The following is a 576,716-nucleotide window of genomic DNA, read 5'->3' on the forward strand; positions in this document are numbered from 1 at the left end:
AAGTCCCGGTACTTTGTGATTTTTTCTTGCTGCTTATCTTCAATTCGTGCATCACCAGGTATTGCAATGTCAATGAACCATACTTTTTTCTTTTCAACTATTGTTATGTCAGGTGTGTTGTGGACCAAGTGCCTGTCAGTCTGAATCCTAAAGTCCCACAAGATCTTGAGTTTCTCATTCTCTAAAACTTTCTCAACCTGATGTTCCCAGTGGTTTTTGCTGTACTCAAATCCAAACTTCTGGCACAATTTCCAGTGAATGATTTTAGCAACACGGTCATGGCGTTGTAGGTAGTCAGTTTGTGAAATTTTGCTGCACCCACTGATCAGGTGGTCGACTGTCTCATCTTTCTCATTGCAGAGGCGGCATTTGCTGTTGGTGGTAACATGTTGAATTTTTGCCTTCATACAGTTTGTGGCTAGGGCTTGTTCTTGAGCTGCCAAAATAAAGCTTTCTGTTTCTTTTTTCAGTACTCCTGATCTTAACCAGTTCCAAGTTAGTTTCTGGTCAGCTTTGCCTTCAATACTTTTCAAGTATTGGCCATGCAGAGCTTTGTGTTTCCAATTTTCAGCTCGCTGCTCAATTACTTCTTTCTTATATTCTGCTTTTGTTTTAGTTGTCTTTAAAAGGCCTTCTTTATTTACTTCCTTAATCATTGGTTCTTCACTTTTCTGGATGTAATCATTCAAGCTGCATTTTTCTTCTTCCATAGTCTGCTTTATTTGTAGGAGTCCTCGACCACCCTCTGCTCTTGGTAAATATAATCGGTCAACATCACTTTTAGGGTGCAAGGCATGATTCATTGTCATAAGCTTCCTTGTTTTTCTGTCCAAATTGTCTAACTCCATCTGGGTCCAGTCAATTATTCCTGCAGAGTATCTAATCACAGGTATAGCCCAGGTATTTATGGCTTTTATGATGTTTCCTCCACTCAATTTGGACATTAATATCTTACGAATTCGCCGAATGTACTTGGCTGAAGTTAATTCCTTGACTTTATTATGCATTAAGTCAGAGGCTTCTAAAATCCCCAAGTACTTGTAGCCTTCTTCTGATTTTACTGCCTTTATCATTTCTTCATTTTCTAGTTCTATTCCATCCTTTTTTATGATCTTGCCTGCTTTGGTTGCTATTGTTGCACATTTGTCAATTCCAAACTGCATACCAATGTCTTGGCTGAATTCTTTTGTGTTTTCAATTAATAAATTCAGTTCAGCTTTTGTTTTACCAAACAGCTTCAAATCATCCATGTACATCAAGTGCGAGATTTTCAGTCCTTTCTTTGCAAGTTTGTATCCACAGTTCATCTTCTTCAAAATGATTGTCAGTGGTAGCATTGAGAGTATAAAAAGTAGGGGTGAAAGGGAATCGCCCTGGAAAATGCCTCGTTTAATTTCAACTTCACCCAGTTCTTCTTCATTAGCTATAAGTTTTGTTTTCCAGAGGTTCATTGAAGATTCCATGAATTTTTGTATGTTGCTGCTGATGCCTAATATTTCCAGGCATTTCTTGATCCAGCTATGGGGAACTGAATCAAATGCTTTCTTATAGTCTATCCAAGCCATGAACAGGTTGGTTCGTCTTTTCTTTGAGTTCTTTAGGATTAGCTTGTCGATCAGCAATTGATCTTTTGTTCCTCTTGAGTTTTTGCAGCATCCTTTCTGTTCTACAGGAAGCAAGTTATTTCTTTCCAGGTATCCATAGATTTGGTTTGCAATGATACCAGTAAGAAGCTTGTATGTTGTTGGCAAGCAGGTGATTGGCCTATAGTTTCCAGGGTCCTTTCCTTTTTCTTTATCTTTTTGGATCAAAAATGTCCTTCCAGTTGTCATCCATCCATCATTTTCAGGTGTTTTTAGGATCTGGTTCATCTGGTTATTATTATTATTATTATTATTATTATTATTATTATTATTATTATTATTATTATTATCACATTTGAGGTTCCACTTGCTGGCTGGGGAATTCTGGAAGCTGAAGTCCACATATCTTTTTTTTTTTTATTAAAAAGTTTTAAAAAAATTTTACAATTGTTTTCCCATCACCCCTCCCCCTTCCCTCCCCAACCCTCCCCCCCTCGACTTCCCAGAGCAAAATATAGGGTATAGCATTTAACAATCATATGCTAACATATGCTAACTATCTATAGACTCCTATCTCCCTCTTGTACTTTTAACTCCCCTTTTACATGACTAAATTTAAATACTTTCTAAAGACTCTTTATTCATTCATAAAATATTTGAAACTTTTTAATCCCATATTTGTTTTGAATATAGTCAATCCATCTTCTCCATTCCAAAATATATCTTTCATTTGAACGGTCCTTCAAATATGCTGAGATTTTGGCCATCTCTGCTAAGTTCATTACTTTTAGTGTCCATTCTTCAATAGTAGGCAAATCTTCCTTCTTCCAATACTGCGCCACCAAAAGTCTAGCTGGGGTTTTTTTGTTTTTTTTTTTAATTTGATTTATATGCCGCCCTTCTCCGGAGACTCAGGGCAGCTTACAATGCATTAAGCAATAGCCTTCATACTTTTGTATATTTATACAAAGTCAGCTTATTGCCCCCACAAACTGGGTCCTCATTTAACCTACCTTAGAAAGGATGGAAGGCTGAGTCAACCTTGAGCCTGGTAAAATTCAAACCTGCAGTAATTGCAGGCAGCTGTGTTACTAACAGGGTGCTTTAAACCACTGTACTACCAAGGCTCGGTTATTAAATTTAAAATCAAATTAGTCTCTATAACCGTACAATCTGTAATTATACCCAGCAAAAACAGCTGTGGAGTAAACTTCATCTTTTTTTAAAGAATGTTTTACATAATCCACCATATTTTTATCCAGAATGCTTTGATTTTTTTACATATGATAATACGTGGCTTTATCACACTCACATCTCCAACTTAGATTGTAAACTTGGATACATACAAGCTAACTTTTTAGGATCTAAGTGCCATCTATAAAACATTTTATAAAAATTTTCTCTCATATTTTGAACTTGCGTAAATTTTACATTTCTAACCCATATTTTTTCCAACATTTCCATCATTATTGGTTCCTCAATATTTTGTGTCTATTTTATCATACAATCTTAAATCCACACATCTTCAAGTTGCCAAAGTTGAGAAACATTGTCCTAAAGCATGTAAAGGAAAGTTTGCTATTCCGTCCCCCCCCCCATATTTATAGATCACTGACCTTCTTGAGACCATTTTTTTAAGTATCAGGAACCCATAGGAGAGCTAGGTTTTTGCATGCATGAATGTGGCTGTGAACATAGCAAGGAGGGGAATGATGTCCTCTAAAATTTCTAATTCTGAATCCCTGTAATTCCTTTACTCATAAAGTCTTCAGAGTAGGAAAACAAAAGGGCTCAAACTGGACAGGTTCTTCTAAATTATTTACCATCTCCTGTAAAATTAAGTAATTGTTCTTGTAAAGAAAACGTTTGAGGGAGAGTTATCTGTTCTCCAAAAAGCCTTATGTGTGATATTTTTTAAAAAAGTATCTTCCTCGCCTTTGCGGTCTTTTCCTCACCTTCTCAGATTTCCTATTTTAATATTTCATTTAGGATGTGTTTAATTAGCATTTATGATTAACACTCTGAAACCAAAAACCTTGTGCTGTTGCTCCTTTGATAATACAGTTTTAATGCTAAACCAGAATAGTTCCCTTCTTTGTTGTCTCAATTTCTACAGGCCAGCTGAAGTACATACATGTTCCTAAAAGTCTACATCAAACAGTCACAGGGGAGGAAGGAGTATTAGGTACGTTCCCCACCTTGAATTATTTATAAAAATAATAAAAACCGGATAATAAATAAACTCAACTCAACTCAAAATGGCTTCATACGCTAGCACATTGTACCACACCATATTGTACATGGTTGTATATACGTGCACATGCTAATGTATATGTATGTGGATAAACACAAACAAATTTTTAGTAACCATAACCTTTGGTGCTAGCTTCATTCACGTATGACATTGAATGTCCTTCAGGAAAAGCAGGAATGCAAACACAACCTCTGTTCTTAATCATCCCACACGTAGATGAATACCATGTAGCACCCGTCCATGTCTATTATAAATGAATATAGCATCTCAGAAGAAACAATCTTGCTCATGTTTCTCTACATTCAATATCATAAGTGAACAAGATCTATATAATGGAAAACAGGTTTGGGCAAAATAGAAAATAAGACAAAGAGAAACATGAAGTGATAATTAGTTGTTCTAAATTTTAATTTAAAAAACTCCAGCATATTAAAACAATCCCTTCATCTTATATTACATAAAGCAACGTTTTTATTATCTATTTTTTCATAGTCTTTGGTCCTGCTAGAAACTTACCATCGGATATAGTAAAAACATCAGGAAGGAAGGAAGGAAGGAAGGAAGGAAGGAAGGAAGGAAGGAAGGAAGGAAGGAAGGAAGGAAGGAAGGAAGGAAGGAAGCCTGCCTCTAGTTCTAAAATACTTATAGAAAAATAGTAGATCTTAGAGTGATTCAATCCATTATTTTCTCTAAGATAATATTCCTCGAGGAATGACAGCTGGGCTGAGACACTTGAAAGTAGCTCTGATAATATGATGAATACAGGATGCAGTGCCAATGCTATTTCTCAGATTCACTAGGCAATATGAAATCAATTTGGTCCATTCAACAATTAAAGTGCTCTGCAAAGAGAACAGAGCACTCCGCATCAGCTGCTCTGTGATTCTGAAAGTTGGAACTTCAAGCCAATGCTAATATAGTTCAAAATAACTTCTTAAGAAAGCTATTAGCTCATTTAATTCTATACTCAGTGCAGTGAAGGTAACAGAATCCAGGCGATCTGTTGACACGTGTATCACACTGGGAAAACATCAAATCTCAGCTCTCTTGGAATGAGAACAGATGTTACATATTGGACAATGGGGATGCAGCTGAACAGACAAATTTGTTGAGGCACATTATTTTGATATTTCTCTTATCTGCTCAGCCATGGCTATTGGAACATCATTTACATTTTTAGCCTCATTATGAAAAACTATTGTGAGATTACAGATTAAATGAATGTCAGGCAGCCAATCCAGTAGATATAAAAAGTCAGTAAATGTTATAACCTTGGGCCTTTTCCATGGATTACACAAAAGAGCTGTTCCACTACTCATTTGTAGAAGAATACCCAATTCCAGCCTGGCTCCAAAAAGAAAAGGCACAATGAATTTATTATATAGAAAAAATACATGTGCTGAGCATCCATCTGTTCAGTGAATCCGTCCCATGATAATTTAGCCAATTAACCAACACTTTTAATAACTTTAAGATGTTTATCTCATTTACATTGTCTCACTGGCAATGTTGTTCCTAAAATTTGAAAACAGGAGACAAAGCATATTTTTAAAAATTGGGTAGAAAAACCGATGGTCCAAACAGTTGGAATTTCCAATGAACCCATTTGGACACCTATCTTGTTGATGGAATTATTATTATTATTATTATTATTATTATTATTATTATTATTATTATTATTATTATTATTATTATTATTCCAATAAATGGCTTCTCCATTTCCCCTACTCTCTAATCAGATAGCATCACTGTCTCTAGTAAAAAATCCATTCTTTAATATCACATTCATCTCTTCTCTATTTACACAGAGATGGCAGCTTTTTTCTTAATATGAGCCCTTGTCAAGAAAAGCCCAAAGCTAATCTTGCCATTCCATTTACACGTGCCTGCAAAGCCTCCGCTCCACTTTTTTCATAAAGGTTTATATAAACAAATCTTCTCTGATTAATCCCACACTTCCCTCCACATGCATTTTTGTGCGAAGCAGCCCTTCTTTTCACTCACTGTTAAAGTGGGATTTAAGAATGGGAAAAGCCTCTGGAACATAGGAGACTCCATTTGAACCCAGACATGCACACAAAAAATACCTATAGCAGCAAGAGAGAGAAACCACTTTGCTTTATTAAAGGGAGGATTCGTATCTGTTGCTTGCAAGCCGAGGTGAGCTTCACATAATTTAACCACCGGTTCTCCCAGCACCGAAAATGTGACTGTGCACCTTCCGCGCATGCACACAGCTTTCCGCACATGTGCTTTGCTTGCGCATGTGGCTTGCACACATCTGCACGGCTTAGAACACATGGATAAATAGGATGGCATAGCCCGGTGGGGGGGCACCAGCAGGTCGCTCCTACCGGTTCGCCTGAACCAGTCCGAACTGGCTGAATCCCACCACTGCTTGCAAACATTACAAGCAAATCAAACTAGCTCAGATAAACTCTCTTTATGGTGTCAAAGGAAGTGAGACACAGTCTTCAGGTTCTGCTTCAAGAAAGGATGTCTTGGTATGGAAACAGTTGATTGGATCCCAGGATTGAATGGCTCTTGATTTAAATTTCATTGCCGCTCTCCTCCAAATGAGCAACTTTAAAACTCTAAAGGTAAGGTTTCATTTTTAACACTGAACAAACTAATGGAGACAGTTCAATGTAACACCATGAAAAGTGTACTCTGAATTGCATTAGCACCACACTATGCTAAAATATACAAACAGACTGGATTAGACTTCACTATTTTAGTATCCTTTGAAAAGTACTCTAGTCATTACTACAGATCATAAATAATTGATAGTAAATTCCTATAAATAAAATTTAGAGCAGGTTCTGGATGGAACTCCACCGCTACAGTATGTCCCCTTTCCACCAAGAGAGAGATTCCTGTTCACGTAACAGTCATTGTAAGTCACCCAGAACTCTTATTCCTCTCTCTACCTTCTTCAAGCCTGCTCCCAATTACACCCATGCCATTTTCTTTCCAATCTGAGCAAGCATTGAAATGTATTGGCTTGATCAATGACGATGGACAATGCGAAGATCATGTAATTAACCATTTATTAACAACAGCTGGGCTAACTGCCACAGCTATAACTGAAACTGCTTGGAACTCTGCCTGACAGCTCTTATCTAGCCAGCTGTCAGGCAGCTTAACCAATCAACGAACAGAACATTACTTTAACCAATCAATGAACAGAATGTTACTTCCTACTTCAGCAGACTTAATACATTGCACCCCTTTCCACCTGGATGGTGCAGTGTAGTCCTGGAGGTATGCCGGTCGGTGCCAGCTTCTGATCGAACGTCTTAACCCTGCCTCACTCACAGATTCTTGCGAGGAATTACTTTCCCCAGCAGTTCTAATAACTACAGGTACGTTGCTGCTTTCGACCTGTGTTTCAATTTCTCCCTCGGGGTTTGTCTTGTCCGAAGTAATCTGTCGGCTCAAAATCTGCTGCTCAGTGTCTGGTAGCTTCTCAGCTTCTGGTGTGCCCCTTAACCCCTGTCTGAAACTTTCTCCTGCCTGGTTCTCTCTTTCTGTTATATCGTGTTCAGTACCCCATCTGACCCGTAGCTGGTCTTGGTGACGTCTCCAAACCTTGCCTTGTCCCATATCAACCTTATATGAGCATGGACCTGTAATATCCACCACCTTACCTGGTAACCATAACGGCTGACCCCCATAATTCCTGGTGTACACTTTATCACCCACACCAAAAGGTTTAGATGTCCTACTTGAATCCAAAGGCTTGGCAGGGGCGTAACGGGGGTGTAACCTATCCAAAATTGTACGCAGCCAGCGACCCATCAGTAATTCTGCTGGACTCCGATTGGTAACCTGACAAGGGGTGGTGTGTTGCACTAACATATACTCCGCTATACAGTCATGCCATTTCTCTGGTCCCATGCAGCTCCCTTACAAAGAAAAAAGAGCTGACATTTACATGGTTGTTGAGCGCTCAAAGCTCTTCACACACATCCTCTCAGGCAACTTGACAACAACCCTGTAAAGCAGATCAACATGATGATTCTCATAAAGCAAATCATGAAAGAACATTGTTTCTCTGTGACCACCTACTGAGTTGTTGACAGAAATAGCATCTCTTCCATATATTCAAGATGAAAGTAAAAAGCAGCAACATTTATTCATTCAATTGAGCATCTAGATTAAAAGCAGACTGAAACAAACAAAAGAACGATTCTTTAATATCACATTCACAAAGGGCTAGTAAAACCCTTGTTAACAAAAAGTCCAAATATATAGTTTGGGAGAGAATTCAATTAACATCAGGTCCCTTTCGAAAAAAAAAGTCTTCTTGCAAAGCTAAACATATTTAATATGATAAGCTATGCCCCTGGGGAGTTGCTTCAGTTTTATGTATGTTGTTGTCCTCTTCCTGATCAATAATCTCTTTCTCCACAAGCAATAACTGTTGTATTTGAGAATATAGGAAGCAGCCCTGACAAATAGATTATCTGTATTTTCTTAGATAACAGCAAGTCTAAAAAGACAAATCTCCGCCCCCTCAATAGAAACATAAGTCTTTTGAAATGAATATCCAAGAACATGAATAGAAAGACATACATCCAGGTTAACTTTCCAACACAGAATGTCAACTTCTTACTTCTAATCATTTCTAAAATTCCACATTATCCCTGGGATTCATTATTTGAAAAAGAAGAACAAGGCTGAAAGTCATCAACATAGCGATGATATTCCCCACAAACAAATCCTGGGCTTCACCAAAATACATTTTGCTGCTTCATTTCACATTTTTGTCAATGTTATTTGGAGCATTTGCTTGTCCCATTCCATTTGTCAGTGCTGTTTCAATATGAAATAAGGGGTACAGATGTCAGAACCAAGAAGAAGTAGACAAGAATAGCCTTGGCAGCTCTTGCATGAATCTAGAAGGCATATAAGTATAAATTATCCAGGGGTTATTTTTTTAAGTAACATAGCCAGAATTCAATGATTGTGTTACTAAATTCAAAGGTGAGCCTTTGTCACAGCACTCAAAATATGGAACGGAAATTTACAACAACAAAAAAAAAGCCCTATTATTTCGGAAACGGAGTTTGAACTACTACTTAGATAACTATAAGTCCAGGTTTCTGCTCAAGGTGGGCATTTTAATTGAATAGTGTTTGTGAGTTCAAGGAGAAGCCAAACTTTGCAGGAATCTTGGAATCTTTATATGGGAGACTATGGGAAAGAAAGCGACAAAGTATAGATGAGATGAGAAGAGGCAACACAATGCAGATGTAAAAGGCATGAGAAGAAAGCATTCAGAAAACTCTGCCTTAATGAACTCACTACTGCATCTGGCTGGGATTTTATTTTGTTACAATTGTCAAAATTATGCTTTTAATGCAGATTAGCCTTAAAGATACTTTCCCGAAATCTGTTCAATTTTTGCTTCTTTGAAAGGTTCAGCTTCCTAGAGTAAGGTTAGGTTAGGAAACCAATATGGGGGGGGGGGTTTCGATCCCGTAGGGAGATAGATATGGATTCCCTGTTTATCTCAGTTTAAGACGTGTAAATTGAACAACCATTTAAGATAGGGAAAGTCACTTGGCTACAATTCTATTTCCCTGAGCTGATTAAAAGTTACATAGATTGATGAATGCCAATACCGACTTCAGTTTGCGCTTTCTACCTGAATTCCTAAAAATTGGGGTCTGGCTGTTACAGGTTCCCATATTGAAGAAAAGCATGAAGAATAATGAGCATCTAATGCTCGCCAGTCTATTAATACATTATTAGCAAAATCAATACTGGATATTTTTGCTGAAAAGTGCCTCAATTTTATCATATATGAGGCCATCCAATCTTAATGAAGAAAAGTCTGCAATGGGCTACTACATATCACCTTCTGCTCTCAATGGACTCTTTAACCTAGGTTAATCACGATCTTAGACATGTTAATCCACTGGTGGTACTGCTGATCATGAATTATGAGAAGTCTAATACCATTGAGGAACTCAGAAATAATCTTGAAAAAGGCAAAATAAGAGACAACTCAGTTTTAGGAAAGGAGAAGGCATGTCCCCCAAAAGCCCTCTCAAAATAACCCTGCTTTGAAGCTTTATTGTATAAGAGCAGGCAGAGGAAAAGATTCGGTTATTAAACCAAACAACAATAAAGTAGTCTTCCTGGAAGCATTATGCTGTTTTCTGACAGTCTACCCCAAAAGGCTGACATGTACACAGTCTGATAAAGATCTTGGATATGGAATTCAATATTGAACATAGCAGAATATCCAAATATGCTGCATTAAAGAGTTGGAGCTGAGTAAGCTCCAACCAGCTGCATACAGTACTTTGATCAATTTATTATATCTAAATGTCACAACTATCACTTCAATATTTTAGCTTCAGCCATTCTCAGTGACAGATTTAAGAAGATTTGCTGTGCTAAAAAGTTATGTCCTTACGGGAATAGAACAGCAAAATCAGTATCATTTATATTGTAATCTTTTCAACAGAGATGGGAGCAACACATTAATAATGGCAACTATTTCTTTTTCTTGATAATCAGATGGATCTTATGCAAACACTCTTCTGTCTGACCAAGATTCTATCTTAGCATTTTGTCAAATTCTTTGGAGTAACAAGCCAAATTCATCTGTAATTAATATACTGTCATGTTTCTCTCTCTCAATGAGGCTACCTAACAGACTGTTTGGGACATCTAGATCAGGGGTGTCAAACTTGATTTTATTGAGGGCCGTGTCAAGGTTGTGTTTGACCTCAGGGAGCCAGGGTGGATGTGGCCAGGGTGGGCATGGCCAGCTCAATGTCACTCGTGTCAGGGCCGCCTGTAGGGGCCCAAGCACTCTGCTAGTGAAAACAGGCTCCCAAGCTCCATTTTCAGCTGCGATGACTTCCTGCAACCCTCTGCCAGAAAAAATGAAGCTTGGGAGGGTGAGCTCCATTTTTGGCTGCAATGACCTCCTACAACCCTCTGCCAGTAAAAATGGAGCTTGGGAGGGCTGCCATGGGCCAGTTCTTTGCTGTTTACAGGGTGGCCCCACGGGCCAGATCTAAACACCCTTGAATTTGATAACCCTGATCTAGATCATGTCCTTTGAAAAATCTACCTAATTGTTATGAAGCTGAGTGAAAAAGACACTTAGCTTTATAACAAACATGCATAGTCTCCAAATTGTATGAATTATAGCACAATATAGCCACCTGAACCAAAAAACTGGCTTTTCATTGAGGAACTTTGTCTGAACTGCAGGCAAGTAATTACAGGCAAGTCACAGCTGTGCCCAATCACAGAAGTGAAAATGTGACTATGATGGAGTGCAATCACACCCTTATCACCCACATGCATTCTTTTCAGGAGCATTGGTTCTCCGCTACTCAGAAGTAGGATTATCTGCTCAAGAGTTGAGCAATTTATTCTTGGAAAGCCTTTGGGGGAAAAGTGTGGGGATGTGTAAAGAAGATAACAAGATGTTCTGCAGTAGAAGGACAAAGGACAACAACAATCAGTGTCACCAATGACAATGTCATCTAAACAAAATAAAGTATACTTTTTGATAGAATCTTTCTCTCCAAGTCCAATAGTTGAGTGGGCAGAAGCTTTATACCCAAGCAGATAAATGTTAATATAGTTTTGCATGATACACATTTCAGCAAAATACATTTGTTTCTTTTGGTTATATATTTATTGGATTTACTACTTCCTATAATCCCAAGTCTCTCGGTGTTTTATAGTTAATGAAACATTTTAAAAATGAAAAAATGTGTTGTTATAAAATCAGTCATCCATCCTAGACATCAATAGTTTCTGGAAGATAAAGCTAATTTTAGAGGTCAATTTCAGTCCAAGCAGAAGGCTATTCCATAGTATAGGTGCTGCCGTAGGAAAATAGCACCTATGAGCTTCTAGTGTGCACCCCATAAAAATAGGGAGCAACCTTCAATTTCTCCTAGGACAAACAATCAGGCAGGGCAGTTGTACTTGGCAAAGGCTGTCTTGAAGTTGGGGGCCAAACCACAGAGGCATCTAGTACTCGAAAGCTAATTGGGAGCCAGTGGAGGTATAATATATTCATGACAGCAAGTGTCACTCATGAGGGGTCTTTGGTGTCCTCTGAGCTTGGGTTTTTGTTTTTTTCAAGATGGGCTTCAAGAGTACCCATAAATAGAGCTCCCTGCAATAGTCCAGCTGCATGGTATTTACTGCAAATGCAGAAAAGGGTTAAAATAGAGATGCCCTACTTTTCTGGCCAAGGGCCACACTTTATCATTAAATTATCTGTCAGGTCTGCATTCTAAGCATCCCAGATGAGATCAGGACAAACCAATTTTAATTTCATTTCCTGCATCTTTGCATACAGCTTTATATACATTTAATATTACTATTCCTTGGAGATATACTTAACCAGCAAGCAGACTTATTACTGGAAAGACTAAGCAAGAAGGTAGGCAGGAACTGTTAGGAAAAAAAGGGCTGAAACATTTTTAAGTCCACAACGAGATAACATTTACTCAGATAGATTCCTCCCTAAGTCATTGAGGAGGAGGAGGAGGAGGAGGAGGAGGAGGAGGAGGAGGAGGAGGAGGAGGAGGAGGAGGAGGAGGAGGAGGAGGAGGACAATCAGACTTGTAAAATTCTGCTTCAAATAATCTCAATAAAAGCAGTTTTAATTTTCATGTGGAGTGGATTTCCTGGTCTGGCCTATCTAATGGGGCTGACAATTGCAACACCCTTTAACATGCTCTCCTGTAAATGATATAATGGCTTATACATACACTGATGGATCTTGTTAGACTCCATCAAATGTGTATTTAAATTGGTCCCTAGTGCTAAGCTATTTCATGTTTTGTTTCATGAAAGGGAATAAAACATAATACTTATAGGAAGAGGCAAATTGTTGAACTATAAATTCAACTATTGCAAGGGGATGTTTGGAGAAAACAGCTGATTTTTCTTTTATACTTTTACCACACTGCTTGCCTCTCCAACTCCTCACGTTGTATTTTAAAAATCTTCTTCACTGTCATAGAGTTCATAGCGAATCAGCAATGACCCTGTTCTGACACACATCTCTATTATTACTATATCTAATCTGGTTTGTTGTGGTCCAGTGAATACAAAAAAATGAACTGTGTTCCAAGAGCAATGTAGTTCAAGTATTCATAGCCTTGGATTCAGGGGGTTAGTGCATGTCAATATTTGTCAGACAAACATTGCAAGAAGCAAACTAGCCTTTGTAAAGCTAATTTCTTCCCTTACTTTAAACTTGTGTACACATCTGGCAGACTAACCTAGCGCTCTCTCCAAACAAACATAATTACACTATGGAGAAGGTGGCTGCACTCTTACAGGATAACAGGCATTAAAGGTATGTTAAAGGACAGGATAGAGACATACAAAAGAACGCCTCCTGTGGAAAATTTGGATAGGGAGATATTTTTAACATCTTATATATTATTAAACATCACACTTAAATGTGATGTTACAGCTAGTTGCCCAAGGAAGCACCTACATTGATTTCTCTGCTGAAGATATCAATGTGAAACTAAGAGGATGGGATCTTGCAAAATCAGCTTAAATGCTTTCAAAGGACATTTAATAGAAGCTCCATGTGTCCCTTTCACAAAAGTCCAGCTGTTGGGCTTAAGTCATACAATCAGTGTCTGCAGTGAAGAGCTCATGTTTGTTGATGAACCACGTTAGTTGCAGCAGTTAAAAAATAAAAGACAGTGAAATAATCCTGAAGAGTTCCCCAGTCCATGGAATTTATAAAATAACAAGTGAGGGTCAATGTTAACATACCGTATATAAATTTAAGTACATCTGATTAAAAAAAAAAATCCTAACTTCAGTTATGGGTTAATGGGATCCAACTTCATGAGGTTTTCATGGGGTTTTAAAATGGTTCAGCCAAATTTATTTAATTTGTTTTATCTCTATTTTAAATTTTGTATCTGTATGTTTTATTTTATGGCTGTTCACCACCCTGAGTCCTTCGGGAGTAGGGCGGTATACAAATTTAAATAATAATAATAATAATAATAATAATAATAATAATAATAATAATAATAATAATAATAATAATAATAATGTTGATCAGTAAAGAGATCTTGGAGTTGTAGCATATAACTCAATGACTGTTTAAATCAAAAATATAACTCCTGAAAAAAAAGTCTAAAAATAAATTACCAATATTATAAAATGAGTATACAGAATTATATTAAAGTACATTACTGTTGAGCCACATTCTCTCCAAAAGTATTTTATAGAAACAGAACTGGTGTCAAAAAAAGTTGATGAAAGAGCAGCATAATAGCAATTTATTTTTTAAAAATGCAAAGGGTAAAACAGTAAATAGAGAAATTTAGCTCCTTCTCTTCACTTTGCATAAAACCTTTCTGATTTTCTTGTAATACTAAGACTTACGTCCTGCAATGAAGCTGAATGGGAAGATTTTTTAAAAAAAAAAAAGAATTGAATTTACTACCATTGGATTTATTAAATATTGCAAAGATGTAGAGCTTCAGAAACAAATTCATAAAGGACATAATTACCAAGGACTACTGGTCATGATGACTTTCTTTCATGAGGCCTCTGTATACTGCCAGCTTCTTAAAAATACATATGCATATATTTTTTATGGAAAATATAGATACCAGTAGATGATAGATGATAAATAGACAGACAGACAGACACTAATAAAAGGTCATGTAAATAAGAAAAAAGAAAGAAAGAAAGAAAATGCTAAAGGTGCAATAAAGGAAAAATGTAAAAGACAAAAGAAAAGAGAAATATGATACAAAGAAATGGCTTTTAATCTTCTTTACAGCAATTATAACTCTGAATTTTCTTCTTACTCTGTCCATAGATTCTTTTTATAATCTATCCAGTCTAAAATCAAAATCAGAAATCAGAAGTGGATTATTTTCTTTTACCCAAAAAATTCTCCAATCAGCAATAAACATAATTTTTTTTTGACCAAAGAAGTTAATTTAGTAAATTCTATCGTTTTCACCAACCGTTCCTCCATTGTGAATAATGCAGTGGTGGGTTGCTACCAGTTCGCCCCAAATCGGGCGAATCAGTAGTGGCAGCAGCGGGAGGCTCCACCCACCTGCCCGGACATCTCTGCACATGCACTACTGGAAACCCACTACTGGAATAATGCCAAATCTTTCCATCTTTGTGCATACAATAATCTTGCTGCAGTTATCAAATATAAAACAAAGTTCCACGACTAATATCTTCTGAATCAGTGTATTTATTTGAATCAAAAAGTTTCTATCTTTTTTACACATTTGGTATCAACATTTTAAACACGATAAAATGTCTCTTCTTGTTCACATTCCCAACATAACTTTGAAGCCCCATTATACATTCTAGACAATTTCTCTGTGTCTGTATATCAAACAAGCGGGGGCTACTAGGTTTATGATTTATATGTTCCCTTCCCTTAGGCATCCAGTGATCCACTATGAAAACTGAACTCAATGAGGCTTTGCCCTGATGTGACACAACTGCTACATACAGATAGGAGAACACATCCACTTGTAGCAAAGGAACAGAGTTGGATACAAGTTTTTCCAAACAATTTAAATCCATTGTGATCTTTTGTGGTTAAAAACAACGGACCTCAAACTGATATAGATTGGAATAGACCGGCTCTGATACTGCAAAACAAACTCTACCAAAACCAGCTCAGAATATTTTTTTTTCTAATTGGCATAAGTCCCTATCTCAAAGAGCTTCCTTAAATCCTAAAATTATCAAAGGCTTTCAACACAATAAAAGGGGAATAAGGAGAGAGGAGGAACTCAATAACATTCATTATGGTCTGCCAGCGGCCTGCAGAGCTGGAAGCAGAGTTGAACAGTGAGGAGGCTGGGGAGGAACATGGGCCAGTCCTGGAGTCTGGGGAAGGCTCGGACGAGGGCTCTGCGTTGGAGGCAGAGATGGAGCCAGGGCCATCTGGGACTTATGTGCTGACTCCGGAGCCTCCAGAGTTGGACATCAGCGAGGCAGAGGAACAGAGGGAGCCTGTTCCCAGTGCACGCATGTGCAGAGCTGCCAGAAGGCAAGAACAGTTAAAATAAAAGGGACGACTCGGTAGTACAGTTTGGAGATGATTGGCTCCTCCCATAAGACATAAAGAAGGAGTGCCTTTGCAGGAAGCAACTTGGTTCATTCTGGTTGGTTTAAACTCTGCAGCTCCGTTTTGACTCTGTGCTCTGTGTGGCCTTGCAAAGCTAATTGCCAATTAGGTCTTGGCAGCATGTCAAGGGAGATAAAGGTGGGTGCTTATCAGCCTTATCCCGAAAGACTGCGGCAGACTTCTGTCGAACTCTTTATAAACTATTTGTGACTCATTATGGGCTGGGAATTAACTTAATTCACAGCTGTTGAAATAAAAAGAGGTTTTTTTGGGACTAATTATGTGTTTTTTACTGTCTCAGGAAGCTTAGGTCAGAACACATTTCTCCGTTTTATCCTAAAAATAAAACACAGATTTCCATCATCTTTGGGAAAACAGGAGACTACAGACTACCGATCTGAAATGAAATAGTGTTTACTTTCTCAGTTGCTCCCTCCCTCACCGTTGCTCGTGGAACCAGCCTCCTGGATCAGCTATTGGATGATATGCCTGAACAGGCTGAGACAGTCTGAAAACTGAAGGTTTCCCCAGGGTGCTGCCCCTGATGGAATTAGCAGCAGAAGCTAAAACCTGCATACTGATAACTTTTTCTTCCCCTGGAAGGTTTAAAATGTTTGCAAGGAGGGGAGTAAATATAACATTTTGATTTGAATAGAATAATGATTAGGGTAACAGGTTATGCTCTGTCAAAAAGCTTGAGCCTCCTACAATGTAAATAAATGGGAAATTAGTCTTTTGAACCTTCATGCTACAAGATTTATGTACCATGGAACTGGGGGAAAAGAACAATAATAAGACTTATAATAAATATTTGAGTGTAGGCCAGTAACTCCCTCTATATATAGAAAAATAACTCACAGTAAGAAATTGAACAATCATTCTCAAAGACTTCTATTTCAATTAGAAGTTTTGGAACTAACAGATCGCGTCACTCTGAATTAAAGTCCCTTGTTATAGAATATATAGAACTTACTTCTGATTAAATACTATTAACTTCATTCTACAGGGGGACAAATCACTGAGAAAAAGGAAATCTGTAGGGTGGAAAATTAAGGTTGAAGATGTAAAGCAAATAAAAAATTGAGGCAAGAACCTCTGAAGAAACTTTCCATGTCAAAGGAAGTACTGTAGGCTTTAAATTTAGAGGAGTCTTGGGGCAGATTACTTTGAAAGAGCTCCATATATTTTATTTGTTCCCTTTCCACATGGGCTAAATTTATCTCACTCCTCAGACAGAGGAGGCCCATGGTAGCAGGTCTTGCTCCTCTTTTCTATTTACTTGAAGGGAACAGTGGGATTAACACCCAGCAACGAGGCCACAGGGTTTCAAGAGTCAAAAACAATTCCCTTGCTTCCTTGTAGAACATCAACAGTTGCTGATTATATTGACCTCCAATACCATTCTTCATCAATGGCTATATGTTATGAGCCTGTGGAAAGATAAGACAACACTATTGCAGAAGCTGGTGAAGAGACAGCATAAATGAAATAAAAGAAATGTATAAAATGGATGATTATGTACCATCAAATATGTGTCAACTCTTAGACATCTTCATATACTGTGTCCAAACTATTCTAGTTTAAGCCTGGTTACTAGCATCTCAACTGAGAACTCTGGGTTTTTTTCTTTTTTGTATTAAGATCTATTTGTGATCTATTTGTTGGTTTTCCTAGTTATCCGTGATGTCCTCAAGAGCCTTCTCCAGAACCAAAGTTCACAGATGTCAATCCCTGTCTGGCTCTTTCAAAGTCCAAATTTTACATCTATAGAACATCACAAGAAAAAAAATTATTTGAACAATTCTAATGTTTGTAGGTGCAAATACATCTTAGCAGGAGCATATCATTTCCAAGATCTTCATTGCTGTCTACCAGGTTCAAATATTTTTTGGGATGCTGTATCTTTTAGCCTTGATAGTTAATCCTAAAATGTAGAAACTGTCAACTACTTCAATGATTTCATTATCAGTTCTGAGACTGGTTGCTATATATTGTGAGAATGGATCTGTGTGTGCATGTGCCCTGAGTGTCCATTCCAATTGGCCTAAAATGTAAATGTACATGTAAAATGCCAATTCATAATAGATTAACAATTTAATATTTCTCTGTTGAGCTTTCTCATGATCATGCTTCTCATATTCTATGTTCCCACTGTAATTTGTCTCTGCACCTTCATGTTTTCTTTTTCTGCATGGTAATATCAGCATGCAGATGTCCAAAAGGCTTTAATTTAACCAAATCATAGACTCCATCAGTTCTCTGAAAGATCCTCAGCTCTTCTTCAGGATCATGTTGAGGACCATCTGACCTGAGCAGCTTATCATTTGTCACTGTATCAACATTTGTTCTATCTTGCCTCCCCATCTGGTTTTCTTTGTAAAATACTGGAATGGTTTACCATTGCCTGCTGTGTGAAATGATTCATTTGTTGTCATCACTAAAGTGATTGTCTGCCTCCAGCACCTTATATATATCAATACTCTTCAATACAGAGTATTCCCTTGCTTTAGCCGAGTAGCTGCAATGACCTTCATGTCTTAGGTGATCCTCCTCATTTCCAACTAATTGCTCCGTTGCTTGCTTCTCCAAATTCACCTAATCTGCCATTATAAAATGAGCAGGCTTCCTGGAACACAGAATACCCTACCTCTTTCTTTAATGCGTTAAAAAAAAAAAGTTGTATTTAAGTTACACTCTCTGACTCAATGGATTAAATAGACTTTGTTAGGATTACAGCTGCCAATCAAGTTCAAGTGCATTTTTAATAGTTTAATTTGTGGCACAGGGTTTCAAATAAAATCATCAAGTGCAGTCGATTAAACTCATTAAGCCCTTATGGACTTGCCTGTGTGCGGGGCTGTTATCAGATTCTGAGACATGAGAATTAATTAGGCTTCTGTTATCCTTTGTATGGATTAGTATGCTAGGCCCAGAGGCCTGGCGTTTTTCTCTGAATATACTAGGCCTATAATCTCTTTACCAGCACTATGGGGAAAGACTAGGGCCTAAAGAGATTTCTTCAAGGCCCCTCAAAGATCAAACTATAGTGAATACCATGCATGCTGATTTTATTTTTATTGAAATAAAGGACTGTGCCACTCTCGTCTACATGTCACTGTACCTAGAAAGGTACTTTAAATTTGGCCAGCAAATAATACGTGATACAATACAACACAACACACAATATGAAGTTTATCAGCAATCGTAACAGAATAATGGCAATCACTCACACATCTAGGAAATGTTCAGAAGAAAGACCGTATTTGGTGGTGCTAACAGTTTAGTGAAAAATATAAATAATCTGTATTTACATTTACGAGTTACATGCAGGAACACCAACATTTTCTTGCAACCATGTGCTGCCCCTATTATTTAATCATTTATAATTTTGGAACTGTATGGATGGATTGGTTGTGCAGAAATCATACCAATAATATCTAGATGGTTGGGAGAAAAAACCTTGCAGCATATCAGGCTGAATGTTATTATACTTCTGTGAAACTCTTTACAATTCTTAAAAGTCTACATAGGATTGCATCCTTCATAGAATATAATCATTCTTACCAATTTTTTTTGTGTGTGTGATTTTATAATTCAAAAGCTACAATAGTTTTATTTGACAAATGCTTATATGGTGAACTTTAAACCATATCCAAACTTAAAGTTCTGAAGAAACTGATTAAGCATGTGCTAATCCAACTTCCAGTACTTCTGGGTAAAATATCCTTCTTCAAACTTTTTCAATCTAATTTTTAAAATAACTGTAATGCAGATAGGATTAATACATTATCTTTTTAAAATAATAATTGTATTAAGATTTTTATCTTTATAATGTAATTCTTAATATAATTATTATAAAAAAAAGATAATGTATCAAGCCGATCTGCATTACAGTTATTTTAAAATATACAATGTACAAAAGATAAAAAAAATTCAAAGAGATAAAAGAAAAAATTAAAAAGTGCAAAAAAGAAGAAAGAAGAAACTTCCCCTTTCATCTCCAGTGAGCAGAGTTAACATTAACAGTTTATCAACATCTCTTAAAATACAACTAACCATCATTTCATCCCATATCCCACCCCATTCTCTATAAACAAGTCTTTAAAACCTCATCACTTCATCCTAATCAGCTAAATCCATTAAGGGTTTAGGAAGCAATGGCATAACTATTGCAAATTCTATCTAAACAACCCACTTTGAATTTTTCCTTTTCCTTTTTATAAATTTTCTGTTTAAATATATCCCCACCATTTCATTTCTTTAACTAAACAAAACATTTAAAACAGGTCCTAGTCCACATAAACCCATGAAGTATTACAAAAAATAACAATCCATCTACTTAACCTTGATCAAATAAAACAACTCTGTATTATTTCCCCTTTTTCAGAACAATCTTTTAGTTTTTAGTTTTTATTATATTTGTATCCCGCCCTTCTCCCGAAGGACTCAGGGCGGTGAACAGCCATGATAAAACAACATACAAGACAAAATTTAAATTTTGGCCAAATCTTTGGCCAAACTTAAAACTTCCAATTAAAACCATATTAAACCACTTTAAAACCCAATTTAAAATCATTTCTTCAAATAATATCCAAACATGTTTTCCTTTTTATGGTCTCTTTGTCTCCCATCAGAAAATCGTTGGCAATTTTAGCAAGCCTCTTTTGTAGATCCAGTACAATTATCCACATCACTATTTGTATTCTCATTGTCTCTTCCCTCAAAATCATTGACAACTTTATCAAAATTCTTTTGTAAATCCAATATAAAAATATTATCCATATTACTCTTGTATCCATATTTATATTTGTATTTATTAAACCAAAGCCAGTTTCACTTGTACATCTAATAGTTTGTCTTTACGTGTATCTACTTTTTCCATAAAAGGGACACAGTGGCTCAGTGGCTAAGATGCTGACCTTGTCGATCGAATGGTTGGCAGTTCAGCGGTTCAAATCCCTAGTGCCGCATAATGGGGTGAGCTCCTGTTACTTGTCCCAGCTTCTGCCAACCTAGCAGTTCGAAAGCACGTAAAAAATGCAAGTAGAAAAATAGGAACTACCTTTGGTGGGAAGGTAACAGCATTCCATGTGCCTTTGGCATTTAGTCATGCTGGCCACATGACCAAGGAGATGACTTCAGACAGTGCTGGCTCTTTGGCTTTGAAACAGAGATGAGCCCCGCCCCCTAGAGTTGGCAGAGTTGGCGGGAACGACTAGCACATATGTGCGAGGAGAACCTTTACCTTTACCTTACTTTTTCCATCTTTTTCCATCTGCTTATTCCTTTTTAAACCCACATTTAGATTGATTTCAACTTCATTCAATAAATCTTCCACAACTTCAGTTACAGAATCCAGTTTATTTATTATAGCAAATAATTTTAGAAACATTTTCTGTGTCCCAAAATCATAGATCACTCTTAGCTACTCCATTAATACAATCATTTCCTTAAAAAGCCCTCTAGTGACCAGCCTTCAAAGTCATCAGTTATTCAGATATAAATAAACACAGAAAGTTTCCCATGGAAAGGATCCTTTTAATTAACTTCAAAATCTTAATTCAAGTCCAAATAAACCCTAATCTGTTTAAAACTTTCTAAAGTCAATAGTCTAATTACCCTTTTGCCATCTCTTCTAAAAAAGAAAAAAAGAAAAAATTATAAAACCTTCCCTTGTAATCATCTTTTTAAAGAATTGAAGAAAAAAACCTTCATCCAGTTGAATACAATAAAATTTAAAATTCTGAAGGATGTCAATCTTTAAAAAGCATATATTTTTAAGTAAAAGTCAAAGTGATTAAGAAGTGAGATTTATTCAAATATTGAATCCATGAAAGCTACATTAATGGATATAAGTTCAATCAAATCACACAAATCCCAGCTGATTGCAAGCAGTGACAAAAAGCTTGGTTTCTGCCATTTGTTCACATAAAACAGCTGGTCCAGAGTACATATGGGTGATCTCAAAGATCTCTTCTTCCTTCAGACAGATTTTGGCAGTCCAAGTCCAGCTGCTCCTTTCATAATGTCTCCTATTGCTCTGCAGAACATTTTCTAACCTGTTACTAGAATTTTCAAACGAGAAGTCACAAGTGTATGATATTATGACTCATATTAATCAGTAGTAGTTTTCACATACCTTCACTACCAGTTTGGAACTGTGAGCACGCATGCATGCTCGCTTCGCTCGCGCACAGCATTTCAGCACATACACAGAGCATCCGTGATGACATCCAAGTGGGTGGACGGAGCCTCCCACCGCCACCACCAGTTCACCAGGGAAAACCAGGGAAAACCAGTAGAAACCCACCACTGATATTAATCTCCAGAAATAAAGTCAACAATTACAGCACAATTACATTTTATCTACTAGCACTGATAATGATAACAGCCTCATGGAAATTCATGAGAAACTATCCAAAACTTCCTATCAAGTAATATTATAAAGGATATAGAAATTGTGGTTTCCATCTTAAATCGGTGATGAAAGCAAATCAAAATATTATTGGAAAAATCTGAAATCTTGGAACAAGCCAACACATGTAGGATATACAAAGTTAACAAATTTGGGACAGATAATGAAAGCAAGTATAAAATGCATCATACTGTGAAGAAATAATCAAACATTTATATGCATCCATGGTCTGAGTAGCAGTGACAAACCAGAAAAAGGATCTTGACAGATAGCTCATTGAAACATTAGTCCAGGTGCCAAGGTTCAACCTTCTGACACCTTTTCCTATTTTAATTTGTATTCCTAATCTGTTTTTTACATTACTGTTTTTGATCGGTTGGACTGTTTTTCCTTTTGTGTAAAGATGGATGCAAAAAAATGAGTTAAGCAGATTAAACAGATTAACAGAGTAGGAAGGGACCTTATAGGTCATCTAGTTCAGTTCTGTTTTCTTCCTGTTGCTTGTCACCTTCTTGCCATTTTCTCCCATTAATGGACCAATTGCTTCCTTGATTATTTTTTTTGTTTTGTTTTTACATGTTGAAAGCAGCTTTTTGTTGTTGTTATTTTTTACTTTCGTTGCAAGCCTTAGTTCATTTTGACCCCTAGGTTTCCTCGCTTCATTTTTGCAGGCTTGGGCTATTTGCAGATAACCTGCCTTAGTTATGTGCCCCTCTTTCCACTTTTTATACTTGCCCTTTTTTGGGTTTCAATTTATCAGAGAGTTCTTTATGCAGCCATGCTGGTTTCTTTTGAGAGCTGTTATTTTTCTTCTTCATTGGCATTTTGTAAGACTGGGGTTTTATAATCTCACTTTTCAAAGTTTCCTAAACTTCTTGGGTTGCTTTTTCCCTTGAGGATTTTCACCCATGGAATCCTTCCTAATGTGTCTCTAAGTTTATTGAAATTAGTTTTCTTAAAGTCCAAGACTCTAGTTTGACTTTGTTCTATTGCTAATTGAAAAGTTTATCACAGTTCATTTGAAAGTTTATCCAGTATTCTGCTGCTGTGAAAATAAGATTACGCAATTTTGTATGTACACTGAAAGCTTATCCACCCAAGACAAATTGCCTGTACGTCCAATCACACTTGGCCAATAAAGAATTCTATTCTATTCTATTCTATTCTATTCTATTCTATTCTATTCTATTCTATTCTATTCTATTCTATTCTATTCTCTGTCCTAGTTCTAGTTCTAGTCCTAGTCCCAGTCCTTATTCTATCCTATCCTATCCGATCTGATCCGATCCGATCCGATCCGATCCGATCCTATTCTATATATTTTAGTATTACCATACTTAGCATTTGAGGTTCAAGAAAATGTCATACAGATAGAACATGTGAGGAAAAGATAAAACAAAATTATCAAGGATCTAGAAAACATCCTTGAATAACATCCATGAATGCATCATCATAATTCTGGTCTAGGAAACGAGGATATATGGAGGTATAGAGACTTGTGCCCATTGTCTGGAAAGCAAGTAGTGAGATAAAAAGAAGGACTAGCAGTGGCATGATAGCAGTGTTCCAATATCTAAGGGGCTACCACAAAGAAGATGGGGTCAATCTATTCTCCAAAGCACCTGAGGGCAGAACAAGAAGTAAAGAAAAAGGAGGAAGCTAATCAAGTAGAGACTGAACCTAAAACTCAGGAGAAATTTCCTGACAGAACAATTAATCAGTGGAATGGCTTGCCTTCAAAAGTTGTGGGTGCTCCAACACTGGAGGTTTTAAAGAAGAGATTAGATTAACTATTTGTCTGAAATGGTGTAGGGTTTTCTGTTTGAGCAGGGGGTTGGGTTAGAAGACCTCCAAGGTCCCTTCCAACTCTGTTAGTCTGCAATCTTTTCTTTCTCAAATAATAGGGATGAAAAGGATGTACTGAGGAACATTTGATGAAGATTCAGACAGGAAAAAGCATTTCCTTACATAAATATGAAATTTGCTCTTGCAAGAAATAGTGAAGCCTATAGAAACGGGTTTTTAAACTCATGGAAGATAAAATGATCAAGAACTAGCAGTCATTATATTAATGTCAGTTACTAGTACTGCTATTATGCTGGTGTCTTCCTTCTGGTCTTCCAACAGGTTAGCATATGGAGGAGCAAAACCGCTGTATTAGTGGCCTTTTGGTCTGAATCAGACAGGTTCTTACATTATTATGCTGTTGAGGTAACTGGTAACAGAAATCTGACCTCAGGCAACAAACACGAACAGAATGCTTAGATTTTAAGTGTCAGTTCAATATTTTTGCACAACCAGGGGAGAGAACATAAGAGAAAAACTATGTTAGTGATTTGCTGAGAGTTAGGGTGGAATTCAATGCTTTAGGCAGAGCCCTCAGCTGTGATTTCTTTGGTCTTTAAAGGAAGGCAGCAATTATTTACATTCCCCAATAAGACCAATCACACCCAGGGCCTCAACAAGTGCCTTGTTAAATGAGGCTTTGTCAAAGAGTCTTTTATAAGAGACATAAATCTTTTCAAGATAGGCCAGCTACCAGCATGGTCACTTGGTAAATGTATAAATAAGAGCATATTCTAAAAAAATACCGATGAACTTAAAGGGGATGAAGAAAAATAAAATTCCTACTTTTCCTGGTCAGAGACCTGAGCTTACTTATATAGCCCTGGCAAATTATATTTGCCACAAGTTCACCATTGTGATCTTCCCACTGTCTCACTTGAGCTTACCAATTCTTGAACTGGTTTATTATTTATATTTACCCATATGAGCCAATGACTCCTTTAGTTGACTTCAGCAATCAAATTAAGTTACAGCATTTATAAATAAATAACGTTATTGTCATTGTACGTGTATACACAGTATACCCATACAACGAAATTCGCTTAACACCCAAAGACCAGGTCCAACACACATAACAATCCCCAAACACACTCCCACCCACCGCAATTCTCCACCCCTAAACTGTCCAAACATCCACACAACAGACCAAGTAATACTGTCCAACAGCTCACTGATGATGGCCCTTCATTGTTGAGTGCAATTATAGCCCTGGGATAAAAACTATTCAGAAAACGTGTGGTCCGAGTTTTAATTGTTCTGTATCTTCTGCCAGAAGGCAACAGTCCAAAAAGATTGTACGCAGGATGGGAAGAGTCTCTGAGAATGTTATGCAACTTTCTCAAACAGCGAGATTCGAAGATGTCGTCCAGGGCTGGTAGCTGGAGTCTGATGATATTCTGGGCAGTTTTAATGATTCTCTGTAGAGCTTTTTTGTCCACTACAGAGCTGCTCCCATACCATGCAAGAATGCTGTATGTCAGGACACTCTCAATGGTGCTGCGATAGTAGGACAGAACAGAAGTAGATGCTAAAATAGATTTATCTTCCTGAGCATTCTCAGGAAGTACAGCCTCTTCTGTGCCTTCTTCACAAGCATGTTAGCATTCATAGTCCATGAGAGGTCCTCCGAGATATAAATGCCCTCTTCCTGTTATAAATTTCCTCTTCCTATTGTTCTCCCATTTTCATTTCCTGATCGACAAAGTCATTGAGTGATTCTCCAGGTCAAGGTTAGTACAGTGAGAAAAATAGAGTTTGTTTGAGTCCCTGCAAATCTACCAGTCACACATACTTATAATCTATCTCATATTGTATACATGTATTGCTGGAGCCACTGACTCAACAACAGACATTCAAGACCTTACCAACACCACTATATAAGTGATAAAATATCTGTGGAGATTCTCAGTCATCCAGGTCATGGTTGTTCCAAAGGTGCTTTTTCATAAGGCAACTGGGACTTTGTTTTTTTCTTGAAGACATTTCGCTTCTCATTCAAGAAGCAGTTCTGCTTCTTGATATAGGAAATTTTGATAGGCCACTTTATTTTATTCCTAACCTCTGTAAAAACCTACCTTAACTCTTTGCAAGGATTTAAAGATTGTTATCATAAAAGAAGGAATGATTTTGCCCACTGATATTACTTTAAATGATACAGACTGGTAACTTATGTGAAAAGTGATAGGATGAGAAGAAAGCCCTTTTCAAGTGCTGCTATCAAATAAACAGATATCATGAAGAAGCATGAAACTCTTTCAAAAGTGCTCCGGTAGAGAGGAATGAGCATGTTGCCAGATACATTAGTTTGACTCGGATAATTTAACCACACTCAGTTCAGAAAAGAGACTAAAAATTTATCATAGCTCCACATTGGAAAAAAAAAAAACCATAGAAGACATAGCTGTTGGAAATGACTGCATATAAACTAAAAACTGTAGGTGTGTTCAGATTTAAATAAACCTCATCAACTATTATTTGGAAAAAGACCAGTTTAATTTAAGGGTCTAGATTTATTTCAGTTTTTAAAAATCAGTATTTGTAAATGTACAAAATGAACAATGAACTAGACTCATAGTGATTGATATCCTTCTACTGCTAAAAGGATTTAAATTCCATCTATTCCATAGTTTACTGATTACTCTTTTTATCAAATTTCCACCCCCAGAATCCCCTTGCTTCCCAGAATCAAGTTCAGCTCAATAACTGAACCATATAGTATTAAAACTTTATTTTTTAAAAAGGTCTTCTAACAAAATTGGTGATAAAGAAGCAAGCCTGTAAAGGAAATCAGGTGGGGGGGGGGAGAGAAAATAATAGAGAAACGGTTTTGAAAGGAAAACAGATTAAAATAACTGTTTTCCTTCAAAAAAGACAATGGGAATACTTAGAGTAAAAAATATAGCAGTTGTATGGAATAGAAAAACTTTAAGAATCATATTTGGAAACAGGTTCTGAAAGGTTCTGGAGAACCGGTAGCAGAAATTTTGAGTAGTTCGGAGAACCAGCAAATACCACCTCTGGCTGGCCTCAGAGTGGGGTAGGAATGAAGATTTTGCAATATCCTTCTCCCAGGAGTAAGGAGGGAATGGGGATTTTGCAGTATCCTTCCCCTGGAGTGCGGTGGGAATGGAGATTTTGCAGTATCCTTCCCCTGCCATGCCCAAGCCATGCCCACCAAGCCATGCTATGCCACGCCACGCCACGCCATGCCCACCAAGCCACGCCCACAGAACCGGTAGTAAAAAAATTTCTTACTATCCTCTACATATCCAGCCCATTCCATAGGTTATAATTCAGTGTCCTATACAAAGATATAAAATTGATTAAGTAACCAAGAAAAAACACTGTGTGTGTGTGTGTGTGTGTGTGTGTGTGTGTGTGTGTGTACCCAGGTAACCTGTCCCTGATTGGATTAAACTGCTCCCTCAAAAGCATTATCAACATTTTTACCTAGGTATTTCTTATGCAAAGGAAGAAATGGAGAATTCTCTCCCAGATGAAACTTTCTCAAGACATGTCTGGTCTATGAACCAATCTAGATACTTTTTGGAATTTTAATTCTACCTGTTACATATGTAAGTGGGGGAAAAATATTTACTGCACCCCTGGGTTCCCCCTGCTTGGCACCATTTCCTGCAAATTGTTTAATTCATCATAATTAAAGACAGGCAAAGAGAGACACTGCTCCTTTCCAACCTCTTTTCACCAAGTCTCTCTCATACTTCCCCCCTGACTCCCCTGCCTATGAAATTGATGAATGCCTCTTTAAGGTCTTGTGCCTGCCACCTCGACAGAACACCCTTGTAAATCAGATAAATATCTCAAGGATCCTTATCCTGGGAAAATGGAGATAATTGCAGTAAATTGAAGTGCCTCTTCTTCTTTTTTCAGCTGGAGTCTCTTGTAGTAACAGGTGCAAACTGACTGCTAATTCCTGTACCTGTTTTTTTTTTTTTTTTTTTTGGCTCCTAACTCTCTGTCACAGAAGGAAAAAAAGCCACTAGTAGGCCTAAGTCATCTGTTGATCTGATATTTAACCAAGATAAATTATCAATCAGGAACCTTTTTATAGCTCTATTTGAGTGTTGTTGCAAAAGGTCACCTTACCAGGACCACAGTTAACTCTGACATTCTCAAGCTTACAAATATTCCTGCTGGGTAGCAGAGTGGCAGGATTCATCAGGATTTATTCCAAGCAAAGGCAATTCCCTGGAGTTCTCACAGCAGAAATCAATTTGGACAGATGCACTTTCTAAGGTGGCCACCAGCTGCAAAGGAAAGCATGGTCTGGAATATTAAAAGTTAAGTGTTGTGAAAGGCAGCTCTCCTTGTTGGAAACAAAGCTGCCCAGGTTTGCTTTGAATAGTGAGATGGGTCATGTACAAACAAACAAACACAAACAAACTAACTAACTAAATCTACTCACTTCAGCTTCAGTGAACCAGTCAGCAGCTGAAGGTTCCTCTCTTTGTTATCTGGCCCACTCAGACTTACTTTCTCATGAAGCATTAGCCATGGAGCAGTGGTGAAATTCAATTTTTTTTACTACCGGTTCTGTGGGCATGGCTTTGTGGGCGTGGTGTGGCTTTGCGGGCGTGGCTTGGTGAAGGATACTGCAAAATTCCCATTCCCTCCCCACTCCTTGGGGAAGGATATTGCAAAATCTCCATTCCCATCCCACTCTGGGGCCAGCCAGAGGTATTTTCCGGTTCTCTAAACTATTCAAAATTTCCGCTGCTAGTTCTCCAGAACCTGTCAGAACCCGCTGGATTTTACCCCTGCCATGGAGCCAATCCAAGATTTAAAGAAGATTCATACATTCAACCATTTCAATTCCAGATAAACTCACAGCTAAAAACCTCAAGGGTCACTTGTTCATTTTGTTTGTCTTTATGAAATTTGCCTCAAGGAAGAAGAAAAAAAGCCCAACTTTTGTCTGCTATTTAATTCAGATATAACAATCTGGTGCCAGATTTGCTCACAGATATCCTTAGAGCATATCAAGATGTTATTATATTTTAATAATTTATTTTAATTAAAATTAAATGAGAAGCTAGCATGTTACAAACACCTTTGTCTTATGCTTTCATACCCTTGTAGGCTTTATAGAGGCTTTCTTAGAAAGTAAAAATGATGAGTGGCTGCAATACAATATTTGATACAGAAACACACCTACCTGTTCAAAAACAAAAATAGGAAAATTCATTTGTGACTCACATCCTTACATTGGCATCTATGTTGGAAACAGACAACCCTCCTATGGGAAGCATTGCATAAAAGGACTCAAAACTAAACTCTCAATCTTTCAGAGTTGCTCACTACTCCAGAATGGCTGTTTAACTTCCTCTCTATTCCCATAACAACTGATCATTCTAATGTTTTTTCATATGTAGCAGAGGCAACTACACATAAACCAACCATACTCATACCCTGAGATATTTATATAATACATATACTCCTCAGATTATAACTACCTGTTAGCAACCATTCAGAATTATGACCAGTGGTGGGATTCAGCCAGTTCGCACCACTTCGGGAGAACCGGTTGTTAACTTTCTGAGCAGTTTGGCAAACTGGTTGTTGGAAGAAATCATTAGGGCAGAGAACCGGTTGTTAAATTACTTGAATCCCACCACTGATTATGACAGCACTGAATTTACAACTGGCTCTTGTTGTTTGGGCCATCATAGCATCCCCATAGTCACAAGATTGTGATTCAAGCTATTACAAATGGTTCACAATTATGATGGCTGCAGCATCCCACAGTCATGTGATTGCCATTTATGAACTTTCCTGCTGGTTTCCCACAGGCAAAGTCAATGGGGAAGCCAGCAGGAAATCACAAGCCACTCCCTCAAGTCACTCTCACTCTAGCTATTTTTTACCTATATGTACTCCATAGTGCCCCGCCTGCTCACAGCTCTTACCTGCAGTCTCACCTGCCAGCCTGGTTGCTTAACTCCTGCCTCTTCCCATGAGGTCCTTGCTTAATAGCCCTCACCATCTTCAGGTTACAATGGCAACCAAGGCTTCCAGGATTGCCACAGCTAAGCAATGTAGTCACACGAGGTTGTGCTTTACAACTACATCACTTAGCAATGGAAATTCCAGCCCCAGGATGCCAACTGTCAAAGAATTTTAAAATTGACTGAATTAGCAGAGATGGCAAAATTAACTGCTTTGATTAGAGACTATGGATTAGACAAGTTTATAAGAGACTGGAAGTCATTTGTGGATTTTCTACATGTTAGATACAATTACAGATGGTTAACAGAGGGATTTGAAGATTAGTTTTAACTTTGGGGTAACCTATTGACTATTACCATGCAGTCCATCATGCAGTTACCATCAACATGCAGATGTTGAGTTGATTCAATTACTAGATAAATAGATTTCCACATCAAAGATACTTGGTTATGTAATACAGCATTTTTGTTAGATACAGATGGGAACATTTTTAACTTTGTAGACCCATAATGTAAGGGGAGGGGAATATATTAGACTTTTGAAATATCTTTCAACATTCAGCTGGGGTGGATTTTTTTTATGTTTAATATTAGATGTATTTGATATTGGAGGGGAGTTTACACATGTTTTCTTTTTATGGCTAGTGTTGGATGTTTGTTAGTTTTTTCTTATTTTTTCTTTGTTTTGTAGTTTATCTTTGGCGATAAAAGAATAAACATGTTTAAAAAGGAAATTCCAGCCCCAACTGCTGTTGTACCTGAGGACTGATTATATCAAATTGCTTTTGTGAGATACAGTATATCTCAGATATTCTAGACTATGAATAGAAAGTTCTTTTACTCAGTACCTGCTTTTCATTCTTGCCCAGGAAATGGATAATATCTCAACTGCCTCCTGACAAACTCTCTTGATTCATCTAGAGCAAACAAAATCTCAACCTGGCTATAAAAATGGAAAAAGAAATTAAGCTGGGCCAGTGTCCAGGAGAAGTTATTGGTTCTCTTTCCAAATATGATCTCGTCAATCAGGAATAGGAATGGAAAGAGAGCTCATCATTTCACACAAAGGACGTAAGATGACCTTGCAATGTCCAATATTTCACTTTCTTCTTGCTTCAGGAAGTGAAGGGAAAGGGAAAAAAAACTAAAAGAAAAAAATAAAGCCATCCTCAAAGCAATTTGGGGAGCCTGCCAAACACAAAAACAAATAGGAAATATGACACAAACAAAAAAATGAATGATGGTGCCATCTGGAGAGGATTATTGTTTTGTCTTTCAAGTTTTCCAGGAAACACCTGGGGTCCCACAAGGAACCAGACAGACAGAATTTTATAAGTGTGAACTTTATTCAAGGGTAACAAACATTGGTAACATAAACACAACAGAGACAGCTATCCAGATAAACCAACTTAGATTACTTGCTACTTTTGATGTCTAAATACTCAGCTGCCTACAGGCCTGAAAACAAATTATTTTTCCCAGAAAATAAGAACTTCTTTCCCACTTCTACATAACGCACACATATAGAGTAAAGAAAGTAAAGAAAACAAGAACTGCAAAAAGTATTGATTTTTATAAGCCAGAAGGCATTGCAGTGTGCGCCTATATATCTTACTGCCTATAGGTTCATATGGTGAAACATTAAGTATTTGACTGCATCATAAACTGATGTGATTTTAGATTCTCATAATGGATATTAGAAGGCAAGGATTCAAATTCTTCTACTATGCCTGTCATATCTACACAAAAGATGCAAGCAAAATGGTTACGATAGCTACAGCTTTCAAATATATTTCAAGATGGTCCGTGCATTTACATTATCACTGGTTTTGCAAGCATGTTTAGTACTGGTTTGCTTCAGAAATTCCACTGTGATTGTTAACATAAAACGTCACTGATCAAGAAAGATATCTCATTGTTACCACATTCATCGAGGTGAATGGTTGAAAATAACTGTTTAGCAGATCAGAAACTGGACATTTTACCGACCAGAGTGAACACTAAAGATTAACCTATACACAATCTATGGTTCCTAAAATAAGCTCAGATAAGATCAGATGGTAGGGTAGGGTAGGATAAGGGGTAGGGTGGGATGAGATGAGATAAACTTTATTATCATTTTTTACTGTGAGCACACTGGCACACATGAAAAATGAAATTCTGTTGCCTGGTCTCAAAAGAAAGTATACTGCTCAAAAAAATAAAGGGAACACAAGCAGAAGACATTCGAGATCTGAATAAATGAAATAGCCTTATTAAATACTTTGTTCTTTACATACAGTAGTTTATACACTGCTCAAACAAATAAAGGGAACACAAAACTACTGTATGTAATGAACAAAGTATTTAATAAGGCTATTTCATTCATTCAGATCTCGGATGTCTTCTGCTTGTGTTCCCTTTATTTTTTTGAGCAGTGTATATATCTTCCCATACACATACATAACACATATATACATGCTATATACATGCTTTTGAGAGCAGATTTCTGACATCATCAAGGGTGACACATTGCAGATCTTCCATTTCATGCTGCAACTTATCTTCACTGAACCTTTTAAATGACACCAGGTGACATGCAATGGTTCTTGACAGAGCAATAGCTTGACACTGTTTTGACTCTCTCTTTTACCCTCTAAGAATCTTCCACATGGCTCTTCAGAATTCAGTGTTGCTTTCTAATGCAGATCCTTGGCTGCACAGCTAAACAGTATGGCAGGCAAGAAGCACTGTCAATCAAGTCCAATCACAACACATCACGTTTTAGAAGAATTAGGATGAATGTGCAAGGAGGAGAGAAAAAGAACCATCTGAGAGGAAAAGCATCTGAACATAGAAATTAGAAAAGACAGACAAAACAGGAATATGTCAAATAGTCAATGTGGCAATCACCTTTTGCTTTTCAAAAGAATTTCCTAAAAGCTTTGTCATAACAGGCAGCAGAAGTACATTATTGGGAAAGTCACACATAAAAAGAACCCAGCAGCTTAGAGTTTAGTTTTATGTAGAATGCTACCCATGAAAAGAGTGACTTCTGATCTGAATCTCTATGCCATCTCTCTATTCTATGACTCAGTGGTTTTGAAGGTCATATGCTAGGTAAGAGCCCCTGCTTTCAAATCCCTGATTGAAGAGGCTTGGTTAGTTACTGGGTTTGTTGTTGATTTTATTTATTGGATTGTTTGGATTTTATGTATTGGATTATAACCCATAGCAAGAGAAAGAGAGAGAGAGAGATTTCGTTGCTTTACAATCCATCCATCAAAAAACATGCAATAGTCATCTACAGTATAAAAATGAACAAGTAGACAAGTAAGTTCATTTTTATACTGTAGATGGTCATTGCATGTGTTTTCATGAATCGATTTCTCTCTCTTTCTCTGGGTTATAAACCAATAAATAAATAAATAAATTAGATAGATATAGTAGATAGATGGATGGATGGATGGATGGATGGATGGATGGATGGATGGACGGATGGATGGATGGATGGACGGACAGACAGACAGGCAGACAGAGTCAGTCAGTCAGTCAGTCAGTCAATCAGTCAGTCAGTCAGTCAGTCAGTCAGTCAGTCAGTCAATAAGAAGACCTTGGTTCTGATTCAGCAGTAATCTTCTCTCCTAGTCATGCCAGTATAGATCCCTTAGCATCCATTCACAAATTCAGGGAAGCAGCTTTAAGGAAGGCAAGTAGAATACATATGAGAAGATTTCTCAGCTTTATATGCCTCAATTTGAGTCTCTCTATCTTATCAATTCCCCACATTCGTGTCAGCTGCCTATCTTTGCTTTCTTTGAAGCTCACTAGCAACTGCCATAGCATTGGGGACGGAAACAGTGCTGGATGTGTGAAAGTATGTTGTGGGAAATTAGGGACACTAACAGGAACCAGAGGTGTCAAACTGAGCCATCTTCCTGCCTTCAAGGATGCCGCCAGCCCTGGAAAAGGAATTTATAGTAGCGCCTGAGGCACCAGGTTCCCAAAATATCAGAACAGAACCTGATTGGACTACTCTCCCAGTGAGAAGGGTTTTGGACACTGGGGATTGCTTTCAATATATGATTTTCACATGGTTTTTCTTCAGAGTTTGCCTCGCTTGCGCTGCACTCAGCACCTCTAGTAAAGTACCTTTTCTCTAACATCTATGGAGTCAAGGGTGGTTCTTTACTAGGGAGCAGGCAGTGGCAATTCATGTCATATAAGTAAGAGATGTGCCCTCCTTTACATCATCAGGACTCCACTTATCCCAAAAATACACATGAAATAAAGATAGCATAAATATTATTTTAAAAATTTCCCTTTTTATGACTCTGTTATCCCTTAATTCAGGGTAGAGTCAAGGCGACTGGATGGAGCTGAGCATTTATTGGCTGGTTGCCCTATTGCCATGCATAAGTATTACTATCTAGGGAAAATCAGAAATCATTTATTGTATGAATATTCCTAAACGTATGCACTCTACAATTCATATGGCAAACTGAAGACTGCCTGAATCCTTCTGAGGGGGGCCTCAAAAATCATGTCAACAAATTTTGGTGATTTAGCTCTGAGAAAAGTGGTATTCTTACAAATTGTTTTTCATCAGAAAAAGTTATTGCATAAACTTTCATTGCTGACCTTCCCATCAAATCACCCATCCTCCCCCATTAAAACAGCAATCACAGTCTTGCCCTGTGTACTTCAGTCTGCAGAAAATCACAAATAAAATTGTTCTAGAAAAGTCATTCTAAAAACCTAAGACTTTGACAGCCACAGCTTCCCCACCCCCGCCCCGGAAACAAAAATCTTCTATTGTCACATGTGATTAAAAAAGTTTCCTAATATAGTTCCATCTCTAGCATTAAGAACGTCTGAAGATCCTGCTTAGAAATGCTAGTAGTATCCTTAAGAAAGAATAGTAAGCAGAAGTAGGATATGTTACATAAATACAGCTCACGGAAAATTAATGCCATTTATCAAAAATGGTTTTATCAGGAGGCCCAAATCTCATTACAATGAGATTCATTTTTATTTTTATCATAGCCGCTGCACTTTCCCTTTTTCGCGTGAGAATTATGACTGTGGGATATCAGGAAGCATCTCATTACCTTTGAGGGTGTGACTTGTAAAATAATTGAGGCGATAAGGATCAACCTAGTAACATTCTGAAGTTGTATGGATTCAGGAACAATCCATTGCCATGTGAAAAGCCCAGAAGGAGAAGTCTGTCTGTTTTAAAGAGTTTTAGAGTATACCAGGAGCAACCAGACCCATCTTCCTTGGCGTCTGCTGCTGATCACACTTTAGCAAACAAATCGATCCTGCCGACCATCTATGGTACCATATGAAGCAAGGAGTTCCTGGCTCAAGTTGCTGTGAACTACAACCTTGTAAAGATTTAAAGTTTCTGCACACTGACGCAGAAAAGGCATACTGGCATAGTGGGGGTTGACTTCTGAGTAAACACAGTTAGGCTATGGCTGTAAATAACTTCTCTCTAAACTCCTCTCTAAACAACCCAGTTTGTAATTCTGTCCTCCTGCACAGGCAATGCAGAAACCATATCTTACTAGCCTTTTTTTGGTCTCAGATGTGCTAATGTAATGTCACTGCGCTTTGATTTAGCACCGTTCAGATATCCATGGCCAAGTATTGTTGCAATTTTTTTATTCCAACACTAAGCTAGAAATCTGTTTTTATACAAGGGGATACTTAGCCCAAGAACAATAATGGAGGTGTGGGTTTTAGGAGGGTGTTTAATAGCCCAAAACAAGGAAATTAGTATACCGCAACTTGTGTCACTTGTGAATTGACAGACTTTACTACTGTAATGCAGATATTTTCCCTTACATATATTTCAAGTTTTGTAAGCTTGAATTTATTCATGCCAGCTAATGCCTCATTCTGATCTGGATTTGGCACTTTGTTTTCGATTTTTGTCTTGTCAAATCATTTTTGTTTTAGTGGGTGAAATCCGAGGCACTTTGGAAGTTGAGCTATTGTATATATTTCATAGGAGTCCGGCAAGGCTGTATACTGTCACCCTGCCTATGAGCACATCATGAGAAAGGCAGGGCTAGATGAATCAAAAGTTGGAGTTAAGATTGCCAGGAGAAAAATCAACAACCTCAGATATGCAGATGATACCATCTGCATATGGCAGAAAGTGAAGAGGAACTAACGAGCCTCTTGATGCCCGTGAAGAAGGAGAATGCAAAAGTTGGCTTGAAACTCAATATTAAGAAAACTAAGATCATGGCATCCAGCCCTCTCAATTCATGACAAATAGATGGGGAAGAAATGGAGGTAGATTTTATTTTCCTGGGCTTCAAAATCACTGCAGATAGGGGACTGCAGCCAAGAAATTAAAAGACACTTTAGGGGAGGAAAGCCTTGGCAAATCTAGACCGAATTCTAAAAAGCAGAGACATCACTCTGCCAACAAAAGTGCGTATAGTCAAGGCTATGGTTTTCCCAGTTGTAATGTATGGCTGTGAAAGTTGGACCATAAGAAAGGCTGAGTGCCAAAGAATTGAGGCCTTTGAACTATGGTGCTGGAGAAGATTCCTGCGAGTCCCTTGGACTGCAAGGCGGTCAAACCGGTCAGTCCTAGAGGAGATCAACCCTGACTGCTCTTTAGAAGGCCAGATCCTGAAGATGAAGCTCAAATACTTCGGCCACCTAATGAGAAGGAAGGACTCACTGGAGAAGAGCCTAATGCTGGGAAAGATTGAGGGCAAAAGAAGAATGGGATGACAGAGAATGACGTGGCTAGATGGAGTCACTGAAGCAGTCGGCGTGAGCTTAAATGGACTCCAGAGGACAGGAAGGCCTGGAGGAACGTTGTCCATCGGTTGGACACAACTTCGCAACTAACAACAACAAATATATTTCATATCCTTGTATTAAACTCTTTGTAGATCTTGTTCTGATCGATGTCAAAACAAGCAAAACTTTGTTAAAGCAAACAAATGTCAGTTTGTATGTTTCGTTTATTTTTAATTGGAAGAGAGAAAGTATTGTTTAATAGTGGCAAGGAAGAAACAATGCAAAGAATGGAAAGTACCATGGAGATCATCCAGTGTAGCTCCTGCCCAGTGCAGAGATTCCTTACATCTCACTTCACATGGTATGAGGATTGAGGAGCACTGATGATGTTACCTAGTTTGGGTAATGAAACATCTTCAAGAAAACAACCAAGCCCAGAGAACACCAAGGACTCCTCATTTCAACCCTGAGCTACAAGTATTTCTCCTTTATTGGAATGAGAGTTCTTCACTTTCCAAGGACTAGACTCACACTTCAGCATCAGCAAAGCAAATATGTACATAAATTTTATTTATTTATTTATTTATTTATTTATTTATTTATTTATTTATTTATTTATTTATTTATTTATTAGTTTGATTTATATGCCGCCCTTCTCCGGAGACTCAGGGCGGCTTACAATGCGTTAAGCAATAGCCTTCATAATTTTGTATATACCTGCTTAGTAGGGCTTTCGCCCCCCTCCCCCCCAAGCGGTGTTCTTTTTTATACAAAGTCAGCTTATTCCCCCCACAATCCGGGTCCTCATTTTACCTACCTCGGAAGGATGGAAGGCTGAGTCAACCTTGAGCCTGGTGAGATTTGAACTTGAAGTAATTGCAGGCAGCTGGCATAGTGCTACTTAACAGCACTTTAGTCCGCTGCGCCACCAAGGCTCAAGGCTCTAAATGTTTTATTGCAGCACACAGCTTCCCCAATACCAGACTATTACTTTAAGTTAACTCAACCATTCTTTTGCTGTTAGTACTCAGTCCTTCATATTCAGTCTTTTAATGCTCACTTCAAAAAGGGAGTATAAGAGAGACTAGGTGAAAAGAGGTTGGAAAGGAGCAGTGTCTCTCTTTGCCTGTCTTTAATTATGATGAATTAAACAATTTGCAGGAAATGGTGCCAAGCAGGGGGGAACCGAGGGGGTGCAGTAAATATTTTTTCCACGCTTAACAGGTAGAATTAATATTCCAAAAAGTATCTAGAACGGTTCACAGACATGTCTTGAAAGAGTTTCTTCTGTGAAAGCTCCAAGCTCAAGACAAGACTCCCACTCTGCTGCTCAACAGAGATTCTGCTACTGGCTGTGGAATGAACTAGTAGGTGGCCTGTCGATCAGAAAAGTCAGCAGTTTGGTGGTTCGAATCCCTAGTACAGGTCTCCTGCGTGAGCAGGGGGTTGGACTAGATGACCTCCAAGGCCCCTTCCAACTCTGTTACCGTTACTATTACTATAGTCCTCTTGCCTGCTTGTATTAGCAACCAATCTCCAGATATCACCTCAGTTGTCCTGACTGTACTCTATTTGCTCCTTTCCTCCTACACCCCCTCCCAATTCTGTGTTAGCACTTGTCTTTGTAAGCTAAGGGCTTGGGTGTGGTGAGGCTACCTCTAGACATCCTTGAAAATTCCAGGTATGGCTCCATTATCTCTGTAGCAGCAGTAGATTAGATGCTTGTGGGTAAAGTGAATGTATGAAGGCATGAGAGAAGTGTGCAGGGAGGGGGTTTGGAGCATTTCTGCCTGGCTGCAGCTGCTTTTCCAACGTCACTCCCTCACACCCAGAAAAAAAATATATGCATGTCTTAACCTCTGAAGAAATAGGGAACTGACATTCCGAGTATAATATCAACCTTGGTTTACAGATCCTAGTAAAGTGCCATTAGTCGCCTGTTTCTCTTAAGGCCCTCTTGGCAATCAGCAGATGATATGATCTGCATTTCATTTTTATTTCCTACCTTTCGGTTCTTGGGCAGCAATTTTGTAGCTTGTCTGACCCTTCACCTCTGTTCCAATAAGTTTCTCCTTTTCTTCTCTCTCCTGCACCAACATGCCCCTCTTCTTTTACTTCTTGAGATGAGAACATGACCAGAGAGATAAGAAGAGGTCAAGAAACACAGTACCTGGCTGTCAACCAAATCTGTAAGCCTTAATGAAATGGGGTGGAGGGGGGGATGGGGAGAGAGGAAAATAATGGACTGTAAAAAAAAAGGGACAAGAAGGATAGAAAAGGAAGCAGAGTTGCAAAAAAGATACATCTCAGTTCGCAAAACAAGCCAATAGGCCAGTGGTAAAATCCAATTTTTTTACTACCGGTTCTGTGGGTGTGGCTTGGTGGGCGTGGCAGGGGAAGGATACTGCAAAATCTCCATTCCCACCCCACTCCAGGGAAAGGATACTGCAAAATCTCCATTCCCACCTCACTCCAGGGGAAGGATACTGCAAAATCTCCATTCCCACCCCACTCCAAGAGAAGGATACTGCAAAATCCCCATTCCCTCCCCACTCCTGGGGGAAGGATATTGCAAAATCTCCATTCCCACCCCACTCTGGGGCCAGCCAGACATGGTAATTACCAGTTCTCCAAACTACTCAAAGTTTCTGCTGTCGGTTCTTCAAACTACTCAAAAATTCCGCTACTGGTTCTCCAGAACCTGTCAGAACCTGCTGGATTTCACCCCTGCAATAGGCACAAAACAAGCTCCATTTCCAGAATTTGTTCAGCACTACTCTCTTGCACGCTCACATTGAGAAGCTGGTCCTTTAACTACAGTTGTATTATCAGAAAGAATTCCCACCAAAGTGGTACCTATTAATCTACTCACATTTGCATGTTTTCAAACTGCTAGGTGGGCAAGAGATGGGGCAAGAATGGGAGTTCACCCTGTTGCACAGAGCTTGGGTCTTGAACCCAGATTGTCAGCTTTTTTGTTGATAAGCTCAGCGTCTTTAATCATTCTTATTCCTCATTATTTCTATGTAGCACCATTTGGTATTTTAAGTAGAACTGTAAAGGGTTCCAAGGTTTATATCAGAGAAAAAATAGTATCATGTGAGTTCACTTCATGAGTGGATCCTGGATTCTGCTTTTCTCTCTTAGTCATATGAATAATAGTTGATGGGGGCAGATCAGTGCAGCAGGCCAATGCACACAATTCCTGGTACATTGTTGATTACAATGCAAACATCCCTTCACGTGGCTGATGCTCTGTAAGGCTCTACTACATTGCTCTAGAGCAGTGCTTTTGAACCTGTTGTGACCCAGGCCCAAGTAGGTAGTATTAGACGCAAACAGTTCCAAAACAAACAGACTTTATTAGAACAGCTGAGAATTAACTCATTCTCAGCGTGGTCCAAACTAAATCAAAACAAATTCTTCATAACACAAATTCTTCAGTCTAATCACCAGCCTTGGTATAATTAGGCAAACTGCCAAAGGTTTCTCTTGGCAAAAGTTCAGAAGCAGAAGACGCCGACCAGAGATAAGTGCAGCAAGACAAGAACAAATCTATCAACATTGTTTTCCGACAAAGAGCCCAAGAGCTGTTGCTGGTCTTTTAAGCCTTATGGGACGGGCCAATCATTTCTTGGCCCTGCTCTCGAGTTATCCTCTTTGCTGTAGCTGCTCTTGTCTTCTGGCAGCTCTTCTCATACGTGCACTAGGAAAAGACTCCTCCTGTTCCTCTGCCTCTCTACTGTCAGCCTCTGGAGGCTCTGGAGTCCGCACCTCACTCCCCAATGGCCTAGCCCCATCTCTGCCTCCGACACAGAAGACCCTCATCTGGGCCTTCCCCAGCTTCCAGGACTGGCCCATGTTCTTCCTCAGCCTCATCGCTGTCCAACTCCGCTGCCAGCTCCGCAGGCTGCTGGTGGACCACAACAGAACCTTGGCAACTTTAAGATGTGTGGATTTCAAGTCCCAGAATTGAACATGCTGCTTAGAGTATTCTGGGAGTTGAATTCTAAATATCTTAAAGTTGCCAAAGTTGAGAAATACCCTGGGGGCTAGAACATATGATACACAAGATTTTATAGTAGCAATAAAGGATGATATTTGTAGCTCAGGGTTGAAATAAGCAGTCTGCAAGAAAACAACCAAGCTCAGAGAGTACCAAGGACCTATCACTTTATAGTAGCCTTCCATATTGTTTTAATTGTCAGATTTGATAATCCTGCCTTCTGCTCAGTCCAACTATCATAGATGTCAAATCTATCCTCTAATTTTCCCACCCAATATGTAGGGTGGACTAACAGAGTGACTAGCCCTAATTCACTAGTAGAATTTTGTATTTGAATTTATATTAATTGCCGCCCTTTCGCAAATGGAGGATATTCTGTTAGAGAAAGGGGCATTAAGTTTTGTTTAATATCCCTGCCTCGTGTTCTTTAAACTAGAGAAGTTGATCAATGAGAGACAAGCGTTTTTGGTGGTGGCTCCATAGGTTATAGAGTCCCCTTGGGACCCTTCAAAACGAGTGACTATATTGCATTATGCCTTTTATATTTGATTTTAGAAAGATTTGGAAATTAAAATAATGTTGTTCTTTTATTTGCTGTCCTTTTTTTTAAAAAAAATCCATTGTTGTATTACTCTGAACCACTTAGGAAAGTTTTGATTTGATCCAACAGACTGGATGATGCCTTACCACAGATCAGGTTACCAGCTCTGTTCTACCACAACTGGAAGTGACTTTTCAAGATTTAGGCAGAAGTCTTTCCTGCCATTTTCTACCAGATACCTTTTACTAAAGATGCCAGAAATCGAGCCAGAGACTTGTATCCAAAGCATACGTCCTACAACCCCTCAGTTAATTAAAAAAAAGTGCATAAATATTGTACAGTAAATTTAATACAATAAATATTGTATCAGGTAGCCGGCTGATCTTCAAAAGCTAAGCAGAATCAGATCTGTTAATATTTGGAAGGATGACCATCAGATGTTGGGCTGTAAATGAGAGTAGGAATTTGAAAAGGCAAAAAAAAAAAAAAAAAAAAAACAACCACTTACATGCTACAATAAACTTCACAGATTTCTCCATGAAGTCACCAGGAATTGAGCTCAGCTCAATGGAAACTTGGCTTATATAAATATTGTCAGTAAAGAGCTAATAAAGAGATAGTCAGAATTAGAGATATAAGAAGGGAGAGCAGGTATAGAAAAAGGCCCCTTCTTCTATATATATGACTTGGAGAACACCAGTGCAATTGCACATGCTCAAGAACCCATGCCTCGCTCAGCGGGTTAATGTGACAATCCATTTCTGACAGCGTGTCAATACAAAGCACTTTAAGAGTGCATGAAAAATCGACACAAAGTAACAGGCAATTTCTCTGCTCTGCTGGTTTAGATGGAAGTGGGGTCCAACGAGGCTGGAATTTCTCAGCAAACTCAGTTCACCCGTCAGTGCCTAGTGCTTGCCATCTGAGACAACTGTCATGAACAAGGGCTCTCATGCTAGGTAATGACGATCCCAGAAGGGACAAAAAAAAGAGAGGGTCAAATCAAATTTTAAAGGAAAAAAGACAAAAGCCATTAAACCGAGTGGAATAAATGCAGCATTTAAAAAAAAAAAAAAGATAGAGAACACACTCCTACTACATTAACTGGCTGCATGGTGATGTTCTGCAGAGAAAATCACAGAATCACAGAGTTGGAAGAGGCCATTTCAACTACCAAATCAAACTTCCTGCTCAGTGCAAGAACCCAAATGAAAGAATAGCCACATTCAGCAAAGAAGAGGGTACCATTTCTCTGGCTAATGGGTTCTATCTTCTTTCAGCTATTTGAAGAATCTTATCTACCCTCCTTAGTCATTTTTTCCCAAGATCAATCCTACCCAACTCCTTGAACAATAAGAAAATAACTCCTCCTCAGAGATGCTCATACCTTACATTTCTGCATCGGTGTAGCCCTCAAGGCAAACTTGTGCTGGAAAAAGGCAGGGCCAAAATTGTAAATCATACCAAAGTATTGCAGGCAATTTTACTGGCAGTTTAATAAACTGAAATAGTAACAGTGTCTCTTATTATCAGTAAACAAAAAATATTCTATTCACTCTTAAGACTAACAAATAACAAAGGAACCTGGAGGAAAAACAAAGGAAGAAACAAACTCCCTAACATTAATTTGTTTATAGAAAGGATGAATTCCTAGATTTCAAAAGGTCTAATAGAACAGGTTTTTGTTTGTACTTTATTAATTGCCCAAGAATTCTGTTGACATGAATCTGGCAGATTTCCCTGTACTTGGTGCCATCAGAGAAAAAGTACAATTTCAGCGAAAGAATAGCACAGATGGTGGCAGCATCCCAAACAGCATTTTGCCAGATGATCTTATTCGATGAACAGAGGTACATATGGAAGGAAGTGGTTTCTAAGATATTCTGGTCACTCTTTGTTAAGCTACAAGGCCTGGTACTATAATTTCAATCTTTATCATAGACATACATACAAATTTTCTTCATTACACTTGGGGGACAAAATACGTTGTTTGGAGAAACCATATGAACATCTATAGGAAATGAAGAGTAAAGTCAAAATCTTTTTTTTTTTTTTTAGAATTTGATCTCCCACCAGATGAAGCAACTGCAGAACATCGAACTAGAAGAGACTCCGTCCATGAAACAAGGAAATTTCATTAATATGGCATATAAATTAATTATTTTCTGGATTAACTTTGATTTTCTTGTTCTTGCAAGCGGAGATAGAACAAATGGATTGTTTAGTATAGAGGAGAAAGCAATAACAATTTAGTCTGTTCTCTATTAAGTTTTATCAGAAGCTTAAGACTGAGTACGATAAAAATAGCCAAAGCTCTTTCAGAATGAAGGAGAGATGCAGTCAATCCATGATAGAGAAGATTACCAAGTTTTGTTTGCTCATTTCCCAGTTGTTTTGTCCACATATTAAAATCAGACTGATTTGGAAAAAGGTACCTTCTTATTTTTATCTTCACACAAACCATATTGGACAAAGATGTGACTTAGCAAAAGAGACAGCCATAATGACCTATAATCAAACTACCTATATAGAACCACCATATTTAAAAGCCACCTATTCATGAACACCCTGTATTACAGATAAAAGGAGGGGACAGACTTCTATGGGCTCTGCTTACAGTCGTCCAAGAGCGCTTAGGCAACTGTCATGTGCAATTTCAACATACTTGGTTTAAGATTATTTCTCAGTGACTGCTGCTGCAACTGATTCAATAATTCATTAATTCTGTGGTATTTCAACTGCTTAATTTTTAGCGATATTACGTTGTTTCTTATAAATTGATGTGGTTTGAATATGCTGGTGGCAGAATGATCAATTGCTGAGAATTGAGTTCTAGACGGAATGAACAACTGGCCGGATCCAGCTGGACTCTCTTGAACTCAGTGGGACCCAACTTCAATCAGTACATAACAGTACATAACAGAGGAAAACATTTTAGTCAAGGAGGAAAAAGAAATCTCTTTCAAGTTTTCTTCCTTATTATGTCAAGAACATTGGCAGTTTTTGTTCATTTTAGGATTTATTTACTACTTTGAGGTGAGTTTCCTGTTGGTTCAAGAAAAAAAAATGTTTGTGAAGCAAAGAAATTTAACAATGAAGATCCTGGTTCCAGAGCTGCCAGTTTTCACATCTCCAGCCGTGAACTAAGGAGACAGCTGCCCGCCTGTGTCAACATAGACCTTCCTCTAAAAAAGTATAGCAAAGCAGGCCTGACAATAAGGAACAAGTTTATTCCATCAGCCAGGATTAAGAGTCTCCTCATGAAGACCATTTTGTGGCAAAACTCCTTATCACTTATTTTATTTCCAATACATCTGTATTGTATTGTACAATATGTACATATACATCTCTGAGCAGCTGCCCCAAAGCAAGGCAATTGGTCACAGAGGGAGACCATTACAGAGACCAAAGGGAGAAACAACAAAAACATTGCTACAGAAAACCTCTGCAGCAATGCAGTTGTTCAGGTCTTGGAAGACAAGATTCAAACAATTAGTTCAAACTCTACCTAATTTATGGAATAGGCCGATATATGCCTCTATACAAATATTTTGGAACTATGGAAGAGGTAGAGGCTGGGGACTGAGGGAGAAGCAATTTGGAAGAAAAAGAAAGGACTGGGGTCCCCTTTTCGTTACTGGATCTCCTCTCCTGCACTGGCTCCTTTCTTTATTTTCCATGAAAATAGCAATAGCACTTAGACTTATATACCGCTTCACAGGTCTTTACAGCCCTCTCTAACAGAGGGCTGTAAAGTCAATATGCTTACAGAGTCAGCATATTGCCCCTAACAATCCGGGTCCTCATTTTACCGACCTCGGAAGGATGGAAGGCTGCATCAATCTTGAGCCTGGTGAGATTCGATCTGCCAAATTGCTGGCAGCTGGTGATCAGCAGAAGTAGCCTGCAGTACTGCACTCTAACCACTGCGCCACCGCGGCTCTTATCTGTTAATATACCGATCTTCATCTATATAATAAGAACAGGCATTTTGTTTCAAGCATTAATACTGCCCTTATCTCAGATGTGCTAATATTGCATGTTTTCAAAGAGCACTTAGAACTCCAGTCCAGCTTATCCTACTTCATGAGATGATAACAATTTCATAGCCTCTCTGGAAAGCAAAGCCAATGTTGCTGAAGCTTGTTCAAACAGACCCTCTTCCAAGTCAGCTAGAAGCCATGCTTTCCAACTGTTTTCTGCCACATTAAATCCTTATAGGGAATTAATAATCCAATATGCACATATTCAGGTCCTTGGGAATCTTCTTCTAAGCTACCAGCAGCTTAGTTCTGCAAATGTCTCACAATTATTAACCAAAAGTTTTGGTCTCAAGTTTCCAATTTGTAAAGGTAAGAGACAGGAGACAACCTAATTAGAAATCCAGTCACCCATACCCAACATCGGTTTGCCACTAATGCCAACAAGAAAAACTGTATTCTACCAGGACTGTTCAATAATTCATTTTCCTTCCCTCCATCCCAGATACAGATATAGATATAGATGATAAAGTGCGTGGGAGAGATTTTAAACCTAAGTAAGAAAAAAAATGCAAGCTTCCTCTTTCATCTTTAGTTGTTTATGAAAGAACAAGAAGATGGAACACTACATGCTATATCAGAGGCTGTTCCGAAAAAAATAAATCACCAAGGCATCTCAAGGGAAACCAAGGACCAGTAAATGCTGACAAAGTGCATCAAAAATGACATTTGTACAACAAGTATAGCAGCACTTACATTTTCCTCACACCTTCAAACTAAATTCTGGATGTGTTGTGGAAGAGGAACACATACAAAACAGGAGCTTATATTTGTAGGGGAAATGGAGGTAAAGGCGAGAGGGAGAGAGGAGAGAGAATGGTATCTAGTTCTATGGGTAGATCATTTTATTGATTACAAAAAAAAAAAAAAGAGGAAAGACTGTCTGGATACTGCAAGATGGTTAAAAAGCTTTGACATTATATAGTTTCTGAACATGAAGGCTTCCAAAGCCAATTTATTCACTTCTTCATTATTGTCACCAAGTGTGAACCTCAAGGGTTAAATTTATTGATATTAGACATAAGAAGGCAAAGTATTTTCCTGCATTCCCTGCCTAGGGTTACCACATATAGCTGTGCCATGCTTTGGATTTCAAGGAGAAATGCTGATTTAGCGCATGAAGAATTGCTTACAAAGCACCTGTCACTAATTCCTGAAAGCAGCTGCATTTTTTCCTGAGATGCAGGTGCAGCTGGGAAATGATGCAGCTACCTTAATGAGTTAAAGTCAGCTGGTTCATGACTTTCCCATGTACAGGTAGTCCTCGACTTACAGCAGTTCATTCAGTGACCGAAGTTACAAGGGCACTGAAAAAAATGACTTATGACTATTTTTCACCTTTACGAACATTAGAGCATCCCCATGGTCATGTGATCAAAATTCTGACCCTTGGAAATTGACTCATATTTATGATGGTTGCATAACTGGTTGCATGACGATCCTGGGGATATGTGATCATATTTTTGCGACCTTCTGACAAGCAAAGTTAATGGGGAAGCCAGATTAATTTAATTATGTTACTAATTTAACAATTGCAGTGATTCACTTAACAACTTTAGCAAGAAAAGTCATAAAATGGGGCAAAACTCACTTAACAAATGTCTCACTTAGCAACATAAATGTTGGGCTCAGTTGTGGCTGTAAGTCGAGAACTATTGATGCAACAAAACAACATAGCCCTATTATCAGGAATATTCTTTGGAAAGGCCAATGTCACAATTCATACTTATCATGCTGTAATCAGAACTAACATATTTTGTTTGTTTGTTTATTAAACTTATATGCCACCCATCTTGCTTAGAGGCAACTCTAGGTGGCTTACAATCAACAAAACCACCACTATGAAACATTAAAACAATAAAACTTAATATACCATACTTTGTGTATTCAAGCTTCCCAGAAAGTACCACACTTTCTTAGAAGCGAACACTCACAAAAACCTTTGGCAGGTTTTTAGGGACATTCGCACTGGTAGCCAGACAGATTTAGTTTACATCATATTCCAGTTTTGCCAGTGATAATATTTCCAGTCTACTTCCACATTTCATCCGCTGGAATAATATCTTTAAGGTATTTTTCATGTGGTCCTCCCAATTATTTGCCACTAGTGCTTAGAAAGGATTGTAAAGCACTGTAAAGTGGTATATAAGTCTAAGTGCTATTGCTATTGCTATTCTAAAAAGTGTTCCTAAGGCAAAAGAAGAAAAACACGAAAATATGTGTTACTTAAAAAAAAAATAGATAAGCTTGGGCCTTTACCAAATACTTACCTGACTATATTCAAGCCACTAACTTTTATGCTCCAGCCCTCGAAATGTCTAGGAAAGAGAATCATTCCAATTACTGCAGGATTGGAACCATGGTGTAGAACTAGATGGACCTGCTCCAAAACTCTAGAATTCACGCCTCTCATCAGCATCCCAACATCGCAAATCTTGTGCTGCTTCTTGATGAAACACATATGGCTTTTTGATTCACACTAGAGCTGGTTGGGAAAGTAGGGAGAAAAAAATCCCCTTGAGGAATCTAACTTTGAAAAATTTAAGAAAACATCAACATTTTGACAAAGTATCAAAATATTTCAATTAGCACCAAAAATATTCAACTTTCTATCTTAAAAAAAAAGTATATTTTGACAAATTTGTTCAAAGCATGAGTAAAGGCAAACATCCTGTGCCTTTTGGTTGCTGTATCAGTTTGGAATTGTTACATATTAGAATATCAGCCATTAAACCCCAGTTTTAAGAGCCTTGGTGGCGCAGCTGACTAAGTGCTGTTAAAGTAGCACCAGCTGCCTGCAATTACTGCAAGTTCAAATCTCACCAGGCTCAAGGTTGACTCAGCCTTCCATCCTTTCGAGGTAGGTAAAATGAGGACCCGGATTGTGGGGGCAATAAGCTGACTTTGTATATAAAAAAAAGAACACCGGTTAGGGGGTGCCGAAAGCCCTACTAAGCAGGTATATACAAAAGTATGAAGGTTATTGCTTAACACATTGTAAGCCGTCTTGAGTCTCCGGAGAAGGGCGGCATATAAATCAAACCAATAAATAAATAAATAAATAAATAAATAAATAAATAAATAAATAAATAAATAAGTTTAACAAACATATGAATCATCTTATGTTTCTAATATTGAAGCTGTTACATATCACAGAAGAGAGGGTGATGTATGTATTAATCGGCTAGTGTACATCAGTGGATTTAAGTAATATGTATATGGATACAACCCCTTCATGGATTACTGCCTTGTCATGGCGAAGGGGCTTGCATAGCTCAATGAAGCTATGAACTATGCCATGCAGGGCCACCCAAGACGGACAGGTCATAGCAGAGAGTTCTGACAAAATGTGATCCACTGGAGAAGGAAATGGCAACCCACTCCAGTATCTTTGCCATGAAAACCCCATGGACAGTACCAAAAGAAAAAAAAGATATGACACCGGAAGATGTAAACTGCTTAGAGAGGGCTATAAGGACCTGTGAAGCGGTATAAAAGTCTAAGTGCTATTGCTGAGGAAAGAAGGGAAGTGAAAGGCAAGAGAGAAAGAGAAAGATACACCCAATTGAATGCAGAATTCCAGAGATTAGCTAGAAGAGATAAGAATGCCTTCTTAAATGAACAGCGCAAAGAAATAGAAGAAAACAATAGAATAGGAAGAACCAGAGATCTCTTCAAGAAAATTGGAGCTATGAAGGGAACATTTCATGCAAAGATGGGCATGATAAAGGACCAAAATGGCAAGGACCTAACAGAGGCAGAAGAGATTTAGAAGAGGTGACCAAATTACACAGAAGACGTATACAAGAATGAATTTAACGTCCCTGATAACCAAGATGAGGTGGTCACTGACCTCGAGCCAGACATCCTAGAATGTGAAATCAAATGGACCTTAGGAAATCTGAGCAACAACAAAGCTAGTGGAGGTGACAGTATTCCAGTTGAGCCATTCAAAATCTTAAAAGACAATGCAGTAAAAGTGCTACACTCAGTTTGCCAGCAAATATGGAAAACTCAACAGTGGCCACAAGATTGGAAAAGGTCAGTTTACATTCCAGTTCCAAAGAAAGGCAATGCCAAAGAATGTTCAAACTATCACATCATTGCACTCATATCACATGCTAGTAAAATTATGCTCAAAATCCTACAAGCTAGGTTCCAGCAGTATGTGGATCGAAAACTACCAGAAGTACAGGCAGGATTTCGAAGAGGCAAATTGCCAAAGTACACTGGATCATGGAGAAAGCTAGAGAGTTCCAGAAAAACATCTACTTCTGCTTCATTGACTATGCTAAAGCCTTTGATTGTGTGGATCACAACAAATTGTGGCAAGTTCTTAAAGAGATGGGAGTACCAGACCTTCTTATTTGTCTCTTGAGAAACCTATATGCGGGTCAAGAAGCAATAGTGAGAACTGAACATGGAACCTGGTTGGTTCAAAATTGGGAAAGGAGTCTGGCAAGGCTGTATACTGTCATCCTGCCTATTTAACTTATATGCAGAGCACATCATGAGAAAGATGGGGCTAGATGAATCAAAAGTTGGAATTAACCTCAGATATGCAGATGATACCATTCTAATGGCAGAAAACGAAGAGGAACTAAAGAGCCTCTTGATGCGAGTGAAGAAGGAGAGTGCAAAAGTTGACTTGAAACTCAACATTAAGAAAACTAAGATCATGGCATCCGGCCCTCTCAATTCCTGGCAAATAGATCGGGAAGAAATGGAGGTAGTGGCAGATTTTATTTTCCTGGGCTCCAAGATCACCACAGATGGGAACTGCAGCCAAGAAATTAAAAGACGCTTGCTCCTGGGGAGGAAAGCTATGACAAATCTAGACAGCATTCTAAAAAGCAGAGACATCACCCTGCCAACAAAAGTGTGTATAGTCAAGGCAATGGTTTTCCCAGTTGAAATGTATGGCTGTGAAAATTGGACCATAAGAAAGGCTGAGCGCCAAAGAATTGAGGCCTTTGAACTATGGTGCTAGAGAAGACTCCTGTGAGTCCCTTGGACTGCAAGGCAAACAAACCGGTCAGTCCTAGAGGAGATTCTAAAGATGAAACTCAAATACTTTGGCCACCTAATGAGAAGGAAGGACTCACTGGAGAAGAGCCTAATTCTGGGAAAGATTGAAGGCAAAAGAAGAAGGGGACGACAGAGAATGAGGTGGATGGAGTCACTGAAGCAGTAGGTGTGAACTTAAATGGACTCCAGAGGATGATAGAGGACAGGAAGTCCTGGAGGAACGTTGTCCATGGGGTCGCAATGGATCAGACATGACTTTGCAACTAACAACAACAAATATGGATACAAATCCTCACACAGCCATGTGTAATTCAATTCTCAGCTCCCTAACTCTACCTCATAAAACAACATTTACTATCTAAAAACAGGACATCCATTTTAATACCTCTATTGTTACAAGATTCTATGCATAAAACAAGATTTAAAACAAAATGTTGCATCATAACCTGCTTAAAAAGGAAGATTCTGCTTCAGAATTTCAGTGCTCTTTTCCCAAATGGAACACTTTGTATTTTCTTAAATGCAAAGCATTTTGCTTGCCGTTTATTTTTACATACCTGTTTTATCTTTTCCAACTATCCCCCAAACATCTTTTCCTCTCATATTTTTCTACTGAATAAGTTTCCAAAGCATGAAAACCTCACTCTTGTCAGTGGCTCAGCTCTGCTTTACCAAAGAATCAATTTCAAAAGCATGAAGCTTTGTTTTTGCCTCAGTAGAAGAACAGCCCCTCCCTTTGACCTATTTCCAAACCACTTCAGATTTTGCAGCTAGGTTGACACAAGATGCTGAGCTAATCACAAACAATGGGTTGATACCAGTTAACTATGAGCAACATGTTTTACACAGGCAGAGGAAATGGGAAAAGTACAAAGGTAATTTCATTTAGAGAGATATTGGCTAAAGGATCAATCAGAGGGATGGGTCAAGGTGGCATTGCACCCTAAATTTTGTAAAAGAAGAGAAGCCTACAGAAGGATAAGGAAAAAGAATTCTGTGCTTCTCTCCCCCAGTTGTTGGTTCCTGTTTTTCCCAGCACCCCCGATCCACCTGATCCTGTCTCTGAGAGATGAGTAAAATACAAAGATGCTGCACAATGGATGGTGAGAATTTAACATCATCTAACAACTAGCATTCAGCCAAAAGATTTTCCACTCCAACCCTCTCTGTCTCAAAGGTGCTTTTTCAAGAGGCAACTGGATTTTCTTGTTTTTCTTTGAAGACATCGTTCTTCTTATTCAATAAGCTTCTTCAGCTCTGACCAGCTTCTTGGATGAGAAATGAAATGTCTTCAAAGAAAAACAAGAAAGTCCAGTTGCCTCTTGAAAAAGCACCGTTGGAACAACCATAATCTGGGTGACTGAGAATCTCCATAGACATCCCTCTCCGTCTCCTCCTTCCCCACTTTTTCTTGGGTTAGAATGTTCAACTTTGTGATTACTGACCAAATGTTGAATGCTTCATTCCAGGGGTGAAATCCAGCAGGTTCTGACAAGTTCTGGAGAACCGGTAGCAGAAATTTTGAGCAGTTCAGAGAACTGGCAGTGGAAATTTTGAGTAGTTCGGATAACTGGAAAATACCACCTCTGGCTGGCCCCAGAGTGGGGTGGAAATGAGGATTTTGCAGTATCTTTCCCCTGCTATGTCCGCCAAGCCATGCCCACCAAGCCACACCACGCCCACCAAGCCACGCCCACAGAACTGGTAGTAAAAAAAAATTGGATTTCACCACTGCTTCATTCAATAACAATTTACCAAGCTCAGGAGATGTCCTGTTTGATCTTTCATAATCTTCCATTACTTTAAGTAGCCACAAAAGCAAATGTGGTCTTATTTTTGAACCTTGGGTCCCAGCTTACTTAAAGGGTGTGATCTAGAAGTCTATGTGCCTGGCCATGGTAAATAAAATCATTTAACACAGGCGCTTGCTAATAACCCACGGAGAGGGTTCGCAACTTAGGCGTCCTCTTGGACTCACGGCTGTCTTTAGAAGAACACTTGACGGCTGTGGCCGGGAGGTCTTTTTATCAGGTTCGCCTGATTCGCCAGTTGCGTCCCTTTCTGGATGGGGACTCGTTAAAAACGGTCACTCATGCCCTCGTCACTTCACGCCTGGACTACTGTAATGCTCTCTACATGGGGCTCCCCTTGAGGAGTACCCGGAGGCTCCAGCTGGTCCAGAATGCGGCCGCGCGGGTAGTTATGGGAGCAGCATGGCGCTCCCATGTGGCTCCCCTCCTGCGCGAGCTGCACTGGCTCCCTGTGGTCTTCCGGGTGCGCTTCAAGGTCTTAGTTACCACCTTTAGAGCGCTCCATGGCTTAGGACCGGGGTACTTACGAGACCGCCTTCTGCCACCAATAGCCTCTCACCGCCCAGTACGCTCCCATAGAGAGGGGCTTCTCAGGGTGCCGTCAGCCAAACAATGTCGACTGGCGGCCCCCAGGGGGAGAGCCTTTTCTGTGAGGGCACCCACCATCTGGAACGAGCTCCCCCCAGAGATACAGAAGATTCCGGATCTGCGCACTTTCCGCCGTGCCCTCAAAACATTCCTGTTTCAGCAGGCCGGCCTGGCCTAACTTTCCCTTTATATTGCTTTTTGATTTTATTTTAAACTGGGATGTCTTGAATTATCTAGGACCAGAATGTTTAGTATATTTTAATTGGTTTTTTATTATTAACGTTTGTATTACATGTATTTTTATTGTTCGCTGTTCACCGCCCTGAGTCCCTTAGGAATAGGGCGGTATATAAATTTAATAAATAAATAAATAAATAAATAAATAAATAAATAAATAAATAAATAAATAAATAAATAAATAGAAGAAATTCTTCATTCATGCAGAAGCTTAGAAGCTTAGATATAAAAAAAACATGGGGATTCCAGGAACTTAGACTTATATACCACTTCACAGTGCTTTACAGCCCTTTCTAAGCGGTTTAGAGTCAGCATATTACCCCCAACAATTTGGGTCCTCATTTTACCCATCTCGGCCTCTTATAAATAGGGATGAAATTCTTCTACAAATCAGAATGAATGCAAAACAAACTTCCGTTTTGTGTGATACTTTTTCAGCTAAAAAGATGTATTCATTTCGTGCTTTCCGCCGTGCCCTCAAAACCCTGATGTTCCAACAAGCGGGGCTAAACATATGAACATGTGAATGTTTTTAAAATGTTATCTAATTTTAGGTTCTATTTAATTGGGCCAAACTATGTTATAATAATAATTTTAATTAGCAATTTTATGATGTTTGTGTATCTATATTTTTCTTGACTGTACATCGCCTTGAGTCCTATGGGAGAAAGGCGGTATAGAAATATAATAAATAAATAAATAAACTTAGAAACAAAAAACATAAGGGGTTTTTTTCATACTCAGTGAGTTCTTCCTCACAACCATACTATACTATACTATATGAAGTCAGTGAAGCATGCCAGAATAAATTATGCTTCCCAACCTATTCTGACTTAGTAATGAGCCTGCCATTTTTATAGTTTTAATAACAAAAAAGATTCCTCCAGCTTTGTTTCCCCTCCACCGAAGCATCATCTGTCCATGTCCATCTACCAAAAACCATCACCAATCACTTTACTTAACAGATAGTGAGGCAGGGATGAGTTTGCAGTCAGATAATTTAGCCCCATGACAGTGGTGGGTTTCAAAAATTTTTACTACCGGTTCTGTGGGTGTGGCTTGGTGAGTGTGGCATGGCTTGGTGGGTGTGGCTTGGTGGGCGTGGCAGGGGAAGGAACAGTGGTGGGTTTCAAGTAATTTAACAACCGGTTCTCTGCCCTAATGATTTCTTTCAACAACCAGTTTTCTGAACTGCTCAGAAAGTTAACAACCGGTTCTCCTGAAGTGGTGCAAACTGGCTGAATCCCACCACTGGGAAGGATACTGTAAAATCTCCATTCCCTCCCAATCAGCTGGGACATGGGAGGCAGAGAATAAATGGGGGCAGGGCCAGTCAGAATTTTTACTACCGGTTCTCTGAACTACTCAAAATTTCTGCTACCGGTTCTCCAGAACTAGTCAGAACCTGATGAAACCCACCTCTGCCCCATGTCAGGTTGACTGAGTGTCAGGTCACAGGCATGGCATGGCAGGGGGACAGGAAATGAAGTGGAATTCTCTCAGTACACTGGCCTTGTTCCACACTTGTCCATGTCTGCAACTTGAGAGAGTTTAAACTTGGATACTAGTTTAGTGGTCTTCTAGAGGAATATTTAGACTTATGCTCAAAAACAGGCATAGAGGAAACATTGTACAGACTGTCAAGGTTATTCCTTCCCACTTCATCCTCTGCACCCTATCAGTATTTATATCTAATGTGTAATTACTTGCTTCCAATTAAATGCCCCTGCTCTTATTTTTACAGTAATCTAAAGTGATCAATATCGCAACATTCACATTCATATTGCCAAGGAAGTGTCATAGATCACATCCATAGCAAAGGCTGTGTTGAGAGAAGAGAAAAGTTATTTTAAATGCAGAACATATAGATAGGACAGCTTCTCCCAAGGGTTGACAATTAGATGAAGGCAATGGCATGAGAACATGCCATTTCAAAAGAGTTTACAGGGTCCATTTGTGCTGTGGTTGGAAAATAAGCATGGTCTTATGGCCCTGGCTTCAGAAAGTCACATAAATTCATAATCAACATTTGACCTAGGTATGACACAGAATAAGCCTACACAATTTTAAATGCTTCATTTTAGAACCACTTATCAAACTAAGGAGAAGAAACAGTATTTAATCCTTGACTACCCACTTCAAGTTAGATTGGAATTACATTGTCTAATTCCTCAGATATGACATGACAGAATTGCTATCTTCAACAATTCAGGAAACAGACTTTTTATAGAAAAACATGGATATGCTACTCTTTAAAATATAAAATATAAAATATTAGTTGTAGTGCTAATAGTTCTGAAAATCTTGGGGAGGGAGGGAGAATGCTACTTATCCTCTGAATGCTTTTCTATCTTTTCATCTCTTTCTATGACGGTTTATACCAACATGGCTGGCTGGGGAATTCTAGGAGTTGAAGTCCACAAGTTTTAAAGTTGCCAAGGTTGGACATCCCTGATTTATATTGATCAGATAGCTCCAGGGGGGAGAGAACTACAATTATTTTGGCAAGATTAAACACCTCTGTTACTTGTATGAAAGGAAGCAGTTGGGATATGATTAGAAACCAATATATCCCAGTACTGATTTTCTGAGTCATAAAATAATTATGTTATGACTGTTGTGAATAGTTATGTTTATTTTGCCTATTGATCTTTAATTGACTTATCATCTCTACCTTTTGCATTTCATTATCATTCAATACTTCCAAATACATTTTGTCTTTCTCTTGTCAACTGATGCTCCTGAATGGATGAGTCCGTAGTGTGTAATTTTTTAGTCTTAAAATGGCACAAGACTCTTTTGCAGCTTATTATTATCCTACTGTTGGTTGTGCATAGCTGAAATTACATAATATCCCCCCACCCCCCAAAAAAGGAACTAGAGCAGGTGGTATGGTCACCTCCTCCGTTCCTTGGAGTTAGCACAGCAATCCTGTCTAAGTACCTGACTACAAAGACGATGCAAAAACCAGCCTTTAATGTTAATGCAAAAAATAATAATGTTTTAGAACATTGAAAATGGCAAAACGAAATGATCATCAAATGGAATTTTTAAAATAGCATTTTTTTAAAAAAAATCGCTTTTATTTTTAAATTGCTTTTCTTCCTCCCTGTGTCTAACAGAGGCTTTGATATGTAGCTCAAAAGTCCTTCAGTTGGGCTGATTTATTGAAGGATAAAGAAAATAAGCTTACTTGAACTTTCCTATGTATAAAAATAAAAAGTGATAACCTACTGCCTATGGGTTACAATTTCTCTTCTTTTGACAAGCAGGCAACCCTGCCTTCACAGGTAACACCTTCTGCTTTCTCATCTAAGAAATGGAAAAACAATTATTCAATTAGCCTTTATTCCTTAGAATGGGATGAAATCTATATAAGATCTGTGCATTGGGATTCTGGGCTTCATTCTTTGCTAGCTCAATAAAACAGCCTCTCTCCAATTGCTTTGGCTTATTTCTTTAGATTACAACCCAATCTACACTGAAATGTATTTGAATATAAGTAGCTCGGGTTAGTAGCTGGGCTGTTGGTCTGAGCTCCGAGCTTGGCAATTTGGTTGCAAATGTTTCATCACCATTCGAGGAGACATCATCAGTGTGTTTTTAATTGTACTCGTCTGTCAGAGCACTGGTCTTTTTATGTGATACAAATTAGTGTGGATGTTGTTTGTTTGGCTAATTCTGAGTTGCAGTCTGACTTCGGACTGTATGAATGGCTGGCTGTTGTTACTGAGGCATGTTCCAACACTAATGTACAACACAGAGATGGTACTTAAAACCAAATACCATGCCTCAGTAACAACAGCCAGCCAATCAAACAGTCCCAATTCAGACCATGTCTCAGAAGTAGCTGAACAAACAACATCCACACTAATTTGCATCACATAAAAAGGTATGTAAAGACCAGTGCTCTGACAGAGGAGCACAATTCAAAGCACACTGACAATATCTCCTCGAATGGTGATGAAACATTTGCAACCAAATTGCCAAGCTTGGAGCTCAGCCCATCAGCCCAACAATCTACATTCCTTTACTATCCTTTAATATCTACAGACCAGAGGTGGGTTTCAGCAGGTTCTGATCAGTTCTGGAGAACCGGTAGCAGAAATTTTGAGTAGTTCGGAGAACCGGTAGTAAAAATTCTTACTGGCCCCACCCCCATCTATTCTTTGCCTCCCAAGTCCCAGCTGATTGGGAGGAAATGGGGATTTTGCAGTAACCTTCCCTTGGAGTGTGGTGGGAATGGAGATTTTACAGTATCCTTCCCCTGCCACACCCACCAAGCCACACCCACAGAACTGGTAGTAAAAAAATTTGAAACCCACCAATACTACAGACCCCTCACAACTTGGACATAAACTGTTTGAACTCCTACCCTCAAAACGACGCTATAGAGCACTGCACACCAGAACAACTAGACACAAGAACAGTTTTTTCCCGAATGCCATCACCCTGCTAAACAAATAATTCCCTCAACATTGTCAAACTATTTACTAAGTCTGCACTACTATTAATCTTCTCATCATTCCCACCACCCATATCCTTCCACTTATGACTGTATTACTCTAATTTTGTTACTTGTATACTTACGATTTATATTGATATTGTTTACTGATTGCTTATTTGTACCCTATGAGTATCATTAAGTTGTACCTTATGATTCTTGATGAACATATCTTTTCTTTTATGTACACTGAGAGCATATGCACCAAGATAAATTCCTTGTGTGTCCAATCACACTTGGCCAATAAAAAATTCTATTCTATTCTATTCTGTTCTATTCTATTCTGTTCTGTTCTATTCTATTCTATTCTATTCTATTCTATTCTATTCTATTCTATTCTATTCTATTCTATTCTATTCTATTCTATTCTATTAAGTTTCCCCTCTCCAGTCATGTCTGACTCTAGGGGACAGTGCTCATCTCTATTTATTAGCCGAGGGAGTCCAAAGTTGTCTGAAGACAGTTCCATGATCATATGGCCAGCATAACTATACGCCAAAGCATATGGAATGCTGTCACCTTCCCACTGAAGTGGTACCTATTTATCTACTCACATGTGCATGTTTTCAAACTGCTAAATGGGAGCTCACCCCATTGTGTGGTGACTGTCAGCTTTTCAGTTGATAAACTCAGTGTCTTTAACCACTGATCCATCACATTCCTCTTACATTCCTTTACAATTGTTTTATTTTAAATTGTGTATACTACATGGCGCCCAGAGTTTTAATGTTGCAGCCTAAAAATTTAACTTACACACTAAAAAATAAAGGATCGAAATTGTAGTAAAAAATACTGAGGGAAAGGATTTCCCCCATCAGCACTGGACAATTCATGATTTATGAAGAAGGCAATAATAGCAAAATAGAAGAACAATGGCCACTTAACATTGTTTAACATCAACTAGTCACTTACCATCTGCTATTTTATGTTGGTTATATTTTACATGTACATGTTAATGTACAGAACAAGGAAAAGAAGACTATGATGATGGGGAAGAGTTTCTTTTAAATATAGACAACATTGCCAGTCTCCATTGTTATGCCACGGGAAGGGTTATTTGGAGTAATTTTCAGTTCTGTTCAAAATGGCCTGACCTTGGCAAAACTGGCTACAAATGATCCTGCTCCTTATTTTAGAAATTCTTTCTACTATGGAACCAATCCTATGCATTTTCATTAAATAAGCAGAGAATTCCATCAGTAAAAGAATGCTGAAAACTAAACTAATGTAAGGTCTGAGTTAAAGAGGGGATAAAAATGTATAGTGCTACATCACTACCATATTCAACTGCAAGGCATCCAATACAATCACACCACAGGGAACCACACTCAATCTAATTTTAAATAACTTGGAGAAATTTATTGGCCCAGACAGAAACAAACAAAAACAAACTTCACTAGAACTGACTTAAAGTTCCCCAGGATTCACTCGTTCGCTTTTAAAATATCCATGCAGCTAATGATCATCACAACCAAAACATAAAACTTACCATTGCAATAAATAAAAGATTGGAGTCAGTAACATCAAAAGCCCTGGCATCTTTCAGTGAACTAAAGTGGATCATAATGAGACACTTCCCATCAGAGAAGCATCAGATCTTTTTACTGTAGTCAAAAAAAAAAAAAATCAGAGTAGAGATAAAACAGCCATCACTATTAACAAAAAGGTATCAAACTCAGTGTTTGGCTAGAATTCAAAAATGATAGAATGAACTCAATTTGAATTAACAACCAGTCAACATTACAGTGATTTATTTCAACCACAAATGCAGAGTAGTTGAAGCTCAATAGTTCTATGATGATTTGCAACACCTTGTAAACATAACAATTCCAAAGGTCATCAGGCTAATTATAAGAGGTTGGACTGCTGCAGTTGGGAGTAAAATAGTACCTGGAATATTTGATAAAAAGCGAAAAACAAAGGAGGAGAGAGGCTAATAGATTTTGCCAGGAAAATTCAACATTTATTTTAAAATTATAGCAAATTAAAACATGGCTATGTTTTCATCTGGCTATCACCAGATGAAAATGACCAGATTTTTTTTTAAGCCTACATACTCTGCAAACAAAAATGAAAAGGAAAAAAATAGACCTAGTGCTGATTGCCATTCGCATCACAAACATCTTCTTGCAAAATTACACATTAAACTAACAAAATCGCAGGAACAACAAAATACAACCTCAGCAACCTTCTACATTAGGTGGGGAAAATAAATAATAGATTTAATGGATTAGAGCTGATAAATAGGCAGCCTGAAGAACTCTGGCTTGAAATTTGTGACATCATTAAAACCGAAGCAAAGAAAATATTCTGAGATGCAAGAAACTAAAGAAAGCCAACGGCTGGCTGGTGGCACCCTGAGAATGGCTTACAAAGGTAGAAAAGAAAAGTTAACAGAGACAGAAGGACAGTTGGCCAATTAAATGCAGAGTTCCAGAAAAGAGTAAGAGGAGAACCAGAGCTCAATAAGCAAAGCAAAGAAATGGAAGATCACAACTGAACAGAACGAAGTTTATTAAACAAAAGTACAGAAATCATTTCTGTTTGAAACTTTTATGCAATCTACTGGAGAAAGAAGATGTAGGAAGAGCTGGTGTAAATACTATCTACAGTAGAACTGGGGAAACAAGATCTCAAACTGATGATATGTACAAAAGTTTGATCAATGAATTAGAGCCAGACATCCTGGAAAGTGAATTAAATGGACCCTAGGAAATCTTGCTAACGAAGCTGCAGGAATTGATCAAATAACAGCAAAAGGAGCTTAAAATCATACAAGATGACACAGTAGAAGTACCACATGTGGTTTGTATGCAGACATGAAAAACCTGACAGTAGTCAAGGGATTAGAAAAGATAATTGTTTATGGCTAATACTGAAAAACAACTAAGGAATACTCAAACTGCTGAATAATTATTTCATTGCTAATACGACAATGGTAAAGATTTTGCAATCCAAACTTTAATAGTACCTGAAACAAAAAACGCCAGATGTAGGTGCTGGATTCAGCAGATATAGGAGAACCAAAATTATATTACTAATAGCTAGTGTATAATGAAAAAGGCAAAGGACTAGCTTGGTTTTTTTTCCCCCTTTATTCTAAATGCTTCTGATTATATAGTGCATAAAATATTTGACTAGCCCTGTAAAAATGAGTGTACTGGGCATCACATCTACTTAATGAAGATTAATGAATGTGCACCACAATCAAGAAAAAACAATCCAAAGAAAATATGGATCATCTAAATGGTCTCCAGAAAGGGAAAAGACTGTACAAAAGTTATGTATTGCTACTTTATTTATGTAGAGATATGCAGAGATAATCTTGAAAGAACTATGCGACATGAGGTATCTGAATCCTGTGAGAAAGTATGAGAAAGAAACTCAAAAGAACCCTGTCTTGAGGGGGGGTTTTTTGGCATAAGAGGGTCAGAAAGAAGCTGGGTCAGGATTTAAAGATTCTGTTATGACACCTTTCAACACTAAAGTAATATTCCTGGGGCTTTGTGCTGCTTTCTGATCTGACCTACCTTAAAGGGGTGTACCTTAACTTTCCACACAAGTTTTATACAAAAGATGCACAAAAAAGAAACAGAAATTTGTTTTTAAAAACCCATATGGGGGCAGTGGTGAAGAGACTGGACAAGCACCAGGAACTCTAAGATCTAGTCATCTCTCAGCCAGAGAAGCTCACTAGAAGATTTTGGGCTAGCTTCTCTGCAGCCTAAGCTATCTCACAAGGAACAATAGGACAATATGTATGCTGCTAGAATGAAAGGTGGAATCTAAATCTAATTAAACAAATGAGTTTAAAATTTATTTTAAAATGCTGGAAAAAATATCAATAACCTTGGATACGCTGAAGGTATTACTCTGATGTCTGAGGAAGACTTAAGGAATGGTGAAGGTGAAAGAAGAAAGTATCCAATTTTGATCTGCTGCTGACTATTAGAAAAAAGCTAAGATTACATAAACAGGCAGTGCCAATGATGTGGAAATAGGAGGAAAAGAAGTTGAAGTTAGACTAGGATCTAAAATTCACCCAGATGGCGGCTGCGGTCATGAGATAATGAGACATTTTCTACTTGGGAGAACAACTATGACAGATCTAGACAAAATATTAAAGTGCAGAGACCTCACATGAACAACAAAGGTACATGTTAGAAGAGTTACAGCATATGGCTGTAAAAGCTGAACCGTCAGAAGGACTGAACAAAAAGATTCCTCTGAACTCTGGTACCAGAGAAAAGTATTGAGAATATCTTTGTCCACAACAGAACAAATAATTCCCTCCTACATGAACTAAAAGCAGACTGCTGGCTAAAAACTTAGCTAACGAAGCTAATGCTGAAATCTTTGGGATACATACAGTAATGCAAAGGCCAGAGTTATTGGAGAGCTCCTAGTGTTTGGGGGGGGGAACTAAAACTATCAAGAGAGAGACCACCAGAAAAGAAGCTATACTACCATTTGTTAAAGATGTAATTATTGACAAACAGTCCTAACAAAATTCCATCCATCAGATCACCAAAAAATCTGAAAGAACTGACTCACGGCAATTTTAATGAACTCAACAGAGTTCCTACATTTTTTTTTCTACTTCAATGAAGAGCCCTTAATAGTCTTCTTCACAATCCTACTACAAAATTATTATTGCCTTTATTATACAAGTACCTCAGACCTTCACCATATTCATCAAAGGAATAATTACAAAATTACCTCCGTAAGACATGAGCCCCAGTCTCAATTGAGCCCCAATAATAGGCTCAGTGAAATCTATGGACAAAGCTATGGTAATAGCAGTCCATTCATATTTTGAGTTGTGCTTCCCACCTCTGTCCTATTTCTTTATGAGGAAAAGAATGTGAAGGGCTTCTTTTCATTGTGAGATAATGATGGCATGGCTCTCAAGGTCCCAGAAGACAACACTTGCCATTTAAGCTTTATCTTGTAAACAGGCTGTCCTGAAGGGAAAGAAGAACGGAATAATTTTACTTGCTGGGACAGATGCTTATATCCACTTCAGTGATCCCAATATTGCTACCAACTGTGTTGACGTTGAAGCTTTAGATTCCAGGCTGGCAAGTAGCTTAGAAGAATTAAGAGTAATTTTTATTGCAATGCAAGGCTGAGAAATAAGCAAGCCATTCAGTTTTTTAAAAAACTTCAAAAACAGAAACCGGGTTGAGAAGAAATCTGGAAGCACTAAATATAGTCACTAAGTCTGCAACCCTATACATTTGCTTACGAGTTAATTTTATTGAATTCAATTAGGCTTACTTCTGATCAAAATGTTGCACAACCCCCCCCCCCCAAAAGGCTGCTGTAATTTGCAAGCCTGGAGCTAAATTACAACTTCTGGCATTTCTTACTTTTGGCCAGGTCAACCCCATTTTAAAAAGATGGCTTGAGAGAGACCATAAAGGTAGTAAACATTGCTTTGACATTAATTGAAACCTACTATATTATGTGACATCATAATGCATGTAGAAAAGGAAAGATTACATCACAATAACACATTACTTTTATAATTCTGTACCCCCTCCTGTGATACCACTAACTTCAAGGATCAAAAACTCAGAAGTAAATTCTAAAAGAAACTCAAAGATTAATAAGGAAAACTACCATTAAAAAAAGTAAGCTAGATGTTCAGGATGAATCCAATTTCCACTAAAATATCCAATCAATCAATCAGAATAGAGTTGGAAGGGACCTTAGAGATCTTCTAGTCCAACCCCCTGCTCAAGCAGGAGACCCTATACCATTTCAGACAAGTGACTGTCCAGTCTCGTCTTAAAAACCTCCAGTAATGAAGCACCCACAACTTCCGGAGGCAAGCTGTTCCACTGGTTAATTGTTCTTACTGTTAGGAAATTTCTCCTCAATTCCAGGTTGCTTGTCTGCTTGATTAGTTTCCTTGATTAGACTCAATCATCGAGTTGTTGGGATGATATGTGGATGGCATTTCCAGCTCTAGGTGTTGAGAAGGTATATAATAGCAATAGCATAGCAATAGCAATAACATTTAGATTTATATCTAAAATACTTCACAGTGCTTTTCAGCCCTCTCTAAGTGGTTTACAGAGTCAGCATATTGTCCCCAACAATCTGGGTCCTCATTTTACTGACCTTGGAAGGATGGAAGGCTGAGTCAACCTTGAGCCTGGTGAGACTCGAACTGCCAGCTGCTGGCAGCTGGCAGTCAGCAGAAGTAGCCTGTAGTACTGCATTCTAAACACTGCACCATCACAGCTCATAATCCTCTGACACCACGTGCATGTAGTCTGCCTTGCTGGTTATTCCATGACTTTGCTAGCAGCTCTGGTCCAATCTCTATCTTCTCCCTTTTCCCAGCCAGATTGTGGGTCTGACAGAACTCTATTGGCATGGAGTCTTCTTGTCTCATAGAAGCCCAAGCAGAAGTCTTGCCCCAACACAGATTCTCCAGAAATCCCAAACCTCCCACAGCTTTTTTGACTGCCATACAGAGAAACAAAGAATGGAGTGGGCATAAGATGATATGGACAGACAAAGAGGAAGAGAGCAAACATCAAGTAGGAATATGGGAGCTCTTATGCCAGGATTCTCTGTTTTGGTGTTCCCTTTCCATGTTTGTGTTTCAATTCCATGTGATGGAACCTGGCCCACACCAGCCAGATGATGTAGTCTGCTTAGTGCCAGTGGCCTCTTGTCTTTCAAGGGGACTTGGCCAGGGAGTTTACTCAGTGCAATACAGGTGAGTTTTTTCTTCTAGTCTTAGAGAAAGATTTTGTATATAGCAAGAAATCTTCAGCATGGATTTTTTAAAATGCTAATAGCTGCATAAAGTTAGATACCCAGAGAAATGAAATTCACCCAGAACAAATTGCATAAATTGTTGTTTGGCACATTCCTGCTTTGCATTAGATTTTGGGAGGAGAAGGGAGAAATGTAAAATTTGCAGGTCTGTACCTGCTTGCCGATATTCCTATCTCACTTAGCTGTAGTGGTAATGCTGATCAAACATGCCTTCCTCTTGCTTGCAGATGTTGAGACAGCACATCTACCACATCCTATCATATCCTGTCCTGGATGAGGGTAAGCCCCACAACCTGCTTGATGTCTGCCTCGGTGGTTGAGTTGAGTGAGAGCAACATAGATGAAAGGGAACGAGACAGGATTGAGATTTGATTGATTTGATGAAGTACTTTAAGCTCCTTTTTCTTTCCCTTTCCCAAGTCCTTTCCATTTCCATCTGCCCCATGCCAGTATCTGTCTCAGTACCCCAGTAGCCTCTATCTTTTCCAGAGAATGCTGCAATTGATGGGGCAGAATCCTGCCTCATAGAAAGCTGTTCCTATGGAGTAACTGTGAGGAGAGGCCATGTTATCTGATAACGGAACTGTTATCATGAACAGTTTTCTCTCCCGTGTAATCATTTGGGAGAAAAAGAAAGCCAGGAATATGGGCAAGATGGTCTTACTATCCACAGCAAGGTTGAGAATGAGAATGTAATGAGAAATAAGAAGCAATCTCAGTTGCTTTTTCCTGGAGAGGAAAAGGAAGGGAAGGGAAGGAGAAGAGGAACTATGGAGTAGAGGAAGATTTCTCTAAGTAGGAATGTGTAAAGGTAAAGGACAGGAAGGAAAAGTAAAATCCCCTAATTTTACTCAGCTAGTCATAACTGACCATAGAGCAGTGCTCATTTCTGTTTCTTTAACCATTGATCCAGCACTGTCTGAAGACGTTTCATGGTCATGTGGCCAGCATGGTTTCATGAAGCACTGTAACCTTCCCACCAAAATGGTACCTATTAAGCTACTTGCATTTGCATGCTTTTGAACTGCTAGGTTGGCAGGAACTGAGTGAGAACCCCATCATGCAGGGCTTGGGTCTTGAATCTGCTAACTTTCCAACCAACAAAACCAGCATCATAACCACTTTCGTAAATGTCCAATGATATTCAAACTAATTGTTCTGGTAACAGTTTCAAAGTTTGGTGGCCATTTGCATTCTTTGGTGGATGTTTGCATTCTATTCTCATGCTTGTGTCCTTGGATCTGCCAGGCTTTGCTCCAGGCTGGCACCTCTGATTCCTGTCATCCTGTCATCCCCCCCCCGTCATCCCCCCCTCCCTCGTTACTCCTCCCTCCCCTCTTTTATGGGAGGATGCTGTCAAACCGAAGCCGGGCTGAAGCGATGTGATGGCAAATCTGACATTATGATTTGACCACTTACTAGTCTTACATTCAAAAAATAAAAACGGGGGAGTTAATTTTTTAACATCCATATGTCAACCATGCAGTGAGCTGGGGAAAGGGATGATCTTATAACCACAGAATCAGCACCTGATTGCTTCTATCTTATTTCTCTGGTTTTTTTGGTTATGGAGGAGCACAAGTGCAACCTCTCTTAGTTACAGTTTCAGCCACAGTTACACAACATAGGAAGAATGAGTACTAATTCCCTCATAGATATAATGGCATCTCCCGAAAGGTTTTTGTGTGTTGTATGGCTGATGCACAGCCTATTATATATGGCTGATTTTCCTGCAGGGTCACAAACATTGTGCTGTTATTGTTGACAGGTAAGGCTTAGGTGTCAAAAGTCTCTAAGACTGCCTAACTTTTCACAGGCAGTTCCATTTTATCTATTTCCTAGGGGGATAGAAGCAGTTTCTGACATACTGGTAACAAATTATTAAATAAAACCTATGCCCCTGCCTAATGATTCTACTGCTATGAAAAGTGGGGGATTGATTTAACTATTAAGTGGAGGATAACCATCGTGCTGAATGGGGAACAATAAATAGACTTACTTATCCCCACAGGCAACAGTTTTCACGTTACAAGATAAAAGAGCCCTCCAGCTGGAACATACCATTTAATAAAAATTGAGCAATTATAAACCTTATTTTTAAAAGAAGGAATTGCACTTTGGGATAGTCTTTATCATACCTGATGGGGACAGCCCAATAAAAGTCTGGGAGTCAAGAAAAGTTACATGTAAAACTGAGGGTGGCTATAGTATGGAAAAGGTTTGCAACTGGCATACAGCTGGTAGTTATTAAATAAGGTGGTAATATTGTGTCTACAAGGGCACCGTCACTCAAGGAATACCAGGAGGTTTTTGTTTTGGGTTTTTTTGCTTCTATTATCTAGTATTCATGCAACTCACAGAAAGGATATTTCTGAAAAATCCCTGAATTAGGTTCTGTTTGAGATTCAAATAAGCCCTAAACCTCTTCCATCACTTGGAGCCTCTAGTCCTAATAAAAAATTAAAAATGAGGAAAGCCAAAGGTAATACGCCATTCCCCCCCCCCAAAAGAAATTCACACAGAAGTTGACTCTTTTTAACTTAAATCAATAGCAAAGATGTAATTCGAGGCTTTCTTTGAGTGTAAGGCTGAGGTCATGTTGACTCTCCTGAGATTGCCCAGACAAACACTGGTAAATTGAGAAAACAAATTAGCATATACCTGCTTCTCCTGGATATTTGTACAGATATGATTGTGGTGGAGGTTCAATGACCATAGTTGAAATTGAAAAAGCTATTTCTTTGAATGGTGGAATAAAGACTAGATATCAAGTCTTAAACCGACAGTATATTTTAATAGTGTTTTCCCCTCCTGACCGCTATCAAAAATATATCTTCAACAGCATCCTTTATCGGCAGTTACTGCTTGGTTAGTGAATGTGAACCCTGGAAAAAAGGCAAAATGTTCTAGAAGGCAAGAAAATAGCATCCATGGTGGGTTACTCTGAATATTTTAAATGCTGTCATTCTGGGTCTTTTGCTGAAGCTAGTGCTTGGAGTTTTTGGTTGTTTTTATGTAGTTGGCGGTGGGCCCACCCCCCATGACTAAATTGGTATGCAGTAAAAAAAGAACAGAAGAACCTCCAAGGGACTTGCCATCTTCTCTTTCAGCTTTTCTTTCGCTTTCATTCCTCTCTCCCTTCTATGTCTGTTTGACTCTCTGACCTCAATCTGTCTGCTTAGATTAGATTCCCAAGATGCTTCTCCTGTGCCTCGCCATACATGAAATTCAGTCACAATCGTGAAACCGTAATTTTTTCTGTTGATGTATCAGATGTGGTTAACGGTCACTCCGTGTATGAACTGGGTCCACATTGTAGAGAGGACAAAAATGACAAGAAAAGATGAATTGAAGCTTAATGACTGGAAAGGGACACTGTTATTTACTGTCCTGTGGGGATTAGGAATTAATTGTTGCAAAGGCCAGCATTCAGGTAAAAGGCTAAATCCAAAACAGTGGGTTGAGATTAGAAATCTGACTTCCATATTTTCAATGCATTCTGAACTGAAGCATACCAATGAAGCTGTGGGAGTTTGCACCAGGACTCTCAAGATTCAGGTTCAAACCCAAACTTGGCCTTGACCCTCCTGTGGTGACACGGTGGTGCAAACACTTTCTCCTAATCTAAGGACCATGTGAAAAGATAAGGCAGGAATATCTGGTTATAATTTATAACATTCACTGGTAAAAGTGCATCTGGAAAAACAGAATCACGTTATGAGGCCTGGGTGAATATATGCAGCAATGCTATATTATAGCCACAGTGGTTAATTAGATCTTCATTAGAAACATAACACCTTTGAATTGAACTTGGCTTTTGATGACTACATAGATTCAAACATGCAGTTTTCTGTGTAGAAAGAAACTGCAGAAATGGCTTGTTATCACCTTTCTTCCATAAAATTGTTCAACTTCCCAATATAGCCTACAGTTCTCTATTCCCTGGTGTTCTCCCATTGGTATATTTATCAAGCCAACTTCTCTTTAGACCATCAAGGCTGCCTGTGAATGATGAAAGTACGTACAGCACAATCTCTCAGAAGGGTGTTAGGCTAAGGAAATACTCTCTGGAAAGGTATGGCTTGCTGGAGGAGGATGGGAGATTAGTCCCTTAGAAGGCACCAGGTTTAGAAAGATATGTCCTGTCAGAGATAATGGGAATCATACTACAATGCAGGTGGGTTTCAGCAGGTTCTGACCAGTTCTGGAGAACCGTTAGCAGAAATTTTGAGTAGTTTGGAGAACCGGTAAATACCACCTCTGACTGGCCCTGCCCCCATCTATTCTCTGACTCCCGAGTCCCAGCTGATCAGGAGGAAATAGGGATTTTGCAGTAACCTTCCCCTGGAGTGGGGTGGGAATGAAGATTTTATAGTATCCTTCCCCTGCCACGCCCACCAAGCCACACCCACAGAACCGGTAATAAAAAAAATTGAAACCCACCACTGCTACAATGCCTTAGAAATGTGCTAACCTGAGGAAACCTGCACTGGGCAACATCAGCCCTCTTTTCTCTATATAGTCACAAGCCTCTAGCTTATCAGTGAAAAATCACTCTTCAGTTAAAACTAATAATACAAGAAAAACAGTTAGCAATCAACCAGAACTATAGGGAAAAAAAGTCACTGGGTAAGATGCAAATGTAAAATGAGACCATTGCCTTCCATGAGAGAGTTAGTAGCACAAATGATAGCTTTGAGAGGAAAAAAAATCAACAAACACCAGTTAAATGCATGACTTGGTTATTATTGCTTTTGCTTTTGTTGCTAATGGCACATTGCAAATGACTTGCAATGGGACTAAAAAGATTGGACAAGAAGCCAGTATTTCATGTACATGCAGCCCCTTACAACTTTACAATGTTTTTTTTTAATTAAAGATTATAATCTGAATAGTAAAAACTAATTCAAATTAAAATAAAGAAAAAAAGACTAGACAGTGCAAGAGAAACGAAAGGAAAGGAAAGGAAAGGAAAGGAAAGGAAAGGAAAGGAAAGGAAAGGAAAGGAAAGGAAAGGAAAGGAAAGGAAGGAAGGAAGGAAGGAAGGAAGGAAGGAAGGAAGGAAGGAAGAAAAAAGAAAACAAGAAAGAAAGAAAGAAAGAAAGAAAGAAAGAAAGAAAGAAAGAAAGAAAGAAAGAAAGAAAGAAAGAAAGAAAGAAATTTGAAATTTAATTTATAGATTTACTTTCAGTGTTAACTCTGTGTCTTGTCAAATAAAAACACAATCTTTATTTGTATGTCTTCTGCCATTTCTTTCAAAACATATTTCAGAGATAGTCTATCCACAGAAGCATTGCTATTGATATTGTTACTATTAAGTTCTGATTCCATTTTTCAAAAGTATCCTTCAACATTTTTTTTTAATTTGATTTATATGCCGCCCTTCTCCGGAGACTCAGGGCGGCTTATAATGCGTTAAGCAATAGCCTTCATACTTTTGTATATTTATACAAAGTCATCTTATTGCCCCCACAATCCGGGTCCTCATTTTACCTACCTTAGAAAGGATGAAAGGCTGAGTCAACCTTGAGCCTGGTGAGATTTGAACTTGCAATAATTGTAGGCATCTGATGTTAATAACAGTGCTTTAGTCTGCTGCGCTACCAGGGCTCATTACATTTCCAATGTTATTAATATTTTGTGTCATTCCATAGTTGATAATTTATTTATTTATTTATTTATTTATTTATTTATTTATTTATTGCGATTTATATGCCGCCTTTCTCCCTAGGGACTCAAGGCGGCTTACAAAATGACAACTTCAATACAAATCACAATACAATACCAAATTAAAATCAGTAACCCAATTAAAAACGATTTAAAATTATACCAGTGTACCCCCAAACGGATCAGTTTAATTGGCGGAAGAGCCACGTCTTCAGCTCGCGGGGGCTGTCCTGAGCTCAGTGGGCAATCCATTCCAGAGGGTCGGGGCTCCCACAGAGAACGCCCTCCCCCTGGGGGTCGTCAGCCGACATTGTTTGGCCGACGGCACCCTGAGGAGGCCGACTCTGTGAGAGCGCACAGGACGATGGGAGAACGGCTGGAGATGGTCCTGCAAGTACCCCGGGCCTAAGCCATGAAGGGCTTTATAGGTGAGCACCAGCACCTTGAAACATATCCGGAGTGCCACCGGTAGCCAGTGCAGCTCATGCAGGAGAGGTGTTACACAGGAGTATCTAGACGCCCCCGTAACTACCCGCGCGGCTGCATTTTGGACTAGCTGAAGCCTCCGGACACATCCCAAGGGCAGCCCCATGTAGAGGGTGTTACAGTAGTCCAACCTAACAAGGGCGTGAGTGACTGTGGCGAGGGCATCCCGGTCTAGGAACGGGCGCAACTGGCGCACAAGACGGACCTGTGCGAAGGCCCCCCTGGTTACGGCCGTCAGATGGTCATCTAAAGACAGCCGAGAATCCAGGAGGACACCCAAGTTGCGGACCCTGTCAGAGGGAGGAAGGGTTTCACCTCTGATCATTAAGGATGGAACCTCCAGATCCCGGGATGCTGGCATCCACAGCCACTCAGTCTTGGAAGGGTTGAGTCTAAGCCTGTTCTTCCCCATCCAAACCCGCACCTCTTCCAGGCAGTGGGACATCACGGAAAGGGCATCCCTAGGGTGGTCAGGGGTGGAGATGTAAAGCTGGGTATCATCAGCATATTGATGATACCTCACCCCAAAACCATGGATGATCTCACCCAGCGGTTTCATATAGATATTAAAGAGCAGAGGAGAAAGAACCGAGCCCTGAGGCACCCCACAAGTGAGAGGCCTCTGGGAGGATCCCTGACCCCCCGCCCAAACAGACTGCAGACGGCCCGAGAGATAGGAGGAGAACCACTGTAAAACAGTGCCTCCTAACCCTATCCCCCTGAGCCGCTGCAGCAGGATACCATGGTCGATGGTATCGAATGCCGCTGAGAGGTCAAGAAGGACCAGGATGGAGGAGCAACCCCCATCCCTGGCCCGCCAGAGATCATTTATTAGGGCAACCAATGCCGTTTCCGTGCTGTGGCCACGCCTGAAACCAGATTGGTAAGGATCCAGGTAGTCAGTTTCCTCCAGGAATTGAGGGAATTGCTGTGCCACCACGGACTCAACAACCTTCGCTAAAAAGCGAAGGTTGGAGACTGGACGGTAGTTGTTAAGTACGTCAGGATCCAGGTTAGGCTTCTTAAGGAGGGGTCGAACCACCGCCTCTTTAAGCGCAGCGGGAAAGACCCCTTCCTTTAGTGAAGCGTTGACAATAGCCTGGATCCAATAATCAGGTTTATATATTCTTATCCTTTAATTAAAATTTTTAATTTCCTCTAATATCCATTTTTTGAAATTATTCCTCTTTTATATTCAAAACAAGTCTCAACTTTCCCATAAGAAGGATTCTTATAATTAATTCCAAAATCTTATTTCAAAGTCTTTAAGTTTACTATTTGTTTCATTTTTTAAAATTCTTAAACTTGTAGTTACATTTTACTTTCATTAAGGATGACTGGTTGTTTCAGGCTTGTCAGTACAGTTGAATTGTCAATACAGTTAATAAACAATTTCCAAACGTGGTTAGAAAAAAAAGTATGCAAACATACCTTTCAAAGACATTGATTGTGGTTTGAGCAAGATGGATATATCCCAGTGCTTAAAATTTGCCTTTATCCTCAGGGCACCATTTCTCCTCCCAAATATGTTTTGTTTAATGATGCAGATTGGCAGTTTCATTGTCAGGTAAAGCTGAAAACCTATTTTTATTTACTTAGAAATCTTACTTACTTGGAAGTATTTTCAGAAGACATTGTTTCTTGGTAAAGACTCTTGTTAAAAAATTACATTTTCTTTTGGTATACTCTTGGTATTCTTCTATATTCTAATTAAGACATTCACAGAGTCATCTGAGTCAGTGGTGGAATTCCAATTTTTTCACTACCGGTTCTGTGGGCGTGGCTTGGTGGGCATGGCTTGATGGGTGTGGCAGGGGAAGGATACTGCAAAATCTCCTTTCCCACTCCATTTCAGGGGAAGGATACTACAAAATCTCCATTCCCTCCCCACTCCTGGGGGAAGGATATTGCAAAATCTCCATTCCCACCCCACTCTGGGGCCAGCAAGAGGTGGTATTTGCCGGTTCTCCAAACTACTCAAAATTTATGCTACCGATTGTCCAGAACCTGTCAGAACCTGCTGAACAGCACCCCTGATCTGAGTCCTTCTCTGTGGTTTCTGAAGATATGCCTGCATTTTCATTAGCCCTTTGCTCTACAGCCTTATTTCTTCTGACCAGATGCATTCTATATACAGAAAGAAGAGTTCATTTGTGCTTCTGCTGCTTTCCTCCATCAATGGAAAATCTGAGTGGGCTATCAGAATTAGTCCTTTGATTTTAAAAAAATTGAATCTGTCAATTGGTTGGACATTCAGCTTTGGAGAAATCCCAATTAAATATCTTAAACCTGGAAAAGAATGTACATTACCTGAGGAGCAGAATCATCTTAAGAGAGCCCACCCTTTATAATATTATGTACCCAGATTTTGCAGTACTAATTAAAAAATTGAAATCATTACAAAAAAAAGAAAAAAGAAGTCTAGAAGATTAGCTTGAGAGACCAAGGTGAGCCTCTGTGTGCTATGATCCATGACCCTGTTACAAAACCTGCAGAGGAAGCTGGAACCCTGAAGAATAAGAGCATAAACCTTTTCAGCATGAAAGAAATACAGTTTCCTTCTCGTAGGGCCATCAGATCTGAGCTGCAAAATGCCAAATGACCACTTACCTGGATTTTTTTTTAAAGCCCAGCTCTTGCAGTTCCACCATCAGAGAATTGTATAGAAAAATGAATTCGGGTTAGTGATTTTTATCAACATTCACTGAAACAAGTTTGATCTGTATTGCAAACAAGGTTTAATAGTATATTAATTACGCGAAAGTGAGCATCCTTTATTTGATTAACCTTTTAGGATTAATTAACTGACTCCAGTAAATTAAGATGCAGATTCTGATATATCAATTATTTGTAATACAAATACTTTTTAAATAAATGGATAACAAGCACCATCTTTGACATTTTCCAAGAGGTCCTGATAGAAAAGTCTGGATGTGTCTGCTTGATTAATCCCCAGTAGGGAGAAGTGACAAGGAGCCTCTTCTCTGTGGATAAAACCATTTCTCTCTCATCACATTAAATACGTTTAAACAAATTAATGAAATACAATTTTGCAAAACTCGCCATCACCTCTTAGAAACTTCTTTAATTATGAATTCTGCATGGCAACCGTTACCAAGAGAATGGTCTCTGAAACTGATGTTCAAAGAATGTTACATCAAATCTTCAAACAGCTGAGAAAGGTTCAAGCTACAAAGTTGAAACATCTGTTACCTTCGATGCATTTTTCAGTGGGGAGATCAGAGAAGAAAGGGAAAAAGCAGACAAAACAACCTTGGTTCAGCTTTATTATTTTAATCAAACAGCAGCCCACATTGGATGTTTTATGCCAAGAGAAAGCAGGCTGTGCTTACAGGGGCAGTGTGCAGATTTATAGACTGGAACCAGACTTCTGAGCAGCCAGAAATATTTTCCTCTTCTTTGTTTTCCAGGTTATCTGAGCCAGGATTTACTAACTTGACTGAAGCCATCCTGTTTCAACAAGGTGACTCAACTGGCATGCAAACGTTGAAATGTTGTTTGACCACAAGGCATAATCTGTTCAGTGATCATTGCTCATAAGACACTTTTGATGGAGATGAGGAGGCAGTATTACAGTTAACATTAAAAGAAAAACATTCTGCAAAATAGTCCTTTACCAAAATAATAGAATAACAGAGTTGGAAAGGACCTTGGAGGTCTTCTAGTCCAACCCCCTGCACAAGCAGGAGGCCCTATACCATTCCAGACAAATGGCTGACTAGTCTCTTCTTAAAAGCTTCCAGTGATGGGGCGCCCACAATTTCTGCAGGCAAGCCGTTCCACTGGGTAATTGTTCTCACTATTAGGAAATTTCTCCTTAGTTCTAGGTTGCTTCTCTCCTTCTTTAATTTCCATCCATTGTTTCTTGCCTTGCCTTCTGGTGCTTTGGAAAACAGGTTGACACCCCCCCACACCCCTCTTCTTTGTGGCAGCCCCTCAAATATTGGAAAATTACTACCACGTCGCCCCTACTCCTTCTTTTCACTACACAAGAAGGAGGGCATCAATTCTGTAAATGGTGCTGGCTCCTATCACTGATATGAACAAGTGAAGTCCAGCATGAGTTTATATTGGAGAGGCCTTGGAATAATAGATCTCTTCCCTTAGTAAGAAACAAGCGATGTGTTACATTTCTCCTGAGATACGGTTGTTTCTAAGCAGAGGCAAGCAATTGCACGCTTGACTATTTCCCTGCATTTCTATCTATGGGAAACTTGCATGTCAGAGAGAAGAACTGTTGTTCTTAGACAGAGGAGCATTTGAATATTTTATCTGTTTGTGCATTCCTTCTAGCTGCATCCCTACTATTCACAGAAATCTATCATGGGAGATAACCATCAGGTTCAAAGAAACCACTCTAAAACATCACTAATGTGGGCAGAGGGGAGAGCAAAAGTGTATCTCACTTATCCTTTACCATGGCCACGATCATTCGTAGATGTTCAGGAAAAGAGGTGAGTACCCAATCTTCATTCCAAGGTGCAATTTCTCATCTGGCCTTCTGGAATGGCAGACTCATAGGAGGTCTACATTATGTTTTCTATGTAGTTTGTTTGAGAACCAGCCTTGAAGTTTCTTAGATTACTGGTGTTATAACCATATGAAATAGTAGAGGCTTGAGGAAACCAATAGTAATTCAGTCTAAAGATGCAGCTCTGCAGAACCTCTTGATGACTGGATGAGATGACAAAGCCAAAGAGGTGGGATCTCATTATATTTTTGGGTGGGGCTAGATTCTGAGGAGTGGATTTTAATTAATTAGGTCAAGCCTATTTAACATTTACATTAGACTTTCCATGTGTTCACCACCTCAGAATGACAGGAAGCGATCACCAAATTCAGGAATTCTTCCCACTGATATAGCTAGTCCTCAACTTACAACCATTTGTTTAGTGACCATTCAAAGTTACAGTAGCACTGAAAAAGTGACTTATCAACATTTTTCACACTTACAACTGTTGCAGAATCCCCATGGTCATGTGATCAAAATGTGGACACTTGGCAACTGGTTCATATTTATGACGATTGCAGTGTCCCAGGGTCATGTGATCACCTTTTGCGACTTGTCAAAGTCAAGTCAACAGGGAAGCCAAATTCACTTAACAACTGTGTTACTAACAACTGCAGTGATTCATTTAACAACTGTGGCAAGAAAGGTCATTAAAAGGGGGCAAAATTCACTTAGTAACTCTTGCTTAGCAACAGAAATGTTAGACTCCATTGTGGTCATAGGTTGAGGATTTACCTGTACCATGTAGCATAACTGAACTCATCTGAAAAGTGGGGTTAGAGGATTCATGTGGTTGGTCCAAGAGCATGTTATCTATTCTACAACAAAATTGGCTCAGAAAATATTTGAAATGGAGAATCCCATCCCTTTCATTTTTCTACAAAGGAATCTGATCTTTTGCTATCAGCACACAGGTTGGACATGATGAAATTAAATTTCTCCCATTTCTCCCAAAGATGCTTTTTCAAGAGGCAACTGGACTTTCTGTTTTTTCTTTGAAGACCTTTAGCTTCTCATCCAAAAGAAGCTTCTTGAGCTCTGATTGGATGGTGGGGAATGGAAGGATTTATACACTTTACAGACAGCTGGTCATTTGCATTCTTTTAGGGAGTTGTTAAGGCTACCTGGAGGTTTATGTGTGTCATTAGGGTCACTAATTGGTGCAAATGGGTGTGGAGCCTTCTTGGAACTGTTGAAAGGATTGTGTTGCAGATTGGAGATAGATGGTGCATATCCCTTTCCCTCTGTTGAGAGAGGGCTATTCAATTTTGATGACCTCTTCTCTTCTTTTAATACTGCTGGTTTGAAGGTGGCCTTAATGATTCACTAAAAGAATGCAAGTGAACAGCTGTCTGCAAGGAGTATAACTCCTTTCATTCCCCATCATCCAATTAGAAGCTTCTTGGATTGAGAAGCGCAATGAGTTCAAAGAAAAACCAGAAAGTCCAATTGCCTCTTGAAAAAGCACTTTAGGGACCACCATGACCTGGATGACTGAGAATCTCCATAGGCATCTCTCCCATTTCTTTTCTCTAATGTCTCTTCTCCAGTGGCCTCACCTCTAAACATGGGAATAGTTAAAACTTTCTGATATGTTAGGTTCTTTTGTTGTACTTATAAAACCTGAATTACGAAACACAAGATAGGGGAAAAAAATGAAGGACAGAAAGACAGGGTAAAGGCTTCTAGGCAAATGAAATAAAATGTTACTGTTTGACAGCAAAGTTGAAAAGGCAACTAGCATCACTATTATTTTATTGTATTCTCTCAGTACATTCAACAGGAAAAGCAAGAGCCAGTTCCTTTCCCGGAGGAAGGTGTATTCTAAAAGTGAATAATAGAGAGAGACAAGAAGGGTGAAAGGAGGGAGAGTGATAGTCAAATGTTTGGAGTTAACTTTGAGTCAATTACATTTTATGTAGCTGGGGTGTAACAGAGGGAAGGCAGGACAGGCAAAAGTTTTGAGGTAGGCTTGCCAGAGTTGATTTTAACAAGAGGCTTCAAAGAAGAGGAGGGGCTACCCAAAGTGTGCCCTTCTCAACTCCCCAGTGCCGTTTCGCTAACAAGGGAAGGATAAACTCGCATTTGAATCTGACAGAGATTTTGTGCTTCAAACAGCTGCATTACAAACAGAATAGCAACATCTGTAGCTTTTGCTGGAGAAATGGGATTATGGCAAAAGCTGTGCATCTCATACAACTTTCCTAGATACAGGAGCCTTACCAGAAACTGTAAATAACATAAATAACAAAAGGCACCTTTTGTTTCACATATTCTTTTCATACCGTGATTTTCCTCAACTGCAATGCTGTGACCTCCTGGGACATTATTCCAGGATGATATGAAACACAGTTTCCCTCACTTCATCTAGCTTAACTTCTCCCTCAGCCACCTCTGAATGGAGTGCTTTAACTTCAGAGATCGTTTTCCACGATGGAGCCCAGATGGCTTTTTAGCAGGTATCAATTCTTTCCTGAATTTGGAAGTACAACACAACTTCTGCATCACAGAAATACATTGTGGGAAGCTAGGAGGCTCCTCCCACCCCACCTGTTTACTCACCTTTTTCCAAATCTCATCCACACCAACTGGTTCCAAAATCATCACAAACTCCACTGCTGAAAATATCAGGCACTGATTTGTACCATTCTATTAATTGTCTCGTGAACTCACTGATTTACTGATTCCATCTTATCAAGTGCACAAAAGTATGTGCGTGCTCCCATTTTTAATCACAAAAGTCTGGCATGGGGGAATGATCCAGCCATCTTTTGAAGCCCTCTAGATATTCTGAGATACAACAGTAAGAATAAAATTATCTGATTGTACATTTATGCAAAGGGGAGTTGAACTATAGAATTGGCTGCCTTCTGATGTATTGATGACTACCATTTCAGAAGGTATTAAAAGGAGACTAAGGTTCATGGAGGACAACACTCTTGGTGGCATTGGCATTCGCAAGATGACTCATCCCAATGGGATATATTGCATCTACTACATCAAAATAACAAGATATGAGCCTTAGAAAAAGAAGCTCTATCTGCCAACAATTATTTTAGAATAACAATACCCTCTCTCCTGCTACAACAGATTCTCTTGTTCATTCTTGTTTTGTCAAAGAACTTTCAAATATTGTATGTTTTAGGATCCAAAGATTCATTTTGCTTTGCAGACCTCGCAGGATAAATTCACTCTGAAGCAAACGATGTGCTAATTGAAACACGTTGCTTAGTGAAGAGGCAATTTCTTGTACTGGTTTCCATCTGCCTTCATTTGTGAATGCTGACATGCTAACACATGAACTAAGGTTAAAAAAACCCAGTCGGATTTAAGGTAGGTGGTGTTTGTGAGTGGCAAGGATAAAATCAGCTGTGGCAGAGATAGGAATGTATCAGTAAAAGGTAAAGGTAAAGGTTCCCCTTGCACATATGTGCTAATTGTTCCCAACTCTAGGGGGCGGTGCTCATCTCCATTTCAAAGCTGAAGAGCCAGCGCTGTCCAAAGAAGTCTCAGTGGTCATGTGGCCAGCATGACTAAATGCCAAAGGTGCACGGAACACTGTTACCTTTCCACCAAAGGTGGTCCCTATTTTTCTACTTGCATTTTTTACGTGCTTTCGAACTGCTAGATTGACAGAAGCTGGGACAAGTAATGGGAGCTCACTCCATTACACGGCACTAGGGATTCGAAGCGCTGAACTGCCAACCTTTCAATTCACAAGCTCAGCGTCTTCAATTCACTGAGCGTCCCTATGTATCAGTAAGGAAGGGACAATTCATTCCTCTGCTGCTCCTCAATTCTCTTCATGCATGATACTTAACAATTTATCTCTACCTAATTTAAGTCAGCATAAGCAAACTGTAATAAATGGATTCCAAATACAAGAAAATTAGTACCATCTAGGGCTTGAGTGAAGAGTGATACATTCAGTCACCATTTATTCAAGCAAAGGAGAACCCAGCTGCCTGGACACAACATTATTTCACAGCAAGACTGCTCCAACTTTGGATAATACTGCTAGCAGGCCAGCAATTGAGGGACAAAATATGTACAGGTAGTCTTTGACTTATGACCACAGTTGGGCCCAACATTTCTGTTGCTAAGCGAGACTGTTGTTCAGTGAGTTTTGCCCCATTTTATGACCTTTCTTGCCACAGTTGTTAAGTGAATCATTGTAGTTGTTAAGTTAGTAGCACAATTGTAAGGCGAATCTGGCTTTCCTGTTGATTTTGCTTCTCAGGAGGTTGCAAAAGGTGATCACATGACCCTGGGAGACTGCAACAATCATAAATACATATCAGTTGCTAAGCATCTGAATTTTGCTCATGTGATCATGGGGATGCTGCAAGTGTGGAAACCAGTCATAAATCACTTTTTTCAGTGCCGTTGTAACTTCAGCATCATTGTAACTTCGCTGTAACTTCAGCACCATCACTAAATGAAAGTTGTAAGTCAACTTACACCCCAATGGGGTCACACTATGCTAGAGGCAGTTGGTGGAACGAAAGACAAGATCCCACTCCTCTACCATTTGTGCTCTCAGTTTTATTGCTAATCTTAATGCTTTTATATTTATTATTTTATGGCAGTGTAAACTGCCCAGAATTGCTTTGGATAGTGAGATGGGCAGCATATTAAAAAATTAAAAATAAATAAACAAATACATACATACATACATATATACATATATACATACATACATACATACATACATACATACATACATACATACATAAAATGAATGGATTTCTATCTTCAGAACTGAAGCCTTCTATCTAACTTTAAAAGCCAACGAATCTCAAAATACATTGAATTCCCTGCATCAGATAGCTCCTTCACAAGTACCCTCCTTATCATAAATTTTCAAGGGTCTATTTTTTAAAAAGTTATATATTCCTTATTTTCTGGAACCAATATTTTAAAATGCAGGCGATATGTTCTATTATTACCGGTGGTTGCCCTGGAGCAAGAATCCTAAGAGTTTGTTTTAAAATGATATTTACTGTATTTTTATTTTCTATATTCTGTGCTGTTGGTAAGACATTTAAGGGAATTGTTATCCTGAAAGACAGAATATAACTCATTGTAATTAATAAAACTTCAAGCTCAATAATACTTTGCCATTTAAATCAAACCATTTTCTGCTTATTACAGAATAAACAAATTACTCAGTACTGAAAATAAAATAAAAATATGAATGTAAAAATATGTAACAATATAAACCCTCCCAGTAAATATCAATTTTTCATTCCAGAACCAGCAAGGAATGAAAAGCAAGTTATTGTTCTCCATAATAATCTTTTTGCTTTTAACATTTTCAATTATGGATCCAGTATCCCAACCTTCCTATGCTGTTAAGATCTAAAACCTTTAGCTTTCTATGTGTTAAGGGAGCATGTATTTTCTCAGTAATATTTTTTCTCTAATATGTTGTTTTGATGAGGATGCTAAGTAATGAAACATTGAACCATACATAAAAGATCTGGGCTCAAAGGCTGTGATTTTTTTATCTTTTAAAAAATCAATCTAGACCAGGTTTGGAAAAGATCTAAGATCATAATAGGTGATAGCACCAGTCTCCCCTTAACTCCCTAAAGAGTTAAGTGGGACCATATCAGTACTTTGATAAAAGACCATCAAGAAATCCCAGAACTGTAGACTAGACTAAGAAATCTCCCCAAAAAAAGTCCTGGAAGAAGATAGCGACAAACTATTTCTATATTACTGTCAAGAAAATTAATGGATGTATCTTGTAATTCCCAGAGTCAAAGTCTATTTGAATAACAACATATGCTTGCCAATTTAGTTGATCTTGAAAGAAAAAACTTGGATTATATCGGGGTGAAATCTACTTACCTTCCTTACCAGTTCGGAAGTGCACATGCTGCGTGCATCACATGCACGCACATACCCTCTGCGCATGCACAAAATCTTCTGCGCATGCTCAGAGGATAAAAAAATGCATTACTTCCTGGTAAAGACACCCATGTAGGTGGGCGGAGCCTCGCGCTGCCATCGCTACCAGTTCTCCGAACCACCTGCCAAAATCACTACCAGATGACCCGATCTGATCCGAACCGGGAGCATTTCACCCCTGGATTAGATTGGTTTGCTGAAATCATAATTGGCTTAGTTTACAAATCATGTTAAGCTATATAAAATATAACTTTCAAACATAGTGGTTGGATTTGCATATTGCACAATATTAAACTCAAATCATATGGCGTCTAATGCAGTAACAAACTACAAGGCCACCCTGTTTAATAAGGTTTATTCCTTATCAACCTAGTCTTTACTGAACTCAAAAAGCTAGCCAGGGTTAGACTTGGATAGTATTAGGATGGGAGAAAATCTTATGATGGTAGACTGAATAGTCATAAAACATCCTGGAAGACAACAGTGGCAGAAAACCTCAGTACCACCTCCAAGACAGCAACGTAGGCATATTTGTATAATCATTTGTAGTCAACCTAAAAAGGGTTTAAATGGGGGGGGGGAAATCGCCCATTACATATTCAAACCCACAAAGGTATTTCTCTGTTTTGTTTTGTTTTAAAAATAACTCAGAAAATGATGTTCCACAATATAAGAATGAAAATTCCCACTGAATCACATAAATAACCGATTTACTCCAGAATTTCTATTTTCAACTGTAAGCATCCAGATGCCTCCATAAACCTATAAAGGAAGACTTTCTATCCTAGACTGAACGTCGTGTATTATCTGTGATCAGGAAGGTTCCAGAATCATCATGACTAACATTTACATGATGAATTTGTTTCATCTTCTTCTCAAGCTGTCCAAGTTGGCAGCCATCATGATATTTACTGGCAGTTATTTTCAGAGTATAACTATGCACTGTACTTCCATTTTTCAGTCCTGAATTTTCAGTCAATTGGTTTAAGTTGATGTTCCCAAGTTCTCTTCCTGCTAGAAAAGGGAAAAAAACCTTCTTCTCCACACATATAAACATGTCATGCCTAATCTCTCCCTCCCTCCCTGCCCCTCTCTCTCACACACACACAAACACACACACAGAGAGACACAAACACACACAGAGAGAGAGAGAGAGAGAGAGAGAGAGAGAGAGAGAGAGAGAGAGAGTGAGAGAGAGAGAGAGACACACGTGCCTCCCCCTTTATCTTTGCTATGCTCTGTAAGGTTCAAAGGCAGTCAAAATCTAACCTAATTTCCTTTTCTCCAGCAGAAAATATTTTTGGCCATAGACACTTGCTCTTTGAATCTGTGTCTAAAAACATGTGGTAGATTTAGCAGAACATAAATTATATCATTTCATTTAAGGCAGATATTTTGAGAAACAGAAGGTATTTGGTGATATGTCACATAAGAAATGAGCAAAAACATCTTTTTTCCTCTTGGATTTCTTGGCAGAGCAGCAGGATCTGATGTCTGTTCCATTCTTTGATTTGATCTAATCTGATAAAATGGAAGAACTATTCTCCTATTTATGTCTGATGTTACCTACAGTACTTAGATACGATCTCATCTTTAACCCTGTCAAGGATTGCCTTCAGACTAATTAATCCAGAATAAAAGAATTTTATTTCAGACCTAAAACACTGATGAGAAATTTCCCCAGAATCCTTCTCATAAAGTAAGTTTACAAGTGTTAAAATACCTATCATAAATTACATTATTAAATTAATGAGACTCTACAATTATATGCTAAATGTATCATTAAGGACTTACATGCATTGAACAAAAGAACAGATTTAATAAGGCAAAAATAATTGATCTGAAATAGATAAAATAGATCTAAATATGAAAATATTTAAATGTTTTAAAAACTAAAAGAATAGAAAAGGACTTGGTGCCAAAACCAGTGTGGTTGTCAGGCTGGCAGGAGAGAAGGAGGGAATATCACTATGATAGACTTAACTTTTGTTCCCACCTTACAAACCTTAAACTGAGGGGCCTTTTGGTTGGTTCATAGCAGGTGTGGTGTTCACTTACCTTCGTTACTGTTTGGCAAATGTGAGTGTGTGCATGCGCAGAGCATCAAAAACAGGACATGGTGATGTCTGGGCAGGTGGGCGGAGCCTCCTGCCGCCGCCGCTACCAGTTTGCCCGAACTGGATAGAACCGGCTGAATATCACCACTGGTTCATAGCATAAAAATATTTTATGACATCCTTAAATGTGCCAGAGATTGCTTTTTCCCATATAACACAGCATATGGAGTATCCTTAATTGAGGAACTCCACAGCCTATTGATTAAATAATTAGCAGTCAACATGGCTTCATCCCAGTATGACCTGCTCAGACCAGAATCCTCCAGCAGTGAGTCTTTCATTGTTTGTAAGACTCCATTCCTATACACTGACAGGACATTATTTCTCAAATAGAATTGGTTTGTGATAAACTGGGTTTGACATCTATCCCACAGATGTTATCAGTTGATATATACTTTCTTTTGAAAGCAAGCAACAGAATTTCATTTTTAATGTGTGCCAATGTGTTCATAATAAAAAAAAAATAACAATAAAGGTTATCTTATCTATCTTATCTTGTGTCTACATATAGAATTTTAAGTTGGGCTCTCACAAAATGGTTGTTGGAGGGTCTTGTATATTTACAAAATGACTGCCATGGAAGTCATAACCATGAGCCTATCACAATGTTACCTGCCCTTTCTTTAAGCTATGCCTTTTAGCAGGATGCTTCCTTTTATCTGGCTTACTTTGTGGTTTTTTAGGGCAGGGCGCACTCTTAAAATATTAGGTTTTACTGTTTAAGAAAGTTTATAAAATTCATTTGAAGCTAGGGGCATTTTTGGAAATAAAGATTATTGTGGCAAGAGCCAGTTGCTTGCCCCATAAATCACCTATACACACATACACACACACACACATACAGAGCAAATACTACAGGAGCAATCTTGCAATTAAACTAAAATAGTGAGAGCCATAATCCTGATGTTCAAGGTTTGTTGTCTTGGACATTTGATCTATATTTGATTTATTTTTTTTATCTAGAAGGCATTCTCCTAGATCCATATCCTCCTAGATACTTAGTATTAAAGGGGAAAAAAACACTCTTCCCTTCAGAAATGCATTGAAATGCATTGTTATTAATAAAATTTATTAATGTTATTATGCCATGGATATTTAGGGATATCATAATGAGGAAAGCAGGAGAAATATGTCTCATCAACACAGAGCAGGTGGGTAACAGAAATATACTAATAGAAGAGAATATGTGTAGCTTAGGTTTGAACTGTAGAGCCCTTAGTGGTCTCTGAGCTTGTTTTTTTTTCCTGCAGACATTTCATTATCTGATTAGGTACCATCTTCAGTGCTAGAAAGGAATGGGGTTTATATACAGGAGTAGTTCATCAACTACTGGCACAGTGGTTAGAGTGCAGTACTGCAGGCTACTTCTGCTGATCACCGGCTGCCAGCAGTTTGGCAGATCGACTCTCACCAGGCTCAAGGTTGACTCAGCCGTCCATCCTTCCGAGGTCAGTAAAATGAGGACCCAGATTGTTGAGGGCAATAGGCTGACTCTGTAAACCACTTAGAGAGTGCTGTAAAGCACTGTAAAGTGGTGTATATAAGTCTAAGTGCTATTGGTATCAAGCTCTTATCAAGCTACTGCATATAAATAGAGAGCAAACCTCACTCCATTTTACTACTGAAGATGTTACTTATTCGGGTAATAAAACATCTGCGGTGAAACAAGCAAGCTCCGAGAACACCAAAAAAATATGTCAGGGACAGAGAAGTTTCTCTTTTGGTCTTCTAAATTAAACACGAAATGGAAGCCTTATAGTCAAAATGGAACAGGGATGAGGGGAATTTTTTTTTTTAGTTTTTTTTTTTTAGTTTTTGCTTCTGTTTCTGCATTATTCTCCAGCAGATGAAAGCGGATAGATATTATGAATTTGTTGTCCCCTGAAGGGATCCTGCAACATCAAGTGATAATGTCCTGATTGGAATGAGCCTGCGTAGTTCTATGCTTCGGGGCATAACTTTCATATTTCTTGATGTCACCTGAAAGTCAGTGCTCTAAGGAGCTGGTTCTAAACATGGAAAAGAAAAACCAGCAAACAAGTTGTATGCTGAAAACAAGCAACCTGAATGTATCCCTTAACAGATTCATGCTTCTCTGAACATCTGTGTTATATAAAGAATAGTCAGCCCATGAATAAAGATTTGCAGGCAAATTTGCAGGTACAAAAGGGGGTGGAGCATGCTTTAGCTGGTTTGGACAACTTCCAACTTCCATGTTTCATCCTTTGCCCTCCACCTCTTCCCCATGACTGCATTTACCACATAAAATTCATACCATGATTATCATGGTCTCATGATAAACTCATTGTTATGTAAATAGGTTTGTTTGGCGGGAAGTTTGAATTAACTGACCCTCAGCTGATTGGCTGACCACCACAGCTGCAAGGTATATAAAGGGAGCTGGCTCCCCTGGTCAGTTGCTGGAGTCTCACCATATAATAAAGAGCTGTTGTCACTAACTACTCTGGCTTGCTGCGTCCTCATTCACCCCACTTAACATTGGCGACGAGGATGGGATTTTGAGGCCAGAAGCAGAGGAGAGCTGAAGCCACACTCGAGAGAAAGAGCTGAAGCCACGTTCAGAGAAGGGACCAGAGACCGCAACCGAATCCAGCCAGGCGAGCGAGCGGAGCACAGGAGAATCCCCGAAACGATGTCTGCCTACATCCCGCCAGCGCCTTTCGACCCCAAGGAAGAGAAGTGGGGATCCTACATGTCTCGGTTCGAGTGCTTCATGGTGGCAAACGACATGCAAGGGCTACCGGACGTTCGGAAGAAAGCCCTGTTCCTGAGCCACTGTGGGCCAAGGGTCTTCGACACAGCCGAAGCATTGTCGGAGCCGAATTCGGTCCACAACATCTCCTGGTCGACGCTACAGACCCTGCTGAAAGACCACTATGCACCAACGCCATCGAAGTACGTCCAACGCTATGAATTCCGGCAACGGCTACAGCAGGAGGGCGAATCGATCAGCGAGTACGTCGCTGCCCTGCGTAAGGCCGCAACCCAATGTGAGTACCGAGACCTCGATGAGATGCTCCTAGAGCAACTAATTTGCGGAGTGAGAGATGGCCGGCTCCAGAGAAGGCTGCTTGCGAGGTCAAACCTGACCCTACTCATCGCGCTAGACGAAGCCAGAGCGCAAGAGTCGTCAGTAAAGGCCGCCGAGAGATTAAAGAGCTCCCACCTAACCAAGACAACGCAGAAAACGGCGCCAGTGCATCGGGAGGCCGTGAGCACCGCGAGCGAGGGGGAGTCTGAGGAGGAGGTCTACCGCACCGAGCAGTCCCGCACAGCCCGGAGGGAGCCCAGAGACGGATGCGCCAGCTGCGGAGGGTCCCACTCACGACAAAACTGTAAGTTCAGGGACGCCGTTTGCCGTGCCTGCGAAAAGAGGGGCCACATCGCGAGGGTCTGCAGATCGAAGGCACACCAGAGCTACAGACCACGTGGCCAATCTGCCCAATCCGAGACGGCGCCACACCGAAGGCCCAACAGGGATGGCGGAAACCGGAAGGGCGCGAAATTCGAAGACGCTGGAGCCTACACCATACGCATCGCACAGACCTGCACCTCGCCCGGAGAAAAGACCTACACCACGGTCGAGATCGAGGGACGGGAGTGCCAGATGGAGATAGACACGGGATCACCAATATCCATCATGTCTTGGGAGAACCTGAAGAAAGTCATCCCCAGCGTACACAAGCGACAGCTCCAGCCGCAGCAACGCAGACTGAAGGACTACCAAGGGAACCGCATACCCGTCGAAGGCAGAGGCGAGTTCCAAGTCCAGTACGGGGAGTTTACCGAGAAACTGCCCCTCACCATCGTCAGCGACAACCTCCCCAGCCTCCTGGGCATGGACTGGTTCAGGGCCCTAGGCATGGGATTCACCGGAGTAAGGAACGTTCGAAGCTCCCTGAAGGAAGACCTGATGCAGGAATTCCAGGACGTGTTCGACGAAAGGCTTGGCAAGTATGTGGGGACCCCGATTTCGTTTAATCTAGACCCCAATATTGCACCCATCCGTTTAAAGCCGAGGCGGGTACCATTTGCCCTGAAGCCCAAAATAGACATTGAACTGGACAAATTAATCAAACAAGGGGTGCTCGTTCCAGTCGACCACGCCAAATGGGAGACCCCAATTGTTACACCGGTCAAGCCGGACGGGTCAGTGCGCATATGCGCCGATTATAAATGCACAATTAATAAGGCCCTGCAGCAGAGCGCCTATCCAGTGCCCGTCGTTCACCACCTATTGCATTCCCTGGGCCCCGGCAAGATTTTCGCGAAACTCGATCTTGCGCAGGCGTACCAGCAGCTGCCAGTAGATGGCGCTACCGCGGAAGCACAGACTATCGTAACCCACAGAGGGGCCTTCAAGTGCACCCGCCTGCAATTCGGAGTAAGCGTGGCCCCCGGACTGTTCCAAAGTACCATGGAGCGGCTACTACAGGGGATCCCCGGGGTGGTGCCCTATTTCGATGACGTGCTCATTACCGCCGACAATGAGCACCAGCTAAGAGAAAGGCTGAGGGAGGTGTTAAGGAAATTCAGGGACGCAGGACTCAGAGTAAAACGCAATAAATGCATGATTGCAGTCCCCTCAGTCGAATTCCTTGGGTACAGGGTTGATGGCACCGGCATCCACCCCACAGAAAGCAAGATCAGGGCAATCCAAGAAGCACCCACCCCCAAAGACAAGGCAGAGCTACAAGCCTTCCTGGGACTATTAAACTTTTACGCCATCTTCCTAAAAGACAAGGCAACAGTGGCAGAACCCCTACATAGACTGTTAACCAAAAAAGCCACCTGGAATTGGGGGAAGGCTGAAGACAGGGCATTCGCCGGCATTAAAAAGCTGCTGTCAGCCGAGAGTTTTTTAATTCAGTACAACGCAACGCTTCCCCTTGTTCTAGCATGTGACGCGTCCCCGTTCGGGGTGGGAGCCGTCCTGAGCCACAGACTCCCGAATGGCCTAGAGGCGCCCATCGCATACTACTCCCGAACCCTATCAAGGGCCGAGCGAAATTACAGCCAGCTCGACAAAGAGGCCCTAGCCGCCGTTTCGGGAGTAAAGAAATTCCACGAGTACTTGTTCGGGAGAGACTTTGAATTGATCACAGATCATCGACCGCTCCTGGGTCTCCTCGCGGGAGATCGACCAACCCCGGCAGCACTTTCGCCCAGGATGACACGCTGGGCCATTTTCCTCGCAGCATACTCTTATCGCCTGGTACACCGACCAGGGGCGGACATGGGCAACGCGGACGCACTCAGCCGATGCCCACTACCCGACAGTTTAGAAGACCCCACACCCGGCATCCCCATCCTGCTGATAGACGTTTTGGACTCTGGGCCCATCACATCAGCCGAGGTTGCGAGAGCCTCAACCAAAGACCACGTGATCCGGACAGTCGCAAGTTGGGTTATGAGGGGGTGGCCGGAAAGGATTGGGAGCGGGGAATTTAAACCATTCGCGGGAAAACGGGACGAGTTGACAATGCAAGGGGGTTGTTTACTATGGGGCGATCGGGTTGTTATTCCTTCACGCTTAAAGGAAAAGGTTCTAACGTTGTTGCATGAGGGGCACCCCGGGATTGTAAGAATGAAGGGGCTAGCCAGGAGCTACGTCTGGTGGCCCAGCATGGATGCAGACATTACCGAGTGGGTGGGGAAATGCCAGCCCTGCCAAGAGTCCAGATCAGACCCGCCAACGGCACCCGTGAGAGAGTGGGAAAGACCCCAGGGACCCTGGTCCAGAATACATATCGATTTTGCAGGCCCCTTCCATGGACAGACCTTCATGGTCATCGTAGACGCGTTCTCCAAATGGTTGGAGATCAAGCTAATGAAGGCCACTACCACCGACGCAACCATTAGAGAGCTAAGACAATTATTCGCCACACATGGGTTACCGGACATCCTAGTGTCAGATAACGGGCCACAGTTCACCGCAACACAGTTCGAGGGCTACTTAGCGGGACTTGGGATCAGACACGTCCTTTCTGCCCCGTTTCATCCGGCTAGTAACGGACAGGCTGAGAGATTTGTTAGATCAGCAAAGGAGGCCCTTTCACGCTTAAGCCCCGGGGACTGGCAGGAAAGGGTAGACAAGTTCCTACTAGCCCAGCACTCCACACCCTGCACAGCCACAGGCCGAAGTCCGGCCGAACTATTAATGGGGCGGAAACTCCGGGGAATACTAGATAGACTCAACCCCAACTACTCCCCAGAGGTATTCAAGGGGGGGGAGAGGAAACTTAGAGAGTTCACCATAGGAACACCGGTACACGCCAGAAACTATGGACAGGGCCCACTCTGGGAGGCAGGAACAATCACAGAAATCACAGGCCCCAAGTCATACCGGGTAGACATGGGGGACGGGAGAGTTTGGCGCAGACACATTGACCAATTAAGAAAACGGGTAACCACAAACACAGACGAGACATTAGACGACCCCATCTCCGACCACGACTACCAACCAGAGGCACAAACCACTAGCCCGAATAGAGCGGAGGACTTAGCTGAGGATTCTGGTATCCAGCGCCGCCCCATCGAGGTAGTCCCAGCAGCCGAAGAAGTCGCCGCCCACGAGGAGGTTCCGGAGGCCTCATTGGCGGAGCAGGGAGAAACAGAAAGTCCCTCCGACCTGCTCGTCGCCGCCCCTCCGACTGAACTGCGCAGGTCAACTAGGGCTCGTACACGCCCTAGTCACCTGAGAGACTTTGTATGCAAATAACACCCCAAGTGACTTCTGGGAGGGGAGGAGTGTTATGTAAATAGGTTTGTTTGGCGGGAAGTTTGAATTAACTGACCCTCAGCTGATTGGCTGACCACCACAGCTGCAAGGTATATAAAGGGAGCTGGCTCCCCTGGTCAGTTGCTGGAGTCTCACCATATAATAAAGAGCTGTTGTCACTAACTACTCTGGCTTGCTGCGTCCTCATTCACCCCACTTAACACTCATAATTGACTGAACTCACACATTATGCTAAATATTATATCACGGTCTGCAAATAAGTATGCGTTCATTCTTAGATTGCACTAAATCCAATCAAACAAACCACATTGTGGTTTAATGCAAACATGAGCAAAGGCAGTATCATCACCTGGTTGAATCTGGCTGATCTCAGAAGAGCTAAAGAGGGTAGGATTGATTATATGTGGCAGGGAGGCCCCTAGGCAATTCCAGGGCTGCTGTCTAGATGGGGAATTTGAAGAATTATCCTGGAAGAAGGAATAGCAAACCATTTTGTATTGTTGCTAAGAAATTACACAAATGTGTCCATCTAGTTTTCTGGGCCAGTGGTGTGCAAATACGTATCTTTTGTTTAAGTCACACAGATCCATTCTGACAGCTTATTTCCCAGCATGATGCTGGGACTGCTGCTGGTCCAAGTGCTCTTAGAAATATCTCACTCTAGATCTATTTATGCAGGAGAATGAGATGGCCAATTTCTCACTTTCAGTTGGAAATCAAGCCGTTTGTTCCAGTTTCAGGATATTAGCCCTTAATTCCACTGTCTATATCTAGTCTGAGTCTAAGGATCTTGCCTGCTACTATTCAAAAGCCTGTTAGTGTTCATAGCTCCACCAGCTGACAAGACTGGCTGAAGCCCCAGTTCCTGGTGAGATTAGTCTGGCCTGAAGTGCCCTGAAGAGAGGGGTCTGCTATAGGAAAGACAAAGCTTCTAAATTCATTGCTACCAATCCTCCTGATTGTCCAGTTTACTATGCCTCGGGCCACAATTATAGCATGTGCAGTTGTTCTTGGAAGGTTCATTTGTCATCACTTCATCACATAAAGTGTGTTTGTGGATTACACAATCATTCTCAGGCCCTAATAATCTTTTTCTGCTTAGCTGTGCACTAGAACTTGGAGACAAAGACATTTACTGCTGATTTTGGAGCCTGTGGCTCCTTGCCAAGAACCTTTGCAATCCCCCCAGAGATGTGACGTACAATTATTATTATATTCTGTCCCAGAGTGCGTGAAATATTAGGAGGGTTTCTCTTCCACTTCCTATTAACCATCCTGCAACTTTCAACATTAATCCCAGAGAATACAATGCCACAATTATGAAGCAAGAAAAATATCTCTAAGAAGCTGCAGGATAATAAAAGTATGGTCAGCAAGCACTGTCAGGAAAAGATTTATAGGAGATGCAAGATGCTAGGGAAACTCAGAAGCTCTTTTTAAAGGAGGAATTTTCCTTTAGAATAATCATTAAAGGAAATATGTGGCCTCGTATATCATGTTTGCGGACAAGTGTTTCCTAAACAATAGCTATTATAACTTACTTCACAATTACAACACTTATACCAATGTATTTAGAAATCTAATTAGGAACCCGGAAGTAAATACAGTACTTTTTTCTTCAGGCCATCAACCAGCATAGCCTTCAGCTACACGAATGGAATCACAGAGGACAGGAAGATATTTTTTAAATCCATTTCCTTTTTTCCTCTGGGACTTCCTTTAATCTTTTAAAAGCACAAACACAACTCATAAAAAGGTTGCAGCCCAATGTGCTGAAAAAGAAATCATTTATGAAAATGTATATTCATACATTTATTATCCTGGGTAATTATTTGTATTACATTAGTCACTATTCTTGAGTAATGATTATAAATCACACACACATTCTGTAGCCTTCTGTTGCAAATTTTAGACACTTCCAAAAGAGTTGGAGCGCAATCCAGACAATTATTAAATGCTGCACATTTCTTACTATGTTTCCAAATGGCCACTGTCATAAGTTTCGCTTTTTCCCCCCAAGCTGTTTTCTTCTGTATACCTGTTTGCAAATATTTTGAATCATATGATTCAATTGCAGCTAGCATTTTTTTCTCCTGTTTCAAAAGGGCAACAGATCATCCTGGCAGGTTAATGCCACTCACAACCGCAATGGACTTAATGAGAATATGAAGTCTAACAAATTAATATAAATAGATTGTGGCTTCCAGCACATTTTTGTGCTCGCAGGTTTCAGTGCACAAGGGGTAAAATATCAAGATGTAACCTCAATGACTTTGTCCTTGGACAGTTGATTATGGAGCTAAGAGGGATCAAGTTGTGGATTCAAGTTACTGTAATCTATAAAAAATCCTCAGGGAGGGGAGAAGCTTTGGATGTGTATTTCATTGCTGTCCTTAAAAACAGTGATCCCCTAAATCAGTGTTTTGCAACTATGGGAACTATAAGATATGTGGACTTCAACCCACACATTGGGTTCAACCCACACAATCCTTCAAGAGAATTCCCCAGCTAGCATGGAATGCTGAGAGTTGAAGTTCAACACATCTTGAAGTTGTCAAGGTTGAGAAACGCTGCCCTTACATTGTATTTGTGCAAATGAGCTTACCCTGGCCAAGAAACAGAATCATTCATTTCTATTATTCTCCAGAACAAACTTTATCCATTAGTTATTTTTTTACATAAGAGCAGAGAGAAGATAAATTAAGATCTATTGGTAGATCACTGGCTGATTTGCAATGGACCGTGATTTCTGGCTCACGACAACAAACATAATCTCTCTCTTGCCAATTTCAATGAGTGGGTTGAAATAAATAAATAAGCTTTGGAAGCAAAGATGGAATCCTTGCAGGAAAAAGTTTGGGTGTTCCATTCTGTAACTTAAAGTGTATTCCTGGACTGTGAAGCACCCAGGGTTATAGGTGCTCCATCACTTTAGGTTTTTCAGAATAGACTTGGTAACCATTTGATTGGGATGGTATAAGGCTCCTGTCTTGGGCTAGGATTTGGACTAGAAGACCTTTTTTTTTTTTTTTTAATTTGATTTATATGCCGCCCTTCTCCGGAGACTCAGGGTGGCTTACAGTGCGTTAAGCAATAGCCTTCATACTTTTGTATATTTTATACAAAGTCAGCTTATTGCCCCCACAAACTGGGTCCTCAATTTATCTACCTTAGAAAGGATGGAAGGCTGAGTCAACCTTGAGCCTGGCAAGATTCGAACTTACTTTAATTGCAGATAGCTGGTGTTAAATTACAGTGCCTTGTCTGCAGAGCTATCCAGGCTCCTCAGTTGGAAAGGACCTTCAAAGTCCTTTCCAACTTTATGTTCTATATCTTCTTGAAAATGTAATGTACGAATAGTCCACAACTTATGACCACAACTGGGACCAGAATTTCCATTGCTATGTAAGGTAGTTCTTAAGTGAGTTGCACATGATTTTGCAACCATTTTTGCAACTGTGAAGTGAATCACTGCAGTTGTTAAGTGAATTGTGTGGTCCTTAACCGAAACCAGCTTCCTCCATTGACTTTGCTTGTCAAAAGCTGTCTGGGAAGTTGCATATAGCAATTAGATGACTCCAGGATGTTGTGACTGTTGTACATACATGCCAGTTGCCAGCGCCCAAATTTTGATAGACTACAGGGATGCTGCAATGGTTGCAAGTGTGAGGTTTGGTTGTAAGTCACTTTTTTCAGTACTGTTGTAACTTGGGTCACTAAGCAAATGACTGTAAATCAAGGTCTACCTGTACATGAGCAGTACCTGATTTTTAAATTTGACTTAATGAGATTGCATGCATGCTTAACTTCATTCATGTTTCTATATATGCATATGCTAAAGGGCTATGGTGGCCCAGTGGTTAGAATTCAGTATTGCAGGCTAATTCTGCTGACTGCCAATTGCCAGCAGTTAGGCAGTTCGAATCTCACCAGGCTCAAGGTTGACTCAGTCTTCCAACCTTCCAAGGTGGGTAAAATGAGGACCCAGATTGTTGGGGGCAATAGGTTGACTCTGTAAACCGCTTAGAGAGGCTGTAAAGCTTTGTGAAGTGGTATATAAGTCTAAGTGCTATTGCTATCTATATGGAGACTAACTTGCAAACCAGCTGGATAGGGCCAGGCGGAAACTTTTTAAAACCATTATCCATTTAAATCTACTCAACTATTTTGGAAGCATGTTGCAAATGCTTCTATTTTCTACTGTGAATTGCAAGGTGTCCTCTTTCAATAAACAATGAACAAAGGGGAAATAAGAGACCATAATAGACTGTTTATACCCAGGAAAGATGCTGCTTTAAGTGAAACTTCTCTCTGCACTAAAAGCTTTATTCGCTTAAACAATGGCTGCTCTCCTCTCTCTTCCAAGTGCTTCATAAGCCTTTCAGCTTCTCCTGTTGTGGCAAAGCAGGCGATCACTTGACCTGCACAGCACTTTTCTATGAGAGCCGCTCACTGTTACTCCACAGCAAATGCAGTTACTCTGCACTTGATATGGCCTTTTCTATAGGCCTAAATTGCTTAGCCGCTGTGCAGATTGCAAGACGGGTTGGTGCACCGCAGAGGGAGGGTGGGAAGGCACTAATGAGTCACTTTGCTCCATTAATTGATCAAGGTGGTGCTTTCTAACAGGTGTTTTATTTTTTTCTTTTGTTTCTCTGAAAAAAAATGGGGCAGGGATAGATTGCAAAGATAAAAATGAAGCACAGGATTGCCTGCAATTATGGGGTTTGTCTCCCATGCCTAGTTCTAGTGGCCTGGAAAAGCAAATCAATGCATACTCCCAACCATTTGGCTCCAACAGCATGACAATATAGGAGCAATTGCACTCATAAGGGTTCTGTTTAATGTCACCTTCCCCTTTGAAAAGCACCATTGTAAAAGATTAGATCACAAAAGCAGAGTTGACATCGGGGCTGCCCAAGGCATAGTTTTCACACTGCACATCTCCCTGCAGTGTTATGCAGATAGGCCTGTGGGGACTGGATCTAGGTAAACTCATGTCCAATAGAAGCCCAACAACTGGTTGATATTAGCAGGTATCTCTTTGAAATGCACCTGCATAAAAAAAAACTTGTAGCTATCCAAAGCTGAGTTCCAAAGCAGAGATTTGGCACTCATCCAGAAGAGTGTTAAACCCATGTATGAAAGCAGCCTAAACAACAATTGACAGTGGAGAGTTGTGCTGAGAAACAGCAGAGACAGACCTCTGTTCAGTTGTGCTCTACCACTTTATTGCGCAGCTCCTTCCCTGCTGTCATTGCTTATCAGCTGCTGTTCAATCTGATCAAGGACTGTGTGGTATGTCTGTGGAGATTCTCAGTCATCCAGGTCATGGTTGTCCCAAAGGTGCTTTTTCACGAGGCAATGGACATCTCTGAAGATGTTTCGCTTCTGTGAACTTAGCTTCTTCAGCTCTTGGCTGAGAAGCAAAACATCTTCAAAGAAGAACCGGAAAGTCCAGTTGCCTCTTGAAAAAGCACCTTTGAATCTCTGTGGTATAATACTACATTGTAGTATAAGGGCATCCCAGTTTGAAAGTAGCAGACTCAACTTCTGTTGAAAGTAGTTATGGAAGATAGTCCCGTGTTAGCAGAAGATGCTTTCTTCAGCCTAAATTGGCTAATAGGGTGCTAAACTGATTCCAGCCTGGGAATCACTTGACTCTGTCGCCAAGTTAATAGTTGATGAAACACATTCCATTGAATTCACTGCCTTGAATTGCTTGCTTAAAGAGGAAAATGCTATTTTGACACTGGAACAGTTAAGGACGACTTTAGACTGCCTTTGCAATCAGTTGAAGATGAAGTTCATTCGTTAATTTGTTAATTTGTTAATTTGTTAATTTGTTAATTTGTTAATTTGTTAATTCGTTCATTCGTTCATTCGTTCATTCGTTCATTCGTTCATTCGTTCATTCGTTCATCTGTTCATCCGTTCATTCGTTCATCCGTTCATTCGTTCATTCTATGTAGCTTCCTATCTCAAATTCATGACTCTAGGTGGCTTGTGACAATTTAAAACAATTCTCCTCCTCAGAATACAATATAAAAATCTAACATAATCAGCCACTGATGCATAAAAAACAAACAATAGCACTTAACATAACCACTGCACAGGCTCTGTAAAACAGTAAGATCCCCAAGCCCAGTGGTAAAACTAAGTCTTTAAGGCCTTATTTTAAGTGGGGAGATGATATTCCAAAGCACAGGCACCATGGCAGAGAAAGCTCTCTTCCTGGGCCCAACCAAATGGCTTTCTCCTAATAGAGGGATGGAACCTAATCAAGGAGAGAACCAATCTAGAACAAAGGAGAAATTTCCTGTTAGAACAATTAATCAGTGGAACAACTTGGCTCCAGAAGTTGTGGGTGCTCCAACACTGGAAGTTTTTAAGAAGAGATCAGACAATCATTTGTCTGAAATAGTGTAGAGTTTTCTGCTTCAGTGGGCAGTTGAATTAGAAGGTGTCTTCCAACTCTGTTATTTTGTTATGCCTCTCCCACAGGACCTCATGGGATGGATAGATGTAATTTGGAAGAGCTGGTTCCATGCCATGAGTTGAAGGAGGACATGGCAGAAGAAAAAAGTTGACAGGGCATGTGATTAGCTGCAAATGGGGAAATATTTATTTATTTATACGAATTTAGAAACTGCCCATCTCCCAAACCCCATCTCTGGTCTTATAGCAAGAAATCCCAAGCTTCCAGTCTTAGAACAAGAAATCAAAGGTTGCATTCCCTCAGAGGAATCTGAGGATGGGAGAGGAGATAGGAGGTGGGGCTAAAGCGGGGAATGTACAACCATTCTCTGATACTCTTGTTTCACCTCTCTATAATAGTATCCCCTCTTTCTCATCCCTCCCTCCCACCCACCTGCTTCTCTCTCCTGAGCAGTCAATTGCAAGGGTCAGATAGCTTACCTGAGGGCTGAACAAGAGCTTTTGCAACTGGGATGAATAAGGCCTTAGGGCAAGGATCAGCAATTCATGTTACATGTATTACATGAGACTCCCAGGATCCATTAACTTCACCCCACCCCCGTTTGGACTAAAATCATGCTAATGAAATCCAGCAGCACAGTTTCAGCAGCATTGCATACAGATTTTGCTCTGTATTATCTTTTGAGCCCTACCTGATCCCTCCCAAAATAAGGGTGGAAATGAGAGAAAACCTTATACTTCCCTATGCCAAACTCCCACTCACCCACCCATTGTGCCACCATATTAGAGAAAAAGAAGCAAATGGCCTCAGGCCAACAGAAGTAGAAAATGACCCATCCCTACCTTAAAGGCTACTGTAATACATTTATTGTAGCAGCAAAAGATTTCATAGACTGAAATCCATTTAATCATGTACCAGGAGTATGAAATGGACTGTAGTCCATGAAAGTTTATGCTAATAGAAACGTGTTAGTCACTAAGATGTAACAACTTACTTGCAGCAAAAGCAGGAGAAAGTTAGCTTAACATATTAACATCCTAAAAGAATTTCTAGAGGAGGTTTAGAGCCTGAAGTCTTCTGATTAGTAAATTGTAACAAAAAAGATGTATTATGATTGACAGCATATATAGTGTATAGTATAATAGCAAATATGGAAGGGCAGTTGCTCATAATTAGAAATTTCTATTTAATGTCTTTGAGAATAATGTCAGCAGGTATCCTATTATTTTTTGCCCAAAATGATTCTTAATAGCTCTCTGCCTCACTAGGTAGTCCAGATCATGAAACTGACTCCACAGGAAGGCCACATTTACTTTTATTGAGATTGGCTATAATAACAGAATCTTGACAATGTGAGTGCATGGATCTGATTGGTTTTCAAGGGGAAAAAAAACAAAAAAAGACCAGTGGTTTTTTTTAAAAGCACCTTTGGACCAACCATGACCTGGATGATTGAGAATCTCCATAGATTGTGCACTCTTCCTCCTCTTAATAGTTTAATGAATAAGGGGAGCCAAGGTGCTGATCCATTTTTGGGAGAAGAAACAGGGCACATAAAGAGCAACACTATTTCAACTGTTGAAGTCATCTCTGTATTCTGCAGGTCAGTGAGAGCTTTGACAATATTGCATACAGGAAGTCATCCAGATCCATCAGGCGCCTGAGTTAGAACATTGTAACTGGTCCTTCCTTCACCCTGCAGGCATTTTTAGCGGCTGCCACCCAAAACTCAGCAGAGAGTAATCTCTCCATTTCAACAGAGTTACAGAGAGCTTCTCCATCCTCAGATTGCTAGATTTAGCCAAACAGTACAATTAATTCTGCATGTACTGTTCTGCATTCATGGGGCCAGATACCATTTGGGACCTGTTTATGGTCATCATGGTGGAGATTAAACTCTGAAGCACTTCTAATTCGGCAACCTCCTCATAAACGCTGAATTTCTCCAGGACAATTAGTGTAATGTAGTCCAATCCCACATCAGAGATCACCATGACTACCTCAGGAATAATAGAAACTGTTGTATGGTGGGTAGATCATACAACAGTCATCCTACACTGTCCTGGCTGCTCAAATGTAGCAAAAATCACTTCAAATGTTATTTATTTGTATTGTTTATTTACTCAACTTATACAGTTGCCCTTTGAAAATGACTTAGGGCAGGTACAATTAAAACAACAAAGCACTAATAAATAACAAACATAAACACAACAAATCAGATTCCACCAGAGGCTAAAATAACTATCAGAACAATCAAGAGGATCAAAGCAGCAGTGAAATCCACTTACCTTCCCTACCGGTTCGGGAACAGGAGTGCGCAGGAGCGCTCACACGCTACATGGGAGCATGACTCTTCTGCATGCACAGAGGGTCAGAAACATCCCGATGGGTGAGCGGAGCCTCCCACCGCCAGTGCTACCTGTTCACGCAAGCTGGATAGATCTGGCTGGATTTCACCACTGGATCAGAGACATCTGGATCTCAGGGGGAATACTATTTCATAGGGCAGGTACAGCAACAGAAGGTATGTGATGTGAAGGAGAAAGGAGCCTAAACCAGCTAGAAAGAGTATTTTTTTCTAGCCCTGCTCACTAGGAGTAGTACTCATAAGGAATATTCGTTGGAGCAGCAGTAGTAGTAGTACTCATAAGAAGTAGTAGTTGGAGGAGGAGGAGAAATGGGAAGACTGGAGTAGTGGTAAGGAGTGAGTAATAGCTTGTGAATGTTTGTTGGGTGTGTTGTCTAGAGACTTGTGTTGGCTGCTTTGTGTTTTGAGCCCATTGAATTGGGTGTGCTTAAAAGAACCTGTGACTGTGTGTTAATTATTACTTATGCCACTACATTTTGGACTAGCTATAGATTCTGGGTAAAACAACTAGTTCCCCAAGAAGAATGCATTACACTAGAGAAAGGGGTCAATTTATTTTCCAAAGCACCAGAAGGCAGGACAAGAAGCAATGGATGGAAACTAATCAAGGAAAGAAGCAACCTGGAATTGAGAAACTTTCTAATAGTGAGGACAATTAACCAGCGGAACAGGTTGCCTTCGGTCATTGTCTGTGTTTCATCACTGGAGGTTTTTAAGAAGAGACTGGACAGTCACTTGTCTGAAATGTATAGGGGGTTGGACTAGAAGACCTCTAAGGTCGCTTCCAGCTCTATTCTGATTCTCATTCAGATAATAGGTAATCAAGGCCAGACTGGTGGATTGTTCAATAGAGTTTCTAGTAGTAAGGTTTTCTAGTAGTAAGGTAAAGGTAAAGATTTCCCCTGCCCAATCATGTCTTACTCTAAGGGCTGGTGCTCATGTCCATTTCTTAGCTGAGGGAGCCAGCGTTGTCCAAAGACATTTCCGTGGTCATGTGGCCAGCACAATTATACATCAAAGGGGCATGGAACTCTGTTACCTTCCCCACCAAAGTGGTACCTATTTACTCACATTTGCATGCTTTTGAACTGCTAGGTGGGGCAAGTAACAGGAGCTTATCCCATTGTGTGGCACTTGGGTCCACTAGAAGGGTATGCTGAGCCACCATGCCCCTTTCTTGTAGTAAGATGAATTTTTAATATACAGTCATGCCATCTCCCTGCCTCTGACCCTAGCTTGCTGCTTCATGGAGTAACTTGGCAGGTAAAGGTGGAAAAGTTCTCCTTTTTTCTCAGCCAGGCCACCATAAAAGATGCCAGGTTAGCACTTTCATCTAGGATTCTGTCTTGGTTAGCAGATGAGAAACAAGGGCTGTAGCAGAGGTGGTATTCAGTAGGTTCTGACTAGTTCCGGAGAACCAGTAGGGGAAATTTTGAGTAGTTTGGAGAAGCGGTAAATACCACCTCTGACTGGCCCTGCTCCCATCTATTCTCTGCCCCCCGAGTCCCAGCTATCGGGGGGAAATGGGGATTTTGCAGTAACCTTCCCTGGAGTGGGGACAGATTGAAGATTTTACAGTATCCTTCCCCTGCCACATCACCAAGCCATGCCCACCAAGCCATGCCACGCCCACAGAACCAGTAGTAAAAAAAAATTTGAATCCCACCACTGGACTGTAGTTGAAACACTCAAATTTGTTGTCACCTTCTCTTAGTTAGATTGCAACTGTAAGGACAAGCGGCTTTCTCTCCTTGCAGAAACCAAGTGACAGCTGCATAACAATTGGTTATTTCCTTAAAAATATACTCCCAAGTCATGCTTCATTCCCCACATTCCACCATCTCCTTGACATATCTTATGAGAACCAGAAACAATAAAAACTGAAGATTAAAACAACTCCTCCCCCTATAGAGACAAGCAGGGTGGTCCCCTTTCTGGTAGATTAAAAAGCAATTATATGTTTTCTAAGATATATGGAACTGTTTACATCTAAACTAGCTATGAACGTTGCTAATGCATAAACTGGCGTTCAAAATTGCAGTGGATATAGTCCTCTCCTTCTAAGTATCTCTTCCTCCCATGTCATAAAACCATATTCCAAACCTTGTATTAGATTATAACTCCCTTCTGGTAAGGGCTGCATAGTTATATCTGCTGGTGGGGGAGGCATGATTTAGTTAAAATCTCAAGGGGAAGCAGGATGGGGCTTGTGGATTTCATTAAGGTTTCCCTATCTCATCCCACTTTATTCAAGCACCAGATAACAAAACAAATGCAAAGAGTAGTTCTGGTCAGTAACAAGTAATATACATCAGATGATGGTTTGGATTGGCTATTAGGGAATCAACTTATTTCCAACCAAGATAACTGTGTTGATCTGGAGCCACCTCAAATATATCTCAAGGCATAATTCTTCAGCTAAGCGATAAACTATGATTAATGAATCAAAATACTGTGTCACATAATGTGCTATGTAGTCATAAAGATATTGTGTTAAGATGTAACATGATGCATTAGTTGATCCTGCAAAGTGAATCAGAATGTGGTTTGCTTGGCTTGGCTGAATGACAGCCTCATAAAGAGAGGAGGCCAAAGGAAAAACTCAGCAGTGAAAAAGGGAACAGAAAACAGGACCTTGCCTAGTGCCAGTAACTCCTGCTAGCTGAATGGTTTCCATAAGAAATAATAGAAGTTTCTCTCTCCAACTCTGACCTATTTTATCAGATACCTGGTTTCAGTTGCCTACCTCCCTTCACTGCTAATGCATGCTTTGCTCCTAGCTCCTCCTAGCTCCTCACTTGCCTATTTTAAGTAACAGAGCAAAAAGAAGAAGCAACAAAGTGCATTCCATGATATCGTTCACATGCTGTGTGAAGCAGGTCACTATTGCTTGTTCAAAAAACACAATAATAGCGATAGCAATAGCACTTAGACTTATATACTGCTTCACAGTGCTTTTACAGCCCTCTCTAAAGGGTTTACAGAGTCAGCATATTGCCTCCAACAATCCGGGTCCTCATTTTATCCACCTCGGAAGGATGGAAGGCTGAGTCAACCTTGAGCCTGGTGAGATTCGATCTGCCAAACTGCTGGCAGCCGGTGATCAGCAGAAGTAGCCTGCAGTACTGCACTCTAACTACTGTGCCACCGTGGCTCATAATATATTAGTAGTATGTGTGGAGGCAGCCTATTTTTACTTTCTTTTAAAGAGGAGGTGCCATGGGCACAAAGAGAGGGGTAAATGAATGACCAGCAATAGAGTGATCCAGTGAGAATCGTCTCCTCCACCAAATCAGCCACTACACTTGTTCTCAGTTGATGTGCGACTGAAAAGATGGAGCATTTGGAATCCAAGATGTCCAAAATTTAGCTCTGAACCCACAGATATGTCATCAGTTAAAGCTTCAGTTTTGAAATTCTTTTGAGGATTTGTTGCACATATCTTTTAATTCCACTCCAATTGTTCACCCCAATTAAATAAATTTTGAATCAATAAAACATTAAAAGGATACTGTAGCCCACAAGTTCTAACAAAAAGATGCACCAGGCATATTAACTCAGGCACATTAGAGATATACATAATATTATATATTCTTGGGCTTCTGCATTTAATGCGTATCTCATACATTACTATTTATGTTCAGTGTAAAATATGCACCATAAAATGATTGTTACCATACAAGATGGGTATAATGAAGATTAGATAAATATCGGTTGTAATTGTGTTAGCCTATCTATTGCATTGTGTTTATTCTAAAAAGCACCCATAAACCAAAAATAAAATTGTATCTTAAAATGTATTTCTAAAATAAAGGGATTAGCAAAAACAAACCTTTTCTTTTCTCAATTGCCAGATTTTTAGGAACATTTGGCACAACCTTTACTTATTAGCATTTCCCTGTTTATTTGGAGACTATAATAAAACTGAATTAGCATTCCCCTTCCCCTTGTTTTCAATTGATTCTGCAAGCAGAAGTTAACCTAGGTTAGTTTTTAAACTGTTCTTTGTCTCTTTTCTATTGTAGGTTTATTACTCATGTGAACTGAGATTGTATAATATCACTTTAATAGAAAGAGTGAAATATTACAATACTGAAAAATTATAAAGGGACTGGTATAGATGGTGTAACTGGAAAAACAGTAAATATTGCCCTTATTTATTCATGAAATAATTGTGTGCATTTAATGCATGTGTGGAGACTACGCACGTGCCCATACATATGATTGGAAGAATGCCAGTATTATTCCTCTATATGCATAGGGGAAAGCAGCAAGAGTGACTGCAAAACAATGACAGAAAGATTAATTTATTAGGAGTGACTGGTAAGTTACTTGGCAGAATTCTGCTAGAAAATGACAATGAGCAAAATTTGACAATTGCAGTATGGCTCTGTGCCTCACAGTGTAGAATGGATTTTTGCATTTCAGTAGTTTTTTGACAAATGTATGAATGTGAGAAAGTTTATTGTTTATTATCTTATAGAAATTATGAAGAAGTGAACAAGCTCAAATTACGGAATTTTTGCATAAAGATGGAATTGAAGGGTGATTGCTGAACACTGTAAGAGCACTGTGCAATGGAAGATAAGCATGTGTGAGAATAAATGGAATGATTAACTATTCGTTTGACTCTGAGCAAAGAATAAGACAAAGATTTGTAATGTGCTTTTGGTTGTTTAATATATGTGTGGATAAAAATATAAGGAATTGCTATGGAAAGGTTATGAGTGTATTGGTTGGGGAATTTGAATATACTGTATGAGTTTTTCATAGATTATGTGAAATAATGAATATGACTTTAAAAATTAATGTATCAAAAATTCAGGTAGTAGTGTTTAAGGAGGAGAAAAGTGGATTTTTTCAGGTCATGTAAACAGTGAAAAAAATAGACGAATGTTATGCCTCCATCTTTGGATGGAGAATGCAAATACTGGTAGAAGGATGATCAGTAGATGTGGTTTGTTGTGAGTAACAAATATTTGTTGAGGTAAGAAAACTGGTTGTGGCTAAAACAGGGGTCTGCAACCTTAAACACTCAAAGAGCCATTTGGACCCGTTTCCCACAGAAAAGAAAACACCGGGAGCCACAAAACCCTTCCCGTGCATGACTATTTCTTGAGCAGCCACAAAACTAGCATATATAGTTGAATTAAATATTCTGTTTTCTTCTGAAACTTTTCTTGGGTTTATCCATAGTTGGCCTACTGGAGATTGAAAAGTTCAATAAATCACTTGCCGGCGGGTGTCCCACATTGGCGGTTGTGACGCATATTTTGAGTGACAGGGAGCCGCAGCAGAGGAGTGAAAGAGCCACATGCAGCTCCAGAGCCGCAGATTGCTGACCCCTGGCCTAAGAGAATGCTTCTGCCCACTTGTAATGTGGAAAGTAGTACTGGGTAGGATAGGAGAAACATAAAACTAAGTTGAATGCATTCAGAATGGGGTACATCAATATTCAGTAAAACAAGAGATAGGGTCAGGGATGAACAAGTACTGAACGGATGCAAATACAGAAGTGAGGTGACCAGTATGAGAGAAATGAATTTCGTTAGTCTGGCCATACTAAGAGAACGAGTGATAATCAAATTGCAGAACAAATATATTAAGGAAAAATTGATAGTTGAAATGAAGCAGGAGATTAACAAAGATGTAGTTGAATGTAACTGATTATATCCTGAAAAGAGAAAGATGAGAAGTTTAAAGAGCAAAAGACAATGTGAGAAATAATGTATAGATGTGGTTCAAGTTATGGTTTCAAAGGTAGAAAGGGATGGGGGAGAATGTTGAATGCTGTGGTGTAAATTAGTTTTAACTATATTTCATATCTCTTTTTAAAATCTCAGACCTTTAATCTCTTGGTATGGTCTTTCTCACTCCTTTTCTGAGTTTTGCAAAATGTTGCTTACTTCCAAATGGGAATTGTGACATGGAGTATGTACACATTGTATGCCCTGGAACAATCTGTTCATTATATTCATACAGTAGCTCACACTAAATAAATAAAGTGAGCTCATTACAGTATAGTTTAATGCCACAATGTCCCCATACCCCATTAGAAATGTTATAGACACAGCACTTCCTACATAATGAGCATAATTATCTTTGAAACATACATTGCTGAAGTCTTTTTAACTATGTTCATAGTTTATGTTTGTTTATAAACATAGAGATTGTAAATTGAAGAAGTAGTGTGCTATTTGCCATGTCCTGACATTTTATACTCTCACACTTAACTGCTAGTGGATGGAAAGCACTCTGATATGCCTCCCAGGCTAATGGGACAAATCTTTAGCCACTTACCTCTTAGTCAAGGAAGACTGGTTAACCCTGCCTTCTCCTGCCTCTTCTTTTATTGAGGTAGTCTTGGTGGACAAAGAGACTGAAATAAGGTAGTGGCTGGAAGAGAAAGAAAGAAAGGGGAGTGAGTTGAGCTGATAGGGAGAGAACTGAGTGGACTGAAAAAGTATTGAATAGAAAGGGTTGTGGATAATATATCTGTGGCAAATTGATCTGGGGTGCTCAATCTTTTAACTCAGGAGAACAAATTTGACAGAGTAGATTGATTTGACAGGCATTTATTGAAATATTTATTGAGAATGAGTGTATCTCCAAAAAAGGGGGGGGTTATTTTCTGAAACAGAAAATGGTGGGTTTGATGAAGAGGTGCTAGGAGTTTTCTTCTACCACACAGTTGGATTGCTGACAAAATATTTGTCCCTCAGCCTCCTCATTTGAAATAGGTATTTGGCTGTGTTCTGTAGGATAAAGTTGGACCCCCATCTCATCTACCACTTATATTTTTCTGGGCCATAAAACTGCATACAATCCATTCAATTTAAGGGATAATTAGGGTGGCTTATATCAATATTCCTCTCCAACACCAACACCTATTCTGTTGTGCTTCCTCATGATGGTGGAAACTTAATCCAGGGAGGAATAGCTAAATATTCCTAACAGGATCACCCAAGGAGTGAAGATCATGCTAGCACCTATATTGAGCATAGCAACGTAGGAAGATGCCAGAGGCAGATGAACAGTTTAGTGACAATGCCAAAGGCATCAAGTCATGCAGTGCAGGAGAAGGCAATGAGAAACCATTCCTATATTTTTACCAAGAAAACAATATGTATAGAAAATACAAAATGATTGACTGTATAGTACCAGATGATGGGCCCATCAAGTTAGATGAGACACAACTGCGCCACCAAGGCTCACCAAGGAGCCTTGGTGGCGCAGCGGACTAAAGTGCTGTTAAGTAGCACTTAGCTGCCAGCTGCCTGCAATTACTGCAAGTTCAAATCTCACCAGGCTCAAGGTTGACTCAGCCTTCCATCCTTCCAAGGTAGGTAAAATGAAGACCCGGTTTGTGGGGGCAATAAGCTGACTTTGTATAAAAAGAACACCGCTTGGGGGGGCCCGAAAGCCCTACTAAGCAGGTATATACAAAAAGTATGAAGGCTATTGTTTAATGCATTGTAAGCCACCTTGAGTCTCCGGAGAAGGGCGGCATATAAATCGAACCAATAAACTGAGGAAAAGCCAGGAATCTTTCAAACTACTAATGGTGTTTATGAGGTGGCTAAATTAAAGCCTTTAAGAGGTCTACTAATGTTGCCAAGAAACATGAACACTGGAAAGCTCAACACACTGAAAGGTGAAATGGAACAACTACAAACTGGCAGGAGTAATTTGAGATGGGATCAGACATTTTTGGTCTGAAGATCATACTGTTTATTACTCAGGATATGAAAAACAAAGAAGGAACAGTATTGCTTTCATAGTTAGGAAGGATACTTGCCTACAATGCATATTTAACTATTAACTTTCCCAAAAGCCCTTCCGACCTAGCTCTTCTCTCTGAGATAGGGTGAGATCAGGCCAGGATGAGAACATGAGGGGGTGGATCAGGAATGTGTGAGTAGTTTGAGTAGTTCGGAGAACCGGCAAATACCACCTCTGGCTGGTCCCAGAGTGGGTGGGAATGGAGATTTTGCAATATCCTTCTCCCAGGAGCAGGCTGGGAATGGAGATTTTGCAGTATCCTTCCCCTGCCACGTCCACCAAGCCACACCCACAGAACTGGTAGTAAAAAAAATTGGATTTCACCACTGGTTGTAAGCCACCTAGAATTTGTTTTTAAGATGGGCAGCCATACAAATATTTTATCCAAATGAATAATTAAAATCTCAGAACTGGAAATTGTCAAGAAGAGAAGCCAAGAAAGATAGAAATCTCAGAAAGGAATTTAACAGAGTTTCAGACTGCTATTGGACAAGACAGGAAGCAGTATTACAACATCTGTACAGAAAGTGAATATGGAAAAACAAAGAAAGGCTTTCAAAATATATATATATATTTGTATTAGAAGGAAGTTCCAACCTCACCTCAGTATACTAAAAGACACCATAAGGAGATCAAAGGAGTTGTTTGGAACATACTGAAACACAGTACAGTAGAGACATGCAAAATACGTTAGAATACAGTCCCCGTTTAAAAGAATGCACTAGAAGAAAATCAGTTAAATCAGTCATTACCAACTTGGAAGGCAATACTCACTAAGCAACAGCTGGAGAATCAATAAATGTTTAACCAAGCTGAGACAGCATATCTGGAGAACAATACAGGGATCAACCTACATTCTAATGCCCCAAAAAGGAAAAACTAAGAGTGTACAAAATATCCTTAATTTTACATGCTATCAAAGTAATGCTTAAGATCACCCAATGAAGATTTAGAGCCCTACATGGAAAAAGAGGTGCCAGATGTTCCAGATGGCTTTAGATAAGGCCAAGGAGCATTATGGTGATGCAATCTGGATACTTGATAAAGCCAAAGAATACCAAAAAGTCATTATGTGCTTCATTGTTTATAGAAAGGTCTTTGATTACATCAGTTATAACAAGTTGTGCCCAGAAAAATGGAAATCACAGAACAAGTCAGGAAGCCATGATGAAACAGACTGACTCTAAATTGGCAAAGAAGTGGGATTAGGCTGTATATTCTTCCCTTGCTTATTCAATCTATATGCTTAAAGGTGTCTGGACTGGAAGAAAATGAGCACGGCTTTAGAACTGCGGGAAAAAAAATAATAACCTGCACTGTGCTGATGACGTTACCCTGATAGCTGAAAATTCAAGTATCTGCAAGCTCTAGTAATAAAAAATCTAGGAGCAAAGTGGGGAAAAAATGGGACTAAAGTTAAAATATAAAGATCAAACTAATGACAACAGTTAGAACAACCCATCTTAGAATTGACAATAAAGATATCAAAGTGGTGAACTGCTTCTAGCTTTTAGGATCAACCATAGACAGTAAAGGTACAAGCAGTAAATATATATATATATATATCCTGTAGACTAGGACTTGATAGGGCAGCCATAAAAACATACTTAAATGCTGCGATGTCTCTATCCACAAACATCAAAAAAGTGCAGGCTATTCTCTGTGACACTCCATGGAGGTGAAAGTTGGACTTGAAAAAGCAGGAAGATTATTGATGTTTTTGAATTTTGGTATTGGAGAAGACATCTGAGCATACTGTGGACTGCCAAGAAAACAGATGGACCATCAAAGAAATCAATCCAGAGTTATCCTTCCAGGCACAAATGACAGCTTCAAATTATTCTACTTCAGACATATTATCCAAAGACCTAAATCTCTGGAGAAAGCTCTAATGCTGGAAAAGGTGGAAGAAAAGAGAAGATGATGACCAGCAACAAGATAGACTGATTCAGTTAACATGTAGATCTATGCACCATTGGAATATCTAAAAGACCAGGTTAGGCACAGATCATTATAGAAAAAAAATTATGAGGTTGCTAGGAGCTTACAACAAATTAACAACACATAATCAATCAGTCAGTAAGTCAATCAATCAATCAATCAATCAATCTCAGAACTACAATCAATCCTGATTTCTACCTGCCTGTAGAAATCTCAAAATGTTTGTCTTCTCAGAATACTGAACTTCTTACCACATCAATTCTAAAACTGTCTCAGTGCTACTCGGAAATTTCTGAAGAGTTCTGGAAAAATATATTAGTCCATTTATCCCTCAAGTGAAGCTCATGTAAGTCATCCAACAAGATAAATATAGAAACAAGAAGCCCTCTTCACTGTCACTCATGCTTTAATCATCTCCTGTTCGATTATAGCAACTTACTCTACATAAATCTGCCCTTGAAGGCCACCAGGAGACTTTAACTGATGAACAATTCAGCTGTTCAAGTAATGATGGGAGTTCAAAGGTCTTTTGTGTAACACCCCCAATTTAGAAAAACCATTGCTTAATGTGATGCATGACTCCTATGATGAGAACTACTTCACAATATGACGCAGGCCGAAACTAGTAAGGCATTGAAGAATTTCAAAAACCCTCTGTTTGCTTTCTTTGGGGCCTGCAGCCACCATTGTCAATGTGTTTTGATTGAAGACCGCTTAGTCACATTGTTCTATATCCCTTTCTAGTGGTAATAGTTGTTTCTTATTTTTAAAGAATCTCTGAAAACAGTATGTTTGAAATATAATCAATGTCTGCTACTAATGGCTGAGGATGACTCCAGGGAATAGCATTTTACACTCCTCCCTTTATGTTTCTCAGTAATTGGGGAGCAGGCAGAATAGAGATGCCCTATTGACCAGAAGCCAGAGGAGCAGATAAATGATCAAAGGAATGAAACAGCTGGCAGCCTGCCGATACAGGAAACAGGGAGGATGAAGCACAAACAAAATCAACATCTTTTATATGGGCCAATTAATTTGGAATAATTGACATACTTCTGGTTTGTGTGTGACAGCGCTCTGCTTGGTTTTTACTGAATAAGACTGGGCTCCCCGATGTTCAGGCGGTAGGCTAATGGGGAGCCTGGAGCTGGTGAGACAACTACCTTCTTGTATTTGTTGCCCATCTGATGAAATAGATCGCCCCAAAGGATCACGTTAGTGCATATTCTTTGGCTGCACTCGGGCAGAGGAATTAGATGTTTGGGGTGTGTGAAGGTGATTATGGGGGGCTGCTAAACTGAAAAGGAAATAGAGGCGCTTCTGTATATTTCTGATCATTTGCTGACTTGTGATTATAATCATTTATTTTTTATCTACCAGAATACTGCAAGCCAGTTGAAGCTCTAGGTGTGTGAATTAGGATATTCCATTGAAATTTGTAAGATCCTGGAACAAATCTAAGGCCTCCTTTCTGAATGTTTGTATCATCTAGAAAACTATACAAGTGTAGCTAAACAACCAGGAAATATGGCTCATTTCCTGATGGGTGAGGGTCTGCCATGTAAATGCCTTTATGGGAGCCTGGTTGTAACTGAAAATATCTTTTCTGAGTTGAACTGCTTACCCTGTGAGAGAAGAAGGTTTGCTGAAGTTTGCTGAACCGAGAGAAACTTGCAGTGACTTCATGCTTGAGTCTTCTCAACGATGGTGCTCCATCTCTGCAGGTTATCTCCAGAAATTGGGAGCACCCTGGCCCTTCCCTATTATGTTGTCAAAGAGCTGTGAGAACATGGCTTTTCAGAAAGGCATTTGGGAACAGATGAACCTAACTACAAATAGTATTGAAGTTGTGGGTTTATTTTAATCTTTGGATTTGTAAACTGTTAAAGGTCTTTGGAAACAGAGCAGTATAAAATATGAAGTAAATATAGAAGTGTGTCTTACTCCTAGATAAAGCAATGCTAGCCATCAATGCTCCTAATTTTGGCATATTGGTAGAGCTTGTACACATTTTGGGGAGGGGCTTCTTTGCTGGATCTGATTACTTGTGCTTCAGGGATGTGTTGCAGTCTCCTAGAATCTTAACAGTTCTGCTAATGTAAAATTATTGACACTTGGCTTATAAATAAGTATCTATTTATGTTAGTATTATGGCATTTATTTGCCAATTCAGTTTTGATAGACTCTAGGTGGTGCACAAATATTTTCAAAATGCTCTTGAGCAAACTGGTAAAATTGCTACAAGTACTTGTTTTTAGTTGCAATGACAGGGGGAAAAAAAGACAAAATTTGCTTCCTGATATCAGATGCAAATAATATAAATTCCCAAGAGTCCCTTGGGAGTTGGGCGGCATAGAAATGCGACAAAATAAATAAATTAAATAAATAAATCATGTGAATTGTGTCATAAATGACCCACATTTCTTTTCTTTGATTAGATACACAAAGCTCCTACCTTGGAGGTACCTATGGCAAGTTGTTCATTTGTACATTGCTAACTGCTTAAAAAAAAACAGAAAGCAAAAAATAAGGATGAATGGATCATCTTCTCGGTGAAAAGCAAAAAGAATGGAGTCTTTCAAAGGAAAATTATCTTGCCTTGGGGTAAGCAGTGAGGTGGTAATGTTTGCAGATGGTACCACTATTCACAGTGGTAAAAACCAAAAGTGCTCTTGAAGACGATTTGCAAGAATCTCTTTAAACTGGGTGAGTAGTCAACCAGATGGCAAATACAATTCAACTTAAGTAAGAGTAAAGCAATGCACATTATGGAGAAAAAAACTAACTTCATATGTAGATTGAGCTACCGTTAACCATGAAAGAAGATCTTGGGATCATGGGTAAAAGGTAAAAGTTCCCTTCGCACATATGTGCTAGTCGTTCCCGACTCTAGGGGGCGGTGTTCATCCCCATTTCAAAGCCAAAGCCAGTGCTGTCCGAAGATGTCTTCATGGTCATGTGCCGGCATGACTAAATGCCAAAGGTGCATGGAACACTGTTACCTTCCCACCAAAGGTGGTCCCTATTTTTCTATTTGCATTTTTTACGTGCTTTTGAACTGCTAGGTTAGCAGAAGCTGAACAAGTAATGGGAGCTCACCCTGTTACGCGGCACTAGGGATTTGAACCACTGAACTGCTGACCTTTCGATCGACAAGCTCAGACTCTTAGCCAGTGAGCCACCGCATCCCATCCCATTCCATTACATTACGTCACATTAGGGAGAAAAAAACTAACTTCATATGTAGATTGAGCTACCTTTAACCATGAAAGAAGATCTTGGGATCATAGTGGATGGATAGATTAATGAGGATTTCAACACAGCATGCAGTGTCCGTGAAAAAGATAACTTCCATGCCAGGGATCATTAAAAAGCAACTGTAATATAAATGCCAACATTAGTATTCCTATATATACAATTTTGTGTTTTGTCTGCCTTTGGATCACTGTGTATTGTTCTTGTTGTCACATTTGAATACCTACATAAGAGATCAGTTTAGCAGAGGATAATCAAAATGGTTGGGGGTGTTCAAGCATCTTCTTTCCTATGAGAAAAGGTTAAACTGCGGCTCTTCAGCATGAAAAAGAAGAGACTGAAGGGGGAAATGAAAAGTTACATCAAATCATGACTTTTCTACCGTTTTCAAAATAACAGGATCAGGGACCAGGGAATGGAGTTGATTGGGATAGGTTCTAAAACTTTAACTTTATTGTCATTGCACCTCGTACAACGAAATTAAATGCCATCTTCAGTGTACATCATACATAAGAAAAACTATAAAAATAAAACAAAAGCACACATCCTTCACATTCTATACAATTGAATTAAAAACCCCTGATATTGCATTAATATTGCACTATACAGTAGAATTCAATATAGTTACTGCTCTGAGATAGAAGCTATTTTTCAGCCAAAAGGAAGCATTTCTTCATTCTTTTTTTGTCTCTTCTTTTATCACATACATTTCTTATATATACTTACATTGTACTTATATTACACTTACATTAAATAACCATTTCCTGCTATGTTAAATTAAATAAATTTCTCCTAACGTACCCAGTTCTCACTTCCATGTTATACAGTGAACAAAGAAGGATGTTCTCACATGTAGCCTTCCTTCCTTCCTTCCTTCCTTCCTTCCTTCCTTCCTTCCTTCCTCCCTCCCTCCCTCCCTCCCTCCCTCCCTCCCTTCCTTCCTTCCTTCCTTCCTTCCCACATCTTAGAATTTATCCATTTTTCCATATCCAGTACATATTAATTCCTCTACTCATGCTAATTTTTCAACCTATCTAAATAACCTGTAATTTAAAGATCTTTTAAGTCAAGCATTGCTCCAACATGCCTCTGAATGTATGGCTATGAACCCGTCAATGACCTCAAAAGAGTGAGAATTTTTATTTTCTCCTAGTCAGTGTACAGAGATGAATGAATTGTAACTAAGTAGTTGCAAATGAGATAAGTAAGATGTATCTTTGGAGACAAATTTGGAATGTAAGAACTCATCATCCCCAGCCCTGTGGACAAACATCTAATGAGGGGATGGTATGTATTGGAGAGTTTAGAACTGTGAATTGTGATCTTCCATTCCGCCTGGATAAATCTTTGGCCCTGAGAGATTAAATGAATTAAATTAAATGTATGTTAATTTAACATGGCTTCTTCTTTCCAATAAATGGATCCATACTAGAACTCTCTTTAAAATGGGACAGAGAGAAAGGTCCTTCCTTTTTCATACAATCTGTGTTTTCCACATCAAATCTGGCAGGAGAAAGTTTTCCTTTCTTAATGTGAAGAAATGGAAAAAGAAATTATCCAAACTGTAAGGCCAAAGGAGAAAATAGTAGGACGAGTCACTCAGATTTCAGAATGAAATATTTGAGAAAAAAGCAAGAGCTGAAATAAAAGGCAAAAAGAATAGCTGCCTAGAGCTAAAGACAAGACAACCCCATTGATTGGCCTCTTTGATCCTCACGCTTGATAATGAGGCGGCTAGCCTGCCAATTATTCTCCCAATTTTGCCAATCTCTCAAACTAATGGGGTGATTTGCATGGCTATGGGCTTTTGAATGCAGGGGAGCCATCTGAAGACCTTTCTCATGAAATAAGCATGTTGATATTTCAACATCTGTCCTCCCACCTTCCACACCTGTCATGACAAAGCAAAAGAAATTATTTACATCTTGTTCTCAGCAGAGGAAGGAGGGGACTTCTGTTGGTGAGGGACGGAGCAGACAGGGGGGATCTGGAGGGTTCAAATTACAAAGATGAAAGACAGATTAACTGCTTATCCCCTAGCATGTGCCTCAGGGACTGACTTCAAGAGGTTGGCCTGGTTGGGTGCCTTGCCTACTCATCTTCTGGCAGTGTGTAAGAGACAGCACAACTTGGTCACTTGCATGACAAGCTAACATGCTGAGACACAGCCAGCTGTAACTAATCAGGAATTCTGCTCACTTGTTTATGCTGTCATTCATTTGTGTGGACACTGAGCTGCATCCAGACCCAGTGCTAGTGGCAACAGTTTGGTGTTGTGGCTAAGGTGCTGGTTTAGAAACTGGGGGACTGTGAGTTCTAGTCCTGCCTTAGGAATGAAAGCTGGCTGGGTGACTTCGATCCAGTTGCTCTTTCTCAGCCCAATGCACTTCATGGGGTTATTGTTGAGGGGAGAAAAGAAGAGGAGGAAGGAGTAGTAAGTACCATATTTTTTGGAGTATAAGATGCACCGGAGTATAAGACGCACCTTAGTTTTTGGGGAGGAAAATAGGGGGAAAAAATTCTGCCTACCAGGTATTCATCTGGCTAATGTCCTTAGCCTGGTCAGCTTCAGCACATTAGTTCGCTCACTGGTTTTGAGATTGGGGCTAAGAAACAGCTTCTAAAGCACAGCTGATCGTCGGAGGGAGCTCCAGTGACTAAAGCAGGAGAAGCATAGAAGGGGTAAGAGAAGGCAGCAGCTGTTCCAGGTAGCCATTTTGGGCACCGTGCGTCATGTTTTCAGCCTCCAAACGTGTTGCGTTTTCAGGCAGCGATCGGTGGCAATGTGCTTTGGCAATACCCGCAGCTTTGAAGGGCTCTCAAATGGAGCGTTTGGAGGCTGAAAACACAATGCGCAGATCCCAAAAATGCAAGCGATTGTCTGTGGCAATCTCTGCAGCCAGGAAGAGGATGCGCAGAGGCCAATTGGTGGGGGCCGGCGGGTGGGTGGGGTTATATTCGGAGTATTAGACGCACCCAAATTTTCAGCCTCTTTTAGGAGGGAAAAAAGTATATCTTATACTCTGAAAAATACGGGTATGTCCATTGCCTTGAATTACTTATAAAGTAACAAAGGCAGGATAAAAATCTAATAAATGAAATAGATAAAGATTTTGTAGGCCAGACTCCACAGCCTGCCCTTTCAATCCTCAGTTTTAATGACAAGTGCAGCTGTAGCATCAGAAAATTCATCTGGGGTGGGGGCACACTATTGGCCTCAGATTGTAAATAATTAGGCTAATTATACCACTTACCTTTGAAATAGCCTCCTGGTGTCTTGGTCACCAGGTAGCATGGTCTAAGGACCCTGGCAGAAATCATGGGGATTTTTCCAGGGAGCCTCAGTTGTCCATATAATTCAGTTTTGTTCATGGCAACCAGCAACAGGAGATGTCCAGGGAAAGTTGTTTTCCCTGTTGGTGGACATTCTTTGAAAGTAGAGCAGACACAACCTTCTGATTGACCAATAGGTGCTCTGTCACTAACCTCTTCTCTCATTGCATTTTGTGAGTGTATAAAAGCAAGTATTTTTTTTTTTCTAGAATGCTTTCGACTTCTTCTCTTACAGTTTGCAAAGTTGGCGGTTTTAAGAGTCAGATGCCAAGTAGATTCATAGTGAATCTATGATAGTGTTCCTGGGAGGGCAGACAAGTTTATTTAATAAATTCATATGCCCTCTTCCCCCTTCCCCATCTAGCTCTGAAAAGTGACTCTCCTGTGCATTTCTACACATGTAAAAGTAGTTTGGGATATGGACATACATGAACTAAAGCTTTTCTTAAGATTGCATCACTGTAATTAAAAAGTAGCATTTTCTACATTCTGCTTTAACAGAATGCTGTTAGATGCATAGGCTCACTTATGTGAAGGGCAGACAAGCTCTACATTAGAGCACAGTTTGGAGGGATCCTCCCAAGTGCACTATCCAGGATTGCAGTGACTTCCATGAGGAAGCAGCCTCCAAAGTGTCACCTAGAAAAGTTAGGCAGGAGGTCTCCAGGTTTCTGTAGTGTGCTGGGCATGGGGCCATCCGCTGCTGTTTCCCCCCCCTTCCTCCTCCTCCTCCTCCTCCTCCTCATTGCAGCTAGACACTTGTTAGAAAGAGTGCCAGCAGAGCCAGTAGAGCCAATCGCTGAAAGGGGTGGTGGGCTGCCCTTCACCGGATGCATTCAAGCAGAGATTGAATGGCCATCTGTTGGGGATGCTTTCACTTGAATTCCTGCTCTGGGCAGAGGACTGGGCTCAGTGGACTAAATAGCCCCTTCCAATTCAGTGATTCTCTGAATCTAAGGGGAGGTGATAACAGATGCTTTTCCTCCTCAGTTCTGCTTTGTTTAGAAAAGGGGAGGGAGCCAGATCACCCAGAAACAATAAGGTGCCTTCTGGTGGAGTGGGCGGAACAGAATTAGACTAAGGGATAGTTCACTACCATTCATTCCCCCCCCCCATTATATCAAAATGAGCCAATCCAGTGAGCTATAAGGTTCCAGCTAAAGGAAACAGGGTGTTGCCAGGTGCTGAAAATCACTTTCATGGCACATGCATAAACATTGCACAGGACAATGCAATGCAGATCATAATGCAAGTGTTCCACCTCCAGTCGAAGTCAATGAAAAGTAGTTCAGAGCAAAACAATAGTAAAACAGCAAATATAAATATCTGATACTAAAAACAGTAGAGCTGGCGGCCAAAAAGAAATCACATTTAATTTATTTACGGCAACAATACATTTCTTCATATGTATTTACAATCCGTTGATCTACAATTTTAATATAATCTATTATAAACCTAATTTTTAAAAAAGGAGACGGTATTGAGGATAATTTAGTCAACTCACCTTATCCTCACCTCTTTATCCTCCTTCTGTTCATTTCTTCCCTCTCAAACTTTTCTTCTGTACTGTCTTTTTGCAGCTGAGGTTTTTCACAGATGCAGGATTACTAACAGATATGAACATGTGATAAATATACAGGAATAGTTACAAAAGTCAAAATAATTGTTTAGATGCACAAGTTGTGTTCGACCATAATGCAGCTTGCAACTTCCTTGTTTAATATGGTATGTGATTCCAAACAAGGAAGTCTCTGTAACACTTGCTGGGAGAGGGGTCAGTAAGAAGGTCGAGAATCTTTTTATGGTGCAATGATATGATGATTAGCCTAGAGCTAGAAATATGCATAAAGACAAAGGTTCTCCCACACATGCGTGCTAGTCATTTTCAGCTCTAGGGACGGTGCTCATCTCCGTTTCCAAGCTGAAGAGCCAGCATTGTCCAAAGATGTCTCCGTGGTCATGTGGCCAGCATGACTAAACGCCGAAGGCGCACAAAGCACTGTTACCTTCCCACCAAAGTGGTCCCTATTTTTCTACTTGTATTTTTTACGTGCTTTTGAACTGCTAGGTTGGCAGAAACTGGAACAAGTAATGGGAGCTCACTCCATTATGCAGCACTAGGGATTTGAACCGCTGAACTGCCGACCTTCTGATCGACAAGCTCAGCATCTTAGCCACTGAGCCACTGCGTCCCTTGAAATACGAATAGAGAGATATAATGGTGACTTCTACTGTGGCTCATCCTCCTATAATAAGTAACAGCTTAGGCCAAAGATACATTTATTGCCTGATTTGTCTAGACAGATCTGAATTATTTAGATTGATGCACATTTAGCATCAGATTTGAGATCTGTTCTGCAACATGTTGCAAATGGATGGCCATTTGACAGCCTGCTTTTGCAAGAGACTTGCAGACAAGCTTTCCAATAGCCCCTTGTTTCCTGCATGTTATGTCCTGTTATTCTGCTTCTAAGGGAGGAAGGTTTTCTCTTTCTGCAGAAACCTTCTCCTAGGATTAGGTGAATCAGCTTGCTTTCAGCAAATTGTTGTGTTACTCATACATTCCCAATTAAGTGGCCATTTGAATTTTTACAGGAACTTGTTGTACAGTTTTATTTTACCAGCAGAGAAACCCTTGTATAACCTCAGGGCTGCAGTTCCCTAGCACCATTCATGTCATGTCTGAACTCATTAGAAAATGTAAAATAAAAAAATAACAGTTGAAAGGGACCTTGGAAGTCTTCTACTCCAACCCCCTGCTCAAGCAGGAGATCCTATAACATTTCAAGGCAAATGGTTGTCCAATCTCTTCTTGAGAAGCCTCCAGTAATGGAGCATCAACAACTTCTGAAGGCAAACTGTTCCACTTATTGTTCTAACTATCAGGAAATTTCTCCTTATTTCTAGGTTAGATCTCTTCGTAATTAGTTTACATCCATTGCTTCTTGTCCTGCCTTCAGATGCTTTGGAGAATAGGTTGCTCCCTCTTCTTAGATATTATACACTTAGATTCTTATAGATTAAACCAGGATTAAAATGAGTTTTTGAAAATCCCACTGCTGATCATTGGGATCAGTTTGTCACTCCCATGCAACATTCCCATAATCCGTGCAAGAAACTATGGTGCCTAAAGTGAAACATGCATCTTTGATGAGTGTTTCATGGACAGAAATAGTGGAAGGGCATGAAAAACCTGGGGGGCATCAGCAGAAGTAGCTGTTGGCAGGAAGGGGACTCAGATAAGATCAAGAGTAGGATGCTGGTGGGTTATCCCAATTGGGATATCATCAGTGGTGGGATTCAAATAATTTAACAACCGGTTCTCTTCCCTAATGATTTCTTTCAACAACCAGCTTGTCAAACTGCTCAGAAAGTTAACAACTGGTTCTCCCGAAGTGGTGCAAACTGGCTGAATTCCACCACTGGATATTATCATCAGCATTAGTGGTACCCAGTGGGCTACACTGCATTGTGCCATTGCAAAAAAACCAACCCCCCCCCAAAAAAAAAACCAATTGGGGGAAATGGTAAAGTACATATTCCACAGAGCCTTGGTAGTACAGGGGTTTAAGGCACCCTGTTATTAAGCTTATTAAGACCAGCTGCCTGCAATTACTGCAGGGTTCGAATCTCACCAAGGCTCAAGGTTGACTCAGCCTTCCATCCTTTCTAAGGTAGGTGAAATGAGGACCCAGTTTGTGGGGGCAATAAGCTGACTTTGTATAAAATATACAAAAGGATGAAGGCTATTGCTGAGCACATTGTAAGCCGCCCTGAGTCTTCGGAGAAGGGCAGCATATAAATCAAATTAAAAAAAAAAAAACAGAGCAAGCAGCTTATTCCTTCTAATTCAGACCAGTGGAACCCACAGACTCATATATGATTATCAACTCTTCTAGGAAAGGAAGCAAAACAGGGGGTCCCAGGTCCAGCATGGATGATCAGTTTTTCCTCAAATGATACACAATTTGCTTGCTTCAGAGTGACTGAAAATACTGGAACAAGTAGAAAAGATCACATTGAGGCTCAAATAAAGGAATGGTTGGCCAGCACGAAACGTTGCAGCCAAGACTGATCAGGATGCAGGAACCTGCAAATTAGCACACACACGGCCGTCCCTTGCTTCGCGTCACTTTCTATATTTCTGAGTTTCTCCCAAACCAAAACCCCAACACTCACAAAGCCAGACAAGACACGTTCTATAGCAAAAATGTTTAATCTCTTCTTAATGTGCGTGTTTATTTACAAGTACTAAATCTGAAGAACATTAAAATAGGAAATAGCAGGATATTTACACAACCAAAGGGTGCCGACCTGCCATACTGGCACAGTTGCTTCAAGTCTGAAACAATCACATAAAGTTATGATTTTTTTTAAAATTTACTATTAAAATTCTGTGTGTGTTTTTTTTTTATGGTTTCCTCTCTGCCTCCCCTCCCATACCACCCCCTTCCCTGTTTCTTAAAGGACAGTTAACTGCAGCCTTGACATTCCTTAGAAATAAGTGTGAGTGGCAGCGCCCTACAGTGCTGGAATATATACTCAGCCCAAAGAAGTACCAAAAGTGCTGAAAAGAGGAACATTTCAAGGGAAAAAGGGATTAGCTCACTCTCTTTGTCCAGTGTACCCACTCCCCTATTCCACATTTGGGAACTATCCCTAAACCTTCCAGTTCCAAAGAGCTGGAAGTACTTACTCCCTGTATAATTTTTCTTGGAGCACATGTGCAAAAAGAACCTGGGATAAATTGTAAACCTTGCTGCACAGAGCTAGTGTTTGTCCTTCAGGCCATCTGTCTGGAAGATGAAAGTAGAACTATGCCTTCTACTCTAGGTAAATGGTCCAGAGTGTGTAGCTCACATGGATGGGATTTTGTGCATGTTATTAGACTTCTGTAATTTTGCACATTTGGGGTGGTGGTGGTAATTGAAGACAACTGATTTGTCATTCTCACTTGATGAGGGATTTCTTATATTAGAACACTATGAATTTGAAGAAAAGCCAATGATTTTAAGGGAACAAAAAAGCTGTCTCAAATTTGCTCTCAAATCTCAGAACTCAACTCTCAGAACTGTGCAGTTTGAGATCAGATCATTTATTAATCACAGTGCCTTCATCATTTTTCTACCGAGTTGCTCCTTCAACTCATTCCCATTGTGTCCTAAAACTGCATTTATATTTAAGAATGCAAGGGATGGGAGACTAAAGGGAGGAAATGAAATATGTGTACGCTTATGAACAATGAATGTAAAACCTGAACTAGTCCCTGAAGAACCAAAAGTATTTCAAATGCATCTTTTCCTTACAAGGGTATTCAAATAATGGAAAATTTATCAAGTCATGGATGCTGGAGTAGACACTAGATTTATTGGTGGGGAATCGCAAATAATGTTGGTGGGAATCAATTGGCATAATGCTTACGTGCAATTTTAAGTAGTGACATGATAAATGCTCTTTTTTGTTTCTGATATTTGATACTTTTAGAAATCCTTGAGTTAACTTTACTTAGAAAAATGTGTTGGATAATCTCTATTTATTCAGTATCAAGGTTGCCATTTTAACATTCCACTGTTTTGCTTTTGAAGGATTTTTGTAAAGACGTGTTAATCCAAGATTTTCCTGCTTATGTATACAACTTTCTTATGTGCTCATTTGAGCATCAATCAAAAGTCATATCAAAATATCTTGCCTATTGTAATGGCATGAATAACTACAGTTAAAATAACTGCTTAACTACAGAAACTTCTGGGGATTCAATATTGCAGTCAAAGCGTCTGACATTATCTTGGCAGAGTATTTGTATAACTGGGTGCATCAAGGGTCAACATAATCTGATGAAAAATCTAATAAAATATTTATACTTGTGGAAAGTAAATTCATTCTGCCGCTCCTCACTGTTAATCCCTGCTCTTAATAGGAAAAAAACTACAAACAGTTATATGAGAAGAGCAGACCCTCAAGAGAAATAAGTGGAAATAAGAAAGGACAGCTTAGACAACATCAACAGAAGTGAAAAGCTAAGAGAATCATTGCTAAGGAATACAAGAATGGTTTTAGAGAGTAAAATGAAAAGTCCATGTAATCCATGAGGAGCTAGCCAGACATTTCTAAGAACTAGAGAAGTAGGCTATGGATCCTCAATCCATTTAGGGATTTTGGTATCAGAAGTATGCCGACTTTCAATATACAGTAGTTAAATAAAACAGGGTAGATGAACAACGAAGAAAAAATGATCAAATGCCCACAAAGATGCCTAGCTTTTTAAATGACTCTTTCACTAGGAAAACCACTTCGTAAGATAACTTCATAAAGTATGAATTTGCTACATAGGCTAACTTTGGAGGATATGGCCAACAATGGGACTCATTTACCCACCAGAAAAAAATAATGAGTGATGCTATCAAAAGGCTATACCAAGAAAAAGAAAATTGGTCTCATGTTTCAAAGTATTTATTTTCCATGGACACTAAAAAGGGACAAAAGTATGTTGGCCTACTAGTAAGTTCTGCTCAAATGGGCGTTATGACTCCACAGTTTAAAAACTTCCAGCCATATAGTAATATCAACCATCCCCATGTATTCAGTGAACTCTTAGGATTAATACTGAACCATTGTCAGATGAGATAATTATTTAAATAATTTTGCATGCAAAAATGCCAACTGCTACTATGGAGAGACTGGGAGAGAAAATGAACATAAGATGCATGCAGGTTTGCTCTCATATTGAAGAATTTTAACGGAGTTGAGGCACTGAATTAAAAAGGGCAACCAAATAAGCCCAAATTACATCTCCAAGACCTCCCCCATTGGCGTAGTACAAAGAAGTGAACAACTCCATTGGCAGGCAAGGATGATCAACTCTGTAAGTTGCATGGTGACCTCAAGTGAACAGCCAGTCCCCAGAAGTGTAGCATAACTGTTTGCAGTGTGGAACTGTTCATATGTAGGGCTTTCTACAAGTGCAATAGTGCAGGGTTTGAAACTACAATCAAATAAGATTAAAGGGATGCTCCATTTATTCATTCGAGCGATCCCTTATGAATCTGACTGTAAGCCCTTTGGAAATACAGGAGGAATGTGTGGTCACACAAATAATTGTTTATTTTCTGTGAAACCACAAGCACCATGGTGAGAAAGATGAGCATCTGGGTTCAGTTGCCTACTTGTCATATATTTTTCTCCTGTTATATGGGACAGCTACTGAGCTTCTCTTTTGCCTCAGGCACCGTCTGGAAAGTGGCTGGCTCTGTTTAAATAGCAGACTAACTGATAGACAGAGCCAGATAATTATACCTCTCCCATCCACCCTTCAAAATAGAGATGCATCCCTCAATACAAAGCAGTCATGGGGACGAAAAACTTTTTTCATGCCCCATCTGAATATTGCTATAATGGATCTATCTCACTTTCTATCTCTTGAGTGAAGCCTTTGCATGTGAAAAAGCATTCGCCAGGCTTTCATTGTGCCTGCAAATATGCAGTACATTCAGGATCTGTTTGTTCCACCAATAAGATTAGTCTACCACACTTGGCCATACACTGATTAATTTATTGCTTTTCAGCTATTTTAACTGAAGTTGTTTGTCCACCTGGCAAAGAACCTAGAAGATACAGAAAAATGTCGACTTTTCCACACACTTCATCATCATTACTTTTTTCATTTTATTCTATTTGTTTATATTTGGCAAGGACTCTTTTCCCCAGGGATCAAATCATTGCCACAGAACAATGATAATGGTTTAGTTGAATCAAGGCCAATAATGGGGAAAACAAGCTGTTTCATAAGCAAAACTTTTCAAAAAGAATAAATCCCCAAATCTCTTTACTTAATTTTGCATTCTGCAGGACCTTCATGTAATTCCCAATATTGATTTACTTCACGATCAACCTAATATGAATAACGAAACTCCAGCATGGCTTTATCAAAAATAAATGACACCAAACTGATCTTGGTGATCAGTTTAGTCATAATGGAGATGGTGTGTACATGGTCTCCCTTGACTTCAGGAATCATGAGATTTTAGTGGATTAGGCTATTCTATCAGCTGGAGAGGACCTTAACTGAATGACTGTACCCAACAAATCTAATTAGCTAATTGTTTAGATGGAAATAAGTATTGAGTGGTGTAACAAATGCTGCATTTCAGAATCTGTGCTATTCAACCTATTTGTACATGACTTGGACGAAGGGTAGAAAAATTTTATCAAGTTTTAGATGACATAAAGATGAAAGGTAACAAATACTTCACCTTCAGGAGGATTTTCACAAACTGAAATGAGTAGAAACTAGGACTGTGAATGTCAATATGGACAAATGCAGTGTTTGGGTAGGACAAATCAAAGATATGAATATAAGAACTGGGGAGCAGACCATACTGGGCCACAATATGTGCAAAATGGATCTGGAGGGATCTTGCTAACATGGCCAAAAATGTGATACAGCAGCAAAAAAAAAAAAAAAAAAAAAAAAGCAAATGCAATCTTATGATTGTAGTATCAAAAGTAACATGACAACATCAATAGAATTGCTCCCATATATTCAGTATTGGTCACACTGCATTTATAATATTGTGTCCCGTTCTGAGCACTCCTTATTAAGGAGGATATTGACAATCTAAAGCACATCCAGAGAAGAGAAACTAAGGTCTGGAAGGAAAGACATACAAGGAACAGTTGAAAGTGCTGGACATGTTTAGCCTGGAGAAGAGGAGAGACAGATGACTGCCATACTGAACAGCTGTCGCACAGAAGACAGGGCAGAATTGTTGTTCCAGGATGCAAAATGAAAAATGAGGGATTTATATGATAGGTAGATTTAAATTGAATAAATATCCTAATCTTAAAAGCTGTTCAATAACAGAACAGACTGCCTCTTTTTCCTAGTGTTAAAACAGAAGTTGGGTGGCCATAAAGTAGCAGACTGCAGACTGGGCAGTTGGATGAAATGATCTCCAAGTTCCTTTTCAAGCTTAAGCACTAGGATTCTAAGCAGCTCCTGAAAAAAAATGTAACTTTTTAAAGAAGAAATTCTTTGTATTAATCAAAACAGACGAAGATTCTGATCACGTGGAACCACAAAGCCGAATTTGCTTCTTTGTGATCCATGATACAATTTGTAAAGTGGAAAGATAAGCCACGTTGAGGAACATAAATCATATAGTGTTTATAGTCCCAAGTAGACTTCAAAGTCTGGAGATGTGAACCTCTAAACCATTATGGTATCCTTCCTGTGCAGCAACATTTAGCTGTCCTTTAAGACTTATTTGAGTACCATTTTCCAGAAATAAACGATTTACATTAATTCTTTTTCATTTCTTGTACAAGAAGTGACAAATTAAGTCCAAAATTTCAAAAAAAAAAAATAAAAGTCTAACCAAACCTCTAATATTCAACACTTGCATTTTTTTTTCTTTTCAAAAAAGATTAACTCAGACTAAATTCTATCACAGTCATGCAACAGCCCACAGGTCTTATGGATCCAGAATTATCTCAGGACTCCACATTTTTTAAAAAGTTTGTTTTATTTTATTGTCTTCTCTTCCTCCTCCTCTTTAATTAAAGAAATAATTAAAAATAAAAATTACAAAGTAATTTGAGATGTATATTCAAAGGATTGTTCTACTGGTGAGGAATGTTAATATGTTTTTTCCCCATTTGGTATTTTCCACTGTTTAGTGTAAAAAGCCACATTTGATATTGTTTCAACTCCTCCAATTAATTGTACAGTTGCCCCACCAAGGCTTAAAAATTAGATTGTAACATTTTGTGTGTACACACACACACACACACACACACACACACCACATCACATCTCTTTCTTCCACTTATTTAGGTAGGATCAGGCTCTTTCAACACTAGGTCGATTACCTTAATTTATTGGTACTTGATAGGCAGATAGGTGAAGACTGAAAATTGGGTGGATTTGGTCACCTGAGTTAAATTAGGGCAGTGACTTCAACACATTGGTACATTTAAAATAATAGTAAAAAGCTTTACATACAGAATAGAACTGAATGTCTTCATGCAAAGAGTGGAATATTTGATGGAATGATGAAGAAATAAATGACAGAAGGGAAGGAAAAATGAAACAGAATTCAGGAAGAATCCCAATGAAAGCACCGTCATCCCTTTGATTGTTAAACGAATGGTCATACATCATTTTGACTACCTGTATAAAGGCTTTGCTTTTAACTGAGGATACCTTCTAAATGAACTGTGCAAAGACAAGACAAAGGAACACACATTCCATTCTAAAACATTACAAGACACCTTGGAAATCTCCATGGTAGCAATAAAGAAGGCCTTGCCTTTAAATCATATGGGAGATGTCTGATTCAGTCTAGAGAACAAGCAAGTAACCAAGACTTTGCTCAGTTTTTAACAGACTTTCCATTGTTTTCCAGTGTTAGCATCTGTTTCCCCTGGTGATTGTTTGATAACCAACAACCCCAGAATCAGGTAATGCTCAGAATCAGTGTAGAAAGAAATTACACTTTTGGGGTTGGAAGAAATAGGAGAAAATAGAAAGTAGGTGTCCAATTAGGAGAGCTGTGGAGGGGGCAGTGACCTTTCTGCTAATTTAGGCACTAACATTAAATGCGAGCAGACAATCCTATGCTGTTCCTATGGAGATTATTATTTATCCCCTGCCTAAAGAAACAGGGTGGCAAGATAACCAAAGCAAGTTATAAATAAACTGGGAGTGAGAATATTGTGTTGGTCATAGATCATTTAAAGTTTCTAACAAGGAAGCAACTACCCAAACACTTTCCGGAGAGATAGCAATAGCACTTAGACTTATATACCGCTTCACAGTGCTTTTACAGCTCTCTCTAAGCGGTTTACAGAGTCAGCCTATTGCCCCCAATAATCTGGGTCCTCATCATAACTGGTTGCTGATATCAGCTTACAAAAAAGATCCCGAATGGTTGTGCTTCCATGCAATTAAAGAGCCACATTTTCTCTTTCCTTCTCATGGGTCGGCCTATCAATCCAGCTGCTGTCATGTCTGTTTCTCACAGAATATTTTGTTGCGCACAAAGAGCACTTGGTTGCAGGCTCAGCTTTGGTGACCTAGCCATAATTTCTTGCTTTAAAGCATGATTGTCCAACCTTTTGGCTTGTCTGGCCCACACTGAGTAAAGTGGGATTGTCTTGGGGTGCATGTTAAATATGTAATAGTGTATATGTTACTGGCAATGTGTGAAAAACTGGCATTGTATGGAATGCCTAGAAAATGTATAGAATGTGTGACGTTTCTCTTTTATGTATGTTTATTTTGTTTTATCATAAAAGGTAAAATACAAAACAAGAAAACAAACAAAACGTGAGCAAAAGAATGGGTGACGTTTCTAAGCAGAGTATGAAATGTCTGTGTTATTTTAATACGCTATACACTTTCTCTAGACATTGTATGTAATACCTAGACATTATGCCCAATGACAAGAACTATTTAGGAAAAGCATGAAAAGAGAGACATGAAAAGGATTAGGGTTAGTTTAGGATTAAGTTCAGGCTAACCCTAACTCTAACCCTTTATTGAAAAGACATATATGAAAATAAAAGAAGAAATGCAAAATAAAAGTTTTTTCTTACTGGGGAAAAAAAAAAAACCGAAGGCAAAAAGACCAATATTGACCTACATGTTGCAACAAGGAAGGCTAGAATGGGATTTTAGCAGGAGTATTTTGTACTTTGCTGGTTTGCCTTTTTGCATTGCATAGAATGCCTAGGAAATGTGTGAAATGTTAAGTGTTTCATACTTTGATTTTTGACCTTCTATAGATTTCCTAGGCATTCTATAAAATGCCTAATTTCACACATTGACAACAACATATATAAGCCACATAATAATGTGAAAGGTTTACCATCTTGTGGGGCCACATTACTACTGTAGCTGTCCAGGGCTGCATGCAGACCAAGGGCTATAGGTTGGACAAGCCTGTTTTAAACTTTAAGCCTGGTTTTGTTTTTGGAATTAGCCTGCTGAAGATATGCGGATGCTGTAATCAGTATTTGGGAGAGTTGAATGTCCATGAGCATGCGCAACCCCCCCCCCCACTCATACACACATACATACGTACGTACATACATACATACATACATACATACATACATAAAACAACGCTGGAACCGACATGCCATATTTATCAGGGCTAAACTGCAACTGCATGTAGGAACACTTTTTTTTTACTTTTTGGAATAAAGACTGCCCTTCTGATAATCTGACCAGGCTTTATGTTGCCATTGGGAGAGCCAGTGGAATGAGGTGGAGCAATGCAATTTCAAAAGGCTAAAAAAAAAAAAAAAAAGCTTTTCTCTAAACTGCCTGCATGATCCTGCTTAACCTGAACATTCTCCTTTGCAATACTGAGCTATTAGACTAGATAGCTCCTTTCTCTCTGGCTATATGACACTTGTATATGGAGAGCTTCTTTGAAAGTATCTTTGACCTCTAAATGGAAAGCTTACACATGGAGAAGTTTGTGTGTGTGTTTGTGTGTACAATGAAAACTGAGTAGGGGCAATTTTGAGAAAGTTTTATAAACTCTGCTTATAAAAGCTGATTCTGACTTCTATAAACCTCCAATGCAAGGTGTATTGGGAAGTTGCATTGCTTCTAATAGATGAGAAAAGTCTTTCTTTAGGTGAGATTGTTTTTATATGTGCCTATTCCTCTTTTTTATTTTTAGTTTTGCCTTTCTAAGTCTCCAGCACACTCTTAAGCAGCATTCAAAATGAGAGCATTTATTTGGCCTGTGCTCAATAACGTTTTAAAATGGCACAGGACGAACTGTAGAAAGAATAAAGGAGGCCTGGGACTGCTTCTCTAGGTTCTACTCACCCTCGTTTCTCTCCCACACCAATAATTTGTTGGGGGAAAAACAAATCTTGGGAAGATTTCTTGCAGATTTGCAACTTCCCTCCTCCTTCCATATCCTTTCAGTCCCTGAAAGGACAGCATTAGCTTGTGAAAATTGTGCAAATTTAGCAGTTAACACTAGAGGCAGTAGGCCAGGGAGAAAGAAAGGAGGAGTAGATTGAAGAGTTGAGTTGTCCAGTCAAGGTGGGAGTCGAAGCAAATACAGAACGGAAAAAAAATGATAAGACTGCCCACCCGCCTGCTATAAGAAAAACATAATGTAAAAACATTGCCCTAGAAGTTAGTGCATGCCCCAACCTTCCTTTGCCAGATTTGGGGCAAGCCTTGGTGGGGAAGGGACAGTAGCAGTTCAGCTGGAATTTCTTCCCCCTGGCTCTTCTCACACATCTTGGGTCTCTCAGGTTCTTTGCCACGTCAGTCGCTCCTTTCAAAAAGGTCCTTAAATTGTTTCAATTTGCTTTGATAATAATGATTTAAAGGATTGTTTGATTTTCTTCTGTTCAATCGGTGCAAAAGGTTCAAAGACGCAGCAGACTCTGTGCACTGTTTCGTGCTGAGCCCCAATATATCTTGTGTGTTTTCTTGTTGCTGCAACTTGCTTGCCGCTTTCTCTTTTAGCCTCTGCTGCTAGGAAGTCTGCAACAACAACTCGGCCTTTTCAGCTACTTAGAGCCATTGTGTCAATTGCCTGCTCCAACTTACTTCGCAGCCGTTGTCTTCGGGCCTGTTCATCCTTCTCTAAAGCAGCTAAAATCTGATAAAGGAAAGAGCAGAAAGGAAAAGATTACTACTATTAATAAAAAAAAAAATCCTCTACAATCTGAAATAATTTCCACAAGGAGGTCTCTAACAGGAAAGCCAGAAGGACTCTTCCTTGAACCATCAAAAGACCAAACAGGACAACAGTAAGGAGAAAATGGAACACAGTTACCAGTGGAAAAAATATGAAGCGTCTTGTTTCCCAAACATCAAAGATAGTAAAGAGACTGGAGAAAAATACTGGATTATAAGCTCGAATTTGAAGTTAATAACAATAACTGAGTTGGAAGGGACCATAAATGTCTTCTAACCCAATCCTCCTCAAGCAGGAGACCCTATACCATTTCAAACAAATGATTGCCCACTCTCTTCTTAAAAACTTCCAGTGTTGGAGCACCCACAATTTCTGGAGGCAAGTCATCAATTTGGGTTTCAAAATGTACAGGTGAAAAACAATGTAAGCCATTTATTATGAGAGGCAGGAATGTGTAAGCCTTCTCTTTCTGTTTATTGGAATGACTATCCTTCTTCATCCCAATCAGTTAAAAAAAAATGTTTCTGAGCATGCACCCTGCAAAAGCCATTGTTATTAAACCAAAGCAGCAAACAGGATGGGTTGAATCTACCTGAATGTTTTGCCACACTGAGGTAGAATAGACAAGCATTACGTTGACCTGAATTGTAACTTACCCACACAGGCCCAGAAATATAATATGTTTTCTTAATGTCTAAATTTGTCCTGATGCTGAAAATATATGAGAGTATGGTTCTTCATGGACATAAAGCCTCATAATTATACAGAACAAACAATGGGATAAATTCCAGGAAAATTCATTTTGGTCTCTGAAACTGATAAACAGTTTCTTTAGCAGTTATATATTTTGAACAGAATACTCAAAGGCCTATCATGGAATCCTTTTAAGTCAATCTTTTACAGACCCACTTTGTTTTTAAATTCATTACTATCCACAATGAGACATTTCTCAGGAAGTCAATATTTTTAAATTGTTCTGTTTAGGTCATCATGAGTTCATTCAATCCAAAGGAGATTTTGAGCCTGAGTCTCCTTTTTAAGGAGTGAAACTATATATAAGCAGTGAGTGCCTACCTTTGGTTGCTGAGAAAGGCAAGAAAAATTGCTGAAGAATCTAAATTTATTGGCCCAATGTAGATTTCATATTCAATTGCAGTCAGATTTGCCTCAATTGATGAAAGAACCTATTGCTATTCACACTATATTTTAAAATACTAGAAAATGGCAATTCTGGAATTTTTCCACCAAAATTTCATTCCACTAAATAGGCTTATACTTCAGTGCCATTGAGAAAACAAGTCAAGTAATGGAATTTAGCATGCTTAAGGCCTTTTATTGAAGGCACTAGAAAAAAGGACATAATTATGGAATACAGTCGAATTCATATAATAAACATCTTTCCTACTGAAAGAGCTATAAATGAATCCTACATTTTAGTTCTGTTCTCAGAATCAGATGAAAACCTTTAGATCATCATTTGTACGTATTCTTAGAAAGCCATTCTTTAATCAACCACATTAATGAACTGAAGGGTGGGATGTTGTGAGTAGGCCTTTTGACAGTTGAGTGAGAAGGGAAGATTTGGCAGGAAAGGATTGAGAAAGTGGAGGAATAAAAAAGAAATGCCCCCAAACCCCACCTCCCTTTCAATTGCACTGCCAGATTTTTTTTTTTAAAGAAAAGGATGATTAAAATGCAATCTCATCAGAAATCCCATTATAGTGGTTACATTTGTTGTGAGTGCAAGCTGTATTTTTTTTCCAATTAAATGTCGAGGCATCCATCAAAAAGAACTCAATTAACCATTTCATTGGCTGCATAATTGGAAACAAACTCTTGTATAATTAATAGGCTGACTATTCGAAAGCAGGAAAGGCCCATCACAAACCCTAGAAGTAATATGGAAATAAGCTCCCTGTGATTAAAAGCAGCTGTGACACCTTTAGGCTTCCCATATTGAACATGCAGAAATGATGGGGAGCACACACAGCACCACTGCCCAGGGCTTTGGGGAAGGTTGCAATGTCACAAAATAAAGCAACCCACAAAGGCAGTGGTGGGATTCAAGTAATTTAACAACCGGTTCTCTGCCCTAATGATTTCTTCCAACAACCAGTTTGCCAAACTGCTCACAAAGTTAACAACCAGTTCTCCCAAAGTGGTGCGAACTGGCTGAATCCCACCACTGCACAAAGGTAATGTGCCACAGAGCTGGTACATTCTGGTGGAGTCCTCAAATCAAGAAACGCATTAGCCACTCCAACGTCATGCCTGTGGGAAGATATTCTAAGGCTGTTATCCTATGGGAAAAGATTTGTGTCTAGTTGCAAAAGTTTTCTAAATATGAAAGGCACAAAATCCTTCCTGGCACAAAAATGGTCCAGCTGCAAATCCATATAGTTAACAATCCAGGCCAGAGTTTGACTCCCCCAATACCTCATCCTTCACCTAAAGCATTGTTCTTCCAAGCACCTCTAGGTGGTGCTAAAATACTGAATGTCAACCAAAGCAACCAATTAGGTTGCGGATGTCAAATCTTAGGATCTTAAAGGTGTTGGAGGCCTGAATAGAATGAGAGAGTCCTCCAAATCTCCTTTGCTCCTGATTCAACTGGAGACAATCACTAAAGTTTGTGAGTTTGGAAAGATTTTGTAACCAGCTTTGTGCCTGGTTGTTCTTCTGTGGCACTTCTGGGCACAACAGGGTAAAACAGGAAACAGCAGGGGGGACAGGGAGAAAAAAGAGAGATACTTGTCTGTCACCTGCTCTAAAGACCGCCATGATTAGGAAGATGCAAAAACCCAAATGAAAATTAATTATGATTTTCATTCAGTGCCAATGACAGCACATTATAGTACTGAGCAACAGGAAAAATTATTCCCTCCCATTTTGCATCAAAGAGGGTGCAATCGGGCTGCATGTAATTGTGTTTAATGAATGAAAACAAACAAAGGGAACAGCTGCTATTTATTAATCCCATTACAAATCATAAAAGAAGCTCCTGAGAGCTGCAAACACACAGGCAGTGCACTTTTAGAGCAGACTATAGAGGCACATTCAACAGATGCCAGACAGTGGTTAACCAAAAAGACAAGGATTGGCAACTTCTTTTGCCTGCAGATCATTAAGGCTGCACTTTCTAACCACGTAGCACTTGCCCTGCTTGCTATTGATTTCTGCTCTTAAGGCCTCGCTGATTTGTAAGACTAATGAAAGGGAATGTTGGAAGCTAGGAGACTAGCCCCAGGGCAGCAGCTGCTGCTGCAAAAGGGCTAGAGGAACCGCTCTTTGGGGGTGCCGCCGCCTCCTCTAGCTCCAGTTTTTGTGATTGCTGTTGGTCTCATCCAGATGGCAGGCCGGGTGCTGAAAAGCTGTGATGGCGCTAGCTGTTAAGATTCCTGTTGATGACCTCTGTGACCTTTTGTATATAGTGCTTCACCCTTAAAGACAGGTTGGGTTTACACTTGGGTCTATTCATACAAGGGGCTTTCTTTGGCACTGCTGGTGCACACTTATGTTTCTCAGACCTGGCTGGAACCCACTAAACCTTGCCCAACTTAATCAAGATACAATTAAAAGGAAAGGTTACATGGAGTTTTATTTGCAAGAGGGAGTTATACTTATCTCTCTGGATTCTATTCAGAAGAATGATACTGCATTCTTCCTTTTATTTATTTATTTATTAAATGTATACGCCATCTGTCTCACTATCCAAAGCCACTAGGGCGGGGTGAAATCCAGCAGGTTCTGACAGGTTCTAGAGAACCGGTAGTGGAAATTTTGAGTAGAACCGGCAAATACCACCTCTGGCTGGCCACAAAGTGGGGAGGGAATGGGGATTTTGCAGTATCCTTCCCCTGCCACACCCACCAAGGTACACCACACCCACCAAGCCACGCCCACAGAACCGATAGTAAAAAAAATTGGATTTCACCACTGCACTAGGAGCAGTTTACAATACAATAAAAGCCTATTAAATTACAAGAGCTAAATAAATAAATTCCTTTCAAGAAAGCAAGTTAAAAAAAGCAGGAGGGATCCTTCAGGAAGCAGCTCATCCCATCACAACTGTGTGACAGAGTTCTAAAATCTTTGTGGTTTCTTTACTGTTGAATGAAACCCCAAAGTTGCCCCTACTAAGAGTTTTTGATTAATCTACTACTTGGTTAATATCTAAATCCTACAAGGGCCTTCAAGAATAAAAAAAAAATTGGCCAACTCATAGGGGATCTTCAGGATCACACTATCTTTTGGGTAGGCTCTTGAGGAATGAAAGTATCATTTGAGAGCGAGCCTTAATTCAAGGAATCTCTCGTTAACATTCCTTGTTATTAATAGGAGTTGTGATAAATGGAGTTTCGTATCTATGTGAGAGATGCTTTTCTCTTTTATGCATTGCAACTGGCACATTGGAATGGGTTATTATTAAATTGATTTAAATATTAAAAATTCTGTATTATTATTATTCTATTATCCTTCTACTTTCAGCTCAGGAAGAAAAGCTGTAGATCTGGATAAAAAAAAAGTCTCATTAATTTGGAATTTCAAACAATTCTGTCTTTATCACTCTAAAAATAATTCTACATCTTTTATCTCTAAGATTTTGTTCATAGCGAATCTAAAAGACTCTAGTAACTGAATCTAGTCTAGTTAGGTAGTGACTATTAATCATTAATATGCAATGCCAACAAAAGACTGGCATGTGAATTTATTTTTATGGGATAAAAACAATAGAAAATTGGAATGTTCCCAGCAGCATTATATTATACCACAGAGGGAACTCTGCTGACTTGAAATAGAACTGCATATTCTAAGAAACTCTGTTCTTCAAAATGCAAGTTGCCACTGAGAGATACAAGAATCCATCTGAAGAGCACATCTACAAAGAAACAATAATATTCAGTTTTGCTGACATGCGGCATTAATGTTACTCTTCACCATCCATCCGAATCTGGTGTCATTCAGAAAAAATACTTTCAGAATTTCCAATATACGAAACACTTTATACATGAATAGAATATTAAACACAGGGTAACATTATTCAAAACATAGGTAGGCAATGTATTTTATAGTGGTCTTACTTGGAATATTAACAAGCATGTCACAGGCACTCTTACAAAATGGATGTACAAATGTGCTTTCCTATTCACAAATAATGGGCACATCAATCACATAATAACCATTCTCCAGACTGTGAATAGGTGAGATTGCTCCCTGCCAACCCGTCTAATCCCCCGGGGTGCTCCCTATTACCCCAGTTTTCCTTCCCTTCCTTTTCGTTTCTGGCAGGTGGCCACAGTTCCAGCACAGACTGCGACCACCCACCATTTTTTGTTTAATAGTCCTAAACTTTAGTGAAACTTAATAGATTTTTGGAAATAAAAATGAGACAGAATTTGGGGGCATGTTAGCTCTGTAGTAAAAACAAAATATCTGTGAGTACAAAGGGAGGTAAATATATATACATCTAGTTTGAAGTAACTTATCGAATCAATGACTAAAGATCAACCAAGGATCCTAAAAATGTAAACCTAAGCTATTTGTTGTTGTTGTTGTTGTTGCTTTCAAGTCGGTTGTGACTCCTGGAGACTGCCTGGACTAATTCCTGAAATTTTCTTGTCAACTTTTTTGGAAGTGGTTGGCTACTGCCTTCTTCCTAGGGCTGAGAAAAAGACTAGCCCAAGGTCACCAGAAAAACAGAACAGAATAACAGAGTTGGAAGGAGGTCTTGTAATCTAACCCCCTGCTCAAGGAGGAGTCCCTATATCATTTCAGACAAATGGCTGTCCAGTCTCTTTTTAAAAGCCTCCAGTGATGGGGCACCAACAACTTCTGAAGGCAAGCCATTCCATTGGCATGTGGCAATTTGCCATGGGGCGGGAGATCTCAGCTGGCTACAGAGCTTACTTGAGTGCAGAAACCTCTAAGAAGCCTTGATCTCTATTCACACTTATGTGAATAGGCCACTTTCTTTACTAACTGTTGAAGGAACCAATTTTGGAGCCTTGCCCAGATAACAATGCAAAGATGTTTGACAAGGTCTTGTACAAATGCTTTCATTATCTTATATAAGCAACCAATTCCCTTCCCCCACCTCTCAACATCTTTCTGTTGGGCAATAAAATCCATATAACTCCATTTTATATATATTTTTTTATTAGCATCATATATTTTATTGCTTTAATAAAGGATTGTAGAGAATGTGTTCAAAACTACTTTCTGCTGTTCATACCAATTACAGTAGATGGGTTTTTAACCACTCTTAAAACTTTATAGGCTTATGAAGTGACTCTCTTGTGATAGTAAATGCCACCCCCACCTCAAAATTATAAATAAGGTCATTTGTACATGGGCTCACCAGAACAGTTGACCCAGAACACATTCATTTAGAGAGTTAAGTGCTTCAAGATTAGGTTGATATTTTTCTTTTGTCTCTTATTTGATTACTTCATGAGATGTGTTCCCTTCGCTGATTTAATTCTTCCATTCTTATTGGCCCATTACTTATCTGCTGAGGCACTGTTGTGATTTTCCCCCCTATTTTGGAAAACTGTTGTTTTGTTATAAAAGGGAGTGGTCTGTGTTTGTTACTTTGATACTTCGATACTTCGTATCAAAACAAGAGAAGAAAGGATGAATGAAAATAGACAGATAAAAGTACCTCAAGGTATTTCTTTTTTAAACTTTAGAAAAGAAACAGGTGCCCTCTCTTTGTAAAGCAAATGCAGAACTTAAAAAAAGAGCTTCAGTAGAAGGTCTTTGTAGATGGCAACATTTGGCTGGCTTAGGCTTGTAGGGCCTGCTTAGTTCTTAGACAGAGATATTCACAGAATCCCAGGATTGTTGGTTATGTGAAATAAAAAGAATGGAGCATAAGTCACTAGGATTCAGGAGGGTAATTTCATCATCATTGTCGTCATAATCATCATCAATACTGATGGAGAGAAATTAGAGGAACTACTTGACAAATGTTCTTATCTCATCCATCTGTGTCAGAGTTGATAGTTAGGATAAGGGGAAAGAGGGAGATTGAGAAGAATTGGTATCTTTGGGAGAGCTTAGTACCACGTTTCAATAATTTGCTGCAACTGGTTCCTCTACCATTCTAGTATCTCAACAAATGGATAATTGAACCACATCTTTTTAATGATGACTAGCTGTTCAGGAAGACAAACACCCTTTTTAGTTTAAAATGGAACAAAGCCTAGATAGGTTTGTCCCACATAATAGAAATGATATGTACAACCGTGATATTTTGTAAGTAACTGCCTAGATCAATCTTTAAAAACTGATTTTGGAACATAATTATAATGCACATATTTGGGTTCTTTTGTTTATTGCTTTTATGATCATTTTAAAAATATATTTAAAAATGGAGCTACTTTTATATTGTATGGAAATGTTGCAGTAAGTGTACTTACTGCATAGCAGGTGCTCATTAGCTGGCTATGCAACTATTAAGACATGATATGATGAGTTTACAGAGGAATAAAAGCAGCTCCACTCTGGATTTCTTTTCGTGGGTCAAAAGAAAGAGGAAAAAAACAGAGATAAATAGTTATATTAGGATATATCTAAGAGTTCTGATATACCTTACCTCATCCTTGTACTTAGTAATGTATGAGTAGATCTCATGCAGGGCACTCATGCTGTTGAATTGGCTCAAGTGTAGCCGTGACTGCTCTGCCAAATAGGCACTCATGTCCTGATCGCTGATTGCTGGCATTTTAGCTATATCTGCATAATATCTATAAGTGAGAAGGAGGAAAAATAAATCACTCTGTTGAAAATAAAGATGTTCAATAGCAGGTAGGAGACAAACTGAGGATAAATCTGGAAAATACCATAAACTTAATTAACAAGCCTCCCGATTAAATGTAATAAATCTATTCATTACAATGAAGCAATTGTAATGTACATAGCACATTTAGCCATTTCATAGTGTTCTGCCTGCCAAATGACTCTTCATTTTGTGTTCAAGTAACCAGACTAGCCCTCTTACAGTAAGTCCTCACAGGCAGAGTACACAGGGTCTCCCTTTACATTTTAAGACTGAGGGGACAAGGCAAACGTGCCTTGTGTGAGTTGAAATAATAGGACTTGAGAAACAGCTTTAAAGGAGTGATCATTAGAGCGACTTCCGGTTTGCGAGCTTCGGCGACGGCGGTGATTTTCTAAGACCGCCAGCCCCGCCGCCTGTAGAGCCGCCCCGCGAACGAGGAGCGGCTCGAAAACTCCGAAATCTTGAAGATTGCAGGAGCAGAGACAGCAGGGCACAGGTTGAGCCCCTGTAACCCCCCCAGGGAATTGTTTCTGGGGGTGAAAACAGGAGCGGCTCCCTTCCAACCTGCGGAGACTCCGGGCGGCGTGGGACGATTCTGCCTTCAGCAGAACAAGCCGACAGCAGCAAACTCTTAAAGTGAGAGGAACTAATTCTAACAAATAGCGGAAATACCAACTTGAATCCAGAAACCTGAAAATTGCAAGTATTAGTGCTTTATTGACTTTTTAAATCAAGAGAAAGTGAGCGAGTGAAAGTGATTTGGAAAAAATATGGCGTCCAGCGCTTGAGTTAACGAGCTAGTGAAAGTGAATTTGTGAAGCCTCTCTGCTTCGCTACAAAGTTGAAAAGTTGCTACAAAGTTGTCTTACCTAAAGGAAAACATTTCTTTTTGCTAAAATTTGACTTTGCTTTACTTCAGTTTTATTTGACTAAATTTGGGGGACTTTTTTAGAAGCTTTTGTGGAAGAGGGAAAGGAAAAAGAACTTCCCTCTCTAGAAAAATTAGCCTACGTGGCACAATGGCTTCAAAGAAGCAGGAAGGGAAGGCATCAGGGGGGGGATCCCCCACACACAAACATCAAACGCAACTTCCCCCTGCTCAACAACTACAAACTCAGAAAAAAGAACTTGATGTGGGAGATTTAAAAGACTTTATTGCTAAAACTTTGGATGAAAAATTTCAAGAATCTCAACAGGAAATAGATCATAAACTTCAAAAATCACATGAGGAATTTCTGCAGGAAATTAATGAAGTTAAAGATATGGTGAAGCAGAATCAAAATATGGTGACCAAAAAAATATCAGAAGTGGCGTCTGGCCTGGCAAATTTTATTGGGAAAGTTGATTTTAAAGTTGAAGAACTCAAATTAGAAGTTAATGTTAGGATGAAAGATAATGACTATAAAATTGAAGAAGCTGATAATAAAATGCAGAGAATTGAAGATGAGATTGTCATGATACAATTCCGGGCGATGGAATTTGCCATACGGCTTCGGGGAATTCGAGAGGAGGAGAGACAGGATTTGAGACAAGTTTGCTCTGAAGCCCTGGCTAAGATCTTACAAGTTAACCCTGATTTGGTATTTCACAAAATAGATAAAATTTACAGAGTCAACTCTTGGGTGGCCAGACAAAGACAATTGCCTAGAGATGTGGTCATATACTTTACTGAGAGAGAAATTAGAAATGAAATCCTCCAAAAATCTTTTCACACCTCTGTAGAAGTGGGGGGCTCACGACTTGTAATTTTTAAAGAATTACCTCCTAAAATGCTGAAAGCTAGAAAAGAGTTTGGTTTTCTTGTTAAGGAACTGAAAGACTTACAGATACCCTTCCGGTGGGATGCACCAGCTGGGATAATTTTTAGATATAAGGGAGAAGGATATCGATTGAATACCGTGGAGAAGGCACAACATTTTTATAGTACTATTCTTAAGGAAAGAACACCATCTCCACGTACATCTACAGTTTTGGAGATTAAGGAGAGTGAAGAGAGGCAGTCGGAAGAACAGCCCAAGCAAGAATTAGAAAATGTGCAAGGTGCAGAAGGAGGTTTTCTGAGTGAGCCCTTGCTGGATTCTTCTCCAATTTTGGATTTGACTCAGCTGACTGAAGTTAAAGATCAACGTATAACTAGAGCTCAATCCAAGCTACTTAAACAAAAGCAACAACAACAACAGGAAAGACAAGACAAGATGGCAGCTAAGAGTATCCCACAAGAGAGTGGAGCTATGGGAAGAGCAAGATCGAAGCTTTTGGATGAACTTCAAATATTTTGCTCTGCGCTCCAGAAACAGGCCGATGACCCTTAAGTGTCTATCTTGGAATGTTAATGGGTTGAATTCAGCACAGAAAAGGAAGAAAATATTTACATATTTGAAACAATTTAATAATGATATAATTTGCTTACAAGAAACACATATTACAACTCAAGATCAGAAATATTTGATAAATTCAAAATTAGGAGTGCATTATATATCTTCAACTTCGCAGAAAAAGAATGGTGTGGTTATTTATGTAAATAAAAAATTAACAGCAAAAATTATAGAAGTAGATCAAGATGGTAGGTTTGTAGCAATTGAATTGCTTACAGCAAATGGTCAAATTCTTTTGATTGGAATTTATGCTCCTAACCAACAACAGGATTGTTTTTACAAGATGTTACATACTAAAATATTGCAATGGGACTATAGATCTATTTTATTTATGGGAGACTGGAATGGAGTAATTGATTCTAAATTAGATAAAAAGAGCTTGGCAAAGTCTAGAATTAGACTACCGCAGACTTTTTTTGATATGAAAGAAGATATGGAACTAAAAGATGTTTGGAGAATACATAATCCGAATGAATTGGATTACACTTTTTTTTCCGATAGACATAGATCCTTTTCTAGGATTGATTTTATTCTGTTGTCAAATGATTTACTTATTAAGACAAAAAGAACAAAGATTTTTCCAAGAACTTTGACTGACCATAGCCCTGTATGGATAGAAATTGAGATGGATAAGGTTGAGAGACGTTCTTGGAGATTAAATGAGAACTTGTTTAGATATGAAAAAAATACAATAGAACTTAAAAAGCATTTGAAAGAATTTTTTGAAATAAATTTGAATAAAGGTACCCCAATTGAAATTGTTTGGGACGCTAGTAAAGCTTATATGAGAGGGGTACTTATCTACATGAATTCTAAACACAGACTGTTCCGACAAAAGAAAAGATCTGAGTTGGAAATGGAAATAAAGAATAAGGAACAGTTACTTATTAAAAACCCAACAGATGAAAGAATAAGAAGTGCTATAAAACTTTTGAAAGACCAATTTCAAATGCTTATGGCGGAACAAGTTGCAACAAGTTTACAATACGCAAAGCATAATACATTTTGCAATGCTAATAAACCGGGCAGATGGTTGGCTTACACACTGAGGAAAAAACAAAGTATACGGACTATTGATAGTATTGACATTGGAGGGAAAGAAATTTTTCAACAAAAATTAATTAAAGAAGCTTTTGTGGATTATTATACTAAATTATATGCCAAAGAAGAGGTGCAGAATGGACTTATAGAAAAATATTTAAAGGATAAGAGAATTACAAAAATTACTGATCAACAAAAGGAAAGAATGAATTACCCTATAACAGTGGAGGAGATAATAGCAGCAATTAAGCAGCTAAAAACAGCTAAAGCGCCTGGCACGGATGGTTTGACAGCAGTGTATTACAAAACTTTACAAGCTGAAATGGTGGAACAACTTAGAGATTTATTTTGTAATATTCAACAAGGGGGTAAAATACCCCCATCTTGGACAACTGCTTATATATCTTTGATACCAAAGGAACAAGTTGGTCCTAAAAAACCAGAGAACTACAGACCAATATCTCTTTTGAATACAGACTATAAAATTTATGCGAAGGTATTAGCCAACAGGTTGATGCCAGTAATTCAAAAAGTGATTCATGAGGACCAAGCGGGATTTATTGAGGGCAGATATATGAAGGATAATGTAAGGCAAGTAATAGACTTATTGGAATATCTTGATAAGAATAAACAGATTTCTGCAGTGCTGGTTTTCTTGGATGCGGAGAAAGCCTTTGATAGAGTGGATTGGAACTTTCTACTAAAGACTTTAAAAAAGATGGGCTTTGGGGACCAATTTATACAGGCGATTTCAGCAATTTATCAAGAGCAAAAAGCACAGATTATTATTAATGGAAGTTTGACGACAGAGTTTAAAATTGAAAAAGGAACAAGACAGGGATGTCCGTTGTCCCCACTTTTATTTATATTAACATTGGAAGTCTTGCTAAATATAATACGGGACTCAAAAATCTTGAAAGGTATAGTGATAAGGCAAGAGGATTATAGAATAAAGGCATTTGCAGATGATCTGGTTGTTACCCTATCACAACCAATGGAATCAATAATCCTGATGAACGACATTATACAAGACTATGGTAGAGTTTCAGGTTTTAAACTGAACTCAAAAAAGACTAAAATGATAGTTAAGAATATGACACAAGATCGTAAACATGAGCTTGAAAGGAGGGCAGGTTTTGAAATTGTACCTAAGGTAAAATATCTTGGAATTCAGGTTGCAGAATCAAATATGAAATTGTTTCAAAATAATTATGAGGTGTTGTGGCGAGAGGTTCAGAAAGACATGGAGACCTGGAAAAAGCTGCAACTGTCTTTACTTGGAAGAATAGCAGCAGTTAAGATGAATATTTTGCCAAGATTTCTGTTTTTGTTTCAAATGATTCCGGTGCTTAAAAGTGATAAACAACTGAAAGTCTGGCAGTCTGGTGTGAATAAGTTTGTCTGGAACGAGAAAAAGCCGAGAGTGAAATTGAAAATTATGCAAGATGTTCCAGAAAGAGGAGGCCTTAAACTCCCAAACCTACAGTTATATTATGATGCAGCAGCTTTAACTTTAACAAGTGACTGGTTTGGAAATAAAAAGGCTGGAATATTGAATGCAGAAAGTTTTGATCTTGAATTTGGATGGCATGCTTATTTATTTTATGATGATAAAGTTGATAAAGTATTTAAAAGTCATATACTCAGAGATTCTTTGATGAGAGTTTGGAAGAAGCACCGACTCAAATGGGATTATAAAATACCGCTATGGCTGGATCTTGGTCATACCTTGTGGAATACAAATATAATGTCACTCGGGGGGTTTTTATACAAAGAGGTTCTTTTTACAGATGCGGGCAGATGGCAGCTGAAGACATTGCAGACACTGTTGGACGAAGGGATTAATTTAACCTGGTTACAATATAATCAATTACAAATGAGATGGAAAGAGGACCAAAAAACTGGTATTATGTTGCATGAGGAAGAATTGGTTAGACATATAAGAGAGAAAGGTCCAATGCATATTAAAAGGCTGTATAATGTTTTGTTAGAAAGAGATTCAGAAACGGAATTAGTTAAAGATTGTATGATTAAGTGGGCACAGAATTTTGAAGAACCAGTGATGCTGGAAACTTGGGAAAAAATTTGGGTTCAGAATGTTAAATTTACACAGTCGCAAAACCTGAGAGAAAATTTTTATAAAATGTTTTATAGATGGCATTTAGATCCTAAAAAGTTGTCATGTATGTACCCTAATGTTCAGCCAAAATGTTGGAGATGTGATTGTGTAGATGCTACATATTATCATGTTTGGTGGACCTGTAGGAAAGTTAAGGCTTTTTGGATAAAAATTTGGTGGGTCATGCAGAATGTTTTGAAGAAAAAAATTCAATTTTCTCCACAATTGTTTTTATTGGGTATAGTTAAGGGTTTTACACGGGGTGAAATAAAACTAATATTGTATATGATAACAGCAGCTAGATTGTTGATAGGTAAATATTGGAAGAATGAAGCTTTGCCTACTATCGAGGAATGGACTTTGAAGATGGCCAGCTTTGCAGAGATGGCGAAGATTTCAGCGTATCTAAAAGATTGTTCACAAGAGACTTACGAATGGGAATGGAAAAGGTGGATAGAATATGTTCAGAACAAATACCAAACCAGAAAGTATCAAATAGCTTTTATTTGAAAATAATGTATTAGAAATATTTTTATGTAAAGAGACAAAGAGGAAAAATTATATAGGGGGAGGGATGGGTTCAGGTTTATATATTAGTGTTATTAGTTATGAGTATGTAATAGGGAAGTCTGGGGGGGGAGGGTTAGGGAGGGTTAGGGTGGATGGGAAGTTTGGGGAGGGAGGTGGGGGGGTGAAAAAAGGGGTGAAAATGTAATTGTAAAACTTTTGCAATAAAAAAAAAAAAAAAAAAAAGGAGTGATCATTAGAGGTAAACATTTTATTGAGATCTTCTTCCCCCTCTCCTCTCCCCAAACAAAAGAAGCTTGAGTATAAGAGATTGGGTGAAAGATCCAATCTTTCCGCAGAAACAGAAATGCTAGGGTCACCTTAAATAGGGATTTGGAGTGCTTGGACCTGGGGTGTAAGATGTCTTATCTACATTCTTTGCTGGAGATAGACCTGAATTATTCCAAAATCATGGTGAGTCAGGTCAAGCAGAATCACAGATCAGTAGTTGGACACTCCTATGAGGAGACTTAATGGAGCTCAGCAGAGAGCAGAAAGTGACATATTTGGAGATAGTGTTTTATAATCCTGTATTTATTAGAAAGTTTGTTACTGAATTATAATAATGACTGCTGCTTTGGAAGAAATTGGCTTCACTTAGGAGAGCAAGATAGAAGCCCATTTCTTCCATAATGTCAGTAATCATTATCTAGCATTTGTAGAATAATTTATAATTATATATACAGCTCCCAGAATATAAATATGCAACATAAAAGATTCATGTTTTAAAAGTCTAGCCATGTGGGAAACATCCTAAGGGCAATGTTATCTCTAAAATACCACCATAATGTATAATATTGGCTAATATTAAAAATAGCCAGCTAAGCAAGCAGCAAATAGTATTGAATATCAAGGCTATGAGCGTGCTTCAGATCCATCTCTGCTAATCATTAAAGCAGCCCCACTTTTTTTGCACAAGCCAAAAAAAAAGTAATGTTGCTGTTTTAAGAAGTTAATCCATTAAAGTTGTATTAACTTTAAAGGATCAATTCTTTAAAGCAGTTGCACTTTTTTCAAGCTCTCAAAGAAGAGAGCTACTGTTTAATAACTAGTACAAAAGTGCTTGCACAAGATTTGAAGTTTTCTTCCTCATTTTCAAAGTGTGCAGAATCTCATTAAATAATTTTTTTAAAAAAAATCTTAAAATGTTATAACTTGCTGTATGCAAAAAAACCTGCATCATAAAATATTGTTTGCATTAAGGCTAGCAGTTTAAAAGATAATGAAAAGGACACAAGTGCAGGTTTTGTCCCAGATGTCCTTACCTTGGGATGCTGGCATGAAAAAGGAAGATGCCCCCCTCCCTCTCACAATATTAGTTAAGTTTCTGAGTATAGGAGGATCAGGGAGATGACTTTAAAGAACAAATCTATAGGCCATTAAGAAAACATCAGGTACAATACATAATAAACATGGGTTAAATTCAGAGAGAATGGATGGATATTACAAAGAGACTCAGACTATCCCATCTCTGGTTCCCTAGGGTCTAGGAAGGAAAGAAGGAAGGAAGGAAGGAAGGAAGGAAGGAAGGAAGGAAGGAAGGAAGGAAGGAAGGAAGGGAGGGAGGGAGGGAGGGAGGGAGGGAAAACTTAGTTAAGATTCTGTTACTAAAGCTTATCACAACGAAATATAATTCTAGCCATCCATGAGTCAGTTTTCTGGTCTGTCCATCTTGTAGGGCTGGCACTGGGCTTGTGTAGTCCATGTATCTCATAAAAATAATACTCATAAAACTAATGCAATGTCCTTCTCTAACCATCAGAATAACAAATTGTTAAAACAGTTTGAATTAAAGCTCAGGCACAAATGTAATCTCCAAGTCTAAATATTTGGAAGTATGTTTTGTATAATGTACCAATGCTAACTAATCTCTCTCTCTGTGTGAATGTGTGTGTGCGTGTGTACACAAATAGACACAATCAATTTGTTTAATAAAATAGCTCTACTTATAAATAGAGAGTCTTATTCATCCTGTGTTTCATTATCTATTTTTTCATCTTTATTAGCAGCAGTAAAAAAAACTTCTGGTTTTACTTAAGACATCAGCAGAGTAATGATGTCACTAGCAAATACAATTTTCACAAAACAGCACCAGCTACACTGAGTCTTTTCAATGTGCAAGTCTCTACCCCAATAGTACACAATAATTAACAAACCAAACATACTTGAAGTTGATCAGAATCTCCCCGGTAAAACCCCTGAAAACTAAAAACTCTTATCTGTATTACTCAACACAATGTGATTGTATTATTTTCAGGCTGGATCTAATCCAGGCTTTCAATTCCATTGGCAAGAGCTTTTGCTTTGCTAATTCTCCTGCAAATGGATTGCTTTACCAGTAGAAATATCCCCAAACACAGCGAAGGTGGAAGGAGAAAGGGGAGGAAGTTATTTTTACTTTCCTGGAGTGCCTCCCAAATTCCCCAACCCACCTCCACCAATCCTTAAATGCAATTTTTAGGACACTTGGATCTGATAATGGCTGCAACCGAAACATCATTCCCTGTCTTGTTCAACCACTGAAAAGCTCAGCTGATAGAAGAAACACTTCACTGAGGTTCTTCCCCCCCCACACACACAAAAAAAATTAGATGTTTATGCTGGATCCAGCCTAATACAAATAGCTGCCTTCATGAAATCTATATGCTCTATTACTTATTCATTAGAAAGGTCTGAAAGGAATTGGCAATTCTTAGAAAAACAATTACTTGCAATTGTTTCTAAGAATCAATTTCTCTCCTCTAACCAAGGGTGGCTCTTTTATAGCATGGAACCATCCCAAACTTTCTAGAACTGCCACACCTTTGTTCCTTTTGCAAACCTACTTTGTCTACAGCTGCAGTTACTCACCTTTCTACCCAGCTCTTATAGTTAGGGATGTCCTTGGCATACAGTAGTTTATTGGAGGGAGAGTCTTTCCCTAGCTTGTGCTCAGAAGTTGAGCAGGAGTCCATGAATGTCTGAGCCACCACTGATAGGCAGGCATCAGTAATACTGTTCTTATGAATGTCAAACACAAATTGCGGGTTCTTAATGACATTCACCCAAAAACGCAGAGGTAGACTGAAAAAGAGAAGAAAAGAAAAAATTATTCTTGGTAGCTTCAAGTAAGGTTGCTTGGTTAAAGTCTATCAAAGTAAGGGGGCAGAGGTTTTCCACAAAATCTAAACAGGTGATAATAACTCTGATGCATGGTTTGCCAGGTGCACAGCTATCTCACTGAAGGGTGGGTGTATATAATAGTGCAGCTGTATATGAACATATTTATAGATGTTTTATATGTGGATATAAATATATAAATGATTTTAAAGTCATTTGGCATTTGAAAAGTAGCAGTGAATATGAGAAATATATCTATCATGACACTTGTTTTAAATATCCAAAATTGTGCCTGGTAAATTCTATTATTTTTGACACAGAACAGAGCATTTGTTAAAGTCATTCATATGTTGACCTTGGGATTTTATCAGTACCTGTCAACATTTCTATCATTTCCCTCTGCTCTTCTTAAAACCTTTGGAATTACTGTTAAATGTCAGGGTTCACCAAGTTTTCTGCCCTTTATTAAATCCCTATATTCTTTATTAGTCTCTGGAGACTAAATTCTATTAAGAAATGAGAACTATAATTAAAGGAAAAGTAAATACCTTCTTGATTCTCCTCAGCTCAGCATTAATTTATCTCTTAACTGAGGCAACCAGCGCAATGCAATTGGCTATGCTGTTTCTTCAAATTACCCATGTTTATTTTCACAAAACAATGTTATTGAGGCAGAAGGGCTGTCATAATATGTTTCCCTGTTATATTAGCTAGGTTGAAAAAAAAACCCCACAAACTCAAACTAATTTACCTGAAGAAAGTTGGGATGACCAAGCTGCAATGCACAACACAAAGAGCCTCAGGAATACTATCTAATTTTTCACCTCTCACTGGAAAAAATTATGTACATCAGAGAAATCCATGGAGACTTTTCCCATAACTTCTAGGGTGGGGATTTTTTGTGCAAAATAATTCCATCATCTGATCTCACCTACCTTAACATAAGATCTGAATTATCTCAATGAAAACTAGGTCCTGCTTTTCGTAACTGTTATTTGTCTCAACTGTTAAACTCCCACAAATCATATAATCCAGGTGTTGGTCATACCTACATCTTTTAATTTTAGGGAACCATCTCTTGAAATTTACTCTATCCACTGAATTAGCAGTACAAAACAAGCAAGGGCATTAGTATGCTGGAGCCTGCCTGCCTCCCTGGGCTCTGTGGAGTTGCATCATTGGGATTCTTTCCCTACCCCGTTTTTCCTCCCAGAGCAGCTATTTCCTTTAATATAGAAAGCCGAGTGATAAATCAGTTCCAAATGTTTCCATGCTCTCATAACTCCATTTAAAAATGTGTCTTTTCCTGCCTTGCTAATTACTGACAGTTACTGAACTACAAAAGCAATTTGGTTGCTATTTAACAAATACCAGAGATCAGAGTGTATATTCCTATCCCCAGTAACAGTGATCAAATCAGGAAGGCAGCAGAAGAAGAGAAAAGTGTCTGCCGCTTCTTACTATTCACTGAGCACGTTAATCCCCAATAGCATGAAATAAATACTGAGACGGAGTTTAAGGCTATGCAAATCAGCATGCGGAGAATAACTTCCCTATCACATTCGAAGGTAAATGTGGAATACAGTTCACCAGCAAATTGATAACTGGCTATATAAACAAAAATGCTGCCTACAAGATTTTTAACTGCTCTCCTGTAGCTGCCGCTTTTATTGTTTATTAAGACTCTGAATCGCTTCTGATTCAAAGATTAAGAGGTGCTTTGAAGCGTGCAAAGGTCTGAATGCAGCACCTGTTTGCAGCTCATTTCAGGAGCTGCCCTGTTTTCTGGTACGGTGTGTCTGTCCCTCCGAGGCAGCCATGCCATATCCCCAAAGGTTAGATTTTCTCCAGCACTCTGAACACCTTTTTGCCTTGAATCAGTACTGTGCAACCCTATTATTTTACTGATCTCTTAATGATTATGTTCCCATTATTGAATCATTTGGAAAATGGGAATCATCCCATTATTGAATCATTTGGAAAACGCTGGTTTTGAGCGGGACTTTGAAGTATTTGGTGAAGCAAGATGATGTCCCATAATATAAACTTACAGAATTTTTATTCTGACAGAACTGTATTTTTTTTTATTTATTTGATTTCTATAGCCTCCCATCTCAACAAGTGAATTAGATATACGCTATATTGTAGCCTAATATAAATGCCTTTTTAAGTGAGTGTATATGTGAAGCTTCCTCTATACCAGGGAATACAATAACACAAATGCTTTGAGGCTGCACTTTCTTATGCAACTGAGGTAATTTTCTTAAACCTTCTGATCTATTTTCTGAAAAAGCAGAAACTACAGTAGGCTGTTTGCACTCTTTGAAAGAAACATCTTCCTGTTAGCTACCCCCAACTTTTCACATACCAGCTGCAGCTTAGATAAGAAACCGGCTTGCAGAAACAAACCCTTGATCTACCTAGCTGAATATTTATCTACACAATGACCCATCAGGTATCCACTCTGCCTCAGCTTGACCTTCAGAAGTTGGGAAGAGATCTTGGGACTTTCTGCAGTGCAAGTCATGTGCTTTACTGCCGAGCTACAGCATCTTCTTACCAGTTACTCTTCCAAGTGTGCCTGACATCATAGTCATTGATCTGGTGCTTATCAGCTTGTTCATCCAGGAAGTCAAACATGTACTTGATGGCCAGAGGCAAGGCACTCCCTCGGTGGGCTGTGCTGAAGATAGTCTCAAAAAGGTCATCCACAAACTTCTGCAAAGTTCCCTGGAACAAAAAAAAAAAAAAAGAGGATATTTGTTCAGCATTACATAATATATCATTCATGTACATAAACAGAAAAGCAACAATAGAATGAAGGCATTCTTTTTTTCTTCTCAGAAGGGCTAAAATATTTCACTAGTATTAAAACATGCTTTAAAATAAGAAACTGAAGTGTCACCAATGGATGAAATAAAACCGGCTTTTCATGGGCTATTGTAAAGGAATTTAGAACTAAACTTGGGGAAGCTATAAAAGAACTATAAAGAGAGGAAGGAAGGAAGGAAGGAAGGAAGGAAGGAAGGAAGGCATTAAAAATAGGGGGAGCTTCAATGGCACTGTTTTGGCTATCCTGCTGTTTTTACCCTGTGGACACCCATGTCATATCCATTCATTTAAACTGGCTCCTGTGCCTTTATCCATTCTCTACAAATTTTCAATTTAACGATTTATATGTGATAGTGATATATGATTTTACATAGAGCAATCTAAATTATTTCAGAGATCTGGTTCAGTATTCACCCAGTACCTGGATGAATCGTCGTATCTGGATCCGTTCCAGTCGGGCTTCAGGCCTGGGTACAGCACGGAAACGGCATTGGTCGCGTTGGTTGATGATCTCCGGAGGGCTCGGGACAGGGGTTGCTCCTCTGTCCTGGTCCTATTAGACTTCTCAGCGGCTTTTGATACCATCGACCATGGTATCATGCTGCACCGGCTAGAGGAGTTGGGGTGGGGGGCACCGTCTTACGGTGGTTCTCCTCCTTTCTCTCTGACCGGTCGCAGTCTGTGTTGACAGGGGGGCAGAGGTCGACCCTGAGGCCCCTTGTATGTGGGGTGCCACAAGGGTCGGTCCTCTCGCCCCTTCTATTCAACATTTATGTGAAGCCACTGGGTGAGATCATCCGTGGTTTCAGGTTGAAGTATCATCAGTACGCTGATGATACTCAGCTGTACATCTCCACCCCGGACCACCCCAATGATGCCCTTGAAGTGATGTCCCGGTGCCTGGAGGCCGTGCGGATCTGGATGGGGAGAAACAGACTCAGGCTCAACCCATCCAAGACCGAGTGGCTGTGGTTTCCGACATCCCGATATAGTCAGTTGGTGCCATCACTGACTATTGGGGGCGAGTCATTGGCCCCCATGGAGAGGGTTCGCAACTTGGGTGTTCTCCTGGACTCACGGCTGTCTTTAGAAGAGCACATGACGGCCGTGGCCAGGGGGACTTTTTATCAGGTCCGCCTGATTCGCCAGTTGCGCCCCTTTCTGGATCGGGACTCGTTAAACACGGTCACTCATGCCCTTGTTACTTCCCGCTTGGACTACTGCAATGCTCTCTACATGGGGCTCCCCTTGAGGAGCACCCGGAGGCTCCAGCTGGTCCAGAATGCAGCCGCGCGGGTGGTTATGGGAGCGACGTGGCGCTCCCATGTGACCTCCCTCCTGCGCGAGCTGCACTGGCTCCCCGTGGTCTTCCGGGTGCGCTTCAAGGTTTTGGTTACCACCTTTAGAGTGCTCCATGGCATCGGACCGGGGTATTTACGAGACCGCCTTCTGCTACCAACAGCCTCTCACCGACCAGTACGCTCCCATAGAGAGGGGCTCCTGAGGGTGCCGTCGGCCAAACAGTGTTGACTGGCGGCCCCCAGGGGGAGAGCCTTCTCTGTGGGGGCACCTACCATCTGGAACGAGCTCCCCCCAGAGATACGGAAGATCCCGGACCTGCGCACGTTTCGCCGTGCTCTCAAAACTTTTCTATTTCAGCAAGCTGGCCTGGCCTAACTCCCCTCTTTTAAATTTTTTAAATTTTTTAATTTGTGACTTTATAAATTGGGTGTTTTAATCTGTGTTTCGGCCAAAATATTTAATAATTTTAAGGGATTTTTAATATTTGTATTATCTGTATTTTATCTTGGCTGTTCACTGCCCTGAGTCCTTCGGGAGTAGGGCGGTATAGAAATTTGATTAAATAAATAAATAAATAAATAAATAAATAAATAAATAAATAAATAAATAAATAAATAAATAAATAAAGTATTCAATTAAGTATAGGATCACTGCTTTTTTTTTTTCTTTTCATAATAGTTTCAAGACAGTGATTTTTTATGATGAAAGTTAAGCCCATAATCCTCTCAGTTATCATCTCATGTAGGATCCAGATACTGGAGTTTGAAAAACATATAACACATTTAGTTAGAATAATGGTTAAAAAACTGCAGAAAAATTGTATAGGAGAGAGAAACTGTCACTGCAGACTTCTTTTAGAGCCCCTGCAAAACTGTAAAGGCCATTTTGCTAAGAAATCTTGAATTTTGAAAGTGTTTTCAAAAACTGTGCCTTTCAACAGCCAGCAAATATCTAAAATGTAGATATATTCCTCTCCTTCAGGTTGAGATAATCCAGGTATCTCCCTATGAAAGCGAGGGGGAAAAAATCCATGATGGAATTCTGAAAATATTTGAGAGAGTGAGGTGCTCCACTTTCTCTCTCATCTGTGCTTTCTGATGGAATGTTCAAATTATGTGTAACCTGTATATCAGAAACGAAACTAACCAAGTGTGACAAAATTTCTAGATGCCTTGAGTGATGTAAAGGAGGAAAGAAAGGGAGAGAGAGAAAAAGAGAGAGAGGAAGGAAGGGAAAGAAAGAAAGAAAGAAAGAAAGAAAGAAAGAAAGAAAGAAAGAAAGAAAGAAAGAAAGAAAGAAAGAAAGAAAGAAAAGCTTTCTACTGCTTAGATTTTTTTGCTGCTCATAGAAGAGGTGAACAGTACCCTGGAATTTTCAGGTTATATATATATTCTAAAACTGTACACGTTAAACAATAGCAATACAGCAACCAGCATTCCTCTTGCAGATTATCATGATTTATGATTTGGTTAGGATAGATTCAGCTGAGCTGAATTTAGCTCTGCAGTTCTCGGATTTTTCAGTATCTGAAAACAGAGTATTATTTTGATTTGTTCCAATACAAATCATCTACTGGCCGTTTGATTTACTTCAGGAATTAGTGCAGCAATTATATTGTGAGTAGTTCTGTGTTTCTGTCATAAGCCACTGGATTTTTAATACTCCTTCGCTTGGGTTTTTGCTGATATGGAATACTGGTAAAATGAGGGTGTCCATCAAGTGCATGAACAATGAAGCTGGATAAATCAATGATTATAGCACCTAGAGGCTCGAATCCCATCTTCCTTTTGATAATAGCTAGGGTGCAATACTCATCTTTGCAGGTTTAGTGGGAGGGCAGATAAAAAAAGGCTAGAAATGGGAGGTGATGAGATCAAAGGAATCAGACTACTCATCAGAGGCAGTAAAATCACCAATCACTACTGAGAGAGAGACTGGCCCACGATCAGCGAGCTCACTTTCACCGATAATGTGGGACCAGAACTCACAGTTTCCTGCTTCCTAGCTTGGTACCTTATCCACTAGAATAGGACAGAATAACAAAGTTCGAAGAGACCTTGGAAGTCTTCTAGTCTAACCCCTGCTTAGGCAGGAAGCCCTAGACTAAATCAACTAATATTCATCTCCTGATTATGGATCAGGTTTGGAGGGAGAGACTGTCTCTAAGCCAACAGTGGGAACTTGGAATCATAGAATTGGAAGGGACTAAGAGGACATCAAGTTCAATTCTCCGCACATGCAGGATTCACTACACCCCATACCCTAATAGATGACTACTCAGATGGCAATTAAAATCTGGTGCAATGCATATAATTCATGTAAGTATATAAAACAATTTAGGAAAAAAGGTGAACAGGATAGAGTTCATGATGAAATATTAAGATCTGTGGTGGCGCAGTGGTTAGAATGCAGTACTGCAGGCTACTTCTGCTGACTGCTGGCAGCCTGCAATTTGGCAGATCGAATCTCACTAGGCTCAAGGTTGACTCAGCCTTCCATCTGTCCGAGGTGGGTAAAATGGGGACCCAGATTGTTGGGGGCAATATGCTGATTCTGTAAACCGCTTAGGGAGGGCTGTAAAGCACTGTGAAGTGGTATACTGCTATTGCTCTTGCTATTATCAAATTTATAACACTGCTCCACTCTTACAGTGGACTTAGGAGCCATTCTGATTTACCTTAGTAGCCAACAGACGAGTCAAATATATTTCTGAGACCATCTTGCTGCCACGATCACCTTCTCGTTGATCCATGTGATCATGATTCTTCACCAGATGCCATAGCTTGGTGCCACTCTCCAGGTCAGGTGTGATCATGGGGGTCCGGGAACGGAGACTGTCAGGGCTGCTAGCTGTCCGGAGCATACTCTCTGTGAGGAAACCACATATAATGGCAACTGCCTCTCCCTCCTCCACTGACTCTTGGCCTCTGCTGTCCTCTCTCCACCTCACTTAATTTACAGCATGGTCTGTCATACCATCAAGAAATATGATATATTTTGGGCTACCCTGTCAATTAAACTTCATTAACTAATTGGCCCTAGAAAAAGAGAGATTATTGACTTTTTTTTTCATTGAAAGGATCTAATGAATAATGAAGGAAGCTCATTATATTTAAAACCTACTGGCAAGTACCCTTCAATTCTAAATAAGTGGCATTTTTTTTCACATATAAAGGCAAATAAGCATGTCCCAGGATAATGGTATAGGATCCAGTCGGGTTGGTCATTGGGACCAGAGGTTTAGTGTGGCTTCAGACTTGTGTGGGAGCCCATCCTCAGGAAACTTCTTTCTATCTGAATCTTCCTGGAGGATGGGCTTCAGCACACGTTCAAAAGCTGTGCAGACTTCTGGTCCTGGTGACCGACCCAGATTGGATTCTGCAATAATTTTTTTCCTCAGTAAAGTAATATTTTAAATATTTATAATAGATCCCTTGCTTCTCTTAATCCTGTACCAATAGGACACATGAAAGCACAGTGGCTTTAAGAAAACACAGTGAAGAAATACGGATTTTGTATAACTAAACTAGGAAAAGCAACCAGAGGCAAAAGCCTTAACTGGGCGAAGCTAGCTGAATTACTATAAAATAGGCCTAGGTCATACAAAACCAAGAAAGTCATTAGAAGAGGCTTGACTGAAGCATGGTATCCTTTTTAGTCTGCTTTTTCTTAACTTAGGAAGACTTTCTTTCTTAATTCCCAGATTGCTACTGAATTCTACACAGTAAAATGGCAAGGATGTTTTCTCATTTACTCACCATATCTGCTGAGTGATTTTGTGAAAGTAGAGGAATTGGAAATGTTGTAGGCAGAGTTCTGCTTGGGCACCAGTGCCACAGATGAACCATCTGTTACCTGTAGAGAATATTACCAAAATTAAGACTGAAGATCCATAATCTCTATCTCTCTCACTCCAATCAACCAACACTGAGCTCCCTACTAAAGGAAGCTGAAATAGCAAGTTTAACTCCCTATTCAGTGGATTCTCAGAGCCTCGTAGAAAATTTGAGAAGATGGACAGTTCATTCTCTCATAATGTAAACACAAACAGAATAAAGCTTTCTTTTTCTTCTTAATAAAAAGCCATTTTCCATTCCTTGGGATTCCCAGATCTGACCTGAGTTTTATCTCCTTCAAAATCTGCCTGGCACAAAAATAGAAAGCTTTTCAGCTTTGTCTAGAATTTGTTCTTCTTTCATTCTTGCTTTGTTAGAGCATATTTATTCAATTGTTTGTAGTGGACAGATCAAAGACAAAGCACACAGGACAGCATATGGATTCTTCCAGGCCTTGTCAGGAAGAATACAGAGAAAGAGAACAATCTTGCACATAATTTTAATGCTTCTTTTAGAAGCTTTCTTTTCATTCTCTACAAATGCGTTTACAAGATGTATAATTTAGTATTCTCGCTTGCTTTTCTTCTTACAAACATTACCAGGCTAGTTAACATCATCTGTGTACTGATGTTGTCTAGCCTAATAATGAAATGTCTGCAAGAAGAAAAGCAAACTCAGAGGCTCCAAAAACCTAACAATACAATCCTGAGCCATGTATGTTCTCCATTATTTAATACTCATCGCATGTACACACCAGAATCTAGCCTAGACTTCCATCCTATTCTCTCCCACCAATACTAATTCAATAGTAAAATAAATAACAACAGTTGTTTGTAGTATCCATCTCTCATATATGATATAAATGTATGTATCTTATTCAGATAGATAGCATATTCAGATGCCAGGTCTCTTCCACCACTGCTGGCAAAAACTCAAGGACAACCACACCTGGTAATGAGCTAGAGTGTTGAGTCTTTTCCAGTCATTGTCGATCTTTGTGGTGACATCTTCATCTTGAAGAATTATCCGAGCCATCCTGCCCTGCCGCCACTCTGCACCGATGGAAGAGAAGGGCATGGGGTCACTGGGGATCGTGCTCACTTTGGACAGATCACAGAATGAAAGGCATGGAGAGCATGTGAATGAGGCATGGCAGAAGCCATTTTAAAAAGCCACACCCCACTCTAAACCCCATTACGGTCTTGCTGAAGTTAGCAACAATAATGCCAGGAAAATCTGTTTGGGATCTAATGTAATAGGGCTATTTTCTTCTTGGTGACTTGGATTTCCCACACTTAGAGGAAAAAAAATGGCAAATCAATTCTGAAGTGATTGCCAAGGAAGCTGTGGTTGACGGAAGTGAAAGACAAACTCAAAAACAACCCCCTGCCCACAAAACTTCAAATTATTCAACTTCACAACCCAATCGGAGGAATTTTCAAGAATATCTCCAGCTTAATCAACAACCTTCTGCTTTAAAATCCTGTGAGTCTTACATATTCAGTGATCGCAAGCATTGTCATCTCAACTACTGGGATTATGTCAGTTTCCCTTCGCCCTGAAAATATTTAGTTCCCTACTTTATTCATATGAGATTACTGTTCTCATCATCTCTCAGGTATTACATCTTATTACTTCTTGCAATTATGAACTTGTTTAAAATGCTAACCTAGAATCAGCAATACATCATAATAACATTTTTCTTTGAGAATGAAAAATGACCTTCCTTGCATACCAAATAGCATCTGTCTCAAGCTACACATTCCTTTTATCTAGTTTTGACTCATGTAGGTTTCAAATATGAGGGCTTAATTTTTGGAGCAAAAAGTTGTTCAGGTGTGGTATTCACCTCTTGCCCATTTTTATGTCTTTAGTTTCTTCCCAAAGAATATTATGGGCTCATTTCTGAGGGAAAGACTTAGGGGCGATAAATTTCAAAAAGGAGAATCTCTACCCAAACTGTGAGTCTTTCTTGCTATTGGATCCAGTTTTAAATGACAAATCTGTTTTTTCACTTGTGGATTAAAGCAAAATTTATCATTGCAGTCAAGGCACCAAAACAGGTTTACCAAATTTAGCTAATCTTCCTGCAAATTCTGCTATACAATGGGTCTAGTTTCCATATATTAGCCATTTTAAACTATTATTGTTCTATTCCAATTATTTCTGCTAAGGATGATGAAGGGATATCATCATCACCATCCTCATCCTCGTTTGTATTCTATCTGATAACTGAATCACAAAAAAGAAAATCTATTTCTTATAGGTGAATTATCATTAACATATTTTATGATATTGTCACTATTATGCATATTTTGATCCTTAATTCTTAGAGAACTTAATTCTATTCACAGTTTGCTAAGAAAATACTAGGAATGTGCCAAATGGGAAGAGATCTTTCCAGAGAATTCCAGAATGTTCCATTTTCTTCTGAATAATGGTGAACCTTTTCCAGACAGTGCCCTTCTTGGAGACAATTCAGTAGTTTGGGAAGTAAATCTTTCTCTGCTACAGCATCTGCCTTCTGGAACAGCATCCTTTTCACAATTTGCTTGATCCCCATACCCAATCCTACTTGCCTTCAAGAAAGTCCTCAAAAACATAACTCGTTCTTTAGAGCTTGGCATAGGGGCCCTCCAGACGGTGTGGGGGGGGTTGTTTTTTTCATTGCTCACTCTGACCAATTTTTATATAACAATTGCTTTTTCAATTTTCAACTGTGTAAATTATCCAGAGTCATTTTTGGGTGGATGGAAAAATAAATAAACAAATTATCTTCTAGAAAACCATACCAATTTGTAGCTCTTGCTCTACTCTTCCTCATATAAAGCAGAGCCATTTATCAAAATACTATCAATTGAGCTGCCAATAAATAAATAAATAATCAATCCTATCTCTTTTCAGCCTCTGCCTATTCTCCTGAGTCATTAGTTTGAAATTGCCATCAAGTTTGATAGTTTTAAAATATGGCCTTAGAACATGCAGGGAGGTACTGTATCTATCAACAAGTATAGAAGGTCACGTGTGAAGAGAACTGTGGGGAAAAGAAAGTAAAATGGCTACATTTATACATACAGGTGGCAAAGATAAAGAGTAGCTTCTGAAGCAGCCACATGAGCCTGGAAAAACATGCAGTTCCTTTAATGAAATAAAAAAAAAATGATGCATCTTTTCTATTGGAGTTTTATAACCCTTATGTCATGATTATAATATGAATCCACTGTTTATCCTAACCACACAAGAAGCCATTGCTCACCCAAGTCCATGTCTCCTGCTTTGGGTCTTTGGGAATATGGTACTCCTTTGTACACAGCATCCAACAGCTTTTCCTTCACTTGTGTGATGGTATCACAATTTAGGACCTTGACTGGAATTTCAGGAGCATTTTCATTTTCAGGATTCACACAGTTTAGTGTCTGTATAAAAGGGAAGAATAAAAAAAACTTAACTATCCATTAGCGGTGGCATACAAGGAAAACCAACCAGGGTTTGGAAAAAGTACCAATATAAGCTAAACTATAAGATACCCATATGGGCAAATCCCAGACATGCAATGGAAAATATAAGTATAGAGCAAAAAACAGAGGTGATTACTTATAAAGAGCTTCTTTTTTTGGAAAGGGGTAAGTTGCAACTGAAATCTTTAGATGAATTAAAAGAAGAAGGGATAATTTATACTTGGTATGGTCAGCTTCAAGCTAGATGGAGGGAAGATCAAAAATTTGGTGTTATGCAAAATGAGGAAAATCTGGTGAAACAGATTACAGATCAAAGCCAGATGCATATTAAAAGATTGTATAATGCATTATTGGAAATAGATTCAGAAACGGAATTGGTTAAGGATTGTATGATAAAATGGGCACAAAACTTTCAGGAACCAGTGATGATGGAAACGTGGGAAAAGATTTGGGTCAGAAATGTTAAATTTACACAAGCACAAAATTTGAGAGAGAATTTTTATAAAATGTTTTATAGATGGCACTTAGATCCTAAAAAATTATCATGTATGTACTCTAATTTGCAAGCTAAATGTTGGAGATGTGAATGTAATGATGCAACCTATTATCATATATGGTGGACCTGTAAGAAAATCAAGGCATTTTGGATAAAAATTTGGTGGGTGATGCAGAATATTCTGAAAAGAAGGTTGAAATTTACTCCTCAATTGTTCCTATTGGGTATAATTATGGACTGTACAGTATCAGAGACTAAATTGATTTTGAATCTAATATCAGCAGCTAGGCTGTTGGTAACGCAATATGCGCTACCAACTATTTGCCTACTATTGAAGAGTGGATATTGAAAGTAACGAACCTAGCAGAAATGGCGAAAATCTCAACGTACTTGAAGGACTATACACAAGAAAGATATGTAGTGGAATGGAGAAGATGGATTGACTATATTCAAAATAAGTATCAGACAAGAAAATATCAAATAGCTTATGAATGAATGTTAAGTATTAGAAGTATTATGTTATCTATAGTGGAGTTAAGGTTTCGGGGGGGGTTAGTAGTCTGAGGATAAGTAGGTTAATCTAGCTTATGATTGTTAAATGAAACACCTTGTATTTTGCTCTGGGAAGTCTGGGGGGATGGGATGAGGGGAGGGAAAGGGTGGGGGGAATATAGGGGGGAAGAAAATTTTTGTTTTTTGTAAAACTTTTCAATAAAAAAAAAAAGGAAAACCAGCTGAAGATGTTTTACAGGTGGCATATGTCGCCTACAAGGTTGGCTAAAATCCATCCAAAAAATAGCCCACTATGTTGGAAATGTAAAAACTCACAAGGTACCTTTTACCATCTATGGTGGACGTGCCAGGCGGCAAAGAAATTTTGGTCCAATATCAAGAAATGGCTGGAACAAATTACTAATCTACAAATAGACAAGAAGCCAGAAACTTTTGTGTTGGGAATCTTTACAAAAATATACCCTAAAGAAATAAAATACTTGTTGATACATATTCTAACTGCAGCGCAGATAACCTATGCCAAAAACTGGAAACAGGAAAAGATCTCAACAAAAGAAGAAGTAATGGACAAAATTACCCAGTGCGCTGAAATGGATAGGCTAACAAAAGAGTCAAAGGAAAAAGAAGAGACAGAGTACTATAAAATATGGGATAAATGGTACCAATGGTACAACGTCACTATTGAAGAAACACAATTAGAAGAAAGATAGAATAGAAATGTAAATATGTATACAAATAATTCCCTACGGGCGGATAAATTTATAGAGGGAAACTTAAAAAGAAAGATATAATCTCAATATATATTATATAGATTACTAAGGGGGGAATTCTTAAGGGATGAAAGTAAGGGGGGGAAAGGAAAAAGAAAATTATTAGAGCAAGATTAAGGGGAATAATTATAACCGTACTAATTGGAAAACTAATAGGAAACAAATGCTTCAAAAGTTTAATTTATTTACATGTTGTTTGTTGTGTAAATGTTTTTATATTTGTTTTATATGTGTTTTAATAAAGTTTATAATTTTTAAAAAAAAACTTAACTACCTTCTTTCTTTTTTAATGATTGCTTTAGTTTTAAACATATTTTTTTTGGTAATATGAAAACTTGGTTTTGTAGGGCATCATGGAAATTTCAAAAATAAAATAAATATAAATACATTTGTGTCCTGGAATGCTCTGCATAACACTATAGCTTTCCTCAGATGAAATGGATGACAGGAAGGGCTGTCATTAACCTGTCTTGAAACGCATCACTCCACTCTAATTAGGAAGGAAATCTGAGGGAGAAGCTTGTTGGAGAATGTTCTCATTTGAAAATAGTAGGGAAAATCATAGCCGACATAGATCACTTGGTTGCAACAGAAGGTTCAAAGTCCAACTTTAAGCATCTCTGAATAGGAGAATCTCCAGTCTAAAAACCTAAAGTAATGAATCAACTATACTAGAATGTACATGACCTGACTTAGTAAAAGGCAGATGTCTATACTTCTATAGCTTGTTATGAATGATGCATATGCTATCTAAACCTAGCATCTCTATTTGTCATGGTTCATATTCCTGGATAAAAAAATAATTACTATGGTTCTTATATGTGGCACAAAGGAAGAGGGTTTTTTCCCCCTTTGTTTTAGGAAGAGAATTAATATTAATATTAGAAAACAACTTTTATTTATAGCCCACTAGGGCTTTAAAGAATGTGGTGTGTCTGTATTTTAATGCCTATCTTTTTTTTCTTCCAAGGATTCAGACTAAAACTTTAGTACTGGGAATTAACCCAATGTTTCTTAAAGTTCTGCAAGCATCTCTGAGGGATCTGAGAAATCAAAAGTATTTGCCAGTCTTTGCTGGAAAATTATTTATTTAGCGTATGGCGTCTACAGAGATCATGCAAATACAAATTTAGTTTAAATAAAGTATATATCAATATAAATATGGATATGGATGGATGCATAGATCCATTCATCCATATCCATATTTAGGTAGGTAGGTAGGTAGATATCTAGATAGCTAGATAAAAAATATTCATGTGAATTTTACTTCGCTAGTCATTGCAGATTATGGGGGTGGTGCTCATCTCCATTTTAAGGCCATTGAGCCAGAGCTGTCTGAAGACGTTTCTGCATTCATGTGGCCAGCATGATATTACAGAGTGCTGTTACCTTTCCCACCATAGTGGTACCTATTTATCTGCTCGCATTTTCATGTTCGCATTTGCAAGAGCTGGAGTGAGGACAGGAACTCACCCTGTTGTGTGGCACTTGGGTCTCGAACCTGGGCTGCTGGCTTTCCAGCCGACAAGCCTCATGTCTTAACTGCTGAGCCACCATCACACACACACACACACACACACACACACACACACACACACACCTATAGAACTGTAATGGTATGGATGTTATAATTCAATATCTAAAGAAAAAAATGTAACATTAAAATACCATCAAACCCCACAAAGTTAGCAGCAGCAAACATGCCAGTTTTAATTTTAAATACGGTATGTATCAATAAATATAATCCATTGAAAAGAAAAGCTCTTTTGGGGTCCTCCATAATTTTTAAAAGTGGAAAGAGAAAAAAGTTTAAGAAGCACAGGACCATTCTATCAAATGTTTAGAGAATACCAATAAAAATTAGAGAATATTCACACCTCTCATTCTCTTATTATTGGTCTTGATGAAGGAACAACTACCTTGTTAAATAGTGATTCCCCCCCCCCAGCAGAGTATTATCAGAAGGCTAACTCAGAGGACTAAGACTCCATCCTAGTTAAATTCCCACTGTTACTAACCAACATTTTGTAGTCAATTTGTTGCCGGATGAGCTTGTCTTCACTCAGGGAATAGCGGGCTTCTCCAGTGATGGCATCTATAGGCCCCTTCTCCATCTGCTGTTTGATGGCACAATACAACATGAACAGAGGTTCACCTGCACACTCCTGAAGAAAGGATAAAGAGAAAGAAGGGCGTTCAATATAAGCTTATGCTTCATTTCCAAAATAATTTGCATAGGTATGCACGAGAAATACCATAGTTGCTATTCTTGTCTTTTAGAAGAATCTGCATCAAAGGCTGATTTTATTAGCCATTATTTCATGCTTCAATTAAATGATTATTTTACAGGATGCTTGCTGTAGGACAAAACGTATGTACACAGAAATGACCGGGATTGAGCAAGGTCAGGATTTTGTTAATTATTAATTCAATACAGTATTGTCTCCAAAAGTAGCTCTACTTGCTTTGGTAAGGTTTCTCTTGTTAATCGCTCATCCAAAATAGCAGTTTGCTTATTCAGTCTAAACTTTTAAAAAGGAAAAAAAAATCCTTACAGTATTTGCAATAAGCAATTCCTGACTTCTCCCCCCACCCCCCATCCCCGTGTGTGTGTGTGTGTGAGAGAGAGAGAGAGAGAGGGAGGGAGGGAGGGAGGGAGGGAGGGAGGGAGAGAGAGATCTCTCCAAGAAATACTTTACAAAAAGGCAGTGAAAAATGTGTATGTAAACAACAGTTTCAAGAATTTCACTGAAGGTCAATGAGCTCCATGGATTGTAACTTAATAATGGCAAACCAAGCTAAGGATTCAATATTTTAAGTTCAAATGAAGACCCTTTCAGAAAATTTGATTTAACAAGAGATTTAAGTGAAGAGCAATACACAATGATTTGAAGGCTGTATTTTCTGTGGCATCTTTATAACTAAAATCCTCAGAGAATCTAGGAAGCATCATTTCTGGCACAGACTCTATTATTTCTAGAGCCTTAAAGACGGCAGCCCAAACCTGGCCTGGTTTTGAAAGCACATTAAGAGCCTCGCTTCTGAGTTTCTTGAAGAGGCTATAGGCTTTTTAAAAAAAAAAAATATGAAAGAGATAAGATTGATTGAACAACCCCTGAATTTTTTGTATTAGTGTAGGTAGAATATGTGTTCTATTGCTTAGAACACATATTCTAAGCAATACAGATTACACAAGGCGTGTATAGGAAATAAGAACTTTGCTAGGACAACGGCAACAGCCCAATCAATCCTCAGCCAATCAGCACTTCAGTCAGAACTTGCTCCTTAAGAAAAAAACAGATGCCATCAGATCATTCTCTATTTTTTCACACTACGGTTACAATCTCTAGACAAAATAATTAAGGTATGCAGATTTACTTACGGGACCGCCTTCTGCCACCGATAGCCTCCCACCGGCCAGTACGCTCCCACAGAGAGGGACTTCTCAGGGTGCCGTCAGCCAGACAATGTCGGCTGGCAACTCCCAGGGGGAGGGCCTTCTCTGTGGCAGCACCTGCCCTCTGGAACGACCTGTCCCCGGAGATACGTAGGATCCCAGATCTCCGTGCTTTTCGCCATGCCCTTAAAACTTTTTTATTTCATCAAGCTGGGCTGGCGTAATCCCCCCTTAGATATTTTTGGATATTTTTAACTGTAAATTGATTTTAGTTGGGGTGTTTTAAATTTATTGGGCCAAAATTTGTTTAATTCTTTTTTAAATTTTTAAATTTTGTATGTGATGTTTTTATTCTTGGCTGCTCACCGCCCTGAGTCTAGCAGGAGAAGGGCGGTATAAAAATTTAATAAAATAAATAAATAAATAAAATAAATACTTCTAGTTTGTTTCTTAAATATTTTATTGCTAGAAGCTCAGAGACAAACTTGCAGCTCCAATATCTCCTCCAAATTTCTCAACTCAACTGTGAATTTCCCCACTCCAATATTCTACATTAATCTGTATTTCAATTAAGTCCTGTAAATTTCTTTTATTCCTTAAAAAATGTTATTAGTCGTGCTGCTAGATTCCATATTTGATAGTAATGAGGTCAACTAGACAATCGTCTGATGGTTTGAAATAAATGCTTCCTGTTGTTTCCTCTATAGTTCCTAGTTCATTTCTCTAGGTGTTCTCTGCTGTTCTTATTATATAAAAAAGCAAATACATAATCAACGAGTCAGCTTCCCTGCACTGATAAAAGCAACACAATTTACTCTACTCTGAAAGAGGCAACCTTATCTATGTCCTGCTTTTTTAGAAGTGTAAGAAAAATAAAGTACTCAGATTTCAGTTAAGGGAAATGTGCTAGGTCACAGTGCTTAGATGAAAGAAAGAAAAAATTAGAAACTTTGAAGGGTGCGATATTATGCAATAAGAGATATTTGACAAGGGGCTGGATTGTTTATGAGAGAAAGGAGTAGCAATGAAGAGTTTAAAATTATTAGGCTAAAAGAGAAATTATTCAAAGGAGGAAGGGTACTATTCCAAGAACTGCCATCTGGGAAGAAAGATAAGGTCTCCAACATTTATAGATTATTATAGATCTGATCTGTAACGCTGCTATGTAGTTAATTCCCAAAATATTGCAGTACTTTGAACAACTTCAAATTATGAGATGTTAGGAACCCAGAGGCAATATTCTACATTACCTCTATGGAGTCTCCTCTTATTCCGGTGGCCACCAGCACAACAAATTCTACTTTGGTGCAAAGTGAGCCCGCTCTCTCTGTCACCATATGCTGTTAGCATCTCGTTAGCATCTGCAGTAATTAAAGAGACAGCTGCTAACGAGCAGGAACAGGCATACATCATCCCTAGACCTTCCGACAACACGCCTGTCTTTGAAATTATGTTTCATTTGCAAACTTGGCTTCATTAAGTCTGCTTGGGGGGAAAGAAATGTGGGTGCTGCGCTGTTTATTAATAACTGTCTTGTCTCCTCGTAATGCACAAGCCAAATGATGACCATCCGTTAACAGGCACACATGGCAATTATGATCCATCCTAGAAAATGCTCCCGTTTTAGTCCTTCTCTCTCCTTTCAGGTGAAGCCAAAAATATAAAGTTTCTTCCCAGGCAGTTTTTGATTGCTCATAAAAGGTCACTGCAAACCGCTCAGCCAGAAAAATGCAAGTCTAGGCCGAGGATAAATTGAAGATGGCTCCTTGGTCACATCTCGTTTGTCTATTGTGTTTGTCTGGCATATCGTTTTCTACCACTTGCAGTCAGCTGACAAGCCACGCATTGCTTTGGGGCTGTTTGTGCCTGCCTTTTCATCAGGGCTGTTTAAAATGCTCATAAGAGCAGTGGATTGCTTGTTCAAAAGCACCTCTGGGGACTAACCCATTTGCCATTCTTATTCTAGAGAGGTTTGAGAGATAGTATGCATCGTGCAATGAACAATAAAAAGAAAAGTTCTGCAGTTCTTAAAGCTCTGGATTAACCTGTTAATTACTTTATATTTGTTAACTGATGATCTTGGGCTTTCTGACTCTGAACTTGTATATCTATCTTCATCAAGCAACAGTGGAAGAATTTTTTTTTTTGAAAAAAATTAGTAGATTCAATATTTATTTGAAGTGGGAAGTAGCAGAATTTGACACAGGCTTACTAAAAAGCAGAGTAGAGTTTCAAACTAATAGGGATTAAGCCATATAAAATGAGGCCATTGCATCTATCTAGAAAACCAATGTGATTGGCTTTCAGCAATTCAGTCTTATGCCGAATAATGTATTAGCCAGCTCTTTGTTATTCATGGATTGTTACCTCCCAATGACTCCAGATAACCCATTTTGGCATTTGGCTATTTTGATTAGTTTTCCAACATCAAAAAACAGAATTGCTTTGTCTGTTCTAATGAAAGATACACAGACTAAACAGGATAGTTACCAGAATGTGTTGCATACCTACTAACCCTGTCCATATCAGACTTCCCTGGAGGCCTTTAAGTTCTGCTCATGAATGGCAAAACTGGTCCTGGCTTTCTGTTCCAAAGATTAATGTCTTAAGTTCAACTATGCAGAACTGTCAGTAGCTTCAGAGGCTGCTATAGCTTCCAGTGTACCAATTAGGTCATTTTAGATACTGGTTTTTATAATTATTTTGGGCATAGCTAAACCACAGGCAGCCTTGGAAAAGCCCTGTTTAAAAAAACTAAGTATATTTCACAAACAAACTAAAATAATAAATAAATAAATCCATTCCTAGCACAATATGCTGCCTTGATAGGAACATAAACTAAACCAAAGGGAACCCACTAAAGCACAATTCACTGAGTTTCCCTCCATTTAAATTCTAAATTCTGCTTCAGGCTGCTTAGAGCTCTACATCCCTCTTTCTTCTTCATAAACACATCCACCACCATCATTTTGTTAAAAAGGGGGACATATACCCTGACATCTTTTTATAACAACCTCAAACCTTTCTCCCTTTTCTAAGCAGCAGGGATTAAGTCCTGATCAGAAACATTAGAAATAACACTTCATAACTGAAGAGGGAACTGCGTTCATGTATATAGCACTTTCCTCTAGGGTCATAAAAAAAATTGCTGCTCAATCTTTTAAGGACACAGATCTAAAAATTCCATTATGTCAAATGATTAGGAATGCTCCTGCAGCCAATATAGGATGCATTTTATAAAATGAGCTTGTGGTTTCAAGCTCAGTTCATCTAGAAAAGGAACCAATGACAAAAATAAAACAATGAAAAATCCTACAGACAACTTGCTATTGTGTTTATAATGATGTCTACATGATGCTGATGATTCCTACCCCAAAATACAGTTAAGTGTATTTTGTTATGGAATAGCCATCTGCTGACCTAGTGTCCCTGAGTAACATAATCAATAGCTACATTCGCTAGGATCTCAATGAGTTGCAAGCCAATATACGTGGAGAAAGGAAGAATGAGGTGAAACTATAGGAATCAGAGAGACGTATGAGCTTGGCATGTGAATGCCTGTGCCTATGCAGAGGCCTGAGGCAGTATAGCTAATGCTCACACAGTGTCTTATTGATGAGATTTAGCTCATCAGGCACCTAATATTGTGCATTTTTCAATGCTCCTCTTTATCTGTTTCGCTTTCCTGTTTCCCTAGGATGGCTCATTAGGATGCTGATAAATGGCACTTGAGGCCTCAACAAAACCACCAGTCCCAAAGCTTGCTGATTTCTTGAAGCTGGTTATTCCCACCTTTTCTGCAGCAGAGACAGCTAAATGGGAAATGGGGGAGTGAAGAAAAAATATGTTGTTCTCATCTCTCAGTGGGATTGAATCAATGTATTATTTTGGCAAGCTAGCTTTTCTCTGTTTCACAGGCCTGGACGTGTTATTATATAGTGGTCACAAGGGAATATATAATCCCATGTGACCCACACAGTTATACCTTTGGGAATACTTTCCCCCAATTTGATGACAGAACAGCCAGCAAGACTATAAATACAAATTTGCCCTGTGGCATCCTGTATGAAAAGTCAGAGAGCTTCTTAGAAAGCCTTCCTTGGCACTGCTGTTCTGATCGTCAGTCATTGTTGGATCAAAGATATGGACCCCCCCTGAAGATCAGAGCCCTGTCAGCATCCCCGAGTGACATGTTTTCACGAAAATTTGCTGTCTACGTGAAAATATAGATATTTTTACTTGCTTGATTTGCCTGCACAAGTTTGGGCTAAGAGATTATAAAACAAAACCCGCTGACATTCTGCTTGCTTGCAAAGCCTTTTCTAAACATCTTAACCATGCCTTCTTATTTGACAAATATTTGCAATATTCACCCACTAAAACCTCTCAAGAGGGGGAAAAAAAAGAGAGAGAGAGAAAGAAAAGAAGATGGGTCTTTTCTTTCTTAATACATCAGAAACCTGACTGGCAAGACATGTTTGCCTAACATTTTAGATGAAGCAAGACTTGGGAGATCACTCTTATTTTTTCCTCTTTTTTTATACCACAAGACCGGTAACACACTTTTATTATGTCCCTATAAGCGCCCCCACTGTTATTGCATGAATCTTTTCTCCAGACATTCGTTTATGAGAGCTGTTGTTTGCAAACATTACTCTTTTCTACTGAAAATCCTCAGGTATATAGGGTGTAAAGATGACAACGAGTGATGGATTAGGAAAGCTGGTCCATTTTTGACCAATCTGATTTTTGCTTCTTTCTTTTAACTGTCTGGTTTACTATAGCTCTCAGGAAAATAAAACCAAGTAGCAGCAACATGACTGATAGCCCCATGGTGGCGAGCTGGGTTTTGGAACTTGACAACTGCAAGCAAGGGAAATCTGTGAGAAATTCACAACTTGGAAATACATTTTACCTATTTCTGGAGTTTGGATCAGGATATATTTGAAAGAAGTGGGAATGTACCATTATTCTTTAAAAAAAAAAGAAATACCAGACCAGCTCTTGGAACATTCCATAAGCAGTTTGAGGCATATTTACTATATTTCATTCTCCTTTGTTTGAATCCTATGTTGAAGCACAGTATGTAATAAATTGTAAGTCATGACCGTATTTATGGTTTCTACATTTAATATACAAAGTATGGTAACAGTACACTTGTGACAAATCTACCAGCTAAACAATTTCTCCCTGACAGGAGAAGTAAAACTTATCATCAGCTTCAGATAGTACATATAACTGAGAATTTGCTGTTAGTTGTACTACCAGTGTAATATAAACAGGTTTCTGTTTTTTTGCTAAATTTCCATCCATCCTTTGTGCAGATACTTATGTTCCATGACTTCACCACCATGGATCAAACAAGTCAGTCCCTTACTTGGTTCCTGCCAATTATTATACTGTATAAAAACACAGCCAGAATAAAATAAATTGTGTAGTTATATTTGGATAATTTAAAACAACAATATCAGAAAAGATGTTTAAAGAGAGGCAAAAGTTTGTTGTTCTTATTCCTTTCCAAATCGTTATACATTCTACAGCAATGTAGAAATTTTCAAGGATACAGGATGTCCCTAGAAGCAAGGAGTAGAATGCCTGTGACCAATGGTATTAAGTTCCTCTCAGTTGTGATTGCTTGCCATCTGCATAGCTTTCTACTTGTTCTGGAAAGCAGCCAAGCTTCCTTTATTTTAACAAGGGATGGTATTCTTCAAAAAGCAGCTCTACTCTGTGGCATAGCAACTCACTGAGTAAAACTCTGGCAAAACCCTATTATTTAGGCATCACTTTTGATTTATAGATCTGTAGCTGCCATTAACCTAGGAATCCTTCTGTGCCTCAAAATTCCTTTAACACACCATGTGCTCCAAAAGTTTTAAGTTCATTTGCAGTACAGCAGTTCAAAGCTTTACTTCAGGCAATATTAAAAACATTCTCTGTGCTGAAAGAATCAGAATTTTATTCATGCCTACTGATTTTGCTAGGGAAAACTGAACCAATGAAAAATAATGACATGCTAAGTGATTATCAAAAGAAAAAACACCCATCAGCAGGACCACAATACTACCATAAGAATCCTGTAAATTATTATTATAACTCTGGTTCCAGAGTTTCTTGAGAGGTTGGTGTGGTGGAATGTAGTCTGGATTCCCAGTAGGAAGGAGGCGACATTCCAGAGGAACAAGAGATAGCAAAGTGTAAATAGTATGGTTGGAAGAAAGCGAGTCAAGACAGTTTCTACATAGAAGTTCTCAGAATGTATCTTTAATGATGCAAGTAATTGTTTCAGTTTGACAAATTTTCTGTCTAAAGGCAACAAACATTAATGGAAACTCCTTAGAAATAACTATGTTTCCTTTTTGGTTTGGGGGGGCTGACAGGGGGTCCCTTTTTTCTTGAATTCATGATGTATTTTACCTAAATAAGTTCTCAGTAGCTCTCTTCTCCATGTGTATTTAATCCAACATATCCATCAGTGCCGCAGATGGATTCAAAACAACTTTGCACAAACCAATTCATAATGAAGATTAAAAATGGTGGAAAATGGAGATTTTTTTAAATCAAAGCAGAACCTTCGGATTGCACCAAGAGAAAAGATTTTAAAATAATATATTGAACATTTTAAACATTTATAGCATTAGGTTTTGTAACAAAAGGTTTTAGCAAGGGATGGAAAACAGCTCAATGTTGTTATTCTTTTTTGTAGAAAATGAAATCTGAGTTGTACTTAGTACCAGCCCTCAGAAATCTGAGGGCTGAGTTCTTGATTCACAGCATAGTATTTTAGCCAAATATACTGTCAACTTTCAACAGATAAAATATTTTGACAAATGGGTATCTCATCCTTCTCCCAGACACTCTTAGTGTGGTTCACACAATGTAACTTTCTTACCTTTAGGAACTTATACAGAAGGAATGTGAACCAGTTGGTCAGCATTTTTTCAGCCACTGACTCAGTCCTGTAAGAAAAATAGAAAGTAAATATGATGACAAGAAATTTCAGAAGTCTGTGATCCCTTGAAGTCTTAAAACATTTAGTTATTTGTCTTAAAGATTTAAACAGTCAAATTTTGAAAGGCAATAAGTTTAAAACAAAAAGGAATACTGAGGTTATTATGTAACATTAATGGATAATCTTAATAATAGCCAATTCCAGTTTGGCTCCATTCAGTCCATTCCAGTGAAACAGGGTCCTCTCTCTATAAGCTACATACTATTCGGAATAAAAAGTTTCGGTCTACCATCATCAAATCATTCAGAGTAATATAGGGTACTTGAGAGGATCCACAGAATGTTGTAATTCAGAACCCAATTTAGGCATCTTATCATCAATTCATAGAAATAGAAAGCAGAGATGAAGGAAGTCACATTTACAAGTTTTCTATAAATTCTACACACTTATACCCACTGCATTGTAGAATGCAGACAAATCCTGAACAAATTTAAAACTTGAATAGCAGTGAAATATTTATGTTGGAAAGAACTCTGTAAAAACCACAAATAAGGCTATTAATGTTAAATGCTATTAACAAGACAGCAACCACTTACATTAAATATCATGCGATGGATTACCCAATGGTCACTAAGAGGAAACCTCCACCCAGAATACAACACTAATCACTGAGGGCAAAGTATGAGTATGAAACAGTAATGAAGGATGGGTAGATTCCTCCAGTTCTCAAAATCCATCTTTGTTTCTTAGAAACAATCAAAGGACTTAAATCAATTTGCAAATCCCAGATAGGGACACTCTCTCTCTTCTGGTTCTTGCCTTTTACCACTGGGAAAAAATATATTAAAGTGAGACATCCAAAAGGACATGTGGGTTAAAAAGCTCATATAGCATCAAGTGAGTTAAGAAGCTTAAGTGTTTACAACAGAGATATGAATATGTCTGTTGTAAACATTAAGATTAACATATTTATCAAACATTTAAACTATGCACATTTATTCAGCATGAAAAAATGCAGGTGGTTCTGATTGAAATTGTTTCTTTATACTTTTTTTTGACTGCTCCATCTATTAATCATCAGATCAGCTATTTCATATTCAAATGATCACAAAAGCACAAGCAACACTAATGACCTCAAGAAGGTAACAGCTTTTTCATTGCTATAAGGAAATGGGGAAAGAGTGTTATTGAAAAATAACAAAATCACCACAATCTAAATTCCAATTCTCTAAGTCTAGAAGCTACATGGATTCTGAGTAGTCTACATAAAACAAAGGAGCATCAGGCAGAAAGGAGCAGTTAAGTAGTGCAGATTGTTCTGAACAGAACAGGACCATGGAAAATGTTATTTCCTGACCACCTTCTGCCTTGACCAAATGAAGACAATGTCTTCACATTTTGGCTTTCTGCCTATTATATCCCTCGTTTGCTTTCCTCACAAAAATAGGCCTGGTAAGTTGTGACAAGGGTAGGAGTGGAAATTGTTGGATTCAAATTTAAACACAAATGACCTAATTTCTACTTCCCAACTAGTAGATATTCTAAATAAATCCCTCTCCTTCCCTTCTGGTATGCAGCCTGGTTATAAGATAAAGAATGACAGCTTGCATTCAGCATGATAGAAACGCTAGTGTGGAAAAAATGTGTGTCCCTTAAAAAGAGAGGGGAGGAGAGGGAGAAGTCTGAAATAGCTCAGATAGTTTTATAAATCCAATTGTTGGAATAAACTTGGCTCTGAATAAAAATAACAATATTCAGGTTTTTGCCACTGTTCTGAGATGGCTTTCTGTAGTCAAGGCTTAATTATTAGATTGCCATATGTCCATAGGACTACATTTTATAATACAGATTTCACAGAACATGAATGTTAAGGCTTGATGTAAAGGCAAAATCTAGCTTGAGAATAGCTCAGAGGAAGAAAGTTCTAGATCTAGAATAAAACTTTCATTTCCTATGCAGGAAGTGATACAGGAAAAGACTATAAGATCAGGACTGGGGAAATAAACTTTATGAATGATACTGTACACATCGAGACCACATTATTTATCTATCTATCAATGTTGCCTAGTTGCCAATCTCACCAAAAGCGACTCTGGGCAGCACACAACAATAATATTTTAACATTTGCTGTCTCTTCTTCAAAACTAACTTTTTCTTTCTCTGTTGTCTTGTGATCTTGAATCTATTTTTCAGTTCTAGAATATATTGATATTGACACACATATACATACATGCATGCATACATACATACATACATACATACATACATACATACATACATACCAGAAGTAAAATGTTCAGAACCCAGCCTCTTTAGGGATAAGCTGATAATGAAGTTGACAGTATTCACAATGTGGGCTTACTTTATACATTATCTTTAGGAGGCATATACTGTTTACAGATTTAAGAAAGGATAATATATGTGATTATATCTAGAAGCCAGAATTCACTGAGGTTTCCCCATTGAATAAAAGTGTAGCAAAGAATCATTTGTCCCAATGTAATAATATAAGAAACAGTACCAAGTTCCAAAAGAAATCCTTCTAATGTGTAATCATATATCCGTCCCCAACTTCCGTTTTCCTTCTTTTAAAAACATGCAAAAAATGGGCATTGTTTTAGTAATGTCACACTGCTACATCCAGCTAACGGAAAGATTATATGTGACAGTTCAGATTGCCACAATTAAATTACTATTTGAAGTAGCTGACATATGACTTCAAACACTCAGACACATGAATTAACTGAATGCATGAGAAGATCCGTTTGGCAATTCCACTATTTGATATGTCCACTACATGTTTATGAACATGAATCTACCTTACTGTATGTACATGGCAATGTTCTTTATAAACCTGTTTTTGTACAACAAATAAAACTACTATTTCATCTGTGAACTGATCTAAACCCTAAGTGGATAAGGAAATTAACCTTTGCAAAAGTGGATTGTTAAAAGCTCAAAAAAGAAAAAAAAGAAAAAAGAACTTAGCAAATCTATATTATAGTACACATGTAATAATTTTTTATCCTGCAGTTAGTTTTTTTTTCCCAGGATGCATTGGGCTATAATTCAGTAAACCTATCTGGCTAAGGTTTAAAAACCTGATGGAGCAGAACAGACACATGAAGGAAATGGAATACGCTCTTGACATGTACTCATTTCCCGCCTGTGCTGAGATAATACTCAGGAAAATCTGCTTATTTTATTCTGAAACAATCACTTCTTAGAGGTTGAAGAAGCAGTCTTGAAGAAACAATTGGGAAAGAATAACATGGCAAAGAGAGGCCTGATGCACTGCATGCAGAAAGAGGATGTGTAAAATAATAATGGCTTGCTCCCTACCAACCATCAGAAACAAATACCACTGAAAGACAGAAACTTTGCAATAGATGTTATTTGTGACGAACTAATCAACCCCGGATTTAGAGACTTTTATAAAAATACAGTATCTACCATGTTTCCTCGGAAATAAGCCCTCCCCGGATAATAAGCCCTCCCCCAAAAGCCCTCCCCAAAAATATTTAAACGCATGTGCAGCCAGTCCCCACCATTTCCTCTGGTTAGGATCAGGGAGACAGAGCTGGAAATCAGGTAAAATGGCAAGAGGAGCCCCGTCTTGCTCCACGTGCCCCAAAATAATAAGACCTCCCCGAAAATAAGGCCAAGTGCTTATCTCGGAGTTCAAAAAAATATAAGACAGGGTCTTATTTTCGGGAAAACACGGTATGTGGCACAGTAGTGGTAACCCGCAAGAAAGGAAAATGGAAGAAAGGAAGGAAATAAGTTGAAAGAAGGAAGAAAAAGAGAGCAAATTGCAAAATCCTCTATTCCTTTTGTTTGCCTTCTGTTGAGTAAAAAAAACAAAACAAACTCAAATGCTAACAAATAAAACACAGCAGTAAGCCACTATTGCAAATCAAGCATACATTTGTCCTTTCAATGCTGTACAATAATTTACATGGTCATTTCCAAAGTTTTTTAAAACTTATTTTCCCTTTGATTTTTTTACATCACATTTTCATGGTTATACCCATCCCCCCCACAGAAACTTATTATTCATTTAATAAAGCATATAATTATTCTGCAGAGAATGTTAACACAGAGTAGATATTGTTGAAAATGGTGCATAATGAAGACTTCTACATTAAAATCTCATTTAAAAGAGATGCTGACACACTCAACTGTCTGTTCTCACATTTAACAGAAATCTGATATCTCTGTCTACTGAAACAAACATTTCCTCCAATCTGTTTGTCACCTTGTTTTGATATTTGACTTGCAAAGATATGAAAATATTCTAGCTTCTAAGTTTTTACCACACTCATAAATGTTCAAATTCATAATTGAAATACTAAAGGCCAAAAAAGTCTCCCCTACTTGCTCAGTTTGATGAATATTCCATCTAATAGCAATCACTCTGTTTTAGAGAAATACTCAGATATGAAAATAACTATTTATGGGTGACAATCTATTATTTTAGTGCTAAATCTATGGTCAGAATTGTTGAAAAACACAAAATACCCTGACATCAATGAGAATCCACACAAATCCTTTTACTAAGAGGATCCTATATAAATGCTCACCTCCTCAAGAGCAATTTGGGATGGTTCTTGCTCTCCAAATTCTTTTCAATCAGATCTGAGAGAAGCTGTTTCAGCACTCCAGTGGCATATTCCATCTCACCCTGTAGGGCTGTCATAATTAAAGAGGCCACATTACCCCGGTCACGCATGGAGAAGCTGCGTTGGGCCTCCAAGGTTCGAATAAAAGTTAACAGGAAGTGCTTTTTGTTCAAGAGCTGCCCAAAGAGTGTCAAAGACTTCTCTACATTGGCCTGGACCTGAGGAAGAGAAAACACAGCAAGTTACATCAGAGTATTTTAATGATACAGCAAAATTAGGAAAATCAGGTACAGAATCAAGTGTGACATTGGACATGTAACAGACCAAATCATGGGGTATAGCCAACAAATAAATGCAATGACCAATAGTCACTTTTTAATGTTTATTTCTAATTACATGTGAAGACATCTTCTCTTTGTAGGAATCTGAGTCCAAATCTCAGAATTTAGTGTACAAAACAAGAATATGGCCCTTTAAATCCTTTTAGCTATGTCCTCCCATCCAGTGAATCTACTTTTTTCAAATACTTAACTATTTAAAAAGCTCACACTGTGGATATCTAATATTTTGTCTGTTAAATTGTCAATTCATTAAAAGCAGCCTATTCTAGAAATTCCACTTATTGAACAGATATTCTCAAAGACTGCATACATGAAATACATGTAATTTACAATTTTACTTGTAAGGTTTATTTCAAATTTCCCCCAAATTTTGAGATCATGAATCAACTGATCTTGTTTTCAAATAATACTGGAATTGATCTTTCTCTTTCTCTTGACTATTTATTGTTCAATCCATTGAGCCTGTGCCTTTGTTCATGGACAAAACACAAACGTTCAGGAAAGTGTCAGTAAAAAATAATAATAATTTGAGTGCCAGGAAACATCAGAATTGCTTTCTGTCCTGTTTTTCAATGTAGTCGTGCACTTCTGTGCATACAAGATGTGAATAATAAAAACAGTCAAGCCAGGACAGGGTACTAAAATGCATGGATAACAGTTTGGGGACGCATTTACTAATGGTTAAATCCAGAAGTTTTCTCTTCTCTTTCCATCTTGCTCTCCTATTGCTCCAAATCTGACTCAAATTCCGGCCCATGCATTCATTAAATGTAATATTGAAAGAGAACAATTGGCTCACAGTTCTCTTGTCTAGTATCACATCAAATTTACTGAAACAAAGAAAGCTACTGTCATACCACTTTGGGCCTATGGGACCGAAGTACCAACATTCAATAGTAGGGAGAAGACTGATCCAGATAAGCAGTTTATGAAGGCTGTCATTAGTTGCCACTTAATGACAGCAATTGAGCCAGCAATTCCATCACTGAGCAGTCATTAAGTGAAACATCATGTGACCATACCTGCTGTCTTATGACACAGCTTCCACTGCAATCATTAAGAGAATAATCTGCAGTCATTAAGTGTGACATTCCGTGATTGGGACTTGTGTTTTACAGTCTGCTTCCCTCTGACTTTGTTGGAAGCTGGCTATGAAGGCAATGGCATGACTGTGAGACACTGCGACTGTCATATATGTGTGCTGGTTGCCAGACACCCAACTTGCAATTATATAACTATATGAGGATGTTTTAATTATTGTAAGTTCAAAGGCTGATTGTAAACCTACTTCTTCAGCACTGTCATGAGTTGAATGGCTGCTAAACAGGACAATTGTTAACTGAGGACTATGTGTATTTGGTTTTCTGCAGACATCAACTCAAGGAACATCCGCAGACTAATTTATTATTTAAATACTGTATTTTCATAGGCATTGCAGATTCCTTACAGTGCAATCTATCTTGATAGGACCACAGAAAATATAGAAGCTATTAATGATATCTGATCAACATCAGCATATTTGTCACAGTAAATTTAAAGCCAGGAACATACAGAAAAAAAGAAACTACATTATAACAGAGGATAACGCTTTTTTTAACATTTACAATACAGTTGCATTGTACAATTTTCAAGAAAAGACATGATTTTTTAAAAAATCCCTCACCTTGTATACTTACATGCCATTAGATTTTAAAATTTTATCCAATAAGCATCCTATCTCCATCGCTAAACAGGAATTGCCAAAACGCTTCTGATTTGACCTGGGACTAATTGCCAGATTCCTCCTGGCTAAATCTGAGCATAGCAAACAGGCCTACAGGAAAACTTGATCTTTTGCACTTTCTACATATGGCTATAAATGTTACCGTCTGTCCCTGAGATTTAGCAATGGAATTGGGTCATATGGTATATCTAATCATGAAGCAGAAAATAAATTACTAAATTTGAGCAGGACATCTGATCTATAGGGAATCGAGCAGAGAAATATTTTTATTTAGCTACAGTTGTAGTCTACTTGGTGCCTCAGTTCCATACTTATACTCAGGAAACATCTGAACATAGGCAGGCAAAAAACTGTATTATTTGGGCTACTGACACACTGTTCAGTTTCCATATTTTTCCAAACAGGTAAACAAAACTAAAGTGAACACCTCCAAAGCAAACACCCACCTTCCTCTTGTGAAATAAGTGTTTCAGGGCAAAGATTTTTCATTTCATTATTCCGAAAAGTGTTTTATACTGATGGCAAAATATGAATAATAAATGAAAATTAAATAGATTTATGTCCCATGTTTCATTAATACAGCTCTTGTGGATATTAAAAGCACAGGGCAAGTACTGTTTATCCTCTGAATAGTACTGTATATAGAATATGGATTACAATTTGTACTCATATTTCTTAAAAATAAGTGTGCACAAATGAAAATATTATCTTCAATCAAGATTATTCACCAGCTGTTACCAACGGTTATTACTGTCAACGGATTGCTTGCAATTGAGGATAGAGATTTGCTTAATGGCCACGCAAATCACATGAAAACACAAGACCCAATTGGCAATGGTTTGATAGTTTGAGGACAATTGAATTTTTTTTAAAAAAAAAAAATAGTATTTCAGATTGGACAAAGCAGTTGTACTTCTAGGAAATTTTCAGTGAGCCCTTCCTCTGTATTTACCTTAAGAAGTGAGATTCACAACCCAAATAAAGGATACTTGCAAGACAATCTTCTGATTGTCCAACTTTCTCCTCGGAATCTAAACTCTCCTAAGGGATGAGTATTAGATTCAGACCAAGCCTGACTCCTGTCCCAAATGAGACACTTCAGAGGTTCACCACTCTACAGGTCTCTGAGTTCAAAGCTGAGCCAAAAAAGCTGCTCTAAAAAAGTGATTGGAGAGGAGGCATGAAGTGTAAAGTAATATTGTTTGGGAGTTGGTCATTGTTATTAACTTCTGAAATCCATTCCATTTATCCAGAAAAAAATTGATTGTTTTCTGTAATATCTGCTAATGCCATATCTTAGAATATTCCCTAAGTCTCATTCTCTTGCATCTGAATTATAAAGTATCTTGATTTTTATACGTGCCCTGTGTTACTAATTAGGTAAATTATTTCCCTTTGGCCCTTCTCCTTCCTTTTGTCCTAGCTAGCATTCCATAGTTTTAATGTACCAGCTCTACTTGGTCAGAAACTGTTAAATTGCTGGTAGCGTTAGGGGAAAAAGCTCCGATTTATGTCACAAAACGACAGTAGTTATTTTTGTCCTCTGTGACATGTTCATAATAATTTGAATTTACATTTATCAGTTATAGCAGGAACCCACTGCACTGAGAAGCACTTCTGCAAATTCATTTTAATATCATTAACACAAAGTAAAAAGTGGGAGATTATCTCTATCCGTACAAAAGCAGCTGTTTTCAACAACATAGTTGTTACAGAAAGGACGCCATTACACAGGGTAGTAACCTCCCATATGTTGTCAGTGTTTGTGTGTGTGTTTGCGTGTAAATAGGCATGTGTTTACTTTAAGTCTCTCAAACAACCAATTCTCTCTCCACAATGTGTGCACCGTGTTCTTGAGGCACTTCAAGGCAGGGCCGTTTTTATTCCCCAATCTTTCTAAACCACAGTTGGGAAATGTGAGATTTAAGATCATTAACTGGAAAAAAACAATTCTGGATTTTTTTAGTGATAGAGTTTGTTTGAAATGCAAGGCAAAAGGCATCGTGTCTGAAGTGTTGCAAGCCAAACTGACTGACCTAGTTGCTTCTATGAGGAATTTGAATTGGCCCTAATTCCTTGTTTTCATTAGGGGGAAGGAAGGAAGGAAGGAAGGAAGGAAGGAAGGAAGGAAGGAAGGAAGGAAGGAAGGAAGGAAGGAAGGAAGGAAGGAAATTCTTTTCCTTAACAACGGCTTACTTCTCCATTCCATTCAAATTATCTCAAAATATGCTTCTTTCGGAGGTTCTATGTATAACGACTGAATAAATAAACATGAGGAAGAGGGCTGTATTTTAACCCGAGTTGGTCTTAATCGTGATATGAAAATGCAAACCAGTGTTCTATTTATGGCAGATATCATAAGTGGCTTTATGCAAAACCACTGTCTCAAATTTTCACTGATCAAAATAAATAATGGCCTTTGCCTGCTTCATGAAGTTAAAGGAGGATCACACAGCATCTTCTTCCTTGAGCAGTGTGCTCAGCTTCCAAGAACCCACAATAGCTGATAAGCTCTAAAGCTTGCCTTGTCCTAAACAAGTTGTCTTATTACAACTGCTCATAACAAGCATAGCAGAGTGGTGATGCTGTATTAGTAGAAGCAATAGCACAAAACATCTGATATACATGATCTCAGCAAGCTCGGCTAGTTATGAAAAGCTCTGAAAGCAATGAAACAACACACATTCTCTCTTTTTCCTTCCCCTACCCATACTGTCACTCTTTTTTAATGGGTACGTGTTCATTAACAGAAGTAAATGAGCAATAAAGCATGATGGCTTTAAGTTTTCATAAAAGTAATAAAACAGCAACTTAAATCCACAAGAGGAGTTGTACTTACAGTGCAACAAATTAGTTGGGGGGGGGTCATGCACAACAAGTTAGCAAGGGAAAAGAGAGACAGATCACATATTCCTTCCTTGCCATTTGCAGTAACAAACATTATTATTTTCTAGTTAAGACATATGAACACAAACTTGTCATATTGATTTTAAGAATTGCTGATGTTACATTTGACATAGTAAGATAAAAGGCAATCCGACTTGTCTTCTTCCATGGGGGAAAAATCCAAAATTGACAATTGAATATCTTTATTAGGGCTGAAGAAAACAATACAAACAACTTTCAGAATCTCCATACTTTGTTGGAAATATAAAAACGGGAAAAGATGTTTTCAGAATTATATGTATCACATTTCACATTTTGTGAGATGGGTGCGCCTACAAATATGATGAATAAATAAATAAAGTGACAGGGAACTTATTAGATCTGCTAATTGGGTCAGAATGTTATTCATGCTGCCATAAGGGCTGTCCCCCAGCTCTGTGAATATATTTGTGTTTGTATGAATCATGCTGTGTTTTTTTTCTTTCTTGCAATTTAATTTTTTTTCAACCATTTTGCATTCTACAATACATAGTATAACTGGGAAAGGCTTGTATCCTTATTCATTTACTCATTATTATTTTTATTTCGGAATTCTGCCAGATCAAATCTATAAACATTTTTTTTTGTTTTTCTTGTATAAGACACCGTTTTATACTTTACTATATAGCAATAGTATATAGTATAGCAATCTAAATTATCCTTATTTACCTTGAGAATAACTTGAAAATGAAACTTGGATGGAGGAAGCATGCTGAGTTGACTGTAATAATGAATTGTGAATAAAGAAAGTTCTGTTAACATGAATATTACAATACAGCACTTCCTATTTGGTACTGTTGGCATGTTATAATTCCATTTTTCCATTTGCAGGTTATCTTTGTACTGAAAAGTTAAAATCCCTCTCTTGTGCTTGATGTGTGCCCTTTATCTCTCTCTTTTCCCTCACAATAATTAAGGAAGTAATGACAGACAAAGTGTGATCACAACAACTTCACTGCCAAGAGTTGAAACACAGATGGGCCAAAAAAACGTTGACACTCCCCTCTATGTTTCACTTAGGATAAAAGCTAAACTCCTGATTGAGGTATGAGTGAATCTGGAATTCCTCAATAACTGTGACAAAAAAACGGGCATTTCCAGAACAAGATTTTTTCTGGAATACCTCCAAGATAGAATGTCTTCAGACCTTGCCATTGTTTTATTGCAATAGTCAGCCTCTATCAAATGTACATAGTAAAATCTCACAGATCATGAAATTAATCTCCTTGGCTATTTTTGCTTCCTTAAAGACATAATGGCTCACAAAAGATTTTATAGCTGTGATATGCTTCAAGCCAATGGCATAATTCTTCAACTTCCATACCCGAGCTCAGGATTTTTCTGCCAAAAAAATTACATTCTTTGCTCAAAATAAATTCGGCCAATTCACTAAAACCCATAAGCAAATTTATGTACCCCTCAATACATGCGTTAGTTGTGCTTTATTCTCAAAACAATGCTTGAATTCTTGGTTTGGTTAACAAATAATGATGCAGTCAGTATGAACAGAGAAATAAAAAGGCATTATTGAAAGCAATGGGAACAAGGGTCATAAACTCTTTAAAAATAAGATTATTTGCAAGGATTAAAAAAAAAAAAAGCTCCACAACCAGAAGACAGCTCTCTTTCTTTTTTAAACAAAAGCTGCAGGCATTACATAAACTATGTATTTGTTCTTACATTCCACCTGAAATTCTGTGCACAAAAAGTAGGTTTTGTCTTAATACTGTCTTCCCTGATGTGGTGGCCTTTTAATTTTCTAATTTTCACCTGTGTGAAACATCTCGAACAAGATACAGAAATCCACTGAAATTATTTGGAAAAAATCTAAAGGAGTAACAAATAGAGTATCATTGTGGGAATTTAAGCAAAGTTGACCACAGGGAGAAGATATGAACAATGCTTTCCTAAACCAGTTTACCAATTCTTCAAGAAGGCAGCTTAGAGTAGCAATGGGAGACTTCAATTAGCTTGCTATTTGCTAGAAAACTAACTCAACTACAAGTGGAAGTATCCAGAGATTTCTCCTTTCTCTTACTGACAGCTCATTTTTCAGAGAGTGTAATAAGAAACAAGGGGTCAACTATCCTAGACCTAATCTTGACCAATAGGAAGGAATGATGGATAGAGCAAAAGTACTCTCCAAGAGGAGAGCAATCATATCCAGATGGAGTACAAGGTTAACTAGGGGATCTAGAGAAGGCAGTCATGTGTCATGAACATCAGGAAGACAGATTTTAAAGAACTCAAAAAAAGTTGGTCGCCATATCATAGCTTGAAATCCAAAAAAAGTCACAGAGGTACTTGTCTATGGAGATTCTTGGTCATCCAGGTCATGTTGCCTCAAAGGTGCTTTTTCAAAAGGGGACTTTCTTTGTTTTTTTCTTGAAGACATTTTGCTTCTCATCCAAGAAGTTTCTTCAGTCCTGACTGAATGGTGGAGAAATGGAAGGATTTATACCAGAGCCTTGCTGGTACAGTGGTCTAAGCACCCTGTTATTAACACAGCTGCCTGCAATTTACTGCTGGTTCGAATCTCTCCAAGGCTCAAGGTTGACTCAGCCTTCCATCCTTTCTAAGGTAGGTGAAATGAGGACCCAGTTTGTGGGGGCAATAAGCTGACTTTGTATAAATATACAAAAGTATATTAACGCATTGTAAGCCGCCCTGAGTCTCCGGAGAAGGGCAGCATATAAATCAAATTAAAAAAATATATATTATATTCCTTCCATTCTCTACCATTCAGTCAGAACTGAAGAAGCTTCTTGGATAGGAAGCAAAACGTCTTCAAGAAAAGACAAAGAAAGTTGTTTGTTTTTTTCTTGAAGACATTTTGCTTCTCATCCAAGAAGTTTCTTCAGTCCTGACTGAATGGTGGAGAAATGGAAGGATTTATATTTCTTCCATTATTATATTCCTTTCATTCTCTACCATTCAGTCAGAACTGAAGAAACTTCTTGGATAGGAAGCAAAACATCTTCAAGAAAAGACAAAGAAAGTCCAGTTGCCTATTTAAAAAGCACCTTTGGGTCAAAGAGGTACAGATAATCCAGAAAAAGCACAATACTAAACACGGCAGGGACAAATAAGCTTTTTGAAAAGGACAAAAGCTTTAAGAACTGAATAGGGATGAACGAGTCCTTTAGGCTGCAAGGCGATCAAACCAGTCAGTCCTAGAGAAGATCAACCCTGACTGCTCTTTAGAAGGCCAGATCTTGAAGATGAAACTGAAATACTTTGGCCACTTAATGGGAAGGAAGGACTCACTGGAGAAGAGCCTAATGCTTGGAACAGTTGAGGGCAAAAGAAGAAGGGGACGGCAGAAAATGAGGTGGCTGGATGGAGTCACTGGAGCAGTCAGCATGAGTTTAAATGGTCTCTGGGGGATAGTAGAGGACAGGAAGGCCTGGAGGAAAGTTGTCCATGAGGTTGCGATGGGTCGGACACGACTTCGCAACTAACAACATCGAGGGATGAACAAAAACCTGTTCAACAAGATGAAAAACATAAAGGAAATATTTAAGAAAAGGAAATGGGACTGTTAACTAAAGACAATGAAAAACTGATAGCTCAAACTTGAACAATGGAATTATCAATTTTCTATTCCATTCAAGCTAAGACTCAGAAGGAGATAGGGCTTAGGTGGAATGCAAAGCATGATGGGAAGGTAAGTTTAGAATATGTTCCTAACAGAAGATAAGACGGCTAGTGGTCTCTTACATGGGGAAGATATTGGAGTAATAAAGGAAAATAGGAAGAATACAGAACCGTATAACACTTTCTTTGCATCTGTCTTCCATTAGAAGAGGGCAAGAGCTGTTCCTGATATAACTGAAGAAAGGGCAGGAAGAACATAACTGAAGAGTGCAAAGTATATTAAGAACTCATCTTGAAGAAATTCAAGACTGCAGAGTCATTTGAGTTTCTAGGTGACAAATGAACTGGCAGGAATGATAAAACCCGTTACTGTAATCTTTACAAATTCCTACAAAATCGGTAAGGTGCCAGAAAGTTGGAGAAAGACCAACTTGGTATCAGAGAAGGGCGGAGGAGTAAGCCATTAGAACAGACTGTCAAGCACTGTGTCTGTGGAATTTTTAGAAAATAATGCTACCATTATTAGGAGCCAGCATGGGATTGTCAACAAGTCATTTCAGATTAAATTTATCTTTTTTTAATGGCAGAGTGATTACTCTGGTAAACTAATAGAGCACACTGTGAACAAGGCTTCTCATTATATTCCTCTGGACAAGACAGATAAATGTATACTTAACAGTACTACACATTGGTGGATTTTCAATTGGTTGAAAAATCACAGACTAAAAAAAAAAATCACCCTTAAATAGATTTGTATTGTTCTAGAGGGAAATACCAAGTGGGAATTTCCCAGGGCTCTCTGCTTGGCCCCATACTGTGCAACAATTTACAAATGCCCTAAAGAATAGAGCAGAATGGATGCTTATTCAATTTACTGTACAGATGACATCAAGCTAGAGACAAATATCTCAGAACAAAATCACAATTAAAATTATAGTGACAATCGAGACAAATTCAGCAAGAAGATGCTCAAGTGTGGCCAGTATAAAGTCTTGCATCAGGCAGGAAAATGAAATATATAGCTATGGACTTGAAGAAATCTGCCTTGATGTCACCACATGTGAAAATGATCTAGGAGTAGTAGTGTGATATAGCAGCTATGAAGGACTATACAAACTTGGGCTGTGTTAACTGAGCCATTGCATCCAGAATCAGGATATAACAATTCTTCAGTACTCTGATGCTAAGACAAGGGATGTAGAGAAGCTGAAGTGAATTCAGAGGAGACCTAATAGGATGATATGGGACCCGGACACCCTTAGAAGGGCTAGACATGCTTATCTTGGAAAAGAGGAGAGACTGATTACCATCTATAAATGTCTAAAAGTCTATACTATTCCATGTTGAACTGAAAGCAGCACAAAAAAATGTTGAACTGAAATGGAAACAAATGAGGTTAAGGCTGAATATTAGAAGAAATTCCCTCACAATAAAAAGCTGTTTAGCAGTCAAACAATCTACCTAAAACATTCAAGGACACCCAGTAGTTGGGAGGGCTGGGTGATTTCCTGTCAGAAAAATTGTTTAGTGAATTCCTAAATTGAACAGGAATTGGACTACATGACCTATAAGATACCTTCCAACTTCCATCTCCATTTGGGTAGATGATATTTTTGTGTGTTCCCACAGTCCCAGGTATGTTGGATACATACAGATACAGACTCATGACAAAGATATTTTTTCTTAAAAATAAAAATTGGTTTTCAAACTAGAGGAACAATGTGTAAAAGCAAGATGGAAAGTCTGTATGTAATATAGTAAAAATTGATCACACAAACATTGATTGTACTTGACTATAATAGGCAGCCTTTGTCTGTAATTAATAACTCCATTATTTCCTAGAGCCGATTACGCCTACATATACTGTATTCCAAAACCCAAATCAAATATGAAGAGGTCAACAGCGAGGGGATGATAACGGCATCCTTCATTCTTTCTATCAAGAGCAACCTTGTTAAACAGGAAAATGAGATGCTAATTTTGGCAGAACTTCTTCTACTAAATTAAGGGAATACTGCATGGCGTGGAAAAAAGAGAGTAATGGATTAGGTGAAATGGGAAACTAGGAGTTTGAGGATGTCAGGGAGATGTGCTAGAAATGAGGGACTAGTCATGTCTCGAACAAATCCAACTGAATCAACCTATTACTGCAGAACATGATAGTAGCAATGATACAAGGATAAAAATGATACAGGTACTCCTTGACCTATCACTACAATTGGGTACAAAATTTCTATAGCTAAGCAAGGTGGTTGTGAAATGAGTCACACCCAATTTTATGGCTTTTTCTGCCATGGTTGTTAAGTTAAATTACTGTAATTACTGTAGTGAATCATGTCATTAAGCAAATCTAGCTTCCTCCATTGACTTTGCTTGTCAGAAGCTGGCTGGGAATGTTGCAAACAGTGATCACATGACCCCAGGATGTGGCAACTGTCATAAATACATGCCAGTTGCCAAGGTTTGAATTTTAATCAGGTGACTGTGGGAATGCTGTGATAGTTGTAGGTGCAAGGACCAGTCACAAGTCACTTTTTAGTGCCACTGTAACTTCAAACGGTCACTAAGTGAACGTATGTACAGCAGTGGTGGGATTCAAATAATTTAACAACAGGTTCTCTGCCCTAATGACTGGCTGGGTGGGCGTGGCCAAGGGTGTGACAGCAGCACTGGGCCTCCTGCGTCCCCCTGGGAGCAAAAATGGGCCACGGCGGGGGGAGACGTGCCGCCAACCCCCCACCCAGTTTTGGGCCTAGGAGGCCTCCCTGCACTTACCTGGGAGCCAAAATGGGATGTGTGGAGACTCCTGGAAGGGGCGAGGCAGAGCCAGCCAGCAATTTAACTACTGGTTCTCCCGAACTGGCTGAATCCCACCACTGATGTACAGTAAGCCAAGGACTACCTGTGTTAATGTCAGTTATGACCCAAAGCTTTTTCTGAGTAGTACGTGGAAATGTATCCCATAGGCGCATCTTGAGACTTTTCTTATGAGAGTCTCTCTGATCCTGTATCTGGCTTCCCACAATGGAGAGACAGATGCATCTGAGAAGTACATCAGCAGAACATACATAAAAGCAATTGTTCTTATTTGCTTGTTCATGATCTGAGCTACTGGTATTCACCACACCAAGCGTGCTCAATATTATATTGAGTTATAAATGACCAATCGTGATTAATAACCTTTTCTTTTATAGATTTTGCATAATTCCTTGCAAGGATGACAAGGCTCATCTCATTTCATGGGAACAAACTCCTTAATTTAGAAAAGTATTGAGTGAACAATTTCCTTCTGTTTGTTCTGGATTTCCCACCACTCTTCATCATAGAAAAATCTTCAGTTCAACTATCATAAAATAACAAACTATAAGTAATTTGCATTGACAAGGAAGGGTACTATATACAGTGCTATAATATATATTTTCAGTTTAAATAGAAACTTAAGAAACCAGAGCCAAGAAATACAAGCAATATATCATAATTTCTGTAATAACCATTCTGGATCAAACAAATACTAAGAACTATAAATAATACAAAGATAATCATGGTGAGATTTCCCTTACCCCAAAGCTCAGCATTTTATATCCTCCTTTGAAATTATGGGCATTTCCCAATTGATATCTGTCCCCATGTATATAGCACAGTGTATACTAGCACACTGTATGTTTGGTAGCTGGCAATCGGACTGCATTTTTGTGGAGTTAGCAACCTTAATGCAAAAGCACTTTATGACTCCATTATCAAGGACACATCACTATCTTAACCTAGAAAGGTGGCTGATATAAACTTTTATATGGATCAAGGATTAAATAAATAATTCAGAGTAGACAATAGACAGATCTGGATTGTCATATGAATATGCTTAGAACTTTTCTAAATTGTTTGTTAAAACTCTGGCCCTAGGAATTGACATTTTTACTCCTTGGTGTTTCATTCCCTTTTGCAAAGTTTAATTACTTTTGTGGTGGTGTACTAAAAAGCTTGAAGTAAAGAAATGGTGTACAGTACAAGTACAGGAAATCTTATTCATCAAGCTGAGCAGAGGGTGGTCCAACTGGAGGCCTAACCTATAACAATTGAAGCAGCATGGGGTACCGGAATTTACTTCTCGTTTTCATTGCTTTTCCATACTGTGAGACATCCTCTTTAGCAGGATTTAGGAGGAGGAGGAGGAGGAGCCAGAATACTCAGTAACTCCCAGTAAATAATTTGCATCATTCTTTCCAGAGAAAATTAATTAGGTATATCTCAACTGGGACTTCAGGGATAGAGCAAGTCAAAAGGAGGTAATTTTGGCAGCTGCGTATCCTATTATCTTGGATTCTTTCCAACTTGTAGATCTGAAGGATATAGGGAGAGTGTGTGGAGAATTATGGCTACCATGTGCTTATTCAGCTCGCCCCTGCTAGTTGATTAAAATAAAATTAAAATAGCTAACAGGAGGTAGCATTGCAGCTCCAGGTGTGTCTGGATAATTATCTCTGCCCAATACTGGGCAGAATACAGTACTGAGACGAGACAGCTTTGGTACTCTTGGTGAACTTCTTCATCAAAAGCCAGATATGGAGCTGGCCTAGCCCTCTTGGATTTTTGATACCACCAGTCATTGTATCCTGCTGACCATCTGCTAGGATTGACTTTGGAAGCACATTTGGCAATATTCTAATCCTATTTTCTGTATTGTGTCCTGACTGTCTATAGAGAAATTTGTGTCTCAGCCTTTGAACTGGCTAGTCTTGGAGAAAAAAATGGACAATATCATTCAGTATAGTCTCAGTTTAATTAGTTGCTCAAAAATTAACTAAAGGCAATTCTAGTGTTTTTGATGTAGAAAAACAGAGAAATTGAAATTGTATGTAATTTTTCCTTTTTTAAATTTCTTTTGAATTATATAACTTTTTTTTTACTAATTGCAAATAAAATTAATGCATTTTGCCTTCAACTGCCTTTTGTACAGTTTTTAAGCAAAAAAATAATGGTGATGTACGAAAACTTAAAACTCTAATAGACTTAACTATTTAAAGCAGTCTCTTTCCTGTTAAGATCTTCAAAAAAAGGTCTTCTAAGGATTCCCCAATTGTCAGAAGAAACCAAGGCAGTGCTGCTACGCTACAGAAACTTGCATATGTCCTCTAATCACCTGGTGTTTAATCACTGATTTCAGTATTCATAGTTGTAATTGTTACTGTAATCATTAATCCAAAACAGTCCACTGCAAATGAAGACTTCTTTTTTGAAGGTTAACAAATATAATCTATCATGATGATCCAGGATCAGTTGGTGGGTGGAAGATTTTCGACTTCTTGGTCTAGGGCTGAAAGAGGAAGAATGGCCCCAAAGGAACAAATAAACCAAATATACAAAGTCACTGGCTTCCATGCCTTAGGGAAGACTAGAACTTGGTTTCATGTTTTTAATCCAGCACCTTAACCACAATGCCACATTGGCTCTCATACGGTATTCGCAGTATTTACCTTTTAATATTTTGCACTAAATTTTCAAAATTTTGTGAGCCCTGTTGAGTAAATTGAATTAAAGGATAAAGTTTTTTAATGTATGATTTTTACTTTTTAGAGACTCTCTACTGAATGAGAAATCATTTAGAGAGAATTATGGTATAATATGTGTTAGATATTGGCTACAGAGAAAAGGAGCGGGGAAAAACTCGAACCTGATTGGTCAGAACGCCTGGCAGCTCTCTATATAAGGAGAGCTGTCAGGCAGCCTGCTGCTGGATTCTGTATATAGTTATAATAAAGAACTGTTGTACTAGCTTGGCTCCTGTCTCTTCAATCACCGAATACAACAATATATGCACACTTCATTAATGAAAAGAGGATTGGTTAGTGAAATTCAGACGCAAAGAGCAGCTCAGCAATCCATGCCTTCCAAACTAAAAACAAAAACAAAAAAAATCTGATAAAAGTAGCAAAAATCCACCAGCACTTCAAAGCTAGAAATATAACTAGAAAGAACTACATATTGTAATCTCACAAAGGAGATTGATGGACATGGCAGTAATGTCTACGTCATAGAAACTCCGGTGTACAAACTCCTCTCTGGATAACACCAAAATAGGACAACACCTACTTGAGTGGTTTTTAAAATTAACTGTTTTTCATTGTGCCGATTTACAATTAGATTCTGCTGTCAGCAAAAGGCTTCTGTTGTTTTCTGCCTTTAACTAATTTTCGTTCTCTTACTCTTTACTTAAAATCTTACTACTTGAACTGACCTTAGCAACAACTTTATGAGTCACTTAATGCTTTCCTATGGCTCCCTCTTTGCTTACCCTATTTGACCTGCCTATTAACATTTTTAAAAGATGCTCCTCAATTCTCCAAGTTGCTATCAAGCAATGTTGTCTGTAGAACTAATACTTCTTATTCTCATTTCAATTAAAGCAATAATGGCTGAATTAGTCTCTATGCTCTGCAGTTTAGAAGGAATATAAGAATAAAGCAACAGCAGGAGTGATTTAGTGAGAGCTCAGTCATGACTGTTGGAAGGAAGAGTGTTCAAATCCTATGCAAGACATAGTTTTGCTAGCTAGCATGGCTCAGGTCAATTTCTCCAATGTTCAACTCTCATCCAGTAAAACTAAATGGCTTACTTGACACGATTTTTGTAAAAACAAAGTACTTATGTGCCATCTTTTATAGAAAGAGGAGGAATCCCCTCCCCCCGCACAAAATCAATCAATTTTTATCTTCAAACCATCTATAAATGCAGAAGCCAAAATCTGGTATCATATGGATGTTTGATCACAAAACTCATAAATCATGTCCCTGGCTAGGGCTCAAGAACTTGCAGTCTGAAACCCCTGGAAGACTTTCAGTTGATTGATTCAATATTAGCATATTCTCTGTTGGGATTTTAGAATACCTACCTCCTCCAAATACAAAAATGCCTATGATTGGATCCAGCGTTTCAGAAACACTGTCAGATTAGACTCTTCAAAATATGGATATAATATGATACATCATGAACAACTTTCCTTGGTGACAACATTATAGTTATCCCACCAACTTCCATACTACCTGGCCTCAAAAACAAGCAATCCCTTAAACTTGTTCAAGAATCAACACCTTGAATGTACCTTCTTTAGCAAATCTTTATGGATAATGGGAAATTAAGAATCATGGAATATTGATGATTTTGAGATCATTTAGATTAGTCTAAACCAATATCCTAAAGCAGAGAAACATCAATAGACACAAATAACACACACACAAAATAAGATTATAGAGATCTCTCTCTTCTATAGAGAGAACTGATTCCTTTTCCTTTTTCCTCAAGTCCCAGCCCTACAAAGCACAATAAATTAATGCAATATTAAAGATTATCCAAGCAGACACACATACACCCATTACCACACCTCCATTTCTTTCAGGACAGGATGGTCTTCTATTCCTGGAAAGAGGACTCTCATGGCATAGGTGCAATAATCCAAAAAGGGGATGCCAGCCCCATCCAAGTCATTGGTCAGTTCATGGATATCAGTCTGCAGCTCAGCAAAAGCTGGGGAGGAAACAGCAGATTTAAAAGGGTGCCCAGATAAACCTCCCTTTCAAGAATTCAATGGACTAATACTACAAATTGTAGTGTGCAGCTAAAATGTTGTTTAAAGTGGAAATATAATTAATTCATTAAAATTGTATCATAGCTTACTTAAGTATGAAAAGAAAACCTAGAAGGATTTATGTTCCCAAAACTCTACTGGTAGGGATTTCTTCAATGAAAATAGTTTAGTCTTCTGACACTGAAGAATCAAGTGGATTAAAACTTCAGTGCGAACTTTGACTTGAACTTATATACAAAAAAGGTACAAAAAATGAAAAGAAAAAAAAAAAAACAAGGCAGAGTTTTTCTTTAAGGAAGACTAGACTATACAATAGAAAAGTGAGCCTCTCCCCTTCTTTCCCATCTTTCAAATGGAAGGACCATTTGTGGAACCCTTGGTGGTCTCTGACCCTAGTTGTTTGCTTGCAGCCACAGTGGCACAGTGGTTAGAGTGCAGTACTGCAGGCTACTTCTGCTGATCACCAGCTGCCAGCAGTTTGGCAGTTCAGATCTCACCAGGCTCAAGGTTGACTCAGCCTTCCATCCTTCCGAGGTGGGTAAAATGAGGACCCAGATTGTTGGGGGCAATAGGCTGACTCTGTAAACCGCTTAGAGAAGGCTGTAAAAGCATTGTGAAGCGGTATATAAGTCTAAGTGCTATTGCAGATGTTTCATTTCCCAACTACTGGTAGGTAATATCATCAATGGGGTTTGCTTCGTGTTTATATACAGTAGGTCACCCTGTATGTAAATAAGGCACAAACCTGATCCTCATTTAGTTGGGGTAACGATATGTCTGCAAGCAAACAACTAAATTCAGAGAGCACCAAGGACTCCACAAGTACAATGCTGAGCCATAGATATTCTCTTCTACAGTTTTTGGCGGGGTTGGAACAGTTCACAAGAAAAAAATAAAGCACACCCTACAGCTTTAAATTCACCTACAACAAACCAGGTTGTTTGTTTTTGAGTTCTAAAGCTGGGGAGGGGGAAACTTTAGCTGAAAGAGGAGAGGAATGCTGGGGAAAAAAATCAAATTAATGGCACTTTAAAAGGAAGCTAGAAATGGCAGAGGACTGTAGGCTGATCAGTTCGATGAGAAAAAACAAACCGTCAGTTTGAAAGGCACACTATCTTATCTGTAACTAGTGGGACTAGAAAAGAGAAAAGGCAGGGAAGATACTGCAGCTTTTAATTAAAAGTAGATCCTTTTATCTGCCAGCTATGGAAGACAAGGCAAAATTCCCTCCTTCCACTCCCTCCCTCCCTTCTTCTCCAATCACTCTGTCACTATTTCTATCTACAGGGCTTTTTTTTTTTCATACTTCCTTTTTTTTTTTATTATCTCCTTTTAGGAGTCTGCTTCTAAAGCAGCTTCTGGGCCAACTTGGAGTTGGCAGGGTCACAGCCCCAGGCGCTGGCTTGTGGTGATAATGGGCAATTAGGTTTTATCAGCAGGATCAGAAACAGTATTCTGTCCAATTTCTCAGCATCTGTCTGTCACATAATGAGAGACCCACAGTCTTTCACAAGCAGACTTCTCTCTTCCTTTAAAACTTTTCCTCTTGAAATCTTGCTAAATTCCTTCAAACTGTACTAAACAAAACCTTCAGTAAAATTGCCTCATCTGACCTCAAAGCAGTGCCTAAGCTTACAGAAGTTTTGAGAGTTGCAAAAGCTGTTAACGCCAGGTGCGGCATAAACCTGGTTCCTATGTTTTTTTTAAAACCAGTATTTACCTACCTGGCATGTGATGGTTGCCCTACCAATCACATACTCCTCAATCAGAATGGCCAATGGTACAAGGGAATTCTGGCAATTACAATTACAATATACCTGGAGGAAACCATGCTAAAGGTTTTTGCCTTAAATCATAGTGAATTGCTTCCTATTTGTGTTCATATAACACAGTAATGAAACTGGAAGCAGTACAAATATGATCATTACTCATTATTTGGGAACAACATTGTAGGCTGTTAATATTGGTGGAAAAGATGCCTTCTTATCCCCCATCTCAGAAAAACAGGACAATATATAATGTTCACCTACATCTTTCTCTTTTACTTTACTGTTTTAGCTGTTGAGCAACTCCAACACTCTTTCGGAAGGCCCTAAAGACGTGGTTCTGCCAGCAGGTCTGGGGAACCCAGAGTAGGATTGAGCCCATTAAATGGCAGATATGAAGGTGTGTTGTCACTGGGGTGGTGGGGTATTATTGTATTATTATTATTATTTCATCTATATTGTTTTTTTATGTCCTGTAAGCTTCCTTGAATCACCATGTGCGAGTAGGTGGCAATATAAAATTTCTAAGTAAAATAAAAAATAAAATAAATATCTCCAAGCTCTAATTTTTTAGAGCTTGTGTGAATATGCATTTTATTTCTTGTGATCTAAGTAATGCTGACATATCCCAAAAGTGCTTTTTTTCAAGAGGCAATTGGACTTTCTGGTTTTTCTTTGAAGGTGCTTCACTTCTCATCCAAGAAGCTTTTTCAGCTCTGAAGAAGGTTCTTGGATGAGAAGCAAAATGCCTTCAAAGATCACCCAGAAAGTCCAGTTGCCTCTTGAAAAAAGCACCTTTAGGACAACCATGACCTGGATGACTGAGAATCTCCATAATGTATCCCACATAATGCTGAGATACTGAAAGACAGGTGTGCTTAAACTGTGAGTTATGAGCCCCCTGTCCAGGGTGCAATGACCAACTTAAGTGGCGATTCCAAAATGTTTTACATTCTGGTTGGGCAAAGTAGGAACACAACAGATCTCACTCTAGGTTTTGCTTCCACTTTGTACAAGCCCGTTGCAGGCTTGCCAGAGCAGAAAGAAGCAACTTTTAACAGTGTTTCTACTTTGCAAATGGAAGGATTGTTGAATGTCAGTCTCAGCTTTGCTCGCTGCTTTGCCTGCACAAGTCTGCAGTGGGCAGTTATGGTTTGATAATAATCAAGTGAGCCCCAGACTGACAAGGATCACCCAGAAGACTGTTTAAGAACAGCCACGTGTAGGCTCCTTAATTATCAGTGAAGAGACTCATTCACTGGCTCAAAAAAAGGAACTAAAAGAAGAAAATGAGGAATCTGTCTCAATGTATCTTGGGGATATATTAAGAAATATTTCAATTGCGGGGATTAATGTAGCCTCCTCTCTTTTTTAACACATTTCTGCTGAGGAGATTTTGTGAGATTCAAGATTGGAAAAAGAATTTATTTTAGCTTTAGGAAGAGGCAAAGAGCATGATAAGTAATCACAGTGTTTGAAAAATTATGTGATATAATGAAAGATTTAATTTCAAATGTAAGTGGTGTAGTTGCTTCTTACATAACCTTAGCCCCAGTGGAATTATAAGTTCTATTAATAGAGAGGGAGATATTGCACAAATGTATTTATTGTTTTAGGGAGATATGGTGCTTGAAATATTGAGAATCCATGCTGCAGAGTCACAAAACTCCAGACATCCAAATTTTTGTGCTCCAGGTATTATAATTATAAAACTGCCTCACCCAAAGCTAAGTCTGAATATAGGTGTTCTTACACCCACTCTGACATTTACTGGAACCCGCATTTGTAAAAATGAATGAAAGAGGTTTTTCAGCAAAAAACAGCGGAATGACCAAGAATGTATAAGCAGCAATTTTCTGTAACATTATAGGGGGGAAAGTGAATGCTACTGTGGTTTTTGTTTAATAATATAACTTTACCTGCAATTAGGGCGTTTATGAACCATGACATTATGATTTCATACCCTCAGCAACATTACATTTCTACTCTGATCTTCTTCTTTGAAAATTCTATGGTTCTGTGGTTTCCAGATAGCTCACGGAAGAAAATTGACTTAAGTTTTAGTTATAGAAAATTATTTTACATTATATGGATGGATCATAAAAAAATAATAAATGAAAATAAATTTTAAATGAAACTTATGCATTGCTTCATGGTCAGCTGAAATCATATGATGTGGACGGGGGGGTGCAAATCTCTTATCTGATTGGTTGTTTCACATGGTTATAGCCTGCAAACCTAATAGTCCGTCTTTTGGGGAAAAATAAGGTTTAGTGTTATCTAAACAACTAAATCATAGAAACTAAATTGAGCAGAATGCTTCAGAGGCCCATAAAGCAAACCTAAATCTACCCATGATGTTGGAAGATTCATTCATTCAGTACCTAATGCAATATGTTTGGTGCTTTAAAAAAACAAAGAAAATGGAAAGGAATTCAGTGCTGCAGAGGGGAATGCTGAAGCCAACTTCTGCCTGCAGTTTTTTTCTTACAGTAGTGGATTGACAACAATATAAATGACAGAATAGCAGAAAGATGGCAGGCATCCTCACCTTCCTTGCATTCCAAGGCCACCCGTGATTCCAAGTTGTCCATTTGCAGCTGGAGACGTTTAAGGGTACGGTCAGCATCTCGAGACTTCCGTTTGTATGCAATAAGGACAATTATGATGATGAGCAAGAGAAGTCCGCCTCCTCCACCAATGCCAATAATGGCTGGCAAAGTCAACAGGTTGTCAGAATAGATCAGCAGCGTCCCTGGAGAGAACTCAAACCCCCCAGCCTTAATCTGGAAGACACAAAGAGAGAAAAACATCCAATACTATTGATTGCGGCTGTCTTACTCCAAAGAAAGATGTTTATTCTCTCTTTTACTTAGTAGACCAGGAAAATGAGCATATTTTGAAACTGGGCAATTGAAGAGATTGTTTAGTTTCAAAATGTTAAAGGAACTATTTGTCAGGGTTCCAAATAACACCCCCAACAAAATCAAACTCCGAGGCTTGAGTTTCCTCAAAGCTAATTTTTATTAGAAATGTCATATTAGCACATCTGGGAAAACCTGAATCTGAGAGCTTCCGGGTTTTCCTCACCCAAAATAAAGTTCAAGTCCTTGCCCTTCACCCACATGTCTATCACACAAACCAATCAGGTACCCTCCAGAACAGAAGATACCTCCTCATTCTTCTCAGCAAAGCTGCAGGGCACAATGGCCTTGACTTTCTGGAAAGAATGTTATTTTGACTACATATCATCTTCACTCCATACAATCCCCCCTCCCATTTTCCCACAGTAGAATTTGTGGCAGGCCTGAAGGCTCAAAGATAAAAGATGGCTTCCAGGTCTGACACTATCGACATAAGGACATTATCAACATATACTTTTCCAACTGGTGATCAGAACTCTCTTGTCATTGCAGGATAAGCAAAAGGCACCTTTTTAAAAAAATTCTACTTATTTTAACACTAAGAAGAAAAATATACTCGCAACACTGATTTTTATTCTAGCAATAGCCCAGAGATGCTTTGTACTCAACATACCATTACTAAAGTCGGTTCTATCCTCACTATTCCCATTTCTAAACAACTTCTAGTTAGCACTGACTGTCACCTTTAGAAGGAAGCAAATATAACAGCAAGAAAGAACAGTGGTGAGATACTGTAGGATGTCTCACACGACCAGAAAGGAGATTAGATGGGATATAGACATATGCAGGCACACTACTGATGCCTGAAAGAAGTAAACATCAAGTTTGATATCTCATTCAAATAACATTATACTAATACATGGGATGCAAAGTATACTTCTCTGATGGATGAGGTGCCTGGAGGAAGAAATATTTTGGGTCCTTTTCAAAAAAAATCAAGGCTATAATGAACTCCAGAGTAAGGCCGACTTGTTGTACTAAAAACTAATTTTATATAATTCATACAGATGTTGTTGAGCATAAAGAGAGAACAGGTAAAAAATTCAGAGATTAATGAGATTTTTCTTTTTCCCTCTTAAACCAATAATATTAAAAAATAAAGTATATGATCCATTTAACTTTTGCATAAACACAGATAAAAGTCAATTTTGTCAAGCAGCCACATTATTATGATTGTTTTAAACATATCCATAGCCGTGTTTGCTTTTGTAAGCAGCTTTTCTAATACATGCATTTTGTGCAATTTCATATAATATGTAGATTTTTGAGTGATAATTTTGAAACAAGTGTGCAAAATCCACCAAACAATTAGATACCTTCAAAATGATAAATGGAAGCATCGGATAAGTGCCTTCAATGTTTAATCTCACAAAATAAAATTGTATCTTTATAAACTTTAAGAATTTAAAATACACATCAAAAAGCAAGACAAGATTTGGCACATAGAAAGTTTTAAACTGATGAAGGGTTCAGAAAATGTTGGATCATTTGATTCTGAATATTAAAACTTTGAAATTAATTTTAAACAATAAATGCATTTTCCTAGGAAATAAAAGTATTTTTGAAGTTGGAGACATAATAAGAGAACCAACTTACAATGGGGTAGAGATATATTTTTGAGGAATTGCACCAGAAGCATGATTTTAACATTGCAGGAAGAAGCGACAATGATCTATGTAGCCAATGACACTATAGGTAGTCCTTGAATTACAACCTGTTGCTTTGGGACTATTCAAAGGTATGATGGATTATAATTGAAAATCAAAATCCAAGGATTGCTCCACCAATGTGGCCATCTGATCACACTTTGGGTGCTCAGTAACCAGGCCGCATTTACTGACATTTGCAACAGTCTATGGTCATCTGTCTGCTTTTTACAATAGTTTTGTGTTTTATGACAGTTTTGCTGAAAACTGCTTTTGCTTCTGGTTTTCGGCAAAACTGTGTCCATAGAGAACCTGTGGTTCACTTAATGACTATGGATTTGCTTAAGGATTGCAGTGTTCACTTAATGACTGTGGATATGTTTAATGACTGCAGTTATTCACTTAATGACAGTTACAAAAAAGTCCTCAAACTGGGTTGGTCACATGACTGATCCACTTTATGATCATGATGAGCAAGCTTCATTATGGCCATAACTCGAGGAGTACCAATACTCTAATAGCTGAAAATCCAAAGGATCTGCAAACTCTAATAATGGAAATCAAGGAGCAGAGTGAAAAAGTGGGATTAAGATTAAATATAAAGAAGTCAAACCAAACTAATGACAACAAGTGTAGCAACCAGCATTACAATTAATAAGACCCTAGAGTTGTGGAAAGCTTCTGCCTTTAGAATCAACTATCAATAGCAAGGCACTAGCAATCAATATATATGCTGCAAACAAGAACTTGGTATAGAAGCAATGAAAGCCTTGGAAAAAATACTGGATGCTATGACATGTCACAGAGCCGAAGTGGTGCAGTGGTTAGAGTGCAATACTGCAGCTACTTCAGCTGACTGCTAGTTCAGCAGATCAGCGCATCAAATCTCACCAGCACAAGGTTGACTCAGCCTTCCATCCTTCTGAGGTGGCTAAAATGAGGACCCAGATTGTTGGGGGCAATATGCTACTTAGTATACTGTCTTTGGTGTAAGCCACCCAGAGTCCTCGGAGAGTGGGCGGCATAGAAATATGAATAATAAAATAAATAAATAAAATAAAATAAATATACCTAAAAACTCCAGAATTATGTGATAATGTTTTTCCCAATGATGATCTATAGAACTGAAAGTTGAATTGTGCAGTAAAAGGACAGAAAGCATATTGAGTCTTTTGAATTTGGTTTTGGAGAAGACTCCTGAAAATACCATGAATGTCCAAGAAAAGAAGCAAATGGTCATAGAACAAATCACTACAGAGTCCACATTAGAGGAATAAAGGATCAGGCTGAAATTACCATATTTTGAACATATTGTGACAAAGACTCAGCTTTCTTGAGACATCCATAATGCTGGGAAAGGTGGAAAGAAAGAGAAGGGGATGACAGTAGCAAGGTGGACAGGCTCATAGTGACAGGTATACCATGGGGAGATACCATCAGGCTGGGGACAATCATCTTGAAGAAGGTCTATCTGTATGGCTGCCAAAATTCAATACCAAACTGACAGCCTGACAACCAATATAAAAAGTTATCTCACAAAACTAATTTAAGCAATATGCTCAATACAATAGATAAACAACATAGTTCTTTAAATAGCAGAATTTATATTTGGAAAGGGAAGGAGGAAAGAGTGACAAAATTCAAAGGACAATGACTACATTCTGTGATCTTCGCAATTTCACAATTCTTTTAGCAAGAAAAATAAAATAAAGCATTTGGTGTCCAGGTAACACAAAAACACAAACAGAGGCATGCCTGACTTGCCTTACCGTCACTTTATGCTGTCCTGTGAGGTTTGGGGACTCGCAGAGCAGTTGAGTTTCAGAAACAGTAAGAGCACATGGAGTGTCTCCAATGAGTACAGTGTAGTTTAACCGGGAATTACCAGGTGCTGGTGGGAGAAGGTTACGGCCCTTTAAGAAGAATAAAAGTAGGTTTGTTGTTGTTGTTCAGTCACTAAGTCACGTCCAACTCTTCACGACCCCATGGACAATAGCACACCAGGCCCCAAAAGTAGGACAAAACAGATGGCCCCAGCCTATTCCCTCCCTTCTCCCATTCTCAGGAAGGTACCTCAAAGTAAAAGAAAGACCAGAGGCAAGGAGAGGTTGTAAACTGGTATCCAGGCCCTCCCTGCAAGAATGGCAGCATCCCCATAGGGATTTATGGGGATCTGACAATGTACTTGCAATGGTTCCCCTCTCCTGTCTTCGACACTGTAATGTGAAGATTCAATCAAGATTTTTTCTCTTCTTAGCAATTAAACTTAAATCCTACACTTGTACGTTGAGAGTAACAGGATCTATTAGCTTAATGGACAAAGCTTTCCCTGAATGGGTCTGGGAATTCTGAACAACACTGTATCAACATAATGTGTAACTAATACTTATCTAATAATACCAGGAGCGATGTTCAAGAAGAACATTTATCTCTAAAACCTGCAGAAACGAGGTTGAATAAATTATTACCTTGAGGATAAGAGGAGAACTTGGCTTGAGCTCCAACATACCAGATGGCAAGGATTCAAACACAGGATCTGGATAATAGATAAAGTTAGTTCTGTTGATGATCAACAAGGCTTGAACATTGTCCATAATAAAGCCAATCTCATCTGGTCGATCACCAAGTTCTGAAGGGCTCTTGACTGGGTTATCAATGGAAGGAGCATAACACACCATGATGGTATCATTGTAGACTGTACAATTCTGAAAGGCAAATGTTAGCAGGCTTAACCATTTTTCTTTTTCATTAATTTTATCTTATTGTCAAGAAAAAACAATTTCCTCAAGCCATGTGCCACACCCTTAAATTTTTCACACAACTACATAAGCAATTCTCCCCTACTGCTAGCACTCTGTCCTCTCTGAGTTGTTGTTCAGTGCTTCTACTAGCTGTGAAATAGGAAAATATGGAAGACAGCAACTTCCTTCCCTTTTTCTAGCAAAGACACTATATGATGGGGGACAGTAAAGCAATCGTTTGGAGTGGTTGGGAAGATGAGTATCATGTCAGAAACCAGGCAGGGGGAAATTTTCAGAACTAGGAGGTTGAATGAAGTAGGAGCTCCTGCCAACGTGGACTTTCTTGTATTGTAACTCCAAAATGATAACTTTTCTTTTGGACCAGAAACTATGCCAATAATTAATTGATTCAGCTTCTCAAACAGCATGCAGGCCCCATGGCATTGTCGGGAATCACAGATTTAAGCCTGGCACAACCCACATGTATTGTCCTTGTCAAATGTAATTAATTCCTAGGAAGAAATGTGTACTTTTCTCCCTCAATAAATAAACCTAAATCAGGAGTGTGTAATCTTTTTGCTGTTAAATTGTTAATTTTAAATTAAGTATCAATTGAAATCGATGTAAATTATTTAATTCATTAAACATTATTGAAATTAACAGGGAAGGGATGGAGAATTTTGGGAATTGGTCCACAAATTTTAAAGTTGCTGAGATTGAGAATCGCTGACCTAAATAATATTGAATTTCATGGTGCTATTATCTAAGGCAAGAGATTCTGGTGACATATCCTATGACATCTATGACATCAGTTTAAGTATATCAAATCTCTTTTGAAACTATCCAACATTTAAAAATCTGATATGAGCCTTTGCTGACTTAACTGAGTTGAAGTATAACAAGGTACTGCCTTTATTCTTTACGTTTCAAAAAAGGAGAAAATGCTTCTGGTAAGATTCCTATTTTTTCAGATTTTCATCTTATTATGAATCAAATATTCTGGTTAGACTACTTATTTTACATTCTTTTTCTTCATACCCCTTTAGACTTTCTTCCTATTTGTCCATTCTAAAGACACATGATTTAAACAATTAAATTTTCAACTTGTTCAGTGGATTTGAAGGAAAAAATTAAATTGAATAATAATTTAATTAGATGCAATGGCACACTTCTCCAACAAATGCACAAAACAAAAAAGCACTAGCATAAATTAACTCAGATTATTTCAACAGAAAGTAAAACTTTAATTTCAGGAAAACCCAGATGTACTTTGTCATGTGAGACAACAAATGCAAAAATTTGCTTAGATATCAATCTCCAAGTAAAGATTGATAAATGAACTAAATTACCATTGCCCAAACTGGAAGACTTGCCATGATTGTTGTTGTTATCATTATTTGCCTTCAAGTCACTTTTTAGCGATTGTCTGGACAAGTCTCTTTCAGGTTTTTTTGCAAGGTTTTTTGAAGTGGTTTGCCATTGCCTCTTTCCTGGAGCTAGAGGGAGGGACCGGCCCAAGGTCACCCAGCTGGCTTCATGCTTAAGGAAAGACTAGAGTTCATGGTCACTGGTTTCTAGTCTGATGAAACTTACTCACTAAACCAAATTGGTTCTTTGCTCTCTGCTGTGGTCATTAAACTTCACTCAAAAATAACACTGTTTCAAGTGCTGCTGTCAATGAAGGACATAGTTTTGAAAAACACAAGATACAATATTTTTCTTTTCCCTACACTAGTTATGTAGATTTTACCTAACTCTTTCTGCATCACACAACACATCCAAGACATCCTAAGTAGACTGTTCTAATTTCTCAAGCTGTGAATGTGAGGAGCACAAGAAATTCTTTCTCCCTGCACCATTTAAATGTTGACTGTGGTATAAGATATCCAAAGTTTCCATAGTTTTTTTCAAAAAATTCTGAATTATGCTATACCCGAGACAACAATGCAACAAAACAACCGAGCTTGTCAACCAATGTAATTATGGTTTTCATGAAATTCTGAAGTCTTAGAAATAGAAAGTCTACTCATCAAAAAAAACTGAAGGCAGACTTTCGATCATGGCTGCTCAGGCATCCTGGATCCAAGCTTTCCACATTCCAGATCAGAATGTGCATCCCTAAAACAACTGGAGATTACTACACTGGGTTAAAACTGGATGAAGGTTTACTTACATTCTCTTTCTCAGCAGTGCCATATTTGGCTCGGATTCTGGGTGCTTTGATAGTAGCCAGGTTGGTGCCCGTCACAGTCAACAATGTCCCACCACTAGGAAACAAACAGAAGAGGTCAACTGAAGCTCCTAATGAAGAGAGTGCAGTCAATGAAACAAAGCATTCCTTTTATTCCAATATTTTGCAGCTCCCTGCTCTTTTAACTTCATGCTGGAAAAAACAATGTCTTTGTGAATTACTTCAGGCAGTGATGGGTAAAAACAAACAATTCCTACTCTGAGTTCCATTAATCTCCACAATGTACCCAGGATGCCCAATATCAAGCTTTGACTCTTAACAAGAAGAATAGTTCTACCTTTTGCCCACTACCATTCTGAAGTGCTGCCACATCTAAGGAACTTGGCTGAGGCACATGACTGTTGATTCTTGTCTCCTCGGGATGCTGCTTTCTCCAACTTTTAAAATTTTATTGGAACAATGGGGTTGCTCAGCTTGCTTTGTCTATGTGATTGCCAATGCTTCTCTTTCTATCCTCCTGTCCCTCCTTGCTCCATTCAATTTACTTTTGTGGGGAAAAAATGGTTTGTTGCTTCCCATTTAATATTAGCTTCATCTTAAATCAACTTAGTCCTGCACACAGTTATAATTTTTATTAGGCTGTGCATCTAAGACAAATGCAATCAACTTCAGCATTTAGTAAAATGTCTACTAAAGAGTGCTTTAAAATAGCACTCTGTTCCCATTCTGTGCCGTGTCAGACAATTAGAGATTTGGGTGGGTTTTTTTTCCTTATATAGCTAAATCTTTTGTAACTAGCAGTACAATTCTACAAATGAGTAGGATAAGGCTTACTCCCAAGTAAGCCAATATCAAGTTTTAATAACATTAACTGATGCCACATTCCAGGCAGAAAATGGATTATTCCTTCCAGTGTTTATTTTGGAATTCTGTATAGAATCCAAAAGCTAGATATAGAAGGATATATTTCTCAGGCATTGTTTGAATTCTTTTGATATGGGTCCATTAATTACCAGTATAAACACAACAAATAATGTTTTTCAAATCTTACAATTTTTTTTTTTAATTTGATTTATATGCCGCCCTTCTCCGGAGACTCAGGGCGGCTTACAGTGCGTTAAGCAATAGCCTTCATACTTTTGTATATTTATACAAAGTCAGCTTATTGCCCCCACAAACTGGGTCCTCATTTAACCTACCTTAGAAAGGATGGAAGGCTGAGTCAACCTTGAGCCTTGGAGAGATTCGAACCAGCAGTAAATTGCAGGCAGCTGTGTTAATAACAGGGTGCTTTTAAACCACTGTAGTACCAAGGCTCTTATTTCATTTTCATATTGATATTTTGCCAAAAGCAAAGGTCTATTGTCCCAAATACAAAATATATCTTTTATTGTGGAAAAGAGATGTACCATATCAGTAATTCATAAATAACTCCCTGAATTGTCCCCAAATAACTTATTAAATAAATACAAAACAGATAGAAAACCCAACATTTGTAAGAATTTCTTTTGACTCTTGGTATTGGTATTAACTTGGTATTCTACCAAGGAGTAGATGTGCAGAATGAAGGGTGCCAACAAATACTCAGCATTTTATGTCCAAATGACATATTATGGCTATTGTGCCTTTACGTTACAGCATTGATTGAAATAGTTTAGGAAAAGGGGTTATAATATTTTTCAGTAGTTTTTCTGTGTAACACATAAACTCAGGGATGGGCTTCAAAAATTTTAGCAAGGGGTTCTCTGCCCATTTGCTGGGTGGACCTGGGAATGGTGGGCATGGCTTAGTCGGCCTCCTGCACCACGGTGGGGAGGGGGCGTTTTTGCCCCTCCCTGGGCTTCAGTGGTTTTCCTCGAGCCTCCAGGAGGGCGAAAATGGCCTCCCTAGGCTGCGAAGGCCCTCTGGAGCCAGAAATGTGCCCGTTTCCAGCCTTCCCGAACTTCCAGTAGGCCCGTTTTTCGCCCTCCCTGAGCCACTGCGCATGCCCTGCACTTACCTGCATCCAAAATAGGCCGCATGGGGACTCCTGGGAGGGGTGCGGTAGGTGGGGCCAGCCAGGAATGGGATTTGGGGGTTCTCCGAACTGCACAGAATCTTAGCTAGAGATTCTTCCAAACCCCTGTGAACCCCCAGCAGTCCACCCCTGCATAAACTGCATAAAAACTACATCAACAGAAAATGGATAATTTTATTTATTCAATCTTACCTTCTGATACTCCATTCAGGTTCTATCTTTTGGATTGTGGGATCCTCAGTATAATAATATGTAACATCAGCACTACTAAGCACAGCTCGGTTTATATGAATGAGGATGGCTGAACTACCTGGAATCTGACCAGATGGGGTCCTACATTGGATTTCACCAGCATTTCTCCTGTGGGACATAGGGAAAAGAGGGGGGAAAATGAAAACAATGTCATATGCTATGTTTAAGACAGCAGGCATCTTTTATATTGCTATACCATGATACCAAACAAACTGAATATTCCCTTTGTACCAAGCAGGCAATTTGTTCACTTAAGGCAGTCCACCGTCTACTTTTCATCTTTACTGTCAGTTAACGAAGCCAAGCCTGCTCACTATCATGGCCCTCACCTCCCAATATGCACTGTCAGTCAGCTTTTTGCAAAAATGAATCAATAGCTAAAACTGGTTCACTGAAGTATATAAGAATACAAATAGCAACTTGACTAAATCAACAATAGTGAACAGGTCTTTAATGCCATTAATAATTGTGAGTTTACATACGGGTCCTAAGTGGAACTATGATCTTGCACAAGCAACTCAAAAGAAAATGCAGATAGAAAATACATCATTGAGTATCTAAAAATGGGATTGCAGTAGCCTGAAGATCTCCTTCCTTCCTTCCTTCCTTCCTTTTGTTTATCACTTAGATTTACATAGCTGACTACTTAACATGCAATTCAAAGAATAATATCAATTAAAACAAACAGACATAACAAACATTTTAAAGACAGCATATTAGTCCCTTAACACTTTCAAGAGTCATATATTCATTCAGTTTGTATTGGTCTATCTCAAATACACAACTGAGTGTTTTCTTACTTTCCTCCAGCAATTTTGTGCTAAGAATTCTTATTATAGGATGTTCATAACCTAATTAAAGAGATAAATATTTAATATTGATTCTTTTTAAAAAATAGTTTAAAATGGTATTTGAAAATGAAGAGTATGGGAAGACTTATATAAACAATATAAATAAATATAATCACCTTATTTCTTGGAAAATGTGAGCTTCCATGTTTTTAAAGAGGAAAATACACTGTATGTCTTTATGTAAGGTGTAAGGTAAAAGGCTTTCTGCTATCTTATTTCAAAATATACTGGGGAGCAAGATACTTTAGCTGTTGCTTGCAAATCCTGGTGGACAGTGTCTAAAAAGCCTCAGTTCAATTTGAGTGTTTGCTGAGGAATAATCTAAATCTGATACCCTTGTCAAATCAATACCTATTTGTTATGTTTTGTCTGCTAACAAAGTTATCTAAGTACTAGTGTAAATCTCTAAAGGGACTAGCACCAAAAGGCCAACTGATATTCTAAAAGTACATTTTCTCAACTATAATTCAACAGTAACTGACCAGGCTGAAATTGAAAAAGGGCATAAACCTGTTTCCAGTAACAAAGAACACACTGGGGACACAATTTAGGACATGAAACAAAACACAAAGGAATTGGGCTAGTAATGAATGATAGTCATCTTTTAATACCTTTAACCCAGATTGCTACCATATCAATATTGGGTCCCTGTTTTGTCCTTAAAAGCCTAAATGACTGTGAAGGGATGTTGGTTCCCCTTGAATAGAATCTAAGAATCACTAAATTATTAGCAATAACCTTTAACCCAGATGCCTTATTAGCAAAATACCTAAGGGAAAAACATGAAAGAGAATGGTGAATATTACTTTCCAATACTGTATATAAAATTTTTAACCTGCTCCAACTTATCACCATCTAAATGTCATGACTGTGGTTTATAACTCTTCTCAAAAACCAATACTTTGGATTTAATGTAATTAATTTTCAGTGAATTAATATCACAGTACTTTGAGAATTTAATTAATAGGTGTTTAAGGATGAGGTCATTCTGACCCATGACCAGAAGAGCAATAACAGAATAACAAGAAAAGTCCTCTTCCTCCAACACGTCTTTCGATCGAATAGCAGTAAGAATTGGATTGATTCTGACCCATAATCTTTTTGGCATCGGAAAGTGTCAACAGGAAGAGATATGCATAGAGAGAACAGATTCTTCTGACCTCAAACTTATTCTTTCTGAAATCATCCATGTGAAACCATGTTAGCTATAGATGGTGATCTGTTTATTTATAATTTAGATTTCTAAGGCCACCTAATTCAACAGCAACCCTGGACAGTTCTAAGATTGGGGATTCTTCCTCTAATAGCAGAAATGGCAAGCAAGAAAAATTGGTTGGCCCAGAAGTTTACTTGGCAAGGAAACAGCAGCATTGATTCCACAGCTTGTCGACATGGGACCTAAGCAAAAGAAATGATCTGGAGACTCATCTTTGATAAGAGTTCTCAATGGGTGCAGACCAGTGGTGGGATTCAGCCAGTTCTGTCCAGATCATGTGAACCAGTAGTGGCAACTGTGGGAGGCTCCACCCATCCGCCCAGGCGTAATGCGCGCAGCTCACATTTGCGAACTGGTAGGGAAGGTAAGTGAATCCCACCTCTGGTGTGGACATTTATTACTTCTCCCTCTTCAAAAAAGGATGCACAAGAAAGGTAATTTAACATCGCATCTGATACACCTATGGAAAGATATTTTAAAGTTATAAGAAAATTGGGAAATCCAATGAATGTTAAACTGGAAGAAGTCCTTGCAGAGCAGAGCATGCTAAAATAAAGTGAAGAAAGTACAAAAGTAAATAAATTCAGGGGAAATAGAAAAATTGCAATAACGCTAAAACTGCAGTGATCCAAAGCAACTGGAAAGATGTGGAACACTCCTCAAGAGTCTCTTTTTCCCCACTTAAGAAGCATAGATAGAAATGCCCAGTTGGTGTCTTGTGTTGTTATAGAATCTCACTTATACGAAGGACAGAGATTGCAACAAAAAAGCTGAACTACTGGTAAATTATAATATGAATTTAGTAGTATCACATGAATTATCAGTTTTACTACTTCAATTTCCTTACGGTAATATATTTGAATTTACATGTGGAAAAAATGTGGAATGAATGTTAGGATTTCCTTGCGAAAATTCCAGGCCTGGTTGTCTTTTAAGCAGTTTACAATAGGTTTTCTACAAATAAAATATTAATCTCTGCATCTGGTCCTTCCCCACCCACTCACTCTAATCTCCTTGGGAAGTTCTGCTAAAATTATCAGTTAATGTAAAAAGAAAATAAAACACACACAGTCCTTGAAGCTAGCATAACTCTGGAGCGTTCTCCATCATGCAGCGACTGCAAACAGCAGCGATTAAGGCTGATAACCAGTAATTACTGCACAAAAATATTTAAAGAGCCGCTCCATTATCATCCCTAATCTAAAAATTATCCACTTCATGGCTCAGGGATTTGTGTTTTTTATAAAGAAAAGGAATTCATTCTTTGGTCTTTCTTCTTCTTCTTTTTTTAATGAACCATGAAAAGAAATTCCACAAACTACACAGAAATGTTTGCTTGGCTCCTTAGGAATATTATCTTATTTCACATTGTAGTCACATGTTTATTCCCAGTACATATATGTAATTGATTAGTTCAGTGCATTCCAGCCTTTCTTCTCTCTACATACAGGTAGTCCTTAACTTATGACCACAACTGAGACCAAAATTTATGTTAAGTGAGAATTCGTTAAGTGAGTTTCGCCTCAGTTTATGACATTTCTTGCCACAGTTTCTTAACACATTTCTTAACAATTGTTAAGTGAATCACTGCAGTTGGTAATTTAGTAACCTGGTTGTTAAGTGAATCTGGCTTCTTCATTGACTTTGCTGATCAGAAGATTGCAAAAAGTGATCATACGACACCCCCCCCCGGAGACACTCTAACGGTCATAAGTATGAACCAACTGTCGAGCATATGAATTTGGGTCACATGATCATGGGGATGCTGCAAAGATTGTAACTGTGAAAATGAACATACATGATCACTTTTTCCAGTGCCGTTGTAACTTTGAACGGTCATTAAATGAACTGATGTAAGTCAAGGACTACCTTTAGTGCCTGACAATCATTTATACCCCAAACCAAGAAAGCTCACCCTGCAAAAGCACATAGTTGTCCTCCAATGGTCACCGTGATGTTACTTCCTGCATTGAGATGTCTTCCTCTGATGCTAATCCAGGTGCCCCCAGAAAGAGGCCCACGAGCTGGGATGACTTGTGAGAAGGTAGGAGCCTGTCAAAGGGAAACACAGTCAGTTCACAGCATTCAGAGGATAGCCTTAATGTACAAGCGTAAGAAAAGGACTTATGGAAAGACGTCTAAGCAAAAAATTTAAAAATAAAAATGGAAAATTCTTCACATATCAGGCACTATGGCTATCATATTGCTATGATACACAGTTAAACTCAGAACATAAAATCAATTATGAGGATATCGGTGATAATTCAGTGCTAGTTCACATACAATTGTTTTTCTATAATCTTCTTATTGTTTGCACTTGTACACTACCACAATCAACTAGTTCCTTTGACTTTTATAACAACATAATAATTCTATTTTAAAAAAAATAAAGCAGGAGACTAAAGGAATAATAAGGCTACAGTTAAAAGCAATGAATTAAACTGGCTAAAGCTCAGCATTTTAAACACCCAAGTAATTAAAATATTGGGTAAAAATATTATAATTTTATACACTTGCACATGCACATATATTACAGTGCCTTACAGATAGGCAAAGAGATGCTTTTCAAATTTTTTAGCTATAACCGTCATCATTCAGAGGGAAACGATTCTGAGAGGTCACCCTTATTTGTACTCCTCTACTAGCCAGAGGAATACCTGTTTAACAATAAACACTGTACAGGACAATCTTAGTAACTGACAAAATTCTAACCAGCCAAAGTCTCATTAGTTGCTTCACAGTTTTAAGTAATTTTAGAAACATTGCTATCAGCAGATGTCAAGCTCTAAATCAGTGAAAAGAACCAGCCCACCATTGAGATACTGCTGTTTAAATCTCGTTCTAGTCCAATCTAAATTAGTTAATGACTGCTCCAGTCATATTTATGAGGTGGGAAACTTTCTTAGTTAAAATCACACAAGAATCCCAGTTTGAGCAAAAAATGTCTTGAATCTTCTAAGGCTGAACAGATTGACTGGTAATTTATTTCTTGGCATCCCTTTTGTGCATATTTTTACAAAGATTAGGATATAATTTCCAAATTAAATTAATATGCTGTCTACCAACAAATAATAAACATAAAAATAGTTAGGATAAGGGCTTGTGATAGAAAAACAACTAAATAAGGTAAATCCATATGGCAAAAATGGGATTCGGGAGGAGAGGAGATGGCAAAAGCAAATGTCTACTATTTTAACCTTACCACAAACGTGAAGCTTTTTGGAGCTATAGCCTTGTAGCTGGGAGAACAATCTCTGACACACACTTCTACAGGAGCATCTTGAATTTTGCTGGGGCTGGCTTCTCCAATCTCACAGACGATCCTACAGAAGGCACGCCAATTGAATGTGTTATAAACACATGAAATGTCAGTGCTCTTGTTACATATATGAAGTGTAGCTACCCTGCAGATCATTGGTCATATCCCTATGCCAAATATTTCTGATGTTCTTGATTCTTTCTTTCAATCTTGTCATTATATTTTGATGGGCTGTTGTTATTTTAATTATAACAATTTCAGCAAATTATGTCTTAGCATACATCAAATTGGTGTTTGAACAATAGGCATATTAAAATTGCAGAATACATAAAATATTACAAGGGGAGTTTAATTTAACTCAGTAGGAAATCAATTAAAATTTAACACAACTAAAAAGGAAAAAAAAACCATTTATTTTCATTCCACCCCCATCCTATCACAGTATGTGTTAATGTAATGTAATGCACAGCCATAAGTTAAGCAGTGGAAAATATTCCTATACATTTCTGGCTTTGTATTTTGATTTACTATCTACAAGTAAATAAGAAAGACACTCACTAAATGATCCTACATTGATTTTTCTTATTACAACCTATTGATGTTTAAACTTGCTCTGTATTTTTCTATATAATTTTAAACTAGATACATTTGAAGAGCATAATACACAGAATGTATGTGGCTAGGCAGAATTGACCAGCTTTAGTGTGGCTCTGTAAACATGTATTTAACTCAAAGTGGGATTTTAAATAAACACAAACTATGTAGTGGAAAAACATTTTTCCCTCTCCCAAGTACATTTTGTTTTCAAAATCAAAACTCTGTTAGCAACTTGCAGAATCATTATATTTTACCATCCAATATTTTCCAGAAATGATTTGTGAAACCAGAAGAATCTTTCTGACAGAACGTCACAGAAGATTTGGCATTCCCCTTATTATTTTGCCACTGTTTTGTGGAACCAAACCCAGAGGAGGATCTGGGCATTATTATTTTTAAGCTATCCTGCCATTCATTTTTCTTCCTCTAAATTGCTCAGAGAAATACTTATACACTTGCCATCTCATTTAATAAACACAGAAATCCTACGAGGAAGATTGGGGTGAAAGGTAATTCCTTCTAGCATGAACTGGTGACCTTCATGGATAAGCAGGAATTCGAATCTTTATCCAGGTTCAGCTGTCCTTATCAACTTCGCCACATTGGCTCTTTCCAAAATAAGAAACAGTCATTTTAAAATGAGTTAAATCAAGAAGTGCTGATGGTGACTAATGCTCTAAAAGAAAAATCACAGCCATCTTTCCTTATTGACTCTTCTGCTTTTTACAGTTATATAGGATCTCATAAAGAAATCCATTTTTTGATATCCTACATAGTCATCTGTAATTTAAAGGATACTCACTGCTCAGCACTGATATATTCACTTTCAATGGGGATGCACATCACTTTGCCAACCCGTACACCCATTCGTACATCTTCAAACTTCAGGCCCAAGTTCTCACCAATGATGGTTAACCGAGTCCCACCTTGTCGGGGACCTGTTTCAGGAAACAACTAAGAAGAAACAAAGCAGACTGTTATGAAATCCATCAGACCCACTGCAATGAACAAAAACATCTGTCATAGCACTGTTATACCATCTGCATCTGCATACTAGTAAGTATGATACTATAAATTTCTAAAGTTTGAGGCAGGTTGCCATTTACAGTGAACTTATCAGTAGAAAAACTAAAATTGAAGTGATAATCATTTAACATTCAGGCAGCCCTTCTATAATTCAAGTTATAGTTGAATTATACAAGTTTCTATCATCCAAAGCAGCAATATTAATTCTTTCTTCCTCCTGAATTCTACTATTACATCATCCATTTTCTTACTATATTAACTTACCACAATATATCCCACTGAACCAATCAGAATATGAAAATGGAAACCATAAACTCATATTCCACTAGGAGATGGTTTGCTTCAGGAGTGAAATGCTCTGAAGTGCTACCGGTTCGCTTTGCTACCAGTTTGTTTTACGCGCACATATGCAGTGCGCACCAAATGCGTACATGCAGTGTGTGCCAAATGCATGCTTCATGCTCATGCGCACTGCAGACACTACCACGCAGTGCTGAAAAAGGAGGATTAAGAAGCCTTTTCTAAGGTGAGTAGAACAGCGAATGGGAGGAACAGTTGTGCCGTGCGATTTATATTCACTAGAAAGTAGGATTTCCTGTTTTCTAGCTAATATAAATCGCGCGGCATAGCTGATCGTCGGAAATACCAGTTTGCCCGAACCAGTAGCATTTTTTTTACTATTGGTTCACCTGAACCGGTCTGAACTGGTAACATTTCACCCCTGGTTTGCTTATACTATTATCATTGGACTTCACGATGGCACAGGAAACCCTTCTTAGCATTCTTCTTGTTCAACCCTAGACGTTCTCAGAAAGCCTACTATTTCTTTCACATGCTATGAATTATTAAAAGAAAAGTCATCATTTCCGAGCCTTCCTTACAAAGAAGACACCAATTAACTCATGTAAAATGGGTCTTCTCTTTTTCTAGTAATTCTGGAATATCCCAGCATACAATAATTTCTGCCAGCACCAGCTGGGGAAGGAAGAAAGCCCCAGCAGAGCATGATATGGCTCATTTGTTAGGATGATTCCCAATAAAACGGACAGGTGTGGTTTGACATATGCCAGCGTGATGACAGATGAGCGGTGTGTTACAAGCTCACCATTGCCACTAACAAGGTAATTATGGGCAATTTTACACCACATTTTGCTGGGCCCCCAGTGCTTGGCATACACCTGCAAGTGATAAAAAGGATTAATGGGCACCCAGCTGGGAAAGCTCTTCTGGGTCACCACAACCCCAAACCAAGGGAAGGGACTCCAGGGCTGAAACAGCATAAAAGGACCTAGCAAAATCAAGAACCAACTGATTACCTGATCAGTCAAGCTGGCCCCCAGTCCCTGTACTGATCCTAGATAAAGGCTATGTATCCTTTCCTAAGCTAGATACTGAGGAGGCTTAGGAGTAGGAAAGAGCTTTGGAATGCATGCAATTCTTAATTTGCCCTGCTGAAAACTCTTAAATGCTCAGGAAATGTTTTATGTTTAAAAATAGACAGAAGACATAAAAGTAAAGTAAAGTCAAGACAAAGCCTCCCAGTACTGCCTACGGAACAGCTTTATACTGACTCTACCAAATGCATAGGGATTGGCAAGTCTCTAAGAGAAGGAATTTCTATCTTTATGAGTCAGCCTGAAAGTTACTTCACTACATGCTCAGATCATTGTTTAAATTAAAAAGAGCATTTATTCAATTTCCCAAAGCCTGGTAAGCCCAAATTGTTTGGTTCTAGGCTTACATCTAGCACTGTAGCTACGGTAGAAAGAGATTTAAAGAGTCATTGAAATAAGTAGGACAACCTGCAAGCTTCAGCTGGCCAAGAATGTAACAAGATGTGCAATGATGCCCATCCCACTTCATGGAATGCCAGGGTGTGATTCAAAGTGGTGGTTATGATCTATAAATACACATACCTCTCCCCCCACACACACATAGTTTTATTCGGGGTGAAATCCCGCATGTTCTGGAGAACCGGTAGTGGAAATTTTGAGTAATTTGGACAACTGGCAAATATCACCTCTGGCTGGCCCCAAAATGGGGCAGGAATGGAGATTCTGCAATATCCTTCCCCCAGGAGTGGGGAGGGAATGGGGATTTTGCAGTATCCTTCCCCTGATGTGGGGTGGGAATGGAGATTTTGCAGTATCCTTCCCCTGCGACGCCCACCAAACCATGCCCACAGAACCGGTTGTAAAAAAATTTGAATTCCATCGCTGGTTTTATTGTTTTTAACCTTGTAAGCTGCCCAGAGTCACCCTGTGGCGAGATGGGTGGCAAACAAAATCAATCAATCAATACAACGCTTTCTATTGATACTGCGAGACACCAGAGTTTTTGCAGTCAGATGAGTTTAAACTGAAATGAGGGAAGAGAAGGGAAGAGATTTTGTTTGTACACTTCCAGGGGAGGATGCAAATATAGATAACACCATCATTCTAGATCCGGGGTGTCAAACTCGCATCGTCACGGCGTCATCACGTGACGTATCGCGACTTTTTTCCCCCTTCACTAAACCGGGCATGGTCATGGCCAGTGCATGACGCATCCGGCCCATGGGCCGCAAGTTTGACACCTCCGTTCTAGATTATTGACTGCCAGATATTAAATGCATTAACTCAATAAGGGGAGGGGGAAGAGAAAGAAAGGAGCCAGGAAGATCCAAGGGGGGAAGGGGTTAGAATGTCCTGCTAGTGTCCTGAGCTCTAAAAGCAGCATATCCAACTGCACCTCCACCCTGCAACTCTGAGTTTCTCTATTACTCGTTAGCCTTAACCAACTGATGACTTTATTTCAAGCATGCCATTTTGAGAATTAAGAAAATGAGAGTGCAGGGAAGTTGGCTGGCAGCCTGACACACGAACCATGTGAAGCAGTTCTTATGAAGAACTGGACAACCATTTGTCTGAAATGATATCGGTTTGGACCAGATGATCTACAAGATCCCTTCCAATTCTGTTACTCTGTTATTCTGTTGGGGGGAGGGGGAGATGAGACACCAGCCTTGCTCTACCTCTCTGTACGACTCTCCTCCAAACTTTGACTTGGCTGAAACCCAGAATCAACAAAATCTGCCAGGTTTTAAATTTCTCAAACCAGTCCTCACCTGGAAAAGTTTAGTACAACTTCCGAAATGCAATGTATGAAGTCATTTTCCATTTCATCCATATCTACAATAACTCTCTCTATTGAGAAAAGGTTCTGCTGGATAATGACCAAATGACAAGGTGCAGATCTGTTGCTGCTTGCCCAGAGCCAACATGGATTATGAATCCAAGACTACAAAGCCCATCTTTGTTCTCTGATTTGCAGGTTACTCCATTGGTTAACTATGACAAGGGCCTGAAGGAGTCTTGCCACACTATAGAATTTATACAAGACAAGACAATTTGAAAACTGTAATCTATCATTCACCTACATTTAATGTAATCATGCACTGCTCTCCTGAATCAGAACGCAATGAAGCAGCTGTTACAACAGGCAACTTAAGTTATTGTTCCCTAAACTGGGCTCCTCTGGGTACCTGGTGAGTTGTGCTGTGGTTTGGTATTGTTAAATTAGTGCGAAAGGCTTCCATAGCATGTTAGATTTCCCCTCTATTGCAGCAAAACTGACAAGGGCCACATGTTTGGGGAGAAGCAACATTGGGAAAAAATTGACACTGCTTGACACACTGTGTGTGTGGGGTCATCGTTAAACAAGACACTTGGGAGCCAGAGCTGGCAGGAAAATCCAGCTATTTTGTTCTCTCCTTATACACAAACTCCCACCCCAGCTCTGTCTGACAAACAGCAGCCCTCTTCATCTAATTGGTTTCGGAGCACAACCCTTCATATCTGCCAAGTAAATGTAAGAAATACCAGTCTCCAAAATGTGAAAATAATGAATCGTCTACTAAGTGTCTTGATTATTTGACCATTTAATTTCAGAATAGCTGATCTGTCCATGCAGTTGAGAATGTTAACTACAGAGCATAAGACGGAAGGCAGAGAAGTAAGCCAAAGTTTGAAACAACCAGGGTGAATCATGATTTAAATCACTAGTAAAAAGGTTTGATTTAATTCAACTCAATTTAAATCATAATTTTTAAAGAGCAACTGTCATCTTTGTCCCACAGCGACTCACTGACAGTCCCAATATTGCAGAATATATAGCTTTATGCTATATAACTAAGCTCCATTTCATGCTGAATAAACTAAATTATTAATGTATCTTAAATAGAAAACTATCTTTAGATAGGTTTTTACTCCAAAAGCATTTTATTAAAATAAATTTAATAAAAATTAAAAAAAATCGGATTTAAATAAAAAGAATCTTATTTTTTTTAAAGAAATCATCGATTTTTATCCATCCTGGAAACAACAAAACCCAGCTTGAATATTGCAATCTGGCAATCAGTGTATGTTCGTTGGGATCCAAAAAAGGGACTTTCATAGAGAAGTCTGGAAACAAAATGTAGCATTTTCATGTGATAGATTCACTCTTCATATCCTAAACACAATTTAAAGCAAAGGGAACTTTGGGGTCAGATTTTGGACAGTAATATCATGCCAAAGTGATAAAAGACAAAATAATGGCCTGACATGGAGTGTGTTTTAATATTAACTCAAAATCTCTCAATTTCCTGTGAGTAAAATGGGAATATTAAGATCACACTCAATCACTTGGCTTGATTTTATTACAATAATAAGAGATAGCAATTGTGAAGTCTTTCTTAGCACAATTATGATGCTAAAGGGAAGGGGTAACCACAACAATCTTGTCAAATCAGTCAAGAGCAACTTAATTTAATTAGTAGATCACATAAATGCTTTTTTTATTCTGACAGCCAGAACAATATTTTCTCACCGATTCTCCCAAATCAGCTCTCTTAGAGCTCTTTTACAATGCTTCTACTAGACTAGAGAAGTTATAGCTGAAGCAGATAATCATCTTTTTTTCCTATCAAAGATCTTCTACAAATCTCCTTCATTGTTTTCTATGGCAATGTTTCAAGGAAGAGGAAGGCATTATCTGAGCAGTGCATCGAAAGATAGAGCTGAATTTATTTTTCAGCATTAAAATACTTCTCTTCTGAAAGCTAAAATCTCAGACACCAGCTTTCTATTTTAAATGGATGTACTTTAACCCTATTTCCCTTCAATCTAGCAGAAATCACAGGCTGGCATCGTAACGGTAAGCTTTAACATTTAATTTTGCTTGGATTTTGGCTAATTACTGTAACTGCACAATCTCTGAATCCACAATTTATGGCTTAATAAACAAACTGGGGGTTTTTTTGTGAGTGTTTTTTTTTTAAAAGTATCTCAGCTTGCTGTGTAAACTCATCCACTGTTTCTCTCCCAAGAGAAACAAACTAAGTAACTTTACTACTTGTATTTTCCAGGATTAAACAAGCAAACAAACAAACAAACTGCACAGCATATTTTATACCCCTCATTCCATGCACTCTGGACAATCCTAGCAAATATACTATCACTGCATTTTCCTGAAGCCTGCACAGCAATACCTGTGAAAAAGCAATAACAATGTAACACCCACCCACCCCAAAAGTACACAGTAATAAACCATTTGATCTGCTTACACAGGTTTTACAACTGCAGGAACAAGTTCTTAATTTAGTTTTCATAATTTAGTAATGTAGAATTGTATTAGAACAAAATGCTGACAATTACTTAAAAACTGCAGATAAGCCATCCATATGTTGCCATACCCACTTGGTAGCTCTGAGACTTTATTGTGGTCTTACATTATTAAATTCTCTCCTTTTCCTATGACAACTGATACTTCACAACATAGTGCAGTCTGTTCATAAAAGCCCATAACTCATTACTAGCACCATGTGTAGATATCATGAACCCAAATTTAGGATTCTAACATTCATATTTAAAAGGATGAAGCTTTTAAGAACCAAAATATTATTGCTTGGGGACATGATGCCTATTTTCTGCAGGTTTAAGTTTGGGAGTTCAATTTAAAGCCATTAAAGGTATGACTTATCCTTAAGATTTCTGCTGTTGCAATTTTGTTGAGATGTGTTTATAATATAAGTTGTACAATGCTGGTGCGTTATTCAGGATCACAAGATGTTTTCTTAACAAAAATCAAGGGAACAAATAAAAACTCCCTTCCTTTCCAATCAAAATTTGGAAACCAAGATTTGGAACCAGAACATCAGGGACATATGAGAGAAGATTTAGTTTGGCGTAAAATTAAAATATTTGCAAAATATTGCTATTTTTAAAATGCTATAGGTGTTGGGAAAACTTTTGGTTGCCACAGCAAATGGTGGATGGAATAGCTGTGACCTTCAGGGAAGCAAATTAAGGCTGATCACCAAAAGAAAAATTGTAACTGGAAAAAGAGTTGTGAAAAATGGAATAAGATCCCAAACACATGTGTTTCCTTTAGCCAAGGAAAATTCTCCAAAAGGACTAGACCAGGACAGAAATTTAAAATAATTGAATTAGAGCTACCAATTAAAATTATTTGCCCTTTAAATAGGATAATGCTCTTACAAATTAAATAATCTACCATCTAGATTATTTTAAACTTTTTGCTCTCATCATCTCCTCCCACTTTTAAAAATTATGGAGGATCCCAAAAATGTTTTTGTTTGTATGGGTTATATATATTGATATTTAGATATTAAAAATTAAAATTGATGCATTCATAAAATTATATATTGAGTTATATATATATTGAATCATGTAAAAGTAACAATATTGAACCCATTATTACATAAATATTCGTGTAACATATAAAAAGTAATAATGAGAATATTTTAAATTATTGCAAACATCTTTAATATCCGGCAAATAATTTTGATTTTGCAGAATCCTGGGAAAGACTTGTGGAGGCTCCAGGAGTCCTCAGACCACATTTTAAGAAACACTGATCTGGACCAATTTTCCCTCATTCTTGTACATAGAAATATATCCTTCCAGGAGAAACAGTCAAAAGAGGGGGGGAACCCACACAGGTGAGAATGGGTTGTGACAAAAAGATCCCTTCCACTAGAGCAGTAAAAGGAATAGGAGACCAAAACTGAATGATGAAATGAGAGGAAGAGATTACTGAGAGGGGAGGGAATGGGAGTGGGAGTGAAAGAGAGAGGGGAGGGGATCTCAACAATTACAAAACGTGTTACAATCAGAAAGGAAACTGTATTTCCGGCCTGGCCTAATTTTCCCCCTCTTTTATAAAAGATTTTTAAAATTTTAAATATCTTTTAGTATTTTATATATTCAATTTTAGATTGGTTTTAAAAGTTTGGGGTTTTAAATTTGTCGGGGCCAAAATTATTTAATTTGATTTTATTCTATTTCTTAAATTTTGTATTGTATGTGTTTTTATTGTTTGGCTGTGCACCGCCCTGAGTCTTTCGGGAGTAGGGCGGTATAGAAATCTAATAAAATGAAAAAAAATGAAATGAAACTGTATCAAAAAGGTTACAGCTCATTTTCAGACTAATATTCAATGGCATCTAGTTTTGCAGGAGAGATATCTGCAGTTTCCTAAACCTCTTGCTCTTTCCTTTGTTTTCAACACCTCCTTTCTATTCTTAGATGCAAAGATAACTGGATAGATATACAAACTTCAGGACTAAACACAGGAGAAACTATGTAGAAACCCCATAAAAGCATAGAATGTTGATCTACCATAATGACTGAATTCTATCACTAAATTTTAGCAGACAGACTTAGATTCAGAGTGTGGGTTTAATATATACAAGAGGTGCTCTAGAAACAAATGGCTTGTAATGCAGTGAATATGTGCCAAATTCACTTCCAGCCCCTGCCTATTAGAGGGAATTGCCCTCAGAGTAATTCATTATATCTGACCAATTGCCCTCAGAGCAATTCTAAAGATTTGAACAATGAACTCTTGCAAGACTCTTCAATATTGATTGATATTAAACATCTCAATTCTACAGTGAGAGCAGAACAAAAGTCACAGGGAGAAGCTAAATAGAAAAGGAGAAAAATTAGACCTAGAAATGGCATGTAGGATATGTATCTAACTCTAACCACTGAATCACATCCTCTATATATCATTTCATCAGCAGCATGTCAATGATAGCAGTAGCATAATCAAATAAGCATTAGTATTCCATGAAAACTTATGAAGGAGAGAGGGGATTTTACCAAATTTATTAAAAAGAGCCTCTAAAAAGTAAAATGGCACAATAAAAGTATTTGTAACAGCTGAAGAACTGGTAGTCTAAACTGACAGCGGTATTGTGTGCCACAGGAATGTTATACACACCAGCTTTCCCCAGCATGGTATCTGCCAGATGTGTTACACGTCAAATCCTATAATTCTTAGCCTCCTCTGACGCTGTTTCATGATTTGCCAGGAAAATTCCCCTGATACCACAGCTAGGTAAACTAAGAGATTATAAACATGAAATCAGTAGTGTACAAAGCTGATTAATACCAACAGCTGTAGGGTATGCCTATCAGTCCATAAAATATTACAGGACCAAGTATTTCCAGGCATCCTGTGACACAGCCAATTTCTTGTATACTATTTAAGAAAGAGAATGGAGAAAGGCCCTCTTCTTTGGCAGTGCAACCCCCATCCCAAACATACCTTAAGGATTTTGGGATCTGCACAACGGCTATTGCCATTACTTGCATGCATCCAGCTGCTTTCCGATACTGGGCAGTGTTGACGGAGGGAACATCGTTTTTCTGACACACACCAGCCACACTCAAAGCGTGGATCTGCTTTCAGGCACAGCCCACAGCTTTCCCGCAGAGCTGAGCACTTGTACAAGTGAGCTGCGAAGGAAAGAATACACTCAAAGATAAATTGGTGCAAGGTAGAATTTGCTAAACAGACTATCCTCTGATGAGTAATTTTAGATGTTAGGATGTTTTTTTAAAAAAATTTCTAGTCCAACCCTCTGCCTAATGCAGGAGTTCTCAAACCATCTTGGACAAATGGTTGTCCAATATTTTCTTGAAAACCTCCAACGATGGAGTACCCACAACTCTGGGAGGCAACCCTTCCACTACTTAATGGTTCGCACTGTAGGGGAAATTTCTCCTTAGATTGCATCTCTCTCTGGAGAACTTCCAGCCATTGATTCTTGTCCTGCCCTCAGGTGTTAGGGTGAATAAATTAACATCCTCTTCTCTGGGGCAGCCTTTCAAGTATTGGAAGACTGCTATCATACTCTTCTTCGTTAAAAGAAACATACCTAGTGCTTTTAACCATTCATTATAGGATTTAGCCTCCAAAACACTTGTTGCTCTTCTTTGCACTCTTGCTAGGTCCTTGGCATCTTTTTTTATATTGTTGTGACCAAAACTGGACACAGTATTCCAAATGTGACCTCATCAGTGTGATATAGAGTGATACTATTGCTTCCCTTGGTCTTGATACTATCCCCACAACCCAGGACCGTATTGACTTTTTTGGCAGCTGCAGCACACTACTGAACCATACTTACATACACCAGGACACCTAGACGCATCTCATAGGCACTACTGTTGAGTCAGATAATATCTATCTTGTACTGGTACAAAATAGATTCCTGCTTAAATGCAGGACTTTATTCTTCTCACCATTGAACTGCATCTTGTTGAATGGAGCCCAACGCTCAAGTCTGTTAAGACCCTTCTGAACTTGAAACTATCTTCCAAAGTGTTAGCAATTCCCCCAGTTTTGTGTCATCTGCACTTGGTGTCTAAAAGGCTCACCATCACTGACCTAGATTGTATTAGGAAAATAACTTGATCATGGTTTTCTGCTATACAGGATGTGCATCTAGTTAACTGAATAACTTGCAGCATTTCCAGAGACACATTAGACACACAGAGAGAATAAGTTATAAAATCAGGTCTTTCTAGACTGCCTCCTTTAACTTTGCTATGCGTAAGGAACAGTGTGTGCTCATATGGGCAAAATGTTTTGAATTTTTACTTGTGGCAGTTTGTTAATTCCAATATGGTCCCCAGCTGGCTGGTTCAAAGATTAAGTGTGGAGACAGTTTACTATGGAGAAATTTTGTTATAACTGAAGGTGTTTCTACATTCCCTATTTCAGCTTACCTTGGATGTTTTGGGGATTGTCAATTATGAAGTTTCCATTCCACACAACAGAAAGGTTCACTGGAAGGTCACTGATGTCATTCCCTTCATAGAAATACTGCCAAAGAAGACACAACAGGGCACAGAGTCTATTAGTCAACCTTACACAAAAATAGCAGATACAAACCAAGAGGCAAATGAAAGGCCAGTGGAGGACATCACATTATTCTCACTAATTTCAAGTGCACCTACCTGGATCTTCCTCTGCCAATTATGACCATGTCAAAAGCAAGACAGATTGGTCAGACACGAAATCTTCCCAATAACCAGGGAACAACAACAACAACAACAACAACACAATTTTGTTTATTTTTTTCCCCAGCTGCTTCTTTGCAGTTCTGCTAGACAGAATGCACTTTGGGGGAAAGTCCGAACTGGGTACCAATCCAATGCATCTAAATTATTTCCCACTTTAATTTTTCCTTTGCCTACTTAGGCAATGTTAAAACAGTGTGGTTCTAGATTTGTAATATTCCTTACCAGTAGAGAATGATTGGTAGGAATTGAGAAAATCTACTGGATGTCAAATCACAAGCATAATTTATTTGAGCTGTTGAGGCTAATGGTCCTTGACACAAAATCGCATCACCTAATAAACTGGGTTTGTTGTTAAAATACAATCCAAGAATACACAAAACCTAAAACAAAGTGATTTTCAGACCTATTCAAGTAATATACAAGCCATAAATGGATGCTGTCACTGTATAAATTAATAAAAAGTACAAATTGAAGTTATTTTATTCTTATCACCATTCAGCGTCCAGGAATGCTGTGCACCTGTTCCTCAAAATAAGACAACAGAGCAAGGAGCCTTTGTCTGAATAAATATTTAAACTGAGAAAGAATAGAATCTAAAGCCTCCCAGCAACTGGAGACATTACTTTTGTCTCTCTTGAGCTGGCAAATACTGTTCGGCTTCTTCTACAGTAGGAAAGAAAATGAAAATGCAACGGACTTAAGGAAGACTATCTCTCTAAGAAGGATGATTACAGAGGCACACAAATTGGGAATTGTATTTCCATCCTACATCACCATGAGCCTTCACCCCATCTATCTCCGTGAAAAATAAACCTAACCCAATCTCTTGCTTCAGACAAACTTCTTGCAGCCTCATCAATATTCCCTTCACAGTGCCTGCGTGCATGTGGAGGCTTAATCGATAGGAAGACAGGAAGGCAGTCGGAACCTTCCCTGACAGCTAATGACCTCCTTTGGCGAGAGATTCTCTGCTTTTCTCCGGAGAAAATGACAGGCGTGTCAGGAGAGATTAAATGAAAGATTCATAGCTTGCTGGAGTTTGTTAGGGAACTATGGATACCACAGGTGCAGCTTTCCCCCTGCTCTGGAAATACCTCCTCCCTGCTCAGCCATGGCACTATATTAGCCACCAAGGTGTAAGAAGAAGCCAAAAAGATGAAGAAGGCAACAAGTATCTTCCCCAACCCAAGTCTTGCTTTCCTCTACCTCCTCTTCAACTTCCATGGAAATCCAATTTGTCTTAATTTGTATTTTTTTTTAAAAAAAGCTATAAAGCATACAGAATACAGGTGAACTGTTATGCATATACCATGTTTCCCCCCAAAATAAGACATCCCCTAATAATAAGCCCAATCGGGCATTTGAGCGCATGGCAATAAGGCCAGGCGCTTATTTCAGGGTTCAAAAAAATATAAGACAGGGTCTTATTTTCGGGGAAACATGGTAGAATGAGAAACAAAACACACAACAGAAATACTCACTTCCTGAGAGCTGTGTCAAATGATGTGACCAATCTTTTTTTTTTTTGCACAGAGCGTCAGAAACAATACAGAATCATAATATGAGGTCCATACTATAGAAATATAGGTCTCAAGCCTTAATTAATAAGGGTTAGTCACATAGCACCCACAGGCGTAGAGTTACACACTAAAAATGATGTTCATGTTTTCCCATATTAAATAACAATGGCCAAGTTCTCTATGAGGGTAGCTCTTGGTTTATGATGATAATTGGGACCAGGATTGCTATTGCTAAGGATTACAGTTTTCATGTGACTCCATTGCTTAGTGATAGCAATTCTGACAGTTCCGATTGTTGTTGTTAAGCAAGAACTCCAGGAGATTCTTAAGCAACTACCTCATGATTGCAATTTGCAACTCCTGGCAACTTTCCCATTATCTTTGTGAGAAGTTAGCAAACTGTGATCATGTGACTATGGCTCACTACAATATCATACTCATGAAGCAGGCATCAAGCACCTGGATTATAATCACATAATTACATGGATGGACTCATTGCAAGGTCCTCTTGTTTAACTCCATTGCAAGTCTTGTTGTTAGGAAATGATTTTACCTAACTTGTTGGGTTGGCAATATATAAACTATCAATATAGCTTTAAGACTACTGTATTGCTGCATTGCATCATACTGTGTCCTGATTGGTTAGCTCTGTAGCCAATGTCCTTAAGAGGGAGCTAGAAACATGGTTTGTTTCTCTTTGATGCTCTTTGATGCTCTTTGCTGTTTGCTGTGTACTATTTACTGCTGTTTTGCTGTGTTTGCTACTGTTTGCAATTATTAATGTGTATGACTACGATGACTGGTAAGAAGACTTTGTTATTGGATTATCCCTGGACTAATGTTTAACCATCTACTGCTTTATCTGTGTATGACCTGGACTGTTTATTGGACTGTGCCTTATTACTATTTCCTGAAAGTAAACACAACTCAGTGTATCTGTGTGTTGGCTGTGTTATTTTGTAACTACTCTCAATCGCTTTGATGTGCACATCCTTGCTACTCAAGAGTTGCTCTGCAAATTCCTTAACACTTGTCATTAAATAATTGGTTATAACCCAAGAACTATATGGAAACATTTTGGCCTTCTTCTAAAGGCTAATAGGCTGAAATTTAAGATCTTGGCATTTGTAAGATATTGTTGGGGAGTGAGGAGGAGTCAAAAGGGAATTAGTCTGGAATCCCTATGTGGGCATAAGAGAAGGAAGTCTGACTAACTTTGAATGCCACTGAACCTTATCTAGTCTGATCCAGGTGCAAACTGCCAATTTGAGAAGATTTCTGTGTAATAGGCTGGCTGGAGCACTAAAAGAGCTAATTGAAGTCTTCACACGTGGATCTGATTGTTCATGCCTGACAGATATTTGCCCACTATATGAGCTTCTGCAATGGTACCTGAGCTTGAAAAAACCCTGATCTATAATATTAATGATATAAAATATTCTTTAATTAAATTCAGCTGTTTAAAACCTGCTTTACCTATTTAACATTCTTCACATATATATGCCCGGAGTCATTGAATAATATATCTGAAGAGCATCAATTTGAGGAAGGCTTGCCTAAAGTGCAGAATATGGTATTAATTGGTTTTAAAATTAAAAAATGTAAAATATTAAATTCAACCATTAAGGCGTTTCAACCAAGTGTCCTATCTGGGAGTTGATGTATTTATCTGAACTATTATTATATTTTCATGGAGAATATCTATTTGGTCGCCAAGAATCAACAACTTGATGGCACATTCAATCAACCATTCATTAATTTTATCTTCCATAAATGCTTTTCCTAGAATAATCCTTCACCAGAATGGCACTGTCCAAGTTAGCTGCTGAAGGTAACTCAATCAACATCAAGCTGGAAAGGCTGGTGTGCAATACCAACTATCTGCCCCAAAGAATAGAATAGGTAAAGGTAAAAGTTCCCCTCGCACATATGTGCTAGTCATTCCTGACTCTAGGGGGCGGTGCTCATCTCCGTTTCAAAGCCGAAGAGCCAGCGCTGTCCGAAGACGTCCCCATGGTCATGTGACTGGCATGACTAAATGGCAAAGGAACACAGAACACTGTTACCTTCCCACCAAAGGTGGTCCCTATTTTTATACTTGCATTTTTTTACATGCTTTCAAACTGCTAGGTTGGCAGAAGCTGGGACAAGTAACGGGAGCTAACCCCATTATGCGGCACTAGGGATTCGAACCGCTGAACTGCTGACCTTTTGATTGACAAACTCGGTGTCTTAGCCACTGAACCACTGCATCCCTTAAAGAATAGAATATAGAACTCTAAATACAGATTGTATACTCACAAGTTCAGATAATTGAAGTGCAGCTAATATAAGCTCACATCAATAATATCTTTATGCAATATAATATATAAACTATTTAAAGGTCAGTAGAGACTTAAAAATAATTGATGTTTGCATAATGTGGTACATGCAATTGTGTAAGTGTGTGTGACTGTATTTGTGTATGTTCATGTCCCATTCTTTTCTGGTTGTGTTAGACTAATTGGAAACAGGTCAAAGAAGCTGTATATAGGAATAACTTTAAAAAGGTCACGTATATTTACATAAAGGAAAAGTACCCATCATTTGGAAAGAGAAAAGTGTTTTGGGAGGGTGGCAGGGAAGGATTTAGCTGTGACGAGCAGTGTGGCAGAATAAGTGAAATTGGCATTTTCAATTTGTACTCTGACATGTCTCATTTGGGGCCCTGGCATCTCAGAAAGGCATACAGCCTGCAGCTGTCCGAAACACTTATTTGCATTTCTCTGCCCTGGATCTTTTTGGAAATGAATTCCTTTTGAATAGGGTACAAAGTGGGAACTGGCAGATTATTAACTCTTTAGAAACCCACTCTGACAAAAACAGTTTACACAGAAGAGACAGATATGTGCATTTTTGTCTCACGTAACATGACCCTTTCTATCTGACAAACATTTTCTTGGTGGTAATTATTAAGACTTCTGGTGATCTTCTGCAACATATGACATAAGTCAAGGACTTGAACAAGATGAGGGTTTATGTTCATGAATAATCAACTTTATTACAATACCTCTTATGACATTAAGACTGTAGTACATCTCTTTGACTCCCCTTTAAGGTAGGATATTTTCCTTCCTTCCTTCCTCCCTCCCTCCCTCCCTCCTGAAGGCAATTTCGGCAGCCCACAGTACATAGTTTGGAAAGATACATTCCTGAACTCAACAATTGGTCTGCTTGGTTAAAGGACTACCTTAAAGGACTACTTCAGAGTCAGTTGAAAGGAGTCAGTTCTACAGACCATCATCTGTAGCCAGCAATGGTACAGTGCAGATTTAGAATGTATTATCTCATACATTGGAGAACTTGCTTGAAGCTAATGAATTCAACAGCTTCAATGCAGTGAAGAACAAAGGCTACATTAGACAGCTAAAAACATGCCATGCATGTTCTTACATAATTAAGAAGGCACTGAATGTAATTTCTCTTTTAATACTACATTGGACCAAAAGAATGGATGGGCACATCTGGAAAAAAAACTCCCAAGAACTAGGAATCTGTTTGCTTCTACAGTTGCCAGTGTTTCTAAAATTCATCTAGACGAAAAACAATCCAGAATGCTGGTCTTGCCAATAATTGCTTAAGTATTCCTGGATTTCCAAACTCTAAACATAAAGGAAGGGAATAGAAATGCATCCCAAGAGCTAGAGAGGAAGTTTAAAAGGTAGGACTTTTGAAGAAAACAGGAAGGAAAGCAGCCAATAAATTTGAACCATGGCCAGCAGTCTGACACCACACAACAAAGCTGAGCATTTGGGTTGTCTACTTTATTTTATGCCAATTTTGTGTTTCACTATTATCCTTAACTGTATCTAGTTGTACTCTGACAACTTCTAACTATTTAGACTAAAATACATGCATTTGGAAGGTAGTCTTCTGGCATCAATTGGGCTTATTTCCAAACAAACATGTGGGAAAAGATAATGAAGGTCAGTTTATTAAATAATCATGTTTGTTACATTGCTTGTGGCTTCATGCCAATGTTGTTAACATCTCTCTATTCACATTTTTACAATTATACACTTCTGCAAATGTATTAGGCTGGCTTAATGGATGTAGCACACAGCAACCTGAATTTGCTTGTTAGGCTCTCACAAAATTACACCATCAGCAAACATTACATTATACATACGCACAGAGTATCTCGGAATGGTAGAACGTGTTAGTTCCTTGGCTTTGGAGGACATCTCTGAAATTGTAATACAAATGTTTCCACACCAGCACCATTGAGATGGGGGATGGCAACATGCCTCTGTCCCAAAAACCTGGCAGAAATGTTTTAACACATTTTGGACTAGCAATTTTCCAGATTGGCCCATTGCATTTTATGCGTAAATTCTACTGTATGTGCTCTCTCACTTTTGCTTACTCTGGATGCAGAAAGCACAGGTGCCAGGCAGACTCCCAAGGAAGCAAGGACTATCCAGATCATCAACCAGTAAAACACAGAGAAGAATGGATGCAAAGTTCTTTCCGAGAGAAGGAACACACAGAAAGCAGCTACCATCAGCAGCATAGCAGGGAAAGAATTATTATTTTTTTCCTCTTGGAAATCTATGCTGCTGAAGGCTCTATGACAAATCCCACCCTGATTTGAAACCTTGATTCTTGCTGGGATTCTTAGTAATGAAAGCGTAGCTTTAGCAATGCTACCTTTTGGAGGACTCTCAAAGCAAAACCTGTATGCCCATGTAATTATTGTTAGCATCACTGAGATTTTATTCATTGTTATGGCAAAAACAATTTCAAAGATGTCTTGGGGTAGAGGGGAGCAGAAACTATTACTTGCCTCCCAAGTCTTGCTTTGAGTTTTAAAAAAAAACACATAAAACGTTTTAAAAATAACTCTGTTGATACATATGATATTACCCTTTCACTATATAACACGTGTATGCATGGAGGGAGAAATAGAAGAGCAAAGGATGGGTTACAGAAATCTTATTAGCCTTGCCTATTACACTGACTTATTTAAAGTCAATGCCAATTCCTCAAAAGACACAAAGATGAAACACCACTTGGGTACTAGTAAAAATCAATTCCATTGTAACATTTGTCTTTACCGTTGCTACACCTATATAAATATTGATTTATATATATCTGTCTATCTATCTATCTTGTCTGTCTATCTTATCTATCTTTTTTTGTCTGTCTATCTACCGTGTTTCCCTGAAAATAAGACCCTGTCTTATATTTTTTGAACCCTGAAATAAGCTCTTGGCCTTATTGCCATGCGCTCAAAAGCCCGATTGGGCTTATTATCAGGAGATGTCTTATTTTGGGGGAAATAGGGTATATACCTGGCCACATGGCTCCCACCCTTTTGGCTTTGTATATGGCACAGAAGACCTTGGGCTAAGATAGATGGACTCTTGTCAGATATGTTTATGTGTATTATCTATGTTTTTGAATAGAGCAACTAGATCCTATCTTGTTTTATTTGGGATTGTATTTTTATTATATTGTAAGCCATTCAAAGTCAGATGGCACCTGAATTGAATTAAATAAACTACCTGGGTAGGTAGGATCTTGCCGCGTTACTGGATGAAGTTTGCTTTTTGTGCTTTTGTGTGGTTCTTCCTTCATTCCCTGCTGTAATGTATTCTTGGTGTTTTTAAAGTATCAATCAGGAATAACTCTATAATTGAAATTATTATACATTTAATGTATATCTTGTCTAATGAATTTTTTTAGAGAGAGAGAATATAATTAATAGATATATTTTATTTTAAAGTAACATTAAAACAAGCATTACATTAATTTCACAATTCAAAAAAGATGTGTTTTTACAGATTTTCTTAGCACCAAGAAAGCTGGGCCAAAAACAAACCTCCAAAGAAGTAATGTAGCAACATTCCCTCTCCATTGAAATAGAAAGCTTTGATACCTAGAAGATTTCCAAAAGGGCCATTCCTGCAAAACCTAACAGTTAGAGTAGCTCCTAATAGATGAGCCAAATATTCAGATCCTATTTATGACTTCAATGTTCAATACCAACACTCAACACTGTATACCATATCTGTAGATCTTTCACACAAGCTTCATAGGAGCACGTTCCTTTGTGCTGCATTTGATACTAACTGAAAGGTCTGGAAATTTTTCAAGGGTAGTACTACCTACAGTGTGTTGCAATAGTCAAGACCGAAGATAAGAAAAGCAGCAGCTAACTGTTGCCAAACCCAATTGGCTAAGGAACGGAGGCAGCTGAGACTTGGCATGCCTGACAAATCCAGTGACGGAAGAGATTTAAGGAACACTTTCCAACTGTGAATCAGCTCTTTCAGCCATAAGAGGCTAACCTAAGCATCCCAAACCAATAACCTATTTATTCACTGCACTTTTATCATCTGTAAATTTGTTCTTTATCTTGCCCATTTTTTTTAAACTTAGGGCACATTTTGAGCAATAGAAGCATTATTGGTGACTTTCCACTCCAAAACCCAAGATGACCTCCCATAGGGGTCTCATGTAGAACATAATGGGGATAAAACACTGTAGGTCAACACCTAAGATTTTAAACAATATTCTGTTCAACGCTAACTTTCTGAACATTCTCTCAGAGGAAGAGCCAGATGTGCTATAGAAGGATTTCCCCAAGGTCCAATTCAATCTTGCTGGAGCATATGCCATTTAATACAGGAAAGTAATGTTAGTCTGTCCTTTGTGGTTGCTGGAGAGCAGTAAAGGAGTTCTTCAAACAGATTATTAGATGGGCCTCTGTTGACATTTAGTTTCATCTGTCACAAGTCTGTCCAAATCCCTGAGACCTACAACCTGAAAAGAACCTCAAAAATTGGACAAGAGGTTTCTAAATTTTCAGCCATGCAGCCTGTCCCAACATTGGGGAAAAAAGAGCAAATTAGAACAGATAAAGCAAATTGCTCAAATTGAGCTACCAACAGTACCTCCCTCCAACATTCTGGTAAACAAAATATCACAAAGCACATGAAACTGATATTGACCTATGTAAAAGAACAGCAGAGCAGAAGATCTGAAGTGGATTTTCAGATGGGCTTCGTATTGTACATCAATCTGATTTATCAAAAAAGTCTTTCTACTATCTGTTGTCCCATCTGCTTCGCTACTTTTAAATCCCTAATAAAGCAGTGGGCTGATTTGGCTCTATCAGAGAGAAATAGGTTCTTAGGAGAGCCAATGTCAACCACCTCAATTACTTCCATTTTTCAGAGGTCAGACATGGCACTTAACAGTATCACTGACAGATACCATGAGAAATTCCCCAAAGCATTCATGAAACTATTTAGATAAATCAAGTACTTTAACTGGATAATTTTAAATGGTCCTTGACTCTCAGAAGTTTCTATCAGCTTTCAGTCTAAAATTAACCAGAGAATGATATGACCACGACCACAGTTTTATAAACAAGAGTCTCCATTTTTAGATCATGAACTTCAGGGAAACAAACAAACAAATCTAAAATCTCACCCTGTGGTAAGTGTGGAACAGACACTAGTTGGGACAGGCTGATCAACATTAAGGAGCGCATTAAATAATTAACCATTCTTAATTGAGGATTAATCAATGAGGGTACTGAAATTCTACAAAACATGGCGTTATGGGTAATTCAATGGCATGTTTAAGATTATCCCAAATAACCCAGGAGGAGAGACCATTCAATAAAAGTATAAATAATATACTGACACCTCCATAACTATCCTGAATAACAAACATAGCATCTTCCATTGAAAACCAGGAGTTTATAAAATGGTACATCTGGTTATCAAGATAAATTTTTAAGGTCCGTTTTTGTCCTTTCCCAACCATATTTCTAGTCTACTATATTACACCGTAGTATGGTGGACAAAGCTGGGAGGCATAAATTCCCCACTCTTCTGTTTGCATATATCCATCATAAATACAAAGTTAAGGACGAGATAGCAATAGCAAATAGACTTATATACCCCTTCACAGTGCTTTACAGCCCTCTCTAAGCGGTTTACAGAGTCAGCATATTGTCCCCAACAATCTGGGACTTCATTTTACCGACCTCAGAAGGCTGAGTCAACCTTGAGCCACTCAGAATTGAACTCCTGGAATGAATAGTGAATTAGCCTGCAGTACTGCATTCTAACCACTGAAACCCACGACTCTTAGATAGCAGATAAAATTCTGGATAACAGCTATTTTACTCAATACGCCACTGAAAAGCATGGTTTTTAAGTTGGAAGGGCTAAATTGAAATGTTTGATTAGACTTTAACCTTAAAGGAAGTTACCCTAGCCTTTGGCCAGACTGCATATTTTCACAAAATGCCCCCACCACAAGCCAGCTACTGGTTCAATGCTTTCCCCCAGTCCATTTTCCAGTTCTCACTCTCCTCCATGCTTCTGCTACAACTGTTAATCTCAGCAGGCCATAATCAACCAGCAGTTTAGATTCCTCCCCACAAGTGCTCCTAGTACTCATTAAAAATTCAAAAATAAAAATAGGGTGCTTTCGTCCCCAAGACCTTCCCAGTTATTCTTTAGGGTTGCTCCTACAGTGGTAATTTCATTGCCAGCAATATCTCTTCTGCAGGACAAGATTTTTTTTAAAGTCATGGGGCCAGGACTTAAAAACGAATGAACAAACATTAATTTTTTGTTCAATCAATCAATCAATCAATCAATTTCTATAGTCACCTATCCCAACCAATGTCTAGCTAGCAGTTCTAAAATTATAAAAATAATAAAAACATTTAAACAATGAAAACATCCAAAATTAATATATACGGTAGCTGAGATAATGAACCAATTAATAGTAAAGCTAAGAAATGAGGCTCTTAGCACATTCAGAGCCTCAGGCTCAACTACACAGCCAGCCTTTCAGAAAGCCAGCAGGGTTGAGGCCATTCTAATTTACTCTGTGGGGAGAATATGTCACAGAGCAGGGGCTACTCCAGAAGAGGCCCAACAGCCTTTGGCTGACAGGATCTGCAGCATGCCCAATCTGCTAGACCGAATTGGATGGGTAGAGATTCTTGGAAATTGATGTAATCCTGGGCAGACAGCCTCTGCTAGGAACATGAAGTTCAAGGCCTAACCCCTTAAGAAAACTGTTTCTTTAGTGTAGCAGATAAGGAGCAGCCATCCAGATATGCATCTTTCCCTCTCTGAGTATCCATATACCCATAATTCTGTCTTCATTGTAGATATCTTAAAGAAACAAGGAGTATCAGACAAATGGATAAATATTTTAAAGATTAAAGAACAGCACAGTCTTAATCAATATAGTCTGATCTTGAATCTTCGTGTTATATTCTTGCAGCATGCAAAACCAGCAAGAAAATCCCTCAATTTCTACTGCCGATTTGCCAGTTGTGATTGCTGCAGATACCTAACCTCAAGACTTGGCACTTCAGCGCAGGAATGGCTGTACTCCAATTATTTTCGTTTAAGCTGCGTTTATTTGTTGTTGACAGATACACAGATGGATCCTGTGCATGCCCTGAAAGCTCAAACAGGATTTCTATTTACTTTTTCTTTAAAAAAAAAAAAAATAACAACCCTATTTAGATTACAACAGCACTCTGTAGTTACATACCACAGATTTAAACAGTAACTAATCAACACTTCTACCTGCCCCCTCTCACCCATTTGATGAGAAGCAAATCTATTTCATAATCCTTATTTTATACACTAGAGAATTTTTTTAAAAAAAATGGCAAAGTGGTTATCTAAAATTAAACCAGAGCAAAATTAGGCCAATGCATTTTGAAGTAGATCTGGCTTCCTATTCTGGAGATGTACAATAGGTCCCTCTGCTTTTGCTATAACTGTCTAAAGCCACCTCTTTATATAAAACAGATTCCCATTAACACTATGCCATCTGTCTGGTTGATCTCATGATAATGGTTTCCCTATCTTTCCCTGCTCAAATGAATTAAGTGTAACAAAGATATATATATTAAACAACTATCCTTGCTATTTTTTTAAAAAAATAACTCGATATAAAGTGAGCAGTGTACAAAAGAAAATATGGGAGTTGAAAGGTTTTCCTTGCGAAAGAACCTATTGTTATTTCCTGTATCCATGAAGGCATCAGTTATTGGGTGACATGAACCCCTGGCCTCAAGACTTTGGAGAACTGCTACTGCTCAGAATAGATGATATTGCCTAGATAGCACAATAATCTATGTTGTGGGTGAGAAATATTTAAATTACCTAAATAGAAGACCATGTGGATAACTATAAATGCTGCTGCATAAATGCTTGCATCAAACAAATAAAAATATCAGCATTTGGAAAAGAAGACAGACAGCATTTTGCAATAGGCTAGTAACAGAGATAAGGTAAAGGTAAAAGTTCCCTCGCACATATGTGCTAGTCGTTCCCGACTCTAGGGCGCGGTGCTCATCTCAGTTTCAAAGCTGAAGAGCCAGCGCTATCCGAAGACATCTCCGTGGTCATGTGGCCGGCATGACTAAACACCAAAGGCAAACAGAAGGCTGTTACCTTCCCACCAAAGGTGGTCCCTATTTTTCTACTTTGCATTTTTTATGTGCTTTCGAACTGTTAGGTTGGCAGAAGCTGGGACAAGTAACAGGAGCTCACCCCGTTTACGCGGCACTAGGGATTCGAATCACTGAACTGCCAACCTTTCGATCGACAAGCTCAGCATCTTAGCCACTGAGCCACCGTGTCCCGGTTAGTAACAGAGATACCTGGTTCCTAATAACTGAGGCCAAATCCAACTGCTTGTTCCTTAGGCACTAAAATAATTCTGTTCAAAGAAAAATAGGAAGCTACCTTATTCCCAGGTCAGAGTATTCCCCCATTTGGCCAGTATGATTTCGTTCTCTCTAGGATCTTTTCACATACTTCATGTTACGTCTAGTGGATCCCTTTATAAATTGGAAATGTCAGAGTTCAGAGCATGTGCTCTGCCAAAAAGTGGTATTCTCCTCCCCACATGGCAGAAAATTACACACCTTTGACAATTTCAGCAATTTAATAAACAGAAAACTAGGAGGCGTTCACATCGCCTTTTATCTAGGCACACCTATGACCTGCACACAAACTAAATGCTTTATTGGCAATCTATCGGCCTCTTCATAATCATTATACAGGATTTCCAGTGGGATATGGTATTTATATATGTAAATATATATTTACATATAGTAAAAATACACAATACCATGAAAGCAAAATTAAACACCATCAAAAAGAAATAAAACATCAACAATGACATTGAAAAGCAACCGAGGAAGTTTAAAGAAGAGGATATAATAACAATTAGGACACAAAGCTACTTTTATCCTCTGACCTAATTGTCTCTATTCCTGATTGAGTAATCAGTTGCCTTCTGCTAGTCTATATTTAATACTCCTTTTTTGAAAAGTCTACACCAAATGTTTCTATATACAACCCAATTGATCAGTCTTTAAAAATAAAAAAAAAAACCATTTGTAGGTGGACAGAAACGTACACAGATGGGTACACAGCATGACAAGCAAACAAGCAGATGGGTGTAGAAGGACACAGAAAAGTATAGATATGGAGACAAAGACAGAGGAATACCTAGAAAGAGAAATATGTGAATCAAAAGATCCATTACAGAAAAACATACCAGAGGGAAGACAAAGAAAACATTCACAGTGAGGATATTCTTAATTTTTTTATTATTATTGTACATTGTTTTTAGAATGTACAAACTGATGTTCCCAAAATTCCAGCATTAAAATATCTCTTCCTTCTAAGAGTATGCAACCTGGCATAAATATTATATACTTTACTCAATAAACTGTTCTTTTTAAGCTGACAAATATCTTTGTAAGAGCATTTTCCACCATCAGCTGGTGTTTAAACAAGTCAAATGATACTTTTTTGCCTTGTATATTCAACCTGGAGTTTATGTGGAGTTATCTGCTTAACATTCCCCTTGATTAAGTTTCATCTTGTTCCACCTAATCAAGCATCAAATAGTTACCAAGTTTTTTGAAAAACAATGGCCAAGTGCCTGGAAGGTTTGAAAACAGGATATAAATGTTATTCACTATAGGATTAACTGACTGAGCATTCAGTCACCAGGAAAAGAAATACATGATTCAATTTACACACCACCTACTGTAAATTCAACGATTTATTCAGCTTTAGTGCATGCATGTGAATCTACCCTTTGTGGTTTGTAAATAATAAGTACAGAGTACTCATACTCAGTAGAGAGTATGAAACAAATTGTAGCTTAAACAAGCTATAGTTTAATGAAATGTGTAAACACAATCTACACATACATTTTAATTCAATACTTTTACCAATGTTAACTGGGATTGGAATTCAGTCGCTATGCATAAAGCACCATGTCACATGACTTTGGTTATCACTGCTAAGCAAATCACCATGGGTCATTGAGTGAGGACCTCATGTGATTGCAACTTCTAACTTCCTGCTGGCTTCTCCACTGATTTTACTTGTGGCAAACTGGCAGGAATTGCAAATTGCAATTGTGACCACAGTAAGCTGCAAAAGCTGGAATTTTGAAGACCAGTTATAGGTACCACTCATTTAGCACTGTCACACATTCAATGCTGAATGAGTGGACATTAAATAAGGACCATTTTTACTTACATATGTATTAAGGGAACTGGTCTTTGACTGCAATAAATTTGAATTGATTGATTGATCCTATTAAGACCTATTGTTTCTGAGCAGCAGAAATGCCTTTAAGACATCTTTGAATTATTTATAGGGGAGTGTCAACTAGGATAGATTAGACTTAAAACATAACCCTTTACCAAAATAAGTTTATCTAATGGGCGATGTGTGATAGGAATGTCTGGTATTTTAATAGACATAATCTTATTTCTACTCAATTCTTTTTATTGCTGCAATAAAAATATAGTTCCTATTAGAATGAGAAACCTAGATTTCTTTATGTTCCTTTCTATAGGTTTGAAGCTGAATGGCAAAGGAAAACAGCTTCTGTGCTGATCTCCTTGATTCATGCAGAACACAATTGCAGTCTACACATCCACCTTGAACACACACACTCACACAAACACCTTCCAACCTCATTTCCCTTGACTGTTTTCTACACAAATAGTACAGCTGCAACTGTGTTCTATTTTCCTATAGTTGATGACCTCAATGCCTTCTTAGCACTATGGGGATGACAGTAATGTGCATTGTGTCTCATTGGAGCTCAACTGCAATTCATCATTATTTTATCTGTTGGAATTTAATTGGATCCTATCAAACTCTCCTGATACTCCCTTTTCACGCTAAACACTGCTGCAGAAAGATAAATGTTGGTGCTGCTTGGAAAGAGAGAGTGAGGGAGGGGTTTTTCTTCCCCTTCACAAATATTTCTAAATTCATAAGATCCAGCCCCATTTCTCCTTCTGTGCCTGAGTAATTAGGGATGCATACACTAAAGGTGTGCAGTGCACATAATAAAGTCTTTTGTGTGATTTATGTACTCCAAGCCCAGTGAAACACACAGACACACACACACAGACACACAGACACACACACACACACAGGGTTTACCATCTGCTTTGTTCCACATCCGTTTTCTCCACGCCTAACATTATTTTTCTCTATCACTGCTTGCAGCTGAGTCTTCCTCTCTTATAAATTCACCTAATTCTATAGCTGCCTATCTTGCAAGTTCAGCATATTTGGTGTGTCAGTATTTTTGCCACTCAATGTGATTTTGTAAACTCAAGTCTAAAATGAAAAGATGCAAGTTTTTAGTTGAAAATGTATTACATCTTTGTGTTACACTTTTATATGCCACATATATTTTATATGCATAGACATTTAGGATACACACAATGGTTAGTTGCTATGTAGACTGCATCTTTGTATTTCCCCATTTAAATTACTTTTACTATGCTTAAAGGCATATAATCTGCACATATTTATTTAAACTATGTGTACTTGGGTGCTTTTTCTACTTTCTTTGTGCAGCTCTAAATGGGGAAGATTTACTCCTTAAATTCATTCTACAAAAATTACATTAACTATCCTGTTTCCCCGAAAATAAGACATTCCCAAATAATAAGCCCAATCGGGCTTTTGAGCGAATGTGCTAAAATAAGCCTCCCCCCAAAAATAAGCCCTCCCCGAAAATATTTAAACACAGAGCTGGAAATCAGGTAAGATGGCAAGAGGAGCCCCATCTTGCTCCACGCGCCCCAAAATAATAAGACCTCCCCGAAAATAAGGCCAAGCACTTATTTTGGGGTTCAAAAAAAATATAAGACAAGGTCTTATTTTCAGGGAAACCCAATATATTAAAAAAGTAATTATAATTTCCGGGATTATAAATACATAATGAATTCTATCTTTCTACTAGGGAAATCAGAATTTGTACTAGATCCTATTTTAGGATGCAGACTCTCTCACCTAAGCACCCTCCAGATAAATTGGACTGCCAAATTCATGATCTCGATTTGGCTCTATTGGTGAGAAAATGTGCTGCGCAAAGTGTTACAAAATGCATAGGATGTGAAGACGCAATCATCTTTGTTGCAGCGGTATTTTTTTAGACTGTTAAAGTATGATTGCTGGTACCTTGTTGTCTTATATGTACAACAAGGTTTAATTTCCAAATCAATATAAAAACCTTTCAAAGCTATAAAGTCATGTAAGGATGGCGGGTCTCATTTCTTAAGGATAAAAACACAAGCATAGTACAGCAGATACTTTTAGTAATTACGACCTTTCCTGGTTCAAAAACTATAGGCAAATCTTTCTGGGGAAATTATGGGCAATGTGAGAGATTAATAATTTAGATTAATTTATTGCTAATCAGAAGATAATTTGACCTACATTATATAATAGCATTATATTCAGTTAAAATTCTGATTTCAAAATCTATTCTAGATACAATTGTAAGGTCTAATGCTCCATAATTACTATCAGAAATAAACTATATTTTGAATTATTCTGAATCTTTTTAACTGTATATCACCCAGAGTCACTCTGTGAATGAGATGAATGGTCTCTAAATTTGACAAATAAATAAATAAATTTATGGGTCTTCTTAGAATAAATAAAGTATTAATTTACAAGAGCCAGTTTGGTCTAGTGGTTAAGAAGTTTCCTAATGAACTATTGAATATTTCCACTGTGAACCTGTCAATCTTTTAAATCCAGAATTGTTGGGAATAACGGACAAGGTTGTCCCAGAAGGGGCACTCTGAGAAATGTTAAAATATCTGCCTAGAGCAGAGGTCCCCAACCTCCGGGTCACAGACCAGTACTGGGCCGGGCCTGTTAGGAATTGGGCTGCGCAAGTGAGCAAAGCTTCAACTCTGCATGCGTAGGATCTGGGTAGTGCACAAAATCACTCCCCCACCCCCCGGGTCACTGGAAAAACTGTTTCCCATGGAAGTACTCTCTTGCCCCCAACAGGTTGAAGACTGCTGGCCTAGAGCAGTAATGGCAAAATAAATAATTAAATACAACTAAAGATAGATTTAAGCCCAGTTTGGCCTTATTCCATAAAGACAGTGAAATACTGATACTAGTTTACTCTTATTGCATCTACTGAATGTTGTCCAAAATGCTGTTTAAGATGACCTGCTCCCTGAAGAGAATTTAGGGATGAGAAAAATTTCCTTCAGGTTACTGTGACCTATTAGCACACATTTTGCAGAGAACATACTTCATATTTACTGGCAGTTAGAAACCTGGTAGACAGAACCCCATGAAATGACTGCAGCAAATTTTGCCAAAATCTTGCTTGTTAATATTGTTTTACATAAATCAGTAAAATTTAAAGGTATGGATGTTTTTCTTACTTAAATAATCAAACTTGGAAATGTTGGATCGCGGGGAGGGGAGGGGAGAGGCAGATTATAGTTTAGTGGTAGAAGGCTTTTTAAGGCTTTCCAAAATGTCAGCAGATTTAGGGCCAGCTGGTTCTCAGGAGAGATGGTATTCCAGACAGCAGGCACTGGAACATTTAATGTAATCAAAAGAGTGATCAGTTTTATTCCCTGCAGTCAAGGTTTCAATGTCTCTTTTCTCTTTTTTCAAACATTAAAATAATAAAATAGAAAATAATAGAGTACAAGACTCATATAACAAGTGGACCAATCGTAACTACCTCAAGAGATTAGACATACACTCCAAAATATGATTGCTCTATTATTGGTACACTAACTATTCCCACAAAAAATATATATATATATATCACTGTCTCTCAAGGAAAACAAATCAGGACTAAAAAAGCACCAGCAGTAAATAAGTGAGTAAAATTACTAGCAATTTGTCCATGATACCAAGACAAGACTAGAAGACTATGGGATAATAAATCTGAACTGAACTGTATGCCAGAAGAATTGTCCAGCTCAAGCAGACCAAAGGGATATATAATCTGCCATCTTGATTCCAAACATCAGCTCGTTCAATGTCTAAAATAGGGCATGAAAGTGACATAGTTCCTCTGCTCCTTTGCACGGCATCATGAATGCACAGCCTTTGAACATGGAATTTTAATTTACAGTGAATGACTGACCACAAGTTGCTCTCTGATGTACACTTTATAAAGACACCTAATCCTTTTTCAAAACCTTTTAAAATTTCAAGTCTCACAATTTTCCTGCCAGCATGGATATGCCTGAAGATTCCAGAAGCTGAAATTCACACAGCTGGAAGTTGCCTAGGTTGGAAACAGACAGAAGGACGGACGAATGGAGCAAAATTAACAGCGACAAATGTCCTCATTCAGATAATGAAATCCACTATGTAGCTCATAAATGATTATTATAACATTGTTGTATGCTTGTTATCTAACATAAACTAGATATGTAAGTGTAAATCAAAGTGTTTTTTTAACCCAAATAACAAAATATCATGCAAAAATATATAATTTTGTATGTAATAAAGCATTTCAATCAAGCTAGATGAAATGGGAAGGGGGACACCAAAAACAGGAAAATAAACATGGAAAATTGGGAGTTTGCCTTTGTATATTAAGACAAAACCTAGGTGCAAACTTTGAAAGCATGAACAAACTCTTGAAACTGAAAGATCTAGAATGACAGCTATTGTCAAAATGGAAATCAAATACTGAATTAAATATGAGTTTAAATGTCAATATCCAAAACTTAAACAAAACCTAGAATACAAGATATGGAATGCAAACCTGGTAAAAAGCTAAGGCAAAAATGATAATGAAATCTAATAAAATATTGCTTCAGATATAATTTCTGATCTCTAGTGGAAAAGACGACAAAAGAAGACAAAAGATAATTGGATTTTTGAACCCTATGCCAAAAACTGAGTTTTCACCCAACTGCACCCATTTATAAAAAAATACTTGAGATTTATGGAGTTAAAATAGTTTTATTTTCATAGTTTTTACAGGGGTTAGAATAATTCCATTTATCCATGTATTCTACTGTGATAGAATGTGCACCTGGAGAAGCAGTGCAGGAGAGTTTTGGCAACACAGAACTTTCCCAGGGAGAGATCTGAATTAAGAGCGGTGTAGTCCTAAACTGGATGGGAAGGGTAGCCACAATTTAGAATCTCTTAGAATAGATCTAGGGCAGGGTGTCAAACTTAAGGCTCCGAGGCCGGATCCCGCCTGCAGGGTGCTTAGATCTGGACTGTGGGGCCACCCTGGAAACAGCAAAGAACCGGCCCGCAGTGCCTCTGCCAGCAAAACTGGAGCTTGGGAAGGCTGTGTGTGGCCCTTGTGAGCTCCATTTTCACTGGCAGAGGGTTGCAGGAGGCTGTTGCAGCCAAAGACAGAGCTTAGGAGCCCATTTTCACTGGCAGAGCTCTTGGGCCGCCACAGGCACCCCGACACTAGTGACGTCGAGCTGGCCACACCCACCTTAGCCACGCCCATCCCAGCCCCCCAAGGTCAAATGCACCCTCAATGAAATCGAGTTTGACACCCCTGATCTAGGGGATTAGAAGATTTTTTTCCATTAGTTGTAAGCAATAAAGGATTCAGGTCAATGGGATTTCACTGGGTTTGGGCCAAACACTCATGGTGATGTCATTTCATAGGAAAATACAAACATCAACTCTTTCTTATAAATAAAACTCAGAGTTTTGGTTTTTTTCATGGCAAATGCAATCCTGAGAATATCCATGACTTTTCCCATGCAAAATTATAAACACATATGCAAATGAAATGAGACATGCTGCCTAGTTTGAAGTAGAAGTGATTACCGGAACAATAATTCTTTCTTAAATGAGCTTTTCTTGGATTCTTTTTTTAAACTCCAGAAACTCTATTCTGCTTTTGAGCCTTTGTTTATCTAGTTCCATTATCAACATTTAGATTAGAACCACATGCTGAGCACAAACAATATCTCCTGGCCTACTTCTCCATAGTAGCATTTCTGTGGTCTTATAATTAATAGGCTGACAGAAATTCCATTGGGTTTTAATGGCCTCCCTTCACACAAAATCTATATATGGTTTAGCCACTAGAGCCGTGATGGCAAACCTGTGGTACGCAGAGCCCTCTCTGCTGGCATGTGTACCGTCGCCCCAGGTCAGGTCTCTATGGCATTTCTTTCATGAGCTTCTGTTTCCCTGCAAACAATGAAACAGAAGCTCATGAAAGAAAAAAGATCTTACCTCTTGCCGCGCTGCTGGTGTTGAGATGCCCCACCTCCTGCCAGCCAGCTGGTCTTTGGGTCTCTGCTGTGCATGCGCGCATGTCCACACATGCTCATGTCCATGCATGAGCACGCATTCACACGCACGGGCACACCTTTCAATTTGGACATGCATGCACGCACAGTTTGGCCACTCAGTGCCTAAAAGGTTCACCATCCCTGCACTAGAAGAATGCAGAACTATGCTTCAGGAAAAAAAAATCCCATGACATTTCCCAAGCACCCTTTTTTGTTAATGAAACAATAACAGCATAGACGGAATTCATGTTCTTCAGTCTTGTGCTTATAGATGAGAATATGCCCTTCCTTCTTTCGGGTTTTGTGTTGCTATAGATACAGACTTCCTTCCCCGTGGGCTGTATTTCAAATACAACCTTCAGGACCCATTAAGCTAACACTTTTGCTACTGTTCAGCCATGCTGTTTATTGTTAAACAGTGTCCTTCAGTATAAAGCAGACCAAATCTCTTTAGAATGAAGGAAGCTCAATTGTGTTCTAAAGTGAAATGGGAAGCTTCAAAGAAAAGATTTGGAAGGAAAGGCCCTGACCCTGAATTCAAGACCCAGCAAAAAATAATAGAACAGAAGATGCTCGATGCTGACGGGTTTCAATCTCTGGTTCACCATTTTGAGAGTTTGATGGAAATGGGGCCAGGGGACACTTCACAAAAGCAGGGATGAGGAAACTATTTGTAATCATAGATTACCTGAAAGCCAGTATCTTGGAGTAAAGAAAGACAGAATGCTGGACTAGCCACATGTTGATGGTCAGATCTGTGTCTGTCTTTTATTTTTCTTGTTAAAAATACAACTAAGAAAGCCCAAATCCTCGAAGGAAGAAAGTGGAAAGGATGCATCAAAACAGCATGAGCAACAGAAAATCGTAAGGATGTCTATTCATACAGAACATTCAGAAACGCTTTTCATGAGACCATATTTATCCAAAAAGAAGGGAGGCAGCACTAAGTTTAAAGCAAGAAAAACAATGTGACTCTTAGTCACTAAGTTGGATTCTTTGATTTTATTTAAAATTATTTGAGAAAAAACAAAATTTTCCTTTCAGTCATATAATCAATACTTTGTATTAACATAAGACACAGACATATGTCTTGTCGGATCCCACAGGCCGATCAATATGTTTTATTAATGTTATTAATTTTTATTTCTGAGAAAATGTTATTGTACTTAGAAATGTATAAAGGTCACATGTCAAATGAATAAGGAAGTATTTAAAAGAAAATGGCAACCAACTCAAACATTTAATGTAATTTATATAATATGTTGGCCTGACTTACTATATACACACAAGAGAGGGGGGTGTGGGAGAGAGGGGAAGAGATTAAAGAATGGAGAGAGATTAAAGAATAGGTAGTTTAAAAATTTATAGTGTAGCGAATGAACTTTTAAAGATATATTTTTTCAGATTTGTTGCAGCTTCAACTCACATAAACTTAACCAGTTGTCTCATCAATTCCCATTGAGATTCATCTGGCATCATTTTTGCCTTCTTAGAATAACGAACCCAACCTTCTAAGACCTTTCACAGGATTTGCTGAATTTGATCTAACTCCATTTCTCAGATACCTAAACTTTTACTCTTGCTGTTTTAATCAAGTTAGTATGCTACATTATTTTATTTGATTAATTTTCAGTGATACGAACATACACGTTTACTAAAAGACTGGCTCTAAACTTAATACAATTATAACTGATAAAAAGTCTAAGCTCAATTTCTAAATTTCCAGTAAAGCGGTGTAACTAAGAGATTTAACTAAATTTCCAGTAAAGCGGTGTAACTAAGAGATTTAACCAACTGATTCAAGTCTCTTGAAACACATCTTCCTTCTAATATGATTTCTCCCAAAGCACATCAAAATTATTCTTCTGAAGCATCCACAATACCTACTAGCAATTTTTTCTCACATCTCCACTTTCCAGTCAACCTGATTTCAAGCTGAATGTGATAAGACTATGTATATGTTTCACTGACAGAACTTGGAGACAGAGCAGTTAACAGGCCTCCTGCTAAGGAAATAGCTATGGTTGACCTCTAAAGAACTATCTCTGAACTAATGATTAGGAAAGTAGCAAAGCTGTATTGTATACAGTGCAACTGTCAGTGACCAAGGAATAATCTGTCCCTCATAAACTAGATGAGTGCTCTCTCTCTCATCCTCTATGTCAGTGTTTCTCAACCTCGCCAAATTTAAGATGGGTGGACTTCAACTTCCAGAATTCCCCAGCCAGCCATGTTGACTGGGGCATTCTGGGCATTGAAGTTCACCCATCTTAAACTTGGCAAGGCTGACAAATACTGCTCTTCATCATCCATCATGAATATTCCCTTAAATCCTAAAACAGTGCACGCTCCATTTTTACTGCCTGCTCTTTTTTGGGTCACAGATTAAGGTTTTCCAAAACATCTAAGATAAATTTCTAAATGTGTATTAATATTACCTATATACATTCTGCCTCAAGGATGAATTATGGAGATGCAAGAATCCACAGCCATGCAATATAAAGCAAAGAGGGGAAAAGAGATAGACACCACTAGAGGTTCTTCACCCACTTCTGATTATATAGGAATTATTTCTCTGAAACTGGAATCTCTGGAATTATTATTTCCAAAATATGTTAACTGATTAAAATCAACCACAGGTAGACCTGGCTTAACAACAAAAATTGGGTCTGGCAAATTCTGTCACTAAGCAATGCCTATCACATAACTGTAACAGACTTACAACTTCATTCTGCCATGGCCATTAAATGAATAACCCAGAGCTATTAAGCAAAACAAGTCATGACCATGACTTGTGTTTTTACCACTGACTTCTTCATTGACCTTGCTCATTGCAAGTCATCTATGAGGCATGTGAATGGCAAACTTCAATCACATGAATAAAAGGATAGAGTAATAGTCATAAGTATGAGGATTAGTTGTAAAGTTATTTTGCTGTTAAAATTAATTATGTGTGTGAGAAGTGTGTATTTTCTTCTTTATAATGGTTTTGATAAAATGAGTTCATTGGTTTATATAGTAAGGTTTATTTATTTGCTGCCCATCTCATGGTACTAGGCCAGAGGTGGGTTCCAACCAGTGTTATCACTGGTTCTCGCTTTGCACGCACGCATAAGCACATTAGATTTCTGCCCAGCTGAAGCGCAGCAATCCACTCTGTCACGCCTATCAGCTGGGCTAAAAAATGACAAATAAAGGTAGGTATAACGTGAGGGTGGGCGGGAGGGCCCAGCTCACAGTCATAGAGAACCAGTTCACTGACGTCACATCATCACCAGTACTGGCTCACCCGAACCAGGCCGAACCGGGAGCAACCCACCACTGTACTAGGCAACTCTTAGCAGCCTAGAGTGGGATAAGAAATATCCAAACGATTATAAATATAAAAACAGATTAAAATTGCAAAAATAATAATAACTTAAAAATATAGGTTGGAGCAGAGAGGCAGGAGTGCCTTCTTTGTTAAGGCACCAAACATCTGCAGCCAACAGCTTGTCGTTTGGGACATTTTAATTTTTTTCAGTGGCTGTCAGAACTTCAAATGGTTGCTAAACAGGGCAGTCATTAAGCAAGAATTACCTTGATTTTGCATGTATTACTTTAATATTACTCTTTTTCACAGAGTACTTGAGGATTATTATGTTGTATTGTTTACAGTTTAGCATCCTTTCTCCTTTATGCTGCTTGCCTATTTTAGCTAGCTTTTCTGGTGTTTGTTACCTCAAAAAGAAAACTTGTCTGCTGTGTCATCTACTGTCCACTCCCTATCATCATGATCTTTAGTGTACATGTACTAATATAGGTTTTCTCAACTGTCATACAAATAACCACCCCCCCCATATGAATTGCAGAATCAATGAATAAATAAATATTTGGTTTGAGGTTATGCATTGCATCCACATGAATGTACACATTCCCAATACTCCCACAAGGTTTCTTGGAAAAGAGAAGAAGCCTTGTTTGTTTCTCTCACAGTAAACATGACTAGTATCCTGCTGTTAACGGCAGCAGAAACAACCAGTATCCAGAGAAATGACTAGCAGGCAGGCAGGAAGAAGTGTCACTGAAAAAGGAAAGAAGGAATACACAAACCCAACAAAATACGATTTTACCTACAAAGAACATTCAATCTAATTTTTGAATACCCATATTTTTCAGACTATAAGACGCACCAGAGTATAAGACACACCAAGATTTCGAAGAGGTAAACAAAGGAAAAAAGTGTTTTCCTTCCCTGGCCCCCAGGAGCACTCTGCAGGCCTCCCAAACCTTCTACACATCCCGTTTTTGTGAAAAACGGGCCTGTTTTTGGCCTCCCAAACCCTCTACAGGCCCTGTTTTTGCAAAAAATGGGCCTGTTTTTGGCAAAAACAGGACGCGCAGGTTGGGGTTTCAGGAAGCCAAAACTGGCTGTATTCGGTGTATAAGACGCACCAACATTTCCACCCTCTTTTAGGGGGGGGGAAGTGCATCTTATACTCCAAAAAGTACGGTAAATCATTTACTGCCTGACCTGACTCATTTGCACACATACAAAAATGTAGCCCTTCTCTGCAACTCTGGTAGGATGGAAGTTCTGGAGGTTTGCAGGCCGTACAAACAGCAACCATGCCAGAGATTCAATAGAAAACATTCTCTTAATAGTTTCCTATCTAGTTTACAAGATTTGGTTGATGCTGTCTAATCACATACATATACATTATGCTTTATAGTTTTTCTAGTTAACATCTGCCCTCTTCGGAAATATACCGTATTTTTTGGACTATAAGACGCTCCAGACCTAGCTTTTGGGGAGGAAAACAAAAAAACATCTGCCTCTGCGTCTGCCTCCCAGCAATTTGCCTCCTTGCAGCAAACAGCCTGGTCAGCTGAGGCTGAGGCCGAAGGGTAGAGGCCAGCAGCTGAGCAAGGCTTTGGCAACATTCGCTCTATAAGACACACAGACATTTCCACCCACTTTTTTGGGTGGGGGGAAGTGTCTTATAGTCCGAAAAATATGGGTAGTTGATTTGAGATACGTTAGCCTTAGCTGTTCAAATACATTCTTGCCTTACTATTACTCTCACCAGGATATTGGCTCACCCCAAAAAAACAACACAGTTTCTCTCCTGCAGATGTTATTTCAATTAAGTGGACAGGGAGGATCTACTCTAGACTGTAACACCTGGAGCGAAAATCCCAGATCTCCAGAATTAGAGTGCCCAAGACAGTTACTGTATACAGCAAGTTCAACCAATACAGATTCCATCCTTATTTTCTGATCTGAATTTCAACTGATTGACAGTGTCTCCATTTAGATTAAGCTTCAATTTGTGTTTCAATCATCTGTTCTATTCTGTCTAATATTATGACAGTAATTTAGAACCTGGAACAGCTTCTTTGGATTTAGTTGGAAAGGAAATAAGACTTGGGGCATCAAATTCCAAAACTCAAGTAAAGTCTGCCAGTAGTTTCATGTATATCGAAACAATCGGAGACAAATTTTTTTGAGCTGAGGGTGGCATTTCATTTTCGAATGACATAACAGAGATGACACTTCTAAACATGGGTCCAGAATAAAATTAAATTTCTTAATGTAACTGAAATTAATCACATCTAATCTGATCTCTCCCCATACAGTATACTTAATCAAGTCTACTTTTCATAATATATTAAAATTATAATTCATCAGCAATTTGGGGATTATACTCAAAATTGTGGAGAGTTGTAGGCTATAAATCTCAGCTATGGGGAAAGAATATAGCGTAAAATAGACAATCACAAGAAGTTCTGTGTTCTGAACTTTCCCCTTCGAGAAGAACTAGAAAAATATAAGGAGCAGGCTATATAAATTTATTCTTAAAGGCTATTTCACCAAACTTTGTTATAATGGAACAGTACACTGGATAGTTCACTGAATGTCTCTATGCAGCCTGAAAAATGAAGAGAAGTAATAGTTTACTTACTGACACCAGTTACACATACAATTCTTTGATGGTCTGATCGGGTGCCTCTAGACTCATCTAGAATTTCCTATCAATATTATTCTATTGTCCTGCCAATTTAACTACACTCCCCTGAGCCAATATGGTCTATTCAGAAGAACAGAGTCTTAAATAAAGGCCTGATGATTAGAAGATAGCCCAGAAAGCTAGCCAAGAAATGGTATGTCTCTACAGATTAGCACATTAAATTTACCGGTCTTTATGATCAGAGGTCCCTTAAGACTATTCATCCAACACTCTGGTACTATGAGGGATGTGGAACTTCTTGAAACAATAACAACACCTGCTGCTGCCTTTGTTATTATTTTTTTCTGTCAAAAGAGCACTCATAGCAATTAAGTAATCTCACGTGAGAATACTAACCTGACCTAATTAAAAACATTTGGTTTCTCATCCAGGAAGTATTTGGGGATAGGACAATATGGACACAAGGGGGAAAATATCTTCTCCTACACACACACCTGTGAATGAATTTATTTTTTATTTAATTTTTAGCCTGCCTTTATTACTTTATAAGTAGCCCAAGGTGGTGAACATACCTAATATTTCCTCTCAACACAAGAACAACACAACAACAAAATGAATGAGACTAGAATGCTAAATCTTAAGAGAAGAACCTGGATGAAGCTCAATAACTACATTTTCCATTAAAAAAAAGGGAAGAAACCAACCCATTAAAAAAAGTCAACATTAATTAGGCAAAATGAGCAAAGAACACAAATACATCCTTCCTGATACTATGTAAGGAACATATGCAGGAACATACAGTCTATAGCTATAATTAATGCATAATTGCAAGACATGAGAAGACTTCAAATATTTTACAGGTTGAGATGGTTACATATTTTTCTACACATCTCAGTCTTCCTCTATAACCAAGGCCAAAATACGTTTTTCAAAAGACAGTTCTGGGCTATGGACTCACCGAGGTATTCTGACACTGGATGCTGGTACTGTTGAAACGCAGGGCAGTGACACGGGAAGGGTTCCCAGGGATATGAAAGATGCATTCGTAATTGCGCTGTCCAGACTGTGGCTGTGGCAGGTTTTTGGCAGTTAAAGTGATAGGCTTCACTACACCAACAGGGATATAGATCTGGGTGCTTGGAAGGATCTGTGGGCAGTCCTGTGAGAGAGAAAGATTTAAAAAACAGGTTTTACATATTTGTTTCATGTCTGATAGCAATGGTGTGAGCATTAACACCAATCTAATTTACAGAACTTGTTTCCCTGAAAATAAGACACAGTCTCATTTTTTTTCCACCAAAAAAAAATGCCAGCAGGGGTGGGTTCCACTTACCTTTACTACCGGTTCGCAGCAGGAACGCATGCGCTTCTGCGCATGTGCAGATCACCGATGATGTCGTGGTGGATGGGCAGAGCCTCCTGCTGGTTTTACTACCGGTTCCATAAAACTGGACAGAACCGGGAGCAACCCACCACTGGGCGCCAGGTCATATTTTGAGGGATGTCTTCCACTTACTCACCTCACTTGTGTGCATCACCCCCGGCCTTCTTTTTGCTGTCAGAGGCCTTCATGGACTTCTGTCGTTGGCAAGGCCGGCAAGGCTTTCCTGAAGGCCTCTGCAACTGATAACAGAGGTCCGGATTGATCTGGACCTCTATTTTTTTTTTATTTTTTTTTTTTTATTTTATTTTGAATTTGTATACCGCCCTTCTCCCTGAGGACTCAGGGCGGTGAACAGCCAAATAAAAACATCAAATACAAATATTAAAATACAGTTAAATATATATATAGATTTGGCCCCATTAATTAAAACGATAAACAAAACAATTAAAAACACTTAAAAAGAATTAGGCCAGCCCGGCTTGTTGGAAAAAGAAGGTTTTAAGGGCTTGGCGGAAGGCACTGAGGTCATGGATTCTCCTTATCTCTGGGGGCAACTGATTCCAGAGGGTAGGTGCCCCCACTATTATCAGCTGCAGAGGCCTTCAGGAAAGCTTTGTCGGCCACAGAAGAAGTGGGGTAGCAAGGCAGGTGTCGGGATGTGTGAGGCCTGGCTGCAACTGTCCGAAGGTAAGTAGTAGGTCAGCTCTACCCACCCCCATCCCCACCCTAGCTTAATTTTTACCCATGCCCCTTGTCCCACCCTATGCACCTCGCAGTGGTGGGGTCTTAATTAGTGCTTATTTTGGGGGTAGGGCTTATATTGGGTGCACGTGTAAAAAACAATTTAGGGCTTATTTTTAGGTTAGGTCTTTTTTGGGGGAAAGCGCAGTTCTAGTTTACTATGGTTAGCTCTGAAATAAAATTACACTTTAATGTGAATATGATAGCATTAACCACTTTAAAAAGGTATGCGTTATAAGTAAACATTCATAAAGGAAAGCTGTATATTCAAATATATATTTGATTATACATGTAATAATGGCAGCAAAAATGGTATTTGCACAAAATTAGAAAGCAGAAAAAATTCCTACAAAGGGAGAGCTAATTAAGAAAATATTAGAATGCGCAGAAATGAGTAGATTAACATTAGCAATTAGAGGGAAGGAAAAATTGGAGTATTACAACATATGGGGGCAATTTTATCAATGGATAGAGACTGAATATAGACAAAAGGCAATGTAAAAATAAGAAATATGGGAAAATATGTTGTAATACATTAAATTTAAATGTAAGAGGAAAGATTAATATGTACTAAGAAAATGATGATAAATGTTGAATATGATGACAAAAAAATTGTACCCAGATGTTACACTGATTGATTAATGATGAATTGTTTGTTTAAAAATAAAAATAAAAAAAATCAGTAAAGGAAAGTTGTTATTCAAATGACATCGTTGGTTAAGGACTGATCTACATTTGGAAATGCTCTCCCTAAAAGCTTCTCCTTGCTTTCACCCTACTTCAACTAATGAGGATTCTCCAGCCTGTTATTTTGGTATTCTACTCTTCCTCACCTGGATGCTCTCAAGATTTGTGGTTTCCAATTCCTGGCATTCATTCTACTAACTCAGCTTCTTCTTCCCTTACTATTTTTGTTCTTTTGTCAAAGCCTTTCAGAATTCTGAATCATGCGCTTTCTTACTGCACTGAAAGTGCAGTAAAGTGATCTGTCTCCAATTACTCCAGTTTATATAACCATTATACCCAGACCACAAAAATGTCTGATTCATAACATTTCTGCTTATAGATAACAAGACCATTTAATGATTCAAAATACAGCTTATAAAATGTTACGGTTGCGCTCATGTTAACCTAAGCCATCATTGTTAGGTACAGTTATTTACAAAATTCTGCTTTGAGTTAGGTTTTACTTCTGTGATATTTACATGTGTCTAGATTAGAAAATCACAAATACTAACACTAACGTTACTGCTCCTCCCATCCCATCAGTGGAAAAAAGTACTAATACTCGGCTTTGCACATTATCATGGAAAGGATATATTAGAAATGGAAGAACATCTTATAGCCTAATAACATTCCTGGGCAGAGCCCTCAATTTGGGGGCAGTAGTAGGGGTTCAAGAAATTTAAGAGCATGTTAACAGCACCCTAAGGATGTCTCTCTTCTACAGATATCCAATCATAAAGCACACATCTGTAGGTTGTTCCTTATCATCCTACAGGTCTCTCAAGATTCAGAAAGCTCTCTAGGCCTGAAAAAAGCACCTTTGGGACAACCATGACTTGGATGATTGAGAATTTCCATAAACATCTCTAGGGCTCAGTTTACCTTATCTATTTCATGGATATATAGGTATACTTCAAAGCCCTGGATGCAGTCACCATTTTATGTTCTTGTATGGGTGCTAAAGGCAATGCCAGAAATAATTAAAAATATAGCTTATAGATCAGATTACGTCTGAGTCTGGAACCTTGCTTTGCCAGACACTGATATCTAGAGATATGCAAAATGGTTTGAACATGAACTTCTTGGAGCACTCTCCTTCTAGTGATTCATGCATGAAGCGAACCACGCATAAATGGTTTCTTTCTAATTCAAAATAATGTACGGTATTTTGTTTCAGACACAACCAACTTGAATTTTTTTGTAGGTGGGAAATGTTTTGAGAGTGAAACCATTCTGGTTTAGTGATGTCATTGGAAGCTGTCTTGCCACTTGCAGTTCAGATGTTGTTTTTTTGGCCAAGAGAGTCCTGGTTGTCAACCCCACTAGGTAGAGCAAGCCAGAAAATCAATAGGAAGCCATACTTTATTGAGATAGGTTATAATAACTGTATCTTACAAACTGTATCTTAATTAGACTGCAGCATTTAATTCCCTCATCCCCTTCCCTCGATCGCCTCTCCTCCTAACATATCAGAAAGCTCTCCATTGCTGAAACACTTCAAACTCTTACAAATTTTATTTAAACCAAACATGGAACACGCAATTTACTTTGAATTATGTTACATCCAACCACTACCAATTCAAAATAATTTCCTTCAGAATAAAATGATTGGTTTGAAAAGTTTTTTTATGTACACCTCTACTAATTTCGGATGATAATGATGCTGTTATTCAAAAGAATTTAAAAAATGAAAACAGGTAGGAGATTTCTGTATAAGCCATAGGGGCATTATGTGGATGTCCAAGAGAATTATTTCTCTTTCTTTCTTGCTTTACTATTCAAAGTGCTTTGTTAAGCAGACGTAATTGTTAGTGGAAATATGGCCCATAACAAATGCTACATAACAGGAATCACAATACACATGTATTTGGAAGTATTGAGTTTTCAGTTCTTCTTGTGTGCCCATTGCAAAGAGAATGAAAAGGTTTGCAACACAATATAGGCTGACAGTTCTGTCACAAAAGCTGCCAGTGAATTCAAAAAAACAGAAGGACCTTGGAGTATCAGACAAGCTGTTTACCATGGTATTTCACTATTCAACTTGCTATGAAAGGAAAGGCCAAGGCAATGTTGACAAGAACACTAGAGAAAATCAATGCAGTACAGTGGAAATAACACTGGAGAAAGCACTTCAAGCCAAGTTTGAATTTATCATCTGCTATGAAGCTCAGAAGATGAACCTGAACCACTCTATTATCGCTATCCTATCTCCTAAGCTAAACACATTTATCAATGTATAACTGTGCCCAAATAAATAAAATGTATCACAGCTTAACCTGATGGCTTGGTTTACACTTACTGAGACTCTAACTGGGATCTCACAATATGTTCAACCTCAAACTATCCAACTTTATTTTAGCCACAAGCTTATGTTGCAGGATCTAATCTGGGTTGATCACTGGAACCAGAGCCTTAATCTTCCAAGCTGTCGTGCTCATGCTGGAGCCCATCCTCAGGGTCATATTCATATTCTAATAGGGAGAAGTTCCCCAAGGATGGGCTCCCACAGGAGTCCAAAAGCTTGGAAGACTAAATCTCTGGAAGATTGACACAGATTGACCTGCAAAACAAATATGATGGAAACCATACATTGAAATTTAAGTTCCTTAAACGTAGGCTGAGATGCAAATATTAAGTATGATAGTAGGTAGCATAACTAAGAAAACTGGCTTTTGCTATTCAAGGATGCATTAATCTTTGCTGTTTCTCCAAGGCTTAACCCAAATTAAGGCAACAAATACCGAATAAATAGCAAGTTTAGGGGTATAATATCTCTATTTACTTAACACTAGTACATGCTCTCTGAAAGCAATAATAAAATCTATAAAGGTGCTTAACTTTATCATTCAGGTGGTTAACAAATGCTAACTCCTCCTTGTTGACCGTTCTCTATGAAAAACAAGCTGCAGAACAACAAGATGGGATGTGGATCCTGACAAACCAAAATATCAATCTTCCTTTTTCTGCCTGTCTGACCTAAAAATACAACCTGACCTAATATTAAAAAAAAGAACCTTCAAAACCCCCAAATCTATTACAAGGTTATTTTTCAGAATATCATCCAGCTCTATCTCTGCAGGACTCAGCGCATCTCCCCATTTCTTTGTGATACCGATCACCGGCAACAAATCACGGCATCTCTGGATGCTCTGGTGGAAATGCTGCAATTACATTTGATGGGAAACAAGATTCATTATTGACTGAGCCAAATGCTCAACTACCGTCTGAGTCAGGGGGGGACTTTCCCAATTACCTTCAACAAGTGGCTGGCAAAGTAGAGGCCAAAAGCTCTTCATACCACTTTTTGCTCTCATAGTACCATCTTTGCTTCCCAAAAGGCTAGCTGCAATACTCAAGAGAAGAGAAGAGAAGAGAATAAAAATAAACTGGACCAGCTAGGAAAACAACCCTGGATCCCAGAAGGCCACCACTTCAGCAACAATATCCTGATGCAATACCCAGATTAGCCAACCAGGGCCTAATGGCAAAGGCATCCCTGCCTTAAATAGCAGAGAGAGAGGAGAATAACATGTTTTCAAGCTAAGTGTAACAGATTTCAAAAACTGGCCTTAGGAGCCTAAAGATATGTATGCTCATTGAGGATTTCCCTAGAGGCAAACTAGGACATGCTTCAGTTTAGCGCAATTCAGGAAGGCCTATTCTATAAAATAGAGCATATAGCAAAGGCAAGAAAGAGGTGTGTCTTTCTATACCAGGAATGACTGCCAAATGCCCAAAGGCCTGGTATTTATTCATTTATTTAGTTTGTCAAACATGTACGAGATAACAGGAATAAGTATAAACATGGATATTATTAATACAGGAAATGGGTACGAATAAATGGAGACAGTAGGACAGGGACAGAGGGCACGCTGGTGTGCTTATGCATGCCCCTACAAACCTCTTAGGAATGGGATGAGGTCAACAGTAGACAGTTTAAGGTTAAAGTTATGGGAGGTTGAGGATGTAACAACAGTCAGGTAGTATATTCCAGGCATTGACCATTCTGTTGCTGAAGTCCTGCTATCTCAAAAACACCTTACAGGAATTCTCACCAATCTATCCCTTGCATCAATGAATTATCAAAGCTACAAAATCAAACAAACTAACTCAGAATAGTTGGCAAATCCCTGCTCCCTCCCTCTAAGCTCCATGAATATTGAGTTTCCTGGTTTCTAAAGTTCAAACAAGTGTTTCTCACTTTTTTCCCCAAAAAGAATTCAACATCCTGTTCCTGCTGTTCCTTCAACACTCCTGAAAAAGGGACAGGTTGAGAAATTCACTGTTAGCTATGAATTTGATTATCACAACTCTTTGATCTTCGATAACCAAATTCGTGGGGCATCCTGGTAAATGAGCCAGAGGTATGTGCTATTATAACAACGCAGAGTCCTTAAAAGTGCTTGTAAAGCAATCTGATACAAAATATGCCTCCTCAGATGCCTAGACAAATACAATGAATAAGCTAGTGTGTTTTTCCATCCTAAAGATATACATTTTAGTGATTTTTTTCAGCCAGAAATGCTCCCATCCTACTATGTTGTATTTGGCATATATAGGAAACAGTGCCTAATTGAACAAAAAAATCTGTCGTACTGAAAAACAGGAAGCACCTGGTACCTATGGATTTTTTTTCTAAAGAGCTTCGTGACTCAGCATTAATGACACTAGAGTGAAAGTTCCTCAGAAGAAATGGCTCTGATGCTCCTCAGGTTTTTTCCCAGCTGTTCCATCTTTTTGAATAGCCAATTCTCAGGATTAATGAGAACATCTCCTTATTCAAACACCACAAGCTTATCAACTGCTTAGCCAACGTATTTTTTCTTGGATAGCAGAGACACTGAATTTTGGACAGCAGTGTGAATGACAATATTGTCATCTACCCATTTAATATAATGTAACCTTCTAAGTCAGAGGTCCCCAATCCCCCCTCCCCCCTGTTCATGGGCCGGCACCTGTACACAGCAATCGAGAAACCAGGCCATGCAAACAAGTGAAGCCCCATCCATGGGATGCAGGCAGCACATGAAACCATGCCCCCTCCAATCCATGGAAAAACCTCTCTCCACAAAACCTGTCCCTGGGGCCCAAAAGGTTGGAGGCCACTGTTCTAAGTCATCCCTGCACAGATACCTTGGCACATCTTTCTGGACCCTTTTCAGTCCGGCTTCAGACCTGGCTACAGCACGGAAACTGCCTTGGTCATGCTGATGGATGATTTCTGGCGAGCCCGAGACAGGGGTCATTCCTCTATCTTGGTACTACTTGACCTCTCAGCGGCTTTTGATACCATCACCCATGGTATCCTTCTGGGACGACTAAGAGAGCTGGGAGTGGGAGGCACCGTATTGTGGTGGTTCACCTCCTATCTCTCTGGTCGACCAGTCAGTGCTGGTAGGAGGACAGAGATCGTCCCCTAGGCCCCTCATCTGTGGGGTGCCTCGGGGCTTGGTCCTTTCTCCCCTCCTATTTAACATCTACATGAAACCACTGGGTGAAATCATCCGACGACACGGGGTGGGATATCAGCAATATGCTGATGATACCCAGCTGTATATCTCCACCCCTCGTCAGTTCAGTGAGGCGGTAGATGTGATGTGCTGGTGCCTGAAGGCTGTGAGGATTTGGATGGGAGTCAACAGCTCAGACTTAACCCAGACAAGACCGAATGGCTCTGGGTATTGCCCCCTAAAGACTATGTTGATTGTCCATCCTTGGTTCTGGGGGGAGAAAAAGTGCCCCCCCCTCAGAATGGGCTCGCAATTTGGGTGTCCTTCTAGACTCACAGCTGAGATTGGAACATCATCTGACAGCTGTAGCTAGGAGGACTTTTGCACAGGTTCGTCTGGTGCACCAACTGGATCAGGAGGCTCTCCTCACAGTCACTCATGCCCTTGTCACCTCACGGTTGCAACGCGCTCTACATGGGGCTACCCTTGAAAAGTGTTCGGAGATTACAGTTGGTCCAGAATGCAGCCGCACGAGTTATAGTGGGTGCACCTAGATACACCCACATTACACCAATTCTCCGCGAGCTGCACTGGCTCCCTATCGGTCTCCGGGCGCAATTCAAGGTGCTGGTTATTACCTTTAAAGCCCTACATGGCTCAGGACCAGGCTATCTTCGAGACTGCCTTCTACCACATAGCTCCAAGCGACCGGTAAGATCCCACAGAGTCGGTCTCCTCCGGGTCCTGTCAGCTAAACAATGTCGGCTGGTGGGCCTGCGGGGAAGGGCCTTCTCTGTGGCTGCTCCAGCTCTCTGAAACCAATTGCCTCCTGAAGTCCAGACCGCCCCCATTCTATTGACCTTCCAGAAAGCGGTGAAGACCTGGCTCTTCCGGCAGGCCTGGGGCCTGCCGTTATAGTGATCTTGCAAGACCCGGCCACAAATTGGAGTGTATGTGTTTTAACGTTTTAATGTTTTAATGTCTTCTTTTAACTTTTGTATGTGATATTGTTGCATTGTTTTATTCTCTGTTGTAAGCCGCCCAAAGTCCCTTGGGAGTTGGGCGGCATAGAAATGTGACAAAATAAATAAATAAATAAATCTTTCTCATTTTGTAAAATATCTCTTTGACTTTGAAAAATCACATCTTGATCTATCTGATAAAGTTGAGATTTACAAAAATAAGAAAGAAAAGTTGAAAGTGAAAGGTCAACTATCCTCTGAGGCAGGGGTCTCCAACCCTGGTCATTTTAAGACTTGTGGACTTCAATTCCCAGAATTCTGTGAGTTGAAATCCACAAGCCTTAAATTGGCCAAGGTTGGAGACCCCTGTTCTGAGTGACAAGATGATAGAAAGGATCAAAATTATTACATAGAAAAAATGCTCAATGCTGACACCTCCATCCATCACAGTAATCTTTCCTATTATATTTAACAAGCTGCTTTTCTCATTTTGTATTTTTTTCATTATTAATATCTACAGAAACTTTTTTTAAAAACCTACCAACTTATCTCCTTAGCTGCTCCCAAACTGTGGAATGTTTTTCTACTGAAAGCTTCAACAGACCTCAAGTGTCTCATAAATTTTTAGAAAAGCTATTATGAACCAATTCAGAATCAATGAAAGTAACTTTTGGGCAGTTTGGGGTGGGGGGTCCAGACAACAGATTTCCTGATATTTTGCCAGCAAAAGTGACTGGCATCGATGGAGGCAAGATGGTCTATGTATCTTAACATATTTATCAAAGACAGCCTGCCTCTGAAGATACCAGTTAAATGCCAGGAAATCTGTTGTCTAGACCACTGTTGATGAACTCTGAACCCCAATACTGCCCAACAGATAGCAGCCATGAAACTCTACACCACTAAAAGTTAACTATTTTATTTTCCTCATTTTTTTTCAAAACTGGAGATGTACATTATTAATTTCAAGTTAATATACCAATAGCTATTTCTGAGGCTACTTGGTTGCTTATTTATTAGAAACAACAAGGGGAAGGGAAAACAGTGAACAAAATTGTTAGGGAATAAACTACAGTAAGCACCTGTCTTCAAAGAATACGTTTCACCAATTTCATCTCCCTCCCATTCCACCTGCTTTCAATTTTATCAAATCATGTTTTGATTAGATAAGAAAATTAGGAGATTGTTTTGTTTCACTATCCAAATTGCATCCTGTTGTCATTCAAAGGTTTTGAATTAAAAATAATAATTAGGCTGTCTAGGTGTTAAGCGGGAAGTTGTGTTCTGGCTACAAACAGCCTGAATGCAGAACAATTATTTTAAAAATATAGAATCGTGGGACATCAAGAAAAATGGGTTTAATACCCTTTTCACAAAGGCACAGAAAAGCACCTGCTCACAGGCCAATTGAACTACACAATGAATAAAGACTTGTGTGGTGCCTACAAATACAGGGCAATCCTCCTTCTATGTAGCTTTTCTTGAACACTCCAATGGCCTGGAGCGTGCTGGAATTCAAAAGCAAAGAGGCCTACTTGGTATTATAAATGAATAATTATTGTATAACTTTATACTTGCGCACAGCATCTTGTCCCCAAAACACTACACAGATTGTGCTTCCCTGGCTTGGCATTCCTAACAAGAATTCAAGAAACAATGAATCAGAAACAAAGAAAGGTTAAAAAATCTATGGGGTTTTTTAAAGATTTTTTTTTAGATTAAAAATCTAAATTCTAGAGGAATTTTTCATTGGGCTTTTTTTTTTTGCTAAAATTTACAAGTTGAAGATTCCTTGCAATACAACCAGGCTCCGAGCTTGCCTAAAAGACCTTTAAGGAATTGTTCAACACTTATGAAAGGGTAGCAATCCAAAGAGATGGATACATCTTAACTCATCCACTGCTTCCAACTATAAGAAATTCCAGAATGAAAGGGGTGATATCCTCTGCCCATTCAATGCTACTTTGACCACTTCAGTTTGGAAGCTATAAGAGATCACAGTGCATGAGTGAACACTAGTGACTGCTTCTTCCATCTTGAGCAATGAGCTGATTAGATCCCAAATCCAGTGGTATTTTGTCTGGCTTGCTTTTCTCCAGAAGTAGAAATTCCTAAATTTACTCAAAACTCAAAAAAGAACTGCTTTTGTTGGCTGAGTGTGGAATTGCCAATATTTGAACAGATTGCTCTAGTTTGTAGCAACAGTTTTATCTTCCATAATCAGCAAATAATATTTAGCTCACACCTTAAGAAGCTTCTGTGGCTGATTCTTGCTTAGTAAACATATTAGAGGCATATAAATCAGGGTATTGTACTTTTCTGCTGTTAATTAAGCATGAACAGACATAGGACGGTGTAAGAACTATCACATTTGGCCATATACTGATCACTCCTTCAGCACTACAAAGGAATTACCATTCGTTTATTATTACGTCCAAGTCCATGAAAATTCATTTGTCCCCTTTCAGATTTTCTAAATTTTGTGTATCTTTGCTACTGAATGTTAACAGAGTTTCATGTGGATTCTACTACAGGCAAAAGTATTCAACCCCTAAGATTATCAGTTGATTTGAAGGAGAAATTAGAGACAGATGTTTCAATTAATGGGATTCTAATGAGATGTGAGTGTGGGAGGTCCTGCCTTATTTAAAGAACAGAATTCTGGATATTCAATATCGAAGTCTGATTTTCACAACATAAGTAAGTAAAAGTAGAACTTTTTGGCTTGAATGAAAAAGCTACACTGAGGCGCAAAACGATATCCAGCAATCTGTGGGCTCTCTTTTCTTTACTACAATGTTTGTGATTCCATCAGAAAAATACTCAGTAAATATGAAGTTCATGGGAGTGTAGCAAGGTGGAAGATGGTGCTTGTCAAGAAGAATAGTGCTGATCATAGAATCCTTGGTGCCCTCTTGAGCTTGGCTGTTTGCTTGCAGATATTTCATTAACCAACTTGGTATCTTGATCAGTGCTACTGAGTGTGGGTTGCCAGAGTGGTGGTGGGGGGTTGTGGTTTCCTCCTTGGCAGTTCCTGGCAGTATTGTTTTCTGCTTAACTGTTTGTCTGATGTTAATCCTTGCTTATCTGGGTGTTGGCTACTAGCAACGATGTGTTCTGGTCTTTTTGTTTCTTCTTGGTTTTTTATTATCTCTTTTGAATGGTGGGTACATGTGGCTTATCTCTATATGTCTACTGATGATTGATTTGTCTGAATCTGAAGCTTCTAGGAGTTCCCCAGCAGTTTTGGATTTAGCTTGGTCTAGAATACTCAGTTTCCCAGTCAAAACTATATTTGAGTTTGACCATGTGTTGTGAAATTAAGGAGTTTTCATCTTGTCCTCTGAGTCCTATCTGATGTATAAGGATGTACTCTGCTAGTCTACTGCATGTCTGTCCTATATAATGGCGCTATCACTTGGCTGCAAGAGTGATACAGAGACAATAGTGACAACAGGGATAAAGAGAGGGCTTATAGAAATCTGAGCATTTTTCATTTATTTATTTAGGGAAGGCACTTGCTTAAGACCACAGGGACCACAATTTGTGCCTGCTAGTTTATGGCCTTTTGTTTTGTGTGAACCACATCGTTTTAACGATTGCATAAAACATAGCTTAGAGCAAAGCGTAAATTTAGTCAGTGTGCTCTCTCTCTCTCCTACCAGTTTATACCTCAGAAAGCATCTGCTTTTACAGAGGTTGGAGGAGAGAGAGGGAGGGGGGCAGATGTAGCTTCTCTTCAATTTCTATATATAAGACAATGGTCCTTTCATCTTGATCATCCATATTCTTCTGGGAGAACAAGCTCACCAACTCCAGCAGCAGCTTTTGCCTTTAGCAATTGTTGACAGAATTTGACACATAATAAATAAAATAAATCCCTCTCTCCCTTTCACATAACCAGCCCTTGCAAAAGCAATCACATTGCTGGTGGCTGGGTGCTGGATGAATGACTGCCAATCTGTTGTGGTTCCTCCTTGGAGGCTGGTGCTCCCAGAAATGATAAAGGGTGAGACTGGGAGAAGGGGAAGGGGGGTGGGGTAGGGTGGGGAGAATTAATTGCTTATTGCCAGAAGCTTGAGTTCTTTAATGTGGAGCCGACACTCATCAGTCCAGAATGGCTGCCAGGCAGAAGTCATAGTGGGAAATGATACAAGGAGAGAGAGAGAGAAGTGAAAAATATAGCTGAGAGCATCTCCACTATGCCAGCCCTCACAACCAAAGATTAGAACGAGATTCATCTAGTACAACACAGGAGCTGTCAAACTGGCTATCCCATTGCAGATTACAGCAGGAGGGTAATCTGTGAAATGAAATAAACCACAACAGCCAAATGGTAGGAGCTAAATCCAAGTCAAAGTGGTATCCAAAGAACCATTACCACTCACTCAAAGTCATAGGACAGTAAACAAGGCCAGGGAAAAAGAAATTTGCCATTATCATGCAGAATGGAAAATAGAGTAAGGCTCACATTAAGTTTAAAATTGGATTGCATGGAAAGAGAAGAAATAGATGCACATTTCAAACAGTTGCATGCAGAACTATTAAGTTTAGTTTATAACCTGATCATACTATGTCCAGAGACACTAGTTTTTATTGTCCATTTATGAAGGAGAAAAGAGATGCTTTCAAGGCTTGAACAGACAGTTGCACCATCTATAAAAACCATGAATGCTTCATCCCATCCACCATAACAAATAAGCTTCTTGCATATAATGCAAGGAAATCAGAAAGCAAAAGGGAAGAATTGTATGTGAATGAGGATGTTTAATCTGTAATATTTTTTAAAAAGCTCTTAGAAGATATTTACTCATAAGTGACATAGGTAGACACCACCCACAAAAGGTCTGGGGCTTCAATTGATAATTATTTTCTAGCCTACATTTTCCAGAAGACAACTTGGACCCTTACAGACCAGAACGATAGCTTTTAACAAAAGCTTTTATATTAATAGAGCTAGAGTCCTACTGATTCATGATTCTCAGAAATAGCAATAGCACTTAGACTTATATACCACTTCACAGTGCTTTTCAGCCCTCTCTAAGTGGTTTACAGAGTCAGCATATTGACCCCAACAATCTGGGTCCTCATTTTACCCACCTCGGAAGGATGGAAGGCTGAGTCAACCTTGAGCCTGGTGAGATTCGAACTGCCAAATTGCAGACAGCCAGCAGTCAGAAGTAGCCTGAAATACTGCATTCTAACCAATGTGCCACCACCATAATTCTTTTACATCCTGTTGATAGGACTGAATATCAAAATGCCTTTTAACACATCACACCATTGTTTATAGTTTATATGTAATATAGTTTATAGTATGTAGTTTATACTTTGAGGAGACATAGGAGAATTTTATGGTCAAATAAACCTGACTGCAAAATGAAGCAATTTTCACAAGTTCAACAAGCATTTCGGTATCTTCCAAATATTGCTTACACTATAAAAGTAAAGGTTCCCCTCACACATATATGCTAGCCATTTTCCAGTGCGCTGCTTCCTACATTTCATGGCTGGGAATTCACTTGTGCCTAGCTAATCACTGAGTGTTAATTATTCAAATTTTCCTCTGGTCTCCGCCCCCTTTCATGCTGATTACTTCAGTCTTTTTCACTCAGTAGCTGAGTACACTGGTGTTTGAAATTGCTCCGTGTTTACTTCGTGAGTTGTTGTATTATTTCTGTTTTAATTTGATTTCTTATTAATTTATTAATTGGTTAATTTGTAGTTTATGCTTATTTCTTTCTAGTCGTGCTGGGGCTGTTTTAATTTATGTTGGAAAGTTGGTATTGCTGATAGGGGCCAGGGCTAGGTCTCCAGGCCCCTGGGTGTATTTCAGTCAGCAATTATCCGGAGTCTGACCCAGCTGGGCAGCTCCGTGAGTGGAATTTGCCGCAGGCGGTGGTGCTGGGCAACTGGTGAACTGGTTCATCTGCTCCCGCCTCAGCCCCAGCTCGGTTTCATTAAGGAAACCGTTTATGCGGCTCCGGAATACATGCCTAGGCTCCTGGCATACTCCGAGGATCAGATGATTAGCGGCTGCCATTTTGGAGCGTTGGGGCGGCTTTGCCGTGGATCGGCAGAAGGCTGTATTTACAAGGTTGGACCAGGGATGCCTGAGGGGACCTGATAGGAGCCATTGCTGTTTGGGGAGAGCCGCCTTTGCTGCAGGAGTGCCCATTTATGCTGTTTTGCCTGCAGTTAGTTAGCGGCCACCATTTTGTCTCGCCCTCATGGCGGCCGCCATTTTGTTTTCTCCTAGTGGCGGGCTCCATTTTGATTAGCCCTCATGGCAGCCGCCATTTTGTTTGCTTCTTGTGGCGGCCGCCATTTTGATTAGCCCTCATGGCGGCCACCATTTTGTTCCATATTAAATGGAAGGAAAATATTTAAATGATTTACAGTGAAGGAGATTCGAGGCTTTTTGGCCTTTCTTTCTTATAGCCTGTTTCTGCAGAGCCTGGAGCCGGTTGTTAGGGGCAGCCCTGCCTGTGGCTCTTTTTCCCTTTATTGCCTCAAGCCTGCTCTTGTAGGCTGGGATTGCAGGGGTTTTTCTTGGATGGTCTATTTATATTGCCTGCTTTAATGGGTATTTTGCCTCACTATTTTACAGAATTGCATTGTTCTGCTGGCATGGCTGACCCTGTCATTTCTTCTGAGTTGGAGGATGAAGGCAGTCCACCTAGAGACTTACCAGCATCTCCCCCCATGAGTCCTAGGGCCAAGGTCAAGGGGACCAAGACTCGCAGATCTTCTAAAAGAAAGGCTCCCGCTAAAGACAGATATGGTCTTAGGAGGCATAATGCCTTAGAACGCCAATATAACAGGGCTAGACAGTCTTCTCAAGGGAGATCTCCTTCTGAGATATCTGCTGATCCTGTAGTTTCTTCTCTCCCTGTGTTTGGGAATTTACCACATCATCTTCCTCCAGAGAGGCCTAGTGTGGCTCAGGAAGCTTGTGATAGTCAGCAGGAAGTGGCCAGACCTAGAACCATTGAGGTCCCTGTTACTGTCCATCAGGCTCTTGAGGCTGAACCTGAGGTGGAAGCTGAACCTGCTGTTTCTCATACTGAGCCTCCTCAACCTGTTTCTGCGGGGCCTTCTACTGTGACTGAACCACAACTGAATGTTCAGGCTATGTTGTCAGATGTCCTGGCAAAGATTCTATCCACAGGTCTGCAGCAAGGCGTGCAGCCTGGCCAACAGCCTGTTCCACCACCTGTAAGGAGAGGTCATTTGTCTGAACAACCTTCTACATCTACACACCATGGGTATGATTCCAGTGATGATTCTGAGGTGGAGGAAGAAATTCATGAGGAACTGTCAGAAGATGAGGACTTCGTTCCTGAACAGCCAGTCTTCACTGGTCTATTCAGACCGTCTGTCTTCAGGTCCCTCTTTCACAAGGCCAAGGTGACCACTAAGTCTGGCCTGTCTCCTGCTCCTTCTGTTGAGGCCTCCAGGGTGACTACTCTGCATGATCCCTTGTTCCAGGTATCCAAGCCAGACAAGGATGTGATTCCTTGTCCACCTCTATTTGCTGAAGTTGTGCAAGTGGTTGGACTCAGCCCGGATCCTTGACTGCCCCCAGTACGCTAGACAAGAAACTCTATTGCTCTGCCCCTGAACTGGAGAACATTCTGGCCTTGCCTTCGGTAGATGATCCAGTTGCAGCTCTCACCTCATCGTCTGTCATTACAACTGACATTTTTGATGGGCTTAAGGCAGAGGATCGAAAGGTAGAGTTGGCCTTTAGGAAGACGCATCAGGCGGCTGCCTGGGTGGTCAAGGCTGCCACTTCTACTTCCTTTTTCACTAGGGCTTCTTTGCTCTGGCTGTGCCAATTACAAGAGAGACTGCCTTCTGATGACATCAGACTCCATCATGATGTCAACAAACTGGCGGCTGCTGAATATTCCGTAGATGCTTCCCTGAATGCGGCCAAATTCGCTTTGCATGCCCTGGCCTCTGCGGTGACTTCTCGTAGGATGTTTTGGTTGCGAAATTGGAGAGCTGATGCCAAGACCAAATGGAAACTGGCTTCTGCACCCTACACAGCCTCAAAATTGTTTGGAGCAGCACTTGATCCCTTGTTGATAGAGGACAAGGACAAGCGTAAGATTCTTCCGTCATCTTACAGAAGACAAGAACGAAGTTATGTTCCCTACGGGCAGCGCCAGTCCTTTCGTCCGTTCACAGGAGCGGGGATGGCCTATCAACAAAGAGCTTACTCTCAAGGATCTGATCGTCCCTCGGACAGACATTCCTTTCGGGACCGCGGTCGATCTCACACCCAGTCTAAACGTCCATTTAGGGGAGCCGGATTCAGACCATTCAGAAGAGGCAAGTGACTCAAGGCCATTGGCTCCCATTGGTGGTCGTCTTCAAAGCTTTCATCATCAATGGGAGTCCTCCACGTGCGATCAATGGATCCTTCGCACGGTGACCTTCGGTCTGTGTCTAGAATTTGTCTCTAGCCCTCCAAGCCGCTTCATCCATTGTCAGGTGTCACCTCTTCCCGCAAGAAGACAACTGATGGAGGCAGAACTCCGACATCTCGTATCCATCAATGCCATCGAACCAGTTCCCGTATCCCAGAAGGGGAAAGGCTTCTACTCCACGGTGTTTCTGGTGCCCAAGTCCTCGGGAGGTGTCCGGGGCATTCTGAATTTAAAATTTCTAAACCAATTCATTCTTTATTGAAAGTTCAAGATGCAGTCCTTGAAGTCAATCCTGGCATGTGTCAGACAGGGCGACCTCCTCCAGTTCCGTGGATCTCAAGGAAGCATACTTACATGTGCCTATCCATCCAGCACATCACAGATTCCTGCGTTTCGAGTACAATGGCCATCATTTCCAATATTGCACGATGCCCTTCGGTCTATCTTCTGCTCCAAGAACATTTACCAAACTAGTAGCAGTAGTTGCAGCTCAGCTCCGACTGATACCAGTGAGAATCCTGTGCTACCTCAATGACATTCTCGTCCTCTCCTCCTCTCCACAACTGGCATCTCGAGACATAACAGCTGTGATCACCGTGTTCCAACAGCACGGCTTCTCCATCAATTTACAGAAGAGTCATCTAACGCCCACCACCCGCATTCTACACCTGGGGGCGATCATCGATTCCAGCAGGGGTCAGGTGTTCCTTTCACCAGACCGGATCAGCAGCCTCACAGGCCTGGTGTCTCAGGTGAGATCAAACCAAGAGGTTTCCCCCCTACTGCTTTCCCAACTTCTGGGGAAGATGGTGTCGTGCATAGCCATCGTTCCCTGGGCACGCAGACATTCTCATCAATTGCAATGGTATCTCTTGCAGTTCCAGAAGTCGGGGAGAGGCACGTCCAAGACGCCTGTGGTTCTCCCACGTCAAGTTCAGGAGTCTCTCCTGTGGTGGCTGTCACCGGCGCTGTCAAGGGGGTGCACGTTTCTGGAACCAGATCGCATTGTTGTGACATCAGACGCGAGCCTACAAGGGTGGGGGGCTCACCTGCTAAACGAGGTTGTCCAAGGCCTTTGGTCTCCAGAGGAGAAGGTGCACAACATCAATTGGTTGGAGCTGCGAGCGGCACGCCTAGCCCTTTGGCGTTTTCGCCCATTCCTGGAAGGTCAACATGTCCTGCTACTCATGGACAACATGACAACAAAGGCCCATGTAAATCGAGAAGGGGGGACCCGGTCCAGACCCTTGATGATAGAAGCAGAGAAGCTATTGTCTTGGGCAGAATGCCGCACAAGGTCAATTCGGGCAGATCACATTTCCGGGGAGACCAACGTTCGGGCAGATTGGCTCAGCAGGGAACAACTAGACCCGGCGGAGTGGCGTCTTCACCCGGGGATATTTCAGGACATAACCCGGAGATTCGGAGCCCCCCTGGTGGATCTTTTCGCCACACCTCAAAACACACAACTCCCCAGGTTCTTTTCTGCAGGGGAGCGGAAGGACACGACTCTCTCCATTGCCAGTGGCCCTCAGGCCTACTCTATGCATTTCCTCCTCTACCGCTGATCCTGAAGGTCATCCGGAAGGTCCTGAAGGAACATGCCGAACTCCTTCTTGTCGCCCCTTGCTGGCCGCGCAGAGCATGGTATGCAGACTTGGTGAGTCTTTCCACAGCTCCCCCTTGGACTCTTCCTCCGCACAAGGTGTTGCTCTCCCAAGGGGTCATCACTCACCCAGACCCTCAGTGGCTCCGGTTGACCGTGTGGCACTTGAGTAGGTGCTCCTGAAGGAGGATGGACTTCCAGATGATGTGATACGTACCATTCAATCGCCAGACGACCATCGACGATTCGTATCTATGAGGCTTCCTGGAAAGTGTTTACTGTCTGCTGTTCCAAATGTCACATGGATCCCACATCGGCCGATGTACTGGAGATCTTGCAATTTCTTCAAGCCGGGTTGGACAAAGGGTTGGCCCCTACAACGTTGCGAAGGCAGGTAGCAGCTCTGGCCACGGTTCTCTCTCATGACCCGCTACAGCCTTTGTCTCATGATCCCAGAATTCGAGGATTTCTTCGGGGGGCGACAGTCATCTCGCCGCCCATTGTTCATCACTATCCTTCTTGGGATCTACCTTTAGTTCTGCATGCTCTCACATCCGAACCATTTGAACCTTTGGCTTCCATCAGTTTGAAATTCCTATCATTCAAGTTGGCTTTCTTGTTAGCTATTACATCCGCGCGACGGATCTCTGAAATTGCAGCTTTATCAGCACGCAAGGACCTCTGCATCTTCCATGCGGACAGAGTAGTATTGAGATTGGACCCTTCTTTTGTTCCAAAGGTGAACTCATGGTTTCATCGAGCCCAAGAGTTGATTTTGCCTGACTTCTGCCCGGATCCTCACCATCCTCACGAGCAGCGTTGGCACACGTTGGATGTCTGCAGGGCTCTGCAAAGATACCTTAAACGGACGGCTTCCTTTCAGCAGTCAGAGGTGCTCTTGGTGTCATTTCATCCTGCTTCCATGGGACGGAAGGTGTCGTCTTCCACTGTGGGTCGTTGGATCAAGGCGTGTATTTCGATAGCTTATGAGCGCCAGGCCAGACCGGTTCCGGGCAGGATCTTTGCTCATTCTACTCGCAGCGCAGCGACAATGGCTGCGTGGGCTACTCAGGCTTCAATTGCTGACATCTGTCGAGCTGCTACTTGGTCTTCAGCTTCTCAGTTCATCCGTCATTACAAAATTGTTTCGTTCGCCTTGGCTGAGGCTTCATTTGGCAGATGAGTGCTTCAACAAGTTCATTCTGCCGGGGAGGCTGGGAGCAGTCAGCCTCCCGCCCAGTAGTTGAGCTTGGGTATATCCCAGCCATGGAATGTAGGAAGCAGCACACTGGAAAATGGACGTTGGCTTACTTGAACGTCCTTTTTCAGGGCGCTGCGACTACATTCCATTCCCGCCTTTGTTCCGGCTTCCTGCTCTGTCCGGCTTGTTGTTGGCGGTGTTTGTGTTGTTCGTTTGTTTCCTTTCCTATAGATTCCTGGTTTCCAGCTCCTTCGTGAAAAGACTGAAGTAGTCAGCATGAAAGGGGGAGGAGACCAGAAGAAAATTTGAATAATTAACACCCAGTGATTAGCTACGCACAAGTGAATTCCCAGCCATGGAATGTAGTCGCAGCGCCCTGAAAAAGGACATTCAGGTAAGCCAACGTCCATTCCCTATTAATCCGCACACAAATAGCTACAAGAATGTGTTCTTAATTTGCTCCAGGTTCTTATGGTGAATTTCTTCATAAACAAATAGGCAGATAATTATCTGCCTAGCTCATAAACCAAGGTGACAAACTGAAAGATATAAAACTACAATAAATGGCCCCAAACAGTCCAATTCATCTTGTTTCTATGAGATACCACATCGTTGTCTTCAGAACTACCAATGAAGGTAGCCTCAGAGACCTTTCCATCAGAGCTGGAGATTACCGACATTAAGTCTTTGGTGATTCATACTTGTACCTTCTAGTTTTTGTTGCATGTTTTTAATGGATAAATCTATTTGCAGGTTATCTACATTCTAACCTTAAAATCTAGAGTAGGCCTGCACATCATATGACCCAAAGCAACATGCAACCCACCAAGCAGCCTTGTGCAGCATTTTTTTGAAAACTTAACAAATCCCATTGCTAAAAGTTATCATCATCAGGAAGGCTCCATTACCACCACTATTTTTTCTTAACCACCTCTCCTCTGATGCCTCCAATCCTCAGCGACATTGCTGTTGCTGTTGCTGCACAGTTAGTCACTGAACACACATCAGCCCACCAGCTACTCCTAGGCAGCCCACTATTATTTTTATTGCATCAGTATGGTCTTTTCTGTGATATGAGTTGTACCTGTCTGCTCTAAATGAAATAATGCTGAACATTACTGAACTGTCACCAGGCAGAACATTTCAAGCCTTGACATTGCAGACAATCACTTAAATATGAGCCAGCAGTGTGCTGCAGCTGCCAAAAAAGCAAACATGGTCCTAGGCTGCATTAACAGAGAGAGAGACTCAAGACCATGTGTAGTGTTAGTGCAATGTTATAATGCCTTTGTAAGGCCACACTTGGAATATTGCAACCCAGCTTTGGTTGCCACAATATAAAAAAGATGTTGAGACTCTAGAAAGAGTGCAGAGAAGAGCACAAAGATGATTAGAGGACTGGAAGCTAAAACATATGAAGAGCAGTTGCAGGAATTGGGTATATCTAGTTTAATGAAAAGAAGGATCAAAGCAAAGGGAATCAACCTATTCTCCAAAGCACCTGAAGACAGGACAAGAAGCAATGGATGAAAACTAATCAAGAAGAGAACTAAGGAGAAATTTCCTGACGTAAGAACATGAGAACATAAACAAGTAGAAGAGCTTGCCTTTAGAAGTTGTGGGTGGGTGGTCCAAAACTGGAGGTTTTTAAGAAGAGACTGGACAGCTGTTTGTCTGAAATGTTATAGAATTTGAGCAGGGGGTTGGACTAAAAGATCTCCAAGGTCCCTTCCAACTCTGTTTTGTTATATACTTCTATATTTTAAATTTACCCTTCATTTTAAAGAACGGTAAATATATCATATCCATAGAATTGCACTGAATTTGACTTTTCAGACTGGTATTTCGCCAGGAATATTTGTCAGTAGCTCACCTTGCTTTAACAAGGAGTATAATTAGTCTTATTCTTAAACAGGATATTTTCTCCAAACCAACTAACATGAGATGTTTCAATATACAGAACTGATAAACCCAGGTAAACTTACAGACTTTGCTACTTATCCAAATCATGTGGATAAAATTCACTTTTCGTGAGATGGGCAGCTATAAATTTGGTGCATAAATAAAATAAATAAATAAACACAAGACAGAAATTAGCTGCTATGGAGTAGCAAGAATTAGCACTTGATAAGAAATATAAAAGTCATTTGCTTTATAGTAAAGAAGAAACCCAGGATGATATAGAGCCACCCTGTTATCGAAGTTTATTATCCAATGTATCATTAGATTTCAGCATTTTTGTCCCCTTGCAGATCAAAAGCCATCCCTTAGGGGAGTAAGCCAAATGATAAAAGCTCAAAATTATTCAAATTATGGTTTGAAGACAGAATTTGCTTTAAGCTGACTCATTTCTGCAGGGCATGTGCCATCACTTACAATTATTGATTCTCCTTGACAGTTCAAATACTTTAATCACTCAGGTTAATAACTAAGGTGGAATAGATATATAAAATCAGGGCATTTTTTTTAAACTGATGTTTTACTTAAGCTATGTGTTACAATTTTCCTTAAGACTTTAGATGTAAACATACATATGGTTTCCTGAAAGCCAGTTTATAAGTAATTTGAAAAAAAAAAACCTGTCCACCATTACAACTTATTTTGGTTGGAAGAGTCCTCTCAGATAATGGAGCAAGAAAAAGAGCTTATAAAATGCCTGAAGGCTAAAATGACAGTCTGATAAAGATGAGAGAAGAAAAAGGAAGAAAGGGTCCTAGTGAACATAACCGTGACCTCTCTGAAATTGACTTGCTGGCCTGTGGGCTTCTTTCTTAATGGTTTGCACAGGGACTCCAAGAGGAAACTACAAAAGGATAAAGAAGTTAAATCCTCTGGTTCTTGAAAGACTCTGATTCTTTGTTAAACAGAGCATTCCACCATATGCATGATAAACAAGACAACAATGTTTATCTAGCAAATGTCATGTCTGCTTAAATCTCTGGATCAACTTTTGGGAAGCTTTGGAATGCCCTTCCCCATAACGCTTAGTTCATACTAAATGCCATGAAAAGAATACTTTTTTTTTTACGTATACAATGTACAGAGAAGATGTCTACAAATATTTATGAAGAATTACATAAAAACAAGGGGAGGCGGTGGCTCAGTGGCTAAGACAAGCTGAGCTTGTCGATCAGAAAAGTTGGCAGTTTGGTGGTTCAAATCCCTAGTGCCGCGTAACGGGGTGAGCTCCCGTTACTTGTCCCAGCTTCTGCCAACCTAGCAGTTTGAAAGCACATAAAAAATGCAAGTAGAAAAATAGGGACCACCTTTGGTGGGAAGGTAACAGCATTCCATGCACCTTTGGTGTTTAGTCATGCCAGCCACATGACCACAGAATTGTTATTGGACAGCACTGGCTCTTCGGCTTAGAAACGGAGATGAGCATCGCCCCCTAGAGTCGGGAACAACTAGCACGTATGTGCGAGGGAAACCTTTACCTTTACCTTACAAAAAATAAGCAAAATAGTTCCCTTTCTATACTATTTTATATTTTAATGTTATATTTTATTTTAAAAGATTGGTATGTTTATGGTCACCCACCTTTCTGGGTAGCTCACAACAATAAAACTATAAAAACCATTTAAAAAAACACCTAAAAACCCAGTGCCTCAATCAATTTTCCAGGGTGCCCTAACAATCCTTCACAGACTTTAACACTCTACCCCGGTACCTGAGTAAACAGCAAAGTTTTAATGGCCTTCTGGAATACTAAAAGAATGGGGGCCTTCTGGATTGCTGAAGGGAATGTATTCTATAAAGGAGGGCAGCCACAGATAAAGCCTACTTTCAAGGTTCCATTAGATGATAATGTTTCAGAGAGTGACCTCGAGCATGCCCTTCCTACTCAATCTAGTGGGATGGACAAGTATGTCAAAAAAGGCAGTCCTGCAAATAGCCTGGTCCTGGTCCTGGTCCTATGCTATGTAGAGCTTTAAAGATAATGACCAGAACCTTGAATTGCACCTGAAATGAAATTAGAAGGTCTATGCAGCTTGCATAACAGGGGTGTAACAAGGGAAAACCTAGAGGCACCCAATAACATGCATACCTCTAGGTTTGCCCACATTCCACCCATTTTGTACAATACAATAGATGTACTTTCACATCTTTGTCTAAATCTCTACTGCACAGCAACACATTACGATGTCTTTCAACTTTTCCTTGCGTGGCCTGACTTTCAAATTCTTCTTTCTCATTCTTTCAAGTCTCCTCAGCCTTTTCTTATTCTGATGCCTAAGTAGATATGGATTACCCAATATTGAATCAAATGATTACTATTATTTTTGAACCCAGGATTTGATCCTTCTTTAAATGAAATGGGGCTTTGGGCTGTATCATCTAAGAAATGAAAAAAGAGACAGGACAAGAAAGCAGATGAACTGTAACACTGAGCAGAAAAAGGCAGACTTGGGTATATACCTCAGACATGTTTACACGGCCTTCAAGGAAGGAACAGTCTGCTGCATTGTGAGTACAAATGTGACGATATTTACACCAGTGGCAAGGGAAGGATCCATTCACACAGGACAGGCAGCTGTTAAAAAAAGAAGAAGAAGACAAGCATTAATATTTTCAGAAACACCTTGATTACATAAGAGTGTGTTTTTTTCATTATTACTAGCAGTGTGTCATAAACAAAAGTGGCTCATGACAAAGATCCAGAAAGTGTTGACAATATATACAATAAGCAAAGAAATGAACATCAGGCCAAGAAATGAAAAACTTGTACTATACAATGGAACCTGTGGGGAAGATTTTATAGGTTAGGACAGTGGATTAACATCTGGATAGAGCCATAAGTATTGACATCTCTATTGTTGCTAAAAGCCTCAGTGGCTTTTTGGCAAAATGTTTGTCATATAATACAAATCATAAAATGGCAATGGTAGACACACATCATTCCTTAGGATCATAATAGGATACAGAGGGAAATGTCAATGAAAAATGTCTCTTACAGGGCCCTCCAAGTCTTTTTCCACAGTTTTACGTCCTTAGTTCCATGTTGAGACAACCGAGTTCACTACTGAATCAAAGATGAGAACACCATAAAGAAGCTAAGACACCACCTTCAGTGACTGCAAATACAGAACTTTACAAATGTCACAGTTTAATATTCACATTCCTTAGCCCTTGTGTCAACCGCCTTCTCCTTTCTCCACACTGGGGCCTCATAATGCTTTCCGTGTGATTAAATCTGTGCCCCAATGACCTCGGCTTCTAACTTGGCAGCATTACAATTCTTTCTTTCCATCGATATGCACTATGGGTTGAGTCACAGATTTTTATGAGCTTTATTTTGGGATGTATGAAAAGCAATTTAAATAAACAGATAGCAAAACAAGAGAGTTCCACTGAGTGGAGAAAACCCCTGAAAAATGTAATACAGAATCATTCCAGGGAAAAAAATATATACAGTTACGCAAAATCTGAGTCAGATTAACATTTGAAGAGTTATTTTTTAAATCTTATTATAAAAACATACTACAATGTCTTCTATTATCAACTTATATTGCTTTTGTGCATACTGTATACCCTTTGAAAGGATGGAAGGCTTGGTCAACCCTGAGGCCCATCAAGATTGAATTACAGGCCACGGTGGGCAGAGTTTTGCCTACAATACTGCATTTTAATCACAGCACCACCAGGGCTCAAAAGAGTTAGTGGGGCTTTTGATAGATTAAGAATTCTTTAACTTCATTTCCCCCAATGATCAAGCCTGTAATCTCAAGTTTATTTATGAGTTTTTGATCTTCATTCCCATTTGCCTCTGCTTTGTTCACATTGGAGAGAAAAATTCAGGATCTCATTGGTAGTCTTCATTTGTGATATGTATGGGAAGGGGGAAGGAAGGGAAACAAACACGTGAAGTAAACAGAACTCTAGTTTTTGTTTTAAAATCAGTAGCAGCTTTCTTTCTCATACTGACAATAGTTAGGGCTGCTACTAATCCAGAAACATCAGATAAATAGATACCCTAGAAATCATATTCCCCAGTCTCTGGTACACCAGGGCCCAATTATACCTGCAAAAACAGAATGCTACTGTCTGGGTTTGCTGTAAATGTGATATGTTTTCAATTGTCATCTTATTCAGGCAAATGTTTTTGATCTCAGCATTCAGAGAAATGAAGATTTGTATGAGGCCCGAGGAGAAATTAAATCAATTCCCATATTTCTAAAGCTTTGGAGAGCCATGTGAATAAAGTCTTGTTAAGAAAAATAATCAGGAGATGGGTTGCCCTGACTGTAACTAGGTAATTCAAATCACAGTTAATCGTTAATCCACCCACTTCAACCCACTTACTAAAGTTGAGTAACCAAACAATTGTAGAACTTTGGTATCATTGCTAAAGATACAAAAAAATAACTATTTTCTTGAAGTTTATTTGTGTTTATTTGTGTTTTCATTCCCAAATCAAAAAACAGATTTAACAAACATGTTTGTTTATTTCATCTATTTATACATCACATATATCATACTCAAATGCATGTGTGATTATGCATTAATACCTAAAATGATACAGTCATAATTGGTAGGCAAAATATGGAATAATTTCATTATCTGGAAAGAAACTACTAAATATTTTACATAAAGAATGTATGAAGTTAATCCTTGCATATCAGATTCAAAAGATGTTATGTACCATGTGATGACAAAAACATTCAGCACTATGGGGACACCATTTGGCTTCAGTGGGTACAATGCAAAATTCTCAGTCCCATGCACTTGCTTTGAACTCACTGGGCCATATAGCCTTTTCTAATTATTAATACCTCTTGCATCACCAAATAAACCCCCATGAGGGAAAAACATAAAAATTGCCCAACTTTGTGTCAAAAGAGATACAGTAACAGAAGCAGTTAGATAAGATAGTACTGTGATGGCGAACCCATGGCACCCGTGCCAGAGGTGGCACACAATGCCCTCTCTCTGGGCACGCGAGCCGTCGCTCCAGTTCAGTTCTGCCACGCATGCGTCCACACCTCCCACCTGCCAGCTGGTCTTCGGGTCTTGGATGTGCATGTGCAGGGGTGGGTCACATGCATGGGGGTTGTGCATGCTTTGCATTTTGGGGGTTCGGGCATGCACTTTGGGCACTCGGTCCAAAAAAGGTTAGCCATCACTGAGATAGCACATAGATCTGACATCCAATCTCATCAGTGAAACATCAGCTGAATTCATTTTTGAGATGCCCATAAAAATCAACAGCTCTGAGAATCATTCTATTTATCTGGCGGGGTGAAGGAGACACGCATATGATTTTATTTCCACCTTCCATATTGTACAGTATTAATTCTGCTTGTCACAAGCAAAAATGTGTGCCAGTTACAAAGTACGTGAATGGTGATCAATGACTGAAAGATGTGTAACAGTTGTAAATGTGCGCCTGTTATGAAGCACACAAACGGTGTGCATGTGACACTGCAATGGCTGTAAATGCAAGGATTGGTCGCAAAGTTGTTTTTTTACCACTGCTGTAACTTCAAATGATTGCTGCACAGGATAGTGAGTAAGCAAGGGCTACCTGCTTATAATATAATACACATGTATTATATTTCTAGACTTTTGCTAAGTTCACTTAATTAATGGGTGAATATAAATGCAGTAATATTTATGTTTGAGAGTATAATCATGTGAAAATGAAAGTGAATTACTCCAGTGCCATTAATTCTTTAAGCAGGGATAAAATAGTTCTATGTGAGAAACTAAATGTAACCTCTATTGGGGTTTATTAGTGGGTAGTCCTGTGCACCAATATCTATTAACATCTTTTCTTCTTTTTTGGAAGTTTTTCCTCTGCCACTGCTAAGGAAAAAGAAATACTTTTCATCTCAACTGATCACCCTGGCAATTTCCACTGAGGTTCTTTATTTTACCAGAGTATAAGAGCCAGGGAGACGCTTCATACTTCTATTGAGATCTGAATATGCTTCATTCAAAATTAAGCATTATAGCATGTTTGGGAGTTTATCCCCTATATCCATATGTCATCCCTATCTGTTTATGTTTCAGCAGCAGGTTGCTTGACAGCCTGACACCATCTGTTCCATCTCTCCTTTTTCCTGGGGTGAACATTGTTTACTGTCAATATTCAGGGACTAAACATTTTTTAATGTTTAGAGAAAGTAACTGCATTTCCACAACTTACATATTTGTTCAAACCGGCTCAAATCAGTCATAATAGGCTCAAGCCCAATCTTCCTTTCAAACTTAGGTATTGTTTAAGAGGTAATACTCAAATCCTTTCATCTAGTCCAGGTAATCTCTTCACAAGCGGCATTTCCGGTAAGTAAAGCCATAAATTGATTAATCTGATCTAGAATGAATGGAAAGATTCTGAGGGGGGAAAAAAAGCTAGACGGAAGTACTATTTCCATCTCTGCTACAAAGCGATACTTGAAATGTGTTAATTAAATTTCTATTTGGGTTTGTGAGTTGGCTAGACAGGATTTCACATTTTTGTAAAAAGCCCATTAAATCTGAGATAATGAGAATAGCAATACCATCCTTCAAAAGTTATGGTTTATATTTTTAGACAATCAGGGCCACTTTTGTTTCTTTCACTGCTGCCGTTTTTAAGTTGGTTTCAAAGCATCTGCGTGCGGAATTTTTCAAATTAATTATGATTGATTCTCACGCTTGCCTGAGGTCAGGTTCATATGATTTGGCATTATATTGGATATTAATGCAATTCTGGAAACAGTGCTATATAATATATAAAAAGCGCTATAAAAAAGTCTCAAAGCTTCATGGGAAATATTGGAGGCCACGATGCCCTCTAGTGGAGAACATCTTTGCAAATAGGAAAAAATAATAATATTTATAATTATGCTTGCATACATATCCATAAGCTTTCATGAGGGAATATAGAATGTAAGAATCACATAAAGAAAACAATTTATTTTTAAATACTCTCTCAAAATAGAAATTAATAAGAGATGCAAAGTCTTTGCCTGTTAATTACATTTAAAAATTTTCTAAGGAGAACTTAAAAAAATGTATACTATGTTGTTAAGCCAAGAAACAAAGATTTTTGCTCCTAAAAAATCTTGCAGTCCTACACAAACTTCTGAATTCTGCTATGTGAATGTTTCTTTTGTAGTCAAGATTACTGGGTGAGGCATATCAGAATTTATGCTAGTTTACAGAAGGTTTTTTTTTAACCCGATAACCATAATTACCTAATTGATGTTCAAGGACCACAAAGATCTTGCTCTAGTGCAGTGATGGCTAATTTTTTTGGTACTGAGTGCCCAAAGCGCAGTGCAAGAATGCACGCAGATGTGCCCGAATCCCCAAAATGCAATGCAAGTGCCCCCCCCGGTGCATGTGCCCCACCTCCACACATGCATGTGTGTCCCCTGCGCATGCACCCCAGCCCCCATACCCCATTTTGGCTTTCAGATTGGTACAGGAGGCTTTCCAGGCCCAAAATGGGGTGATCACACGGACCCCCTCATGCCCGTCGTGGTTTTCAGGTTGGTGCAGTGGCTTTCCAGGCCCAAAACTGCGCACGGGATGTCGCGCAAGGACCTGCTGTGCCCCGTTTTGTGCCTGGAAAGCCTCCTGCACCAATCTGCACTGCGCCTGATGTGCATGCACATTCCCCACATGTGCCCCACCCCCAGTGCATGCGCAGCAGAGACCTGAAGACCAGCTGGCCAGCGGGAGGTGCACACTCATGTGTGGTGGAACTGGGCTGGGGTGACAGCTGGCACGCCCACAAAGACAGCTCTGTGTGCCCCCTGTGGCACACGTGCCATAGGTTCGCCATCACGGCTCTAGTGCAATATTTTTTGGTAGTCTCTGCCCACAAACTTACTTCCTCTATAGTCCTTTGTGAATGAATTTTGAGCAGAATTAACAGAAGAAAAGTGCCAAATAATGCCATCCAGCAGCAGCATGGATGAAAGAAATGTTGTTTTTTCTTTAAAAAAAACAAACAAACTTAAAAGTCAAAAGAGGTTGTGAGTAACAGGATGCAGGAAGAAAAAAAACTAGGGTGAAATGAGTAAATCCACATAAATCCAAGCAACAACATCAATATCTAAAAAACAAGGGGTGAGCAAGTCATTTAATTGCAGGACTATCCTGCTGATTTTAGCAGTTTGGGAATCATTGCACCTGTGAAACTATATGGCGTACCTTTCTTTCATCTGTAGGGTACTGCTATTTCTTATTGCTAGTCTAATTTATGAAACGCTCTATTTCTGTGATGGTGAACCTACGGCACGCATGCCAGAGGTGGCACGCAAGCCATCGCCCCAGTTCAGTTCCACCATGCATGCATGTGCACCTCCCGTTGGCCAGCTGGTCTTCAGGTCTCTGCCGTGAATGTACAGGCTGGGACATGTGCAGGGATATGCATGCATGCACGGGGGTGGGGCACATGCGTGGGGTGCATGCAGGGGACCACGCACGCATGCGGGGGGCAGGGTGTGTGTGGGGGACTGCACACACATTGCATTTTGAGAGTTCAGGCATGCAAGTGCACATTCGTCCACACACATGCGCGCTTTGGGCACTTGGTCCAGAAAAGGTTAGCCATCACTGCTCTATTTCAATTCACTTATAATACAATACTAAAGGAAGAAATGAAAGCACCAATATTATTTATGATGGGCAAAGATTCTGTAATAAATACCCTAATCAAAATTTTCCTATACAAATAATATATAACGAAAAATACATCTTCAGGTAAATGTGGACATTTTCCTGAACTTATTATTCTTACTATGTGTCTTATGACTCCAGGTTCTTTTGAGATATTTTTAGATTATTTAATTTAAAATACATATTTCTTTCAGTGCTTCCATTTCTGCTGCTTAACACCCCTCATCACCTAACACTTAAAAAACTTTTGAGTTCATCTAAAAGTTTGACACATGTCAAACACGTTTGACACATGTAATAGGTCAACTTTGGTTCAATTTTTTTTCTTGGTGACTTGGCAAAAAGAAGGGACTCTCTATATATGAATTCATTTGAAAGGGGTAAATCACTTCCTCTTGAATCTCAGACTGGTATTGACAGAAGGATTCCTGAATGCATAGAGTATTATCTTGCGAGCAAGACTAATGATCCTGTCAAGGGTCTTGTCAAGTTATTCAAATGTGAAGCAGAAAGGGCCACCAATGCAAATACTCCTTGGCATTTTCTTTCCTTTTACTTTTCTTCTTTCTTTTATACTGTAATAGGCTAAATCTTGATACTTTCTATTATTTTCTAATTTATTACTTTATTTGTATCCAGCTTTTATTAATTTCGCAAATAATTCAAGGCAGAGAATCTATCCAATTTACCTTCTTCCTCCTGTTGTTCCTACAACAACTTTCTGAGCTGAGTTGGGTTGAGAGTAAGTAGTTGGCAGAAGGTCACCCAGCTGGTTTCCATGGGTAAGGCAGGACTAGAACTAATGGTCTCCTGCTTTCTAGCCTGTAGCTTAACCAGTAGACCAGTGGTGGGTTTCAAATTTTTTTACTACCGGTTCCAAGGGCATGGCTTGGTGGGCGTGGCAGGGGAAGGATACTGCAAAATCCCCATTCCCTCCCCACTCCAGGAGAAGGATACTGCAAAATCCCCATTTCCTCCCGATCAGCCGGGACTTGGGAAGCAGAGAATAGATGGGGGCGGGGCCAGTCAGAATTTTTCCTACCGGTTCTCTTAACTGGTCAGAACCTGCTGAAACCCACCTCTGCAGTAGACAAAACAGGGTCTCAATTTCAATGAAACATTTCCAATGCAAATTTCCTATGTAATTAATCATGTTCATAATATGATTAAATTTATCAACATTTCTAATATTTATAAACCTTAATCTATTGAAGGTAAGAAAAAAACAGGCTCAGGCTCAACCATCCAAGACCGAGTGGTTGTGGTTTCTGATGTCCCGATATAGTCAGTTGACGCCATCGCTGACTATTGGGGGCGAATCGCTGGCCTCCACGGAGGGGGCTCGCAACTTGGGTGTCCTGGATTCACGGCTGTCTTTAGAAGAGCACTTGACGGCCGTGACCGGGAGGATTTTTCATCAGGTTCGCCTGATTCGCCAGTTGCGTCCCTTTCTGGATCAGGACTCCCTACACACAGTCACTCTTGCCCTCGTCACTTCCCGCCTGGACTACTGCAACGCTCTCTACATGGGGCTCCCCCTGAGGAGCACCCGGAGGCTCCAACTGGTGCAGAGTGCGGCCGCACGGGTGGTTATGGGAGCAACATTGCGCTCCCATGTGACACCTCTCCTGCACGAGCTGCACTGGCTCCCGGTGATCTTCCGGGTGCACTTCAAGGTTTTGGTTACCACCTTTAGAGTGCTCCATGGCTTAGGACCTGGTTATTTACGGGACCGCCTACTACCACAAGCAACCTCCCACCGGCCGGTACGCTCTCATAGAGAGGGGTTCCTCCGGGTGCCCTCAGCTAAACAATGTCGACTGGCGGCCCCCAGGGGGAGGGCCTTCTCTGTGGGGGCACCCACTATCTGGAACAAGCTCCCCCCAGAGATACGGAGGATCCCGGATCTATGCACTTTCCGCTGTGCTCTTAAGATTCTCCTATTCCAGCAAGCCGGCCTGGCCTAATTTTCTCCCCTGTTTTAAAATACTTTTAAATTGAAATTTTAATCTGTTTTAAATTATTGGGTTTTTTTAATTGTCTCAGGCTAAATTATTTAATCTGGTTTTAATTATGTCTTTTAACTTTTGTATCTATGTATTTTATTTTTGTGCCTGTTCACCGCCCTCATTCCTTCGGGAGTAGGGCGGTATATAAATCTAATAAAACAAAAAAACAAACAAACAAAAAATTCTATCAATATTAGTAGTATTTTAGGATCTCAATATGGCAAACACGAAATTGTTTAACTGTTCATCCAAAATTGAGTATAACATAAAAGGTACAGATTGTAGAATGGAACATGACATTATTTGGTGTGAAATATATAGGTTAAAAGTAGAAAATTAAAAAGGGAAAGTGTGCCAGGAAAACTTGATCTGTCTGCATACAATCAAAATATAAGATTAGTGCTAGGAACAGATTTGATACACATAGCCAGGGGAACAATGAAAAGAAATAGGAGACACTGAAAACTGGAGCAGCAAAAAAAAAGAAAGAAAGAAAGAAAAGATGTGAACATTTCAAAGAGGAAAAGATCCAAGTGGCTTTCAGTACAAGCTATCACAATAGTCAGGAAAAAAGGAGCATGAAAGCCTTGGGCAACAAACAGAACAACACAGACTTTCAACATCAAGCAAAAAGGGATAAGATTCTTGATGAAGACATCTAACAAGCAGAAGTAAATAACAAAAAGAAGGGAATGACAGGTGTTTTAAAAGACTAGAGAAATCACAAGAAAATGTACAGCTAAGGTAGGTAATCAAGTAATCGTGGAAGTGAACTGAAAGAGACAAACAGGATTAAAGGAAGATGAAAAGAATATGCTGAAATCCTTTATGGATTACAGAATGACGTAGAGAGAATATATTCAATAACTGACACTTCTAGAAAGCTGCCAAAGGTACAAGAATCAAGTGCAGAAGGAAACTTAACTGATCAATTTAAATATTTAGGCAAAGAGGCAGTTAAAGTGCTAGCATCCCTATGTCAACAAATATAAATAAGACTATGCTGTTTAAAAGTTGAAATATATCGATATACCTATACTTATACCAAAAAAGAGAGATAAAAGATAATGTACAAATTATTGAAATGTTGCACTAATTCATCATACAAGTTATATACATATAAGGTGGTTTTTTTAAGGTAGAATCATATATGGAGAAATACCAAGAACAGATTTCGGAAAAGGCAGAGGGACATATCACATAGTTAACTTAAAATGGATATAATGTAGAACAAGATTATTTCAGCAATGCATTTAATGTGGTAATTCATGTCAATCAGGATGTAAAATATATTAAGGTCAATAAAGTGCCTTATTGTTCTGAAGAACCAGGTTCACAACGACAAGGATGCACATTGTCCCCACATTTTTTTCAACTTATACCGTAAATATATTTATATGGATGGTAGGGATGGAAGAAATGACAAGGTGAGATTAAAGATGTAGAGCCCCAGCAGCAATGCTGTTCCCACCACCAGCGCCTCTGCCGTCTCCATGGCCCGCTTGTTGCCCAGCCTCGCCCACTGGCCCCGCAGCCGAATGCTTTCCTTTTACAGGGACGGCCCCAGCCCCCCTCATTTTACTGACCTTGGAAGGATGGAAGGCTGAGTCAATTTTAAGCTGGTCAGGATCAAACTGCTGGCTGTGGGCAAAGTTAGCCTGCAATACTGCATTCTAACTACTGCGTCACCATGGCTCAACTTTTCCAATCCACTGGAGGGATCCTTACTTCTCAAGAAATGGCTATCTGCTGAAATATTTTTCAGGAAACAAAAGTCCATGTCTTCTAAGGACATCTGTTCCATTACTGAACAGGTTTCATATTATTGTATAATATATGATATTTTGTTTATTGTATCTTGTCTTCTGAAGTAATAATGAACAAGTTTACGCCATCTTCTCTACCACAGCTTGCCCATAACTATCATATCATCCCACAATCTATTGTTCAGGTTTATGTTCAGTACTTCCAATCATTCCTCTTAGGTATTTCCATGCAGGTCCTTACAAAAAAAACCTGTATATGTTAAAGCAGGAATAGATGTTTGTGGAAACCAAAAAATAAAGTAATTGGCCATAGTCAAAAAAAATGTTTACAGAATGTGTATATATGTAATAATTGTCTTTCAGTCCTTATTTTCTAACACTTTCTTCTTTACCAAATTAAAGAACAATGCAAAAACTTAAGAGCATTAAAACAGGTTAAGGCAAGTACTGAAAATTCCCAGGTGAGCCAAAACAGTTACTCAACTGTTTATTATTTGAGCAACAAATAGTACATGAAAAATCTTCTATTTAATCTAATAAGGTAATATTTGTCTTCAAAAATATTTCAAAAATATTATTTTGAAGTAAAGGTAAGGCTTTTTCCCTGTCCAATTGTTTCTGGCTCTAGGGGGCAATTACTTTTACCTATTTATCTACTCACATTTTGCATGCTTTCGAACTGTAAATTTTAAACTACAGAAATGTATCAAAAAGAAAAACACACGAAAACAAGTAGGACAGTTTGTTCCAACTAGTTGCATAGTCTACCTGCTGTCCTTTAACCTACAATGTTAATACATTATAGATAATTTGGACTTATTTCATAAAGTAGTATATTGTTCCTCAAAATAAGAAATACTAAACCATGGTTAAAATCAAAGTCTAGTTTCTCTTCCTACATGCTTATTTTTAAAAAATCTAACAAAGTTTACCTCAAACTTCATATATTTAGCACTATCTGTTCTTGATGTGCCTGTTTTGGGGTACTCTGCTAAAAATAATATTTGAGTAGGAAATGGATAACCTGTAATGAGAGGTATAATATCTAATTTCTAGTACCCTCTACCATTTCATCATGTTGATCTGAACGGACTACAAAGAAAAGATTCAAAGCTTAATCCCAGGAAATATTTTCTTCAGAGGCCCATGAAATTGTGTTGCCCAGAAGAAGCAAAAGTTAGTAACTGTTTTTCTCTCCACTACCAAACCAAACTGGGATGCCTGTTGAATCTGGTATCAGCATGGGTAACAAAGACAGTTTTGGCAACAATAAGAGATACAGATATTTTCAGGAGGGGACAATAAGATTTAGCCTTCTCCCCGTACTGCTATCTTCTGCTTTGCTGGTAATGGTATTTATAATGCTCAAAAGTTGGGTCTGCAGAATATGCTAATCTAGGCTAAAATGAGACTGGGTACTTGGGCTAGGATTGAGGAATCATGTGACCAGATTCAAAGTTTGGGAGGTTGATTATAACTTTGACCAGAGGTGGGTTCTACTTACCTTTACTACCAGTTTGCAGCAGGGCCACCGGGGGCAACCCACCACTGACTTTGACCAGTTGTTAAGCAAACAGTTCAAAGCCGAGAACTACCTGTAACGCTTTGATGTTGGTCAATAAGCTTGTCTACCTTAATTATGATCTGTGCTAATTAAAAACTAATACAAACCAGAAATAAAGAAAAAAAAAGAAAGTGCAAAAAAGGAAAAAAGAAAGAAAAGTATGTGTGAAGACATTATCTCCCCCACCATAGCAACCAATATAAACAATTTGGTAAAGTATCATCTTTCCTTAAAATACAACAAATGATCTCATCTCTTATTTATATACACATCTTTAAAGCCTCATCATTCAGTCCTGGTCAGTAAAAGTCCATTGAGGTTTACTACAAATGACATATATACTTTAACCTTAATCAAATAAACCAACTTTCTATTTCTTCTTTTACTTTTAACAATCTTAAACTTTTAAAATTTCTTATTTTTACTTTTAACAATCATGGTCCTTAATCCCCTCAAATGAAGTCTTGGAACTCTGGAACTTGATTTGTTCTCATTTTGTTTTTGTCCCTTCTAACACCATTCTTCACAAACTTTAACAGGTTTTTTTTTTTTTTTTTTGGTATATCCAACATAAGAATGTTATCCAGGACATTCTGTGTTTGGTAAAACATCAACTGGTTTCATTTATATATCGTTGTAGCATCTCCTTCCATAATCATATCCATAGCCCACCATTTTTAAATCCACTGTCAAATCAGATTCAATCCTATCTGGAAAAGATTGTTCCTTTTCCATACCAGTTTCCAAACAAAATATATCTATAATGACAGACATTTTTAAAATTCTCAGGAAGTGTGAGTTCTACTTCAGCCTTAGGCATAAAAATCTGCTGGGTGTCTTTGGGCTAGTCATGGTCTCTCAGGGCAATGTACCTCACAAGGTTCTTGATGTTATGAAAATAACAAGAGGAAGAAGTATTAAGTACTGCCTTGAGTTATTTATAAAAAATAAAAGCAGGATTAAAAAAAAACTCTAAAAACATTGTTCACAAATATCCAGAGGTGGGCTTCAGCCAGTTCAGACGAACTGGTTGTTAAGATTTTGCACAGCTCGGAGAACCAGCAAACCGCACCACTAGCTGGCCCCTCCTCCTCCCCCCACCTCTCCCAGTCACTCCTCATCTCACCTCGCCTTGGCCAGTGCCTAGAGTCCAGTGCCCGCAGCCCAGCTCCTTTGCTCACTGGCTTGCTCAGACCATGCGGTCCCTGCAGCCCAGTTGATCTCCGCGCCTCACCCGCTTGCCTGTCTTCACCACAGCCTACCATGCTGGCCATGTGGCCCAGCTGATCTTGGCACCTCGTCCGCTCTGCTCACTGGGGCTGCCTGTGAAGTTAAGGTGCTCGGCCAAAGGGCCACCTCGGGGTGGACACAGGAAGACTCGGATATCTTTTTGGCCTGGCTCTTGCCATCTTTCCACCCACATGCCACCTGCTCACCCTCCATTTCAGTTTGGGAGGATGTGCCAGTTCCTGCCTCTCGCCTTCCATTGGGTCTCTGCCCACCTGCTGCCTGCCTGCTTACCCTCTCTTCTGCCTTGGATTCCACATTCAGGCCATGACGGGGAGATGTGCCATTTCTGGGAGACCGCTGCACCGGGGCCAAGATCACTGCTCTACTGCAGTGCACGCGTGCACATCCGCCTTCATGTTTAGAGCGCTGCCGCCGCCAGGCGCTGACCCCACTAGGATCTGAAGGGCAAGATGCTTGGGCCAGCAGAGGTGTGTGGAAATTGTGGAGCTTGCCTTCAGGACAGATCAGTTCATCCATGCCAGGCTTTGCTCCCCAGGAAGGGCTCTGCCGCCATACTTTTTAAAAAGGACTTTTAATAAAACCTCCAATGCGGCAGCCAAGATCAATCCTGAGCCAAAAAAACCAGCTCTCCCCTCTCCACCCAGCATGTCTGCTTCATCTCACTAAATCGGGCCTAGAGCCTGGAGTAGGATGAGAAATTTAACAGGTAGGAGTGGGGGAGGATGGAAAGGCAGCAGGGCGAGGATCATGAAGTAAACTCAAGTTTCTTAGCTTGGATCAGCAAAAGGCAGCAGGTAGCGGTGGCAGGAAATACAAAGGACAACTGGAGAGATGGTGCAGTGCTCTGCCATTCAGGCTTCAAAGAAAAGTTTGCTTCAGGGCAAGGTGTGCAACCCACTTTCTAAAACAGAAGATTCTGCTAAGCTCCAGATCCTACAAAACAAACCAAAGTGTTCAGTCCATGCGCCCACCTCCTGCCTTTACAGTACAGTACAGAGTACAGAGGGGAGTGCTACTGGAATGAGGAGAGCCAGAAAGAGAAAAGGCAGCTTGTTAAGAGTGTTGGCAGGCAAGCAAAGCAAGCGAGTGAGTGAACATTTGACCTGCTGGGTGGCCTCTTTATCCATGGCACAGGACCCGGGTACCTTCGAGACCATCTTCTGCCACCAATAGCCTCCCACCGACCAGTCCGTTCCCACAGAGAGGGTCTCTTCAGGGTGCCATCAGCCAAGTTATGTCGGCTGGCGACACCCAGGGGGAGGGCCTTCTCTGTGGGAGCCCCAACCCTGTGGAATGAACTGCCCCCGGAAATACGTAAGATCTCCGACCTCCGGGTGTTCCGCTGCGCACTGAAGACCCTGTTGTTCCGCCAGGCAGGGCTGTCAATATAATAATTTTAAATTGGGGTATTTTAATTTTTGGGGTTTTAAATCGGCCAAATCTATTTAATTATTTTAATTTTTAATTATTGTTGTGTCTTGTGTTTTTAAATTGGCTGTACACCACCCTGAGTCCTTCGGGAGAAGGGCGGTATAGAAATAAAATTATTATTATTATTAAATTATTATTATTATTATTCCCCCACATTCCCAAGGCAGCCGGGTAGCACCTGTCTCCTTGCGTGAGAAGCGACTGAAGGATCTTCTCACCGGGAGTGCTGCCCTGCTTCACTCTGGCAACTCTTGGCCGAGTACAGCTGCCCCACCAACTGACACCAGGTTCAGCAACACCACCACCACCTGCGCCCAAAATCTTTCATCTTGAAATGTTTCTTGAAAGTCACCCCAAAGTGGTGAGAAAAGTAGGCTCCTTTTCCTGCATTCTCATTAGGGGTAGTCCTTGATTTATGCCACAACTGAGCCAAAATCTCCAGTGCTAAGCAAGATTTAAGTGAGTTTTGCTCCATTTTGTGATTTTTCCTTGCCACTGTTAAGTGATGTTCAGTAGTAATAAATAAATAGAGATTGCATCTTGTTGAGACCTTTGAGGCGAGTGGCCAGGAGGCGGGGCCAGGCATGGTGAGTGACATCGAGTTGGCCATGCTCACCCAGCCACGCCTACCTAGCAAACAACCGGTTGTTAAATTATTTGAATCCCACCAAAATATCCTCCAATGTTAAAGCATTTTGTTCCATTCTATATTAGTAAGTCAAACTCACATGCTTTTCCCCTTCAAAACAACAGCATTTTCCCACAGTGCTTTAAACCTGCCAGAGAACCTGCCAGAGACTACCACAAGTTTCCTTGTGAAGAGCAGTTGTCTGGAGAGTTCATAGGCAATCCCAGTCCTCTCCTTGTCTAGAGATGAAATGCAAAGAGTTGACTTTGCATGCCAATTCTTCATTCTGCCACAGTCATTGACTCCACTCTCAGGCGAACTATCATCAATTTGCTATTTCTTTCCCAGAAATGCTAATTCTTAGTATCCTGACAATTCATCTCACTTAAACCATAAAACTAGGTGAAATTAAGCCAATCCTATTGAGCATTACATACTCTGATAGTTACATTCCAAGATAAATACAGCTGAGTCTTTTCTATGTTTCTATGAGTCCTATCTCATACTATCTGCATTTTTAAACTGGAATATTAAAGACTAAATAATTCAGACAAAGAAAGCAGATGTTCTACAACTGAGCTACAGCCCTTACCCACCGAGGGTTGCCTGCTACATAGCAGCTTTTGTAGAACAATATAATCTGTCATCAAATGGCAACAGTTGCCAAGAAAAAAAATCACATCAGAGTCCACACACTCAATTCTTGTGGACACATTGTATGTCTTCACACCTAATCTTCCAAACACAATTCAGGGTTTGATTTGTGAAATCTTAACAGTCCCTTTGTATCTTCTGAAATCTATTTCTAAATCTGACAAAACAGTATTTTCCTAACTATTCTGCTTGCTAAAACCGAATAGCACTAACACTCTAACTTATTCTTCTATTAGATAAAACTCTCCTTTTGGAAATCTGTCAAATTTAAGATTTTTTTCCCCGAACTTTTAGGGTTTCCTTTGTTTCCAATGGTGCTATAGAAAATGTACAAGCAGGTCTACCTTTTGCAAATGTTAGGGTGAAAGAAAGCAAGGGTATTTTATACTTAATGATCCCAAATCTATTTTTTCCCAGTCCAGTATATTTGTCTCGCAAATATTCTGAGATTTTGGAGAACATCATGACAGTTCTTCAGCTGATATCAACTAGCTGTGCCAGCTTTACTGAAGCAGCTCCAATTTGTCCAAGTTACTGAGAATACCCCCTTTAATAATTCTAAATTTTCATCCATCTGCAGAGGGTTTTTTGATAGCAGTAACACACACTCCTATTTTTTCTTTTGCTCCTAGTTTTCTAATTAGTCATCATTCTTTCTTCAAAAAGCTGTCCTTTCTGCCTGTAGGTAACTATAATCCTCTTTATTAATTGCATTTTAATTCCATATATGTCCTCTTCTATTCTAAAAAAAGGGCCATGACTAGCAACCAACTGTTCAAATTCTATGTTTGTATTATAATGCTTCCTCAGAAAGGTACCACCAATTTCCCCAAAATGTGGATAATACACACATAGTTCAAGAAACAAAGGTTTTTCTATAAACACTGCTTAGCATGATGTACAATATAATCTTTGTGGTAATTCAGTTTCTGCCTAGCTGAACCTCCCTGGATCTCCAGACTTAAGTAAAGTCTGTTCTTCAGTCCATCAAGCTTGTACACAACATATTGTCATGGTCCTTGACAAACATTTTGATATATTAGGATTCGGTTAAAAATGGACTCACAGGCAAAACATTCAGTTATAAGTAAATAACTGACAGAATGAATACAAAAGTAGTGTTTTTCAAGTCACAGGTGTTTTATTAAAGCTACCTTCTATAAATTAAAAACCATAAATAATCATCTTGTGGCAACCTGCCTAGAACATGTCCATTAAGTGCCTAATACACCATCTGGAAAGTGATCATGTCTAAACATATCCAAGAGAAGTGTAAGTATCAGGAAAAGACCAATATTGGTACTCTTGATTGTATCGCAAAGCGTACAACTGTAAGAAATGTTCACTACCCTTTATTTATCATCACATATCTTTTTATGTGACATTACTTAATCATACTGCTCAACTATTTACTTTGCTAGAGAATGCATAGTACTGTAGGAGATATAAAAGTGTTTCTTAATACTAGTTGCTGAGAATACATGAAAGAAAACAGCTGATACCTTAGTACATTTGAAAGTGCTCAGAGCTATTCAGACGGCCACGCATGTTGAAAAAAACATGCTGGACCAATAATAGCAATAGCAATAGCACTTAGACTTATATACCACTTCACAGTGCTTTACAGCCCTCTCTAAGCAGTTTACAGAGTCAGCATATTGCCTCCAACAATCTGGGTCCTCATTTTACTGACCTCGGAAGGATGGAAGACTGAGTCAACCTTGAGCCTGGTGAGATTCTATCTGCCAAACTGCTGGCAGCCGGTGATCAGCAGAAGTAGCCTGCAGCACTGCACTCTAACCACTGAGCCACCGCGGCTCTCAAAGAATACTTTGATCATATTAACTACATAACTTTTAATGCCCATTCTGAATGTTACATATATAAATGACACTTGTACTTACTAGATTTTTCAAATCTATTACTTTATAAGTAACACAAGGCAGTCAACATACATAATATTATTTCCTACAATTTTCCCCACAAAAACAAATCTGTAAACTGAGTTGGACTGAGAGAAAATGACAGGCCTAAAGCCAGTCACCCAGCTGACTGTCACGCTTAAGGCAGGATTAGAATTCACAATCTTTTGGTTTCTAGGCCCGGACCTTCACTAACACACCAAACTGATTCTCTTTTATTTATATGAATTAAATAAATGAATAAACAGCAATGTGCACTAAAAGCAAGTGCTCAGAGTGTGTGTGTGTGCACGGACTATATTGACAAATTAGAAGCAAAATATATAGTTTAGAATCTGATTTATTACATTACGTTTAAAAATAAGAGATCTTGCATTCTTCCCCCTAGAAAGCAAACTAATGTATGCTTCAAGTTTACAACCTACTGAATAATATGGTTCAGAAGCAGATTCAATGAAGGAGAAAGAAAGAGCATGTTGTTTTCAAAAAATATTTCAAACATACCAGCTTTCATTTTAAAAACTGTTTTAAAACATAGAAAAACATTGTCTAAGCAAATCCTGTAGCAAGAAGCAAGCTAAATTATGTAAGGTTGAACAGAGATTCAATTGGCATACTAACTGATTGCAAGTTAATGTACAATGACAAACATTTATTTATGTACTTGTTTTTCAGAGAACTTATTTGATTGGACTTCTTTCTTTATGACGAACCTCAAAGTTAGATGATAGCAAAGGAATAAGGAAATTTTTTTAAAAAGTCTTATTGTAAACAACCAGTGCCATCAATAGTTCTAAAGTGATTTTATAAATATTAATACAAACCATAATTTGCTTTTTAAAATAATTCATCTAAAATTGAAATTCAATCTGATCATAAATCAGCAACTGGGGCTGTGTACTGCAGAGGGTTTTTTGGCTCTTTTTTTACTTTTTGCATATATTAATATTTAAAAACAGCATCCTTATTGTGCCTTTCTTGAACAAAACATACTTTTTATTGTCTCGGTTATAAAGCCACTTTTGTTTGTGTTCATACACGTGTAAAAATGTGCTCCCCATCTATCAATGAAATACCTTTAGACTTATAAAATCAAAAAGAAACCAAATCCATATCCTTTTCTCCAAAAGGGATCAAGATGAAAAAGGAAGTCCTGCTCAGAAATCTGTCTCCTTCCCTGCCTGTACAATCCACCCCCTCACTGGCAACTATTCAGAAGCCAACATATGTTCTCTAAAGCTGCATTTCTCAACCTTGCAAGCTTTTAAGATGTGTGGACTTCAACTCTCAGAATTCCCCAGCCAATATGGGAATTCTGGGAGTTGAAGTCCACACATCTTAAAGCGGCCAAGGTTGAGAAACACTGCTGTTGGTACTGATTTCCCAGTAGCAGTCTTGGCATCACCTCTCTCAGGAAAAATTACAATGGACTTTCCTATGTGCATATTTTACACTCTGCTGCCCAGATCAGAGTTTTAACTCTTCTATCCTGCTGTCCAACTTTTATACCCTAGCGCAGGAGTATCAAACTTAAAGCCCGCAGGCCGGATCCAGCCCATGGGGTGTTTAGATCTGGCCCGCGGGGCCACCTTGGAAACAGCGATAGTGCCTCTGCCAACAAAAACAGAGCTTGGGAGGGCTGCGCACGGTCTTCCCAGGCTCCATTTTTTGGCCACGACGACCTCCTGCAGCCCTCTGCCAGCGAAAATGGAGCTCAGGAGCCTGTTTTCACTAACAGAGCGCTCGGGTTACCACAGGCACCCCCGACACGAGTGACGTCAATCTGGCCACTTCCACCGCAGGACCCTAAGGTCAAACAACACCCTGGTGCGGCCCTCAATGAAATTGAGTTTGACGCCCCTGCCCTAGACCACTTTCTTAGATGCAGGAATTTTCACAAAAAACAAATACAGGCATGTTCCCCCTTTCCTGTCCAATAGATCTAGTATCAAGTAATAGATTTCACTGCAGGTGTGTTAAGGATCTTTTAGGCTTTTAGCATCTCAATATACAGTATCCTTCGCTTTCCTAAATATTAAAACAAAATATTCCTTAAAATTATTGTCAGAGCATTTGGTAACAGGATTTAAAATATCCCAAAGGTGCTTTTTCAAGAGATTAGGGTTGAGGTTAGGATTAAGGTTAGGGTTCAGCTGAAAAACTGACAAGCTGAAGAATCTTCTTGGATGAAAAATGAAATGTCTTCGAAGAAAAACCAGAAAGTCCAGTTACCTCTTGAAAAAGCACCTTTGGGACAACCATGACCTGGATGTCTGAGAATCTCCATAGGATTTAAAATAGTTACTTTGCATATTAAAATAATTTGTCAAATATTATAGAAGCATAGCTCTATCATGCATCTACAAATACAACCATCCCAGCATGAAGAGCTAGATATGTATTAAAAGCAGATAGGAAAGACCTCGATTAAAATTCATGATGCTTAAGCAAATGTCTCTCAATATTCATAATTTTCCATTTCATCATTTCAGCCCACCAACCAGCCTCCCCAACAAATAAATATTTCCTAAGGAATAGATTCAGACTGGCCTTAATAAATGTTTTTGCAGTAACTAGCTAGATACTGTGGAAGTTATTTCTTCTATAGATTCTCTGAAATATGTATCTTAGTATATTGCAAATTTAGATATTATGGTTTTCAGTATGTAAAATCTTAACATTTTTAGTTTAAACAATCTGAATAAAATAATCTGCCAATTGTTAACCAGATGAGTTATAACTACAGAAATAGCAATAGCACTTAGACTACAGAGCATTCAGAAAGTATTCAGACCACCTTCACTTTTGTTGATTTGGTTATGCTGCAGCCTGATTCTAGAGTTGTTGAAATTCAATTTTTTTCTCATGAATCTACACTCAGTACTCCATAATGACTAAGTGAAAACAGAATTTTAGAAATATTTGTAAATGTATTAAAAAGAGAAAACTGAAATATCACATTGGCATAAGTATTCAGACTCTTCACTCAATCCTTTGTTGTAGCACCTTTGGTAGAAATTACAGCCTTGAGTCCTTTTGGGTATGACGCAACAAGCTTTGCACACTGGATTGGATCTGCCATTCTTCCTTGGAAATCCTCTCAAGCTCAATCCGGATGGATGGCAACCATCAGTGACACCCATTTTCAGGTCCCTCCAGAGATGTTCAATAGGGTTCAAGACAGGGTTCTGGTTGGGCCACTCCAAGACATTCACAGAGTTGTCCCTAAGCCACTCTTGTGTTGTCTTGGCTGTGTGCTTAGGATCATTGTCATGTTGGAAAATGAACCTTCAGCTCAGTGTGAGATCCTGAGAGCTCTGGAACAGGTTTTCACTGAGGATATCCTTGTACTTTGCTCCGTTCAGCTTTCCCTCAACCCTGACCAGTCCCTGCGGTTGAAAAGTACCCCCACAGCATGATGCTGCCACCACCATGCTTCACTATTGGGATGGTACTGGGCAGGTGATGAACGGTGCCTAGTTTTCCTTCAGATACAACATTTAGAATTGAGGCCAAACAGTTCAATCTTGGTTTCATCAGACCAGAGAATCATGTTCCTTATAGTCTGAGATTCCTCCAGGTACTTTTTTTTGCAAACTCCAAGTGGGCTTTCATGCATTTTGCACTGAGAAAAGGCTTCCATCTAGTCACTCTAGACCCTAGACTCCATAAAACCCAGATCTATGGAGGGCTGCAGTGATGGTTGACCTTCTGGAACTCTGTTCCATATCTTCACAGGATCTCTGGAGCTCAGTCAGAGTGACCATCAGGTTCTTGGTCACCTTTCTTACTAAGGCCCTTCTCCACGGATTGCTCAGTTTGACCAGGCAACCAGCTCTTGGAAGCATCTTGGTTGTACCAAACATCTTCCATTTGAGAATTATGGAAGCCATTGTGCTCTTAGGAACCTTCAGTGCAGCAATAATTTTATTGTGGTCTTCCCCATATTTGTGCTTTGCAATAATCCTGTCTCTGAGTTCTGCAAGCGGTTCCTTGGACCTCATGGCTTTGCTCTGCTACAGCAAGCACTGTCAGCTGTGAGACCTTCTATAGAGAGCAGTGTGCCTTTCCAAATCATGTCTAACCAATTTAATTTACCACAGGTTGACTCCAATCAAGGTGTAGAAACATTTCAGCAACTATCAAGAGAAATGGGAGGCACCAGACCTAAATTTCACGTGTTGTTGCAAACGGACTGAATACTTATGCCAATGGGGTCTTTCAATTTTTTTCTTTTTAATAAATTTATAGACATTTCTAAAATTCTGTTTTCACTTTGTCATTAGAAGGTACTGAGTGTAGATTAATGAGGAAAAAAAGGAACTTCAACAACTATAGAATCAGGCTACAACATAACAAAACTGACAAAAGTGAAGTGGATCTGAATACTTTCTGAATGCACTGGATATAACACTTCATAGTGCTTTAGTACCCTCTCTAAGTGGTTTACAGAGTCAGCAGTTACATTGCCCCCAACAATCTGGATCCTCATTTTACTGATCTCAGAAAGATGGATTGCTGAGTCAATTTTGAGCCAGTCAGAATCAAACTGCTGGCAATCAGCAGAATTTGTCTGCAATATTTCATTCTAACCATTGCAGCACCACGATTCTGTGCTATGAGAGCTCTAAACTCTATGCAAGAGTGTAGAACTCTCATAGATGCACAAAAGTTCAAATAATACTGCCAATCATGTATCTGCATCCACACAGGAAGCACTGTTCTTCCAATAATTAAGGCATCTTTTCCCCTTTAACTTAATCTTTTCAATTTATGTTCTAAATCTATTTAATACTGGTAAGAGTTTTGTGAACCAAATTTCACAAGATCACTCACAGAATATAAATACCAACCATCCGAAGGAAATGTATATAACTATCTCTATAGAATCAATATATGATTATAATTAAATCATTTGTTATGAAAGTACATACATGCAGCTTTGGTTGCTTAGTTTTTGGACCAAATCATATTTCATCAGCCAAGCAATGGTATAATTTTCCTTAAAATAAATATGTCAACTCTGGAAACAGTGTCTGACTTTTCCCTCATTTGATTGCTTTTACTATATACTATTCATAGCCTTCTTTCAGAGCGAGTCCAAAAACATTCAGAATAACATGTATTTTAGGTTACTTACGATTGGTGAACACTACAGTTGTAAAATACAAAATCCACAGATGCAAACTTCTTCCCTGTCTCTTTGGACTTAAGATAAAGCTTTACCACTCGCTTATCACCTAGAAAGAGAACAAAGCAAGCATAGAGAATCAGAAATCAACAAACTGATGATTGGCACCAACATCTGTAAAAATAAAGACTTTTACTTTGACCAGATTGAAATAAATAGTTTTGACCAAATTGAGAAATAGTTTCAGTGAATAACTAAGGCCATGAGAAAACATTAATCATGGAGGAAGATGATCCATCCAAACCACTTTTCTTCTCTCTAGATAGCTTTAATGATTTAGAGAGAAAGTAATCTTGCTTAGTGCAAAACTAAAAAAAGCTGGTGAAAGACTCTGATAATAGATCTTTAACTGCCTACTGCAGAATTTATATTTGGCATTCTCCACCTTAAATACCTCTCTAGATCTAATCTGGAAACTTTCTGAAGATGTAATTGGCAATAGTGTCTGACTGAACTTTTTAAAAATGGGGAACCGAAAGATTTGTAGCAAATATACCTCAATGAAAAATTAGCCTCAGCAAATCACTGGTTTGGTCTCAAGCTACTCTATCCAATGACAAACTGACTTTTCCAGTCCCTCAATTAATATGTTAATATTAATATTTCAATTATTGTCCTTTTTTCTCTATTTACATGCTACCTCTCCCTTGGGTTAATATGTTATATCTTAAGGGATTTTGATTTCTCTGTAACAAAAACAACCCAAGTATGTGAGGTCAGAATAGATCTATGATGGCGAACCTATGGCACACGTAGCCATATTGGTGGGCATGTGAGCTCAGCTCTGGTGCTCATGTGCGCACTAGCCAGCTGATTTTCGGGCCTTCTGGGCCCACTGGAAATAGGGAAACAGGCTGTTTCCTGCCTCCAGAGGGCCTTGAGTGGGTGGGGAAGGCTGTTTTCGCCCTCCCGAAGCTCCTAGAAAGGCTCTGGAGGCTGGGGAGAGCAAAAAATGGGCCTTCCGGTCCTACCAGAAGTTGGCAAATGGGCCATTTCCGGCCTCCAGAGGGCCTCTAGGGGGGTGGGGAAGGCCGTTTTAACCCTCCCCAAGCTCCTAGAAAGGGTCTTGAGCCTGGAGAGAGAGAAAACTGTGCCAGGAGTGGGGGGGGGGAAGTGGGGAAGGTCGCACACTCATGCGCGGGAGCGGGGCGCATAGAATTATGGGTATGGGCACACATGCGCACGACCCCCCCCCAGCTCCTGGCACATAATGGCAGAAAGGTTAGCCATCACTGGAACAGATTATACCATCTGAACAGAAGACTAAATTATCTGCCTTCCATACAGGGACAGTATTTTTAGACAGTGCTTAGAGCAATCTTTCCCAACCTTGGCAGCTTGAAGTTGTCTAGACTTCATCTCCCAGAATTCCCCAGCCAGCATTGGGGAGTTCAACTAGGTGTTGAAGTATACACATCTTTCACATTGTCAAAATTGAACAATTTTGACCCCCCCCAAGAGAAGGATTTTGTAACGGAATAAAAATATTACAAGAAGTATAGAATCATAATAATACACTACATAGACTGGCTTAGCTTTTGTATTACTTAAATATTTGTTGAAAAAATTCAGTTCCCTAAGTACACTCAGTTTATTCTATATTTAACTATTGCAGGATGATGAGATGATATTAACTCACCTTGTCCTCTGGTAATAGGTATCACATCTTTTGTAGATGGAGAACTACAGTAGATTCTGCCATCTTCAATGCGACTTTCAGATTCAGTGAAATCTTCAAAGGAACAATTCACACCAGCCAGGAGATCAGGAACATTCCAGGCTTGCAAAACCAGCTGACGGGGAAAAAATCTATTCAGTGATCTGTTTTTTGTTTTTTTTTAAGGGGATCTATAACAAAACTTCCATACTTGGCCATCTTAAAGAAATATATCGACATAGTATTTAAATTCCAGAGTTATATGGAATTTAAAGTAAAATGACCCACCGGGACTTCCGACATGGTGACTGATATATTCTTAGGCTGAACGGTAAGTTGAACACATTGACGCAGATCTGAGGCAAATCGCTGGTGTTCATCAGCTCGATCACAACGCTCCTTCCGAGAACAGCTGTGAAAAAGCAAAAAACAATGTGTGTAAGACTGTGGTAATCTTTAGCTACAACTAATAATGTTCTCATTATACTCTTATATTGATGATTAATGACATGCAAAGACTGATCTTATCTTCATCTGCTAGTTCATTTTAGTTTTATTTAAATTCTAGTCCACCTTTCATGGCTGCTGTCAGTTACAATGGAAATGGAATAAAAGTTGCGCAATTAAACGAGAAAGCCCTTAATGCCATTCCTATATTACACAAATAATAAAAGAGACCATAAATATTATCAATTGAAAACAGGCTTCACAATACATACTGAAACTTCACATTCCAATAATCACAGAAATATTTCTTTGGTAATTCAATTTATTTTTGTATATTATATTTTGCTCTTGAACCCACATCCATGTTTATAAGAAAACTAATGCCTAGGTTAGGATGGCATTCAATGTCTCAAAGAACCTTGCTGGAAAAAAAAAATAAAGATGGGCTTTATGCATCATTTTACAAATTAATCTTAATGAGAAAGGAGTAAAGGAAACATTTTACAAACATAGGTATATCTTCTCAGAGGAAGCCTTAATGATAGTACAAAAGTTTGCTCCTAGAAGGTTATTAAAATTTATGTCTTTACTGCAATAAAATCTGAATTTTGAAAACAAGCCTTATTCTTCTGTTTTGGTTTGCTTGCTAAATTAAATTTCAATATTTCTCTCTGAAAATTAGTCCTTTAAACGAAGAAACCTAGATGTTATTACTCCTTAAAGTTAAATCTCTATCTTTATGATGGGATCTTAATTTCATTTGCAATTGTGCATGGGTTATTAACGATGCAACACAATAATCTAACAAATACTTACCATGCTGAACAGCTTCTTAATATTCACTGTTTGTATAAATGCTTGCAAGTGTGCAGTGAGCTTTTGCACTTGATCTTTACAAAACCACTACATGATAAGTCACAGAATAGGAAAGAGTCTCAGTATGTATTTCATCCAATATGATGATTATGCAAGAAATCCTTTAGAACTGTATTAGCTTATCAGACCTTTTTTTTTAAAAAAAAAAAAAAGTAGGGAAGACAGTCCATTCCACGAGCAAAACATGTTTATCTAAAAGCTAAGAGAATATTCCTAAAGTTACGAAATGTCTTGTAATTTGAACTAGTTGATCTGGATACTATAAACAACTGCTCCTTCATTTCTGTAACAGTTCTTCAAATATGCAAAGATGGATACCCTGAATCAAGTCGTCTCGGAATAAGCATATGCAATGCTTACAATCTTTCAACATATTCATCACCATCCTTCAGACATATCCTAGCTCATTAATATTCTTCTTAAAATATCACAGTCAAAACTGCTTTTTTCACTACGCAAAAAGAAGGAGTCAACTGTAAGAGTAACTTACCAGTTAAGGTTTTTTTATTATATAAACATCACTTTATTGTAAGAATGTAATGAATTAGGACTTATAATACAATAGTAACATAAAAAATTTTACCTAGCAGGTAAGAATAAGAAACAGTAACATTGAGACTCATTCTTATTCTGTGACTTTTTATGTAGTGGTTTTGTAAAGATCAGCAACTTCATGGCAGAGTCAAAATTCAAGCTGAGAATTTTTTGATTCAGTTCTCTGTATGACACTGATGATGCAACTTTATACCTGGGCATTTATATGTCTGAATTAGATCCTTTTTAAAATTTCTGTCCTTTAATATCCTACCCTAATCAATTCCATGCTCTTCCCATCTCATGTATTGTGATTTTAATGGAGCTGCAGTCCTGCTTCAATTTCCTTTGAGCCTAACAGTTCATCACACTCATCTATGCTCTCGATTAAGCAACTCCAAGTAATTTCAAATAAGCAGCTGCAAATATTCCATCTATTTCATCAAAGGCAGCCACTCGGCTGCCCCCGTAGCACTGTTCTAGCCAGGTATTCTGCCTCCATTAATAAGTTTAAATGGGTTTCTTTAACTTCTCCTCCCTGCATTTGTGATAACATTATTTCATTATAGAAAGCATTTAATTAAGCAGAGGGCAATACAGTATAAGCAGATACACATGCACCATTCAAGGTCTTGGTAATCTCAATGATTTATCTCTCTAGCAAGTGCCAGCATGACACTGCACAATGGAGTTTCTGAGCCACTACAACATTCCACCTATATCCTTGGGATGCTTCAGGGAGAGAGATGTCTTTGAATTTTAATTAAAATGCTCCACATGGCTAAACAGTCAGGACTCTGTAGCTTCTAACAACTTTTCCCCCTCAAGCCCAAAGAAAATCACCCCTTTAATGTCTTTCAATTTTTTGTTTTGCCCCTTCTCTTTTACGCTTTCATTAGTAACCCTATATGAGAGGCCTAGTTCCGAAGTTAAAGACACTGAATTGTAAGTTAGTTTTGATTTGTGGCAGCAGATGCACATAATCTTCAAAGAAAACCCGACAAATGAGTTATAAAAGATAATGTCTTCTTCATACTGTTCCTCTGCAGCAAAAACGGGGCTAGAGCTGATTCCCAAGAATATTTCCCTGTTGCCAAATGTTCTTGGATTGGCATCTCAACGCTGCCCCAGTTCAAGCCAATTTCAAAAGTTAAGAATCTCAACTTTCCCAATATGACAAACAAGTAGCATTGGGGTACCTGCATTTGATGCATCAACCAACATAACTGAAAACGTTTGATAGCTACAAGTACTGACATTTCATGCTGAGCAATCAAATTGCATTCATAAAACGATTAAGAAAGTTTCTTTAAACTGTAGACTAAGATAAAATATTTTCAAGCAGAAAGAACTAAATATGCTACATTAATGCTATTACCCCCACCCATTTTCCATTAGTCCAAATAATTCAATATCTAAAGTCATTATATATGCATAGGTGTGTGTGCGTGTGTGTGTGCATGCGTGTGTGCGTGCATGTGTGTGTATCACTATTAAGATGCTGCACACCCTCTCTAAATAAATAAATAATGGACAACTAGTCTCAGGGCAGCAAACTATTTTGGGGAATGCATAGTCTGTGTCAATCAATCTATGCTGGAATGAGGGTGACTCCTGCTGTGTTTCAAGATAGGAAGTAGAAAATTTAGTCCTCAGCCACACACACATCAGACATTCAGAAGCTGCCGATTCAGTAGACAACTGGCAACTCGGAGCTGGCTGTCATCAATCAGCTTTACAGCATTAAGCATTTACAACAGAGGCAAGAGGAGGCTAAGTATACATTGAGGTTTACTTCTCTCAGCTTGAAATAAACAGGTGAAGCCTAACAGCAATTCTTTGCTCTATTCCCCCACTGTGCTGGTTCCACATTCATGCAAATCAGCAGGATGAGGGATTCCTGGCAACTATAATGGACCGAATTTTTTAATCCCTACAAAAGTTTGCTGAGGTATCCTACCATAGGAGATTCAAGGTTGAATCTACATGACAGGCCGACCCACTCAAGCAAAACAAGTAATTTCCCCAACAGTACAAAAAGAAATGATAATGTCATCCTTATCCTTATCATAGTTATAACATTTTTATGAGTATGCACAGCACTTCAATCTTATTATTGCAATCTTATAATAACTCCATAAACTCAGTATTATATAAACATGAGAGAGAGAGAAAGAGCAGTGCTGCACTAAGAAATAGCATTTCTGTCCATTAGACAGAAAAACGCCACAGCTTCCTCCTGCCTTTTACTTTTTTATAGAAGTTAACCAGGTGCCACCAAAAGCCCACAAACAGATCTAGAAATGAATTCCTTCTCTGGCTCTTTCCTCATCACTTCACATTCAATAGTCTCTTGTTTTTAATAATTAGATCTCATAGCAGCATTATGACTAATGCACTCCAAGCTCACCTCTTGTCAAGGCCTCCTGTCATTTTTCAACTCTATGCCTTCTACCATTTTCCCTTTTTTTTCTATCAGTCCTTCTTTCCTTAGCACACATTATTCTAACGAATTGTTTTCTGATTTAACTTAACTTTAATATGGCCATATTTTGCTACTTTCCCTTGTTTAATGCTCCCAAAAGTTCTGCTTATGTATTTCATGTATCATATGCTTGATGGTAGGAACTACGATAGTTAGGTGTTACAGAACATAATATTAATACATTTTTTTAAATTTTTATTGATGAAATTTAACAATTACAACAATTATATTAGTGATCATACAGTAAAAATGCACATCCTAGTGATTAAAATAAGCTAAAGAAAAGAAACAACTAGTATCTATATAGCATCAGCAAGAAATGTGTTCAATCTCTAAACTTAACATTACATGAGGGATACTTCATGCTCTCGGAAGTTAGTTGTTTTCTTGCAAGGTGTTTCATTACCCAACTAGGAAACTTCATCAGTACTAGGTCTGTGCTAACATTGATGATGTTACCTAGTCGGGTAATGAAACATCTGCAATGAAACAACCAATGAAAGGATCCCTCAGCTCAATCCTGAGCTACAAATATTCTCTGTACATCTAGACCATACAGAACCATATTCCTCTTTGTACATGACCTTGTTACTAAATTGAAGGTTAACTATACTATTGTAAACAGGTTTATAAGCATTCACAATGTCAGAAGTAAGGCTTCCACAAGGGAACAAAGTTTTTTTATATATAAATAAAGGAGTGTGGAGAATAGGGAAACCCCATCAAACCAAACCAAAAGACTATTCAGCATACTTACATGTTATGTAGGACACACCAACCACAGTGAGGATCTCTAGAACCCAGGCACAGTGCACATGTTGTATATTGCTCACAGCTTTCCACTGGCACACGGGTCACCTGGGGGGACAAGCACTAGTGTTAAATAAAGTCATACTTCAGAGACTTTCAAGTTGAAGTTCTTATTCAAATGAAATTCCCAGTGCTTTCTCTTTTTCCCTATTTACCATCAGACAACTGAAAATAGTTCATTCAGTTTCAGCACCCTATTCCTTGGTTACGAGGGAAGAAAAAGTGAAAAATCCAGAACTAGGAGTTAAAATAAGAGAAGTCTTATTTTACCACTCTGTCATGGGGTACCAGCACTATGGAATGAGGTTCCTCCTGAGATCCATGTAGCTTCCACCCTACTTTGCATTCTGCAAAACCTTAAAGACCTGGCTGTTCTCTATACTTTGAGTTAGGGTGGATAGTGTCCTGCTGCACTTGGTAGGGAGGGGGAGGAGTGCTGTTACTAGGACTTGCCATGAGTTCTTGTTCTTTTTAATAATTTTATTATAATGCATTTTCCAGTTTGTTTGTTCTTGTCAATACATAAATTATATAAATTTAATATAACATAATTTAAAAAGGGTCTTGGCTGAAACAGAGATGCACTTCTTGGCAACTCAAGACAATGATTTCCCAACCCCAACTCTCTCTGTTTAATACTATGTTACAACATTATGGTGTTGTACTAAGGGGAAGGAATTATGGTTACCAACCATCTTTTAAACATTCAATTCTCCTTTGATGTAGGTAATTGGGAAGGGGTGTTATGACAACCAGCTGTTGAAAAGAATACTTCATTGCTGCTGCCAGAAGAAAACGCCACTGCCTTTGTGAAACAGATGGCAAGCACTGAAAAAAGGTGAGGCAGAGGACTCTTTGTCTACCACCCCAATTGTTCTCCATGGACTACACAACATGATTACAATGCAATCATTAAGGGGGGGGAAGCAATTCAGTTAGCATTGAAAGCATTCTAGAATTCAAAATTATGTTATCGTTCCTTCAGTTTGTTCTGCTATTTCAAGGGAAGCATACTTTTTTTCCCCCTAAACTGAGATCTCCACTTGACCTTTAAATAATGTGGTAGGATTACCCTCCAGAAAGTATGCAGGACCTTGATAAGGTAGTTATTTTACTGTAGACAATTACAGCAACTATGATTACCTGCTAGGAAATTCTCCACATCACATCTAAACATTTTATTTTAGTGGCTATTGGGGCACAGGGGAGGGGGAGGCACTTGTTAATCTGCATGTGGCCATTTTTGACCTAATATTGAACCTGCTTCAAATACATAATCCTTCCCAAATAGTTAAAAAAGACTATAGTTTTCCCTAACCCATATCTTCTATATGTATTATATTAGGGCTCCCATCATCACCTGCCAGCATAATTCTGTTATGATCATTCTGCGTATCAGCTAGGGCACTGGCATGGGGGAAAGTGGAGTATAATTCAGCCCACTATTTTTAGTGCTATAAGACCTGAAATGATGCTGAAATGAGCTAAATTTCAATAAAATAATATGCACGCATTCCCTAACTGAAATAGTTCATGCTGAAATCACCTAAGGACTGATTCGGGAATTTATCAGAAAAGGATCTGACTGAACATTACAACTGAATTTTAGACATGAAAATTAGACATCTCTTTTTGAAGAGATAAGAGAGTAGATAGGAATGTCAACAAAGGTACAGAAAATCTCATACAAATTAAGTAGTTTTATATAGGGAGGAAAAAAACCAAGAACAAAATGCAAGCTTGCTTTGCTCATGGATTAAAATAATTTTACACTTCCCATTCTTGCAATCCCCACATTTAAAGCCAAATACCTTCAGTGGGCCTAAAAAGGTCAACAAAATATTGGTCAAACACCAAGGTTCTTTCTAAATGCAAAGTCAATCATTGGAGGCACCCTACTACTTCTTCGATGTTGCTGATCACACCAGAGGGAAAAGGAAGTAAATTTTTTGTGTTTTCAATTTTCTCAATATTCCCCTGGGTCATTCCTGAGTCTAAAAAATAAAATTCTGGGTCTGTTAGATCAGTTTCCAACTCAGAGGAGCCTGGTCTGAACATCAGCTAAGAAGAACTGATGTTTCAAAAAGAGAAGAAAGGAAACATTCCCATGAGGATGGGAATGGCTGAAAGGAACCTATACTCCACAACATAGACTGGAGTGGTGCAAAACAGAAGACTAACAGTTGCCGAGTGTGCAATTATACCAGTATGAATGCTTTCCCAACATGTATCTCTTGCTGGAATAGCAACAGAATCTTCTCTAACCCTAACCCAAACCCTTAACAAAAGACAATACTATTTTAGCTTTCCAAAATATGGAATAGTAATAATCCAATAAGCTTTAGCCCATTTTAGATTTCCATGTTATCCTATTCTTTCTCAAAGAGTATTCATAAATATAGCATATTTATATCACATATTTATATTTATATTGAATACAAGGGTATTCAATGAATATCAGGGGAAAAAAAATAGTCACACCAGACCAAGGGTGTCAAACTCAAGGTCTGTGGGTCAGGCCCAGCCTGAGGGTCAGGCCCAGCCTGCGGGGTGCTTAAATCCGGCCCATTGGGGCAGTGTGGAAATAGTAAAGGACTGGCCCATGGTGCCTCTGGCAGCCAAAATGGGGTGTGGGGGACCCTGCACCCCATCTTCGGGCTGGATAGCTTCCTGCATCACTCTGCTAGTCAAAACGGGGCAGGTTGGGGCCACAAATGGCCCCTTGTGCCCCATTTTGGCTGGCAGAGTGCTGCAGGAGGCATCCGTGTTGTCTCCTTCTCCCCCTCCCCCCAGCTGGCCTGCAGAGAAGAACTACAATGCTGATCTGGCCCTCGAAGAAATCCAGTTTGACACCCCTGCACTAGACTTTTAAACTTTTATAAATCATAGCAGCTTTTTGGCCCAATACACCAAAATCAAACAAGCCAAAATACGTTTTCATACTCAGCTTCAACTTCACTATCATGTATCTTCAATTTAGAAACTTGTTTTCCATAGTTCCTGGCTATATGGACACAACCTCATCTATGTAGAAATTAGACAGACATTGAGTGAATGTATACGGCTAAGAAATGGGGTCACCCACTTCATTTTCCTGTAATATTTGTGTTCATTCTCTCCTTTCATGAAAACAGAGCTACTGACTGCCAGCAATTTCCATTGGATATATCTCGAATAGTTTCATTATGGATGAAAAATCGATAAGAACGAAAATCTCAAAATATGTACAGTTCTCAGTTACTATATATTTATTTTGTTTCTAATGTACTGTACACCTCTCCAGAAGATAGCTAGAAATATCTGTTTATCTGTTCCATGCATTTAATATTTCTGAGAAATTGATTTCAACAATTTTCTGGGAGTCAATGTTTATCTTATTTACCCAAAGGTTTTTCAGTTACTCTTCATTAAAACAGAAAAGGAAGCAGACAGCAATACCAGCATCCCTCTGTAGATCCGCTTCTGATTACAGTATCATCAGCAAGAGTTGTATGTCACTCTCTTTTTATAGGTGACCAGAATGTGAAATAAAATCCAACTCCTGGGTAATTGGCTAATCAGAAAAGCCTGGTTCAGGAAGAAACTGCCTTGCTTCTTTTAATCATCATCATCATCATCATCATCACCACAAACTGACTACCTACAACGCCATGACCGTGTTGCTAAGATCATTCACTGGAAATTATGCCAGAAGTTTGGATTTGAGTACAGCAAAAACCATTGGGAACATCAGGTTGAAAAAGTTTTAGAGAATGAGAAACTCAAGATCTTGTGGGACTTTAGGATTCAGACTGACAGGCACTTGGTCCACAACACACCTGACATAACAATAGCTGAAAAGAAAAAAATATGGTTCATTGACATTGCAATACCTGGTGATGCACGGATTGAAGATAAGCAGCAAGAAAAAATCACAAAGTACCGGGACTTGCAAACTGAAGTTGAGTGACTGTGGAAAAAGAAATCGTGTGTTGTCCCGATTGTAATTGGAGCCCTTGGAGCAATACCCAAAGGGCTACCCTGCTATTTAGAAATTCTAAATTTGCCGGACTTGAAAATTTTGACTCTACAAAAAACCACCTTACTCGCAACAGCTTACATCCTCCGACGATACCTTAACAGTTCCTAGGTCCTTGGTTAGGACTCGAGCTGCTGAGCTATTAACCAGCATCAAAGGCTGTGAATCTCACTAAAGATTAACCAATAATAATATTAGAGCATGATTAACAACTTTAGAAACTATTTTCCAAACCTTAAACTATTTATATAGATAGCACTTCAGGTTAGAAGAAGGCACACTATTGTGCATTTCATCTGTGAATACAGAGGTGGCTCTGAGTCCCAGTATGGAAGGGCAGAGTCTAGCACAATGAGATCACTGAAGTCCATAAACATTTGTAGAATATACAATTTCATGACCTCTAGGATCTGACTATATATAACACACGAATAAAGTCTTTGTACTGCGCTCTGGCTTTAGGAAACTGTAACAAAACCAGGGTGGATAAAAATCGTTGGTTTTTGTTTTTTTTTAAATCAAAATATTGGGTTTTTTAAAATTTAAATCGGATTTTTTTATTTTTATCAAATTTATTTTAATAAAATGCTTTTGGAGTAAAAATCTATCTAAAGATAGTTTTCTATTTAAGATACATTAATAATTTAGTTTATTCAGCATGAAATGGAGCTTAGTTATGTAGCATGAGGCTGTATATTCTGCAATATTTACATTTTTGGTAAACTCATTCAATGAATCCAAGCTCTGCAAGCTAAATAGGAAACCTTCATTTTGTTTGCAAATAATAATATTAAAGATTCTAACTACCAGCAAGAATGTGTCCTTACCTTTAAAGAGCACCTGTCATTTCAGAGCCATCATGGCAGCTGATCCTGTTAGTGGGCATCCACTCACCTGCTGCCCACCATGTCCCTCACCTTGTGTCACTGCCGCATCACCAGTTATCCCATTAAAGTGAATGGGACTGTTGGTGAGTCAACAGCAGGTCAGAAGAGGAGCCGCTGCGGGACAGAGATGACAGTTGCTCTTTAAAGATTATGATTTAAATCAAGTTGATTTAAATCAAGCCTTTTTACTGGTGATTTAAATCATGATTTAAATTGTGTTTTAAATTGTGATTTAAATCGAGTTGATTTAAATCATATCCACCCTGAAGCAGTGGTGGATTCCTACCGGTTCACCCCGGATCGGGTGAACCGGCAGCGGTGGTGGCGGGCGGCCCCACCCATCCTCCCAGACAAGCGCACCCATGAGCAAACTGGTAGTGGTCGAAATTGAAACCCACTACTGCCCTGAACAAAACCTATACTGACTTCCAAGACACATAAATGTGCTATTTTAATCTTCTACCTTTGGGATCCCCAACCCAACCAGAGTAAGTCAGATTGCTTATAAAAAAAACCCTTACTGCAATCTGCAAAGTAATTGCAGGATTGCATTAATTCAACGCACCATTCTATTCCCACAAAGGCAGCCCAGGATTTCTTAGAAAATAAAGCAACGGTTGAATGTTCTTTCCCTAAATGTGCAAACCTCACCAAAAAAAAAAAAAGGGGGGGGGAAACAAATGGAACTAGTTGGAAAGAAACTTAGATTCATCTGCAGCATCCACTAAAACATCTCTAACAGATGATCATCCAGCTGCCTGCAATTACTGCAGGTTCGAATCTCGCCAGGCTCAAGGTTGACTCAGCCTTCCATCCTTTCTAAGGTAGGTAAATTGAGGACCCAGTTGTGGGGGCAATAAGCTGACTTTGTATAAATATACAAAAGGATGAAGGCTATTGCTTAGCGCATTGTAAGCCGCCCTGAGTCTCCGGAGAAGGGCGGCATATAAATCAAATTAAAAAAAAAAAATCTTATTGTTAGAGGGAGTTTTTACCAAGTCGCCTTTTGGCTACCCACTCTAAACTCAAATGATTAGTTGATTTTGATGGAGATGTAATATTTGATGGAGCACTGTATGTTTTTTTTTAAAGAAGGAGAATTTCAGCCTATTCGACTGTCTGACACCTTGTACAGTCAGAAAGTTGTTCCTGATGTCTAACCTTGAAGCTATTTCCTTGAACTTTGGCACACTGATTCTAGTCTAGCTATATGTACTAACAGAAAATAAGTCCATTCCCTCTTCTATAAAACAACTCTTCACCTATTTGAAGACTGCTATCATATTTTCCTTCAGTCAGCTTTTCTGTGAGCTAAATATACTCAGATGCTTTAACTGTTCCCTGTAAGGCTTGCTTTCCAGACTCTTCACTATCTCACTGGGCCTCTGCTGAACTTGCTGTAACCGTCACTATTCTTTTTAAACTGAGGAGTCCATTGCTGTCATAGTGGTCCAAAGGAATATGGTCAGGGAAGAGAAGAATAAAACATATAAAACCATAGTCCGGTTTTTTATTCCTGTCAATGCACCTCAATAGTATTTGCCTTTTTAGCAGCTGCATCATATAGCTGGCTGTTTAACTTGTGGTTGATGAGACACACATATCTTGTCCCATTAATACTGCCAAGTCACCCAATCATATAATATTGGCTTACATTTTCCCTTCCCAGGTGCATAACTTTACATTTCTCTCTGTAAAATTGCATCCTATTTGTTTCAATCCACTACTCAAGCCTGTCTAGATTTTTAAAAAATCTTCTATTTTTATCTAAAACATTACCTACCTTTCCCGGTTGTGTCAGTTTTTCAGAATATCCTAGAGATCCATGGAGAATACCAGTTTGTTTTCTGATAAATTGTTATTTTGTGATTGACTATAGCTGCAGTGAGAATTAGTTTGGTGGAATGGTTAAGGCAGCAGTCTACAAACCAGGAGATTGAGAGTTATAGTCCTGCTGTAGATACAAAGCCAGCTAGATGACCTCAAGTCAGCCCTTGAAAGAAGGCACTGACATTCATAGACAGTAACTCAGCAAAAAGGAAAATAGGTGAGGCACTATCTGTCAATCAGCTGAAAACAACTCACACTATTGTTTCCAAGCAGCCAAATTGGGTTCATCAAACTCCAGGTAAGCCATTGCATGAAGCTAGTGTACTGCTTTGGTTGAAAGACCACAACTTGTGCAGGCCACTCCCTAAGGTACTTCTGCAATCTTTGTTTTGCTAAATGTTCTATCCAGGCCAAGAAGATGAATAATGAGGAGAGCGCCTCTGGAAATGGAAACAATAATGTTAGTTACCCCCAAAGTGTTTGTTTTTAAATCAAGCGCTTCCCTTTCCAGAAGTCTCATCAAACAGAGAATTTATGTTTGAAATTTAACTTAGGTTCAAAAGCAAAGACTTCTGAAAACCCCAAATTAGTTATGCTATTGTAAGTGAATCAAATGAAGATAGAGTAACTAACAACCACTACCCATAACAAAACTTATATGGCTTTCAGAAGTTGCAAAGTCTGATTCTTGAGTGGTCATATGGAAGAGCTCTTGGACTTCCTTCCTTGCACATGGATACATTTTCTGTTCTGTATGCCACAATAAATGTTGCAGGATACTTCAGGCATACGTTCCAGGCTTAGTTTTCCATGCTATGATTTCTGTATCAACCTACATATCTCCATTACAAAGTGCATTAGCTGAAAACTTTGTTTCCCCAGTCAGAACATGGCATTTCCCCATATCACAAACGCCTTTATCTTTTTTTAGAAAAAGGCTCAACCAAACAGATTGGAAAACATATTTTGTATCACCATTGTAAGGAAGAAGAAGAAAAGAAGTTTTTGTATGTTGCAGTTTCCAAAGTTCCAAGCATAAAAAGAAGGCAATGGCTAACCACTCACTTCTGAAAAGCTTGCCTAGAGAGCTGCTGGACTTGTTTATGTGGTTGCCAGAAGTCAATATGGACTCGAAATCACACAAACATACACAAAAAAATTGCTTATTAGGAGGGTGTCTTTTGATACAATTGCTACAAATACTGATGCTGAAAGATTCAGTTCCTAGCTCCCAATTCTCATTATTATCAACAACAACAGAGGGTAAACCTCATTTTAAAAACCACAGGAGCTTCTTGCACTAACTTGTCTTTGCCCCAGACACAAACTATAACCCTCATTCTTTTTAATCTGCCAGGAGGAGTCACCCTTAAGGGGTTACAAGTTCTTTATTAATTGCTCCTCCAGATTTGATTAAAATCCCCTCATTCCTCAGGCCCTTTGAGCTCTGTTACAACTGCTCATTTAATTACTTTCCACCAACATCCTGATAACAGCATGCTATGGATGAAAGCTATTTTTATTACACAAAAGTGAGAGAAAGGGACCTATGCAAGCAGAATGATTCTTGAGTCAGTGTCATCACAGAAACTTGAACAAATGTCAAAAGCCTCCTCTTGTTGTATCCAAGGAGATTTGGACCTTAGTGTAAAATGAGCCATTCAATAGCTACAGTGCCAAAAGAATATGAATAAATGTCCATGTTCAAAAGAACCTACCAAATCCACTAATTACAAACAAAAGTATCACAACACCTTCTCCTGTATGTTTTATCCATGTTCTGTGAGGGACTTCTTTCACTTGTCCCCTCCCAGATGCCTCACAGAAAATAAATTTAGTATGGACCTCTAATTTCATATTTTGCCTTGTTCTATGGAACAATGGCCTCTCTTCCAGGAAAGAACATGGATCTGTGAGATATAAAGATAACTACAATTGATCTATTAAAGCAGGGGTGTCAAACTCCAGGCCCACAGGCCGAATCTGGCCCACAGGGTGCTTAGATCTGACTCGCAGAGCCACCCTGGAAACAGTGACGGTCTGGCCCATGGTGCCTCTCCCAACGAAAATGAAGGTTGGGAGAGCCATGTGCAGTCCTCCCGATCTCCATTTTCAGTGGCAGAGGGTTGTAGGAGGCCATCACAGCCGGAAACAGAGCTCACAAGGGCTGTGCCATTTTCGCTGGCAGAGGGCTGCAGGAGGCCGTTGCAATTGGAAATGGAACTCGGAAGCCCGTTTTCACTGACAGAGTGCTCGGGCCACCACAGGCGCCCCTGACATGAGTGACGATGAGCTGGTCACACCCACCCTGGCCATGCCCACCCCAGCCCCCTGAGGTCAAACACAACCCTGAGCACATTGTAAGCCGCCCTGAGTCTTCGGAGAAGGGCGGCATATAAATCAAATTAAAAAAAAAACAAAAACCCTGATGCGGCCCTCAATGAAATCAAATTTGACACCCCTGAATTAAAGTATGGAAAAGAGCATTGCTTCTGGAATTCTTAAAAACAGCTATGCTCTAGATCATATGCTTGGAAGGAGGAGAGAGGTTAAAATGGAGAAAACTTTGTTGTTGTTGTTTTTTTAATTTGGTAATTAAGTATAGCTAAGCATAGTACATGACCTATTTTTTTCCCCTCATAACAATCCTTGAAGTTGTTGTGTGGGAAAGCCACTGAGCAAGTTATGAATGAGTTTCTGTGGATGAGGGAGGACTAGAACCTGGTCTGCCCCCTCCTTGCCCAATACTTTAACCAACACTTTTAAGCCAGTGTTTCTCGATCTTTACAACTTTAAGATATCTGGACTTTAACTCCCAGAATGCCCCCGTCAATCATGCTGGCTGCAGAATTCTGGGAACTGAAGTCCACTTATTTTAAAGTTGCCAACATTGGGAAACACTGGTGTCAATTGGTAACATTAACACATTGCTCTATAACACATTCCAAGTCTCTAACCAATGGCTTCTCCCATAGGGATCTTTTCAGGATTATTTTCCAGTCTCAGTCTAACCCAGGTTTTTTTTTAAAAAAAATAAATAAATCAAGGGCTTTTACATAATTTTTTTCCAAAGTCCTATTGATTTGAAAAAATTGAGAAGTCCTGGCTGGCAAAGTCCCTTCTGCTGGCTTGGATTATGGAATCAAGAAAAGCCCTTGGTAGTTCTGCTTCTTTGTCAGATATGGCTTCTCTCTTCTTTTTCTACAATTACTTACTGAAACAGAAGTACATATTGTCTTTCTATCAAGAAGTCAGCTTGAATTGGCCTCCATGTAACCACCCCTGCTGTTGACACATGTAAAACACAGTCCTAGCTCTGGCTTGTGTGCAGATGTTCCACTACAAGCATCAGCGCCATGGGGTGACCAGCTCTGCCCTTTAGAGCATTATTCAGATTCCAGTTCAGATCTCTGTATGAAAATGACACTACATCAGTTGCCCTCATAAAGAAAGAAGTCAGCCTTTCCCTCTGCAATGTAACCCCCTTAAAATGTACCTGCCCCCAAGTCCTAGAGGCGTGGGGCAGGGATGAGTGATCCTACTAAGGCTAAGAATCCCATTTTCTGTTTAAAGGTGATTCTGCCTTAGAAGATTCCCAGCTCTAGCCATCTCTAAACGGAAGCCCATTTTTTAAAATCACTAACTAATCACTAACCCCAGCAGAAGCAGTACATATAAGCAGTCCAAGGTTTACCTCATTAGATTAGAATAGGTAAGAAAATGTGGGAAATTACTACTTCTAGACATCACTCCTAAATTGTAGATGAATATGTCAAATACCTCGCTTGCAATAGCCTAAAGCTACGCTTTCTAACTCCTTTCACAGATTGCTTCAAATGCTGCATATAGTGGAGACAATTTACTTTCATCACATTAAAGCAGAATCTTATTTTCACCCGTAGGCAAGTGAGAACTACTGATATAATCCAGAGGCTTTGGATGGCATTTGTTCAGTTCTGGAAACATATTTTGAATTTCTAGAAATCTGTCTTTCACAGAAGAAAACAAGGGATATCATGGGAAGTTAGATCTCTGTGTGCTCAGGCGCCTGGGATTTTTGCAAGGCCTGCTTGACCGTTTAACTACCAAGGGGACATGCAATCTTTTGAAGCAGGCCATTTTCTTTCATAGCAGGTGTGCCACTTCAGCCTCAAGCATTGGAACAAAGAAGCTGTTTTGAAAGAGGTATTTAGCGGCTAAGCATGCCAGTTTTGAAAGGGTTAGATAGGCGGGCGTTCTAAGTGGGACTGGGATATGAGTAAATGCTGATAAGCATTGATGAAGGAGGAAAGGATTCTATACTACAGAAAATATCTGATTTTATCAGCTCAGAATTCAAAAGAAAGAATGACTGCAATGTAAGATAAGATTTTTGCTCTATTTTCTTCCTGTATTTCTCCAATCTAAAGAGCAGCCACGTATTGTATATCTGTTTATGAGCAGAGCTTATCCTTCATTTCAAATTTAATTGTATTTATGTATTTATAAGATTTATACCTCATCCTTTCACAACAAAACAGGCCTAAGGTGCTAAGGTGACTGAGACAACTTTCTTGGCTCGTTGGGGGCCATGATCTTCCAGACTGGTCTACTTCTGCAGGGAAGCCAGAGAAAATCAACCTATAGATGGGTATACAGGTAGTCATTGACTTAGAACCATTCGTTTAGTGGCAATTTGAGGTTACAACGGCACTGAAAAAAGTGACTTATGACCATTTTCACATTGCAACTGTTTCAACATCCCCGTAGCCACATGATCAAAATTCAATCCCCAGTTACCCCTGCTTGGCAACCTAGAATTGGCAACTCCCACTTAAGACTTTCTTAGAATTTTTTTTTCCTCTAACACATACATTTGCGACACATATACATGTGTGTGTACATGCATATGAATGTGTATGTGCATGCACACATACACACTATTCAGGGTTTACACTGTAAAAAAGGGAGAACTAGGACTAAAAAACTTTTTAATATTTAATAGTTTATTGATTAAAATCAATTGATTGTAAAGGAAGGCATTCAGATACTTGGCTCATATTTATGACAGTTGCATTTTCCCAGGCTCATATGATCACCTTTTGTGACCTTCTTACAAGCAAACTCAATGGAAGCCAGATTCACTTAACAGCCGTGCTACTAAGTTAACAATGACAATGACTCACTTAACAACTGTTGCAAGAAAGATCATTAAATGGAGTAAAACTCAATAACTGTCTTCCTTAGCCACAGAAATTTTGGGCTCACTTGTGATGGTAAGCTGCTGACTACCTGTATTCCTTACCCTTCCATTGTGATTGCATTTTACAATCCATTAACTTTCTCTCCTATACAGGGCCCATGGAAATGTGACTGACAAAGTAAAGAATTTGCCAATGCTGGTGCCATAAAATCAGATTTGACCAGACATTTCAAACTGCCATTTTACATGGAAGAAGAGCCGAGCTTTTATTTCAATGTCTTCATCTGTTTTAAAATAAAACCTCTGAAGGAAGGGCGTAGTAAGCTGTTTAGAGAGTTTGTAGTGCCTTTATTTTACATGCCTGAACCATATGTTTTTATACCAATTTATTTTTCCATTTGAAGTGTTCGCATTTAAACAGATGAACTTAATCAGATGGTTGTGGTGCTTTTAAACAAATGCTTTTGTATATCTTTTCCTGAAGAAGACAGTCATAGGCATACCACTGATGTTGCAGTAATTTCCAGACTAGACATCTGTAATGCAGGGCAGGATATGTAGGCAATACCTAAAAGTATCTAAAATTTTCAGCTAGGAGGATAATCCGGAATAAAAAAAGAAACAAATAAAAGTCCCATGCAATCCCCAGCTACCCCTGCCTGACAACCTAGGGTTAGCAACTTGCACTTAAAACTTTTTTAGATTTTTTTTTCTGTAACAAATACTTTTGGCACACGTGTACATGCGTATGGGCATATGCATGAATGTGTGTATGTGCATGCACAGATACACACTATTCAGAGTTTACATTCTAAAAAAAGGGAGAACTAAGACTAAAAAACTTTTTAATATTTAATAGTTTATTGATTAAAATCAATTGATTGTGGTGCAGTGATTAGAGTACAGTACTGCAGGCTACTTCTGCTGACTGCCGGCTGACTGCAATTTGGCAGTTCAAATCTCACCAGGCTCAAGGTTGACTGAGCCTTCCATCCTTCCGAGGTGGGTAAAATGAGGACCCAGATTGTTGGGGGCAATAGGCTGACTCTGTAAACTGCTTAGTGAGGGAGGTGCCACAGCAGGGAATGTCCATCTCTTGGGACCCACCAAATTCCCTAACAGTTGGAACCCACAGCATTTCTCTTCTGCCAGACCTAATGGGACGGGAGATATAATTAGGGAGAGGCAATCCCTTAGATAATCCAGTCACATGCCATGAAGGGCTTTAAAGATTAAAACTAGCAATATGAATTGGAGCCAACCAGTGCTTCTCACAGAGCTGTTCTGTCTGAAACAGATCTAGGAACAGGCCAGGGGTGAAATCCAGCAGGTTCTGGAGAATCAGTAGTGGAAATTTTGAGTAGCTCGGAGAACTGGCAAATACCACCTCTGGCTGGTCCCAGAGTGGGGTGGGAATGGAGATTTTGCAATAGCCTTCCTTCCCCCAGGAGTGGGGAGAGAATGGGGATTTTGCAGTATCCTTCCCCTGGAGTGGGGTGGGAATGGAGATTTTGCAGTAACCTTCCCCTGCCATTCCCACCAAGCTATGCCCACCAAGCCACACCACACCCACCAAGCCACGCCCACAGGACCAGTAGTAAAAAAAATTGAATTCCACCACTGGAACAGGCCCAATTGGTGTACAACACAAAGCTATGCACAGGCCTCCTACTATAACTACAACTATCACCTTGTAGGAGTTGTGAGTACAGGAGGATCTCTAGCACCAAAGATGGTATAGTCTTACAACTGGCATGCCCTCCATGCCACTCAGGCTTGCCAGAATGCACCTGAAGCCTGTTATGTTATCCCCTTTTCAGTCCCTCCCGTCTTCAAGGCACTGGGCGACAATGTTCACAGCATTGCTTAATACACCAGGATATATAAATATCGGCAACATAGTGATGATACTTCACCCCATAGCAATGGATGGGGTCTCCCAGTAGCCTCATGTTGACTCACTACTGACTGGAGAAAGGAGGCGAGCAGTACAAGACTGTGTTGGCCACCCCTAATCCTTGGGGGCAATTCAGAAGGATACAATGATTGATGGTAATGGAAGCAGCAAGCTAATTTGCATTACACTGATTTTATCCATGTGTAAGGCTTGCTAAAACTTAAATTTACTGAGTAAATTCATGTTAGCTATCTTATGGTACTATAAAAACTGCTCATTTTTTAAACAATCTCTTAAGAGAGCCATCCTTCTATAAAGGTGCTGCTTGTCAGTCATTCAGATACTTTTATTCCAATGATCTACATCACCAGTCCATACAGTTTTTGTTCAATTCATCCAAGAATCTTACAATCATGCCCTAAATTAATGCACTGTGCTTGAGAAAGGTTCAATTTGCAGCAAAGATTAAAAAGAAACCTCTAATCATCTGGTTATGGTTTCCCTAGGGTTGGGTTTATGCAAATGAAATGTAATACAAATTTAGATTCTTACCTGTTTCTCACTCATGGCATAAAGATATTGCAGATCAGGGCTCAGCACTAAATCCCGCAAAATTGGACTGCCATCATGGGCTATCACATTTTCATATTGAAAGACTGAATGTCCAATGGGACTGGCAGGATCAACCAAAATCTGAAAGAAACAAGGAGCATGTAAGAAGCACGAAAATTGATGCAATTTTTGCAAAACTAAGATGAGTTACATTTATTAGAGGTTGCAAAGACACAATGTTCCATGTTCTATACAACTACAGGTAGTCCTCGTTGAACGACACTAAGTTCACAACTGTTCAAAGATACCATGACACTGCAAGAGGGGAACTAATGACCAGTCCTTGTAATTGCAGCCACTTAGCATTCCCACAGTCACATGATCACAATCAGCACTGGCTCACCATTACACCGGCTGCAATGTCTGTGGTTACATGATCACATAAGAGCCTTGATCACATAAGGCGCAGCAGACTAAAGTGCTGTTAAATAGTACCAGCTGCCTGCAATTACTGCAAGTTCAAATCTCACCAGGCTCAAGGTTGACTCAGCCTTCCATCCTTTCAAGGTAGGTAAAATGAGGACCCGGATTGTGGGGCAATAAGCTGACTTTGTATAAAAAAGAACACCACTTAGGGGGGTGCCCTACTAAGCAGGTATATACAAAAATATGAAGGCTATTGCTTAACGCATTGTAAGCCACCCTGAGTCTCCGGAGAAGGGCGGCATATAAATCGAACCAATAAATAAATAAATAAATGTGCAATGTTCACTGCTGACTTTTAACAAGCATTGGGGAAGCCAGCAGGAAATCGTAAAAGGCAATCATGTGACCATGGAATGCTGAAGACACATGGAATTCATATAACAGAAGCAAATGGGACTTGTGCAACTACTAGCACAAATCAGTACAATCAAGTGATGTTGCACTTTACAACCATAGTGTTTAGTGATGGAGTTGCTAGTCCTAATTAGCACTGTTAAGCATAACATATATTTAGCCTTTACTATTTCAATTACTACTCCATAATTCCCTATCTTATTAACTGCCTGATAATTGAAAAAGTAAGTTAATGTGACTATCCAACAGTACTACCCCAAGAATTTGATTTACTTGGCAGTGGAAAGAACAGATTAATGAAATAAAGAAGCTAGATTTCCTAAATAAAAATCTTTTATTTGTTTTTGCTTTTTTTAAACAAAAAACAAAATAAGAAAAAAATAAGTATCAATCGCATTTGGCCAGTTTTTTGTTTTGTTTTGTTTTTAATTTGATTTATATGCCGCCCTTCTCCGGAGACTCAGGGCGGCTTACAATGCGCTAAGCAATAGCCTTCATCCTTTTGTATATTTATACAAAGTCAGCTTATTGCCCCCACAACTGGGTCCTCAATTTACCTACATTAGAAAGGATGGAAGGCTGAGTCAACCTTGAGCCTGGCGAGATTCGAACCTGCAGTAATTGCAGGCAGCTGGTCTTAATAACAGGGTGCTTTAAACCACTGTACTACCAAGGCTTGGTAGTTAATAATTTGTCTGCCATTTTTAAGCAAATATATCTGAGTTATCATTTTATGCCCTTCACAATAAAAACAATTATTTCCCATTGAAGATTTATTTGATGTATTTGTATACCACTTGCCATTATTATGAACTCTGAGTGCACTACAGTTAAAATAATAAATCTGAAAAAAAAAAAAAAACCGAAGGAGGCAATTACTGGATAATGTGTATTAGTATCTCTAGAGAAAGTGCCGGTAAGAGGTATGTTGAGCATTACTGACCATCACCATGTAGAAAATATAAAAATCCTTTAATTAGGGCAAGTTTCCCATTATCAATTTCTCTACAGGCTGAATTGGATGGAGGAAGAACGGTAGCTACTTGTGAACTGCAGCATCTCTTGCGGTAGCCTCAGAAATATTGCACTTCCAGCAATAGGATTTACCTCTCATGTATACAGATCCTTTTTTCCTTCACCTGTCATTACAGTCTATCTTCTTTGCCAAAGCAATTACACATTTACCACCTCTCAGCATTTACCATCTCGTACATTTGCTGGAATCATTACTGGAATTAATCATCTTTGGGTTTTTTTAACGATGAATTATATATGCTTTGTTTTAGCCAGCTCCCCTTACCCAATGAACTTTTCAATAGCCTAATAGTTGCATTGCTCTTGAAATACTCTCCAGCACATCAAGAAGGTGAAAGCACCTAAGCACTAACAACCCATGCAAGCATCTATGCAAAGAGGGTGCAAAACGAGAGCCAAAAGAATGAAGACAAATTTTATCACCATTTCGATATTACAATCAAGGGCCTGCATATTCTATTAGAAGTTATACTTCATAAAAGGAGTGAGGGTCAATCAGCATATTTGTTCCCGGCACAGCAGGGATATAGCAAATGTTCTAATCCCATTAATAATAGTGACAATAAATCTTATCCAAAAAGATTTGCTTTCACCACAGAGGAAATAACAGCATTAAAAGGCATTATAAGATCCTATTCAACCCATGATAGGGACAGAATATAACTAGGCTAATTCTCTTCATTCAGCTGCCATTGAGATGCTCATCATGCTTCTCTTTTATCTATTTGCACTGAAAGTATTTTTTTTCTTTCTTTCTGCAATTAAAAGACTTAAGAAGCCAATTTGCAAAACCTGAATCGTGGAGAAAATGGGGAATAACCTTAATCCTGAAATCTGGATTCTATCGTCTTTTGGCCCTACAATCTATCTAGACCAGGGGTGTCAAACTCGTGTCGTCAGGGCGGCATCACGTGACGTATCAATACTTTTTCCTTCGCTAAACCGGGCGTGGCCAGTACATGACATATCCGGCCCATGGGCCGTGAGTTTGACAGCCCTGATCTAGACAAAGATAATGTACAGATAGTCCTCAATTTACAACAGTTCGTTTAATGACCATTCAAAGTTACAACAGCACTGAAAAACTTATAGCTTATGATCGTTTTTCATACTTACAACCATTGCAGCATCCCCAGGGTCACATGCTTAGAATTCAGTTGCTTGGCAACTGGTTCATATTTATGACAGTTGCAGTGTCCCAGGGTCATGTGATTCCCCTTTTACAACCTTCTGACAAGCAAAATCAATGGGGAAGCCAGATTCACTTAACAACCTTGTTACCAACTTAACATCTGCAATGATTCACTTAATACCTTGTGGCAAGAAAAGTTATAAAATGGAGCAAAAGTCAGTTAACAAATGTCTCAGTTAACAACAAAAATTTTGGGCTCAATTGTGATCATAGGTTGAGGACTGCCTGCAGTAATTCAAATGACCATTTAAACTGTCCCAAGATTGGTTGGCATGATTAAACATTCAGAATGGATGGTCACTTGAAGATTATCACAGTGGTGTGGAGGTAGCTCCCCTCATTCGCATACTAGAATCTGGGGTCACGTAATGAAGTTGAAAGTTGAAAAGTTCAGAACAGATAAAAGAAAGCATTACTTTGTACAATGAATAATTTTGTTTCCCCAAGATGTAGTGATGTTAATCTAATCTTGCGTAGCTTCTTCTCTGGTAATGTTGTACTACTAACTAGACCAATTCTTGAATACAGCTCATCTGTCTGGAACCCGCACTGCATATTGGACATAAATACAATCGAGAGAGTCCAGAGATATTTTACGAGAAAAGTCCTCCATTCCTCTAACCTCAATAAAATACCTTATGCCTTCAAAATATTTTGAAGATTTTGGGAGCACGAAAAGATTTTAACCGACCGAAACACTGTCTCTAATTGTTTGAAAGGATTATGTTTTTATGTTGTTTTTGTTTGAAAATAAAAAAAAATTCTTTAATAAATAAATAAATAAATAAAATACCTTATGCCACCAGACTTCAAATTTTGGGCTTAGACAATTTAGAACTACGCCGACTTCAGTCTGACCTAAGCATAGTACATAAAATTATCTGCCACAATGTCCTTCCTGTCAATGACTATTTCAGCTTCAGCCACAACAATACACGAGCAAATAACAGATACAAACTCAAGGTAAACCATTCCAAACTTGATTGCAGAAAATATGACTTCAGTAACAGAATGATCAATGCCTGGAATGCACTACCTGACTCTGTAGTTTCTTCCCCAAACCCCCAAAACTTTAATAATAATAAATAATAATAAACTTTATTGTCATTGTACAACGAAATTTACTTAACATCCAAAGACCAGGTCCCACACACATAATCCCCAAACACACTCCCCACCACAATTACCCCCCTTAAACCACCCAAACATCCACACAACAGACCAAGTAATACTGTCCAACAGCTAACTGATGGTGGCCCTTTAGTTCATTGTTGAGTGCAATTATAGCTCTATAGTTTATAACCTTAAACTGTCTACTGTTGACCTCACCCCATTCCTAAGAGGTCTTGAAGGGGCGTGCATAAGTGCACCAGCGTGCCTACCGTCCCTGTCCTAATATTTCTTTTTACTTACTCTTTTCATGTATTCAAATTATGTTTATACTTTTAACTGTTATCTTACACATGCTTGACAAATAAACTTAAACATGTAGGGGGTTTAATAGAGAACAAAACAGATTCATGGCAGATATGGTCCTTAATGGCTACTTATAAAAATGCTTTTATGCTGTCCCAATCAGAGGCAAAATGCTCTTTTATACAACCTGTTGGAAACATAAGCAGGAAGGTACTACTGTGATTATACTCCCTTTGTGGATTTCTTATATGGTTGGCAACTGTGAGAATTATAACCTACGACTAGACAAGCCTTGTGTTTGATTCGTGTTGTTTTACATTCTTACATTCTATTCCCTATGAACTGTAGTAATACTTGGTCAACAACTCTAAGTGACTTTGAGCAGAATGTTTGACTAAAAAAGTATTTCATGACAAAGTAACCGATACCCTTTGTATAACTGTAAATAATTGGACTGAATCACTGGCCTACCCATTATCTTTGCAACCCCAGCCAAAGCACTGCCCCTCCCACTCCAATAAAGCCCCACAAAATGGGTTGCCGTCTCATTCTTCGGTTGCAATAAATAGACTCCCTCCGTCCATTTGCATAGTTTCCAATCAGGCAAAGGAAGTGAGGCTTAGAAGGCAGGATCCTGGCGTGTGGCTGATTAGCATGGAAATATATGCAGCTCACAAACAAACCAGGGCCTGCTTAATTAGAGCAGAGCCTTTGATTCACTGCCAACATCCAGCACATACCAGCCCAGGATTATTTTTAGTCAGTTTTACAAAACAAATGTATTTGATTAAGAGAGACGCCCCAGAGTGAAAGAAGATAGATCAGCAGCCGCAGAGATATAGAGAGGCTGGTCCCCTACAGCGAACAGGGCTTGGGCTCATCGTGAAGGTGTCCAGGAATGCAGGTGTGATTGCGAGAAGTCTTTGCACAAAACCTGACAGCTGCTCAGCTAATACGTAGCGAGTCCTGGAATGCGTGTCTGCAGCTGCCAATTTTTCATCCCAACACGTTCCCTAAAATTGCTAATCTGAAACTTCCCTCACTCCATAGCTGGATCTGATGACCGTATCTCCCTCCCTATCTCTCCCCCACAACCATACTCTACATTCCCTTTTAAGTTCTTCGCTGCCAACTCGTCTCCCCCGCCCACCCTTCCTATGGATTCTTCGGCTTATCATTGCAATCCATTTAGCTCATTCCAATCCGTTTAATGTCAGGCTAATGGAAAATATGCAAGGCAGACATACCTTCATTTTTCACCAGACATATGCTACATACTGTAGGAAATCAAAACTGGGGGCCCTCCCATTTCTGCTAAGGTATTGAAACAATGAAAGAAAGTTTTGATCCAGTTTCACACAGCAAAATAAAGGCAGAAGATAAGCTGTTTAAACACATCTTTTTATTAATCTTCCAGGCTGGGCTCTTTCTCCTGTTTAGCAAATATAGGTCATTATTAAAAACTGTTAACCACCTACTGGTTGATTATTTCTCTTTGAATACTTTAAAGCTTTACCAACAAGCCAGTATTTAAAGTTACTACAATATCTGCGTTAGCAATCAACATTACTCTGGATATACTGAGATTTTCTCCCATTCAAAGCCTGTTGTGTTAGAAACATTCCATCCATCCATCAATAAAAATAAAAAAAATAAATAAATTAAAAATAGACAATTCAAAAACAATTAAAGCCACCCAAAAGATCTACCCAATTCCTAATTCTTAAAGCTAGGTCAAAGATAAAGTTTTACAAATTAATCAGTGGAATAGCTTGCCTTCAAAAGTAGACTGGACAACCATTTGACTGGGATGGCCTTGAGCAAGGGCTGGACTAGAAGAGTTTTTAGATCTTTTCAGCCTTATGATTCTATGTTCTAAATACTTCAGAAAGATTTTTTTTAAATTTCTTTAAAACAGGCCTGTGTCACGTTATTATTAAAATATGCAAAGTGCCTACGATTTCAGAACAAAGCGTGGCAAGTCTTAGGAGATATTTGCTTGAAAATATTCAAGTTCCAAGCTTTACCAAACCCCAAGGAGAATGCTATCCCTCAATCACAGCATATCAAAGCAACCAGAGTATTTCTCCACATCAGCTGATGTCCTATGCATATAAAGCAAGCTAAGGGTGACAGAACTTCTAAGAGTTTTCCTATATCTAATGAAAACTACTAATAACAAATATAACAAATTAGGGCCAATTTTTGAAAACTAAAGTTGGACAAGTAGTGAACTGTAGAATATGATTGATATCCCTGGATTCAGGCTGGCGGGGGATCTCAATCCCATTTCTTTCATGCCACAGCCTAATTCTCACTCATTTCAATGGATAAGGAATTCAGTGTAACTCTGAAAGTTGCAAACTGCCATTTAATCCGGTGTTTAACTCGGGGAAAAAAATAAAACCCTTTTTCTTATACTGAGGGAGATGAATGGTTTTTAAATCACTCTGTGCGTGAGAGAGGGGTGTGTGTAAAAAATGAACACTTCCTGTTACATGTGTCCGTAATTCTAGGTTTGTCAATTTCAGGAATTAACTGAGGAGCATCCCATGAACATTTTAAGCATGGTAACAGTTCCCCATAGGCTGAATTCCTATGACAAATACACCTTTTCAGTCCTTTTAAGGGCCATATTCATAGTTCAATCAATATATTCCTATTCTAGTTTTAAAACCAATCAGTGGTATCGTAGCAATTCCAGTAGTAACTTTTTAACTATCAGTGGTAATTCTACAATTTATATCAAACTACTGTTTATGTGACATGATCCTATGGAAAAAAAAAATAGGGCCCCAAATGGGAGAACATTAATTCAATTGTCGCTGCTTCATTGAAGCAGGCATCAGAGACAGCAGGATACAATAAATAGTGCGTAATATTTGCACTAAGAGATCTGAGCAGGCATGAAGCCAGTTGATGAGACCTTAATTTAGGCACTTTCTCAATCTAATCTTTCTCAGAGGGCGGCTGAGGAGACACAGTGAGATAATCCTACACGTGCCACACTAAACTCCATTAGGGAGGATAGCATGAAAGTATTTGGCTTGAGCTAGCTTAACATCACAGAAATAGATTACGACCTTTTTTTAAGGGAAGAAAGAGACATCTCAGAGGCTTATGTTATAATCAAAACACAAGTTAATAGTACTCAAGCCTCAATGAACACAATTGGATTTCCTTCAGGATATGTTCTTGACTTAACAACAATATGTTTATAGTGACCGTTCCAAGTTTCAACGCTGTTGAAAAGTTATTTATGACCTGTCGTTGCACTTACCACTATTGCAACATCCCCACAGATATGATCAACATTTGACTGCTTGGCAACTGGCATGTATTTACAATGGTGGCAGCATCCCAGATTCATAAGCTCACCATTCGTGACCTTCTCAGCCAGCTTCCAACAAGCAAAGCCAATGGGGGAAACTGGATCACAGCTATTGGGTTCATTTAACAACTGCAGTGATTCATTTAACAATCCAGGGGAGTGGGGAGGTAGTAAAATTGGGTGGGATTTACTTAACAGCCACCCTGCTTAGCAACAGAAATTCTGGACCCAATTATGGTTGTAAGTGAAGGACTACATGTACATACGATTTGTCTTGTATGTAATGTTGAAACTGTTGCAGAAGAGGCAGTTATAGAACTAATTCTCATAACTATGCTCTTCATATGTATTGAGACTACAATTCCCAGAATTCTCAGCATCTCCCTACCATCTCTGGAATATGCAATTAGAAAAGGCTGTAAAGTTTAATTATGCCATGGAATTGGATCTATATTTCTGTCTACCTTATATTATATTTGGCTACACTCCAACGTAACAAAACTACATTGTTGAAGATCTGGCTTTGTCTTGAAGCATATATTCAAAAACTATTAGCCACCACTCTGAGAGTCAAACCTCTTCTCAAGAAACTAAAAGTAGCAACTGTGCTGTCAAAGAATATATTTTTTCTGCAGCACCTTAGATTTAGAGATCCAAATTAATGAGAAAGATCCTGTTCTGAATAATTAGTTTCACTCTGTTCCGAATAATTATTTTCATGTGAAGTTTGTGTCAGCCCAGGTACTTGGAAGTTGAAGAAAACAAAGAGGCAAAAGAAACAGCATCCAATATCCTAATATCAAATGAATATTTGCATCTCCAAGTCAAGTATTATGAGACCGAGAATCACAATCCAATCTACATTCCAGGACACAAATGCATCTACCTTAGGAGTGTGGAACTGGCGGCCCGCAGGCCAGATGTGTCACACACAGGCCACACCCACTCCAGCTCCACGAAGGGAAAAATAGTTCAATTTTCCTTGACTTAGAGGACAGCTGACAGCTCTCCTATTTAACATCTACATGAAGCTGCTAGATAAGGTCATCCATCAGTATGAGGTCAGGTATACCAATTAAATCTAGCTGAATATTTCTCAGTTAGCCTGACAAGGTAGCTCAGTGGCTAAGATACTGAGCTTGTTGATCAGAAAGGTTGGCAGTTCGGTGGTTCGAATCCCTAGTACAGGTCTCCTGCGTGAGCAGGGGGCTGGACTAGATGACCTCCATGGTCCCTTCCAACTCTGTTACTATTACTATTTGGGATGTACATCCCATCCATGGATCAACCAAGTGATGCTGTCAACTCTTAGCATAGTGGCTGAAGACTCTTAAGGAACAGGATTAGGCTGAACTCTGGCGAGACCAAGTAGATGTGAATATTTTGACTACCCAAATTTGCAAGTTTTCCATTTTTAATCCCAAATAGAGTTGCAGTGCTCCATTTGGGACTGGGGCAGAATTTGGGAATCTTTCTGGACTTGCAGTTCCTACTCAAGGAGCAGGTGACAGGGTCTTTAAAAGGGTCTTTAAAAAGATTCATTTTGTGAGCTAATTCAATCTATTCCTGAATATGTTCTTTTTTTACAATCAGTTTTTACAATCTTTTTTCAATCAGTCATACTTTGTTCATTTTGTGTGTGGACTATTATGACATGCTCTATATGGGGCAGTTCTTGAAGATCATTTAGCTGCAGTTGGTCCAGAATGTGGCAGCACAAAATAGGAAATATGCAAATACAGTGTGGCTGCCTGTTAATACCAGTTCTGGTCTAGTAATCTCTATGGGGGTCAAAGGTTAAAATACTCCAATCCATATCTTGACACATCCTTTCGCATAATAAGATTTCATCATTACAGCAAAGCCAATAATAGCACTGAAAAAGAGAAAATGAAAACAAGGAAAGAACTTGGGAGGAAAAAAAGATGATATTGCTTTGAATAAGACAGGTCTTTTGCTGGAAGATAAAAGTTGCTTTCTTACAAATATCATCTCAGTTGCCTTAAGGAACAATTTATGAGAATCCTCAGTGGTTTCTTAAAATCTTAACTGTAGTCTATCTTAACAGTTGAAATCAGGAAGAAAATTCTAGTTTCATGTTTATAAAAGGAACCAGTCTTTAAAAGAGAGAGAGACAAAGAGAACTGGGTAGCATGTGGTTCATTTAAGCACACAGAACACAAGTGCTACTTTGACACCACAAGTAAGTAACTTTGCTCACTTGCTGTGCAAATCATTCCTACAAACGTAATTTTAAGTTTCTCAAAAGTTTCCTTCAGCATGGAAAATAGACTGTTTAGGTCATGAGAATAGATAGCAGTTGGGAGGGAGGGAGGGAGGGAGGGAGGGAGGGAGGGAGGGAGGGAGGGAAGGAAGGAAGGAAGGAAGGAAGGAAGGAAGGAAGGAAGGAAGGAAGGAAGGAAGGAAGGAAGGAAGGAAGGAAGGAAACTACTACAATGATTATAAAATGAACTGGTCTCCATTAGCAGACCATGAAGAAACATTGAGTAGCATGGTCAATGGAAGTGCTGTCCTAGGACCACTATGCATTCTTTGGGAAATGGGAGCAGGATAATATCCGGATGAAGATACAGAGAGTTATTTTTCTTTCTCTATCAGTGACATTAGCCAACAATAAAACTCTACAGACTTTAGAAAGCTAGCATTGTCCCACCGGGGAATGATAAATTCAGAGGAAGGGGCCATAGTAATCAACCCCCATCATGAAAAGCCAAGTCAGAAAACTATCTGCTGGGCCACAGCAATAAATTCACACAAGCTCCTTCAGGACAAAATCATTCATAGTTAAATGCCATTGGGAAGATTCAACAGGCATGACAGAAGCCTCATCATACAGGTGTATCTAGGATGGGTCTGAATCTATGGATCCTGAGGAAGTTCACAGTCTCCATGCACTGGTCTTGTCTAAACCTCATAGTAAAAGCTGAGAGGGAAGTAATAGGAGACTGAATACAGACATTGGTAAATCCTTTTGCGAATGAGGGGTGTTACTTTTAAATAATTTATTTATTTATTTATTTATTTATTTATTTATTTATTTATTTATTTATTTATTAAATTTATATCCTGCCCTTCTCCGCGAAGGTAATGATGGTTGTGCCCTTCCTCAGAAGCTATTTGACATCATTGTTTTAGGGAAGGTTGGTTAAAATATCATTAAACTTCAGCTATTGAGAATCCTGGTTGAAATACATTACCTGGGCTTGTTCCAATCAACATTCTGGCCTGGTTGTGGGACTGAAACCACATTGAGGTTTCAAAAAACTCTTGTTGGTGATCTCTGGCAGCCTAGGATAGTAGAGGATAGGGGAATGCTACTCTCTTGCTCTTATTTGATCTCTCAGCAGTTTTTAATTCAACCAGTCATAATATAGGCTGGCTCCAAGTGATAGACATTGTTTTGTGGTGCTCTTCCCGAGTTAAGTTTTATTCAGTGGCAGTGAGAAAGAAGAGGTTAAATCGCATTACGGAGTGTCACAGAATTTGTCTCTCTCCCGCCAAATAACATCTAAATGAAATTTGCTGGGAAATGTCATCTGCTAGTGTGGGATGACGCATCATCAATTATTTATCTCCACCCTGGGCCAAACAGAAAGTAGATGACCTAGTGCTAGTGCAGGGAAGCTGTTGGGACATGGATGGGCAAAACGGGCATAGACTTAATCTCAGCAAGACAGAGTGGTTGTGGAGAGGCAAGTATTCCCATAATTTTTGACATACTGCAAGATGGAGCTGGCTCACTATCTGATGGTTCTTCTTGATTCTGGCTGAACAGCAGCCAGAAGAGCTTTCATGCAATTACGGTATATTTTTTGTGCCAATTGCAGTCATTTCTGGTACAGAATAATTTGGTCTTGGTCACTAGTGCCACTGTCACTCTACAGCTGGATTATTCCAATTGCTCTCCATAGGACGGTCCTTGAAGATCATTCAATAGCTTCAGCTGGTTCCACATGCACTAACTAAACTTAATTCTACCAGAGACTGGCCTCAACACCATTGATCTCATAGAAGATCCTCAAAAACTTGGTTTTGCCATTGGGACTGGAGATCTCATGAAAGTGTCAAACCCATTAAATATCTGTACTGTGTACAGCAGTGTTTCTCAACCTTGGTAGCTTGAAGATGGGTGGACTTCAACTCCCAGAATCCCACAGCCAGCGCTGCTGGCTGGGGGATTCTGGGAGTTGAAGTCCACCCATCTTCAAGCTACCAAGGTTGAGAAACACTGCTGTACAGGTTTAGAATACACTCTCCCCTGTCTTTTTAATGTTATGGTCGTCTTAATTATTTTCAACTGTGTTGATTGTTTACCTTTGTGTTTTAATTGTATATGCAACTCAAGAGTCATGTGGGTGAGATTGGCAACAATAAATAAGTCAGTCAGTCAGTTCGTCAGTCATTTGGAAACTACTTGGAATCCTCAAAAATGGAGTGGCATATATGCCAACATTATAATCATTTTAAAAATTAAATGGCATCCGTTGGTCCCAAATTAATCAGAAGGCCCTTGGTGTACAACCAAGTCCTCAAGCAATTGGATGTTTTGTAACCAAAGCACAGCACTAACGAAAGTTCTATCAATTTACGTTCTCCAGATAGTTTCATGGGTATGTAGGATTGCAGAAGACTCTGTAAATATCTGGAGGGAAGTAAGCCAGAAAGGTGTCTGGTGCCTGGGTAATACTATACTTCAGATATATGCAGATTTTTTTTTCTCCTGATAAAATATTTGAGAGAAGATAGTGCATAACTGTGAGTTGGTAAGGAAAGCTACGTAACAAATGAGGAGAATAAAAAAGAATGTGGAATTTACTGTTTGAAAAAACTTTGGAGAATCAGCAGAAATAATTTGGGAGTATCGGTGAACAGCACAATGGGAAGCAATTAGTCAGAAGGAAGAGGAAGCAGTCAGGGATAATATTTACTAGTATTTTTGTCTTCTGTGTCCATCTTAGAGCTGGATTATGAATATGCAGGTTAGAAATTGGGAGTCAGTATGTTGGTTTGTTTTCCTGCTTTGCAAAATGTATGTACTGAAATTACACTCTTTTGATTTTAATATAGCCCAAGTTATTTTTCTCAACTTCAGATAAGTTATTCCCATGAGTTTTAGACACTTCAACAAAAATTTGCTGTGTGTAACCACATTTCTAAAAATATCCTTTTATTCCTGCAGCTATTTTGATCACCTATGCAGAATAAGTTTGTAAATATGTATAAACAGGGATGCATGATTACTTTGTACCCAAAATTCATGGCTTCTTAAGGTTGGGTGCACTCTATTGCACTCAAAATTAATAGCTCATGATTACAATGCAAATTTTCCTCAGTAAATCTGTGGTTTATCACTCACATGCCCTCAGTTAATGGATAGGTCAAGTGAGGTCACTGATCAATACTGTCATACATCTTCCAAGATGAAGAGGGCTTGCCCTTCTTCCCACAATGTTGATGTTCATGATGTGGTGGTATGGTATAGTATGGTGTAGTATGGTACGGTATGGTATAGCACGGCATGGTATTGTATCATGCCTTTATTACTTTATAAATAACTCAAGGCAGTGAACATACATAATATTCCTCCTTCCAACAACAATAACAACACTGTGAGGTAGACTGGGCTGAGACAGAGTGACTGGTCCAAAGTCACCCAGTTGACTTTCATGCCTAAGGCGGGATCAAAACCAGGGGTGAAATCCTATCAGTTCGGACCGGTTCAGGCGAACCGGCAGTGATGATTGGCATTGGTTCGCCGAACCAGTAGCAATCATCCCTGGTAGCCCCGCCCCCACCCGGTCGCCCGCTCAACAGTGCGCCATGGCCTGCACCAGCATCCTGAGAGAAGCAGAGAAGATCACTGTTTGCAAGCAGACAAGCAGAGGTAACAAGCGTAAGCCGCGCCGTGGGAAAAATGAGAGGCCCTATTGTCTCTCAGAGCCTGCCGCTGCTTGAGTGGGGAGAGGGCGAAAAGAACGGCAAGACTCAGGGAGTAGGTCAGGTGGAGCTGGCTGACTCAGGGCTGCTCAGAAGCCACCCCCACCACTGCCAGAAGTTTGGGTGCCTCGGCTTCAGATCACTCCCTCCCTCTCTTCCTCATTCTCACACACACACAAAACAGATGTTGGAGAGCTCTCTTGCTCTCTCTCTCTCTCGCTCTCTCTCCAAGCACCCCATGCACAGCCCATTTGAGGAAAGGGCACACACAGCTGGGAGTGTTTGGCTGCAGGAGGATGCCCAGGTAGAAGGCGGCCTTTTCTGCAGCATCCCCCTCCCCTCTTTCAATTGCCCTGCAAGGGGAGGCTCTGCCTTTGCAGAAACTCAAAGCGTTGGGGGCTTCAGAAGGGCAGAATGTGCTTCAGAATGTGCAGTTCCTGGCTCTAACAGTGAGTGACGTGAGTGATGGCAAATTGGCCCGTCCACTGGTCACATGACCACCAAGCCACGCCCACCAAGCCACACCCAAAGAACCAGTAGCAAAAAAAATTTAGATTTCACCACTGAACAGAACTCACAGTCTCCTGGTTTCTAGGCGAACACCTTAACCACTACACCAAACGGGCTTCTGTATACAATTTAAAAGTTGCAAAGATCAATTATATTAAAAAAGATTTACATCCCTATCCCTAATTATTACTGTATACTGTTACTACCCATATTGCAAAGTTCCTATATTGTTTTGGAAAAGGTGATCAGATGGTTGCTTTTATTAGCACTTTTTTCCCCCACATCTATTGTGGTAGATTCAATAGTCTTTCAATAAAGATGTTCACTGTATAACCATTAATATGCTACACGGGATCTTCTGCAGACAAATAGCCTAATCATAAACATAATTTCTGCTCTGAAGAAAGAAAACATATTGAGAAATGTGTCAAAAGTGTGAAATTCTAAATAAATATAAGAGAATTAATTTGCATTATTTTAATGACGGTTCTCAGAAATCTCTTATATTTCTGAGAAAAATTTTTTTTAACTCATGCTACCAATGTGGATTTTTTTGAAAATGCTTCTTCAGTACTGATGTTGGCATGTCTCAAATGGGCATTTAGGGTTAGTTAGTCTTTCTTAATCCTGGTTTTTGGATCTAAAGTTCCAGGTTCTTCTTCATCTAACACCTTCATAGGAGATCGGATCATTCTAATCCAGTGATAGCTAACCTTTTTGCCATCACGTGCCAAAAGCGGGGGGGAGGAGCGCAGGGAGGGTCACTCACGCACATGCCCACCCACACCCATAATTCAATGCGCCCCACCCCCCGCGCACACATGTGTGACACACACAACCGTGCTGCTCCCCGCTTTTGGCATGCAATGGAATGGTGGGCCCAGTAGGCCCATTTTTCACCCTCCCCAGGCTCCAGAAGCTTTCTTGGAACCTGGGGAGGGTGAATATGGCCTTCCCCACCCCTCCGGAGGCCAGAAACAGCCCGTTTCCCAACTTCCGGTGGGCCTGGAAGGCCCAAAAATCTGCTGGCCAGCACGCACATGCACGCTGGAACTGAGCTAGAGCAACGCTCGCGTGGCCACAGATATGGCTCCACATGCCACCTGTGGCACGCGTGCCATAGGTTCGCCATCACAGTTCTAATCCATTCAACTGTCCCAGAACATAGCAGCACTTGATCTGTCCTCAAAAGTTAAGAAGGTTTGGTTGGTATTTGAATGGGACAGTAAAGGAGATTACAGGTGCTTGTAAATTAAAACCAAACCAAAACAGCAAACAAAACAGCTTGGAAAGAGGCAATGGCAAGAACACTTTTAGTCTGTTGCCAAGATTGCACAGAAACCTTCATAAAAAAAATTACCAGATGAGCTCAACCCAAAGAAGACTAACTTTTAACCCATTCATCGGTAGCTTGCCACTCTGTACGTTTCTCAGGTAGACATGAAGCACTTAATTAATAAAATCATATTAAGAATAATTGAAGAGTCAAAGATCAAAGCGAAGCGAAAAAAATGAAAGAGCTAGGTTGAATATTACACTGACTAAAAACTACCTCAATTAAATGCATATAGTAGTAAAGCAAAAAAAAAAAAAAAAAAAAGACAGGGTAGTTTGTCAATGTTTCAAAGCACCAGAGGAATGCAAATTGGAATCGCAACTCCTGTATATCTGCAAAACTCTTGACCTTCCCACTGTGGATCCGTCCTTCCCTATTTCTCATTCTTGCCTGCTCCTTCCCCCTCCTCTTTCCCTGGCACAATGCTCTGTGATGCTTTGTACTCTTATCTGTATATGGCTGTGATTAATTCGCAGTGGCTGGCAGCAACAACAAGACGGGGGCGCTTTAGTCTGCTGCCATACTTCAAAGGCAGAGACTTATCTGCTAAAAACACACTTTGCAACCTTTTCAGGGGAGCCCTTTCCAGTTCTACAGGGCTCATGGGGTGCTAAGGAGCAGTGCAAAAAGAACAGCTTATTTATGGTACTGCCTTTCAAAGCCCCTTTCCCTTCCCTCCCCCCCTCCCCCTTTCCCATTTGTCCTTCAAGTTCCCGTGCTATGCTCCTGGGTGACATCTACTGGAAGATATGAGGAGAGTCCATTCCAGAAATATTTCTGCAGGGAGGCCAAGGGAGAAAGGCAGATAAAGTGATACTTGCAATATTTCCCACCATCAGTTGCTTTTCCCCCCTTAGAGTTTGATACACACACACAAAGTGGTTGTTCCCACTGATTTAGAACAGGTATAAATGTTAAAGTAAAACACTATTGCCAAAAAGCAGACCAGACATCATACATGCACCAATTACCGTATTTTTCAGAATATAAGATGCACCGGAGTATAAGATGCACCTTAGTTTTTGGGAGGAAAATAAGAAAAAAGCTGATTGGCAGGTGGAATACCCCCAATCAGCTGTTCCCAGAGGTGAACTTTAGCAACAGGTTCCTTGGTTCCTCTGTGCCTTGCTTTTTTTTTCCCCCTGCCTCTGAAAGCCTCCGAAAGAGAGCTTCAGGAAAAAAAGCCTCTGAAGCTCTGTTTGGGGCCTTTTTTTCTGAAACTTCGTTTCTGCTACTTTTTTCAGTCTCTGAAACCTCTGTTTGAGAAGCTGGGCCAGGCTATATTCAGAGTATAAGACGCACCCAGATTTTCACCCTCTTTTGGGGGGGGAGGTGCATTTTATACTCTGAAAAATACGGTAAATCATTTCTTGCTCTAATCTCGACTCACAAAGCACCGAGATAGCCAGAATTGCATTATAAAATGTGGTCACAGCAAAATCTACCTTCTGTTATCCTATGTTCCTCACTGGACTCCCAACACCCCACATGGTTTATATTTCAGCATTTAGGCACTCCCCAATCCCATTCACAACAGAATCACCCTATTACATTACTTCTCCTGAAACTCAGTAGGTTCAGACATAGTATTCAAGATAGAGCAGGCAGAACAGAGACTGAGTATTCATACAACAGCAGTAGGAGGCATTTAATAAGAAATTTCAGCTATCTCTACTTAGCCACACGCCACTGCCAGGATAGGGAACTTATCGCTTGAATAGATCTGAAAAGCAACGGATACAGAAACATCTCTGTGTGTATCCTGGACTCTAATCCCAACAATTCTCCGGTATTTTAGAGACGGGCAACCACTTCCCACATCCTTGAAAAGTAGCTTTCCAAGCACTGCCCATCCAAAAGTTTCAATTTAAAGACCAACATTATGTGGTTTGATAATTACAATTGAAAAAAGCAGCTAATATTTACTCAGAAGTCAATGTATTTATTGCAAATAATAAATTTATAATGCTATAAAGATGCTATCGCATAAATACCATAGCAGAGTAAAATAAACAGTGCTCTTAACCTTTATTAATAGATTAGGTATTTTTTTTTTAATTTTAAGGCCTCTTGGATTTTTTATTGTTTAGAAGTAGAAAGGTGTTATATTCCAAAGTGACATCGTTGTGGGGAAAAGGGGTGGGTGGAGGAAATCCTGCAACATTCTTGAATCAAATAAAAGAATATTGCTTCTTTGCGCTTTAAAGTTTATTGACACTGGGAGTTCCAAATACTTCCATATTTAAGAGAATCAGTAAGTAGGACCTGAAATTACTCAGATAAGTCTGAACCAGCCACAGAAGTCAGGGAATTTCTGTCTTCAATGTCTAGCAGTGATCTGTCAAATCACATTAGAACAAATGGAGCTGAGTGTCTCTGGAGATTCTCAATCATCCAGGTCATGGCTATCCCAAAGGTGCTTCTAAAAAGGCATTTTGAAGGCATTAGTTATTTTCTTTGAAAATTTTGCTTCTCATCCAAGAAGCTTCTTCACTTCAGAAAAGAAAAAGTTTCTTGGATGAGAAGCGAAATGTGTTTATTTTAAAAAAAAGACCAAGTCTTCTTTTGAAAAGAACACACCTTTGGGAAAAGGAGCTGAGGTTTCCACACAGCCCAAGAGACACATACAAGTGCTGAGTTGAACGGAATACAGGTAGTCCTCGACTTACAACAGTTCACTTAGTGACCGTTCAAAGTTACAACAGCACTGGAAAAAAGTGGCTTATAACAGTTACAACCTTTGCAGTATCCCCTTGATCATGTGTTCAAAATTCAGATGCTTGACAACTGGTTCGTTTATGACCACTGCTGTGCCCCAAGGTCATGTGATCACTTTTTGTGACCTTCTGACAACCAAAGACAATGGGGAAACCAGATTCGCTTAAAAACCAGGTTACTAACTTATCAACTGCAGTGATTCACTTAATAACTGAGGCAAAAAAAAGTTGTAAAATGGGGCAAAACTCACTTCACAAATGTCTCACTTAACAACAGAAATTTGGGGCTCAATCGTGGTTGTAAATCGAGGATTACCTATAGTAACCTTCTGCAGAAGTATAAATGCAGAGTTTCAAGAGATTTATACAGAAGTTTATAGAGCTCCTAACTGTTGATAAACTTATCCATAATAACATCCTAACGTTTCCATGACTAAGAAGTCTGGTCTCAAGAATTATTCTAAAGGATATTTGTTTATTTGTTCCTTTTCAAAACCATTATGCTGTATTTTTACTTTCAAATAGATGTTTGCTGCAACCAGTGATTAACCTCAAATGATCACACACTGAAAATTTTCCACTGACTATAGCCCTATATAGCAAGGACTTCATTGTGGTCACAGGCAAGGTTCCTCCAAATCAAGGAGGACTTTGAAAGGTAACACTCATTCTAAATAAATAATTTGTTGACACAGCTGGAAATAGATTTTGCCACACAGTTGCCTAGAAGAGGAAAGTGTTGAAAAGGGACAAGCAGAGGCAATGCCAGCTGGTTGCCAAGTTGTGAAGTGAACTTGAATACCTAGAACACAAAATTGCAACTCTTGGCGCTCTGTAAAGATAAATAAACCGAATTCACTGAATCAGCTTTATAGCATTAACTCTAAATAACTTCAAGGATAATGTTCTTGTTTAAAGATAAAAACTAGCATTTAGACTCTGAATTTCAGAGTCTGCTCTTTAGTTAAGCAAGCAAGAATGTTTGCTTTAGTGAATAATAAAGATGGGTATTTTCTCTGAATAGTCTCTTTCTTTCTGAGAATGTGTTTCTTCCCCAACTTCATGGCTTTTAGACATTTTCTAAAGCTGGTTTTAATTGCTTCCTAATGTTCAAACTGTTTTATTATTATTATTTTAATATTCAATTGTTGGATATGTGATTATTTGTTCATGTTATTATCCTATTTATCTAGTGATGTTCTGCTGCTACTGTTTTCGGTATAATCCATGTGTTTGCATTTTATGAACTTACTTCATTTATTTTACAAAGTAAAATGTTTTGGAAGGATAAACTATCTTAAACGTGTTTTTATAAATGTGTTATTAAGCAACAATGCCCTCATCAACTGAAATACAGCTCAGCCCTTCTCACCTCCTACAATCCACATCTCTGTTAATATGACAGCCTGTGACTCTAGAAATGCTAAGTATTCCATTTATCTAAAAGCAAATGACTCAGGAGGCATTTCGTTGCCTGGCAGAACTGAATTGTAATTCCACAGGTCCATAAAGTGATCCTTTTTAACCCAGAAAACTGTCCCAGAGATTCAGCTTTCCCCACTGTTGATGGGGTGAGAGGAAAGGATTGTGTAACAATCCAACTTTCTCATTATTTGTAGCGGACTCACTACTGAACACCAAAATCCTCTCGCCCATCAGCTTCATAGCTACATCTCATCAATAATATATTTGGGGATAAGGCAGGATGAGCTGCTGCCTTCCATTCTGAGAAAAAACTAATTTCCCATTTAATAAAGATTAATACAAGCATGACTTCAGTCCCAGACCTTGTATTGCTACAAGCCAGAAAATATTGGAACTTTAATTATAGCAGCATAAGGCCAAAAAGAAAAAAAAAAAAGCCAGGGAGATACTTAATCAAAATCAATGTTCATAAGAGCAACAAACTCTTAACAGCTCACATTCACTGACAGATATGACATCAGTTAATCTAAACTGATTTAAAGTAAATGTTATTAATGGGTCCACTCTGCATGACTGAGTCTTGCTACCGCACTAGGCAGGCTTACTAAACTTTAAGCGTCTGCTCAGACTAGGACCACACCAGCTGCCTGCTTTCTTAAAAAATACTAGCGATTTCATCACTTGTCCATCCATACCAGGGGTGAAATCCAGCAGGTTCTGACAGTTTCTGGGGAACCGGTAGTGGAAAATTTTCAGTAGTTCGGAGAACCGGCAAATTATTTTCTAAAAACCCATACAATAATTCAGCTTCAACGAATTGTTGAATTTGACCCAATTTGAGTTCTATATTGTTTACGGCTGAAAAATCTACCATCTACCTTTTAACAACCAGTTTGTGGTTGTTAAAATTAACATACAAGGGCCTTTTAAAAATTCCCCCGATTTCTGAAGTACATGTGGGCCACCTAGTAGAAGGCATCACCCTAAGTCAAAACAGGTGTGGGAACATATGATTAAGTGGCTGCTCTGACTTTAATGGGAGGACAGCTTTCAAAAGCTGATGTTGGATTACTTCTTGGTCTTTGACCTATACTCATCCCCCATGGTTTTTAACATCTCCATAATAAAACAAGAAAAGCTTCCAGGGATACAGAATACAGTGATTTTAATTTCAATCTTTCTATGTGCCTCTAAAGATGTAGTGGAACTCTGCCTCTATAGAGTTAGTGAATAAAATAAAGCATTTATGATATACTGGATGTGAGCTAACAAGTGGAGATGTAATGCAGTCAAGAGGAAGGTAACTTCATCTGTCTAAAACTAAGTTGGCTTTTTTTTTTCTACCATATTTATTAGATTACACCTTGCCCGAACATTCAGATTATTGTATGAGAGTGCTTCTAGTCCTAGTAAAGAAGTTATTTAGTATACTGTGGTGCTTATTGTACACTTTCGTAGATATGCATGCTTATTTTTGTGTCATACATATTAAATTATTTCTAATGTTCTCTGTGCACAGATTCTCTTGAAAAGTATTCAGAAACTGTCTAACTGCGGACAAAATGGTGGTAGTAGTGAGAAGTTGGGAGTATATATCTCTGGTACATTCTCTTCCCATGTCTTTCAAAACCCTATTCAAGGTTATATACATAATCTTTACAGGTTAAAGGGTAGCTAAAGAATCCACTATATCTAAAAGAACATTTATTTTCATACATTAGTGGCTGCCCACTGAATTATTTAGAGGATGTCTTATATCACATCAGTCACTTGAGCTGAAGTTGTTTAAATAGAACAGGGCTATCACCTACATTTTAAAGCTTCCTATATTTGAAGATACGTTTGGCATCCTAACTTTCTTTTTCCTGATAGATGATTAAAAGCATTTTTATTGAATATTTTATTTTATTTTTTTGGCTTCTATCCCCTCCTTTGCTTTCTCCTTAATTAACTGTTCCTATTTTGATTCTTGACATAACTAACATATTACAGCAGTGACATGAGAGTTGGTTTTTTGTGGCATCATTTTTTCATAGGTTCAAGTTTAACAGCCCAACTCTAGGGGTGCTTCACTGCCTGGATCCAGGGGTGGGATTGAAAAATTTTAGCAACCGGTTAGCAACCGGTTCACTGCCCGGTTGCTCGGTGGATGTGGTCATGGGGACGTGGCCTACTCAGTCTCTTGCATTATGGCAGGGGGGCGTTTTTGCCCTCCCCAGCTCCGGAGGCTTTCCTTGAGCCTCCAGGAAGGCGAAAAAGGCCTCCCCTGGGCTCCGGAGGCCAGAAACAGGCCTGTTTCCGGATTTCCAGTACTTCTGGTAGGCCTATTTTTCGCTCTCCCCAGGCTCAGGAGGCTTCCCTCAAGCCTCCAGAAGATCGAAAACGACCTCCACCAGGCTCCAGAGGCCCTCAGGAGGCTGGAAACATGCCAGTTTCTGGACTTCCGGTAGGCCCATTTTTCACCCTCCCCAGGCTCAGGAAGCTTCCCTCGACCTCCAGGAGGGCAAAAACAGCCTCCCCCAGGCTCCGGAGGCCCTCCGGAGGCTGGAAACAGGCCCATTTCTGGACTTCCGGTAGGCCCATTTTTCGCCCTCCCAGAGAGCCTCCACACAAGCCGTGCACTTACCTGGCATCCAAAACGGGCTGTGTGGAGACTCCTGAGAGGGGGGGGTGGGCAGGATCAGCCAGTCCTTGCAACTACCGGTTCAGCAAACCAGATTAAAATTAACATCTAGTTCGCCTGAACAGGTCCAAACTGGCTGAATCCCACCCCTGTCTGGATCAATGATAAAGTGAACAGATGGTAACACTGTCAGATGAAACAACAGGGCAAACTTACCCTTTATAGTGTGATAGTTAACTTACTTGGCTTGCTTTCAATGTTCAGCTGAAGCTACATAAAATATTCTTTACCAACTCTTAGTCAAGATTTTTCCAAATACCATTTTGCTTTGCTCTCAAGCTACTTTCTCCTACTTGGGCATGAAACTTTGATCTCGATATGAAAATAGTTTGAACTTAAGGTCCTGCTGACATCATACGTTTACTCCTGTTTCCTTGCCCCCCACCAAATGGAGTAAACTGTTAAACCAATTTTAAAGCCAGGAATAAGATCAGGACTTTGTACACATTGCTTACTTATACCAATAGATCAAACCACAACAAATTTCAAAAATCTTCCTCCGAGTAATTTCTTACATCTCCATGCATGCAAATAAAAACCCATGGAGGACTTACATTTTCATATAGATGCACACACATGGCTTAAATCACAACTCTTCTTAGCTGGCAACAAGCAAAACCAGGTTTAAAAAGTAAATGAATCTGAAACCTGCCAAGGAAATGGCTATCCCTCCAAAGGCCCCAAATGTTAGTTCCACAGCAGGGAGAATATTATTCTTAAAGACATAATAAAACTCAGCTGCGCATATAGGGCTGTGAGAATAAGAAATGGGAAACTTTCTTTGGGGAATTATTGTATAATATATAACACTAGCCTTAACCAGCTGCTGCTATATCATCCTTACCCCAGAAAGAGGAGCCAGGTGCTTTTCTGACCATGTGCTGAACACCATTGATATCAATTTCAATTCTGATTTCTCTGCTTTTACTTTTTCCTAATGATGTCTTTGGAACTAGTTTAACAGAAGCACAGGAAACAGTACATGTGACATGGAAACCAGATTTAGCTATGCATTGTTATCTTCCAAAGGAGCCATTTTAGGCTGGCTGCATATCACAAAGGATGCTGCAACCAAGATCTGAAAGCAATCAACTTACACAGTGTGTTCATGAGAAGAGACCACCAAACATGTAAAGTAATGAGAAAAAGTTAACTTCTAGCATCAACATTTGGCTGGAAACACAGCAAATCCTGAAGATTTATCACACATTTAAAACAGCATTCATGTTGGACTCCTCCAATCGCATTCCATAACTAAACCAATATCCATACTGCACAATCATAATTGTCAGTATATTTTGTTAATTCAATCACTGTTCCAATTTTAAAGGCATTGTTCATCAGTCACAACTGTCATACAATATCCATTTATTTCTAAAATAATCTTCACTAAGAAATGGCCTTTATTAGGTTATACACTATACCAGTGATAACTAACCTTTTCCGGATCAAGTGCCCAAAGTGTGTCCGTGTGCGCGCAAATGCACATGCGTGCGCCAAAACCTCCAAAATGCAATGCCGCCCAAACCCTGCACATGCACCTTGCCCCCCATGCATGCGCATGCAGCCCCTGTGTGTGCCCCGCCCCCCACGCATGCGTGGCAGAGACCTGAAGACCAGCTGGCCGGTGGGAGGCACCCACGCATGTGCAGCAGAGCTGAACTCGGGCAACGGTTCGCGTGCCATCAGAGGGCACTGCGTGCCACCTCTGACACGCATGCCATAGGTTTACCATCACGGCTCTATACTCTTTATGTCATACCATTAGAAACAAATCAATTTCTTCATTTAAAAAAAAAAAAAAACCAGTGTGAAACTAGCCATTTCAAATGATCTAATGCTGATGAGTACCCAAAATGCCTTTTTCTAAAGCACTGCTGGTTCATCTAAGGAGAGCTCCCTCATCCTTTTTAACTCAAGATTTTGAAATGTAGTTTTCTTTCAACACTTTTTTCCTTCTGTAACCATACTGTATCATTGTCTTTATCACCCCCAATTCCCATAAAGCAGTATAAATTTCCATAAATATAAATTAATGCAATAGCATACATATCATCCTTGGGGATATTCCAGATCCCCCTGAATGCACTGTAAATGCTGAATTAGTAACTCACTAATTTAGCTTTAGCTGCACTCTCTGCCTGAGAGATCTCAACATAAGAGATATGTGCTGCCAATAAAGGGTTAAGATGATCCCTCTCACCACAGAGACTAAGAGACAGCTGATCTAACGCTCTAAGCCCCTTGCCCTCTTCCCCTTCCACCCCCATCTGCTAGGCACTGAGCCAGGCATGTGCTGGTAGCCAGTTGCAGCAACCTTCTCCTCCCCCCTAACTAATCGGCTTCTCCCCATCCACTAAGAAGGATAAAGACAGAAGACAATAGCCTCTTTCTTCCCAAGCCGCTGCTGCTCAAGGCTATTAATCTCCATGCAGGGGAGGAGAATGCTGGATTTTGGCCAATTTACAACAAAGTCAGGGTTTTTTTAAAGCCCCAAACGATCCTTGTGTGAGCTTATTCATGGGCTCCGAACATGACCCCAGCACTAAAGGGTGATGCTGCATCAGCAGAGCTGCATGCATATGAAGTATGTGTGTGTCAATAACACAATCTTGGCTCTCATCATGAAAACCCATCTCTTTTGCAGACAGGTCTCTAAGAAAATATGCTAGCAGAGAATAAGAGAGAGACTGGACAATAGAGAGACAATAAACAATTTAAACTATAGGAAGCTACAACTTGAAATAAGCACCTGTCCTGCCATTACACATCTTTTGGACTGCAAAAGATCTCATTCTGCAAATAATAACAAATGTCATATTTATAATTTGATCTCAGGGACAAAATGCACCTTAGGTATAGCAGGTATTCTGCATTTGTTGCAACCTAGGCATCCATTCTGGATTGCATCCAGTACACACAAAAGTTGCTTTTTTTGTGGAGGAGGGGATTTTTCTGATAAACAATCTTCTTTTGATCTAAGTCTTGCAATATCATCTATACCCGTGATGGCGAACCTATGGCACGCGTGCCAGAGCTGGCACGCATAGCCATATCAGTGGGCACGCCACCTCAGCTCTGGCGCGCATGCACCCGCCAGCCAGCTGATTTTCAGGCCTTCTGGGCCCACCAGAAGTAGGGAATCAGGCTGTTTCCTGCCTCCGCAGGGCCTGGGGGGGGCTGTTTTTGCCCTCCCCAGATGCATAGAAAGGATCTGGAGCCAGGTGAGAAAGAAAAATGGGCCTACCGGGCCATCGTGTGCCAGGAGCGGGGGGGGAGGAGGGGGTTGCGCCCGCATGGGCAGGGCAGAGCGCATAGAATTATGGGTGTGGGCACACACACACATGAACCTCCTCCATCCACCCCCCTTTTGGCATGTGATGGCAGAAAGGTTAGCCATCACTGATCTATACCATTTGATTATCTTTCAAGAGCCTTTCCCTTATGTGAAAAACTGCAGGCAGACTGGAATATACTACTCTAGATGCCATTCCAATGGAAAGTCTCTTGACAATGAGATGGACTTATCAATTTAATTTAATTTAATTTAATAAATAAATTCATGTTCAGCCAGTGATGAACCTGCTGGGTAGCAAACCCTCTACTGCAGTGGAAATAAGAAATGGTATCATGAAAGATAGATTCAAGTGGTTAAAGCAAACCTATTTCCTGCAATCATTCATGGGATCTGATGTGCAACCTGCATAGTAGAAGGATAGAGGTACGGTCTCAAGAGGAGTAGTAGAATAAGATAGTAACTTCAGTCATGTAATCCTAAATTTTGTGAAGAGGATAATGATGGCATCCTTCTGACTCTTCCACTCTGCAGTAAGGACAGAGGTGTGTTTTCCAGGCAGCCTGGTCCACAACATTTATGATAACTTGATGTTCACAGATGAAGTGGAGATGTAGCTCATCAGAAACCCTGAAGTATGATTCACCAACTGCGTCAGAAAATTTTTGTAAGTGAAAGAGTGAAATACCATCTTGCTCATGCTTCAGGCAGGAAAAAAAAATGATTTGTGAATCTTAATCCCAAATAAACATTTGTCTCATTTAAATCAGGATGCAACATTAATTTTGATAGTTTTAAGCAAATAAATTAGTTATACTATATACAGTGTTGATTCGCCAGAAATCTGCAGCATTTAAACATCTGACAAACATTAAAGCCACTGATGTAACCTAAAATACAGTAGTGAATTCACTTTCATGCAATGCATTTATCATCTCCACAGTAACTATATATCAAAATTACATTCCTTCTCTGCTTTGCAAAATTACCTCAAACTATAAATGGAGCCATTCCTAATACTTCTTTCTTTTTGGTTAACTGCCTACTTCAAAGTGCAAAGGAATTCTAAGAGTGGGCTCAGGGTTCCATAACAGCAGCAATAACCAAAAAATGTTCTTAAAAAGCTAGTAAGAACTGATTAAGAGAGATTAGAATATCTTAACAGAGAGTGAATTTTTATTCTAATTGCACTCTTTTAAAATCAGTAATAATGGAACAGAAATGAAGAGTCTGAACTAAGACTAATGGATCACAGGGGACTCACAACTCACTATAAAAAGCCTTACTGTATCTCTCTCCAGTGTCCTCAGTGGGGTATAAATGTGCACAATAACTGGCTCAGGAATTCTGGGAGTTGAAATCCCCAGGTCATAAAGGGGCCATAGTTGCCCACCACTGCCCATCCCTGCCCTACAGTTTCCAGACATTGAGAAAACGCTTCCATTACATCACCAGTAAAGTCCAGTAAGGCGATGTAGGTATTGTTAATGTTCTGATGATAACCCAACTTAATATGAGTACATGTAGATATTCAATAGGGGAAGAAAGGCTGACTCCTGAGGCACCCTATATATGAGGGCCACAGAGCCAACCTCTTCTGCCCATTTACCACCAAGTAAAACCACCTGTTCAGGTAGGAAAATAACCACTGGAAAAAAAGTGTCTTCTACTTACAGATAATCTAAAGGGATACAATGACTATTACATCAAAACTGATAATGGGACAAAAGTGATATATTAGGTCCCAACAAAAATAATCCCCAGTGTTGTTTCTGATCCAGGTCTGAATCCTGATTGAAAGGAGTACAGATAATCTCTTTCTTTCAGAGCACTTTGCAACTGGATTCTTATCATTGTCTCAACAACTTTCCCCACCCTCCACGCCAAAATAAGTTTTGAGACTAAACAATACTTGTAAGATATAGATGAATCAATGGAAGGCTTCACTCAACCCTCTCATAGAGAGGTGTTGATTATCACTTTTATCCAATCTATTATGTTTCTGACCAATTCTCAGAAAAGCCAGGAAGGGAATGAGTCTGGAACACAGGTAGTAGAAGTCAAGCTTTCACCACTGGTACTCCAGAGTTTGGTTCTGCTGTAATTTTTTTTATCTCTTTCAGTTTCTTGGTAAAACAAGGTGCCAACTGGGATCAGCATGCAAAGAAAGACGCTGCTTCAAACTATCACTATTTACCAAATCACTGTGAATATATCCTAGTGCAGGGGTCACCAACCTTTTGGACCTCAGGGACCACTAAATTCATAATTTTAAATCCCACGGACCACTAATATGATCTGCCTAATGACCGGCTGGGTGGGCGTGGCTAGGTGGTCATGTGACTGGGTCGGCATGGGCAAATCGATGTCACTCACGTCGAGGGGCGCTTCGCCAGCCTCTATTAACCCCTCCCCTCCCAGCCACTCCCCGCCTGGGCTCCTTAGGGCCCCAACAAGAAGCAGTTGTTGGAGCTAAGTAGCCACCATGAGAAAGAGATGGCAAAACAGTTCAGTTCAGATTGGATCTGACTGAGGAGGAGGCTCAGCAGAAGCACCTCCCTGAGGACTAGGAGGTTAGGCTTTCCAAGAGGGAAGACCTGTGGGAGTACAAGGCCAGGTACAGGTGGCTGGAGGCTCACCGGGCTGAGATGGTCAGCCAGTTCCAGGCAGTCCCACTGGAACAAGGCCCTCCGGCTCTTTGCCACCAGCTGTACTTCCCTCCAGCCTTTGCCCAAAGCCCTGCACCAGGAGGCCGAAGCAGATCCCAAGTTGGAATTTCTGTCCCCCTCCAACCCACACAAAAAGACCCCGAAGGGGGAGACTCTCTGCAGCAACACAAACGTTCATTGCACATATCCAGCCCAGGGACTGTAATTTGAGGACCCCTGATTTAGTGCAATATAAAAAATGCAAATAATTTTTCTGCGGACCACCAAAATTTTCTCATGGGCCATCAGTGGTCCACGGACCACCAGTTGGTGACTGCTGTCCTAATGCCTCTTGGAATCCAACTGGATTCAAGAGGTTCCGGCGGTGGGTCGTCTGAATCAATTCAAAATGCTGGATATCACCTTTAAAGACTTAAAGGGCATAAGACCAATTTATTTGCAAGCCTAGAGTGTGCATTTCTAGACCCTACCTTTTAAATGTTGCTATCTATAGAACTCAGGAAGCATGCTTTCTCCATTGCACTTTCTCCCAAGATTCAACATTTCCATTTTGGAAAGCCATAAAGAAAACTGACTCAGATTGCAAATTGTCCATAGGATTTGGGCAATTCACAAGTCAAAAAAAACCTCTAGAACATATTCTGTCTGTCCAAGGATTGAGATTGTTTCACATGGCTTCCATATGAGATTAAAACTTGTAAACTAGCATTCCAAAGCATTCCAATGCTTTGGAATGTTGGTACCTGCCTTGAGGCTACTATTTCACAACAACAATTAAATCCATTGCAGAATCTTTGAAACAAAAGCAGTTTTACTAATTAGAAAACTAATTGAAGCATTTCTTCATATAATGCAAATAAATAGGAATAAGGATAAACTGTCAGCAAGTTTCATCTACGTTATACATTAATCCTATAATTCTGATATTATTTTTGTACGATAACTCAACATTACTTTTATATGGGTTGAGGGATAGTGGTTACTGTTCTAACCCCTTCTCAATGAAAGCACAGTGCTTTCCATTCTACCCATTTCATTGTCTCATTTCACAGTAGCAACTTCATGTGATTTGTCCATATTTTCCCTCATTGCTTCCTCGGCAACTGCTCCTGCGAGTCTTGAGCCATTGATTTCAATGACTTGTCCTTCAAATTTCTTCTGGCTTTGTGCCCAGTCTGTATTGCCTAAGTACTCAGGAACAAATATCTCTATTATTATTGCCATCATTTTCCAATCAACATAGCTCTCAATTGAAGGATGGTGAATCGTAGAACAGACGAGGAAATCAATGTGTTGTTTGCCCATACCTTTTTTCACAGAATCAGGATGCCACAAGAAACCCAAAGGTAGTCAGTCTTTGTTCAAGTATGTTCACATGGACTGACTGAGTGAAGTAATTCGGACACATTGAGCTATAGAATTTAGCCTTCTTAATGACTGATTTTTATGTCACTTCCCCAGCACATTAACTACTCAGAACTCAGGAACAGGAAAGGAAACAGAAGCTGGCTTTGTTAACCCCAAAGGTATATCAATGGCTTTCTGATATGAGAAAGCATTTTCAACATAATAAAATTATGTCCTAGTGGTATTTAAATCTTGCTCCCTCTGGTTCTTCCACAAGAAGTCATCTCAGCTGATAAATATCACATAGATTGACAACACAGTAATATCACAACCAATAAAATCTGGTCAAGTTATGGCCTAGACATGTTCACACAAGCATTTCAATTGTTGCAGGTTCCATACTGCTAAAATCTAAGGTTCCTAACAAGAGAATATGCTGCCTTTAATTATTTGCTGCCACGCATGTGTACACAAACCTGTGAAAAGCAGATATTCCCCATTCCTCCAGAAATAGGTTTCACACATTTTTATTTTCCTTTCTTACTCAACAGTAAGATGGGTAAGATGCTAAAGAAAGTCTTCTGAAGAATTTCTTTCATAAGCACATTATTGGTCTATTGTAAACATAATGTTATGCCAGGAATATTTAAACTATAGTATTTCTATAAACCCTTGTTCATCCATAATGCTAAGTTTTAAAAAGCTGTATTATGACACAGCAGTGTGTGTAGCTTTAGGCAATTCACTCCCAATTCCTGATTTGTAACATAAATGAGCCTTATATGCTTTCAAGGCATACGGGATTATGTTAGTAATACAGTCTCTGCAGTGGAAATATTTCTGTCATACTCTTATCAGGGATTCTGAGTTCATAGACACAGAACTATGAAATATATTGGCAAAATATTCCATTCCATAGCCTTGAGAATACCTAACTTTTCCAATGTGACATAATAGGCACCTAGGAAAGAAGTAAAATGGGACTTCATACATGTTCTTATTTATTGAAAATATTCCCAAAAATGTTACAGTTTCATCTTTTTGACTAAGAATTAGGGGGTTGTTATAGGGTCCAATGCAATTGAGAAAACAAGCCAATAAATAAATATTCAACTGAAATCAGATTGAGAGTTCAGAGATAGATAGGAACTTTGTCAGCTTACTTTTCAGTCCATGCCTGATATAGATGATAGTGCCAACAAAGGCACTATGTTGGGCTAGCTCAGGAACAATGGGAATATTAATTATTTTGCACAATTCCCGCAGGAAATGTCATAACAGAGATCTTAACTTAGGCCCATTCTATATACAATGGGTTTTCTGCACAATCCATTAGGAGCACTTGTATGTTGCTACATGGGGGCTCTGTGAGTGTTCTTACCTTCTCCTGCATCAATCAACAGGGGTCCCTAACCCCCCCGGGCTGCGGCCCACTACTGGCCATTTGGAACCAGGCTGCGGAAGTGGTGGGCAAGTGTGCTCATAACTCCACTTGCACAAGCAGCGGGTGAGCGCACATGCACAAACCTCCATTTGCGCAAGCGGCCAACACTCGTGCCCAACCCAACACTCATGCAAATTCGCTCACCCACCACTCTCAGTAAACCATCCCCTCTTCTCCCCCTCCCCTGTTCTCAACGCCAGAAAGGTTGGGGAACCACTAAGCTAAGACTCTTTCTAGATGCAGCTGGGGAGAAATAAAAAATGACAACTACCTCATCAGTGGTGGCATTCACTTACGTTCATTACTGGTTCACAAATGTGAGCGCACGAGCGTGCTTCGCTCGCACTCGCCACCTCCACGCATGCGTAAGACCTTCTGCGCATGCGCAGAACATAAAAAACGCAATGTGATGACATCCGGGTGGGAGGGCGGAGCCTCTTGCCACCGCCGCCACTACCAGTTCACCCAAACTGATTAGAACCGGCAGAATACCACCACTGTATCTGATACAAAGAACTTTTTTTAAAAAAATGTACTTATATTTTCTATATTTTCTTTCCTAAAAAGCAGGGGAATGAGGCAAAAGCCAATCAATCATGATCTAATGGACTAGCCTTTGGACCAGACAGAAAGCAATGGGGGAATGGAAGCAAGGCTTCACATCACCTCTGCTTTAGGAAGAGAGGAGAATCCTAGGAGACAGAAAGTGTAACCTCCCATCAATAGAAAGCTGGTTGCACCGCAAATACAGAGGGGGAAACAACACAGCAAATACAGTTCACTGCATTTCCTCTGGAGCAGCACGAACCAAGTAACTTCTGAAGTTAAATGACTCACAATATGAAGGTCACTAGAGCCCTATGTGTCATGGAGAGACATCTACTGGGAGGCTTCCTTGTGCAATTAATTGGCAACTGTGAGAATAGATGGCTGGACTAGACAGGTCAGGGGTCTAATCCAATAAGGCATTGTTTCTGTTCTCATGAAGATTCCTTATGTCAGACATTACACCAGTGTGAATAAATAAGCACAGACATATAGATATGTCATCCCATAATCCCTTTCTATATGTTACAATTCCATCTATATCTGAGGGATTCCAAGTTCAGGAAGACTGAAAGAGGTATGTGTATACATGTATACACACACACTCTACATACTCTACATAACTATATGATTATTTAGAACTCTATCAGAGTTTAGAACTCTATCAGAGTTAAGAAAATCCCCCTTTCTGTTACTTATACATTAAATGGAAATAATGCCATTATTACTACTTTGCATTGCTTTTCTATAACGGAATCCTCATATTTTATTTGTTAAGAGCATATGAGGATTAAAGTGAATTGTCTGAACTTGTGAAATTAAAAACAAATGTAATATGATTATTAATAGTGAAAGGCAATAAAACTATACATAAAATATGTACTTGAAAACATTGGCAAGAAAGTAAAAACAGCAAATTGATGGACATAGAGGACAATCCCAAATTTAAAACGATGAGCACATAATGAATTCATAAGTCTGCATTCATAAATTCATAATAAACTGTTTGCTTTATTGAAAACTAAATAAACCAGAATCAGTCTTAAAAGAAAAGAAAAGTAATCACAATTTACCTGGCCAATTCCTGTTTTGTTTCTCTTTTAAGGTGTTCTGATTTTGCACCTCTATGGATTGTTAGAGATTTAAGCATTAGAAGTACCACCTCAATATAATTTAGGTAACCCCATATAAAAAATGAATCACAATGAACAGATAGTAAGTCACACTTACAAGCTTTATGTCTAAAATTGTGGTTTACTGCCCCCAAACAAATTGATTTATTACTCAATCCACAATATCAAATTTTATTCACATCTTAATTTCCATGCTTATATTTTCAGCATGTTCTAATTAGGCTACGATAAAACAAGTATGCAGCTCAATTTTATGAAATTTACTCAGAAACAGTCTCTTTAAATTTGATGGACTTATTCTTGAGTAAATGTACAAAGGGATACAACTTTGAACTTTTTATCAGAAAGAGAGTAAAAGAGTGAAAACTAATTTTAAAAGCTTTTTCAGGCTCAACTTCAGTTATTAAAATTTAGCAAGATACTCAGAGTTTTTCAACCTTCCAGAGAAAAGAAATTTCACAGTTATTAACCATCTGATAAGTGAACTAGTCCCATGGTTAATTTTACCTTTGATTAAATCTTTGTTGCAAACCTCTGGAAGTAACGCAGGATATCCACAGCATAGTGTTTCTAGATTTTAGAAGGTCAGTTAAAGCAGAAAATCCTGCGGGGAAGTGTTTATGCTGAGAAAACCTCTAGTTTTAATTACTGAACAGAAGGTTGTAGCAAGTAGAACAGAATGAAATTAAAGCCCCTTTCAATTTATCATCCTCTTCATAAACACCACTCAAGCAACATAGCTGGGGAAAAAATATTAAAGCATTTTAATAATCATCATATTGGCCTGATAGGCTCTTAACTGTCGCTAACTTATTAACCCTTAATTAATCATCAAATCACATTAAATGTTTGAAAATTGTACACAGGCAGGATTTTAATGCCAAGTAAAAGTTGGATAATATAAATTGATCTTTGCAGCTTTAGCAGTAGAAGGAACAGTTTTAGATTGGGGATAAAGAATGACCATAGCCCTTGGAACGCTCCTATCTTTAGGCAGCCAAAGTGCTGTTTCACAATTGCACTGTAAATCTACAGCACCGGACAGCCAGAACACATCTACAATGGAAGAGATTATAATTGATCTTCAAAAAAACCTCCAGAGCTTTGCACTGAATCCTGCTTAGTTGTCACAATTAGCCACTATGTTTTTAAACAAAATATTACATTGCAACTTAGCATATTCTTCCTGACTTTCTAGCTTTCCAAACTATCTACCTGTTAGAAATCTCATTCCACGTTCTGCAAATGTTTTTAAAGTAATGGAACATGTCACATGAATATATTATCCATTATTTCTACTGCTGTATAAATTGGTAAACCATTTGCCACATAGTACATCACAGCACAAATGTACATAATGTGGATTACAGTCTGCTCAAGATCGCCTAATGAGAAAGAAAGCTTACTAAATTGGCAAGATTCAGAGGTGGGTATTCAGCAGGTTTTGACCAGTTCTAGAGAACTGATAGTGGAAATTTTTAGTAGTTTGGAGAACCGGTAAATACCACCTCTGACTGGCCCTGCCCCCATCTATTCTCTGCCTCCTGAGTCCCAGCTGATCGGGAGAAAATGGGGATTTTGCAGTAACCTTCCCCTGGAGTAGGGAGGGAATGGAGATTTTACAGTATCCTTCCCCTGCCACGCCCACCAAGCCACGCCCACAGAACTGGTAGTAAAAAAATTTGAAACCCACCACTGGCAAGATTGAACCTTAGCTTGTCAATAGCCACAATTAGGGGAGAGAGACCCTCTCACTGTTTGCTCCTAGGCTTAGTAACTCCCTGCCAGGCAAGATCAGATTCACTTTCCCTCTGCTTTTTACCTACAAGCATGCAAAACCACATTCATTTAAGCAATCTTTAGGTATAGAAAATTTGATAGGAGATGCTATTTGCTCTATTAGTAGTTCAATTGATATTCTGAATGCATTCGAAACTACATTTTAAATTGGCTTTTTTAAAAACAAAATTATTGTTACCCATTCCACTTACTAGAGGGAAAGGCAGAGCAGAATCCATAAATGAATAAATGCAATTTCAGCTTACAGCTGAAGAAAAATGTGGCACAATAATAAATCACTATTTCAACACCAATCAATGAATTAATGCCCAATTTTAAACAAATATCCATACCGGTAAAAATGATAAAAGAAAATTTTTTAAAATGATACAGGTAATCCTCGATTTACAACCAGAACCGGGCCTGGAATTTCTGTCACTAAGTAATGCAGTCATAAAGTCAATTACCTCATGACCGCATTCAGTGGTGGGTTGCACCGGTTCTATAGAACCGGTAGTAAACTGGTGGGAGGCTCCGCCCACTCACCTTGACATCATGAAAATGCTTCTGCGCTTGCGCAGAAGAGCATGCGTGCGTGCGAGTGAAGCGAGCACATGCACGTGGCCCCATTGCAAACCGGTAGTAAAGGTAAGTAGAACCCACCCGACTGCATTGCTTACCAACTGCAATCCTAGGCCTCTCCATCGCCCTAGTTAACTGAGAATTCTGGGTCATTAACTGATCCCAATGCAAGACGTTCTGAACTGGTTCCTCCAGCTTGGAACCTTAATAAGATAAGGGATTGCCTCTATCTCCTGCTGATGAGCCAGGTTGAGGATGAGCTTTGTGCTATGGATAACAGTCAAAAGTAGCCCAAGCTGTGAGGTATCAAAAAAGGACTTTGCTGCTGCTTTCTTTTATTTGGGGGGGGGGATGTGAAGCCCCACCCCAAACATCTTTGCAAAGGGCTTTTTAGCTTGCTGCAGTTCTCAAGCTTTTTGGATTTATTTTATTTTTTTCACAATGCAAACCCCAGCCCAGCAGCCTGGCGCAGCCATGCCTTCTCAGCAATGGAAGCAGAAAGATGAAGAAGACAAGCCGGGACAATGAAGCACAGGGCAGTGGTGACCAAAAGGGCAATGAGGGAGGGGAGATAGGCAGGTGGCAGAAGTTAAAACGCCCCTGTTGTCGTAAGTGCAGCCAAGATGCCAAGTGCCCAGGGTTTGATCATGTGACCACAAGGTTCTGCACCATCATAAGTTTTAAAGGTCAATTTTAAAAAAGGTCACGAGGACTATCTGTAATATTTTGATTATATAATGGTTAACTTATCCTGAAACTCATTATTTCAATTTAGAAATAAAGAATATCCAAAGGTCAATAAACATATTTACTTATGATATAATAAAATATACTATTTTCTTATACTATTGATACTTTTCAGCTTAAATGGACTCCAGAGGATGGTAGAGGACAGGAAAGCCTGGAGGAATATTGTCCATGGGATCGTGATGGGTCGGACCAACTTCACTACTAACATCAACAAATTTATACTTTCTTATACTATTTGTAACTGGCTAATTGAACATAATGGCTGGAATTCTTAAGCAGAAAAATTACTGATTAGTGCTTTCCTCTCATTCTTTCTCACTACTAAACAATTGTACTTTACTCCTTCCCTATATACTTTGAATTGAAAGGCAAAGTTTTGAGGGTGCCAGCATGTTTCTCACACAGATAAATCTCAAGTGCCGGGTTTTTTTTAGAAAATAAGTAATAAATCAACCTACACTGCTAGCACATTACAACTAAGAAACATATAATTCTGTTTCCTTCCACACAATCCATTTCTCAATTTCCTTCTTCTATCCAGAAAATATTAAAACAGGCTATTTTCCACCCACAATAATTCCCTGTTCTTCTCTCTTCCCCTGACAATTTGTACCAAGATTTCAGTAAGGAAGTCCAACAGTCTGTTTTCAAAATCTTGGCCAATTCCTGAATCTGGAAGAAAAATGCATTTGGATATAGGCAAAGTTCTTTCCCATCACCTCTAAACAACTACAGTCTGCAAAATTCTACACATTTAGTATGCAGAAGCAAATTAGTTCTGAACACATGCTTCAGGCAGGATTTTTAATAAGGCTAAGCTCCCAACTCCTTTCCCTATGTGCACACACACATACATATATTCACATCCTTGTTTTTCTACCTTCTCTCCATCTTTTCATTTTTAATATACATCCCACAGTTTTATCAATAAATTAGTTGAGGAGGTGGAAGCCAGAAAACATTTTATGTCACTGAAACTTACCCTTCCCCTCCTTTTCCGAAACCCTTGCTGAAGCTCCAACAGAAAGAGTTAGCCAGCCAAGAATGAAATCTTTTAATTTACATTTATACTGAACACCTTTAGGCCAAATTTTAAGACAGGAACAAAGAAGTAAATGCATTTGGAATAATACTTTTAAATGGCCATTTCTCTCCTTGCCTCAGACTACATAATTAATAGTTATGTGAGCAACAGTTATAATTTTGATGTCACCAATTCTAATGGATTATTCTGGATTCAGATTATATAAATTATTCTGGTAGGCAGTTTGTTTTCTGACTGCCTATTCTAGGCTTCAGCTGCTGTTGCTGTCAAATTGCATAGCACAAATGAAAGAAGAGAAGGGTAGTAAAAATGAGGGCATTTGGACAATTATCTTCCCTCTGTGAAAAAGCTTTATAAAACATATGCCACCCCAGGTTCAGCATTTTGATCAAGGCAGGTGATTAAAAGCCTAAAAGCTGTATCCTGTATCCTGATTATTACTTATTTCTTCAGGTTCCTAGTTCCATCACTTAAGGTCCCAAATTAAAGCCATTTTTTAAAACTTGCTGCTTTCTAAATATATCTCAATGCATACCTTTAATGAACAGTTAACCATTAATGGAACATTTCTAAACACTTGTGCGACAGATTTAGACTTCTGAAGATACAAACATGTTTATATTTGGATTCTACAGAACGGAACAAAGACATTGAAGTGACTAGACAGAGCATTTCAAAATATATGCTTTGGCACCACTGAGTCTTTTACAGAACATTATGGAACCAAGAGACCTCTAAAATAATATCCCTCCATTAAGCTTGTTAAATCTGTAATTTTGTCCCAAAACATAACATCTTTGAAATAAATTTTCTGGTATACAAAGTAACTCCTGCCAATCCAACAGTTCAATAAAGGAATTAGAAATGAATCTGACTAAAATATAGTTGCCATGCAAAGAGTATTTTTTTTTATTTAAAAAAAAGAGTATTTACATAATTTCTCCAAGTAGTCTTGAGATTTTAAAACTAACACAAGGGAGGTCAGGGGGAAGCAACTAAACTGAAACTGTTCCTTAGACCTCCAAAAAGGTCTAAGTGGTCTTGGCAGATTCGAAGGGTACCAGGAATGAAGCACTCAAGTCTCTGTCCTGTTTAGGGAAGCTACAGGCTAGAAGTGATGTTAATTAAAGTTTTAATTACTGTAACTAAATGACTGCTATAATTACATTATTCTCCTGGAGACTTCAAACTGATTAAGAATCACATACAGAATCTTTGGGTTGATTTGATTTTTAATTAAACATATTAGAAATGTGTGAGGGTTTGCTAGACGGTGGGTTCAGCCTTATCAATTTATAGTATTTTCTGCTTTCAAGACTTAACCTTAACCTTATGGACCCCGTAGTAGTGAGAATGAGTCTATCATTACGATCACTTATAGTGAACTTTCAAGCATATCAGCCCAAAAGTAACTTTCATTTTGTACAATTGAAAACAAAAGTTGCACCTTAAGTGCTTCAAAGATTTTTTTTTGATGTTGTATACCGTGTTTCCCTAAAAATAAGTTCCTGTCTCATATAACATAAAATATATGTTATATTTTTTTGACCCCGAAATAAGCGCTTGGCCTTATTTTCGAGGAAGTCTTATTATTTTGGGGCACATGGAGCAAGACGGGGCTCCTCTTGCCATCTTACCTGATTTCCAGCTCTGTCTCCCTAACCCTAACCAGAGGAAATGGCAGGGACTGGATGCGCATTTAAATATTTTTGGGGAGGGCTTATTTTAGCGCATGCGCCAATTGGGCTTATTATCCAGGGATAATCTTATTTTGGAGAAAACAGGGTAGGACAACGACTTTAGATGTTGTATAGGACTATGTCTTGCAAATGTTTTGAATTTACTGAATGGTAATATATGGTCGTTATCAGGGTGGATAAAAATCAATGATTTTTTTAAAAAAATCAAAAAAATCAGATTTTTTTATTTAAATCGGATTTTTTTTATTTTTATCAAATTTATTTTAATAAAAAACTTTTGGGGTAAAAATCTATCGTAAGATAGTTTTCTATTTAAGATACATAAATAATTTAGTTTATTCAGCATGAAATGGAGCTTAGTTATGTACATGAGGCTGTATATTCTGCAACACTGGGACTATCGGTGAATCAACAGGGGGTCAAAGGAGTAGCAGAGATGACAGTTGCTCTTTAAAAATTATGATTTAAATCAAGTTGATTTAAATCAAGCCTTTTTACTAGTGATTTAAATCATGATTTAATCCACCAAATCCACCCTGGTTGTCATTAATAATTCAGTTCCTGATTGGAGATGAAGGGTGCCTACATGTGCCTTCACACACCTCCATTCAAACTAGTCACTTTATCAGGAACGGCTAACACTGAAACAACAGAGAAGCTCTTCAAAACATCTTTTCCAATTTTCCAAACCAGTAAGTATTTTATAATAATTACTTATTTTATTTACATCTGCTTTTCCTCCAAAGAACTTCATTATGTGACAGTTTTTTCAGAACAGAATGAATAGCAAGCAAGTGATGCAGCAAATCAATTTCTCCAAGAGTTCTTTGTCTGATAATAACCCATTCTTCTGAAGTTTATTCAAAGGGATAAATCCAGACAGAACATCTGGTTGAATGTGTGACCAAGCAAATAATAATAATAATAATAATAATAATAATAATAATAATAATAATAATAATAATAATAATAATAATAATACATTGTTGTTGTTGTTGTTTATAAACTTCTTTTAACCTTGTTGTATGCCACCTAGAGTCACTTAGTCATTATTTTGTAAGATGGACAGCTATAGGTAGCCCATTGACTTATGACCATTCATTTATCGATATAAATTACAATGGTCTTAGGAAACTTTGCCAGAGGTTTGTATTTGTGACTTAAACCTGTACTCACACTTACAATCATGCACCACCCCTACAGTCATGCAGTCACAATTCATATATTTGGCAAGTGGCTCATATTTATATCCTGCAAGGGTATAGTCATGATTTGTAAATTTCTTTGCTGATTTCCAGCAAAAAACACCAATCAGGGAAGCTGGATTCAATAAACAACCATGTGATTTACATAACTGTGGTGATTCATTTAATGAGTGCCGTAAAAATTGTCATAAAATCAGGTCTGACTTGACTTACAAACGCGACAACTTACGACAGAAATTCCATTTCCAACTGGACTACCTATGTATAAACTAGATAGATAGATAGATAGATAGATAGATAGATAGATAGATAGACAGACAGACAGACAGACAGACAGACAGACAGACAGACAGACAGACAGATGTGTGTGTGTGTGTGTGTGTGTGAGAGAGAGAGAGAGAGAGAGAGAGAGAGAGAGAGAGAGAGAGAGAGAGAGATCTCAGATAGATCAGACAGACAGACAACCTGCAATTTCTAATTACTTGAACATCATCACATAAACATTTTTCCTCTTGAAGAAAGGATGGTGAATAGTACTCCACATATGTCTAAAGTTACAACAATTCATATTGCTGCTCCAATTTTTCTCTGCTTAAAATGGTACTAGTAAAATAGAATAAAGTATTCTTCTGTTTGTACTTCGAATTTCCTAACATGGATTCACTAACTGTTTTTCTAAAAATATACCAGTACACTGCCCTTTTGTAAGTGCTTCTCAGCTACAAAACAAGACAAAACCTTTTTGGAATTACACTATACTTTAAGTCACTTGTAAAGCAAGAGGTTGTGTCATAGGAGCAACATTCCATTTTCCACTCTGCCCTACCAGTCATTAGTTGAGGGGTGAAAAACCGATCCTTGTTTCTCAACTGCTATTAACATCAAGTAAATATTGGGAGGAAGCAGGGTTAAAACTCTTCTGTCCAAGAACTTTGTATGTACTGGGTCACATGGGTTAAAACTGTTATATTCCTCTGAGCATTTCCAATTGAAGAGACAGTTTAATGCACCAATCAAGAACGCCTAATATGAGCATAAGAATGGTTCATGCAGCTTCTAAAATATTTCATAGAGATTATTGTGCCTCCCCCTAATTTCCCCATCACATTATGTATTATTCCACATTATTGATGTATCACACTTATCCAAGTATAGGATTCACTTAATCATCAGTGTTAATAGTACTAAAATCAAGTAATTACCACGCTGGGACCTGTGAACTTTCTGTAGAATTACTGATCCTATTCATAATTACTGGAAGGAGGAAAAAGATGTCATGCAAATTCTTTAATCTGCAAAATTGACTCATTTAAGTAGCCTAAAATTTTATTGGTGTTAAACTATGCCAGTCAACTAACTCAATCCATCCATATGACCAATTTACTAGACAATACTAGGAGGAGGAGGAGAAAAAATGGAGTTCCTTCATGAATTGCCATCTCCATTTCCTTAGTATTCTTTCTCCCTTGCAGTTCTTCAGAGCTTGAAAAATTTCCCCTAGGTAAAAGTCAGTGACCATTTAAAGCAAGGTGTCCAAACTTGGCCACTTTAAGACCTGTGGACTTCAACTTCCAGAATTCCCTAGCCAGCCATACTTGATTTAGAGATATGGCAAACCTCCTAACAAATGCACTGTCCTCATCAGGTTTTGAAGGGGCCACACATATTCTGAAAACAAATGCTATCAGCTGTAAGTCCTACGTTTTGTAGATAGAAACCAGAAAGGCCCTTGTTTTTCTGAAAACCTGGATAGTTTCTAATACAAAATTAGATTAACTGATAATCCAACTCTATTATGAAACTATCTCCCTAGAAGCCTCATTGAAATACATTCTAGTGTTAAAGGAAAGTTTCCTTTGAGTCAAGTTTCATGTAGCTTTCCTTGGCAACAGTCCAGAAAGGTTTGCTCTTGCAAACCCTTTTTTCTTTTACTTTTCAACACAGTCTATAGTTCTTGTAGTTTCCCATTTAATACTTAACAATATTTAGGTTGGGTTTTCTTTTTTCAAAATAAATCAAAGATGGGTAGGTGCCTAGTCATTTCAGTTTTACTATCAATTCTTACTGGCCACAGATAGACTTCTTCAGGATGAACTGTCCTCAACCTGGTGGGTTGTTTTTTTTTTTTTTTTTAGTGGTGCATTCATTGCTATTGTTATCAAGTAAATCTACCATGTTGATGCTGGATCTTCACTTTCTTAGTGTTTCCCACCACTTTGGACATTTCAAGGGGACTGGATTGATAATTAAATCAAACCATGATTGTAGTTGGCTACCAGAAATGTTAGAAACTAAAGATGGAATACAAAACAGGAAAAACCTGGACATTTGCTGACAAAATTCAGTAATTTATAGTAATTTAAGTATATGTTTTTGTTTTAATGTTGTGAGCCATACAGGGTAATGTACTGAGATGGGCATCTATATAAATAGTTTAAATCAATAACATTCCTGTCTTGCTTTAAATTATATAGTTTAAGTATTTATTTAAAAATATAACACCACAAAATAACAATTTAAATTATTTTGACATTCTTGCTCCATCCTTTTCAAGGGGTGGTTTTACTTAACTTTTCACAACAGCTTCTTTGATTAGTTTCACAAACCAATGGAATTAATCCTTTACTAAAGAAGAAGCTATACCAAACATTTACTCCGTTAATTTTTCAGGCATTTTAAAATGCATAAAATACAAATTGCAGAAAAATGGACTAATTGTTTCACACAACCAAAATTTTAACTAAATTGAAGATTACTTAGTGTTGTTCTAATAATACAGCAACAGTACATATGTTTATTAGAGAGAGGATGGTGGAAGAGCTGTCAATCATGCTGAGAAACACTTCGTTGATATATTAACCTTTATTTTAGAAATAACACATCACTTGTAACTTTAAGAATATCTTTAAAATGTCTACACACAAGCCTTTAAAATATTAATGAAACAGAAACACCAGAGAATTATCTTAAAGCAATTTTCCTAAGGTATCCTTTCCAAATAATAACAGACACAACCATAGAATAATTCTGAAATAAATAAATCAGAATTTTAAATGAGACATAATTACTTCGACAAGGTTAAAGTAGCTAATGCAAGTAGAATAAAGAATCCTAATCACAACTCATATCAGACAGATTGTTTATAATTAGAAAGCATGCTTTAAAAATGCACAGTTATCCATGCAATGCAGTAATTCATAAGTTCCCCAAGGGCCAAACTGGGACCTTTTTTGGAATCAACTAAAATAATACATAAAGTTTTTTTAAAAAAATACACAGAAAAAAAATGCAGCACACATCTTCAGTCTTTAAGAAAAGAATGAAGAAATTGAAGTACTGAGGACTGCAACATTCAGAATGAATTCGGTACAGCTGATAGAAGGAATGGAATAATACATTTGGTGAGAAGAATGGTAGCAGTCCCCAATTTACCTCAGTCACAGCTGAGTCATGCTTGAATGAATTATGCAAGACAAAGAATATAGGTATCTACACATCTACTATCAATCTTGCTTTTCTCCAGACAGACTGCTAATATTTATTCTCTGTATGAGGACAGTCAAAACAAGATTGGGTATAAATGTATGTTTAGTAAGTCTCTAAACCAGTCCCTTTGCCCCACTCTGTGTACTTAGAATCATATAAAGTCCACAAACCTATTCTGGTCTCTTCTCTCTTCCACAATCTGAAGCATATGAATGTCATTCACCCACACCTATCTATTCTTCAATATTAACACTGGATAATGCAAGCAGCATGTGCTACAGAGAACAAAGCACTCCACACCAGACATGTCTGCCTGATTCAAGGAACTCTCCTTGAACACAGTCCAAGTGGCTTAAGTTAGCAAAGCCAAGAACAGGAAAAGGAAAAAAAAATATTTGTAGACTATCAACAAACACAAGGGAAAATTCAACTACAAAGAAAGCTGAAATGAACAAATATGGCTGACCTGAATTTGCTGCAGAACATGTATAAAATATGTAGGACATATATATTCAGCTATGCAATTGACAAAGCTATGTGACTTTGGGAGTTTTTATAGCTTCTTGTCATTGTCATAATTTTTGCAGACACAGGATTCACTCCGAATTGTACACATTTTTAATACATAGGTATTTGGCCAATATTGGTAAATCCATTACTGTTTGACAAAAAAATAAAAATAAAAAACCAAAGTTACAACAATTAATAGATACAACAAAATACACCCATACAGTAATTATTCCCAAAGTGTATTTAAGCGAAATAGCCAGATTAGGTCTACCACACCTGATTTGAAAAAAAATCTGATCAATCTCTAAGTGGCATCACACACAACCCACCCACACCCACAAACATACAAACAAATATAAAAAGCCAGGGGCATTTTCTTTTTTTTTCCTTTACCACTATATAGAAATCAGTCAGATTTGTTTGTATCCTAGTTTTTTTGTTTTATAATCCTAGCCCAAATCCTACTTCAAATTAAAACACGTAAATAACTAACACCAATATTTTTCTTTTTTTAAAAAATCAATTTTAGTAAAAGTTTTAAATGAAATAAATATAGTAAAGAAAAGCTCAAAACCAGCCAAAAGTCCTTGTTTTTTCCACTTAGGTTTCCAGTACAGGGCTTCTGGAACAAAACAATGTATGATATTGTATCAATCTTCCTTTAAACACTCAGCTGTATTCAATCATATAGAAAGAAATGGTAATTATTTGATTTTAACAAGAATATCACATATGTAGATGCTGAACCTCAGGCCTCCTTCAAACAAGGTCCCAGCTTAAAAAAAAAAAAAAGCAAATTTGCTAGTCCTTCTTGTTCAGGAGGACACAACAGCCTCTTTTAACTGGAGGGACAAATCAAGAATATACCAACATTAGTAATATAATAACACTTAATAATAATTCTGATGGCTCAGAACAATGTAAAAGCCCATGGAAACAATAGTGAAATGTCTCTTTCCTAACTCCAATTGCCTAGGCTAGAACTATAAATTTCCTGCATGATAGCTTCCTGTATTCATAATCATGTTTATACTTATATCTTTTATCTTATGTGTTTGACAAATAATAAATAAATATAAATAAATCATAGAATTTAGGATGTATACAACCTGTGCTAAACTTGTGTTCACTGCCACAGAACAGTTGCCTACATTCAAATGGCATGATGTGTCGAGAATTTTTTAACTACTTTAATACAAAATAATAATGGGCTTCCAAAGTCTTTTTTTTTTAATTGTGTGTGAGATTGTATTTGCAGTTTGTTTTACAACTTGCTGATATGTTCTTGTAAAATATTAACACGCTACTGATGAGGTCAGGGGAAATTACTCATCAGACATGCTGGAGAAATGCATTCGCATACCAAGGTGTGCACAGATATTTTACAAGCACAATTTACTGTAGCCAAGATGCTTCACCTAGCATGTATGGAGGTGTACAAGAATTCATATTCAACTACGCTAAACTTTTATATAAGGTCTCACTTATATGTTTTTTCTTCCCAAGTATTGCTAAATCATTAATCAGGACTGAATGAGGAGGCTTGAAATACACATTTAACACACAAAATACATACATAATACATAATAAAGATTCTTTGCACAAATCTTTCTGGTTATAATGACGAAGAGAAGAGTCCCGAATTCCACTGTATCTTTTCCTTGAAGTTGATTGGGAACTGTTAAAGAAAATCAGCTCAGCTGTAATTAGAGTGCTTTCTATCAGGTCCTATTCTAACACTGTTCATTCTCCACCAGAAAACTGGAGAGAAAAATCAAGCACACCTACGCAAGAACAATTTCAGCATGCTGCAGTTGAACGTCTACCAGGGAGATCCTGGAAGTATGCCAAGGAGGATACAGAATCATAAATACTACAACTGCCCCCTCCAACTCCACCCCCTCAATACAGAGTCATCCGTGCTGTTCCCAGTCAGCATTAAGTGAATGGAGGAACCACCAAAATATGGCGTGATATGGAGGTTCCCAAATTTCTTTCTGTATATTAAAGCTACTATGCAATTTAGGGTGTTTAATGTTATACAGTGGAGTAGACTTGGAAATAGAAACTTCGAATGACGCATTCATACTCACAGTGAAGACTTAACAAGTAGCACTCTTCTGAATGGACTACAGCAATACAAACGTTTTGAAAGAACAGGAGAAATGGATATGGTAAAACACCAACTACTAGGATACTGACAGTCCAAATGCAATCATGTTTATTTGGAAATAATCATATTGTACTTCGGAAGTACCAAATACTTCTCAGTAAGTATGGCTAAGACTGAAGTCTTAGGCCAAAGTATTTCAGAGCTGACAGAGTAAAGCCAATGGAAAGAAAAACATAGGCCTTAGGCAGATGGTGAACAAGCTGGCTTTCTTTTTGTAATAATATTTAGAGCTTATTCTTACATACTGTATTTTTCGGAGTATGATACGCATTCTCCCCCCTCCCCCCAAGAGGCTGAAAATTTAGGTGCATCTTATACTGCAAATGTAGCCTCGTCCACCCACTGGCCCCCACCCTTCAGCCTCCATGCATCCTCTTCCTGCCTGCAGAAATTGCCACCAACAATGGCTTGTGTATTTGGGCTCCTAGTTGCGTTTTCAGCCTCCAAATGCTCCATTTAAGAGCCCTTCAAGGCTGCAAGGATCGCCAAACCACATCGCCGCCAATCGCCACCCAAAAATGTGACTCGTTTGGAGGCTTAAAAAGCGAAGCGCAGTGCTCAAAATGCCTACCCAGAACAGCTGCTGCCTTCTCTTACCCCTTCTGAGCTTCACTGGAGCTCCCTCTGGCAATCAGCTGTGCTTTCAAAGCTTTTTTTCAGCCCTAACGAGGCACTAGCAAGTGAAGTGATCTTCTGTGCTTCACCTGCTTATCTCATGGCTTCTCTCTCCGATGATCAGCTGTGCTTTAGAAGCTGTTTTTTATCCCCAACCAACGCCAGGTCTGTAGTAAATAAAGCCCCCCTCATCTGTGATCTTGTTTACGAGGGGGGAGCGGACCTGGCGGGTATTACGGAGACCTGGTTGGGCCCAGAGGGAGGGGTCCCTCTGGTAGAAATGTGCCCACCAGGTTTCCACGCATTCCATCAGCCAAGGTCACAGGGGAGGGGCGGGGGAGTAACGGTTATTATTAGAGAAGGCCTTAAGCCGAGGGAGACCACTGTACCTCAGACAGCTGGTTGTGAGTCCCTCCTTGTGAAGTGGGGCCACGGGGTTCAGATGGGTTTGCTGATCACGTACCTGGCTCCCTGCCACGTGGCGGCAGCCCTGCCTGAGCTACTCAACGTTATTTCCGCGGTGGCGGTTGATACCCCCAGACTTTTGGTCATGGGGGATTTCAACCTGCCATCCGTGGGTGAGGCGTCTGAGGTGGCTCGGGAGTTCATGGCTTCCATGACGGCCATGGACCTGACCCAACTAATTCATGGCCCTACGCACACTGGGGGAAACACACTGGATTTGGTTTTTGTCTCTGGACAGTGGTTGAGTGATCTCGAGATAGGGGATATAGTCATCGAGCCCTTGTCATAGTCAGATCACTCGCTCCTTCGCCTTGACCTTTGAACCGCGGCACCCCGCTGCAGGGAGGCAGAACCGGTAAGATGGTACCGCCCCAGGCACCTGATGGAACCTGATAGGTTCCAGATGGAGCTTGGGCCAATCCCGGAGGTTCTGGCTCACGCCTCATCTGGGGACCTAGTGGCCGCCTGGGATAGGGCGGCTGCTGGAGCCCTGGATCGAGTCGGGCCTTTGCGGCCTCTGACCCGGAGCCGATCTCACCTGGCTCCTTGGTTCACCGAGGAGCTGAGGGAGATGAAGCGCCGGAAAAGACGCCTAGAGAGCTGTTGGAGGGCTAATCTTTCTGAATCTGACCAAACACTGGTAAGATCTCATATTAGGAGTTACCTAGTGGCGATAAAAGCAGCAAAATGTACTCATTTTACTGCTCTTATTGCGTCATCAGATAATCGCCTGGCCACCCTGTTTAGGGTGACCCGCTCCCTGATCCACCAGAAAGCGCGGGAGGACTCCTTGGAGGGAAGAGCCGAGGATTTTGTTCAGTATCTGTATGACAAAATCACTCAGATTCGGGCAGGTCTGGACTCTGACGGGATAGATCCAGCGAGGGTAACGGAGACAGGTCTTGAGACTGTTATCTGGGATGAGTTTGATCCTGTGACCCCAGATGACGTGGACAGGATTCTGGGTAGATTGAACGCGACCACATGTTTGTTGGACCCGTGTCCCTCCTGGTTAGTGCTGGCTTCCCGGGAGGTTACACGAGGCTGGCTCCAGGGGATTATAAATGCTTAGTTGGGTGAGGGTGTCAAGGGCACCCTGGTTGATGATCTCTGGAGGGCTCGGGACAGGAGTTGCTCCTCTGTCCTGGTCCTGTTAGACCTCTCAGCGGCTTTTGATACCATCGACCATGGTATCATGCTGCACCGGCTGGAAGGGTTGGGGGTGGGAGGCACCGTTTTACGGTGGTTCTCCTCCTTTCTCTCTGACTGGTCGCAGTTTGTGTTGACAGGGGGGCAGAGATCGACCCCGAGGCCCCTTATATGTGGGGTGCCGCAGGGATCAGTTCTCTTGCCCCTTCTGTTCAACATTTATGTAAAGCCGCTGGGCGAGATCATCCGTGGTTTTGGGGTGAAGTATCATCTGTACGCTGATGACACCCAACTGTACATCTCCACCCCGGACCACCCCAACGATGCCCTTGAAGTGATGTCCCAGTGCCTGGAGGCCGTACGGATCTGGATGGGGAGAAACGGGCTCAGGCTCAACCCATCCAAGACCGAGTGGCTGTGGTTTCCGACGTCCCGATATAGTCAGCTGGCGCCATCGCTGGCTATTGGGGGCGAATCATTGGCCCCCACGGAAAGGGCTCGTAACTTGGGCGTCCTCCTGGACTCACGGCTGTCTTTAGAAGAGCACTTGACGGCCGTGACCGGGAGGATTTTTCATCAGGTCCGCCTGATTCGCCAGTTGCGTCCCTTTCTAGATCGGGACTCGTTACGCACAGTCACTCATGCCCTCGTCACCTCTCGTCTGGACTATTGTAATGCTCTCTACATGGGGCTCCCCTTGAGGTGCACCCGGAGGCTCCAACTGGCGCAGAGTGCGGCCGCGCAGGTGGTTATAGGAGCAACATGGAGCTCCCATGTAACACCTCTCCTGCGCGAGCTGCACTGGCTCCCGGTGGTCTTCCGGGTGCACTTCAAGGTTCTGGTTACCACCTTTAAAGCGCTCCATGGCTTAGGACCTGGTTACTTACGGGACCACCTACTACCATCAACAGCCTCCCACCGACCAGTACGCTCCTACAGAGAGGGGCTCTTCCGGGTGCCGTCGGCCAAGCAATGTCGGCTGTCGGCCCCTAGGGGGAGAGCCTTCTCTGTGGGGGCACCGATGATCTGGAATGAGCTCCCCCCAGAGATACGGAGGATTCCGGATCTGCGCACCTTCCGCCGCGAGTTGAAGACGCTTTTATTTCATCAAGCTGGCCTCGCCTAAATCTTCTCCCTTTTAAGTGTAAATTTTAAATTTTTAATGTATTTTAAAATTATGGGTTTTTAAATTATGGGTATTAATTCAGCCAAATTTATTTAATTCATTTTATTCGATTTTAAATTTTGTATATCTATGTGTTTTATTTCATGGCTGTGCACCGCCCTGAGTCCTTCGGGAGTAGGGCAGTATAGAAATTCAATAAAATAAAATAAATAAAATAATGCTCAAAACCAGCAAACTAATGTGCTGAAGCTGACCAGACTAAGGTCGCTAGCCAGATGAATATCTGGTAGGTAGATTTTTTTTCCTATTTTCCTCCCCCAAAACTAAGGTGTGTCTTATACTCAGGTGCGTCTTATACTCCGAAAAATACGGTAATTAGCTGAAGAACTGTCTCTAAGGCCTGTCTCAAACAGGCATTTTTCTATATTCACGTGACTCTTGTGAATTACTTTGGAAGTTACATCTTATTTTTTTTTCTCTTCACTATATTCTTTCTTTTCTTTCTATTTTCTATAGGGAATTTTCTTCTCCTTTGTATCTTTCACTTTCTATTCTGTTTTATTTTAGTTTGTATTACATTTAATTATTGTAATGCAAAAAATTAATAAAAATCATGTATTTTTAACAAAAGAATCTTGCAAGCTACATTAAACTCTTAAAAATAATACAACAAACTCCACAAAACATATTCCTAAAACAGTGGCAGTCTGCTGACAGCAGCAAGGTAGAAAGAACCCTTGAATATTATTCTGGTGTTCCCTTTTTCTCTCACTTACAGGAGATTAAGGAGAAGCACATGATATAAGGCTGTGATCAAACAAAACAGAATTATAAGAATACTCAAAATCATCCTCCACACAACCCCTTGCAAAAGTCCAGAACTATGCTAAATCACATAGGAAATAGCATGAAAAAAGAAGATTAAGGATATATACATATTTTACAATTTACCTTTTTAATAGCGCTGAAAAGAATTTTACCAAAAATGCAGAATGATGTCAAATTATTCCGTGTATTCTACCACTGTAGCCTTCAGAAATATTAAAATAATATTGTAAATGAAGGTAGGGAACCTTTTAGCTTATATATCTTGCATAAAGTAAGTCTGGAGGTTTGATCCTGGCATCATCATAAAAAGCTAGAAAAATATCCACTTGAAACACTGAAGACTTTGGATTCAAGGAACCATCATTTCCAGGAGCTTATTGTCCTTAGTTTGCAATGGAATTATACTTCCTCAGGTGGAATTTGTATGCAATATGTGGCTTATCCTATATTTACCCATCAATAAACAGGTGGAATCTGTGGTCAGGATAGCCTTTGCATAGGTCAATCTTATAAACCGACTGTGTATAAGTCACAATCATTCCTGATTTAATCATTCCCCCATGGGAACCAATTGACTATTCTGATGCACTACATATAGGGATGCCTTTGAAAACTACTCAGAAACTACAAAATTCCAGAATGCAGCAACAAACCGTGTTCAGTATTCATCATTTTGCCCATGTACCATCTGCTGCACTCCTTACCAATGGGTTTCCAGTGGAATTTAAAACATTGGTTGTTGCCTATAGAGCCCTTCATAGCTTAAGACCTGGATACATGCATGTAAGATCTGTTAGAGTTGGCACGTTCCAAGTCTCTGCTGTAAAAGAGATCCTGGAAATAAGCCTTCTCTGTGGTTGCGAAGCTATGGAATAACACCTCCCATGAAGCTCACATGGCCCTAACTCTATGTGATTTAATAAATATTTTTTTAAAAAATGTCTCCTCAAGCAGGCCCTACAACAATTAAAGGTATGATCTACTTTATGTCTATGACTGAGTTTCTTCTGTCCTTGATGTATTGCAAAATAATGTTTTTATAAGTCTATTAGCTTGGGGTTATTATTTTGTATAAGTTGCCTAGAGTTGTTTCTATAGCTGAGGAATCATTATGGATGGATGGATGATGAGTGATTGAGTGAATAAATGAATATTATTCATTAGATTTAGAGACTGCTTTTTACCCGGTCCTTAATATATTTTATAATTTTTCATCAAAATGATTTTCGAACTAATGAACTGATTCACCCAATGTACCAATGTAGTATTTCATGTATTCTTTTCTCTTGACAATCTTGCTGAATCAGTCCCAGAAATACATTTAACAATCAAGCTGAGAAACAAAATATTCACATGGGTATTTTAATTGCATGTCAACAGTGCAAAGAAAAAGTTTGAAAGACTGTTATTCCCTTTGTATGAAAAAGAAGTGGGATCTTAACGTGTTCCTACATTACATTCACACAAGCAGCTTTTGTAAAAGGTTGTGGGGGGGTTTGTCTTTTTACAAGATCGGCAATGGCATAATATTGGAATTTACACTTTCCTGCCATGTGAGAAAAGGAGTAAGGCTAACTAGCAATCCTGTTTTCAGGGGAGTAACAGATGGTAAAAATCAGAAGCAACTAAATGAAGATTGCTTTAAAAGAGAAGTAAAATAAGGACTAAGCATAAGAAATTCAGAATTGATAATTCAGGGTGAAAACGTGTTGAAAAATAAAAATGAATGGTGACAACTCTGGTGTGAAAGAAAAGCCCAGCTTTTCTGATACACATTGCAATAAATGTTTTGAAAGGGATAAAGTAAGAAAGAGTGGATGGAATTAGTGTGCTAGAACTAGAAAAATATTTCAGTTACTAAAAAGTTAATATTCATATGTTATGCATAGTGATAAGCTAAATTACTGCTAATAGCTAACCATTTCACTGAACAAATGCATATATTATATAAATTGGACAAATTATATTACAACTTCCTCTCTTCAGAACTTGCACACACACTGTACTAATTCATAATTTTGATTATTGCAATTATTCTGCCAACAGTCTCCTCCTGCACCTCAGTTTAGTCTCCTTTTAGCTAGTACTTCATGGAACTAAGTGGGATGATATTCTTCACTCTGTCCAGATAAATACTGGACATCTTTTCTGAATTTCAGCTCCAAGCTGAAATTCTTGCTGAGCTTCTTCACAAATATCTGCTAAAGGTTCTTGGCTCCCAGTTTTCCAGTTAACTCCACTCACACCTACCTCAGCCCAATCTCTCTATTCCTTATATTCTCACATCCTGGACATAAACTGTTTCAACTCCTATCCTCAAAACGACGCTATAGAGCACTGCACACCAGAACAACTAGACACAAGAACTGTTTTTTCCCGAATGCCATCACTCTGCTAAACAAATAATTCCCTCAACACTGTCAAACTAGTTACTAAATTTGCACTACTATTAATCTTCTCATCGTTCCCACCACCCATCTCCTCCCACTTATGACTGTATGACTGTAACTTTGTTGCTTGTATCCTTACAATTTATATTGATATTGTTTCCTGACTACTTATTTGTACCCTATGACTATCATTAAGTGTTGTACCTTATGATTCTTGATGAACATATTTTTTCTTTTATGTACCCTGAGAGCATATGTACCAAAGACAAATTCCTTGTGTGTCCAATCACACTTGGCCAATAAAAAATTCTATTCTATTCTATTCTATTCTATTCTATTCTATTCTATGTAACCAAACTAAAGTCACCAATGAATCCATCGTCTTGGCTTAATTTAAAGATGTCCTCCATACAACTTTTTTTAAAAACAAATTCCCTCAAATACTGTCACAAATCCTACACCCTTATTTTCCACTGCTGAGAATACCAGGATTTGAAATCCACATACAATACAAGTTGGGAAATTCTGACCTACACCAAATAAAATGCACATCTGTTCTTAAATGGGATCTTTTCTTTGCTGTCCTTTGCAAACAACATTCAAAACTGATTTTCCAAAGTAAAGGAACTTATTTGCGAAAATGTTCTGAAGTCCCAAGTCCTTGCTTCCTTCCTCTCTTACATATTATAACCAATGACTTAAGAATCAACAAGGGCAGGATTGAGCTCTCTATAGGGGCCAACCATCCTTAGCTACTCATTCTAACAATAAGATGCTGCCAAACGCTTTTACTGCACCATGCTTTTAACTTGCTCTCTTCTTCCCACTTTCCCCTTTTACATCTTGGGAAAGATTTGACAGAATCTTGTAACATTCTGCAGTTGAAATTGGCAGGTCTTAAATTAATTGACTACAATTTTACACAACAACATGTTTAGCTGAAAATTGGCCTGGGGCCTGTTGGCTTGCCACAGTTCCCCTGACACTTTTCAGAAAACCAAAAAAATAAATAAAAAGCAAATCTAGGCAAAAGGAACAGATTGCCTGTGTGACCCACTCCCTGCCAAAATCACCCCCTCCTTTTTTTTTATTCCTTGCTTCTCAGGCCTACTCTAAACTCCACTAATATTTTCCCAGCTCTCGTTACCAGCTTGTTAAACCATTCTAATCCTCTCCACGGAGTTCTCTCCTATAAATTCCATACAGCTTTCATTTCTACATGGTTATAAGCCTGTTGGCTTCCCCTAATGGCCGCTGTGCAATAATCTGGATACAAACTGACCTGAATCTATTTGTGACAGATTCATTAAGAGCCAATAATTTCAAAAGAAATCGCCAACAGTCTGGGAACAATATAATAACACTGGCATAACCAAACTCAGATTTATTTTTGCATTTTATCCTCAACATCCGGTTGGCATAGCTGATCAGGTCAATATTAATTTCAGAGGAAATTGTATCACTGCCACTGTTTTACTAAGCTTAATTTGTTAATCATGTCAAAAAGAACCTGAGCTAGTGATTACATTACAACTGTTGGAATTTCAGTTATGATTTTGATCACGTTGCAAGAAGTACCCATGTTCATGCTATGACCAAACTAGATGTCATGGGACATGTGGACTTTGTCCTCACAGACTGTGAAATTTTTGATTGCTTTAGTCCTTTAGCTCTTTCTTCCATTATCACAAGGCCAGCTGTAATTTGCAGAGAAAGTTGAGATAGCAAGGCTTTGATGAAATGGTAATTTCATTAGATTATTTCTCTCCATAAACTTTTACCTAGAAACTAATATAAAACTTGAAGAACTACTATATGAACTTGGCTTTTTTTCCCCTGCCCTTGCCATCCCATTTTTATTTTATGTCATTTTTTTTTATCATAAGCTTATGAACAAGAATGATTTTTTTAAAGTCTACTAATGAAAGTCCCTTTGAAAATATTTTAAGTGAAAAAGTAGGATAAAAATATTTCACCCAAGAAGAAGGAAGAAAAGACAGCATGGGAAATTTATAAATCTAAGCAGAAAAATGAAGATAACCATAACCTAAACAGTTGCTTTTTTGAAGGACAGGAAGGGATGTTCCTTTCAATTGTGTCCCAATCTTGGAGTCTGCCTGCTTAAGACCCTGCAGTTTTCCCAGCAGCCTTTTAAGAAATGTGTTTGCCATTGCCTGCTTAGCGTGGCTTTAATAAGATATCAGCTGAAGAAAGACCGAGCAAGACCTACACCAGAAGCAATGGCCATGGAATCAGCCTACTGATTCCACTGGATGCAACCACTGGATGCAACCTAGAGATTGAGTCAATCATATTGTAGATCCTTAAAGTAGGAATATTTAATTTAAAGTTTGAATCCAGATTCTTGAAGACCACATGACATGTCCCAAGAAGCTGCTTCCCCACCACATAGGCAAGTAATGAAGACCATTCCATTCAGCCCAATAGTTCAAAAAAACTGGACTGGAGGAAAGGGACCAAAAGGAGACCTTCATGTTTCAAATGTGACAAATGCCCATAATTGACTCCATGCTGAACGACCTGAACAAGTAGAATAGACAGAAGAGCCTTCCTATGTAATCCTATTTATACAAAGAGAAAAGGGATGAAAACTAGATGGTATCTTTACAATTCCATCTGGTTTATTAGTTTAAGTTGACAAATAATTTGCTGATTTGCTGACTAAACCAAGATATCCTGAAGTATTGTTTCTGAATGTGTAAAGCTATAATCTGTCTCTCCAAAAAGATTAGTTTTTACTCATTCCTTCCTTTCTACAGTACTAGAAAGACGGCTCAGAGAGGTAAGAGATAACAAGAACAACACAACCATAAGAAGAATGATCTGCCTGTAAATACTAAAATATAAACCCAAAAGATCATTCTCAAACCACCCTCCCTGCAATGAATGCATGTTTGAAACAAATAACTTGTTGAAGGAAGTAATTAGTAATTAGTTTAGCTAGGCTGATTGTATTGTTTTTCTTTCAATAATGTATGTGCAATTGTTGCCTTCATTATATTTTCCATTTCCCAATAAACTGACAATCTTTATTGTTACAGTTTTGGCTTCACTGCTTCTGTGCACTAAAAGCTTCTCCACATGAAGACTGCACATACAGCTATCTTGTGTGTTTCAGGATTGCTATACCAGTAGTTTTGTTAAGTTTTACAGGCTTATACAGGAAGAACCAAATCACCTTTTTGTTTTCTTAGACTGAAGAAAAACTAAAAACACTTCAGTTGGACTAAGTAGGGGCATCAGAAGGAGTTCAGCCTGACTGTTACCTATTATAATTACCTTTTATAGATGTATCTTTAGGAGGAGTTTGCCAAGAAAGCCTCTAAGTTATCCTTCCTCCAATTTATAAAACATAGACGACGTCCTTTAAGGCAATCAGCACAGATAGGTGGACTTCAACTTCCAGAATTCCCAGTAAGGATTTTGCTGGCTGGACAATTTTTATTTAACAAATTTATATTGCTGCCCAAGTCACACATAGTGATTCCTGGTGATTTACAGAAATAAAAATCCATAATTTAAAACCCCCAATCCCACCCCCCTCCAGGAGTGGCTCTGTATCAACCTAGGGTCCCCAAGCTGATAAAACCATGACTTCAGGGACTTTCAGAAAAGTGGGGGCCAATATTACTTCTGAAAGAAAGATATTCCATAGGAAGGGAAACATTACAGAGAAGGCCCTTTTTCTTGGTGCCATTACATATATTTCCTTAATGGATGGCACCTGCAACATGCCCTGCTTTCCACTCTGGTGGACCAAGTAGAAGTAACTGAGAAGAGACAGTTCTTCTTGGTCCAAGTCATGTAAGGCTTTAAAGATAATAACCAGTACCTTGAATTGCACCCAGAAGCAAATCAGCAACCAATGCAGCTCTCACAATTCTGGAAATCCACACATGCTGGAGATTACAGTATTTCCAAATTGCTTAAAGGTCTTCTACTCCTTAAAGGGAAAAAAAAACATATCCTGCCCCTAGAAAATAAGGCATCAATTCAATTCTTAATTTATTGGGATTAGATGCTCTCCCTGGCACACTAATACCTTGCCACACTGCACCTGCTATCTTCAGGTGAAGATCAAAACAGTGTATCTTTCCCCTATCATTTTTCCATTCAAAATTTCTCCATCTCAGGTGGTCTTTTTTTTTTAGAAAAGCAATTATAAGTCATCCCACAAAAAAATGGAAGAGTGTTTCACTCCAGATCAGGGGTGAAATCCAGCAGGTTCTGGAGAACCGGTAGCAGAAATTTTGAGCAGTTCGGAGAACCGGTAGCAGAAATCAAGGGATAGCCTAACCATCCAACTGAAGAGCAACTGGGCTGCGCATGCTTCAAAACTGATTCGAAAAAGGTGTTTTGCATTGTCTGTAAGTGGAAGCAGTGCTGTAGATGCATGTTTTCCCCAGCCTGTTGTAGAGTCTTGAGAAAAAGTGTGTTGGTGTGGGTGAGGATCAGGGGTGAAATCCAGCAGGTTTCACTACCAGTTCTGGAGAACCGGTAGTGGAAATTTTGAGCAGTTCCAAGAACGGGCATTTACCACCTCTAGCTAGCTCCAGAGTGGGGTGGGAATGGAGATTTTGCAATATCCTTCCCCTGGAGTGGGGTGGAAATGGAGATTGTGCAGTATCCTTCCCTTGCTATGCCCACCAAGCCACACCACGTCCACAGAACCAGTAGTAAAAAAAAATTTGGATTTCACCACTGCTCCAGATCATTATTGATCAGCAGAAACAGGTGAAATCAAAAGAATGAGCATCTTGTCTGTAATGTTCAGTGCTTGATTCCATATGAGAAAGAATTATACTTTCCTCAAACCCGTGTTTCATGTCAATATAAAGGAATTTTGGGTCTGATTCATATGTTTCAATAGTGTTATGTTTGCAGCTGAGAATGCAAATCCCAAGGGTACCATTTTATAAAATTGGAAAGTAGACTGTATGAAGTAATCCCACATGTTCAGAACCGACATTAGCCATTCTTGTAGTTCTGTAGTTCTCCATGTAGGAAATGCTTTCCAAAAATGACTTGTCACACAGATTGAAGAAGTATGCATTCTCAGCAACAAACACACAACTTATGCAATGTATGAGAAGCACTTTAGTTCTGTTTTTATTATACTGAAAAGCAGCCTCTTAGGCTATGATAAATCACTGACAGATGGAAGAACTACTTAACTCTTTTCCTTCTTCTCATTTTGTTCACCCCAAAAAAAAATCCCTTTCAAAGAAATAGTGCAAATTATGACTCATTGACAAAGACAGAAATCTCTTACAAATGATATCTGGAAATTGATCGTGTGAACAAAGACAAGTCAAACTAGCAAAAAAGCTACATGCCTGTTATAATCACCATGGAAACAATTGTTTTTGATGTTCTTATGTAAAGAAAGAAGATAAAAGTAAATAACCAAGAGAACAATTGTAACCTAACTATAATTATTATGTAATCATAACAAAAAATGGTTGTGAATTCTGTTTATTGCTGACTGCATTGTCTTTTCTGAAAGTTCAATAAAATGTCTTTTTGGTACTATACTCTTTAAACAAGATCTCGAGCAATCAGATTTTACTTGAAAGAAAAAACTCATGTGATATTCTACTTTTAAAACTAACTCTTAGTCTAATCCATCCTTATATCCTTTCTACAGTCTCTCCAATCTCACCTTAAAAGTGGCCCCAACTGCAAAAAATAGTTAGGGAATAGGAAAGAATAGGAACAGATTAAGTTCAGTTAGAGCCAAAAAAGCAGTTTGTTTGTAAGACTTCATTTTCTTGGATAAACAGAAACATCCTGTGTGCAACTGAAAGTCCTTATTTTAAAAAAATAAGTTTTTTAAAAAATCCAGCCAAAAATGCAGTGTTCCCTTTTTTTTTTTTACAGCTTATTATAAAAAGCAAAGAAAGGACCTAGGATAGAATGTAAAAACTGAAAAATAGTTGCTAATTTAAACTACCTATTACTTACTACCCATTGAGAGAAAAGGATGACTAAGCAGCAAGGTGGATGGACTCAGCTTTGGGGCAGTGGTGGCGCCAATAGAAGACCTGAAAGACCAGATTAGGGACAAATAATCATGAAGAAAATCTATCTATGTGGTCCCTAAGCACTGACAACAACTTGATTTTAAAAAATCAATCAGTCAATCAATTGTGAATGAGATCTTTTACATCAGGAAAACTTTCCTGATTCCCTGACAATAGCAGCAGCTTTCCAAGAAAGGCTGAGATGCCACTTTAATTCCCTGCAGTCCTCTCAAAGGCCTGATGCAATGATATTCCACTTCATGGGACAAATATGAAAGTAAAATGAAGATTTACAGGCATGAATGGCTTAGAGTTCTTATCAGTCAAACTGATGGCTATCTAGGCTGCCATGTGCTAAACCAGACCTGCTATGTATGATGTATTACATACACTGTGGCACACTTAGGCTCCATCTGACAGGTGAATCCTGACTAGAAGCTGAACTATAGTTCAGATAAATAAATAAATAAATAATTTTATTGTCATTGTATGTGTATACCCAGTATACCCAAACAACGAAATTCACTTAATACCCAAAGACCAAGTCCAACATACATAACAATCCCCAAACACACTCCCACCTACCACAATTCTCCACCCCTAAACCACCCAAACATCCACACAACAGACCAAGATAGAGAGTATGAACTACAATATGTATCCATGATTTTGTAATAAGTTTACTTATCTTAACCAAGGCTCTTGCAACCTGGAATGAGCAGATAATCTATGGCTAAATTCCTTCTTCTGATCTCTCAATATAGAGACAGAGGGGCAGAAGCCAGTTGCTCTCTCTCCCATCTCAGTCACCATTTCAATAGACAAGCTTTTTTTCCCCAATTGTAATGTTTAAAAAATTAAACACAGGAAATTCAGCTCACCAGCACAAAGTTATGTGGACACTGGCCAACTCCCTCATGTGCCAGACTTGGCACAATGCGGCACAAAACAGTTTCATTTGTCTTTTTATTCTATTTGCCGTTCCGTGGCTCCAAACCCCATCGCTTAGCACAGAGGTGTCAAACTCAAGGCCCGGAGACCGGATCCTGCCCGCGGGGTATTTAGATCTGGCCCACGGGGTCACCCTGGAAACAGCGAAAGATTGGTCCGCGGTGCTTCTGCCAGCGAAAATGGGCTCCCAAGCTCCATTTTCAGCTGTCACGATCTCCTGCAATCCTCTGTCAGTGAAAACAGAGGTCGGGAGGGCGCCCCCGACAGGAGTGAGGTTGAACTGGCCACACCCACCCTGGCCCCTCCACCCTGGCCCCCTGAGGTAAAATACAACCCTGATGCGGCCCTCAATGAAATCGAGTTTGACACCCCTGGCTTAGCACTTCTTACTAAACAGAAGTACTGAAGAATCGGAGAAAAAGGCCATACTAATATATAAAGCAAATCATTTGCTTGGTGCCATCTCTGGGTTATTACTACCTTAGAGTAAGCCAACCTCCAGAGAATTTAAAGAAATAAGAAATAAAATATTCTCTAAAAGAAGGTTAGAAACGTTGCCTTTGGAAAAGATGCAGTTTAACATCATTTATCTGACCTTTTACAATTGTTGTGCCCTTTAATATGTATCATATAAAATTGACATTTTCTACATTTCACAGCAAAAAAAGGAGAATCAGAAAAAAAATTATAGATCTAATGATCATAGAAAAAATTGCTTTACAACTTCATATAATTAAACTGTTATAAGTATGTGTTGATGTGCATGTGTGTGTAAGAAAGAGAAGGCAGTGTTCATATATCATGTTAAACATAGTTTGTTTTAATAGTGGCTTATTAAATGGCTGTGTTTGAAAACATGGTAAATCAAAAATAAACAACCACATTAATTCCTATATATTAATTTTGACCATAATTCTTCAGTTTCACTTATTTCTAAAATATACCAAATTATAAAAATACTTCTACAATAGAAAAACTTACTTTTGTTACACACACACACACACACACACACACACACACACACACACTAGTCTATTTACAGGGAAAAAATGAAAATTGCATGTTATTACAGCTCATTCTTAAAACTGTTAACCCCATACAATCTGCCTTATAATATTAGCTTGAATTCCAGGAGTTATCAAGTAGACAATTCAATAGTGTAGGCCTTTTCTCCATAGCTACAATTATTTGGGAAAGACAGATATAGTGATAATCAGTAACATATCGCAATTTACATTTATAGAATGCAATCTTTGATCATTATTATTATTATGGGATGTACAGATGCAGATAACAGAAAAAGATTGTGTGTGTGTCTGTGTGTGTGTGAAAGAGAGAGATTTTCTATATTACCAGACAAAAACAAAATATTACTAACAACCATTAGCCATTGGTATGATGATGATGATGATGGTTCTGTAACTTTGCATGTACAGGTACATTGATAGCTTCTGCACCGGAGACAAATCCCTTGTGTCTCTATCCACACTTGGCCAAATAAAAGTTTCTATTTTCCTTCTGCCATCCCATATTTAATTCTACATTTTCATTCTAAAATCAATGTTAAGATTCTTTTTCTCTACTCAGAAAATCCCCATTTTTAACTAGATAAGGATAAAGATAACACGAAGAAAGAAAATCCTAACTTGTTAAAAAGAAATGTGGTATAATTTTCAGTGTTGAATACAACTAGATATTCGTTTGAAGCAGTGGTGAAATCTGAACCGGTTTGCTACCGGTTCGCTGGCCGCTATGGCTGTGCACCAAGTGTGTGCTGTGCGCGTGCAGGCACAGTTCGCACCAAATGCTCGCTGCGCGTGCATGCGCATTATACACCAAAAAGTTCCAACGATCACAGCTGTGCCGCACGATCCTCGGGACCTCTTTTTTTACTTTTTTAAAGCATTTTTTTACTACCTATTTACCTGAACTGGTAGTAAAAAATGCTTTAAAAGTTTTTTTAAAAAAAAGTTCCGACGATCAGCTGAGCAACGCGCAATCGTCGGAACTTTTTTTTTTTTTACTTTTTTAAAGCATTTTAACTACAGGTTCTCAGCTGATTTTCAGAACTTTTTTTTTACATTTTTTTACTACCGGTTCAGTGAACCAGTAGCATTTTTTACTACCGGTTCGGGCAAACTGGCCCAAACCGGTAGCATTTCACCCTTGGTTTGAAGAGCCATAAACACAACAAGAGAAAAGAAGACACACAGTTAAAATGACCTTTGGGAAATAAATATAAAATTGAATGTTGGAAGCTCCCATCTTCCCTACTCTAAAAATGCCTTCCGAATCTGCTTTCGGGAAGAGGGGATATAGAAGTACTTAATGACTTTTACTAAACATAGTAAGGAACCTTTAAGATCATTAGACATGAATCCTCTCATAATTTTTATTTCTTTTAGTTATTTGGGGTGGGAAAACTAGTCTCTGAAGATAGCCTTTGGGAATGTGCTTAAAAGAAAAAGAAGTAAGGATATTGTTCTAGTGTACAACAGCTTCCTCAAACTGTTTGTATGCAGCACTCAATCTCTCACTGCCCTGTTTTTTGTTTTGTTTTTTACTGCAATCACAATTTTACTGTTTAGATCCAGTCAGACAGAATAACTTGGCCCAGAGCCCTGTGAAATATAACACAAAGGACTAAAACAAAAATATGACAGGAACTATTATCCCAATCCATAGTTACATAGGGAAGCAAATAATAGCCACATGCTTGACCCAAACTCATAGCAAAGCTGACTCTCATTGTTTCATTTCTTTCCAGTGCTGGAGGATGCCAGCCAGATTTTTCTTTGAAGCTGAAGCACAATTTTATTGTTTGCGTGGCTATCATGTGCCCGAGGATTTGTCCCTGGAATGCACAAAAAGCTTTGCAGGCGACAAAAACTTACTGAAATTAAAGCCTGGTAAAAGAGGGAGATTCTTTGATTATCCTTATATGAGAAAATTAGGATTTGCACATGGTCAATACTACCTATGCCTTTTGTTAGGTCTGGTCTATTTCTAATAAGTCTCATTAATAAATAAAAAGTATACTTACCTGAAATACATTTTTACTTTTAAATGTGCAGATCATTGTTCACTTAATAAAAAATCATTCTATCTTGGCTACTACGCTGGCGGTGGAGGGGGAGGACAAATCCTTGTATTTCTTTTAAGGCAGATTTATGTTAAGGGAAGGCAATGTTTCATACTAGACATGGAAAAAGCAGAACCAAGAAATGGAAATCATCCCAGATTAATTAATAAAAGATAACAGAATGATTTTATGGATCTGGCAAAAGCCCAATTGTGAAGCTTAACGTAACATGGAAAACAGAATGTTAGATTCCAGATACACAGATATTTTAGTATTTTTAAGTAGATTTATGAAAACTGAAAGGAAAGGAAATGCATTATACAGTTTCTGTTCTACTTGAAACATTTCATGAATACCTAACATAGCCAAACTGTTTACTTAAAGATTGAAGAATTGTTTGAATAATTTTAATAATAAGAATAATTTTCACCAATGAACACTAGGCAACAGGTTTCCTATACAACAGCCAGCAAAATACTGCAAGCATGAATACTAAGCACTACCATCCTTTGAAGTCCGAAATTTGTCATTCCTTTCCAACAATTTGAGCTCCAGTGCTAAAATGCAAAATTGAGCCATAGTGCAGTTTCAGTTAAATTCCTTTTTCCATCTGCACACCCTTAAATGTCTCTAGATTGAAATTCTGAAAAATCATCATACTTTATATGACAGAATCTTAAATTTAAAAAGTTTGCATTTTTTTTTTTAATTTAAGATTCATATATTCTTTGTGCAGAAATTCTTGAGATAGAAAGTCTTTGACTGCAGGAAGGTTCAGAATGAAAATAGCCATGATGCACAATTGTACGTCATAAACTTTTCCTGTCAGTTTTAGCACTTCCTTCATTTTTATGAAATGAAGGGCTGCTTTCACAAAACAATGCTTCCTGCAAGAACTCTTCTGTCCTGGGTGATGTGAATCACCCTTTCTACATCTGAATTCATTCAGTTATGCAACATTGAGGCAGTGTATTTTTTTATTTTTATTTTTTGCAGATAATGAAATATGTCTAGAGCAAATAGTCTTATTTTATAAATCAGGGCTAAAGTTGGGGCTTTCTCATATTAAAGTCATATAAAATATTTACCATCCTAAAGAAAGGAGCAATACACGTTTGCAAATACATCATATGAAACGCCATATTCTCTGCATGCCTATGTAAATAGTAAGACCATTTATTCAAATATATTATGTGGACTCCTAACCATTCAGCTAAATTATATAGCTGAATTCTGTGTTCATTCATTTGTGTTTTAAATTTTGTAGATTTACTGCCAATTGATGTGCCATCATTTATTCATGCAAACTTTAGCAAACAGAAATTCTGCTAAACGATGAATCATAGAATTTATCAGGCACCTTTCTAATAACAGAATGTCAGATATACCACCCCAAGTGACAGCACTGTAGAAATGCCAAAGCAATCATGTCAATGGTGTTGCTCCATTGAGGATTTTGATGGCTTCCAGATGTTGAAGCACTTCAGCTTCTAACATTCTGTTTGTCTCTATTTTTATTTTTTATCAATGTTAGGAAGAAAAAGTTGTAAAAAAATGTATTGTTGTGTAAAGTGCACAATTTTAGATATTCCTATTATGCAGTATCTTTTTGTATATGGGTTTCCTACATACACATTATATGTGTGGGTATATTATATATCTGTCCCATATGCGTATTTTTATCTACATGGAGAAATGAAACACTTTGCACAGCAAAGAATGTTTCCAGCATACATATGAGCAATGTATATGCTAGAATGCCTACTATATGAACAAATATATTTTCTTGGGTTAGAACGCACAAATCTCAAATAATAAATTCAACACCAAAGTTTTTGGGATAGAAATTTCTATTTAAAGAAGCAAGATTGGTAGGTAGGGCAATTGTGCAATAATAAAAAATTAGACTGCTCTTCTATACACCTGTGAATGTGTTGCTTTGCCTGAATATTACTGGTCAATAGCATCAGCAAACAGCCTGAAGGTCAATCTTCAATGCCTCCTTTGGTTAGGCCTTCTGTCTCTGGCATCATCTGAAACCAGCACATAAATTCCTACCATGTCAGGCAGGAAACGAACAAATGCGATCCCCCCAAAAATGTACGATGTAAGGGAAAAAGAGGAAATCCCAGCCCCATCTACAGGTGTGGATGTTGAGCTATCAACTTTTCATTACAGTTATTTTTCAATCTTGGTAAAACATTCATAAGCACTTTGACTTGGAAAAATCTGGATTCAGGAAGCAGAACATTGCAGCCACATGCCATAGTATTATTAATATTGCTAGCACCATTGTTGGTAATTTTTTTTTTTAAATTAACCTTGAAAGTAAAAATTTCCTCATTACTATAATCTCTTTGGAGGTAGAGTATACTGCTGGTTCATCTCTCATAAAAGCAACTTGTTCACTCAGGTTCAGAATTTTACACTTAGGGTAAAATGTTGCTGAATGTTATATGGATCGCTTTCTATTGTGTACCATAATTCTTTTACATACTGTATTATTAGGCTACTTAAGAATTCCACCAGAAGCAGTGACCGAGGTCTTCCTGACAGCTCCTCTATGAAGTTGCTAATCATTCAGTCTAATCAATATGAAGTTGCAGGAATTAGGTTTGTCTAGTCTAGTGAAAAGAAGGACGAGAGGTGACAGGATAGCAATGTACCAATATTTGAAGGGCTGTCACAAAGAAGGGGGGAGGGGTTTCAAGCTATTTTCCAAAGCACCAGAAGGCAAGACAAGAAACAATAGATGGAAACTAATCAAAGAGAGAAGCTAACTAGATCTAAGGAGAAATTTCCTAACCGTGAGAACAATTAACCAGTTGAATGGTTTGCCTTCAGAAGTTGTGGGTGCTCCATCACTGTAGGCTTTTAAGAAGTGTATGGGAAGCCACTTGTCTATAATGGTGCAGGATCTCCTGCTTTAGCAGGATATAATATAATATAATACCGTTTCCCCCAAAATAAGACATCCCCGATAATATGCCCAATCGGGCTTTTGAGTGCATGGCAATAAGTCCAAGTGCTTATTTCAGCCTTCAAAAAAATATAAGACAGGGTCTTATTTTTGGGGAAACACGGTAACAGAGTTGGAAGGTACCTTGGAGGTCTTCTAGTCCAACCCCCTGTTTAGGCAGGAAACCCTACACCACTTCAGACAAATGGTTATCCAACATCTTCTTAAACACTTCCAGTGTTGGAGCATTCACAACTTCTGCAGGCAAGTTGTTCCACTGAATAATTGTTCTAACTGTCAGGAAATTTCTCCTTAGTTGCTTCTCTCCTTGATTAGTTTCCACCCATTGCTTCTTGTCCTACCCTCGGGTTCTTTGGAGAAGGCGTCCAAGGTCCCTTCCAACTCTGTTACTCTGTTAGTTCTCTTAGTCCAGGTGACATACTCTTGCAAACTTCAACACATGGAATGTGCTCAGTGAGAAAGATACTGCATGGAGTGTCTTAACCCAGACCTGAAACCAGGAAAAATATTATACTGCTGCTGCCTTTTTCAGATAGCTGTCCATAACCTCACAGCCTTCATAAAGTTTCCTGTACAGTGTTTTCCTTTTAAAATAGCCATGCTGGGTGGCTATACAAAAAAGTTAGGAATTTCATTTTTTTCCTTTATAGCTAGGCAGCAGTACAAAGCAATCACATACCTGTAGTTTTGCAAGATGAAACTGTCCTCAAATAGAATTGGAGGGAGTGGGGACACAAGCAGGCAGATAATATGATGAGGTCAGGGGCATATAGATTTTGTGGACCATGAAAGGGAAGTAATTTCAGGATACAGGAATGAAACAGATGCTGCAACCACCGTTGTGATGGAGTGGGATACTGGGTTCCTGTGACCTTCTTCTACAAGACTGGCCTGTATCAGGAGATGTCTGTTTACATGAGTTGACTAGTGAAAGGGACAGAAAGGACTACTTGAAAGATGCAAATTTTCATAACAGCTTCAGTATGAGGGCTGTCACATCCTTTCTCAGTGGAGTGCAGCAATGTATAGACCAGTGATGGCGAAACTTTTCGGCACCGAGTGCTCAATCTGGAATGTGTATGCGTGCCAGAGTGCCAGAAACCTGAAGACCAACTGGCCAGTGTGCATGTGTGTGCCAGGCAGCTGGACTTTGGGTTTCCCGCATGTGCATGCACACTGGACAGCTGGTCGTTGGATTACCGGCGCTCCGGCGCAGGCGAAGACCAGCTGGCTGGCATGCATGCGTGTGCCTGAAACCAGAAGAGCAGCTGGTGATGGCGCATGTGCCCACAGAGGGCTCTGTGTGCCACCTCTGGCACACATGCTATAGGTTCATCACAGGTATAGACAATCCTCAACTTATAACCATTCATTTAGTGGCCATTCAAAATTCAACACATCACTGAAAACAGGGACTTATGACCAGCTTTCACACTTACGATTTTTGCAGCAACCCCATGCTCACGTGATCAAAATTTGGGCGCTTGGCAACTCACATGTATTTGTGACAGTTGCACTGTCCCACGGTCATGTGATCACCATTTGTAACCTTCCCAGCTGGTTTCCAACAAGCAAAGTCAATGGGGGAAGCCAGATTCGCTTAATGACCTCATGATTCACTTAACAACCAGTAGTGGGATTCAGCCAGTTTGCACCCCTTCGGGAGAACCAGTTGTTAACTTTCTGAGCAGTTTGGCAAACTGGTTGTTGGAAGAAATCATTAGGGCAGAGAACCGGTTGTTAAATTACTTGAATCCCACCACTAACAACTATAGTGATTTGCTTAACAGCTTTGGCAATAAAAGGTCATAAAATGGGACAAAACACACTTAACAACTACCTTGCTTAACAACAGAAATTTGGGGCACTATTGTGGTTTAAGTCAAGGACTACCTGTACCTTTACTTTTTCCAACCATCAGTAACCAAGTTGCTACTTTTGCTTTGTGGTTATTTAAATTTAGAGAGAAATACTTAAGTGTTCAGTTGTAGGTTTGGCTTTATTTTGCTATAAATGTTTTACATCTAATACCCTTTTATTACTTTATTTTATAATCTTACTAATTTACTGTTATTTTATTGTATTTTATGGCTTGCTGTATGTTATGTCCTGTGGTTACAACAATAACCTTAGTTACTTCCTTTATTTACCTTTGATTCAACTTGGAATACCTCAGTTTCATATGCCATCTGAATAGATCTACTTTAACAGTTCTCAAACTTTCTTTGGACTGGTGACTCACATGTCCAGCTCCTTTCAGCTTTTGTGGCTGAATGGTTGAGAAATACGCTGAGGTCCCTACAAGGGCAATCACACTTTTTTCCTCACATTTTCTTTTTCTCTACACATGAAAAATAAATGGGGCTAGTAGATCTTGAACTCCAGTTTCATTCCCAGGCCACACCTTATTACAGTGAGACATTTCTTGGCTCAGATTCAGTGGTCACACACCATTTAATGTGAAGAACAGTGTTTCTCAACCTTGGCAACTTTAAGATGTGTGAACCAACTCCCAAAACTCCAGAGTAGAAATACACACATCTTTAATTTACTACGGTTGAGAAACACTGGTTTAGTACATCTCACAATTCATTCATGTCACAATTTATTCAGACCCAAAATTTATGTCTAAGAGCTTCCCAATATCCAAATTCAAAACTGACCCCCTCCCCAGTTATTATATTCCCTGCCTATCTTTGTATATATGCCTAAACAAGCTCACATGCTGTAAAGTAAAAAAAAAAAGCTCACTTATTAAAAAGGCGTATTTTCTTTTTACAGTAAATCCCTTAGAATGCTGTACTTAAAGTATAAATTACAGCATAATCATATTCCATGTTTTCGTTCCCCTTTCTCCCTGTCCATGCATGCATCAACAAAAGACCTTCCTTCATGAAAAGTACAACTTAAATCTCAGTGCATTCATTCATTATCTAAGTTTCAGGGTAGGTCTCCTTCTAAAGCTTTGTTCACGTGAGGCCCATTCATCTACAGAACATTTTGCTCATTAAAGTTATTAAAACGTGTTGCAGCAATGCCCATAACTACTTGCTTTTCATCTAGAAAAGCTCAAACCAATGATCTCTACAGCACTAGCTGTGTGGGCTCAATGTCAATTCAAAAGGTCAACAACCAGAATCTTCTCATTTTTACTGCCACCTCTGATGCCAGGGCCTCTGTTGGTTCATTCCACCCTGACTCAGTTTCTCCATTCACCGCCCCATTTTAATTACCACGAAGCCCAGATTAAATTTAATGAACAGTGTGTGGCTGTTACAATATAGTTACCTTTATGGGCAATTTGATGAGATCTCATATTATTATCTGGAGGAAATTTATACACATACGACATTTTTCTTTTTTTTTTTCTTTTTTCCACTCTATGAAATTTTTATTGCTAATCCTTTTTAAAAGGATTCTTTTTAAACTTAATTAACTTTAATATGAAACAAAGATTTTTTTTTTTTTTTTGCTGAAAAGCAGGTGCTCAGCAAAGTTTTGGGGAATATTGGGACCATCATAAAGATGCAACAAATGTTTTCCACACCTTTCTGAGAGAACTAAAACTCAGTTGGCTAACTTCTTCTTTTTTATAATAAGCTTATTTTAATCTTGTACCAGACGCAGGAAAGATAGATGGTTTGAGAAAGGAGGAGGATTCCATTTATGCCAAAGTGGAAAATCCTTCCCTCAACAGAGATGGAAGCCTCAGACGCAAGCTGTCCCTCAATATGATGATATATTTTGTCCTCATCATAGCAAGTGATAGTAGCATATTACTTTCTCTCTTAGAAGGGAGTGGCTTGGCAATTTTAACTATAAAAACATCAAATCTCCTTTCTGTTGGTGTGTATGCGAGCACACACACACACGACTAGCCCAATTTTGAATTCAGGAGGAGGGGTTGTTGGTTTGCTTGTTTTTGCTCAGATTGCAATGTGATATGAGGATGGGGACTGTTGCATGTGTTCAGGTACACTTCACTTTTGTTGGAATTTTGACTGATTCATACACAGAAGGAAGGAAATTGTGTCAAGGAAACCATCCAAATGTAAAGTTCCATTTATTACTGTGGCAATGATTAATGAACTGATTTCCCTTAGAGTTATCAAATAGTTTAAAAATTGATTCATCAACTCCTACAGATTGATCCTCAAAATTGCCAGATTAACAGCTTGCTGACAAAGTTAGTTAATAACTCTCTGAAACATTGTCTGCTGGGCATTTCTAGCCATTTATAATCTAGGTATATGCATACCTAGACTTCATTTATTAAACCTTTACAAGAGAGATACCGGTATCAACACTGACCATTAAATCAGTAATGTATTGAGCTCATCTATCTTCAAAGTCAGCCAAATGCATACTATTGAAATTTTATCCCTGGAAGTCTCACAAATTACCTGCCAACTTTACAGTACATCACAGTGCCTGATATCCATTAGATTCCTTTTGCAAAGCTCTAAACCTGTGCCTCAAAATTGACACTTTCTAGACCCTTTCCCAACCCAGAACAAAAAGAAATACCATCCTGAAATAATTCTTCAGAATTAGTCATCTCTTATGTGCCTATTCTCCTCTGAATGCAAAGGACCATGCTGTTTGGGGAAGCCTCTTATTTTTCATTTAAAGTCTCACTAATGACCTTTTAACTTTTTCCAGGGATGCAAGAGCAAGGTCAGTTTCAATTGGCTTTTTAAAGTCCAAAAATGAACAGCTTTTTCTATAGATGACAAGTGCCACGGAAGCAGAACGGCTCCTTGACTGGGTCACACAGAAACGGTTCTGCAGCAAGAACTTATAGTACTGCATTTAGAGCTTAAGCAAAATTATCAGCGCCTATACTGTAATGGTTGCTGGCCAAAGGGCACTGGCCAGAGTAAGACAAAATGAAGCAATTTCTTTAGAGTAAATGTTCAGTTGGGTTTTGTTTTTTGTTTTTGTGTTTAAAATATCTGCATCGTGGATCTTCTTTCCAAGCATTCGTGTTAACTGTTCCACGTGGAAAGAACCCACCTGAATGGATGGCCTTAAAATAACAACCAGGAGGGAAAGTAGGCAGGTTTACACAAAATAAGTGGTTGGTTCATTACTGACTTATGTGAACCCTCCACAATGGTTCATAAACCATGAGTTATGACTTAAGAGTGCTATGCAAACCCAATCATTGGTTAAAACATGGTTTGATAAGATGGAATGAATGCAATCATAGGCAGTCTTTGACATGCCTTGATTCAGTTTGCTCATCCTGCAGTGTAAATTATTTATCCAAAGAAACAGCACCAGTGAGTCAGTGCAAATTGGGAGCAACTATCTTCACTGACATTCTGCCTTCCTTTGTGGAGGCTGACTTTTTAAAAGCAGGTAAAAAAAAAAATCTATGAGGCCCCATCAGGATCAATTGTTTTATCCCCTGTTACAATGTTCTGCCTCTTTCTCATGAACTTATACAGAGTTAAAATAACCACCAAATATTCTATACAGTAGTGGCCAAAATTGTGGAAACCTTTTGAGAAAAGTATATTTTTGAGGCTTGATGCAGGGGTGGGTTCTACTTACCTTTACTACCGGTTTGCAACAGGATCGCAGGCATGCACGAGCGAAGCGAGCACACGTGCCTTGCTTTTGCACATGCACACATTGCCTATGACCACATCTGGGGTGGTGGGCGGGGCCTTCCACCGGTTTTACTACCAGTTCTTGCGAACCGGTCCGAACCTACCACTGGTTTGATGGCTAATAACACCACTTTTTTTTTTTTGGAGTTTCAAGATAATCATATTCCACTGCTGGAATGGCCTGGGAATAGCCCAGACCTTAACCCAATTGATAGAGCCGACTAAAGAAACTTGTTACTCAGAAGTGACCCAGCAATAGAACCCAGTTAATAAAAGCAATCATTCAATCTTGGTTTCACATTATAACAGCTGCAGAACTAAAAGATTTGGTTCACTCCATGTTGTAAGGCTGTAATTCATGCTAAAGGTTACCCAACTATTAACTGACAAGATAATTTTTGTATGTCTCATTTTTTCTATGGTGATAATTTTTGTGTATCCTTTTTTCTACGTGTTTCACTTTTCTTCTTTATACTGTATTGCTATTCTAACAGCAAATCCTTCATAAAAGTTATTGCATTACATTCTTGATTAAATTATCTTTCCATTGATATATAATTTTATGGTACTACTGCCCCAAAAAGTGGTGTTATTAGCTAGTTTTAGAAAATACACTTTTCCCAAAAGGTTTCCATAATTTTAGCCACTACTGTACTCCAGGGATTCATAAACGTTTTGCCATCATACCTCTCCTTAGTGTAGTCTTAATGTACACACATCTTCTAAAAATCCTAAAATCAAAAAATGAACAATGAAACCCATATAATGAAACTTTGGGAAATGTATATTTATGGTAACAATGTACTAAAAGGTATATTGGTACAACTCCTCTGGATTCTTTCTGCACCTCCCCAAAGGAAGTAGCTCATAGTTTGGAAAATTTTGCTCTATTTCCATCTGTGCAACTGATAATTAGCTCCATGCCTGATTAGTAGTTTAACCTTGAGAAAATTAAGGACTATTGAAGGTTAAACCTTTTTTGGTTTTAGATAACCCACTAACTCCACCAGTGGTGAAATGTAAAATTTGTTACTACCGGTTCCGTGGGGGTGACTTGGGGGGGTAATTTGGGTGAGCATGGCCAACTTTTTTTTTTTAACTTTTAAAACCATTTTTTCTTAAAAAAAAAAATGCTTTTAAAAGCCTTTGACGATCCCAGCTGAGACGCGCAATCATCAGAGGCTTTTTTTTTTAACTTTTAAAAGCATTTTTTTGGCGAAGAGGTTGTAGAAAAAATGCTTTTAAAAATTAAAAAAAAAGCCTCTGATGATTGTGCAACTCAGCTGGGCATGGGGGGGGCAGGGATGTTTGCTACCAATTCTCCGAACCACCCATCGCCATTGCTATTGGATCGGGCAATCCGGTCCAAACCGGAAGCATTTCACCCCTGAACTCCACCCAATATCAGGTGAGTGGGCTGTGCAAACTCAGCCAGGCTATATAATAACGCACTGCTTTCAACCAACTTGAATGAGAGAATGTGGAATCTCTGACCCTACGTTAAATCTATTATTTCTCCTCAGCCCCCATTAATTATACAACAATTTAAATCCTATTAATGTAAATCAAAGAAATATTTCTTTTTGTTGAGGAAGCAGTAACAAGAGACAATCCTCTCAGCTATGTAATAAATTTAAGTGCAATCCTTTTCTAGGTTACTATAGATATATAAAATTACAGGGAATTAGCTTTTACAAAGCTATTGCTTCCTTTTAAACTTTCACTCTGTGGTTTGTCCCTAGTTTAATATGGAAAGATCAGGCCACCAGTCATTTTTAAATATGTTGTTAATCTTAGTGTTAATTTCTTAGCTTTTTCTTCATGCCTATGTTTTCTTTGGAAGTCCTTAGGTTAACCGTTGAATTTTACTAAGAGGATAAATATAGTATCCTACCCTTACCTTTGTTCCAATGTACCTTGTAGACCCAGCAACCAAAACCTAATCTTGTACTTTCTCTGTGGTAATTATCCGACGAGCAGGAATCAATCTTTTTCTTTCTTTTTCTCTTTCTTTCTTTCTTTCTTTCTTTCTTTTCTCTCTCTCTCTCTCTCTCTCTCTCTCTCTCTCTCTCCCTCCCTCCCTCCCCCACTTTACTATTTAAAAAAGAATAGAAATAGCAGATAAACCTCACTGACAGCTGAGGCTTTTTATGTCCGTGATACATCCTCAGTATGACACAATGCTTCATATCCAAACGCCTTAAGAAACTCAGTCAAACATGAAAACAAAAGTGGTGTCATTTCACAAAATCAAGACATAAAAGGTTATGGGCTTTGTTGTGATCTTGAAGTTTAAATGAGAATAAAGGTTTTCAGGGGAATGTAGTCATAACTTCCCTCCTCAAAATATTGCTATACCTTGCTGGGAAAGTGGGGTGGGAAGTGACAAATGCTTCTGGGTCTTTTCTATAGAGCAGAAGGCAAACTCTTTGCTTCAATTTGCCCTGAGTGATTGCTCTGGAAAGAAGATACAATGGATACTTAGCATCAAAATCCCACCAGCTGGGACATTAGATCAATGTTAACCCCACAGGCTCTCCTTAGCCTAGAACTGTCCCTGGTAATGCTAAATGTACCAATAAAGGAAAATATTTGTAGCTCAGAGTTGAAATGAGGGGTCTTTGATGCACTCTGAGCTTGTTTTCTTGGAGAAATGTCTGCAAAAAAACCTCCAAGCTCAGAGAGCACCAAGGACTCCTCTACGCTAAATGTAAAGGTATACATTAACCAAAAAAAATCAATCAGGTACAATAAGAGAAATATAATTTTACAGGTAGTCCTCAACTTATTTATTTATTTAGCAACTGTTCAAAATTCCAATCATGCTGAAAAAAGTCTGATACTCACTTACAAGCATGGTCCCCATGGTCATGTGATGGCAATGTAGACATTTGACAACCAGCTTGCATTTATGACCTGTTGCAGAGTCTTGGTGGCCACATTATCATTTGAATTTGAAACTCATTATTTTGAGTTTGGGCTATGCCCGTGAGGATGAACCTATGGCACACGTGCCCAAGGTGGCACACAGAACCATCTCTCCAAGCACGCGAGCTGTCGCCCAACTCACCTGCAGCTGCGCATGCGCACCTGCTCCAGTCAGTGTTCGACTCTCCAGTGCACATGTTTGTAATTCAGGGGAGCCAGCTGGTCTTCAGAGCTATCCTGCACATGCGCGCGTTTGCGCATGCGTGCGAAAGTACTTGCATGCAGCACGTGCATGTAGACAGTGTAGACAGTGTTCACATGCATACAATGCATGTGTGAAAACCATGCACATGCGCAGATGGTGCGCTTGCACATGCAGCACACAGGGGAGCCATGTGAAACCTGCGCGCATGCGCAGATGGTGCAATTGCACAAGCAGCGCCTGGGAGAGCCGTCCGAAAGCCAGGTGTATGCAGATGGTGTGGTTGCACACAGAGTTCACAGGGGCACCCGAAAGCCGTGTGCATGCACAGATGGTGAGGTTGCGCATGCAGCGCATGGGGGAGCCATGTGTTAGCGTGGATAGCATGTGCGCAAAGCACGTGAAGCATGCACCTGTTTGCATGCACTTGGTGAGTAAAAGGTTTGCCACCACTAGGCTATGCTATCTGTATTAGCACAAAAGGAAATCCTTTGGGAGCAACTACTTTGCTCAGAAGGTAGTCCATCTGGTGGCCCTGGGACTGGCACCTGTCAACACTTCTGAAGTTGGCTCTGGCGCTGGCTGTTTGTCATCAGGCCCCTCTTCTAACTCTATACCTGAGCCCACCATGGCAGAAAAATAGTGCCTTCTGAGAACAGCGGAGCTATGAAAACTACAGTCATTCCTGACCTCTGATGGCCCCACAATGTAGACCAGGTGAAGAAACAATCTCCAAGTCTAAAAATGCTTTTATTATGATGAACTATATAAGAGAATGGTGCAAATCTGATTGTGCTTTTTTCTCCTCTCTTTCTTATACACATATGAATTAAGATGGTGTCTGAGATGTTTACACATACTTTCTCATCTAGAGCTTAAACCATGTTTTGCTCCTCATTGCTTTGGAAATGGATCTCTCTTCTCTCTCTCTTGAGGTCATCCTCTTTACTCTCTACACCCATAATGAGCAGATAGGAACATAACAGACAAATGCCTCTAAAAGTTACATTCTGAAAATGAGGTTTGCACATCAAAGGAATGTAGAAAAGGAAATGGAAGCTAAAGCACACACTACTTCTAGAAGCAAAAAGTATATAAAAAATAAGATATTTTGATTTTTATACACCACTGCAGGAGGTAAAAGGACCATGGGCCAGAAGGCAGGCCTTCTCTGCAGTTACCCCAACACTGTGGAACACTGCTGACCTAAAAATTAGGTTGGCCATTTTACTTTTGAGTATTCTAGAAAGCTCTGGAGACTTTCCATTTTAAGTGGGCATTTGAGTTGAGCTGAAATGGTATTTAGAATGCAATCCTTTTTTAAAAAAATTTATGCTGATTTTAAAAGATAAATTCATTTATGGATTAAGTTATATTCTGTTAATTAGTCAAAGGTGATTGATAGTGTAAAAATGTATGCATATAAATCTGTGCATGGAATTAAAATCTATTTAAAAACTCTTAGAAGAATATAGTTGATGAAGAGAGAATAGATCTCTCATACCTGAAAATGTGATATTAAGTCAATAAAATTTGCTTTAGTGACATTCATCAGAATTGCACTTTTAATTAGATGTCCCAAGTATAAAGACATGGGAAAAAGAGAAAGCAATGGAGAAACACTGCAACCCCAGGTCACAAAGAAAATAGCATCTCAAATAGTTTAGAGGCTGCCATATTAAATAAACCTAGTCAGGGCATGAAATTAATCATTAAATTTCTTCAAATTAAGCCAGTTTCATGAATTTAGCGTTGTCCTTGGGACCACTACTTATCTGAGAATTAAATTAAAACAACATTGATCTTCCAACATGTTTGTCAATTACCTAAGCAAGAAAATACACAAAACTGAAGACCTAAGTTATCTGCAACTATCTTCCTCAGAGGAATAAAATTGAGTGTAGCAGCTGCAGCAGAGCCCCATACAAATGGAAATGGAAATGGAAATAGTATTGGTCACCTTCTATCACCAATTCAATAATGTAAGTCCTGAAATGAGTTTATACTAGGGTGGATTTGATTTAAATCAAGTCGATTTAAATCATGATTTAAATCACTAGTAAAAGGACTTGATTTAAATCATAACTTTTAATAAGCAACTGTCATCTCTGTCCCGCAGCAGCTCCTCCTCTGACATGCTATTGACTCACCGACAGTCCCAATATTGCAGAATATACAGCCTCATGCTACATAACTAAGCTCCATTTCATACTGAATAAATTAAATTATAAATGTATCCTAAATAGGAAACTATCTTTAGATGGATTTTTACTCCAAAAGCATTTTATTAAAATAAATTTGATAAAAAATCAAAAAAAAATCCGATTTAAATTAAAAAAATCTGATTTTTTAAAAAAGAAAATTAAAAATCATTGATTTTTATCCACCTAGTTTATACAGTAACAGTCCAACTGCCTGATCTACATAATGGCTTACAGGATCAGAAAGTTCCACGGCATTGCTGCAGCAGAGGTCCAATACATCTGGAATATGCATTTCATATATTTGTATTCAAATATATGTATTAATAACTTCATTTTTTTAAACAACTAGGCAGGAAATTTTAATTAAATTATTTATTAATTGTTAGGTAGAAATTTTAAGCCCAATATTTCCAACCATCTAACTCTCATTTCTCAATGCATAGTTTGAAATGAAATACCTTGTCACATGGTACTGGTTCCCTTTCCTATTTCCAGCTGCTAAACTGCATTAAAAGGATGCTGAAAATAAATTCAATAGCTTTCCTGTTATTGCTTTTCATGAAGGCAATTACTGTAGTTGCCACGAGGATGTTTAGCATTAGCAAATAGGCTCAGCAATCATAATATCTCCACTAAAATACTTTCTAAGCTATGAAGACTTCTTGGGCATCAGCCTTCAAATCTAGACCTTTAGGCAATCTTGGATCACCAATAAACCTTTCAGTAAGGCACAATGTTTTAGGAGTCTTTGGTATCAGTTGATTAGCATACTGGCTGTTTTGTTTCTTTAACTGGGTTCTGTGTGGGGCAATTCTATTCAGCAAATACCCAAACTCAGCAGACAGCAGAACCGAATATCGAAAATAAGTCTGTTTGGAGCTAAAGAATCCCCCTAACCAGTTGGATCCTGCAGACCCAATCAAAAGAAACCCACTGCCTCCCACAATGGATGACTGACTGGCAAAAACTGATGGAATTAGCAGAGATGATTAAATTGACTGTGTTAATCAAAGAAAAGTATATATAATAACTTTGTTTCCCCTTGGAAACCGCTTCTGGACTTTGTGCTCGAGGTGGAAAGTTCACTTTGGGTTTTGCTGATTAGATAGGTTTGTTGTTATAGAAATGGCTAGTATATATTGCTACATCAAAGTAAAAAGTTGAGGCTGTGCGTTAATATCTGATTCTACTGCTCTAAAATGAGTGGGAAATCAATGCTTTTCTTTTCCCTCTTTTACCCTATACCTTCTTCTCTTCCAGTTTTCCCACTGTTTTCATTTTTATTTCATTTTATATTCTGATAAACTAATAAAAAATGGAAATGGAAAAAAGAGCCCGCTGCCCATCCTTATTTCCACAGTCTTCCAAGAGAAAAAGGAGGGATAGAGAACCCTGGACACACCAGAGTTCTGACAACAACCAAGAATGGTGCCTCACACTATAGTGGTGTAACTAGCCATCTACCTGGCAGGCCGCCAGATATATTCCCAAAAGCACTGTCAAGTGGCAACACCTGCAAATAAGAAAAAGTCCTCAACACACTGTCTCATGCTCTATTTCCGAAAACATTTACAGACACTCCCGTAAATGAGCAACATTTCAAATGGTGCTTGTGAGGATGATCCAGACTTTGCCAGTCCTGGACATCAGACGTGGGTTTCTCCCTCCTTCTGTTTTAAGTTGCCTTATGCCTTCTCAGTAGGAGTTGTTGTAACTGGGAGTGGCCGTCTCTTTTGTGACCACTTTCTTCCCTTGTTAAAGGCTTTGTTTCCCCAGAAAGGAGCGCGAGAGTGGTTTTTTTTTTTCTTCTCTTGTGTCATTTTGGGGACTAGTCTGACAATCAGAGAAGGAGGGAAGCTTTTCACAGCTCCCTCTGCTAATTTATTTTTGCTCTCCCCCCCCCAGGGGCTTTAATAGGGGAGGGAGTTGATGTTAGGCAGGCACTGGCAAAGTGGTGGTTGTAAGTGAAGGGGGAAGGGAGCAGGAATTTGCAGCAGAGTGCCTGTAAATTGTACATTTTGACATGAATCAGAGCTTGGCACAATTCCTCCCCCCCCCCCCCCAGCTTTCTTGTCTACAGTCACTTCTGCCCATCTAACCAGCAGGGAAGAGTTGGTGATTCATGAAGTCTTGACAGTACTTATAAGATTCTAGGCATGTGGTGGAGAAAATAGTTGAGAACTCTGGTTTCCCAAACTAGTTGTTTTTGATGAGTTATGTTGATTGTGTTGACCTATAAGTAAGGAAAGTGAGTTAAAACAAATTATATGAATAAAACTGATAGGCATTGTCAGCTTTGTTTCCTTAATGAAAAGCACAAAATTGTTGATAGTGGGGGATTTAGTTTTAACTGAGGAGTTAAAAGGGGGACTTGCCTTGTCCTGAGAATATGGCAGACAGCCAAAAAAACCCAAACAAATGGAACAAATCAAACCAGAATTCTCACTCGAAGCACAACTGGTCAAGCTCAAATTATCCTACTTCAGACACATTAGGCAAAGATCCAGCTCTCTCGAAAAGGCTCTAATGTTGGAAAAGGTGGAAGGAAAGAGGACAACCAGAAGCAAGGTGGATGAACTCAGTTACAATGGGCGCACATGAAATTACAGGTTAGAGATAGATTGTCATGGAGAAAACCTATATGGTCGCTAAGATTGATGGCACATAATCAATCTTGTCCTGTTCATCCCAGCAACCATTCTGCATCTTTGCTAACAAGGAATCAACAATAATCATCAGGATTACGGAAGAATGGTTATCAAGTGATTGAGAAGTAATCCCCTTCCTCCTTCTCCTCCTTGGCTCAATTGTGTGTTTTTTGCTATCAATAACTAATTGTTACTGTTGATAATAATATTAACTAATGATGAAATATTCTCAGATTAAGGCTGTTCAGCTTCCTTCCTTCCTTCCTTCCTTCCTTCCTTCCTTCCTTCCATCCATCCATCCATCCATCCACTTGAATGGAAGAGTTGGATAGAACCAGCTCTAGTCAATCTCAGGGAATGACTGCACTCTCTGAGATCTACAAGAATAGTCAAAGCTGCACATGCCCTGGGCTGACCATTTGGGTTTGAAAATACAGGTAATTCTCGATTTACAACAGTTCATTTAGTGACCGTTCAAACTTACAATGTCATTGAAAAAACTGACTCATTTTTCACATTTACAACAATTGCAGCATTCCCATGGTCAAAGTTCAGATGTTTCACAACTGACTCATACTTATGACGATTGAAGTGTTCCGGGGTCATGTGATCATCTTTTGTGACCTTCTGACAAGCGAAGTCAATGGAGAAGCCAGATTCACTTAACAACCTGTCTTATTAACTTAACAACTTCAGTGATTCACTTGACAACTATGGCAAACAAAGGTAGTAAAATGGGGAAAACTCACTTAACAAATGTCTCACTAAGCAACAGAAATTTTGGACTCAATTGAGGTGGTAAGTCAAGGAGTACCTGTATACAGTGCACTAGTTGAAAGACTGCAATATAGGAGTGTTTTGCTACCTAATCTCAGATGTGAAACTCATGAAAGAATATTGTTGCATTACGTATCAAATATTGAACTACATGAATTAAAGTGGGAACATCTGAAAAAAAGAATTAGATGAAAATGTCCAAGATTTATTTTAAAACTCTGATCTCATTTAATGCAGCTTTCCCAAAACAAGGCTCTCCCAGATGTGTGACCTTCAGAGTTTCCAGAATTCTCAGCAATGGACATTGCTGTTTTGGAGAAAATCGACACATCTGGAAGGTATCCCATTTTGGGGGGGGGGGAGATTGTTTAATGTTTTACAGTCAAATTCCCAACTCTGAAAGTTTAAATATACTTGAATTACCATGATGCCTTTCAGCTTTGATCTGGAGCATCTTTTCTATCCATCTTCTGTGTCCTTGATGAACATCAATTAACATCAATCAGCACCTAAAGAACCTTTCTTACATTATTTAAGACAGGATCATGGCCTTTCTGGCAAAGTAAGTGTCTTATTTCTAATAGTTCTTTAGTTCTCCTTCAAATATTTTAGATATCCATTGAGTAGATTATTCTAATGAGGTCAGCTATGCAAAAATTTCCTGTGATGTCTGAATTAGAAGATACAGATTTACTTTTAAAGCACCAAAATAGAACCACTAAAATGCTTACAACTGCAACCCAAATACAATATGCACACAGATGTCCCAATACCAGGAATCTAGGTTCTGAGCCTAAATCCCAACTAATCACTATTACTCGCTGGGACGCCCTTAATAATCACAGCTTTTGGTTATTTGCAGTCATGTATGATACCAGAGATTATCCCATGATCCTCAGCTTCCTGTTTGTATACTTCAAATTGTAATGTTTAAATACAAGTTGGATACAATACAAACTGATTGTTATCTCTTTAATCACCCTATTCCACATAGATTTCCTCTGGGATTGTTGACTTTAGGATTAGCAATTGCCTTTAGCTATTGCTCCTACCTCAAATAATCTCTGGTAAAGAAAATATACAATGTTTTAAAAGGGGTTTCTCCCATCAATGATTGTTTTTTTCCCCCTATCATTGGCAAAACGGGGAGAAAAAGTACTAAATTCCTTCCCTTCATACATGCTTATTGTGTGACAAATCTCAGCTCAAACGTTCTCTATTATTTCTCTTTGATCAGCAAAGGCTCACTTAAATTGTGTCCCTCTTCTCAGCAGGACTGGTTTAACTGCAAGGGCACCTCCACTCCCTCCCCCACACTCTTAACCAATAATTAATAAGGGGAAAAGAAAAGAATAAAAGGAGGCCCAGCAGCAGCTTGTCTTGAGCTTTCTCAGGCCTTGGCCAAGCAGGTGGAGCCAATAGTTAAGAGCATTGCCTACCTTCTGGAGACCATGCAATATAGATGAATACAGGGTGACTGTCCAAAGGTTATAAAAATTATGATGGAATCGGGCAGCAGCTTTACAAGTCACAGCCCTTCCTTCCCCCAAATTGTCCCATTCTTCTTCCTGTTCCAGTGCTGCCTGAAGCTTCCTTTCATTTGTGATTTATGGTAGACATTGCAACCCAGTCTGGAAGTTTCTGTAGATTCTCTCACATGTAAACTGGTGGTTACCATAGGAACTACAGAGGTCAAGCCAATAAGGAACATAAAGGGTGAGTTATCTTGCCATCACTGTTGTGTACCAATTATTCTGTATATAAGCAGAAGTTATGGAAATTGTGAAGGATGTCCTATTTTCAAGGAACATATGAATACCCAATCTTTTCCCAAATAAGCAGCAGTTACAAGCAAAGCTAGAAGGAACACAATACTTCTGTTCTGCCATATGGATATTAATTGTACTGAAAATCGATAACCAGATGGAATCTCCAAAAGAATGGCCCTGTTAAAAGCCAAAGATTTCCACCATGTTATAGGAAAAAAATGACCAGCTATTGGGATCCATTTAAATAAAAGAATAACAGCACACATGCCTAATTTTACGCTTAAATCCAGTTTCCCACTGCCTTATTTTAGATGTTGTTATTATATTGCTCATTATGTGTCCTTTAACATGGATTCTTTAACAATTGCAGCTGCTCTTCAGAAGGTCACTAATTCCTCCTACAATTGTAGATCCACAACCAGTAGATAGGTAATCTACAATTATCTCTAGCCAGTTACAGCACAACAGTCTCTATCGCTTATCTTAAAACATAATGCTATGTAATTGTTATAGTAAAAAAAATATATAAATTGTAAAAGCAATGTTATGTTTTCTCACCCCACCCGCAGCCCCCAATACATTAGGAACAACATAAAGTATCTCCAGAGATCTAGTACATGGAACAAGAAAAAAAAATAACAGCATAGATATTCTCTGTTCAAAAACATAGCACAAGCACTATTAATCTTGCACAAGTATTTTTAATTTAGGTTTTTTAAATCGATTTGATTGTGTATTATGTTCTAACTTTTGTTTGCCATTTAGAGCTCTACTATTGGTAGATGGACAGCTCAATAAATTGGTTAAATAAACAACAAACAATGTTGGTTAGAACAAAGGTTTGCTTGGTTATCAGAAATCTATGGCCCCTGCTCCTCAGTTCTAAGACAGATACCTCCATTATTTGTCTTGCAGTACTATCTCGCCCACTATCACAGCTCCCTCCTCTTTCCCTCCTGAGAACAGGGTGGGCTAAATACCCAATTAGCGTTCTCACTTCTGAATGAACATAATGACCCTGGCAGGAGGACCCCTTCAAGAATTTGGCCTTCCCATCTCATTTCCATCTCAATTGCAGAACTTTTCATCACCATGACAAGCCCTTTCCCTGCAGAGTTCATCAGAGCCAGGTCGCTTGCAAAGGTCTCACGGTTTGTCTCATGCAAAAAAGCTTGGCTCGGAGGAAACAAATGGGAGGCTCAGGAAACGTTGTCACAGAAGGATGGGGAGAAACCATATGGCAGTTTCACTATACCAGACCAGAAATTGCTTTGTTGGAAATACAAAGAGGAAGAGGAAGCAAACAGTATAGATGTGTTTTACTTTACTGACAGAGAGGAAACCTACAGCCTGTGTCAATCAGGGCTGACTGAGAAAGCAGCAACTAACAACAGTTATCTATACAAATTTGCTCTATGCTATATTATGTGTTATGTTTTACGAGAGAAGAAAAATGCTGACGGAGCTTGCCTCTGATGTGTTCTGCATCCCACAGGGTACTAGAGGACTATGGAAGCACAAACCCCTTTCTGGTCCTCTTTCACACAGTTGGAAGTGCCTTCCTGGGCCTAAGAAGCATGTTCTTCATTAGTTTAAAGAACGATTTCCAATTAAAAGAAAAAAAGACTCAATTATGACAACCAAAGAAGAAAATACGTACCACTAACCCTGCTGGCTGCATTAGTATTGGCATAATGAGAGACCTCTAAAGGCAGCATGACTAGAAAGATATATATATTCTTAGTTGAAGAAAGTACGTTGTTTGATTTCTAGAAACATAATTTCTGTGTGTCTGTATGTGTGTATATACACACCAATATTTTAATGCTAAGAATACATATTGAGAAGCAGCCAAAGCAGTTTCTGGATTTATTCTGTGAGAATAAAGGGATTAAATTCAAAGGTTGGGTTGACATTTATCTATGATGATTGACAGGTATCATTAATTGTAGCTAGGCCAGCAGAACCCTATATATCGTACTGGCAAAAGTAAACAACGAATGAGGCAGAGAAATACAACTTGGCCATAGAACATACATGATAAAATAACAGCTAACAGTAGTAGCAAAAGTAGCAGCACAACGTGAAGAAGTATTTTAAAAAACTTTCATGAAAGTCAACTAATTTTATAAGGTTGCAGCATTAATTAAAAGTAAATTTAAGGCAAAGATTTTGCAGGGAAAAAATACTGTTTCGCAAAGCAGCAGTAGAAAGAAGAAGAAGACACTGCCTCGGATATCATGTATTCTTCTTGGGGTAGGATAGTGTTGAAACTGGAATCAACTAGCCTCATAGGTAATCTAGGAGAATGGCTTCTATTAGCGTCAAAATAAAAAAAATCCCTTGCTTTACCTTTCATAGAACTACTTCGCTGGCTATTCAAATCAAGCCACATTGTTCCATCTACTTCCTTTTTACTGTTCTTATTGTTCTACAGCAAATAGTCAATCTGCTGCATATAATTCACTTTTTTCAAGATAGCTGCAGAAATTAAATACAAGCAGCTGAGAATATCACCATGCTGTAGAAAGGATGAGAAATAATTTCCTTCTTGAACTGTGCCTGAAAGCACCAGGTCTTCTATATTCGACCCCAGATCCCATTATGGAAATATAGAAGAAACAAGGTAATGACACACCTATTTATTTCTTGGTCCAAAAGATTGTTTGTCCCTGAAAGCCGTTTCATTTCTTCAGATGGCACTTATTGTCAATTATCAGTTCATGATCTTTTTGTGAGTTTGTTTTTAACTATTATTTAGCCTGCCTATCACTTCCCATACCTGTCAGTGGAGAGAAGTTGGTCCCAGTTATATTAAGAATTTGTGTTGTCTGGGCTACACAGTAGGTAGGTAGGTAGGTAGGTACCGTGTTTCCCCGAAAATAAGACCCTGTCTTATATTTTTTTGAACCCTGAAATAAGCGCTTGGCCTTATTGCCATGCGCTCAAAAGCCCGATTGGGCTTATTATCAGGGGATGTCTTATTTTGGAGAAAACAAGGTAGGTAGATAGGAAGGAAGGAAGGAAGGAAGGAAGGAAGGAAGGAAGGAAGGAAGGAAGGAAGGAAGGAAGGAAGGAAGGAAGGAGCACTGATGAAAATACTACCTAATTGGGTATTGAAATGACAACAAGCAAATAATGAATCTCAGAGAGCACCAGAAAAAAAACAGAAAGGCAGTTTGGCATAAGGTTAAGGTACTGGCCTAGGAACCAGGAGACTGGATTCTAGGCCTCCCCTGGGCATGAAATACACCTGAATAGTTTTATAGTTTTGGGCCAGTCACTTTCTGTCGACCCAACTCACCTGACAGGAAGAATTCTGGAGAGGAGTATTAGGCTTGTTTGCTGCCGATGGATGGATGGATGGATGGATGGATGGATGGATGGATGGAGGGAGGGAGGGAGGGATGGGATGGGATGGGATGGGATTGAGAGATGGACTGGATAGACAGGCAGACAGACATCAAAATAATAATAACAACAACAACAATAACACAAACAATTTAGTATATATGTAGATTATATGTAAGGGTTTTTTGGCAACACAAGAAGGCTCATACCTCAGGTTTAAAACGTTTATTAAAACAAAGGAAAAGAAGATTGAGAACGATACCTCAACAAATCTACCCTTATGTTCAAGGAAGAAGCATCTGTCTTATTAAATAATGCTTAAAGCAAGATTTTAGATGCCTGAGATCGCTATCCTAAACTGGAATCAATAGACTACTGTAAAATCTCTCTCTGGTTAAGGCAGCTCATATGTACATTAGGTCTTTCTTCCAGTCTTTCTGGAATCTCTGAATAGACATTACAGGACAAATAAAGTTGCCAAATGTTTTTTTGGGGGGGACAACTCCATTGAGCCAACTTGAAGCTCCTGTCCCTCCCACCTTCAACCCATCATTTCTCTCACAATCCAATGGTTAATGAGAGAGCTGTAATTGTTTCATGAAACAATGAAACTTCCTTCTTTGGAGGAAGACCATTTAACAAAGGCCAATGCTGACAAAGAGCACACACGTTCTCTTTTTCCAGACAGTGGCTAAGGAAAGGATATTCAGCCCTGTTATGGCCAGACTAAACTCTGTTCATAACTCCCACCTCCTGTTTTCCCAGTTTAACCCCAACCTCCACCTTTATTAAAAGGGCCTGCACTTAAAATGCTCCCAAGGGCTGAAAGAGATGGATTCACTTGGCAACGCATGACTACCTTGTCATGCCATTAACGTTATTGCTATTGAATGGAGAAATGAGTAAGAGATATAGAGGCAAAGCAGAACACATGGGGCTGAAAGATGCAGGATATCCTCTGCAGAAGCTACCTGCATTTTAAGAAGGGAGAAAAGAGATTGGAGAAGGGAATTGGGAAGGGAAGGGGGAAAGCCAAATAAAGAAAGTTCCTCCCCCCTCCCCCCAAAAAAACACTCCTAGAGAAAGAGAACAAAAGTCCCTTATGCAACACAAGACAGCTGGTTGAGCAATCTCCTTGTTCTATGGCTGAGTCTAGTTTTCCTTTGGTGGCTACTGAGAATAAGCCCTCGAGCAATGGGAGAGGCTCCCTCCATATGACAAGCATATGACATGCCAAACTGAGAAAAGGGTAGATCAGTCCAGCATCCTCAAGTCATAAACTCTGCAGACGAATAGGAAGGGGCCAAATAAACCAATTCTAAACAATTTGTCTGGGATGAAAAAGGAAGAGCTTATATCCAGTGAGGAAGTACCCAGACAAGGGGATGAGGCAGAACTATCTCCCATGAATATTACAAAAAGAGGAGGCAATCTTTCTTAATACTCTACAGTTGCCACTATCTGTAAAGAGGAGAATAGTTGGGATTTTAACTAATATGCAGACATATGAACAGGTAGTCCTCACTTACAACAGCTGTCGGGACTGGAATTTCCAAAGCTAAGCAACGTGATCATGTGATGGACTATGAAAATATTTCAGCTAGTTCCTCACTTTACGACAGGCGTTGGGACTGGAATTTCCATCACTAAACAATGTGGTGATAAATATGCCACATCATGTGATTACACTGGTTAGTGATAGAAAATCCTGAATTTCCGTTAAGTGAATCATTGTGGGTCATTATGTGAGGACCCCACATGTTCACCATTTACAATCTCCTGCCAACTTCCCACTGACTTTGCCATATAGAAAACTGGCAAAGTTTGCCAATGTTGATCACAGGATGATGCAACATTGTGATTGGCACAATCACATCACTGTGGTGATTCTGCAACTGATGTACATATGAGGACTGGTCCTAACTACTCTCATTCAGTACCATCTTAACTTTGAATGGTCGCTGAACGAGGTCATTAAACAATAACCCTTTCTAGTTTCTCCTGAAAAATTCCAAAGCTTTTTAAAGCATCCTGAGAATATGAGGTAGTATTTTATATGATACCTAGAAATTCCTCTGAATAGTACTAATGTTTCAGAATCTTAGTGATGCCTGCTTGCCTTATTTAAAGGTTGCAGGTTTTCTTTTTTAAAATAACCAAATACATTATAATAGTTTCTACTAAACATTCAAAATTAGAAAGAGATTTTCTAATAGAGAACGAACCAAACTTTGATCTAACCTTCAATAATCTACCCAAAGTCTCTATTTTGTATATTTATTTCCCCAAGTCTCCAGGAATACATTCAACATTCAATGAATAAATTGCATGAATATGTATCAACAGCCTCATTTTTTTCTGGCTGCAGAATTTAGACCTTCTCATAACAGAATCCATTTCCCTTCCCTTAAGGGATCATTACTTTATACGTATGTATACAGGTTAAGAGCAGCATGTAACCACATCACAGGCACACTTGTCAGTTATGTCAACAGGGGCACAAGCAGTAAATAGGATTACAGACAAGAGCAAAGACTTTAAAGTGTCACAAGCTCACTGTGACTGATTGAGAGGCATCACAGAGGTTGGAAAGAATGGGCAGCAAGAGTGGGAGTGACAGAAACCCAGGTCGAAAAGGCTTTGGAGAGCTTGCAAATAAAGAGACTTTTTAGGGATTTGAAATAGCTGGGCCCAAGAACAAACAGATAAAGCCAATGCTAACTGTCCTCCTGGGCACCAAAGGTCTGCTTCAATGCTGCGTGAAAATGACAAGGCCTACAAATGTCTTTTCTTTTTTCCTGTTAATTGCCGAAGATCAAAACTGATGTCCAAAGTGCTGCCAACTTCTACATTTAGGGAACAAAAACGTTTAATTTGCCATGCAAAATTTCACAAAGTACTTCAAAGTATAGCCACATGAAAAGCGAAGGTTTTACAAGCCCAACATTATCTCAGATGATTAACCAAAGAAGCCACTTTGCAGATGAGAAATCCTTCAATGTTCTTGAAGCATTAAAAGATAAAGCCAGTTTGATTTAGTGGTTAAGGCACTGGGCTAGAAAATAAGAGATTGTGAGTTCTAGTCCTACCTTAGCCTTGAAAGCCATGTGGGTGACTGTTGTGGCCCGCCAGCGGCCTGCGCGGATCATGGCTGATCCCGACGAGGAAGCTGGTGTGGGGTCGCGCCAGCAGCCTGTGCTGCCGGCGCTTGCGTCGGACAGCGAAGAGGCTGAAGAGGATGTGGTGCCAGAGGCAGAGACTCAGCCTGGGCTTTCAGAGGCTCCTTCAAATGGAGAGAGCGAAGTGGAGGAGCCTCTCCTCAATGCTCGAGCATGCAGGGCTGCCAAAAGGCAGGAGTGGCTACTCAGGAGGAGGAGGTCTCCTCAAGAGTAAGGATTGAGGATAACTGGCCACTCCCTTAGCCTATTTAAATCGCACGCAGTTAATAATTGGCTCTGCACTGGCTCCCGGTGGTCTTCCAGGTGCGCTTCAAGGTTTTGGTCACCACCTTTAGATCACTCCATGGCTTAGGACCTGGTTATTTACGGGACCGCCTACTACCACAAACAGCCTCCCACCGGCCGGTACGCTCTCATAGAGAGGGGCTCCTCCGGGTGCCGTCAGCCAAACAATGTCGACTGGCGGCCCCCAGGGGGAGGGCCTTCTCTGTGGGGGCACCCACTATCTGGAACGAGCTCCCTTCAGAGATACGGAGGATCCCGGATCTGCACACTTTCCGCCGTGCTCTTAAGACCCTCCTATTCCAGCAAGCCGGCCTGGCCTAATTTTCTCCCCTGTTTTAAAATTCTTTTAAATCGAAATTTTAATCTGTTTTAAATTATTGGGATTTTTAATTGTCTTGGGCTAAATTATTTAATCTGGTTTTAATTATGTTTTTAACTTTTGTATCTATGTATTTTATTTTGTGCCTGTTCACCACCCTGAGTCCTTCGGGAGTAGGGCGGTATATAAATTTAATAAAAAAAATAATAATTTCTTGCTGGAAACAACTTGTAATTATCATCAGAACATTTTTTGAAAAGTCTTACCATATCTTGTTTTCTGGGCTGGTTGCCAACCTTTGCCGGACTTTGGTTTATTCTTGCTACTTAATAAATTTGATAAGGACCATTGGTGTGTGTCAATATCCTCGGGAATCCGGAGCTAGGGCAGAACAGTGACTTTGGGCCAATCACTCTCTCTCAGTCAAAATCATCTCACAGAGTTGTTGTTGTGGGAACAATAGAAGGAAGATGATATGCTGGACATGTTCACCACCTTGAGTTATTTGTAAATATAATAAAAAATAAAGACTGGATAACATGAGCAGCTAGAAATGGCCTACAGCTCTTGCCACAGTTGCACCAACAACTATTCCACCACACACTGTTAGGTGGAAAACATGGCGCTCCCATGTAATACCGCTCCTGCGCGAGCTGCACTGGCTCCCGGTGGTCTTCCGGGTGCGCTTCAAGGTGTTGGTTATCACCTTTAAAGCGCTCCATGGCATCAGGCCTAGCTATCTTCGAGACCGCCTGCTGCTACCGATGACCTCCCATCAACCCATGCGCTCCCACAGAGAGGGCCTCCTCGGGGTGCCATCAGCCAAACAGTGCAGGCTGGTGACCCCCAGGGGGGCCTTCTCTGTGGGGGCACCTACCCTCTGGAATCAGCTGCCCCCAGAGATAAGGCGAATACAAGACCACAGTGCCTTCCGTTGGGCCTTAAAACCCATTTTTTCAAGCAAGCCGGGCTGGCTTAAGAAGAAATTTTTAAATGTTTTAATTGGTAGTGAGTTTTAATTGGGCCAAATTTATATATCTTTTAATTGTTTTTTTTTTAATATTTGTATTGCATGTTTTTTAATTCTGGCTGTACACCGCCCTGAGTCCTCAGGGAGAAGGGCGGTATAGAAATTCGATAAATAAATAATAAATAAATAAATAAATAAATAAATAAATAAATAAATAATAAATAAATAAATAAATAAATAAATAAATAAATAAATAAATAAATAAATAAAAAATAAATAAATAAATAGGGCACCTGATGGTTAACTGAAAAAACAATGACCAAATTCTGTCCAGGAGGAAAAATCCCAGCGATGTTGTCCTGAAAAATCTTTTTAATTTCCTCTGAAAAGACAAGCATTGATTCCATTTGAAAGCCAGAAGAAAATGGGCCTGTGCAAACTCTTGATATTTAAAAGATACCAGTTTCTCCAATTTCAACATCCCTTGCTATATAGTTAGTATCTAACTTATCACCAAGACCTTGTCTGGGATTTCCTTGAGACTATTGAGGTTATCTTGAGATAATCTTTGTAGCAGGATCATGCTGTTTCATTTTGATGCAACTGTTCCAACTTATTTAAAAAACTCAGATTGATCATATTTCTCCTCCTGATACGCCCCAGCTTTTGCCCACAACTCACGATATGCCCTGGTGCCAGAAGATGCTCATGGAAAGCATAACATACTGTACACACATCTTTAGTGTTTTCAAAAACTGAAGTGTGAAAAAATATACAACAGCAACAATATGATCATAGGAAAAGATGTGGGTGTAGATTAACGCTAGGCTACAGTTCATCCCAAAGGATGAAGAAAATGCTGTTAATTCTTAAGACTCTTATCAGCAGGAGTGATGAAAGAGAAACCAAGCATAATAAGGGCAAAGTAACTCACTTAACGCTGGACAGCTGTTTATTTTACTGTTGCTGTTATTATTATTGTTAGTACAGAAGAGGAGCCAGCAAAAACAAGAATGAGGCCAGATCCACTGTGACCTTCCTGGGAGAGAACAAACACATTAAAGAGGCCATGAACTCTATTGGAAGATACAGATTCTAGAGACCTCCCTAAATGTCCATGCAGGAGTCTCTTGTTTGTGAAATGCAAACTGAGTTAAAGAAATTATAGTGGAGATAAAAGTAGGTAGCAAAAATATCATTTCTGCCTGGAACCCTCTCTTCTAATTTGATATCAAAGTCCTATCAAAGAATTACAAACAAATGTGAGCCAACTATGGTTAATTCTATATTTATGAGCAGTCATTGCTTGCATTTTTTTTTCCCCTTTAAATCTCAAACTCTGGATTTTTATGACCCCTTAAAATTATAAAGGAATTTCTGTGCAATCTTCTATGAATAAACGTCCTTGGGGTAGAGATGGGATGAGAAATAAATATACCAGCTGTGTTTCCTAAATTATATCTCCATCAATTTCAAACACCAGTTCTGTTACAGTGGTACCTTCACTTCTTCCCCTCTCCTCTTCGAGAGGGAACCTTGATACTTCACCTGAACAAACATACAAACTCATTACTCAAAGTCTGTCCACAATCTCTCCCACTCTTCCCAGCCCAAAATACAGATAATGGGCTACAGTTCTTATTCTCTCCCACACCCTATACTTAAATATAAGGGGACTAAAAGCTCTTTCCCAACTTAATAAAAATGCAGTTGCATCAAGCTGTACAGTGCACTCTGACCTTCCTTCAACAGGTATCATCTTCCAAAAGAGAGCATAGTAACCAGCCTGCTTAAAGCGGGCAGAAGGGTCAGCACAGGGGTGGGTTCTACTTACCTCCGCTACCGGTTCGCAACGCAGAAGCTTCTTCGCATGCACAGATCATTCATGATGACATCCAGGCAAGTGGGCGGAGCCTCCCGCTGCTGTTACTACTGGTTCGCAAGAACTGGACCGAACTGGGAGCAACCCACCAATGGGTCAGCACCAAGATCCAGCATGGCATTATTCAGGAAGTCCCCAAAGAGCAGTGTTCATGAACATGCCAAACAGACAACATCCATGAATATATCACCCCTCTTACTTTTAATCATTAAACTTTAAGCTAGGTCTCATAGGGATTTCCAAAGGCTTGCACAGCCTAACCTGGGTGAGACAATGGTCAAGCTTTGCTTATTCAAACCTTCTCCGATTTAAAAAAAAAAAAGTCACAACCTCCTACCACCACAACCACCACCCATTGCTCAAGATTCCTGGTACATTACAACATATAGCTTGACAACCTCTGTTGTCATATTATCCTGATATTGTGGCTCAAGTTCCATTTTGTTCTGGAAAGAACACTAATTCAAGAGGCTTTGTTGAAGCAAGATGGTCTAAAAAAATTTTCAAGATAAACATTTTCCACTGAAGATTTTTCTCTTCGGGCAGGCTTATCTGACTCAAAGTCATAATACCGTGTTTCCCCAAAAATAAGACCCTGTCTTATAATTTTTTTGATCCCCCAAATAAGCGCTTGGCCTTATTTTCGGAGAGATCTGATTATTTTGGGACGCGTGGAGCAAGATGGGGCTCCTCTTGCCGTCTTACCTGATTTCCAGCTCTGCATTTAAATTTTTTGGGGGATGGGTTATTTTCGGGGGCAGGGGCTTATTTTAGCACAAGCGCTCAAAAGCCCAATTGGGCTTATTATCAGGGGATGTCTTATTTTATTTATTTATTATTATTTATTTTATTATTGTGATTTATATGCCGCCTTTCTCCCTAGGGACTCAAGGCGGCTTACAAAATGACAACTTCAATACAAATCACAATACAATACAAAATTAAAATCAATAACCCAGTTAAAAAACGATTTAAAATTATACCAGTGTACCCCCAAACAGATCAGTTTAATTGGCGGAAGAGCCACATCTTCAGCTCGCGGCGGAAGGAAAGAAGGTCGGGGGCTGTCCTGAGCTCAGTGGGCAATCCATTCCAGAGGGTCGGTGCTCCCACAGAGAACACCCTCCCCCTGGAGGTCATCATTGTTTGGCCGACGGCACCCTGAGGAGGCCGACTCTGTGAGAGTGCACTGGACGATAGGAGAACGGCTGGAGATGGTCCTGCAAGTACCCCGGGCCTAAGCCAAGAAGGGCTTTATAGGTGAGCACCAGCACCTTGAAACGTATCCGGAGTGCCACCGGTAGCCAGTGCAGCTCACGCAGGAGAGGTGTTACACGGGAGTATCTAGACGCCCCCGTAACTACCCGCGCGGCTGCATTTTGGACTAGCTGAAGCCTCCGGACACATCCCAAGGGCAGCCCCATGTAGAGGGTGTTACAGTAGTCCAACCTAGAGGTAACAAGGGCGTGAGTGACCGTGAGTGACCGTGGCGAGGGCATCCCGGTCTAGGAACGGGTGCAACTGGCGCACAAGACGGACCTGTGCGAAGGCCCCCCTGGTTACGGCCGTCAGATGGTCATCTAAGGACAGCCGAGAATCCAGGAGGACACCCAAGTTGCGGACCCTATCGGAGGGAACAAGGGTTTCACCTCCGATCATTAAGGATGGAACTTCCAGATCCCGGGATGCCGGCATCCACAGCCACTCAGTCTTGGAAGGGTTGAGTCTAAGCCTGTTCCTCCCCATCCAAACCCGCACCGCTTCCAGGCAGTGGGACATCACGGAAAGGGCATCCCTAGGGTGGTCAGGGGTGGAAATGTAAAGCTGGGTATCATCAGCATATTGATGATACCTCACCCCAAAACCACGGATGATCTCACCCAGCGGTTTCATATAGATGTTAAAGAGCAGAGGGGAGAGAACCGAGCCCTGAGGCACCCCACAAATGAGAGGCCTCTGGGAAGAACCCTGACCCCCCGCCCAAACAGACTGCAGACGGCCCGAGAGATAGGAGAACCACTGTAGAACAGTGCCTCCTAACCCTATCCCCCTGAGCCACTGCAGCAGGATACCATGGTCGATGGTATCGAACGCCACTGAGAGGTCAAGAAGGACCAGGATGGAGGAGCAACTCAGGGAAACAGGGTATATTGAATTTTTCAAGTGATTGTAGAGGAAAAAGTAATTGCATATTATTTTATCCTCTATTCTTTAACATTGCTTTCAACTTTCCAATCAAAATATTTTTCTTTAAGTATCAAAACATTGGGGGTGGGGGTTTAACTGTAAAAGTCACATCTCATAAAAGGTAAAGGTTTCCCTTGCACATATATACTAGTCGTTCCTGACTCTGGGAGGCAGTGCTCATTTCCATTTCAAAGCCAAAGAGCCAGCACTGTCCGAAGACATCTCCATGGTCATGTGGCCGGCATGACTAAATGCCAAAGGTGCTAACTAAATGCTATTACTTTCTCACCAAAGTAACAGGAGCTCACCCCCCCTTTTTTTTTTTTTAATTTGATTTATATGCCGCCCTTCTCCGGAGACTCAGGGCAGCTTACAATGCGTTAAGCAATAGCCTTCATTCTTTTGTATATTTTATACAAAGTCAGCTTATTGCCCCCACAAACTGGGTCCTCATTTCACCTACCTTAGAAAGGATGGAAGGCTGAGTCAACCTTGAGCCTTGGAGAGATTCAAACCAGCAGAAATTGCAGGCAGCTGTGTTAATGACAGGGTGCACTAAACCACTGTACTATCAAGGCTCACCCTGTTATTTTATCTCATAAAATAGGCTAAATTTATTTCCTTTCCCTCCCCCCATGAAAATGATTGCTATATCTATGTGGACTATAGATAGTAAGAGTAATATGCTAATCACTTACTTGCAGAGGAAAATTTTTCAATACATTTTTTTCTGAAAACCCATATTTCTGCTTTCTTGAACATTATTTCTTTTCTATTCCATACCACAAATGTGCTTTTCAAGATGATTATTTCTTGCTTTATCCTGGGAAAATAATGTACCTAAAACACTGGGTGGAAAAGCTTTGTTTTCTCATATAAAAGTCCTATATCTGCCTCCAAAGTTGGTATTGTAATATCTGACAGTTCTTTTGCTAAATGTTCCTGTGCAACCTATGAGTCACGTTCCTAATAAACCAAAAAAAAAAAACAAACCATGACTACCTTTTCTAGTTTTTCTAGCCAGAAATACCCTGCATCCTACATTCTGATATATATTAAAATAAAATATATTTAATTTTAATAAAAAAAATTGAGTGGTTAATGGTTAAACGTGCTGTTGGGGAATGTGAGTAGAAGAGAATGGGTGGATCCCCTTGGCATGGTTAGCTCTGTAACAGTTCAATTAAGAGCCAGTATTCCTACATCACCCAACGTCATCACTCATCCAACTAATTTTAACATTCTTCACAGGGTGGATTTGATTTAAATCAAGTCGATTTATACCATGATTTAAATCACTAGTAAAAAGGCTTGATTTAAATCAACTTGATTTAAATCATAATTTTTGAAGAGCAACTGTCATCTGTATCCGACAGCAGCTCCTCCTCTAACCTGCTGTTGACTCACTGACAGACCCAATATTGCAGAATATACAGCCTCATGCTACATAACTAAGCTCCATTTCATGCTAAATAAACTAAATTATTAATGTATCTTAAATAGAAAACTATATTGATTGATTTTTACTTTAAAAGCATTTTAATAAAATAAATTTGATAAAAATCAAAAAAATCCCATTTAAATTTTAAAAAATCTGATTTTTTTTTTAAAAAAATCATTGATTTTTATCCACCCTGACTTCATGATTTCTTAAAATTATAATTCAGTTCTTAAATAGCAATTTAAACTCAGGACATACAAAATTATATTGACCAATCCAAACTAATTCAAAGGCTAAGAATAATAATTTGGATACATACATCCTGAAATATTAATTATTAGTATTACTTTTTCTTTTTTTAGCATATTGTTTCTCTTTCTTTTAGTTTTACATAAGCATATAACTTTCTTTTATGAAGTTTTATAAAATGTGTTTGTGTGAGAAAGACTAACCATTATCAATTTTGTTTTAAACAGTTCAACAAAATGTATGTGTTAAGAAATAATTACTCATGATTTCATAACTACTGTAATTTATCATGGGTGCATGCTAAAAAAAACTGAGCCAGTTTTGTTTGCCAGGAATCTCAAAATAGTGCACATAAACTTCAACTCTGAACCCATCCCAAATGTAAACAATCTCAATGTTAATGATACGGAAGGAAACCACCTACTCTTTGGAATGTACCAAACTTTAAAAAGGAACTTACTCAACAACAAAAATAAAAGCTCATCTTATGACTCTGAAACTTCAGCTTGAAGAACAAGACTATTCTTTGTGCTATCTGAAAATAAATAAAGCTTCTATACTCTGTTAAATGAGAAACTAATCCTGGAAGTGAGGAGAATAACTGAAGACCTTTGCCAAATATGTGCACATCACTGTTTTTAACAACACTAGAAAAGTGAATCAGAGGGTCATTTTAAAATAATCCAACTGCAAAAACAATGTGACAGAAAAAAGGGGCAGGCAGTCCAGACTAGATGGATATTACTCATACAATGATATATAGAAAAACGTGCAAGAAATGTCAGACTATTTGCAACTTTCCAAAATTACTAAAACATGCCCTCAAGCAGAAATCTTATGTAATGGTTGTGTCAGGGAAGGAAGAGAAGGCTCATAATCATTCTCATAATTTTAGTGCATAGCTCATTATTCTGTCTACTGACTAAAATACTCTATGAACAAGCAGGACCACATCTAAAGATGCTTGTATAAAAGCTCTGGTTGAAAATTGTTTTAATTCTCTTTCCTGGGAGTGTAAACAATGGTGGCTACTCAATAAAATTCTTGAGACAGTTTATTCCATAACTTAAAAGGTCTCCTGAAGGAAAAGTTCTCTGGCAAATACAATGCTTTGGCATTTCATTGTTATTCCTGGGGTAGACAGACAGTAAACCAATACTTTCAACACTGACTGTGAAATAAGAACAAGGATCCACATGGTAAAGTGGGGTGGGGCAGGGAATCTGGCAAACACCAAGAGAGAGATCAGTAGAGACAGTGCTGTCTAAAAGCACCATGCTATCTTTTAATCTCTGTCCTAGGACGAGGGAGGACAAAATGAAGTGTACAGATGGAAGAAAACTCAACTATTCACTTTAAAGAATAAGATACTTTACATCTTATCCAAATAACAGAGAAAAGGAATACAAGAATTATCCCCGTTCTCCTCAACTATAGATTTCAGAAGGATTTAATGATATCTTGTAATCTCTCAGGGTAAGCCCAAATTTCTAGAAAATGAGTGTTTACAAATATAATGAAGATAAAACATTTCGTCATGGAAAAGTTATCAGTACTGAGTCGTCATTTTTGCTTGACTCTATAATAGATCCATCAAGAAAATTCACTAATTCCTAAACTGGGAAAGTAACATTTTTAACAAAAAATATTCAACTCTTTCTCATATACACTAATCATGTGTCTCCTTAAAGTTTAAATCATCAGTCAGTTGATTATATATATTTTTTTCAAATTCATTTGATGACAAATTGATTACAAAACTACTGATTCATTACATCTCTCACATACCAAGGAAAGATGAACCCTCAACTAATGAATTTAGCCATTGCAGTTGAGAAAGAAGCAGATACACTCAATTACCCCACTAACTAATATATCTCCACTGTTCCCTTATAGGCTTCTCTGGAACTAATTTGCTGTTTTGTGGCTTTCCTCATTCTCTTGCATTTACAGCAGCCTTTCCTCAATCTGGCCCCTAGACAAGAAGGACTTTGATTGGGTTTCTGCAACAAGGTTAAAGAAGGCTATTCTGAAGAGATTTTCCACTGGACTTAATCCTAATCTCTTGACACCAAATCTTACTATGCTGTGTTCACAGACAACTAATCCACTAACTAAACTGACTCTAAATCAGCTTCCTACATGCCAATTTAATATTCTACCTGTCTCACATTGATGGCTCATGTTCAACTTGTTGTTAATTACCTCTGATTTAGTGCTTCATGAACCCCCAAACTTTATATATTCACTTGATATATTTTTGTCCCGAAATATAATACATTGTGCTTCTTCCTGTTGAAAGACATGTTGTTCTTTGTCTATCTGAGCTAGATTAGATTGCTCTCTTGTTTGGCAGGTCAATCATCCCAATTTTATGTTATCCACAAATCTGATGAGTATTTCATCAATCCTATCATCCAGGTCACTAATAGAAATGTTAAATAATAATGGCCCCAAGAAAGATCCCTTATTACTGCTCTCCAGCTCAATGTTTCTAAATGTGGTCAGCCAGTCAGTTGATTGGAAAGAGATTGAATATGTAAATGCCACAGATTTTTTAACCGGTGTTTTCCAAAAGACGTGGATGTATTACTTTGTGACAAAACAGAACGACAGTAAACAGGGCATCTAGAGACAATTATTTCCGAAAGATATCCACATGACTATCTAATTACAAGGTTGAGTTTAAATTTCTTCACGGAGGGCTCTTTCATATAGCGCTGTCTCCACCCCCTAATTCCTTCAAAGCATTTTGAAATCAGCCATGTGATGCTGCCCTCTTAAGGACCTCTAAAGGCTGAAAATAGGCAGGGAACATCATGAATCAATCAGCACTCTTTCCAGCTAAATAACAAGAGTGTGCAAAAAAATCACATTATTTGATTAGAGCCTTTGCCCTTATTCCAAAATCCCTCTGCCCATTCCCCACAGAAGATGGAAAAATAAATTAGTGGCATTCCCTTCACAGTGGTGTGTGTGTGTGTGTGTGTGTGTGTGTGTGTGTGTGTAGACAGAGACAGAGACAGAGACAGAGACAGAGACAGAGACAGAGACAGAGACAGAGACAGAGACAGAGACAGAGACAGAGACAGAGAGAAAAAGGGAGAGCTCATTTTAAAAAACTGAGTTAGTGGTATTAGAGGGAAGTGTGAAGACACCATTCTTCCTCCATACAAATTGACTTTTGTGATTTTGCAGCCGGACATTTTTCCAACCACTGCAACCATGATTGTAAGTTTCAACACAGAGACTACATGTGTGTTCAGGAGCACCAGGAGCAATAGTTGAGCTTAAACACTAGAAAGCAGGGTAAGGCAAGAGTTTGAGGCAGAAAATCAAGGTCTGGGGTCTGGATAATTGATGGTGGAATCAACTAAAGAGCATCAAGGTAGTTTCACTGACCAAGTATAGAGGAAGGAGTAGCAGAACCTGGGGGCAGAGCTGAAAGAGGGATCAGCCTAGTAACCCTAGGTAGTCACAAGCAGACTAAGCCCATCCTCCTCCCCCTCAATTGTTTTGATCCTTGTCTAACTCAAAGCAGGTGCTAATCATTAGTTGAGAAAATTTGTGCATAGGCTTTTTAGCAATAAATCAATTTAATTAGACCTTCAACATGTAGACCTGGTTTTTCGCTCCTGACACCAACTTTCCTTAAAAGATATAGTGGAAAGGTATGCTAGGCAATATTTCCTAGTAAATATTGTGCTAACAGTACAAACAGAAAAGTGGAGCACTCCAGCCCTATAGTATTCCCAAACTGTAGACAGGAAAACAGAATTCAAATTGTTTCACCATGAACTGGAAGAAAATAAGTCTAGCAGTACAGTAAACATAGAAACTTTATAATTCTAAAAGGGGAGAAAAGGTGAGTTTTTTTGTAACTGCTGTAAGGAACATCCAAAGTCACTTCTTTCTTTAAAAAAAAAAACTCTACTGTGTCTAGAATATTTTCTTTTCCACTTTTCTTCGATATATTTATCTTTTAATTATACAGAAACTCATAATAAAAATTATATTTTAAAAAAAAGATCAGTGTCCAGGGTTAAATGACATGATTGTGCTAATGCCAGGTCTACACAAAATGCCACACATGGAGAGCCTCAGGCTTTCCCTGTCAGGATCCTGCTCTCTGTATTTGGGGATTTCAATACTTCTGTGCATAAAAAGCATCTGCTTGAGAAAGAAGAAAGGATCATCTCTGAGCAAGTGCTTTTTGATAGTCCTAATTTCACAGAATTACTTGGTGATATATATTGGCCAAGGGACGCGGTGGCTCAGTGACTAAGACGCCAAGCTTGTCAATCGAAAGATCGGTAGTTCAGCGGTTCGAATCCCTAGTGCTGCATAACGGTGTGAGCTCCCGTTACTTGTCCCAGCTTCTCCCAACCTAGCAGTTCGAAAGCATGTAAAAATTCAAGTAGAAAAATAGGGACCACCTTTGGTGGGAAGGTAACAGCGTTCTGTGCACCTCTGGCATTTAGTCATGCTGGCCACATGATCACAGAGACATCTCTGGACAACGCTGGCTCTTCGGCTTTGAAACGGAGATGAGCACTGCCCCCTAGAGTCAGTAACAACTAGCACATATGTGCGAGGGGAATCTTTACCTTTATATATTGGCCAATGAGGATACAGATGAGAATTTGGCCTGTTTGCAGCAGGACTTTTCTTACGTTGCCATAAAGGTTTGCGCAAAACTACAGTGTCTACCATATTTATTGTTTCTTTAAAAGAAAAAAGAACAGCAAAAATTATGGATCGGTCCAAGAAACAAATCACTTCCTTTAATGACAAATTTAATCAAGGCATGTTTTACAGCCAATTCAATTCCATGGAGGGAAGAGCTGGAGTAATCCCAAATTTTGAAAAACAGAAAGCAAAACATTTTTTTAAAAAGGGGGGGGGAGAGGGCTTCTAACAGAGGCATTCATACTTTCACAGCATTTTCACTAAACTGATGAAAGCAGCCTCCCAACATGGCGATGCAGGAATGCCTGTACAAAAGGGACAGAGCCTGTGCTACACTGGCACAATGCTGCTTTTATCATTTGCCTACCCTCCTCCACCCCTGCAGACACCTCTGGACTCTAACTGGGGAAGAGCTGTATTTATGTGCATTTGCATACACATAACAAGAGAGAAAGGGATGAAGCAATGGAAAAAATACTACAGCCTATGAAAGCTGTTACTTAATCAAAGTCAAGGAAATAACTAGATCCCCGTTACCTTTCCAGGCAGAGCCACTTATTCCATCACCTCCAACTATTTGCTTGAGGATGAGGGCATGCACAAGGATATCCAACTGAATGGATCCACCAGAAATCAATTGCTTTAAGGAAGATTAAAGAAATCACACTATTAGCATTGTAGATAAAATTATTGAATTTGTCATGGAAAAGTCCTATTCCAGTGTTTTAAGGAGTCCTCTTCTAAAATGTGTATTGCTTTAATGTGAAGAATTCTGGGATGTTATTTTATTTATTATATTTTTCTCATATTTATTACTTTATAAGTAACACAAGGCAGCAAACATACTTAATACTGTTTCCTCTTCCTATTTTTCCCACAACATCAAACCTGTGAGCTAGGTTGGGCTGAAAGAAAGTGACTGACCCAAAGTGACCCAGCTGGCTTTCAGGCCTAAGGTAGGACTAGAACTCACAGTCAACCTGCTACAATATATATTAGAGAGGTCTTGGAAATCTTGAGAACTCCAAAAAGGCCAACCTAAACTTAGTCGTATTTAAAATATTGTTTACAATAAGCCCCTAGCTGTCTCCTGCTTCAATCTCCTTAAATACTAGAGTCTGAAATAGTGAAGAAGAATAAGATAATCCATCTCAAATTAAAGATAGATAGGAAGAGGCATATAAAGAAACAGGGAGGAAGGAAGAAGGGAAATGAAAAAAGAAACAGGATGAGGAAGGGCAGGGCAAGGGCGAGGCTACAGCTGCCACAGGTGCTGGCTGGCAGGCTATCTTCTGAGGAGCAACTGTTTCAGAGATGTCTATCGAAGGCGTCAAGGCTTCCTGGGACAAAGGGACTCTCTGTTTGCATCTGGCACCCTAGACAAATGCAAGAGGGCAGGATAACATGAAGAGAGGAGCCTCCTATCCATGGAGGACGCAAGCTCTGAAAGAGGGGCCCTGATTATAGCACAAGGACATGAGCTCAGAATCTTCTTTAAATCCATCATCTACAGAAGGCTTGTCTTTCTTTCCATTTGGCTTCTCTTATTACACAAACCCTACACATACTTAGGCAAGAAGCAGCATTGTCTGTAGCTGGCAAGAGAAGCAATGATGGGGGTTCTCTGACTGGAGATGTACTACAGAGGCACCCATGCATTTGTAAATACAACAGTTTTCCCTGTACATCTGTGTTTTTGCAAGACAAATGAGCCATGGCATGGCTGGGCTGTTGAAAGATCTCATTCAGGGATAAGGTACAGCAGCTTAATGCTGAGGAAAGAGGATTTTCTTCCATATTATGATATAGGATAATCAGGGGTGAAATTCAGCTGGTTCTATCCGGCTCGGGGGAACCGGTAGCAGCAGCTGCGGGAAGGTCTGCCCACCCGCGCGGACATCATGATGTCGCTTTTTTGCGATGATTTTAAGCCTCTGCACATGCACAGACGGTGCACGCACATATGTGAACCAGTAGGGAAGGTAAGTGAATTTTACCCCTGGGGATAATATATCTCTTAATCTAGCCCACGCCCTAGATCTGAACTTTAGTCAGTCCTAACTGAAACTTTTTTTTTTTTAATTTGATTTATATGCCGCCCTTCTCCGGAGACTCAGGGCGGCTTACAATGCGCTAAGCAATAGTCTTCATTCTTTTGTATATTTATACAAAGTCAGCTTATTGACCCCACAAACTGGGTCCTCAATTTACCTACCTTAGAAAGGATGGAAGGCTGAGTCAACCTTGAGCCTTGGCGAGATTCGAACCTGCAGTAATTGCAGGCAGCTGGTCTTAAGACATCTCTTAGAAAGACATCTCTTTCTAAACAAGCCTTCCTTCTCATTCCCACCCTTCCCTAACAAGGTCATTTGATCTTATTAATCACTGTCCTTGTTTTACTATGAATAAACAATCTGTAATTCCATCATCCATAGATTTGAATCCACAGATACATTTGTGTCAAAACTCAGCAGACTAATCTAGATCTAGGACAAAAGTTGAATTCAACATTATTGAGAACATTTTCATAATTATGATAATCAAAGATTGGTTCAAACTAAACCATTTTCCCCAAGAAACCAAAGGAAGGAAAACAGGTGTTCCATGTCACAACTAAAAGAAGCCTCCTTCCTCTCTAACAACCATGCAGGAAAACACAGCCTAAGTTTTATATATATATATATTTAATGCAGGCCATTAGCCTTTACCCAACTTTTTTATTCTGCATAGTAGTATTTTCAAGGGAGGGCAGATGAACTTCCCCTTTTCCAATTTGCACAAGTAAACAACTCTGCACTGTAAAAACCTAAGCAGGGATAATATTGTCCCAGGCCCCTGAAATTCCTAAATATTTCTCCATTCCAATATTCCAGGCTTCAGGGTCAGCAGTCCATTAAGGGGCTGCCAAGGGAAAGTCTGAGCTAATTGTTCAGCACCCAAGGGAAGCATGCTTTAACCAAACCCCACCCACTCCTCATGCTCCTAAAATTCCTTCTCAAAGGATGTATCTGTTCCGCCTCCCTTTTTAGGATCAGAGAAGCAAAAATCAGAAGATATGAAAGGAATTTTTCCCCCCAGCCACATATTGCCAGGTTTAGCCTCCTTGCCAAGAAGACAAAGGGAAGTGTTGGCACAAGCTTTCTTGCTTTTAAGCAAAAGGATTAACAACTCTGCCAGGAGACAGAAACAGTGTTAATGTCCCACATCACATCCCCAGCTACTGCTTGTCGCCAAACTTCCATCAATTCTCTTGGACTGCGGAGAATTCACTCATTATTCCTTTCTCTCTTTTGCTCACTCTCCCTGCAGAGTGAGTATCTTTGCTCAAAGGAAGTGGCCTCTGATTATAATAAGACTTTTAAATTAAGTCCCTTTTAATGTATTTAAATGTTCAAACATTATAATAGCCCACTAACTAGCACAGATATTGGATTTTAAAAGCAACAAGGAATCAATGCAACCAATGAACCCTTATTCCAGCGAGTCACACAGGATCCCGTCTGCAATAGTGTGCAGCTATTATGATCCCCAGGAGCTGAGCTCAGGTCAAGAGAGTCTTGTTTTTATTTGTTAAGTCTCTTGAAACAATGGCTTTGGTCTCTCCCAATGATGTTGTTGTGACTCTAGCAGTGTCACAGCTGCTTCATGAGGCCTACTTTTCTTTAGGTGCCTGGCTGTTCATTCCTATCAGTTCTGCATCTCTGGGGTAACCACTAGGAAGGACAGGTGGAATTTTGTTTGGAAGTAAGTACTTGCCTACTAGAAGGAGGATATGAAGGTTCAGAGTTCCCTGGGTGGATCAGGTAACTGCTGAGAGGCTATTTTTCCCATCCAGTAGGCTCAGTCAGACAGCTGTTACAGAAAACAGCTGCACTCTCAATGTCCCCCTTGAGTTCCACCCACACCACTACTTCAAGGTTGAAGCAAAAGATACTACCCATTCTACAAACTAATATAAATTCATATTCAGAAGGCCAATCCTGCTCAGATGTAATTATAAAAGCAATTCACTCCCTATTTGCCACACTAATGGCATACACGCCAGAGCTTTCTTTCTTGTATCTTTTCTTTAAGGATTTGTTTAGATTTTATTTTAGTATTGCAAACAGTTTACAAAATCTTTAAACACACACACACACACACACACACACACACACACACACACACACACACACACTTCCCTTACCAATCAACTAATCTGGGCGTTTCAGCAGAGGCTGCCATTGCCCTTTTGCTATACATTTGCTTCATCAGCCCTTCAAGGAAGTCAATTGAATTGGCAAGGAGGAAAGAGAAAGAGAAAATGTAGGAACTATATAAGGGTACGTGGAAACTATTGCACTCAGGGGAAATTTGCCAGACAAAAAACAACCATCAGCAATCACAAGGGATACATAACTGAAGGCACAGCACATTGTCTCAATAGTTTCATCAATCCTCCTCCCACACTTCCTCTACAGAGTTGAACATGTACAACCCTTGCAGAGAATTATTTAAAATTTGCAATTTGAAACTCAAGTGGAAAAGCAAATGGTAGAAACAAGACACCTGCCACTTCAGACCAAGCATTGATCAGAAAGAGATGACAATCTGCTGCGGTTTCTCCCATCTTCATGGCACCAGACAAAACTACTTGCAACGTAACATTTCTTATAGTCTCCTTTGTTCAGAGGCTACCTGACATTATGTTCCTTTTTTTTATTTTGGAAAAGAGAGCAAAAATGGAGATCAGATGCTCAAGGCTTAGAAGGAAAAAAATAGCCTAATTTTGAAAGTAAAGCATGACTGAACCATTTGAATAAAACAGTAAGAAATTTAGGTTAGTATGGGTAACTGGGAACTTACCCATATTTTTTGGAGTATGAGACGCACCTTTTTCCCCCAAAAAAGAGGATGAAAATCTGGGTGCATCTTATACTCCGAATGTAGCCCCACCCAGCTTCTCAAACAGAGGTTTCAGAGGATGAAAAAAGAATCAGAAAAGAAGCTTCAGAAAAGAAACCCCCAAACAGAGCTTCAGAGGCTTTTTTTCTGAAGCTCTGTTTCGGAGGCTTTCAGAGGCAGGGAAAAAAAGCAAAAAAAAGCAAGGCACAGAGCTCACAACCAAGGAACCTGTTGCTAAAATTCATCTCTGGGAACAGCTGATTGGGGGTATTCTGGGAGGCCGATCCACCTGCCAATCAGCTTTTTTCTTATTTTCCTCCCCAAAAACTAAGGTGTGTCTTATACTCCGAAAAATACGGTATATCTTATTTTTTCCTCATAATTCAACATCCCTATGTACCAAAAAAATCAAAGTTATTAAGGTACATAACTGAGAAGGTCTCATTTTCATGAGCGGCTGGGAGATTTGATCTGCATAATACAATATGTACTTTGTATAAATAATCCACGATAGCATCACAATCCATGCATGCGCATTCATAGTCATACCTGAGCCATACCTCATAACTCCAGACATGTGCCTGCTTTCTTAGCCAGCTGTAGAAAATTTAACTCATGAAGCAGCTGTGAGATCCTCTGAGTAAAATCATTCCAGGCAATAAATTCTGACAGAGCAGACCAAAATCACTGCAGGTAGCAAATGATAGGAGGCCTGGGAGAGCAGGTGTCTTGCACTGCTGCCCCTCCCACCCTTCCCGTCATAGCTGATTTGAGTTAGGCCTTTTGTGTAAAATGGTAAACTCTGGCTATTCCAACTTTGGAGCCGTCTTTAAGGAATGGTTCCTAATTATGACACTTGTCTGAAAGCTACCTCCTGGTTGATATGTGTTCCTTTCAAGCCTGGTATTTTCCCCACATCTGTCATTTGCCTGATAACAGAACAGAATAACAGAGTTGGAAGGGACCTTGTAGGTCATCTAGTCCAACCCCCTGATAAAATTGAGGGAGATTTCTATCCCCGTTTTAAGTACAGAGTTGTGAACAAGACATTTGATTGCAAAAAATGCAGCAACTTTACTTGTAGAACACGAGACCTAGGTTTCCACAATATTACAGTACTACATCCTTGAGGCATCACACCTTTTCTAGTGTTGTGCAGCTATGGCTTGAAGTAAAAAGCTTCAAGATCCATTCCTTTTGAACCCCACAAACAAAACATTCATTCTCTACTTACAATAGATCTACAATGTGTTGAGGACATCTCCTAAAATAACCCTCAGTTTGGCCTTGGGCCAGGCCCAGCCTTCCACATCCACTAAATGGGAAATCAGCATCTTGCTTGCTCTCAATCTGCAGCAGATTGATAGAAGAAATAGATACCCATTTCCTGTCCTGAAAATCGCAGCATACAGACTGATAACTCCAAGGAGTGAAAGAGACAGAGCAAATTCAGTGTACAGAATGTTCCATCGCTATGGGCACTGTGTCATAGAAAGGGGAAGCCTTCTCTGTTGGCTGACAAACAAAGTGGCATAACATCCACTTATTCCCCGGCTAATGTATGACAGGAAGGTGACCTTGTGCAAATAAATGCCTCTGTTTCTTCTTTAATAAAATGGGAACATCCTGATTCTCCCTGGCATCACAAAATGGTGAAAAGAAAAAAAAAACAATTGTCCCTTTACTGTACTTGTGATGTCTGGATGTTAGGGATGATGGAAAATATACCTAAAAGGAGGGAGAGTTCAAGAAACAATGAATAATGACTAATTCAGTGACAGAGGTTGAATACAGCAGCCTACAAAACACCATAGCTATATTCACATGCATTTTCACACAGCACTATATCAAACTTTTGACAACAAAGTCAGGCTCCTTCTTGTGTCCAAAGCTGTAGCTGCTGCTCTTTTCCATTACATTACACTATGAACTTCATAAATTCCTTTCTTTGGGCATAAAACTAAAAATAAATAAAAGTGTCAATACATGTTTGTGAATGTGTATCACACAGGAAGACGAAACAAGGAAGTCAAGACTAGCTGTCTAGTTTTGCACGTGGCAAAACCCATGATTTTTTGCTGTTGCAATGCAAACATTGTCTCCTGCAGGAATGTTGATTCCCAGAAATGGCCACATGCATTTACTATATGCATAATTTTGTGCAAGAATCCTGCTCTTTCCAATGACTAATTCAGTCCATCTTCACACTCCAGGGTATACGTTTAGCTGCTCTATGCCTTTCCCTCTGCATTCATATTCACAATGAATTACGATGGCTTCCACACTAGAATATACTTGTAATCTTTGAAAATTAGAAGCTTAACTGAGGGAGGGAAGAAAAAAGATCAAAGGCAAGAATCAGCTCAAACTTCATCACATTCCTTAATTCAGAACTCATACCAGCATGTCTCAGCCTTTTAAAAGCCTCCTGCTAGGTTGGGTGTTTCATGCAGAGCCCTGCCAGAGCCCTAAATACAATTCTGCCAATTCTTCCGGGTTGAAGATGCAGTTAATACCGGCTGTGTTTACATGAGGAATATCCAGATGTAATTATAGGAATGATGTTATGATAAGAGGAAATCCATGTTCTGTGGAGATACTGGGGAAACAGCGTACAGTTGTTTGCTAATTATGAACAACAAGAAGCCTTTGTGTAGCTGTGGAAGGATGAGTTCCCTCTGCTTTGTGGACTTTGGCCCACAAATGGTTTAAATCATGTACATCAGGGTATTCTTAGCCTGTTTCTGCACAGTTATCAAAGTTCCTGGGTTCCTGCTGACACAGCAGAGTCATCGTCCTCAGGGAAATGTGTCTGCCTGGTGTAACAGAGCCAAATGCATGCAATAATACTGCAGATTATGATTTAAAAAAAAAAGAAAAGAAAAAGCAGCACAGCAACTTAATGGAAAAGGCCATTAGGAAAGAAATGGTGTTTAGTGCAATTTCTATGGCAATTCCAAATCCCTAAATCTGAAGGAAGCTTGCTTTATGTGCACCTTAATAACTGAATCTCTTCTTTGCTATTTATCTTCGGACTCTTACTGAATCAGTTTTATGAGATGAAAAGAACCTAGTTCACAAGAAACACAAACTGTAAAAAAAAAAAAAAGGCTTCTACTATGTAGAATCAGATTGCACATTAAAATACAGCCTTCTCAAGAGAGTAACCACAAATAAAGGAAGTAAAGACACTCCAGATGAAGGTTTTCCTCAGAAAGCGAGTTTTAAGAGTCATAAGGAAGTACGCATGTGGATATGACTTCATTCTTTTTAACAATGTGAGACTGAGGCGCAGGGATTTCTCCCCCTCCACCCATTTTATGGGCCAATAGGACTCTACTAAACAACATAACAAGACCTCCAAGTGTCTTACCTTTTTTATCCTGCCGCTTCGTGTACCAGCAAAAACAACTGTGTGTCCATGGTAGTCATAAGCAGCCACTGATGTCATGCCATCTTTCTTATCCTCAAAGAGCGGCACACCTTCAATGGTGACAGTTCCACCCAACGGTTGGTTAAAATCTTGTCCACAGAAATTATCATCTATTTGCAAGGGCTGTAGAAAAATATAGGAATAGAAAAATAGAAAAAGATTAGTCGTCTGATGCTCACCAGGTAGTAAAATTATTCCATGACAAAAGGATCTCAAATCTTCAGGATTATCACCAATAGGGAAATTGGTAATAGTAATGACAGTAATTTTTTATCAGTTGAAAAGCATAAGCAACAAGTTCCCAATGGTTAGGAGAAAACATCTTTCCTCCTCATGGCTCCCTATTTGCGTGCAGTTAACTTTCACCATGAACCAAGCAAGCAACACAACTTATTATTATTAAATGTATGTTCATTAAAATGATTTGAAATTAATCAGAATAAAAATATGCACATTTAAAATAAAGTTAGGTTCAGGAAAAAGCCAGAGAGAGAAGAGAGAGAGAGATTTCTACCAGCATAAAAAAGGCATGCCTGCTGAACAAAAAGTCTTAAGTGTAGATTTTCAATGCCTGATTTTAAGGACTGGGAAAATTCATGCAAGTTCATGCAAGTAATTATATGGTATCATCCACAGTTTAAAATGATCCTGGGAACACATGGAAACCAGGGGTGGGTTTCAAAATCCATCGCTACCGGTTCGCTCGTAGGCACGTGCGCCCAAACCTGTACAAAAGGTACAGGATTAGTGTTATCTTCTCTCAAAATTTTACCCCTGCAATAATTGGATAGCTGAATTCCGTACTTTAAGGAGACACTTTCCAGTGTCTCCTTAAAGACAGCTTCATTTGCAACATATTATGATGCTCTGGTCTAGATAGAATCAGATAAGGATGCAACTGATGAAAAGCTGCATTCTTGTAGTTGGTGTGATCAGCAAATTTCAAGGTTGCATTGAGCTGAGTAGAAACCCCAAGCTGCACATATGATCCCTCAGTAAGAGTATAGTTTTCAACACTATATTACTTTCCCATCCTCACACTCTCCTTCTAGGAGAACTAGTTTGATCCCAGCTGAATTAAACCTCAGTTTGTTTGCCCTCATTCATTTTCAAATTCAGGATTTTTACAACTTCCTTGCAATTAGTTAGAGAAAACAAAAGCTGAAGCTGTTGTCCTATCACCTCTACAATGATAATTAAAGCAGTCCTGGCTTCATTTACTGGCAGATATTACTGCACTACAGACGTTAAAAAGCGTGGGATCGAAATATAACTCTGAGCTCCATCATGTGACAACAACCATGGCCCAGGACTGGAATAATGAAATGTATGGGGCCATCAAAAGGAAGTTCATTATAATACCATGAATCCAAATCCTACCCCAACAAGACAACTCAATATGTGAGAATTGATGGTATCAAAGATTAATGAGAGGTAGGCTTCCAGTGGCACTGCAGGTGCTGACAGACGCTCCTTTTGGACCATTAGCCCCGCGATTTCGTTAAAACTGCCAAGACAGCGCAAATCAGCTGTCTGGTGGCTTGGAAACCTTCCCCTCAGGAGAAGAGAGGAAGACGAGCAGCCGGACTAAGGTAGAGCTCCCCAAAAGCCCTAGGAGTAATTCTGGGGCTTGGAGGGTGAGAGCTCCCTGGTAGTTCAACTGAGCTCCGAATCTGAGGCTTTTCTGCTTCAAGCAGAACAAGACGCCGCGACCACCCCTGCAATCAACATTCAGATTCAAAATAAGGTTAAAGCAGGCAGAACAAAAACAGGAGTCCTAGTAACTGCAAGTACTGAACTTTAACTCTGTGTCTATACTTCTTCCTTCTAAGACTTTTAAAACAAAAACAAAAATGGCGCCTGAACTGCAACAGGGCGTGAAAGTGAAAGTTATAGTGAAAGTGATAGTTAACATTGTTAGTGCTTCTAAGGCTGTTTAAGATTATTGGATTCTACATCAAAGAAAGAAAGATTTAAAGTGGAAAGACTACAGTTTGGACTTTAAATAAACTATAATACTTACAAAAGATTTAAAAATATTTGGATTTATTGATTTGGTTGCTGTAGGAAGTATAAATTGAAAACTAAAAATGGTTTCTAAGCAAATAAAATCTGGCTTTAAAAGTGCTGGAGGATTGCCAGCACAACCATCAAAATTACAATCTTTGTCTACTTCAAACCCACAAATATTGACTTTTGAAGTTCTACAGGAATCTCTGCAGGACGCTTTGAAGCAACAAACTTCTTTTTTAGAGGGGAAAATTAAGGGAGTGTCTGAAGAAATGGCTGAAATTAAAGAAGTTATACGAATTCGGATTAAAGAAATAAGAGAAGACATAGTAATGGCATTTCAGGGTCTGGCAAAACACACTGAATTGTTGGATGAAAGAGTAGAAGAAATTTATCAGTCCAATTTGAATTTGGAAAATAAAATGGATGAAGTTCAGACTAAGGTGGATAGGGTAGACGATGAAGTGGTGATGTTACAGTATATAGCGATGGAATTTGCCCTGAGAGTAAGAGGTTTGAGAGAACACAATCGAGAGAACTTGAGAGAGATCTTTGCAGAGGCTTTTGCAAAGATAACTGGGGAGCAACAAGCAGATCTCTCATTGCAAATTGACAAAATATATCGTGTTAATTCCTGGTTTGCCAGACAGAATCAATTGCCAAGAGACATGGTGATTTACTTTACAACGAGGAGGACCCAAAATGAAATTTTACAAGCTTTCTATAAAAATAAACTTCAAATTGCAGGACAAGAGGTTTTAGTGCTGAAAGAAATTTCCCCCCAAAATGTTGAGAAGTAGAAAGAAGTTTGCTTTCTTGGTGGATGAACTTAGAAATAGACAGATTCAGTTTAGATGGGATGTTCCAGCTGGACTGGTGGTGAATTATATGGGAGAAAGGTATCGCCTTAACACAATTTGGAAGGCAAAAGATTTTTATACTAATGTATTAAAGGCTGGATTCCCACCATCTCAGGAAATGAGGAGAAGAAAAGAAGAGCTGGCAATACAGGGGAAGGAAAGTAAACAGCCACAAGCCGCAGGAGAGACCTCACTTATTGAAGAAGATTTATTGCAACTTTTTGGTACTGATCAACCTTTGGAAGTAGCAGAAAAAAGAGAAGAACCACAAGAACAAAGGCAGACCCGTGCAGCAGCAAAGCAAAAAAGAACAAGATTTAAAGATATAGCAAACTCAAATGAAAGCTCAAGAAGCTACAAAAACAGAAGCAGTGGGGGGGGGGGGGGTAAGGCCGAAGAGAAAGGTGCAGGAGGATCTTCAGCTGGCCCTTTTAAAGCTTCAAGATGCTAAGAATGGCAACTAAATTTTTGACTTGGAATGTCAATAGTTTAAATTCACCACAAGAGAGAAAGAAAATATTTCATTATCTGAAACAGTTTAAAAATGATATAATTTGTCTGCAAGAAACACATATTAGAGTGACAGATCAAAAATACTTGATAAATTCAAGATTGGGAACACACTTTGTCACATCTGCCCAAGAAGAAAAATGGTATAGTTGTATACCTAAGGACAGATTTAACAGCCAAATTAATTGAGGCAGATGCTCAAGGAAGATATATTGCAATTGAACATTTAATAGAGGGGAAGAAAACACTTTTAATTGGAGTATATGCTCCCAATCAACAGCAAGAAAAATTCTACAAGTTTTTGCATACCAAAATAATACAATGGGATTATAAATCGTGTATATTAATGGGTGATTGGAATGGAGTACTGGACACTCAAAAGGACAAAAAAGGATTACTTCAAAATATCCAAAAGCATGCAAGACTGCCCAAATCTTTTTTTGACATGATGGATGATATGGAGTTGAGAGATATTTGGTGAGAACAAATCCAGAAGAAAAGGATTTTACTTTTTTTTCTGACAGACATCAATCCCTTTCCAGGATTGATTTCATATAGATTACTAATGATTTCTTTTCTAGGGTAAAGAAGATGAAGATATGTTCAAGACTTTTATCTGATCATAGTCCAGTGTGGATGGAATTAGAGCAGGAAAAGGGACCTAGAAGGTTTTGGAGGTTAAATGAAAATTTGTTTAGATATGAGGAAAATGTGAAAGAATGTAAAAAAACAAATGAAAGAATTTTTTGTTATGAATATGAACAAAGGTACACCTATGGAAATGGTCTGGGATGCAAGTAAAGCATATATGAGAGGAACCTTAATACATTTGAATAATAAATATAGACGTAGACAAGAAAAAAAATGGAGGGATTTAGAAGAGGAAATAAAAATGAAAGAGCAGGCACTCATACTGAATCCAACAGATAAGAAAATAAAGGAAACAAATTTGTTACGAGGGCAGTTTAATATGTTGATGGCAGACCAAGTGGTAACTAATTTACAATATGCTAAACATAATACTTTTTGTAATGCAAATAAACCAGGTAGATGGTTAGCCTACTTGTTAAGGAAGAAACTAAAGCTACGTACTATAGACAAGATAGAATTCAAAGGTAAAGAGGTATATCAACAAAATATGATTAAAAAAGCTTTTTTAGAATTCTATACAAAGTTATATGCTAGTGATACAATTCAAGGTAAAGACATAGATATTTACAGGAGGAGAATATTCCTGTAATTACACCAGAGCAGAGGGAAGGATTGAACCAACCAATAACTTCGGAGGAAATTATTTTAGCAATTAAACAGTTGAAGGGGGGTAAAGCTCCAGGCACAGATGGATTGACAGCCGTTTATTATAAAAATTTGCAGTTAGAAATGGTAGAACCACTTAAGGAACTATTTCAGAAGATCCAAGCTGGAGGAGATGTACCCCCTTCTTGGAGAACAGCTTTTATTTCATTGATTCCAAAGGAGGACCAAGATCATAGTCAACCTAAGAATTATAGGCCAATATCGCTTTTAAATACTGATTATAAGATTTTTGCTAAAATACTAGCAAATAGGTTAATGGTAATTATGCAACAAATGATTCATAATGACCAATCTGGATTTATAAGTGGGAGACAAATGAAAGGTAATGTAAGACAAATCGTAAACTTATTGGAATATCTGGAAAGGAACAACCAAGTCCCTGCAGCGCTTATCTTTTTGGATGCGGAGAAGGCATTTGATCAATTGAATTGGCAATTTTTATTGAAAATAATAGAAAAGATGCAGTTTGGAGAATACTTTATACAATCTATTAGGGCAATATATCAGAGACAAACAGCACAAATAATAATTAATGGTGGTTTAACAGAAACTTTTAAAATTGAAAAAGGAACAAGACAGGGATGCCCTTTATCACCATTATTGTTTATCGTGGCACAATACCGGAAGAAGGAAGAATTGCCTACTATTAAAGAATGGACATTAAAAGTGGCAAATTTGGCAGAAATGGTGAAAATTTCAGCATATTTGAAAGATCATTCACAAGAAAGATATATATCGGAATGGAGAAGATGGATTGATTATATTCAAAACAAATAACGGACTAAAAAGTATCAAATAGCTTATGAATGAATAGAAAAGTTAAGAGTATGTATATTTAGTTAAGTAAAAGGTGAGTTAAAGTGTTGAGGGGGGGATAGGAATCTGTAGTTAGTTAGCTTAGCTTAGCATATGATTGTTAATTGTTTTACCCTGTATTTTGTTCTGGGAAGTCCGGGGGGGGGGGGACGACGAAGGGAGGGGGGGGGAAGGGGAAATATTTGGAAAAAAAATTCCTTTTTGTAAAACTTTTCAATTAAAAAAAAAGATTAATGAGAGGTCAAAAAGAACAAATAGGTTGCATTTCCCAATGTATCCTATGGAATAAATCATTCACAAGGATGAAGCCCATTTATTCTAATCCTACTTATCTGTTTTAAACATTTGTGTAGCTGCTCATCTTAAAACCAGCCTCTGGGAGGCTTACAACCCAGGAAAACAAGATGTACAATCATAAAAGCAAAAAATGAACAGTAAAACCAAAAAACCCACAAAAAACCTGTCACCACAATAAAATTTCCCACAACTTCTTCATCTAGCTGTGACCTCACCCTATTGCACTGCTTGGGTGAAGAGCAAGATTTTAAGTGCTCTTCAGAAAGTTTAAAAGGTGGAGGTCTGATATCAAAAGAGAAGGTGTTCCATAGGGCAGGGGCTTCAACATTCAGTAATATAAAATAGTAATAAAATCAATGTAATATTTATATATTGGATTTTTATCCTGAGTTCTTTCAGGATCCTAAAAAGACATATACAGCTCTCACTCTTCTCATTTTTCTCCACAACACTCCCGTAAAGGAAGACACAGCTGAAAGTTACTGGACAAAGAACATGCAGTGAAATTCTGTGGCCAAAAGTAGACCTTAAACTGGGATCTCTCTGGTGGAGTTAGGGAAAATGAATTTCAAAAGTGACGGAATAAATCCAAAATTTGTAAATCTCATAGTTTCTGAAACTCCCAGTAGATTTGAACTTTGAAAAGCTTAGAGCAAACTGATGCAAAAAAATGTAACAAGAGACATTATTGTCAATGCATGCTGTCTAATAAAGCCAAAGAATAACAAGGACAAGTCAATATATACTTCATTGATTATACAAAAGCCTTTGACTATGTCAACCATGACAAACTGAGCAACTGCTTAAGAAAATGAGACTCCAGACCATCTCATTCTCCTCTGCAAAACCATCAGACAGGAAGCCACAGTCAGGACAGAACATGGTGAAACAGATTGGCTCCAGGTCAACAAAGGAGAGAGATATGGTTGTATACTTTCCTACTGGTATCAGATGTCATGATGGAAATTATACAATCATGTTATTTATATGATTACAACTTAATTACATTACACATAAACTGTCATTTTTATATCATTGAAATTTGTAAGACACCTATATCTAGAGTCTTTATTCTTTGGACATATACAATTTAGACCATTGTAGGACAGAGATGAAACTGATGAAATATAATAAAACTAGTCAAATACATGCTCCCTCTTCACACAGCTGGCTTCATGGTAGGTATTTCCTGCTTTCTAATCAACATGTAAAGCATAAGTACATGTTCTGCATTTTAAATTAATTTCAACAAATAGGCTGTACACGTATTTATTTTATTCCTAATTTCATCATATAAAGACCAGCTTTAAACTCAATTGTCACAATAATAGATTAATCAAGATACTAGGCCTTTGGTCCAGTGGTGAAATCCAGACTTTTTTTACTACCGGTTCTGTAGGCGTGGCTTGGTGGGCATGGTGTGGCTTGGTGGGTGTGGCTTGGTGGGCATGGCAGGGGAAGGATACTGCAAAATCTCCATTCCCACCCCACTCCAGGGGAAAGATACTGCAAAATCCCCATTCCCTCCCCACTCTGGGGCCAGCCGGTTCTCGGAACTATTCAAAATTTCCACTACCGGTTCTCCAGAATCTGTCAGAACCTGCTGGATTTCACCCCTGCTTTGGTCCCATCTTCCTTTTCACAGATCAAAAAAGCAAAGTCTTTCTCAAGTAAAGTTCAACTCCTGATGATGTCACAGACATATCCACGAAGGGGATAATACCACAATGGTTTGTTTGCTTTTGGCTTCTTCAGGATGTTTTTTTCAACTTCCCAATTTAGTACTCAGCCCTGGAATTTCCTGGTGATTTCCCATCCAACAACTAACCAAGTCCAACTCTGTTTTCAAGGTCAGCCAACATGAAGCCAAATGTGTCATCTTCTTCCTGGAGATCATGTAAGTTCCTAAAAGAAGCAGCAAACAGATAGGGCTGCCATAGATTTTTAAATGAGGACTACCCATGAATGGAATAATTGCCATGTTAATTGTTCTTTATACTTTTTTGCTCATTTAATGGTTTTTAAAGAATACTGACAGAGGCAGCTGCCAACTTGGCCACTGAACTGAAATACAGAAAAGGGAAGCAGAACTGATTCTAACTAGGAGGTGCTCATAAATCACAATTCCACTGATCTAAAAAAACAAACCAAAAATTCCAACACAGATACACGTGGAGAGGAAAAAGGTGGGGATGGGGGGAGAAAAGGGAATGTGAGCAGCCTTCTGCTCTTTCCTGTTTCAAACATCTTCCCCATCATTCATCTTGTTCAGGTGGCTTCGGAAATAGGTGGAATTGTTTGTACTAACATAGCACCATAAATGCAAGGTGGCGGCTGCTGCTGCCAGTTTAAGCAGAAGAGCAATGTCTTCTACCACCTGTTATTACTACTATTGCATCACCCTCATCATTCCATTATCATCACGGATTTAAAATTCACTATACTTTGTACCAAAGGGGAAAAAACCAATTCCTCCAAGAACAGTTTACTCTTAAGAAATTATTCCAGGAAGAGAGAAGAGTGCAAGGAAGGGAAAATAAATAGATTCAAAATAAGCAGGTTCCAAAATAACTGGGTTGAAAGGCTGCAAAGGGCCATTAAAGCATCGTTCCAGTCAGCATGAGCAAGAGGTTGGCTAGTTTTTTTTCCCTCTCCCAATGAAAGCAACCTGGGGCCTAAGCTTGTTTTCATTTAAAATCCTACAGAGAAGAGGATAAGGTACTGAAAAGCAACAAAGACATTGCTAAGTATTTACCTTTCTGTTAAAAGAGCCAAATTCTTCCATTAAGCCTCTATGGTATGTACATGTTTTAACCAGTACCACTTGAGAAATTATTCTTGGACTTTTCTTATAATCTCAAGGGTTTATTACACAGTACACTCTTAGCATTTGCAGAAAACTGCCCGAGGGAAGCTGTACCCTGTAATTCCACACCTGAATTTGTTTCCAGTTCTCCCCCAGGTTGTGCCTCAATGGGGAATATTGAAACAGATTCCTCAGTTGTAAGAGGAACTGTTTGCAAATGGGAGGTGCAAACAGACCACAGAATCTGTCCATATAGATTTCCTTCCACATTTTCAGAAAATTGATTTATTTCACATTTCTTCTTCTCAGCTGCTGTCCCTTATTTCTGCCCAAATATTTTTCTTTATTAAACAAATAATTGTGTCTCCCCCTTATCAAAACACTCAGTATCTTTTAATTTAGAAATTAGATTAAAAACAGACAGAATGAAAACAATCAATGCAATCCAGAACCACACCCACAGAAAATCCAAAAACTATAAAGGCAGCCCAGGGCCACTACCTGCACCAACTATCCATCAATAAAATGATTTTATGAAAAAAAGTAAGGCGGGAGGTTTATATGTCAGGAGGAAAGGAATTCCATAATATGGGGGCTACTGCCATATAGGGTCCCCTAACCTTTTGGGCACTAGGGACCAGTTCTGTGGAGAAAGGTTTTTCCGCGGACCGAAAGGGGTGTGGTTTTGTGCCTGCATCCCATGGATGGGCTTTGTTTGTTTGCGCGGCCCAGTTGCTGGCATGCCTCAGACCTGTGCCGGTTCATGGACCAGGTGTTGGGGGCTCCTGGCCTAAAGATCCCCCCCTCTTTTCCATCACTGGGTAGGATAAAAAATTAAAAGAGTTCTGTCACTAAACTTCAGAAAAAAATCCATTTGGACAAGGAATGGAACAGACACTGTTTACAAAATAACTAAGAGGCTTTAAGAAAAGATAAGGAAAAATACATGCAGAGTACATTCAGAGAATGTGCTCAGCACACTACAGCTATGTAGATAATGACAAGGGACAGCATTTGTTGATAAACTATGGAATTAAAATTCTTGGGAAAAGCTGGGTTACCAGATCTACATTAACCCTTAATATCAAGCAATGAAGGAAAACTACATGCAGCTTTAGCTTTAAAGACCCTGTTATTCCGCCAGGCAGGGCTATCAACTTAATAATTTTAATTGGGGTATTTTAAATGTTTGGGGTTTTAAATTGGCCAAATCTATGTAATTATTTTAATTTTAATTATTGTTGTGTGTTGTGTTTTTAAATTGGCTGTACACCGCCCTGAGTCCTTCGGGAGAAGGGCGGTATAGAAATAAAATTAATTATTTATTTATTTATTTATTTATTTATTTATTTATTTATTTATTTATTTATTTATTTATTTATTATTTATTTATTTATTTATTTATTTATTTATTTATTTATTTATTTATTTATTTAAAACAGATTCTCAGTTATCTGGATAGTTTACCAGAATGAATTAATTTTAGGATGAGAAGCGTTATCTATTTAACCAGCATTTTCAAGTTGTTATAATTTATATATAAATATATTTATGCACAGCCAACTCATTGGGCTCAAAACACAAAAGATCCAACAACAATAAAGATTCCTAGACAACACATGGGGGCGGGGGAGGTGTCCTTCCACAGCAAGTACAACAGGGAGGGGGGCAAGGGAGGTTGAATTTTAAAAGTTAATTATCAATATATATATTATATATTATATATATATCTACCATCCCAGACTACCAGCACCAGATTTGAAATAGTAACGGCAGTTACTGCAAAAGACCCCTCACATAAGCCTGATGATGGCAGATGAGATTCTGTCGAAACGTCGCTTCTACCGTTTTAGGGATATGTTCACAATTACATGGGAAGAAACCCGAAATATTAACTGTACACACACACACACACACACACACACATATATAATACGTAATACTTAAATAGTATTTCATTAACACTCCGTCATCTCAGCACCCAAAGTGGAATAAGGGAAACTTAATCTATAATTGTCCAATATTCTACAATGAAGAGCAGTCTTACAAGTTAATGAGGTGGGGGGATGTTCAACTCTTTTCAGGTTTTCTAAATTTTTGTTTCACTTTGCCTCTAAACATTATCAGAGCTTAAATGTAGGTCATACTGATATTTAAGGGAGTCTGACCTAATTGGATGCAAATTAGTTTTTTCACACTGGGACATCACCAGATGTTCTTTTTTTAAAAAAAATGAAATAAATGAAACAAACACAGAAGTTGTGTTATGTGATGGTGGTGGTGGTTTGCTCATGCTAACTCCCTTTTTCTATCTGGAGGACACACATGGACTTCTGATAACACTCACTGACAAACAAATCCAGAAATTCAAAAAAAAAATCTACAAAGAGGAAGAATACTTTTTCACAATTTTATATTTCAAAGAACTATTTCATTTCTGTTTTCAGTCCAATCTCTCCCTGTACGCAGGATGGTAAAGACTGAACAAGAAGTACATTGTCTCATGTATCCATCATCTCAATTGACCATCAAGCTAAATAAACTGAAACATAGTACAATAGGGTTAACCCAACTTTCTGCAACAATTCTTCTCATCTAAGGTCAGTGGTGATATTCAGCCGATTCAGACCGGTTCGGGAGAACCGGTAGCGGCGAGCACTGGTGGGCCCACCACCTGCCCCAGCGCTATGCCGTCCTATTTAGCCACATTTTTTAGGCCTGGCACATGAGTGGAAGGTGAGCGTGGGTACGAAGTGAGCATGCACGTGTGGGGCGAACGGGTGGTAAAAATATGTGAAACCCACCTCTGTCTAGGGTCTCTTTCTTAGGTGTGTCCTTCTCCACATACCTTTCAATTACTGTCTTTATGTTCACTTTGAACAAAAACATCAAGGAAAGCACCCCAATATTTTTTCCCCTGCTATCCAAATCCACTAATGGTCAAAACAGTCATTCCCCTTAATCCTCAGCAAACTACACCCATTTAACACCCTTCACTTTGAAGTAAGCACTTGGAATTAAGAGAGGGTGACAATGAGGAATGGAGAAAACCCAGGAGTGGAAGAAAGAAAGAGGGGAGGGTCAGGAATAGGGAAATTTCTTGAACCATGATATTTGCTCCCATCTCCACCTCTGCAGGAAGAGAGCAGTTGCCATGACAACATCTGGTCCAACAGTCTCTGACCCTGTATTTGAGGGCCCAGGGATGCAGAGAAAATTGAAGGAGATAGAGGAAAAGAAAAAACTTATTTTCTGCAACCAACAATTTATGGATTTAAAATGGAGGTATTAAAAAAAATGAACCTGTCCATAGATTGCACACTAAATCCATTGTTCTGCTATCTCCCTCAGAATATAGTTCTATGTTAATGACAAACTACTGTTCTCTAGAGATTTCAGCTGTGAATATCACTGTTGCTCTCTGCGAACTGGCAGGTTAACCTGAGGGAATATTGTTAAAAGAAGGGGCAAAGATACAACCAGTGTTATAGAAGTTTCCAGGAAACAGAAAACTACACTCTCCTTTGTTTACATTGAAAAAAAAATTACACATTGTATGTGGTTGTTTAAAAGAAGCAGCTTTAGCTAGATAGCAGGGTAGACTTTTAATGGTTATTAGAGCTAATACCATCTATAAAATATGTATGTGCACATAACTTTAAAAACATAGAATACTATGATGACTTCATTTGCTTTCAATATTTAATAAAGTTAAATATGGCAAGTTGCTACCTGCACCCAATTCTTAGTACTAACTCATTATAGTTACTCTTTATCCTTTATTGTCACACAACTTAGTATATGCAGTTTATGAGTACCATAATTCTATGCAGGGTGGACTCTGCACCCTTTCGGGAAGTAGTAGACACTGAAGGTGTTTAAACAGAGACTAGAAGGTCACACGTTCTATCATTGAGCAATTCATATGCTGGGTATGTGTGAGAAAGAAGGTTGCCTGGACAGCACCTGTGTTGCTGTTGCCTGTCTCTTTAAGCCCTCTTCTCATCCAGTAGGCAACCAGGCTATAAAAACTGTTCTGAGAAATATGTGGGGTAGAGGGTATGTGGAAGTAAAGCAGTCAGAAAGAGATTTATTTTATAAAGCAATATTACTAAAAAGTAGTAGTACTCATAAGAAGCAGTAGTTGGAGTTGGAGTAGCAGCAGTGGAGAAAAGTAGAGTAGGGATGATTAAGATATAATATTCTGTGAATGCTTGGGTGTGTGTGAGTTGTCTAGTGACCTGTATTGTTCTCTCATTTTGTGTTTTGAGCCCAATGTATTGGGTGCACATAAAACAGTGATGGCAATGGAGAGATGCCCATAAAAGAGTGGGATATCAAACACAGACTGGCAACCACACAGGTGCAGATGGTTTAAACTCAAGTTCATTAAACTCTCCATAAAAACAAAACAAACCCCAGCTGCAAAAGGAAAGAAGTTTGCTCCCCGCAGAGTTCAGACTTTGCAAGAAATAGCCAAGAGCCACATAAACAGACCTCTTATGAAAGCCTACACCAAAAAAAGAGCCATGAAAAAGGTAGTAGGGACAGATTCTTTCTTAGAAGAGACTAGTACTTTGTTACAGATAGTTATCCACTCTTTAACTTTACTGTAGTTAAACTGAAGTTAGACCAACCAGAAATGGACATGTGGATCAATATCATTATAGAAATGTTAAAGCAACAGAGTAAGAGAAAAAAGCTTTGGTTAATTAATAAAGAGATGAGACACACACAAAGGAAGAGAAACTAGAATGAGAAAAGAATGGAAAACAGAAGAGTTTGGAGGACTGATTTATAAGGGTCCAGGCACCAGAAGCAGCACCATTACCGCTAAGGTTTTCAGAATGTACAATGAGGTTCCAAAGATGTAAAAATTCCAAAGTTGTCAGAAGGAAAAGAAGACATAGAAGCCCAGTTTACCATGTTTGAAAGAGTTGCTACCTCTTGTAAGCGGCTGAGAGTGAATGGGTGGGCAAAATAGCCCCATGTTTAACAGGAAAGGCTTTGAGAGCTTATGGTAATCTTCCAGCAAGAGAAGTAATCAATTACTTCCTTGTTAAAGAGGTAATCTCTATACAGGTATGATTTAACCCCTTACACCTATAGGCAAACATTTAGGAGCTACACATATGACAAACATGAAGGGATTTGTGAATTTTGGGCAACATTGAAAGACTTAGGCAGGAAACGAGAAAGAAAAAAATGATAGAGGAAGTAATTTCAGAACAGTTTCTACAGATACTCCCTATTAAAGTGTGAGGTTTTGGATGCAAGAATATAATACAGACATGAATTAATGGGAAATAGAACTGGCTGGGTACTATGTGGCAGCAAAAGGGACCCAGAATGTTAGAAAAGATAAAGAAGAAAGAAGAATGTCTGTTCCAGAAAGTAGGTAGGTTAAAGATGAATGAAGTTTAAAAAAAAGTCTTCAGCTTCAGCCCAAACAAAAGGACAGCATTTTGTGCCAGAGAAGCATAGTTGTTACAACTATGGAAAAGTAGACATTTGCCAAAAGACTATAAAAGCCAGAGGAAAAAGGGAACGTCTTCAGTAGTGCCAGAATCTCTGGGAAGAAAAATTATGATTCCAGAAAAAGTTAATGGGGTCACTGCTAGATGCTTAGTAGATACTGGGAATAGACAACTGCTGGGATGTTCTTCTTTAGCAAAGACAGCATCTATGGTAAAAGAGCCTCTTAGAAGTGTGTTTGGGCAGACTGAAATGGTCCCATTGGTTATAGCCAGAATACAGAGAAAAGAAATGGGTAAGCATGGTAGGAGTAATCCCTAACTTCCCATTAAGGATTGTTAACAGATTTTCCACTTATTGATTGTTGGATTCAGAAAAAAAGGATTAAAGGAGGCTAGGATGGTGGGAGTAATCACAACAGTGGGGCAAAGATGAGGATGGAGCAGAAGCAGGAAGGGAAGAAACCTGGGATTCTTCTTAGCCCTCCTGATTTAATAGATGTATTCTGGAAAAGAGAAAGCTTTACAAAAGGCCAATAAAGCTAGGGGTAAAACCATAGGGATAGACATTCCTATATGGGAAATTCACTTGTGATTTGTACAAATGAAAGATCCAGTGTTAAAACTTTTGTTGGTTTGCAGTAAAAAAAAAAAAACAGGAAAAAACAGGGCTGCTGTACCAAATTAGGTTTTATCCCTATACAAAGGAATAAACAGAACAGTTAGTAGCTCCCTGAGGATATCACAAGGCTATATAGGAACTAGCCCATGAAAATCCATGGTCTGGATATATGGGTTGAGATAGGAGCACATACAGAATTTCGGATAGATTTTATTGGCCAGAAATTTGTAAAGATGTGGCCCATTACTATAGATGTTGCCCTGTGTCAATTAAGTTCTTATGGAGAGAATGCTTTTAATCACTATTCCTGTTTCTAAAATACCCATGGATATTGTAGGCCCTTTACCGTCTAGTAAAGGCAATGAGTATATCCTAGTTGTTTGTAATTATGCAATTTGTTATCCTGAAGCAGTTCCATTAAAGAATGTGACTGCCCAAAGATAATCAAAGAAACTGATCAAAAGCTTTACTATAGAATAGGCATACCAAATGAGATCCTTAGAGATAAAGAAGCCAAATTCTCTTAAATACTTATACGCAGATCTAGGAATAAGAAGGTGCATACCAGTCTTTACCCGCACTCAGATAATTTTATGGAAAGAATGAACCAGACCCTAAAAGCTATGTTGAAGAACAGCTGTGCTGGTGGTGTGTGCCTCACCAATGAAGCAAAAGATAGCTTCTAAAAACTATGCTTGGAATCCATGTCGTCTTCCAGATGCAACCGGCTGCAATCCTATGCATACTTTCTTACACAAATCTATGCATGAGAGCCAATTTGTTCTAGTGGTCAAGACACTAGGCCAGTGATGGTGAACCTTTTCAGCACCAAGTGCCCAAGCTGGAATGCACGTGTGCCAGAGCCCCAGAAACTCGAAGACCAGCTGGCCAGTGCGCATGTGCATGCTGGCCACCTGGTCTTCTGGTATCCAGCATGCACATGCACACCAGCGGCTGGTCTTCGCGCGTGCCGGAGCACTGGAAGCTGGTCTTCAGGTTTCTGGGGCTCTGGCATGCGCGAAGATCAGCTGGCTGGTACACATGCGTGCACTGGAAACCAGAAGAGCAGCTGGCGATTCTGCGCATGCCCACAGAGAGGGCTCTGAATGTCACTTCTGGCACGCGTGCCATAGGTTCGCCATCACGGCACTAGACCATAAACCATGCAACGTTTAAGTTCTAGTCCTGCCTTAGTCATGAAAGCTGGCTTAGGTGACCTTCATCAATTGAAAATATTTAAATTCCAACTTGTTGAATTTCCTAAGTCTGCTCCAACCCAGAGCTTTTGCCCCAAACTCTCATTGTAAAATCTCCTTTTGGCAACATGAGGGAAGAAACGGAAGCAGCATTCTGTTTCTGTAAGAAATTTTCCAGATAGTTTAAGCCAGATGCTTGTAACCAAACCTTGCGTGAATGTCTGGGTAAACCTTTGCTTGAAGCTGGAGAGAATATAGGTGATCCAAACAATTGCATGGACATGGCAGGCTTCTCTCTCATCTTTTAGGGCATAAGACAAAAAACAACTGAAGAACAAGGTGATGGTTGTAACAATAGTTGAAAGAAAACAAAGGTGATCACAGAGTTCATTTTTCTGTTGATGTCACAAAGCCCAGAAATGAATAGCCCGAAGGGATAGCTAAATGACTAGCCACTTAATAAACCTTAACGAATGAATATTGTCTTTCCTACCCACCCCTTCATTGCCCTCATAAGTGGGCTTGAAGGGAAGTAATGAATCAGGGAAACATCCATGTTGCACTCTTGCAAAAAGCTTTTTTTTTCCTTTGAATATGCACTGTGTCTTTTAAGGAAGTATTGGAGCTTCTACACTTTACTAGCAGGGTTTTATGTTACGTGCTTTCTTTTATGCGTGTGCTCAGCCGTATTCTACTTCTTATTCTCTAGCTGTTGCTTCCAGCCCCCTCACATTTTAAGCGTAATTGGTCTAGAACCTTTAATTTCAGCAATTTTTTCCTTCCATTTGACAGAGGAAGAGACATAATGCAACCTTTTAAAGTGAACAATAGTTTCACAGTATTGTTTGAGAAAGCCAAACACTAAGATTTGAAGATTTGATTCACCAGCTTAATTAAATGTGTGGTAAATTAAAGTAGGGCTCCCAACCAATTAAATAATTCTGAGTTAATTATTGTGTGTGATTTAATAGAAAAGTTGACTAATTAGCCATATAAAAACCTTTAACTGTTTCAAAAACATTCTTTGGGTTTCTTAAGTGATATATCTGTGTTTCACAGTATGTACTATAAGATGATTCTTTCTTCCATTTGAGAGAAAAACATAGAGAACTCTTACTGCCTGTAGTGTGTGTTTAAAAGTTAGATTGAAAATCATATATTTCTAATAAATAAATTGCCCAGCTTGGAGAAATCCTTTTTAGAAACCAATGAATTCATTTACCCTGGCCACTGTAATTATACATTATTTTCTTTTGCCTTCAAAATCCTGCTAGGTGCCCTGGATAACTGCACAATTTTACTGTATTACTTTGCTATGCCACTTTTAACTCTCCATGCAGTATATTTTTGTTTATTTCTAAAATACAATTTCTACAAAAGACCAGTGAATAAGCTAGAGTGCTATCTGGGTCCTGTGCAAAATGATGTTTCCATTGTGTAGCTACTTGTGAGTGGCACAGGGATGGGTTCTAAATTTTTTTACTACTGGTTCTGTGGGCGTGGCTTATTTTGTGGGTGTGGTTTGATGGTCATGTGACAAACAATTCTTTAGGATTTAGCAGAGGTACTGGTCTACCAGGTTTTTAACTGCTTGCAGAGCCGTACCGGTCTACCCATTTTGTTTTTGGAGTGTTCCGGTCTACCCATTTGTTTTTGGAGCACACCGGTTTACCCATTTGTTTTTGGAGCACACTGGTCTACTACCACACTGCCTTTTACTGCTGGTCAACTGTAGGGTGGCCCTTTGAAGCACTGCGGCAAGAGTTTAAACAGTTTTTTGCCGCTCTGCCACCACCGAGAGCATTGGAAACTGCTTTCAGGCAGCTTGGTCTCAATTGCCAATTTACCACCACCGAGCGGTTTACAAGGAGCGGATTGCTCCTAGCCAATCAGTTGGGAGGCTTCTTGGATTCTCAATTTAAAGCTACGGTGTCTTGGGTTTTTTTCTTCTTCTTCTTTGTCAAGTGAGCCCTGATTTTTTCTTTCTAGCCGATCAGCTGGGACTCGGGAGGCAGCTAATAGATTGAGGGCGGGGTCAGGCAGAGGTGGTATTTACCGGTTCTCTGAACTACTCAAAATTTCCACTACCAGTTCGCAAGAACCGCTGAGAACCAGAAGCAACCCACCACTGGAGTGGCAGCTTAGACAAGAATTATATTGCATAATCATTTCCTGTACCCAAAGTATATAACTCAGAGGGAGATGATCCACATTCAGCCCATTATATACATTTCAATAAAAATACATCAGAAAAAATTAATAGGAAATTCCTTTTCCTATTGATCCTTATTGGTCAGTTTGTAACCCAGTAGAAAAGCTTAGTGTATTTATATGGTTTGTCATCCTTCATTCCTGTCTGTGATTTGAAGACATCTGTGTTATGGACAAATGGTTGCAGAGAGTCTGATGGTGTTCTATCAGCAAAACACAATTGGGAGCTAAACTCCACTATTACATACATATTTGACACATTCCTAGGTATAGGGGAAATAAACTGTTCCTATTAATAGGAGTAGTTGTGGAATATTCAATTATTTGTAAAATTGAGTCCATTAGTTATCTGCCATTGTTGGCAAGAGAATTAAGATACCGAGAGCCAGATACCGGTTTCCTATAGCAGCCCTGATATAAGTGGACATGTGCTGGGACAGTGAACAATTGCAAGAATAAAATGATATTTCTTATATGACATGGCTGACTGAGATGGACATGTAGGAGAATTTCACATTGTAGCCAATGTCCTTTTGTCCTTAGGGAAACCATCTGATCCATTTTCTTTATCCTAAATAGGTGATTTTGCTCTGACCCCGCATCGGTGTGGCACCTGCCTGTGCATCCCGAACGAATCATTTTGCTGCTAACAAGCTAATTGCTAGCCTAATTATTTCGTGAGGTGGTGTCAGTGTAACATGGCAAGCGGGTGGTAGGAACTGTATTCTGCATCCCGGGAGTGCAGCTGTATTTGTCACTTCCCAGAGAGTTTGTTGAGACAAAGCAGAGAAGAGTAAACATCATAAACATTTATGCCTCTTGCATATTCAGGAGCAGATGAGGTTGCGGAAGCTTGCGCACTGGGAGGGTGGAAAGCAAGGTGGAAGAAAAGTGGCATCGTAGCATAAATATTCTTTTGGAAATCTTTTACACTCTGTGCTCCGAACAGGCTGTGCTGTTCAAAGAGTTGGAGGAATGCAAATTTGAGAGAGACTAACTTTTCAAGGCAGTTGGTCATGTGGTTAAAAAGGTATGGTACAGTCATGTGGGCACCACACCCCAAATGTACAGTATTATCTTTATAAATATCTAGGAAAACATGACTCAATGTTCAGCCCTCATGTTCAGCATATAGGTTGATAATACCCCTTGAGATTAATGCATTTTATATTCATCCTGAGTCAAAATTATTTCTAAGCATTGGATTCTCCTTAAGATACAATTCTGCATTCTATTTTTTTTTAAAGGAAAACAAAATATTTATGTAATGTGAAGTATGCTTTTATAAAACTAGGCATTTATTGCCAGCTGCTCTACTTTTAAAATATTTCTAAGTGTTCCTTTTCTAAATGTGGCCAATTTAAATTGGCATGTTTTAAAATTAGCCAAGATGCAAATAGTTGAGCCTGGCATTCCGTTCTCCTTTCTAACTGAGAAAAGTGGCATTCCCTATGTGAAATTGGTCCCCTTATGTCAACTTGGTGAATTATTTCCTTGGTTTAATTATTTTCTGCTTCCTCATCACAAAACCTCTGTTAAATGAGCTATGGGATTCAAGAACAGCTGAGCAAGCAAACAAAATTGCAGCTGTGAATTGGTTGGCTTGGCCGGAGTCAATTCCCTCAGCTTGCCTGCTCTTTTAGCTGCTTTCCCTCACCACCCCTTTCACCAAAGTGCAGAAGGTCTCCAGTTAGCTGTTATTGCTTGCAGAGGCCCCAGTCTATGAATGACTGGCAATTCTAGAGCTGCCTTTCGAGGCCCTTTAACCATACAGCTCGAGAGGAATGCCTCTATGTGAGGCGTGACAAGAAACCCAGGGGAAAAGCAGACAAACCTTTGGTCCTAAAAGACTGAAAATAACAAGATGGTTAAAAGGGCAACTCACAGGGATGTGAAAACAATTCTTTTTATGTGCACAAAGTGTTCATTCTTGCCCCAAAGCTGTATTAGCTTGGTTTTTTGTTTATTTGTAATCTGTTTCCTGAATGGCTCACCTGCAAATGTGTAATTAGAATTTTGCTACTTAACTAAGAAGGATTTGGAAGTCATAAGATTCAACAAAGCATAAGAAGCCATATTCATTAGGATTTTATGCTGTTTTGGCATTGAGTAATAAAGTTACTTCTCTTCAGCAGTGAAGAGCTGGGGTCCTTTAAAAAAAAATTAAATCAATACTTTACTGAATCATCAGGATCAGATGGTTTATGTCTCAGGGTTCTGAAGGAGCTGGCAGATGTGATCTCAGAACCACTGAATGAAACCTTTCAGAACTCCCGGAGTGCAGGGGAACTGCTAGAGGACTGGAAAAGAGCTGATATGGTTCCAGTCTTCAAAATGGGGGAGAGGAGGAATGGATCCAGGAAACCACAGACCAATAAGGCTGACATCAAACTGACTGGGAAAATCCTGGAAAAGATAACCAAGCAGACTATTGGGGAGCGCTTAGAAATGGACAAGGTGATTACAAGAAGCCATCATGGGTTTGTTAAAAGCAGGTCATGCTGGACAAACCTTATTGCCTTCTTTGATGAAGTGATAAAATAAGTGGATCAAGGAAATGGTGTGAATATACTACACTTAGACTTAAGACATTTGATAAAGTAGACTACCACCTACCTCTTAAAATGGTAGGACAATGTGGGACAGACACACCACTAGATAGATTTGTGGTTGGCTGACCAACCATACTCAGTGTGCGGTCCTCAGTGGAATTAAATCTATGTGGAGACGAGCATCCACTGGGGTGTATCTCAAGGTTCTGTCTTAGGCCCAGTGCTGTTCACCATCTTCATAAATGACCTAGATCAGGGGGAGATAGTAGGGCTACTCATCAAATTTGTAGATAAACCCAAGCCAGGAGGAATTGCTAACAATTTGGAAGATAGACTCAAGATTCAGAATAATTTTGACACACTTGATCATTGGGCCCTACCCAAGAAGGTGCAATTCAGTAGTGGGAAAAGCAAGGTCCTGCCCTTAGATAGGAAAAACCAAATGCACAGGTATAGAATAAGCAGAACCTGGCTCAATAGTGGTAACAGAGAGTGATCTAAATGTCCTAGTGAACTAGTATTTATATATAATTCAGCAATGTGTTGCAGCTGCCAAAACAGCTAATGCAGTCTTAACCTGCCTCCACAGGGATAGCATCATAATCACAATAAGAGATAGTACTGCTCCATACTGCACTGGTGAGGCCACATCTAGAATTCTGTATTGGTCCCCAAGTACTGGTCACCAAGATTCAAAAAAGGATAATGCAGAGAAGAGCAACAAAAATGATAAGAGGTCTGGAAGCTAACCTGTACAATGAATGGCTAAAGCAACTAGGTATGTTTAGCCTAATGAAGAGAAGGCTTAGGGGTGATATGATAGCAATCTTCCAATATTTGAATGGCTGCCACGGAGAAGAGGGGATTGACTTATTCTCCAAACTATCTGATGGCAGCACAAGACGCAATTGGTGGACCCAGAGGGAGATCCAACCTAGAAGTAAGAAGAGATTTCATGATTGTGAGAACAATTAATCAATGGAACAGATTGTCTCACAGACTTGTGGATGGTCCTTTACTGGATGTTTTCAAGAATAGACTGGACAACCATTTGGTCTGGGATGGAATTAGGATTTCTGCTTTAGACAGGAGGTTGGACAAGCTCCCTTCCAGCCCTAGGACTCCATGATTCTATGAATTTATAACAAGGCTCCTGCTTCTTATACTTTTAAGTTATCTGAAAATTGAATTTTCATGTATTTGTAAAAGTCATACTGAAATTTGACAGAAAGAGGTTTGTGGCAAAAAAAAACATTTTTTTAAACCCTCAAGCTTATTTCCAAAGTGATTCCATCACACTTCTACACATTAGAGCAGGGCTGTCATCCTCCTGGCCCGCGGGCCAGATGTGTCACGCACTGGCCACGTCCGGTTTAGTGAAGGGGGGAAAGGTCCCAATACATCACGTGACACCGCCATGATAACGTGAGCTTGACACCCCTGCATTACCGCCAAGCAGTACTTCAGATTTGAAAACAAAAAGATGCTTCAGGGCACACTGGGAGCTCATGTACCCCTCGTCTGCCCTGCTTAAAATCAGCTGCATTTATTCCTGATTTATTTGATTTATATTCTGCCTTTATTAAATTCGAGAACTCAACCTGGCCCTCCCAGCTGCATTGCAGTCCCTGGAAAAGATGCATTTGCTTTAAAGGAGTTGAAGAAGGAGTTGATGACTGCATATTCCACCATCATCTGAAAAACTTTTCACCTTAGAATTTAGAGTTTTGTGCACACACACACAAAGTCCCAGTAAAGTTGAGGACAAGTTCTTCCAATTGACTATAAAGACTGCAGTCTCAGTCCTAAACTCCAGTACTAATCAAAAACTGCTATTCATACATAGATCTATAACATATAGTTATTGACTGAGATGGGTAGCTATAGAAGGTCAATGAATGAATGAATGAATGAATGAATGAATGAATGAATGAATGAATGAAGTAAACCATCTTGAACAGAAAGATTAAAAATAATATTGCTTTTATTTCATGGCACAAGCTTTCACTGTAAATTGTACAGCACAAGTCCAGAAGGAAGAATCTGTGGCCCTGACCCAGGCTGTAAGTAGCTCCTATCCATATGATCCTCTTTCCATTTTTGTCACCACTATAACCAGGGTGGATTTGATTTAAATCGAGTCGATTTAAATCATGATTTAAATCATGATTTAAATCACTAGTAAAAAGACTTGATTTAAATCAACTCGATTTATGTAGCCTTGTGCTACATAACTAAGCTCCGTTTCATGCTGAATAAACTAAATTATTTATGTATATTAAATAGAAAACTATCTTATGATAGATTTTTACCCCAAAAGTTTATTAAAATAAATTCAATAAAAATAAAAAAAATCTGATTTAAATAAAAATATCCGATTTAAATCAAAAAAATCCGATTTTTTTTTATTTTTTTAAAAAAACCATTGATTTTTATCCACCCTGACTATAACTAAGATGCATAAATCAGTCAGGACTACTTAGCATTATGAGCAAACTGTGCCCCAGTAACACACTTCTACACTGAAAATAAATATAATCAACTGAAGATACAACTTACTTCTATCTTAATAAAATTGTTATTGAAGATTCTTTAACAGGATAAAAACAATGCAAATATTAGAAAAGGAAAATAAAAAAATAAGAAATGGTGAATAAATAAGAAAAAAATAGAAAATAAGAAGAAACAAAAGACCACAAAGAAACAGCTTCCAATCTTTTTTACAATGGCTATAAATGCACCTCCCGCTCTCCCTCCCTCCCATTATATATCATGATTCCTTTGTTTCCATAAACTACTCTTTCTAATCTTCAACCCCATAATCACAAATCCATTTTTCTTTTTTCAGCTAAAAGTCCATAAGAGGTAAGATATAACGTTTTTCTCAGTCCTGGAAGTATTAATGAAAAAAAAAAAAAAACCAAATAGCCTGATCTCCCATATGGATTCCATATAGTAAGACTCATATCATATTAATGGCTTGTCTACATAAATTCAGCAAGAGAGCCAATTTGGCCACTCTTTTACTCCCTAAAGCAGGTGCTGGCTCTAAAATGGATCCACAAATGGAACAGGAAGAAGACAAAAGAAACCACAAGACAGGGGCTCTTGGTGTTCAGAAGAGCATCCCAGCCCCAGATCACATTTTCAGTCTGATGCATTCCTGGTCCAAAGCCAAGGAGCAAACAAACTGGAATGAGCTCTCCAGCCAAGTGTGTTCAGTTCCTCCATATCAGAAAATAACTACAAATATCTCTGGATCCCCCTTTGGTGATCAATCCGTCTGGATTCGACACATTCAGAATCAAGACATCAAGAATCCTTGATGTCCTTGAATTATGTTAATATCATGGATGAACATTAAAAGACTGGTCCGCACAGTATGTTTCCTGTCCGCACAAAAAGTCCTGGTCTTTCTCAGATATGCACAAATGTATGCCTGCGCAGGCAAATATATTGTGAGATCAAGTTTTCATAAATCTAGCCTGCACTGTAGTCCATGTCCGTAGCTTAACTATTTTTCAACCATTGTGATTGGTAATGGATGAGCTCCTCTAACTTCCATTCAAATCTGGATCAGCAATTATAAGCATCAGTGGAGAATACTGGAAAATATAGGACATTGAGTCCTGGTTGCATCTCATCACAGTGGTGTATCATTTCTGCTTATCCCGTTAAGAAAAAAAAAACTGTGGTCCAAGTCATGCAGACCACAGTTTTAAATAAACAAAACTGGGCAAATACACCTCAAGGTTGGTTTCTAATAGTCCAGAAAATTGTGGGCAATTCCACAATACACCCCAGAGCCTTGAGGAAAAAACTTATAGTTTCTGTACTTGCCTTTAAGCCATAGGACCGTATACCTTATTCATTCTGAGAATTACACGAGATAAATATTAACAGTTCCATGGAACCTTAAAAATCCCCCCTTCTGAAGGATCTTCTTGAATTAAGATGATTGCCCAAGACTTGGCATTTAAAATAATGCATTAATTTGTGTGTATAATATTATTTGGGTTTTAAGAGCTTCTCAAGAAAATGATGTTTCATTAGTAGTAAACCTAAATACATAACACTGGGCAAATTTATATTCCAGAACAGGTAATTACAAAATTTGCTTGTATAAACAGTTGCAATAATGGGAATCACCACAGACTGCAACCACAATCATGAACTTACCTAGTGTGTGTGTTTTTTCCTGTTAATGTTATTTGAGATTGCTTGGGTTAGTCATTAACAAAAAACTTACGCAAACCACTGAATGAGAGACACAGTAACTGATTCTAGGAACAGATCATACATCTAAACCCCAAGTTGTTTCATCAACGTTCTTTCACACTAATTTGCCATCTAGTCTTTTAAAAAAGTTCCACTGAAAGATTGGTAGGGTTCAGGGGTGGGTTCTATTTACCTTTACTACTGGTTTGCATCGAGCCTGCACGTGCGCACGCGAAGCCTCCCACCGGTTTTACTACCGGTTCTTGCGAACCGGTCCGAACCGGGGGCAACCCACCACTGGTAGGGTTAATGAAAAAGAATCTTTGCAAGATTCATGGCAAAACGGATGTTTTAAGTTCTTTCTCCACCTTACATGCCCGTGATTTCACCTACACCCTGTAGTATACTGTTATGCCTGCTGGATAAAATACAAATATACAAATACCATGGATATTCAGCAAATGAATATGATACAAAAGCAAGGATAATCCTGCCCTTGATCTTATTCCAGCAGTTCAATATTTAATGGAAACCACCAATACATGAATCGCATCAGCAGCATTTTGCTCCATTCAAAAAATCAATCCCAAGCTTGCTGTGCGCTTCAGAAATACTACCCACCAGTAGCAACCACGTTTTGCCCAATTTTTGAAGCCTGTGGATTTTCTCCCCTGAAGGTAACAGGAGGTTATGATGACCTTGGGGCTGCAGACATGAGAGTTAAGTGTTTTTTGAAGCCAATGTTATAGGTCTGATCAGTAGTGGAATTCAATTTTGTTTTACTATCGGTTCTGTGGGCGTGGCTTGGTGGGTGTGGCAGGAGAAAGATATTGCAAAATCCCCATTCCCTCCCCACTCCTGGGGGAAGGATATTGCAAAATCTCCATTTCCACCCCACTCTGGGGCCAGTCAGAGGTGGTATTTGCTGGTTCTCCAAATTACTCAAAATTTCTGCTACTAGTTCTCCAGAACCTGTCAGAACCTGCTGAATTTCACCCCTGGGTCTGATCCATATACCTCCTTTCCCAATTCATCCTTGCAGGGTTTTTTTCTAGCTTGGATCATTTTCCAAAAGGAGCAAATAAGCCCAAATAAAAGATGGTGTCAAATTCTATCTCACAACACTTCTGCTGCTCTGCAATTCCTGGGATTTTACAGATTGTTTGGGGGGGGGGGGTGGCTATAAACTCAAAGGCTGCAATTCCCTTCCCTGACAAGCAGCTCAACATGGAAGAGGTGGACTCCTTGCCTAATAATGGTCTACACCAGATCCATAAAGGAGGGACTTCTACATATTCTCTTTTTTTTGAGAGAGAGAGCCTGAACCTAAGAACTGGCAGAACTCTATGCATTGGGAAATTCCTGGCAGCCCAAGACCCATTAAGCATTGTCATTCTCAAATTCAATATTTCAAAGCCTTTTTGCAACTAAAGGTACATTTTAGTGAAAGCTTTTTTCCAAAAATTGGGCAGAGAAAGCCAGGGAGGGCTACTTTTCAGCTCAAGTGCATTATTTGTCAGCATATGACCAAACATTCATGGATACATTTCTTTATTTCCATGTTTTTTGTGTCACTTCCCTGAAGTTTCCATCCAGAAGGGAGTTCATCTGATCTGCGCCATATTTGGTTTCCTAGAAAGATGAAGAGATTGAGGACAAGAAAACAGAAGAGTGGAGAAAGTCTTATCTTTCCCCTCAGTCAGCAGTTATGTGACCCAGCAGGTAGCAGTGTAACAATTTCCCTTTCCACCAGAATTGAATTAGTCTGAAGTCAAAATCAGATTTCTGAGCCCAGCATTCTTGACAACAAACCCCTTACTTTGTCAGGCAGCTGTTAACTGTATCCCTCGGAGCTTGAAGAGAAGGAGGGCCTGACTGGGACAATTACAAATGGATCTCTGTGCACAACCACCCGAGGTGGAGGCAGCTGAACCACCTGCTCCCACAGAGCAGCTCCATGTACCTGCCAGATCTGTAATTTATAAGCCGACAAACTGAAAAATAAATCCAATTCTATACTTCTTCCTCTAGATATCTAAGCAGGACAGAGATTCCAAACAACATATGGTCCTGTCACATACCTGCATCCTTGGATCTAAAAAACAAAGTGTGTTACCACTGGCTATATACAAATGGCATACTTAATTGGCAGAAATTTATTTTATTTATTTTATTTTGTCGCATTTCTATGCCGCCCAACTCCCAAGGGAGTGGTTCATGTTAGGTTGGTTCTAACATGGCAATATATTCACTGTGTGGCACCAAAAGTGTCTATAAATAAATTACTTCCCCAGCATTCTAGATAATATTCAGGAAAAATCTGTAACAAGTAGCCTTTAATTGCAACATCTTTCTGCTCTTTAATCATGAACACATTCTTTTTGCAGACTAGGTCATAGAACTGTAAGTTAGATGTTGCTGAACTTACAACTGCCTTGATCTTTTTATCACTGGTCATGCTGCCCAAGGACTTTGGAAGTAATAATTTATCAACATATGCAAGGCTAATACATTTTCATCCCTGTCTTTGAGACTAAAATCTCAAGGCCCAGAAAACCAGATTCTTATCTTTTATTTTCTACTTTCTTCTTCTTCTTCTTCTTTTTCCTAGTTTCTTTTGTTTTTCCTTCAAACAAAATCTCCTATAGAGGAAAACTTGGAATAGCTGAATGTCTTTAAAATTGCTCATATCAGCAGTTAAATGTGAATACGCCCTTAAACTCAAATAAGGATTAACTCTGGTTTAGCTAGAAATCAGCATAAAGACATTAGGTTAATTATAGGAGAATACAATGCTAAAAGTTGGAAGTAAGAGACCATCTGCAATAAGAGGAATATTTAGGTTTCGTGTATGAAATGAAAATGGAGACAGATGAATAGAGTTCTGCCAAGAAAATTCAGTGTTTATAGCAAATACCTTCTTCAACAAGCTAAAAGACTACATATGGACATCATTGAATGGACAGAGCAAAACAAAACTTTATGATCTGCATACAAAAATAGAAAAGTTTTCTTCAGTCAATAAAAATGAGAGCTGATGATGATTACAACTGGGATAAAATGGTCCTTCTAAAATTACAATTCAAATAAAATAATCAGTTCTACGATGTATACTCACAGCAATATTCTATATGACTATATGGAAAAGTAAAGGATCTATTGATTCAGATTTGATAGACTGCCTTAAGAACTTTGGGATAAAATGTGTGACATTATTAAAGATGGGGAGAACAAAAATATCCCAGGAGGAAAAAGCAAAAGGAGGGAATAGTCAAAGGAGGGTCACATAATTATGTAGAATATTCCTGAGACCATATATTGTTGAGTATGTGGTAAAAAGAGAAAAACTCTGCCCAATTCAACATTGAGTTCCAGAAAAGAGAAAGATAAGAAAAAGCAATACAAAAAATGTAGGGTAACAACTGGATGGCAAGGACAACAATTTTTAAAATTACAGAAGTCGGGGAAATGTTTTTAATCAAAAGATAGGCAAAATAAATTGGCAAAGAATGCAAAGATCTACTGGAAAAAGAAAATATAAACAAGAATTAAGTCAAACAGATGGAAGTACAGTACAAAGAAATCTCAAAGTTCATGATACATATGATACATCACTGGACTAGAATCAAACATTATGGAAAATTAAATGGATCCTAGAAAATATTTGTACCAACAATACTAAAGGAACCAACAAAACACCATCAAAACTGTTGGATTTCTTGTCAAGAGAATACAAAAATCAGTCTGTTATTCAATATTTTAAAAAATATAAAATAGTGTAAATAGTGCCAATCCAATGCACAAGGCAGAAAAGTTCAAGTAATACCAGCCTTTATCTTGCTAAACTCAAAAATTGCAGGATGGTAACTTGAATAAAAGCCATAAAAGAAAGAGACATCTGCTACCTGGGAGAAAGACTCTGACAGATCTAGAAAAAATACTAAAGTGCAGAGATATCGCATGGGCAAGGAAAGAACAGATTGTCAAGGTTTTCCCAGCTGTAACATATGGTTGTGAAAGCTGGACCCTTAGAAAGGCTGAACAAAGAAAATGGAAGTTTCTGAATTGTGATACTGAAGAAAATTATTGAAAAATAATTCAGACTACAAGAAAAAGAAAAAGAAATAATTAAGTACTAAATGAAGTAATCTTAGATTGCTCATTGGAATAATGAAGTTCAAGTTTTAATATTTTGGACACACAATGCAAAGCAAGAGTCAAGGAATATTCTAATGCTTGGAAAAACTGAAGGCAGTCAAAAAGAGGAGGAGGAGATCTATCACCGATGACATAAACATGAGCTTACAAAAAAGTCACTGACAGACAATTGTGGTAAAATTACATCTATTGAGTCACAAAGAGCCAGAGGCAATCGAATAAGCAGCAAGAAGAAATTAGTGATCCAAATGATGCAAATTGATCCATCCCTTTGTTTTGTTTTATGAACCATTCAAACATCCCTAAATGCTGCGTGACAACAACTTGGGCTGGAAATAGAAGCTGTTCTTGGGTGTTGAAAACAAGTGACCAGAACTCCATTTTGCTCTTTTGCCACTCTAATAAAACCAGGTGTGGGTACTTCCTTTCATCAGACTAGCTATTTCCAAGCCTGCCCATTCTTTTATCCAAGGCCCTCCAAGAATCAGGTAACAACTCCTGCAGCTATACAAGCTGGAGATGACAGGAGTTGCTTTTTGACATGTCTGGCAGGGGTAAGAAAAGATGTGACTTTATGAATGTTTACTCATTCTGAGATGTACCAAAGAGCAGCAAATGAACTCCCTTTCCCTTAGAAAATATCCTGACCATTTTGTTTCAGTTTTCTGGACATAAGCAATTCTGAGCCATTTTGATGCCCTAGACCTTGATTTTAATATGACATGATTATATGATCACTTTTGATTTTGGAAGATCTGTGCTGCAGGATTTTACCAATTTTTTAAAATAATTTTCAAAACAAATTATGAGGAAGTAGGAGGGGAAGGAGGCTCCTCCTTCCAAGAAGGAGGGGACACGGTGGCTCAGTGGCTAAGGCGCTGAGCTTGTCGATCGAAAGGTCGGCAGTTCAGCGGTTCAAATCCCTAGTGCCGCATAATGGGGTGAGCTCCCGTTACTTGTCCCAGCTTCTGCCAACCTAGCAGTTCGAAAGCATGTAAAAAATGCAAAATAGGGACCACCTTTGGTGGAAGGTAACAGTGTTCCGTGCGCCTTTGGCATTTAGTCATGCCGGCCACATGACCATGGAGACGTCTCCAGACAGCGCTGGCTCTTTGGCTTTGAAATGGAGATGAGCACCGCCCCCTAGAGTCGGAACGACTAGCACATATTTGCGAGGGGAACCATTACATTTACCTTTTTAGGAGGGGAAGTGCTTTTTTGTCCGACGAAGACTCAAGATAATTGCAGTAGTTTACCGAACAGAACTTCTGGTGCTCCTTCTTTGTCTTTTGATTTGTTTTCAAATCAACAGAGTAGAAAATGTTACCTAATTAGGGGCAGGGAGCCCTGAATTCATATCGCCCATTCCCAGTTATGAAGCTCACAAGCAGCTATTTTACTCTCTTTCACTGGTGAAAGTGACTACACAGATTTTCTATGAGAGTAAAAAATAACAAGAGCACCATATACTGCCTATCCTACTCGGATGTTTTGAAGATGATAGTTAACATGTTACTGCAATTCTGAATATGTTTCGCTTTTTCAAAATCGCTCAGATTCGGGAAGGGCTGGCCTCTGACTGGGTATGTCCAGACGGGATGACTGAGACAGGTCTTGAGAGTGTTATCTGGGGGGAGTTCGATCCTGTGGCTCCCGAGGACATGGACAGGGTCTTGGGACGGCTGAACGCGACCACATGTTTATTGGACCCGTGTCCCTCCTGGTTGGTACTGGCTTCCCGGGAGGTGACACGAGGCTGGCTCCAGAAGATTGTTAACGCTTCTTTGGGTGAGGGGGTCCTGCCGGCCGCTTTGAAAGAAGCGGTGGTGAGGCCCCTCCTCAAGAAGCCTTCTCTGGATCCGGCTGTTTTGGCTAACTATCGTCCAGTCTCCAACCTTCGCTTCATTGCGAAGGTTGTTGAGAGTGTGGTGGCGCAACAGCTTCCCCGGTACCTGGATGAAGCTGTCTATCTAGACCCGCTCCAGTCCGGCTTCCGGCCTGGGCACAGCACGGAAACGGCATTGGTCGCATTGGTGGATGATCTCTGGAGGGCCCGGGATAGGGGTTGCTCCTCTATCCTGGTCCTGTTAGACCTCTCAGCGGCTTTTGATACCATCGACCATGGTATCATGTTGCACCGGTTGGCGGGGTTGGGGGTGGGAGGCACCGTTTTGCGGTGGTTCTCCTCCTACCTCTCTGACCGGTCGCAATCTGTGTTGACAGGGGGGCAGCGGTCGACCCCGAGGCACCTTGCTTGTGGGGTGCCACAAGGGTCGGTCCTCTCGCCCCTTCTGTTCAACATTTATGTAAAGCCGCTGGGTGAGATCATCCGTGGCTTCGGGGTGGAGTTCCATCAGTACGCTGATGACACCCAGCTGTACATCTCCACCCCAAGCCACCCCAATGATGCCCTTAAAGTGATGTCCCAGTGTCTGGAGGCCGTGCGGGCCTGGATGGGGAGAAACAGGCTCCAACTCAACCCCTCCAAGACCGAGTGGCTGTGGCTTCCGGCGTCCCGATATAGCCAGCTGACGCCATCGCTGGCTATTGGGGGCGAATCACTCGCCCCCACGGAGAGGGCTCGTAACTTGAGCGTCCTCCTGGACGCACGGCTGTCGTTAGAAGATCATTTGGCGGCCGTGGCCAGGGGGGCTTTTTATCAGGTCCGCCTGATACGCCAGTTGCGCCCCTTTCTAGATCGGGACTCCCTACGCACAGTCACTCAGGCACTCGTCACTTCCCGCCTGGACTACTGCAACGCTCTCTACATGGGGCTCCCCCTGGGGTGCACCCGGAGGCTCCAGCTGGTCCAGAACGCGGCCGCGCGGGGGATTTTGGGGGCGATGAGGCGCTCCCACGTGACACCTCTCCTGCGCGAGCTGCACTGGCTCCCGGTGGTCTTCCGGGTGCGCTTCAAGGTGTTGGTGACCACCTTTAAAGCGCTCCATGGCTTAGGGCCGGGGTACTTACGAGACCGCCTTCTGCCACCAATAGCCTCCCACCGGCCAGTACGCTCCCACAGAGTGGGCCTCCTCAGGGTGCCGTCCGCCAGACAATGTCGGCTGGCGACCCCCAGGGGGAGAGCCTTCTCTGTGGCGGCGCCCGCCCTCTGGAACAACCTCCCTCCAGAGCTACGTACAATAACAGACCTCCGGATTTTTCGTCGGGCCCTGAAAACCCATTTATTTCAACTAGCTGGGCTGGCTTGAGTCAAATTTTAAACGGATTTTAAATTGGAATGTTTTAATTACGGCCAAAATTATTTAATTATTTTAAACAGTTTTAGATTTTGTATGCTTTGTATGTATGTCTTGTTTTTACTTTGGCTGTTCACCGCCCTGAGTCCTACATTGGAGAAGGGCGGTATAGAAATTTAAACAAATAAATAAATTTCAAAACGAAGATGGTAATTTAGTGAACTACTAGAACAAGAATCTTTAAGCTCCTGAAAGCTATTTCTGAACAAGCCGTGTTTTGTCGAGTAGTATTTTCATGTCATGTTTTGGCAACATAGTTTTACACGGGAAATTCTTCATTGTGCAAGAATGGGGGAAAAAAACATGAGGACTATTATCTCTACCCATTACTCATCTAATTTTCAGATGGTTGTGTAAGGTTTCCCCTTCCACTGCTGTTAAGAACACACTAAAACCAGGCAAGTCAACCAAATCGGAAATATATTCAGATTATCCTATTCAGAAAGATTATTGAAGTTATGAAAATAAAGAACTACAGTGCAAGTGTTTATACGCTGCATTCCCATCTCAACTGCTAATACCAACAGCAAATACTTCACAGTTTATAATAGCATTCCAGTTTTAATCTCTCCCGTTTCTTATGGAGACAGCATCCAGCAAGCTAAGTTCTAGTACTTATTTCCTGGCTAGCAGACACATACAGCTTCTAAGGCTTCCAAAAGCCATGGAAATAACACCCCTTGAGTCCTTATATAAATCTAGGCAACATGGCACTTCCCCCACATTTTAAATACAGTGCCCATAATTCTGTCCCACTGAATCTTTCTGATTGGAGCTGGCAAGGTCCCAGACATTTGTAACAAATCAGATTTCTTGCCCTCAACATATAGGGGAAAATTTGTGTCCTTTCGGTAATTTGTGGATTCTCCTTCCTATCGTCCCCATTTTCCTAAGACAATGATAGCAATTCAACATTTGGAGGCCAAACATTACTACTTACTACTACTACACTTAACAGTATAGCATAGATAGTCACCCTATCAGGGAGATGAGTGGCATATGAATTTAATAAATAGATAGCAAACCAGTACCAAATGTCTAATTTGCCCTTTTGTTTTATCTTAGTTTTTAGTTTCCTTTTCCATATGGTTGTTGACTTGTATAACACAAGCCACTCTGGGAAGAGCAAAGAAGTTTCTAAAATAATCCTGAGGTTCATTATTTCTAATGATGCTTGGAATAGCTTCTGCCAATGCCCTTTATGTTTAAATCGCCAAAAAAATGGATTAGATTAAATTTTAAGGGCAATGTCCTGGCAGTACAAACTGTTCCACAGTGAATAAACTGCTTCAAAATATGCTGGACTCAACTTTGTTAAAAAAAATTCATTTTAAATAATTTTATTATGTTTTACAAAGCACACATATAAAAAAGAACATAAACTAACAATCAAAAGAAATGATAAAGAATAAAAAGAAATGGGGATCAAAGTGTGTAAAAATATAAAGAAAAGGAAAGGAAAAAAGAAATATATACCAAGAATGACTTCCAACTTCTTCTTCCAAAAATATAAAGAACACTTACTTTTGAATATTTATTTATTGATTGATTGGTTGGTTGGTTGGTTGGTTGGTTGGTTGGTTAGTTGGTTGGTTCGATTTATATGCCGTCCTTCTCCGGAGACTCAGGGCGGCTTACAATGAGTTAAGCAATAGCCTTCATAGTTTTTTGTATATACCTGCTTATTAGGGCTTTCGGCCCCCCTAAGCGGTGTTCTTTTTATACAAAGGCAGTTTATTGCCCCCACAATCCGGGTCCTCATTTTACCTACCTCGGAAGGATGGAAGGCTGAGTCAACCTTGAGCCTGGTGAGATTTGAACTTGCAGTAATTGCAGGCAGCTGGCAGCTAAGTGCTACTTTAACAGCACTTTAGTCCGCTGCGCCACCAAGGCTCATATTAATTTAATAGCTTATTTATTAGTTTTATTATAGTTTAAGACTACAATAAAATGCCCATTCCCCGCAAAAAAGGAGGAAATAAAAAAGTTCCCCTTTTTCAATTTTAACAATCATCAAATACATATGTCAAAATTTGATTTTTCTCCATCTCATGCAAAAAGTCCCACCAAAACTGAGTACTCAACCACTTGGAACCTACCCACTGTACATTTCTTAGAATTGGTGACTGCAATTTCTTCCAAGTCTGTTATTCAATAATTTAAGAAAATAAAAAAGCTAGCATCATTCCATATCCTATGCATCTACTTTCTTCCTAGAAATAAAACACATCTGAACTGAGGGCAAGTTTTAATTGATTTTATATATTAATTAAATTAATAGTTTTATTCCAAATCATACAGACGGTAATCTTAAACTGTTCTTTTACGGGTTGGTCCAAAATTTAAAGACACTCTTGATCCAAGGATTGGTCGAATCCATGGAATTTGAGATCCGATTCCAATCCCTCATATTTCAATCACTGCAACTACCATATTTCTCTGAATATAAGACCCTGTCTTATATTTTTTTGAACCCCGAAATAAGCACTTGGCCTTATTCTCAGGGAGGTCTTATTATTTTGGGGTGCGTGGAGCAAGACCGGGATCTTCTTGCCATCTTACCTGATTTCCAGCTCTGTCTCCCTAACCCTAACAGAGGAAATGCGGGGACCGGCTGTGCATGTGTTTAAATATTTTTGGGGAGGGCTTATTTTTGGGGGAGGGCTTATTTTCGGGGGAGGGCTTATTTTCAGGGAAACACAGTATCACTCTTCAATTCAATTGAGAGTTAGGGCAATTTTCTTCAACCTGGGATCTGTTTCAGGTATATTAACCTTGTCTGCATGAAATTGCCCATACCAATCCATTTCTGGAAGAACTTTTTATATTGTATTTTTAACATAGTTTTTATGTTACATTCCTGTCCTCATTATGACTGTCTGAAATGCCCACCCTATTATACGCAATCTAAAAAAAGGAACCCAGCCATACAAGTCAGTAAAACAAAGCAGGCTCCTCATCCAGCCTCACTGCAGGCTTTACACAATGGAATAGGGCAATAAAGCTCTTGTGTTTGTCTTAGCAACAGCCTATGGCAGATACCTCCCTTAGGACAGAGCCAAGCAACTTTCCCTTTGTTGAGAAAGAATATAGCCAGTCTTTTACTTTGACTTATCTCCTTCCCCGCAGGACAAGTTTATTTCTAATTGCCCTCAAAACTTGACACTCCAGTTGTGCTTGATACACACCTTTGACCTGGGAAAGTCCTTTTCCTGCCAGTAAGGAAGACTGTTGACTATACAGTTGCTTTGTATTCCCAAATGTCTAAACCAAATTGCTGCCTAATATCCCCTCTCACATCCTATGAGGTTTGGATGCAGTGTGGATATCACATCAAAATGACCTGAAGAATACTTGACATTTTCCACCCAGCTAAGGATCTGGACTGCCAGGAAGGCTGTTCTCATGATAAAGAGTGTGTACAATCACCAGCTTTACCTGTCAGAACTTGCCATGGAAGCAATAGTAAAAAGTAAATGCTAAAGGATCTCAGCCCGACACGTTTATCAGACTTAATCCTGGTTCCTGTGCTTCTCATCCAGTCTTTCTCAGCTTTAGTGCCTTCCAGATGCATGCATAGCAATTTCCCAAAATTTGAGCATCACTGTGTTGAAAATTTTGGAAAGTAATCTTTACAAAAGTAGAAAATGCCCAAGCTAGGAATTTGCTTAAATGCTGCTTTTCCATCCATGCTTCTGAAAAAAAATATTCATAAAAACATAAATAGGCTCTAAATAGGTATCAAAATTAATACAGAACCTTGACCTACAGCAGTACAGATTTATCTGGATAGTAGGAAGAGTCATTTTAAATACCTTTTTACTCTAAGAATATTTCATATCCAGTGTTTATCTATCTATCTATCTATCTATCTATCTATCTATCTATCTATCTATGCGAAAACCACTCACACTGCAATCATGAAATCTCCAGAACCGTAAAGCCTGCAAACTTGAAATTTGGCACATATGTTCCTCTTGGCTTCTAGGTGCTTGCTAAGAAAGGATTTTTCAAAAGGACCATCAGATCATTAGTATTTCTTATATTATTATTAGCATGCTCTGATGCTAATTAGTTAGACATTCTACTCCCCCTTCCCAACCTGAAAATAACTCTGGAGAGAACGGGATAGGATAGGAGAGGCTTCTGTGCAGCAACCCTGAGGGAAAGTAGGGGCTAGAATAGGAGAAGCTTCTGTGGGGCAAGCCTAAGGGAGAGAAGGGCATAGGGTAGGGTAGGGTAGGGTAGGGTAGGGTAGGGTAGGGTAGGGTAGGGTAGGGTAGGGTAGGATAGGATAGGATAGGATAGGATAGGATAGGATAGGATAGGATAGGATAGGATAGGATAGGATAGGATAGGATAGGATAGGCTTCTGTGGGGCAAGGCAGAAGGAGAGAAGGGGACAGGAGAGGCCAATCGTAACTACTTTATCAAGCCCAATCACATAGTTTCATAGCACAGGTATTCAGCTAGTTCCTAATATCTGCCTTTTCCTTCCTTCCTTCCTATATAAGCAAAGGCAAAAACTTTGATCAGACACCTCAATATGGCTGATTTAAATAATGGATTAGAAAATCACATTTGGCCTCTAAGGCCATTTTTGAAAGCTTCAGAAGTAACCCAAAGCAAGAACTGGCAGCATAGTTCTTTCCATTTTGAATATGAAATACCAATGCCTATAAGTAGTTTAACACAAATGTGGGAAGAAGAAAAAAGCACATAATCCCATCTGCAAAATCCAGAAAATCCCAATCCAATTCATAGGCACTTGGTATCATTAATAAGCCCTGTCTCCACAAATAATATTAATTAAATAACTTCTTACCCCAAGATAGTTAAAATGAACCATCCCTTACATCTTTAGGTAGAAGACCAGGCTGAGAATCAAGTATAATAATAATAATAATAATAATAATAATAATAATAATAATAATAATAATAATAATAATAATAATAATAATAATAATAATAATAATAGTAGTAGTAGTAGTAGTAGTAGTAGTAGTAGTAGTAGTAGTGGTGAAACCTAAGGATTTTTATAACCAGCGGAGAAAAAAACAGAAAGAGGAATGACTTACTGAATTTATGCAACCTAATTCTTTATTCAAAAGCCAGGGCAGAGAAAGCTTCCCTTCTCCACGGTAGCAAGACTGGATACGCTCCTTGATCTTGTCTTTGATCTTCTTCAATGTGAAAAGGCAGAGGACAGATTCTTTGGGTGGTTTGACTCTATTCTTCTGCCCCTGTGAGAAGATGGTGAACAGAATGTCGTCCTGTTCTGAAATGCCCAGTTGCTTGGCCAAGGCCCTTCCAGGTTTACTGAGGTAAGCGTCCTGAATTAAGCGATATTCAATGCCATCTCGAATACAACCAATGGGAAATTCCACATATGAGTAGAACTTGGGATCATCCACGCATAGCCGGACAACTTTTGAGGTGAAAAACTGTTCTCCTGTAGAGTCTGGTGAGGTAAGTTGGGTGTCCAGCTGCAGTGTTAGGTAATAGACAAACTGCTCACTACTGAAACTATAGATATAATAGATATCAAATGTGGGAAACTTGGACAGTGTATCTGATGGGATCTTGAGCTGGGAAGAGACAAATTCATCTTGATAAACAAAGCCAAACATCTCTGCATTCTCTTCACTGTCCATCAGTTTACGGCTGGACAAAGTAGGGAAATATTCAGACTTTCCATCAATGGGAGTTCCAATGAAAAGCTTGTTTTGTCCATTCTGTACTTCAATTATAACACCAGACATTGTTCCTGATTCATTGACACTAGAGAGGTAGTGTTCCTTGCGGTGGTGCGGCTCACCCAACTTGAAGAGATCATCCAAGCGTAGGAACTGGCAGATACCTTGTGAAGCACTGCCACAGGCTATCAGACGATTCCCAGAGTAATCCACCAGCAGCAATTTATTGACATTGTTGGTACTGACTAGCCCATGTGGGCAAGACTGCACACTAGGTGGTGGGTAACACTTCTCATTGTCTTCTACTGGACCCGTCACATGTGTGCGCATTTCTGTCAGATTGTTTGCAAGCTTATAGATCCGGTTGACAGCACCCACATATACTTCCCCAGTTTTGTTGTGGACCACCAAGTGTGTCAAACTCCAGTCTGTGACTTGGAAAGTCATAAAAGGAGAGGAAGATTTGGTAGTGCTTTTTGCCAATGGCAACCAAGAACTACCCAGAAGCAGCAGGGTCCAAATATTAATTGAGAAATGGTGCTTTAGCCTCAGAAGCCACATGGTGGAAGAGTCACATCCAGCAATGCATTAATCTAACTATAAAATAAACAAGAATCAAACCAAAAACTGGAGGGCGGGAGGGAATGAATTCCTGTGAACGAGCTTCTTTTTTTCCACTTGTTTCCAGATTCAGGACATTATGGATGCTGGCATTCTACATGGCCCTAGGAAAAAAATGCAAAAACAAGCATGGTTAGGCGAACAGTTGTGCCACTCAAAATACAACAGCACAATAAAATCTCAGTTACAAACATCTCAGGAATGGAGGTGGTTCAGATAGCTGAAATATTCAGCTGTCTCAGAGAAGCATTGCATAGTATTTGTTCATCATTCTGCATTCTTCTCATTAAAGTTCCCATGACTGTTTTGTAAATTCACTATAGAAAGAAGCAGCTAAATTGTTCTGAGGACTTGTTTAATGTTCTTTTTTTTTCCCCAATGGCAGCAAAAACCTTAGTGTTAAATTTGGAATCCTGTTAGCAAGGGACTAATTTTACATCTTTTGAATTAAGAAAAAACAAGAGACATAAAGTGAAGGTCTGGGATTTCTTGTTTCTTTTTAAACTTTTTTAAAAACTGGGATTAGATCTGTTCTTAACTTATTTTAGTTCATTTCTAACCTGTTCTGTGCTTCTGTATCATTGTTCTGAATGCTTGCTATTTATATTAAACTGCACTGCATTGCATTACTGTGGTATCAATGTCGGTTATGTTTTCTCATGGTTTTAAAATGGATAAAGGCAACATCGACTTCTCACAAAAGAATACTGGAAAACTTCCATACATATTTGTAGGATGCAATAACCGAAACAAGTCCATAAATCCTTAATTACACTTAACTGAAAAGCCAGATTGTCTTTCAAGGAAAAAAAATGGCTTTGTGTCATGGGTTAAGAAACAGAATAATGCACATGGTTACTTGAAAGTCATTTCCGCTTTGTTCTTACAAATTTTGTATGAAGTGGTGTGACCATGAAGAAATAAATACCGGTAATTATAAAATCTTTTAGGAAATTCAGCATTCTTCCTGTTCCTTCCCAGTTTTAAGGAATATATATCTGAATTTGTACCACCCTCCCATCTCCATGAGCAAATTTGCCATTATTTGTTACTTTGCCTCCCAGCACCATCAATCTTTCACACATGCAGGCATGTGAAGATGATGTATTAGCTTCATAAAGCATGTGACTGTCAGCCTTTACTTTAATCTATTTTCCTCTATATACATGTTCAAAGATAGCACTTAGCAATAGCACTTAGACTTATATACCGCTTCATAGTGCTTTTACAGCCCTCTCTAAACGGTTTACAGAGTCAACATATTGTCCCCAACAATCTGGGTCCTCATTCTGGCAAGATTCTGGCATGAAACTTAAAAGAGATGTTTGGAGGGAGCAACCTAAGAAAAGTAGCTACTCCCTCTGTGTTCAATATACAGTAGAACCTCTGGTCACAAATGCTTCTGACCATAACCAAATCAGGTTCTGACCAAAAAAAATAACTTTTTTTTTTCCGCAGCCAATTTCCCCTTCCGCACCAATTTTTTTTTTTTTTTGGTAAGTGCCAAATTTCCGAAATTAGGTTCGCGTCATGACCAAATTGGATTGCAACCAAAGTTATGGAATAAATTACGGTCGTGACCAGAGGTTCTACTGTGTTTGGTCTTTAACTAAGAACCTTATTTACATAAAGGTTTGTGACATTTTATGGTAAATTAAAAAAACAAAATGTTTAGGAAACCACAAAGTACATCTCCTAATATGACAAAAGTCTATTCTGCATGTATTAAAATACTCTTGAAGATACCCAATTAACCACTGGACCTGCTTTCCTCTAGAAGTTGCTCCATCATTAGAAATTGTTAAGAAAAGATTGGACAACCATTTGTCTGAAATGGTATAGGGTATCCTGCTTGAGCAAGGGGTTGGACTAGAAGACCTCCAAGGTCCCTTCCAACTCTGTTATTCTGTTATATCTCATCAATGTTTCTTTGCTTATACTAAGTTACTTTTTCAAAATTTGACCATTATGTGGAAGTGCCAATGTTCTTGCCACTCAACCATGTCTGGCAAGCATAGAAATTGCTTTTAAGATTTTCAAGATTTTCCCATCTGCCAGGCAAATGATTCTCATTCTTATAACAAAAGGCAGCCTTAGGCTTATCCTAGATTTAGCACATACCTCAGAAACCTCAGAACTAGCCTTCAGGCAGAATAAAGGGTGAAGGGTGGGGGAAGCCACATTACTCATTCCCTGAACTGCCATTCCAAACATTCAAGAGCATAGCTTTGTGCTTTTGGGTTTGTTTTTTGTTTTTTTGCTCTTCACAAAAGTAGGAAGTGCGCTTGTCCTTCCTTCCAAGATAGGTCAAAACATATCCTTAAATACTTGTACAAGGCACATACCAGAATACTCCATTTTTTAAACATTCTCCTGCAAAGTGCTACCATTCTAGGTTTTTAAAAACTAATCCTGAAGAAAACAACTACTAAAGCATCAATTTTGAACCCATGGAGCTAGAATAATCATAATTTAATGCTGTATGTTGCCTGGAGTCACGGTGTATGAGTTTAGTGGCTATATAAATTTGTTTTTTTTAAAAAAAATATCAGTAGCTTAATTATCCAAAGCTGGATTCTTCCTTAGTATCAAATCTTTGAAAATAACTCAAAATCAGAATTCCCTCCTCAACTACCTAGTGTAAGTTGAAGAGTCTTTTCCCTTTAGCTATGGTTCTCTATATGTGCCTGAAGACATTGGGTGGAGAATGGACCAATGTGTTTATTCTACCCTTTGAAACTGAAGAGATTGTTGTGCCAGGCATCCACAATTAGGATTAGAAAAAAAAAGGGAATCGAGAGGGTTAAGTGAGAAGGAACTCTCTTGACACTGCAAGAGGAAGAAAAGAACAATTGGGAAAGCAGTGGAAGGTTATGGGGTTTCTCCACTGTTGGAGTACTCCATTGGGAAAAGAGGAGGGGACCTTTGCCAAAGGATAGGTAGAAGCACAATAGTTTAATCTATTAATATTAATCTATTGTGTTTCCACCAACATTTGGCACTGAGACATTAACCTTTTGAACGGGTTCTCAAGGCTACAACAAAGAGTTTGAGGGTGAAAAGCATAATCTCCTAGATGCATATTTATGATCTGAGACTTGAGCGTCTCACACAAAGAGATGCTCTAACAATTTACTTCCTGCATCATGATTTCTACAATCTTGCCTGAATCTACATGGATGCATCTGATTTTTCAGTGGAAAGCTTTGTCACAGAATTCAGGACCTCCACTTCCACATTCGGATTAGTATTGGTAATTTCATACGTGCAGATGAGCGTTAGCAAAACAAAAAATCCATCTGTCCTTTTTAAACAGAAGCGTGTTGAGAACTGGTCTGACTCCCAGCACCATGGGCCCTTCAAACATCTGTTCTTCAACTACCCATTAGGCCACATTCCCTCTTGACAATATCAATGGAGTTGATGCTGGCTGGGCCACAGAGGCTGAATGACTTGCCATTCATAGACTAAGAATGCAAAGCTAAAGTAGGGTCTGGGCTCAACCTTGCTTTGTTTTGACTATAAAGGGAAGCCAGCTTGTCAAAATAGCAATCAACCCATTTCAGTAGCAACGCTGACATGTACACAGAAAAGCCTTCGGCTAATCTCTCAGGCATTCAGCTTCATCCCAAGAAATTGCTGATCCCAGAGAAAAAGCCCAAGAGCCCTTCTCCCATAGAGAATCTGCTTCAAAAAGAGAAACTTGGGAAGGGGGGAGATGGTTTTCATTTTATTTTTTTTTCTTCTCTTGCCCATTACCAGGAAGCTCACGTGCAACTAGGGAAAATGTTCATTTCCATTTCACCATTTACCTAATTGGACTTCAATGTGTTGAGTGGTTAGCCATTAATGAGATTTTACTTTTTATAAAGATAGGAAGCAAAAACAGAGGCCATCACAAAGAGAGAAACGAGCTGCGACAATCTGCAAAGAGAGAGTTTGGCTGTTTTAAAGAGGTTTCACTTCCAGCTCTGATGTACGGCTTACTCCATGAATCTGAATTATTCCGTTCCTATTTTGAGTTTTGTCCCTACTCTCCGTGAAATAGAGGGGACATCTATAGCTGTAGCTTACCTCACATTACCATGTTTCCCCAACAGAAGGAAAAGTATGGCTATGTCTGATGTGTGTATCATAATCCATGCAGAGTATACCTAGTTTTGAGAGGAAGTTTCATTTGGGTTTTATTTCATTTTTTTATGAGCTGCCTCTAACAAAGTGAAATAGATAAATAATGTGTATATAAGAGTATGACAATTTAGAACTACGCCTTTGGTCTGACCTAAGCGTAGTACATAAAATTATCTGCTACAATGTCCTATCTGTCAGTGACTACTTCAACTTCAACCACAATACACGAGCACACAATAGATACAAACTTAAAGTAAACCTCTCCAAACTCGATCGCAGAAAATATGACTTCAAGCAAAAGAGTGGTCAGTGCCTGGAATGCACTACCTGACTCTGTGGTTTCTTCCCCAACCCCCCAAAACTTTAACCTTAGACTGTCTACTGTCGACCTCACCCCATTCCTAAGAGGTCTTTAAGGGGCATGCATAAGCGCACCAGCGTGCCTATCGTCCCTGTCCTACTGTCCCCTTTTATTTGTATCCATCTCATGTATTCATAATTATGTCTATACTTATATCTGTTATCTAATACATGCTTGATGAAATAAATAAATAAAATAAAGTATCTGCAACTCCATGATTCCCTAAAATTGCACAGAAACAGCAACATACTGACATCTTATTTGGACTTACTGTAGCTTTTCAAACTGTTGGTTGTTATTTAACTATTGAGATTGATACCCTGGGATTAATATCAAAGGAAAAAGCCATAAAACTACCTACCAACCTACCACCTTGTAGAAGTAAATCCATTGGTAAAACAACCAAACTACATAAGAGGTCCCATTTGGAGAAAAAAAGTAGAGACACTCAACAAGAGCCCCTGCTTTCCCCATTATTAGTTTCTCCTTTCAAAAGCAATCCTTCTACCATTGCACACCATACCCAGAGGACCATATAGCAAGCAGGGCATCCTTTCAAAGTAGGACCTCCCAATTGAAAATGGTTAAAATAAGATGAGGTAACAAGGGTTCAGTCATATGGGAGGAATTTGTACTTAAGGCTTACAAAGAGATCTCCTAAAATCTATGTTCCACTCTTCATCTCACTTCATCCTGTTCTTTTATTTACACAAATTGCTAGAGAGAAGGATTGCCTCCAGCGGAGGAGGAGCTCATTTAACAGAAGCCAGAGATTTATAGACATCTACAGTAAAAATGATAAGAATCATTTGTCACTCTGGAACAGTCAGAAATGGAGCATATCCCTCTCCAGCCTACAAAGACGGATACTTGCTGCAAGAACTCTAATACTCTAGTCAAAGTCCTTCCATTTTCCACTATATCCTTAAAGGGTACAAGGAATTACCAAATGACATCCTCAAATGCATTAGATTCAATTTCTATACAATTAAAGAGAGCAAAGAGAAGCTCCTCATCCAGAACTGATCACTATGACCTTCAGCGTTCCAGTGACTTCCCAAAGGCTTTTTCCAGAAATCTTCCCTACTGACAATTGTATTCCTTGCCTAATATTTCAAGCTACAGAGCCACACCAGGAATTTGTCATACTATATTGCAAAACAGAGCAGAGCCTAAGTTTTCAACAAAGCAGCATATTCTTTAAGAATTCTTTCCTAACTCCTTGTGCACAAGCCGCACTTTTGTACACCATCACTCAACCCACACAGAGGCAGGTAATTGTGGGCATAAAGAATTCTACATTGGCTACGCAATGGCCACTACAAGTGCCCATATTCATATGCTCAGATTTTTTCATTCTTTCCCATTGAAACAAGTGAGCTTTTCAACGCCTAGCAAAGCTGCCCCAAAAGAGTAGCTAGAAATTGAAATGGATATATATTTCAACAACTAGATTGCTGATGAAAGCCTAGGCTTTTTTTAACCATTAAAGAAAAAGAGGGGGAAAATACCGCATCAGCTGCATTGCCTCTCCACTCTTCCACTCCCTATTCAAGGTGCCATTTAAAACAAGTTTAAGGCTAGCGTATCTCAAAAATGTTTTCTCCTGAGGGTATATATTTATGCACCACGGTAATCATGAGAGGCTTTGTTAAGTGCCTTGCTGTCTATTGCAGTACAGAAAATAGGGATGTAGGACGGGGCCTTCTCTGCAGCACAAAGTAAAAAAAGAGTAAACAATCTCTACAGAATAGGAAGGCTACAAAAGCCAATTTATTGGTTCTCTATCTTAGTTTTGGGCGAATCTTTAAGGTGGCTAACGAAATTAAAAAGAAAAAAGCCAGAATGTTAAAAAAAAAAACATAAATTAACACGGTTAACACTAAAATAACTCTGATCCTTAACGTGGGTTTATCTTTACAAAGACCTCTCTCAAAAGGGCTTAACAGCCAAAGAGTTTCATAATGGGATAGGCAGCCAGCCCCTTAATCAAAACTTAAACCCATGCACACCTTTCAGAAGAGTTCTGAAAAAATAAGAGTAGGTCTTAACAGAATAAAGCCCTTGTGGAACATAGTTCATAGCAGTATTGGAAGAAGCAGACAGTAGGCCTGTTCTAATGCACTTCAGCACATACACAGGTTCTCACTCTGGCTCTCTCCATATATAAAGGATGAGATCTGTAATTGCAAGGGAACAATGCCTGACTCTTGTAGTCCAGCTGACGGTCAATCACTGGGAGGCAAAGGAAATTGGGTATGATCCTGGGGCTTTATAGGTTATACCAAAGGCTGCTAGAAGCAGAGTGGAATTGACTCACGTGCTAGGAAACCTGGAAAAGTACCTCACTCTGTACATGTAGGCAGCCGGTTTAAATGACTTTCTCCAAGTCTGCTTGCTTTCAGTAATGATTCTGGACCTCAAAGGAATTGGCTGTTTGAAGCTTTTCATTCCAGTGCCACTGCTGACTTATTGCCAAGCTTTTATTTAAACCAAAAAGAAATGTGTTTTGATATGGTTTTGTTCTCTTAGGATTCTAATTTAGACAATGAGAGATAAGAATGAACTAAGCACATTTCTTATTTGGCCTCTCTTGAATCCCACTTTATTTTTAATTAGCAGAAACTTTACTACTTCTCTACCATTAAAACTCACTTGGCCAACTTTAGGCCCTACTTCAGCAACATCAATCATCTGCACCCCACCTCCACAACATCCAACCCAGCATAGCTTGAATTTTGAGGTCACATTGTTCCATGTTTCCCCTCCACACCTGTTTTGTTGTCAGCTGCCAGCAATGTGAGTCTGGGGAGCAGAAAAATGTAGGCAATTGTGTCACACAGGGCAAGAATTCCACACAGCTACAGTCAGGCATTTGCCCTCACATCAGATCCGGCTCTTTGCGTGTAAGCAGACCAGCTATTTTATGCTGAGGGGAGGGAGGGAAGGGGTGGAAGGGGGAGACTGTAGACCCAAGCGCCAGATCCAGTCTGCCTGTTCCTGTGTGGCATTTAGGCATGTTAAGGTCTCATGAGGAACAGGGCAACAATGAGTGCTTTTAAAATAATAACAATAACAACAACAGCTGTGTGAACCGATTCCCTCTGAGACAGAGGCAGAGGAGGATTAACCTTTCCTTCCCACCGTAATGCAATCCTAACAAAAATAACCCCCTTGTGGCGGCAAAGCAACTGGGCTTAGTAAAAGTCCCAAGGCCCCAAAAGCATCTTTTTGAACAATCTTAATTATCATACAAGAAAGCTAAGACCAGAAACAGCAGCAGCCGATTGTGAAAGAACAAAGATCAAAATACGAAGGTAATGTTGAAAGAGATTTGGGGGAAGGCTCCAGCTTTTGCCTTAGCAGACCCCTAAATCTCTATCTTCTCAAATACAGCTCCAAAAGGGGGGGGGAATAGGGTCTTCTGCCTGTCTCATTCAACACTTGGATGATATAAAATAGAATAATAACAAATCAGAGTGGCCTCGTTTTAAATATACCTTGCATTCTGGAAGTGCTTTTTAAATCAGCAGGTAAGGAGCACAAGTGAAAAAAAAACTCTTGTCCTATATACAAGCTTGACCTGACACAAAGATCTACAGCAAGGCAGGAAAGCTGCCACCGCTGCCACCAACACCTCCGGCTTGATTCTGTAGCTCTGTCAGTGTACCAGAGAAAACCATCCTGCAGGCATTGAACAATCAGATCTTCCCAACTGGGGAAAAAAATAACCTACAGCAACTCCCCTACTCCATGAGGATTATGCGACAAACATCTCAGTGGAACACAACAGCCACACCATCTGCCTAGGATCCTTGCTGGGGGAAGAGGGAAAAGGTTGTGTTTGCAAGAAGAAAATATTAATTTTTATTAGTCTGATCTGGCTGGCATATATAGTCCTCATATATAGTAAAAGGGAAGGATTCTAAAGAACAGAACACAAACCAGGTTAGTTGTTGGCCAAGTGTGATTGGACACACAAAGTGCATCAGCTCTCAGTGTACATTCAAGCAACAAGTGATAAATCATGATCATAATCATAAAATACAATCATCATGAATCATGAAATACTACACTCAGTGATGATAGTCATAGGATGCTAAATAAGCAATCAGCATAAATCATAATAGGATACTAAATAAAGACAATCAACGTGTGTATTTTGGAATATTTTATTTATTTACTGTATTTTTCAGAGTACAAAGGGGGTGAAAATTTAGGTGCGTCTTATACACCAAATGTAGCCCACCCACTGGCCCCCACCCTTTGGCCTCTGCCTCGCAGCAGTTATCTCCTTGCAAGCAAACAGCAAGAAAAAACAGCTCCTTTCAGCTTCAGCACAGCCTAGTTAGCACAAGTTGATTGGATCAGCCTCCCAACTCTCAGCTGATTTGCTCTCAGCTGTTTTGTGCAGGGCTGTGCTGTTTGCTGCAAAGAAGTCAATTGCTGGAGCAGATTTTTTTTTTCCTTGTGCAAATCAAGCTATGCTGAAAACTAAAATGAAAGTAAAGCAGGCTGTTTGCTGCAATGAGGCAAAATTGCTCAGAGGCAGAGGCAGAGGGAGATTTCTTTTTCTTCTTTTCCTCACCAAAAAAGGTAGGTGTGTCTTATACTCCGGTGCGTCTTATACTCCAAAAAATACGGTAGCTAAGGTGGGGGGATGATCAATTCCTGGAGAGAAACCCCGAATAGCAGCACCATTTGATCAAGGATCAAGAGCCTCATTGGCACAAGTGACGCTAACCACACACCCAAGCTCCAGCTGACTCTATGAGAAGACTGTGTGGTATGCATGCGATCACAGGGACAGAATCTCTACAGGCTTTCTTCTGTATCCTGCATCCCTGAATTTCATCATGCTTCCTAAGCAGTGCCCTGACCCAGTTCAAAGCCATGTAGAACAGGGGTGAAATCCAGCAGGTTCTGACAGGTTCTGGAGAACCAGCAGTGGAAATTTTGAGTAGTTTGGAGAACTGGCAAATACCACCTCTGGCTGGTCCCAGAGTGGGGTGGGAATGGAGATTTGGCAGTATCCTTCCCCTGCCACACCCACTAAGCCACACCCACAGAAACGGTAGTAAAAATAAAAAGAATTTCACCACTGATGTAGAATCAAGGACCTTGGTATGACTAAGGCAAACACACTCAGAACCAGAAGAATTAGATGCGGTGGTATGATGTAAGGCGTGTAACTGGCAAAAACCCATGTGAGATGTAAGAGGAGGGAGGGAGGGAGAGGGAGAGGGAGAGAGAATAGATACAAACATTCTTTCTTCCTCCAACCTTGCACATCTGACACCACATATTTCCCATTATCAGAACAGGAAGTTTACGATCGGCAAGCAGCACAGGAAAAACCAAATTGCAGACTTTAACAGCATCCTGAGAGCTACATTCCAGTTAACTCCTTTCTGACTCTCTGGCACACAGCAGTAAATCAGGCAAACCCTAGGCTTGCATTTCAGATAGTAAGTATAATTTTAACCCACCCACAGATCTCTCCCCTAGCTAAGCAGATGTCAGGTTGATATTCAGCTTCCCATTGGTTTCATGCACAGGATTTCCCACTTTTATTCCCACCCAAAATCCCACTTCCCCCACAAACTGCCAGACAATTCCTGCACAGGGCTTTGATCACAAAGTTGTCCACTGAGAGGTACAGACAATCATCCCAACATTCAGCATAGTTTTGGGAAAGCAAGCTAAACTGCAAAGAGCTAAGCCAATTTGCAACAAATTTCACAAGACCCGTGGCTTCTAAGTACTATATGCAGATTTACTTGAGCGATAGACAAGCTGTGTGACACTGGCATCGGTGTCCAAATAAAGCAGACACAGCTGTGCGATTCAAGCACCAAGTGGTAAAAACATTAGTGGGATCAGCCATGGGCTCCGCGGCTGGATCCTGTCCAGAAATAGCACTTTTCAGTCTTTGAGGCAGCAGATCTGGGTACCACTAAGAAAGAAACCTGTAGCTTAATCGAGATGCATAAATTCTCCCAATTTGCTGAGGTAGTAACATTCAGCATAAGTATTAACACATGGATTATACAAACCGGCAAGACCCAGCTCACTGAGAGCCATGACTGGAAAAGCACAATAATCTAATCTGTTGACTAGGCATGGTAAAATGCCAAAATGCCAATATTTATGCCTGTTCAATCCAAATCCCCTTTTCTGTCTCACAGCAGCAGATGACGCTGTAATCTCTGGTGCAGAAATTTTCAAATGACCTTAATCACATGGTTCCCCACCCACCACCCACCCCCACCCCACAGATATGCTAAATCACACTTAAATGAACCATGGTTTAGTGAAATGGTTCAACTGCTTAGATTCCCTTGATACTCTGAACCATAAACTAACCACATTGGCTAAGTTTGCATTAGCCACTGAGCCACAAACAAGACAAAAGTACATTTTATACAGGCATGCTGTATTTGTTGTACTAAACTTGGAAAACTGTACCAGCAGCTAATTTTCCATAACATGTCTCATTTCCACCCCAACTTGTTCTTCATTAATTTAGTGCAGATTGCTAGGCTTCTACAAAACTATTCAGCTGCCACACTATTAAGGCTATTCTTCCACATTGCAAACAAAGAGAGAAAACAGTCTGCAAGGCTAGAGCCTCCTGGCTCTCAAAAGTACTTTAACAACTGCTCCCATGAGCTTAGCTGACCTTGCTCGATTTCAAAAAAGGCTAACCAGATTAGTCCTAATAGTGCTTAGATAGGAGACTACAAGGAAGTCTGAGACTTTTGGATGGATTGCAATATTGAAGAAACATCCTAAAAGGTGGCAATGTCAAACCACTTCCATATTGCAGCCAAGAAAAATAGATATATTTACACAGCCACATACAACTAAGCTCATCTTGAGAGTCTTAATGATATGGCCATTATCACAGAGCCTTTGACATGAGATTTTTTTTTACTTCTCTGTTAGAGTTCTCCACTGCTAATTTAAAGGAGAACCATCCTTGTTTATCAACCACTGGACTCACAACTTTGGAAGACAGCCTTCGAGGCCATCTCATCCCATAACTGATTCCACTTGCAAGCTATTCTTGCAGCTAAGAGATTTTTTTTTTAATTTATTTTTCATAATAACCTTGTGTTCAGTAAAGAAAGGATGAACATTTCTGTGAAATCTCTGCCAAAATGGGGGAAGTTGTATCTGATCTGCTTTCTGTTGCAATGCAGCAATGAAATGAATTAATATTACTTAAGTTTCTGAGAGCCACTGGCTAAGTTACTTAACCACCAGGGAAGGGCTGGACCAGCAGGCTGTGCCAAGCGGCCCATTCATAGGGACAAGCACCACAAAGAGATTTAGAAAAGGAAAGAAGCTTAAATTCAGGAAGGCATCTGGATTAAGAAATCAGTAGAAATGGATTAGGAGGGAAAAGAAAGCTGCAAGCTTGATTGATATTACAGCAGCCTTCAGCAAACTGGAGCAATCCAGAGGTATTGCCAGAATTCCAACTTATTATGCTTAGCTTCCTTAAATACAGTATTAAGCAGTACATAAAGTACTGCCTATGCTTTAATGTTGTTCAATTAAAGACAAACTTCTCAACCATCTACCATGTTTCCCCAAAAATAAGACGCTGTCTTGTATTTTTTTGAACTTGGCCTTATTTTCGGGAAGGTCTTATTATTTTGGGGCACATGGAGCAAGATGGGGCTCCTCTTGCCGTCTTACCTGATTTCCAGCTCTGTGTTTAAATATTTTTGGGGAGGGCTTATTTTGGGGGGGAGGCTTATTTTAGTGCATGCACTCAAAAGCCCGATTGGGCTTATTATCAGGGGATGTCTTATTTTTGGAAAAACAGGGTAGTGATACCTGGAGAGCCATATCAATTCCTTTTGATTAATCACTTTTTGTTAAGCTGTAATATGAATCAGCACCCACTTGAGAAGTCTCTTATACTTAAATATCTAATGAGTTCAGTGGCAATGGCAGGCATGCAAATTCTTTTTCCTGCAGCAAAGATTACAACAAAACCCCCAAATCACAACTTTCTCCCACCAGAAGGGTTGGATTACAATTCCCAGGGTTCTCAGCCAGAATCGTGAGCTGGCTGCAAATTCTGACAACAGTAATCACAACAGGAATGCATCTGGAAAGTTGGAGGCTAAAGAAAGCTAATCTGTAGCAGCAAACTTTGTTTAGAAAGTTTGTTTTGTTAGGAAATTTATGTCCCATTTTCAAATGTAAACATGGTTCTGAAGCAAAAACAAAAAAAGCAAAAAGCAAAAAACACCAAATCACTTATAGAAACAATGTGTCCTTTTTTAACTTTCATCTGCTTGCTTCATACCTCAGGCTTCTGAAGTTTCATTAATACTGTTCTTTGTATGAACTCCTCATCCTCATTTGCTGATGCAGAGAAATCTGCACACACAATCTCAAATAATTTATAATGTTGATCTGACTACCCATCCCCAAAAGAGTAAACCAAAAGATTTTGTGTATGTGTTTGTGTTTGTGGGTGTGGGTATGTGCATATGTACCAAGTGCAAGAAAGATTATCGTTTAATCCAACAAGAAGTAAGAAATGAATCTCACATATAAAGAATGATAAAACATTCTGTGGAAAGGAAGCATAATTTTTGGGCAGAATTTGCTGATTCTTTTCTTTAATGTATATGCAAACAATGATTGTTTAAATAAGAAGTCATAGTTAAAGAAGTTGAAGTTAGTACAAATAGATTCTTTGCCAAAGCCAGCTAAAAGGTAGAGATTCTTTAAAAAGGAAGAGAAAATTGAAAGATAATAAAAACAAGGACAAAAGATGGGATTACCAATATATACGAAGGTAAATTCACCTTCTAATTCAAATATAACTCTTGGTTGCATTAAGAAGATATCCATATAGTTTTGTTGGCAGTAATATGGGGACAGTTTGCCATGGCTTTTTTTAACATCCTAGTCTAAATTATGTATAGATATAGATTTCCTGATGGTCTTTTTTTCCAAATATTCATCAGATTCAATGGTGTTTAACTTCTGAAGATCAATAAAGCTAACTACTCGTTGAACCAAACTAACGAAAAAAGCCTTCACTGAGCCTTCATTCAAGAAACAGAAAAGTTTCTAACTGTCAGGTTTACAGTTTACTAAATCTTGGGAATGTGGTGGCATTTGGAATGGATCTTACTTCTCTTTACAAAGACATTCCTTGCATACCTCTTCCCACTTCTTCTCCTTCACTCTACTTTTTTTTTCCCCTGGTGTTATTTTGCTACTGAAGTAAGGTGTGGGTGTGGGGGTGTGGGGGGGCGCAAATCTGACAAGAATAATCTGGATTCAATTTTTAAAGCTTTTTTTTTAAAAAAAAAAACCAGATCATGTGATCCATCAGCAGCATCCTACATCCAGTGACCTCAGAGTCAATCCAAGTTTGCCTAAATTCTCTCAGCAGGGTCAGATCTGGTTAGCACTTGGATGGAAGTCTTTGAGGTGTAGACTAAACCAGAAATTGAGAAATATCCAAGAAGAAGAATGGCAAACAACCACAAGAATGTTTTCCAAGCAAACCACAAGGACACAAAGTTGCCAGAAGCTGAGTTCGACTTTTAACGCTTTACCTTACTCACCCAATTAGCATTTGTATTACAAGTGAGGAAACTTTGTTCCACCTGTTGTGGTATCCATTCTTCAGTTTACATTTCTTGCACCAATCAGACTTAGCAAAAGCTTTCCAGCATATCAAGATGAACAGCTACTTAAAGGACAGTTTCTTGTTGACAAGGCTACATTGGGGGAGAAATAAGATAGCCATTCTTCTTTGACATAGCAATAGCACTGCTCCATAGTGCTTTACTGCACTCTCTGAGCAGTTTACAGAGTAAGCATATTGCCCACAACAATCTGGATCCTCATTTTACCTTGAAAGGATGGAAAGCTAAGTCAAACCTCAGCCAGTCAGGATCAAACTCCTGGCAGTGGGCAGAATTAGCCTGCAATACTGCATTCTAACCACTGCACTATCAATGCTGCAGCAGCCTTCACTTGAAATCAGTGAAAGTTTCCCCCCCCCCCAAATTCAACTGCCAAATGGGGAAAAATCTGTGGGGTGGCCCTGTCACAGACAGGAAGAAAAGGGCTAACCTCCTCCCTGTATGCTGAAATATACCCCTTAATAAATCTGAATTGCCAAAGCTTTCTCTACTGACTCCTGTGGAAAGCTTCAGCCAAGCCTAATTACAGTATGGATCAGTGACTGGAGGTGCAGCTATGGAAAGCGAGTGATGCTTTAATTCATGGAGGGGGGGGGCATTTTTTCCAAGCTTAATAGCAATTGGAGGGAAGCGGTGTGAGATGGAATGAACAGGGGAATTATATGCTGGGTGAGTGTATGAATGAATAATTATGCAGCCCTCCCTTGGAGTCACAGGTAGATCTTGCAATATCAGTTACTAACTAGGGTAAGAAACCACTCAAGTTTGCATTATAACATTTCTAGCCAGCAAAGAATGAATGCACACACACACACACACACACACACACACACACACACACACTTTTACCTGCATTATAAATAAATTATTAATAAATTATTAATAAATAAATTATATTGGAATGGAAGAAAGCTTCACATTCATTCAGGATCGTCATTAAAGAGGTAACTAAAACCTCTGATTTGATTGCAACATTTTTAACATTATTCTAGAACCCCTGAAAGAACAGCAGCAGCAGGTTGATAGCATTTTGCTGCGTTTTATTTTATTTATTTATCCCACTTATATGGCCACCCACCTCATCAAAGAGTGGGTGGTATATAACGACACTAAACAGTCAATAAATACCTAAAAACCTTTAACGTTAATTATTAAAAACACAAAAAGACTATAAAAACAAAGCAAGGATAAAGAAATAGCAGACAAAGGGCTGCTAATAATAATAGAATCGCCTCTTTAATTCATCCGTTCACTGTGCACCCCAGGCTTTCTAGCATAACCAAGTCTTAAGGAACTTTTGGAAGCTGAAAAAAGATGAGGCCAACCTCACCTCAGGAGGGGGGAGAAGGTCCTATAGGATGGGTGCCACAGCAGAAAAGGCCCATCAACTAGAGCCCACCAAATGTACTTGCCTAGCCGACAGAATGCTTAACCTACTCTCTCTGCTAGATCTGGTGGGACAGGTAGATGAAATCGGGATGGTCCTCAGATAACCTAGTTCTATGCAATAAAGGGTTTCAAAGGTCAACACCAGTCTAAAAAAAGAGTTGGAATGAATTGGAGCTACTCAGACCTACAATGAATTAAATGATGATGCAAGCTTTGCACAGATAAAAAGATTGGAACGGGTTGTATCCAAGTGTAAGGCTGCCTGATCAACCTAAATTTTGTTCCAGTTCTTAAAAATACATTCTAAGAGACATCCTCTCCTAGCTTGTCCCATCCCCACCTTCCCAGGTCAGTTTGAAACTCACAACAGCAAACCATCCTTCTCACATATTAAGTCAGATGTACTCAAAATGGACACAGACCCAATTGATTGGGTTTTTGATTGAAAATTATAGAGAATACAAAACCTAGTTAGAAATCAAGAAATGTCACATTGTACACCAGTTTGGTCTAATGGTTAAGGCACCAGGCTAGAAACCAGGAAGCTATGAGGTCTAGTCCTGCTTTAGGCATGAAGAGCCAACTGAATGACTTTGGACCAACTCACCAACAACTCTCAGCCCAGCTCACTTCGCAGAGTTGTTGTGGGGGGAAAAGGAGGAGGAAAGAATATAAATTCACCACCTTGAGTTATTTATAAATAATAATAATAATAATAATAATAATAATAATAATAATAATAATAATAATGGTGAAATTTAAAGAAAAAATCTTTAAAATTATTCTTATGGAAGAATTAGAGGAAGGTGATGACATTAGTAAGTGTAATTCTTTAACTATTCTTCCAGAAAAGAAAATAGCAGAATAAATAATTAAGAATAACTTCTGAACATATTCAGGTGAAAAACTTTATTTTTCCCATCTTTGATCTCAGGCCCAAAAGTATTTACCTTCAAAATCATCTGATCATAAAAATCAGATCAAAACATAAACCAAAAGCCTTACATCATCCACAATGCATATAGGTCACTATCCTGTGGGTATAAGGACGCATTTAAAAAAGAGAAACAGCATTTTTTTAAACTTAATTAGTTTGTCAAACATGTACAAGATAGCAGGTATAAATATGGACATGGACATGAACGAAGGAAATGAATAGAAATGGGGACAGTAGGACAGGGACGGTAGGTACGCTGGTGCGCTTATGCACGCCCCCTTTACGGACCTCTTAGGAATGAGGTGAGGTCCACAGTAGACAGTTTGAGGTTGAAGCTATGGGGGTTTGAGGATGTTTGAGCATGTTTCCTTGTTAAGTATCATAAATCAAGCCTGGCAACATTTACTGGGTAACATCACCTTCAGAAGTTGCACACATGCGCGCGCGCACACACACACAATTAACTACACACACCCTGCCTAAAAGCCCCATTCCCCTATACCAGCCAGGCATGTATACTTGCTAACAGGAAGTCACTTCTCCTCCACAAACATGGCCACCGTGGTTACAGTGCTTTACAAACCCTCTAGGCAGACGCCTTGGAACTGAGCCCAGGTCTGCAATGGACTGCATTATATGTTCTTAAAAGGGACAAAATAAATAAATAAACTTTGCCCAAAGCATTCAGATGCTGCATGGCAATTCAGAGAGTAAAGCAAAGAGGCCTAAAAATACATTCCATTCTTCTAGCAGGGCAAAAAAAAAAAAAGTAAACAGTACCAAACTTCCTAAGAGGAAAGCGGGGGGAGGGGAGGGGCAGGGAGAAGGAGTCAGTCTGACTCAGACAGCAATACTACAATGGGATGCAGCAGCTCCTTAAGAAGGAGAGGAAGAAGAACTTAAAAGAAAGTTGATATCAAAGAAGACTTGAAACCCAGATGGAAGGAAGCGTGGTTGAGTGCTTGCACTTACTTGTCTGACAAAACCATAAGATATGTGCAATAAAAAAGAATGGGACAATCAGATGGCAATCTGGCCACATGGCTTGCAGAACCAATATATCTCCCTTTCACCCAGTCTGGAAAGGAAATCTGTTACGAGCTCCCTCCACCTTTGAATAAATGGCCGAAAGAAGCTTCTTTCAAAATCAGGTCACAGCTGTTCTGTGAACTCCATTGGCTAAGACCGCTGCCTGCAGCCACTACCCCCACAAACTTCCAAACAGAATTATTTTAAAACCCAAAAAGTCACTGGACTTATCTCCCTAATGCCTTCATGGCAGTCTTTTCCTAACAAAGGTAGCCAAAAAAAAAAAAAGTGCTACTCACAAATCTTGCTGTTCTATTCCTTCTTTGGAACTCAAAAGAGACCCTACAATACTACACGATGCTTGTAACTCTTCAAGCAGAGCTAAATAGTTTGGTGCCTATGTAATGTTTTCAAATCTCTTGACCATACTTAAGTTATCTAGAGTGACCCTCATGCTCCTCCCTTGCTTCCACCCTTGGGGCTTGCATCTCCTCCCTTCTCCTCCTTAAAATTCCCTCCTTTCCCTTCTGAGCAAGAACTACTAAGCTGTATTTAAGCAATCATACTGGCTGTGAGGAAAACATCTCAAAATTCCATAATGACAATATCTTTATATAACACCCTCCAAAGGTTTATACTATTTGCAAGCTTTAGATTTTTTTAGAAACATTCATCAGGCACAAGGTTTGAAAGCTAAGAAAAGGCACTGCAGCTTACAGCCAATGTGTGTCAATTTCTATAATAAAGGAAATGAAAGTCTCTCTACAAACGGAATCAAATCAGGTACAGAGTGGTGTCAGATACATGTGTACATTTCTCAAAACTTTCTGAGGAGAGACATCATTGAAAGTTTCAAATCAAAAACAGAATGAAAATTCGAGGTAGAAGTTGATTTAAATCTTGTAAGAAGCCAATAAGTTTTTGATTTGGCCCAGATTTAATATTTATGGTACAAAATCCATAACCAACTTGACATTTTCTAGTTTCTGATATGTATTGATCTGAAGAGGTTGCTTTGTTAACTCTTTCAGATAGCAAAGTCAGGTAAAAAGAATGAGACATGATTAGAGCAACATATCTTCATTTAAAGGCTTTCTCTAAAATCTAAATATATTTTGATTTTTTACTCTATTAAATCTAGAAGCCTTTCCTGCCCCCTTCCAGTTGAATATCTATCAAATATTGAAGAACTGATTGAGAAATTTTAACTGCTGCTTACTTCCTCCTTTCCACTTTACCAATGCAAGAAAAGTCAAACCTCTGAATATGAAGACAAACTAAAACTGTATGTGAATATTATGTTTAGACTGATAAATAAGATGCTCAGAAAACATCTTGATACTGTGTTGTGATTCATTTGTTCTAAATGAAAGCATCAAGAGCAACTCATCCGCAAGGGTGCTGTACAGCTTAATTAACAGTTACAGCATTATTATTGTCGCTGTTATTGCTATTAATATATCTTTAGTCAAGATGGTCCTTGCATGAGGGACATGGAGAGTACAGTAAGATTAAAAAGCCAGCAGGAGGAATGGGAGATATAAACGCAGCAAGGGATGAATTGTGAGTATAAATGCAGTTTCCTTTCTTAGACTTCATTTGGGTTTCTACAAATGCGAATTAACTGGTGGCCCTTTCTACCCAGTGACTCAAAGTGTTTATTAATGTTTACCACAAGGAACTTTTCAACAATTCTATTTATTGTGTGCATCACTTCAGTGCCTCAGAAGATAAAAGCTGAGATAAGGCATGATTCTTCCAAAAATCACAGTAAAATAATGGCAATAAACCATAAGCAGAATCTATCTTTTCAGATACTTTATACCCCTGATGTGCATCTCCTGATCACCTCAATGTTGAGTTAGCTTTCCATCCTTCCAAGGTTGGTAAAATGAGGACCCAGATTGTTGGGGACAATATGCTGACTCTGTAAACCACTTACAGAGGGCTGTAAAGCACTGTGAAGCGATATATAAGTCTAAGTGTTATTGTTATTGTTATTGTTATTGCTACTGCTATTGCATCTCAGCAAACTTTAAAGCAGTTCTACTCCCCTTCAGTGAGCTTCTAGACAAGGCTATTCTTAAACCGTTTCTCAAAATCTACAAAAGATCCAATGACATTTTGCTACTATATGTAACCCTCCCATCTTTCATCATTTTTCATTCTAGATAAAACCAATAGCAAAAAAAATATGTAATAACTGAGTACTGTTTTTTGACTGGCACATTGGAAGCCTTCCAACAAGACTTGGTTCAAATAACACATTAAGCAAACCATATTATGACTTAGCTCAGAGTGTTAAACCTGCCAATATGTACATCAATGATAATGCTACTCATGCTCTGAAAAACATATTATGAGTGCAACTGACAGATAGAAACATTAAAGTGAGTTGTTCATGGAAATGTAGTATAAAGCTATCCCTCACCAATGGTTTAATCAAATATACATGAACATTGCATAACCACTCTATCATACGAAGAAAGCTTGTTGCTAGCCCAGAAACACTCTATATCTTTGGATGCTCCTGGGTATTGCTAAGTTAGAATGCAAAGTTTAATATCAAACAATAACAGTGTAGCAGAATCATCTAAACCTGCTGTTATAATTATAACAGAAATATCCATGATCCAATAATATGAGTCAGGAATGACAAAGGTGGTTGTATGATTCAATAAATAAGAAAAAGTACAGGTATTTTTTTATCCTCAACCTACATTCATTAATACTGAGAAACTGAAAAAAAAGTGATATTGTTCCAGATGTCAAAGAATGTTGTCAGAAATGTATGATCTATCTGTTTTGGTAAAGGCAATATTTTCAACTAATCAAATGATGTTACCTTGTCAGAGAGTTTGGAATATTATTGTAAGATACTGTATTGTTCATATTATAGTACTGAATTCATTAGTAAACCAGTAACTATTGTTAAATATAAAATATAAGGTAGATTTCTTTTTTCTTCTTTCTTAGTTTGTATTTTTCACTTTTGTTTTCTTTTTAAGATTAAAAATGTTTTGTTAATAGCAATAGCACTTAGACCAGTGGTTCTCAACCTTCCTAATGCCACGACCCTTTAATACAGTTCCTCATGTTGTGGTGACCTCCAACCATAAAATTATTCCTAAAATCATTGAAAATATGTGTTTTCCGATAGTCTTAGGCGACCCCTGTGAAAGGGTCGTTCGACCCCCAAAGGGGCCACGACCCACAGGTTGAGAACCACTGACTTAGACCTATATACCGCTTCACAATGCTTTTACAGCCCTCTCTAAGCGGTTTACAGAGTCAGCATATTGCTCCCAACAACCTGGGTCCACATTTTACCCACCTTGGAAGGATGGACGCCTGAGTCAACCTTGATCCAGTGAGATTCTCAAACTGCCGAACTGTTGGCAGCTGGCAGCCAGCAGAAGTATCCTGCTGTATATATGCATAAACTATATAAATATATATATTTTAAAAAGTAACCTCTTCCAAATACTCAATTTCCTATTGTAAACCCTAGTTTCCACTTTCAAAGGTGAGAAAGGTACAAGGTGTTTCTTAAGAAGCCAAATCAGAAAACATAACCAAGGTTTTTATTAAAGGCAGTGTCTCTTTTGAATCAAGGAGCTTCCTAGCAGTTTCATTTGGAGCTGAAACCTTTTTCCCTTCACATTCCACAGCCTCCTGGGTGTCCCTTAGGGACTCACCCTTTGGTCCTGTGATGTGATAGGCAGAGAAAATCTCTCCCATGTTGCCTTTGGTATTCACTACCCATTCAGGAGGTCTTTTGTACAGATTTCCCAAAGCTCAGAGCCAGGAAAGAGCTGACAGAATGAGGGCTAAACGGGGGAACTCAAAAGAGGCCCTTTCGCTCCTCAAAAGAAGGAACAAGAAGTTATGATATGGGAAGCTGATCCCATCATAGGTTAGAAGACACCAAAAAAACATCTTACAAATGAAGCTGCATCTCCAGGTCTGTATAATCTTACACACACACACACACACCGAACAAGCATATTTGTTTCTTTCAAAGCTTTATAACAACTTCACTACTTGCCCCATCACAAATTACAATTTTTAAAAATCAGAATTATAAAACAATTAAAATTGCTTAATGGTTGCTTTACAACACAATAATAATAATCAAGCAACCCTGAAAGAAAGGCTCTTGGTCGGGCAGTGGTTGCTAAGTGTTAAAGAGTGAGCCCTAAAGCCAGGTCTTTGCTGAAAACTGTAAAATAATGTGGTGCCAGCCTGGGTCCAGGGAGTGGGCATTCCAAGCCTGGAGTGCCACAACATAAAGAGCCCCCTCCTTTGTCCCTCCTAGAATAGTTGCATGTTTTGCTGAGACAGACCCACGTCCAACACTTATAGCTGGAATCCAAAATGTGGTTATCAGAGCAGGGATTGTGGTGGCCAAGCTGTCCTATGCCAGAAGGGTCACAGTCAGCAGACTAAACACTCCAGACCACTAATACCTCCTGAGTCTCATATGACATAGATTAATCCCGGAGTAAACCACAGTTTTGCACCTGCTCCTACTGGCAGAATACAACCCACACAGAGTCAGAGGCCTACCTAATTCTCAAAGTTGGGAACAGCCAAAAATACCAAGGCTCTGTTTGGTCAGGATTCAGCTTCAGTATTGATTCACTTGCTTTAACAGGCCTTGCATCTGAACCTGATGCACTTGCACACGCTAATATTTACATTCCATTATTTTCTATGAAGCTCTGGAAAGCACGTGTCCTCAAAATAATGTAGTTCTACTCAACTTTTGGTGATTTTTATGGACATTTTCATGTTGAATAGTAAAAAAGTGGTACTACCAGCCTCTGAGATTTTTTCTTTGTTTTTAATCTCCCATTCCTAGTTTATCCTAAAAGTCTCTCAATTCAAGTATTGGCCAAATTTAATTGCTAGCTTTTCATACTAGAGGTCAACCAGGTTCCATGATAAACTCTTGATGGTACCACATTCTGTCATAAAACCATCTTAAGGATTACTGGAAGAACAATTACCTCAGACAAGACAAAAGTATACTGTGTTTGAAAATCGTACCATTATGGTCTACTATTTTAAACCAGAAACAACAAAGCGAAGGTAATTAAAGCGAATGTTTGAACACTGAAAATAATTTATCCCGACTCAAACTTCACTGGACAATGATTAGCAGATCAAAGGAAATTCATTACCAAAAATAAAATATTCGGAGAAACAGAATAGGAAAAAATTAAGAAAAATAGTGAAAATGACTAAACTCAGAAAACAACCACTGCATATATAAAGAAAGCAGATGATATGAACTACATAAATGATAACTTAGTAATAACAGAACCAGTACAAACCAGTACTCCCAAAAGTGCCCCCCAAAGTACTGGCACTTACAATGAAAGATATGAATAAGGTTTAAAATAACATCTATCAAATAGACCAATCATTTTACCTATGGTATAGCAGAAGAACAGAGTATTTAAATTAGAAAACCAAATGTAAAGTCATATTCAATCCCAAAGTGGAAGATCATGCTGGAGGCCAAGATAAAGGAACTGAGATGAGATGCAAGTAATTTAAAAAAAAAAAAAACAAGACAAAAATTGAAGAATGACAGATCAGGAGAAGCCTAATAGAAAAATATTGGCTTAGCACTAGAAAAATTGAAGCAGTTTTGAAATCATAAAACAATAAATAACATTACTAGCTGGGAAAATTGAATGCTATGAGGCACGAATCATCTGATTTAAGCAAAATCAGTATTTTAATCAGACCAAAGGTGATTCTGCAAAAGTATAAACAGCAATAGAAATCCTGAAAACCAAACAAAAAGAAAGCAATCCAGTTTTAGAAGGATCTATAGAAAACTCAAAAATACTACAATAAAAATGCTTGATGGATAAAAAAAATTGAAGATGGAAGACTTAATAATAATAGCAGAAACAGAAAAAAAAAATCAAATGAAAAGGATTAAAAACTGGACATCTCCTGGAAATGACCAACCGCATGGCTTTTGGCTCAACTATCTGACTGGTTTACATCCAATTATAGCTAAAGAGCTTAATGAAGTATTGCATAAAGGAGACATCAGTGGTTGGTTCATAACTGACAAAATGTATCTGATTCAAAAAGATATAGTGAAATAACATCAAGAAATTATAGGCCAATAACATGTTTGCCACAATGTTTATATTATTCATAGACAATCACAGACAAACATCCAAGATTATTTACAAGAAAATAACATCCTCCCAGTAGAAAAGAGGAAATTGAAAAAGCAGAGGTATAAAAGTTCAGTTTCTGGTTAATAAAATTATTCAGGAGAATTGCAAAAGCTGAAAAACTATTTTACATATTATCTAGATTGATTATAAAAAATGTTGGATCACCAAATCTCTGGAAAAAATTGGTATCAATAAAAACTTTAGAATATAGAAAAAAATAATGAAGCAGTGAAACACAGAATTGTGGTTGGAAATGAAAAACATGGGCTTGTCAAGATTAGGAGAGGCATCTTCCAGGGTAACTCATTATCATCCTTTTATTTGTGATAAAATATTATTATTTGTCACTGGCATAATCCTACTTTCAATGACTTCAAAGAAAACAATTCTTGGCTATCAAATAGCAAAAAAAAAAATGTTAATAAAATCTCACACCTGCTTTATATGAATGATTAAAAGCTTCGTAGAAAATCAGAAATCAAAATCCAGTCATTGACAAACACTGTAAGAATTTCTAGCATAAATATAGCAATGGGATTTGGTCTAGAGAAATGTGCTACAGTAGCAATAAGGTGAGGTTAAAATCGCGAACGCTAATGGGATTGAAATGCTGAATGGCCAAACCATCAGGAGCCAGCAGGATGAAGCCTACAAGTAAAATCTGGACATTTTACAGCTGATTAACATCAAGCATGGACAAGTTGGAAATATGATTAGTAAAGAATAAATCCAAAGAGTTAGAAAAGTGCTAACAAAACAAAATTATTAGACAAAATTGAACAGAAAACATACCATCAATATGTGGGCCACACCTGTGGTACAATACACTGCTGAAATTATTAACTGCACACAAGTTAAATTAGACAGTTTGGACTAAAAAACAAGAAAGGTAATGACTATTCACTGTGCATTATATCCTTGTTTTGAAATTGATAAGACTATAACTGTATCACAGAAATGGAGATCTACTTCAGGTCAAAAAAATATTTTGAAAAAGAAAAGCTTGCATTGGCTGATAACATAAAAGACATCCAAGAACAAACAGTGATGCAAGTTAAAAATTGGAACTTACTGAATATGTAGGAAACAAAATATAAATATCAAAATAATGTAATAAAAACAAGAATAGAACAGAATGCTGGCAAAGAAAAGCATTATATGGTCAATTTTTTACTAAAGGTAGAAGGGAAAGTGGATAAAACACAGCAACTGGAACATTAAAAAAGTAGAGAGTTGGTTTTGGCTGCTCAAAAGCAAACTATTCGAATTAATGCAATTAATTGAAAAATCATCAAATTCAAAGTACAGATTATACAAAAAGAAAGAGGAAACAGTAAATCATGTGCTCAGCTGCTCCAACAAGATTGCATAAATGGATTATAAGCAACATAACACAGTTGTCAAAATGATTCATTAGAGCATCTGTAAAAATTATTTATGTTCCCTCCCTTACTTTCCCATTATTATTTTTTTATATTTTATATTGTAAACTAATAAAAAAAAATATCACGTGCCAGTAATGAGAAATTGGTGGCAAAAATTGAAAAAAGTCATTGAAAATGAACAGGTTAAAATATTGTGGTATTTCGGGATTCAAAACTGATAAAATCTTGGTTTAAAACACTGCAGATTTAACTATGGTTGAAAAGAAGAAAGTGTAGATCATTTATGTGCCCATACAAGGGGATAGTAGAATAGAAAACAAAAAATTGGAAATGATCAGAAAACATCAAGGTCTGAAAATCAAAATTGAGAGGTGATGGCATAAACCAGCTGTGATAGTCCTATTATTGGCACACTAGGTGCCATACTGAAAAAAAATCTTAGGCGGCACATATAAAACATGTTATTGGTAAAATTTCCATCTGTCAGTTACTAAAGGCCGCACTACTTGAATGCCAATACATTTTGATATGCTAAGTTTTTGGGAAGAATTCTACGTGTATGAAGGCCAATGCCATCTAAAGAACTGGCAGCTGGCAGTATGTATTATAAAAATAATAAAAATTGGATAGCACATAGAAAACCTGTGCATTGGTAACATTTCCAATGTTACATATCGTTTTAATTAATGGGGCCAAATTTATATATATTTTTAAATGTGTTTTAATATTTGTATCTGATGTTTTTATCTGGCTGTTCACCGCCCTGAGTCCTCAGGGAGAAGGGCGGTATACAAATTCAAAAATAAATAAATAAATAAATAAATAAATTTCCATCTGTCAATTATAGAAGGCCACTACTTGGATTCGCGCATAGACTATGCCAATAAGTAAAATAACTTAGGTTCTTACCTATGGATGGTACTTAGAAAGCCTGTACATTGATAAAATTGTAGATTGCAAAAGGCCACACTGCTTGGATTCACACAGATACTGTGCACATACATTACAACCAGGATGGATAAAAATCAATGATTTTTTTTAAAAAATCAAAAACATCAGATTTTTTTTATTTAAATCAGATTTTTTTTATTTAAATCGGATTTTTTTTATTTTTATCGAATTTATTTTAATAAAAAACTTTTGGGGTAAAAATCTATCGTAAGATAGTTTTCTATTTAAGATACATAAATAATTTAGTTTATTCAGCATGAAATGGAGCTTAGTTATGTAGCATGAGGCTGTATATTCTGCAACACTGGGACTATCGGTGAGTCAACAGTGGGTCAAAGGAGTAGCAGAGATGACAGTTGCTCTTTAAAAATTATGATTTAAATCGAGTTGATTTAAATCAAGCCTTTTTACTAGTGATTTAAATCATGATTTAAATCATGATTTAAATCAACTCGATTTAAATCAAATCCACCCTGATTACAACATCTTAGGTTTCACATTTTTGTGAACAGAAAATAACAGTTATTTTTATTATTACAGTTTCAGAACCATTGAAACATGTTCCAGCTTTGAGAAGGAAGATATTAATGAGCAGAGACCAAAGGCATGTCATTTTAAAACACAATTTATTTAACAATGCTGATTTGGAAAGCAAACAACTCAAAATTCAGATTTATTCCAAACTACCAATAAAAATATCACTTTGCGAAGTGAGCAACAGATAATAGAAAGTGAAGAGATCACTGATGTTAATTGAGAAGGAGGAGAAAAGAAGGAGAAGAAACTGAAATTGCTAAAGAACTGCAAGCACTGTTGGTTAATCAAGAACTAGTTGGGAAAATCAAGGAGAAATGAAAGCAGCTGGAAGAATATGCTTGCCAAAATTTAAATAAACCAACAAGAAAACTTTGGCTAAAACATTGGAATATTAATGAAGTTGTTAACATTATTCTAACTGAAACATTGGCTCAAATGAATCAACTGATACATACCAACAGACTATATAAACACGAATGATTTGGGGCGTAAAATACGAAGGAATTAAGTTACCAAGAAATGAAAAGCTCAATGGAAAATGCAATTGGAATTGAGGATAAATTTACAGCAATTTGAATACTTCAAAGAATTTGAAGCAGGGAACCTTGAAAAATAAGAAAATCAAAACTAAACTATGTGAGAAATACAGCCTGGAGAGGAAGGGAACCCCAAAGGCTGTAGAACGGAAACAAAGTGTCATGGCTTTTGAAGAGAAGATCAAGTGATATAACAACTGAATAATTCAATTGCAGCAGCATTTGCAGTTTATTGTTATAATTTTAAACTGTTTTAATTGGGCTGTTGATTTTAATTTTATTTTATTGTGATTTGTATTGGGAATTGTCATTTTGTAAGCCGCCTTGAGTCCCTCGGGAGAAAGGCGGCATATAAATTGCAATAATAAATAATAAATAAATAAATGCTTTAGAGTAAATCGACATCAATTCTACAAAACCCTTGAAAATCAGAAAGGACCAACTACAAATAATGAAAAAACTGACAAAGAGGCCTTAAATTTTTGGAAAAGTTTGTATGAAAACAAGAGGAGTCACAATAGTGAATGCAACATGGATCGAGCAAGTTGAAAATGCAGTGGAGGTACTCCATATGGAAGACATTGGGATAACCGAGAAAACAGTATGAAGGCAATCAGACGTGATCAAATATTGGAATGCTGCTGGATCACATCAGCTCGGTGAATTCTGGCTTAAATCATTGACAAATCTACACTTGAGTTTGCCAGACCGGATAAGTAAGACTTTGGGAGCACCAGAAAATGGAAAAAAATGGCTAACAACTGGAAGGTCATTGGTTAAGACTTTGATCATTAAGTTTCCACCAGTCTTAGATTGTGAATTGAACTATATATTGCACTTAATCCCATTTGTTAGAGATAAAAAAAAAATCAATATGTAAAGGCACTTTTACTAGAAAGAAGATGGCTAATAAAAAACTGTATCACAAAAGAAACCCTTGGGGTTTTATTCCTTCTGTCAAACAGAATTAATAGGCACATAGTCCCTGGTCACCTGTCTCCTCAGCCCCCCTCCTTTATTATTTTTTATGTTATTGGTTTATAATATAAAACACAAAAATACAAAAGCAAATAACAGGAAAAATAGGAGAGGGAGAAGGGAAGGGAAGGAAAAAGTGTAAAGAAAAAGAAAGAAAAGGCGTTCAACTTCCGACTCCCTTTGGTGTAGTAGAATAAGGAAATAACATCAAACATCATCTTTTTACTTTTACAGAATAGTACAGGGGTGTCAAACTCAATTTCATTAAAGGCCGCATCAGGGTTGTGTTTGACCTCGGGGGGGATGGGGGGGGCGGCCAGGGGGCATAGCCAGGATGGGTGTGGCCAGCTCAACATCACTTGTGTCGGGGGTACCTGTAGTGGCCGGGAAGATCCTTCTGCAGCCCTTTGCCAGTGAAAAGGGAGCTTGGGAGGACAGCACATGGCCCTCCCAAGCTCCATTTTTATTGGCAGAGGCACCGCGGACCGCTCCTGTTTCCAGGGCAGCCCTAAGCACCCTGTGGGCTAGATCCAGCTGCAGGCCTTGAGTTTGAAACCCCTGGAATAGTATTTATTTATTTATTTTATTTTATTTCTATACCGCCCTTCTCCTGCGGGACTCAGGGCGGTGTACAGCCAAGATAAAACATTGCATATAAAATTTAAAAACAATTTAAAAAACAATTAAATAATTTCGGCCCAAGATTTAAAAACAACCCAATTAAAACCGAATTCAATTAAAACTGAGAGGATGGGATCAAGCCAGCCCGGCTAGATGGAATAGGTGTATTTTCAGGGCCCGACGAAAATTCTGGAGGTCTGATATCGTGCATATCTCAGGTCATTCCAAAGAGCAGGTGCTGCCACAGAGAAGGCTCTCCCCCTGGGGGTCGCCAGCCAGCACTGTCTGGCCGACAGCACCCTGAGGAGGCCCTCTCTGTGCGAGCGAACCAGTCGGTGGGAGGCTATTGGCGGCAGAAGGCAGTCTAAGCCATGGCAGCCTAAGCCATGGAGCACTTTAAAGGTGGTCACCAACACCTTGAAGCGCACCCGGAAGACCACAGGAAGCCAGTGCAGCTCGCGCAGGAGAGGTGTCATATGTGAGTGCCCTGTCGCTCCCATAATCCCCCACGCGGCCGCATTCTGGACTAACTGTAGCCTCCGGGTGCACCCCAAGGGGAGGCCCATGTAGAGAGCATTGCAGTAGTCCAGGCGGGAAGTGACGAGTGCTTGAGTGACCGTGATCCAGAAAGGGGCGCAACTGGCATATCAGGTGAACCTGATAAAAAGCCCCCCTGGCCACGGCCGTCAAGTGCTCTTCTAAAGACAGCCGTGCATCCAGGAGGACGCCTAAGTTGCGAGTCCTCTCCGTGGGGGAGAGTATAAACCAGTCATTTCTATAACAACAAATCTACCTAATCGGTAGCCTCAGCCCCCTCCCCTCCATAAACCAATCAGCAGGCTCTCCCATTAGCCAATGTGAGAAGTCCTTCCACCCCCTCCTCAAAAAAAAGTTTGTGTTTTTCTTGCTGCAATTTCATTTTGAGGCAACGAGCTTTTCTGAAACAAGTGAGCATTATGCAATAATATTTATTTATTTGCTTGTTTGCAATCGCTGACCAGCAAAGCAGCTACAACATCAAACCAAAACATTAAAAGGCTCAAATACAATAAGAGCCATAAAATCACCATATAGAACCGTTAATTAAAATTTTCATATATAAGAAATAAAACAAAGAAAAATGCAATAGATAAAATTAAAAGAATAAAAAGACTTCCTAGTGATATCATTCCAATATTAAGATACCTTGAGCCTTCTTATGACAATGGCTGCCAATAAGATTGGCAGCCCTGTCCATACAGGAGAGAAAAGGGAGAGCTACAGTATTCAAAAATATTCCCATCATCACAAGAGCAAAGTCACATGAATTTGTGATCTGTGAGAAAATAGCATCACTGGGGTTTTGTCTTGATGCTGCACACGAGACCACAGGCATGTGTGACAAACAGCGACATAGCGATGATCGAATAAAAAATCTTGGCCATGAGCCAGGTAGATATCCTTTATTCCACCCGCAATACTATTCTTTCTTGAGCTCCTGTGTTCACTCTTTCTTCTACAATCACTGCATTTGTAGTTAAACTGTAACATCTCCATGCCAGAAGAAAAAAGAAAAAGAAAGCTTTATATCATTGGAAGTCGACATTTTTATTGGCCCAGGAAGGAAAGAAGGAGAGAGAAAGGAAGAGAAAGATTTCAATACTGGAGAATTCATGCAGAAACATCTGCCATGGGTCAGCTTCAGGAATCATCATTTCGCTGTCACTTCGAGACCTTTGCTCAGTATCCATTTTAGACTTAATTTCAGAGCTCATCCCAGTGGTCTGGGCAGCAAGATTTGTCCTCACACCATATGCTCTTTTAGTCTTAGCAGAAGTATAATGCATAACAAATTACTCAGGTAAGTTTTCACTAGGCTGGCAATGCTGATTGCCTACGGAATGCAAAGGATGACTGCGATTCTTACCGCTTAGGTAAGCCATAGGTGACTCGTTCTCAGGAGACACGAGGCATACTTGCCAAGACATGCTAAATCTACAGATACACACACACAGAGCCAATCTAGAGAGGCAGCTTGCGTGAACACCCCGTGGGAAGATGGCAAATGAAAAAAAAAACGGCAGCTGGTGTGCAAAAATAAACTTTTTGGCACTCAAGGCAGAAGGGTGTACCGCATGTCTGCTCCCCAAATTTACCCGCCCTTCTAGTTCTTTTGTAGGCGGCTTCATCCCTGACCTCTGGGGCTGATGTAACCTCTATCTAGCCTAGCCGCCTCCAGACTAGAGGAGACCTATAATTTCTCCACCTCCCTCCCATCCATCCTTTCTCAATAGGACTCTGCACCTTGTGACACAAATCATACTCCAGTCAGTACCATGGCCATTTTACTGTCATTTTCAGTTCCTGTAAACTTTAATGAGAAAATGGGAAGGAGGAACGGAGCACTAGAAAGCAAAGCAATAGCCAGCAAGGGCTGCCGTCACTGCTAATGCTTTAAAAAAGAAGACATAAAGGATGGTGCCTCCACTGAATGGAAACTGGATTACTTAGTCCCATAGTTCATGCATATGAGGATATTACACGATTTCTAAAGAAGGGTTATTCCAAAATCATTGGCGCTCGTCTCTGACTTTTCAGGGAATGCCAGGATCTTCAATGCACCATATGTATGCAAATCACATTTATTACCATTTATTACCATCAGGATACAACTGCCAACAGTGAAGCAGTCGTGCCGAGGATTATGGGTATTTGAATTACTTATACGCAACACATTCACATCATACAAAACAGCAGCTATGGGTGGGTAGGTAGGTGTGTCTAGCAGAAATGGCTTTGTTGAAATGACTGCTTTGTTTTGTTTCCATATTTTACAGCTTTGTCTCTTAGCCACTAGAATAAAAAAGTAGAGCAGAATACATAATATGAAAACTAATTAAATGTAATTATCCAACAGCACATTTCTTCATAAAAATTATTTAGGAACATATTCTCTCTCTCTCTTTTTTTTTTTTTTAAACAAACGTATCTGCAGAAATAAAAAAGTGGTAACGATAAAAGTTCTCTGATAACCAATTATTAAATACATGAATATCATGTAGACTAGAGATTTATTATATACACTCATTATACTGGTGAGAATTTTACCCAAACCCTCTTTGCACAACACTAGCTGGGTTCATAAAACAATGAAGTGTGGGTGTCTGTACCAGAGACAAATTCCTCGTGTATCTAACCACACTTGGCCAAATAAATGAAGTATCAGGTTTTGGAGGCCTCTGAGGGCCACAATGATTTATCTTGAAGACATGAAACTGTTTATGAAAAAATGCACAGAGCCTCAAAACACCTATTTTGAAATCCTTTGGGGGCTAAACATTGCACTGTGTCGCTGAATATTGACAATTTTGTAGTTCAATTTTGGCAGCATCTAGGGATGCTTCAGGAGACGGATGCAATCCAATGTTTGCCTGAGTCAATCCATCCTGTGGCTGGATTTGAGTTAAGCATGCTGTGTGAACCCAGTCACTGTGTTTTAATTTTTTTTTAACATGGCCTAGTCAGTGGTGGGTTTCAAATTTTTTACTACCAGTTCTGTGGGCATGGCTTGGTGGGCATGGCGTGGCTTGGTGGACGTGGCAGGGGAAGGATACTGTAAAATCTCCTTCCTACCTCACTCCAGGGGAAGGATACTGTAAAATCTCCATTCCCTCCCCACTCCAGGGGAAGGATACTGCAAAATCCCCATTTCCTCCCGATCAGCTGGGACTTGGGAGGCAGAGAATAGATGGGGGCGGGGCCAGTCAGAATTTTTACTACCGGTTCTCCAAACTACTCAAAATTTCCGCTACTAGTTCTCCAGAACTGGTCAGAACCTGCTGAAACCCACCTCTGGGCCTAGTGCAACATGCAAACATATTCACAGAAATCAGAAGTTATACCGGGAAAAGAGTATTTAAACTGGTGTGTTGTTACTACAATGACAACAAATGGTGCTACATAAATCCTTCACAAGGATCAAACACAAGAGAGGAGATGAAGTGTCAGCCTTGGCTGAAATTGAACTTTGTCTTATTTAGAAAACAGTCAGTTGTTAGTTTGGAAAATTCTTTGGTATGGTGAATATATAAAAATATATTCAATCCTTGCCTATTGATACATGAAACTCTTTAAGGACAAAATAGAATTATAGGCTCTAGAAAGCAAACTAGACTTGAATGGGGTTTTTTTTCACCAACAGCATGCTAGATCAAGGTATAGGCTGTCATAGAGAGAAAATTAGATATATTTGCTTGTAAGCCACACCAAATCATGTAAGTGAGGCAGGCAGCTATATAAATCGGAATAAACAAATAACATAAACAAATAACAAATAAATAAAATTAGAATAGAATCATGAAAAAAGAAAGATAGCACAAGCATGAGTACACCCAGAACAACCATTTGCCTATACTGTTGCTATGGGACGGTGTGAAGCATTATTCTAAAAGATATGTGACCTTTTATGAAATTTGTATATTAATTTAATTTAGCTTGGTTTAATTTAAGTGAGGCCATACAACTTCAAAAAGACTCTGGGTAGCTTACAATATTTAAAAGAATACATAATTTAAATAGACATGGCTGCCCAGACAAAACCACATAATAATTAATAATAATAATAATAATAATAATAATAATAATAATAATAATAATAATAATAATAATAATAATTTTATTTCTATACCGCCCTTCTCCCGAAGGACTCAGGGCGGTGTACAGCCTATTTAAAAACACAAAAAACACAACAACAATTTAAAATTTAAAATCATTAAATAATTAGGCTCCAATTAAAATCCCAGAAATTTAAAATATCCCAATTTAAAACGTTATGTTAATAGCCCTGCCTGGCGGAACAACAGGGTCTTCAGAGCACAGCGAAACACCCGGAGGTCGGAAATCTTTCGTATTTCGGGGGGCAGTTCATTCCACAGGGCTGGAGCTCCCCCAGAGAAGGCCCTCCCCCTGGGTGTCGCCAGCCGACATAACTTGGCTGATGGCACCCGGAGGAGACCCTCTCTGTGGGAGCGGACTGGTCGGTGGGAGGCTATTGGTGGCAGAAGTCGGTCTCGAAGGTACCCGGGTCCTATGCCATGGAGCGCTTTAAAGGTGGTAACCAACACCTTGAATCGCACCCGGAAGACCACTGGGAGCCAGTGCAGCTCGCGCAGGAGGGGTGTCAGGTGGGCGCAACGGGTTGCACCCATAACCACCCGCGCGGCCGCATTCTGGACCAGTTGGAGCCTCCGAGTGCTCTTCAAGGGGAGCCCCATGTAGAGAGCATTACAATAGTCCAACCGGGAGGTGACAAGGGCGTGAGTGACCGTGCGCAAGGCGTCCCGATCCAGAAAGGGCTGCAACTGGCGAATCAGGCGAACCTGATAAAAGGCCCCCCTGGCCACGGCCGTCATGTGCTCTTCTAAAGACAGCCGTGCGTCCAGGAGGACACCCAGATTGCGAGCCCTCTCTGTGGGGGGCAAAGATTCACCCCCAATAGTCAGCGATGGCACCTGCTGACTATATCGGGGCGCCGGAAGCCACAGCCACTCGGTCTTGGAGGGGTTGAGTCTGAGCCTGTTCCTCCCCATCCAGGCCCGCACGGCCTCCAGGCAGCAATAACCTCCAGAGAAACATTGACGTGCTCCACAAAATACCTGAACTTCAGGCCTGGGAACAGAACCAGGGCTTTAGGGCTTTCTGGAATGCTTTTAGACTAGGAACCCTAGTCATCTCTGGGAGAGGTTTCAGAAGGCAAGAGCCTTGTCAAAGAAGGTACACTTGGTCACGCAAGATGACAATATTAGTGGAAGGGTTTGGAGCACACCCACTCTATCCAAGGGTACCGGACAGGCAGAAACAACCTGATTGCAAGTAATCCCTCTTGAATTGTTCCAGGAATTCAAGTTCAATGCAATTCATGCAGTAGCAATGACACATGGGCATAACAAAGAGTACCCATCACTCTACATTTCATGTGGAAAAACCAGCTGCAGCTTCCAGATACTGTTCAAAGGCAACCTCACATAGAATGTATTGCAATAGTACAATTGTGAGTCATTTTGGTGTGAGAGATAGGGGCCTCCCAAATGTGGAAAGGGCATGAGTTTAAACTAATTGTGACATGGACCAGTGGTGGGTTCCTCCTGATTTGGCCCGGTTTTGCCGAGCCGGTAGCGGTGACAATATGATGTCACCGAACCGGTTCTGCCCCCAACCCCCGCCTCCCCACCCGCATTATTCTTACCTTGTATTTGGCCCCACCCCCAATCTATTGCTGCCTCCTGAGTCCCAGTTGATCGGCTAGAAGGAAAAAAAACTGTTTAAACTCTTGCCACGGGGCTTCAAAGGGCCGTCCTACAGCTGATCAGTGTTAAAAGGCAGTGTGGGGTAGACCGGTGCCTCCAAAAACAAATGAGTAGACCGGTGCCTGCAAAAACAAATGAGTAGACCGGTACAGCTCTGCAAGCAGTTAAAGGCCTGGTAGACTAGTACCTCTGCTAAATCCTAAAGAACTGTCACATGACCATCAAGCCACACCCACAAAATAAGCCACGCCCACAGAACCCATAGTAAAAAAATTTAGAACCCATCCCTGACATGGACATACTTTGAGCTATGCTTTCCATACAAACTCAATTCTTACAATGTTTAGACTCACTCTTGTTGCTCTGACACATCGCTGAATTATCCATTCAGTCCTGTAAGAATTGGTTCTGCTGTTTCAGGCTTTATTTCACTGATGGAAACTATTACTTTTGTTCCCAACTGATTACAAGTTTATTTTAATCACAGATTCCATCAGTGAAATAGAATGCATATTAAAAAATTCCAAAAATAATACAACTCATTCAGCAATGATCAGATTGACCTAAATAATAAAATGAGCCATTTTACATCAATGAATGTTAGTCCAGGCAAAAAAAAGTCTCACTCAGAAAATGTCATCAGTGGCATAACTGTGTCTACAGCTCAATATTGCTAACAATTTTATCTTTTAAAAAGAAAATAAAAATTTACAATAGGCCATGAGCGAATTTAAAAGGCACTTGATGGCAAATATGCCATTTGAGCTCCTGTTACTGTATACCATCCTAATTTACTACTTGTTTGTAAAATTGGTGTGTTGCCCTTTAAACCTCAATTTTCCCCAGACAACTTAAAGCCCACTAAAATTCAGCTAGGATATGATTTCCATCCTAGAAGAAAAGCAAAACACAAATGTAATAATAAATAGTATGTAACAAATAGACAATTCCCAAGTAAAAAACAATACTACAGTACAGAACAGAGAAAATATACTGCTATCATTTCCTTCCAAATCAGTATGTATCAATTATCTAAGCATTCTTTGTAGAAGATGACCAAACTTAAATCTGACGGCCATAATATCTGAGTGGAAGATCTGCTTTAGCTCAGCCAGTTCTCCCAAAGAGCAGCATTCTGCAGTCTATAAGTCCTCCTAGAGGGGTTCATTTCCCAGTGGCACACTTGTGTATGTCTGAGCTCTTTGCATGGGTAGTTCTGTTTTTAATGGCAGCTTTGGCCTGGAAAGGGTAGACACCATATGCGTTGCTTCAGAATTATCAGCGGTAGTCCTGAACCTGCCGTGCACATGGAATTAAAAAATAAATCTGCACAGAAACAGCTGCAGTGTGGTTCATACAATCCAGCTTTTATAACACCACAATTTAAAATACATATTTACATTACACATTAACCTGATGCCAAAAAAGTTTGCTTCCAATTAACTGTGCTTAAGATCTCAGCATGCCAAAGTTTCTGAGAGATGCAGCCTTTAATTATTATATTAGGAATCAGGCTAAATAAAGCCCCATTAGCTGCTCACAGCTGATGGATTTTATCAAAATCATATCCTGGTCTTTCTGCAAGAGGGGCAATAAGCTTCTCCCATCTCATGTTCGTTTCCTAAACTGTTCTTTGATGTAAACTAACCTAAGAAATAGTAGACAATTCTATTAGTAGAGTCAACTACTCAGATTCAGAATTTTGTTCTTCCAGTCTCAATTATTCTAACTATAACATCATGTTGGCTTCAGAAATCCAAGAACTTGCAGAACAATGTCATGTGGCTCAAGAATGTATGTGTGTTCACTCTATATGTTCTGCCCAAAGTTTAGCAACTTCTACTGGGTGTGTTCCTCCAGATACTGCCAAGCTTTAGCTCTCCAAAGCTGCAGAATGGCCACCAGAGAAGAATGTTGGGAGGGTATCACAGGAATTACCCACTTCTGTCCCGACATGTTTCACTATCTCACCAATGTAGGATGGAGAAACCTGAAAGTACAATACATTGGCTGACTAACAATTTTTCCATCTCTAACCTGCTGGGTTATGGGAACCTCATTTTAACACCTAACTAGCCCTTTGCTTTACATAATTGTCAAGGACAAGGAATCAGATAAGATCTTGCTTGGCTTGTTCTCCATCGTTTAATTTTTAAGTTATGTGTGTGGGGGATTTTTAATCAATGTAAAGTTTTCACAACTCATAACCAAAGTTGCAAAAAAAAAGTACTGACAGGAAGATTCAGAAAGGATTCTCTGGGAATTGGAGTGTTGATAAGAATTCAAGCAGAAATTGGAAAAAAGAAATGAGCAGGGGGAACAAATGACTACCAGCACCACTGCTTCAAAGACTTGATTGGAGTTTGGGCTGAAGACTAAGAATTGTTATTCCGGTGAAGGTAAACCGTAGATAAAGTCAAGAAAGACTTCTGTTCTTTCCTTCCCTTTCTATGTACCTCTTCCCTTAGCCTCATCACCATTCAATTTCCTGTCATCTTTTCTCTCTCTCCTCTCTTTTTTTGGAATGTGGCTTCTGTTAGTTGATATAAATATACATGTATACATACCTGCAGATAAAATATAGCAGAAGGTAGATATTGCACAGAAGTTTTGTTGACATTTTTTTCTATTCTTGCAATATTTTTAAATTTAGGGTCATTCTCCTTTCAGACAAACATTGTCAACACAACATATTGTCAACTGCTGCTTGGTGTTCAACATACTTACAAAAATAATTGTGGAAACTGGATAAATATAAAAGCAAGTTAATCCACTGTTCTCCATCTCACGAACCATTTTGGTCCTCAAAACAGAACATGTCTGCCAGGTTCCAAGTCTTGCAACTAGCTGCCCATCTGCATTTTTTGAACTGAGAAGTTTATGTACAAATTAAGTAAGTACAAATGTGTGAGGGGGGTAACTACAAATGTGTAAGTACAAATGTAAGTACAAGTGTGTAAGTACAAAACGTGTGAGGGAACTTTAAGCTTCCTGTCATCTTCCTGCTCTCCTATGAAATATGCAGAACTTGAGGCATGTAAAGGAACTCTGATAACAAGAGCATTAGACATTCATTGTACATCAGTTACTTTTTTAAACCACGAGCTGCACAATCTCACCACCACATGTGGTTAGTTCTTAGAGCAGTATTGTAGTTAGTTCTTAGAGCAGTATTCCCATAATTGAGGTCTTCTCAAAGGAATATGGCTCACATAATAGTTTGCTAATATTGCAAACAGGAATGATAGGAATTTAAGTCTAGGTTGGTGAAATATTTTCAAACAACTTCTACGTAACACCACCTGGTTGACTTCATCAATATTTTCAATAACAATGATTCAGTTGTAGAGAAGTTTCCTCTCCTCAGTTATTACCTGGGCCTTATAAAAGTCTTATGGTGTTGCTTGGCTTCTCTTCCTAGCACTTCTTGCACAGATGCTCAGTTCCATCCTGGCATAAAGCCTGCTTTGGTTTTGCCAGAGCATAAAATGCTTCAGCCTGCAGTGAAGGCAGAAGCAAAAGCATGGATTCACTTCACTTCAAAGCTCTGACTCGCAATTTACCAACAGTTTTTAATTGCCTAAGCAGGAGCAAGCCTGGGAAAGCTGGAAGCAATGAGATAACTGAAGAGCTTGTGGAGTCTCGCTGAACCACAGAAAAGGGTGGAGGAAAAAAAAAAAAAAGAAATGTTTGAAAGTTTTCCAAAAGCAACAAAACAAAGGAAGGAAGAGATTGTTTTGCAATAAGCTTTTTAAAAAAAATCCAGGCAGGGATGGGTCAGGAGAATCTAACAATAACAAACTAGCACCCATTAAGAGTGCCAGAGATCTCACTCTAAAGTCCCTGCATTATGACTTCCAGAGGAATGCCAGGGGGAAAGGGCCCAGGCCACCTATATGCTTTCACCCAAAGCCAACCCGTAAGATGTCATGAAATTTAGTGTGACACAATGCCTGAAATGCATGGAAAGGCAGAGAAAAAAAGAGGCATAAATTCATATGAGATTGTCAGTTCACACTCCATTCATATTTAAAAGGGACTGGTTCACACATCTTATCCATAACAACTTAGTTAGTTTTGGCCTAGCGAGCTGGGTAAAAGCCCGGCTAATTCTGATTTATTCAAAAAATCCTGGCTAAGAAAAGCATTAGTCAGTGATGGGCACACCCAACCGTTGGCTGTAGGAGAAGAACACTCGGTTTACAACAGGAACTCTCCAGATGTCTCTGGGAAGCTCACAAGCGGCAATACCCCTTTTTTCCATTGCTCTCCTACTCAATTAGTAATCAACTGGTTGTGGCAGTAATCTACAGCCATCTTGACTAATAGGTTGGAAAGAGAATTATCCTCTATTAATTTAGGTAATCCTCTGTAATTGGCATCTGAAAGTATCATAAATACAATTTATGAAAAATAATTCCATCAATTGTGTGATGCAATCCTGAGTTCTTTTTCCCAGCTAAATACGTTCTCCTGCAATTTAACCTAAACTCCTTTAAAATGCGCACATCACTGTTACCCTTCACTTTCTAGGGACTATTCTCACGGTGCAATGGTTCTACCCCTTTCAAGGAATGTCAGAGGTTTTTCTTCCCATCTTTTTCTTTGTCCCGAAAGACCAAGTGAGGAAAAGGTTGAATTGTTCTCTGAAGGGATGTCACAGGAAACACTTCAAATCTTCTTCACAGAAAAATGGCAAAACTCTTTATCATTTGACCAGAAGCAGGCATAGATGGAAACCTGGAAACGGGGATACGGGGATACAATGACGTTAAATCCTTTCGTCACCATTCAGCAATATGCTTGCCTACTTTTCATCAGAGTGTTAAGACTGCCAGTTCAGAAATATAATCTAAGTCAGGAGTCTCCAACCTTGGCAACTTTAAGACTCGTGGACTCAGCTTTGCTGAGGAATTCTGGGAGTTGAAGTCCACAAGTCTTAAAATTGCCAAGGTTGAAGACTCCTGATCTAAGTTATATATGGCTTGGATGCTTAGGTTGCTTGGAACATAACTTGAGGTAATAAGCAATTAAAGTTTCTAAGCCAACAGGCAAGCCAAGACAATGAAAGGCAGATGTTCCAGAGCCTGTTGTAATGTGTTTGAGTGTTTTGTGTGCTTGGGTGTAACATTTGATTAAATTATAGAAGCAAAGAATGTTTCAGTCTGAAGAGGCAAACGTGCTCTGGATCTAGTACGGGTACACTTACCATCTTTTCCTGAGCTTGCATAGTAAATGCATAGGGCCAGAAAATAATGTTTTGAGTTAAGCAATCATTAAGGAGGCAGCAACAGTGCAACCACATGTCACCAACCTGTTACCAACTCCTTAACACCTTCTGAACTCTATTTCTGTATGGAGTTGTATATTTCTTTCAAGGAATTGCCAGCTGGTAAAACAAATGTGCCCACCCCAAGTCAAAACCTCTTTCCGAGTCAGATCTGAATACTTTGCCCTTTTGCTAATAAGCTATAGGACAGTTTTGAAGACCTGCCACAAATTTTCTGGAAGTGTCAACAATGACTGCTTTCCTTAGTTCTCCCAAAAATCTATTTATGTTTCAATGTAAATTTAAATTCCTCCTTACCGGTATGTCATGCAACAGAGAAATGAGCCAAATATTCTTGAATATTCACATGGTTCCAGAAAAGTCACAAAATATCAAAAATAATTTGAAGAAAATATGGTAGAATAGGAGTTGTTTGCCCTATCAGTTCAGGCTACTGAGGCAGGGACTATAGTATGCTTGAGAAACAGTTTTATCAACTCTGTTCTCCCCTTCAGTTTGATTGTCTCAAGGGTGCAAAAGGCAACTGGACTTTGTTTTTAGCAATAGCAATAGCACTGAGACTTATATACCCCTTCACAGTGCTTTACAGCCCTCCCTAAGTGATTTACAGAGTCAGCATATTGACCCTTACAATCTGGGTCCTCATTTTACCCACCTCGGAAGGATGGAAGGCTGAGTCAACCTTGAGCTGGTGAGATTTGAATTGCCAAATTGCAGGCAGCCAGCAGTCAGAAGTAGCCTGCAGTACTGTGCTCTAACCACTGCACAACTAAGGCTTTTTCCTTGAAGACTTTTCACTTTTCATCCAAGAAATTTCTTCAGTTCTGACTGAAAATTTCCATAGAGCTTCAGTTTGATTGGTCTTTTTTAAAAAGTTGATCTTTTGCTTTTTGCTTAAAAAATATGTTCACAATCCCATTTTTCTAATTTTACAGAAGCAACATCACTAAAGAGCTTCCAGCAGTGCTTTGAGGATCAGAATGAAAGGAGAAATCTTGTATCTGTGTCTTTTACTTCTAGAAATGAAAATAAAATAGGGAGCAAAATGTAAAGAAATGAAAAATGTACCATTATCACTGGAAGGAGTTTTAGAGAAAGCTCTCTTTCTCTCTTTCTCTTTGTATTATAAGTCGTTACATTTTTACATTACACATTTAATAGCAACAGATTTAATCAACTCAAGTTGCAATCTTGGGCACCATTCCCTGACAATAACTTATTCTGAATGTCACAGGATTCATTTCTGAATAAATACACAAAGAACTGAATTGGAAGTCATGAGCAGGGCAAAAATGCAATGGTTCCTTCTCGAGTATAGATGTGCTTTGTCGCTTAAATGTTCAAACTCTTGTGGGATCCATTTCCCAAGAGCCCAGTAAGGCACAGTGAACCTAAGAGTTACAAAAGCTATCTCAAATTCTATGTTTTGTTCCCAGTCTCCAAATGATATGAAAACACATCTCTTCCACCATGGACAACAGCACTGCTTTAGCTAACTCCTAAGAATACATGAATCACTCAAATACTTATCACTTGAAAACACCCATGCAATTAACAAGGCTTTTTTTTTTCCCTCATGGTATAATTATATACATTTTAATGCAATTATCACCCCTGCACTTTTTGCATTAAATGGTAGGGAGTCAAAAGAATAGAGACACTAGATTTGTCTGATCAAGAATTCCTGAAAAAGAATGATAATAGTGCAAAATTCGCTGGTGATGCTGTCTGTAAAAAAAAAAAAAAAAAAATTAAAAAAAAAGGGGGACGACAAAAAAGAAAAAAGGAGAATAAGCCAGGAGGGATGTTATAATAAGTAGACAAAAGGCTTCTCATTTATCTGCTTTCCTTTCTGCTATAAAAGAAAATTAGAGCTTAATCGGGCATCAATAACTCCAACGTTAGCATCAAGGAGTCTGGAAAATAAATCTGAACAAAGAAGAAGAAAGAATAGCCACTGGCCCGTTCCCAAGCTTTAGGAAGGTCACTGGCCGGATTAAAAGTTCTCAAGCTTTGTCTGGTAGCAAAGTGCAGTTTGTATGCCCCAACTGGGTTACTGCTTTTTTTCAGCCTCGCTGTTAACTTGGCCAGCTGAGTGGATGTGTGTGAGATAGAAAAGGGCAATTTGGTTCTGACAGCCCTCCAGGGATTTCATCTGGAAGACAAAGCAGGCATTGGCTCTACAGCATCATTTTCAGTTATATTAATGCTTCATTTTAAAATCTTTTAAGTATCTTTTTTCATTTTAGACTCTTTTAAAATATCTTTTTGGGGGACAGGAGGATTACCAGGGCTAGTCCACTGCTCTTCACAGCACACTGTTCACCAAATGGAAGTCCAATGCCTTGTTTAGCCAAGGGGCATGGAGAAGGACTCCAGTTCTGTTTCATAGTCACTGGAAGACATGGAGAGAAGATGCAGCCTTTCCTTGCCTAGTGTCACCCTGGTATACAGCAGTGATGGCTAACCTTTTTGCCATTGCATGCCAGGAAGTGGGAGGGGAGGTTCGCACGAGTGCCCACACCCATAATTCTTTGCACCCCACCCCACCATGACCCCACTCCCCCCCCCCACTCCTGGCACAAGATGGCCCGGTAGGCCAGTTTTTCTTTCTCACCTGGCTACAGATCCTCTCTATGCATCTGAGGAGGGCAAAAACAGTCTTCCCCAACCCCTTGGAGGCCCTCCGGAGGCACTCTGGAGGCCCAAAACAGCCCATTTCCCAACTTCTGGTTGGACAGGAAGTGACTTTTTTGCCCAGCCTCCAGAGACTCCTAGAGAGGCTGGGGACAGCAAAAAAAGTCACTTCCTGCCCAACCGGAAGTTGGGAAACAGGCCATATCGGGCCTCCGGAGGGCCTCTGAGCGGGTGGGGAAGGCTGTTTTTGCCCTCCCCAGATGCATAGAGAGGATCTGGAGCCAGGTGAGAAAGAAAAACAAGTCTCCCCCCTCCCAGACCCTCTGGAGGCAGGAAACAGCCTATTTCCCTACTTCTGGTGGGCCCAGAAGGCCTGAAAATCAGCTGGTTGGCACGCGCATGTGTGCCAGAGCTGAGCTGGTGTGCCAGGCGACACGGCTCCATGTGTCACCTGTGGCACACGTGCCATAGGTTCGCCATCATGGGTATATGGGATTATATCACACACACCCCAACCAGCCAAGATGGGTTAGCTACGGATGAAGAAAAATGTAGTCCATACCATTTAGAATAGAATAACAGAGTTGGAAGGGACCTTGGAGGTCTTCTAGTCCAACCCCCTGCTTAGGCAGGAAACCCTATAATCATTTCAGACAAATGGTTGTCCAATCTCTTCTTAAAAACTTCTAGTGTTGGAGCATTCACAACTTCTGGAGGCAAGTTGTTCCACTGATTAATTGTTCTCAATTTCAGGAAATTTCTTCTTAGTTCTAAATTGCTTCTCTCCTTGATTAGTTCCCATCCATTGCTTCTTGTCCTACCCTCAGGTGCTTTGGAGAATAGCTTGACTCCCTCTTCTTTGTGGCAACCCCTGAGATATTGGAACATTGTTATCATGTCACCCCAGTCTTTTTCATTTGGAAGGTGCTGTTTTAGCAAAGTTTGAACAGATTATCAAGATAGAACAGGAAACACTTAATTTAGATGTCTGCTGCTTTTACACTGCTACAAATCTCCCTTTTGCTCTTCTTAACTCTAGCAAACAGGTCAGCAAAAAAGTACAAGTAGTCCTCGATTTATGACCACAACTGGGAGCAAAATTTCCATTGCTAAAGCAAGGTGGTTGTTAAATCAGTCATGCCTAATTTTAAAACCTTTTCTGCCACAGCTGTTTAGTGAATCATTGGATTGATTGAATCATGCTGTTGATAAACGAGTTTGGCTTTCCCCATTGACTTTGCTTGTCAAAAGCAGCAAAAAGTAATCCCATGATCCCAGGCTCCTGTAACTGTCATAAATGCAATCAGGTGGCCGAGCACCCAAATTCTGATCACGCAAGCGTGAGGATGCTGTGATGGTCATTTGCGCAAGGACCAGAGGTAAGCCATTTTTGTAACTTTGATCGGTCACTAAGTGAATGGTTGTAAGTCAAGGACTTACCTGTATCCACTCCACTGTAGATGGCCTGAGATCAGAAAACATGTGTGGGACACTAATGTTCAGAATATAGAAGCAGAGGATGAGGAAACTCTGAGGTCATTAATTCATAATAGGGAAGTTATGGCAGGAACCAAGTGTATATTTATTCAGAAGTAAACTCAACTATATATATAATAAGTTCATTAATGTCCAGGAAAATGTGCATAGTCTATTCCACTGTAGATGGCCTGAGAAGAACATAAGGTAAGTGCAGGACACAAATGTTCTGAATGTGGAAGTAGAAGATAAGGAAACAGTGTGAGGTCTACTATCTTTGGAGGGTGATAGCTTTGCAGTCTTTGGACCAACAGTCCAGCAGCAGACAGCTCAGCGGTCAAGGCATCCAATACTGAACTTCTGGTGGCCAAGGACCTTTACTTTCCCAGCCACATCTGGTCTATTAATGCAAGGAGAGTGGCAGTCACTCAGGTGACTTGGAAGAACCATTGAGATTCCTGACAGCCTACTGAGTCTGCAATGGTACACAAAGCAGTAAGGACATCATTATCCATGACAACAATGAAGTGACTCCAGATTGCCCACAGAACATTACCACCTCAACCCAACCATAGCTCCAACAGGGCGGGCATTACAAATGGCAATTGTCTGTTCTGCAACAATAAACCATGGCAGGCACCTTCTATGTTGTTCCATTCCATTTAGTGCTGCTTTCACAAAGCTTCTGAAAAATAAGCTTTTAAAACAGCATTGGGGAACCAGGGGCCATGCAGCTGTTGGTAACTACAGCTCCCAGCTTTTCCCAGCCCACCATGGTCAAGTTATTTATGCAATTGATATTCCTCATTTCTTCAAAAGCTCAGGGTGACTTACATGAGGTCTTCATTTTATTCAATCTCTGAGGTAGGGTCTGAAAGAGAGGGATGGTGACTGGTCCATGGCTGAGGAAGGGTCTGAATGTAGGTCTTTTCCAAGACTTTAAATACCATACTGGTTCTCAGCGAAGAGACAATCTAGGATTGTAATTCAGTTAATATCTGGATAGCTGTTTAGTTTTGCAGCTGTAAAACATTCCAAGCTATGAACTTGACCTTATAAAGTTTTAATTATATCATCTGAGTTTGCTGAGCTTCATTCATTAAAAGCGTACAGGGAGAAACATCAAACCCTTTCCTTTAATTTGGACTGAGGTTTAACCTCTAAATTGTAGCCATTTTTTTGTTTTGCAATAAGAAGGGAATGGAAGCATTTTCTTGGGCAGGAACAAAGAGGAAGTTGGACAGGAGCTTTCTCTGAAGCTGTTAATTGATGTAACAAAACATCAAAAGTACAAGCTACTTGTTTTTAGACAAAACTCTTGATGGTTAGTTAAATTTTCTGTAGCATCTAGAAGGTGATTAATTGCCCTAGGGTTTGAAGGGTATGGTAATATAGATGACATTAAAGAAAACTTCAGCAAGAGTCAACCTAGAACAGAAACATCTCTTCCAAAAGTAAAGACTGCTGGCACAAGGAAATGCAGGTAAGGGAGTTACAGTATATTATGATCCTTCACGCAGGCAGCCAGCTTGTTTAGAACGAATTTGGCATTTTTATCCACCTATCAAGTCCTTCCCAAAGACTTGGGATAGGCCAGAGGTCAGCAACCTGTAGCTCTGGAGCCGCATGTGGCTCTTTCAACCCTCTGCTGCGGTTCGTCACTCAAAATATGCGTCACAACCACCAATGTGTGGCACACGATTTATTGAGCTTTTCAACCCCCGGTAGCTGGGGTAAAATGCTACCGGTTTGCACCGGTTTGGGTGTACCAGTAGCGGCGGTGGCATGTGGTTCAGAGAACCAGTAGCGGCAACAGCACGAAGCTCCGCCCACCCGCCTGGACATCTTGGTTTTAACAGGAAGTAACCTGTTTTTGACCCTCTGCGCATGTGCAGAAGGCTTTGCAAATGTGCAGAGGGTCCAAAATTGTGCGTGACTAGCATGCACACGCTTGCACATTTCCAAACCGGTAGGGAAGGTAAGTAGATTTCACCCCTGCCCGATAGGCCAACCATGATAAATCCAAGAAAAAAGAAAAGTTTCAGAAGAAAACAGAACATTTAATTCAACTACATATGCTACTTTTGTGACCTCTCAAGAAATAGTTAGGCACAGAAAGGTTTTTGTGGCTCCCAGTGTTTTCTTTTCTGTGGGAAACAGGTCCAAATGGCTCTTTGCGTGTTTAAGGCTGCAGACCCCTGGGATAGGCAGACGATGTTGAATAGTGTTAAAGATACAGATGCATGTAAATTGTTCCAAGTAGTGTTCCAGATGTTTTGGGATTGCACTCAAGGTGCCCATCACTATTGGTACTCTCTTTGCTTTCTTTTGCCATAGTTGTTATGGTTAGTTTTACTCCATTTTATTCTCTGTTCACAACAATGTAAAGACACAGGCTTTAGTTCTTTAGCTACTGTTGGGATAATTGGCTGGCCCTAGAAAAGTTGAACAGCTGCTCTTCACAGGGTGAAACTGGACTGACTCCTCTTAGTGGGTCAAAAGATATCCTTTATGAAAAGGGAATTATATATTCTTCAGATGGGCTAAATTTTTTAAATACACCTTCATTTTATAGTATTTGTCATTTCAAGGATCCAATCCCAAAAAGGGTCTTGATCAAACTACTCAACAACCACTAATGGTTGTTGAGTAGTTTGATCAAAATCCTTTTTGGGATAAATTGTGCATGTCTGCACACACAACAGCCTGCTATTATTTTACAAGCTGCAGAAATACCATCCGAGGGGTGGCCTTGGGTGTCAGAGACAGGCCACAGTGAAAAAATATCATCCAGAAAGACATTAATAACAAACAGACTCTTCCATATCTTTCCCACACCCATTAACACAGCTGACAACAACCATTGTCTGCTCCTGGATTTATATGAAAGGTCACTTAATTCAGATTAGTAACCTATTACCTTTCTTTTCAGACAAGCTAAGTAGTGGCAATGAAATAACTGCATTCCATTCATTCAAGGTATACACTGCAAAGCTGGAAATGAAGATAAAAATCATGGAGCCAGCACAGGTTGGCAATTAAGATTGTTGGACAACTAAGACCTAAGTCCACACTTAATCATGGAAACTTAGTGGGATCCCATCCCTCTCTCTCAGCCCAAACTTTCTCAGTATTTTTTTGTCAGGGGAAGTGGGAACTTTAGGTATGTCTTCCACCTTCAATTACTTATAAAAATGAATAAAATCAGCAAAATTAATTTCTAGCACTAATACTATATCACCAATTGGAACAAATGAAGACCTTTGTATATTTGGGTTCATTTCCAAGCCTCCAAATTCTCTGGACAAGGTGGCCCTGTCAACAGAATCAATAGCCAGGAAAGGAAATAGACCTGAGGACAAAAATATGTTGAAGGCACCATCACCTTCAAACAGTTCCCCACTTAAAGGAGCAAGTGTATTTATGGGCATTGTTTTCCTACAGCAAACAGGATGTGTGAATAACCATTTTAAGGGTCCATGTACGTATAACTGAGAGATACATTTCACACTCTGCACACTGTTCGTTCATCTGGGTAACACAGTCCTCTGACTCCCAGAGTTTCAGAAACAAGATGGCTATGTTGAGTGGCAAACTTCTATAAATGCTGAAGGAAAAACTCCCATCAATTATTTTACTGGAAAGAAAGTTATCAGATCTAGAAGGCATCTAACTGGATTTACACACCAAAGTGAACATTTTAAAATACTCCCAAATGAAACAAAGTAAATCTCAGTCTTACCCCACATACATTACATAGTAGTGTAACCATCTCCCGAACACAGCACTCAAAATTACGAAGCATCAATGCAGTCTCCAGTTGCAAAAAGACTGCCCAGCTTTATTTTTGTGGATCCAGTATGATATATGTGTGATGAATAAACTAATTCATCACACATGAAGTTCATTAATAATAAACTACTACTACTGCAGAATGGAACACATGGCAGCATTCTAGGGAAAGGCATTTTGTTTGCCCCGGAAAAATAACAAGAAGTGAGTAATGTGAAACTGTTGTTGAAGCACGCTGGTAAAGGTAAGCTAGCAAACTCGGAATCAAATTAACTGCAGACCAGCAAAAGTAGTTCAACTGAAATCAAATATGCACCTGGGGTGGCCTGAGAACTCGGCACACCTTGATCCAGCCTTTGCTTGCTGCTAATCTCTTGTGCTTACCTGGCCAAGTCTCTTTGCTCATACTATATTCTATCACGACAGCATACAAAATTATGCTGAAATTTTTTCTTCTAGGGCTGGCCAGAACATTTAATTAGTGGTCTTCTTCATTTCATGCACTGTTCAAACTGGCTGCTGCATTCTCATTCCAGACTGGCAACAGGTAAACATTGTCTATCAGATCAGTCACTTGGCTTTAGGGAATGCCCAGGAACACAAAAGCTCACTCTTCCAGTATCTTGCCACTATTTCTTGCTAGCTACAAAGAGCTCATCTCTATGCCCAGCGCCAGGGCCAGCTCAGTTTCTTTGAAGAAAATGTCAAAATGTTCCAAAACACAGAAGTGTAAGAAAAGCTATGTTCCTGCACTGTGCATGTTTTACAGGGCCGGCCTAGACAATCAAGTGTTATGCTTTGCTTTATAATTTTAAAGAGATACAAAACCACCTTATGTTATCCTTTCAGATGTGCTGCAAGGATAACTGTATATATACTTTGGGGCAACTAAATTTCACAGCTGCCAGGGTGGTGTAAGCATTTCACAAAGTAATTAATGATGCTGGACCACTGTGCGCACAGTGTTTTACTACAAAGGAGACTGTTAAGGATAGTGATGTAGTTAAAAATAAATTGAGCTGGATGTGACACCCATAACTGTGTCGTGCAAGAGGACTCCCACAGATTCCAGGGAGCCTATGCGATACAGAAAATGGTGGGTCTCCTCCAGTCAAAGGCTTCCGTTCAGGTAGAACTCAAAACCTGGGACTAACAAGTGCAGGAGGAGGAGGAGGAGGAGGAGGAGGAGGAGGAGGAGGAGGAGGAGGAGGAGGAGGAGGAGGAGGTTGGTATTGCTTTAATTTGAAATTTCCACATCCTCCAGATACATACAGTTCTTATAGATTTCTGATGCCCATTTTCTTTCTTGCTCCAAATTTTCTTTTCGAAAGGCAGGAGCTGGTTGTTCTGTTGGCAACAATGGAAAAGAAGAAAGGAACACCTGACAGGATAACCTTTGTGCCCTTTTGGCCTGGTTTAACCACTTAGGCAGTAACCAAACTAAATCCTCAGCTGCATTCCTTGATTTTTATTCAGAGGTTTTTGTTTTTCCTTCCCATCCCCTGCCCTTCCTCAACCTGTTCCATTTCTGCTTTTAATGAGACAAAAACCCGAGCCCTGATTTTAAAAGCAAGGTTTGATTTCCAACTGCAGAAATACAATCCAGACAATGAACAGCACAGGTATGGAGAAGGCAAAACAAAACAACCAAGCGTCTCCGCCTTTTAAGGTAAAGGTAAAGGTTCCCCTCGCACATATGTGCTAGTTGTTCCTGAGTCTAGGGGGCGGTGCTCATCTGTGTTTCAAAGCCGAAGAGCCAGCGCTGTCCAAAGATGTCTCCGTGGTCATGTGGCTGGCATGACTAAATGCCAAAGGCACACAGAACACTGTTACCTTCCCACCAAAGGTGGTCCCTATTTTTCTACTTTGCATTTTTTATGTGCTTTCGAACTGTTAGGTTGGCAGAAGCTGGGACAAGTAACGGGACCTCACCTCATTACATGGCACTAGGGATTTGAACCGCTGAACTACCAAGCTTTCGATCGACAAGATCAGCATCTTAACCACTGAGCTACCACGTCCCTCTCGCCTTTTAGGACCAGCAAAAGTGTCACTACAAAAAGATTTTGGACCGTGGCTCACATCAGAGCATTGCCCAACTTTACTTTGCTTTACTTAAGGTAATCCCTCATGACCTACTCCAACAGCAGACAAGGTTTCAGCAGACAGAAGCCAAACTACTAAGATCTATGGGAAAATGGCAGAAATTTAAAGCCCCATTTATTATTTATTTATTTATTTATTTTATTTTATTTTATTTTATTTCTATACCGCCCTTCTCCCGAAGGACTCAGGGCGGTGTACAGCCTAATTAAAAACACAAAGACAGACAAAATTTAAAAATAATTAAAATTATTAAATAATAGGCCCAATTTGTAAAACCCCAAATTTAAAATCCCATTTAAAACCAATTAAAATCTTTACATTGATAGCCCAGCCTGGCGGAACATGGTTTTGAGGGCACAGCGAAACACACGGAGATCAGAGATTTTATGAATTTCTAGGGGCAGATCATTCCAAAGGGCAGGGGCTCCCACAGAGAAGGCCCTCCCCCTGGGTGTCACCAGCCGTCGGCCATTTCTTGGTCCTCTGTCACTAACATCTGATGGCTTGTTTGGCTATGAATTGCACATATCCATCTTAAATCACAAAGAAAGCTTATGCCCTCATTCATTCAAGGGAAACAACATAGTCATGTGTTACAAACGTAACGATTACTCAAAGTAAGCATGCTTTTTAAAAAGAAACAAAAGAAAACAGGATAAACATACAGACATTGTTGAAATGGCAATTTCTGACCAAAAGTCTGAAAGCAGTTGAACGCTTAAAGCACACAGGGAGGAAAAAAAATGTTTATGTTGGGTTCTTAGTTTTCTCAGAATTTGCTTCTTTTCCTGACGTTCTATCATCAAGCTAGGTCAGCATGCTGGGTGGAGAATTCAGGAAGTAGAAGTTCACACATCTTAAAGTTGTGAAGGTTAAGAAATATGATCAGATGATCTTAGCTTGCCTCCTATCGAAGAATTAACAGGAAGAGGAGCAAACTCAAAGAACACCAAGAATTAAAAAGGTCAGCATTAAACTACATATATCTCCACTATGGCAAAATGCACAGACATACATACAGACTTACAGTCAAACATGCATAGCAATGACAAGAATCTAGACCTCTGTTTGCCAATAACTTGGCAAGGTACTCATATTGTAATTGGTAACGCTCAAGTACCTGAATGGTGATATATCATGATTTAACAGCAAAGCTTTCAGGAACATTTCAAAACCTGAGATATAAGAACAAATTAAGCACTCTAATCAGCAAAGTAATAATTGTATACTATACTTCTTTTCAAGAAAATAATAAAATCAATGGAACTTGTTTTTGTCAATTAGGGAAAATTTGAGTTCTCATCAGCCAAAATCTTAAAATTTACAGTGCCTGACAATATGAACCCAACATTATTTTCAGTGTAGCAAGAGCACAGATGATAATATAGCAAGGAAGATTAGATGATGTGTTGCAAAGTAACTCTTCTTTATTAAGCAGTGTTAAAATCTACTGTGGAAGAATCCTGAAAAATAAACATTTGTATCCAGTTTTTTTCCCCCAAACAGGTTTGCTTTATACTGATATGCTATACCTAGCCAAACTATATCTAGCCATAGTTTGCTTAACCATGTACTAGTGAATAAACGAACTTTCTAGGTTCACACATGTCCAACCATTCACCATGGCTTAAGTACCCCAAGAATTCTGTTCACCACAGCAAACAAGCTACAAAATTCTATGGCACAGATTGGGAAAGGCTAACTAACAATGGTTCTCCAATGTCTTAGGCAAATGTCCTTCCAAATATTGCTATCCTTTGGAAATATCTGAAACTAATATTAAGACCCCGTGCATAGCATAAATATGGCCTAAAGAACAGCTATATATATCTTCCCCTAAATAACTAGAAATCATGCTATTGCCATTTAATGGAACATTTAGAATCCCCCAAATTAATGATACTAAACATTGAAGATTATTGTGCATATAAGTATACAAACAAGAAACAAGAATCCATTGGGGCGTGGAAGAGAGTAAAATGGATATTTTGTCTAGCATCTCTAAAATCCTTACCAGCACATCACATATAAAATATCCAGAAATCCAACTGTGACAGACAAGGGCCACAATCTGGCTATTATTTTATGAAATCTACAACATACACAGCAAACCTCTGTTTTCCTAAATAGGCAACTTAAAGAATGGCATCAAGAAAACAAAGATCCAGAACGGGAGGCAATGGATAGCCTATCTAGCATTCCTCCCAATGTCTCTGTTATGCGATCACGTATTTTGGATCCAAACTTTCTTCCCACCCACACAGACTTAACGTTGTCGCAGCGCTGCTAGCACTGTAATTTACTAATATAAAGCAAGTTGAACTATGCAAACAAAGTCTGAACTAAAAGATTTTTTTTAAGTAAAATAAATGCCTCTTTTCTTTATAGCCTACCGGTACTTTAATTATCTCTGCCACCACATCCAAAGTGGGTTGGGTTTTTTGTTGTTGTTGTTGTTGTTGTTGATTTGGTCTGCTAATTTTGTTTGAGTTCTTCACTCTGCACAATTTGGTCACTGATATCTCGAAAAGGAGATACTGAGTCATTCAATTTACCCCCCTGAGTACATATAAAAGACGTTGAGATTGTTCCGGAAGCAGTCAGACATTATACTGAGAGAAAGGGTGTTTTCGAACAAATAATCATTGAGGTAGTCAATAGCTTTTGCTCATCCCATACTTCTCTTTCTCTCCTCCCCTTCCTTTGTAAATCCAGAGGCATAATTTCTATTCTACTAAAGAGGCAATAATCAACTGTTTCCTAATAAATCTTACAGATTCCATCTCAAATGGAAGGAAAAGTGCTTCCTAAAAGGCTTCTTAAATCTAAACTTTTCTTCCCCAAACATCCCTAAAAGGACACCCTTTTTTTTAACACTGAAGATGCTACCCTGCAAACTGCAGGCACAAGCCAGTGGAAAAGGGATTCAGTTTTGCATTTTTCCCTTATCCTTAATTAGATTTATTCTCCTACTAGTAATCACATGTAAATTCTGTTTTTATCCTCCTTATCTTATATCACTACTGTCAGAGCCAGTGAGTGAAGACATCCAAGTCCAGTCCCAAACATGTCTCCTCTAGAACAAACTCTGAGTCCAATGGGACTGATTCTCAAGAATGTATGTACAAAACTACAGGCTAAATCAATATTTATAAACACACTGCCAAGATTATCAAAACATTAAGTGGATAAAAGGGGATGACTAGTAATATACAAGCATGGGAGGAGGAAGGATTTTTCAAATAACCTTAATTACTTGGATTCAGCTTTGCATCTGAATATTCAATGTGCTATAGACTCACACGGATGCTAGATTCACACGCACTTTCACGCACATGCATACCCAGAGACACAATCAATGACTCTAGGAAAGCTAGTCAAAAAAAAAAAATGCAAGCAAGCCGCTAATTTTGCTACACGGGATATTAATGGGCTTTTTTTAAAAAAAAAAATCAAATGCTCTTTGGATTCAGCATAAGGTTCAGGGTAGTTTACAACCTCCCGGTTCTTGTTTATTGTGAAGGCTTATACATATGCATTATGAATAACAGCTACACGCCTACACACACAGTTGCACTCATTCACTGAATAGAGCTCGGATTTCTCATCTATGCAAGGAGGCTTACTCTGGGGTGGCAACACATCAGAGAGCCTTCCCTAATAGCCCCACCATAATCAGCAAGAATTCATGAATGAGCAACCTTCTTAGATGGTGCTATGTGTATAGGTGTGCATTTTCCAGGCATTATGCAAAGGCTCCAGAAGCCTGCTGCATTCTTGTGGCACAAATCTGTGCACCATGGGTGTGTAGGGTTTGTGTGTGTAACTAGTTGGGACCAGACCGCACCGAAAAGGGTAGGACTACTGCCCTCAGCAAACTCCTTGGTGCAGTAACCATCAAGGAAGCCCCCACCTAGTTGCCAAGGGAGGGCACAGCGAAAGCCATGGGACTTGCTGTTGGCTGGAGAGTATGGCTCCTGCCAGTTGTTAAGGAAGCTGACCAGCAGAAAGCCAAAAGCAGCTTCCCTCCCGGAAAGCAACGGAGGGAATCAGTTTTCCCCCGTTGGGAGAACAGTAAGTGGGACATCATTCACGGGTCCCACCTCGGGATACCGTCTATTCTGGCGGGAGCCCCTCTTTCCAACTTCAGCGGGAGGGAGGGAAAAAGGGAGGGGGGCTTCCATTAAGGAGAGGGGTCATCCAGGGCTTTTCGTAGTCTCTCTCTCTCTCTCTCCCGATGAAGTTCCTAAACTCCAGGGACCTAAAGGGACGGGGCGAGGCAGGATGGAGTCAAGAAATGGAGAACTGGTCCCAAATTGGACCGGGGGAGGGAGGGGGGAGGGGAACGGGCAAACGGAGGTCTTTGAAGACTGCAGTGAATTGCGGCCGCTGCTCTTTCCGGGATGCCTTCCCCATCTGCACGATTTTGGCCGGGTGTCTTTGCCTGTTATCGTCTCTTTTTCTTCCCTCTCCCCCCCGCCCCATTCACACACACACACACACACACACACACCGGGGGGGGGGAAATCTCGGCAGCTAAACTTTTCACCTCTCCTCGAGATGGCCATCACCGGTGGAAATGACACGACAATCTTCGGCTGCTTCGTTCTGCCCACGAAAAAGGGGAGGAGGGGGGGGGGAGTTGAGTCACTTTCGCACTGCGAAGCGACTCCAGACCTCGCCCCCGCCCCCCGCCGCCCCTCCGCTCGCTCTTGGTCAGTTCTACGAAGACCGCGTCTTCCCAAAGCCAGCTTCTCTCTTTTAAAAGCCTCCGGGCTAAAGAGCCGGGCGCCATCCGGCTTGCAGAAAAGCCTCCTGCGAAAAGCCACACCGGTCCTCCTTTCCTTTCTCCTCCTCCTCCAACCTCCCCCCCCCCCGTGCCTCCAGCCCCAACAACTTCACAGCAGAGCAAGCCGCAAGCAGGCGCAGCCAATTCCCCCCCCGGGGGAAAAAAATCATTTACAAGCGCACGGCAAATGCAGAAATGAGCGGAGCGGTGGTGGGAGGGACGGGGGGGGGGCAACCGGAGTGCCACGCTGCATATCCCCCCACAGCCACGCACTCACCTCGCTATCTCTTGTCCTAGCTCAGGCTCTGCTGCAGTTCCTCCCTCCCCACCTACCCCCACCCCACGCGCACACACACACACACACACACCTTCGGCGAGGTCCTGCCTACCTTTTCTCCCTTCCGAGGCTCGGCGTTACCAGGGAGGAGTTCTCGCCTAACGTACACACGTTTCGCCCCGAGCGACACCCAGCCGACAAACGTTAAGGCACCGGCAGCCCCTTCTCAGGAGAAAGCGAGCCTTCTCTTTCCCCGCAACGTCCGCGCCGCTTTCCCTTCCGCCGCCGCGCTTAGCTGTGACAACCCCACGCGGTATTCCGTTCCAGGCTTTTCCATTTCGCGTCTTTTTCCCTCTCGCCGCCGCGAACTACTATGCTACACACGCCCTTTTTGTCCATTCCAAAGGCTGCCGGTTTCCTCTTCGGGCACTTTTTAATTGCAAACGCTCCACACGTCTCATTGTCAACTCTTCCCGCACCGAGCCAGCCAGTCTGCCCGCCTGCCTGCCACGTTTTTCAGGCAAGCAACTGAGAGCCAGTTTCTTCCCCCCCCCCCCACGAAGCCCGATTTTGTTTCCCCCGCGAATCTTTTGTCAATCAGGCAAAACGCCCCTTTCTCCCTCGCCACCCATCCCATTCCCATTCCCATTCCCCGCCGGTGTGAGAGTGTGTGTGCGTGTGCATATGTGAGCGCGTGTGTGTGTCACGCGCTCTCCCTAATTTACGATCTTCCCCAACACACCCGCATCACAAAAACACACACACACACACCCCAAATAGCAGCAGTTGTAGCGGCGGCGATTCCCACCCAGTCAAAGAATCTCGCAAACTCCGCTTAAGCCTCCCGCAGGCGAGAGAGTCGTAAATAAATAAATAAAATAAAATAAAATAAAATAAAATAAACCACGGAAGCGGTCTCGCCGCGTACCGAGGCTGCAGAGCTCTCCCGGCACAAGCCGCGCAAGGCTTCCCTTCCCTTCCCACCCCCACCCCTGTACCCCCAAGCGAAGAAAGCCTCGCAATCCCCGGGCTGCGCGTGCCTCGCTCTCTCACCCTAGCCCTGGCTAAATGAGTCGCCCCCCTCGTAACGGGGCGCAACTATTAGGGAGCCGAGCTGGGGGGGGGGAATACATTGGGATGCGCTTCCCGCACTACCCCACCCCGCTACACAAAATTGTACGCACGCCTACACTCACCTCCACCCACCCCCCTTGACAAATATTTAAAAAAACCGGAATCCTCGGAAGAGCTTAAAGAGGAAAGTTCGAGGGGGGTGACTGACTTACAGTTTGCATCGGCGCTCGGTTCGAACGAGCCAGCCCTCATCCTCATCATTACATTCCACGCCAAGCAGCCCCCCGCTGCAACTCGGGGCTCGGAGCCTCCTTGGCCGTGTTGTTGCTGCCGCTGCCGCTGCCTCTGCCGCTGCCCAGCATGAAGGGAATGGTAGGGAATGGAATGCAGCGCGGGGTTCCAATGGAACTCCAGCCTCGCTCTGACTTCCCGGGGAGGCAGACTGAGACACACATTCAAAGGGCTGCTAAGCTAGGCAGGTCTTCTCGCTTTCGCCTCTAGGGGGCGTTCAGATCTGCCCGTATCCGCGCACGAGAGGAGGAGAGGAGAGAATGAAGAACGGGAGAAGGGAGGCCCCCAGATGCCACGAGAGGCTGGCGCCTTCTTAAAAGGGCAACGCCACCAGCCCTAGCCCTTAAAAGGGTCATGCTCGCCTAGGTAAAAAAAGAACCGGAGAGGCGAGGGCAGGGCGAAGGTGGGGGGGGGGGGGGCGGCACGGGGGGGGGGGGAGCGGGGAAGGGTGGAGAATTCCGAACAAGCGTAGATCGCAATTTAAGACTGTCCCGTCGCTCCTTAAGGAAGAAGAAGTGGGACCGCGCGCCCGCTTTTTCAAAAGGAGGCGAACCAGAATCCCAGAGGAAAGAAAGAAATCCCCCTGAATTTCATGCGTAGAACTTTTGAGGCAAGGCTGGGTCAAGAAAGCGGCCAAAGAAAAGGCGATTGCAATTTATTTTTGGTTTAAAAAAAAAAACAAATAAGTGCGGCATAAAGCTGAGACCTGAATGCTCAAAAAAAAAAAAAAAAAAAAACCCAAAGCTTTTTTTCGCTCAATACGGAACTGATTTTAAAAATGGTTCACTTCTGTGTTTTATTCCACATTAATAAGATGCTCGGAGTGATGTATTCCCTTGAAAAGACGCTTGTAGCAGGAATTACATGTATTTAATTTTATTTATTTATTTCTAAGATTTATTAGCGGGTTGGTATCTAATAGCTCTCAGTGTGGCATATAATAAAAACAGAAATAAAATCCGGAATAGATATAAATCAAATGAAAAGCAGGCTAAGAAAACAATCTGTTAAAAGCGGCAATTAGTTATCATAAGCACACAGGGTAATTCTGTGCATGTTTACTAAGAAGCACATTATATTACCGTAGGTCCAATGGCAATTATTCTGTGTGCACAGAATTGCAGTTGGTTTCGTTTTGCGGAGCAATTATGTTGCAGAGCCGTTGGTTTTGTTAAAAACCAAACAAACTTTCACTCTGGGTGTAACTCTGTATCAAATCCCTCCAACATAAGGTAGGGAACCCTGCATTCCAGCTGCCTTCAGCAGCCATTCTTTATAATATGATACACCTGGGGCTTCTCCCTTTACCCTTACCCTCCCCCCCCCAAATAAATCATTAAGCCATCTCCCATTGATTTTTATAAAGCCAAACTAGCCTGAGATCCAAAGCACGTTTCCTGGGAAGCAAATTCTGTTGAAATGGGATTTTCTTCTCTTTAGAACCAGGACATAAAAGAGCAAGGGTCAAAGAGAAGCAATTAATCTTGCAAGTTCTGGTATTTCAAAAATGCAAATGTTTTTTTTAATGTTCATATTTTCCATCAATACAGAATAATCTTTCTATGCAAGCTTACAGCACCAACAACAGGTAAGAGTCGGAAGCTTTTCACTGGCACCAAACTAGGAAAATACATTAAAAATAAGTATTGTATTGTACTTTATGCGTGTATATACAATTTAGGATGGCATGCAATCAGAAGAAAAGCCTCCAACTAGTGTGATAGCAACTAGTGTTACAGGGGGGTGTAATATTGTCCTAATAACAGCATATATGCAACAAAAATTATATTTGTGAAAGTATCTATCTTCTTCAAAGTGGTGCCTTCTAGATATGCTGGACAGATTCTTTAGTTGGTGTGAATTAAGGAAGTTAACATAAAATGTGTAATAGGTACCAGTTTGGCCAGTTATTTTTCTTTTGTGAAGTGAGGAAACTAAATATGTATTTACCTAGAAATACAGAAAGCAGTGAACATTGTATTCTGCCTCTAGGTTACTATATACAGTAAATGGTAAATTTTAGAAGCCATGTCCTCCTGGGCTGAACCTCCAAGTTCCTTTCCCACATGCTTGTAAACACTGTGGCCAAACTGGAAATAGTGTAGGACAGAGGTGGGTTTCAGCAGGTTCTGACCAGTTCTGGAGAACCCGGTAGCAGAAATTTTGAGTAGTTTGGAGAACTGGTAAATACCACCTCTGGCTGGCCCCGCCCCATCTATTCTCTGCCTCTCAAGTCCCAGTTGATTGGGAGGGAATGGGGATTTTGCAGTATCCTTCCCCTGGATTGGGGAGGGAATGGAGATTTTACAATATCCTTCCCCTGCCACACCCACAGAACCAGTAGTAAAAAAAAATTGAAACCCACCACTGGTGTAGGATCTCCTGCTGGGGCAGCGGGTTGGACTAGATGATTTACAAAGTCCCTTCCCTCTGTTAATCTGTTAATTGGAACAGATAGAGGAAAGGGTCTCTTATTATAGAGATGCTGTTTCTGGCAAATAATACATGTAGGTTAAACTACAGAAGGTTTATCACAACTGTCCCGTTTCTCTTGTTATAATACTACCCCATGAATTTTAATATTCTAAAAACGACAAAGAACTCTACCTACCGTCTCAAAAGCATTCTAAATTTATAGCCCCTCTCTCCACAGTTCAGAGGAAAAGGATTAGAATTGATATTCAACAGCTATGATTTTATAAAATGTCTAATGGATGTTGGGAACTTACTGAACCTGAGAGTCACTCAAATGTTATTAGATGATGAGCGATCAGGTTGTTTAACTCTCCACTTGATGCCAATAGATTCCAATGCCAAAAAAACTTACCACATTTCATTTCAGCTTCTTCACTGTATGAATCAAGCATGAATCATCCATTCCTATAGTAGGAGATTTGTCCCAGAGTTGCCCCAATTAAATGGTCTTCCAGTATTATTGGGGGGGAGGGGAATTAAGAGAGTGGCCACAGCTAGTGTTCCATAATTGCCAGTCATCTGGGCCAAGCTTTTAGGGAAGATCAACGTCAATTGCTCTGCAGTACCCAGGTGGCCAATGTCTTCCAGGGTAGGGAGATTAATATTAACTATCCACATTGTTATAATAAATGTCTGTCCATCTAAATCTTTAAAAAGAAAAATGTAGCGGCCCATGCTAGTTCTTAACTTGTGCTGTCATCTCTGTTATTTTCAACTGGGTTTTTACTGTTTGTTTGTTTTGTTTTGCTCTCCTTGTGGCAGTTAGATTCATATCTGATATTTTGGTTCTTAATGGTGCCTCTGAGATTATTAGCCTTTCTAAGTGTGTTCACATTCTTTGCTGTAATAGCTTTCTATGCAGATTTTATGATACTAGAATACTACCTATCGTCAAGATTACCAGTTGCCTTAATAAAGTCCAATTCCCAATCTGGTTAAACCCATTCCATCTCCATAAGAATAGCAGACGGAGGTCAGAGATGTTGGGTTCAAATCTCCATTTAACCATGGGGATGTCTATTTCTCAGCCTAACATGCTTTAAAGTGTTGAGGGTATCACAAATGGGGAGTAGAACCTGAATAGCATTTTGAGCTTCTTGGATTTTTTTTTTCTTTTTAAAAGTGTGAGTGTGAGTATGAAATGGAAACATGTTCTAGAAGTCTTTCCAAATTTGCACAAAGGTGTTGAGAGGTAAGGTGTCTCCAGCCCAAATTTGCATTGTCAGCTTGAGCAGCTGCCATTTTATACCCTCAACCTGACTGCTTCTATACTGGGCATAAGGAGAAGGGAGGAAAAACATGGCTTTCAGCTGCTCACTCTTGTCTATTTGGCAAATGGATGTGGAACTTTTATGTTTCAGAGCAATCCGTTCACAAGGTTTCAGCAGGACCATGGTCACTTAACAAGGAGATAACATTGTAAGTAGAAAATCATAAATGCCATAAAAAAGATTGATTACCAATTTCACTTTATTATTTCTCCTTTAAAAGTGCATTGCGTGCTGGCCACTTTTATCGTCTCTGTTCTTTCCCTCCCTCCTCTTTCTTTCCCTCTTCTTATCAGTTCAGGAAGGTTGTTTCTATTGGTGGGCAATCCTTCTTGGATTGGTCAGTCATTCCTTTTCCTCTGGGCCTTCCCAGTTCTGTTTTATCTGCTGGGGAAAATTAATTTGTCTCTATCTCTGTTGAATAGTCTGCACCCTGGCATTACAAGGTCTATTATCTCTTGAAAGGAAGGGAGGAGGAATCCAACATAATCAGGAAGCAGCAAGGACTTCTTAGAATCCTGATGTGGCAACATAAACTCTTTTCCAAGAGTTAAAATAAATACTCAAGAAAAAGTTAAGAATGTCAGAGGAAATTCAATGCCTGTCATACGATTGCATGTAATAAGGTTCTGTCACTTCAAAAAGAAAAAAAAGCAAGGAATTTGGAGTGGGGAAATAGTAGTGAAGGAATGTAGGTGTGGAATAGGGAAGACTTTAATCTTCATTTGTTGGCTCCTCTTCCAATCATAATCACCTCTCAAACAGCTTTTACCCTGTGGATGCCAAGAGCATGTTAGCCCCTAACAACCACTAAAATCAGGGTTATTTAAAGCTTCGAACCAAGCACAACAGTTGAGCTGACATAATAGACTAATATCGTAAGCCATAATGAGCGTATGGTTTATTCATTAGCCACTGGGTAAGCAAGCTATTCCTGGAGAGAATTTATCCATTTGGTCACTTAAGAGTCAAGTCCAACCTGATAGCACATAATGAATCAAACTATGGCTTAGTAGCAGGGGTGAAATGCTCCCGGATCACTGGGTCCGGTAACGATCTTGGCCGTTGGTTCGGCGATCTGGTAGCGATGGCGGAGCAAAGCTCCGCCCACCCACCCGAGTGTCATTACTTTCTGCGCATGCTGAGTGTTTTTTACCTTCTGCGAATGCGCTTAGTTGAATGCAGTAGGATTTCCAAGTAAATATGGGATTGCAACAGAATAGTTTGCAACAGTATGATTGAACAATGTCCTATAAGAATCCTGATTGAAGGACAGGATGTTGATGATCTTGATGTATTATAAGAATGTAGAAAAAGAGTTGGCAACTATTTAAGAATGTATCTAAGAGGCCGATGTTTCCATGGGTGGGTGGGTGGGTGGGTGGGTGGATGGATGGACGGATGGACTAAATGACTAACAACATACCCACTTTGGCCCATTTTGCCATGACAACATTGCTTTCTTTTCTCCATCTATGTACCAGATGCCCAAATTTTCTGAGATTAAGAGGAACCTCAAATAAAAACAATTACAGTATTGACAAATACCACCTTTAATTAAATGTATTATGAAATCTATAGTTCTGGGTTATAGCCTGGTAGCGCAGCAGACTAAAGCACTGTTATTAACATCAGCTGCCTACAATTATTGCAAATCTCACCAGGCTCAAGGTTGACTCAGCCTTCCATCCTTTCTAAGGTAGGTAAAATGAGGACCCAGATTGTGGGGGCAATAAACTGACTTTGTATAAAATATACAAAAGTATGAAGGCTATTGCTTAACGCATTGTAAGCCGCCCTGAGTCTTCGGAGAAGGGCGGCATATAAATCAAATTTAAAAAAAAAATTGAGGAAAATAAAAATTGTTTGAAAAAGAGCATCCAGAAAAATCAATGGAATAGAAAATAATGATAATTAAATTATTTGGAATGAATCAGAAGTGAGGAAATGCTGGAAGATTATTTTTCAGATTTGGATGAGAATGATAAGGATATGTGAAGGATGGAATTGAAACAAATGTTACAAATGTTTATGTTCAAGAAAAATAAAGAAAAGATGAAAAAAAGTCATAATTGTTGTCAGAATATTGAAAAATACCAACCTTTCCTGCTGCAAATGTGATTGTAAAATAGCAAAGGAGGGGGGCACAGATCAGGATAAAAATAAAAGCAAATTATGCATTCAAGGGAAGCAAACTAGAAGAATTACCAAGAACTGCAAAAGCTGCTTTTTAGCTATCACAAATGTCATTCATTAGCTCAACAATCAAACAAATGCATAGCCATTAATTTTAGGAAAGATCTCCAGTTTTTAACTCTTAGTTCAGGAGTGTTTTGGGACCCAGGGGAGATTGCCCCTCCTGTTATCCAACAGGCCAGACATGTATTTCTCAGGAGTTCTCCAATTCTATTTCAGAAGTTGTTCTCCTAGTCTGAGTACTATGGTAGTATCAACCAAAGACAATACTAGCGTTGCACATCAAGTTAATTTTTTGTTTTACTTGTTGCTTTACTGTCTGATGGTGATCAATGTCATATTAGCAATGCAGTGGTCATATAGATTAGGGACATGCGTGTCAAAAAAGAACCCTTGCTTACAATGATTTATAATAGTACTATTGTTTATACATCTAGTCAGATCCCTGGACTACTTAGTGTCAGGACCAGATAGGAGTTGCCATCCAGAATCCAAGATTCTGCTAGAAATATGAAAGACTGAATGATTTTAATTCTATATATCTATATATAGAACTATATATCTTGCTAAAACTATTTATTTCACTTTCACCTTCCACCCTATACCTGTCTATCAAGATAACAAACATTTCTAAACATGTCTGAGTTGCAGCTGCGATCTACAAACCCAGATTAAACAACTCAGGAATTCAGTCCTGTACATATCAGTGGAGAAGTAAGCCCCGTTGAATTCAACGGGCTAACTTCTAAAGGAGTTAGAGATCCTTCTTTTGAAGGAGAAAATCACTATGTTCAATTTACTGATGGATTCACATAAGGAGCCCAAAGGACAAGCATTGAAGCCCCACCTCATCCCCAAACGACAATAGAAAATACATTTCACCAGTTTGTTAGATTTTACTCGAAGAGATTACAGTTCTAGCTCTAGCAACAATTGTAGGAATATATGGGGATGTGCACATACCCTTCGCTTTTTGGCTGTGAAATATAAGAGAGAGAAGGAACTGTTGCTTTGCCATCGCTGAATTTTTCTCTTACAGAAACCTTAACTGACGCCTCTATCCCATTAGACTCACAAATTTAAAAAGTGAAATTATGATTCAACCTCTAAATGTGCCCGTGTTTACACACGTGTGTGTTTGTGTGTGTGTGTGGTGTGTGTGTGCCCATGCAGACACACATACAAAGCAGCTGCTCAAAAAGCTGAGAGATCTGTCAACGCTTGCAAGAAAGCCTGGCACTGTTTAGAATCCAGGCCAAATTCCCATCAATTCAGCATATACAGCCATCCTAAATGGAAGTCCTGATCTCCTGCCCTCCCCTTTAATGTATCGGCCTGAAGAGGCAGAATTTAATACCTGCCTGATTGTAGCAGCCCTGAAGAGACCTGATTGAACATGTCCTCTTTTCAGGTGAGTGTGTATGTGTGCCTCTTCTTTTTTGCTCTGTCTTTGGGCACATGGCTTATTTGTGTATAGATTACGGCGCCTACCCTTAAAAGCTTTTAAGACTGAGGAGAAAAGAACAAATGAACCAATTCCAACTTAAAAAAAAAAAAGACAGCATTAGGTTACCTTTCCATCACTCATTATTTTTCTTTTCTCCCCCTCCCGTTTCATTTCCAAAGGCTAAATTTAGTGAATACTTTTCACATTAAAAACTTGTCAGGTATTCATGTCGAAAGAGGCTTCTGGTTTGTCTCTTGGGAGAGTTCCTGAGAAAGAGAAAGCTCTTAAAGTACAACGGAGAAGGAAGGAAAGAAGATTTTCACAATTCTTTTCCCACCCTTTATTAATTCAACTTTTCTGGATCTATTAAAGAGAAAGAGACACCTTGGCCTCATTCTCTGATTACGAGGCTGTCTCATTGGCATAATTTAACAAGTGCTTCCCACGCTGGGCATGACCTTTGAGTGGGTAACCTTTCCCCTCCCCCCTCACCACACCACCACTACAGGCATCAATAACAACAATGGTGTGTGTGTGGGTGTTGGTGTGTCTGCATGCAAAACTGATAGAAGGTTGAGGGCCAGGCAAGTGGAGTAAATGCAGGGAAGATGAAGCGATGGGTGTGTTTAAACATTCTCAGACAAAAGACACTGCAGTTCTTATAAAGATCATTGTGTTTCTCAAGCAGTTTGTACAACCAGGCGTTTGACTCTGGAAAGCAGTTCAAATGTGATACATCCTCAGTGGAAGGCAGGGAAGGTAGAATTGGAAAAGGTGTAGGCGAGTAAAAGCAGGATGATTTATTTTATTTGTAGCTGCATCCCAGCCATCACTTGCAGCTCGTGGTTTCTAGCAAAGAATGCAAAAAGGCTATTTTCTAACTCTGTGATTCCCTGCAAGCTTTAGTGATTCCCAACGTCAGTCAGGGAGGAATGTTAACAGCAGTCCAAAGCCTTTCCCTGGACAATTGTTCTGATCAATTTCTTCTTTCAAATGTCTGTATGCGGAATGATGCAGCAAAGGAAAGTTACATTGGTAATGATCTGAAATCCAGGGGCCAGAATCTACAAAATGGTTTTAATGTCCAATGCATTTCCATAGACCCCACTTGAGTCTGGTTTTTTTAATTAACGTGGGAACCCACCCCCCCACCCCAGTTATTCTTCTGATTGCAAACTCAGAAGGAAGATGTAGATGAGGAAGAGCCCTATCCTGGCCATGAGGCTTACAAACAGGCTGTTGGAAAAGCGGGATGAATTGAGACCCTGATTCACCAGACCACTAACCAAGTAGGGTAGTTTGTTGATCAGACTTATTGTGGTATAAAGCCAAACTTTGCAGAATATCTCCTTAGTTACAAACACTCCATCAAACTCACATAGTTTTCCTTCCAAATACATGCACGTCTAGAATTGTAGTTTTTCAACTTCGTCACTAGAGAAGATAACATACAAATATTGCCTTGCGGCCAATACTGTATTGTAGCATTTCAGAAGAGAGAAAAGAGTTTCAGGCAAACAGACAAGGCAAACTAACTGATACAATGTTTTAATGGGATGTGAGTTGGTGACCTGGGGTGGCATCCCTGGACACTTGCCTAGCGTTAACAGGCAGTCTGGATAAGCAAACTGAATTCAGTGACCTTAGAACTTGGCAAATGATACTTGGTTCAGAGCAAAGGAGTTTCAGTAAATCAAAAGCAATGGAGCAGTGCAGCAGCTAAGATCACATGCTATATTAATCCATAGTGCGGTTTCTTTTTATTTGACATAGTGGGTTGTATTAACCAATCATCGTGGTTGATAAACCATAGTTTATTGCTTAACATGATATGTGAACTAAGTGGATGGTGGCTTATTTAGCAAAACATCAAGGATTAGGATGATGTATGAACCTCATCACTTCATATATTTGTTCATGGTTCACTTTACTGTTGATTAGACAATAGGAAGTGGTGATGGAAGAGCCGCAAGTTGAGATGGGAACCAGTGGTAGAAATAAAAAGTATGGACAGCAGCATGGTAGGAATTGGGAAGGGAAAGGGAGTAAGTAATGATGCAGATGAACCCACAGGAAGGCAAGGAGATGGGCAACTATGTAGGTTCTGATTGTCTTCCTGCTTCTGGAGAGAGGATGTGTTCTAAACTATCTTCACAAAGGAGCCAAAGAGTTTGTAATGCCATTACCAATCTGAAGTTCAGATGATAAAAGGATGAAGGATGGGTACTGGATAGCAACCCAATCTTATAAAAAAGTTCAGTGCTATTGAAATAATGGATTCAATTCTTCAAGATCTGATTGAAATAATTGCATATGGATCTTTGCTCTATGACAGGGGTTTCAAACTCAATTTCATTGAGGGCCACATCAAGGCTGTGGTTGACCTCGGGGGGGGGGGGGCGTCCAGGCATGGCCGGCTGGGTGGGCATGGCCAACTGGGTGGACATGGCTAGCTTGATGCCACTCCCCAAACTGCTGGCATGTTTCTTCTTTGTATTCGGTAGACCAGGCTGAAGCCACACTGGCCCAATGTTTCCTCTTCATATTGAGTAGACCGGGCTGAAGCCATGCTACCCCGATGTTTCCTCTTCGCATTGAGTAGACTGGGCTGAAGCCATTTGGGCTAGCCACTTACATTTTCCAGGATGGCCCTATGGGCTGGATCCAATCATATAGCCCATGGGCCTTTTGTTTGACACTCCTGCTCTGTGTTGTACAGCACTGACAGATCTATGTAATCACAGTATACATGCAGACAGTTGCAACTTCCAGATCAGTCCAACAAGTACCAACAAGACTGGTAGACAAGACAAAGAAACCAGTGCCATCTACATCAAGACTACTTTTATTGTAGCAGTATAGTAGCAGATTCTTGAAAATCTAAATGTGCTTCCCTCCCCCCTTCACTTTTCATGTGAACTAATCTGAAATGTTTTCTCTATAGATTCCAGGTAATGGTTATGACCTATAAAGTCCTACATGGCATAGAGACAAGTTATTTGAGGGTACAGCTGTGCCCTCTGGTGTTTGCCCAGCCAATTCCTACTGATAGGATTGATCTGCTCTAGGTTTCTTTCACTGACTATGCCACCTAGCAGAACTCAAGACACATGCCTTCTCTACCATAGCACCTCCCCTGGACTAAAATTCCCACTGATGACTGGTTGTTCTCCCAGGCCCTGGGCTAGATGATTCCCCCTTTGTTGAGTTAGTTGTTGGTGAGATCTTTTGGGGTTTGCTGGGTCAACCATTTTCCTATCAAAGTCTGGTTCTATTGTTTGTTTGCCTCTGTTGTCAATGTTTTCTTAACGTATGGTGATCTGTCCATAGTTATGTGACACTGGGTGGCATTAAACTTAATAAATAAATAAAATAACTTCAAAATTGGGCTCCAGAAGTAGTATCCATGGGTTGTTTTGTAACCAGGGTATCATTATGCGATTTTGCTAGATAAGAAACTCCATCAAACAATTTATTTTGGAATGAACAAAAAAATGCATTTAGTTGCCATGCAGCATGAAAACAGAGCTCTAAATGTGGTTCCTGAGTGATCCACATTTTGGGGAGGGAATGCGCAAGGACAAATTAATTAATAGAGGGATTCCTTAAACTTGTTACTCCAGTATTAGAGTTTACATGCCTATAAGGTCCAATTATCATTATCATTTTCCTGAAGCTCCTGGACTTCATCTCCTTCATCTTATTTTCTTAAGCCTGCAGACCATGAAAAGAATACAAAGGAACAGCATCCTCTCCCCAGTTGCAAGGAGGAAGAGGAGCATTGACACAATCTGCACAAAGTCCCCATCCAAATCTCCAGCAGGCACTGAAAGTGGCACCTGTTTAAAGATACTATCTTTGTCCAGAATAAACTATGTTATGCTATTAAAATATTATTGCCTGTGAAGCTGTGAAGGGAGAAAGGAATTCTGAAAAAATATAGGGCAGTCAGCTTCTATATGAATATCCTACTTCATATATAAATGTTGCATCTTTCTTAGTCCTCTCATCTAGAGTGTCACATGAATGCATGTTCATGTCTTTCAGTGACCAAGTTTAAAAACCTGTCTGGGAATTCCAGATATATTCTAGCTTCAGATCCTCCCTTCTGCCACGCCTGGTCAAGGAATTATTTGTTTTCAGAAAGTACATTCAAGAGAGGATTAGAAACCGAGGCAACCAAACATTAAAGATCAGCAAATATGCATGCTGGAAAATTCCTTTCAGGTTGAATGTGTGGGAAACTCTTGTTACCCTCAAGACACTTTTCCATCCCAGATACAACTTGCCTTCCATGAGGACTGCTTTAGAATTAAACTGAACACTCAAGATACGAGGACCTTAGCAATGGATGAGGTCTTACTCTATTCACTTCTCCAAAATAAAAGGCTTGTGCCTCCCACCATACTTCTTCCATTAAACTGCATTTTCCTTTGAGTTGATTGCAAATAATTCCTTGGACACTCCTGTGTCATTTTCTTGGCATCAACAGAGACAATGTTTGCCAATGCTTTCTGATTTTTCTTTTAAATTTTGCAATCTACTGTACAGCCTATATAAGTCTAAATGCAAACCAGGTCCAGACAAGGTCAGCCAGGTAGTGCTACCTGCTGAGCTACCTCGTTGTATACTTCTTTAAGATCTTTAACGATTGGGAGACTGTCCAGCTTGTCCCTTAAACAGTAAAAGAGGGAAACCATAGCTCTATTCCAACAGCAAAAAAAAAATGTAGGGCGAGTTTTCACATAATTTAGCTGCACAAATAGTTCACAGCAACCTATCCGGATATCGCAGATCTCTAAATAAAAGTTGTATTTCCAGTGCACAATTGTGATTGTGACATGATGCCATCTCAAGTCTTCAGTTTATTTTTATATTTTGTATTTATTTTATATTTATCTTCACTTTATTTTTGCTAAAAAAAAAATTGAAAAATATATATAGATGCTGTGATACTTTTTTTTTTTAAAAAAAGTAAAACGATAAATTGAAACTGCTTAATGATCCTGGAATAGAAAGAGAACAAATACCAGGTTGCTTTTTCTGTGACCTGAAGAAAGTCAATTTATGGGTGCAATAAAGGGCATTGTTTTTGTTAGAAGGTGCCAATATCAGTAGAAAGGAAGTCTGCTTGGAAGAGCCAGAATGTAGAGCACCAGATCAGCATATATTCAGTTACCCCATGTTGTTATCAGATCCTTCTTGTCTTAATAAAGGTCATGTTATACTGTAATTTAAACTCTTGTATGTCCTTTGTATCTTTTCTAAAGGGTCTAGATCCTGTAATCTGGTGGGCTTTGTGACTCTCTTTTCTGTTCCTTTAGCATGGGGTCCAGGCAGCACTGTAGTTTTGCATGCCAATAAAATATATCGTTTTGCATCAGTCTCCGTTTGGTCCCTTATTTTTGTGGACATTCCCCCCCCCCCCCAATAAATAAAAAATCTCTTCTTTGCATTCTTTCTGTAGGTAAGATCTTTTGCACTTTTATAACTTCATAATTTGTAGGCTAATATCCCCACCATCTGATGTCTTCTAGATTATATCTCTCTGGTAGCCCAGAAAACATGCTGTGTTCAAGGATGATTTGATTGATTGATTGATTATTGATTATTGATTATTGATTGACTGATTATGAACCATCAGGTTGATGTTAATTTGTGTCTTTTCCAATTCCTAACCCTACCCTTCAGGTCTTCCAACAGTGCATGCATTACCACTATAATTAAGTCCAGTCCAAAATTAAGATAGCTCTCTCGATAAATTATAACAACATAATGTATCCAAATAACATAATGTCCAAAATATGATAATTTGAGCAAGAGAGAATTCTGGATTGATTCATTTTAGGATTAATTTGTTTTCTTGTCCATTGATGGGAGGCTCAGCAGTCTTTCCCAACACTAATATTGAAAAGCATCATTGCTATTTCCATCTTGTTTCTTCAGAGTTCAATTTTTGCTTCCATAGAATTCCCAGGGAAAATCTTGTCTGTGTAATTCTGATCTCTGTAGGCATAAACACATCCTGGTATCTGAATATCTTTTACAAACACTTCATTGCTACTCAGATGTTATGTTCTTCAGCATACTTCTTGATTACTGGTCTCTTTACTGGTGACAGTTGGTCCTAAAAGGCACAAGCTTTCTATCACTTCAATATCTTCTAAGGCTGGTTTCTGTATCTGTTTTCATTAGTTTGGTCTTCTTTGTATTTAACCTTAATCACATTTTTTTTTCACTATGCTCCCTGACTTTCATTACAAGAAGTTCCAGACCATTTGCATTTTCCGCTATCAGAAACCTCAGCGTAACGCAATCTGTATGTACATACCCAGGGAGCCTGGATTAGAAGAATGAGTGTGGTTTTAATATTCTTCTGTTTCTTGGTCTTCAGTGGACCATTTTCATATTAATCATTAACAACATCTTTTATTCATTCTGCAGCTCCTCTGGTTCCTATGAATGAAGTTCAAGATTTCAAAGTGATTCCTGATGTTTTCCTTGAAAATAATATATCAATTTGATGTTGTGTACTCCATCTGGTGATATCCATGTTTAGAGATATTGTTAAGATTGTTAGCAACAACAAAACCATTGGGTTGGAAGATAATAATAAGTAATTCTGTTGCTTCATTTCTATTTCCTATCCCATACAGTCCAACTCAATTTTTCTCCTTAATATTTCTGACTTGGAGTATTCCACTCTCCAAACACAAGCAACACATTTTGCTTGCACATTTGTTGATTCCAGATTGAGCTTGACCATAAAACTTGTCAGCCTCCTTTTTGGGGGGGGGGGTCACATCAGTGATTGGAGCGTGAAGTTGGACAACTTTCAGATTAAAGGATTGCCCACAAAGTCTAATTGATGTTGCTCGGTCACTGACTGCATTGTGCATTGTCTTTGTTACATCCTTCCTGGCTATGAAAGCAATGCCATCCCTTCTCTGATTTGTGTGTTCTGAGTAGTAAACAGTGTGATATTCTGACTGAAGTGTCCGATCCCAGTCCATCTCAATTCACTGATGCCTCAGATGTCATCTTGTAGTTGATTCATTTCATCTTTCACTCTGACGAGCTTTCCTACGGTCATGCTTCTTACGTTCTGTGTTCCCAATGTAATCTTTCTTTGCAGGTTTGAATTTTCTTTTCCTTTGCATAGCAGTATCAGCAACTATAGAACCCGAAGGCTCTATTCTAGCTGCATCATAAACACCATTAGTAATTTGAAAGATCCTCAGTTCTTCCTCAGTAGCATATTGAATGCCATCTGACCCGAGGGCCACTTCATTTAGCACTATATCGTCAATCATTTTATCTTATACATTAGGGTCTTGGGGCACAATAGAGTGGTTTACCGTTGTCTTCTTCTGCAGTGTGAAATGATGCTGTTGCTGTTGTCACAAAAGTGGTAGTCTGCCTGCAGCATCTTCCTATATCGCTACAACTTGATATAAATGCCTGTTTGCTGTAATTGGCAGCTGGGATGACTTTCATGCCTTGGGTGACCCTACTGGAAGTATACATTCTTGTCATAAAACTAGGATGCATTTCACTCACCCCTCCCAGGAACATCTGTACCACAGTAGGGCAGCATAGTCAAGGGGGATGATTTTTTCCATCACCATCCTATCTTTTTTTTTTAACATCATCTATGTTAAAAAGGAACTTTAGCATATAATCCAAGACATTTACACCTAACATATTGGGACACGGTGGCTCAGTGGCTAAGATGCTGAGCTTGTCGATCGAAAGGTCAGCAGTTCAGCGGTTCGAATCCTTAGTGCCGCATAACAGGGTGAACTCCCGTTACTTGTCCCAGCTTCTGCCAACCTAGCAGTTTGAAAGCACGTAAAAATGCAAGTAGAAAAAATAGGGACCACCTTTGGTGGGAAGGTAACAGCATTCCATGCACCTTTGGCATTTAGTCATGCTAGCCACATGACCATGGAGACATCTTCGGACAGCGCTGGCTCTTCGGCTTTGAAACAGAAATGAGCACTGCCCCCTAGAGTCGGGAATGACTAGCACATATGTGCCAGGGGAACCTTTACCTTTGCCTATACCTAACATTCACTCCTGGGAGATGGATTGGACTGATAGCAGTGACTGGCCCAAAGGAACTCAGCTGACTTTCATGCCTAAAAAAGGCTAGACCTCACAGTCTCTGTGAGGAGAATATAATCCAAACTTTATCTGGAGAACAACAGATTGGAAAAAGAATTATTCTTTTCTGCCATCAGTCCTTCCAGGTCTTAGCATCTTGTATACTATGGGAAATACTTTGACTTTTTGTACCTAACTATACTTTGAATTGCAGTAATGGCTTTTGACAGAGGCCCATATAGATTCTAAACGTATTCCATTATGTCTCTTTAAAATCTACCCATTTACCAGTTTTCAAGCTGAGGCGAGGTTCTTCGATCCCTTTTCATTCCTTTTCATTCTTTTTTCATTGATTTGAGGCATCTCAGATCAATATAATCAGTTACGGTCCAGCTCTTCCATATACCCAAGACAGTTGGCATTAAAAAAAAAAAAAAGAGCCCCAAATGAAGGCAATATCCATTCCTGTTTGTTTCTGGCTGGAATATTAGGAGCGGGAAGGTGCTTCTGCTAATCTGTTTATGTGTTGAAACCCAAATTCTTTGTTAGATAAAAGCAGCTACCGATCTTCATATCTCCATTCAGCTGAGTCTCTGTTCTGATCATTCAAAAAAAAAAATCAAGCTTCATAATAAGCAATGCTAAAAAACAGAAGATGATTGGAGTTGAAAGGACATGATCTGAAATTTTGAGTCATATGGTTATTTATGGTACAATAAAGCAAAGGTCAATGCAGATTTTAAAAACCATCTTGTCAGATGCCCCATATTGAGAATACAAAATAGATATATAAAGCTAGGTTATGTTCAAAAATACCTTTGTGGCTTTTAGCGCAAGAAGCGTATTATGGAAGGGAAATGATAACTAAACTTAAATGGTTAACTTATGGTGACTTACTACAATTTTCTCAAAGTTAATGTAAAATGAAATCAAGAGAAGATTTAACATTAGAAGCATATTCTTCATTTTCTACGTACAATTACTAGCAAGATTTTAAATAGATTTTAAAAATGTTTAGTTTTAAAGATTTTAAGACTTGAGTTTGAAACTCAGAATTGTATACTAATGACAAATATTTTAATGGTAAAATATATAAAGTTTTGTTGTAATTTGAAACAAAAAATGAACTGTGAAAAGACCCGATACTACCCACAATGGAGAAATGGATGGTAGAATTTGCTGAGATAGTTAAATTTGATGTCAGAAAAGACATTAACTTAGATTTCATGCTGATTGGGAAACCCCCTTTGAATTTTTTACGTGAAGCAGAAAATAATGAATTTATGACACCTGTTTTTGATAACTAGGAAGAATAGTAAAAAGTGAAAGTGAAAGTTTCTGTTGTAATTGTAGAGCAAAAGGTTATTTTGTATTTATAGCTACTTCTGTATGCTCTTTCTTCTTCTTCTTTTTTTTTCTTTGAACTTTTGGCTTTATCCCATTATTTATTTGTTTTATTGTAAATGAAGGGAAACAATAATAAGGATATAATAAATAATACTAGAATATGATATACTGGTATACTAGATTCTGTAACCATTAGGTTCCTGTAATACATATATGCCTTTATATTTGTATCTCCTGTAACAAACATATTCTGTTATTAGGCCTCTGTAATGTATCTGGTATTTGTCAAACATATGACCCTGCCATTTGACCTGAACCCATATCAATCTTCTCCCTGTTTTTTCTTTTTGTTTTTGGCCATAAATAAAATCTGTTTTTTTGCAAATCCTCGTCTTGAGTTTCTCTTTGGCATTCTGTATTTTGGGACCTTATATAAACATTCATTTCTGTTAGTTTTTATTTTCTTTGTTTGAAACTCTATTAAAGTTATTATAAAAAGATAAAAAACTAACCTTTGTTTGTTTTGAAGTAAATTTCCAAATATTTTGGGTTTTTTTTAATGAAATTGTTCTGAACAATTAGAACAACTCAAGGCTTGGACGTGCTTTATGATACAGAGTGGCCAGCTTTGGATTCAAATTATTGGAGACCCTACTGTAAGCCAAGGAGTCTGTTGGATATAGTGAACCTCTCTGCTAAAAGTAGAGGTCCTTTTCTGCATAAAGCAGGTCTCTTTTCTCAGCAATACCGTACTTTTTTTATTCTAGAAAGCATTTTGTGGCACTGCCTTGTATGAATACTTAAAAAAAAAAGATTCCCGCCCTTCTGCCTTCATTTTGGCTGCAACTAAATTAACTTAAGAGCATCAAGGTTCATTGAAGTGCATTATGCTATTTTCCCTCACTTCCCCTTTTAAGTGTCAGCAGGAACCGCTTATGCTTTTGTAAGCAGTATTGTAAAGAATGTTTTGTTTGAAACGCTGCCGAAAGAAAGGTGGTGGGCAATTTTTCCTCTACATCCTCGTATTACCTCCCTGTTGGCACTCCCCAGATCACTATCATGTACGCCAGTGGTGGGTTTCAAAAATTTTTACTACTGGTTCTGTGGGTGTGGCTTGGTGGGCGTGGCGTGGCTTAGTGGGCATGGCTTGGTGGGCATGGCATGGGAAGGATACTGTAAAACCTCCATTCCCACCCCACTCCAGGGGAAGGATACTATAAAATCTCCATTCCTTCCCCAATCCAGGGGAAGGTTACTGCAAAATCCCCATTTCCTCCCAATCAGCTGGGACTCAAGAGCAGAGAATAGATGGGGGCAAGGCCAGTCAGAATTTTTACTACCGGTTCTCCGAACTACTCAAAAGTTCCGCTACCGATTCTCCAGAACTGGTCAGAACCTGCTGAAACCCACCTCTGATGTATGCCCATAGACAGAGAAAAATGCAGAGTCAATCCTTCTCATAGGAATATCCATTAATACATTTTCTTTGCAATCAAGTATTCATTTCTATATGTTTTTTCTAAAAACAAGGTGCATTTTCTAACATTTTGATCACTGTACTGGGTTTTTCTTTTCCCCACTTTCATCTATGAAGTTCTTTTTGATCGACACTTATTTTCTTCAGTTCCATTTCATGGACGCTCTTGGTAATGGCTTCTGTTTCTGGACAACTATTCTTACTTCCTGCATACTGTATGTACCATCCTCCTCTGGTAATGAAAATTGTCTAATACATTTTGCCAGAATTCTTTCTTGCAAGAATTGTACTAGTTGATGGACAGTACTTGGGATTCACCTTGAACATCTGCTTTATCAAATTGTGAAATTCATAGCTATAGTGTGATGAAAATGGATTGTAGTATACTTTATATATCTTAAGTGCAAGATATTTCCAAATCTTAACCTGAAATGGATGTTTTAAGGTGGACAGCTCATATAAAACGCATCCCAGAGACCAAATATCACTTTTATTGCTGTATGGCATATTCTCCCAAATTTCTGGAGGCACATAGTAAGGCGTTCCTACAAATAAACAAGCTTATGCCATGGGGCATTTAAGAAGAACTGCAGATCCAAAGTCTCCCAGTTTTAATTTCCCATTTTGTCTGAGAAATACATTCTCTGATTTGAGGTCTCTGTGCAATGTACATTTCTTGTAAATATAATTTACACCCAAACACATTTTTGCAAATCATTTAAGTATTGTATTTTCAGGAAACAATTTCTCCTTCTGAAATTTAATCTTTTCCTTAAAAATTCTGTTTATAGATAGCATCACAGATCAAACAAAGAGTACAGTCACCATGTGCTTTACTGCTTTACTGCTTAACTGTTTAACTAACAGGAAACAGGAAACCTTACTTAAAAGAACATACAGTATATACCATAGATCAAAACTTGTAAACACTGCCATCTACTACCTGAATACTACTGCAGTTGTTGCACAAAAATACATTCTAATAATGTATTCCAACACTTTTGTAGGAGATCTCTGCCACCACAATATTCCATCACTATATGTGAAAGTCCATCAGCTTCAAAAGAGACTGCATACATAACAATATTTAGATGGTTCATTTTAGCCAATATGATAGCTTCATTCCAGGTCTTTTCTATATTGAAAACAGACTTGGGACATTTGATCTCTTTCATTGCATATTTCTGTCTTATGCTTTTATGCTGGACTAAGAGGACTCTACCAAATGATCCTTCTCCAAGTACTATTAGTACATTGTAATTCTCCATGATAATCGAAACACTTTAATTTTTGCAGGTGTCTTCAGAAAGCTGAGCAGATTCAATATTTCCTTTCACAATTTCCTTCTCTTCCACAATATTAGGAGTTTTAAAATTTTGCTTAATTTTTATTTTCCTTTTACTTAGGAGAATCAACTGCAGTTTTCCTTCAGGAATATTATTCCTTAGAACTCAAGTTTTTTTCTTTCCGGTAGCCTCTACTCTTTAGTTAATGGAAGCCAGAGAAGCATGTTCTGATTTAAAAAAACAAGAAGTGTTCCCACAATTTGTGAGAATCAACCTTAAAGGCAGCAGTTTCAGAACATTGGGAAAATGAAAATTTTGCCATGAGAGTTTGTTGGAATTTCTCAGAAATAAAGCTTCCAAAATAAAATACAAAGACATGCTTTTTTAAAAAAACCTCAAGACAACAAAAATCAATACAACAAGAGAACCGCCAAGAATATAGCATGTTCTCAAGGGAGAGGACATAATATTTTCCCTGCACTTTTATTAGAGATAGCTGAAATGTGACAATGCAGCCACAACAAAAATAGGCAGCAGTATCTCCTCAACCTATTATTAAGTGTAGGAACTCCCTTTCTATTGATAAAAGCTGGCAAAAGAAAACATTCTCAGATTTTGAATTAAGGGAGGTCAGCCCATTCAGACCGATACTTTCGTCTCAATAAATTTGCACCTGGTCCTACCAGGTAAAATCTAGCAATTCCTGATGGCTGTAGGTGCTGTGCTGATACAGTGTAAAAGTATCTTCCCATTGCCTTCTTCCTAAAATTTTTAGGAAGAAGTCAATTTTGGAGTCCTAAAAAAAGGAGTCAATTTTGCTCCTACTATATCAGGGGTCTATTTCATTGAGGGTCGCATCAGGGTTGTATTTGACCTTGGGGGGGCAGGAGCATGGCCAGAGGGGCATGGCCAGGTCAATGTCACTCGTGTTGGGGACGCCTGTAGTGGCCCGGGCACTCTGCCAGCAAAAATGGGCTCCCAAGCTCCATTTTCAGCTGCGACAGCCTCCTACAACTCTCTGCCAGTGAAAACAGAGCTTGGGAGGGCCGCATGTAGCCAACCTCCATTTTCTTTTGCAGAGGCACTGTGGGCTAGTCCTTTGCTGACCCCATGAGCCAGATCTAAGCACCCTGCAGGCTGGATGCGGCCCCTGGGCCTTGAGTTTGGCACCCTTGTACTAGATTAACTCAAAACACACACACACATTCAATACTTTGGAGAAATCCACATGCATATGCACAAGCCTCTAACGGATGGATTGAGGAGAAGAAACACATTGGGTGGAATGCTGAATAATCACATTTGTGCAGTTACTAGCTTCATTATGCATTACTTTGCTAATTCATTTTCCATTGTGTGAACCAGGGCAGTATTTCATTTGAGGATACCTGAGGCACAACATTGTCTTTGGAACTATCAGATGGTTAAAAACTATGAGGACATACACAGCAGGGGTGGTATTCACTTGCCTTCGCTACCAGTTCGCAAATGTGAGTGCATGTGCATGCGCAGAGCCTTCTGCACATGTGCAGAGTGTGAAAAACAACGTGATGATGTCTGGGCAGGTGGGCGGAGCCTCTTGCAGCTGCCGCTACCAATTCACCCGAACCGGATAGAACCGACTGAATACCACCACTGATACACAGATCCTTCATAGGGAGCACTTACACGTGATAGTTTAAAATATAAACATAAGAACTGCTGTCATAGCAGGGGTGAAATCCAGCAGGTGCTGACAGGTTCTGGGGAATCAGTAGTGGAAATTTTGAGCAATTCAGAGAACCGGTAGCGGAAATTTTGAATAGTTCAGACAACCAGCAAATACTACCACTGGCTGGCCCCAGAGTGGGGTGGAAAAGGAGATTTTGCAGTATCCTTCCCCTGCCACGCCCACCAAACCACACCATGCCCACCAAGCTATGCCCACAGAACCGGTAGTAAAAAAAATTGGATTTCACCACTGTGTCATAAGTAAAGCCAGGATCTATCTAGCATTATGCTTCCACCAGTAGGTTGGTCAGTTAGATGCCTTTGAAAGTTCACCAGCATAACACGAACATCATGGCCAGTTGTTTCTAGGAACTCATACACAGAAGTGTAGAAAGTCAGCACCCACCCCTCTCCTCGAAAAATGAAATATTTTGAGAACTATTAAGAAGGCAGAATATTATATTTCCCCTAAAAGAGAAATAAAAATCTTAAAGGGAGACAGAAACTCAGAGCCACAGTTCCCTGTCCCCAAGCTGAGGACAATTTTTAGAAATGCAGATTTGGTAATCCATTCAAGGCAAAGGCAGAATTAGGTAGAATAGTAGGATCAGTCCTCACTCGAGATCCAAACCAGGAAAGCCATTAAGACACAATAGGAATTGCCCAACACTCTTTCAGGACACAAGCCTCCTCATTACATCATCTCAGAGAGTCCAGGCTTCAACCAAACTTAACTCAGACAACCTAAAAAAGTTAGCTATGACCCCCTACAACAGCCAATAGAATTTCACAGGAACAGGAAGCTCAAGTTCAAAGCCCAAGAGAGGGTATAAAAAACCCCTCACTCTCAGACCCATTTGGTCAGCTGCCCAGGACCTCAAACCCATGTGGTCCTGTTCCTCAATAAACCCTCTTTCCAATCAGCCTCCATGTTTCCAGTGTCTTTCTCCCCGCTTGGAACTGAACCAGACGGATATTTCTTCCAACAGAAGTATATTGCACTTGATAATGGAAATTGTCCTGTGACAATTTACCCAATTTTCTTTCAGAAAAAGAATTTTGGCAGAAGTCATCATATTCCATAGGAATGATTTTTTCACTTTAAGAACGGATTGTATTCACCTATACACCACCATTTTTATTGTTTGAACTTGTTGCCGGTTGATGCATCCATGCTCCCATATAGTATATTACAAGAAAGAAATAATCTCCTGGATTTCTTTTCCACTGCAGCAGCTGTTTTGTACTTGTATAAATCTGTGTGCAGGATCAGAATAACTTCCAATTTATCCAGAATTTAATATTGCACAATTTTGGACATAAAGAAATGGCAAGAACCAAGAGCCAAGTCACTAAAACGGAGCAGCTTTCATTGAAAGCAAGCAAGCAAGAAAAATACAGATAAGTGTATTCTTCAGATCTAATTCCTTTTTTTTCCTCCTCTGTCACTATTCCAGTCTAAATGATTATGATTTTTTTCCAGCAAGATGCTAACGCAGTTACAGATAGGCTGGAAAACAAAAAGAATATCCTTATACTGTATATCAAGAGTATATCTTCCCCTGTTTTTCTTCCTGGGAAAGCTTATCTTTAATACGTTAGAAATATAGGTGGTCTTAAACGTCCAACCTCAATTGAGCCCAAATTTTCTGTTAGTAAGAGAGACAGTTAAGTGAGCTTTGTCCCATTTTTTTGTAAGCCTTTCTTGCCACAGCTGTTCCGTGTATCACTGCAGTTGTTAGGTTAGTAACATGGTTGTTAAGTGAATTTGGCTTCCCCATTGACTTTGCTTGTCAGAAAGTCAAAAAAGGTGATCACATGACCCTGGGACACTGCAACTGTCATCAATATGAATCGGTTGCTAAGCATCCAAATTTTGATCATTTGATCGGGGGGTACTGCAATGGTCATAACTGTGAAAAATGGCCATAAGCAGCGGTGGGTTTCACATTATGTTACTACCGGTTCACCGTGCATACATGTGCCCGGTTTGCGCGCACACCTGCCTTCCACACAAGTACTTTGCTCACATGTGCACCTTTCGTGCATGTGCCCAGACTCAAAAACGTGGCTAAATAGCATAGAGCCAGGGCAGGGGGGAAGGGCCCGCCCACCATTTCCGCTACCGGTTCAGGTGAACCGGTCCGAACCGGCTGAATACCACCTCTGGCCATAAGTCACTTTTTTCAGTGCCATTGTAACTTCGAATGGTCCCTGAATGAACTGTTGTAAATCAAGAACTACTTGTACATGAATAAGACTTTCAATTGGCATTACTAGGACTGAACCTGAATCTACAGAAGCTATAATGCAGCCTTCCCCACCAGGTATGTTGCCATTACAATTCCCAGCAGTCTGACTGGGAATATCTGGAGGATATTTGCTACAGCAGAAGGCTGCCCCATCACTGTTGTGAACTGTGAAAGTATATGAAAGTTTTCTAATTTTCTTTCCTGATCTTCCCTCAAGATCTCAGCAGTTGTTCCCAACAACTGTGATCACAGCCTTCTGTAGAACTCTGGCAGCATGGGGTGAAATTAAGATCCACAACAAAAAGAAACATTTTCCTGGGGGAATCACAATTACAAATGCTAGGCAAAATGTACCATCCCAACACACAAAACTGTGCTTATGCCTAGAATATGTTTTCAGTACCATCATAACTTCCTTCAATTCATTAATGGAATTGGAGAGTGGCTTCAGATATTGGGGTGAACCCTTGAGTAGTTTGCTTGATTTAGACTTCACATATTTTGCACAGTCATTCTTCATAAGTTCAGTGTGTGTGTATGTCGCTTAGTCTGTTATGTGAACTTAGACACTTGTGGGTCACTCAGTAAATCAGGTTAGGGAAGGCATGCACAATGAGTGAATTCCTTGATTCTGTTTAGAGGGTTTTTATCAACATTACAGATATTTAAAACAAGGAAGAAATATTTCTAGGTCAAGTAGAGCATATCCAGGCTGTCCTTTAGTGTCGATGCTTCTAATTTCATTTATTCAGCATCAACATCCCGATGAGCCTTTTTTTTCCCTTCCTCCCATTAATCCCCTGTCAGCTTCTTCTTCTTCTTCTTCTTCTTCTTCTTCTTCTTCTTCTTCTTCTTCTTCTTCTTCTTCTTCTTCTTCTTCTTCTTCTTCTTCTTCTTCTTCTTCTTTTCTTCTTCTTCTTCTTCTTCTTCTTCTTCTTCTTCTTCTTCTTCTTCTTCTTCTTCTTCTTCTTCTTCTTCTTCTTCTTCTTCTTCTTCTCCTTCTTCTCCTTCTCCTTCTCCTTCTCCTTCTCCTTCTCCTTCTCCTTCTTCTTCTTCTTCTTTTCTTGCATGTTCTGGCATTTTGGATGTGCAAGGAATCTTGTCACACAGTTCCAGAGTTCTGCACTATCTACTACAAGCTGCCCTTTCATTTTCAATAGCTCAGGCTGATGGAATGGCTTCTCTTTTTCGCCTGCTGTGCTTATGTTCCTTGAAATGTGGAATTTTCTATTAGAGCCCTTAGTGGGCAGTCTGCGATATTGTTAATTACATCAGGAGAGTTTTGCATTTTCCCCATGCTGGTTCATAAAACAAGAGGATTGTTCAAGAATTTGCAGTTCATACTAGGAAAAGAGAAGAGTCAAGAGGATACAGTGGGTCAGGAAAAGCTTCTGGACTTGATTTGACTGATTACTGGCAAAGGGTTTTCCACATACTAGGTGGATAGATTTTGTTCCCTCAAAGCAAATTTGTCTATATATCATTGGTGTTTAAGATTGGATAGAGCATTTGGTGCTTTAATCTGAGACACACTTAAAGATAAAATTGCTTCTTATCGGGGAGGGATAGGTCTGTCTCATTTTTCCATGGAGTCCAAATAATGCAAGTTCCAGTAGAATTTTTTTAAAAAAAGAAAAAAGAAATATTGCTAATACCAGCAAGATATACAAACCAAAAAGCTATGAATATATCTTGGGGGAAAATTGTTTCTTTCTTGTATGTGTATTATATCAAGTAACTTCAAATTTTCCCCTGAGTGAAGAAGATCAGAAATCTTCTTTTAAAATAACACCTGATTTTGTTATGTAATATATTCCCGTCTGATACTTTCAAAATATAATATTAGCATCTCGCCCTTCTTTTTAACAACACACAATATCAGTTTCCCTTCCCTGCTGAGAATAAAGGAACAGGCAAAACTAAATGGGTCAGAAACCAGAAACAAGAATTACCAAATGTATCTGGTATGTATACTGTATGTCTTATGCACTAATTATTTTTGTAAATAAATCTTCATTCTGACAGAGCCATATGACTTCTGGTTGCGAAATCTCAGGGACAATAGAGCTGGAGGAGATGGGATTAAATATATTAACATAGCTCGAACCTGTGACTTATTTTAGCTTTGACAGCAAATTTAATTAGGAGGAAACATACTGATCTTCTACATCCTGGGGCCTTTATGAAAAATAGATGCATTCACTTTGTCACCCCAATCCAGTTTCTTTATTCAAAGAGATGGATTTCAGAGAAGCCACTTCCTACATATATAAATTGGAAAAGGAATAGAATATATTTACTTCCTTACCAAAGCCCATATATTGCTGCGGTAGAACGGAGATCAGAAAGAGCTGCTAGTAAGAGCTCCCTAAAGCTTAATTTAAGACAAATAAATCATTCTTAAGCCTCTACTGTCCATGTTGCTACCATGATAGTCCCGTACTTTTTAAAACTGCTTCTTTCCCATTTTACTAAGGTAAATTGCTTGAGGACTAGTGTACACGTGTATCTGTCGGGAGAGCTTGATATTATCAGAGAATTATATGAAAACATTCATATAAGTGGGAGTAAACTGTGTTATTGGTAGAAATTAGTAACAATTAGAATCCTGTGGGAGTTACATAATTTAGTAACATTTCTATTGGCTGCAATGTTGCTGATATTTATTTATTTATTTATTTATTTATTTATTTATTTATTTATTTATTTATTTATTTTAAATTTATATACCGCCCTTCTCCCTGAGGACTCAGGGCGGTGTACAGCCAGAATTAAAAAACATAAAATACAAATATTAAAAAACAATTAAAATATATATAAATTTGGCCCAAAATTAAAAATACAAACCAATTAAAACATTTAAAATTTCTTCTTAAGCCAGCCCGGCTTGCTGGAAAAAGTGGGTTTTAAGGGCACGGCGGAAGGCACTAAGGTCTTGGATTCTCCTTATCTCTGGGGGCAACTGATTCCAGAGGGTAGGTGCCCCCACAGAGAAGGACCTCCCCCTGGGGGTCACCAGCCTACATTGATTGGCTGATGGCACCCTGAGGAGGCCCTCTCTGTGGGAGCGCACAGGACGATGGGAGGTCGTCAGTAGCAGCAGGCGGTCTCGAAGATAGCTAGGCCCGATGCCATGGAGTGCTTTAAAGGTGATAACCAGCACCTTGAAGCGCACCCGGAAGACCACCGGGAGCCAGTGCAGCTCGCGCAGGAGCGGTGTTACATGGGAGCACCATGCTGCTCCCGTCACTACCCGCGCTGCTGCATTCTGGACCAGTTGGAGCCTCCGGGTGCTCTTCAAGAGGAGCCCCATGTAGAGAGCGTTGCAGTAGTCAAGGTGAGAGGTGACGAGGGCATGAGTGACTGTGCACAGGGAATCCCGATCAAGAAAGGGCCGCAACTGGTGAATCAGGCGAACCTGACAAAAGGTCCCCCTGGTTACAGCTGTCAGATGGTCCTCCAAGGACAGCTGCATATCCAGGAGGACTCCCAGATTGCGAGCCCTTTCTGTGGGGGCCAAAGACTCGCCCCCAATAGTCAGTGATGGAGTCAACTGACTATATCGGGATGCCGGGAGCCACAGCCACTCAGTCTTGGAAGGGTTGAGCTTGAGCCTGTTCCTCCCCATCCAGATCTGCACAGCCTCCAGGCACTGGGACATCACTTCAAGGGCATCATTGGGGTGGCCTGGGGTGGAGATGTACAGCTGGGTGTCATCAGCGTACTGGTGGTATCTCACCCCAAAGCCATGGATGATCTCGCCCAGCGGCTTTACATAAATGTTGAACAGAAGGGACGAGAGGACCGATCCCTGCGGCACTCCACAGATGAGAGGCCTCGAGGTCAACCTCTGCCCCCCTGCCAACACAAACTGCGACCGGTCGGAGAGAAAGGAGGAGAACCACCGCAACACGGTGCCTCCCACCCCCAACTCTTCCAGCCGGTGCAGCATGATACCATGGTCGATGGTATCAAAAGCCGCTGAGAGATCTAACAGGACCAGAACAGAGGAGCAACCCCTGTCCCGAGCCCTCCAGAGATCATCAACCAACGCGACCAATGCCGTTTCCGTGCTGTGCCCAGACCTGAAACCTGACTGGAACGGATCTAGATAAGATGTTTCCTCCAGGAATTGTGGGAACTGTCGCGCGACCACACTCTCCACAACCTTCGCCATGAAGCGAAGGTTGGAGACAGGACGGTAGTTGGCCAATATTGCCGGATCCAGGGATGGCTTCTTGAGGAGAGGCCTCACCACCGCCTCCTTCAAGGCAGCGGGGAAGTGGCCCTCACTCAGCGAAGCGTTGATAACACCCTGGAGCCAGCCTCGTGTAACCTCCCGGGAAGCCAGTACCAACCAGGAGGGACACGGGTCCAGTAAACATGTGGCCGCACTAAGTCTCCCCAAAATCCTGTCCACATCATCGGGAGTCACAGCGTCAAACTCCTCCCAGATAACATTCTCAAGCCTATTCCTCGTCACTCTGCCCTGATCTACTCAGTCAGAGTCCAAATCCCCCTGGATCTGAGCGATTTTGTCATACAGGTATTGTCCAAAATCCTCCGCCCTGCCTTCCAAGGGATCCTCCCACACTCCCGGACGGAGCAGGGAGCAGGTCACCCTAAACAGGGCGGCAGGACGATTCCCTGATGACGCAATAGAGGCGGAAAAGTAATTAAACTTTGCCGTCTTTATCGCCACTAGGTAGGTCTTAATATGTGACCTTACCAGTGTTCGATCAGATTCAGCGAGACTGGCCCTCCAACCGCTCTCCAGGCGTCTTTTCTGGCGCTTCATTTCCCTCAGCTCCTCAGTGAACCAAGGAGCCGCACGGGATCGGCACCGGGTCAGAGGCCGCAAAGGCACGACTCGGTCCAAGGCCCCACCAGCCGCCCGATCCCAAGCGGCTACCGGGTCCTCGGCCGAGTCATGTGCTAGAACATCAGGAAATGGCCCAAGCTCCATCTGGAACCTCTCAGGATCCATCAGGCGCCTGGGGCGGATCCATTTAATTGGATCCGCCTCCCTGCGGTGGGGGGCAGCGGTTCGAAGATCTAAGCGAAGGAGTGAGTGGTCTGTCCATGACAAGGGTTCCATGTCTATATCCCCAATAACAAGACCACTCAACCACTGGCCAGAGACAAAAATCAGGTCCAGAGTGTGACCTCCCCTGTGAGTAGGGCCATGAACTAACTGGGTCAGGTCCATGGCCGTCATGGAAGCCATGAACTCCCGAGCCACCTCAGACATTTCACCAACGGATGGCAAGTTGAAATCACCCATGACTAAAAGCCTGGGTGTATCTACTGCCACCGTGGCTATCACGTCGAGTAGCTCAGGTAGGGCTGTTGCCCTACCTGAGCTACTCAGGTAGCTACTCCCCTACCTGAGCTACTCAGGTAGCTACTCCCCTGAGCTACTCAGGGAGCCAGGTACGTAAGCAACAAGCCCATCTGAACTCCATGACCCCACCTCACAAGGAGGGACTCAATCCGGCTATCTGAGGCACAGTGGTCTCCCTCGGACCCAGATCCTCGTTAATAATAACCGCCACCCCCCCCACCCCTCCCCTGGGCCCTTGGCTGATTGAATGCTCTGAAGCCTGGTGGGCACATTTCGACCAGAGGGACGCCGCCCTCTGGGCCCAACCAGGTCTCCGTAATACCTGCCAGGTCCGCTCCTCCCTCTTGAATAAGATCGTGAATGAGGGGGGCCTTATTTACCATGGACCTGGCATTGCACAGCATCAGCCGAAGGCCCAGATCCTGAGTATCTAAGCCACCTAGTGTCCGAGTGGAGCCTTGGGGACTGGGGCAAGCAATTGCTCTCAGATAGCAAGTGCGAGCCCCCGACACATGATATGGTCCCCTGCTCCCGCCATATCTGCCCCTCCCATTCACCGTGCTGATGGAAAATTCCTCCTCCGGATAGTCCTCCAGCCCCTTCCCAATCCCTCGACCTGCACCCTCCAAACCGTCCCCCTGTGCCGGGCTCGGCTCTGACCCTAGTGGGTTTGTCCCCCCAAACCCCTTGGTCTTCCTCCCGGTTCCCCTTAAAAAATCATTATTCCCACCCCTTAAAAATTTCATTAAAAATTTACGTAGAAAACCCCTCAACCCCCTCTTCGCTGCATGCCATCTCTCGGGGTTCCAAGACCCGTCATCAAGATAGGCCCTCGATAACATGGAGGGCCAGGCCTGCGAGAGGGGGGAGTCTCGCAGTGCGAAGAGATCAGCGGATGAATACATCTTAAGGTTCCAAAAGTCTGTCTGGGGAAGATGGAAAGAGGCCAAGGATTCTTAATGATGGTTTAAAAAAAGTCCAGGGGAGAGAGTCCACCATTTCGGCCGGGGGTCAAACCGGACTCCACTGTCCTCCCACGACAGTGGAGAGGAGTCTCAGGCAGCTGTCCCAGAGGGCAATGACTCGGTCACCCTCTCACGGTGGCCAGTGGCAGCAGGTCTTATACAGTGGCAGCTGCAACAAGATGACTCCCTCGGTGCCCCCGCCCAGGCTCACATCTCTCCTCACAGCAAGTGGATGTTAATGTCAATAGGGCCGATGGAATTGCCGGAAACCAGAGGTCAGCTGTGGGCATACAAGGAGCTATTAAGTCCGGGTGCAAGAAAAATCTGGTCGGGGAGATAGTAATCCAGGCCGCGCCCACAAACCAGGCCGTGGCGGAAAAAAGAAAGAGGGAAGGAAGGGGGGTGGAGACAAACCAAGAGGGGGCGGGACAGTCCACACCATCTTCCAGCTCTTCCCAGCTCCCCCAGTCTCCACCAGATCTTCTTCCCCCCCTTAACTCCCAGATCTAATATAAGCTATTCCAAGCACTGCGTGTTCAGGAAGTAAACTGATTCAGTGATGACTTTGCTAATGGTTCAGTACAACACTGGACAGATTAAAGGATAAAGACAGGAACTACACCTCAAGGCATAGTATCATCTATAGAATCTATAGGCTTGAACACTTGGGATGATTTAAATTTGCTCTGAATTCCTGGATGGAAGAAAAATAGATTGTTATATAAATATATATACAAATGAGAGATGAGTCCTTAGTACATTTGCACATGTTGTGTCTCCCTGAAGGCAACAAAGTGTGTGCCACAAGCAGAAGTTAAACACATTGTGTCAAAGAAGCACAGGAGGGCAGGAATTGTGCAGTAAATGCTTGTTTAATCTTTCAGGATGGTGACACCACCGCTCTGCCTCCCTTTCTGTCCCCTTGAAAAAAAGATAAAGCTTCAACCACAACAATACACGAGCACACAATAGATACCAACTTAAAGTGAACCACTCCAAACTCGATTGCAGAAAATATGACTTCAGCAAAAGAGTGCAATACCCAAAGGGCTACCCCGCTATTTAGAAATTCTAAATTTGCCGAACTTGAACATTTTGACTCTACAAAAAACCACCTTACTTGGAACAGTTTACATCCTCCGACGATACCTTAACAGTTCCTAGGTCCTTGGTTAGGACGCGAGCTCCTGAGCTATTAACCAGCCTCAAAGGTTGTGAATCTCACTAAAGATTAAATAATAATAATAATAATAATAATAATAATAATAATAATAATAATAATAATAATAATAATAATAATAATAATAACAACTTTGAAAAATATTTCTTGTGAGGTTGGGCAGAAAAAAATGGAGATAAAATACAGTCAGTCGTCCTGCCAGTTATTCTGAGGCAAACAGAAGCAGTTGCAAAGTGTGAATATTACAGCATTTGCAGTTCATTGAATGATATAAAATACTCAGATATGAAGTTGTGTTTCTGGAAGCCCTGAGCAAATGAAGCTGAATGAAGAAAAAAAAAATTCCCAGGACTATCACCTAATGTATGCTTTGAGAATAATATGTGCTGAATATTTTCTGCTTCTATGGAAGAAAAAGTTAAATTTTCACTTCTCTCACACTCCTCTTAAGGATACAAATAAAGGATGACATAAATGAGTACTACTTGAACTTTAGAAGGGAAATTCCTTCTCAATCACAATCAAAACATTACTTTTAGATCATGTGATTAGAGCTAAAGTATACCTACTCGGTCTCTATTTCCATGTCTGGCTGTTTCAGTCATTATTCGCTATACTACATTATTAAACAAATAATAAAGCATCAAAGGAAGCAAAAAAGACTGAAGTGTTAAAGGTGATTCTCTTCTCACCGCTCTAGTATTATTTAAGAGACAATTCTGTCCGTGTGATTTAATCTATCTAACACTTATGACTGATATAAAATGGACCACTTAGCAACCCATGTGAACCTGTCAATTCTCTGAAGAACATCCTGTCCATTTCAACTAGGCTCCCTGCTTAGGTCAGGCAGGGATGATTATATTGATATTTCTTAATCTAAGTCTATTTTCCAGGTTATCAACTTGACATCACTGTACCTCCCAGGCATTGGCAAAGGCTAGTTAGATTAGCATTGTCATTTTCATCCACTATTGTCTTCAAGGCCCTGGCACTTCACGCGCCTGGACTCCTAACCCCCGCTGCAGGATCATTTGTGCACCATAGTGTACAGTTTAAAAAAAAACAAAACCCAACAACATGTGTTTTGTTTTGACTTTAAAAAAACAAAAAGAAACTATAAAGTGAAGCAGTGATTCAGAGATCTCAACATTTGGGGGCTCTCTAGATACTATGGAAACAGTACAATTAGGGAACTATCCAAGCAGGAAAGTCAAACGAATCTAGCAAGTGTTACATTTCTGAAACTTTTCCTGCAGTGCACGGAAGATGGTAGAGTAGGGATGGTGGGTAGAGGAACAAAGAACTTTTGAGCAAAGACCCATCCTTATACATCTGTGTACTTGTAGTAATGTTTAATTTGAATGTTTCATATTCCCTAACTTGATGCCCTTCATATTTATTTATTTTGTTTATTTATTGTTCAAATTTATATACCGCCCTTCTCCCGAAGGACTCAGGGTGGTGAACAGCCGAAGATAAAAATACATAGAATACAAAATTTAAAAATAGTTTAAAACAAATTAAATAGTATTGGCCCACAACAATTAAAACAGCCCCAATTTAAAATCAAATTAAGAACTAAATTACTCAATTAAAAATTAGGCCAGCCTGGCTTGTTGGAATAGAAAGGTTTTGAGGGCGCGGCGGAAGGTGCGTAGATCTGGAATCCTCCTTATCTCTGGGAGCAATTCGTTCCATAGGGCAGGTGCCCCCACAGAGAAGGCTCTCCCCCTGGGGGCCACCAGCTGACACTGTTTGACCGACGGCACCCCGAGAAGCCCCTCTCTGTGGGAGCATACTGGCCGGTGGGAGGCTCTTGGTGGCAGAAGGTGGTCTCAAAGATATCCGGGTCCTAAGCCATGGAGCGCTCTAAAGATGGTAACCAGCACCTTGAATCGCACCCAGAAGACCACCAGAAGCCAGTGCAGCTCGCGCAGGAGAGGTGTTACGTGGGAGCACCATGTCGCTCCCACAATCACCCGTGTGGCTGCATTCTGGACCAGTTGGAGCCTCCGGGTGCTCTTCAAGGGGAGCCCATGTAGAGAGCATTGCAGTAGTCCAGACGGGAGGTGACGAGGGCGTGAGTGACCATGCGTAAGGAGTCCCAATCCAAAAACGGCCACAACTGGTGGATCAGGCAAACCTGATAAAACGCCCCCCTGGCCACGGCCGCCACATGTTCTTCCAAGAACAGCCGTGCGTCCTGGAGGACACCCAAGTTGCGAGCCCTCACTGTGGGGGCCATTGACTCACATCCAATAGTCAGCGATGGCACCAGCTGACTATATCGGGACACCAGAAGCACAGCTACTCAGTCTTAGTGGGGTTGAGCCTGAGCCTGTTTCTCCCCATCCAGGTCCGCATGGCTTCCAGGCACCGGGATATCATGGCAAGGGCATCATTGGGGTGGTATATATATAAATATATATTATACACACACACACACACACACACACACACACGTACGTACGTACGTATGTATGTATGTATGTATGTATGTATGTATGTATGTATATGTATATGTATATCCTTTTAGGGATATATCCACAATTACACGGGAAGAAACCCGAAATATTAACTATACACATATATATACCCGTGAAAACTTACATACATACATACATACATACATATATATATATATATATATATATATATATATATATATATATATATATATATATATATTCTTACTTCTTCGTATAATTTATGTGTGTTTTTCCTCTAGCCAGGTTTTTCCTACGTAACCTACGTGGATGTAGGTTTTTCCTACGTGGATGTGATTCCACTGAGCTAGGGCTGCAGAAAAACCTTGGTTACGTAGGAAAAACCTGGCTAGAGGAAAAACATATATATAAACATATATACAAGTTTCTGGGCTTTTTGTTTCTTGCTGACAGACAGCAGACTCTGTGCTGCCCTTTGGGAGACTCAGATAGCTATTTCTGCCTTATAAGGCCTCATCAGTGAGCCACACCCTCTTCTCAGGTATCCTCCCTGTAAAGGTACAATGTTTCTTTTTCTTTCTTTTTCGTAGGCTTTTATGTGCGTATTCTTTCTAGCCAGGTTTTACCTACGTAAACTACGATGTTATGCAGCCCTGGTTCTGTGAAATCTCATTCACAAGTTTCTGGGCTTTTTGTTTTCTGAGGTTTGTATGTAAGTCTTTGGTTATTCGGGTTTTCTCCCACATAAAATTGGAAGTGTCTTGGTGACGTTTCAACAAAGTCTCATTTGTCATCTTCAGGCTGGTGTTTTCGGCAATCATTGCTCCTAAAAGCACGAAGCTGGTGAGCTGCATTGCTGTTGTTTGGCTTCGCATTCGAACAACAGCAACGCAGCTCACCAGCTCAAATCCCCCTGCAACTCAGACTAACACGATCACAACCAAGCCCCCACCTAAACAGAACACACCCCCAGCCAATCAGAGCACAACCAACCCCCCATCCAATCAGAGCACAGCCAAACCCCCAACCAATCAGAACACACCTCCACCCAATCAGAACACAGCCAAGGTCCCACCCAATCAGTTCACACCCCCACTGGCAGTTAAAAGGAAGAAACAGCTGCAATCACACATTGCTCCTAGAGGCACGAAGCCGAAAACACCAGCCTGAAGATGACGAATGAGACTTTGTCGAAACGTCGCCAAGACACTTCCAATTTTACGCGGGAAAACCCGAATAACCAAAGACCTACATACAAACCCACACGAAAACCTCAGAAAACATATATATACAGTGTGTGTGTGTGTGTGTGTGTATACACACACACACACACACACACACACACACACACACACACACACACACACACACACACATATATATATATATATATATATATATATATATATATATATATATATATATATATATAAAATATTATAAATATATATTTATTTATTTGTATCCTGTCTTTATTATTTTTTTATAAATAAAATGATATTATTTTAATTTATAAATCAAGGTGGTGAACATATCAAACACATCTTTTTCATCCCATTTTCCCCAAAACAACAATCCTATGAGGTGGGTTGGACTGAGAGAGAAGACTGGCCCAAGGTCAGGACTCAGCTGGCTTTCGTGGCTAAGATGGGACTTGAACTCACTGACTCTTGCTTTCCATTCTGGTACCTTAACTACTAAGCCAAACTGGCTCTCTTATTATTACTTACTTATTTATATTGATTTGTCCAATTGGTGATTGAAGATCATCTTTCTGGAACCCGCACTGCATATCGGACATTAATACAATTGAGCATGTCCAGAAATATTTCACAAGTAAAGTCCTCCACTCCTCCACTCGCAACAAAATACCTTTTGCCACCAGATTTGAAATTCTAGGCTTAGAAAACTTAGAACTATGCCGCCTTCAGTTTGACCTAAGCGTGGCTCATAAAATTATCTGCCACAATGCCCTACCTGTCAAAGACTACTTCAGCTTCAACCACAACAATACATGAGCATACAACAGATACAAACTCAAAGTGAACCGCTCCAAACTTGATTGCAGAAAATACGACTTCACCAACAGAGTGGTCAATGCCTGGAATCCGCTACCTGACTCTGTGGTTTCTTCCCCAAACCCCCAAAACTTTAACCTTAGACTGTCTACTGTTGACCTCACATCATTCCTAAGAGGTCTGTAAGGGGCGTGCATAGAAGCACCAGCGTTCCTACAGTCCCTGTCCTAATGTTCCCTTTATTTGTATTCATTTTACATATTCAATTCATGCTTATACTTATATACATTATCTAATACGTACTTGACAAATTAATTAATTAATTAATTAATAAGATCTCCGTCTTTCTAAGAAGAGGAACACACAACCACAAAGTCTCCCTCCTGGATTGCAGCTGCAAGGGTCAACTCTAATCCTTTGCTCTCTGAGGTTTTCACAGCTGGAATAACCTTCCTCCTATTGTTATTGGCTGCCCAGAGGGAAACATAAAGCTATGCCCAAAATACCTGTTATGACTGCACTTAGCGAAGGCGAGGGGTTTAAAAATGGCACATTCTTTTGTTCCTTCTAACTTTCCCTCCAAAGGCTCTTGCGGTCTGCAAAAGGCCTTTCAGAAATACAGAGCCAGATAAGATCAAAAGGTCGGTTAAACTCCACCATTCACTGCAAAACATGGTTATACTCACACTGAAGCCTTCAGAGTCCAGAAAGGGCAGCTGTTTCAGCATCACAGCAGTTCCAACATCTTCTATTAGAATAGAAGTAGTAGTAGCATATCTTAAGCCACCTAGCCAGTTTTAGCTGGTCAGAGCTAGAACCTGGCTCTACTGCAACCCATTGATTTAACCCAGTGAGGACAAATGATAAATGCTGCATAAAGCACAGATGGCCCGACACTTCTACTCCTCAAACCGATCTGTCCTTGGTTGTATCACATTTGCATGACTATCAACGTAAGTTTTCCATCAAGGTTTCTTCTGCTGTTGCTGACCCAAGTCCCTTTGCTATCTGTCTGACCCCGTTTCGATCTGCAAGATCACTTTGCAAGCCATTCTGGTCCTGGAGAATGTTCCATATGCAGGCTAGTTTCCCCTCCTATCCTAGGAAAGCACACCCAAGTTACATACACAGGGATAGATGAGACTTATGGGTGGACACAACTTTTCTTCATTTTTTAGATCATACTGTGAAGCCTATTTAAAATTAAAAGGGTAAAGAAGAAGCTGCTGTAAATAATATATTTGTGGCACACTAGACAGTTTGCAGAGCCTGAATTCATTCAGTAGTCTTAGTTAAAGAAACTCAGCTCAGCCTGCTGCATCATTAAAAATGCATCTTGGTTTCAGCTACATATACTTACCACTGAGAAGCAACATTGCAGTGATCTTTGGAGCTTCTTTCCCTCTCTTGATTGACTCTAATAAATCTCAAATAGGGGCACAGGCTTCTGGATTCCAGCTTGCAAAAAATATGCACTGAGATTTATTTCTATAAAAAAGACTTTCACAGCTTCAGTGGGGACATACTTATTTGCAGGTTTGAAAAGCAGAAAAATTAAGATCACTTGCACATGTAAATATGATTCTTTTGCTATTCTGTACTTCAAAATCAGTAGCTTTTAAGACAAAAGTTATAGTTGTTAGTCTACTTTCAGAATTTGAGTTCATACTTAAATTTACTAGCCGAATAACGCAACTGCCAGATTTACACATGGTAAAGGTAAAGGTTCCCCTCACACATATGTGCTAGTCGTTCCCAACTCTAGGGGGCGGTGCTCATCTCCATTTCAAAGCCAAAGAGCCAGCTCTCTGTGGTTTCTGTGGTCACGTGGCCGGCATGACTAAATGCCAAAGGCGCACGGAATGCTGTTACCTTCCCAACAAAGGCGTCCCTATTTTTCTACTTGCATTTTCTACGTGCTTTCGAACTTCTAGGTTGGCAGAAGCTGGGACAAGTAATGGGAGCTCACCTGCTCCCATTCAAACTGCTGAACTGCTGACCTTTCAATCGACAAGCTCAGCTTCTTAGCCACTGAGCCACCACATCCCTATCTTACATATGGTACTGTGCCATAAACCATGGTTTAGAAACCCTAGGTAGGTTCACACAACCTATTAACCTGAAACCCTTGGGTGGGGGAGTGTAAGGCGTGATCCAAATATTCAGCTTTGCCTATTCTAGCTGCTTCTCAGAGCCTTAGGAAAATTTCAATTACCACCCTCAATTGATACATAATTGATTTTTAATTGAAGATGCTAGGGACTGAATTTGAGACAGTTTACAGATAAAGTATGCACTCTAACCAATAAGCTGTGTGCTTTCTTGACACAATCTATTAAAATATAGTGCAATTATTAGAGGAAATTTCTTACTAGTCTTCTCCTAATAAACTTCAGAGGTTTGGGGTTGTTGTTATTGGGGATTTTTTTTTTAAGTACTGGTAGGCTACTTTTTCTGGCCAAAAACTGAGATCAGTTTTGTGTGAAGTTCCAAAAGCTGCACTTAGAAGATGAAAAGGTGAGAAAGAAGGCAAGGCTAGCGGGAAAATCAATTGATCCAAATCCCCTTCCCCCAGATGTGAATTAATATTTAATACAGTAAGTACGTGAACAAATAAAATATATGATAAACCAATGAAGATGCTTATGGGTTTCATCCACAGCCAATCTGGACTAACAAGGTTTACACTCCCAACAACATTTGCAGGGTCAAAGCTTTCCCAGCTTTACTCATACAAAGTTCTTACAAAGACAACTTCAGATTAATGGGTTTAGGCAGGCAGGTATGAATCTACATTCCAGATAATTCCCTGTTTTGCAATTAAATCATGAAAAGAAGTAAAAATGGCTTGAAAAAAGGACCAGCAATTTACCTGACCAGGAACTGGAGGTGTCCTTTCTTATATCAGAGATCACTGAAACTGTAAGCTGCTACTGGTCTTTCTCCACTGGTATTGCTCTTGGCAGGCCGATGTAACTCCCAATTATTTTGTCCACGAATTCCTGGAACAGGATGCCAGAAGAGACAGCATGTCCTTTTCAGAGGCTGGAGAGGTGAGAACTGCATCCATCTGCCATCAAGATCTAACCCCCTTTGGAGACCTAGCTCTAGAAAGGGCAATCCAGCCACACTGAACTGAACTGAATGCTTTTATTATATACCTTCAGAAAAAGTTTCTTTTGGGTCCCTGTCTTCTTATGGATCTTGTTTCCTTCAAAATACTGTGTGCAGAGCAAAAAAAAAAAAAAAAGATCTGCTACAATAAGATGCCAGAGAGATGTTAAGCACTCCTGGAGATTGTTTTCATAGAAAGAGTGCCATCTACTGACATAAATAAGATGCCACAGCAAGTATTCATAGACATTTCACCAAGCACTCACGCCACACAGCCTGTAGTCAAACCAACATATTATCAGCCCTAGCCAAACCTTCCAGCCAAAGTCCAAATCAGTGTTAACTTTGAAATATCTTACCGATTGGCAAAACAGCTAAAGAATAGCAGCATTAAGGCCAAACACCCTCAGAGCCAATAACAACAAAATGATCTTGAGATGTGTGTAAAACAGCACATTTATGTATGTTTATTACAATTAATATAGTCTTGGTATAAGTTAAAAATTCTTTCTTGAATATACAAGTTAATGGTTCTCTAAGGCTGTGCCTTCTACAATGTCTTAAATGAGCAAAGTCTCACATCTAGTCAAACTTGGCAGCAATTATTTGTCCGTAGGGCTAGCTGTCTAGAAGATGTAGTCTTCTCCATTTTGCTGTCCCTAGCCAGCAATTTGTAGAGTTGTAGGTTATACATGTGGAATATATCAGGTTGGGGAATGTTGTTTTAGGGTGTGTATATGAAAGTGACAGAGAGATAGAGATAAGAAAAAACCAGACTCAGGTTCTTATTAATCTGCTGTAGATATTTGAAACTGTCCCTGTTACGATTGAGGTCAAGTCTACGTCTGGAAAGGACAAATAATATCAAGCCTGCACACATCAGTTATCTATTTATTTATTAAATTTATATGCTGCCCATCTCCCTGATAACTGCAGCTTCCTGTTGTAGGCTACATTTTCAATCTCTTAATTCCACAGCTAAGCGTAGGCTATAATGAAGGAAATGTAAAAAAAATTTATCCACTTTCAAGGATATGTGAACTTTGCAAATCTTTTTGAACTTTTTTTTTTTTTTTTTACTTCTCCTGAATATCTTAGAGAGTTGGAGGAGGAACTCTCAAGTGGCTCGCCTTTCTTTGAGCAGAAATCTCCATGTCTGTGATATATTGCCACCATTTCTTTGATGGAGGCTGCATATTTCTGTGCAGTTCCCCAGCAAAGTTTTAATCTTGGCAGCAGGCAAACTGGAATCCTGAGCCAGGCCTCCAACAGATCAATAAAAATAATAATAATAATAATAATAATAATAATAATAATAATAATAATAATAATAATAATGCTGGCCATCTACTTGTCAGGCAAACAATGTGGATAGTGTCTGATAATCCCTTAATATAACAATTCTTTGGGAATATTTCAAATGGGAAAACCTAGCAGAATCCAGAAAAGATTTTGCTTCTTCTCCCCAGCGAGTTGTTTCCAGCGCGGCCAATTTGACCATTAAGAAAAGTGTGGAAACCACTTCTGGGAAACCAGTTTGGCAGGTAGTACCTTGGTTTCCGGTACGCTTTCAAGTACAATCCAAAGAGATGGTTTTAAATCTTTAAAGCTCTTTATGGCACACACTAGCAGAATATAATGAAAAAGCTGTAAATAGATAATAATTAGTATACTTTTGCTGGCAAAAATGGGTAGGAGATGCTTGTAGGATGCAAGTAAAGTCTGCATTATCTGATAGGTGGTGGTGGGGAGAAAAGATGTCATAGATTAGCCATGTGGGAGAGGAACCAACAAAAGCATTTTGCAAATTAAATTGTACAAAGGCAGTGATGACAGCAGAGAAATACAGAGCTTATAAGATGCAAAACACTCTCAAAGAGAAACAAAAGGCTAGTTATTAGTTTAAGAGTTTTTTTATCTCCATCTATATTGTACTCGTATGTCTTAAAATGCTTTAGACTTTGCTAAAACACCACCAGCCTCTCCATCCAAGGAAGCCAAATCCTAGAAAACATTGCAGGGGGGAAACCCTTTACCCCTTGGGAAAATGCATAGCAAATAACATAAACCTTAACAGCTTTGGATTTGGGGCAAAATTACCCAAGTTTATCAGATTGTAAAATGAACAGTGCATCCTTCTGGCTTTGTGCATGTAAGTCCTGTGACTCTCTCCATAAGAGAAGACATATTGAGGATCTTCCAGACTCAAAGCTAACGTTAAATAAGCACCTGGAGGCCAATGTTGGGAAGTGGGGATTTGCTGAGTTTGACTGGTTTACCAATTGAGACCCTTCCAGGAGTGTGATTCCCTGGTATATGGTCAACCCTTATCATCTCTAGAATAGACTAGAGATGTGCTGTACATGGAATGCTGTCGATCCAGAAACTGCAGTTGGTGCAGAATGTGGTTGCCCCCTTGCTGGCATATGGAAGCTATCAATATTATATTTTGTTGGCTATGCAGGAACCACATTTTGTTTGTTTGTTTGTTTGTTTGTTAAGTTTATTTGCCACCTATCTCATGGTGGCACTACTCCAGGCAATTTACAACAATACAAAGGAAGAAATGAAAAGAACAGAAGTAAAATAATAGAACACTAAAATAAACAATGAAAAAGAACACAACAAGAATACATCAGTATGATAACCCAAAAGATGGACAGGTAGAGAGTGGGGGTGGGGAGGAAGACTCTGCCATTAATTTAGCAGCCACCTCCAATGTGGAGCTTCCAATCTGATCCCTAGGCCAGCTAATAGGAGTTCGCTGACCAATTTTTTTTTTTTAATTTTGATTTATATGCCGCCCTTCTCTGGAGACTCAGGGCGGCTTACAATGCGTTAAGCAATAGCCTTCATACTTTTGTATATTTTATACAAAGTCATCTTATTGCCCCCACAAACCAGGTCCTCATTTTACCTACCTTAGAAAGAATGGAAGGCTGAGTCAACCTTGAGCCTGGTGAGAATTGAACTCGCAGTAATTGCAGGCAGCTGGAAGCTAAATACTACCTTTAACAGTAGCATTAGTCTGCTGCGCCACTTCAGACCAATGGGATCTGAAGTAGGCCTTCTTTGCTGGCAAGAGTAGGATGGGCTTGTCCTACCAGGACAAGGTGGTTCATTGGGTAGCCTGCACTATGCCTTTAAGTGCTTTAATGATCATAATTAATAACTTGAACTGTACTCAGAAGCAGACTGATAACCAGTGAAGTTCAGGGACCAGAGCTGTAGGGGTCACAAAGACTGCTCTCACTGCTGAATTGAGTTTCAATTTACATGAGTTTTAAATACAATTTTTTTTAAAAAAAAGTTTTAATGGTTAACTTTAATTTAACTAACTTAATGGTTTGAACATTCAGGACTGCCTCCTTCAAGTAAAACTGACATGATTGGAAATGTGGAGACAACCCAGTCCACATAGGATCAAGGAACAAGGGACAATAGTATAGGACTTTTCTGGTTATATTCCATCTCTGTAGAATAGGTTTTTTTTTTTTTAATTTGATTTATATGCCACCCTTCTCCGGAGACTCAGGGCGGCTTACAATGCGTTAAGCAATAGCCTTCATACTTTTGTATATTTATACAAAGTCAGCTTATTGCCCCCACAAACTGGGTCCTCATTTTATCTACCTTAGAAAGGATGGAAGGCTGAGTCAACCTTGAGCCTGGTGAGATTCAAACTTACAGTAATTGCAGACAGCTGGTGTTAATCACAATGCTTTTTTAGTCTGCAGAGCCACCAGGCCCCTCTATGACTAGAGATCGAGTTGCTCCCTCTCTGATAGCATTCACAAGGTCGGTCAAAGCTTTCCACAGAGCATTTAACTAAAAAGCAAGAGTTTATTGATAAAGTTTTATGAACTGATACATGGTTGTTTAATCTGGACGCTGCTGGTGGATAGCAAACATTCTTTCTAATTGTTTTTTATTAATTTTAAGGGTAATATTTTGCCAACTGCAGAGAGCTGGTGGGGGCTGGTAACATAGAAACATCAATCTGTCAGTCAATCAACGGGGCTGCCTACAAAATAATGAAGTGTCGCAAAGGGTGGATGAGTCAGAAAGTCTCCCCTTCATTTCCTCTGGTTTTCTGTGCCCTTTATGATAGGTTAGCAATAGGAGATTTACCTGCTGTCTCCTCAAGCATTGTCTATGCATATTTAAAAAGCAGAATAACTGGCTGTAAAAATAAAATATTTTGCACAGAACATTTGCTGGCCTTTGTATTTTAAATCTGGTGATCCTGATTTTAAGACTCAGTGGGCACAGACTGTATCTACCGCTGCACATCTTGGCTAACAATCAGTGTAAGACTTTATAGAGATCTTTCTTGGGTTTAGGAGGTTCCATTATACAGTAGGAAACAATTCAGTCAAATATTCAGCACAGATGAAGACAAAGCAGGCCCCTTCTCCGGGAGCTTCCTTAAGGACTGTTATCTCCAATTCCTTGTCTTAGAAACTGTAAATAGCAGCGCTGGTCTTAATTTTTCATACTGTTGGTGTAGTACCAATGACGGAGATAAAACACTTTGCTTTTCCTGAAACAATTGAGAGCACAGGGAACCGAAGAAAGACACCATAGGGAAAAAGTCCTGGTTATGGGTTACAAAATACATAAATCTGAAAAGAAAGATCTTCAGAGGATGAACTTTCAGAACAGCTTCATCTGTAGGTCCCTATCCTGGAAGCTCATTTGATTTAACCATTCTGATTTAACCACATTAAATAATTTTAATGTCTGGTGAAAACCTTACCTCCTATAAAAGCTCAGTGAGACTTCTTCACCCAATGTTGACCTGAAAGCACAATGTGATTTCAGCATGGCTCTCCCAAAACACAAATCATGGGGTCCTAAATGCACACACAACTCAGGTTCCCTAGGATTCTGGTCAGGCTGAAAAAAAAATGCAGGGTGCTGGAAGTGATATACAGTTCCAGAGGAGCAGTATGGATGGATGGGAAACATAGTTTTAAAAGTTTTTTACCCGTCAAACATAAGGAAAAAGCAGAAGGTGAAATAAAGCTAGTACTTGTCTCTTTCTTTTGCTTATTTGTACAGAGGGATCCATTTTCCAAGGAGAGCATCCAAACAGTATTTCCCTCTTGAAGGTGGCAATGCAGTCATCTGTTCTGCCTGAGAATGTGTGCCTAGATCTTTGTAGACAGAAGACAGCTTGCCCGAGAAAGCCCAGTTTTGAAAGCTACTTGTCAACAAGCTAGTTGTTCCTTCTGTTGAGGGGGGAGCAGCCTGTCAAGCCTGAATTTGATTGGGGTATGGGATTGTTTGTATCCCTGAAGCATCCTAGCATGAATTCAGTTTGACACAGTTTGGAACTGGAGGGGGATGGAGCCTTCAGACAAAACATCATTCCTAGCTGATGAGTCAACCACATTCTAGTGACTGGAGGAGAAGGAGGAGAGATGTCTCTTAGCAACCAGCTCCCATCTTGATTGGACAATGTGACCAATGTGTTTTGGAAACTTGAGAAACTGAAACTTATATTGGAGTGAAAAGCTTGGGAATGTTAGTACTGGCTTTTCACCAGTTAGTGCCAATATGGTGTGTCTAAATAAATTTGCACTTTGAGAAAATGGAATGCCTTGGAGTTCAAGTTATGATGGATGCATTACTTGGAACCTGACACAAGTTGCCTCCATCAAAGTTCAAGTAAGGATAAAGTATGTTCAATACCACAATGTCTTAAAGAAGCTCCTTTTTCAAAGTTTCCAAAGCTCACAGGCATGGAGCTGCCACTGTCATTCTTAAATTGCTCCAGAATAAATACATTTCATGCCTCAGTACATGAGCTGGGTGTAGTAAATGGAAAAACCTCACCTTGCGCTCTCTCCTCTTCCAAGAGGGTTGGTGTTGTCAGCTGTACAGTTAAATCTTTGTGACACCTGTGTGCTGAGGCACAGGCTGTAAGTTCACAATCGTGGCTTTCTTGCAATCAGCGCAAGCAAAACTGGGCTGCTTAATGGCATTTTAAAGACCTTTTGAGAATTGTAAAAATGATGAGGCTGGCAGCATGGAGAAGCAGAGGTAGCAACTATTTTGTTAGGGCAGAAACTGTCCTATTTTCCCAAAGCTCAGCCTAAATCATTTCCTTCCTGACCTGAGGAACCTCATAATCTAGATCATTCTTAAAATTTAGAGGAGTCATATTCTGCAAATAATAGCTCAGTCCAAGGTACTGTAAGCATGATTTCAGCTGATTTCAAAGAGGGAAAGGAAAGAGCAAATAAGCCAGTGTTTTACTTTCCAGAAGAGTTGATTTTTCATTGAAATAATAATGGTGGTGATGACACCCATATTTCATGACAAGCAAAAAAAATCTCATTGTAATTTTTTTTTTTTAGTTTGATTTATATGCCGCCCTCTCCGGAGACTCAGGGCAGCTTACAATGTGCTAAGCAATAGCCTTCATCCTTTTGTATATTTATACAAGGTCAGCTTATTGCCACCACAACTGGGTCCTCAATTTACCTACCTTAGAAAGGATGGAAGGCTGAGTCAACCTTGAGCCTGGCGAGATTCGAACCTGCAGTAATTGCAGGCAGCTGGTCTTAATAACAGGATGCTTTAGACCACTGTATTACCAAGGCTCTTAAATTTGAAAATAGATCATACAGATCAATCAGGGGTGGGCTGCTGGGGGTTTGCAGGGGTTCGGGAAAATGTCTAGCTAAGATTCTGTGTAGTTTGGAGAACCTCCAAATCCCACTCCGACTGGCCCCTCCCCGCCCCTCCCAGGAATCCTCATGCAGCCCCTTTTGGATACCGGTAAGTGCAGGGCACATGCAGAGGCTCAGAGAGGGTGAAAACAAGCCTAACTGAAGTTTGGGAAGGTCGGAAACAGACCTGTTTCCAGCCTCCAGAGGGCCTCCGGAGCCTGGGAAAGCCGTTTTTGCCCCCCCAGAGGCTCGAGGAAAGCCTCCGGAGCCCCAGGAAGGCAAAAATGTCCCCCCTGCCATGGGGCAGGAGGCCAACTAAGCCACACCCACCATGGCCACACCCACCCAGCAACCAGGCAGAGAACCCCTTGCTAAAACCTTTGAAATCCACCCCTGAGATCAATGGAATGTACTGGATCAGTCTGCATATTTTTATAAGTTAGGGCAGTATGCCTGTTTTTTCTTCCCCAGACCCTAACATCAGTGACTAGCACTGATGATGTTACCTAGTTAGGATAATGAAACGTTTGCAAGAAAACAAGCAAACTCAGAAAGCACCAAGGACCCCTCATTTCAACCCTGAGCTACTCTCCTTTGTTGAGACTCTGAACATTCTAATTCATCCATGTTTTTTTTAGTTCCTTTCCAAGAATATGATGGCAGGTGGTGAGCTATGGGAAAATTAGTAGTATTGCGATCCACAGCATTGAATGGCGGTAGTAATGGAGGATAAATAACCCTGCAGAGAAAAGAGTGATGTGAAGCTATGTAATAATAAAGAAATCATGAAGCTTTTGGAAGAATGACTGACTAGCCTTCCAGCACCCTGTTTTTGTCAACAGCAATAACCAGTGATCCATCATCCTTGACTTGTTAGAGAAAACTAAACACCACCCCATATAACAAAGCCACAAGTGAGAGGTAGTCAGAGAATCACAATCAGTTAATGCCTATCATATGAACATTAGAAGGAGCTTTTGGTTTAGACTAAGAGTCCATCTAACCTCAAGGGGAAGCAATCTGGTGCCATCCAAATGTTCATTTTATTTTTAAAAATGAACATGCTGTCCTTCAAATTTAGGTTTTAGAATTATGGTTCCTGCAAAACCTTGGAATTGGCTAGGTTTTGACCAAGCTGTATGGGAATTGTCATTAGGGATTTTATCTTTGCTTTCTGTTTGTTTGTTTGTTTGTTTGTTTGTTTGTTTGTTTGTTTGTTTGTTTGTTTCTTTTTGTATTGATCTGAGATAGATATTTATTATTATGGGTTGTTTGGTTTTATTTTGTTCGAGGTTGTACACTGCCCAGAGTTTTTAAGGAACAAATCCAAAATATATGTAACAACCACTCAACTCTTAAACATGGTGAGTTCCTAAAAGCATAGAGCTGAAAATGCCACTGAAGTCATTGAATCCAGCCCTAAACTCAGTGTAGGATTCCAGAATTAAGTTTCCCTGGCAGAGGACATCCAGGCTCTGCTTGGACACCTCCATCTCTGGTGTAGATGACCTTATTTGATAATTGATTCCACTTTCAATCTGTTCTCACTAATCATTTTTTCCTATAGTTTAACTGGAATTTATATTTTCTAATTTAAATCTGTTATTCCATATTCTGCGCTCTCAGATGAAAAGGAGATCTTAATCATTTTCTTTGTGATGTCCTCTAGAAGTATTTATGAAATATTATCATACCTTCCCCCAGCTATCTGTTTTCATGGCTACACATACATAGCTTCCTCAGTGTGTCCTTATAAGATCTGGTTTTATTCCCTGATCATTTTCATCCTCCTTCTTTGCATCTGTTCTAGTTTCTTGTTGTTGCCTTAATCAAGACGCACAGAACTGGGCACAGAAGTCCAAGTGAGGTCTGACTAATGCAGAACATTGGAGACTAAATACTTCGTGTGATGTGGAACGAGTGAAGATTGATTCCTGATGACATACCCATATACAGGACAGGTAGTCCTTGACTAATGACTGCAATTGGGAGCAGAATTTCCACTGCTAAGCAAGGCAGCCATTAAGGGAGTCATGTCTGATTTTATGATGTTTTTGCCATAGTTGCTAAGTGAATTGCTGCAGCTGATAAATGAATCACATGTTTGTTAAGCAAATCCAGATTCTCCCATTGACTTTGATTATCAGAAGCTGGCTGGGAAGGTATCAAATGGTGATATCATGACCTTGGGATGCTGTAACCGTCATGCTGGTTGCCAAGTGCCTGAATTTCGGTCACATGAAATTGTGACCATGGGGATGCTGCAATGGTTAACAAGTGTATGGACCAGTCACTTTTATTCGGTGCTGTTATAACTTTGAACAGTCACTAAACGAATGGTTGTAAATTGAGGACTACCTATCATGTTAATGGCAGCAATGCTTTTCCATACTTTCCAGAGTTGTATATGGATTGTTTTTATCTTCTATATCTCAAGGATATAGGAAGGATGTGTGGAAAGATGAAGGCCACTGCTTAATTGTTTGGCCCTTGCTCTTCTTGGATGATTAAACTGGCCAGATTGGAGCTGGTCTGCTGGTTAAGGGATATCAACAATGCCTTCTTGAGCACAAGTTCTGTCCCTGAATGTTTAAAGAAAGTAGTTCTAAAGCCTTTCTTGACAAAGCTCTTGATCAGAAGATCTTTCCAGTGGCAGCTCAGTCTCAACTATTGCATTCTTGGATAAAGTGGCTCAGAAAGTGAAATCTGGATTGGGATTATATCCAGGATATGATACTGACATTGCTTTGATACAGTAGACAATTGATGCAAGAAACTAGACAGGGAAGTTCTCTGGGTTCCTTAGCGACTTTTGATCCTAACGGCCATGGTAGCTTTCTGGATTACCTGGCAGGGCTAGAGTTTAGTGCTCACAGTAGTTGCAATCCTTCCTGTGAGTATGTGTCCAAAGATTGGTGCTGAGGGACAGCTGTTTGTCACCTTGATTTGGTGATGATCCATTGGATTCTTTGTCTTTAAAGTTGTTTGTTCAACATCTACTGCAAGATGTTGCAGCTTTGGAGTGGAACTCCATCCACATGCTGGATTCTACTCTTCCCTGACTTCCACCCTCAAGGGATCAACCACTATCCTTGAGTATTGTCTAATCTTGACACATGTAGCTTTAGACTTGGAAGTCACAGCTGTGACAAGAAACACATTTGCATGTTTGTTTGTTTGTTTGTTTGTTTGTTTGTTTGTTTGTTCATTCGTTCATTCATTCATTCATTTTATTTTTATCTTGTCTTAGGTACATCAGGTGGCGAATGTACCTAATACTCCTTCCGCTTTCTATTTCCCCCACAACAACAACCCAGTGAGGTAGATTGGGCTGAGAGAGAAATGACTGATCCAAGGTCACCCAATTGGTTTTTCATGCCTAAGGCAAGACTAGAATTTACAATCTCCTGCTTCCTAGGCCAGCACTTCAATCACTAGACCAAATGGTGGGTGTTTCCCAAGCGTTGTTACCATCCATTTTATGTGCATGAAAGGTATCTGGAAGCAGCATTTGGTTTAAAATGGCTGCATATTCTTTCTAAAGGTGCTTTAAGCGAACTGCACGGATTCCTTTTTCAGAATGAATGAGTCATGATTAGGAAGGTTCATGACAGGTTAAAACTGTTCACTATTATTGAATAAATAGCGGATCAGCCTTTGCTATCTGGCTGCCTATTAACAATAGTGGTCCTGGGCAGCTGAACTGAACAAATTACATATGAAGCTCCATTGTTTAAGACGGTTAAGTCAACATATTTCAAGGGATTTTGGAGGGGGAGGGGATTGGGGAATTTGCCATTTGGCAGTTTGTGTTTTGTAGTATGTCAGCTAAGCTCTCTCACACAAAACTCTTTTTTCCCAATTTGAATTAAATTGCTAAACTGAAAAAGGCTTGTAATGAGTCACAAACCAATTTAGTTACTGTTTGAAAATCAGATTTTAGACTCAATTTCCAATCAGATCCTTTGACTGCTTAGTGTGTATCTTTTGCACTTGCATTCTGGCAATACACCAAATGTACTGAGGTAAATTTACCCATCCTTGCTCTAATGCATCAGGGTTAGAATTGGGATGATCCAATTCTAAATATCTGCTTGGATGTTTATTTATGCAGTAATCATCAAATTGAGGCTGAACAAAAAGCAAGTTATCTACTGGACTAGTTAATCTTGGAATTATAGCATTAGAAGGAACCTAACAGAGCATCAACTGTTGCAAACTGTTGTTACATCCCCAAATATTATTATCTATCCTCTGTTTTAAAATATTCAGTGAAGGGGGAAAACCTACTCTATGGAGAAATCTTTAGTACTCACTAATAGTTTGATCGATCTATCTATCTATCATCTATCTATCTATCTATCATCTATCTATCTATCTATCTATCTATCTATCTATCTATCTATCTATCTATCTATCATCTCTATCATCTATCTAACTATCATCTATCTCTAGCTATCATCTATCCTAGCTATCATCTATCCTATCTATCTATCTGTCAGCTTTGGAAATCATATTTTGAAAAGGTGGCTGGAGACTATCTATCTATCTATCTATCTATCTATCTATCTATCTATCATCTACATTTTTATTATACCCCCCCTTTATTATTTTTATAAATAACTCAAGGCAGTGAACATACCTAATCCTATCTCCTTCTCTTTTCCCCACATCTACCCTGTGAGGTGGGTTGGGCTGAGAGAGAGTGATTGGTCCAAAGTCACCAACTGGTTTTTCATGCCTAGGTGTGACTGGAACTCCTGGTTTTAGTCTGTGTCTGCATCTTTAAAGTTTCATCCCATTAGTTCTAGTCTTACCTTCTGGAGCAAATGAGAATTAGTCCAAACACTCTACACTGTGACTGCCCTTCAGATAATTGAAAACACCTGTTATGTCCCCTTTGAACTTTCTCTTTTGCAAGCTAAATACACCCAGGTCTTCTAAATGTTCCTCATAGGACTTGGTTTTTGTGTCTTTGACACAAGAAATGTTCCCTTAAATAAGGTATTTGTGTTGTGTTGTAGTGCCTTTATGTCAAGCAATCATAAAAATAAAGCACTTTTTACAGTATGTTGTATAAACTTGGCCATTTTAGTTATTTATCCATGATTTATGACTTAGTATGACTTGTGAAAAACCCATCATAACTACCGTATGTCTAACTATGGCTTTACTATGATATCTGAACTCAAAATTCATCATCAACAACAACAACAAAATCTCAGGCAAAAGAGCCATGTTTGAAATGACAGCAAATTTAGCTCTCAGCATTGTTGTATTTATTAGCAGTCCAGAAGAGAAAAGAACATATGAGGATAAAATTTGCTCAGGACAACTGAAATGGGAAATATCTTCTAATGTTACTGAATAGGTACTGAAAAGAAACTGTCCACAATGGTTTTCAGCCCTTGAAGTTCTAATATTTGGAAAATGCAAGGTGCAATTGTGAGATAAAACTTCTTTTTCTTTCTTGGTGCTTTTCTCCCACTATGTCTATGACAAATTTGACATTAACTGCACTCTACTCTATTAGCAATTGCCAGCATTTAGATCTCAGAAGCATCGGTCTGAAGGAAAATGAAACTGGCATAGCAGGGGCCAGCAGTTCTCAGATTAGTGAGGACCATTAGTCCAACAAAGCTACCCCTCTTCTGTGACCCAGAATGACCTAGTGTCCATTAAAGTAGAATGGCAAGAAAAAAAAAGCCTGGAATTTAAACCTTGGAGCCCTAATACAGGCATTGATTCTTTAGGTATTCTACTCAAAAAGTAGGTATTCTTTTATTAGAATTGGCTTCTTTCTTGTCTTCAATAATACTAACTACACCAGCCGAGCCATATCCAAGAGTCTACTGCACAGTAAGTCAAATCTAGAAGAAGAGCTTGAGACTTTCAAGACCATTGATTTACCATTGGGCAGTCTGTGCTGTTGATTGAATAGACTGGTTCCATTGTCTTGCACTTGGAGAAGTTTTGATTGTCATTAGAACAATATTGACTAGGCTTTAAATTGGAATCGCAAAATTTTAGGGATGGGAAGGCTATTGTCTGGAAGTCACTAAGAGAAGGAGAAGAAGCAAAGAAGGCAAAACAAATAAAAAAATAAAAAAGGTTTCTTTAGCTTCCCCAAATATCAGCTATTCCAGTTTGGTTGTCTTCAAATTCCATAATCCTCAATCAGACACCAAGGGGCAAGAAATTTCAGCATAAAACATATGTTAATTTTCAGATTATCTGCTCTTAATATAAATGAAAAAACAAATATGCAAGTAGGATAGGCAAACAAGTCCAACCATATACTTTTTTTTTTTAATTTGATTTATATGCCGCCCTTCTCTGGAGACTCTGGGTGTAAGAGTCTGGGTGTAAGCCAGGGTGGCTTACAGTGTGTTAAGCAATAGCCTTCATACTTTTGTATATTTTACACAAAGTCAGTTTATTGCCCCCACAAACTGGGTCCTCATTTTACCTACCTTAGAAAGGATGGAAGGCTGAGTCAACCTTGAGCCTGGCGAGATTCGAACTTACTTTAATTGCAGACAGCTGGTGTTAAATTACAGTGCTTTTAGTCTGCAGAACTATCCAGGCTCTATATTCTAAAATGGACAGGGTGCAATCATGGCCTCATAGCTATAGGATTTTTTTTTTTTTTGCCCACCTCCAGATATAATGTTTAGATAGAGATGAAAGAAAGCATTTTGACTACTGAAAAAGAATTACTCTGCTTTCCAAATAGCTATTTCCCCCTGGAGGAGTTCATATCAGTGAAAAAAGAAGTGTGAAGCCTCATCCTCAGACCCACAAAACACATGAAGGATAGGAAATGGATGGAGAAATAGACAAGAGATCACTTCTGGCAGGGCTGAACTTCTTTCCTATAGCTGTAGCTTGAAAAGTGATTGGTGATTCTCATTTTTTTGGCTGATGGGCAGGTTTGGGACTGTCTTAGGCAATCAAATATACTGTCCTTCTGTTCTCTAGGTCCCATGACAACTGTAAAGTAAGTTTCCTGCAGTCACACCTTTTCTGGCCTGACTGATCTCCTCTTTTTCATAATGATATTTATTACTGCTGTTGTTTTAGTTCCACTTCATGCAGCATTGACTTTATAGCTGTAGCCCACAAGTAAGATGCTTCCATTTGCTCAAAGAAGCAGCGCAATGATAAATTAGGAGAAAGAAAGGCAGAAAGAAACGAGCTTCTTTGGACTTTTTGATGAATGAAACAAATAGAAGCATTTAATTCATAATATATATGAGTTCCGCTATTTATGTAAGTGGGTAGCATGATTTATCATATTAAGATATTAAGTAATAACTGATATCATTGGAAGAGCAGTGAGGCTGGAGTCAGGGGATGAGGAAAGTACTGTGCTAATAAACCAGATCTTTCAGAGCAGAAATCTAAAAGTCTTTCAGTTCAGTCTGCAAGCTGCAGTTGAGAATGGTTTGCTTAATTCTACTATACATTAGAAAAAAAAACCACAGCAACCTTCCAAAATTATTATACGGCTGGAAAATTAGAAATCAAAGAACTAAAATATTCTGTTAAAATATGATATGGAAGAAGGCCACAGACTTCTTGTTCCCAGAGCAGCAGAACTATTATTTGCTGAACTGAAACTAATCAGTGCTGGAAATTCTTCTGTTTGCGGTATTTGTTCAGTAATATGTAGCTCTGCCACAAATCTCCATCTCTTGGAGTCGATATTCCTGTTACAATAATATTGTAAGCATGATTGTGATTCAGGCCTGTATCCTAAATGAGCCTAGCCATGCATTTATAAATCTTGTGAGAGACAATGGAGGTTGCTGGCAGACAAATAGATGGCTTGGAATTGGTTCTATACCAAGAAACTATATCAAGTTTCTTCTTTCTCCTCCATTCTAGTTTTTGTATCATGGGAAAAGTCTCCTTGTCAGAGCTTTCAGTCTCATCTACATAAAAGGCTGACTTCTTGTGCTAAGGATTAACAGCATAGGTTATGTATCCATCATAACCAAAGCAGCTAATCGTGGCAGGCAAATGTACCAGACTTCTGTTCCACATCATTTTTATAGTGCACGTATATGGCAAAATATAAATATAGCATCTTCAGAGATGCCACATGATCTCCATCTCTAAGGTAGGCCAATTCCCTTAATAGGCAAAAATGTGTATAGGATTTTGAGTTCTCTAGGCAAGTTTTTTACAAAAAGCACAGGGCACGGAGAAGAAGCAAGAAAGTCCCAGACTTTGCTCAGAGACTTCATCCATGAATTCTGTCATTCAAGTCAAACTCAAAATGGAGATTGTAGATGAAATGTATAGTCATAGTGTTGTCAATGTCACTTTACACCCAGCGTTCGGATGCATACCAGTCTGTCATTTGCAATGGGCAAAGCGCACAGTCTTTCAGGTCATAAATATGTGAAGTGATCTAAGTGCAGATTAGAAATACATGAATGCATGCATACCCATTCTCTTGGCAGGTAAGCAACATTGTGCAAAGTGCAGTATAGGAGTGTAAAATAGTAAGCAAAAGAATGTAAAGGCAAGAGATAAAAGAAAATCTAAGTAAGTCTAGTTCATACCCTCAGCATTTTCTTAATATGACCAAGTTGCCCATAGGTTCCTTTTTCAGGCCTGTCACTCATTTTATTATTCAGTTTATATTTTCATTCAAAGTGAATTCATTCTGGACCCTATCTCATTTTGTTTTATGAACACATAGTTCCTAAGTATCCCATTTCCACTGCATTCAACTTGTATATTAACTCCTCACATATCCAATACTTATTTCTATACACCAAACTGAGCTAAGCACACTCGATGGCCAGCCATTTTAGCTTCTTTCAACATTCATTCCACACAACAGCTAGGATTGTTGCTGCTTTGATTAAATGCTAGAAATTTTCTATGAATCTACAGAGGAACTGGAAGGAAGGAAGAAATTCTTCCCTTCTTGCTTTGATCAGTTTTTCAGATCAGTTGCCTTGAGGGGTGACCATTTCCAGGATGGATCAGATGATCACCTGCATATATTTGGCATTTGATGGAATTTCATTCCTTTCCTATCCAGAAGATGTTTCTCCTTTTCTAAAATTAATAGCCCAAATGTCCCAGAAATGTCTGGCAATCTCAGGAAAAACAAGAAGTTTCTTCAAATGGTTTCTCTTAGTAGCTATACCCAAAGGTAAGAACACATGTCTTACCTTTGTTCACCTCACTAGGTCCAGCTTGCCTGAGATATTAAGCTTGGAAGATGACAACAAATTGCCTTGGTCTAAGTAGTCTAGGAAATCTGGACAGAAGAAGAAGCTCAAAGCAGCACAAAGTGGAATTACTCATAACTTCACTAACACTGCACAAGTCCCAGCCTCTTCTAAAAGGCTAGCACATCCTTCTCCTAGTAGACAACAGAACTGCTGAAGTTCACAGCAGGAGAAAAGGAGCACATCAAGCTAAAACAGGCAAATAAATTCCTATGCTGAACTTAGGAAAAGCCTCTCTCATGGTAGGGAATCCAGACATGGCAGCATATGGTCTCAGCCATTCAGAGAATGGAATTTCAACTCTAGATCATTCAAGCAAATATACATTTTCTAGAGGCCACCAATGGGCCTCCTAGCTTCCCCACTGCGGAAGAGCAGGCTGCTTGAACAAAATTGCTAGGTTGCCTTCTTTCTCTCCCATTTGAGCCTTTTCCCCAGTGTCAGCATAGTGGAGTTGCCAATTAAACAGCAAGCTTCACATGGATGTAGGGGACCCGTGTTTTGGAGCTCTGCAGCCAACCGAGTACAGCAGCGAAACAAAAGAAGGCATTTTTCCTTCAGAAGCAGTAGGCAAAAAGAGAGAGAAAAAGAAAGATAGCAAGACAAAGTACAGTATTAAAAAGGTTCAAGAGCTCTACATACTGCCAATTAACAGTAAAAGAATGAATCTCAGAGAGAGGGGAGGGAATTATGACAGAACAGGTTTAAGAAAGAAATCTTGATGCTTACTAATAATAGTATAAAATGTACCAGTAGTATGTAGGTAATTGTAATAGAATAATATGTAATAGTAATAAAGTATAGTACATAGTAATAGTATAGAATATAGTAGTAGTAATAGTAATTGCCACACTAATAGTATAGAGATAGCAATAGAACAGAATATAAGAAGCACTCGCACCATCTTTATATATTTGTTTTTACAAAATAAAATATCTCCCCAAACATTATAGGGAGATATAAAGAAACCACACATCCAGGGTCTTTTTTGACTTTGGGTCAATCAAATTGGGCATGATTTTAAAAAGAATCTGTAATACCCACCAATTGTAAAGTGAAGAAATTCATTTAATCCTTCCCAATCAGCTAACATTTATGGCATTTGTTTCATGTCTGTTCTTAGATATAACTCTAAAATACTCTTTCCATCATTTTCTAATTTCAGTTTCATCACAAACCATTCCATCCACATTATTCTTAATTCCATTCATTCTGTTAGAACCTCCTTCTTTAGGCTTTTCACCTATTTCCAAACAATGTTTTTATTTGCATTAAAATCACTCTGGATTTTCTCTGCCCCTTTTCAATTTAACTGTTTCTTGTTTCCCTTGACTATGCTTTTTACAGCTATCTTTTACTCTGTGTACATATTTAACAAAAATGTTACCTTGCTCTGATTTTTTTTGCAGAAATCATTTTAATGTTTGCATTTTCCCCATGTCTATAATCTCTTTAACATTCCACCTAAAATCTTTTTTCAGATTTCGTGTTCTACACGGGATTCTACACATGTCTGTGTAACATTTCTTTTTCAATCTATTTCAAATGGCCTCCATGTTCTCTTTTCTTGGATCAATTTTCCATTCATCCTGTTAGGAGATCAATTCCCCCCCCCTCCCCAATACTTTACTCATATAGGATATGTACTTTGTCTTCCTACAATTGTTTTACTTCTATTTTCTTTCACTATTTTCCTCCAATCTCATATTTTCACCAGATCTGTTCTTCATATTTCCAAATAACTGTCTGTCCCATATTCTCTTATTGCCCTTGAATCCTTTCTCAATTTTCTCAGTTTTTCATCATAAACCATAAAATCAGTCATGCTTTTAGGTTTACATTCATTCCTTTCCCAGGTGTACATATGAATAGACTTACACTTAAACCAGATCTTTGAAACAATCAGACGTTTGCCTAAGCAGTCCCTACTCTCATTCATTCTTGGATCTCTGAATGGGCCAATCACTTTTATTATACTCTCCCATCTTGTTCCTGCCCATCCATTCATGTCACCTAACGGAATAATTTTCCGTGGATCACATTCATTCAGAATGCTGCACAATTTTCTCTAGACTCATCCTTGATTATTTCATTTTCATCATTTACCGGAGCATGACTATTGTCAGATTACTGGAGCAACTATCACCTTCCTATGGATTTCTACTTTCATATAGGCCTACCTGGTCATTCATTAAATGCCCTTGAAAGCATATGATCAGTGTTAACAT

General features: G+C 39.3%; 1 protein-coding gene and 1 pseudogene across 4 annotated transcripts; both read right to left on the reverse strand.

Annotated features, from left to right (window-relative positions):
- Positions 1 to 128,123: 128,123 nt before the first annotated feature.
- PLXNA1 (plexin A1) lies at positions 128,124 to 463,090 on the reverse strand. Of its 4 annotated transcripts, none has more exons than XM_070936904.1 (32): positions 461,912 to 462,982; positions 424,455 to 424,652; positions 338,001 to 338,010; positions 315,778 to 315,881; positions 301,359 to 301,459; positions 296,548 to 296,671; positions 296,242 to 296,395; positions 294,552 to 294,651; positions 271,992 to 272,106; positions 248,023 to 248,223; positions 220,654 to 220,750; positions 219,188 to 219,378; positions 210,369 to 210,520; positions 208,913 to 209,033; positions 207,626 to 207,762; positions 203,584 to 203,751; positions 201,357 to 201,450; positions 198,911 to 199,147; positions 198,212 to 198,355; positions 194,424 to 194,658; positions 189,903 to 190,045; positions 173,903 to 174,159; positions 169,260 to 169,326; positions 160,989 to 161,135; positions 156,990 to 157,149; positions 154,682 to 154,785; positions 153,656 to 153,752; positions 152,575 to 152,765; positions 148,324 to 148,493; positions 145,515 to 145,727; positions 136,377 to 136,527; positions 128,124 to 128,740 (listed from the first exon to the last, which is right to left on the reverse strand). In XM_070936904.1, exons 1-32 carry the CDS (start codon positions 462,974 to 462,976, stop codon positions 128,645 to 128,647), a joined length of 5,544 nt encoding a protein of 1,847 aa, XP_070793005.1. In that variant the 5' UTR covers positions 462,977 to 462,982; the 3' UTR covers positions 128,124 to 128,644. The 4 variants fall into 4 exon arrangements, with proteins under 4 accessions (XP_070793005.1, XP_070793004.1, XP_070793002.1 ...); XM_070936903.1 differs by lacking the exon at positions 338,001 to 338,010 and adding an exon at positions 340,829 to 340,836 and having other exon boundaries at positions 424,450 to 424,652; XM_070936901.1 differs by lacking the exon at positions 338,001 to 338,010 and having other exon boundaries at positions 154,682 to 154,833; positions 315,778 to 315,918; positions 424,470 to 424,652; positions 461,912 to 463,090.
- Positions 463,091 to 530,263: 67,173 nt separating this feature from the next.
- LOC139310198 (serine/threonine-protein kinase Nek3-like) lies at positions 530,264 to 539,503 on the reverse strand (annotated as a pseudogene).
- Between the last annotated feature and the right edge of the window lie 37,213 nt (positions 539,504 to 576,716).

The sequence above is a fragment of the Pituophis catenifer genome, unplaced genomic scaffold, assembly GCF_029215685.1.
Source record: "Pituophis catenifer annectens isolate HBS135680 unplaced genomic scaffold, rPitCat1.0.hap2 SCAF_2, whole genome shotgun sequence".
In the NCBI taxonomy this organism is placed as follows: domain Eukaryota; kingdom Metazoa; phylum Chordata; class Lepidosauria; order Squamata; family Colubridae; genus Pituophis; species Pituophis catenifer.

Excerpts from the sequence above, each read along its gene's own strand:
- PLXNA1 (XM_070936901.1), bottom strand. The coding sequence starts at position 463,090 with ATGTGGCTTCTGAGGCTAAAGCACCATTTCTCAATTAATATTTGGACC. Across the intron at positions 296,672-301,358 it reads TGGTGTGTCCTACATAACAT|CTGTTCTCGGAAGGAGCGTT; the intron begins GTAAGTATGCTG and ends GCTTTTTCACAG. Across the intron at positions 161,136-169,259 it reads TTCTGTATAAGTTCCTAAAG|GAGTGTGCAGGTGAACCTCT; the intron begins GTAAGAAAGTTA and ends TCCTTTCTTCAG.